At 36.2% G+C, this 482591-nt stretch overlaps 88 protein-coding genes, 8 long non-coding RNA genes, 3 other non-coding genes and 16 pseudogenes across 150 annotated transcripts; 47 read left to right on the forward strand and 68 right to left on the reverse strand.

Annotated features, from left to right (window-relative positions):
- Positions 1–3658: 3658 nt before the first annotated feature.
- On the reverse strand, positions 3659–4571 carry LOC104765162 (PRA1 family protein F3 pseudogene; annotated as a pseudogene). Its single transcript, XR_015590732.1, has one exon. The product of XR_015590732.1 is annotated as a PRA1 family protein F3 pseudogene (transcript).
- Positions 4572–5493: 922 nt separating this feature from the next.
- LOC104765163 (PRA1 family protein F3) lies at positions 5494–6542 on the reverse strand. The gene has a single exon (XM_010488840.3). It carries the CDS (start codon positions 6265–6267, stop codon positions 5701–5703), a length of 567 nt encoding a protein of 188 aa, XP_010487142.1. The 5' UTR covers positions 6268–6542; the 3' UTR covers positions 5494–5700.
- Positions 6543–8071: 1529 nt separating this feature from the next.
- On the reverse strand, positions 8072–10964 carry LOC104765165 (3-epi-6-deoxocathasterone 23-monooxygenase CYP90D1). The gene is made up of 7 exons (XM_087501706.1): positions 10596–10964; positions 10012–10336; positions 9317–9727; positions 8948–9037; positions 8687–8872; positions 8474–8595; positions 8072–8198 (listed from the first exon to the last, which is right to left on the reverse strand). The coding sequence occupies exons 1-7, from the start codon at positions 10850–10852 to the stop codon at positions 8114–8116; spliced, it is 1476 nt and encodes a 491-aa protein (XP_087357832.1). The 5' UTR covers positions 10853–10964; the 3' UTR covers positions 8072–8113.
- Positions 10965–15622: 4658 nt separating this feature from the next.
- On the forward strand, positions 15623–16360 carry LOC147920241 (glutathione S-transferase T3-like). The gene has a single exon (XM_087500973.1). It carries the CDS (start codon positions 15623–15625, stop codon positions 16358–16360), a length of 738 nt encoding a protein of 245 aa, XP_087357099.1.
- Positions 16361–16689: 329 nt separating this feature from the next.
- On the forward strand, positions 16690–17456 carry LOC147920242 (uncharacterized). The gene is made up of 3 exons (XM_087500974.1): positions 16690–16897; positions 17036–17164; positions 17449–17456. The coding sequence occupies exons 1-3, from the start codon at positions 16690–16692 to the stop codon at positions 17454–17456; spliced, it is 345 nt and encodes a 114-aa protein (XP_087357100.1).
- Positions 17457–18739: 1283 nt separating this feature from the next.
- LOC104765166 (uncharacterized) lies at positions 18740–21020 on the forward strand. The gene is made up of 7 exons (XM_010488842.3): positions 18740–19100; positions 19314–19447; positions 19614–19703; positions 20025–20077; positions 20179–20281; positions 20402–20546; positions 20648–21020. The coding sequence occupies exons 1-7, from the start codon at positions 18905–18907 to the stop codon at positions 20668–20670; spliced, it is 744 nt and encodes a 247-aa protein (XP_010487144.2). The 5' UTR covers positions 18740–18904; the 3' UTR covers positions 20671–21020.
- Positions 21021–29236: 8216 nt separating this feature from the next.
- On the forward strand, positions 29237–34747 carry LOC104765167 (beta-galactosidase 1). The gene is made up of 19 exons (XM_010488843.3): positions 29237–29848; positions 30014–30109; positions 30217–30329; positions 30445–30511; positions 30652–30744; positions 30861–31004; positions 31335–31423; positions 31505–31610; positions 31715–31802; positions 31890–32008; positions 32099–32263; positions 32365–32543; positions 32653–32762; positions 32860–32969; positions 33058–33168; positions 33261–33371; positions 33463–33668; positions 33757–34093; positions 34188–34747. The coding sequence occupies exons 1-19, from the start codon at positions 29663–29665 to the stop codon at positions 34296–34298; spliced, it is 2541 nt and encodes an 846-aa protein (XP_010487145.2). The 5' UTR covers positions 29237–29662; the 3' UTR covers positions 34299–34747.
- Positions 34748–36175: 1428 nt separating this feature from the next.
- On the reverse strand, positions 36176–37453 carry LOC147920243 (uncharacterized). The gene is made up of 2 exons (XR_015590856.1): positions 36937–37453; positions 36176–36729 (listed from the first exon to the last, which is right to left on the reverse strand). It is a non-coding gene; the product is annotated as an uncharacterized LOC147920243 (long non-coding RNA).
- A 686-nt stretch (positions 37454–38139) lies between these two features.
- On the reverse strand, positions 38140–39798 carry LOC147920244 (uncharacterized). The gene is made up of 7 exons (XM_087500975.1): positions 39732–39798; positions 39599–39642; positions 39275–39463; positions 39019–39189; positions 38739–38882; positions 38562–38642; positions 38140–38221 (listed from the first exon to the last, which is right to left on the reverse strand). The coding sequence occupies exons 1-7, from the start codon at positions 39750–39752 to the stop codon at positions 38140–38142; spliced, it is 732 nt and encodes a 243-aa protein (XP_087357101.1). The 5' UTR covers positions 39753–39798.
- An 11986-nt stretch (positions 39799–51784) lies between these two features.
- LOC104765168 (uncharacterized) lies at positions 51785–52620 on the forward strand. Its single transcript, XR_763839.2, has 3 exons — positions 51785–52050; positions 52249–52365; positions 52453–52620. It is a non-coding gene; the product is annotated as an uncharacterized LOC104765168 (long non-coding RNA).
- Positions 52621–53179: 559 nt separating this feature from the next.
- On the forward strand, positions 53180–57052 carry LOC104765169 (putative pentatricopeptide repeat-containing protein At3g13770, mitochondrial). 2 transcript variants are annotated; one of them, XM_087501456.1, is made up of 2 exons: positions 53180–54982; positions 55066–57052. In XM_087501456.1, the coding sequence occupies exons 1-2, from the start codon at positions 53587–53589 to the stop codon at positions 55137–55139; spliced, it is 1470 nt and encodes a 489-aa protein (XP_087357582.1). In that variant the 5' UTR covers positions 53180–53586; the 3' UTR covers positions 55140–57052. The 2 variants fall into 2 exon arrangements, with proteins under 2 accessions (XP_087357582.1, XP_019097016.2); XM_019241471.2 differs by having other exon boundaries at positions 53437–55586.
- Positions 55489–59496, reverse strand: LOC104765170 (transmembrane 9 superfamily member 7). The gene is made up of 7 exons (XM_010488845.3): positions 58558–59496; positions 57783–57947; positions 57557–57666; positions 57355–57463; positions 57158–57270; positions 56924–57074; positions 55489–56839 (listed from the first exon to the last, which is right to left on the reverse strand). Exons 1-7 carry the CDS (start codon positions 58675–58677, stop codon positions 55682–55684), a joined length of 1926 nt encoding a protein of 641 aa, XP_010487147.2. The 5' UTR covers positions 58678–59496; the 3' UTR covers positions 55489–55681.
- Positions 59497–59526: 30 nt separating this feature from the next.
- Positions 59527–60361, forward strand: LOC104765171 (uncharacterized). The gene is made up of 3 exons (XM_087500977.1): positions 59527–59944; positions 60049–60281; positions 60323–60361. Exons 1-3 carry the CDS (start codon positions 59527–59529, stop codon positions 60359–60361), a joined length of 690 nt encoding a protein of 229 aa, XP_087357103.1.
- On the forward strand, positions 60049–63233 carry LOC104765173 (nucleosome assembly protein 1;4-like). Its single transcript, XM_087501459.1, has 11 exons — positions 60049–60542; positions 60829–60909; positions 61107–61204; positions 61427–61467; positions 61568–61645; positions 61729–61821; positions 61931–62035; positions 62125–62312; positions 62395–62596; positions 62693–62736; positions 62829–63233. Exons 1-11 carry the CDS (start codon positions 60505–60507, stop codon positions 62953–62955), a joined length of 1095 nt encoding a protein of 364 aa, XP_087357585.1. The 5' UTR covers positions 60049–60504; the 3' UTR covers positions 62956–63233.
- LOC104765172 (beta-fructofuranosidase, insoluble isoenzyme CWINV5-like) lies at positions 62981–65362 on the reverse strand. Of its 2 annotated transcripts, none has more exons than XM_087501457.1 (4): positions 65060–65362; positions 63964–64835; positions 63374–63880; positions 62981–63257 (listed from the first exon to the last, which is right to left on the reverse strand). In XM_087501457.1, exons 1-4 carry the CDS (start codon positions 65226–65228, stop codon positions 63084–63086), a joined length of 1722 nt encoding a protein of 573 aa, XP_087357583.1. In that variant the 5' UTR covers positions 65229–65362; the 3' UTR covers positions 62981–63083. The 2 variants fall into 2 exon arrangements, with proteins under 2 accessions (XP_087357583.1, XP_087357584.1); XM_087501458.1 differs by lacking the exon at positions 65060–65362 and adding an exon at positions 64918–65052.
- A 4630-nt stretch (positions 65363–69992) lies between these two features.
- On the reverse strand, positions 69993–73143 carry LOC104765174 (beta-fructofuranosidase, insoluble isoenzyme CWINV1-like). Of its 2 annotated transcripts, XM_010488852.2 has the most exons (7): positions 72905–73133; positions 72752–72760; positions 71621–72492; positions 71362–71523; positions 71035–71282; positions 70752–70839; positions 69993–70444 (listed from the first exon to the last, which is right to left on the reverse strand). In XM_010488852.2, exons 1-7 carry the CDS (start codon positions 73101–73103, stop codon positions 70265–70267), a joined length of 1758 nt encoding a protein of 585 aa, XP_010487154.2. In that variant the 5' UTR covers positions 73104–73133; the 3' UTR covers positions 69993–70264. The 2 variants fall into 2 exon arrangements, with proteins under 2 accessions (XP_010487154.2, XP_087356503.1); XM_087500377.1 differs by lacking the exon at positions 72752–72760 and having other exon boundaries at positions 72905–73143.
- Positions 73144–76059: 2916 nt separating this feature from the next.
- On the forward strand, positions 76060–77210 carry LOC147920245 (uncharacterized; annotated as a pseudogene).
- A 4383-nt stretch (positions 77211–81593) lies between these two features.
- Positions 81594–92291, forward strand: LOC104767493 (arginine--tRNA ligase, chloroplastic/mitochondrial-like). 5 transcript variants are annotated; one of them, XM_087501465.1, is made up of 18 exons: positions 88498–88613; positions 88701–88759; positions 88848–88886; positions 88976–89051; positions 89131–89232; positions 89336–89551; positions 89672–89746; positions 89856–89939; positions 90075–90179; positions 90276–90454; positions 90608–90692; positions 90787–90973; positions 91071–91146; positions 91247–91316; positions 91414–91503; positions 91609–91677; positions 91775–91873; positions 91986–92291. In XM_087501465.1, exons 4-18 carry the CDS (start codon positions 88986–88988, stop codon positions 92094–92096), a joined length of 1614 nt encoding a protein of 537 aa, XP_087357591.1. In that variant the 5' UTR covers positions 88498–88613; positions 88701–88759; positions 88848–88886; positions 88976–88985; the 3' UTR covers positions 92097–92291. The 5 variants fall into 5 exon arrangements, with proteins under 5 accessions (XP_087357586.1, XP_087357591.1, XP_087357590.1 ...); XM_087501464.1 differs by having other exon boundaries at positions 88504–88759; XM_087501463.1 differs by having other exon boundaries at positions 88535–88613; positions 88848–89051.
- On the reverse strand, positions 81969–85064 carry LOC104765175 (beta-fructofuranosidase, insoluble isoenzyme CWINV1-like). Of its 2 annotated transcripts, none has more exons than XM_087501466.1 (6): positions 84778–85064; positions 83495–84363; positions 83246–83407; positions 82919–83166; positions 82634–82721; positions 81969–82349 (listed from the first exon to the last, which is right to left on the reverse strand). In XM_087501466.1, exons 1-6 carry the CDS (start codon positions 84971–84973, stop codon positions 82170–82172), a joined length of 1743 nt encoding a protein of 580 aa, XP_087357592.1. In that variant the 5' UTR covers positions 84974–85064; the 3' UTR covers positions 81969–82169. The 2 variants fall into 2 exon arrangements, with proteins under 2 accessions (XP_087357592.1, XP_087357593.1); XM_087501467.1 differs by having other exon boundaries at positions 84626–85008.
- Positions 92292–97686: 5395 nt separating the features above from the next.
- Positions 97687–99071, reverse strand: LOC109130951 (F-box/kelch-repeat protein At3g13680 pseudogene; annotated as a pseudogene).
- An 838-nt stretch (positions 99072–99909) lies between these two features.
- LOC147920246 (uncharacterized) lies at positions 99910–101361 on the forward strand. The gene is made up of 3 exons (XR_015590431.1): positions 99910–100244; positions 100667–100738; positions 100835–101361. It is a non-coding gene; the product is annotated as an uncharacterized LOC147920246 (long non-coding RNA).
- Positions 101362–103610: 2249 nt separating this feature from the next.
- LOC104765176 (putative hydrolase C777.06c) lies at positions 103611–106518 on the forward strand. The gene is made up of 12 exons (XM_010488854.3): positions 103611–103890; positions 104245–104375; positions 104475–104587; positions 104741–104782; positions 105038–105093; positions 105215–105291; positions 105393–105515; positions 105616–105692; positions 105787–105850; positions 105934–105984; positions 106109–106157; positions 106254–106518. The coding sequence occupies exons 1-12, from the start codon at positions 103710–103712 to the stop codon at positions 106370–106372; spliced, it is 1083 nt and encodes a 360-aa protein (XP_010487156.1). The 5' UTR covers positions 103611–103709; the 3' UTR covers positions 106373–106518.
- Positions 106519–111545: 5027 nt separating this feature from the next.
- Positions 111546–115633, forward strand: LOC104765177 (protein indeterminate-domain 11). 2 transcript variants are annotated; one of them, XM_010488855.3, is made up of 5 exons: positions 111546–111665; positions 112108–112399; positions 112746–113145; positions 113644–114539; positions 115442–115633. In XM_010488855.3, the coding sequence occupies exons 2-5, from the start codon at positions 112138–112140 to the stop codon at positions 115468–115470; spliced, it is 1587 nt and encodes a 528-aa protein (XP_010487157.1). In that variant the 5' UTR covers positions 111546–111665; positions 112108–112137; the 3' UTR covers positions 115471–115633. The 2 variants fall into 2 exon arrangements, with proteins under 2 accessions (XP_010487157.1, XP_010487158.1); XM_010488856.3 differs by lacking the exon at positions 111546–111665 and adding an exon at positions 111876–111973.
- Positions 115634–117769: 2136 nt separating this feature from the next.
- Positions 117770–119211, forward strand: LOC104765178 (F-box protein At3g13820 pseudogene; annotated as a pseudogene).
- An 8371-nt stretch (positions 119212–127582) lies between these two features.
- LOC104765179 (F-box protein At1g11810-like) lies at positions 127583–136803 on the forward strand (annotated as a pseudogene). Its single transcript, XR_763841.3, has 3 exons — positions 127583–128116; positions 134813–135979; positions 136068–136803. The product of XR_763841.3 is annotated as an F-box protein At1g11810-like (transcript).
- On the reverse strand, positions 135655–136406 carry LOC147920247 (scarecrow-like protein 29 pseudogene; annotated as a pseudogene).
- LOC104778842 (putative GTP diphosphokinase RSH2, chloroplastic) lies at positions 136709–139778 on the forward strand. The gene is made up of 6 exons (XM_087501468.1): positions 136709–137695; positions 137807–137992; positions 138085–138545; positions 138635–138793; positions 138883–139234; positions 139321–139778. Exons 1-6 carry the CDS (start codon positions 136985–136987, stop codon positions 139615–139617), a joined length of 2166 nt encoding a protein of 721 aa, XP_087357594.1. The 5' UTR covers positions 136709–136984; the 3' UTR covers positions 139618–139778.
- An 83-nt stretch (positions 139779–139861) lies between these two features.
- LOC104704773 (F-box/kelch-repeat protein At3g13680 pseudogene) lies at positions 139862–141080 on the forward strand (annotated as a pseudogene).
- Positions 141081–143412: 2332 nt separating this feature from the next.
- LOC104767496 (scarecrow-like protein 29 pseudogene) lies at positions 143413–144346 on the reverse strand (annotated as a pseudogene).
- A 795-nt stretch (positions 144347–145141) lies between these two features.
- LOC104765180 (uncharacterized) lies at positions 145142–146276 on the reverse strand. Of its 2 annotated transcripts, none has more exons than XM_087501474.1 (2): positions 146169–146276; positions 145142–145554 (listed from the first exon to the last, which is right to left on the reverse strand). In XM_087501474.1, the coding sequence occupies exon 2, from the start codon at positions 145539–145541 to the stop codon at positions 145341–145343; it is 201 nt and encodes a 66-aa protein (XP_087357600.1). In that variant the 5' UTR covers positions 145542–145554; positions 146169–146276; the 3' UTR covers positions 145142–145340. The 2 variants fall into 2 exon arrangements, with proteins under 2 accessions (XP_087357600.1, XP_019096624.1); XM_019241079.2 differs by lacking the exon at positions 146169–146276 and adding an exon at positions 146013–146151.
- A 70-nt stretch (positions 146277–146346) lies between these two features.
- LOC104765181 (LOB domain-containing protein 22-like) lies at positions 146347–148813 on the forward strand. Of its 5 annotated transcripts, none has more exons than XM_087501471.1 (5): positions 146350–146478; positions 146638–146724; positions 146826–146914; positions 147452–147486; positions 147809–148813. In XM_087501471.1, exons 4-5 carry the CDS (start codon positions 147452–147454, stop codon positions 148680–148682), a joined length of 909 nt encoding a protein of 302 aa, XP_087357597.1. In that variant the 5' UTR covers positions 146350–146478; positions 146638–146724; positions 146826–146914; the 3' UTR covers positions 148683–148813. The 5 variants fall into 5 exon arrangements, 4 of the variants coding, with proteins under 4 accessions (XP_087357598.1, XP_087357597.1, XP_087357596.1 ...); XM_087501470.1 differs by having other exon boundaries at positions 146854–146914; XM_087501472.1 differs by lacking the exon at positions 147452–147486 and having other exon boundaries at positions 146347–146478; positions 146854–146914.
- Positions 148814–149085: 272 nt separating this feature from the next.
- On the forward strand, positions 149086–149188 carry LOC147920248 (U6 spliceosomal RNA). The gene has a single exon (XR_015591991.1). It is a non-coding gene; the product is annotated as a U6 spliceosomal RNA (small nuclear RNA).
- Positions 149189–149507: 319 nt separating this feature from the next.
- Positions 149508–153316, reverse strand: LOC104765182 (chaperonin CPN60-like 2, mitochondrial). The gene is made up of 17 exons (XM_010488860.3): positions 153115–153316; positions 152977–152998; positions 152526–152657; positions 152260–152419; positions 151974–152149; positions 151785–151880; positions 151598–151702; positions 151434–151520; positions 151150–151320; positions 151007–151075; positions 150853–150930; positions 150649–150744; positions 150468–150567; positions 150275–150378; positions 150079–150184; positions 149908–149986; positions 149508–149818 (listed from the first exon to the last, which is right to left on the reverse strand). Exons 1-17 carry the CDS (start codon positions 153150–153152, stop codon positions 149719–149721), a joined length of 1719 nt encoding a protein of 572 aa, XP_010487162.2. The 5' UTR covers positions 153153–153316; the 3' UTR covers positions 149508–149718.
- Positions 153317–153473: 157 nt separating this feature from the next.
- Positions 153474–159371, reverse strand: LOC104765184 (protein ROOT HAIR DEFECTIVE 3). Its single transcript, XM_010488861.3, has 23 exons — positions 159106–159371; positions 158350–158490; positions 158178–158244; positions 157990–158092; positions 157755–157825; positions 157588–157651; positions 157442–157507; positions 157311–157358; positions 157164–157226; positions 157021–157077; positions 156758–156916; positions 156603–156671; positions 156430–156521; positions 156211–156289; positions 155901–156066; positions 155636–155760; positions 155288–155550; positions 155096–155192; positions 154831–154992; positions 154636–154740; positions 154370–154464; positions 154173–154269; positions 153474–154060 (listed from the first exon to the last, which is right to left on the reverse strand). The coding sequence occupies exons 1-23, from the start codon at positions 159107–159109 to the stop codon at positions 153845–153847; spliced, it is 2409 nt and encodes an 802-aa protein (XP_010487163.2). The 5' UTR covers positions 159110–159371; the 3' UTR covers positions 153474–153844.
- Positions 159372–160182: 811 nt separating this feature from the next.
- On the forward strand, positions 160183–162576 carry LOC104765185 (pentatricopeptide repeat-containing protein At3g13880). Its single transcript, XM_010488862.2, has one exon. It carries the CDS (start codon positions 160289–160291, stop codon positions 162530–162532), a length of 2244 nt encoding a protein of 747 aa, XP_010487164.1. The 5' UTR covers positions 160183–160288; the 3' UTR covers positions 162533–162576.
- Positions 162577–162634: 58 nt separating this feature from the next.
- On the forward strand, positions 162635–164207 carry LOC104765186 (uncharacterized). Its single transcript, XM_010488863.3, has 3 exons — positions 162635–162993; positions 163504–163597; positions 163854–164207. Exons 1-3 carry the CDS (start codon positions 162717–162719, stop codon positions 163924–163926), a joined length of 444 nt encoding a protein of 147 aa, XP_010487165.2. The 5' UTR covers positions 162635–162716; the 3' UTR covers positions 163927–164207.
- A 372-nt stretch (positions 164208–164579) lies between these two features.
- LOC104765187 (transcription factor MYB26-like) lies at positions 164580–166232 on the reverse strand. The gene is made up of 3 exons (XM_087501469.1): positions 165981–166232; positions 165754–165883; positions 164580–165637 (listed from the first exon to the last, which is right to left on the reverse strand). Exons 1-3 carry the CDS (start codon positions 166111–166113, stop codon positions 164815–164817), a joined length of 1086 nt encoding a protein of 361 aa, XP_087357595.1. The 5' UTR covers positions 166114–166232; the 3' UTR covers positions 164580–164814.
- A 5448-nt stretch (positions 166233–171680) lies between these two features.
- LOC109130790 (EPIDERMAL PATTERNING FACTOR-like protein 3) lies at positions 171681–172754 on the forward strand. Its single transcript, XM_019240825.2, has 2 exons — positions 171681–171936; positions 172360–172754. The coding sequence occupies exons 1-2, from the start codon at positions 171813–171815 to the stop codon at positions 172608–172610; spliced, it is 375 nt and encodes a 124-aa protein (XP_019096370.1). The 5' UTR covers positions 171681–171812; the 3' UTR covers positions 172611–172754.
- Positions 172755–173337: 583 nt separating this feature from the next.
- On the forward strand, positions 173338–178963 carry LOC104765189 (putative phospholipid-transporting ATPase 7). Of its 2 annotated transcripts, none has more exons than XM_010488868.2 (11): positions 173338–173748; positions 174021–175978; positions 176062–176172; positions 176258–176534; positions 176622–176710; positions 176813–176900; positions 176995–177204; positions 177292–177417; positions 177515–177613; positions 177709–177900; positions 177984–178963. In XM_010488868.2, exons 2-11 carry the CDS (start codon positions 174150–174152, stop codon positions 178692–178694), a joined length of 3732 nt encoding a protein of 1243 aa, XP_010487170.2. In that variant the 5' UTR covers positions 173338–173748; positions 174021–174149; the 3' UTR covers positions 178695–178963. The 2 variants fall into 2 exon arrangements, with proteins under 2 accessions (XP_010487170.2, XP_010487171.2); XM_010488869.2 differs by having other exon boundaries at positions 173425–173748; positions 174024–175978.
- LOC104765188 (uncharacterized) lies at positions 178939–179808 on the reverse strand. The gene has a single exon (XM_010488866.3). It carries the CDS (start codon positions 179468–179470, stop codon positions 179135–179137), a length of 336 nt encoding a protein of 111 aa, XP_010487168.1. The 5' UTR covers positions 179471–179808; the 3' UTR covers positions 178939–179134.
- Positions 179809–180406: 598 nt separating this feature from the next.
- On the reverse strand, positions 180407–183234 carry LOC104765190 (eukaryotic initiation factor 4A-1). The gene is made up of 5 exons (XM_010488870.3): positions 182857–183234; positions 182150–182218; positions 181960–182063; positions 181436–181866; positions 180407–181352 (listed from the first exon to the last, which is right to left on the reverse strand). The coding sequence occupies exons 2-5, from the start codon at positions 182215–182217 to the stop codon at positions 180717–180719; spliced, it is 1239 nt and encodes a 412-aa protein (XP_010487172.1). The 5' UTR covers position 182218; positions 182857–183234; the 3' UTR covers positions 180407–180716.
- On the reverse strand, positions 182322–182436 carry LOC147920249 (small nucleolar RNA snoR98). The gene has a single exon (XR_015591995.1). It is a non-coding gene; the product is annotated as a small nucleolar RNA snoR98 (small nucleolar RNA).
- A 1643-nt stretch (positions 183235–184877) lies between the features above and the next one.
- On the forward strand, positions 184878–189510 carry LOC104765193 (dihydrolipoyllysine-residue acetyltransferase component 2 of pyruvate dehydrogenase complex, mitochondrial). Its single transcript, XM_010488872.3, has 19 exons — positions 184878–185203; positions 185540–185633; positions 185912–185976; positions 186074–186159; positions 186260–186300; positions 186668–186723; positions 186803–186877; positions 186961–187053; positions 187237–187476; positions 187570–187642; positions 187756–187856; positions 187986–188071; positions 188146–188221; positions 188307–188374; positions 188462–188528; positions 188622–188717; positions 188797–188899; positions 188987–189082; positions 189167–189510. The coding sequence occupies exons 1-19, from the start codon at positions 185162–185164 to the stop codon at positions 189235–189237; spliced, it is 1629 nt and encodes a 542-aa protein (XP_010487174.2). The 5' UTR covers positions 184878–185161; the 3' UTR covers positions 189238–189510.
- LOC104765191 (uncharacterized) lies at positions 189481–191655 on the reverse strand. The gene is made up of 4 exons (XM_010488871.3): positions 191069–191655; positions 190756–190887; positions 190242–190556; positions 189481–190049 (listed from the first exon to the last, which is right to left on the reverse strand). The coding sequence occupies exons 1-4, from the start codon at positions 191546–191548 to the stop codon at positions 189639–189641; spliced, it is 1338 nt and encodes a 445-aa protein (XP_010487173.1). The 5' UTR covers positions 191549–191655; the 3' UTR covers positions 189481–189638.
- Positions 191582–193862, reverse strand: LOC109130791 (uncharacterized; annotated as a pseudogene).
- Positions 193863–194480: 618 nt separating this feature from the next.
- LOC104765194 (uncharacterized) lies at positions 194481–196289 on the forward strand (annotated as a pseudogene).
- Positions 196290–201516: 5227 nt separating this feature from the next.
- On the forward strand, positions 201517–204635 carry LOC104765197 (uncharacterized). 2 transcript variants are annotated; one of them, XM_087501475.1, is made up of 2 exons: positions 201517–201940; positions 204276–204635. In XM_087501475.1, the coding sequence occupies exons 1-2, from the start codon at positions 201566–201568 to the stop codon at positions 204525–204527; spliced, it is 627 nt and encodes a 208-aa protein (XP_087357601.1). In that variant the 5' UTR covers positions 201517–201565; the 3' UTR covers positions 204528–204635. The 2 variants fall into 2 exon arrangements, with proteins under 2 accessions (XP_087357601.1, XP_087357602.1); XM_087501476.1 differs by having other exon boundaries at positions 201517–201928; positions 204249–204635.
- Positions 204636–206634: 1999 nt separating this feature from the next.
- Positions 206635–209533, forward strand: LOC104765198 (growth-regulating factor 5). Its single transcript, XM_010488877.3, has 4 exons — positions 206635–207713; positions 207988–208519; positions 208637–209109; positions 209200–209533. The coding sequence occupies exons 1-4, from the start codon at positions 207515–207517 to the stop codon at positions 209205–209207; spliced, it is 1212 nt and encodes a 403-aa protein (XP_010487179.2). The 5' UTR covers positions 206635–207514; the 3' UTR covers positions 209208–209533.
- Positions 209534–210899: 1366 nt separating this feature from the next.
- On the reverse strand, positions 210900–212669 carry LOC104767498 (uncharacterized). The gene has a single exon (XM_010491517.2). The coding sequence runs from the start codon at positions 211901–211903 to the stop codon at positions 211280–211282; it is 624 nt and encodes a 207-aa protein (XP_010489819.2). The 5' UTR covers positions 211904–212669; the 3' UTR covers positions 210900–211279.
- Positions 212670–212880: 211 nt separating this feature from the next.
- On the reverse strand, positions 212881–214385 carry LOC104765199 (ubiquitin-like protein ATG12B). Of its 2 annotated transcripts, XM_010488878.3 has the most exons (5): positions 214297–214385; positions 214021–214079; positions 213599–213667; positions 213437–213499; positions 212881–213205 (listed from the first exon to the last, which is right to left on the reverse strand). In XM_010488878.3, the coding sequence occupies exons 1-5, from the start codon at positions 214328–214330 to the stop codon at positions 213146–213148; spliced, it is 285 nt and encodes a 94-aa protein (XP_010487180.1). In that variant the 5' UTR covers positions 214331–214385; the 3' UTR covers positions 212881–213145. The 2 variants fall into 2 exon arrangements, with proteins under 2 accessions (XP_010487180.1, XP_087357603.1); XM_087501477.1 differs by having other exon boundaries at positions 213158–213499.
- A 1046-nt stretch (positions 214386–215431) lies between these two features.
- On the reverse strand, positions 215432–215974 carry LOC104765200 (protein DOWN-REGULATED IN DIF1 11-like; annotated as a pseudogene).
- A 4619-nt stretch (positions 215975–220593) lies between these two features.
- LOC104765201 (protein BIG GRAIN 1-like A) lies at positions 220594–222094 on the reverse strand. The gene has a single exon (XR_015590860.1). It is a non-coding gene; the product is annotated as a protein BIG GRAIN 1-like A (transcript).
- Positions 222095–228321: 6227 nt separating this feature from the next.
- On the reverse strand, positions 228322–233655 carry LOC104778757 (uncharacterized). 4 transcript variants are annotated; one of them, XM_087501479.1, is made up of 10 exons: positions 233038–233655; positions 232588–232631; positions 232014–232185; positions 231564–231696; positions 230605–231134; positions 230067–230406; positions 229699–229963; positions 229521–229613; positions 228891–229358; positions 228322–228798 (listed from the first exon to the last, which is right to left on the reverse strand). In XM_087501479.1, the coding sequence occupies exons 1-10, from the start codon at positions 233213–233215 to the stop codon at positions 228451–228453; spliced, it is 2571 nt and encodes an 856-aa protein (XP_087357605.1). In that variant the 5' UTR covers positions 233216–233655; the 3' UTR covers positions 228322–228450. The 4 variants fall into 4 exon arrangements, with proteins under 4 accessions (XP_087357605.1, XP_087357606.1, XP_087357604.1 ...); XM_087501480.1 differs by having other exon boundaries at positions 228891–229355; positions 229521–229616; XM_087501478.1 differs by having other exon boundaries at positions 229521–229616.
- A 313-nt stretch (positions 233656–233968) lies between these two features.
- LOC104765204 (protein Brevis radix-like 2) lies at positions 233969–237155 on the reverse strand. Its single transcript, XM_010488882.3, has 6 exons — positions 236528–237155; positions 236268–236425; positions 235614–235993; positions 234806–234941; positions 234305–234702; positions 233969–234211 (listed from the first exon to the last, which is right to left on the reverse strand). Exons 2-6 carry the CDS (start codon positions 236391–236393, stop codon positions 234133–234135), a joined length of 1119 nt encoding a protein of 372 aa, XP_010487184.2. The 5' UTR covers positions 236394–236425; positions 236528–237155; the 3' UTR covers positions 233969–234132.
- A 1842-nt stretch (positions 237156–238997) lies between these two features.
- Positions 238998–244195, forward strand: LOC104765205 (polyadenylate-binding protein-interacting protein 4). 6 transcript variants are annotated; one of them, XM_087500674.1, is made up of 16 exons: positions 238998–239447; positions 240132–240192; positions 240267–240422; positions 240513–240649; positions 240778–240968; positions 241357–241534; positions 241617–241820; positions 241894–242100; positions 242174–242274; positions 242361–242424; positions 242537–242567; positions 242944–243191; positions 243278–243436; positions 243523–243603; positions 243702–243812; positions 243897–244195. In XM_087500674.1, exons 2-16 carry the CDS (start codon positions 240144–240146, stop codon positions 243927–243929), a joined length of 1950 nt encoding a protein of 649 aa, XP_087356800.1. In that variant the 5' UTR covers positions 238998–239447; positions 240132–240143; the 3' UTR covers positions 243930–244195. The 6 variants fall into 6 exon arrangements, with proteins under 6 accessions (XP_087356800.1, XP_010487187.2, XP_087356802.1 ...); XM_010488885.2 differs by having other exon boundaries at positions 239142–239447; positions 240123–240192; XM_087500676.1 differs by having other exon boundaries at positions 239142–239428.
- A 1610-nt stretch (positions 244196–245805) lies between these two features.
- On the forward strand, positions 245806–248208 carry LOC104765206 (nuclear transcription factor Y subunit A-6). 2 transcript variants are annotated; one of them, XM_010488886.3, is made up of 6 exons: positions 245806–246092; positions 246579–246940; positions 247038–247129; positions 247233–247313; positions 247414–247584; positions 247685–248208. In XM_010488886.3, the coding sequence occupies exons 2-6, from the start codon at positions 246655–246657 to the stop codon at positions 247928–247930; spliced, it is 876 nt and encodes a 291-aa protein (XP_010487188.2). In that variant the 5' UTR covers positions 245806–246092; positions 246579–246654; the 3' UTR covers positions 247931–248208. The 2 variants fall into 2 exon arrangements, with proteins under 2 accessions (XP_010487188.2, XP_019096259.2); XM_019240714.2 differs by having other exon boundaries at positions 245925–246195.
- Positions 248209–249008: 800 nt separating this feature from the next.
- Positions 249009–250642, forward strand: LOC104765207 (scarecrow-like protein 29 pseudogene; annotated as a pseudogene).
- Positions 250643–250801: 159 nt separating this feature from the next.
- LOC104765208 (F-box protein At1g10895-like) lies at positions 250802–252241 on the reverse strand. Its single transcript, XM_087501482.1, has 3 exons — positions 252045–252241; positions 251630–251683; positions 250802–251459 (listed from the first exon to the last, which is right to left on the reverse strand). The coding sequence occupies exons 2-3, from the start codon at positions 251677–251679 to the stop codon at positions 250928–250930; spliced, it is 582 nt and encodes a 193-aa protein (XP_087357608.1). The 5' UTR covers positions 251680–251683; positions 252045–252241; the 3' UTR covers positions 250802–250927.
- Positions 252242–261250: 9009 nt separating this feature from the next.
- Positions 261251–262269, reverse strand: LOC147920250 (F-box/kelch-repeat protein At3g13680 pseudogene; annotated as a pseudogene).
- On the reverse strand, positions 262108–265445 carry LOC147920251 (putative GTP diphosphokinase RSH2, chloroplastic). Its single transcript, XM_087501483.1, has 6 exons — positions 264191–265445; positions 263894–264079; positions 263341–263801; positions 263093–263251; positions 262652–263003; positions 262108–262565 (listed from the first exon to the last, which is right to left on the reverse strand). Exons 1-6 carry the CDS (start codon positions 264899–264901, stop codon positions 262269–262271), a joined length of 2166 nt encoding a protein of 721 aa, XP_087357609.1. The 5' UTR covers positions 264902–265445; the 3' UTR covers positions 262108–262268.
- Positions 265446–265479: 34 nt separating this feature from the next.
- Positions 265480–266231, forward strand: LOC147920252 (scarecrow-like protein 29 pseudogene; annotated as a pseudogene).
- A 3192-nt stretch (positions 266232–269423) lies between these two features.
- On the reverse strand, positions 269424–270053 carry LOC104765209 (uncharacterized). The gene has a single exon (XM_010488889.3). It carries the CDS (start codon positions 269932–269934, stop codon positions 269554–269556), a length of 381 nt encoding a protein of 126 aa, XP_010487191.1. The 5' UTR covers positions 269935–270053; the 3' UTR covers positions 269424–269553.
- A 1483-nt stretch (positions 270054–271536) lies between these two features.
- Positions 271537–276364, reverse strand: LOC104765210 (subtilisin-like protease SBT1.4). Its single transcript, XM_010488890.3, has one exon. It carries the CDS (start codon positions 274183–274185, stop codon positions 271825–271827), a length of 2361 nt encoding a protein of 786 aa, XP_010487192.2. The 5' UTR covers positions 274186–276364; the 3' UTR covers positions 271537–271824.
- Positions 271537–276543, reverse strand: LOC104767500 (cation/calcium exchanger 3 pseudogene; annotated as a pseudogene). Its single transcript, XR_015590487.1, has one exon. The product of XR_015590487.1 is annotated as a cation/calcium exchanger 3 pseudogene (transcript).
- A 605-nt stretch (positions 276544–277148) lies between these two features.
- LOC104765213 (uncharacterized) lies at positions 277149–280407 on the reverse strand. The gene is made up of 8 exons (XM_010488891.3): positions 280221–280407; positions 279489–279789; positions 279197–279394; positions 278847–279119; positions 278636–278738; positions 278432–278550; positions 278146–278322; positions 277149–278062 (listed from the first exon to the last, which is right to left on the reverse strand). Exons 2-8 carry the CDS (start codon positions 279774–279776, stop codon positions 277289–277291), a joined length of 1932 nt encoding a protein of 643 aa, XP_010487193.1. The 5' UTR covers positions 279777–279789; positions 280221–280407; the 3' UTR covers positions 277149–277288.
- A 4535-nt stretch (positions 280408–284942) lies between these two features.
- On the forward strand, positions 284943–287179 carry LOC104765214 (sm-like protein LSM1B). Its single transcript, XM_010488892.3, has 5 exons — positions 284943–285622; positions 286229–286297; positions 286391–286506; positions 286592–286654; positions 286787–287179. Exons 1-5 carry the CDS (start codon positions 285562–285564, stop codon positions 286862–286864), a joined length of 387 nt encoding a protein of 128 aa, XP_010487194.1. The 5' UTR covers positions 284943–285561; the 3' UTR covers positions 286865–287179.
- Positions 287180–287298: 119 nt separating this feature from the next.
- On the reverse strand, positions 287299–290018 carry LOC104765215 (exocyst complex component EXO70A1). Its single transcript, XM_010488894.2, has 2 exons — positions 289537–290018; positions 287299–289453 (listed from the first exon to the last, which is right to left on the reverse strand). Exon 2 carries the CDS (start codon positions 289451–289453, stop codon positions 287570–287572), a length of 1884 nt encoding a protein of 627 aa, XP_010487196.2. The 5' UTR covers positions 289537–290018; the 3' UTR covers positions 287299–287569.
- Positions 290019–290903: 885 nt separating this feature from the next.
- On the forward strand, positions 290904–294439 carry LOC104765216 (oligouridylate-binding protein 1C). 2 transcript variants are annotated; one of them, XM_087503200.1, is made up of 12 exons: positions 290904–291301; positions 291742–291803; positions 291888–291990; positions 292214–292290; positions 292373–292434; positions 292513–292600; positions 292746–292821; positions 292921–292951; positions 293178–293297; positions 293436–293521; positions 293632–293823; positions 293940–294439. In XM_087503200.1, exons 1-12 carry the CDS (start codon positions 291188–291190, stop codon positions 294222–294224), a joined length of 1296 nt encoding a protein of 431 aa, XP_087359326.1. In that variant the 5' UTR covers positions 290904–291187; the 3' UTR covers positions 294225–294439. The 2 variants fall into 2 exon arrangements, with proteins under 2 accessions (XP_087359326.1, XP_010487197.2); XM_010488895.3 differs by having other exon boundaries at positions 293647–293823.
- On the reverse strand, positions 294393–296050 carry LOC104765217 (protein FLUORESCENT IN BLUE LIGHT, chloroplastic). Its single transcript, XM_010488896.3, has 4 exons — positions 295873–296050; positions 295403–295530; positions 295107–295272; positions 294393–295018 (listed from the first exon to the last, which is right to left on the reverse strand). Exons 1-4 carry the CDS (start codon positions 295955–295957, stop codon positions 294495–294497), a joined length of 903 nt encoding a protein of 300 aa, XP_010487198.2. The 5' UTR covers positions 295958–296050; the 3' UTR covers positions 294393–294494.
- A 48-nt stretch (positions 296051–296098) lies between these two features.
- Positions 296099–304028, forward strand: LOC104765220 (nuclear pore complex protein NUP107). Its single transcript, XM_010488899.3, has 24 exons — positions 296099–296421; positions 296805–297160; positions 297376–297445; positions 297536–297651; positions 297830–297861; positions 297956–298081; positions 298430–298588; positions 298950–299042; positions 299131–299298; positions 299402–299500; positions 299899–300122; positions 300208–300265; positions 300332–300420; positions 300655–300786; positions 300916–301038; positions 301204–301302; positions 301402–301590; positions 301807–301978; positions 302058–302208; positions 302316–302518; positions 302690–302831; positions 302969–303129; positions 303355–303471; positions 303722–304028. The coding sequence occupies exons 1-24, from the start codon at positions 296342–296344 to the stop codon at positions 303785–303787; spliced, it is 3225 nt and encodes a 1074-aa protein (XP_010487201.2). The 5' UTR covers positions 296099–296341; the 3' UTR covers positions 303788–304028.
- LOC104765218 (peroxisomal (S)-2-hydroxyacid oxidase GLO4) lies at positions 303992–306746 on the reverse strand. 3 transcript variants are annotated; one of them, XR_015591669.1, is made up of 12 exons: positions 306540–306718; positions 306096–306239; positions 305884–306008; positions 305748–305794; positions 305591–305668; positions 305358–305482; positions 305142–305199; positions 305005–305060; positions 304832–304901; positions 304643–304743; positions 304464–304568; positions 303992–304383 (listed from the first exon to the last, which is right to left on the reverse strand). XR_015591669.1 is itself a non-coding variant. In XM_010488897.3 (12 exons), exons 2-12 carry the CDS (start codon positions 306233–306235, stop codon positions 304204–304206), a joined length of 1092 nt encoding a protein of 363 aa, XP_010487199.2. In that variant the 5' UTR covers positions 306236–306239; positions 306540–306746; the 3' UTR covers positions 303992–304203. The 3 variants fall into 3 exon arrangements, 2 of the variants coding, with proteins under 2 accessions (XP_010487199.2, XP_010487200.2); XM_010488897.3 differs by having other exon boundaries at positions 305005–305067; positions 306540–306746; XM_010488898.3 differs by having other exon boundaries at positions 305005–305067; positions 306096–306235; positions 306540–306702.
- An 851-nt stretch (positions 306747–307597) lies between these two features.
- On the forward strand, positions 307598–309656 carry LOC104765222 (DNA N(6)-methyladenine demethylase ALKBH1C-like). 2 transcript variants are annotated; one of them, XM_087503202.1, is made up of 4 exons: positions 307598–307785; positions 308351–308507; positions 308616–308960; positions 309194–309656. In XM_087503202.1, exons 1-4 carry the CDS (start codon positions 307613–307615, stop codon positions 309467–309469), a joined length of 951 nt encoding a protein of 316 aa, XP_087359328.1. In that variant the 5' UTR covers positions 307598–307612; the 3' UTR covers positions 309470–309656. The 2 variants fall into 2 exon arrangements, with proteins under 2 accessions (XP_087359328.1, XP_087359329.1); XM_087503203.1 differs by having other exon boundaries at positions 307598–307769; positions 308341–308507.
- A 993-nt stretch (positions 309657–310649) lies between these two features.
- LOC104765221 (DNA N(6)-methyladenine demethylase ALKBH1C-like) lies at positions 310650–313046 on the forward strand. Its single transcript, XM_010488900.3, has 4 exons — positions 310650–310980; positions 311110–312009; positions 312119–312463; positions 312544–313046. The coding sequence occupies exons 1-4, from the start codon at positions 310897–310899 to the stop codon at positions 312817–312819; spliced, it is 1605 nt and encodes a 534-aa protein (XP_010487202.2). The 5' UTR covers positions 310650–310896; the 3' UTR covers positions 312820–313046.
- Positions 313047–313405: 359 nt separating this feature from the next.
- On the reverse strand, positions 313406–315762 carry LOC104765224 (protein CORTICAL MICROTUBULE DISORDERING 1-like). Of its 2 annotated transcripts, none has more exons than XM_010488902.3 (5): positions 315077–315762; positions 314756–314995; positions 314482–314649; positions 314294–314385; positions 313406–314205 (listed from the first exon to the last, which is right to left on the reverse strand). In XM_010488902.3, the coding sequence occupies exons 1-5, from the start codon at positions 315491–315493 to the stop codon at positions 313611–313613; spliced, it is 1512 nt and encodes a 503-aa protein (XP_010487204.2). In that variant the 5' UTR covers positions 315494–315762; the 3' UTR covers positions 313406–313610. The 2 variants fall into 2 exon arrangements, with proteins under 2 accessions (XP_010487204.2, XP_087359327.1); XM_087503201.1 differs by having other exon boundaries at positions 314487–314649; positions 315077–315643.
- Positions 315763–316103: 341 nt separating this feature from the next.
- Positions 316104–323718, reverse strand: LOC104765225 (uncharacterized). 11 transcript variants are annotated; one of them, XM_087503206.1, is made up of 13 exons: positions 323303–323506; positions 323040–323187; positions 322545–322611; positions 322240–322425; positions 322045–322144; positions 321922–321952; positions 321639–321675; positions 321385–321537; positions 319504–320681; positions 318334–319082; positions 317027–318221; positions 316721–316789; positions 316104–316529 (listed from the first exon to the last, which is right to left on the reverse strand). In XM_087503206.1, the coding sequence occupies exons 3-13, from the start codon at positions 322601–322603 to the stop codon at positions 316480–316482; spliced, it is 3807 nt and encodes a 1268-aa protein (XP_087359332.1). In that variant the 5' UTR covers positions 322604–322611; positions 323040–323187; positions 323303–323506; the 3' UTR covers positions 316104–316479. The 11 variants fall into 11 exon arrangements, with proteins under 11 accessions (XP_087359332.1, XP_087359335.1, XP_087359333.1 ...); XM_087503209.1 differs by having other exon boundaries at positions 322545–322603; positions 323303–323444; XM_087503207.1 differs by having other exon boundaries at positions 323035–323187; positions 323303–323444.
- Positions 323719–325098: 1380 nt separating this feature from the next.
- On the reverse strand, positions 325099–327487 carry LOC104765227 (trihelix transcription factor ASIL2). The gene has a single exon (XM_019240636.2). The coding sequence runs from the start codon at positions 326594–326596 to the stop codon at positions 325262–325264; it is 1335 nt and encodes a 444-aa protein (XP_019096181.2). The 5' UTR covers positions 326597–327487; the 3' UTR covers positions 325099–325261.
- A 32-nt stretch (positions 327488–327519) lies between these two features.
- On the reverse strand, positions 327520–328495 carry LOC104765226 (dormancy-associated protein homolog 4). Its single transcript, XM_010488910.3, has 3 exons — positions 328211–328495; positions 327989–328037; positions 327520–327859 (listed from the first exon to the last, which is right to left on the reverse strand). Exons 1-3 carry the CDS (start codon positions 328386–328388, stop codon positions 327832–327834), a joined length of 255 nt encoding a protein of 84 aa, XP_010487212.1. The 5' UTR covers positions 328389–328495; the 3' UTR covers positions 327520–327831.
- Positions 328496–328942: 447 nt separating this feature from the next.
- LOC104765228 (protein PATRONUS 1-like) lies at positions 328943–330449 on the forward strand. Its single transcript, XM_087502125.1, has 5 exons — positions 328943–329067; positions 329328–329407; positions 329516–329800; positions 329895–329938; positions 330101–330449. The coding sequence occupies exons 2-5, from the start codon at positions 329341–329343 to the stop codon at positions 330293–330295; spliced, it is 591 nt and encodes a 196-aa protein (XP_087358251.1). The 5' UTR covers positions 328943–329067; positions 329328–329340; the 3' UTR covers positions 330296–330449.
- Positions 330450–331168: 719 nt separating this feature from the next.
- On the reverse strand, positions 331169–333727 carry LOC104765231 (uncharacterized). 2 transcript variants are annotated; one of them, XM_010488915.3, is made up of 7 exons: positions 333318–333727; positions 332932–333212; positions 332641–332725; positions 332372–332448; positions 332054–332110; positions 331725–331967; positions 331169–331630 (listed from the first exon to the last, which is right to left on the reverse strand). In XM_010488915.3, exons 2-7 carry the CDS (start codon positions 333040–333042, stop codon positions 331502–331504), a joined length of 702 nt encoding a protein of 233 aa, XP_010487217.2. In that variant the 5' UTR covers positions 333043–333212; positions 333318–333727; the 3' UTR covers positions 331169–331501. The 2 variants fall into 2 exon arrangements, with proteins under 2 accessions (XP_010487217.2, XP_087358250.1); XM_087502124.1 differs by lacking the exon at positions 332372–332448 and having other exon boundaries at positions 333318–333424.
- Positions 333728–337593: 3866 nt separating this feature from the next.
- LOC147920253 (uncharacterized) lies at positions 337594–338417 on the reverse strand. Its single transcript, XM_087500978.1, has 2 exons — positions 338091–338417; positions 337594–337896 (listed from the first exon to the last, which is right to left on the reverse strand). Exons 1-2 carry the CDS (start codon positions 338415–338417, stop codon positions 337594–337596), a joined length of 630 nt encoding a protein of 209 aa, XP_087357104.1.
- A 436-nt stretch (positions 338418–338853) lies between these two features.
- LOC147920254 (zinc finger BED domain-containing protein DAYSLEEPER-like) lies at positions 338854–341831 on the forward strand. Its single transcript, XM_087500980.1, has 4 exons — positions 338854–338899; positions 340815–341055; positions 341245–341368; positions 341460–341831. The coding sequence occupies exons 1-4, from the start codon at positions 338875–338877 to the stop codon at positions 341829–341831; spliced, it is 762 nt and encodes a 253-aa protein (XP_087357106.1). The 5' UTR covers positions 338854–338874.
- Positions 341832–344820: 2989 nt separating this feature from the next.
- Positions 344821–346582, reverse strand: LOC104767502 (uncharacterized). Its single transcript, XR_002036727.2, has 4 exons — positions 346174–346582; positions 346023–346069; positions 345724–345863; positions 344821–345315 (listed from the first exon to the last, which is right to left on the reverse strand). It is a non-coding gene; the product is annotated as an uncharacterized LOC104767502 (long non-coding RNA).
- A 2753-nt stretch (positions 346583–349335) lies between these two features.
- LOC109124447 (phosphoinositide phosphatase SAC2) lies at positions 349336–354733 on the reverse strand. The gene is made up of 16 exons (XM_087500503.1): positions 354155–354733; positions 353782–353986; positions 353522–353687; positions 352671–352893; positions 352405–352481; positions 352105–352292; positions 351909–352006; positions 351682–351815; positions 351438–351572; positions 350921–351278; positions 350700–350821; positions 350500–350613; positions 350241–350408; positions 349997–350155; positions 349804–349897; positions 349336–349701 (listed from the first exon to the last, which is right to left on the reverse strand). The coding sequence occupies exons 1-16, from the start codon at positions 354242–354244 to the stop codon at positions 349624–349626; spliced, it is 2409 nt and encodes an 802-aa protein (XP_087356629.1). The 5' UTR covers positions 354245–354733; the 3' UTR covers positions 349336–349623.
- Positions 354734–358616: 3883 nt separating this feature from the next.
- LOC104765234 (inactive GDSL esterase/lipase-like protein 25) lies at positions 358617–359730 on the reverse strand (the record flags this gene model as incomplete). Its single annotated transcript, XM_010488918.2, has 3 exons — positions 358617–359098; positions 359191–359443; positions 359536–359730. Coding segments are annotated over 3 exons (711 nt in total), but the record flags the coding sequence as incomplete, so codon positions are not given.
- Positions 359731–359875: 145 nt separating this feature from the next.
- On the reverse strand, positions 359876–361046 carry LOC104765233 (uncharacterized). The gene is made up of 4 exons (XR_763853.3): positions 360760–361046; positions 360344–360471; positions 360084–360173; positions 359876–360002 (listed from the first exon to the last, which is right to left on the reverse strand). It is a non-coding gene; the product is annotated as an uncharacterized LOC104765233 (long non-coding RNA).
- Positions 361047–362313: 1267 nt separating this feature from the next.
- On the forward strand, positions 362314–364945 carry LOC104765235 (GDSL esterase/lipase ESM1-like). The gene is made up of 5 exons (XM_010488919.3): positions 362314–362641; positions 362791–362909; positions 363034–363234; positions 363316–363574; positions 364399–364945. Exons 1-5 carry the CDS (start codon positions 362380–362382, stop codon positions 364719–364721), a joined length of 1164 nt encoding a protein of 387 aa, XP_010487221.1. The 5' UTR covers positions 362314–362379; the 3' UTR covers positions 364722–364945.
- Positions 364946–365192: 247 nt separating this feature from the next.
- On the forward strand, positions 365193–367140 carry LOC104765236 (GDSL esterase/lipase At3g14220). Its single transcript, XM_010488920.3, has 5 exons — positions 365193–365770; positions 365861–365985; positions 366072–366272; positions 366390–366645; positions 366745–367140. Exons 1-5 carry the CDS (start codon positions 365524–365526, stop codon positions 366999–367001), a joined length of 1086 nt encoding a protein of 361 aa, XP_010487222.1. The 5' UTR covers positions 365193–365523; the 3' UTR covers positions 367002–367140.
- Positions 367141–367677: 537 nt separating this feature from the next.
- On the reverse strand, positions 367678–370194 carry LOC104765237 (ethylene-responsive transcription factor RAP2-2). The gene is made up of 3 exons (XM_010488921.3): positions 369610–370194; positions 368099–369010; positions 367678–368011 (listed from the first exon to the last, which is right to left on the reverse strand). The coding sequence occupies exons 1-2, from the start codon at positions 369905–369907 to the stop codon at positions 368142–368144; spliced, it is 1167 nt and encodes a 388-aa protein (XP_010487223.1). The 5' UTR covers positions 369908–370194; the 3' UTR covers positions 367678–368011; positions 368099–368141.
- A 6619-nt stretch (positions 370195–376813) lies between these two features.
- LOC147920255 (uncharacterized) lies at positions 376814–377892 on the reverse strand. Its single transcript, XM_087500981.1, has 2 exons — positions 377350–377892; positions 376814–377227 (listed from the first exon to the last, which is right to left on the reverse strand). Exons 1-2 carry the CDS (start codon positions 377890–377892, stop codon positions 376814–376816), a joined length of 957 nt encoding a protein of 318 aa, XP_087357107.1.
- Positions 377893–378629: 737 nt separating this feature from the next.
- On the reverse strand, positions 378630–381454 carry LOC104765238 (subtilisin-like protease SBT1.5). Its single transcript, XM_087502247.1, has one exon. The coding sequence runs from the start codon at positions 381124–381126 to the stop codon at positions 378793–378795; it is 2334 nt and encodes a 777-aa protein (XP_087358373.1). The 5' UTR covers positions 381127–381454; the 3' UTR covers positions 378630–378792.
- A 1368-nt stretch (positions 381455–382822) lies between these two features.
- LOC104767504 (E3 ubiquitin-protein ligase RSL1-like) lies at positions 382823–383853 on the reverse strand. The gene is made up of 2 exons (XM_010491524.2): positions 383000–383853; positions 382823–382895 (listed from the first exon to the last, which is right to left on the reverse strand). Exons 1-2 carry the CDS (start codon positions 383851–383853, stop codon positions 382823–382825), a joined length of 927 nt encoding a protein of 308 aa, XP_010489826.2.
- Positions 383854–384297: 444 nt separating this feature from the next.
- Positions 384298–385293, reverse strand: LOC104765239 (uncharacterized). Its single transcript, XR_015590737.1, has 2 exons — positions 384905–385293; positions 384298–384579 (listed from the first exon to the last, which is right to left on the reverse strand). It is a non-coding gene; the product is annotated as an uncharacterized LOC104765239 (long non-coding RNA).
- A 3217-nt stretch (positions 385294–388510) lies between these two features.
- LOC104767505 (RING/U-box superfamily protein) lies at positions 388511–389704 on the reverse strand. Its single transcript, XM_010491525.2, has 2 exons — positions 388831–389704; positions 388511–388724 (listed from the first exon to the last, which is right to left on the reverse strand). The coding sequence occupies exons 1-2, from the start codon at positions 389676–389678 to the stop codon at positions 388652–388654; spliced, it is 921 nt and encodes a 306-aa protein (XP_010489827.1). The 5' UTR covers positions 389679–389704; the 3' UTR covers positions 388511–388651.
- A 3527-nt stretch (positions 389705–393231) lies between these two features.
- On the reverse strand, positions 393232–394207 carry LOC104767506 (LURP-one-like protein (DUF567)). The gene is made up of 2 exons (XM_010491526.3): positions 393816–394207; positions 393232–393700 (listed from the first exon to the last, which is right to left on the reverse strand). The coding sequence occupies exons 1-2, from the start codon at positions 394131–394133 to the stop codon at positions 393323–393325; spliced, it is 696 nt and encodes a 231-aa protein (XP_010489828.3). The 5' UTR covers positions 394134–394207; the 3' UTR covers positions 393232–393322.
- A 3706-nt stretch (positions 394208–397913) lies between these two features.
- On the forward strand, positions 397914–405545 carry LOC104765240 (1-phosphatidylinositol-3-phosphate 5-kinase FAB1B). The gene is made up of 12 exons (XM_010488924.3): positions 397914–398158; positions 398537–399440; positions 399704–400420; positions 400565–400718; positions 400830–401174; positions 401280–402137; positions 402266–402597; positions 402701–402824; positions 402906–403034; positions 403179–404663; positions 404739–405005; positions 405115–405545. Exons 2-12 carry the CDS (start codon positions 398833–398835, stop codon positions 405439–405441), a joined length of 5346 nt encoding a protein of 1781 aa, XP_010487226.2. The 5' UTR covers positions 397914–398158; positions 398537–398832; the 3' UTR covers positions 405442–405545.
- Positions 405546–405805: 260 nt separating this feature from the next.
- Positions 405806–406944, reverse strand: LOC104765242 (LL-diaminopimelate aminotransferase). Its single transcript, XM_010488925.2, has 3 exons — positions 406459–406944; positions 406211–406335; positions 405806–406118 (listed from the first exon to the last, which is right to left on the reverse strand). The coding sequence occupies exons 1-3, from the start codon at positions 406627–406629 to the stop codon at positions 405983–405985; spliced, it is 432 nt and encodes a 143-aa protein (XP_010487227.2). The 5' UTR covers positions 406630–406944; the 3' UTR covers positions 405806–405982.
- Positions 406945–408061: 1117 nt separating this feature from the next.
- PAE2 (20S proteasome alpha subunit E2) lies at positions 408062–410565 on the forward strand. Its single transcript, XM_010488926.3, has 10 exons — positions 408062–408341; positions 408438–408489; positions 408614–408695; positions 408860–408940; positions 409216–409329; positions 409419–409520; positions 409763–409821; positions 409917–410019; positions 410113–410178; positions 410269–410565. The coding sequence occupies exons 2-10, from the start codon at positions 408476–408478 to the stop codon at positions 410359–410361; spliced, it is 714 nt and encodes a 237-aa protein (XP_010487228.1). The 5' UTR covers positions 408062–408341; positions 408438–408475; the 3' UTR covers positions 410362–410565.
- A 111-nt stretch (positions 410566–410676) lies between these two features.
- Positions 410677–411851, reverse strand: LOC104767507 (pectinesterase 3-like). Its single transcript, XM_087500982.1, has 4 exons — positions 411677–411851; positions 411394–411565; positions 410804–411219; positions 410677–410729 (listed from the first exon to the last, which is right to left on the reverse strand). Exons 1-4 carry the CDS (start codon positions 411849–411851, stop codon positions 410677–410679), a joined length of 816 nt encoding a protein of 271 aa, XP_087357108.1.
- A 545-nt stretch (positions 411852–412396) lies between these two features.
- On the reverse strand, positions 412397–414843 carry LOC104765244 (pectinesterase 1). Its single transcript, XM_010488927.3, has 2 exons — positions 413449–414843; positions 412397–413262 (listed from the first exon to the last, which is right to left on the reverse strand). Exons 1-2 carry the CDS (start codon positions 414536–414538, stop codon positions 412586–412588), a joined length of 1767 nt encoding a protein of 588 aa, XP_010487229.2. The 5' UTR covers positions 414539–414843; the 3' UTR covers positions 412397–412585.
- Positions 414844–418824: 3981 nt separating this feature from the next.
- Positions 418825–422190, reverse strand: PME3 (pectin methylesterase 3). Its single transcript, XM_087501650.1, has 3 exons — positions 421389–422190; positions 420373–420862; positions 418825–419736 (listed from the first exon to the last, which is right to left on the reverse strand). Exons 1-3 carry the CDS (start codon positions 421983–421985, stop codon positions 419045–419047), a joined length of 1779 nt encoding a protein of 592 aa, XP_087357776.1. The 5' UTR covers positions 421986–422190; the 3' UTR covers positions 418825–419044.
- A 7456-nt stretch (positions 422191–429646) lies between these two features.
- LOC104767509 (putative RING-H2 finger protein ATL61 pseudogene) lies at positions 429647–430277 on the reverse strand (annotated as a pseudogene).
- Positions 430278–432841: 2564 nt separating this feature from the next.
- On the reverse strand, positions 432842–434481 carry LOC104765245 (uncharacterized). Of its 2 annotated transcripts, none has more exons than XR_015590914.1 (6): positions 434307–434481; positions 433959–434103; positions 433705–433812; positions 433499–433532; positions 433297–433359; positions 432842–433141 (listed from the first exon to the last, which is right to left on the reverse strand). It is a non-coding gene; the product is annotated as an uncharacterized LOC104765245 (long non-coding RNA). The 2 variants fall into 2 exon arrangements; XR_763854.3 differs by having other exon boundaries at positions 434180–434481.
- Positions 434482–434962: 481 nt separating this feature from the next.
- Positions 434963–438481, reverse strand: LOC104765246 (pentatricopeptide repeat-containing protein At3g14330). The gene is made up of 3 exons (XM_087501654.1): positions 438326–438481; positions 437688–437780; positions 434963–437569 (listed from the first exon to the last, which is right to left on the reverse strand). Exons 1-3 carry the CDS (start codon positions 438438–438440, stop codon positions 435609–435611), a joined length of 2169 nt encoding a protein of 722 aa, XP_087357780.1. The 5' UTR covers positions 438441–438481; the 3' UTR covers positions 434963–435608.
- Positions 438482–438694: 213 nt separating this feature from the next.
- On the reverse strand, positions 438695–443468 carry LOC104767510 (protein STRUBBELIG-RECEPTOR FAMILY 7). Its single transcript, XM_087501652.1, has 16 exons — positions 442984–443468; positions 442246–442378; positions 442082–442153; positions 441911–441976; positions 441754–441825; positions 441598–441666; positions 441435–441506; positions 441274–441339; positions 441125–441187; positions 440709–441040; positions 440339–440628; positions 439976–440247; positions 439775–439907; positions 439559–439692; positions 439303–439459; positions 438695–439208 (listed from the first exon to the last, which is right to left on the reverse strand). The coding sequence occupies exons 1-16, from the start codon at positions 443084–443086 to the stop codon at positions 439077–439079; spliced, it is 2166 nt and encodes a 721-aa protein (XP_087357778.1). The 5' UTR covers positions 443087–443468; the 3' UTR covers positions 438695–439076.
- LOC147920256 (uncharacterized) lies at positions 438783–439103 on the forward strand. Its single transcript, XM_087501653.1, is given in 4 exon segments — positions 438783–438825; positions 438828–438871; positions 438874–439021; positions 439024–439103. Coding segments are annotated over 4 exon segments (282 nt in total). The 3' UTR covers positions 439071–439103.
- A 4575-nt stretch (positions 443469–448043) lies between the features above and the next one.
- LOC104765248 (triacylglycerol lipase OBL1-like) lies at positions 448044–450339 on the forward strand. The gene is made up of 5 exons (XM_010488931.3): positions 448044–448622; positions 448716–448972; positions 449063–449096; positions 449192–449853; positions 449957–450339. Exons 1-5 carry the CDS (start codon positions 448220–448222, stop codon positions 450215–450217), a joined length of 1617 nt encoding a protein of 538 aa, XP_010487233.1. The 5' UTR covers positions 448044–448219; the 3' UTR covers positions 450218–450339.
- Positions 450340–451187: 848 nt separating this feature from the next.
- On the reverse strand, positions 451188–453266 carry LOC147920257 (zinc finger BED domain-containing protein RICESLEEPER 3-like). The gene is made up of 2 exons (XM_087500983.1): positions 452634–453266; positions 451188–452585 (listed from the first exon to the last, which is right to left on the reverse strand). Exons 1-2 carry the CDS (start codon positions 453264–453266, stop codon positions 451188–451190), a joined length of 2031 nt encoding a protein of 676 aa, XP_087357109.1.
- Positions 453267–454092: 826 nt separating this feature from the next.
- RTFL10 (ROTUNDIFOLIA like 10) lies at positions 454093–455039 on the reverse strand. The gene has a single exon (XM_010488932.2). The coding sequence runs from the start codon at positions 454770–454772 to the stop codon at positions 454626–454628; it is 147 nt and encodes a 48-aa protein (XP_010487234.1). The 5' UTR covers positions 454773–455039; the 3' UTR covers positions 454093–454625.
- A 1861-nt stretch (positions 455040–456900) lies between these two features.
- On the reverse strand, positions 456901–458574 carry WAG2 (Protein kinase superfamily protein). Its single transcript, XM_010488934.2, has one exon. The coding sequence runs from the start codon at positions 458539–458541 to the stop codon at positions 457093–457095; it is 1449 nt and encodes a 482-aa protein (XP_010487236.1). The 5' UTR covers positions 458542–458574; the 3' UTR covers positions 456901–457092.
- Positions 458575–460212: 1638 nt separating this feature from the next.
- Positions 460213–460938, forward strand: LOC147920258 (uncharacterized). Its single transcript, XR_015590624.1, has 2 exons — positions 460213–460443; positions 460623–460938. It is a non-coding gene; the product is annotated as an uncharacterized LOC147920258 (long non-coding RNA).
- Positions 460939–462946: 2008 nt separating this feature from the next.
- On the reverse strand, positions 462947–464315 carry LOC104765252 (CASP-like protein 2A2). Its single transcript, XM_010488935.3, has 2 exons — positions 464106–464315; positions 462947–464010 (listed from the first exon to the last, which is right to left on the reverse strand). The coding sequence occupies exons 1-2, from the start codon at positions 464291–464293 to the stop codon at positions 463662–463664; spliced, it is 537 nt and encodes a 178-aa protein (XP_010487237.1). The 5' UTR covers positions 464294–464315; the 3' UTR covers positions 462947–463661.
- Positions 464316–471250: 6935 nt separating this feature from the next.
- On the forward strand, positions 471251–471781 carry LOC109131041 (uncharacterized). Its single transcript, XM_019241495.2, has one exon. The coding sequence runs from the start codon at positions 471362–471364 to the stop codon at positions 471587–471589; it is 228 nt and encodes a 75-aa protein (XP_019097040.1). The 5' UTR covers positions 471251–471361; the 3' UTR covers positions 471590–471781.
- A 138-nt stretch (positions 471782–471919) lies between these two features.
- On the reverse strand, positions 471920–475264 carry LOC104765253 (ubiquitin carboxyl-terminal hydrolase 25). Its single transcript, XM_010488938.3, has 8 exons — positions 475084–475264; positions 474301–474763; positions 474129–474204; positions 473957–474049; positions 473618–473704; positions 472687–473537; positions 472468–472593; positions 471920–472288 (listed from the first exon to the last, which is right to left on the reverse strand). The coding sequence occupies exons 1-8, from the start codon at positions 475262–475264 to the stop codon at positions 472177–472179; spliced, it is 1989 nt and encodes a 662-aa protein (XP_010487240.1). The 3' UTR covers positions 471920–472176.
- A 586-nt stretch (positions 475265–475850) lies between these two features.
- Positions 475851–478546, reverse strand: LOC104765255 (putative sugar phosphate/phosphate translocator At3g14410). Of its 5 annotated transcripts, none has more exons than XM_087501655.1 (8): positions 478063–478546; positions 477463–477570; positions 477314–477348; positions 477076–477188; positions 476701–476962; positions 476340–476608; positions 476076–476249; positions 475851–475943 (listed from the first exon to the last, which is right to left on the reverse strand). In XM_087501655.1, the coding sequence occupies exons 1-7, from the start codon at positions 478162–478164 to the stop codon at positions 476119–476121; spliced, it is 1020 nt and encodes a 339-aa protein (XP_087357781.1). In that variant the 5' UTR covers positions 478165–478546; the 3' UTR covers positions 475851–475943; positions 476076–476118. The 5 variants fall into 5 exon arrangements, with proteins under 5 accessions (XP_087357781.1, XP_087357782.1, XP_087357783.1 ...); XM_087501656.1 differs by lacking the exon at positions 475851–475943 and adding an exon at positions 477671–477908 and having other exon boundaries at positions 475957–476249; positions 478063–478351; XM_087501657.1 differs by lacking the exon at positions 475851–475943 and adding an exon at positions 477671–477908 and having other exon boundaries at positions 475957–476249; positions 477294–477348; positions 478063–478306.
- LOC104765256 (glycolate oxidase 2) lies at positions 478496–481428 on the forward strand. 2 transcript variants are annotated; one of them, XM_010488942.2, is made up of 12 exons: positions 478496–478847; positions 478998–479153; positions 479271–479395; positions 479524–479570; positions 479707–479784; positions 479872–479996; positions 480111–480177; positions 480309–480371; positions 480467–480536; positions 480629–480729; positions 480817–480921; positions 481010–481428. In XM_010488942.2, the coding sequence occupies exons 2-12, from the start codon at positions 479017–479019 to the stop codon at positions 481193–481195; spliced, it is 1104 nt and encodes a 367-aa protein (XP_010487244.1). In that variant the 5' UTR covers positions 478496–478847; positions 478998–479016; the 3' UTR covers positions 481196–481428. The 2 variants fall into 2 exon arrangements, with proteins under 2 accessions (XP_010487244.1, XP_010487245.1); XM_010488943.2 differs by having other exon boundaries at positions 478659–478847; positions 478998–479157.
- The last annotated feature ends 1163 nt before the right edge of the window (positions 481429–482591 follow it).

Here is a 482591-nt window from a genome sequence, read left to right on the forward strand (position 1 = left end):
AAAGGTTCAAATAAGGGTTTAGTTGGTTACTGTGATGCAGATTATGCAGGAAGTGTAATGGATCGAAAGAGCACTAGTGGGGGATGTTTCTTTCTGGGCAACAATTTAATAGCCTGGTTAAGTAAGAAAAAAAATTCAGTATCTTTGTCTACAGCTGAATCAGAATATATAGCAATGGGGAGTTGTTGTACTCAGTTGTTATGGATGAAGCAGTTGTCAGCAGATTATGGCATGGATTCAGGAGAGCTGCAAGTTTATTGTGACAATAGGAGTGCAATGGATATCTCTAAAAATCCAGTTCAACATTCAAGAACAAAGCACATTGATGTGAGACATCACTTCATCAGAGAACTGGTTGAAAGAAAGCAAGTTGTAATTGAGCATGTTGATACTGAAGAACAATTAGCTGATATTTTCACAAAAGCTCTTGATTTTAATCGATTCTCTACCTTGAGAAATTCAATTGGTGTTTGTGAGATGTGAAGTATTCACAAGATGGGTCAATAGCTGGTACCAGAGAAAATAGGGTTGTTAATGTTGGTACAGTTTGATTTTAGACATGAAGGTTCTGGTGTTGGTTTACTGAAAACCGAGGGTTGATGGCTAGGATATTGTGAAAATTTTGCTCGAGATATGAGAAAATATTATCTTTCTAAAGTTGAAAAATAAAATATTTTTATTAAGATTTGGGTATTAAAACAAGGAAGAAATATCGAGAGTCTCTACAATTTCGTCCTAATCGAAAAGTTTTTTTCTAAAAAAAAAAAAAAAAAAACCTAGTGATAATGGTTGGTGCGACTCGAAGTGGTTTGGTGCGAAGAGAAAGAAATCAGGAGATGTCTCGAAGTGTTGGTAATGCTAATCGACCTCAGTTGGTTGATGATTCAAGTGATGTTGAAGAAGTTCAACCAAGAATTGTGCCATATGGATCCGACAGCGATGATGATTCATCTCAAAGTGTATCAGTGAAGAATCAAGTAGATCAAGGGGTAGATGATCTCGAGAGAGAAAATCCAATTGATGACGAGGTGGAGTTTGTTGGTAAGCGGAAAAAGAAGGATCATGTTTCGGTGTCTGATACCGAAGTTGGAGTTGAAGAAATCTTTGTGCAAGAACAGCTTGAGAGACATGCAGAGAAGCAGAGGAGCAAGAAACATAGAGAAGTGGCATCCGCTAGCAAGAAGAAATCAGCTTGCAAGTCGAAACGACCAAGATCTGCAGAACCAAGTGCTAGAAATGTTCGGGCTAAATCTAGGTCTCAATCGGATGTGTTTGTCTCCAAAGCAGCAAAATTAAGGTACTCTCAGTTCTTTTCTCGGAAATTTACGGCTGAGAGACAATTGGATATGTCTAAAAAGGATGAGTTTGGGCTCATTGAGAAGATATTGTCGTTAGGACTTGGACCTACAATTCATGATCCTTCGGTGTATGTCAAAGATATTATCTAAGAATTTTATGCAAATTTGCCAAATGGAAAGGCTAGGGATGGTGTTCAAGTGTTTGTGAGAGGATATTGGTATGAATTTTCTCCTAAGGCAATTAATCAAGCTTTTAATATGGCACCTTTGACTAGAGCTGAGAAGAAAGTTGATGAAACAGTAGATAAGTTGAGTCAAGATGAACTTGCAGAGTTTTTAAGTGGTGAAGACAGGTCGACTTGGGCTACTTTAAAAGTTGTGGATCTACCTGAGGAAAGTGCAGCTCTTTTAATGTTAGCATCGTACAATTGGGTTCCCTCGAAACATAGGAATCATCTTCCGGTTAAGCGAGCTCGGGTAGTTTACAAGATTATCAAGGGCATCCGGTTTGATTTTGGGTAGTTGATTTACAATCAGATTATGAACATAAGTTGGAAAGATCCTACTCGCTATGTGGTGTTTCCGAGAACAATCTTTGAAACTCTTAGGGTTCAAGAAGGTCCGCTTGAGTGGTCAGATGAAGAGGGAGATGTATATGCTGAGTTTTATACAAAGGATGCCAGAACAGGACATATCTATGATGTTAAGCATAAACTGATTCCTGAGACTAAAGAGTCGACACCAGTATCTCCAGATGGCAGGCAACCTGATGAGGGATTTTCTTCTACTTCTGAGGTTATTCAGTTGGGTAGCATTCGTGTGCCACACATTGGTCAAGAGGATGTTGATATTTTGTATGAAGCATTGGTCGATACAACATAAGCTCTGCAAAGACTTACGGAAGTAGTACAGAGGCTCATACAAAATCATCCACTTTCCAAGATGATTTGAAATGTTGTTAACTGTTGTATTCTCAAGCAGGGGGAGAAAGAGAAGGAGCTGGTCTGAGACTCTGGGGGAGTGTTTTTGTGAGTTGGTATGAGATTCTGGGGGAGTTTTCTGTTTTTGTAAGCTGGTCTGAGACTCTGGGGGAGTGTTTTTGTGAGTTGGTCTGAGATTCTGGTGGACTTTTCTGTTTTTGTAAGCTGGTCTGAGACTTTGGGGGAGTTATTTGTTTTCATTAAAACTTTCGACTTTCGGCGATCATTTTGGTTCATTGTGTTTGAATGTTTGACTATGGTTCGGTGATCATTTTGGCTTATGTTTTTGAACGGTTAACTATGGTTTAAAGTTATTTGTTTTAAGTCTAAACCAACAATATAATTCTTATGCTTGAGAAGCTCAAAGTTAAAAAGGAGGAGATTGAAGATGCAACATTTGAACAAGAGGATGAACTACTTCAGAAGGACTCAACACTAGTACAAGAACAGAGTATCGAGTTATTTATGTCGGTAATTATAAAGCTGGAAGATTTACACAGGATTAGAAGGCCCAAGAAGCTTCTAGAAGATTAAAGAGCTTCATGTTTACGATAGGAATGTAAATATGAAGAAAATGGGAAATTTCCTAATTGTTAAAGAAAAAAGAAATTGTCCAATTCCTATTAGGATTAGAATATGTAGTTTGCCATTGTGTGGCATAGGCCTAGTTCTATAAATAGGGTGCGAAAGCTGATTGTAAGTCTTAGCACAAACAAGAGAAAGTTAACCTAGATACTAAGTTTTAGTCTTTAAAAGAGAAGAGCTAAGAACTTAGAAAGAGCTTGAGGTTTCTTTAAGAGAGTTTTGAGAGATTAGAAAATTGTTTAGAACAAACTTGTAAACAGATTTTCTATCAATCAAAAGAGAGTTTAAAGAAATCACTGTTTCATTGTTCAGATCATAAGTTCTCACACTTTCACTGTTGGTGATACACCATTTTCTCCGATGCCTGCTTCTTGTACTGATCGGCGTCGAGTTTGACGGTCGTAATAACTAATAAGCTCATTCGTTACAAGATGTGTGACAACTGACAAAATGTTTAGTTAATACGACCATCAAACTCGACGCCGGCAATCAAGTTACCGACATGCATGAGCTTTGTAGTTCTATACTTTTAATTATTATTTTTGACGGCATTAAAAAAATGAATATTCGTTACGACCGTTTTTAAGTTTACAGTGACTTTTTTCATAATTACTGGTAGTATTTTTCAGATAAGATAACCCGAGCAAAAAAGTAATACAACGAAGCAGCCTGTCAAAAATAAAACTAAAGCAAACTCTTGACATTATTGAGTAATAGTTCTAGTCTTCTCGATATTGATTCAAATGATTTATGTTCTTTTCTCGATTATACTAACGAAGTTATCAAAGGTTAGAATTGTTCAAATCAAACTGTTATACACTCAATTAAAAACTCAAAAGTCGGAACCAAGAGAGATGGTGTCAAACCAAACTCACACCAATAAAAATTTAAATAAGATGGATCAAAAACAATATAATATACATAAAGTTCGATATAAATCATGTAAGACGAAGGGTATGACGTAAACCCTGAAGTCTAAGTCGTCGTGGCCTCTTCATCCAAGAAAAGATCCTCCGTCTTCCTAACCACCGCATGGATCAGAACCAACACAGCTCCGGTGACCAGCGCACCAATAATATTAAACGTCGCGTTGGTACAGAGAAGCAGCACGACTGTTATCACCGACAAAACAATCAGCACCGTCGGATCATCGATCTGAAATCGGAACATCTTGAGAGGCTCGTCACGCAGGAAATAGAGAAAGATCCAAACAAAAACCAAGACGGTGAAGACGATGAGCGAGGTCGGATGCCAGATCAGGCTGAAGAATACGACGGTCAAGACGAAGATAGCGTAGTTACTACGGAAGTAAGCAAGATTCGTCTTGATGCTTGAGAAAGCATCGGATACACCGCGAGGTAGCCCCATGGAGTGGAAATCGAACATCACTCTCCAAGGACGGCGCGTGGCGAGCCCGTCTTTGATACGTTGCTTGGTGTGTGAGATGGAGTCGAGATCCACTAACGGATGTGCATGAGACGACGTCGGAACTGCGCCGTTCTTCGTCATTATTGAATAAGAGATCGGACTAAATGGAAAATAGCTTAAAGACTGTTGTAATTTAGATTTTTGGACTCTACATATATATACGGAAGGTCTCTTGAATTGGTGATATTGATACACATTTGCTTATGGAATAGTAAAAAGGACAATTTAGATCGTGCTATTTAAAAAAACATTAGATAGAGATATTTTTGGACAGAGATTTGTGACATTATTGTTACAATAATGTAGCGTGAGGAATTTATTCAATTTGGTCAATGTCTGAAATACTACGTGTTGTCGGAATATGAAGTTGGAGGAAACTTAATTATCGCCACGACGTCTAGTGTTTGAGTTGAGTTGACATTATAGGGGGATGAGAATGAAGGTTGATAGACGTTGTAAAGATCGTACTGTTGGTGATACACCATTTTTCTCCCGTGCCTGCTTCTTGTACTGATCGGCGTCGAGTTTGACGGTCGTGATAATTGCCGGCGAAGGAAGCTGATGTGTAAATAGATGTGTGACAAACTGCTATTTGTCTAAAACTAAAAGCGTCCTTCTAGAATTTTTTATCTATAGGCCGAGATCATTGGGCCTAATTAAAAGGTCCAATTATATTTTTTTTTCGTCGAAGGTCCAATTAGATTACAGGGATTTTCTGGTTCAAATTGGTAACTTCGAAAATTTAAGTCATTATTTATTTGTATCGATAGAGATTTTTTTCATAGCATTTGTAAATTCAAAAGACCTATTAAAATGTTACCGACATGAGCTTGTAGGTGTATACTTAAACAAAAAAAATTGTTTTTGTCTTTTCTTGATGGCATCTAAAAATGGAATATTCATTACGATCGTTTTTAGTTTAGAGTGAATTTCTTTTCATAATTCTTAGTATTTTTTCACAGAATAATAATATGAAAAGTGGTTCGTAATTTTCAGATAAGATAACCCGACAAAAAGGTGATACAACGAAGCAGCCTGTCAAAAATAAAATAAAGCAAAGTGTTGACATTATTGAGTTAGTTCTAGTCTTCTAGATATTGATTCAAATGATTTATGTTCTTTTCTCGGTTAATCTAATCTAAATGATTCCTATATATTTTTAGTTCAAAAGTCTTTCAAATCTACTCATTTACAAGAAACTGTTCCTGAATCCTGAGCCTTACGATTATTGTATTAATTATTTTGTAACAATTTAGAATTGTTTAAACTTGAAACAAATCTGAAAAAATCAAAAGCAAAAGAGAGAGTCTCAAACCAAACATACACCAATAAAATTGATTACGCATGAAATGATATTTTTTTTAGGAACAAACAAGATAATATACATTAACAGTTCGAGATCAATGGATTTAAGACGACGGGTATGACGTCAGACCTGAAGTCTCAGTCGTCGCCGCCTCTTCATCCAGGAAAAGATCCTCAGTCTTCCTAACCACCGCATGGATCAGAACCAGCACAGCTCCGGTCACCACCGCACCAATAATATTCAACGTCGCGTTGGTCAACAGAAGCAGGACGATAGTTACCACCCCTAAAACAATCAGCACCGTCAGATCATTGATCTGGTACCTGAACACTTTGAGAGGTTCGTCACGGAGGAAGTAAAGAAAGATCCAAACAAACACCAAGACGGTGAAGACGATGAGCGAGATCGGATGCCAGATCAAACTGAAGAAGATAACGATCAAGACTACGATAGCGTAGTTCACACGGAAGTAAGCAAGATTCTTCTTGGTTCTTGAAAAAGCATCGGAGAAGCCGTGAGGTATCCCCATGGAGTGGAAATCGAACATCACTTTCCAAGGACGGCGCGTGGCTAGTCCGGCTACGATACGGTGCTTGGCACGTGAGATAGACTCAAGATCCACCACCGGAGATCCATCGGACGACGTCGGAATAGCGCCGTAGTTCGTCATGTGAGATTGAATGAATAGAGAGTAGTAAATGAAAATAATGATAGGAAACTGTTGTATGTATATGTGAATTATTACGAAAGGTCCCCAAGTATTAGGTGATACACATTTGCATATGGCGTTTTTCTAAAGTAATCTATATGTTTATGGGATAAACGAAGATTAATTTGATCGTGATTGTTTTCCACACAAAAAAACAGTGATAATAGTAGTAACATATAGAGTAGCGTGAGGATTTGATTCACTCTATGGTCAATGTCTGAGAACTGTAAATTTAGATTTACGAGATTTTTTTTGGTAATGGCAACTTATATACTAGTAGTACTAGTAGATGATTACACGTTGGATTTAAGTTAGTTTGAAGGATTAACGATAAAGAAACAAACACCGAGTAACGGAGCTACATGGCATTATTGAATTGTCAAACAGGCTACACGTGACCGCATTCAAGCGGAGTCCTCTGGCATGCAACTACTCTTTCGGCACGTGTCATGTCGGCAGGAACAAAGAGTAATTATTTACGGTTATAATCCCTTGCTTTTGTCTTGATACTGATTCATGCCCAAACGTTTGCTTCCTTTACATTTGTCACCAAATTACTTAACCAAGATGAGCTCAAAACAGATCGTATGCTCTCTCTGACTTGAGACCGTTCAAAACATATCTCAAACATGTTCGAAGCGAGGCTACTTTAGGATTAGCGAGCAAGAATCATGGCGGCTCTTATAATTCGTAACAAGAAACAAAAGAGTGTCTCAAAACACTGGACCAGAGGTACTATAAAATCAAACCACATCAAAATGTAAGCGTGATGACATGAAACAACTATGGTGTTTCTTCATTACAACTTTGCCTGGATCACCAACAAAGGTTACCTCACGACTAATCAGATACACTAATCCAAGTAGATGGCGGAGATGTTTCACAGTCACATATGTTGTATGATCATCAACTTCTGCAGCTATGAAGCGGACTATTTAAAAAAGAGGGAAATCTTATATGCAACATCGAAATTTTTGAATATGGGAAGAGAATATCTTAACCATGCGTCTTGGACATGTAACATGCTTAACTACGGGTGTTTAAAAAATGAAGCCCTTTTACTAAATTTTGACAGCATACCTTCGAAGTTCGTGGTATCAGTGACATCGGCCCGACCTATTACTATTAGCTCACTAAAGCAAAATAATTTTTTGATGCCCAAAAATATAAAAATACACTAAATTATCACTCTAGGATTCGAATCAAGAACCTAGGAAGCTACCAGATGAGATTTAACCAATGTACTATGAGTGATTTTACAGATTTTGATGTCTTAAAAAATACTTATTTATTTTGATGCCTAAAGCTCTTGCTTGTTGGGCTTTACCTCTGGGTCGACCTGTCTTGAATTATTAATATCTAAATAATTTTTAAAGGTTACGGTGATTATGAAGTGAATGTTAACTTGTTGTACTCACAGTTATAAGACAATGGAATAATGAAATTGGTTGTTAATGAAACTGTGATGATCGATCTGGTTGCTAGGATATGATGTTCAGTGGAAGCGATACACCATTCAATTGTCTTGTCACGTTTTAAATCAATTCAGTGGGTTGTTGTTATGTTTACACACTAGAGAAGAAAGAATAGCACAAATCGAGAACCAGATTTACAACTTTTTCTATAATGATTTGCTTACTTGATTATTTTAATATAGGTCCTATTCGTTTCCTGATCTAGATGCAACTTTTTCTATAATGTTTTCTTGTCTTTTCTGTCTCACTATCTTTTTTCACTTCATTCGTTAACCTTTTAGATTTTGGTATTGCAAAATTGATTCTTAATATTTCATTTCAGAGAAGATAAATTATCTTCTTTTGATCCAAATTGGTAGTTTCTTCTTCATATGCACCGTAGGAAAATTTATAACTGAATCTTCTTCTGCTATCCATCTGCATATCATAATCACCAACAAATTTTCAAATAAGTCACTACATATCGGCATATCAATATGGGAATAATACCCGAAGGAGAACTTATATACTATTTTGTCATGTAAAGAGTTTAGTCCAACTTGTCAAAAGGAGATGAGACTTATTTGGCCATAACGTACCATTTTGTCTAAAAAGCCTAGAGCACTTACCACACCTTTTTTTTCTTTCAAAAAATTTAAAATTTACAACAAATATAAATAATATTTCTATCCATATAGTACTTGATTGGTTACCTGAAGCGAGTGACAAGGTGGTGAAGAAAGATTGAAGCTTCAAGACGGGCCAAATCAAGACCAGGGCACAATCTCTGACCACCTCCAAAAGGACTGAAACTACTCGTGTTCATGTCCCTATCCTATTGTATAGATAAATGTCTATCCAGTTAAATATATAGTTCGGAGGTATAAAATTCTATTTTAAATATATTTGGGTGATTTTTTACGTACTTGCCATCTCCATGGATTAAATTTGTAGGGAGAGTCATAGTAAAGCTTATCAAGATGGACTGATCTGAGATAGGCCAAGAAGCACCATCCTTTTGGTATCATATATCCTTTTATTTCAATATCTTTCATCGCCTTTCGCATCACCCCTATTATTACATTTCCCATCCTCAATGTCTCTGTAATGACCTGATGATAATTGGTAGTTAAAAAGCCAATTCATATAATTAACTAATGCCAGGGGAAAAGAAGAATAATATATACCTTTTGTGTAAAAGGTAACGACAAATAGTCATTCCAATATAGTGGCTCTCCTGTCAATTCCTTCAAACTTTTCAGCTTCATGTTTTCTTCCTGATGAAAAGAAAAAAAGAAGTTTAACGTAAAGAAGAGGTTATATAGATTTTTAGTGGCAATCATATAGAAACGAGTAAATTAATATGTATCAGCTTCCAATCTATCACTAGTTTATTTGATTGACTGATTTGTTTTTCTACTGTGGAAGAGAGAAAAGCCTACCACACTTCTTGTTCTATAACATTAACTTCTTCTTGTTCTATGTCTATACGATATTATACATATTATCAAAATGTATAGCCATCTATATATAGTATGTGTTAAAAAGTTGACTACCGTTAGAAAATTGAGGGCAGCAGGAGAATCAGAGAGGAATTTGACGGCGAGTGTGATGAGGACAGGGACAGAATCGTGGCCAGGAATCATCATGTCAATCATATTGTTAGCAATCAAATTGTGAGTTAAATATTCACTTGAGTCCTTAAGTAACACATCCACGACATCCTTTGCAATAACAACATCTTCCTCCTTGTTCTTTGCTCTCCGAGTTTTGCCTTCTATGATCCTTTCAACTTGCCTCACCATCTTCTTCTTAGCTTGGAGAGATCTATGAAGTTGAGTTCCAGGGAAGTTAATTGGCAATGACATGAGTCCTGATATGAATTGTTCAAACTCTTTCTTTAACTCTTCTAACTCGTCTCCTTTCTCTACACTTATCAGTGCCTTGGCCAGTACTTTGAATGCAACCTACCAATTAAAATAAATCAAGTTATTACATGTAAAACCACAACTATATAAAAGGGTAATAATTACTAGTAGTTGTTAAACAAATTAGAAAGAGAAACTTGTAATCATTAAATCAAATGTAATAATTGTAACCATGTTCTTTGAAATAAATTAATATTTCCATGGTAACATCATTATGATTGTCCCTTTTAATTTCTTAATCAATTCATTAATCATATATATCATTATTGGAATATTTAAAATTTATGTAAGAAAAAATTAAATCAAGGGAGAAGTATACTGACAGTCTTGGAGACGTCTTGGATAAGAACAGGTTGGTCCTCGGACCACAGATCCATGGATTCCGACAAATACTTGTGCATGTCTCTAACGATTTGAGCTTTGAGAAGCGGTGACTTTAAGAAAGAACCGACTAGTCCATGGAACCTTCTTTGTGAACTCCCGTTGATAAGAAGTATCGACGATTTTCCCATCAGCTCCCTCACCGTTTTTGGGTAGAACGGCACGAAAGCCGTCGAGTCGCTTTGTAAAACGGCTCTGTTCACTTCAGCATCCGTCGACACGATCGTCGCCGTTCCAAATATATGCGACTTAAACACTCTCCCATAACTTTACATACACGTAAACACGTATATATTTTTAGATTAAAGAACAAATAACGTTTTAAATTGCAAAAATATCCTACTTTTCCATATAAAAGTACGGATTCCGATTTGAATCCCTATTATTTAAATGTTTTTTTTTGTTTAATTTTTCCAACAAATACTTAATATGCATATGAATATATATAGAGATTATTTTGTCTTACGTATTAAATTTAATTTTGAAGTACGTACTATACATAGAGATGAGGGACAAGAGTTCTTACAGGAGTCGACGCTTGTCCATGAAACTCTCGGGATGGTTTGAATAAGCAGAAGAGACGAACTCGATGGTTTCTCCGAGGACAGGCCATCCCAAGCTTCCTTGTGGAAACTTTGATTCTTGACTGTGAGAAATAACATGACGATCAATAAGTTTATTCTTTGAAGCTGGGGATGATCTGAGACGGTTGATCTTGTTCAAGATGATGATGATAGAGAAAAAGAAGAAGAAGAAGGGCAAAAGTGATAAAGAAGTGTCCATTAGTGTTTTAACTCAATTAGCCGGACGCACGAATGGGTTTGTGTTTTTAAAAATTGGTTTATGTTTTTGGGACTTTCTTCCACTTTGAATCTGTCTTGGTATCTCTTTATATAACTTTAATCATGGTGCGGTGTGGCAACAAATCATGTGGATGATAATTCTCTTATTATATTCTTTGATTTTTTTTATCATCTAATTTTATACTTTGGGTTTATATTGTTAGGATTTTGAGATGTATCACTAGAAAACAAATTGAGTAACAAATAAAAAGACATACACAATCTAATTATTGTTACCTCAACGTGGGAAATGCGTCTACTTAAGCTACTTTGCATTTCACCAAAAATGTAAACTGGTATAGTACTTAAGCCTGTTAAAGATATAAAAAATGCGTCCAATATATATATGTTAAACAGATTACGTTATTACACTCTCAATATATATATTCTACTTAGAGCATCATCAAGCGGCCGCTTGAATATCGATGGTATGAGCCAAAACATGTGCATCAATTATTTTTTAAAAAGGTTATCTAAATGAAGAAGTAAGGTTATTGTATGAAGAAATTTCCCGTATAAAGAATAGACAAAGAATATTTCGAAGAAAAGTGTGCTAAATTGTCTTTTGGCTTGTGGGGTATTTTGGGTGCGCCTTCGTGCGAAATTCCATTAGGCCACCTTTTCTTATTTCACATATAAATTTTTGTCATGATTATACTGGATACATGCATTCCCATATATATCATGTATGTGTAAAGATATGCATGCCAAGACATGTAGAGCACTAAAACAATTACATGCATAGTACTATATACATATGTATGTACACATGTCAATACGTGGCTATATATAGCTAGCTTTGTGAAATCGGTTGATTTATTGTACTATTGTACGTCAAATCAATGACCTTTGGAAATACGATATAAAGATAATCGGATGTAAGAATAATATAGCAGTGTTACCGAAATAATAAATTACAGTATAGTAGGTAAGACGTTGCAAAAGACGTACGCGGGTCAGAAGACTCAGAACGGTTTGTTGAGACTGAACAAAAAGATGGTTTGTATGAGATCAGAATATCAGAAACCTGTTGGAGGTATATTTCAACATGGAGATGAACCAAAAGCATTGTCTATGTAATTATGAGGCTCCCGGACCGGGACAGCATCCTATAAAAACAGAGTCGTCGATTATTGGATATAGGCCTTACATTTTTATGTTAATCCATCCAGTAGTGCATTACGTAATGAAACGAAGCTCTATAAGAAAAGTATGATACATTTGTTTAAGGCAATCTCCTCATGATTAGACCGCATGCGCACACTTTCATATAAGTAGTATACATGTAAAATTAATGTAACCAATATAAATATATACCATATAAAATAAGTTGTGTGTGTGTATGACTGTGATTGGTATAATTTATTAGAATCATAAGAAGTGAGATTCTTTAGCCGCTTGTATACTTTGATCATCGTTGATTGTAACATACTTTTGAGCCTAAAAAGCTAATATTTTCATTGTAATTAAATATCTAAACTTTTGACTAATGCCAAACAAGAATATTTGAATTTGCCATTCTCTTTTTATTCACTTTACAATAGTGTTGTCAAAAATATTAGTTCTTTTGGGAAACCTATGATTCTTTTATCATATCTATAAACGCCATTTATAAGCTTTTCATTGAAGGAATACCTAACAATAGCGAGCTATCTTATAAAACCACCATTGATCGTCACTTTAATTGTATAGATACTATAAAAATTAGTGCTTTGATCATATCTAATTATTGCATGATTCCTTTAGTTTAAGGTCGTGCATCTTTCGAAATCCGAGAGGGTTTTTGAATAAAATATTTGAAAATCATCTATTATTTATTTTCAACTTTTTGTCATAAAAAGAAAATCTAAAATTGTAGATTTGTATATTTTGCTTGCCGAAAAAAGTCTCAAAGATTGACAATTGAAAGAAACAAAATAATAAAAGAATAATTCGAAACTAATGAGAGCTTTAACAAAAAAAAAATACTAATGAGAGACAAATAATATGCACACATAAATGCATGTTATTATATAATTTTGGGGAGTTGTGGGGTTGTTTTCATTTGGACCATATCTCCATGTGAAGAACCACTTGAAGTTAAAAACCGAAGAATAATTTTGTCCCAATTGATTTCACAATCTCGCTCTAGGATTTTGGATAGCCGAGAACATGATCCTTTGTCCTCTTTACGAAACTGATGCAAGACCACTATGATTTTGTCTCTTCGATGAAATTTATTCTGTCCGTTTTTTTTTTTTTTTCCTGTTATAAATCTTTGGAGAATGCCTAGATTTAAGAAATTCAGATAACAATACATATGCTGTTAACTAGGATATGCTAAAATTGAAGAAAATCTAAATTAATGACCTTGACTGTGCCCAACATAAACAAGTGTATTGTATCAAAATCAAACTCAAATCAGTCAAAAGCAGCTATACAAAATCTTCATTAGTGAGTAATTTTGACAAGAATAATCTGTACCAGTGTCTTAAATTTGCTTTCTTTGCTTCTTCGTTAGTTTTAGCCTGCAAGATCCATGCAAATAATAAGTTCTCGCTCTTGCTCGGTCCCAAACCAGCTTTGCAGCTACCACAGGACAAGAAAACAAAAGCAACAAGGTAGATTGTTAATTCACAAGGCCATATGTCATGAAGGTGGGACTCTCTCAGGTAAAAAACACATTGTCATTTCAAAATGGGGATATGAAGTCTCCCCAACTTTAACCTTATGAAAAAAGAACAGGTAAAACCTGCAGGGGTCCTCACGTAGGTGTCGACAGGTGGATATAACACACTATGGAGGAGATTCATGGACCACCAAATGCAGTTCTTAGGTCTCACATCGACTCACATGGAGCGTTGCAATCATTTACTCAGCAGAAAATGTTATGTTAGTCGTAAGGACTTAATGGTGGGGGAAAAAAACGAAATGCTAGTCCACGTTGGTAATAAGACCTTCCCCATTGGGGGGTTCATAGCTGAGTTCCTAGTGTTTTGGTTCCAAAAAATTAATCAGAAATAAAAATAAAATGTAAGATCTCCCTTTATATAAGAGATTGAATCTTGGTTTAAGGGGCGCTACGTGTCAGTGTATCGTTGGGTGAGAGTAAAATATGAAAGGAGAATTTTTTTTGCAAAATCGATTTTTTCTTTTTTCCTTTCTCTCTCTCTCTCTATCGGATGCGATTAAAACCGACTCGAAGAATTTGGGATCAGAAGAAGAATTTGGGATCAGATTGTTGAAGGTTTCGACTCGAAGGACGTGGAATCAAAGTAAGGGTTTGGATTCGAAAGGAAAGGAGAGAAGTCGTTTAGTAGCCCAACCGATTTGGAAGCCAATCGCGAAAGGAAGAATCGAGTTTCAGTTGGAGATGGATGCGGTTTGAATGTGGAGTCGAATAAATCGGAAGAGAGATTGAATGAATTGGAATCACAAGGTAAGTCTATTGATTGGAATTGTATGAATCACAAATTGAGTATTGATTAGGGTTCTTTGATTTTGGATCGCAATTTAGGGTTTTTTTATGTTTGTTGCAAAATTAGGGTTCTTGGTGTTCATGTGTTCCAAATTGATCCATTTTTTTGATATTGTTAGTGGTTTTTTGATATTACTAAGCACTGTAATTGATGCAGATGCTCCTTTAGAAGATGTTGTTGTTCGGAGCTTGAGGACTAGCCCAGTACATCCGCGAGACCGCACATCCATTGATGTTCGGAGCTTGAGGGCGAGTGTTTTTGGCAAAAAAGAGAACAACAGGAGATCTATTTGCAATCAAGGTAAACGATTTGGTGCTTTTGTTCTCTTTTTCAATTCTTTTTCTTTTGTTACACAAGATTTTTCTTTTATTGTTAGGCTAATGTGGATAGCAAAATCTTTAGTAGTGTTTTCTCTAATCTTGTGTTAAACGTTGGCCATGCTCCACAGGTTTTTGAAAAGGCAGATATGATCCGTAAGAATGATGTTGAAAGTATACTTGCTGAACGTGATATACTGATCAACGTTCGCAATCCCTTTGTGGTGAGCAGCCTTTAAGCATTTTCTCAGAAGAGAGATTTACTTCTTCTAACATTACTTTGATTTGACCAGGTTTATGTTAATGCAGGTCGTTGGTTAAGACTTAAATTTAAACCTATGGAGGAAGGTCTTTGCACGTAAGAGAGACTTAAATTTAAGACCTATGGAGGAAGGTAAATTATCATCCTCTCCTTTCTTCATTTATGTTAAAGCACTTGTTAGTTGGTTATGATAAATACGTTTAGGTATGAGTCGAATGAGTGATTGATGTCATTGCTTTTGTTTGGTGGTTGTGATTAATATGCTTATTACTTGTTGCTTTATGTTAGTTGGTTGTGAAAATGTTAAATGTGTTGTACTTGATGGTTTGTGTTAGGTAAAAACTTAATTTCAAGATTTTAACCAAGTAGTTGAAAAATTAAATTACACCTAAACCTTATAAATTGAAAGACTTTCTCTTCATAGTAAAAATACAAAACCCTTCTACACTCCTCTTAATCGTCCTTTTAACACACACACTTGTTCTTGATCACGGATTTGGATTCAAATGACTCAATGAATCCATATCATCCCTCCTCTAGCTATATGAACCTATTGCACAGTCAACTTGATAACCAAAACCTTGAATACACTCCTCTTGATAGTCCAATTGCTGAAATACACCCCTCAAGAAATCTGCAAGTCAAGAAAAGCATGGTTACCAACAGATGATATCATGTTGGTAAGCGCTTGGCTCAATACTAGCAAGGATCCGATCACTTCCAATGAGCAAAGACTTGGAGCCTTTTGGGGGAGGATAACCGATTACTTTCACTCCTGTCCGAATGTTGTTTGTCGGCCCAAGAGAGAGGCGAGTCACTGTAAGCAGAGGTGGGGGAGGATAAACAACTTGGTATGCAAGTTTGTTGGCTGTTACGAGGCTGCGACTAGGGAGAAGTCTAGTGGACAGAATGAAGATGATGTGATGACGTTAGCACATCAGATTTACTTTAATGATCATGGACAGAAGTTTACCTTTGAGCATGCATGGCTTCACTTAAGATACGATCAAAAATGGTGTGCCTCCATCAGTAAAGGTAATGGAGTGAAAAGGGGAAGAGTGAGTATGGATGGGTCTCAACAGGATGCACACCAACCGATTGATGTGGATGAACCATTGCCCCGTCCTCCTGGTGTTAAGGCTGCCAAGGGGAAGTCCAAAAAATCCTCTAACACCCAACCGATTGATGTGGAGGAAGATGGAAAAGCTTACTTGGAGTTTCAGTTGGAGCGTGTGTCGAGGATGTATGAGATGAAGCAGAAGGACTTCGAGTTAAAAGAGAAGGAGTTTGCTATGAAGAAGGAGCATATCAAGCATGTGATGCTTGATAATCTGATTGCTAAAAAAGATTCACTAACTGAATCAAAAAAAGCTCTTAAGGATAAGCTAATTGATGACATGATGTCATCTTGATGAATTGTCAAAAGATGTTTCCTTGTGTTTTTTGTTATAAATATGTTTTAACTAAGTGTTTGTACAAGTTTGTTTGTGTTTATGTTTGTGTATTTGGAATGATTATAAATCGGGTCAGTTATGATACATGGGATGCTTTATTAATCAGTTTGTCTTGTTATTAATCAATTTGTTTATGATACATGGGATGCTTTATACTTGGGATGCTTTATTAATCAGTTGTTTTTTTGTACTTTGGATGTACATTGGGATGCTTTCAACAAAGAAGAGATGCTACCGGAAGGTTGGGTCTGTCTACATTGCAAAAGTGTACAGCAGCAATTCGTATGATGGCATATGGTTCTGCAGCTGATGTTATTGACGAATACCTCCGTCTTTCTGAAACCATGGCGCTATCATGCTTGGAGAATTTTACAGATTCAGTAATAACTTTATTTGGAGATGAGTACTTGAGAAGACCCACACCAGCAGATCTTCAACGACTACTCGACATTGGCGAGTTTCGCAGATTTCCCGGCGTGATAGGAAGCATCGATTGTATGCATTGGGAGTGAAAGAATTGTCCCACCGCATGGAAAGGTCAATACACCTGCGGATCTGGAAAGCCTACAATCGTTTTAGAGGCGGTGGCTTCGTATGATCTCTGGATCTGGCATGCTTTCTTTGGACCACCAGGTACATTAAACGATATCAATATTCTTGATCGACCTCCAGTATTTGATGATATTTTGCATGGTCGAGCTCCTAAAGTTAAATACAGTGTCAACGGACATGAGTATAAATTGGCTTACTATCTGACGGATGGTATTTATCCTAATTGGGCTACTTTTATCCAATCTATTCCGCTACCACAAACTCCAAAAGCCTCTTTATTTGCGAGACAACAAGAAGCTGTGCGTAAAGATGTAGAGCGTGCTTTTGGAGTTTTGCAGGCTCGATTTGCCATAGTCAAAAACCCGGCTCTTATTTGGGATTAGGTAAAAATTGGGAAAATAATGAGAGCGCATATCATACTGCACAATATGATAGTAGAAGACGAACGAGATGTGTACACTCTCTTTGATGAAAATGAATTCGCACAATTGCAGTCAAGTAGAGCTTCAGAAGTTGACTACACGCTTCCAACAACCATGCCTTCATGTGTCGAAACTATGCTCAATATTCGAATGAATGTTCGTGATCGAGAAAAACATAAATGTTTGCAAGATGATTTGGTTGAGAATATTTGGGCAAAATTTGGAGCAAATCAGTATTAAAATTTATCATTTTCTTCATTTATGAATTGCACTTCTATTGTAATATGTATTAATGTTTTTATTATGTTTTGTATGTTTAAAAATTAATTAAATGCAATATTTTTTAATTTTATAAATTCTTAAATGTTTACAAATTTATACCACTTATATTCTAGTTACAATTTTTTAATTTAAAAAATAATATTTTCAAAAATAAGAGACCCAAAATTAAAACCTATTATTAGAGGATTAAATTTTTCCTAAGAGATCAAAGATTCTTATATTCAAAACCATTCACAATTAATTCATAAAATAATCAAACAATGTTTAACAACCCCAAATTAAGAGACCACCAATAATCTTGCTCGAATAACCCCTAGACCACCAATAATCTTGCTCGAATAACCCCTAGCTACTCACTAAAGAGTGAGTGAGAGGTAGTTTTACGTGAAACTAGAGAAAGACAAACAAAGATGAGAATACAAAAAAGAGGAAAACTGACAAAATCAAAATCTTTCTTAAGGAAAACAATACGTCATCTCTGAAAAAGTATATCGGATTCGCTTTTTATCCCCCCCCCCCCCCCCCCCCCCCCCCTTCCTCCCCTCCTCCTCCTCTACTACTCGACCATAGTATCTAGAAATTAAGCTAAAAGATTTTCATGTCCAAGTAACAACATAATGGAGAATCTGCTTTACAATCAATTTCCCTTTAGCTTAACATTAACCAGGAAAGAGTCAAGTAGACAACAGTAGTAGTTAGCTATAACCATTGGCTAGCTAAAACGTTCCCAATACGAGAACTCTAATTACTTCAGTTAGTGACCATGTGACGAAAGTAATGCATATAACAATTTAACGTCTTCTAAGTACTCAAAAATGAATTGTTCTCAGAGGCAGAATCCAAAACAAATGAAATACTTTTATGCATAGAAGACAATGCAATGATAATCATCAATCCTATATGCTTTATATACAGTATAAGTTTCACATGACTTTAATTATACTCAAATGAACTTGATTAACTAAGATGAACACAATCCTAAATTTGCAACAGCCCAACACCCACTAAATTCTATTAGTGAAAGCCCAAATTTAGCCCATCAATCACGAAAAGTTAACGGAACCGGTGGCATTTAGGGTTTAACCGAACTGGGGAGACCGGAGAAGAGAGGAGAGGCCTGCTTAAAATCTTAATGCTAACAGACGAATAATAATATGCCACGTGTCTAAATGAACCGTCACCGGCCTTATCTTTCGAACCCAAAGGAAAGCAGAAAAAAAAAAAAAAAGGAGCAAGCTTTAGAAAAATGGTGATTTTATCGGCGAGCTCCACCGTGAGAGCTGCCTTGGATACACAACCTAGGCTCCCGTACAATCCTAATGCGCCGCGGAAAGTGAAGAAGAACCCTAACAGTGATTCTTTCTTACCGCCGTCGTTACCTGCACCGTCTCCAGTAATCAGCATCTCCGTCGCCGATTTGCTCAAGCGTACCCCTAGTAAAGGTAGAAGCTTTAACTCAGAATTGAATCAGTTGCGATGTTTGGTTTTAAATTCTGTTATGTAGTAGTATTATACATTTGATAAACCAAACTTTCTAATCAAAAGCTCTCTATTCAAGTTTGTTTTTGTGGTAATGGATTGTAAAAAACTTGTCTAATTTCCAAATTCGTGGCTCTATCAGAGAGGGTTTGCTAAAATTTTGTTTCTTTATGTAGAGTTACAACCTGTTGACGTTGATGATACTTATATGGGATATGAGACATGGTCTCCAAGTCCACCAAAGTTGGAGAAACCAAGATCAGTCTTCAATGCTGCTTCATTAGCTTTTATAGGCGATTCCATTTACGAGGTTAGGACACTGTAAGATTTGTTTTTCCATATGCTTTTTTAGGCAGGATTTGTGTTGTTAGCTTGTCAATATATGCAATGCAGATCCCCCGTTACTGTTTTACACTCTTTTCTCCAAATCTTAACTTCTCCCATTCCATTTAACAGTTTGTCTCATGGTTGTGCAGCTTTATGCTCGTAGGCATTTTCTTTTCCCTCCGCTTAGTATTGAAGACTATAACGACCGTGTTAGAGCAGTGGTGCGCGCTGAAGCGCAGGTTCTTTTTTTAATCTCTTCTGAGTTCTGACCTCCTTTGTTTTCACAAATAAGTTTGCTCCAAGCTTGTAGAAACAGAGTATTTGGTGTTTGTTCTGTTTCATGATTCTGCTACTTATTTTTATTATCTTTCGTTTGTGTTAAACACTGCTCATGTAATAGTAATACATAAGTTAGTATCAGCATTACCATCTTCATTTTGTTTGTCCAAATCTGCTTACAATATTCCAACACATCAGCTTGCTGAGTAGTGTTGTTATCGCATTCTTGTTTTGAATTTGTTCTGGTTGATAACTTGTTTCTTTCTCTCTCACTCTTTCAGTATGCATTGCTGAAGAAGCTTGTTGATGATGATTTCTTAACAAAAGAAGAGAGGTTAGTTCACAAAACATAATTGCTGAAGAAGCTCGTGATTGAGCTGAGTTACATTATTTCACTTCTCATTGGATTTAATGAAATTTTGTATTTTGCTCCAGGGATGTGCTCAGGTGGGGAAAGAATCTAGGTTCCGCTAGAACACGTACAAGAAGGCGTGCAGGTAATGCGGTTTATAACAAGGCATCATCATTGGAGACACTAGTAAGTAACCCCAAATATCTAAACTTACACTACGTTCTTCTCTGTGCTTCTAACTCTGGTTCTCCTTGTTGTCACGTGATCTGCGTGATACTAAACCCGCTTTATCTGTTCAATTTCCAGATTGGTTATCTATATCTGACAAATGGGATAAGATTAGAAAAAATAATGCAGAAGCTAGGATTCTCAAGCGATTCTTCAACTGAGATCATAATTGAAGAGGCCAAGCCTAAACCAGCAGAACCAAACTTGCCAAACTTTATACTCAGTGAGTTAAATCTATCTCCTCTATTAACTTCATTGTTCGGTGGAATTCGTAGTAAGCAATACTAGTTTATAACCATCTTCTCCTTCCTGGTTAATTTGTAGACGAGCAAGTGGTGCCACAGTAGTCACAGTAGTTATAGCAAAGGTTTTAACTCTCTCGGATCATGGGAAAGCTGAACTGAAGAATCAAAGTTTCCTTAGTAGGCCGGTTTAGCAATTACAGTGCTCACTTAACCGGAGAAGGCAGTGTTATGCGTATGTAGTACATACGTATGTATGAATGTGTTGCAAATCAAAATGCCTGCCCATTTTTGTCTAGTGTCCCAACCATGATAGTGTATTTACAACATATATATGATATTTAAACAAAAAGAAGATATATTAGCTATTAGCATTCTAGTATATGATTTTTATATCATGGTAAAAAACATTGAATCATCATTATCTTATATATAAAATTTGAATCTTTAAGCAAGTTGGAGCTACTGCAACTCGACTAATACATATTTCATATCTCAATAATGAATTGTAAACGTGACGTTCTTGATATGATCTAATCCAGCTCAGCAACCTCCTTATCCAAAGATTAAGAAAGCAATTCCAAATAAAATATCATAGTGTAGTCTATAAATTAAATAGACTATACTAGATTCGGTTGTCACTGGTGGTGACTCGAGTAGGCCCATTTTGAACAACCGGGCCCATAATCGTCCAACGAAAAATATTGTTACTGTTGCAATAGATTACAATGGACCGACCAAATCAATCAATGTGAGATTCGTATAATAAAATAAAATATCACCAATTGTCTATCTTTCCTTTTACTATGAATGGTTTTTGTTTCAATAATATACCAAAATTAGACGCCACGAGCAAACAACACAGTTGAAATTTGTAGATCAGAATAATAGAAATATATATGGGCAAATTATTCATAAATACTAATAAATATCGAATATGTTTTTTTGGATAAGTTTGCTTAAGCAAAAACATTTGTCAAAAAACTATTAAACACAAACAAAATATCAATTTCGAAGAATTATGCATTAGTGCATTACTTTCATTTATTTTTTATCGAATATCTTAGAAGGTGGCCGCTAAAAAGATAAAAGATCGATATTGATGTGAATGGTTTGAAATTGAATATGTGGCGGTCTCATCGATAATTCATGGCTGAAGAAAAAAGAAAAAAAAAGAAGATAAAATGCATAACCTAATTTTGTAGCTCCTACCTATCCTTTACTCTTTTAGCCACCCATTTTGATGGTAACGTCGATACGGTTTTGTCCTATAAACATGCACATTATCCAGTAGATGATCATGGGTCCGTCGACAAGGTTAACATGTCATCATCATATCGTGCCACAGTTATTGCGAACCTTAACGTTTCTTGCTTACATGTCATTCTAACCCTTCTTCGTTCGTCCATCGCCATTGCGATACGATCGTATCCTATACGAGTAAATACAATTCGGATGAGACTCAAAATTTGTTTCTGCCACGTATATATTTTTTTTTTGTTTTTTTTCATCCTTTTTTTTGTAAAAGTAATGAAAAAAACGTAAAAGGATGCCGTTCTTTGTATTCGGATGAAATATTTTGTATCCTTATAATTCCTTATGGTGGACAAAAACTTAGGTATAGCATATATCAGAGAATTGAGGATATCAAAATATGATATGTTGAGAAAATGAAGAAGAAACGAGACCTTCCATATAAGATAAGATAAGGCAATCGCTGAAAAGGAATGTAGGAGCTAGCCAAAACAATATTGTAGATATTAACTAAGCCTTCGAAATAAATGTACCCCATCAAAATATTTAGGACCCTCTACTTGTTCAATATGGATAAGTTTTCATAATGTGTCGATTTATTCAAAATTTCTCTCATTCTTTTCGACTGTGAAAGGTATCTTGATGTGACGCTTAAATTTCGAGTCTTCTAAATATCCTACAATTATATTGTATGCACTAATTAATAGAAATGATCATCAATAGTTCAACGTAACAGCAAATTTGAGTGTAGAGTGTCAATCACAGACAAAAAGTAAAAACTTTTCATATGTATTACAAAGTTGGAGTGAAATACTTTTTTTTTCCAGTGAAGAAATTGGGATTCTCAATTAGTGTACTGATTAGCTTTCAACATGCATGCATATATGCCTGTCCCTTGAGCAAAAATATATACTTGATTATTAAAGAATATTTCATCATTCATGAAATAATAATATCTTTTGCAAGTGGCATCCTATGAGTATATGAGTTCATAATGCAGACAGAACACTGTGTGATTCAATTGAACTGACAGATGAAGATAGTAGTACTTTATTAGATTTTTAGACTGGAATTTCCCCTTGTTATTGACTCATTAGTGGCAAAATAATTTCATTCACGTTAATGATCATATGATACGTTGACTTATGGAATGTAAAACTAAAAAGAAATAGAAACCTCCCAGGTCATGGATCCTTAGTGACTCTTGTGAATTATGGCATTAGTCTAATTTTACTTTACGTACTCTAGGTATTTCATAGATGATTTAACGTACCATAGTTTTTCAAATAAATTTCTTGGTAAATTTCTACGTTCTTGTTGTTGTGTCTTAAGAATATAATTTTTATTTGGATCGGATAGAGGTGAAAGGTATACGATTTTTCTCTAATGAAGCTAGCGCCTTGGTATTTATGCTTGATTCAAAACCATCATTTGCGTCTAACTATATTTTGTTCGGATCACATCAGTCCACGGATCAGAAGTGCTGTGTTGATGAAATTAGGATGAGCTGGCAAAAAAAAAAAACAGGTTTGCAGGTGTAATAAATTCGTAAAAAACGTTGTCAAAGTATAACCTCGTGGAATTACATTTTTTTTTAAAAAAACGAATACTATGGCATTTTTATGGTTGACTTTAGTAATAAAGATTTTTTAATAACAGCTCGGATCTAAATCTACACTTAAACAGAGAAGTACAGTACAGAAACATGGACCTTTCACGTTAGCTTCTCTTTCTTGAGCTGATATTATTCTCTTGTTGTTCTCCATAATCAATCTGATGATTCTAATCAAACAAAATTCAATTTCTCTGATTAGATTATAGTTATATACCAACCCGTACAGATTTTCCTAGACGGCCGTAAGATCCGGAACAAGAAGAAATTAAAGTCAAAACTGATGCAGTGAACTAACTTTTATGTTATCGTCAAGCGCGGCGCGTGCATGATAAAAATACGTGAGTGGGAAAGGAATAAACCCAAAAAAAAAGAACAAAAGGAAGAAGAGAAAAAGCGCAAAAACTCGGAACGCGTAAACTGTGTTGTTGTCGTCGTAGTTAACGGGTTTGGTTTTGTGGATGGTTCATTTTATTTTCTCTACTATTTTTCAATTTTGGTCCTCGTTTCATTTTCCCTTTTTAATTACCTCAGTCTCACGCAGCTCAAAGTGACCAAACAAACAAATTTAAACATTAAAGATAAAGAAGAAGTACCGGCTGTGGTGGATCATAGAAGATCTAAGAGCATTATACGGATCTAAAATAACATCACGAAATTCAGATCGATGCAGTTGGCTTGTAAGTTGTATATTTTGACCAGTATAATATGGATTTGAAAAAAGTTAACCATAACGTTTATTCGAGAGTTTTCTACAACAGATTGAATCTCATTTTTTTAAATCCATTACCTGAACGAGTGTTTAGAGTCAATAAAAAACTGCGTTATTAAGTATTTCGTTGTAGTTGTTAGATGGTAGATAGTAGGATGGCCGATGTGAATATAGAAAATTATAACATATAACAGATAATCACGACAAAAATAAATATACATGTGATGGTATGGTTTATTTACATTTTATTGTTAGTGTTTTTTTTTTCTTTTGACGTGGCTATTGGCTAGCTCTTTGCCATATATCGATATATATGAATACGTGCACGGTGCATCTTTATTTAGCTTGACTACTACGTACTTGTTCATAACTCGAATAATTGTTTCCATATATATACCTGACGACGACAAAGCATGGTTTTTATTTGATGTAATCGATTGCGATTTAACTTTAATGATGCTTTACAAACACGATATCGCCCTTTTTCGAGACCTTATCTTTTCCACTATAACAATTATTGTGTATGTTTGCGTGTTTTGATGACTGAGTATATTATACTAGTACTTGTATGAAATTATCAATTAATATAACTTTTAAAGTTCCCTCCTTTCATTTATATGAATACGACATATATCAACGAAATTTATGAAATTTGTAGACACAACCAGCCATATAGAGTACGCAACGTCGAATCTCGATAACTCTGATGGTCACACACACACACTCACAGCTATTGATAATTAATAATTGAACAAATCATATGATCACAAATCGTCTTAATTAAATTTGGCCATGTAACAAATTGTTCAATATCACAATACTTTAATAAAAAAATTATATATCATGATAAAACGAAACGAAGTTTATAGTTATAATTAAAGTCTTAAATGCGTATAGTTTTAGGTAGAGAAGTCGAAGACAATTTAATTTTTCAAAAGTTTGCATGTGTTCAGTGGTTGAGATAACGATTGGTTTTTTTTATCTAACGAACAATTTGCTGGCTAACCCAAAATAGCTCAGTCACTAGTAAAGTTGGACGTATCCGTAGCGGAAACTGAAGTGAATTATTTGTATGTAAGTTATTTTTTTCTTTTTTACTTTTGCCAAGTGTTAAAATGTAAGGTTCACTATGATAGATTTGATGAGAGTAAGAACACAAAAGTGTTTCGGAAGAAATAATATTAGACTCTCATAATTATAATTGTATAATATACATTCTCTTATAGAGATGAGTTTCCTAAACTGAGATAAGAATAAATGTAAACTAAATATTTATACATTCGTGAATATACTAAACTTCCTAAACCAATATTAACATTTATCTAATATCTTCTAGAAAAATATCTTCATGATTTCCATTTTCGGGTTTATCATCTCGACCATCAATCTCGGTCGATCTCCGGTTCACCATCTCCTAATACCCCCGGCAAGCTCATACGTGGTAACACGGGTGAGATTGGACAAATCTTCAAAATAACGGCTTTATACTCGGCCGTCGGGTCATCATCGACGTTTATACCCGATCGTAAGGTTCAATGCGGCTACAATACCCAGTCGTTAGGTCATCGACATTTATACCCGATCGTAGGGTCATCAACGACGTTTATACTCGGCCATAGAGTCATCAATGGCGTTTATACTCGGTCGTAGAGTCATCAATTACATTTATACCCAGCCATTGAGTCAATTCCTTCGGTTGTGCTCGATTAAGCAAGAAACCCATAATTAGGATAAACTTGATGAAACATCTTCACCATCAATCTTCAACACCATGGATACACGTGATTAGCCGTTATCGGCTTAAGCATCATCATCATAGAACAAATATGTTTATATCCACCAAGAGAGAAAAACACGTCTCTCTCTTTTTTTTTTTTTTTTTTTTTTTTTTTTAAGCTTAAATAAGAAGCAAACAACAATTTTTTTTTTCTTCTCAAAGATAAACGATAGAAAATAGATAGAACATTATAAAAGCGGAAACAAACAAAACCTTAACCCATAGGAATAGAGATCCACAGGGTCGTCTGCTCTGATACCATGATAGATTTGATAAGAGTAAGAACACAAAGGTGTTTAGGAAGAATTAATATTAGACTCTCATAATTATAATTGTACAATATACATTTTCTTATAGAGATGAGTTTCCAAAACTGAGATAAGAATAAATGTGAACTAAATATTTATATATTCGTGAATATACTAAACTTCCTAAACCAATATTAACATTTATCTAATATCTTCTAGAAAAATATTTTCGTGATTTCCATTTTTGAATTTATCATCTCGACCGTCGATCTCGGTCGATCTCTCGTTCACCATCTTCCAATACACTAATACTTATTTCTTTCAAGCAGACAAAGAAAAGGTTAAACGTTGTGATGTGTAGTGTAGTAAAAGAAAAAAAAACTCCATTTTGTCGTCATTTTATTGTCTTGTAAAATGTCTTTAGAATTTGTGGTGGCTAAACTTAACCCGTGACATGACTTTGTAAATTATTGGGCCATTACAACGTGGTGGAGAAGCGCGTCAAAAAAAACACGTAGCATTAAAAAACAAGAAAGTATGGAGCTAACGGAGGAATGGAGAATTGGGGTGTGTTTTTAATCTCGTACCCAATTTAGCCAAACCAAAACAAAATATCTGATTTTAAGAACTTAATTCCATGTTTATTTTCCATCAATCTATATTAACATTTTTGAAGTACATTTTTGTATTATGCCTTTTTACTTTTACATAATTATTTTTTTTACCTTTTTACTTTTACTAAATTTTTTTTTACAATATTAACCCATAAACAATTTCCAAAACTAACACTATAGAGAACTTCATTTAATAAAACTTCTTAAATCGACCAACATTTATTATATTTCTTGCCATAAAATCTAGACAACATCTACACGTTTTGCTTTTTCCAAAAATTACTGTACCCATTAAAGTTTTATTATCATAAAATAACCAAAACTATTTTTAGAGATAGTGTAATCTCTCAAATTTAAACGATACAACTGATTTTTCATAACAAAAAATTGCAATTCCCATAATAATTATAACATTAATAAAGTTACTACAAACGCAAAACGCAATTTTATGTTGATTAGGTAACAAATATTCTCAAACAGCAAAAATAGAAAATCAGTTAAATTCTCTTTTATTGCTCTATATCGCTCATCAAGCAAGTTTGCATATATAAATATGTGTCTAGAACGACACAAAACACCCCACAACCAAAACTCACAATCGCATATCTATACAACTTGAGGAAAATGGCTGCAACATCAGCAGGTTAAAATATTTTGGATAGTTATTTTATATGTTTTAGTGTTTCCTTTTGATTTTAATAAGTTTAAAGTTTGGTTTTTACTTTTATTCAATTTTATAACACTCCGATTGCGTATATATGTATAATTGGGCAGATTTAACACACAATATACGGATGTTCATCTTAACACAATATACATATTAACCAAATTTATATAAGATATTCAATATACATATTTAACCGTGGTACACGGCGGGTTAAATTTGCTAATATCATCCTTTTGTTTTGACAGAGGAGCATTGAGATCTCGGTTGTAAATGTAATTTTATTCATTAAGTTATTAAACATAAGTGAAGTTTTCTTATATCATTTTTTTAATTGAATCATGGTGCACCTCACTGCAACAACCTTACAAAGTCAATAAAGAACGATGGAGGAGTAAGAAGTGTATTAAATTCTTACTGGTTTATTAAAAAAAATTGTACTAAAACATGGTCAAAAGTTATTACATTGATGCTTCTATGCTATATTTTCCTTTCAAATTTCAATGGGATCTAGAAAGTCTTTCTCTGTTTTGAATTTTTTTTTCAGTCGGCGTTTTTACAATAATTATTTCCATATGTTTATATACTCTTTATGTTAAAAAAAATTGTACATATCAACTGTTTTGCAGTTTTTAATTGATTTTTTGTTTTATGGTTTTTAGTTTTTATTTTTGATGTAGATTATAGTTCTTGCAAAATAATCTTGAATGGTATTTGTTTAGTTTTTGGTTTTTATCAATAATTCTTCTAAAAAAATATTTGAAGTCTTTTTACTTTATTTTTTCCTTTTGTTTTGTGTTTAAGAATTGACTAAAATAATGATAATAATTGTTTTATAAAATGTCACATTAAAAATGTTGAAAATCCCCATATAATTTGGTTTATTTTTATTTTTTGAGGAATTACAAAAAAAAAACAATTCTCATTAATTATCATAAACTATATATATTGCCATGAAAAATTATAAACTATAAAAATATGCTAATTTGGTAAAACAATTAACATCATTAAACTTGATAAAAAAATTTATTTTGATTTTGGTGGACAGGTTGGCGTTAGTCCATATAGGGAGTTAAGTGGATTTTGTTTTTTTTAAACACTTTTAGATGTGTACCAGGGGATAAATATACCACGAGATAAAACCTTGCAAACACTACAAAAATCCTATACTTTGAATACTTATATCAAATACCTGTAAAATTTTATATTTTAAAAATCGTTCTCTGGTACACCGAGTAAATCCAATAAATATTCATAACTATACAATCTAAAAATTAATAAAACAATAATAAAATAAAAATAAATATAACATAAATTTAAAATTTTTTAAATTAAAAATTTTGTCCCTAGATGTACCACGGGTTAAATCCTAGTAAAAATGAAAACTCAAAACCATATCAGGATTATAATCTGAAATAGGAAACCAATTTGCCATTGGAATTTATTTCAAGTGTTTAATATCAATATATAATTTGCGAAAAAAAACTCCAACTTTAAACCATACTAACTTAAGACCAAAACTCCAACTTAAACTGACCTAGAATCGATTTTATTACTCTCTGCATTCTATTTTTTTGGTTAGAATTTGGAAACCTAGTTGTAAGTAGACTAGTAAGATAATTAAATTTCATTAGAGGTTAACTTATTACCTTTTTGCTCCTACTATCAAATGTGGGACAAAACTATAATTCGTCTTTCTCTAGAAACTTACACTTTAAATTCGTCTAAATTGCTTATAATAGAAGTATAGATATATATATATATATATATACTTATGGGACATTCAAATCATAACACAAATGACCTTTTTCTACAAAACACAAATCCTGTAATAATTTTATATGAACAAATGAGCAAAAAGGCTCAAACAATGTGGGACCGAAAAAGGTCACTCAAGGTAGGTCCCATGAGATTACCCTCCATTGTTGAGTGCTTAAAAGCAGCTCCAAAGCATCTTCATTTTGGCATCCCAACCCAACCCAACCAAAAACATAAAAACAAGTTTTCTTCTTTTTGTTTTTTTAACACTCAAGAATATAATTTTCCTCCTCACAGATCTTTTCTCAGGAAGAAATATTACAGCTTTAATAAGCTAAGAAAGCTTCAATCTTTCTCTTCCACCACATCTTCTTCCTTTTATCCTCTAGCTTATTCAACTAAGGAAGAATATATAATAAAGTGGCAAAACTCAAAGTGAGTGAACCAACTTAATAGGTATGGGTTTGAAACCTAATGCCATGAAGAATGTGGCTGTGGCGGCAGTTTCTGCTCTGTTTCTTCTAGGGTTTCTTGTTTGTTCTGTTTCTGGCTCTGTTTCCTATGATAGCAGAGCCATTACCATCAATGGCAAAAGAAGAATCCTTATCTCTGGATCTATTCATTACCCAAGAAGTACTCCTGAGGTTTGTTTTACTTCATTCTTTCATTATCCCTCTTCTTTTGAGTTGTAATGTAGTGAAGAGTTATTCCCAAAGTTTGAAGCTTTTGGTATTCCCCCATTGTCTTCTTTATTTGAGTATGTTCAAAATCTAGGGTTTTGTTTCTTATCTGTGGATGTCTGTGTGTAGATGTGGCCAGATCTAATTCGGAAAGCAAAAGAAGGAGGCTTAGATGTGATTCAGACTTATGTCTTCTGGAATGGGCATGAGCCATCTCCCGGAAAAGTAAGAAAATAATCTTATTTCTCGATTTGTCGGATTTTTGTGTGTGTGTGAACAGAGTACTGATTCATTGGATTCCACTTTTATGTTTTTTTTGGCTTCATCTGCAGTATTATTTCGAGGGCAACTATGATTTGGTTAAGTTTGTCAAGTTGGTCAAACAATCTGGTCTCTATCTTCATCTAAGGATTGGTCCTTATGTCTGCGCAGAATGGAACTTCGGGTAACTATAAGCTTAATTTCGTGTACCTTAAACCTAAAAATGGAAAGTTTAAAAGGTGAATTTTTTTTCCCAGAGATTCTAATATGATTGGTTTGTTTCTGTTTTAATCTCTCAGTGGATTCCCTGTTTGGCTTAAGTACATTCCAGGGATTAGCTTCAGAACAGATAACGGTCCTTTCAAGGTTAGACATGTTTTTAAAGACTAATCTATCTTCAATTTGAAGTTATTAAACTTCACACTTGTTCATTGACCATTGTTTGACTCCTGGGATGATAACTTTACTAATAAGCATTGATTGTTTTTTTTTTCTTCCATTTGAAGGCTCAAATGCAAAGCTTCACCACAAAGATTGTTAACATGATGAAAGCTGAGAGGCTTTTTGAATCTCAAGGCGGTCCTACAATCCTCTCTCAGGTAAATATCCTTGAAAGTGAATTGTGTGTGTTTTTAATAACAATCCTACAATAGAGTGACAGTGAGACTCAGTAGACTGACTTCTTGTCTGTATCTAATGGAATGTTATGTGACAGATTGAAAATGAATATGGACCAATGGAGTACGAGCTTGGTGCACCGGGACGCTCTTACACCAACTGGGCAGCTAAGATGGCGGTGGGGCTTGGCACTGGTGTCCCTTGGGTCATGTGCAAACAAGACGATGCTCCTGACCCCATTGTGAGTTCTTTTGTCTAGTCTTTGTGACATCTTTTCTTCATTAGCTGTATTCTCTTGTCTCTCTTCATTCTCTCTGTTAGAAATCAATTTATTAAATATTAGGATTCATTTAAACTGCACATGTGTTGGTGTTACTTCTTTTCATGATCTTTTTTTGTTTGAGTATCTTACTTGCTTCTGTCTCTAATATTAATATTTAATCATATTAGAAATTCTTTGTTGTCTTGTGTTGTGCTGAGGTCAACGACAAGCCATGTGGATCATTCATTTATCAGTTTCTTTCTTTGAATATTTGTTACCTTACTGAATCTACGGTTTGGTCTCTGCTAGATCAACGCTTGCAATGGCTTTTACTGCGATTACTTCTCCCCAAACAAGGCTTACAAGCCCAAAATGTGGACCGAAGCCTGGACTGGATGGTAAGCAGAAACTCAAAGTGAATCTCTGCTTCTGTTATTGTTTCTCAGTGGTCTCAGTCTGTTTTCTCGATGTTTCAACAGGTTTACAAAGTTTGGAGGCCCAGTTCCTTACCGTCCAGCTGAAGATATGGCCTTTTCCGTTGCAAGGTTTATCCAAAAGGGTGGATCTTTCATCAACTATTATATGGTAATGCTAAAGCTGTGTTCTTTCTTTCCTACCATGTTCACAAAGTAAAAAAAAAAGGGGAATTTTGAGCTGTCTAATTCTCATACACGGTTTGTCGTGCTCAGTATCATGGTGGAACAAATTTTGGTCGTACTGCTGGTGGTCCGTTTATTGCAACCAGCTATGATTATGATGCTCCTCTCGATGAATATGGTAAGCCCGCCAAAACTCATCTGTTTATTTCCTAAAGATAAAGATGGTTTGTCTTCTTCATAATTATTGTCAATTGTTTTCAAACAGGACTTGAAAGGCAGCCTAAGTGGGGGCACTTGAAAGATTTGCATAGAGCAATAAAGCTGTGTGAGCCAGCATTAGTATCAGGAGAGCCCACAAGAATGCCCCTCGGAAACTATCAAGAGGTCTCAACTCAAAGCCTTTCATTTTTTTGGTTAGAAATGTCTTTGCTGTGGTCAACTTAAAAAACTTTTTGTACATTTGTAAATTTGCAGGCTCATGTGTACAAAGCGAAATCTGGAGCTTGTTCTGCATTCTTAGCAAACTATAATCCTAAAGCTTACGCTAAAGTTTCTTTCGGGAGCAATCACTACAATCTACCTCCGTGGTCTATTAGTATTCTCCCAGACTGCAAAAATACAGTTTACAACACAGCCAGGGTAAAAATTATATATTAGCAAAAGATGAAATTTATCTGTTCTTCTTGGTTTTTTCCTGAGTACTGACAAGATTATACTGGTTTTGGGTACTTTGGCTGTAGGTTGGTGCTCAAACTTCTAGGATGAAAATGGTTCGGGTTCCTGTTCATGGTGGTTTATCTTGGCAAGCATACAACGAAGACCCATCAACTTACATTGATGAGTCTTTCACAATGGTCGGATTAGTGGAGCAGATCAACACTACACGTGACACTTCGGATTACCTGTGGTACATGACTGAGTAAGTATCCATAGAACTTGCAGATATGTCTCTATCAACTGGATGTGGAAGAATTCTCTGAATGCATTTTGATTTCTTCACTAATTGTCTCTTCCTTTTAATTTTTCAGTGTTAAAATTGATAACAATGAAGGATTTCTGAGGAATGGAGATCTGCCGACTCTTACTGTTCTATCAGCTGGCCATGCTATGCATGTGTTCATCAATGGCCATTTATCTGGTAATTACTTTGTCTACCAGTTTTAAGTATTGCTAAGAACAGTTTGCTGTCAACATTTTCACCTCATTTTGACATTTATTTTGTTGTCTTTATCCAGGATCTGCTTATGGTAGTTTAGACTCTCCTAAGCTAACTTTTCGGAGAGGTGTGAATCTAAGAGCTGGTTTCAACAAAATTGCGATACTAAGCATCGCTGTTGGTCTCCCGGTTAGTCATCAATTTCCGTAGCATCAATACTCTTGCATCAATCTTTTTGCCAAACACTAAGCCTGACCTATGTGTTTATACAATGCAGAATGTGGGTCCACATTTTGAGACATGGAATGCTGGAGTTTTAGGTCCAGTTTCATTAAACGGTCTCAATGGGGGACGGAGAGATCTATCATGGCAGAAATGGACGTATAAGGTACAGAGACAAATATTACAACACATTTTTCACCAATAATATATGATTGCGTCATTCTACTGATTATCCAATTTTATACTTGCATTTTTCAGGTTGGTCTAAAAGGAGAGAGTTTGAGTCTTCATTCACTTAGTGGGAGCTCATCGGTTGAGTGGGCAGAAGGTGCATTTGTTGCACAGAAGCAACCACTTACTTGGTACAAGGTAAGCTTCTCCATATTCTAAAATTGATATGGAGTTTATCTCGGTAAAACAATTTTTGCCATGCTTGACATATCTTTATGGCTTGCTTCAGACAACATTCTCTGCTCCAGCTGGAGATTCGCCGTTGGCTGTAGACATGGGAAGCATGGGAAAAGGTCAAATATGGATAAATGGGCAGAGCTTGGGACGTCACTGGCCTGCATATAAAGCAGTTGGTTCTTGCAGCGAGTGTTCTTATGCTGGAACATTCAATGAAGACAAGTGCTTAAGAAACTGTGGAGAGGCTTCTCAAAGATGGTAAAAACGCTGCTAAAAATACCATCCTCTGAAGATGCGATTAATGAAGTTTTTTGGGTATCTGACTTTGTGTTATGCTTGATTATAGGTACCATGTTCCACGGTCGTGGCTGAAACCAAGTGGCAATCTATTGGTTGTCTTTGAAGAATGGGGAGGAGACCCAAATGGAATCTCGTTGGTCAGAAGAGAAGTGGATACTGTCTGTGCAGATATCTATGAATGGCAATCAACCCTTGTGAATTACCAACTGCATGCTTCTGGAAAAGTTAATAAACCATTGCACCCGAAAGTGCATTTACAATGTGGGGCTGGACAAAAGATCACCACCGTGAAGTTTGCTAGCTTTGGCACACCTGAAGGGACTTGTGGTAGTTACCGTCAAGGAAGCTGTCACGCCCATCACTCATATGATGCTTTCAACAGAGTAAGTTAGAGAAAAAGCATGGATCTTTCTTCTTTTTTTCTGTTTTTGAGTCTTGAATATGTTTCTGAAAGCGAGTTTGTTATTTCTCTTGCAGCTTTGTGTTGGGCAGAACTGGTGTTCTGTAACTGTAGCACCGGCAATGTTTGGTGGAGATCCTTGTCCAAACGTAATGAAGAAGCTCGCGGTGGAAGCCGTTTGTGCTTAAGTGGAAAGCAGACGCAGCAGCAATCAAAAAGACTGTAAAGCTTTGGCATGTCTTACAGGTTTCTGATTTTATTAGTATGTTCTCTATGAAGACGACAACAAAACAAGTTAGTAAATTTTTATTTAATCGCGGTGGAAGTTGTACAAAGGGACGCAACACGCCGTTCAACAATTTGCAGAGATGTGATTTATATGTAAATAAGCTTGGGAAGGGGTTTGTAATTGTAACCCAAGAAAGAAGAAGAAGAAGAAGAAGCACACTGTGACTGGGAGAATCTGATGAGTCCATGTGTAGTTCTTTTAATATGAGCAAAAACTAGGAGTAGTTTATTCTCCAAGTTTTTGCTTTGAACGTGTACGTTGTTGTTGTAGTCTGTCATCGATACTCATTAGAGGAGACATTATCTGCAATTATCTCATTGCTTTTATCTATGAAATGTTTTTGCTTAATCTGCAACTATCTCACAGGATAAGCAAGCTATAATTTCTTTTTTCACGTTATTGTATTTTAGATTTTGTTTTTTTTTTAAAACCATAAGAAAAGGAAATAAAATGTATTTCCTCCAAAAGAAAATTTAAAAAGATGTCAAAAAAGGAAATAGTTACAAAGAAAATTGGAAATAGTAAAAAAAAAAGGGAAAACCTAAAACTAAGATATGGCCTATGCTCTGAAGCCCATCATAACGGTGAGTCGGTGACTAAGAGGTATCGTCTATATAAGAAGGTCGCGATGTCATCTTCAATTCTCTGCTTTAAAACTTATACAAAATTCAATGTTCTGCAAATTTGTTGGAGAGTAAATGCAGAGCCGTGGCTATGTACAAAAAAAAAAACATATATAGAAAATTACATTATGTTTGTTAATTTCATTAGCAGAGCTTCCGGCCTTATTTTTATAAGAATTTTAAGACCTTAATTTCTTATGTTTGTTAATTACATTATGGCTAAATAGAAAATTTTATATATATTACAGAAGAAAAAAAGAGAATCACACCATTGTTTAAACTTATCACTTCATATTTTTGCCATGTTTTACCTTTTTTTTCTTCTTCTTCAGTTAAAATAACAGAAAAGACTAAATATTTTTCAAGTTTGGTTTCTAAATGCAGTTTGTAAATTTCATGGTTTTGGTCTGTTTTGATACTTTTTGTTTTGAATTAAGGCCTTTTTTTTTAGTATTGCTTCTGGTCCATGTAACTCTTGGCACGGCTCTGAGTAAAAGTCCTTTTGATAAGGCTTCTTTAATGGGTTTATCTAATAAAGGAAAGCTCAATTGTCCGATTAAAAGATATCTTGTTCAATCTAAGATCAACCTTTAAGGCTTGTTCAATGATCTATGTCCGATTAAAAGATGTGTTGTTGTAGCTGGGGCAGCAAGTTATAATTCAATACTCTAACTAAGATCAGCCTTTGCGGCTTTTACAATGATGTCTGTCTGATTAACAGATGTTGTAGCTGGGGCAGCAAGTTAAAATTCAATGTTCTGCTATAGAACAATGATGTCTTTGGCTTTGAACAATGATGTCTCTAGAAAATTCAATTATCTGCTTATATATACATCTCTCTGAGATATGACATATTCAATATTCTGCAAATTTATGGAGGATAAAATTTCTTTGCTAAGGCTTGTGTTATGGCTTTGTAAGATTGGAAAACTCAATTGTCGGTTTAAATTAATTTTTGCTGGAGCTGGGACAGTATGATAGCATTCAATATTCTCTATAGCAGAATACTTTAATCTCTGCTAAGGTCAGCCTTTATTAAGGCTTGGACAATGATGTCCTGAGAAATTCAGTTATGTGCTTAAACTATACAACTCAATATTCTGCTAATTGATGGAGAATAAAAGTACTTTTTTTTTTTGTCAAACAAGCCTTGTTTTTCATTCAAATAAAGCCTCAAAGGCAGAGTGTACAAGAGCTTCAAGCATAGCAAAGGTTACAAAAAGCATTAAAAGAGTTACAATGAACTTTAAAGGGGATACAATAGTAAAGGTTTGATAGGCCATAGAGGATCGGAGACTGAAGCAAACAAGCAACAAGCCACAAGCGATCCCATGGTGTGTCATAGACACTTCCGCGAGCAAGTCGGGGAGATTTGAAATAGTCACGATCAGCACTGATTCATGTGACGTTGATAAGCTGTCATATACCTCATAATTTGTCGGGATAATGGGACAGAGGATAGGAACAAGTCTCGAGAGGTGGAGAATCTCCGGTAATCACCGCTCCAAGGAGGCGGGATCATAATGCCGTGATTTGCCGGCCTCTTACTTTCATGAGAACTTTCCTTGGTGTTGCTGATAAGCACTTGAGCAGGTTCGATATTTGAAGGACAAATGGGAACAAGGCTGAAGAGGTTTCGGTAATCTCCACTCCGTAGGGAGGAGGTCATAATGCCGATAACCTTCCATCCATTTACATATCTAGGATCTATAGACAACCAACCAAATAGCCAAAAACTTAGATTAACAGATGTGGTACTAGGGGATTTGCAGACGAGGCAAGGTTCGAGAAAAGCAATTGCAGACCCATCTCCATGAATACGATATAGGACTTAGTCGGAGTCTTCGGCCAGTCAAGTCCCTGTATCGGTAAATCAAGGCTAATGGGCAAAGCAAAAGTTTAAAAGGCACAGACCTGAGTCGAGAAGAGGGAGAAGTTGGATTTGAAACCAACCTTATGCCGTTCTTCTCCCCACCTATACTTTCATAAAATCTACCGTTGATGTTGCGAAACGATGCTGGTGGTTTAGGACAGCTTCTAGATTCAAGCTTTGGATAAACTTTGGATTCACGGAATTCCTTTTCTGTTAGCTTCCAAGACGGCGTGATCAGGGCATGTGATAGATTGTTCACCGGGATCCATCTTCGGGCTCCGTCACTATCAGGCTCGTCGGGTAAAGTTGGAGGAAAGGAATATTCAAGTAACATGAGATAGCTGGGGGAACACAAAAGCCAGAAGAGAAAACAAAGAGAAAAAATACAAGGGATTCGCGAGGTGGAGCAGCGGTCCCGACGCCGGCGAGCCGGAGCTCTACCGGCGTCGGAAGAATTGAAGAAATAACGCTTCTCGATAATCGTGCCTGGGAGGTTTTCTCTCTCTCTTTTCCTCACTTGTTTTTAGAATAAAAGTACTTTAAGAAGTCTTGTTTAATGGCTTTGAAAGATTGAAAAGCTTAATATAAAGTATGATTTTCAAGAAAAGTAATATTGAGCTAATAAGCCCTATAAAATATATATATATATGTTTTATATATAATGGTTTGAATGTATCTCCTAGTTATGGCCCTGTTTGTTTGATCAAGTGTTATTTTAATCTAGATGATTTATTCAGATAATCAAGTGGTTTGTTTGTTCTATTTTTCATCGTCGTTTAGATGAATCATTTAAATCTAAATGTATTTGTTTTGTTGGTTTTTATTTTTATTCAAATAATTTTATTTTAAAAAAAACCTAAAATACTTATCCTTTCATCTAATCAAAGTTTAATTATGTTTTAATTTTTCAATTTGGTTATATCAATTTTAAATATTCTTCAACTAATTAATTTCTAAATTATTATTTTTAACTTAAATTCATTTTATTCAAATAATTTATAAATTAAGATCCAAATTTGTATTTAAATAGTTTTTTTCACAAATTTTATAGTTTTAAGAGAATAATGTTTTTTTTTTTTGGTGAGAAAATGTTTTTTTGTTTTGATGGAAAAAAAGTAAAAAAAATTTGGTTTTTACATCCTATCTTATTATTTACTTCCCTAATTCTCGAATCTCATCATACTTATTAGTATATATATATATTTTTTTGGTCAACAACTTATTAGTATTTTAGTATAATATTTTTATCCCAGAAGAAAGAGAACTTTCGCCAAAGCAGCCTTCTTCTTCTCAGTCGCCGTCATATTTTCTAATCCATTATTTGGCCTAAAACAAAGCAAGAACGAATTAATGAGAGGATTTCCTATATTCTTGCCCAGAATAAAAAGATCAAGAATCAAATTCATGTACATGCAGGGAGGACGAGTAAACACGAAGCTGCCGTCCGTTCTTCGACCCATCCTCATCCTTGGCCTAAAATAAAACAAAGCACGAACGAATTAACGAGAGGTTTTCCTTTGTTACCAAGAATACAGGATCAGGAATCAAATTCATGTACATATCGGGACGACGAATCATGAGGCTGCCGTCCGTCCACATCCAGGGTGGCGTCATGATGGGGAGCGTATTTTTCCGGGGCGGACAAACTCCAGTAACTTGAAAAAACCCCAATCCTTTCACATCACATCCACATAGTTGCAGCGCCTTCTCTACGGCAGCTTGTCCCAGTAAAGTAACGGTAGCTATGCTATAAAAACCAACGTACAAAACAAATCTTTGGTTAGCATTTGATAACATATGGGAGTTGGGAAAAAAAAAACATTGGGAGAAAGAGGCCACAAACCTGTCGAGAACACCTTCGCATTCTTCTATGTCAGAATGAGGAGCGCAAGCACTCAGGACACGTCCACATTGAGAGAAATGTACAAACAGCGCATGCTCGACATGAGGCGCATCAAGCGAAATGTCATATCCCGTAACTCCCATCCTAATAATTTGATTGCATATTATTAACATGACAGCAACATATCTTATCCCAGCAAAATAAAAAGAAAAAAATTAAAAAAAAGTTAAAACGAAACAAGTTACGTGAACTAAAAAAAAAAAAAAAAAAAAAAAATTACGTGAACTGTCGGATATTGTCTGAGTCTCTTGTAAGAGAGAGCACAGGGTCAAGGTCAGTGGCGTTAAACGGGCAAGGCTTAGCGACTACCTTGTGTCCTCCCATGTCACTCCCGCTAAGTTTCAACGCCTTCTCTTCTGCACCTTCTCCCCGAAGATAAACCAAGGCAAAACTGTAAAACAAATACAAAGAGTTTATAAGCAAATTGCATTTCAACTTTTTGTGAAAGAAGTGGAGGAAAGACGCCACAAACAAACCTGTTGAGAATATTGGGGACGCTGCTCACACGGTATCCGGGAATATGAACATGTATCACCACTCCACATGAAGCGAAGTGTTTTCTCATAACCTCAACGAAATCATAGCCAGAGAGCGAAGTGTCGTATCCCTCAACGTAAATCCTGCTCAACATCCTACTGCAATTGCAGTCGCTCATCATGCTACTACTGCAATTGCAGTCGCTCATCATGCTACTACTGCAATTGCATTTAATAATAATATTATTAACATGCAGAACAACAACACATCTTACAAGTACACATCTCAACAACAACACAAAAAAAAATCAATTTTGTACGTACCTGCTTCCCCGAATGCCTACGTCACTATCGTTCAATTCCACACCCTAAGGTACAACAGATCTAATCAGAAAATTCGAACTGAGAAACAGAGAGATTATAGGAAACCATAATTAAGGATCGAAGAAGATATTACTTTGATGGCGGATCCGTCCATTGAGAAGTTGAGAAGATGCGACTGCGCTAGGTTTTCGAGAGCGTCAAAAGATGGAACTCGGTTCTAGGTTTTTATTTAGGTCTTTTTTGTTAACATCTAAGACCATCATTAGTGAGAGTAACCATGAGGATTGCTCAAAATAATGTTTTTTTTTATTATTTTCTTTAAATATTATTATATATTTAAATAAAAAATCAGTAAAAAAGAAATTGGCCAATCTTAAACTGCTATACCTTAAAAAACCGATGGTTCAGATGCTGAGTGGAGAAGAGTAACGACTAGTAATCATGCTCTAACAAACTTCATTAATATGAACCAGAAGTATACAAGATTAGTACTGTGATTACAAATACAATCAATGGTTTTATTTAGGTCTTCCACCACCGTCCAAGAGGATGAAGTTATTTATTTATAATTCTTTTTCTTTTCTCTTTTCCATTCTTTTTATTATTATTCTGGTTTGGGCAGGTAACTCTGTCCTTCTCGTGTATATCTAAAAACAACTGGTTGGGTCTTCAATTTACTTTAGGCCTGGACTAGGCCCATATCGTCAAGCTGAACCGAGTCATTGAGTTATTTAGTTTTATAAAATAAACTACTAACATTATTGTGTTAAATGGATTTATCTTGAGCGTATTTTTATCCAATTTTTCTTAATTGATTTGGTTAATTCTAATTTATTAGCATTACTTCTGTTTTTTTTCCTTTTTTCAGTTAGTTCTGAATTTTTACATATTTTTATCATAATAGCTGGAGGTTTTTTTATGTGTATGTTTATTTTAGAAAGAGGAGATGTTCCTTACGTTTATAATTGGTAAATATATATATATATTTTTTTTGTCGATGGTAAATAATTATTTAAGTTCAACACAACAACTTCTTTTGCAAAGGATTGGAGTTCTCTAGTAGTAGTACAAGGAAGCTGAGTATTTTGTAAATGTCACCTTGGTTTTAATTTATTAACTAACAAACAAACAAAAATACATTACTTTTATATTAAAAATAGCTAAATACGAATGAGTCTTGGTGTATACTTTCAAATACGAACGATACAATCATACACTATTAACTGATTTTACATAGGGTAGCTTACAAATAAAATATCTTGCTAGTTTTCTAAGAACAAAACAATAAATAACGAATTAAATTGATAATTAATAGAGAAATGAATAGTGAGTGGGCATATGGTTAATTGATAGAGAAATGATCATTACCCTTCCAAAAAAGAAAGACAAAACTATACTATAACATCCATTAAGATGTGAGATATATCTATACTATTAAAGCAAGAGTATTCAATAGACTCTTTTTGGACTATGATTTTTTTTGGTATGTTTTTCATTAAAAACTAGATATTAACCATCGTTACACCGCAGAACTATATTTAAAAAAAAAAAAAGTAAATTGTAATTTGTACAATAGATTAACTATATATGTAAGTTATTAATATTTTTAAATGTACTACCCTTATATAGTCCAGATATATATAGATAATTGTATTTTATGTTTACTTTTTTATAATATAGGAACAATATCAAACCCTTGATTTTAAATGTATATAGTCCAAAAATATAATGTTTTGTTATTTTTTAGTTACAATATAAAAGTTACTGAATTTAAATTATTGAATATAATAAATATAGAAATTATCTTAAATTCGTTATTAATAATTTTTTTTTGGAAATTCGTAATAAAATATGAGGAATATTTAATTTTTTAAATAATGTAAAAAAATTATTCTAAAACAAAAATGAATCAGTTTTAAATATCCTTTTCTATTTAGAGATACTAAAAATTACTATTTTCTCAAATTTTTAAGAGATGTTAATTTACATAAGAAATAACTGAGAATAATTTACATAAAAATAATAATTTTATATAGATTAATTTGATGCTCTATCAATCTTATTACAAAGCAATAATTTATATTTGCTACATAAAATCACGACAAAAATAATAACATTATATACAAATTAAAGATTTATATAAAAATATTATTTTGCTCTCAACTTCCACTAATTAATTTTATACACATCATAAATCGAATATTGAAAATTGAAGTTTCAATAAATTCACAAAAAAAAAAACACTTTCCTTCCACTGAGTAATAACTTTTTATTATATAATAAAAAACAGTCAACAATATCTTATGCTCCAAAGATTTCTTTCCTTTCAAACAAAATAGTGGGCAATAGGTAGTCTCTCCTCTTATGTATATGTGATCTTGGCAATATATATTATTCATTTATAATGTATCTAAAACCCAATTTAACATTGAAGTATACTAAAAAATTATTTTGTGATGTATCAATCTTTTAATTGATTTGAATGGTCGCTTACAATTGAACTGAAAAAAAAAATAGGAAGTACATATTATAATAAATAAACGCTTCATAACATCAACAACTATTCAATTATAAATTTTGAAATTCAAAAATGTATGAAATAAATAGAAAATAAAAATTAAATATAATAAAAAAACAATTTCGGTAAAAACTTACTTGGTGCTATTCGATTAATGATTTCTTTCATCATACACAAATAGCATACATGGTAAGTTAAAAAAAACACATTAAAAAAAACAAAGATGGACGAAAGTGAGGGATAACCTGGTATGAATGATCTTATAATTTAATTAAATTGCCAAACAAAAGAATAGCAAATATATTAGTGATGCAGACTAAACAAAACAGAAACATCTCACAATAAGATCAATTATTTAATTGGAAATCTGGAAATTCAAAAATTTATGAAGTAAATAAAATAAAATAAAATAGAAGAAGAATAAATCAAGATGAAAACTCACTTGGTGCTTTCGGTTCAGTATTCGGTTCATATTGTATTTCATCCTACACAAATACACCATACATGTTAGTTACAAAAATCTAAAAGAAACAAAAAACAAACTAAAAAAAAAGAAGAAATTGGACGAATGTGAGAGATGATGACTCGTCGAAAATGACATTTATATAGTTGGAGAAACATAAATTTCGGAGCGAATATTAAAAATTTTAAAATTAAATTGTAATTTATTACTAAGATATTTGTGTAATTTTGCGTATCAAGTATACAATATCTTTAGATCTCTTAATTTTGGAATTGTTAACTTAGAATTTAGAAATAAGCTACAGAATATGATAACTAATACTTGTTTTTCCTTTTTTGTTAAAATCGGACGAATACATTTACTGAATTAAATGTTAGTTTGTGATTTGCAGATATCTTTATTGTTAGCAATAAATAATAATTATGTCAAATTAGTTTGTTTCTACAATTATTAAGTAGATATCTCATGGGTAAGTTGTTTCTAAAAATGGTGGAGTTAGAGATTTGAAAGAGAGTATTAATATCTTCAAAATCTCTTAATTTTAGGAAATTTGTGCAAAATCTTGTTTTTAATTTTTATTTAATATTATAAATTAAAAAATATTCAATGTCAGTGGCATTCTCTGTAAATAGTATTGAATTTCAGGATTTATTTCATAAATGTCTCCAAAAATGTATATATAGATGATTACAGAAACACCGAATTTAATTAAATAACTCTATGGTTTTAATAAAACTAAATGACGTTTTACCCATATTTACAAACGGGTCTACACGCGGATTTCTTTTGACCCAACAATATCAGCTTTAAAAACACGCGGATCCGTTAGTAGCCCGGATTGATTATATTCTGATCGTGTATTAAGTGTTTGATTCAAACATACTTATTCCTGTCACCAAACATTGTTTTAATACAAACGTAAAACACTCGGCCTGATTAACCATTGATTCAGTAAAATAAATTAAATTTTCGCCACTTATTTTTCAATGATTATATGTCAAAAATAAATATTTTATTTCCAAATCTTGCAAAATTGCTTAATTGCCGAGATTGTTATTAACTGCAACTCTTCTCGGATAATCTCACACATGGAATATTCATCTTATAGTTATAACAAAACTACAAACAATATATATTTTGTTGAAATTTGATTTATCAAATATTAACTTCTTAATAATAACCTAAATATACATATATATTTATTTCCAAATCTTGGAAAATTGCTTAATTGCCGAGATTGTTTTTAACTGCAAATCTTTTCGGATAATCTCATACATGGAATATTCATCTTATAGTTAAAACAAAACTAGAAACAATATATATTTTGCTGAGATTTGATTTATTAAATATTAACTTCTTAATGATAACCTAAATATACATAATCTCACTATAAATACTAACTAGGTTCGGACCCGCACGTACGTGCGGAATTGATTTCAAAAACTAAGTTTACTATCAAATTTGCTATATTATGTATATATATATATATCTATATATGAGTTTACTATCAGATTTGTTTTAAATTTAGTTTAGACAAAAATTATAACCAAACTTTTTTTTTGCTATAAGTAAAGATAGCTCCAAAAGAAAAAAAAGAGAAATGTGGAATGTTTATTTGGAGACAAAACAGATCCTATCTCATCTCATATATGTCATGTTCTCTCATCTCATAAGTGTGTTTTTAATAATAGTTATCCATTTGAGATTGCATATTTTAGTCCAACAAATAAGGAAATATGTAAATGATTGGGTCGTTAACAAAAAAAAACAGAAAAGCAATGTTTTAAACCTGGACCGGTCCAACTGTGACCCGATAGACATTCTGGTTTAGGTTACTTTCAAAAAAAAAAAACCCCCGGGAAGAACCGAAAAACCCATGAACCGGTGGTTGAACCAACGGGTTGAACTCAAATTAAAATATTTTATTTTTATCACACTTCAAATTCAAACCAGATTTAAAATAAAAGTTGTTATTTATAAAAGAATAACTTAGTTATTTTATCTAATTACTTAAAAATTTAATTTAAATTTATTATTATATAATTATGTATGTTTTGTTCAACTGGTCTGACTCGTTGACTCAATGACCTGAAAGACTGTTCACCTTCCGGCCTGATTTTTAAAACATTGGAAAAAGAAGGTAAGAGATTAGGTACAACATTTATAACCCAAACATATATTAGTTGGGTATTTAGTTTAATTTTCGGTTTGGTTTCAGTTTAGTTTATTAATATTTCAATACTAAAATTCAGAACAAATCAACAATCATACGCAATCAAAATGTATTTGATTAATAGTTAGTTAGTTTTATTAAATTCGTGAACTATTAAACCAGATATAAAACCATTACAAACAATTAGAACCCGGTTTTTTGTTCCGCAATTAAAATGTACAACTAATTCTTTTCCAAATTTTGTTGTCCAACCTTAATTAGGGATGTTCATGTTATCAATTATTTTTGTGCGTAGTTTAAAGTTTTGTTTTATTAAAAACTTAAACAAAATTCGCTAATCTGTATTTCTATCGGGCTTTAAATGGCCCGTTTGGTTGGATATATGTTAAATAAAGTAGTAGTAATTAGTAATTGCTCTTGAGAAAAAAATGTGTCGAGAACTTTTTATTATTATTTTCGTCTGTCGTTACCAAAAATTAGAAACGGGTAACTTTCAGAAAGGAATTGGTGAAGATGCGATTCTTCAACCTTACTCTATCACTGTCAATCAATCTCCAGAGAAAACACCACCTGAGAAAAAGATGAGAATTAGTTGTAACAATTGATTTTAGATTCTATTTGTATTTTTACTTTTATTTGATTGGGTTTTTGGGATTTTTTTGAGATCTATATTCATTCTTGTTTGACAGATAGATTTCCAGGTTCTTGCATGGAATCAATAGATTGAAAGTCAAATCGATATAGCTCACTAATCACGAACCACGCCCATAGCAAGGCTCACCATCGTTGAACAGGTTCTTAAAATTTTGATATTCTCTCGTTGTTGTATAAGATGTAAATCGATTAAGGGAATAAATTATTAAAATTTTGGATCCAAGTGAGTTTTTGATTGTTCAGTTTTCTTTAAATTGTTCTCAAATAACTATGAAAAACTGAATCAACTAATTCATGACTTTGAAATCTTGATTTTATTGCTTTCGCATAGTATCATGATCACCATCATCTATTCTTTCCTGGGATTATTGAATCCAAGATTTACTTCATACTTAAGCTATAGTTAATCTAATATACATTAGATTCTCAGATTCCAGGGTCCAAACTAAGTGTTTTAGAATTCAACCTTTTTAGTTATAAAGTCTGAAAAGTTTGTATTAGCTTATCTAGGTAATGGTTCTTGCATACCTGATAATGGGTCCACATAATATAAATGTGATGCTACGATTTACTTAATAGGATTCTAATAATAGACGTTTTACATGACCTTTCTAATATAATCTCTTTTTTTTTTCTCCTGTTTACTCTTTCATTGGACAATGATAACAAAATCAGTTTCTTTATATGTAAGACCAAAAGATAAGCAATATGAAGCAAGGCAAGAAATGCATATGCAAGCACATGTCATTATATACAAATAAGAGGTTAGTATTATTAAGCCTCTTAACTTCTCATTTACAAACTAATCAACATAGCAAACCTCGAACTAAGAAAAGAAGAACCCTATTCATCAAACCACGTGTTTTTTCTTTCCCCACAAAGTATACGTCTAAACAAAAACAAGAAACAGAGTTCTTGTTCTGCAATCCAAAACCATGGGAGATACAGAGGGAACTAAAGGAGCGATCGTTGCAGTTCCAAATCCAACACGAGAAAGTGGCTCCTCTTCAATTCAATGTCTGATGCTTAATACTACAAATCATACGGTTTGGTCCATGCGAATGGAAGTCACTCTGCGAATTCACAAGGTATGGGAGGCGATTGAACCAGGATCCGATAATGAAGACAAGAATGACATGGCGAGAGGTCTTTTATTTCAATCTATCCCTAAAACATTGATTCTACAAGTAGGAAAGCTTGATACTGCAAAAGCGGTATGGGAAGCAATAAAATCAAGATATGTAGGAGCTGATAGGGTACGTGAAGCACTGCTGCAGACTTTGATGGCAAACTTTGATCGGTTGAAGATGAAAGAAAGTGACACGATCGATGACTTTGTTGGCAAACTTTTAGAGATAACCACAAAATCTGCAGCTTTAGGAGAAAACATTGAAGAATCAAAGCTTGTTAAAAAGTTCCTCAAGAGCCTTCCCCGAAAGCGATACATTCATATCGTTGCTAGCCTTGAACAAGTTCTTGATCTTAACACAACAAGTTTCGAGGATATCGTTGGTAGACTCAAAGCCTATGAAGAAAGAATCTGTGACGAAGAAGAGCATCAAGAAGAAGAACAAGGAAAACTCATGTATGCTGGCACAGAGTCTCAAGCATATCACAAAATTTTTGGTGCAAACAGAGGAAGAGGACAAAGTGGTGGTAGGTTCTTTGGACAAGGAAGAGGACGAGGACGCTTTGGGAATCAACAAAACGGAGGATACAGGCGAGACAAGTCAAAGATTGTCTGTTATCGATGTGACAAAACTGGTCACTATGCCTCCAATTGCCTGGATAGGTTGCTTAAGCTGCAGGAAACACAAGAAAACGAGGATGAAGACACTCTTGTAGCTGATGAGTTAATGATGCATGAGGTTGTTTACCTGAACGAGAAGAAAGTAAAGCCTGATAAATTTGAGAATCATCCTGCGAGTGACAATGTCTGGTACTAGGATAATGGAGCCAGCAATCACATGACAGGGAACCTTAGCTACTTCTTCAAGATTGATTAAACAGTGACAGGTAGGGTTAAATTTGGCGATGATTCTCGAATTGACATAAAAGAAAAAGGTTCTATTATGTTTATTTGCGAGAATGGCGAAAGAAAAATCCTAAGTGATGTCTACTTCATACCACAACTAAGGAGTAACATCATCAGTCTCGGTCAAACTACAGAAGCTGGTTGTGACATTAGAATGAAGAAGGAGTTTTTGACATTATGTGATAAGGATGGGAAGTTATTAGTGAAAGCTAATAGATCAAAGAACCGGTTGTACAAGGTGGTGATGGAAGTAGACAACACCCGGTGTCTACAAGTTGTAACTGCTAATGATTCATCAAACTGGCACGCGAGACTTGGCCATATTGGAGTTGAAAGTATGAAGACTATGATACGGAGGAACATGGTCACAGGAATTCCTAACTTTGTTGTTGAAAAGGAGACATGTTCCTCATGCTTACTGGGAAATCAAACAATACAAAGTTTTCCTAAAGCCACTTTATATCGAGCATCACAAGTTCTTGAGCTAGTACATGGAGATTTGTGTGGACCAATTACTCCTGCAACATCTGCAGGTAAGAGATATATCTTTGTGCTAATAGATGATCACTCTCGCTATATGTGGACTCTACTTTTAAAAGAAAAGAAAGAAGCACTTGACCGATTTAAGGTGTTCAAATCACTTGTGGAGCAAGAATCAGGGGCTGTGATAAGATGTTTTAGAAAAGATCGAGGCGGTGAGTTTGTGTCACATGAGTTCAACAGATTCTGTGAAGAATCTGGAATATTGAGGCACTTAACAGCACCCTACTCTCCACAACAAAATGGAGTCGTCGAGAGGAGAAACAAGACGCTACTTGGGATGAATAGAAGCATTCTTAAACACATGAGTTTGCCAAATTATTTATGGGGAGAAGCTGTTAGGCACTTGACATATCTCATAAACAGAGTAATGATGAGAGCTTTGAATGCACAAACACCTTATGAAGTGTTTAAGAAGAAGAAGCCAAGTCTGGAACACCTGCGAGTCTTTGGCTGTATCTGCTATGCCAAAACAGAGAAGCAACACCTAAGAAAATTAGATGAACGATCAAAGGCACTTGTACACTTGGGCACAATTCCCAGGATCGAAACCTGGCTCTAATACCAAATATTGAATCAAACACTAGAAACATTGATTGAACTCTCTTAAGAAAAACTTTTACTGCTTTAGAAAACTGACTCAAAAACTAAAGCTTCACAAACTCTCTCTAATCTTTCTCACAAGTTATGCCACAACCCAGCACATCCTTATATATAGATTAAGAGACCTTTAAACCAAATCCTAATACAAATAGGTTCAACTTAGATAACTCCTAAGTATCTTTAGACTTATCCTAATCCATGTCTCGGTAGGACTTGTCTAGAAGCTTCTTAACTTTGCTTGTCCTTCAAGCTTAAGCTAACATATTTGACTTAATACTAATAATCCGTGACAAAAACTATTTAATCAAAAACTCTTAGACACTTAAGAGTAATTTTTGAAAATGATAATTCCTACATGTTTTGGGACACTTTCAGCATTCATTGTTTTGGAATGCTATTAAATCTGTGAAGAGCACCATCAACCTGTTTTAGAAAAAAATTTAGAAAACAAACATGATTAGTGCACCTTCAGTTAGACTTAATATATTATAAAGCAAATGATATACAATGGCCAGTAAGAAATGTTTAACCAAATCTTGTCAACCTTACAATTATCATGTCCATTGTAGATGGTATCCTTTTTCAACGTAGAGAATTGATTGAAAAATCCTTCTAACTATGATCATGATAGCATCTACCATTGACTCTGATCTTCGATGCTGTTTTGAAGGGCTTAATATCAGACACATGAGTGATACCATCATTGGCGGCCATCCATACTATCAAGGTGACTTTCTGAGTTGTTATATTAGGTTTGATGTATTTGTTTGTTATGACATCTTGTTTGGTTTTTATAGTAGTAATGGAGGTGGTTTGTTGCGATGGTAGAAAAATCATACATAATCCTCTTATGTGTTAAGATAAATTAGTCGATTATTCTATGTAATCAATTAAATATTTTCAGTTACTATTTTCCTAATATTTTGTTTGCTATGAAAATAATTTCGGTTTGATAAGTTAATATACTGAGGATGTTTAGGAATTTGATTGATCTATTTATAAATAGTTTTGATTTTTGAATGGTGAATCGGAGATTATGGAGGTGATAGACTACAATTTGGTTAGTTTTGGAAATGAGTAAGTTTCCGGTTTTTGATATTCTTGATTTGGGATTTAAATTTAATGATTGATATAGATTGATATCGTATATCAAGACTGGTTAGTTGCTAACTTGCTATAAACTGTATTTTTTGAATATTCAATTTATTTGGGATTTATGTCAAAGAGTGCTGATATGGTTGGTTCCTAATTCTTCGTGATACAATATTTATTATGACAAATTTGCTTATTTGATCTCCATAATTATTTACTGAATTTGCTCACAGGTATAGGTGGAACAATCTGTTTGGATATGCTTGTATTATAAACACAATCCGAATAAGGTTATATGGAACGATTAAGGATCCGCGTGTTTTGTATATATAAGATTACCTCTTTGTCCTCAATTGTTTTTTTCTTTGTTCTTTCCTTTTTATTTTGTAGGGGTATTTCATGCCATACATGGTTAATTGTTTATTTTTATGCCTAAGTGTGCTTCCCAATTAATAGTATAGATGCTTCTTAAGTCTTAACCATTGAATTATCTCAAATTACGATTTCATTTCTATATCAGTAAAACAAAACGATGGCTCAAGCCCTTTCGTTCAGTCCCTTGAAAGATCTCAAGCCATACAAAAACTCCTGGCGTATTCAAGTTAAAATTCTCCATAGTTGGAAAATGAATTCTGCTAAAGTTGGTGAATCAATCGAATTGATTCTGGCTAACCAAGATGTATGTTCATTTAATGTAATATTTTTTTCCTATACTATTAAATGAAGTTAGATTGATTCTAAATGCTTATTGTTATTTACATAGGGTGACAAAATTGGAGCTTCTGTGAGAAAAGATCATATCAAGATATTTGAAGCTGATTTGGAGCCTGGAAGTTGGAAAATTATATCAACATTTGGTTTGAATCTGTGTACAAGCTACTTCCTTGCTTCTATTATCAAGTATAAGATCAACACCAGATATGGTACTACTATTGTTCCTTATGAGAATGTATCTTATGATCAATACCTGTCATTCACATCGTTTGATAGTATTCTTGGTGGAAATCTTGACAAGAATCTGCTGCTAGGTAATTCATAAACTAAAACTCATTATTTTGTATTTTGCAATATAATATATTGCCCTGATCTACATGTCGATATTATTGAATTTTCAGACGTTATTGGTCAAGTAGTGAGTTCTGGTGGGATTGAAGAAATTACTAGCCGCAATAATGTAACGAGGAAGAAAATCGAGTTTGAGATAAGAGACACCGAGTAATATCAACAATGTTTTGATATATAGTTATATTTCACCACTTATTAGTGGAACAATAGTCTATATCATCTATATTATTAAACTTTCGTATTATAGGGATAAACAGTTATCATGTACTCTATGGTAAACCTACGCTGAAGCTTTAAACCTTGCTATCAATGAGTCAAGTGATGGTATGGTCACATGTATTTTACGTTTTGTTAAACAAAACGTCTTCAAAGGTAACAACACTATTACCATCATGTTAATATCTTCCAGACATCTATAACTAATATTGTTATTTATATATAATTTTAGATAAACGATACATTGAAAATGCTTTCAATTCTTTTGTCTTGATGATCAATCCTCAGCTACCAGAAATGGAGACTTTTTAGAACATGTATCTATTTTAAATTCTTAAATCAATTTATACTGTATTGTTTCATTTATATTTACTGTTTCTATATCCTTTTAGTCTTTCTGCAGATGGCTTGGCTTTAACAATCAGCAATTCGGGTGAAAAGAGAGTTTATAACCCTTCTTCCAATAACAGTGCTCTTCATTTTCTTTTGCAAATGATCGCTTATCTATTTGCTGAATCACAAGTAACTTAGATACAAAAAAAATTAATACAATATAAAATATATAATAGGGGACATATAGGACTTAACATTTTTTTTATAGGTAGGAAAATGTAGGATCGCATGTACTATATCACATTAGTCAATTATTTAGCAGCTTAACACAAGTACAGTTACTTAACACATCTTAACTAGAAAAAAACAATTGGGCTATGTAAAAGAGTCCTTATATATATTTGGTTTTTATAAAAAGGCCCAAATTAAAAAAAAAAGTTCGGTTATTGTTGAGAAAAAACAAAACAAAACAAAGGTTCGGTCAAGAGACAGATACAACGATTCAATGGAGACTTGAAGTTCGGTTATTGTCTCACACACGTTTAAGTCCGGTCAGCCTCGGTGTACGTACAAAGACCACAGAGAGATTGAGAACATTTCACATGTTTTCTTTGGCCTTAACAGGCCAGTGACCTTCATTTACGGTTTATTATTCCATTCGTCGATTCAATGCCGTTGACTTTGTGTTAATTTCTTTTACAATTCTAATTTTCATTGTCCTGAAAACTTGGAGAAAGAAGATCTGCATTTTTTGCTTCAGGTTCGATTTATGTGAATTTTCTTTTTGTCAATTACAAGACTTTTTTGAAATCCAGACACAATAATGTCCTCATCTGTGTGATGCGTGAACATTCATGATTTTAATGGAATGAGTTGTTAAATTTGGGATTTACTTCCCTTTTACTTACTTGATGTGTTATGGTGTTGCAACACTGATATGATATTCCTTGCATTTCAGATTGATCCTTTAGCATTGGTAACCGTGTTCTCAACAAGTATAGGAGTTGTCTCTTATCAACAAATGTCCAAGCTTTGATATGTGCAAGAAATTGGTTTAGGGGATTTCAAGAAATTGGTAAGAATTCTACTTTTTTTTGCATATTGTATTTGTAGTTTATGAATTTATAGATGATGAGTTCTGAGTTTGTTTTGAATATTGTAGGTGATGAGTTCAAGTTTGTGGAGGAGGAAGGAACTATTGTTGCTACTTAAGTTTGACTTTGTATTGTTGACTTTGCTACTAAATTTGGTTATGTATTGTTGACTTTGCTACTAAATAGTTTTGTGTTGTTGACTACTTGATTTTAATAGTTATGTGTTGTTGATTTTATTTTATGCAAAATCCCCAATCATATATAGTTTCCATTTGTTTCTTGTTTCTTAAAGACTAGAATTTTTCCATAATCTAAGAACAATGGAAGAATCAAAGAACAATACATAACCAAATTTAGTAGATTTTATAAGTGAAAAATAACAAAAATAAAATTTAGATTTTATTAATCAAAATAACAAAAATAAAACTCGGTTTTTATAAGTGAAAAGTAACAAAAATAAGATTCAGATTTTATAAAAAAAAATAACAAAAATAAAACTAATACATTATAAGTGAAAAACAACAAAAATAAAAATGGGTTGTCCATGGGCAAGACCATTTGAACATGGTCTTATTGGGCATGAACACCTTTTGGACCATTATCCATTTGGAACTGTCCAATTTCCGCCTATTTAAAAAAATGTCCAAGTGGACTCGCCCAATGGTCCATTGACGGACCATTTGACAGCTCTACTTGTGTTTAATGGTGTGTAGTGATGGTTTGATGGGGGGTTGGGACAGCATGTTAACATTCTATGTTCTACTTATATGCAGAAAATATTGTCCCTTTAAATCTAAAGATAAAAAAATCAGTTGTCTGCTTGAACTCTATCCTAATATGCATAACTGTCACTAATAAAGCTTTTCTAAAGCTGTTACGATTGGGAAAACAATTGCCTGCAACTTGTTGGCTTGGGAGATAATTCAATGTTCTACTTATATGGAGAAAAATTATGTCTGTCTCTTCTAGAGATTGAAAACACAATATATACGAGAGATTGGAATCTCATAGTAAGATATTTTGCTGGAGCGGGGAAAACTTCAGTTGCTGCATATATCAGCCTTTATTAAGGCCTGGACAATGATGTCCTGAGAAATTTATTGATCTGCTTAAAACTATACATCTCACTGGCTTGGGACAAACATGGATATACAGTAGTTAATACTCTGCTTATTGATAGAGATTCCTCCTTTGGCATTACAATGCAATACTCAGTTCGTCAAATGCTTAACGTTATGAAAATATTTCATCGGCCCTTTTCGTCGTCTCCGAACTCTGCTCTCCAGACCGTCCTTCCAATCTCTCAACTATGCACTAACGGTCCTCTTCAAGAAGCTTTACTGGAGATGGTGATGTTAGGCCCCGATATGGGGTTCCATGATTACGATGCATTGTTGAATGCGTGTTTGGACAAAAAGGCTCTTAGAGAAGGCCAGAGAGTCCATGCCCACATGATCAAAACCCGTTATTTCCCCGCTACGTACCTCCGAACTCGTCTTCTCATCTTCTACGGTAAATGTGATTGTTTGGAGGATGCACGGAAAGTGCTCGACGAAATGCCTGAGAAGAACGTTGTTTCCTGGACTGCTATGATCTCGCGTTATTCTCAAACTGGGCATTCTTCTGAGGCTCTCTCTGTTTTTGCTGAGATGATGAGATCAGATGGGAAACCAAATGAGTTCACTTTCGCTACTGTGCTCACCTCTTGTATACGTGCTTCTGGGTTAGCTCTTGGTAAGCAAATCCATGGACTCATAGTTAAGTGGAGTTACGATTCTCACATTTTTGTTGGGAGCTCTCTCCTTGACATGTATGCCAAAGCTGGTCAAATCGTAGAAGCTCGTGAGATTTTCGAGTGCTTGCCTGAGAGAGATGTTGTCTCATGCACTGCTATTATTGCTGGATATGCACAATTAGGTCTTGATGAAGAGGCGTTAGAGACGTTCCAGAGACTGCTGAGTGAAGGGATGAGTCCGAATTATGTTACCTACGCGAGTCTTTTAACTGCATTATCTGGACTTGCTTTGATAGATCATGGCAAGCAAGCTCATTGCCATGTTCTGAGACGTGAACTCCCGTTCTACGCGGTCCTTGAGAATTCTCTTATTGACATGTACTCAAAATGTGGGAATCTCTCTTATGCTCGAAGGCTTTTTGATAACATGCCTGAGAGGACAGCGATTTCATGGAACGCGATGCTTGTGGGATATAGTAAACATGGTTTAGGAAGAGAAGTTCTTGAGCTTTTCAGACTGATGAGAGATGAAAAGAGAGTAAAGCCTGATGCAGTTACCCTTTTGGCTGTTTTGTCTGGTTGCAGCCATGGGAAAATGGAAGAGACAGGGCTTAGCATATTTGAAAGCATGATAGCAGGAGATTATGGGATTAAGCCTGACACTGAGCATTATGGTTGCATTGTTGATATGCTTGGCCGCTCTGGTAGGATTGATGAGGCATTTGAGTTCATCAAAAGAATGCCATCTGAACCAACTGCTGGTGTCTTGGGTTCTCTTTTAGGAGCTTGTAGGGTTCACTTATCTGTAGATATTGGCGAATCTGTAGGTCGTAAGCTCATTGAGATTGAACCAGAGAATGCGGGTAATTATGTTATTCTCTCGAACTTGTATGCTTCTGCAGGTAGATGGGAAGATGTAAACAATTTAAGAGCTTTGATGATGCAGAAAGCTGTTACGAAAGAACCAGGAAGAAGCTGGATTCAACTAGAGCAAACCTTGCATTACTTCCACGCAAATGATCGTACTCATCCAAGAAGAGAAGAAGTATTAGCTAAAATGAAAGAAATATCGATAAAAATGAAGCAAGCTGGTTATGTTCCTGATCTTAGTTGTGTGCTATATGATGTGGATGAAGAGCAGAAGGAGAAGATGTTACTTGGTCACAGTGAGAAACTAGCCTTGACTTTTGGGTTGATTGCTACTGGTGAAGGGATTCCGATTCGAGTTTTCAAGAATCTTCGTATATGCGTTGATTGTCACAACTTTGCCAAGATCTTCTCAAAGGTTTTCGAACGAGAAGTGTCCTTGAGGGATAAAAACCGGTTCCATCAAATTGTCCGAGGAATATGTTCATGTGGAGATTACTGGTGAACATCGCATAAAGGCATGTAATATTGACTAAGCCAACATCTGTGGAAATGCAGGTGTTGAAGATTAACGGTACAAATTAAAGTTGATTTGATATTCTTTTACTTTGTTACAGCTAGGATAGGAACCTTACAAAACCCAAACATACAAAACCTGAAAGACTCAAAAGTTGGCATCTTTTAACAGTTGGGTTCTAGTCAATCTTCACTGAAGAGTAGATCTTTCTCACGAACCAGAAGCAAGCATAGAAACCGATTGTGCCAGTTAGGACGAAGAACGCATAAGAGATGATGATCATGTACCCGAAGTAGAGCATTCCCGAGACTAACTTGGTGATCTCCAGCTTCGTGAAGAAGTAGAAGATTGAGTAGAGGAAGAGGTAGAAAGCGGATGAGCCTGCAGTTAAGTAAGCTCTCCACCACCAGTTGTAATCCTCGCTACAAAGCTGGAAGTAGCAGAGCACCACTGTGATCTCTGCACAAGTGACGATCAAGATCAAGAACACTATGAAGAGGAACCCGAAGATGTAGTAGAACTGGTTCAGCCATATTGATGTCAGGATAAAGAAAAGCTCGATGAAGACTGCTCCAAACGGGAGGATGCCTCCAATTAGTATGGAGAACACTGGTTTCATGTACCATGGCTGCTCTGGTACTTGCCTCGGGATCTTGTTTGTTTTGACTGGGTATTCAATTGCTGGCTTTTTGTAACCCAGATAGCTACCGACGAAGACTAGTGGGACTGAGATGCCAAACCAGAGGCAAAAGAGAGCAAACATTGTACCAAATGGTATGGCTCCAGATGACTGCTCTCCCCAGATGAGGGCATTCAGAACGAAGAAGATAGCAGAAAGGATACCGGGAAACATGAATGCAGTCTTCAAGGTCATTCTCTTCCACTTGTTTCCTTTGAACATTTTGTGCAGGCGAGACGAGGAGTAACCAGCGAATATGCCCATGAAAACCCACAAGAGAACCATGGCAGTCATAAGCCCTCCTCTGTTAGATGGAGATAGGAAACCAAGCAACGCAAACATCATTGTAACAAGAGACATTCCGAAGATCTGAACACCGGTTCCAACATAAACACACAATAATCCAGAGTTCAATGGTGGCCTGAAGACATCTCCGTGTACAAGCTTCCATCCAGTCTCTTCCTGAGCCTCATCTTGGGTCTCGAGCTGATTATAGTTTGAGATATCCTTGTACAGAGTTCTCATCATGATCATGGCTACCATTCCAGAGAGGAAAAGGACGATCATAAGTGAATTTATGATGGAAAACCAGTGGATTTGATCATCGTTCATAAGAAGATACGTGTCCCATCGAGAAGCCCATTTGATTTCACTCTCCTGGATATTAAAAGTCCGGAAAATGTTTAGCAAGGTCAAAATGTAAAACAACAGAAGTCTAAGGCAAAAAGCCTAAACCTTTACCTTAAATGAGACATCATATGTAAACACTATTTCTTTTCCTTGCTCAACTTCTTGAGGGACGGTGTTGCTTTGGATTAGATTCTTTGTGTCCTTATTGCATGTTGTTAACTGAGGATTTTTTTCATCCCACTCCTTGTATTCATGCAAGATACTATCAAAAGAGAAGCCGTTAGCTAATAGAAATCAGGATAGGGAAGCGTACCCAAGTAGTGAAGATAACTAGTAGGCAACTACCTGTTCGGAGTAACCTCAAACCCAACAATTCGAGCAGAATCAGACTCTTGATCTCTGTGGTACATAACCCGGAAGCTCAAGTGATTATGTATAAAGTATTTCTCCTCTTTGCTCTGCAAAAGCCAAGCAAATATTGGTCGGTATGAGAAAAAGGTAAAAAGAATGCAAGAGTGAAGCACAAGATTTCAGAGACATGCCCCTTCATAACTCCCTTTGAAGCCAACACGAAAACCGTGTTCATAAGTCGTTGACTGACTTCCATCTCTCCTTTGTCTAAGTACAGCGACTGGAAGATTATCAAGAATCCTGTACAACAATTCGGGTTAAGGTTTGCGGAGTAATAAAAAAAGTCTAGGAGACAGCAATGCAAAGAACAAGAAAGTTATATCTACTACTTACATATTGGCCCGGTATTCATCATCAATCTTTTCCTTGAAATTTTTTGTGGACTCAGCGTCAAGTTTAACACGGCAACCTACTTTGCAGGGCTGATCTTCCAGCATTTGAAACTGAAAAATTAGTTTCAATAAGTTCAACACTTATAGAGTTATAGTGAAGAGGTTGAGGCATGCAAGAAAAGCAGTCTAAGAACATATATAGGCAAAAGAATTGGGTATTTGCTTACAGTATAAACCGAATTCTCAATGCGGTCTCCTCTGAGAACCTCCCCCAAATTCTCAGCATTGTTCAAGATCTTAGGAGGCTTACAGTAATTCAGATAGTAGTAGTCATAAGGAAGTTGAGTCTTGGTGGACGACAATTTGTTCACTTTAACATAAAGAGGATCACCCTGTTCCAAGGCCAGACAAAAACAACAAATCAAGAGCTGAATAGCCAAGTTACTAATAAAGCAAAAAAGGAAGATGTGAAAACACAAGTTTCAAGTGCAGATCTATGGATTTGCTGACTGTAATTTTTATGCATTATCTTAAACTTTCATCATGACTTTGGTTCAAGAATCTGTAAATCTCATAGATAGGTTCACTAGGCGAAAGAAAAGGAGATTCAAACCATCAGAATCACAGAGGAAGGATCTTCAATTAGAAACACACAGATCTCTACATCCCATAAAGACACTTCAAAATACTCAAACGACCCTCTCTCTACACACATGACGGTGCCACTTTCGTTTCTGAATATCACAGAGCCAAGATATAGAACAAATATACAAAACTTCAAACTTAAAAGTTTCTGTATTCTCAAGAAATTTCATCAACCCACTCAAATAGTAGCTAGCTACCAACACAAACGGTGACCAAAATTTCAACGAGATGTAAATGAAAACACACGCAAAAAGAGAAAATACCTCAGACCCATAAACCCTAGATCGAGCTTCTCATCGAAAACACGAGATCGGGGAAAGGAAAGAAAAAAAAACAAAAAAACAAAAAGGAGCTTACCTTCTGGAAATCGCGAGGAGCGACTCCGGGGAGATAGAAGGCGCGAGATAAAGAAAAAGAGAGGAAAGAGAGGAAGAGAGTGGCGTAGAATCGAAAGCTACTTCCTTTCGTCTTCTTCATCTTTGTTTTCTTCTGTTTAATCTCACCTCAGAGCCAGAGGTTCTCTCTTCTTGAGATGAAAGTAGCCGGAGCAAATTAGAGAAAGAAAGCGTTTTTATTTTACAAAAGATGACGAAAGGTGTTCACCATATACGACGTCGTTTCAATGTTTGTGATAGCTTACAAATAAGAAAGTGTAAAAATAAGATTTTTAAAAAAGTAAATGTTTTTTTTTTTATCTTTTGTCAACTTTAAGAGCAAAAGATTTGAAATAATTTCCTTTACTTGTATGACATTTGTTAATCTTTTCTTGAACATTTGTTATGTTGGGATCATAGAGAAAAATATTATTGGGAATTTAAGATTGCACATTTCTAGAAAAGAATTTAGATTTTGTACTACATTTAAACTCCAAAATTAAATGTGAAATACAGAAGTGTTTTTTAATTGCTTTAAAGAACTAGAATTAATAGAAGCTTCATGTCTAAGCAAAGAGAGATATATTGGTTGTGGGATGCTTAAGTTTGGGGAAGTACAATATTGGCTTTACTCTCAAGAAATAACTTAAGCTTTAATTTCTCTATAATATATAAATCATTCATTAAGTAAAGTTAGTTGATTGATTATGATAATGACATTAATAAACAGGATTTTTTTAAAAAAAGTTAGTTGATTTTTTTTTTTTTTTGACATCATTTAAAAAATGCATTTGTAAAGAGAAATTTATGTTTGAATTAAAACAAAACGGTGCGTTTTATGATATATATTTTTTAAAATAATAATAAAACGATGCGTTTTGATGCCGCCGGCAAATGAACGGAGAAGAAGAAAAAAAAAAGTGTCTGAGAAAGTCAAAGAAACCAAACCACCATGGAAATCGAAGGTGAAGACGGCACGAAGCTCTTACTGAAGGCCGGAGTAAAGTCTGTGTTCGGAAGAGGATCGGGATTCAAAACCGACGACCTATCAGTGTCCCGCCGCCACGTTTCGTTCAAGTTAAAATCCGCCGCCGCCGGAACCGAACGGTCTGAATACGGTAGGGTTTACTTCGAGGTTCTCGGGAGGAATCCAGTCTGGGTAAATACGGGTGAACCGGGTGGAAAGATCCGAACTTTACGGAAATCAGAGACGGCAAAGATCGCCGCCGGCGATCGGTTTTGTGTATCGGGTCATAACCCAATTTGGTTCACTTTGAAGAAGAGACGCGATGAAGTTATGGAAGAGAGAGCATTGGATAGTGAAAGTGAATTGGGTGTTATAGATATCTCGGATACTGACCCTGTTGAAGGTAATCAATTTTGCACTTTCATGTCTTTATCTCTAAAGTAATACAAAGTTTGGGGGAACATTGGCGCTTAGTGAATGAGTCTCAATGTGTATGTGGTGTTGCAGAGTTTGGATTTCTTGTGATTGGGAAAGAGTTTAATCAGTACACAAAGAGTAGGATTCGTGATGTAAAGCAATGGGAATGGTTTTTAGAAGATTCCACGAATGGAAATAGTGATGATGATGATGGAGATAAGAAGGGGAGGCAAGGGTTATGCAAAAAGAGAAGTAGAAAGAAAGGGAATGAGGATGATGATGATGATTGGAGTGTTGATAGTGATGAAGATAAAGAATTGATTGTGAAATCGAAAAGTGTTATGACTCCTACTTATTCTACTAGATCCAAGAAGAAGACGAAGAAAGATACAAACGCAAGTAGTAGTAGTAGTACTCAAACCAAACAGCTTGGAAGAGTAGATTTCGATGATGATGAAACATTGGGAGGCTTCATTGTTAGTGATGAAGAAGATAAGTTAGAAGAAGAAGACGAATCAAATGTAGAAGAAGAAGAAGAAGATCTTGATGAAGATGAAGACGAAGAACTTGACTAAACCTAATATGTAAGCAAAGCTAATCTTCTTGTTTTCTAGAACTGCACAATATTTTGTTCAATCTCATGATGTGTGTGTGTGTATGTGAGAACTGAGGTTTTTGAAATCTCCTAAAGACTTACTAAACCTGAAATGTAAGCAAAGCTAATCTTCTTGTTTTCTAGAACTACACAATCGTTTGTTCAGTCGTATGATTTGTGTTTGTGTGTATGATTAGAAGAGCTGAAATTTTTGATCTTATGATATATATTGTTCAGTTGTATGCTTACTTTTGAAATTCTCTATAACATTGCAGCCTCTGCAACCCCAATTTTGATTGCTTTAAACGATGCCGTTTGCCTTTCTGTTATTTGGCAGTTCATGGTACCCCACTAAGGTATCAGGATCCACGTTCTTCATCTTGTACGTGTGATTTCTTCTCATCGTACGTGTGAATGAGTTTTACAAATTAAAAAGAAAGAAAAAAAAGCCGCGAAGTCTTCTCCTCCTTCCTTTCTCCATCGTCCTCCTCATTCTCTGGCTTTCTTCTTCCCATTTTCTCACAATACAACGAAGCCTTTTTTCCATATACAGAATTAAAAACATGAGCAGCAAGGAAAACATCACATCCATCAAGACCAATAAAAAAGGTGGCGATTCCTCTGATGATCTCTCTACCGTTCCCGCCTTAGGTAATTTCAGAAACTAACTCTTGTTGTTGTTTTCTTTCCTGGAAATATACCTCTCATTCTCTGGAAAACATTGAATCTTTGGATAATCCTCTACCAAAAACTCAACCTTCTCTGATTTAACTTCTGCTTCAAGTAAATCCCCTGTTTTACTTTCTCGCTTTGGTAATTATCAACAAGGAATAAGGTTCATTTGAAGCTAGCTAACCATTATATGCTTTTCAGATCTTTCTCCAGAGGGTTTTGCTTTTCTTGATGATCTTAAGGCAAGTAACTTCAAATCGGTTAATAGATCAATCTCTTACAGTAGTTTCTTTGTGTTTCCTCTGTTTTATGATCTTTTCTTGGGTGTTAATCAACTTACAGAACCTAAAGCGAACCTTTGATCTGAAAACACTCTCTCCGAAAGTTACCAAACGTGTTCTGTTCCTCAAGGACATTCAGGTAATGTCAAATCGACGATCTCAACAAAAACTATTATCATGTAGAATTGTTTGGTTATGTAAATGTTATGTGTAAATTTTCAGGTTGAACACGATGAACTCGAAGAGAAGTTTCTTGCGGAGAAAGCTACATTGGAGGCAACATACGATAATCTTTACAAACCGCTTTTTGCTAAGGTGACAAGTTTAAAGTTTTCATCTTTCCTGTTAAAATTGGCTTAATGTTTATATGGGTTTAGGATTATACACTTGGTTTATTTTCCTGAGATCTACTGAGAATTTGCAGAGGTATGAAATTGTGAATGGTATGGTTGAAGCTGAAGCAGATAAAGAAGGAGTGCCTAATTTCTGGTTGATTGCAATGAAAACCAACGAAATGCTTGCAAATGAGGTCCATGTTTCATTTACGTTGTTTCGGAAGCTTTGTGTTCATTGTCAATAAATAGATTGTAAACAACTGTCTTGTTTTGGTTTATGTAGATAACTGAAAGAGATGAGGCAGCATTGAAGTATCTTAAAGACATCAGATCTTGCAGAGTTGAAGACAAGTCAAGAAATTTCAAGCTTGAGTTTCACTTTGACCCTAATCCTTACTTCAAGAACTCGGTTCTCTCTAAAACTTACCATGTGACCGATGAAGATGGTCCTGTTCTTGAGAAAGTGATTGGGTAACACTAATCATCCTCATTTTACGTGGTTTTAGTTTTACCTGATCAGCTATAACTCAGTCTCTTATTTTGTGATGTGTAGAACGGACATAGAATGGTATCCAGGTAAATGTTTGACTCATAAGGTTGTTGTGAAGAAGAAAACAAAGAAAGGGTCAAAGAAGATCAACAACATCCCCATGACCAAAACTGAAACCTGTGAGAGTTTCTTTAATTTCTTCAAGCCAGCTGAGATTCCTGAGATTGATGAAGTTGACGATTACGATGATGTTGATACTATTATGGTTAGACTACATTATCTCTTTTGATTTTGATACTGAACCAATGGTTTCTTTTTTCTTCAGCTAATATCAATTTTCAAATTATCGAAAATATTGCAGACAGAAGAACTCCAAAACCTGATGGACCAAGACTATGACATTGCGTAAGCTTACAGTTCACAATCTCTCTGACATTGAGATATATATTCAAGAACTTAATTCTTAATCTTAACTACTGGTTTTTTTGGTCTTGCAGTGTGACAATCCGAGATAAACTGATCCCTCATGCAGTTTCATGGTTTACTGGAGAGGCTCTTGTTGATGAAGATGATTCTGATGATGATAATGATGATCATGATGATGATGATGAGAAGAGTGACTAGCGAGAGAAGATTTGTTTCAACAAAGTTTGCAAATTGAAAGAGGAGCTTCATATTCTCTAATTTATTTATTACAGATACACCAAGAGTTTCAAGAATCTCTCTGAATACATATATCTCAACAACTGAATTTAGCGAGTAGACTTCATGCTCCAAGCACTTAGGCTTAAAACATCAACACTCTGAGATCCCTTGTTAAAAGCAAAGAGATGTGTTCTTTTTCCTGTTGCCAATTTTGGATAAACTCTTGAGGTAATACATGCTTTCCCTTTCCCACCAAAGCTCTCCACTATTGAATTATCAATCTACAACACAAAAACCAATAAAAAAACTCTCGTCATTATTGACAAAAGAATCTCAAATAACTAAATTAGTCTTCACTTTTTGATCAAGTTCTTGGGATTATGATAAGTGGACTTACCAAAGTCCTGAGAGAGATTGTTTGATAAGGAGAGACATCCACAAAAGCACCATACGGTGTTTTATCATTTCCTTTCTCTAAACTTGATCTGCTTTGGTCACTGCACATGACCACCACATGCTCCTTACTATTCTCACGAGCTTTGAAGATTCTGAGATACACTGATGTGTACTCTTCCAAGTTCTTGGAAACTAGTACCATCAAACCAAATGGACCTAAACCGGACTTAACCAACGATGCATTCTTCTGGCTGCAAATCAATTGCGGGTCGGTCCAACCTGGTTCAATCACATCTGCTTTCTCTAAGTCTAAACCACTCACTTTAAAGAAAACCTCCACATCTGCTTGTGAAGCTGTGACCCCATGAACCTCCATGACCGATCCTCCGCCTTTCAAAACTTTGTTGCCCCACTTGACTTGCGTTGTACGTAAACTCTCTATTTCCTTAACTGGCCATTGCACCAAACTCTTTCCTGATTCATCAAGCCATACTTTCCTAGGAATAGCCTAATTCGCCACCAAAATCAATTAATCACGTATTAATTTGCATAATTAGTCAAAAATGTTAAAATCATAACCGGTTTGATTACCTGTAAACGGGCCCAACCCATATTGACAATGTCCTTATCCGTCGACGACTCGTTAACCCAACCCCACAAAATCCTCCGTTGATAAACCGAGTCGTAAAACGTCTTCGACGCGTAAAACTTGCCGTAGTCGTATCTCGGAGCCGTTTCGTCCTGAACAAAACCATTGTCCGGTACGTAGACATCTCTCACTTGGTCGTACGTTCCAATCGTGTAGTAATCATGAAACGTATCTGTTAAGCTCACTTTAAGCACGTGTTTTACCATCTTCCCATTAAACGCCGTCGTATCTACGCCGCGTGAATCAGTTCTCGCCACCGGGAAAAAATCAGGGCACTCCCACATCCCAGTGCCGTCGTGGTAATGTAGAGGCTTCATAGATTGCTTCCACCTTACGAAATCGCGGCTCGTGTGTAGAATCGCTAACCCTCGGCGACCGTCTTGGCTTCCCGTGGTAATACGCCATCTTCCATCACGGCCTAGCCACGCGGTGGTTGGGTCACGAAACGCGGTGGAGTTGATGTGGTTGGCGTCGCCAGGTGTCACGAGGGGATTTTCCGGAGATTTTGTCCAGTGCCGGAGATATGGATCGGTTAGGTTTTTGGGTATGGCTAGGTTTTGGACCTGACGGTTGTAACGGTCGTTGCCTGTGTAGAGAAGTACGGGTTTGCCATTGGGGAGAATCGTGACGGAGCCGGACCAGCATCCGTTGATATCGGACGGTCGAGATGGTTTGATGGCTGGAGAATGTGTGATCCAGTTGATAAGGTCCGTTGATGTTGCGTGACCCCATACAGTGTCGTTAACTTCCATGAGGGCGCCGTTTGGGTTCCATTGGTAAAATAGATGGTAGATTCCTTTGTATACCATAGGCCCTGTCCAATAAAAAACATACATAACTATGCTTGTACATACTGAATGTTTAAAATAGTATTGAGGTAGAGAACAATGACTAACCGTTAGGATCTTGTAGCATTGAAACAAGGCCCCGACATATACCAAAAAAAAAGAAAGATTAGTGACAAGATTATACTTAGAGAATTGAAAATAAAGATAACTAAGTGAAACTGAATCTAATGTGTCCGATGCTTAATAATACCGTTCATCCAATTTTTTGGGGCCTGGAAGTGATAACCGGTTCGGTAAGGTTGGTTCTTGATATGATTGGGGACGTTGTGCAAGGCATCAAGAACAACAAGAGCATTGTTAGCAAGAAACAACGAGATTAACAAGAAAATGGCTCTGTTACACCAAACCATATTATTCATTGTAAACGGTTTATTTAATATTGTGAAGTTTTTAATGTTTAAGTTTTACGTATGAGAAAATGCCAAATTTATATGTAGTCTTGAGGGGTCTTTGGTGCGTGCTTGAGGTGGTGGTCCATTACATTGTAATAATTAGATTCTATGATGTCGATCTAAATGCCTTTTTATGTTAGTTGAGATCAGATATTGTTTTTTTAATTATAGAAATACATCAATTTTGTTAATGTATGAAATAAGGTTCTGATTGTGTGAGACTTTAAAGACTTTAAGATTAATTTAAAGATACGCTTGAGGTGCGTGCTTAAAGCAGTTAGACTTTTAAGATTTTTAAAGATAATAAAGCAATAAAAGCATGATTGGTAAAATTTTAGTTTTTACGTAAAAATTTTAAAAGCCACAAATGTGAGACTTTTTGGCTGTTAAAAATAAAATAAAAAAGTTGTAATTATTTTTTCTCTTTCTTATTTTCCATGATAATTGAAATAATAATAAAGCTCACCACAAGTTTATATATATTTTTTACATATTTTATTTTTATAAAATAATTATTCTTCTTTTTTTATCTTTATTTTAATATACATTTCAATGATAATTATTTTTCTTTTTATTATCATCATTAATATCATCATTTTAATATTTTAAATAATAAAAATAACAGTTACAGCTTTAAAAGTGTTTGTTACCAATCAAATTTTAACAGTTAAAGTTTGTACAGTCAAAGCATCTATAGTCAAATTCTCTACAGCTAAAATTTTAAAGTTAAAGTCTTTACAGACATAAGTAATATCTGTTACAATCGAAGCCTAAGTCTCATAAATTAAATGGCATGAAGTTTGGGATGATTATAAAACTCAATACGTAAAACTCATAAACTCGTACATTTCAACGATTGTTTCAACCATTTTGGTTGGTATCAGATATATGAAGATACAAAATTGCAAATAAATAAACATACGCTAGATAACGTACGTATTCCCGACAGTCAGGAATGTTCCAAATCTTATAGCCCTTTTGTTCTCTTAATTGCAATTATTTCGACTTTTTATGAGTGTCAGTGACTCATCATTGATGCATGCGGTGTAAAATAAACAACACTATTGATTTATCTGTTCAAAGGCAACGAAAATGTACATTTTCTTCTATTGCCAGCTTTGGAAATACAGTTTTGGTGTTTATGAATGCTTTGCCTCCCCCACCATCTATAGTTATCCACTATTGAATGCTCAATCTATAACAGGAAAAAATATTGATTGAGAAGTCTAGTTGAAATTGAATAGGATCATACCTACTAGTAAAATGACACGTGATTCTTCCTGAACCCTCTCTCAGTACTCAATTAGAAAGACAAAATCAAAATATCCTTAAAGTGAGATCGCTCCACTAAGTCTCTCGACTCTATCCTAATCAGTAATCATTTTGATGGGATTTCCCCATATTAACGGTTCTATTCTAGTTAGAAAATATCACACTTTTGTATGTTAACGTGCTTGTGCTACCCATAATCCATATGCACGTGTATGTGCTGTGCAGAGGCACACGGGAGTGTGGACACTGTAATTTTGTAAACTTCATGAAACTTAGCATCGTTAAAAGCTTTCATCACAAATGGTCTGGCCAACTTATTCAAATAGTAATTTTTGAAAGGAGAAGGAAAGGATAGAGAAAATACTAGAAAGTTTCCGATTATTTGATTGGTAATAAGTATTTTTTTCTTTTTTTTGAACAACACTTACTAATAAGTTATGATACCCATTAGATAATAAAACTTAGTATATATACACCCAACAAAATTCTTCAGCAACTCTATCCAATTCTAATTGGTGTAGATTATTAGCAGAAACATAAATTTGGATTAATTTGAATTTGATGAGAAGGTTTTTTTTGTGAATGACTGTACGTACGTGAAAGAGAAAATGCAAAATAATAATAATAATAACAATATACCTGATTTTGTCGCTGCTTTTTTAGTGCTTAGTGCATATGTCCAAATCATCAATATTGACTTGAAGATTTCGAAAGAGATATATATAGATGTGTACTTTCCAAGTTTTTGGAGGCGAGAATCATTACACCAAAGTGGACACAACAAACCGGATTTAGCCGACTATTTCCTCTGGCTACATATTACGCACCTATTCCATATCTAGAGCCAGAGGTTTAATAAACGGCAACGATTTAACTAGCCTTAGCTGTTGAAAAAAGAATTAATGCGATACTACCATGCATGCTCTGTCCCACATGCCACTCCATACTGGTTTAGCCTTAGGCGGAACATGACAAAGTTGGATTAGTATCCGTTGAAAATCGGACGGTCGAGAGGCACGGTTCGATCGCTCAACTAATTGAGTTTTAATTAGTTGACGATCCATTGACGTGAAGTTGTTGCTTACCCTAAAGTGGTGCCGTTTAGATGAATAAAAGTAGACTCCATTGTAATAAATTAGGTTGGCATCTCTACTCACTAGTGATGTCTAGTGTTATAAATTCGTTCAATCGTTAAGCTTACATAATGTTTGGAATAAAGTCAACAATGAAATTTTAGCCGTTGGGCATAAAAGAAGAAATTTTTTTTACAAGTGTTCGTTTAAAAACCTATATTCTAGAATGGTCTTATACTCAACGTACGCATGTTGCATATACATGTATATATACCTTACCTCACATGTGTACATTGTCATTAATTTATTTTGTTTGGGTTAAATCGTATTCAAATTTACTTGTATATATTCATATAAAGTCCACTATTATCACATTCGCCTCGTCGGCACTTGGAAGATATTGACTACCGACAATCAAATTGTAGTTTTTTTTTGAGTCCATTAGTGTTTTTGAAAAGTAATTGGAAAAATAGGGAGTTTTTGTTAAAAATTTAAAGAATATGTACATTTTAGTTTTTGTGAGATAGAGAATTTGTGAGAGAAAGTATAAGACAAAAACAAAAAGAAAAACCAATATACCTATGATTGTGTGTCATAAAAGAGAGGGTTTATTTGTGGTCTTAATTTTAAAAGAAATAAGATATAAAATTTTGTGTATGTAGGACCCAATTTTGAGGTATTGGATTAAAAAAATTAATGTTTTATAGTCCACTACTCCACTTAAATTAGGAAAATTATTTCAAATAACATCAAATAATTTTTATTTTAAAATTTAGCACTCTAAAATATTAAAAACAGAATTTAGTTTTAAAATTTAATCATAAACTTTAGATACTAAAATCTTATCCCCTAAAATCATACATTAAATGTAAAATAAAGAACCTAAACCTAAAAAAAAAATTTCAAAAATTATTTTAAGATATTGTAATTTGTCAAATAATGTTATTTTGGTCTACCATCTGGGTTTAAGTGTACAATCTGAGTTTAGTGTACAACTTAGGTTTGGTTTACCATATAGGTTTAGTGTACCATCTGGTTTTAGTGTACAATATATGTTTGGTGTGCAATATGAGCCTGGTGTACCATATGAGTCTAGTATACCATCTACGTCTGGTGTACCATCTGACTTTGGTGTACCATCTGACTTTGGTGTATCATTGGACTCTGGTGTACCATCGGACTCTGGTGTACTATTGGAGTCTAGTGTACCATCTGAGTCTAGTGTATCATATGGATCTGGTGTACTATATGAATCTCGTGTACCATCTGAATCTGGGGTATCATTTAAGTATGGTATACCATCTTTGGTGTACCATTTACGTTTGGTGTATCATCTAGGTCTAGTGTACTATCTGGCTATGGTGTACCATCTGACTCTGGTATATACCATTTGACTCTGGTGTACTATCTGAATCTGGTGTACCATTTAGATATGGTAAACCATCTGAATCTGGTGTATCATCTAGATCTAATATACCATATGGATTTAGTGTACCATCTAGGTTTAGTGTACCATTTAGATTTGGTTTATCATCTAAGTTTGGTGTACCATATCGGTTTAGTGTACTGTCTAATTAATATTTCAAAATGAAAACCCTACAATCTATATACCAAACCATATCCCTTTAAAATTATACCCTAAATGTATAATAAAAAACACAAACATAAAAAAAATCTAAAAACTAACTTAAAAAATTGTAATGTGTGAAATATTGTAATTCTGGTGTACAATCTGGGTTGGGTGTACCATCTGAGTTTAGTGTACTATCTAGGTTTGGTGTACCATCTGAGTTTAGTGTACCATCTAAATAAATTTTCAAAACTAAACCATACACTCTAAATACTAAACCCTATTTCTTCAAAACTATAACCTAAATATAAAATAGAGAATTCAAAACTAAAAAAAAAAAATTTTAAATTTTAGGGAAGTTTATGAAATTTCAGTTTATGAAATTTCTAAAAATTAATTTAAAATATTGTAATGTGTTTAATAATGATATTTTGGAAAGTTTATGAAATGTGTGATATAATTATCCATAATACATGTTTTAGTGTTGTTTAGGATAAATCAATCACACATCTAAAATTCAAACACACATAAATCCATTAAAAAAAAAATTTTATTTATTTATAAAGATAATTTTTTTTATTTAGGTTATTATTTTGGTCATGTCTAAAAAATAAAATGTATAAAATTCATCAATTATTAAAACATACATTTGTTATTGAGCTGATTTTTATTAGGTTCAGTTTTAAAATAAATTTGTCTTTATGCAAATTTGTCTTTATGTGGATACTTCAAGAAATAAACAAAAGTTAAAAATGTCATTTTCTAAATGCCTATCTAATAGAGCTTTCCATTCGAGTGGAAAGAGAAAAGTGCATATTTCTCAAATTTGTTTTAAAAAATGTCTATTTTTTAAATTATTTGTTGAAAAAGTGTCTACTTTACCAATTAAGTCTTTTTTTTATACAGTGAAAACAATATTATAATAAGTCAAATAAAATGTCATATACATATAGCCTTTTTTGACAACCAAACAAAGTGGACCATATAAGAAGATCTCTCCTAAATCAACTCATATAAATGTTCAATAAATGGAGATATGCATATACGTGTGTGGTTTAACATCGTGTATCTATCTCCGCCGTACGTGATCAACTGATTTGGGCAGAGTTCATGCTCCAAGCGTTTAGGTTTAAGACATCAACACTTTGAGATCCATAATTAAAAGCAAAGAGATGTGAACTTTTCCCTATTGCCAATTTTGGATACACTCTTGAGGTAATGCATGCTCTCCCCTTTCCACCGAAACTCTCCACTACTGAATGATCAATCTACAACAACATATAGCATACACGTAAGAAGCAAATCTACAATCAAAATATTCCCCTTGATTCTGGTATAAAACAACTGCAACATTATAATGTTATGATCAGTTATTAATTAGTACTATGTTATGAATAAGATCTCATAATTATACTCATGGTTTTTTCAAAGAATAATCCCAAAAAAAAGAAATTTTGTTCTTTTTTTTTTTTTTTGTATATTTGCATGCCTTCTTAATATTTTCATAATGTAAACATAAAGTATAAATTTGTAATACAGCTAAATTATGTGTAAAATTAATGGAGACTTAATTACCAAGGCTCTGAGAGGTATTGGTTGGTAAGGATTAATATCCACAAAAGCTCCGTAAGTCGTTTTGTCATTATCTTTCTCCAGTGAAGATCTGTCCCAATTCCACATCACCAACAAGTCCAAAAAAATAAAAGTCAGGTTTTGGATATTTATTTAATATTTTCAAATGGAACCCAGTTTTAGATCTATATATGCGAGTCCTGTTGGAAATATAATATAAATATTTGTGACAAAAGACTATCTAAATTAATGCACTTAATCGGGATCTTTAATCAAAGAAACGTACCTGCTTTGGTCACTGCACATGACCACGACGAATTTACCGCTGTTTTGACGGGCTTTGAAGATTCTAAAATAAACAGATGTGTACTCTTCCAAGTTCTTAGATGCGAGAACCATCAAACCGAATGGACCAAAACTAGACTTAACCGACACATTCATCTGACTACAAATCAACTGCGGATTGGTCCAACTTGGGTCTATCACATCCGCTTTCTCCAAGTCTCTCACTTTGAATAAAACCTCCACATCAGCCTGTACAATCACATGACTTTTTTTGAAACCTAGTTTTCTCATAACAATATATGTTTTGAAAAAATATTTATAATCAAACCTGTGCAGCTGTCACACCATAAACTTCAAGCCTAGATCCAGACTTTAGTACTTTGTTGCGTAAGTTTTTGACTTCTTTCGTACGTAATCTTTCAACTTCCCTAACCGGCCACTGAATTAATTGTTTCCCTGATCGATCAAGCCATATTTTTCTCGGAATCGTCTAATCAAGGAAGAAACGAAAACATTTGATTCAATATCTAACAAATTAGATTCACTGTACTTCATCAATAAATGAATCTCATCATAAAAATGATTACCTGAATACCGGACCAGCCTTTCTCAACATCATCCTCAACGGACGATGACTCGTTAGTCCAACCCCACAAGATTCTCCGGTTCTTGGCCGAGTCATAAAACGTTTTCGACGCGTAATACTTCCCGTAATCGTATCTGGGAGCCGTACCGTCCATCTTAAAACCACTGTCCGGTACGAATTTGTCTTTCACCCGGTCGTACGTACCGATCGTGTAGTAGTCATGTTTCGTATCGTCCAAGCTTATTTTCAACACGTGCTTTAAAATCTCATTAGGTTCACCAAACGAAGACGTTTCCACGCCTTTAGAACCGAACCTCGTCACCGGGAAAAAATCAGGACATTCCCACATACCACTTCCGTCGTCGTAGTGCAACGGCTCGGGTGATTTTTCCCATTTTAGAAAGTCTTTGCTCGTGTAAGTGATCGCTAGCCCACGACGGTGGATCTTGCTTCCGATGATCACTCTCCATTTCTTGTCGTGACCTAACCACGCGGTGGTTGGGTCACGGAACGAGCTGGCGTTGATACCGTTAACGGCGTCAGGAGCCATCAAAGGATTTAACGTAGACTTTGTCCATTCTCGGAGATAAGGATCGGAGAGATTCTTAGGTTCGGCTATGTTTTGGACCTGTTGGTTCTTGGGGTCAATTCCGGTATAGAGGATAACCGGTTTGCCATTGGGGAGAATTGTAACTGAACCGGACCAGCATCCGTTGATGTCGAATGGTGCAGATGGGAAGATAGCTGGAGGATGTGGGTCCCAGTTAACTAAGTCTGTTGATGTGGAATGAGCCCACACTATGTTACCCCACACGGCTCCCTTGGGGTTCCATTGGTAGAAAAGATGATATATTCCTTTGTATATCATAGGCCCTGCGTAAGTTTAAAAATATGTGCATATTTTATTAATCATATGGATATTATAAAAGGAACGTGCAGCGTAACATAAGGTCGACCAATGCATTAGAAAAATATAATATACGGTTGGTATGCTGACCTATTGATGTAATCAATGTTTTAAAAAATAATAAAAATACGAGTTCCTAGGGAAAATGATCTGTCTATTGGATATGAAGAGTTGACTAAAAGTTATAAAAAAATGTAGGAGAAGAAGAGAAAAAACAAATCTTACCATTAGGATCTGCTCACGACCAAAGATCAATCCATTTTGTCCAAGCACGAACCAAAACGAAAAAAAAAAACAAGACAAATGTTAGAGAGTGATGAAAACAATATTTTGACATTGAGATTGAGGTCGATATGGCATTTTAGTTAGTGATCATACCGTTCATCCAATTTTTTGGGGGTTGAAAATGGAAACCGGTCCGGTAGCGCTGGTTTACGGAAGGAGATTCGATGTTAGTGCTTTGGGAAAGTCTCTTGTAGACATGGTGCGAGGCTTCAAGATCGACGACATAGTTACCAATAAGTAACGTGAATAATAACCAAAGTCCAATATTGTTGAAGCAAACTTCTCTAGTCATTGTGTTTTTTTGTTTTTCTTACTGGTTTTGATTTATGTTTGAAGGAATGAAGATCATGTCAAATTTATAGGCAAAGGACGAGGGGCAAGCCTGTCAATATCTAAATTTGAATATTATAGTTGTCAATAAATGTTGTTGTTTCTTTGGGTTTATTGTCAATAATAATAAATGTTATACTGCCATAAGTCAGACATCTACTAAAACAAGTTGTTTCCTAATTGTTTACTAAAAATTTGAAATACGATAGTTTTGTTCTTGTTTCTATTGGTGATCACTAAAGAGACGACATAGAAAAAAAAAAAAAAACAATCAATAAAGGCAGGGAAATAGATTGAAGGAACAAAAAGTACTATACGAACTCGTATTGTACAACTTATTTTTTACGGCTAAAAGGTTGTACACTTCTACAAGTAATAATCTATCCAAAATTTTGGTCATATCAAATTTACAGTGTAAAAATATATATCCACAATTAATAACGTTTTGATTTACATGATATATAGAAACAATACTGGTTAGATGTAACTTACTAACTTGTAAGTTATAACTTTACAAAAAGATATTTGTAAATAAGTTTTTCCGAAAGTTGTTAGTCAACTAATTTAGGCTATCAAAAGTGCATTTTATAAAAGTTGTGACTATATCGGGTTCAAATTTGCTTATCAGCGAGTCTTAACATCTCGAATTAATTTGTCTTTAAATCATATATATGATATCATATTGACATATTGCGACGAGGCAAGGTGAACAAGTGTATTAACTGTATATTGATGGTAATGATAAGAGACATCTTAATATATATAAAAGTATATGTTAATAATAAGAACAATATAACTAAATTATCAACAGCAAAAAAATAATAACTAATAAAATTGCGAATTTCATGTTTTACACGGACGTCAAGAAGTCAACAACCCGAGTTAATAAGAACGTGTCTCGACTCTCCACCATCCGTCCAATCCATACACGAGGCGAGGAGATTAAACACTTGATTAAATGGAAACGTAATTAAATATTTGAATATTATAGTGGAAAAGTCAAATTTTGGACCCTACCTTTGTCTCTTTGTAGTATCTATCATGCTTCACATTTCTGTACAAACTTTATATTTTGACATTACTAAAAACAAACCATGCATACCAGTTGTAAGCTTCAGCTTTTAGTTACTTAAACAAATATATACCCATTGTATGAGATAATTTCACCAATACCCATTGTATGAGACAGTTTTCATCACCACAGGATTTATTTACAATTATAAAAATTTAGATCATTATTTATTAATCCAATAAAAATGATTACTATTATAAGAAAAATAGTTGGTAACTCGATCGTATCATAATCCTAATATTGTATTGACAACTATAAATCTCACCACAACAACAATAACAATATAACGTTTTTTTAAATTGAGGTGTCGTATTAATTGTTTGTATTTCCATCCCATACGAACCATGTGGAAGTATAAATATCGTTAATAAAAATTGGCGGACCCAAAATATTGCGTCTTTTTGTGATAAAATATTTAAAACATTTGTTAGGTGAAATATATATTTAGAAAGAAAAAGAGAGGAAGGAATGGAAATGGAAAGTCCTAAAGAAGACCCATATCATGTTTTGTGCTCTTTATCATAGAGAACTGCTAATTGACTAGGAAAATTATGTTTGGACAAAGAAAAAAATGACATTGTATAAACAAGCTCTTTCACACTTATTAACAAGCAATCACGTATACTAAATTTATTAGGAAAAATAAACAAGCTCCTTTACTGGTGGTTGTTATGTGTATAGAGATTGCCCAAGTATCAGGACAAATCAAAGTTGACTCCACATGTCCGTTAGTTTCAAGAAAATTTACACAAGCAAAAGCTGTAAAGGTGTTTCAAATAGCTTTGTTGTAACTTTATTAATTGATATATCTTTTTGAGGTATGGAGAAATTCTGTTTGTTTTTTTTTGTTGGTAAATGGATAATAACAAATGATACATCCCTTTTTCAGCGACAACACTCGCGAGATAGGATTGTGAGAAAAATTTACGTCTTCGAAGGAAAAGTCTTGGCGAAATCATAACTTTTCTACATCATTCATATGTTTTCTTTACTGTTACTGTTTACAAATATGTCTTTACTTTGACAATTAATTTGGAAAGTTTTTTTGCTGAATATATTTCTCTCTGATTTTATAGCTTAGATTTTTTTTCTCTAAAAATTCATTTTTATTGAAATCTTTTTTTTTTTTCGTCAACGATTTGCTAACATCTTTTTCATCAATGGACCTTTTTGTGTGTGTACCTATATAACTAGACTAGACGACATCATCAATAATGTTGCATATAAGGACAATGGACATTTAAAAAGAAGTCAAATTGATGATCAATTTTATCATCTGGATTTTGATACCAGGATCATCGTTGATATCTTGACACGATATCGAAGATAAAATTATAGTCACTTCTTATTATAAAAAGGTGACGTCTGATCATATCGGCTTATTCGTTATACTACGAAAATAATACAGCTCCTATATGAACGAAACAGTTGAGATTTTGTTTGACTTTTTTATTTTTTTCTTGGAGTCCAAATCTATAGATCTTCTTCTTAAAGCCCACATAGAGAAAATGTAAAAGCAAATCCAGCCGTTCACAGTCGTAAGACTCTGAACAGTTTTGCAAACAACGACGTTTTCCTTTTTGTATAGAAGAAACCAAAAACTCGATTTATGGCCGGTTCAGGCCTTTCCAAATTTTCGGGGAAGGTTCGTCATTGTGTCTTCGACCGTACCAGATGAAAAAAGATTTTACTAAACCTAAAGTTTTGCTTAGTGTAATTTAAAACAATAATTGATGATTTTGTAAACGGTGCGTTTTGGCAAGAGGGTGATTTTTTTGGCGATTAAGGTTTTCGTTTCGTGGTTGCCAAGGCTACTTGCCGGCGCCGCTGGGCTGCTCGGAGAGGGATGTCGGAGGGGATTGTGGGTTCCTTGGGGGACTCTAGTCCTAAAGTGAAAGAGTTATGGCTTTCGATGGTTAAGAATAAGCAGGTTCTGAAGAAGTTTGATGTCAACCTACAAGTTTCAGAGGGGAAAACTTCAGTGGAGATCCCCGATGAAATACTCAATCATGTTACGCCGCTTTGGGAGGATTTCCTTGTCGGTAAATTTTTGGATACTGCTCCACATGTTGGCAAAGTACATGTTATTTTGAACAAGATCTGGAAACAAAGTGCAGAGTATAAAACGATTGATGTCTATGAAGTTAACGCAACTACTTTGCGGTTTAAGGTTTCTAATCCACTTATGCGGGCTCGAATTCTCAAGCGAGGTATGTGGAATATAGCGGAATTGCCGATGGTTGGTCTCCGATTACTGAAAGGACTCAACCGGAGGAAACGTTAATCCCCATGTGGGTTCATCTGAAAAAGGTTCCGTTACATCTGTTTTCTTGGGAAGGACTTAGTTTTATCACTAGTGCGGTAGGTACTCCTGTACGGCTGCATCCTGAAACATTGGCATGTTTAAACTTTGATGTGGCAAAGGTTTTTGTCAATGTTGATCTTACGAAAGAACCACCTAAAAGCATTTGCTACTCTAAAAACGGTTCTGACTTCTCTGTTGACTTTCATTATCCCTGGTTGCCACTGCGTTGCTCTGTTTGTGAGAAGTGGGGGCATTTGGCAGGCCGATGTGAAGTAAATGCGACTAGTGGGGTCAGTGCAACTGCATCTGAAACAGTCCAACTCCATGACGGGGTGAAAGAAGCAACTCCAGCTTCAAAAGGTTCTGCTGTTGAGGAGTTGGTGCACACCACTGCCACTGCTTCATTAGTGGGGAAGCAATTGGCACATGTGGCCTCTGATTCCGGAGTGGGTGCTACTGATGATCAGACGGACTTGGCTGAGTGGTCTACTATCTCACCATCAAAAATGAGTCGTAGTCCTTCAAAACAACTTGCTGCCGAAATGGATCAGGCTTCTATTATATCAGCATCAAAATTTGCAGTCCTCAATACTGAGGAAGAAAAGGAGGGTGAACTTAGTGAGGTTGAAGAAGTAGCAGTGGATGATGATGTTGAGCCGTCAGAGACTGCTGATACGGCAGATGAGACTTAGAAAGTTCAAGATAAACGCTCTGCAGTATCTGAGACTACATATGCTGGAAAGGGGGGACGACCTCCCTCGGCACGTATCTCTCAAAGACAGCAAAGGAAGGGAGGAGAAGTTTCTACACTAGCAACTAAAGATACCACCTCGGTTGCTTCTAAGAAGCAGCTTCTTCAACGCAGATTTTAAATGATGAGCTTCTCATGGAATGTTCGCGGCTTCAACAAAAATATCAAACATTCCATAGTTCGAGAATGGACAAGTAATCCGGACATGCAATTTGGCTGCTTATTGGAGACAAGAGTCAAGGAAAAGAAAGCAGATAGAGTTGTATCTTATGTTTTTCGAAATTGGTCTTTTCTAGCAAATTATGAATATAATCGTTTAGGTCGAATTTGGGTGCTTTGGAGACCTAATGTTCGACTCACACCGGTTTTCAAGAGTGATCAGGTTGTTACATGCTCTGTTTTGTTGCAAGGTGAAACATAGGAGTTTTTTTGTTCTTTTATCTATGCACATAATACAATAGAAGAAAGACGAAGTCTATGGGAGCATATGCGAAACCACCAAGACTCTCCGCTTTTTCGCAATAAGGCATGGCTCTTAATGGGAGATTTCAACGAAATTCTTGACTGAGAGGAGCATTCTGACTACCATACTTCATCTGTTTTGCCACCGGGACTGTGTGAGTTTCAGGCGGTGGTTTCTCACTGTAATTTGACTGATATGGGGTCTCATGGACCACTTTTCACTTGGTGTAACAAAAGGGCTGATGGTTTAATCTGCAAGAAACTTGATCGAGTGTTCATAAATGATGTCTGGCTCCATCGTTTCCCACGTGCATATTGTGTCTATGAGGCAAAAGGATGCTCTGATCACATTTGAAGTAGACTTCAGTTGGATGTGGGGTCGCCTGCTCTTAAAAAATCATTCAAGTTTGTAAACTCAGTTGCTACTTTGTCAGAGTTTTTGCCTTTGGTCAAGGATTACTGGGACAACACTACACCACTTTTTCTTTCCACCTCTGCACTATTCAGGTTTCAAAAGAAACTTAAAGGGTGGAAGCAGGGCATTCGAACCTTGACTAAGGATCGCTTGGGGGATCTGGTCAAGAGATCACGAGAAGCGCATGCGTATTTGTGTGCTAAGCAAGCTGACACTCTAACACACCCGACTGTTGCTGTTGTACAAGCGGAGGCAGCTGCTTTTGCACACTGGCAGTTTATCTCCGAGCTTGAAGAAAACTTCTTGAAACAGCGGTCAAAGCTTCACTGGTTACAAGTAGGGGATCAGAATAACCGTGTTTTTCATAATGCTGCTAAGATTCGTGAAACTCATAATTCGATCCGAGAGATTCACTATGTTGACGGATCAGTGGCGAGCACACAAGATGCTATTAAAAAGGAGGCGGCTGGTTTCTTTGCGGATTTTCTAGGCCAAATGCCAGATGGTTATGAAGGTGCTACTGTTGATTCTCTAGCATCTTTGTTGACGTTTCGGTGTAGTGACAGTATTTCTGCCATGTTGATATGTGAGGTTACGGGTGAGGAGATAAGCAAGGTTCTCTTCTCTATGCCAGCTAATAAGAGTCCAGGACCAGATGGATATTCGAGTGAATTCTACAAAACTGCATGGCCTATCATTGGCAATGACTTCACGGTGGCTGTTCAGTCGTTCTTCAAGAAAGGATTTCTACCAAAGGGTGTTAACACTACCATTCTAGTTTTGATCCCTAAAAAAGAAGATACCAGAGTTATGAAGGATTACAGGCCCATAGCTTGTTGTAATGTCATATATAAAGTGATTTCTAAGATCCTTGCCAACCGCCTTAAAGTTCTGCTATCATCTCTTCGAATCAAACCACCTTTGTTAAGGACAGATTACTCATGGAAAATGTCCTATTAGCATCAGAGCTGGTCAAGGATTATCACAAAGAGGACATTTCTCACTGCTGTACTATGAAGATAGACATCTCTAAAGCATTTGACTCAGTCCAATGGTCTTTCCTGCTCAACACGCTACAAGCATTAGGATTCCCCGAACAGTTTATTCATTGGATACGACTCTGCATTTCCACAGCTACATTCTCGGTTCAAGTCAAAGGTGAGCTTGCGGGTTTTTTTCGGCAGTACGCGAGGATTGCGACAGGGATGTTCCCTCTCCCCATATCTGTTCGTCATCTGCATGAATGTCCTCTCACATTTGATCAATAAAGCGGCTGCAGAGAATCGATTCGCCTACCACCCACGCTGCCAAAATCTGAACCTCACTCACCTCTGTTTCGCAGATGATCTCATGGTTTTCGCTGATGGTACTAAGCGCTCTATAGAAGGTGTGACTCAAATTTTCGATGAGTTTGCCAAATATTCAGGCTTGAAGATTAGTCTCGAGAAGTCTACTCTTTACATGGCGGGAATCACCCCTGTTGTACAAGCCGAAATCCAAGAAACTTTCCCCTTAGAAGCTGGTACTCTACCGGTACGTTATCTTGGCTTGCCACTCCTGACCAAGGCAATGTCGAGCCAAGATTACTCCCCACTGGTAGCAAAGATCTGACATAGAATTAGTACTTGAATAGGTCGTTTCCTGTCTTATGGAGGAAGGTTGCAACTCATCAAGTCGGTTCTCATGAGCATTACAAACTTTTGGTCCTCTGCTTTCCGGTTGCCAAGTTAATGCATGAAAGAAATTGAGAAACTTTGCTCTGCTTTCCTCTGGAGCGGCCCTGATCTCAAGACTCATAATGCAAAAGTCTCTTGGTTCGATGTTTGTTTGCCTCACTGTGAAGGTGGTCTCGGCTTACGACCATTAAAAGAGATAAACACCGTCTGCAGACTTAAACTCATTTGGCGCCTCCTCTCCAAAACATCTCTATGGGGGCAGTGGGTTCACACTTATCTAATCCGTAGCAACTCTTTTTGGGATGTTAAAGCCTCACCTTATCAAGGTTCTTGGATGTGGCGTAAACTGCTTAAGCTCCGAGATTTAGCTAAAACTTTCCACTCCAAAGAAATACGCAATGGCGAAACCACTTCTTTTTGGTATGACCGTTGGTCTTCAATGGGTCCGTTATTTGATCTCTTAGGCAACAGAGGCACTATTGATCTTGGCATCTCCAAGCATGAGACTGTGGCATCAGTAATGCTAACTCATAGAACAAGGAGACGTAGAGTGGATGTTCTAAACAGGGTGGAATCAGAAATTGTGTCTGTGAAACTAAAACAGCAGCCCCACACTACTGATGTGCACCTTTGGAAATGGCGATCAGGTTTCAAGCCTAAATTCTCGACCAGGGAAACCTGGAACCAGCTGCGTACCGAAAAACCACCGTGTGCTTGGGCAAAGGGTGTTTGGTTCTCTCAGGCTACACCAAAGTTTGCTTTCATTACATGGCTGGGAATGCTTAATAGACTCTCAACGGGCGATCATATATTACAGTAGAATGGAAGTTTTGATTCCTCATGTTCTCTCTGCAATGTGCCACTGGAAACAAGAAATCACATCTTTTTCCAGTGTCCGTATTCTCATCAGATCTGGAGCAAGCTCCCAATGGTTTACTTGGCACTCATTCGACAACGGATTGGGACGAAATCAGGATACTCATCTCATGTTCCACCATGGAAAATATTCCTCTGCTACTTCTGCGATACACTTTACAGGCCACGGTGTACTCCCTATGGCTTGAGCGTAACAGCCGTAAGCATGCGAGGTTCCCCTTTCTGCACATCGACTAGGCCAACGGATCGACATGACCATTCAGAACAAACTTCTTCTCCTATTGAACACTGGCCACCGTGACTATGAAGATATCATAATGCTTTGGTTCTCCACCATAACATAAGGTTAATTTCAGTGTCCTTAAGTTTGTCTACCCTCAAAAACGTTACATTCATTGCAAAGAAAATGTTTTTTTGATGAATAAAATTTTACATTCATTCAAAAAAAAAAAAAGTAATTTAAAAAAATATATAAATTCTCATAAGACCAATTTTGGGAATGATATTTGGTGAAGGGTTAAATTGTTTTGCATATCAGCATATATCAATTTCTAAATTTTTTTCTTCTTTCTAACTTATACTTAATTGAATAGAATTTTGCAATTTTGAAATTCGTCCCTGGCATATTGGGAATTTGCCCTTTTCAAAGGGGCTTTTGCGTTTCCATCACGTCACTGGTAAACTCTTCTGTTCTTCCGTTAAGCCCTACATATTAGAGATTCTCATCATGTACGGATTTGGATTTCGTGGTTCTTTAAACCAGACTCTCTGATTTGAGAAGCATGGCTTTGGAGATTTGCTTTGGCAACCATGGTGGCAGCTGTAAGTGATTAGTACAGTTCTGTTTTGAATCCAAGTGAAATTCAAAATTAGATGTACCCTGATGATTTTTTGAATGGTGTCACGACAGAAGGAAGAAGAAACATCCATGGGAAATCTGAAACAACAACTGGCTAAGCTCTTTGACGCTTCTCTGAAATTAACTGTTCCAGATGAACCTAGTGTTAAACCATTGGTTGAGGTTGGGAAATTTGAAGACTACCAATGGTAATTGCTTGCTTCCTCCTGAATCAATTTATAAAGTTCCGATCTTTTTGTGTTTTGTTTTCTCATGTATTGTTTGTTTTGTTTGCAGTAACAATGCAATGGGACTATGGTCCAAAGTTAAAGGAAAGGGTACTCAGTTCACTCGTCATTTAGCCATTGAACAGGTTTGACTACCGACAACAGAATTGTAGTTTTTTACACAGTGAAAACGATACTATAATAATAAGTCAAATAAAATGTCATATATATATAGCCTTTTTTGACAACCAAACAAAGTGGACCATATATAAGATCCCTCCAAAATGAACTCATATAAATGTTCAATAAATGGAGATATATATATACATATAGGTATATGGTTTAATTAACATGTGTATCTATATCATTCACCAAAAACATGTGTATCTATATCCGCCGTACGTGATCAACTGATTTGGGCAGAGTTCATGCTCCAAGCGTTTAGGTTTAAGGCATCAACACTTTGAGATCCATAATTAAAAACAAAGAGATGTGAACTTTTCCCTATTGCCAATTTTGGATACACTCTTGAGGTAATGCATGCTCTCCCCTTTCCACCGAAGCTCTCCACTACTGACTGATCAATCTACAACAACACCATATAACATACACTTAAAATAAATAAAAAACAATCTGCAATCAAAATATTCCCTTTGATTCTGGTATTAAATCATTGCAACATTATAAGGTTTTGATCAGTTATTATAATGAATAAAATTTCTTAATTATTTTCATGGTATTTTCAAAGAATATTCCCAAAAAGGAAGGTTTTTAAATATTTGCATGCCTTATTAATATTTTCTTAAATGAAAACATAAAGTATAAATTTTTATATACAGCTAAATATGTGTAAAATTGAGACTTAATTACCAAGGCTCTGAGAGGTATTGGTTGGTAAGGATTAATATCCACAAAAGCTCCGTAAGTCGTTTTGTCATTATCTTTCTCCAGTGAAGATCTGTCCCAATTCCACATCACCAACAAGTCCAAAAAAATAAAAGTCAGGTTTTGGATATTTATTTAATATTTTCAAATGGAACCCAGTTTTAGATCTATATATATGTGAGTCCTGTTGGAAATATAATATAAACATTTGTGACAAAAGACTATCTAAATTAATGTACTTAATCGGGATCTTTAATCAAAGAAACGTACCTGCTTTGGTCACTGCACATGACCACGACGAATTTACCGCTGTTTTGACGGGCTTTGAAGATTCTAAAATAAACAGATGTGTACTCTTCCAAGTTCTTAGATGCGAGAACCATCAAACCAAATGGACCAAAACTAGACTTAACCGACACATTCATCTGACTACAAATCAACTGCGGATCGGTCCAACTTGGGTCTATCACATCCGCTTTCTCCAAGTCTCTTACTTTGAATAAAACCTCCACATCCGCCTGTACAATCACAAGACTACTGTCAAAAACCTAATTTTCTCATACCAATGTTGTTTTAATTTTTTTTTAATAATCAAACCTGTGCAGCTGTCACACCAGAGACTTCAAGCCTAGATCCAGACTTTAGAACTTCGTTGCGTAAGTTTTTGACTTCTTTCGTACGTAATCCTTTAACTTCCCTAACGGGCCACTGAATTAATTGTTTCCCTGATCGATCAAGCCATATTTTTCTCGGAATCGTCTAATCAAGAAAGAAACGAAAATTTGATTCAATATTATATTTACTTTACTTCATCAATAAATGAATTTTTATTATCAAAATAATTACCTGAATACCGGACCAGCCTTTCTCAACATCATCCTCAACCGACGATGACTCGTTAGTCCAACCCCACAAGATTCTCCGGTTCTTTCCCGAGTCATAAAACGTTTTCGACGCGTAATACTTCCCGTAATCGTATCTAGGAGCCGTACCGTCCATTTTAAAACCACTGTCCGGTACGAATTTGTCTTTAACCCGGTCGTACGTACCGATCGTGTAGTAGTCATGTTTCGTATCGTCCAAGCTTACTTTCAACACGTGCTTAATCTCATTAGGTTCACCAAACGAAGACGTTTCCACGCCTTTAGAACCGGACCTCGTCACCGGGAAAAAATCAGGACATTCCCACATACCACTTCCGTCGTCGTAGTGCAATGGCTCAGGAGATTTTTCCCATTTTAGAAAGTCTTTGCTCGTGTAAGTGATCGCTAACCCACGACGGTTGATCTTGCTTCCGATGATCACTCTCCATTTCTTGTCTTCGCCTAGCCAAGCGGTGGTTGGGTCACGGAACGAGCTGGCGTTGATTCCGTTAACGGCGTCAGGAGCCATCAAAGGATTTAACGTAGACTTAGTCCATTCACGGAGATAAGGATCGGAGAGATTCTTAGGTTCGGCTATGTTTTGGACCTGTTGGTTCTTGGGGTCAATTCCGGTATAGAGGATAACCGGTTTACCGTTGGGGAGAATTGTAACTGAACCGGACCAGCATCCGTTGATGTCGAATGGTTCAGATGGGAAGATAGCTGGAGGATGTGGATCCCAGTTAACTAAGTCTGTTGATGTGGAATGAGCCCACACTATGTTACCCCACACGGCTCCCTTGGGGTTCCATTGGTAGAAAAGATGATATATTCCTTTGTATATCATAGGCCCTGTGTAAGTTTAAAAATATGTGCATATTTTATTAATCATATGGATATTGTAAAAGGAACGTGCAGCGTAACATATGGTCGACCAATACATTAGAAAAATCTAATATACAGTTGGTATGCTGAGTTGCTGACCTATTGATGTAATTAATGTTTTAGAAAACAATAAAAAAACGAGTTTCTAGGGAAATGATCTGTCTACTGGATATGAAGATTTGACTAAAAGTTTTAAAAATGTAGAGAAGTAGAGGAAAAAAAATCTTACCATTAGGATCTGCTCACGACCAAAGATCAATCCAAATTGTCCAAGGTATGAACCAAAACGAAAAGAAATACACGAGACAAATGTTAGAGAGTGATAAAAACAATATTTTGGCATTGAGATTGAGGTTGATATGGCATTTTAGTTAGTCATACCGTTCATCCAATTTTTTGGGGGTTGAAAATGGAAACCGGTCCGGTAGCGCTGGTTTACGGAAGGAGATTCGGTGTTAGTGCTTTGGGAAAGTCTCTCGTAGACATGGTGCGAGGCTTCAAGATCGACGACATAGTTACCAATAAGTAATGTGAATAATAACCAAAGTCCAACGTTGGAGAAAACTTCTCTTGTCATTGTGTGTTTTTGTTTTTCTTACTGGTTTGGTTTTTGTTTGAAGGAATGGATCATGTCAAATTTATAGGCAAAGAACGAGGGCAAGCCTATCAATATCTAAATTTGAATATAATATTTGTCCAAAAAAAGTTTTTGTTTCTTTGGGTTTGTTGTCAATAATAGTAAATGTTATACTGCCATAAGTCAGACATCTAAAACAAACTGGTTCCTAATTGTTTACTAAAAACTTGAATTACGATTGTTTTTTTGTTGTTTCTATTGGTGATCACTAAAGAGACGACATAGATAGAAAAAACAATCTATAAAGGCAGGGAAAGAGATTGAAGGAACAAAAAGTACTATATGAAATCGTATTGTACAACTTTTTTTTACGGCTAAGCGGTTGTACACTTCTACAAGTTATTCTCTCCCTTAAAATTTGGTCATATTAAATTTACAGTATAAAAATATATATCCACAATTAATAGCGTTTTGGCTTACATGATAGAACTGGTTAGATGTAACTTATAAATTAAAACTTTACAAAAATATATATGTAAATAAGTTTTTTTTCCGACTTATCCCACGTTGTTTAGTCAACTATTTTAGGCTATCAAAAGTGCATTTTATAAAAGTTATATGATGATATCAGGTTCAAAATATGCTTATGACGAGTCTAGAGCCGTTCCGGAGCAGAAGCCCAACAAGCAGCTGCTTTAGGCAGCAGATTATATAAACTGTTTAGAGGGCATCAGTTCAAGAAATATTTGGTAGTGTAGTGGTTATTTGTCTTACTTGTTTCTCTCACATTGAGTGTTCGAATCGTACTGGTAAATTGTATCTTGCTTGTTTCTCTCACATAGATACAATTTAATCTTCTTAATCTTCCCCACCATCTCTTTCTCTTTATCTTAGTTCAATATTTGTTAATTTTTCTTCTTATCTCAATTATGTCTTATTTTATCTTAAGTTTTAAAAATTAAAGATTATAAATTATATTGAAAGTGATGATAAACTGTTATTTTCTGTTGATGTTTTGATTTGAATTTTTTGTTTCTATGTTTGGTTTCTCATTTTAAAATCTAGTTATTCTAATTTTTTTTGGATACTATTTTTTCTCTTTTTTAATTCTTGCTAAGAAACTCATTTTCAAAAATAATTTTTTGTTTTCTTTTGTGTAAAATTTTTTTGGACATCATTTTATTTTGCTTTAGGCATTACATTACAATGGACCGGCTTTGAGTCTAACATTTCGAATTAATTTTGCTTTAAATCATACTATATCATATTGACATATGTAAAAAAATGACATTGTATAACTAAGCTCTTTCACACTTATTAACAAGTTAAGCCCGATCGTATACTTCTTTATCAAAGGAAAGATAAACAAGCTCCTTTACTGGTAGTTGTTAGATATAGAAGATTACCCAAGTATCAGGGCATCAAAGTTGAATCCACATGTCCGTTCGTTTCAAGGAAATCTACACAAGTAAAAGCTGTAAAGGTGTTTTAAATAGTTTAATTGAAACTTTATTAATTTAACATATCTTTGTGAGGTATGGAGAAATTCTGTTTTTTTTTTTGGTAAATGGATATACATTCCTTTTTCAGCGACAACACTCAGAACATATGATTGTGAGAAAAAGTTTCGAATGAAAAGTCTTGACGAAATCAAAACTTTTCTACACCATTCATATGTTTTCTTTACTCTTACTATATATAAATATGTCTTTACTTCGATGATTAATTTGGAAAGTTTTTGGCTGAATATACTTCTAAAAATTCATTTTTATTAAAATCTTCTTTTTTGTTGTCAACGATTTGCTTACATCTTTTTCATCAATGGACCTTTTTGTGTGTGTACCTATTATATCCTTCCATAACTAGACTAGACATCATCAATAATGTTGCATATGAGGACAATGAACAGAAAAACAAAAGTAAAATTGATGATCAATTTTATCATCCGGATTTTTATACCAGGATAAATAATCGTTGATATCTTGACACGATATCAAAAATAAAATCATAGTCATTTCTTATTATAATAAAAGTGACGTCTGATCATATATATCGGCTTATTTGTTATTTTAGTCTGCTACTCTTTATGTCCCTAATAGATTGATGTTTTCACATTATCACACATATAAGAAACAATTTAATTTGTATTTATAAATTAATTTATAATTACTTTTGAGTAGATAGAGAAAATATAAACTATTAAATTAATAACATAAAGAAAAAAAAACATAAAGTAAAAAAATTATTATTTTTTTTTATCTACAACATCAATCTTTTAGGGATAGAAGGAATAAAATAAAATTTTGAAAGAATATATTAATATTTATTGTAAATAAAATATATTATCTAAAATAAATATATAAATATTTTTAATTAGAGATAAAAAAATTTTACTTTAATACACTAATTTATAGTTTTATATTTTAAAAATATTATTACAATTATTATAATAATCTAAATCTATATTATCAGTCATCAAAACGTTTTTCAAACATTAATCATTACAAATATTATTACAGTAGGTCAAACCAGGACCAAGCAGAGGAGTAGCTAGTCAATCAAAGACCAATACTGTCAAATTTCAAAAACGTTCCGCAATTTATTCATGTTTTACATGGAGATAACCCATCAAAACATCATCTTATTAGAATCCACGTACAATTTTACTTTATGTTTTACCACTAAAAAATGTTCTTACATCCAAAAATATTTTATTGTTAAAGTTTGCTCTTATCACCACATATAAAATGAATGTGAACAAATTAAACCAATTTTTGTTCATTTACTTTCAACTTGACGTAGTTCGTTTTCACCACTAAGATTTGTTTGTGACAGTTTGTATAACCACTAAAATATTTCTTTAAACTTTTTTACTAAAAAAATATTGTGGATAAAAAGAAAAAAAATATTTACACGATTGCAATGAGTTTATGACCAACCAACTAAAATTTGAGAAATTCAAAGATAGTTAATTTTTATTATATCAAGTTGATTCTTTCTTTTTAATATTTTAATTTAATTATCAATGATAGTTAATTATTTATTTTTAATATTTTAATTTAATTAAAGTTGTCATATTTTAATTTAACTATCAATGATATTTAATTCTTTCTTTTTAATATTTTAATTTAATTAAATTTGAAATATTTTTAGATTTAATTAAAATTAACTATATTTGAATTTCAACTTTATGAACAAAAAGTAACTAATATAACAAAAATCTAAAAATATTACAACCTTAATTAAATTAAAATATTAAAAAAAAAAATTAACAAATAATGATAGTTAGTGGATTTCCTTTTTACAATAATGATAGAACTTTTATTTTTTATTTTTTAGTTTTTTTAATGTTTTAGTAAATTTATAATTGACATATGTCAACATCTTATTGATACAAATAACATGAGATATTTAATCGAATAGAATTTTGCAATTTTGAAATTGGCAATATTAAAAAACAGAAAAATTGGGAATTTGCCTTTTCAACCGTATATATATATATATATATATATATATATATATATATTTTTGTCAAACTAAAGCCGCCTTTCAACCGTATATAGGTTAAACGAAACCATAATTGTCCGTCTGATCTTTTTTCTTCTTGCAGAGGGGCTTTCGCGTTTCCATCACGTCACTGGTAAATTCCTCTGTTCTTCCTTATAAGCCCTACAGGTTAGAGACTCTCATCACGTCCCGATCTGGATTTCGTGGTTCTGTAAACCAGACTCTCGGATTTGAGAAGCAAGGCTTTGGAGATTTGCTTTGGCAACCATGGTGGCAGCTGTAAGTGATTAGTACAGTTCTGTTTTGAATCCAAGTGAAATTCAAAATTATATATACCCTGTTGATTTTTGATTGGTGTGATCGACAGGAGGAAGAAGAAGAATTTATGGGAAATCTGAAACCAATGGTATTTGCTTGCTTCCTCTTGAATCGATATATAAAGTTCCAATCTTTTTGTTTTTTTTCTGTCTCATGTATTGTTTGTTTTGTTTGCAGTAACAATGCAATGGGACTATGGTCCAAAGTTAAAGGAAAGGGAACTGAGTTTACTCGTCCTTTAGCTATTGCACAGGTTTGGTTTTTGTTTGGTCTTTAGAAAATTTCCTGTCTTTTTTGTTTTTGATTCTTATCATAATTTTGAAATTTGTTAGGCCCTTGTTACAAATCTCCCTACTTGTGATATGGTGGAATCATGCTCTGTAGCTCAACCTGGATACGTTAATGTTATACTCTCAGCTAAATGGATGGCTAAGGTGATGATCATCAGCGTTCATGTTTTATTCCTCACTTTTGTGTACTCATTCACTAGTCTTCGTATATTTAACATCATTGTTTTTGTTCTAATCATTTCTGCAGAGCATTGAAAATATGCTTATCAATGGGATTGAGACATGGGCGCCTACTCTTCCGGTTAAGACAGCTGTAGTTGATTTTTCCTCTCCAAACATTGCAAAGAAAATGCATGTTGGCCATCTAAGGTCAACTATCATCGGTGACACCATTGCTCGTATGCTTGAGTACTCTAATGTGGAAGTTCTGCGCAGAAACCATGTTGGTGACTGGGGAACACAGGTAGCTACCATTTTCTGCTCTTTGAACTGATTTCTAATCAAGACCTTGAAACCAAGTCTTGTTGTAGTGTTTGGTATTCCAATATTTATCAGAGACATAATAGCTGCTTTTATTTTGCAGTTTGGCATGTTGATTGAGTACCTCTTTGAGAAATTTCCAGATAGTGCGACAGAGACAGCAATTGAAAATATTCAGGTCAGCCTTTTTTGCAGTTCTTCCTTATGTACCAATATTGACATACTATGCTTTATTATGTGAAGAGCCAAAGCAATTCAGTGTCTAATTTTGAGATTTCATCTTATAGGCGTTATACAAACCATCAAAAATGAAGTTTGATGCGGATCCAGAATTTAAGCAAAAGGCACAAAAGGCCGTTGTCCGTCTACAGGTAACTAACTTTTACTAATCTCCTAACCTGAATCACTGGTGTATTTTTGTGTTTGGCAGTGTCTCAATAAGTCAATATGCAGCTGCCTTTGGCAGTGTCTTTTTTTTCTTAGTTATTTACGTTTGTTCTGTGCAGGGTGAAGATCCTGTATACCACAAGACTTGGAAAAAACTTTGTGAAATCAGTCGTAAGGATTATGCTGAGATTTATCAACGCCTTCGAGTTGAGCTTGAAGAAAAGGTAAAGGCATAGCTGGACATATATATACTAATATGATTCGAGGCAGGATGGAAAAATAGATGGATTGGTAATGAACATTACATTATTTCATGACAGGGAGAAAGCTTTTACAAACCTTATATTGCTAAGATGATCGAGGAACTGAATAGCAAGGGTTTGGTAGAAGAAAGTGATGGTGCCCAAGTGATGTTCATCAAAGACTTCAAGACCCCATGCATGCTTGTAAAGAGTGATGGTGGTTTTACCTATGACACAACAGATCTTGCTGCTCTTTGGTGAGTTATCTTCCTGTTAATTATCTTAGTTAGCAATCTTTGGAAAATATATCTCATCTGTTAAGACTTTTGGTGTCTGTATTTTCTTAAGTGTAGCTTCTAAAATATTGTTCAATGAGTTTGTATGCTGATGCAAGAATCTGCTTGGTCTAGGTATCGACTGAATAAAGAGAAAGCTGAGTGGATTATTTATGTGACCGATGCTGGCCAGCAGGAGCACTTTGACAGATTCTTCAAAGTAGGTTTGATGAATAGATAGTTTACGACTTGTGAAATGCTCTGTTTTGGTTTAAACTGTCATTAATCGTGGTTATCTTGTCACTCTGAATCAGGCTGCCAGACAAGTGGATTGGCTTCCAGACAATGATGAAACTTACCCTAGGGTTAGCCATGTTAAATTTGGTGTAGTCAAGGGGGAAGATGGCAAGCGGTTTAGAAATCGTGATAGAGAAATAGTCCCTCTAGCTGATTTGCTAGATGAGGCCAAGACTCGCAGTAAAGCTGCCCTTATTGAGCGTGGTATCTAACTTTATGTCATCACTCTCTACGTTTTTTGAATTGTTGAACAATTAACTTGTTGTGTTCTTATTCATCCTTTTATATGTTGTCCACTCAGCTCTAGCCAAGGACAAAGAATGGACACCAGAGGAGCTGGACCAAACAGCAGAGGCAATTGGATATGGTGCGGTGAAGTAAGTATCATCTCTATTCTACTTCTATCTTCTGACTTTTTAAGGCTGAACAAATTTGATGTATATTTTTATGCTACCGCTAACTTAATTTTATTTCAAGGAATGCTGACATGAAGAAAAACATATCGACGGATTACAGATTCAGCTATGATGAAATGCTTAGCGACAAGGTACTGGAATTTGGCAGCTAGTCTACATATTTGTATTATGCAGGTATCTACACATGCTTAATTGCTTATTAAATATTTGGTCGTATGTCATGAGCAGGGAAATACAGCCGTTTACCTTCTTTACGCTCATGCTCGGATCTGTTCAATCATCCAGAAGTCTGGCAAAGACATAGATGAGCTGAAAAAGGTATTTTAGCTGCATGAACTCAAAACCAGTTAATACTACTCATTGTTCCTCTTTTGGTCTGTGTAATGTGCTGTAATACTTATCTTAATACTTATTATATTTCAGACAGGAAATTTAGTATTGGATCATGCTAATGAAAGAGCACTGGGGCTTCACTTGCTTCAGTTTGCCGAGGTAAAAACACATGCTAATTAGATAGTTCTTTCATAATCCACTTACTTTTTTCTTGGTAAAAAGATGAATAATTGATATCCATGTGAATGATTTGCAGACGGTTGAGGAAGCATGCACAAAATTGTTACCACACATGTTGTGCGAGTACCTCTACGATTTATCTGAACACTATACCAAATTCTACTCCACTTGTCAGGTGAGTACATTCCCAAATATTCTACTTAACTATTTAAAGATTGTAATATTAGACTGCATAATCAACAACCATATTGTTCTAATCTTTCACTTGAAACATTAAACATTTACAGGTCAACGGTTCAGCAGAGGAAACAAGCCGTCTCCTACTTTGTGAAGCAACGGCCATAGTCATGCGGAAATGCTTCCACCTTCTTGGAATCACTCCTGTTTACAAGATCTGATACATCACACCGCAACTAAACGATCTAGAAGGCAAAATACTTAGAAAGCCTTTCTTTAGCTTTTAACTTTTTCTGTTCTCATTCAGGTATGTAAGAAAAGCAGTCTAACAACATTCTATAGGCAAAAAAATTGGGTATTTGCTTACAGTATAAACCGAATTCTCAATGCGGTCTCCTTTGAGAACCTCCCCCAAATTCTCAGCATTGTTCAAATAGTAGCAGTCATAAGAGAAGTTGTGTCTTGGTGGACGACAATTTGTTCACTTTAACATAAATAGGATCACCCTGTTCCAGACCAGACAAAAACAACAAATCAAGAGCTGAACAGCCACGTTACTACTAGTAAAGCAAAAAAAGATGTGAAAACACAAGTTTCAAGTGCAGATCCATGGATTTGCTGACATTTTAATGCATTATCACATCAAATTAAGTCAATGGACCTTTTGAAGTTCGAAATGCATAATCAGTAACAATATCTTAAATTTTCGTCATGACTTCAGCCAAGAAATCGAAATGGTTCAAGAATCTGTAAATCTCATAGATAGATTCCACTAGGCGAAAGACAAGGAAATCTAAACCATCAGAAACACAGAGGAAGGATCTTTCATTAGAAACACACAGATCTCTACATCTCATATTGACACTTCAAAATACTCACACGACCCTCTCTCTTACACACATGACGGTGCCACTTTCGTTTCCGTATATAACAGAACTTCAAACTTGAAGTTTCTGTGTTCTCAACTAATTTCATCAACCCACTCAAATAGTAGCTAGCTACCAACACAAACGGTGACAAAATTTTCAACGAGATGTAAATGAAACCACACTCCAAAAGAGAATATAACTCAGACCCATAAAACCTAGATCGAGCTTCTTATTGTAATACTCCTTCAATTATGTATATAAAACCGGTATTAAAAAAAAAAAAAAAGTTGCCGTAGCAAATTAAAAAAAGAAAGCGGTGTCGTTTCAATGTTTGTGATAGCTTACAAATTAGAAAGTGTAGAAAACAAGATATTTAAAAGTAAATGTTATTTATCTTTTGTCAACTTAAGAGCAAAAGATTTGAAATAATTTCCATTAATTGTATGACATTGTTGATCTTTTCTTTGACATTTGTTATGCTGGGAACATAGAGAATAATATATTGGGAATTTAGGATTGCAATATCTTATGCAGATCACTCATTTCTAGACAAGAATTTAGATTTTGTATTACATTTAAACTCCAAAATTAAATGTGAATTACATAAGTGTTTTAACTGCTTTAAAAATACAGAATTAAGAAGCTTCATGTCTAAGCAAAGAGAGATATTGGTTGTGATGCTTAAGTTTGTGTAAGTTATAATATGGCTTGATTTACTCTCAAGAAATAACTTAAGCTTTAAATTTTCTATAAAATATAAATCCCATGAATGATTTATATTTCATTAAGTAAAGTTAGTTGATGATTATTATAATGACATTAATAAACAGAATTTTTTTAAAAGTTAGTTGATCTTTTTTTTTTTTTTTTTTTTTTTTGACATAATGTACAAATGCATTTGTAAACAGAAATATATTTATGATTAAGGTAATTACTTCTTCCATTTCGTTAATAAATTAGTAACTCGATAAATCAATTAAAAAAATTTGATTCTAATTTTTTTTGGTTCAATTTATATATCAATAAATTAAAAAAAAATCATAGTCTTCATGTTATTAATTTAAATGATATTAAGAGTCCACAAATACAAAATGTAATAAAATTGTTAAATAAGTGACAATTTTACTACTTCCAAAATTTTTTTAATATAACATAAAATGTGGAAACATTTGAATTTGACAAAATGAGTAATAATAACAAAAGCTTGTACCTAATATATAGGTATATAATTCTCACAATACTACTTATAACTTTATCTCCCCGTTTCGTTCATTTATGTTTATTTTAAATATCTTTTCCTACCGAAAGTAGTGATGAATTAGATATGATTTAAAGATTACCAATCAAAATAATAAATTAATGATCAAGAGATCACACAATCCATAACAAAACCTTACACATGATTGTGGCTTTGCAGAATAATTTGCGGGAAGTCAGTTATACAATCACTCACTCATACATACTGCACAAAAAGTGTTCCAACATTATGTCAAAGACATCACATTTGATTTTATATAACCTGAATTTGTCTATATTATTCAGCTGCTTTGTCCGAATGGGTGAGAATTCTTTTCATACATCTGCTTTTGATGTTAAGTCGTCTCAAATAGTTTTTCTTAACTGGTATGTTGTCTTACAACAATAGCAAGTAGAACTTTCTTCTGGACACTGTCAAACAATCAGGTGCTCCCCTCCCTCCCTAGATGTCTTATCACTGAGAATTGCATAGGTGACATGCAGATTTTGAAGTCCTTGTGTGAATATGTAAGTCAGACTCAGACGAAGGAGTATAAGATGTCAAGAATAGACTTATGTTCACCGCCTCTGTTACTTAAGGTGTTATAAGGGATTTTACCACCAGTGACAAGTCAAGCCACTTCTAGGGTTTTTAGAACTAGCTCTTCTATCTGTTGGATCCTATACAGCTGGTGCCTTGATGATCATCAGTAAACTACCAAAGCTACCTCTACATAATTAACCTTTCTTGACATGGATTGTCAATATCAGCCAAGATATTAAGTGGGTTCGGTTATGGATCATTACTTTTATCAGTTTCGTCAAGGTTTGTAATGTGTTATTGTCAACCCCTTGCTTTAATTACATATTTGTTTTATATACTATGATACTAACTATTTTTCTACCTACAGGTGCAATCGGTGAACTTGATGCCTAGAATAACTTTGGTCAATATTACAAGATTCCGGATCTGCTAATAGATCATTGAAACTGTCCGAATGATAAATAAGATTGATCTAACTACAAAACTACTCTCGAAGTGTATGATATTGCAAGGTTAGTGAAATACCTAAGTGTATGATATTCACAACCATCGAGATAGCTCAAGATAAACCTTCTCCTCAATCATCTGCATCTCCTGGGCTTTCACAATCTTGAATACTTCCCTGATCCATAACAGTTTTAGTTTTTTTTTAGATGTATGAAGCTTATTCCGACTACCCAAGCATGATGGATGATATGTCTATATTTTGTCTCTTCTTAGCATGTATTTGCCATGCATTTAGCTAGGATAACTAGTCGTTTTGCATCAATTTCTAGCCACTTTTATACACTTTGCATATTTAGGTAGTTCTTGCATCATCCTTGCATACATTGTGCATTTTGGAGTATTTCAGGTATCTAGAAGACGTCAGGAACACATCGCCCGAGACGCTGTTCGAGTCGCCATTCGAGTCCACATCCTTTGAGTCGACCCAACACCATTCGAGTCCATTTCCTTCGAGTCGACCCAACACCATTCGAGTCCACCACTCCCGAGTCGCCACTCGAGTCATCAGTAGAGCCACCGGTCGAGGGATTAAGCTTTCGATGTCTTCATCAAAGTTGTAGCGAATTGAATCATCTTTCCAATGCCGTTTATTTCAAGACAATCAGAGCTGTAGTTCAAGAGTTATCATCGCTTTAGTGGACGCGTATACACCCATTCGAGCCACTCGTCATGCAACCACTCCACCCCGTTCGAGCCGTTCTATTCGAATGGCATTTAGCTTTCGACGTCTTCACCAAAGTTGTAGAGAATTGAGTCATCTTCCAATGCCGTTTATTTCAAGCCAATCGGAGGTGTGGTTCAAAATTTATCATCGTTTTAGTGGATGCGTATACACCCAGCTCGAGCCGCTACCCGTCGACTCAATCCTCCAGCTCGAGCTGCTGCCCTTCGACTCGACCCTCCAGCTCGAGCCGCTGCCCGTAGACTCGACCCTCCACCACTCGAGCCAACACCATCACCCACTCGAGTCACCACTCGTTCGCACATGTCAGGAAGACGTTCCGTCTTACACGCTTCAGGAGATTCTCAAACCGACTCTTCATCTTGTCGTTTTAAATTTTAGGGATTTACATGTTTTTACTATAAATACGTTTTGTTAAGTCTTTGCGGAGACATCTTATCTTTTATCTCATTTTGTTCTGAAGGTTTTACCTAGCCTCCCAAAATCGTTCTCAGACTTTGTATCCAGATATCTTTTAATACATTGAGTATTTGCATTTGATTTCTTCAACAAACTTGTTCTTCTCATTTCTATCTATCTAAGAATGTTTGTTTCAATGTTTTATGGGTTTGCATCCTTGATGATGATTTTCGGATCTGAGTAGTGTAGTAGTTCTTGAGGATGGATAGATTAGGTGGAGGATCTTAGGATGTAGGGTGTTTAAGCTTTGATTTGTATGATTCCCTTCTGGACTAGTATTAGAATTACTAGTTTTTATCTGATCAATTGGAACTAGGTTTTAGACATTTCCGCACCCAAAAGGTGTTCAATGAAACGTCTGACCAACTAGTGCCAGAGACTTACGTTCCTAGCCTAAGAGATTAGTTGTCTAGGATGTTTGTTGACGTGAATGAACTTGTTTGTCATGTCATGCTTGATCATGTTTCTCAAGCGAGAGCTAGGTTTGGAAGTGGTTGAGTTTGAGTAGCTTCTGTCAAGAGATTGGATTAGCTAAGAAGAGATGTTCATTGTTTAGGGATTGTTTGCTTGTGACATGTTAAACACTCTATAGACTAGGATACTCCACCGACATCAATTACTCTCATCCTTAGGACCTCTTTCTTTCTGATTTTTATTACATTCCTGAGACTGTTTCGTTTCTTGCTTTTTAGTTCATGCTTAGACTCGTTTTCGTTTTTACTATTGTTTACTTCTTGACATACATTCTCGTTCCTAATCCTATAGTTTATTTCCGTTTTTTTCCATTTTCATCATTCTAGGATTGTTAGACAAACACTCTTTTTATATTGGCTTGACTTGTGATTTATTGATTGCATCTTGATTGCTAGCAACATCCCATTTGGATTGACACATTAAGTACTAAAACACATAAGGTTAATTGAACCTGCTAGGACACACAAAAATCCTAGTATCAATGGACATGGCAGAATTAATCGCCTTTCAATGTGGAATGGCAGTTCATGGAAAGCTAACATTGATTACAGCCACGTGAATATGCTCTGGAATCACAGCTAGTGTATGTGGAGATAAACTCATCTGAATTCTACGTTGGTTTTGAATCTTTTAGAAATTGAGTTGTGATTTCTCTGCGCAGGGAACAGAGGAACCACGCATAATCTCGTTAAAGAGATAACACTCGTAATTGTAGCTATCCTGTTACCCGGAATCAGGCTGCCAGAAAAGCAGGCCAGCTTCCAGACAATGATGAAACTTAACCCTCGCTAGAGTTAGCCATGTTAAGTTTGGTGTAGTCCTTGAATACATTACAAACAATTTGAGACATCGGAATACAGAGATGTAACCGCCTTAACTGACTGCTTTGCTAGATAAGGCCAAGACTCGATTGAACGTGGTATATGACTGTGTCAGAAACTTCTATGTTTTGGATTGTTTAATCATTCACTTGTTCAGTTATTATGTGGTGATATGGTGCGGTGAAGTAAGACGGACTGAAAATGAAAAAGTAACATGAATTAAGTGAAGATGGAATTTCTTTGTTAATTGCAAAGTAAAGGAGATGGACTGAGATAACGAGGGTGGTCTAGGGGACATGAATAAATTAAAAACCGGAGAGATGCAAGAAACAAATAAGTAATGTTATATTGCAAATAAAACCAAATAAAACAAGGGATGGAACTAACTAGTAAACCTCTATCCCACCATTTTTTTCCCTTTGTTCTTCTTTCATTGCTTTTGGGTTTATAAACTCTTTCTGTTTTTCTTTTTTTGCAACCCGGTTGGTTGATTTGCAGTTGCACTAAACTTGGAACATAAGAAGAGCACACAAGAGGGAGACGATACTTGGCATGAAAATATCCTAACTCGTCAAGTTTTCCGATATTAAGGGCTTTTCCGATTTTAACAGATCTGAAGTACCTCCTTGGTCCAAACATGTGAGCTAAAGCCTGAAGATGGTCTAGGTCGAAAACAACAGCAACATTCTTCTCCTCGTCAATGAAGAAACTCCCACCTTCAGTGTCAACCGGATAACCAGCGAGCTCTCTCATAAACTTGTTCCATGACACATCGGGATCAATCTTAGTCGTAACCCAAATCTCCATGATCTGACATCTATTCATGTGTTGGTGTAACACGGCGAGCTGCTCATCTCTGAGACAAGATAAAGTAACATTGTCTTTTGCATCATCGTTAGAGCAAAACGGAAGATACAGACTCGGTCCAAATCTCTCTGTTGTGAAATCAAAACAGAGTAAGATATCTTCTTCAATAATCTTCTTTCCTCCACCACCAACTACTGTTGTTGTTTCCCTTTTAGCAGCAAAAAAAGCATTCCCTTTCAAAGACACACCGCGTTGATGAGACCATATAAACCACTCGGGTGGTTCGACACCAACGACCCTCCATGAATTAGAGCTAAAATCGTAGATTTCGTACCCAAGAACCGATAGCATACCTGTCCAAGACGTCGAAGTTTTGCCTGGGTTGGATCCACCTGGTTTGACCCAAATAAGGATTCCATACCAAGAGCCTCGACCTGTCCTTGAGGACGCACAGCAATAAACCGTCATAGTGAAAGACTCTATGTACCTCGACTTGGTTAAGTATGCTTACTTGATTTATAGATAGATCAACCAAGTCCCCGTAGTTTCGGATTCCTTGGAGATCGAATTTCAAAGAACAAACCCTTGAATCCTTCATCATAAACCCCAGAGACTGCTTCTCTGTTGCTTTTTTACCAAAAATCCGATTTTTAGATAAAGCTTCCCACTTTTTGCAAGTAGATCGTGTTGCTCCCAGAGATGTCAATGGAACTCTAGACAGTATTTCCCCTACCAAACACATGGAAGATCTGATATTGTCGTCATTCTCTTCTTCTGCAAAACGGACTTACGTACGATTGAAGAAATTAGGGATACATACAGAAGGAAGAGATAGACAAATCTCCCCTTTTTATTTCAGCCACTAAGAAGAGGACACATCATCATCCTACACAAACCAATCTTACAAAATTGACAACAAAAAAAACAAAGATACTTAGGGCATCTCGATTGGGAGAACATTTTTTGGATTTTCTTAGAGTAAAAATATTATGAAAATAATATAAGATCATTAGTTTAGATTTTTTGTTAAGAAGTTGGTTATTGGGAAAACATGTTTAAGATCATAAGATTTAATAATATAATAATTTAAACATATTACAATTTTAAAAACTTTAAAAAATAATATTTAAATTGCAAACTTAAAAAACTTATACTAAAATTCAAAATACAATACCAAATTTTTATGAAACAAAAAAACATTAAAGATATAAATAAATAAAAACAAACAAAACTTCCTCCAAACAAATAAATGTTTTCTCCTTTGCAAAAAATTGTATCCATTCACGAGTTGCCACGTTACCCAAGAACTGGCCCAAAATCAGTTCTACATCAAGAACCAACAACATGTTCTTCACCCACTGTTCTCTATATTTTTGATTTTAAAAAGGCTTAAAACACCCAAAGTGTTCCCCCAATGCAGATGGCCTTAGACCTTCCCCATCGGCAGGTTCATAGGGAAGTTCTTAGTATTTTGGTTCCAAAAAATAATTCAGAACAAAAGAAAAATGCTAAGGGAGGTTGTTATATAGTATACCCATTTGTGATCTAAGAGACTCTACGTGTCAGCTTGGTATTGGTTGAACGAAAAAATAGAAAGAGGGAAATTTTTTTTACATCACATTTCTTTCGTTTTCTCTCTCTCTCTCTCTCTCTCTCTCTCTCTCTCTCTCTCTCTCTCTCTCTCTCTCTCTCTCTCTCTCTCTCTCTCTCTCTCTCTCTCTCTCTCTCTCTCTCTCGATTGCGAGAAAACGAAGATTTGTATTTGGAATCGTCTGGGTGTGGAGGAAGAGGAGATCTGTCGGAGGAGATGCTCATCATCATGAATTGATGAGTCAGCCGTGTCCCATCGCGATATTTTGATTGAATCGTGAATCGGCTCCGATTGCATGTAGGAGAGGCGATTTGGAATCGTGAATCGTGAATTGGGAGTCCACTCAATCAGAAGAGATTGAATCAATTGGAAGAAGATGGTAAGTTTCTCAATTCAATTACTGATTGAATCAATCACGATTGGTGTTTGATGATTAGGGTTTTTTTTTTATTTTGGATCGGAAATTAGGGTTTTTTATGTTTCTTAGAAAATTAGGATTCTTGGTGTTCATGTGTTCTGTTTTGATCCTTACTTTAGCAGCTGAATATTTTTTAACTCCGGTTATGATGAATTTGAAAAGATTTGGCCATGAATGTATCGCAATATGCTGATTAAAGTTACTAACTTGATTCAACATAAGCTATTTGTTGTTTTTGGTGTTGTTATTTGTGTAAGCTAATGATTATTTGTTTTGTATAATTTTAGAGTACATTGTTCTTGTTCGATTTAGCTTGTCCATGAATGATTAATTTTATTTCGAATTTGGGCTTCATTAACCGTGGATCTGTCTTTTGTTTTGAGGTTAAATGGACAAACATGGATTGATGCGTTGATGAGTATAGAGTGTGCATATCTCTTCGGCCATGAAGGAAGGTAATCATCATCCTCAACTTTTTTGCATTTATTTGGTGTTAGTTAAAGCTTTTGTTTGTTGGTTGTGATAAATAGATTTAGTACTTGGTAGTGTAGGTATTAGTTGAATAAGTTAAAAGAACAGCTTAAGAATGCTGAAACTATCTGAGATCACTGGCATGGAAGAATCTGCCAAGAAATCACTCGTTTTGAAGAACGAGTTTGACCCTGAATTTGCAAAAAAGCTTGAAGTGCAGTTGACAAAGACATACAACAAGATCAATGAGCTGCAGAAGCAAATGGAGACTGCGAAATCATCTGATATGGATTCCGTTAATGGTGTGAGTTTTGAGTCGAATGAAGCTAAAGGTTTACTTGAGAAACTTGTGGAAGAAAAGAAGTCTTTGCAGCCAAGAGTTAGTGGAAGGAAGCGGAGACTTGCACATCTGGCCACTAAAAGAACGGTTGAGGTTTGAGACCTGAAGCAGCTTTGGTCTAACGTGAGAAACTGGTTTGTTGCTGTAATTTTGGATCAAAGCTATTCTAGGTGGTTGTTTCATTTCGTCTCTTTGTTGTGATTGTGAATGCAGTTGTTCCTTGTATAAGCTTCAACATATGACAATATATGGAAATTGAATAAGTTATACACTGATTTGGCAAAATTTTGGCACAACTCAATATTACTATCAAGATTACAATTAATCTTTTCTCCATTTATGATTTGTATTTCTATTTTTAATATGCTTTTATGTTTTGTAGGTTTAAAAATTAATTAAATGCAATATTTTCTATTTTTATAAAATCTTAAATGTTTACACATTTATACCACTTCTATTCTATTTAAAAATTTTAAATTTCAAAAAACAATATTTTAAAAAATATGAGACCCAAAACTAGAACCTACTATTAAAGGAGAAAATTTTTACTAAAAGATCATGGGTTCTTATATTCAAAACAATACACTATTAATTTATAAAAAATTCAAACGGTGTTTAAGAGACTCCAATTATGATACTACTTGTTGTAAACTAGAGAATTTAGGAAGTGAAATCTCTTAGTCTTATTCATTAATAATCGATGTAACATATATATATAGGAGTACAAGGGCTAAAGCCCATAAAGCAATCGAAGACATAAGATAGGCCATGGGCCGTGGAGCAATGGCCATGGGCCGTAAAGCTATGGCCGATGGGCCGTACATGTGCGGACAGTAAATGGCCGAATGGCCATGTCCTAACGGACTGTGAGCGGGCCGGTCTATGGAGTCCACAAGTGTTTTACAACACTCCCCCTTGGACGAGATGACCGTACCATGTAGGATGGGATCGCTGCAATGTGCTTAGGGGATGCTGCCTCATTAAAACCTTACCAGGAAAACCCAATGGGACAAAACCTTGGTGAAGGAAAAAGAGTACAGCACACATTGCTCCCCCTGATCCAAACATCACTCCAAGTCCTGAAGTCTCCGCATCCCAATCTTGTGCGTGAGCTTCCTGAACGTCGATGTCGGCAATGCTTTGGTGAAGAGATCGGCTGAGTTGTCGCAGGACTGTACTTGCACCACTTGAACTTCTCCGGCCTTTTGTAGTTCATGTGTGAAGAAGAACTTCGGCAGTATGTGCTTCGTCCGATCTCCCTTGATGTATCCTTCCTTGAGCTGGGCGATGCAAGCCGTATTGTCCTCGTAGATGACGGTTGCTCCCTTGCTGTCTTCTAAGCCGCTATCCGTCCGTATATGCTGAGTCATGGACCGCAACCAAACACACTCACGACTGGCTTCATGGATGGCTAGGATCTCCGCGTGATTTGACGATGTGGCCACAAGAGTCTGCTTCATTGAACGCCAAGAGATCGCCGTACCGCCGTGCGTAAACACATAACCTGTTTGTGACTTACCGTTGTGTGGATCGGATAGGTAACCTGCATCAGCAAAACCAACTAGACAGTCTCGGTTATGGTTAGTATAAAATAAACCAAAATCAACCGTCCCTCGCAGGTACCGTAGTACGTGTTTAATACCATTCCAGTGCCGTATAGTTGGACAAGAACTATATCTTGCTAGGAGGTTCACGGCAAAGCATATGTCCGGCCTAGTATGACTAGCCAGGAACATTAACGCTCCTATAGCACTAAGGTAAGGCACTTCAGGTCCAAGAATTTCTTCATTGGCCTTCTTAGGAGCAAATGGATCTTTATCCAAGTCTAAGCTTCTAACAACCATTGGGCTAGTCAATGGGTGAGCTTGCTCCATATTAAATCTCTTGAGTACTTTTTCTGTATATGCCTTTTGATGCACAAGGATCCCATTATTTACGTACTCAAGCTGCAATCCCAAACAGAATTTTGTTTTGCCTAGGTCTTTCATCTCAAATTCTTTCTTGAGGTATTCTACAGTTTGGGCGATTTCCCCAGAGGTACCGAGGATGTTTAAATCATCCACGTAAACTGCTATTATCACAAATCCTTTGTTTGCAAACTTCTTTATGAATATACATGGACTGATTGGGTCGTTCTTATAGCCTTTCTTAGCTAAATAATCACTTAAGCGATTATACCACATTCGACCACTAGAGAATTTGGGTCGTGCTGATAACGTGTTGTAAACTAGAGAATTTAGGAAGTGAAATCTCTTAGTCTTATTCATTAATAATCGATGTTACATATATATATATAGGAGTACAAGGGCTAAAGCCCGTAAAGCAATCGAAGACATAAGATAGGCCATGGGCCGTGGAGCAATGGCCATGGGCCGTAAAGCTATGGCCGATGGGCCGTACATGTGCGGACAGTAAATGGCCGAATGGCCATGTCCTAACGGACTGTGAGCGGGCCGGTCTATGGAATCCACAAGTGTTTTACAACACTACTGGTAATCTTGCTCTTACATGTGTTAAAAACGACAACGTTTGTCTTAGAAATCACTTTCGGTCGGAGAAGGGTTCGAGCCAGCAAAAAAATAAACGTAGGATCGACTCCGAGTCCGAGATTGGTAATGGCGGCTATGTCAGCGGTTCTGTCTCTGGGTTTGGGCACACTTCGCCCTTGGCATCGTTCTTTATCATGTTTCGATTCTCTCCGGCACCAGACATCTTTTCTCCGTTGCCAAAGTCTCATCTCTAGAAACACGGCGAGGTCTCCGCTCAACAAGATTCTTCAGGCTTGCCTTCAATCCAGTGGGTATCTATTCTTAAATTTTTACTCAATTTCTTCAAATTTTGCTACAACAAACAACATCTGAGTCTTTTGATGTGATTAGTTTCCTAGGATTGAATTAGATTTGACTTTACTCTCTCTCTCTCTGATCGTTCGAGACTATAATATAATCAATGACTCTGAATCCTGTACATGCATTGTTTGACTACTACGTCTGTTGTTTGTTCTATTGGTGTCATTATCCATTGAACATTCTGAGGTTGTCTTTATAGGAATCCAGAGATATCTATTATGTGTCAATCTATGGCTTCTTTATAGCATTCAACACTATCATCATTTTTTTGACTATAAGTATGTATGTTGTGGTTGATTAGATTATGCAAATGATGATGATGCTTTGGTGTCATCATCCAATGAACGTTCTGAGGTTGTATTTTTGGGTACCGGAACGAGTGAAGGGATTCCTCGTGTCAGCTGCCTCACTAATCCTTTGAAAACTTGTTTGGTACTCTCTTTGTTTTTGCTTTAATCTCTTTGTTTTTTTAATGATTCATCTACAATTTCATTGCACTCCCATTGAAGAATCTCTAATTGGTTCTTTTAGGTATGCACAAAAGCAACAGAACCAGGAAACAAAAATAGGAGACTTAACACCAGCATTCTTGTTCGGTACATTAGACCATCTGGAACAAGTAACATCCTCATTGATTGTGGCAAGTGAGTGCTGTGAGCTGAGTAGTGTCAATGTGATTCTTCTCTTTATCACGTTGTAATGACACATTAGCAAGAGGGGTTGAGTCCATCTTTTTTCATACAAGACAATCCTTTTGATTTTTGTTTTCTGACTTCTTAACTCCCTTGTCTTGGCAGGTTCTTCTACCATAGTGCACTTAAATGGTTCCCCACCTTCGGGTTAGTATTTTTTCCCATCAACCATTAAGGTTTCAGTTGTCAAAAATTGATTGTCATAAGACTTCTTGAATCCCCCTATCAGATTATGATGCTTCTTACACGACTTGTTATTGTTTGTTATACTGTGATCAAAGTATGTTCAAGTTGAACTCTCTGTTTATCACTAGTTGCTTCTAATAATCTGCCACACTGTGATTGTTTTATCGTTGATTCTATGGCCATCCCTATAATACCTAGTTGTGCTTTTCTTGTCAGGCTAAGAACACTTGATGCGGTTGTAATTACTCATTCTCATGCTGACGCAATTGGAGGTCTCTGAAACTGACAAGTTAAATCTTGCCCATCCATCATTTTCTTGTTCCATGTTTTTTTTTTCTCCTGTAAAGTCATGTGTTGTCTCCTTAATTGAAAGTCTTCTTTTGTGCTATCTAGGTCTTGATGATCTCCGTGATTGGACAAACAATGTCCAACCTCACATACCTATTTACACTGCTACCCGTGATCTTGAGGTTTACCTTGTTTTACCTACACTCCAAAATGTTTCCCTCATCACTCACAATGCTATTTAAGTTGCTAAATAAGACTCTCCACCATGATATGTGAATCTCAGGTAATGAAGAAGACCCATTATTACTTGGTTGATACAAGTGTGATCATACCCGGTGCTGCAGTCTCAGAGTTGGAGTTTAAAATCATACATGAGGACCAACCATTTGTAGTAAACGATCTAAAGGTAACACCGTTATTTCTGGCTTGTAATCATCAACACTACTATGTTCATTCATCATCTTGGCGTTGCCTTAGGCATGGATTGGATTTTTTAACTGTTTTAGATCATCCCATTACCTGTGTGGCATGGAAGTAACTACCGTTCCCTTGGTTTCCGGTTTGGTAATGTCTGCTACATAAGGTTAAAAAACACACACACTTCCCTCTAGTAATTTTGTGCCACAGTTTGTTCATGAATATCAGAGTCTTTACTTATCATACTGTGATAATTGCAGCGATGTCAGTGACATACCGGAAGAAACCTACCCGCTCCTTAAAGACTGTGATCTCTTAATTATGGTAATCTCAACTCTTTCACATATCACATTCTTTCTTCAACAAAGATAACTTATTACCCAAGACACATATCTTTCTCTCTCTAGGATGCTTTGAGGCCTGACCGGTCTTCAGCAACACATTTTGGCCTCCCAAGGGTACAAAGCTTGCTTCCCATTCTCCTTCTTATTTATGATTCTTTCTCTTGGAAACAAGAACTATGCAATTTATTCCAAATCATCAAATTCACTTTCACTGCCGCTTTTTGTTTCCTTCCTTCAGGCGTTAGAGGAAGTTCGAAAAATCAAACCAAAAAGAACCCTTTTCACCGGTACAATCTGTTAAATCACACATTGAATACAAAAAAGGTATACATCCTTTTCTTGTTCAACTTTTTGAGCAATCTTTTTTTTTGTTTCCTCTGCAGGAATGATGCATTTGATGGACCACGAGAAGGTGAGCGAAGAACTGGAGAAACTTATGGACACGGAAGGCATCGATGTCCAATTGAGCTACGATGGTCTTCGTGTACCGTTCTCAATTTAATTCGGTTTTAATCATATTTTTTAACTCCGGTATAACCGGTTCATAAGCAATAATATGTTCTGTTCATAAATAGATGGTCTTGGTATTTATGTTCTGTTCACAAAATCACTCAACGAATTTTTATGGTAAGCGATTTGGTTATATAAGTCTTTGGTTTGCGCAAACCGGTCCGATTAAAACAGCTGGTTCGTACGGGGACCACCACAGAGAAACTGAGACGTTTTATATAGCGAGTTAGCGACAGACAATGGGAAGACGAAGACCAGAAACGGAGAACACGGGAACGGATGTGTTCATAAGGGCGTCTGCCAAGTCGGCGACCAGATTGCATGGCTCTGTTCTGGTTACAATCCAACTGTACATGTCATGGCACGTGTCCCTGTCGGTCCGGTACGGTCCCCTCGACCGGTCGCTTTCACGCGTGTCTATTGCCGACGGTGACATGAGAGGATTCCCTCAAAAATACATTTATCCCTTCCTCTAATCAAAATAATAATAATTGAGTTTTATAAATGTGTAAAACATATGTTATTAACTATTTAGAGTTTGGCTGTAGAACTATTTAACGTCTTATGTACGAAAAGACTAGTTATTAAAATAATAATTGAGGCTGTGCATGTTACTAATGTAACAAGTGGTAGAAAACGACGTCGGCGAAAACAAAAATCAACCATAGGAAAGTTAGGTGCGACTGTTACAGAAATTAAATTACAATTTTAATGGGGGTTAATCATTAAGTATTGTATTGAAATTTAATTGTTGAATATAACTAAATGGGGTCAATGTGTTAGCTCAATCATTTTCATAAACAAAGTTGGCCCTACTATTTTTTTTTTCCTGATATATGCTGTTCCGCTCGTGAACTCTTTTGCAGCTGTGACTTATTGACTCTCCTACACTGTAACTCACTAGTCACTAACCTTTCAGACTTAAATAATACACACACCAAAAAAACGAAATAGATTTGTCCATCTCATGTTGTTTTGGAAAATCACATATCAAGAAGACCTTCACTTCGTAAACAAATAATTAATCAATCAGACCCTTGTTCTTAGTTGAATCAGATCTATACTGTGTCACAATCAGTCATTCGAATCATTCAAACTTGTTACCACATGCAAGATATCTAATGATCTAGAAAAAGAAAAGAGTTATTGTATGTGGTGTCAGAATATGATATTTGTAAAATTCTAACTTCTTAGCCATGCATAGCTGACATGGAGACAGAGACGTATAATCTTTTTATAGACCCATGATTTCAGGACAGTTGAATAGAAGAAAAAAAACTATATATATTGCTTCCCAGCTCCCCTAGTTTCATCTAAATTGATATTTTATTTTCATGTCAGCCTTATTGTTTTGCTTCTAGTTTACTGAGAATAGACGATGAGTTAATTTTCTGACCTATACGAGAAACTCAGTTTTCGAAATAATATCTAGAGCGTTCTCCGCGTGTCTGATCGTGAAGATTTAACTTAAAATGACCTCGACACTGTGTGATTTACGAGGCACATTAAATAGTCCTTACTTTAAACTAATTAGGTTGGATATATCATATATTCAAATATTTTCAAATTTAAAAATAAAGATTACTACTATTGATATATAACACATACTAATTAGATTAATGGGTTTCTTATAAAGTTAGTTTATTGTGTGGGGTGAGCTGGTGTTTCATATTGGGAAGAGGATCGGACAAATCACACATTAAGAAAAGCTAAAATTATTGTGGAATAAAACAAGAACAAGACAAAAAGACGAAACATTTTCTATTATTATTCATTTTAGATTACCTTTTAAGTGTAAGAGACCCTAAATTTTTATGTTTAGGAAAATAACTTACTAGGTAAAATGGTTTTGGCAGTTTGTATCTAAATGCAAACGCAATTAATTATATGACGGCTGCCAACGTGTAGTAAATTTTCTAACAGGATACATGTAGCAGTAGCACCTTAATAAGAAAAGGAAAAAAACGAACAAGAGCATATTTTATACTTATCTATAGTTCTATACTAGTAATATTTATTATTAATAGTTTGAAGTTTGAACTAATGTCATATTCTGGATGCATGGGAGTCACCAAATTGAATGACTATATATGACTCGATTAGACATTTATGAAATTTTCTATTTATATACTATATCTTTTGCTCTCCACATTTTAAAAGTAAAATAACTATTTCATTCCCTCCACCCCTTCCCAAAAAATTAGGGTGGAAAACATGTAAACGGATTATACCAGAAACACATATGTTTACATTTTACAACAGTGTTTCAAATTTCAAAATGTGTAAAATTTACTTGATAGTGGATCACAAAGCTGGAAGTGCAATATTTAAAGGTAGGTTAATTTGATTTTCAGGTAAAGGAAGCAGTACGGGGTGTGACAAACAAGTCAAGCCATACAATTATATATGTTTTATTTTTGGTCTTCAACATTTTATTTTTGACAATACTTCAACGTTCTTTTCTTAAAGGGTGTTTACCAAATATTATTTTTAGTCTTCATATAAAATCATTCATTATATTCTCATAATATTTAATAATAATAATAATAATAATAATAATAATAATAATTGTGATAATACAATTATCTCCTATATATTAATAGAGAAGCACTCTCTTGAAAAAACTTATGTGTCACCGTCAGAGAGTTCGAGACACATTTAGCAAAAAAACCTTAAATTTTCTACTTAATTACATTAACATGCCATTATATTTTCATAAAAAAACAAATAACTGAATAATTATTATTAATTAGATATGTCATCAATTCTCACACAAATTGAAATATCACATACTAAAACTAATTAAACAATTACATACTATTTTAAATCAAAATTTCACTAAAATTTACTTACAAACATACAAGTCAAAGCTATATTATTTTTAAGAAATCAATATAAAATATTAATTTCTTAAAATCAATATAAGTAAAATATTCTAACAAGGTTATAAAAAATATAAAGTTAATAAAAATAAAGAACATATAACTTATTAAACATATAACTTATTAACAAAATCATGTAAAAAATGTTATTTTTTATGTTAATATTATTATCATAATAATTTAAATAACAAGCTTTCAATAGTTATTATAATTGATTATAAATATATATATATATATATATATATATATTACCCCTGGATTATCTCCAACTCATTAAATGAAACTTAATTCCCAATAAATATAGATTTATATATATTCATAAATAAATCTAAAAATGACAAAAAATTAGGGATATCATGATGTGTGATTATTTATATATATCTAAGTATGTAAACTAATTAATCTCAACATTTAGTGTGATTATTCATTAAAAATGGAAATATTGATAACCGAATAGGAATATGCGTTTTAATTGTACATTAATCTATCTGCTACTAAAAAGGAATGAGACAATAACCCTTATCATTATAGATAAATTTAGTACCCAAAAAAAATCATAATATATTTAAAATGAGTGATTATTAGATTATGAAAAATTGGTATAGTTACTCGATTAACCATAAATATAAAAATTTGACTTTTAAAGAACAAAAAAATATATATTTCCATAAATTGTAACATTTTATAAATATTTTCTTTACCACGTTCACATAAAATCTACGATGAAATGTATTCTTACACGAATACGTTGATTTTCAAATTTCATTAATTTTTTCATAATGGTATTTTTGGTAATAATCTATTATTTATAGAAAATATTAACAAATCGACTAACTCAAAAGATTTAAATAGTCTAATCACAAATATTATATCAAGAAATTAGATTATATTCAGAAAATTTAGTTTAGAATCTGATTGTTGTAATAAAATTAATTAATTAAACTACCGAGTAATTTAGTATATGTTGTTATGGTTACATAAGAAACATGCAAAATTGTTATGATTACAAAATAAAACACAAGAGATATGAATTTGATTTTTAAAACACACAAAATACATGCTGCAATAAATAGTAATATTTTATCAATATTTTCTCTTACATATTTAAAGATTTCACGAGTGAAACATATTTTTACACAAAAAACGCAGTTTTGAATAAATAAATAAAAAACTTTAGTTACATATTATGTTTGACACAAACAAATATTAGTTTTAGAATAATAATTTTATTTATATTAATTTTTTTTAAATTGATTTATCCTGCACTATGTGCGGGATGTTACCTAGTTATTATTATTTGTATATATTTCATGGTCTTTATTGGCTCGGCGGCCCTTTGGAACGTTGAAATTTTTTCCACTTCTCTATCATTCCTTTTCCGGTATAATTTTCTTTCAACTTTTGTATTATACAATTAGATAATATATATATATATATATATATGTTGCTGCTATGTATAATGTATAGGTCATTAATAACCATTTACCATTATGTGTGTATAATCTTCTAGAATTTTGTATGTTTGGGTCATAAAGTAGGTTAGGGCATGCGGCACTGACACATGATTAATCCTTTTAAATTCTTTTCATCAATCCATTTGATGTAAACTCTCTCATTTTTTATTTTAACATGAAAAGCATCAAATCGAAAAGGAAAAAAAAGATGCAAGAGAAAGGTTACCTTTCTTGCCCAAAACCTCAAATATAATCAATGACTCAATCATAGCTTAGTTCTGTAAATGACAGTGTAAAGCTGTAAAAATAATTAAACTCAATTCAAAAAAATAAATTACTAAGTTATAAACAAACACTCACTCATATAATATAGTTCACTCATTTTGGTCGGCAATTACTATAGTGGACCATAAATAAGTATTTTTGTCACAAACTTTTTTATGTGCGATACATAAACTATAGTAATTTCTGATTCAAGAAGATAGTGAAATTTATAATTCCAAAGCAAAATAATGGACTTAATATATTCAAGTGCATATGTCTACTGCTTCTCGAGAAATGTAAAAGAAAAAAAAATTATAAAAATGCAAATACCTCTCTTTCTGCAAGCTTTCGACAGAGCTCTTGTTGAGAAAGTTATATATATCTTTTGGCCAAGAGATATAAAAATATTCAATAATAAATATTTCAAAAAAAATACGGAAATTTGTTTTGCAGGTAATGATAAAGAAAGGACATATTGCTACGAAAAAAAAAAGTGCAGAAAACGCCATTTTTTTCTTAGCGGTAGGGTTCATTTTCTTTTTTAATTTCCCCTATTTATTATTTTATTTTTTTGAATTACTCGGTTTCAAATACACAGAAAGAGAGAGGAAGATAAATAGATAATACTATAGAGTTTCTCTTGTCCACAATCTCTCTCTCTCTCTCTCTCTCTCTCTACTTCTAGGTATATTGGATTTGCATCCATCTTTCTCTTTTCTTTTTAATTTTAATTTCTCAACTTCTTGGTTCATATGTTCTGTGTAGTAATTTGTTTGTTACCCTTTATTTAGTTTTCTTTGAGATATATATATATATATATATATATATATATTTCGTGTGAGTTTCAAACATGAACCAGAAAAAAGTGGATAGATATATTGTCTCTTGGGTTGAAGCCAAAGAAGGCAGTTAATATATATATACACACACAATCAAAGAAGTTAGGAGATTATAGATATACAGTATATATAGCTATAGAGAGTCTCATTTCTTGTATGTTTCTGTTTAATCTTCTCTTTTGTCCCTTTTATCGTATTTATCAGTATATGTCTGTATATATAGATAGATCTGAACAAAGTTTTGTCGATTTCTAACTTATTTGCTTTCTTCTTTCTTTTTCTCTTAAGGTTTTTGTTTCTTTTTTGTTTCGTTTGGTGATGATGAACAAAGACATGTTACTTCATCAGCATCATCATCAACCACAACAAGAACAAGTACAGCATCAACAAGACGAGAATATGTCGAATCTAACATCAGCTTCTGGTGGTGATCAAGCAAGTGTCTCTTCGGGAAACATAACTGAAGCAAGTGGCTCTAATTACTTCCCTCATCATCAGCAGCAACAACAACAACAACAGTTCTGTATTCCAGATTTATCACAGCCTCAAAAGAAGAGGAGAAACCAACCAGGGAATCCAGGTTCGTCTGTAAAAAAAAAGAAAAAAAAAAAGAACAATACAATTTTTTCTTTTCGTGGTTTTGTTTTGGACTGATTCATTATTCCAATTATTTGATACAGTCATCGTCTAGGAAATTTATGTGTCTTCTTCCAAAAAGAATATTCTTTTTACCCTTTTTGTTCTCTTTATCATCTCTATTATAATCTAAGAAAAATAAATCCAAAACCAAACTACTATACTAGTTTTCCTTATTATAATTACTGTTTGAGTGAAAACCAAGATGATAGATTTTAAATATGTTTATTAGTGATTATTGAAGTTTTCTGACAATATATAATGGGTCAATGTTTTTTTAAAATTTTCAGACCCAGAATCAGAAGTGATAGCTTTATCACCAAAAACACTAATGGCAACAAACAGATTCGTGTGTGAGATCTGCAACAAAGGTTTCCAAAGAGACCAGAATTTACAGCTTCACAGAAGAGGTCACAATCTGCCATGGAAGCTGAAACAAAGATCCAACAAAGAAATCATAAGGAAGAAAGTCTATGTCTGTCCAGAAGCAACTTGTGTCCACCATGACCCATCTAGAGCTCTCGGTGACTTAACCGGAATCAAGAAGCATTTCTGCAGAAAACATGGGGAAAAGAAGTGGAAATGTGACAAATGCTCTAAGAAGTATGCTGTTCAATCAGATTGCAAGGCTCATTCTAAGACTTGTGGCACCAAGGAATACAGATGTGACTGTGGCACTCTCTTTTCTAGGTAAATATAAACTCCTTTTTCGTTTCTTTCTGTTTTATTAATCAATTTTTTTAAAGAAAATAGTAGTAGGAATTATAAATCGATATTAATGATCATAATGAATAATATGAGATATATCTACGATGTGGTGTTGTAAGAACTGGAGGGACACATGGTACACAGTTTTATCTGTTGTGCTATGAGTAATTTCATTTAATTTGAAAAAGGACAAAAATGGTAGCTCAAAAGAATCTTCATTTATAATATGGAACTAGTTCAGGGTACTTTTCTTCATTTCTTTTTCCCCCTCACAAAATAAAATTATTATGAGTTTATTTTTTTTCCTTGCATTAATCATTCATCTTATAATACATACGTGATTGCTACATGCTTTAGATGGACCACATGACTTTTATAGCTTCTCTCCATGTGAATAAACATAGACTTTTATTTTAACCATATTGATTGATCATTTCATGAAGTCTTTTTTTTTTTCTTTTTCTGGTGGTAAATTAACAGGAGGGATAGTTTCATAACTCATAGAGCATTTTGTGAAGCATTGGCTGAAGAGACTGCAAGAGAAGTAGTACTGCCTACACAAAACCAGAACAGCCAACCAAATCCTCTTTTGATTTGTCAATCTTCTTCTCATCCTCATTCGCATCATCATCAAACTCAACCGAACATAAACCTGTCTTCTTCTTCTTCATCCTCCCACAATATCATCAATAGCCTTCATTTCGACACCAACAATGCTAGTACTAGTAATGTCAACAGTAGCAGCAACCATCTCCATACGTTTCCCATGAAGAAAGAGCAACAAAGCAATGACCATATCATCAATTACCATCATAATATCCCTCCCTGGCTTGCTCCTCAGCCCCATTCTCATCAGCCACACGATCTCACGTCTTCAAACCCTAATTCTTGTAACGGTGCAGGACGAGGTTTGTTCTCTCTTGCTTCTCCGGCTATGTCAGCCACCGCATTGCTCCAGAAAGCAGCCCAAATGGGTTCTACAAAGACAACAACCACGGACTTGGAGAGGTCAACTCATAATAGCACCCTCACGACGACAATGGCATCGATGATGACGTCGCCGTCTGGATTCATCAACTCCAACAACAACAATCAAGGTTTGTTCCAAGACTACAGCGCATCCGGGTTTGATCATCACGGTGGAGAAGAAGCATTTGACGATACGTTTGGCGGGTTCTTGAGAACAAACGAAGCTACAACAACCGCTTCAGCCGCAAGATCAGAGAAGAGTAAAAGCGGTGGAGGAGAAGGTTTGACGAGAGATTTCTTGGGGATAAGACCGTTGATGTCTCATAACGAGATTCTAAGTTTTGCTGGTCTTGGAAATTGCATCAATAGCTCTGCTTCTGATCAGCTCCATCCAAAGCCTTGGCAGGGTTAGTTTAGTTTCTTTTTGCTCATGATATTATTACAAACCTATCTAAAATTGATATGTGTATATATTTAAATATATAGGTAGTTTCGTATTTTCATATATAATATTTTTCTTGTGTTGCCTTTCGTTTTATAAATTTTATCGCCGATCAAAATGGTGCAAGTTTATACAGAAACATTTGATTAAATTGTTATGTTTCGTCTATTTCATATTTATTTTCTCCCTTTTCTTTTTCTTGGATTATAAGAAACAAGCGATCATGATTATTGGTCAACTCAAAATTAATTTTCTTGGTTCTATTATTCACGGGGAGAAAGATTGGCACGTACGTACGTAGATAGGTCCGGACTCCGGAGGTATTTTAATCACTTGTATTTACTAAATTATTTAAGAATGCTCATGGTTGTATTGTATCTTTGTAGTAATTATTTCTCATTTTATTACATGAACAAAAAATAAAATCTTATCTTTTTAAAAGTATCAACCTATATATTGTCAAGTGCTTGATTTCATAATTTCATTATTTTGGTTCCTTTTTGTTTTGATGAAAATATAAGAGTAAATATCTTGACTTCAATTTTCCTCCCACTCCAAGTCAAACACAATTTTTTTTCAATATAAGAAAGCCAAAAAATTTAGACTTAACTGTCCCTTTTTAATATTTTACTTATGATCATTACAAATTCATGAGTAGGTAATCGAAATCTAAGTAAAGATAAAAATGAAAATGAGAAAAGAAGAAAGAATGAATATAAAAGAAACTGACTATGAAATGTGGCACATGAAAAGCATATATAAAGGAAAGAGGAGGATATGCATCGGATTCGATCTAAGGGTGACTCATCTTTTGCTAAAAAACCTATTTCGTTAATCGTTTTTCTTATTGGATCTCATCTCATGCAGGCACACAAGTGGGATCCAACAAGAGATAGGGACACATCACGTTTTGCTTGGTGGCATGGCATGTATAAATATTATTTATGTAAATCTATTTATCAGGCATGGACATAATTAACTTTATAATATGCTATTGCTGATTACACACTAAATCTTCCTTTTAATTGATGATTAATTTAGTTAGCAGTTCTTCATCAATTGGTAGTTCAAAATTTAAACTAATTAATTATATAATATACATCCCGGGATTATTCTAAAATCCATTTTCATCAAAATGAATAAAATAAAGAATAAAAATAAAATTAATTATATTGTGCTCCAGTTGATCAGATACATAGTTTACATGGCTACAATTTGATTATATTAATTTTGTGTGTGTGTGTGTCTGTAATACTCGCTAAAAGAATAATAATTTCACATGCAATAAAGTGTGGAAAATGATTGAAATAAATGAAGATGTCTTCTTGTTTTTCGACGTGGCGGATGTGACATTTTTCAACAATTTTGCGGGGTTTTACACCTAAATAATATTTATACACTTGTCATGTATATAAAATTATAAACCAATATTAATAACTTGGTTTAAATAGAAGAATATTATACAACGATAAGGATAAGACCATAAAATATTCATGGGGAAACAGGATAAAAAGAAGGTTTATAATTCAAGAGTTCAACAAGATTTGTTATATAGACTTAGAGTTTATAATTAGCCTATGATCACAAATGGATGGTTATTGTTATAGCTTTACAAAAGCTGTCTACTTCAGAAACTTGCAAAAGGAAAAAAGAAATTGAATTGCGAAAGAATAAATGAGTATATTTGATTCTTGAGAGATGTAATGTCAATTCATATAACCACGTCTGCCAAAAAAAAAAAGAATGATCATATACCATCATTTTTTACATCTAAAATTTTACATATGTGTCAACTATAGAGGACCCATGAATTTGTCAATGTCATGATGATTTTGGCATTTGTAACGTTTGCTTTTTGTCTGATTTTAATGAAGTGATCCCACAATCACTATTTAGTATTTAGTATTTACTTGTTTTTTTTTTGCTTCTCAAAGACAACTTTTACAAAACCTTATGCTATACAATAATGCTTGTAAAAGGTCTAAAACTTTGTAACTAGCCAATCTTACACATTCCAAAAAACTGGAGCTTTATCACATTGTAATGAAGTTGGTGATATCATAATATAAGGAGAAATGGAATGTGCACACTGAATTAATCTATATGCAATTTCACAATAGAGTTACCTGCAAAACCTTTTGAAAGTTTGCTTTCCCTTCAAAATAGGGTTGTCCTAGTTATTCTCTCCAAAGTTAAGTTTTAAAATCTCTCTAGCTAATAGCTATAAACAAATGGATATAATGGGTACGTCCACCTAAATTCCTAATGGGTTTGATAATGTGATCACTTATCATCGAAATCCTATTAAAAAACGTATACATATATATATATATATATATTCCAGGGATGTCTGGTCAGGACTCGCCTCGACACTACTACGGACCGCTTTCTCCACAGACTGGGACACTATTTTAACTCTCTTAACGGATGCATCTCAAGGAAAGGATACTCTCTTCTTACTAAGATATGTGTTCCAAGCTGCAGTCCATCTCTTGTGGAAAGAACGGAATAATAGACGCCACGGTGAATCCTCGACTCCATCAAATCTGCTCATCAAACAACTTGATAGGCAAGTCAGGAATCGTTTGCTCTCCACACAGGACAGTGGTCGTATGATGGTCTGGCTAGCATCAAGATGAAGGAGATCACCACCAAAGCACTACTATTTTTTACTTAAACCATTTTTTTCAGCTCATAACATTTATCTTCACCCGATGCACTTTGATGTAAAAAAGTTTTTTTTCGAATAAATTTTACACTTTATTTCAAAAAAAAAAAAAAAAAATGTTATGATTAAGGGACTTGACTTTATTTTAGACCAAAAATATATAAGCCAGTTTTGGTCGTTTAGCGATCCACTTTTGTAATCATACTGTAGTTTTAACAATAAATCAGGACACAAATCTAAAAAATTACGTATTCTATAAATCATATTTCCAATTTGCTTAATTAGCTTTTTTTTAAAATATATATTTAAATTGCTTAGATTTTTTCTTCTTCAATTTGCTTAGATGTTTAAAGCTATATCTAATGTATTTTTTGAGAATAATAATAAAAAAATCTAATGTAATTTATGAGAATACACTTTAAATCTAAACCAATATATTTGTGGCGCCTTTTTTAAACATGAAAACCATAATTTTGTGGCCATTCACATTTTATTTGGTTGTTTGAAGTTTAGAAGAATGACGTCGATGTCTATGTCTAATCTTCCAGAGGACTTGAAAGAGGAGATCATCTCTAGGATTCCGATAACATCATTAAGAGCAGTGCGATCTACTTGCAAAAAATGGAACGATTTCTCAAAACGTCATATTATTTGCAATGCTGCAGCAGCAGGAAAGCAGTTCTTAGGTTTAATGTTGATCAATGAAAAAGTATGTTCCTTGAGCTTCAATCTCCAAATCCACAATGATGGATCTGTTGTTTCAGAGATAAAGCAGGTACATATTCCTGACCATGTAAGGGTAAAGAACATCCTTCACTGTGACGGCTTGTTGTTATGCGTTATCGAGGACAACTCTAGTATTATGGTATGGAACCCCTATTTGGGACAAACGGTGCGGATCGAAGTCCCTAAAAATTCCGAAAGGTTTTATTCTTATAGCAAAGCCCGAAGGTTTAGGTTTTATTATGACGACAGGGAATACGACATGTATGCTCTCGGTTACGACAACAACCGTAACCACAAAATCTTGAGGATTTTGAGAGATTATAACTACAAGGGCGGTTTACGATACGAAATCTACCGGTTCAACTCAAATTTATGGAGTTCTCTTGATGTGGAACCCAACTGGACTGTACGGTCTAATAAACGTCACTCCGTGTCTTTGAAGGGAAATACTTATTTTCTTATTCAAGGGTATGTATACAGAGATACCGAAGAGGCCAATCATATTTTTTTGATCTGTTTTGATTTTGCGAAAGAGAGCTTTGGTCCGCGTCTACTTCTACCATAACCCTTACGTTTACGAGAATATTATTTTATACTGTGTTGGAGAAGAAAAGCTCGCTTTGCTACATCGTAGCTTCAAGTGGTATCGTGGAGCAAATAGAGATTTGGGTTACCAATAATATTGATCCAAATGCGGTGTCGTGGAGCAAGTTTATGAAAATGGATATCAATCCACGCACTCGTCCTAAGGACATTAGGCCTCTGTGTTTCTTCATTGAGGAGGAGAAGAAAGTTGCTGTGCTTTTCGATCTACTGTTCAGTGAAGACCAAAAAGCTCACATCATTGGAGATGGAGATGATGCTTACCTAAAATATGTTAACATCAGAAGAGCTTCAGGTATTGGAGATTCTCACCCACTTACGATCTCATCTTATGTTCCAAGTTTGGTGCAACTACAAATCAACCAACCAACCAGGCAACAGGAAAAGTAAAGAAAAAAAAAACAGAAGAAGAAGAGATTATTGGTTAGTTCCATTTGCAATGCTTTATTTGTTTAAAAGCATTATCTATGTTTTAGCTCATTTTATATCATGTCCTTTTGAACAAGACTATCTTCATTCAGTTATTATATATTTTGTTCTCTTTGGCTAATTTAGTACTGTGTAATAATCTATGGTCGTTATCTATGTTTTAGCTCAATTTTATTTCAAGTCCTTTTGAATAAGACTATCTCCATTCAGTTATTATATATTTTGTTCTCTCTTTGGCTAATTTACTATGTAATAATCTATGGTCGTTATCTATGTTTTACATCAATTTTATTTCATGTCCTTTTTGGAACAAGGCTATCTGTGAATGAATGAGTTATAATCTCTGTTCTCTGATACATGTAATTGGTTCTATTTGTCATTTTCTCTAATCTCTCGGCTCTCCGCTATCGGAAAGGATTTTGTAATTATTTTTTTTTTAAAATATTTATATTTCTAATTTTTAACTCGAATTCTAGAATCTTTATCAATTAATGAAAAATATTTGAAAGTATAACTAATGTAGGAAAAGGAGAGAGTTTTAGAAGCGGTGAAACATCATATAACTAAACGATTGTGCATGTATATATAGAGAGATCAAGAAAAGATCGTGGACAAGCGTAGAAACTAGGAACTTTGTTTGAAACTCGGAATTAAGGAACGACGACGTTGTCCGATCTTTCAGTGGATTTGGTGGGGGAGATCCTCTCTAGAGTTCCATTGATATCTTTAAGCGCGGTGCGATATACTTGTAAAACGTGGAACGCTTTATCCTGGAACGTTTTTTCAGAAAATCTTGTTTTTGGTAAAGCAACAACAAGTAAGCAGTTTTTGGGGTTCGTGACAGTGGGTTATAGCCTTTGTTCCCTGAGACTTGATCTCCAAGGAATCCGCAATGACGATTTCGTTGATCCATCTATAAAGCAAATAGATTTACTTGAACAAAACAAGATATCTAATGTCATACACTGCGACGGCTTATTGTTATGCGTCGTCCAAGAGGAAAGTACAAGGAAGCTCATGGTGTGGAACCCGTATTTGGGGGGGGGGGGGGCATTCAGGTGGATCGAACCAAGATTCAAATCCCAAAGCTTCCACAAATTAGACATGTTTGCTTTCGGTTACGACAACAACAACAACCGTGACCACAAAATCTTGTGGAAGTTTTTGGGTCATGATGACTACAAAGATATTGGTTATAAAAATATTTCATTCTACTACGAAATCTATGGTTTTAATTCTAGTTCATGGAGGGTTCTTGATGTAAATCCCGACTGTGATTTACAAAGCAACGTATCTTTGAAGGGAAATACTTATTTTTTTGCTCGACGAAAACAAAAGGTTGGAGAGGTAGTAGCTTCAGAGATGATTGGTTTTTTACTCTGTTTTGATTTTACAACAGAGAGATTTGGAGAACGTCTTCCTCTACCGTTTCACACCAACTATGATGTTTCACTTGGATATGGGCTTTGCCCCATATGCCAACTCGGCCCAACAAAGACTCACCAGAGATAGAAGGAAATGGGCCAACTTCGGAGGACAATCTCGGGATTTCACATAGAAAACCCTAGAGTGCCGTAACTCTACATTTGCTTATAAATAGCTCGAGACATCTATTGGAAAAAAGATCCGGACCCCAGAGAATACCCAGAGAGCAATACTTTGCGTGTAAAACCGTTATTGTCTTTTGTATAATTCCTTTCAGCTTCCGAGCTCGTCATTATTAGCTTGTTAGTTCTCCTGTGAACTAACGAGCTCAATCTTGACTCGTGCTAGTGACGACCTCACGTTTTTAACGTTAATAAAAGAACCAGCTTCACTTTTTCCCCGAAAATCTTTATTTACTTAGTGTTGTGCAATCCCCAGTACAAACAATTGGCGCCCACCGTGGGGCCAGAGTAGAGCGCTTCTTTTTGACGAATGAGCCGACGGTCTACATTACCACGAAGATTCAAGACTCATGACGAATTCCAGCAAAGATCTCAACAACACTTCCGAACAGCCAACGGAGCAACGATGGGGACGAAGACAAGAAATTTCCGTAAGTCCCTGATCGCGCCGACTTCCAGCGTTACCAACCTCGCGAGAAGTGGCGACCTCACGAGGAATGTCCGGACCTACAAATCCATGATCGTGCCGACCTTCGGCTCGCGCGTTGCTCATCTCGAGAGAAGAAGCGACCTCGCGAGAAATGGTGACCTCGCCATAAGTTGTTGAACACGCAAGTCCCCGATTGTGCCGACCTCCGGCTCCAGCGTCGCCGACCTCGAGGGAAGTGCCGACCATGCAGGAAATGCCGACCTCATTCGCATCTCTCTGATCTCTCTCAATACAACGAAAACTACCAGATTTGCCGAGCAAATCCAGATCGCTCCCTCGATCCGTATTGTAGCGACTAACCATCTCCAATCCATAATTGTCGACCTCGCGATTGGTAGAACCAGAGAGCAGCGCCGACCTCCGCTTATCGAAATCTCCATCGTTCCGTGTTCCGACACCGCTCTCGTCAAACCTGCTAGTGGTTTGCGCTGACCTACGCTCACCGTCGAGCTCATCATCTACCTCGATTGAGGTCGACCCAAGAAAAGTGGCTTTGATCTCGTGATTACCCTCGTCGGAACTTGCGACCGCAGATCTCAGAGATTCCATGTGATTGCCGCCCACGATCGATCTCGGCTCAAAATGCCGACCTGCGATTCTGACAATTCCGACCTCATCCTCACCTATCTCAAGGTCGCTATAATCACCCATCGAACTAACACGATCATGTCGGCCGACCATGGGCGATCTCACACAAAGGATGATGGACTGCGTCGGCTTAGGGTTAAGAGGGAGACCAAGCAAAAGAGAGAAGAGAGAGAAAGCATAGACACAAAAATAAAAAAATAGAGAGAGAAAGTTTACCTTTTATGATGAGGAAGCAAGTGAAAAAGAAACTGCTGCCACCATGCTACCAGCGCTCGGCGCGCCGACCATGCAACAACGATCGAAGGCACCAGAAAACAACATTACCATTGCTCAAACGCCGGACCTGCCAATTCAACCTTTTGCTTCCGCACGTGACGAGCATCGTCAAACCCTAGCTCCAGCTATTGCCGACAACGAGTGGCGACATCGTCTACGTACTTATCCTAACAAAAATGCAACTGCAGGTCACCATCATCGAACATCTCAAAAACCAGGACAAACAGAGAGCCGAACGACGCCATGCTCATAACCTGGTTGAACTCTCCAATAGTTTGGCTCGAGGATACCTCCCTAGCCCTCCTAGAACTAACCCAAAAAATTCATGACGAACTCGCCGATGTCGCTTGAGCTAGTCTTTTAAAATTCACGAATACCTCGCAGCGACATGCCGACCTGGCGCTAGAAGGAGGGGGAGCGCTCTAACATAAAAAAGCTTACCTTAATCAAATCAACTGACTCCAACAATAGAGGAACAAGCACCGAGACACCATCGACTTTGAGAGCGCTCAGAGTGCCCATTCTACCTCCAGTAACAGCCATGGGTGATGTAGTAGGCCTCTCGTTAGCCAAAGAAAGATCCATGAAACCACCACTTTTCACTAAACTCAAGAATGTCGTCAAAATCACGATCGTCGGTCAAACCTTTTGATGCTGAAACCAAAACTCCACTATTCCCTAATATCAATATCGATACCGTCGAAAGCATCACCGTGAGAAGTGCCGACCTCACGAGAGGTGTCGCCAAGCTCGCGACAACCAAAGCCGACATCACCGCTCAGCTCCACATCCTCCCGATCGGTCTCAAAGCTAGCCGGATCCAGATCGGCAGATTCTTGGTCGCTCCGCCCTCCGATTAACAAAGCATCACCACGGGCAGCCTCGCAAGAGAAACCGATCTTACGAAACGTACCAATCTCACGAGAGGTGTCGATCTCACGATGACCAAAACCAGCGTTCAGGCCTTCACTCTCGAGCTCAACATCCCTTTGCCTATCTCACCTCATGGTCGCAAAGCCGACCTTTACCTCGCTCCCAACCAAGCGAGAATCACACTCATTATACCGACCTCCCCTCTCGCTCCCATGAGCCATCTCCACCCAACGAACCTCGAGACCAACCTCGAGAGCGGTCGCCGCCCAAGCCGAGATTGGGGACGACCTCATGATGGCCATCCTCGCCAACCTCAACCTCTCGATCTTGTTCCAAGGAAGATCCGCGTGCAGCCCGCGCCAACCCCCGTTGTAGAGTTCTCTCCGCCCTCGTGGCCCTATGCTGACCTTAGATTTATTTCTTATGGTCGCGGGCTGAACCAGGGAGACCGCCGACCACCATTAGGTCATCTCGATCGACGGTCAACGGAATATCCTGCCGACTGACTATCGGCAAAGAAGCGACGAGCGGCGGCTAGGTTTTGTCCTTTCTAAAAAAAAATAAAAAAAAATAAAAAAAAATAAAGTAAAAAGAATAGAGAGGTGTCGAACCTCTGACCTCTCTCGCTCATATCTCCCAATATACTTGTATAGTCAACCTTGCCACCTCCAATTATGAGCCGACCTCGGAATTCACCCTAACGGTTAGACAAGTGCCGACATGGATTGGAGATATGCCGCCCACACAGGGACGATCTCTAGGGCACTGTACAACGCTCCACCGACCTCCATTGGCCGACCCCCTCACCCATAGTGTCGATTTCGCCAACTCTGACGCACAACCGCTCACCCTCTCCAATTGATCCCCCTCCATGCTCGAAAGACCGATCTCAATCCTGATCGCGCGAAACCCCAATCGCAAGCCGATCTGCATTTTCGTCATCGCCACACAACCAAGTACCAGACATATGCCGATCAAGAATAGGCGATTCGCCGACCTCAACTAATGATTTACCGACCATATGTGCATCGCCTCCGATCCGACGACCTGTGAAGGCGACACCCTCAGTAGCGCCTCCCTTGCCCTCGTCACCTTCACGTAGATTAACAGGACCCAGATCTGCGAAGTCTCGGTCACACCGCACTCCAGCTCGTCTAACACCAGCACGGACGACCTCGTGGGAAGTCTAGCTAAGCTCGCGGCAACTAAACCCAGCCTGCCGACCTCTCAACAAGTCTCTTTCAATAGCGGCGACACTACCAGTTGCGCGCAAACCCATCATTTCTTGATCCTTCTCAAAGGCGACCTCGCCCAAACCACTACGCTACCCTCTGATATCTCCAATATCGTGAGAAACGACCTCACTAGCTTTGATCTTCCCAACATTCATACTTGGCGACCTGGCAAACAATTGACCTTTCAAACTTATCTATGTTGTCGACCTACCAAGCTCGTCTCTACTACCTGCAAGCCGATCATCAATCCAACGACAAACCACCCACGTAGGAGTCGGGTTCACGCAAGAGCTTCCCAAACCTTCACAATTTCGGTTTTACGCAATGGTCTGTCCATAAACCCAACCCAAACAATGGCCTCGCAGCTTGACATCGACGACCAACTCGCAGCTCAACACCGAAGTTCAACGGTGAGTTAAACATCATAATATCATTAGCTAGCAAAAAAAAAAAAAAAAAAAAAAAAAAGAACGCTCACTTGCCGAGCTCATCAACACTTCTCGCAAGAGTACTCTTAGCCAAATAAGCTCTCTCGAACGAGTCCGTCTTAACGAGTGTCCAGCTACTACATCGTCACCCTGGCCAGGTTTTCGATTTAAAACGCGTTCCACATGGATGCAGCGGTGAAATAATCCGCACAAAAAAAGCCGAGCCCAGTCTCGCATTCAGCTAGCAGGCGGTCAAGTTTGAATAAGCCAAGTTCTTACTTGCACACTCTTGCCGACCTCGGGGCACCCACAGGGTAAGCCGGACACCAGAGCCGCACCTAAAAGGTACGACGAGCTCATCTCAACTACCACCTTTAAAACTTGGTATTCGAAACACGTAATAGGATAAGCCAGGAGACGTCTCGCCCCGTAAAATACATCTCGAAACCAAGCAAAAAGCCGAGAAAATCTCGCACTAGCTTAAGGGCGCCTGAACTAATAAGACAAGCTCAGACTTGCAAGTCCTTGCCAACCCAAAACACCCACAGGAGAAGCCGGACACAAAAACCTCACCTAAAGGTACGACGAGTCAGTCTCGCCTACCACTTTATTTTGGTAAAGCACAAAGTCGAGCTGCATAACGAACATTTCCTCGCATCCCTCATGCTTGTCGCTCTCGCGCTTGCCATTCTCACGCTCGATGCTCTCACGCTCGACACTCTCACGCTAACTCTCTCGTGCTTGTCATTCTTATGCTCGCCGCCCTCACAATCGACGCTCTCACGCTCGACGCTCTCACGCTCGACGCTTTCACGCTCGACGCTCTCACGCTCGACGCTCTCACGCTCGACACTCTCACGCTCGATGCTCTCTTGCTCGACACTCTCACGCTCGACGCTCTCACACGAGTCTCTTGGCACCTACCTACAGCTTGGTGCCGACCTCCAGCTTGGCGCCAACCTACAGCTTGGTGCCTACCTCAAGCTTGATGCCAACCTCTACCTAGGTGTCTACCTCAATTCCGGTGCCGACCTCCAGCTTGGCGCCTACCTCAAATTTGGTGCCGACCTCCAGTTTTGTGCCTACCTCCAGCTTGGACGTGGAATGCGAGCGCACATCATGAACACCCATCTTAGGAGTTGACCTCGGAGGTCGCCCCAATGGTAGGACAAGCGCCGACCTGGAATGAGGATTTGTCGAACTCCGGGGCATCGTGCAGCGTCCCGCCGACCTCAATCTACCGATCTCGCAAGAACCAACCTCAGCACTCATCAATCCTTGTCCGCCGACCTCTCTTCACCTCTCGACCCCGTTCGACGATGACAATCTCACTCTCGCCAACCTCAATCTCACTCTCGGCGCCGAACTCAATCTCACTCTCGGTGGCGACCTCAATCTCACTCTCTCGCTCGCCGACCTCAAACTCAGAGACCTGAAACTCATTCGCCGACCTCAATCTCAAGCTCGCCGACCTTAATCTCCGCATGCCGGTCTGGCTCAATTTCTTTGATCCATGGTTACGAACTATGTGCGGCAACTCCGTCCTCAACCATTGCAGATCCATTATCAAGCACTATATTCTGTAAAAACGTGCTCAAGGCGCATGACATCTAGATGAGATCCACGCTCAACGCTCCACGAGCTAGGCGCCACGCTCCGCAAAGACGTGCTCAAGACACATAACATTCATACAAGCTTCGCGCTCCAGAACAACACACTCAACGCATACAACATCAGAACGAGCTCCGAACTCAACAAAAACTATCGCTTTAACCATCACCGCACAAAGTTAGATCTTCTTGAAGCAGTCTGGAACGCCTAACGCCGAGCAGGCATATGTTAAGACTCAAAGTACGCCCGCCGATCGCAGAAATACCTCGCTCGCCGGACTAAGGGGGGGACTATTGTTGGATATGGGCTTTGCCCCATATGCCAACTCGGCCCAACAAAGACTCACCAGAGATAGAAGGAAATCGGCCAACCTCGGAGGACAATCTCGGGATTTCACACAGAAAACCCTAGAGTGCCCTAACTCTACATTCGCTTATAAATAGCTCGAGACATCTATTGGAAAAAAGATCCGGACCCCAGAGAATACCCAGAGAGCAATACTTTGCGTGTAAAACCGTTATTGTCTTTTGTATAATTCCTTTCAGCTTCCGAGCTCGTCATTATTAGCTTGTTAGTTCTCCTGTGAACTAACGAGCTCAATCTTGACTCGTGTTAGTGACGACCTCACGTTTTTATCGTTAATAAAAGAACCAGCTTCACTCTTTCCCCGAAAATCTTTATTTACTTAGTGTTGTGCAATCCCCAGTACAAACACACAAGATGTGATTCTGTCTTGTGTAAGAGAAGAGCAGCTGTCTGTGTTATATCAACAATACGAGACATGTTCGTTCATAGAGATTTGGATAACGACTAAGATTAAGCCCTGTGAAGTATCATGGATCAAGTTCTTAAGAGTGGAAAGGACATCTCTCCCTGAATTTCGTGTTGGGAGAAGCTTCTTCATTGATGAGGAGAATAAAGTTGCTGTGGTTTCCGAATCTTCTAGGTATAGATGGAACGAAACATGTCAATATGAAACAGCTTACATCATTGGACAAGATGGATACTCCAATCCTGTGAGAATCGGAGACGGTCATCTTTGGGAAGCTGACAGAAATGGATATTGTGATCCAATTGTGTTCTCTTCCTATATATGTTCCAAGTTTAGTGCCAGCACAAATCAACCAAGTGTTGTTGGGCAAAAGAAAAGAAAGATATTATTATTATTAATCATGCATTTATTTATTTGTTTCTTCTTGCATCAATCTAATAATATAGAAGTCATCCGATTTTGCATGTTTTTAGCCTAGAAGTTGAAAGATTGTTTTCCATCTGTTCCAGAGACTACAAAAAAAAAACCCCTTGGCGAAGCATACGGGCTTTCTCGCCATTTAATTAGATCAGTAGTAAGCCAGTTTGGGCCATTTTTACGGCCCACTAAGTTGTTCCAATAAATTGGGGATAATTACCTTTTTGATTACAAATTTTTTAATTCGAAATTTGGTGTTAGTTTCTTTTTCTAAATTTGAGAGAAATGACGACGAGGACGATGTCAAATCTCTCGGAGGTTTTGGTAGACGAGATCATCTCTAGGGTTCCGATTACATCACTCAGATCATTCCGATCAACTTGTAAAAAATGGGAAGCGTTATCGAAAACTCATATTCTAGGGTTCACCTTAGTCAATTACACGATCTGTTCGACGAAACTCGATTTCCATGGAATCATCAACAACGACGATTTTATCGATACATCAAAATCAGTAAACCAAGTAAACAAAATTTGATGAAATCGAGATAGCTCAAGTCCTTCACTATGACGGCTTGTTACGTTGCTTTGCGTCTTCAAAGATAACCTTAAAAACAGTAGGCTCATGGTGTGTAACCTCTATTTGGGTGAAACGAGGTTGATCAAACCTAGACACATGTTTAACCTAGATTCGATAGATCAGGCGTTTATGCTTTCGGTTACGATGATGATGGTAACCACAAGATTTTGAGAAGCAAATCTGTTAGTGATGGTTACGAGTGTTACAGTTTCAGGAGTGCTCGATGGAAGGTTCTTGAGGGTATAAATTTAGATTTTTATGTTTATGAAATCTACATATCCCAAAGATCATCTAGATATGATCTAATTCAACCATGAACATTTTCTTAGAGAAGAAAAAACACTAACCTTGATCCATTGCTTTCTCTATGCTTGATGATGAATCCAAGTCTTCAGTAATTGATTTTCTCTTCCCTTACTCCTTATTACTTTCACGTGATCTTTGATGAAAAAGATCACTAATCTCTCTCTGGTGTGTGTTTGGTTTGGTAGTGTTTCTCACGTTATGAGAACACAACCGTTGCAGTAAAAAATTTAACAGCCACACATATATATACATGTATATAGAGTCACTTTTCAAAGAGTTGTGCTGGTTCATATTGTACTGGTTCATAATAGCACCATTTAATAGACTTAACATATACATGTATATATATTACTTATGTAATATAATTAAGAGAAGGGAAGAAGGTTATCAATACACCCAAATTCTAATACATTAATCGAAACCGATTCATCACGGTGTCGTCTTTAATATTAGAATCTACAATGTTAAATATAAATGTGAATTTTATTATTAAACCGAAAGACACATATGCCACATAGAATATAATATATTCTTACATTCTCCCACTTGGCCTTTGTGTCAACTTAATGGTTTATTAACTTTAATGCGCACTTTAATATCAAGTTCTCTTAACCTTTAATGACTTAAATAAAATCAAACTGACTGAATCATGGCGGTCACACATCATTGAACGACATGCTCCCTTCCATGTATCACAAATCAATTCCAATTTTATATTATTTTTTTATATTGAGAAAAACCTTAATTCTCAAAATACTTATGTTATCTATAACCATAAATGTGTACACATACTTTAATGATAACATGTCTAATAAAACCAAAAACATAACTTTAAGTGAATTCATAGTGTCTCATACATAATAAGCATCCTATAATAAAAACAGCAAGGTCTTATCTATAACACCCATACGCTCTACATGGCCAATGAACACAATGGGTGGTAATCCCTTAGTTAGCGGATCTGCAACCATCATATCCGTCTTTATATGCTCAAAAGACACTCTACGTTTCCGCACTTCTTCTTTGACAGACAAGTACTTTATCTCCATGTGTTTAGCACCTTTCGAGTACTTGTCATTCTTTGAAAAGAAGACAGCTGCGGAATTATCACAGTAAATTCTCAGCGGCTTCTCTATGTTGTCGACAATCCGAAGCCCTGAGATAAAGTTCCGCAGCCACAATGAATGAACTGTGGCCTCAAAGCATGCCACAAATTCGGCTTCCATAGTGGAAGAAGCAATGACAGACTGCTTTCCACTTTTCCAAGATATTGCTCCTCCAGCTAACAAGAACAAATATCCAAACATCGATTTCCTACTATCAACGCATCCAGCATAGTCTGAATCTGAATATCCAATGACCTCGAGGTCATCAGATCTCCTGTATGTAAGCATGAACTCTTTGGTGCCTTGCAAGTACCTGAGAACCTTCTTTGCAGCCTTCCAGTGGTCCATTTCGGGATTACTTTGATATCGACCCAACATACCAACAGCAAAACTGATATCTGGTCGAGTACATGTCTGAACATAGTTCAAACTCCCAACCACTGATGCATAAGGAATTCTTTCCATTTCTTACGTTCTAATTCATTTCTTGGACATTGCATTTTATTGAACTTGACCCCTTTCTGAATTGGAATTTTACCAGCAGAGCATTCACTCATTCTATATCTCTCTAAGACCTAATTGATATATCCTTTCTAAGACAAACTTAGCAATCCTTGTGATCTATCTCGAATTATTTATATTCCGATCACATAAGATGCCTCACCCATATCCTTCATTTCAAAATTCTTAGATAAATATTTCTTTATATCATGTAGCATACCCATATCATTCGCAGCAAGCAAAATATCATCAACATTTAAGACTAAAACTACAAATTTGCTCCCACTGATCTTTATATAGATGCATCGGTCAACGATAACCTCTACAAACCCATATGACGTAATGGTATCATTAAACTTCAAATACCATTGTCTGGAAGCTTGTTTAAGCCCATATATGACTTTTTCATCTTACGCACCAGATGTTCATTTCCTGTGGCCACAAACCCTTCAGGCTGATCCATATATACTTCTTCCTCAAGCTCTCCATTCAAAAAGGCGGTTTTCACATCCATTTGGTGAAGCTCCAGATCATAATGAGCCACCAAAGCCAAAACAATTCTAAGAGAATCCTTCTTTGAAACTGGAGAGAAGGTCTCTTTATAGTCAATGCCATCTTTTTGGGTGAAACCTTTGGCAACAAGGCGAGCCTTGTATCTTTCAATGTTACCTTTCGAGTCGCGTTTAGTCTTAAAGACCCATTTAGAACCAACGGTTTTGAAACCGTTTGGCAACTCTACAAAGTCCCAAACATTATTATCACCCATAGATTTTATTTCTTCTTTCGCGGCAATAGACCATTTTTCAGAATTGTCACTTTCCATGGCTTTTCGGAATGTGTTTGGGTCTTCGTCAATGCTTCAGTCACATTCACTTTCAACAGCATAAACCACATAGTCATTTGAAATGGCAGATCTACGGTTCCTTCCAGCTCGCCTTAATGGTTCTTGTGGTACACCATTTTCTTCATGAATAGCGACAGGTTCATTAATTGTCTCTTCATCTATTGGGATTGGTACATCATCATGTTGTTCTATTGCCTCATTTGACTGTACTGAAACAATAGGAACAACAACCTTACGTGTGACAACAGGTGAAGAAACTTCAACCTGAACTTCTTGAATGTCCACCTTTCTTGGTTCACCTCTCCCACTAGTTTGACCATTTTCAATGAACCTAGCATTTCCCGTTTCAACTATTCTCGTACTATGCTTAGGACAGTAAAATACATACCCTTTTGATTTTTCTGGATAGCCAATAAAGAAGCCATTGACAGTCCTCGAATCAAGTTTCTTTTCATGTGGATTATATGGCTTTACTTCTGCTGGACATCCCCAAACACGTAAATGTCTTAAGCTAGGTTTCCTTCCTGTCCATAGTTCAAAAGGAGTCTTAGGAACTGCCTTACTAGGAACCCGGTGTAAGACATACGTTACAGTCTTTAATGCATATGTCCACAACGAAAGGGGTAAAGAACTATTACTTATCATGCTCCATGCTCCTAACCATTTCCATTAAAGTACGATTCCGCCTCTCAGCAACACCATTCTGTTGAGGAGTACCAAGCATTGTATACTGTGCACAAATGCCTCTACTCTCAAGTAGCTTTGCAAATGGACCATGACATTGTCCATTTTCTGTGAATTTTCCATAAAATTCACCACCTCTATCAGACCTCACTACTTTCACTTTTCTATCTAATTGCCTTTCCACCTCATTAATGAATATCTCTAGGATATTCACGGACTGAGATTTTTCATGCAACAGATAAGTATAACCATAACGTGAGTAATCATCAATAAAGGTGATGAAGTATTTCTCACCGCTCCAAGATGGAGCATCAAACGGACCACATATATCAGTGTGAATTAACTTAAGTACTTCTTGTGGCTGGTTTCTTTGTAATGTGTTTAGTCTGCTTTCCTTTCATGCAGTCTACAAACACATCTTGATCACTAAAATCCAAGTGAGGAAGAATTTCATTCTTTACCAACCTCATAATTCTTTCCTTGGAAATGTGACCTAGTCTTTGATGCCACAAGAAAGCTGAACTTTCATTAGATGCACTACGCTTAATGCCTTGACTTTCAATATTAAACAAAGATTCAGAAAACTTTATATCAAGATTGAAACGATAAAGTGAATCAAACAAAGTACCACTTCCATTAAGGTAATCATTTCGGTACAATGAGAAAACACCATGTCCAATCTTAAAAACAAAACCTAAATTATCCAACCTACTAACAGAAACAAGATTTCTAGCACACTCAGGTACATAGAGACACCCTTCAAGATCTACGTGATATCCAGTGTCCAAGATCAACTTATAAGTCCCAATGCCTTCAATTCGTGCCTTCATTCTGTTTCCCATGAACAAGAATTGTTCAGGTCCTCTTATGGGTTGAATCGAACTGAATCCCTGTTTAATATGAGACACATGAGTAGTAGCACCAGTATCTAACCACCAAGTATTTTTAGGCACTTCAACAAGGTTCAATTCAGAGCAAACATAAATATGTTGCGTACCTTTCTTTTCGAACCATGTCTTTCTTTTCGGACAGTCTTTCTTGAAGTGTCCTATTTTATTGCAAAAGAAACACTTCCTTTCCTTCTGAATTTGACTTTCAGGGCCTTTCATGAAAGTTTTATCCTTCATCTTGTCCTTCCTACTTGGTTTTCCTTTATTGTTGCTGCTAGCATTTCCATACCCCACAAGATTGACAACATGATCCTTCATTTTCTTAATTCTCCCTTCCTCTTGAACCAACATAGCCTTTAACTCCTTAAAGTCCCATTTATCTTTAATGGTGTTGTAATTCACTTGGAACTGGCTAAACTCAAAAGGTAGAGAGTTCATAATGAATTGGACCAAGAAATTCTCATGAACTTCCATTCCCAAGGTTGACAACCTTGCTGCCAAGTTAGACATGTGGTCACATGATCATGAATTGGCTGAGACCAGTCAAATTTTTCGTAGTAAGCTCATTCATAAGACTTCCTACAATCGACTTGTCAGCCAAATCAGATTGTGAACACTCCTTAATTTTCTCTATGAATTCCCTTGCTTTCTCTGTCTTAGGCATAGATGGCTTAACACTTTCTGCCATTGTCATTCTCATGAGGTTCAGACTCAGCCTGTTAGATCGCTCCCAAATCTCATAACGAGATTTTTCAGTTTCAGAGCTATCTCCTGTAATGGCTACAGGTTCCTCATCCGTTAGTATTGCAGAGTCCAAAGCCATAATACCCAATGCAAAACGGATATGGTCAGACCATTCACCGTAATTCAGCCCATTGAACTTTACGACAAAGTTAGCAGATGCATACAAGTTTGAAGAAGCTGCAAACATGTAAACATGCTTATCTATTAGTGTTTTGACACTTTTACACAAACTCTTAAGGCCTAACTTTAAATTTAATGCATGAATTTAAATAACCTTTGGGCAATATTTAAACACAAACACTTTTAATGATGCTAAAATTATAATTTTATAATTAATCAAATCACATATTAATCAAATAAACATATTACCTTTGAATATACATATTATTGACTATATTGAAAATGATTAATTCTTTTCATATTATTAACTATATTCAATGATCCACCTTTGGATGATCTTCAAAAATATATATAATAAAATAATTGATCAATCAAAACTTTTATGTCATTTTTTAGCATCTTTTTAATCATGATCAATTAATAAATCTTTAAAATTTTACTTTCTATATGCAATATAACAAGGCCACTTTGATAACTAACAAGTTATATACAAATAAACATTAAAATATTTAATTATTTAATTGGTATAAATTATTTTTCTACTGTGTTAATATTACATAACACAATTACCCTAAACTTATAAAATTGCAGCGGAAGCAATTTTTCACTACACGAATTCATATGTAGTAATTTTCCACTACACAAAACCCAGAATCATGGATACGCTCATACGCATCTCAGTGAACGTGAATTTAAATACATTCAAAAGTGCCATGAACTTATACATGGAATGGAGTACGTGTATGCATAAAACCAGTTATCTAATGATAGGTAACTTTTCAACCATTCACTATTTAAACAGAATCTAACAAAACCATTTATGTCAATCACTGAACATATTTACGTGCATGAAAACACCACTACTCATCATTCCTATAATTCCATCTTCGACAATGCATATTTTATTATTATCAATTGTGATATATTTTTTTTTCACACATTAAATATGCATTAACCGTCAATTGTAATGATAAGCACCGGTTCATGAATGTATCGTTATTAATTCTAATCGTCACGAATGACCCAGAATAAACAAATACGTAAACACTCGATCAAACGAATTAAGTATGTTTTGCTAATGCTGAATTAAACAAATCTAGTTTGCTCTCATACCAAATATAAATTTAGATTTCTATGTTTATGAAATCTACATATCCCAAAAGATCATCTAGATTTGATCTAATTCAACCATGAACATTTTCTTAGAGAAGAAGAAACACTAATTTGATCCATTGCTTTCTCTATGCTTGATGATGAATCCAAGTCTTCAGTAATTGATTTTCTCTTTCCTTACTCTTTATTACTTTCACGTAATCTCTGATGAAGAAGACCACTAATCTCTCTCTCCGGTGTGTGTTTGGTTTGGTAGTGTTTCTCACGTTGTGAGAACAAAATTGTTGCAGTAAAAAATTCAACAGCCACACATATATATATTTATATAGAGTCATCTTTCAAAGAGTTGTGATGATTCATATTGTACTGGTTCATAATAGCACCTTTTAATAGACTTAACATATAGATGTATATATATTACTTATATAATATAATTAAGATAAGGGAAGAAGGTTATCAATACACTCAAATTCTAATACATTAATCGAAACTGATTCATCACGGTGTTGTCTTTAATATTAGAATCTACAATGTTAAATATAAACTTGAACTTTATTATTAAACCGAAAGACACATAGACCACATAGAATATAAAATATTCTTACAGAGGGTACTCCAGACGGAGGAGACACAGCGCTAGGTCAAAAACGAAGCTTGTCTTTGAAGGGAAACGCTTACTTTTTTGCTACGAAGCGTATTACAGAGAGAGTTGAAGTAGGAGAAGGTGTGGAACCGATGGAGTCGGAAGAGAGTAGAGATTATTTACTCTGTTTTGATTTTACAACAAAGAGATTTGGTGAGCCTTTGAAACTGCCGTTTAACTCTGAAGGTGATGGTGAAGACAATGTGGCTTTGACTTGCGTTAGAGATGAGAAGCTCGCTGTGTTATATCGGAGCTACAAGTCGATTGATATTTGGATTTCTACTAAGATCCAGCCCAATGTAGTGTTGTGGAGTAAGTTTGTGGGAATGGATTTGGTGATGCTTACGGATGGCTTTAGAGCTGGGTGCTTCTTCATTGACGAGGGGAAGCAAGTCGCTGTAGTTTTTGATCGAAGGCTCAACTACTCAAAAGCTTGTATCATTGGAAAGGATGGATACTTTAAAGACTCTGTGAATGTTGGAGTTGCTCTGCCTCGATACTTCACTTCTTATGTTCCAAGCTTAGTCTCACTGAAACACAACAAGCCGAGCAAAAGGAAACAAAGAGATAATTAGATAGTCTCATTTGCAATATGAGTTTCATGTAGCATCTATATCTCCTTTTGTTATCAGTCATATGTACTTTCATCTCTTTTTGAACACGATTTGTAAAGAATATTTCTTTTGCAACAGCCTTTTGCAATCTATCTTCTTTCTAATTTCTGCATCATTACATACTTGTTCTTGTGAGTATTCAATAAGCTGGTGAAAGGTTGTGATTATTCAGATAGATAAACCAAAACAAACATAAAGAAGCTAGCTAACTAGCTACTTCCACAATGAACAAAAGGAAACTGCCTCTCCTTTCCATGTTAACCCAGCAAAGGTGTCTCCATCTTCCATTCTTATTTCCCAATTTTTGTCATATTTTCTCAGTAAAGATTTGGCTCCATCAATTGCATCTTCACCAAATGCTTCTGCGGCAAAACCAGCTTCTCTCATCCTCTCATACCATTTATCTTTTCCTTCATCCATCTCTTCAATTAGCTTCCTCTCTTCGCTATTCTCTTCTTTGAATCCTGAGCTTGTTGAATCCAGAAACTTCCACAGATACTCAAGTTTCCTGGAGAACGCTGCTGCAAAGTCCCCACTGGTATTGTCTTCTCCATTGTTCTCACAAAGAATTACTCCTTTTGGCCTTAATCTTCTCAGTGCCCTCAGAGCTTCGCTTCTCTCTTCAGGGAGGCTATACTTCAGGTGATGCAGCCTAAACTGAGCACAGATGATCAAGGTCTCGTGAGGTGAAGTATCAGTGAGTTGGAACTTGTCAATTACACTAATCTGGAGGTTGATCTTAAGAGACCGAGCAAAGCCAAGGAGTTGAGAATCATAACTGTAAGCTGACGGGATAAACCACTAACAAAGTGGTATTTTAAATCTTTAAACATCTGATAATGGATAGCGAGATTAGAGTGTAGTCACTGTACTAATAATAATCCCACTTGGTTAACTGAATACTAGAAACTAATGACCGGATTAAACGTAAAAGGGTATTTGCGTAAATAGTAACTAATGTTCATTATCGGTTTAGCTTTGGTCGGCCGAACTTAAAACAGACGAATAAGAACAGAGCAAGAGGGAGAGAGAGAGACACTCACTCTCTGGTTTCTTCTAAATTCTAATTAACGCAAAAAAAAAAAAAAAAAAAAAAATCAAATACAGATACAGATATATTATTATTATTATAATTTCTTCCTTAAAGCAAAGCGTCCAAGTCTTCTTCTTCTTCTTCTTCTCCTTCCTCGCACACCCTCCCTTCCCCTCTTTGTCTCCTCCATTAGCCCCCTTCTTCAACTTTTCATATTCAATAACTCGTATAAAATTGTACATACCTTTCTTCTCTTCTTCCCCCAAATCTAAATTAATTTTTTCTTCCTAGAGGTCCGTCGTATACATCTGGGTTTCGTGTTAGAACTCGTGGGTATTGAGTGAATCTGTTTGTTTGTTTCAATATAAAAGAGGTGACTTTTTTTTTTTTTTTTCCCCGGGAAAATTTGAGGAGCTAATTCTTGGGTATTATTCGTTTATTCTTTTGATTTCTTAGAAAAAAAAAAAAAAACTGAAACTTAGGATTGTAAAGCAGAAGCAACGAGCTCCAATGGTGGTGGCGACGACAATAGCACTATACGCTAGCCCACCAAGCAGCGTTTGTTCCACGCCACATCAGATCTCATCATGTGATCTCGATCTGACTTCCAGGAGTTCGTCTTCATCATCATCTCCTTCTTCCATAGCCTCCTCCTCCTCCTCTCCTCAGAAGCCAATCGTCGTTGGAGGCCTCTCTTCTCTTTTCTCCAGCGCATCAGTCAAGTCTTCAGCTTCCTCTTGCTCTTACTCGACCGGAGTTGATGAGTTCTCTTCACTACGTGATGATTTGAAAGATCTGAGCTTGAGCAGCTCCTTTTGTTATTCCCCTGCGAAATTTGTGAATTCTTCTTGTCTTAGACGAGATCACCACCAGAGCCCTATCTCTGTTTTTCATGGTCCTGTCTCGTCTAGTTGTAGCCCTCCGATGAGAACGTCTCGTGATCGGAATCTCGATGGCTCGTTTCGTGTTGGAGCTAGTAGTCGATTGTTTAACGGATTCGTGAAGAAAGCTCTTGGATCGTGTGTTGATTACGAATTGGGATCTTCGGATTCTGTTCTCGTTGATGAGCTTACGTTTCCCATGGAGGATGGTTTTGGGGTTGACACGAGAAAGCCATATGCTAGGGATTTGCTAAGACGTGCTCAATTGAGACACGAGATCTTCAAAGATGAATCTGTCATCAAAGCGTTTTATGAAGCAGAGAAAGCTCATAGAGGACAGGTAGAAAAAGAAAAAAACACACACAGTCTCATTTTTATGAAAGTTTCAGTTTTTGTATGCTTTTTTTTTGGTGACTGAAACTTTTTGTTTGGTGTGTGTGTGTGTAATCAGATGAGAGCTAGTGGTGATCCTTACCTTCAACATTGCGTTGAGACTGCTATGTTGTTGGCTAATATCGGAGCTAACTCTACTGTTGTTGTTGCTGGCCTTCTCCATGATACTATGGATGATTCGTTCATGAGCTATGATTATATTCTTAGAAACTTTGGAGCAGGAGTTGCTGATCTGGTCGAAGGGGTAAGGAACATGGACATTTATTGATTGAGATTCTTGGTTTTGAAATCCGTGTGTGTTAGCTCATTGAGTTCAATGTCTTGTGTTTTGTATAGGTTTCAAAGCTCAGCCAATTGAGCAAACTGGCTAGAGAGAACAATACAGCGTGTAAAACCGTTGAAGCAGATCGATTGCACACAATGTTTCTTGCAATGGCAGATGCAAGAGCTGTTCTTATAAAACTGGCTGATCGATTACACAACATGAAGACGCTTTACGCTTTGTCCCCAGTGAAGCAGCAGAGGTTTGCTAAAGAGACGCTGGAAATATTCGCACCTTTGGCTAATCGTTTGGGAATCTCTACATGGAAAGTTCAGCTTGAGAATCTGTGTTTCAAGCATCTTCACCCAGACCAGCATAATGAGATGTCGACCATGCTCGAGGATTCATTCGATGAAGCCATGATTACTTCTGCGATAGAAAAATTGGAGCAAGCTCTTAAGAAAGAAGGCATTTCTTATCATGTTCTGTGTGGCCGTCACAAGAGCTTGTATAGTATCTACAGCAAGATGTTAAAGTAAGTTCTCTTTCCTCTCTTTTTACAGAACAAACAGTGTGAGTGTTACTAGAAGACTAACGTTGATGTTGCCCTTTCGATTGTCCCAGGAAAAAGCTAACAGTGGATCAAATCCATGACATTCATGGGCTACGTTTGATTGTTGACAACGAAGGAGATTGTTACAAGGCCTTAGGACTAGTACATAGTGTATGGTCTGAAGTTCCTGGAAAGCTGAAGGATTACATAACTGATCCCAAGTTCAACGGGTAAGTTCATATCTTGTCGTTTAAGTTGTGGTTGGTTGTGGCTTGTTAAAATGTAATCAATCCCACTTTGGTAAATTGGATTTTATTAGGTATCAATCTTTGCATACGGTAGTGATGGACAATGGAACAGTCCCACTTGAAGTCCAAATACGTACACAAGAGATGCATTTGCAAGCAGAATTCGGGTTTGCAGCTCACTGGAGGTACAAGGAAGGTGACTGCAAATACTCTTCGTTTGTGCTTCAGATGGTTGAATGGGCTAGGTGGGTCGTAACCTGGCATTGCGAAGCAATGAGCAAAGACAGATCTTCCATCAGTTCTTCTGATACCATCAAACCCCCTTGCAAGTTTCCATCTCACTCCGAGGATTGCCCGGCTTCTTACAAGCCTAACAGTAGCCAGGACGGACCAGTCTATGTCATCGTAATCGAAAATGACAAGGTTTGTTATAAACTTTTAGTAACCTTGTCTAGTACAAAAAGAGTTTTACACTTTGATTGTTATACTGAACAAATCAGAAACTGCAGATGTCTGTGCAAGAATTTCCAGCGAGTTCTACAGTCTCGGATCTACTTAGCCGGGCGGGGCCTGGGAGCTCGAGGTGGTCCATGTACGGGATACCAGCAAAGGAAGAACTAAGACCAAGGCTAAACCAAAGACCTGTAAGTGACCTCAAGTGGAAGCTGAAGATGGGTGATGTGGTTGAGCTGACTCCACCAATTCCTGATGAGTCTCTGACTGAATACAGAGAAGAGATTCAACGGATGTATGATCGTGGACTCGCGTTTTCCCGCCCTGGAACCATGGTCGGATGGGGAAGCTGATGAATGAGTCTTCAAATTGTTTTAACTAAGTCCGTATGTATTTGTATATATATATATATAGTAACGATTAATTTCTTGTACATAACAATAGTCCCGTTGGTTCAATTTAAGCTGTAAAAGAAAGCTAATAAGTATAAAAGCCCATCACAACTTTAGGCCCACTTAATCTGTCAGCCTATTAACGAAATCTTATAATCTCTTTCACCAGAACAGCTTCTCTACAGATCCCCTACTACGCCGTTCAATGACGACGTCGATGTTGGATCTTACTGAGGATTTGGTAGCGGAGATACTCACTAAGGTTCTTATGACATCTCTCAGATCAGTGCGATCTACATGTCCAAAATGGAACGCTCTCTCCAAAAATCGGATCTTTGGTAAAGCAGCAGCAACGAATCAGTTTCTAGGGTTTATGATGATGGATTCTAGGGTTTGCTCTCTGAGGTTTGATCTCCAAGGAATCCGAAACGACGACGGTGATTACTTGGTTGAGCCATCTATAAAGCAAGTAAGTGTACTTGACCAGATCGAGGTATCTAAAGCCTTTCATTGTGATGTTTTACTGTTATGCGTCCCCAAAGGACGCAACTCGAGCCTCTTGGTATGGAATCCATATTTAGGGCAAACCAGGTTGATCCAACCTAGTAACAACTTTGACAGGTTTGCTCTTGGGTATGACAACAACCGTAACCACAAAATCTTGAGGGTTTTTGATTTTTTATCGATCCAGCGAGCGTGTTTTTGGGTACGAAATCTATGATTTTAGCTCTCATTCGTGGAGGGTTCTTGATGATGTCACTCCCAACGGGGTCATACGATCTCATCAACGAGGCCAGTCTCTGAAAGGGAATGCTTACTTTTATGCTGAAGAGAAGGTAATATTGGAAGGAGGTGTAACAGAGACTCATGACTTTTTGCTCTGTTTTGATTTTACATCAGAGAGGTTTGGACCACGTCTGTCTCTGCCGTTTGTCGCTTCTGATGAAGACACTCTGGCTCTATCTTGTGTCAGAGATGAGCAGCTTGCTGTGTTACATCAACGCTGGGAGACATGTGAGGTACTGGAGATTTGGGTTACGAACAAGATTGGTCACGGTGAAGTGTTGTGGAGCAAGTTCTTGGAAGTGGATATGCATCTGCTCACTAGTTTTCCAGTTGACCCTTGTGCTGGGAGCTTTCTCATTAATGAGGAAGAGAGAGTCGTTGTGGTTTTCGATCTTGACGGACATGTTTTGACTGGGACCTGTAGCCACCAGACAGCGCATATTATTTGACAAGATGGATACTTCAAATATGTGAATATTGGAGATGTTCCGAATCAAGGATATACTGTGATCCCACTTGTGTGCTCCTCTTATGTTTCAAGTTTAGTCAAGATAGATTTTGAGTAGTTCCCATTTGTGCTCATTAATGCAATTTGTCTACTTGGATAATAATATTTATAACCATCTTATTAAATACTATTAAAAGAGAAGGACAAAATTGAAAATTGCACAAAATTTCCAAGAATACCACTCAATTTGGCATAAAGGAGGAGAGACATTATTGAAATCGTCGGGGGTAATTTTGTCCAGGAAAACCAATTAATAAAGCAAGATCCGCGCGTCTACAAAACCCATCCGAATAAGTAATCCGATCCTCATCATCTCCTTATATGCTAATCTGCATCAAAATTAAATAAGTTAGTGTGTATTTAAAACCCAAAACAATTGTTAGAAGCCCAAGCACATATCACATTCAATCTATTTTTAAAACGATTAAAACCCAAACAAATACAGAAATATACTTTCGTTTTTGTTAGTTACGATATTTGAATATATTCCATACGTTATTGAACATTCCTAAAATCAAAACTATAAATATACGGAATCACTAATTTTTTGCAATTATATCTATTTAATTTTATTAATATACAAAATATTCGCAGTCAGAAATTAATGTTAATCAATATATTCCAAAACTGTTTAACGTTTTCTAAGCAGCCCTAACATTCGTACTTCTCTATAAATAGAGTTCAACCATTTTTTGTCTAACTCATCAAACACACAACTCTCTAAAATTACCACAAACCTAGACATGGCTCATGGCTTAATCACAAGGTATATCCATGAGATAATCTTTATTCTTAATTCATATTTAAATCTTTTATGTTTGAGAGTCTGTGTATGTAATCACATATTATATCTTAATCTTCCTAACTACTATACCATTATAATCCACAAATGTTTTTTCTTTTCTCATAATTTTTTTTTTTGTAGACATTGCGGGACAAATCATAAAGAACTTACCTGATGACATTTTCTTAGATGAAGATTCATCTTTTTAAGTGAATTGACGCTTCTCCTTGGAAGCACCCTAATAATTTAATAAACAGTAACAAATAGATAATAGTTTGGAAAATCAATCAGCCAAAATGCTAAAAAGAAAGAAAAAAAGTATTTCTTTGCTTACATACGTGAGAATTCATGATCCATATAGAACTTGCTCGTATAAAATCATCAACTCTATTCTATCAAGATCACTCACAAGTCCGAAAAACATATATAACTCCAGAGTCCAGGCTCATATTCTCATTTCACACGTCAATGAAAGAAAATAAAAAGAAAATAGAGATCGAAGCTCACAAGTCACAAGTAGACAAAAGATAATAACTTAACTCTTTACTTTGCTTTCTTTCGACTGCCTCAAAATGGGTGTCGCGGGTCTAAAATAAATAAAACAAAATGATGGGTTTGCCATTTGTGTTCTTATTAATTAAAAAGATTACCAAAATAAATTTATATCTTGGTAACGAGATAATGTTTATACCGGATATATTCAGCTAGCGTAACGGAAAGAAGGATTTATTTGATGAGCGAAAGGAATAAAAACTAAGTTTGTGGAGCCAGAGAGAGTGCATTTGTGATGATGCTAGACAAAGTGAGCCGATATTAAGGAACTTCATCTTTCTCCTTTTTGCCTCCCACTCATATTTATGCATATCTAACAATAAGCCGAACTTCACGAGATTTTTTTTAGACCTTAAACCCGTTAGCCGTTCAACTTTCCACATATCATGGTGGCGCACCCGTTCCAGATTTACATTACGGAAGTGTATATGGACATTAAAGTCCATATCATACCAACACAAATGTCCTAAGTCCTCCCACTTGCAATAATTTGGTTCTTTATCTTTTTATTGATGTATTCAAAGGAACCCCTGCGTTGTGGCTCACAAATCACATGTCCGACTCATAAGTTGACTCATGCATGACTCTTGCCTATCTCCAAATTTTAGTTCTTCACTACTATCCAAACTCCTAGCACACGTAACAATAAAGACCTTCAAATCAAATATTGGTTCAAGAAAGAAAAAAAGCTAGCTAAAACCAAAAAGGAACAAGTGATGGACTATGTGTTTATATCTATTTTTTGACAATCATCTACTAAATACCATACCTTATCCTACCCTCCTTTGCCTAATACTTTGCCTTTCACATCATCCTTGTCTTTCTCCACCACTGGAGCCGGCGCTGCCATCTCCGTCTCGGCGGCCAAGGCTGTTTCTCTAAACTTTTTGTAGATATCACTCTTGTAAAATGTTTTGGTCCGGATCACCAAAACCGTCGACACCAATACACCGAACAAAGTTACATACAAAGTTACATACGAAGAAAAGTTACATACAAAAATCAATTAGTTCATGATGATGGATAATAGGTTTTGTTCCTTGAAATTCATTCTAGGGAAGTATTTGCAATGACAACGAAGGAGGAGACTTGGTTGATCCGTCTGTAGTAAACCAAATAAGTATACTTGACCGAATCGAGTACACTAATCTGGAGGTTGATCTTGAGAGACCGAGCAAAGCCAAAGAGTTGAGAATCATAACTGGAAGCGGGTCGACCAACAGAGAAAGGTATGTCTGCGGTAAGATCAGATACAACACTTATTCGAACATGGATCGAGGAGGTCCTTCTGATCTGCAGCTCAGAGCCTCCAACAAAGTGGGCCATTGCATACCGTGAGAGACACCAATATCAAGAATATGCAGATCCTTTTTAGCTATGGGATCTTGTGCTAGAATTTGCAGGATTGCTGAGTTTGCCATGTTATTAGGCAAAGCAAACCAAGGGCTTACCTCATAGAACTTAAGCAAAGTCTTCTGAAACATCTTCACTTCTGCTGAAGCAAACGTAACGTCAGGCCAAAAAGATGATGACACTGAGGATGATGAAAGATGATGTTGCAGAGCGCGAAGACCAATATCTGCAAGCCGACGATTTGCATCGCCAGAAGAAGAAGCAAGTTCAGAGAGAACACACAGGTAGTGTTGAACCCTTGATGAGTTCCTTGACGTAATTGCCAAGGCACAAGGGTTAAGTAATTGCTCTGCCCATCTCTCTTCCTTGTTACCATCTTTGCAGCTCTTCTCACTAGACTTGTTTGATTTTTTCTTGCTCCTTGTTGATCTTTTGACGTGTTGGGCCTCGATAAGCTTGTCACTGCTCCTTTTCCTGGATTGATCGTTTGGTTGCTGAAGTTCAGGCAGAGGATCCAAATTAATGAATGGAGCTTCTGTTACAACTTCCAGGTCTGTTGCTTCATAACCCACATATGCACTAAGATCTTGACTATAGCTTTGAATGAAACCATGTTGCGGGTCTTGAGTCTGATCCCATTCCCACGTTTGAGATCCATCAAACTCGTGGAGCAAATAAGAATCATCGAATCCTGGTAATGGGGATAATTAAGGACACAGAATCCTCGAGCCAGCTTAGGACATGATCTAGAGTCTGGTTCGGTGGCTCTGTTTCTTCTAACGACATTGAATAGATGATGAAAAAGGTATAGTTTGTGACTAGGTGATAGGTTAAGGAAAAAGATAAACAATAGTAACAGGAAGAGAAAACATATGGATGGAGAATTTCTAGATGAGATTTGAATATATACTGAAATGGCGTGTGATCTTTATATAGAGGAGTGTGTCGAGGACTATATTAACTGGTAACTACCTTTAGAAAATGGTTGTAAGACTTGTGAAAATATCATTTGAATATTACAATTTGATTGGCATTCCACAAGTCAATTAGTCTCTTCACTTATTGCGATTTGGGACCATTGTTGTAGTTGTAGGTTGTACTATACTGAATATGTTGCATATCAGAGATTATATAATGTTATATTTGGGTAGTACTATATCAAATTTGAGGGATTAAAGTAGCAATTCTGTACTATGATGTTGTCATTAAGTATTATAGAAAAACAAGGCCTAGATTGTGGGGACATAGTATGATGCACGCATAAAATCTTGTGTTATCTTCTATCCGTTGGTCAAACTCAGATCTTTTTTTTTCTATCAAACCACTACTGGTTTGTTTGTGTATGTTTCCGAAGACATAATACATACTAGATTATTGAAATGAATAGGTAAATTATCTTTCATCTGATTGTTGGTTAAAGACTTGAAAGTTTTTTTCACACCCAAATGTTTTTATAACTCTCTTTGAAAAAACTACTCCTGTTTGTGGATATACAAACTCAATATCGCAATCGATCTCCTTTTAATTATATGAATAAAAAAGTTATTATTACAGAAGAAAACTACAGTTATAAGACATTCAAGTAACAACAACATTACATTGTAACTCCATAAGAACCCTTGGAAAAACTAGAATGGTCTTTTATGGAGTTATTCTCTGCTTTATTGATTTGGTAAGGAAGAATTACATGGACAATAATACTTATTTAGAAGGTGGTGGTGCCTTGGAAGCATCTTGCTTAGATCCTCCACTCACAGCAGCGGTAGCAGCCACGGTCATAGCTGTAGCAGCTGCACCAAGCTTTACACCTCCAGCTGCTTTCATTGCAGCCGCAACTTTGGCAAATATGGCCACTCCACCAACTAGGATACCTCTCAAAGCGACTGTGGGTTTCACCGACATCTTTTGTTTAGTCCTGCATATTTTCATATCAAACATTGGTCATAAAGATGTTACAAGACATAGGAAAGAAACTTCCTCTGCTGCTCCCAAATAAAATTTTGCAACCCGACAACCAATTATCACTATAAGCTAAATCATACGAATCAAGAAAGCTCTGCACTAGAGAAAGAAGTAACATCGTATTTACTTCCCAATACATGTCATTGAGAGCTTGGATAGTTTCATACGGTTTTTTAAGAAAGACACCAGAAAAAAACATAACTTTACAAAACCAAATAACTCTCAAAGTTGTGTTGAAGATTTCAGATTACCCCCTACCCAATTGCAACACCAGAGAGATTTGCAGTTTGACTATCCAAACCAATCGAAGATCAAAAGTAATCCATTAATTCGTTACTTAACTCGACCTATAGATCTAGAACATAAAAGCAGAATACAATCCAAGATCCAAGAAGAACGAACGATTGTTACCTGAGCAAAAGCCTTTTTTTTTTTTTTTATATATAAGAGACGATAAAAAAAAGAGTATTTTTTCTTGGCGATTCAAATAAACCGATTTCGTTCTAAAATAAAGATTGAAACTTTCGATTCAGGTTTTGTCGGAAAAAAGAGAAAGGAAAAACTCACCGTCAATGGCCTTCTCCTTTGTATTGGTATCGGCGACAACTTCTCTCTTCCTCTCACAATAGAGAGAGAGAGAGATCACTAACGGCGTCGTTTCACAACCTCGTGTTATTAACACTTTCTCGTTACGGCGTCGTTTTTAAATAAATATATATTAACTTACGACGTCGTATCATGGACTAATGTTCTATAAACGCTTCTTTTGGTGACGGCGACGCGCGTCGTATTCAACACTCAAGTTTATATTACCGTCGCCGGCAGAGAGGCGCCGGGCCAGAACCAGTCGTTACCTTCTCATTTCCATCTCTGTACAGTAAGGAAACAGTATTGTTCAACTCATTTCGATTATTGTATATGGTCTTCGTTAATGGCTGGAAGTTATGATTCATCGGTTCGTTCAAATAATCCCATTGTTGTCCTAATTTGGGTTCCAGTAAGGATTGATTTTGGTTACGTTCTTTGGGATTTTCAGGTGAGTCAATTAAACAAAAAATGCGTTTCGAGCATTGTTAGAAGATGTTTGAATTCGATTTCTGGATCCATTGGCTCTAAAACTATGGTAACACAAGTTTGTTAGTTTCTGTTTTTGTGTGTTTCGACTTTGAAATAACACTAACTAGTGTGTTTGTGATGTGTGTTCTGGCTTTATTGCTAATGGAGAGAGTCTATGGATCTTGTGTGTTTTTAGACTGTTGATGGACAGAAACAAAAGCTGGAAGAATCCGACAAATCTTGTTTGAACAAAGAAGGTGAAATCTTGTTCCTAAGTTTATTTCTTTAATTTTATCATGGAATTTATGGCCTTAGATAGGGAACCACATGGAACATCAACCTTAGTCATTGTTACATTTTTATTTTTTTAAGTTACACAAATAGCGTCACGTTTTGAGTTTATATACTCGTAGTATCGTAAGCTTTTGAGACATTTAGAAATATTACCAAAACGGTGTTGCATTTGTTACCACTATGACCAACTCATATCGTTCTTTGTTTTTTTATTTCTTTCTGGTTTCACACTGTTCTACGATATGAAGATTTTCTCACATAGATCATAAGTCAAAGAAGCCAGATGTAGAGAAGAATTAACAATGGTAGTAGTTTGTCTTTAGTTTCCATGTCTCACACCGTTTCCAGAGTAGGTTGTAAGAAATTAATTGAATCATTGTTTGTTTTGGAGGCTAGGCTGTAAATGGAATCTTAAACCTAAACAGAAACTTCTTGTTATTGCTTTTGAATTTCATGAAACTTCTTGATGATGTCCATGAGCTGAAAAAATTTGGTTGCAGATGAAGAAGAAACTAAAAAGCAGGTTTAGAAACTGGTAACGCTAGCTCATATATAACCATTTTATCTTTTCTTTCTCTTCTATTACATTACATCCATACAGAATGACTTTTATAAAGCTATACATAGCCAATTTTTAGTAAATTCCAGTCGTCCATTCTATTTTTTCACCTTTAGGAAAGACACGACCATATTCACTTCTATCACTTTTCTAAATATAGACACTAAGGCCCCATGACTTGAATTGGTCAAAATCTCTTTCTCTCTCTCTCTCTCTCTTGTCTCATTTTCTCTGTCTTATATCATCTTGTCTCTCCTCCCTCATTTCTCTCCATTCCCCTGCATTTCCTTCCCACCAGGAGAAAACTAAGGAACCTAACTCGCCAAACCTGTCAAACAATTAATATGCCCTCAGGCAAACCTTCTTCTGCCTTCCCTTTACATCCTCCCAAACCAACAACAACACCATTAAAACCTTCCAGCAGCAACACCAACAGCAGCACAAACCAAGCATGCGCCGCCTGCAAATACCAACGCAGGAAATGCGCTCCCGATTGTCTTCTCGCTCCTTATTTCCCTCAAGACCGTCACCGTCAATTCCTCAATGCGCATAAGCTCTTTGGAGTCAGCAACATCACCAAGATCATCAAATCCCTTACCCCTCCTGAGAAAGACGCAGCTATGCATACAATCATGTTTCAGTCTGATGCTCGTGCCAATGACCCTGTTGATGGATGCTATGGTATCATAAGAAAGCTTCAATACCAGATCGAATACACCAGGAACGAATTGGAGATTGTTCTTCAGCAACTGGCTATGTTCCGTGACCGTGCTCATCATCATCAACATCATCATCATCAAGAAACGCAAATCCAGATTCAAGAACCAGAGGATCTCTCGAGTTTTTCGAGTTCTTGTGATCTAAACAACAACAGTTCGATTCCTTACAATTACCCTCTGAACCACCACGTTGTTCAAGAACCAAATCAACAACAACAATATTGCTCTTCAGGTAATAACTTCAGTGGGTTACAAGAAGACATGTGGTGTCTAGAACTTCAAGATTCATCGACGACAGTGAATATGAAGGCAGGCTTCATCGATGAATGTGAGGACATAAAGCCCGTGGAAGAGGTTTCTAGCGAAAGACACGAGTTCGAGCCTCATGAAGCTTTCGTTGAACAACGGAAACTTGACTTGCCTCCTTCCTCACAGTTCATCATCTCTTTATAGCTTTTTATTTTTTATTTTTCCTCTTCATTTACATCTTTTTGTATGATCAGCTTACTTTGTCTTGCTTGAGACGTACGTATGGCTCAACAGCTTCACCTCATTGATCGATTTTGAATAGATTTTTTCATGAATCTTTTGTTTGTATCTCCATTTCTTAAATTCTCTCCTAGGCTTTTTAGTCTGAATAGGCATGGATGGAATCTTCAGGAATTTGATTGAATAAAATATTTCCATTCTTAAGAAAATAAAAATAGCTCGAACGGATGTGAAATAATAAAGAAAAGGCCCATAAAGGGAGACAGGCAGGCCCATTTAATAATAAACACGATTGCACTTTATCCCACATCGCTTAGCTGAAGAGAGAAAGCTGTGTTTAAATAAGGTTAGAGTCGAGTATATGATTGTCCCTTCGGGGACATCCGATAAAATTGGAACGATACAGAGAAGATTAGCATGGCCCCTGCGCAAGGATGACACGCACAAATCGAGAAATGGTCCAAATTTTTTTTTTCCTCTAATTCTCCCGGATCCATCTCTTCTTTTTCTTCCTCTGTTCTTCTGTGTTTTTTTATTCTCGCTTTCTGTAACTTGAATCGAATTTTGGACGCATTTGAACAACAAAAAGTTGCTGAAACCCATGGTCGGAACTCGGAATTGTAATAAACCAAATAATTTTGATTAGATCTAAAACATTGCGTTATCCTCTTCCCGAGAAGTAGGGATGGTTCTTAATAATGCCGCAGGCGTTTGTCATTGTGACTCTTCTTTAAGCTGGCTGCCAATTTGTTTACTTAATAATTTTGATTTCGAATTAAGTCTGTGAGATTTGTAAAAACTTTATTTAAGCTCAGAATGTAACACACGACGACAAAGATATTTTTTTCGAATTCCACAACATTCATTATAATTCTGCAACAATATAGAGAATCAGACCCACAAATTTAAACTGAAAAAAAGTTTCTAACTTAGTAGAAAACAAAAATCATCAAGAACAAAGATTTGAATGGTTTTTTTTTTTGTGTGTAGAGGTCAATCATCACATGCCCATGCTGGCCATATCAGGGACATGTTTTGGAGTGTTTTCGTCTGCCTTCACAAGCACTGATGCTTCTGTTGTTGTCAAAAGCAAAGAAACGCTGCGTTTCCAACACACATGATCATGAGTTAGTTTTTATTAGTTCCACATACACAACCAACGGTTTGAGTTTTTTAGAACACTTCTTACCTAGCAGCATCGGTTAAGGCAGTTTTGATAACCTTCACCGGGTCTATGATTCCAGCTTTCACCATATCCACATATGTACCTATCGCAACACCCAACAAAATCGGCAGACAAAATTCAGAGATTGATGAGATTCACGTCTTCAGATGTACTCAAATACACTATCTATCTAACCTTTGGCAGCATCGAAACCGAAATTGAAATCGTCTTGCTCTAATAACTTGCCAACCACTAAAGAACCATCGTAACCAGCATTTTCAGCTATTGTCACTACAGGAGCCTACACAAAATTCACAACTTCTTGTCACGGTTTACAGTTTCAGACATTGAAGAATAGAACTCTCATGATGAAGAGGTTAGAGATTAAAACCTTGAGAGCATTCTGAACAATCTGAACACCTCTTCTTTGATCTTCGTTTTGAGTTTGAAGGTTCTCTAAAGCCTTTGTAGCATATAATAGAGCCACACCACCACCTATTCCAAATTTACCAACTTAGAAAGCAACATGATGATATAATTAGAGGAAACAGAGAGAGCAAACGATATAATATATATTTATTTACCCGGTATGATGCCTTCTTCGACGGCTGCTCTTGTAGCGTTTAAAGCATCAGTGACTCTGTCTTTTCTCTCTCCAACTTCAGTTTCACTTGCCCCTCCAACCTATATAGGAAGCAGACACATATCAGCTACTTTTGGTATGCAAGAGTTTAGAAAGACTCGATTGATGGTTGATTGACTAACCTTGAAGACTGCAACACCACCTGATAGTTTTGAGAGTCTTTCTTGCGTTTTCTCTTTATCAAAAGTGGAAGTGCTCTTTTCATTGGCTGATCTTAACTGTAGAACGTGAAAGTAACAAAGGGTTGCTTCAACTGTATATACTTTATAGTGTATTCTAGCGACCAAGAACAATGATAGAGATATCGTTGGAAAATCATCATATACCTCTTCACATCTTTCTTCGATTAGCTTTTTATCACCACCACCATGTAGGATAATAGTGTCATCACGGGTAATGGTAACCTTATTCAAAGAATTTTTGTTAGATTTGAATCTCACAAATGCAGAAATAGAAACCAGATAAGATTTCTCCTCTTACTTTCTTCGCAGTTCCAAGCAATTCAGGGCGAATTTTGTCTAGAGATAGCCCGCGCTCCTCAGAGATAACCTGTGCATAAACTAGTGAGTTAGAAAATGAAAACGTGACACAGATATAACTACATGTTGTTTCTTAGAAATTACCTCCGCACCAGTAAGAACCGCAAGATCATCCAAGCTTGCTTTCCTGTTGTCACCGAACCCCGGGGCCTTGATAGCGCATACCTTAAGCCCAGCATGATGCTTATTGAGAATAAGCATAGCTAATGCATCACTCTCAACATCTTCTGCTACAATAAGAAGTGGTCTGCTACTCTGTACAACCATAAACAATATAAAAAGAGAAGTGAGTGGTTTTTTCTTGTAGCAAACTTATATAAACCGAACTTCAGAACATAGTATTATAGTTAATCAAGGGAAGGCTTTACTTGCACAGCTGCTTCTAGAACTTTCAACAAAGAGTTCATGTCTGAAACCTTCTTCTCATGAATGAGGATGATGGGATTTTCAAGCTCCTAAAGAACAACCATAGTTAGTTTAATACCCTTTCTTTTCTTCTCACACCCTACCAAAAATGATAGATTTCACTCACGCATTTCTGGGTCTTCTCGTCCGTAATAAAATAAGGAGAAATGTAACCTCTGGCTAGCTTCATTCCTTCCACTACTTCTAGCTCGTTATCTAAAGTGTTACCGTCCTGAGTGTTCGAAGAATAATACGGTGATCAGGCAATCATCAAGTGATCTATTACAAGGCATGAGAAGAAAAAGTAAGCTTACAGCAACGGTGATAACCCCTTCCTTTCCAACTTTCTCCATGGCTCTTGCAATTAGTTCCCCTATCTCACGCTCCCCGTTTGCAGATATAGTAGCAACCTATCAAAGGAATATATGCAATGACAGTAAACAAGTCAACGCTTGGTATAGCATTCAAAAATCCTGACATAGTGAATAAGTTTCTAAATTCACCTGTGTAATCTCTTCCGGGGTGCTAATCATAACAGCTCTGCTTTTCAAATCAGAGACAACTGCAGCAACTGCCATATTTATGCCAACACGCAAATCCATCACATTTACACCAGCAGCCACTGACTTGCAACCTTCCATGAGTATCGCCTGAGTCAAAACAGTAGCACAAGTGGTACCTATATATAACCAAAGAAAGCAAACAGAAATCAAGATGATGATATAATCTCTGCAATGTGTTTTCATTAACTACTCATCCAAGATTGTTAATACAAAGAAGGAACATTACCATCTCCAGCAACCTTGTTAGTGGCATTTGCAACCTGTTTCACGAGCTCTGCACCAATATTCTTAGCTTTTGCTTGGAATGATATGCTTTTTGCCACTGTGACACCATCCTTTGTGATCTTTGGTCCACCGTAACTGTTCTCAATTATCACATTTCTTCCCTGACACCCCAGAATTAAAAGAAAGAGATATTGAATTTGACCGACTGTTTCTAGAACAATCCACTCTTCATTGATCTAAACCTTGTGAGAACAAAAAAATATATACCTTTGGCCCCATAGTGACTTTCACAGCTTCTGCAACCTCGGATACACCCTGCAACATAGCTGCCCTAGCACCGATCCCAAAACTGATATCCTTGGCTGCATAGTTTCTGCTACTTATAATCCGCCCAGAAACCTTAATGGCAAGAGATAAAACCAAAAAGAAGATAAAAAATCGTAATCAAACAGTTAGAGATAGAGGTTAGGCCAATTCAAGCTAAATTCCAGATTAAACCAGAGCAATTCTGCCAATTAAGTAGCTCAAGTTGTAAACTTTGATGTCAACCCTAATTTTTTTACATTGCATCACTGATGCAACTTCTCTGGACCTGTAATTTGATCTTTGATTTGACACATTTTTAGCCGGTAACCAACAAACAATAATGTCCATAAACGAAATGCAATCAAACTTGCAAAAAAAAAAAAAGTAACCCAGAGAGTTCAAAGAAACTCACCAGTTTTCTGGAAGTAGACGAACTGCAGAACAATCAAACCCAGAAAGAAGAAGAAAGCTATTGCCCATCAGTACAAATTGATCGAGTAAATTATAAGTTTTGAATATAAGCTCATTGAATGAAAGAACGAAACCATACCCAATTGAAGAAGATAACTTTGATAGCACTCGATACATTTCCGCTTGCAAACAAGGAGAGAGGGCTTCAAGGGTTTTAGGGTTTTTCTGGGGTTTTTGACTATGATGGCGAATGATCAAGGAATTTATTTTATTTTCGTCCAAAGAGTGAAACTTTTTTCTTTTAAGAAAAGCAAAAAGTCTGGAACTTTCTGTGTGCTTTTGGGTCAAGCTCTGTTTCTGCAACTCCATAATTAGGTTTGCAAGTTCATCCATTACCTTAGGCCCATTTGATAATTTTTTCCAACGGCCCAAAATTCTATAGTGAGAAAACTGATTACACTGTGAATTTGGCGTAATAAATAAACTTGGCACTTGCAATGAGAGAAGAACCTGTAATTTATCAATCAACAAACCAAACTGAATTCACATCATCAAAAACCGGTTTTTCTTCAAGTAACATTCTTTTATCAGATACAATAATAAACCACATCACTACAGAACTTGCAAACAAATCAACAATATTTTTTTGTCTGCATCAGAATCTTCTTAGTCTAGGAACATACAAGATCACTTTGACATCTGCAAGAGGAACGAATGCCATCGGAGGACATAAAAACATATGGCTCTCGGTGAATCTCTCTGATCAACACCAAAAATGAGAGCTACCTTTTTTTGAAAAGGGTAACGAATTTTAAGTTTCTATTTTCGTGGGCTCGCACTACAGCATAAGCTTGTATAGTTTCTTCCTTCTATGCACTCGTATCAATTGGTACGGTTTTCGCTGGAGATGAACCAGAGCTGCTGCTGCTACTGCTTTCTCCATTGGTTGTTACCTCGGATTGAGCTGAGGAGTTCATTGATTGGTTGCTATTTGTGGGTGGTGCTTGTCCTTCTTCTGCTAGCTTTTTAAGGAGGTTCATGACCGTTGGAAGGAATTTGGTTGACAAGGACAGAAGTCCAGGTAGCTGTTGTCGCTCACAGATAAAACATTGGCATTTCAGAGAGATTATATAACTGTGGTCAAATGAAGAGCAGGGGAAAAAGTGGAAACAAGGATGTTGGAAGTCGTGCTCATACCGCGCCATTTTGGAATTCTCCTGAAATATTTAATTGCACCCACAATGCTTTGGAAATAAGGTATCCAACAAAAAGAACTAAGAGCCATAGAGGATTTCTGCAACGACAGATGCAGGCAAGAAAAGCCAAAGTTAGTAGGGAAATCTTGATTGATTATATGAAAAAGCTGAGTCAGTTTAAAGAATGGGCAAGAGTACCTTAAGAGAGTCATAAATTCATTGAATCCAAGAACAACCAGGGCTAGAATTGCCCATGGAGGTGGCAGCCAGTTGTTATTACGTCGGTTAGCTTCCTGAAATTTAATGCGACTTTATTCAGATTGAAACATCAATAATTTTAAATGGCTGATAGCTTATGAATCACCAAGATGAGAAAGGAGATAAGAAGCTAGAAACAAAATGGCCAGATACTATATTTTAAAACAATTTACAGCACTGGCCAGATACTATATTGCAAAAAATACCTGTGCAGAAATGGCCTGTGTAACAGTATATTCTGTCTCGTTCTTGAATTGCCTCCACAGAGTTTTACACTGCACAGGCGTGATCAACGTCTTTTCTGCTGCAACCTGATAATAACAAGGTAACAATAAGGTGTGAGCAATAAATATGAGAAATTTTCTGTTTTCATAATATAAAGTGAGTAAGGTTTTAGTCACCTGCTCCCAAGTACTTGAGGCGAGTGAATCAATTGTGCTGATGCTCTTGCTAGTAGCATTGTTGCCCGTAGAATTAAACAGAGCGAGCGTCAATGTCTTCTCAATATTGTCAAGTTCATCATCCAAGCGTATAACAGCCATAACAGACAGCAGCTTTAAGGACTATAAAAAAAAGAGAACAAGGGTAATATCAAAATTTTGAGAAATTTGAGATTGATTCAAAGAATAGGTACTGAGAGATTGCTATATCAAGTAGGTTTCATACTGCAGAACGAGCCATTTTTGTGATTGCTCTGATGTCCTCCTTTCCAGTCCAGACGCGTGGCATTGAATCAGAATCATGGCTGAAGATTGTAGCAAATCTGAATAGAAGTTTATTTAATCAGAATTCAGAAAGTTGAGTAAAAAGATGGAAGTTATCCGACAAGGAAATGATAAAAGAGTAAAATGGTGACACCTATCCTTCATGCGCATCAACGCTCTTCCAGCCTCTTCCTTAGCCTTGGTTTCAACAATACCTTGAGCATACTTTTCAAGGTCAGAGAGCATTTTATTTCGTGTTTCATCGTCCATTTCAAAACCAGATAATGCGTTGGATAGACCATAGACAGCCAATTCTCCTTCCCGTCTAAGTAGTTTTCTTATTGCTGGCCATGTTTCATCATTAGCCCCATCCAGAAGTGCTTCCACCGGTCCGGATAATGCTACATTTAGTTTTGACTGCAATGATGATTATCTATTAGGAAGGTCCAGATAGGAGTTTACACTTGCTTGATACTAGATTATGCAGACCAATTCTATTTACCTCATACAGAGTAGTCAGTTCAGACATCTTTGTAGTACGAACAGAAGAGATATGGGCTTCAATATCACGCTCAAGCTTTTCCCTAGTTTTAGTTGTATCCCATTTTGCTTGTTCAATAACAGCCTCTGCAACAAAACATTTCCTTTGTGATTCCCATTGAGGTCGAATATCTTTTTAGTTCTTCTTTCATATTATAATCTTCAGGTTCTAACATGCTATCCTATATCACAATACTTTCAGAAGTAACGTCAACAATAAGCTATACCTTCACATCCTTTATCAAACTTAGATATGCATGACAGAGCGCAGGATTTCGCAGAGGATGAAAACCCTTCTCCAGCATCCAAGGCCTTCTCAAAAGCGTGCTTGAAGTTTTCAAGTGCTCCAGATCTTAAATGTCCAAGCACGTCTTGGAAAGTTGGTTGAACAAGCTGGACAGGACAATAAGAAAATGAGAGCCTAATACCAGGTATCTGGTTTTTTACAACAATGGAAGTCTCTGAACGTTTTCAGGCGGCGTATAATTGCAACAAAACACAAGTATAACAGTCGAAGGTTAAGAGTATATGCATTACTTGCAATAACTTTTCTTGCAGCTGTTGTCTCTTGGATGATCTTACACCTTCTTCAAAGTATGTCGCTTCTGTGTCATACCTATGAAAAAAATCAGTAAACACGTGAAAAGGAAACTCCCACCCTACTAGAATCAAAATATATGTATAAAAACCTATAGTTCAATAACGGCAACACACAGGAAAATCTGTACAGAACAATTTTCAGCATGATATTCTTACTCTGATAAGCTAGACTGGAGAACTGAGCTAAGCTTTTTTCCAAAACCGGAAACAGGACCAGACTGTACAGCCTCTTCCAACTCACGCCAATTCTATCAAAAGTTTAGATATGAATATTAACGAAAGAGCCATTGAAAAAAGAATAAACGTGAAGCAGTATAAAGGAAATTCACCTCATTCGCGATAAAACCAGAGAATTTTTCATTGGCAATTTCCTCACATCGCACAGTTGCTACCATGACCTGCGTATAGGCAGCACATAATTAACAAGACCACAAGGAAAAATGATGTACAACTGATGGGAGAGAGCCTGGGCAAGCAAACTTACCTTGTGTGCTGGAAGATCCAAGTCTTTGTTGTCTTTGATGACTTGCCACATCTGTTCTGCACTGAAAGCAAATGCATTGGCAGGGACAACTCCTCGTCGATCACCAGCAAGCCCACCAGGTGCGACAGATTGGAAAAACCGTTGTCTCAAATTATAGACCTTTCAAAAGTTAAAGAAAAAGATTACTATCACCTACGAACCATCTGTTGAGCAATAAGGTGACCCTGGACTTTTCCAAAATGTAAAAGTAATTGTGAACAAACCTGCTCCTTGAATTGCTCTTCCTTTTCTTCATAACTAGAGAGGGCAACTACTTCAACCTGTCAAACAAGAAACAACTCCATTTCTTGATCCTAGCGAAAAGAAGAAGGATACTAAGTTGTTATCCTGTGTCAAAGAGACGTACGTTGAAGAAATCACTAAGAGGAGTTTCTTTGTGTGCCTGAGGCTTGGGGACAGAATCCCATATCTGTATTTAAGAACATAATATTAGGAATTGCAGTATTAGTCAAGGCTCAAAGCACATAAAAGCTAAGACTGTGTCTTCTTGTACCTTTTGAATGTCTTCCCTCAGGACTGGTTCCAAATTTTCGAGGGGCGTCTGCAATTATTCAGGGTTAAAAACATCCAAAACTTATATAGCCGGAAAATAGAATGACGAAGAAAATAAAACACAATGCATACCCGTGTTTTATCTCTTATGACAAACATCAAAGTCGTCTTCCGCGGACTAAACAACCGCATCATAACCTGTTCGCATGTAGAAAAGAAATGATGTCGAGACTTCGTATCAGAATAACTCATCCTGATAAGAAGATACATGCACATACCTGGAACACAGTCTTTAAAAGAGGTTTATTTGCTGCTTGTTCCCGACCAATATCATGACACCACCTGCATTACAAATCCGAGAAACAGTAGGATATAAGATAAAGATGGAAAATGATGTCCAGTTATCTATTAATACCAAAGAAAAGAAAGTACAGAAACCACTTACATGTTTATAAGAACAATGTCTGACACAGCAAGTGCAAAAAGAGCACTCTGTTTCTCGAAAGCAGTATCATCCTAACATCCATAGACAAAAAAACTTGGTAAGTAACCATTCTGCACTGACACATTCTTTTTAGACAGTTACAATAAATGCAAAGCCTAAAAGTAAGACATACTAAACTGGCGTGTGATGCAAAATATCAAAAGAAGCAAATATAAAAAGGATAGAGGTTACACACCTCACCACGCTCTCTCCCATCGGTACCCTCTAAATCCATCACAACGGTACAAGGCTCAATACCAGCGCATCTAGCAATCCAAATTCCCTTAGTCGTCTGAGACCTGAAAAAATGGAATTTCAGCTGTTAAAAATATTGAATTAGAAGCTATATTCTTCGAAACAAAGAATACGAAGAATAGAGCATGCCTTCCTCGAAATGCATCCATTTCCCTAAAGTTTGTTCCAAACAAATGATTCAAGAGCGTACTCTTCCCTGCAGATTCAACCAAGATTGCATAGAATCAGTCCATACACAAACAAATAGATCCCAAAAAAAAAAAAAAAAATCAATTTTAACATTCAAGGTTATGATACATACCACTACTTTGTGGACCCATAATGGAGACAACCGCATAAGAAAGACCACATTCTTCCAACTTAACCTCCTTGATGAAATGATCAACACCAGAAACATTAAAGACACCATCCCCATCGATAAGCTGGGTAGAGCAAGCGGCATCTGCAATTTCAAAGCAATCAAGAAAGAAATAAAATAAAATTAGCACACTCTGCACAAGTAAAGCAATCCCAACAAAGTAGTGTCTCTAACAAAGCAAGATCTTCCCCCATGTTAACAACTGGATCTGAGATTCAGTCATTGCTATTCAAAATATAGGCTTTAAATCATCCTAACTCCTCGCATGAGTGTCACCATTAAACCCAGAATCACAATTTTGGATTTTTTTTTTTTATAATCGCATTTTCGCAGTAGTCAAATAACTGTTAATCCACTAAAAAACCTAGCCATGATTCAGAGATATTTCCATTAAACTCCTCACCCAAATTTCCCCAGAAATCGAACCTTTTGTACACTAATCTGCTACTCAATAGAACACAGATGAAGAACCAAATCACTTAAATCGAAATTTACAGCAGATGATAGATCACAGCCCGAATCACACAAACAAGTTACAAAGAAACTGAAATCGAAAACGAGTAACGCTTGGTCAAAACAAAAAAAAAAAACTGATCAGATCATAGAGATTTTTTTTTTTATTTTTTTAAAACGGATCCACGAGATCAGGAGGAAGATTATTAATTGAGCAGATAAGGGATTGTATAAATAAAAACTTACCCATTATCGCTCAACGAAGCTCAGATTAAACTGATGAAGAGAATGGTGAGGAATACAAAAACAAAGAGAGAGGGAGAGAGAGACAGAGAGAGAGATCTGTCGAGCTAGCTTTGGGGATGCACACCGGTGCTTCTTTAAGACGACTGCTTCTCCAAAGGTCATAGGAGCTTCTTCTTTCTTATTTTACAAAAAAAAAAAAAAAAAAAAAAAAATACTATATGCCAAAAAGTTAATATTTTTTTGTTATTTTTCCCAACGAATAATTTACTTTTTGATTTATATTTCTAATACTCTTTTTAACCCAACAACATAAAATTAAAATATGACTTTTGGTTTTGGGATTAATTATAAACCTTGTTTCGGTTAATTAACAACTTTAAACAATAAGACATTTCACCTAAAATACATACTCTTTTTAGTCTTTTTAGTTTTACTAATATAAAATTTAACCAAATACAGTATATGAATTTCTATATTGAAATTAAAGAAGAAAAAAAACTATTATTTAAACCAAAAGAAAATTATGATATACTCATTGCATCGGTAGATGGTAAAGAAAGATTTTGGGGTCAACGTGTGAATCTGTATTGGCTGGCTGCTGGACAATAAGATATTGGGCCCCACGTGAAAGCCCAGTTTCTATTAGTTGGGATCCACCTCGCCGCCTCTTTTACCTTTTCCAAAGTTTTGGACGGTGGTGCTCCCCTCCGGTTTACTAAATTCTTCCACCGCCCGATTCATCTTTTCGTTGACCAACAAATCTAAAAAGTGAATGAGATTTATTTTGGTGATACTTTAGAAGAAATGTCTCTGTATATAGTTGTAATATAATTTACAGCGAAATTTACGTATATGAGCTTGAGTTAATTTAACATGAATGTATGTGTGTACACATGTGTATGTTCTTTCTTATTTCTTTTTTTCCTTTAATTTGTGAAAATAAACAAAAAGATTTTTTAAATCAAAAACATGGTCAAATTAAAATGTGACACATTTGTAAAATAAATAGGAATACAACAATTTCACACGAGGCCCAAAACAATTTAATCAAGGCTCTATAGAGACCCAGATTAGAAAAAGAAAGGAGCAAATCGTCTTTGTATATGTAGAGAGACCGGACCGTTGTGTTGCAGACAGGACAAAAAAAAGAAAGCCGTTTAGTTTCGTTATGTGATGGGAGAACATGTTGTTACAGTTCCGAGCAAAGACTTCTTTCAGCAGCAGTGCTCAAGCTTCTCTACTTGTTATATTCACCAAACGAGTTGGATTGGTTTACAGGGCTTTGTCTTCGTTATGCCAACCAAAGAACACGGCTTTAGATTCAAAAGCTTACACCAAACTTTTTCAGACAGCCGCGAAATCAGGCTCCGTCGAACTGGGAAAGCTCGCCCATGGCCACATGATCAAGTCTTCCTTGAACCCGTGTCTATACCTGCTCAACAATCTTCTCAATATGTATTGTAAATGCCGGGAGTTGGGTTTCGCGCGCCAGTTGTTCGACAGAATGCCTGAACGAAACATTATTTCTTTTAATTCTTTGATTTCTGGGTACACTCAGATCGGATTTTATGAACAAGCTATGGAACTGTTTCTTGAAGCGAGGGATGTTAATTTGAAGCTAGATAAGTTCACGTATGCCGGTGCATTGGGATTTTGTGGAGAAAGGTGTGATCTTGCTTTAGGCAAATTGTTGCATGGGTTGGTTGTTGTAAATGGTCTGTCTCAGCAAGTTTTTTTGATCAATGTGTTGATTGATATGTATAGTAAGTGTGGGAATCTTGACCAAGCAATGTCCTTGTTCGATAGATGCAATGAAAGGGATCAGGTTTCATGGAACTCTTTGATTTCCGGTTATGTCCGGGTTGGTGCAGCGGAAGAACCGCTTAATCTGTTGGCAAAAATGCATAGAGACGGCCTAAATCTGACTACTTATGCTCTGGGGAGTGTTCTAAAAGCATGTTGCGTATATCTGAACGAAGGATTGATGGGAAAAGGTATGGCGATTCACTGTTACACAGTGAAACTAGGAATGGAATTTGATATAGTTGTCCGTACTGCATTGCTTCACATGTATGCCAAAAATGGAAGTTTGAAGGAGTCGATAAAGCTTTTCAGTTTGATGCCTGCAAAGAATGTAATTACGTATAACGCAATGATTTCAGGGTTTCTCCAAATGGATGAAATAACTGAGGAAGCTTCTAGTGAAGCGTTTAAGCTCTTCATGGATATGCAAAGATTGGGATTTGAACCCTCGCCATCCACTTTTTCAGCTGTGCTCAAAGCTTGTAGTGCCGCGAAGACCTTGGAATATGGAAAGCAGATTCACGCCCTCATATGTAAGAATAATTTTCAGTCTGATGAGTTTATTGGGAGCGCTCTAATCGAGCTGTATGCGTTAACGGGTTCAACTGAAGACGGAATGCGATGCTTTGCTGCGACATCAAAGCAAGATATTGCCTCGTGGACATCGATGATTGATTGCCATGTCCAAAACGAGCAGCTTGAAAGCGCTTTTGATCTGTTCCGACAACTTTTTCTAACCCGAATAAGACCGGAAGAATATACAGTTTCCCTTATGATGAGTGCTTGTGCTGATTTTGCTGCGTTAAGCTCAGGTGAGCAGATTCAGGGTTATGCTATAAAGAGTGGAATCGATGCTTTCACAAGCGTTAAGACTTCAAGCATCTCCATGTACGCAAAATCAGGTAACATGCCGCTTGCTAGTAAAATATTTATCGAAGTTCAAAACCCAGACGTTGCAGCATACTCAGCTATGATCTCAAGCCTTGCGCAACACGGTTATGCTCACAATGCCTTAGACATCTTTGAATCAATGAAAACCCACGGGATTAAACCGAACCAGCAAGGCTTTCTCGGTGTTCTAATAGCTTGTTGCCACGGAGGATTGGTCACACAGGGACTAGACTATTTCCAAAGCATGAAGAACGATTACGGGATTAACCCAAACGAGAAACATTTCACTTGCCTAGTCGATCTTTTAGGTCGCAAGGGAAGATTATCAGATGCTGAGAATCTTATTTTGAGCTCTGGGTTTGAAGACCATCCAGTGATGTGGAGAGCTTTACTGAGTTCTTGCAGGGTTTACAAGGACAGCATAGTTGGGAGCCGCGTTGCAGAGAGATTACTGAGACTCGAACCCGAGGCCTCTGGCTCTTACGTATTGCTACACAACATTTACAATGAATCTGGAGTCAATTCATCAGCTGAGGACGTTAGAGAGCGGATGAGAGATCTAGGGGTAAAGAAAGAACCAGCCTTGAGCTGGATCGTAATCAGTAACCAAACTCATTCCTTTGCAGTCGCTGATTGGTCTCACCCGTCGAGCGAGATGATCTACACAACGTTAGAGGCCATGATGAACACTGTTGATTTTGTAGACTACAACACTCTTCTTTGTTCATTGTAGACTTTGTAGTTCTTCTGTTTACATGAAATTTTTAAATGACGAAATTACCCCTAGTTGAATATTATTATAGTTGGGCTTGTGGCCCAAAAGCCCATGTATCGTCGTCTTCTCGTACATTTGCGAAGAGTGAGAAGTACTGTGGGGGAGAAAGCTATTGCAATCTCGGAGAAGAAGGGAGACAAAAATGGCGGCCAAAACCCTAATCAGGTCAGGAGCTTCGTTGATAAATCGGTTTCTATCGAAGCCGACGACGAACCTGGTGCAGAGCAATCTGAGAGCGTCTATTCAACAGATAGCTCCTCAGAGACAAGAACTCCCGCCGTATTTTTTCCCGTCGTTGTCGAATCTACAGAGCACACTCAATTCGAGCCCTAACGACACTGCTTCGATCCAGGAACTCAATGACCGTGGGTTCCTTTACCCTTCTGGTCTTCCTTCACTCGAATTCTTCTTACCAGAAGGTGCCTCACTCTCTCTTACCCCACATTTGATTGTATTTGTCAGTAGCTAGATTTGTAATTTGTTCTTACTCTCCTGGTGTATGCGTATGATTTTATAGAGTGGTGCAAACAGTAGATGCTCGAACGTTAATCAAGTGCTGAGAAGTGTTCTGTAATTTTTAGTGTCCAGATGAAATCAGAAAACATTTATTACACAATAGAAACAATGTATGTGTCGTTTTATCGAGTTATGGTGTGGTGTTCTGGTTCTTGAATCGGGATCATGGCGAGTTGTAGAGTGCTTGTAGCTAATTGGGAAAAGAAGAAAAGAAAAAATTACTTACGTCTTCCCTTCTAGGAGGGTTAAGAATCTGGCTGTGGTGTGCTTGAGTGTCCTTACAGTTCATGAGTGTTATGCGTCCAGAATCTTAAGAAGAATCTAGCTTTATATTGTTAGTTGGTCTTAGAGCTGCAAATTTGTACATTTTGGTCAATGGTGCCTATCTAATATCTTTGTATTTGGTGATGTAGTCGATCCATCAAGTGAGCCATTGCTTCTGTTTCCTAAGAGGACATTCCAACCAAGCACTATAAGGCGTAAACGCAACCATGGATTCTTTGCTCGGTATGTCTCTTTGTGTTTCAATGGCTTGTTTTGATCCACTACTGGTTTGATTCCTTAGCCAAATTTAGTAAATCAAACTAAACGATTGAAACTCTGACACTTCCTAAACTCCTCTAATCATTTGCTCATTCGGTCATTCACATTAGATAAATTATTTGTCTAGTACTAATTGAATGTAAGAATAAGAATCCACATTTGTACATGGTGTTTGAGTGACCAAACTGTTTACTCAGTTAATATATGAATATATGAGCAGGAAGGCAACCAAAGGTGGGCGGAGAGTTATAGCTCGGAGAATAGCAAAAGGGCGCCACAGAGTCTCAGCCTAGAATCTCTTTCATCTTTCCATTGATGAGAATGTCCGGTAATCAAAATGATTCAGACTCCACCTTCAGGATAGGGCATCTAAAACATCGATCTCATAAATAATTTGAATGTCTTCGTATCCATGTTTTGATATGTTGTCGATCTCAGATTGAAGTGACTTTAAAATTTTAAAGTTCTCAGCTCCTTTGTAATGGATAGTTTATATCTAGGAATCTTTTGTTCTCCATGATGTTGACAAATTATCATCGTTTTAATAACGAAGCAAGGCGATTAAGGACACAAATTCTGTTTTTTGTCAAAACATTTTGAAAATGATCTAAAGAGAATCTCACAGTTGACCAAAAAAAATTGTACACTGTACTTGCATTGATTTATGACGGTCCAAATTATATTGACCCTACAAAATATCATAGAGAGAGAGAAGCAATAAGGGACAAAGAAAAAAACAAAGATGAAGACAATACTTTCCAATACAGAGGCAAAACAAACTGACCATATACAAACACATGCTTACGTAGATGACGAGAGAGAGAGACAGAGATCGTACATCCTTCACATATCACATATACGTGCTTTTACATACATATGTGTGTTTGTACGTGTTCATTATAATGTGTCTAATAGGACGAACTTTATATGTAGTATAGTGGCACCATTTTATGTTTTCCCTCATTATTCAAATTCAATGCAATATATATAAAAAGTAATTCATGTAACATATCACAAATCCTTGTACTCTATATATTGAAAAGACTTATAAACATATGGGTGATTATTTATGTTTGCCTCTTTTTCTATTTATATATAGATAAAAATCGTATATAGATTCTATTTAGGTATTTAATACGTACCCATGTCTAGGAATACCATGTGGTAAGACTAGGGTTTGCTTAAGTAATGACATACTGTCCACAAGAGATTGGTGACGATGAGGATGATGAAGGTATGATCATGTGATTGATGTATGAGTCCGCTCGATGATGATGATGATCAACCGTAGTTGACATTTGCAAGTTGTACGAGGTGGGAAGAAGAAGGCCGTGATCTTGTGAAATTGGCGAGGAGGAGGATAGTACTTTGCCTTCGAGAACCTCTCCACATAATACCTTCTTGGCATTATTATCGTTGTACGGTGTCACAAACATGTTGAGTTTATTAGCATCATCATAATCTTGAAGGGTTTCTTGAAAAGCGGAAATGGTACTCGCTGGGAAATCTGGTAACGCTGGCCATTGGGGATCATTATTATCATGAGAAGAAGAAGAGAGTAAAGGTTGATGATGGTTGTTTATGACTGGTGTGGCTGACAATATGTCGAAATTGTTGTAAAGGTTATTATTGTCTTGATGAGACTGGTTTGTGGTTATAAACTTGAAATCTCCTTCTCTAGAGGTTGGGAACATCGTCAATGGGGTCATAACATGAGGAGGCGGAAGAGAGAGGTGGCTTGGAGTGATGAAATTAGGGTTAGTATTTGTGATGATATTGGACATGAATCTTGAACTTTCATCGTCGACAGTAGAAGGGTTGAATCCATTGTGATAAGGAAGATTGGTGAGCAAACTCGCCATTGAAGAGAGATGATGATGATGGTGATGAAGATGATGACCATGATGGTGGTGAGACATGAGCTTCTTTTTTATGCTTGAGTTCCGAAAATTCTTGACCTCGTTATCTGTTCTCCCAGGTAGGTGTTTAGCAATTTGAGCCCATCTGTCAAAACCCATAACATACAAAATAATATGATTAGGAAAGTAATTCCAATTTCTTGATGAAGTGTTATTTTCTGTTTTACATGTAGTATAATGTTAATTAATTAGCTGACAAACCTGTTACCAAGAATGCTATGAAGCTCAATGATAAGAGCAGCTTCTTGAGGAGAGAAGCTTCCACGTTTAAGATCAGGTCGTAGATAATTTATCCATCTTAATCTACAACTCTTTCCACATCTCTGCAAACCTGATCACACACACACACACACAATAACCCCAAAAAGATTAGTAGATTATTCAAGAAACAAGACCCATATATGTATTTTATATGTGTATATATTTGCCTGCATGTTTGGGAACCGAGCTCCAACATCCATGGCCATATGAATTGATGTAGTTGATGAGCTTTTCGTCTTCTTCCGGTGACCAAAGCCCTCTCTTCACCTTTTGCTTGTTGCAGCACGAGTGATGACCCATCCTCTCTCTCTCTCTCTCTCGTTCTCTCTCCGTGTCTCTCTAAGAATGTTTGTACGACGTTGAAGTGTTTTTAACTTATAATATTGTATTGAGAATTGGTGAGATTAATACACACAATTAAAATGAGAAATGGCTGCAGAAACTAACCATTAATTTATTTCAAAAGTAATAGATAATAATATTCCACCTACTGATGTGGACCCAGTTTCTTCTTCTTTTGTGAATTCAGAAACAATGCAGTATAATTTATATGAACAATAACTTAGAACTTATAATAAAATTATTTTTGTCGGGGAACATACGATGAATTAGCTGTAATGTAACAAGTTGCAAACAAATGATCTAACAAAAAAAAATTATTATTATTATTTTAGGTGGTGTTTAGCACACTGAAGACGAGAGTGGCCCAGTGTATTTTTTTTAGGGTTTTTGTGTTATAAAAGGTTTAAAGGCTAAAAGCTGAAGTTTCTTCTCAGTGAGAGCCTGTGTGGCTTATTACAGAATCATGGCCATTGTCTTCTTCTACACAGACACGTGTTGCTCATGCAGACACTGTGAATCCTATGACTTAGTTGTCAATTTGGTTTTCATTCTGGCATGATTAAATTTTAAATATGTAAGTTTTCGATATTATGCCGAAAGAAATGTCAAATGTGTAATTGGATAGGCACTGCATATATATAATAATAATAATATAATAAGGATTGCCAACAAAGGAAGTAAAGTTTTAATTTTGACATAAAGGGTTCGAATTCAACTTTACATTAGATTCTTAATTTGACTTTTAAGGGTTAAAACTTTTTTTTGTTAAAAGACTTTAGGAGTTAAAGCTGATAGTCTCACTACATGTACATGTGCACAGTATTAACTCAACCTTCTTTTTTTTGTTAATCGGATATTCCCGAGTGAACAGCTTGAATACGTTTTTTTCTTTCTGAACTTCAAACTCTAGCTCCTAATTATGTGAAGTCGGAGTATTTGTTAACGTGAATCAGTTTTGAGTGATGTTATAATCGTCATCAGTATCGCATATATATGCGTTAGGGTGTGGGTTTTATATAGATAATATATATTAATGATGGGTTTGATTACTAAACTAAACCCTAAATTTGTTGGCGATTTGGTTGATTACTCTCTTCTGCCGGAAGCAAAAGTACTTTATTATATGATAATACACCGATCGCAAGACATATTATATATATATATATATAGTCAGTTTGGGTTATTATAGTCATATGGTTAAGATATATATTGTCGATAACATTTTGATTACAACGGATGTGATGTGATGCAACCGCGATTAGAGACCACCGCTCGGTCGATAAAGCTTGCTATAAACAATTGAGATAGACGTGCTTTTTCGTATATAAGTATAGTTTATGTTTATATTGTTGGTTATCAAATGATTATGACTGTGATGTGGCCACTGGAAATGTTATGAAGGGTAAAACCTGCTAGCACTCCTAGTCTCCTATTCAACATTCTAAGTGATGGGTTCGTGGGTGAAATTTGTCTGGGATCGGAGGCTGAATGTTTTGTCGGTCTCTTTGTTGATCGCTCCTATAAAATAACATTTATATATTACGTTTGGATTGATAACCTAAAAATCATCTAATCAATATTATAATGATCATATGAAAATTGTATCTATTTCATGCATATACTTCGTCTAATTTACTAAATGCATACATACATTCTTCGTTTTTATTTTTATTAGCCAACTTTATGAATACATATTACTTTCTCCGTAACAAAGTTATGGATAAATCTTCCGACAAATGAAATATAGAAATATTATTATACACATATTTTAAACAGAATGTACATCACACTATTTATGTTTCATAGAACATACTTCTTATGCTTATATTAATCGACCTTGCAATACCAAATTGACATTAATATTGTTCAGGACAGATATATAAACAATTTTTTTTTTTAAATTAACTTATTAAGGATGAATTTAATGCTTGTGACCGAAGCACTAGGCCCAAACATAAGATTCTTTTGATTTTGCCTTCGATGGCACATGCAACTAGTAAAGAGCTTTCACACTTTCCTTTCTATTTTTGATGAGCCATCAAAGGACACTAACTTTCTATACATTTTGGCTTTTTGCTTCGAGAAATTTTATTTTATTTTATTCTAACAAATAATATGAGCATATCCTCTCCATAATTATTCTTAACTGTTACGTGCAAAAAGTTGCAAAAAAGAATTCCTATTTGAAGTGTCAAAATTATGTTATTATTCTAATTTTTTTTTTTCAAAATTGTTCGATTAATATGTGTGGATCTGTCTATGTATCTTTTTTTTTTATCTCGATAACAAATTTTGTTCATCGAGAATTTGTATCGTATTTTCTAAAGATTGAACCTAAACAAGATTAAAAAAAAATCAAACAATTGGAGCAAAGTACGTAAAAAAAATCAAACAATCTTTTTTTTAATCTTGTTTAGGTAAAACCAAAATCATTATTTGTAAAATACTAGCTGAAAGTACGTAAGGTTTGATCACCTAGCTATTAGTATAACAAAGTTAGATTTTTTAACATCTAATAGCTAAACAAGATTAAAAAATCTAATTTTGTTATACTAATAGCTAGGTGATCAAACCTTACGTACTTTCAGCTAGTATTTTACAAATAATGATTTTGGTTTTACCAAACAATTAATGGTATGTATATACGTAGTTAACACCTAAGCTAGTTATCAAAAATATTAAAACTCCCCGACGAGGCCCCGAGACGTCAGGTAGTTTTGGCTTTGCTGTGAATCAGAAAAGCACATTTGAAGATAACGAATACACTAAACTTGCAACATCTTTAACTCTTTTGAAGTGAAATTTGGTTATATGCTGTTTAAGGAAGTCAAAGCTCAACGGACTCGAGATTCTGTCGGAAGCACCCTTCATTTCTTAATTTGACATATATCTTCTTGTTGGTTCTGAAACTGACCTCTTAACCAATTTCTCTTATCCCATTTTCTTACTTCCATTGATGGACTTAACATGATCAAACTTAACGTAGGTTTTCATATTTACGTATCTTGTTCTCCATGATTATATTGCACATGCATTAACATCTTAAGTTTTTCTTCCCCACTCCCCCCCCCCCAAAATGGATAGTTTTTTTTGGGTGTTAGCAGCTGGCTTGTTTGTGGCCGTTGTTTTTTAAGAACTTGCTGCACTCGTTTTATGTTACATTAGCCAAGTAAAAATCATATGTACGTCTGCATCGAGTTATTTGACTGAACGCCACTGAACTATTCTTATCTATAATCTGTTTAGTTCGATTCATGGGTAGGTCCAAACTTTTACGTATACATTGTGGGAAAATACATTGTATAAGAGCATGAAAATTTGTTGGACACATATATAATATAAAAGCTTCCACAGGGACAAGAAGGAAGCTCTCGTCACATATCCACCGTAATTTGGTTCAACGTTCACTTTCAATGTTCCTATGGGGGTAGAGGTAGTAACTGCATGATTCTCTATAGAATATATATAAAATGAAGCTTATATATTGTCAAAAAAAAAAAAAAAAAAATGAAGCTTATATATACACAGTATGATTCATTTATCTTAATAGGGTTTGCATATATAATTATATATGAGCTTAAAATCAAAATAAATTGGGGCAGCATGATTTAGTGGGGATGATTTCTGAAGACATACATGTGAAAAATCTACTTATAGAAGAGAGATGAAATGAATAGCTAGTCCAATAATACCCTGTGAAAATTTTGGAAAATATAAGCTCAAAAACAAAACACAGTTGAGTCACTGTAAACATGTTAGTATATTAGTTTTTAAATTCGTTGATTCACATCACAAACAAAAGAAAGAAATTCTTCGTTTCTACGCATATTATGATAATGTATTGAGGAATGAAGTTACTCGGATCAGTAAATACTCCGCAAGAATCTTGTTGTATGATAGTAGAATTCTATACAGATGTCACAAAAGATATTAATTGTTCCCTTTATACACTTAAGCCCATACTAACTGTTTATTTTGGTCTAATAATTACTTATCGACTTAAGAAAGTAGTCTTTTTGTTTTGTTAAACGAGAAGAGAAAATAATTAATCAATCTTATTACTATGACTAATCAAATCACAGTGACATTTAACACAGCTATTTCCAGGTGCTATCCAGTACTCTGTACACTTTTGACAATTCATAGCCAATCAGAGATGTATGTTTGTTCCTTTTCCTTTAGCATATATTTTTATTTTTGTTTTTTTTGGACAAATTAAGTACTACTTATTAATACTCTTCCAATACATATAAACTGTATGAAGCCTAGTCAAACGTGAGTGTATTTATTTTGTCAAAGTCAAATGTGAGTACTTTTAAACAGTTATCTTTACTTATTTTACTTCTTGGAAGATATTCAAATCTGGTAGATGCTTATTAAATTCATTTTTACGTTTGGAAAACAAATTTTGTAAGAAAGTAGGAAAAAAGGTAGGAGGAATAATTTATTTTACTTGATGTAAAGAAATTGCTAAAACTGTGAAATTCAAATTTGACTGATACGATTCCTTTTTGGAGTAATTCACACTCCGTGTGGTGTGAGGCTTGGCGTTTACTAAAACTAGAAACGAATTGATCAGTCAATTTTATGAAAATTGCTCGGACCATATTCTAAAAATAGATATATGATGTGTCCATTTCCATTCATTTATTCGAGCTGACACCATCAAAGCCTTCCTTCCTACCTACGCTCATTAGTGCATGAAAATAACACTGTCACTTACCACGTATGTAATTTTTTTTTATTATAGTTTACAATTAATTTTGTTATCATAAATAGACTAAATAGCACATATATAAGTAACTAATCTTTCGTTAATTTCTTTTCTTTTTAAAAAATCAAATTTGAACAACGTGTAAAGAAAGAAATTTTGATAGATATGTGGACGGTTCACAATCAAGTGCATGGTTTTGTCCTCATGAGATCAGAGTTGACCTTAACATGAGTCCTATACTCCTATATGCAATGTGATTTATCTGTAAGAGTGACCTATTCACAAATGAGAGACCCTCTGCGAGTTTATTTATTTTACTACTCTTAAAGGAAACGAAGCCATTGAGCCGTGGAATGGCTCTGCAGTCTATGCCCATATAATGGCAGGTTATCATTTTGTTTTTCTTTCGTTTTGATAATATATAAAAGCATTGTTCTGATGATGAATGGACCATCTCGTACATAGATTCTTCTCCAGTAGACTGATCTCTCTCTCTCTCTCTCTCTCTCTCTCTCTCTCTCTCTCTCTCTCTCTCTTACTCGTATTCTTATCTGTTTTCTTCTGATTTCTGATTTCGAATATTTACTTTCATGTACTGAGACATGTCAGAAAAAGATATGCAATTAAATGAGCTGTAAAATCCCCCAAAAAAAAATAATTCAAATTTGTTAAAAAGAGAAAGTTGCTCATTGGTTAATCAGTTTGCTTTTTGATTAAAAGAAAAAAGGCAAAACATTGATAGATTGGTAAGAAAATTACTTCACTTGTCCCATAAGCAACAACCTTCCTATTGCTAGAGCCTATAGGCATTAGGCCTAAACCCCCTAAAACCCACTGGTTCTTCTTTCTTCGTCTTCTTCTCCTTCTTCTTCCTCCTCCTCTTTCTTTTCTTTAAACCTTTATATACATCATTAGTAGCCATCATTATCACATTATCATCATCATGCGAATGAGAGAAATAGGAAAGTGTTTTGTGGTTATACTGGCCGTGATGATGATACAAATAGTGAGCTGGGTTGATGCAGCAAGCAGGCCTATTGCTTCCAGTCACGTTTCTTTTTATCCAGGTTCAGTTTCTTATTTCTTCAAGAGTCTACTAAATTAGACCATTACTATGTATGTATCTATATACTGAAAGGCAGATGTAGATATGTAAGTATGAATGAAAGAGTTCTCTGTTTGGTTTCTGCTTGCAAAGAAGGTTAGGTCGAATTCTTAATTGCTTTACTAATTTTATGAGCAAATTAATGACTTGTATTACTGACTATATTAGACCGTGGTCCCAAATATTTGCATGATCAACGGGTATATAAAAAAACAAATTTTGTTTTAGAAATGACTTTCATAGATTAGTCAGTGAAAAGGTTGTTAAAAAATGTGCATGTGTTCTTGGGTCATCTCTCAAAAGAAGCATAGGAAATGGAATTATGTATTAATTAATGTCTATTTTTTTTTGTTTTTCAAAATAAAAATTACTATATGGCCTGCAGAGATAAGAAGCCCACAAGCTGCAGAACACAACTCAAATAGGCCCTTATTGAAGCCGAGTGAGGACAGAGAGATAGAAGAAATAGAGAAAGGAAGAAGAATAGGATCAAAGCCACCAAGTTGTGAGAAGAAATGCTACGGATGTGAGCCATGTGAAGCCATCCAAGTCCCAACCGTTTCTTCAATTCCTCACCTCTCTCCTCATTATGCTAATTACCAGCCTGAGGGTTGGAGATGCCATTGTGCCCCTTAATCAAAATCCTTCTCTCTTTTGAATCCCTTAACTAAACACAATCTAACATATTATTTATCTCACATTTACAATCTCTTTTAAGGTATTAATTATCATCACTCGCCAGTATTATGAAGACTTGTTAGTAAATTAAAACGTTTAAGATTACTAAAAATGAAAAACACCAATCAACTTAATTATGACACACCTATTTTAGCTAGTATTTAGTATAATGTATAAACCAAAGCTTAGTTAAACCGATATAATATTTTCGATGGTGAAATTTATTTTTTTTGTATACTAGAAGCGGGAGGGGTTCGTTCGTTTGTTTGTTTGTTTGTTTTCCTTGTATCATATGGTTTCAAACCGTTCAAGTAATATTTGTTAGTTGATTGGGCCGGGCTTGATATTTAATGAGGAACAGATTGGACTTGGAGGTGACGACGACCCAGAGTCCAGAGAAATGAAGTGAGTGAATGATGGTTATATTCGGTTTAGTTGTATAACCAAACCGGTTTTAGTCTCCGTACATAAGTATCTTGTACGGACTACTATAATTCTCATAAAAATTATCGAAAATAAATTCGCTTTTATTAATGTATTAAATTACGGACTACGGAGTACTATAAAATTGTTGTGTGATCTTAATAATCGTAGTAATTGTAAACTTTGTGACAAAGAAACATATCATTTATATTCCAACAAAATACAATACTATAAAACCAGTTGTTTGGTTATACAACTTAGGAAATTTAATAGATTGTAAATAAATAGTTTGATTTTGTTATATAGGTATTTTTTAACTTTTTAACTGAAAAAAAAAACACTAATAATAAGAGAATCGGTAAAATAGGAAGCTGAAACGGAAATTGCTGCGTTGGGTTGGAGAGAGAGAGAGAGAGTTGCAGCAGAACGCTCCCCCGCAGGGAGAGAGTGTGACATTTTTTTTCCCTTTTCGATCTTTCTTCTTCTCCAAAAGAAAGAACGAGAGCCTTCTTCTTCTTCTTCTTCTTCTTCTTCTTCCTCTTCTTCCCTCTTCTGTTGTTTGCGAATTTGCGATAAAGCAATCTAACATCATCAGCTTTTTGGTTTTGTTAACATCTCCGTTGGAATCGGGTGTTTGCGCGAGTTTCTTCATGAACGATCCTCCCGATTCTAGGTGTTTCTTCGATCCCAAACTCGATTTTGTTTATTATAATTTGGGAATTTTGCGTCGCGTTTCTAGGGATTTCCGTTGTCTTGTGCTGCAAGGTGTTTTTTTTTTTTGGGAATGTTGGTGGTTCTGATACGACGACTCGTTAATGGATTCCTTAATTTTTCATGTGATCGTTTCTTGATTCGATTCTGCGGTGGTTTATTCAAAGGGCTCGATTTGTGATTCGTTAAGCTGATTTGTTTTTTTTTTTTTTTTTTTTTCTTGATTTCTCACAGTAGTGGCGAGGGCCTCTGAACCAGGGGACACATCGTTTGGTAAAAGGAGATTTTCGTGTTTCTTTGTTGAACAGCTGATTCGGTCTCTCTCTCTCTCTCTCTTGCGTTGAGCTCACACTTTTTGAGAGAATGGGGCGTCGCAGAATAAGATCAAGGATTCGGAAAAGCCATTTTTACACCTTTAGATGCCTAAGGCCAAAAACCCTAGAAAATCAAGAACCCCATATCATTAATGGACCTGGATACACTAGAATTGTTCACTGTAACCAACCTCATATGCATCTGGCTAAAGTCCTCAGGTACACCTCTAACTATGTGTCCACCACTAGGTATAACCTCATCACCTTCTTGCCCAAATGCTTGTATGAGCAGTTCCACCGTGTTGCCAATTTCTACTTCCTCGTTGCTGCGATTCTCTCTGTCTTCCCTCTCTCCCCATTCAACAAATGGAGTATGATTGCACCATTGATTTTTGTGGTCGGCCTTAGTATGGGTAAAGAGGCTTTGGAGGACTGGCGCCGGTTTATGCAGGATGTGAAGGTCAATTCCAGGAAAGCCGTTGTTCATAGAGGGGATGGTGTTTTTGGTCGTAGGAAGTGGAACAAGATCCGTGTTGGGGATGTTGTCAAGGTGGAAAAGGATCAATTTTTCCCTGCTGATTTGCTCTTATTGTCATCAAGTTATGAGGATGGGATCTGTTATGTCGAGACCATGAACTTAGATGGCGAAACCAACCTCAAAGTTAAGAGATGTTTGGATGTTACCTTGCCTTTGGAACGGGATGATGCTTTCCACACTTTTTCTGGAACTATCAAATGTGAAGATCCCAATCCTAACCTGTATACGTTTGTTGGAAATCTTGAATATGACGGCCGGGTTTATCCGCTCGATCCTAACCAGATTCTCTTGAGAGACTCAAAGCTCAGGAACACGGCTTATGTCTATGGGGTGGTGATATTTACTGGCCATGACACAAAAGTCATGCAGAATTCAACAAAATCCCCTTCAAAGAGAAGCAGAATTGAAAAGAGAATGGACTACATCATATATACTCTCTTTGCCCTCCTTGTGACCGTCTCCTTCATCAGCTCACTGGGTTTCGCAGTGATGACAAAGATGCATATGGGAGAGTGGTGGTACTTACGACCAGATAAGCCCGAGCGCTTAACTAATCCAAGAAATCCTTTTCACGCTTGGGTCGTCCATCTGATCACTGCTGTCTTGCTTTATGGGTACTTGATTCCCATCTCATTGTATGTTTCCATCGAGCTCGTAAAAGTTTTGCAGGCAACTTTCATAAACCAAGACTTGCACATGTATGATAGCGACAGCGGGACTCCAGCTCAAGCACGCACATCGAATTTGAATGAAGAGCTGGGACAAGTTGACACAATCCTTTCCGATAAAACAGGAACTTTGACATGTAATCAGATGGATTTTTTGAAATGCTCCATCGCGGGTTCTGCTTATGGTGTTCGCGCCAGTGAAGTAGAACTAGCTGCAGCAAAGCAGATGGCGATAGATCTCGACGAGGAGCAAGGTGAAGAAATGAACGACCTTCCAAGGACTAGAGGAAGGATGCATGGATATGCCAAAATGCCCAGCAAGAACTCATCAGATATTGAGTTGGAGACTGTAATCACTGCTACTGACGAAATAGATCAGACGCAGTCCACTGGTGTCAAGGGGTTTAGTTTTGAGGATGAACGTCTCATGAACGGAAACTGGTTAAATGAACCCAATCCAGATGACATTTTGATGTTTCTGCGTATACTTGCTGTTTGTCACACTGCTATTCCCGAGGTGGATGAAGATACTGGAAAGTGTACTTATGAAGCAGAGTCTCCTGATGAAGTTGCTTTCCTTGTTGCCGCTGGGGAGTTTGGTTTTGAGTTTACTAAAAGAACTCAATCAAGTGTGTTTATCAGTGAACGACATTTAGGCCAACCACTTGAAAGGTGACATTGTAACTGTAAATCTTTCACTTGTTCGTATCGGTTCCAGTGAATATATATCTAACCACTTGTCCAATATTTTATAGAGAATACAAAGTTTTAAACGTTTTGGACTTCACTAGCAAAAGAAAAAGAATGTCTGTTATCATTCGTGATGAAAAAGGGCAGATTCTTCTACTCTGTAAAGGTGCTGACAGGTTGGCCTCATAACTTCAAGCAGTTCAATATAGCGTATCTGTTATACTAAAGTAAAGTTCAATGCGTTATCTTGATAATTTGCAGCATAATATTCGACCGGTTATCCAAGAATGGAAAAAAATATCTGGAAGCCACTTCAAAGCATTTGAATGGATATGGTGAAGCTGGTTTACGCACATTAGCGCTCAGTTATAGAAAGCTGGATGAGACTGAGTATTCGATTTGGAACAGTGAATTTCACAAAGCCAAAACTTCAGTCGGAGCTGACAGAGATGAAATGCTCGAAAAGGTATCCGATATGATGGAGAAGGAATTGATTCTTGTCGGTGCTACTGCAGTGGAAGATAAACTGCAGAAAGGGGTATGTAGTGGAAGTTTGTATAGGATTACTACCATGACGCTAATAATTGATATTTCCTTTCAGCTTACTGTTTATTGTTCGTTACAGGTGCCTCAGTGCATAGATAAACTTGCCCAAGCTGGTCTCAAGATATGGGTTTTGACAGGAGATAAGATGGAGACAGCAATTAACATAGGGTGTGTTATTCTTTTATGTTGCTGATAATACCACGACCCCAAATCTTGGGAATTTTATAATAGATACTAAGTGGACTAAGTTCTTTGTTTTTCCAAATGCAGATATGCCTGCAGTTTGCTGCGACAGGGTATGAAGCAGATATCCATAGCACTAAGAAACGAAGAGGGATCATTCCAAGACCCAGAAGCGGTATGTATTAGGCTGATACGTTAAAAACCTACATTACTGTTTCAATAAAGCTTGCATTTGATGTGAGAAACTTTTTATTGTTGTAAATGGCCAGGCTGCGAGAGAGAGCATTTTGATGCAGATCATAAATGCTTCACAGATAATCAAACTAGAGAAGGATCCACATGCAGCGTTTGCTTTGATCATTGATGGAAAGACACTTACATATGCTTTGGAGGATGATATTAAGTATCAGTTTCTTGCCCTGGCTGTTGATTGTGCTTCAGTGATATGCTGTCGTGTCTCTCCCAAACAGAAGGCACTTGTAAGATTGATACACCACAAGTCCTAGCTCTATCTTTTTGTTATTGACTGAAATCACTTACTTTTGTCTATCTATCTCGGTTTCTAGGTAACAAGACTAGCAAAAGAAGGAACAGGAAAGACAACCTTGGCAATCGGTGATGGTGCAAATGATGTTGGAATGATTCAAGAAGCTGATATAGGTGTAGGAATCAGTGGTGTGGAAGGCATGCAGGTCATTAAACGTGTTTTCGATTTAACTAGACATTTTCTTTGGTTAATGGCGATATAGGTCTGTTTCTGATTGCAAATGCATTTCTCTTTCTGTTCAGGCTGTAATGGCAAGCGATTTCTCCATAGCCCAGTTTCGGTTTTTAGAGAGACTACTAGTTGTCCACGGGCACTGGTGCTACAAAAGAATAGCCCAGATGGTAAGTATTTGTGGTATAATTGATATACAGAAAATCCCATCATAACCCATCGAACAACATACAACCTGATTTTGATTCACATTCTTTTCTGACAGATCTGTTACTTCTTTTACAAGAACATAACATTTGGTCTGACTCTCTTCTACTTTGAGGCTTTCACTGGGTTTTCTGGTCAAGCCATATACAATGACTACTACTTGTTGATGTTCAACGTTATCCTCACTTCTCTCCCCGTCATATCCCTCGGAGTTTTCGAGCAAGACGTATCTTCAGAAGTCTGCTTACAGGTTTACGCTTCTCTGCTCATTTAACTCTCTCCAATCTAAACCCTGAAACCTTCTTCTTATATTAACTTTGTCCCTCTCGCTAGTTCCCTGCATTGTACCAGCAAGGCCCCAAGAACTTGTTCTTTGACTGGCAAAGAATCCTCGGGTGGATGGGCAATGGAGTCTACGCATCCATAGTCATCTTTGGCCTCAACATTGGCATCTTCGACGTCCAATCTTTCTGTTCTGGGGGCCAAACAGCAGACATGAACGCAATGGGAACCACCATGTTCACTTGCATCATTTGGGCAGTGAACGTACAGATAGCTTTAACCATGAGCCATTTCACTTGGATCCAGCACGCATTTATCTGGGGAAGTATCGTCACGTGGTACATCTTCCTTGCACTCTTTGGCAGGTTACCTCCAAAAATTTCAGGCAACATGTTCCACATGCTCTCGGAAACCCTAGCACCAGCACCAATCTACTGGCTAACCACACTGCTGGTCATAGCCGCCACAACACTTCCTTACTTGGCTCACATTTCGTTCCAGAGATCGTTGAACCCTCTGGACCATCACATCATTCAAGAGATCAAGCATTTCAGAATTGACGTACAGGACGAGCGTATGTGGACGAGAGAGAGATCTAAGGCTAGAGAGAAGACCAAGATAGGATTCACGGCTCGTGTAGATGCCAAGATCCGGCAGTTGAGAGGAAGGCTCCAGAGAAAACACTCGATTTTGAGCGTTATGAGCGGGATGAGTGGCGTCTCAGCATCAACTGATACAACCTCCACCACACAACATAGTTGAAATAATTGATCCAGTAAGTTTTCCTCTTTCTCGAGAAATATTCATTAATTTTGGAGGAAACAGAACAAGGAGAACTGGGATTGAAGATAATAGAATTACAAAGAAAAGGACGGGAGAATGTTGTATTGTGCGAGTATTGATTAGAGATTCTTATAAAATAGCTTCTTCTTTCTTTTTTCTTTTTCTTGAAAAGGAATGGTTTTTTTTATGTAATTGAAGTGGTATGGTCATATTCACAGGTAGATATGGAAACTGATTTTGTTCATTCATTATCTGTCTCATTCAAGAATCAAGACTATACAATCTTGATATAATTGCACGAGAAAGAAACATTTTAGTTTGAGTTTCCTGTATTTCTTACAACAGAGATATTTTTCATAGTTTCGGGTGGGTTTTGAAAATTTCTATATCAAGAAATTTAGAGAAAATATATATAGAAATCAAGAAATACCGATGACGCCTTTGAACCATTTGAAGCTCTTTCTAATGGATCCCTTCATCTTCTGTTCGACGGAATAAACTTTATAGCCAGCGACTCTTCTCTTCCTCCGCGATTCTGGATCGCTGAAACTCCAGCTTCTAGAAGCCGACGCCGAACCACGATCCGCGTTTGGAACGCTTTTGCTTTTCTTTATCTTTAACTGGTAATCGTTGTTCGTCTGACTCTGATCGGCGGCTGAATCGTCGAAACTCACGCTGTGGCCTTTCACTGAAACTGCGTCTCTGCGGTTTCCAGTAGCTGCTGGCGGTTCCATTTCTTTGTAATAATTCTCCATGGTGATTTACTGATTTGAGTTTTGTTTGGTCTTGAATTCTGAAACGAAGAAGAGTCGTCGTCGTCGTCTATGTTGTCTTTTTTTCAAAAAAAAGTTAGTAAATTAATGAAATAATACTATTTAGTTTATTTTTCAAAATACACTAAAAAGAGTCTTTTTGGGAAATCAATTTACAATTGTCATGTTGAGTTGATCAAGGACCTACTTATGTTTTTATTTTCCCTTCTTCAAAACTTTTTTTTTTTTTTTTTGTGGTCAAACTCTTCAAAAGAGTTAAGTTATTCATTTAATGTACAAGTAGTAGAAAAAAATATTACGTAATACTGGTATGAATCATTAGACTTTTTCATGTGTGTTTTTTTGGTTCTATGCTTGTGCTGTGTTGGTTAGGTTTGTGTTGTGTGGATGTGATTTTTTCCCAACTACTATTTTCTGATAGGCACGCGGATTGTCCAAACCGGTAGTGTCTCACAGGAAATAATGGAAGAAATTACTTTTAATTAGATATTCTTTTTTCGTGAAAAAAACACTTTGCAGAACTTGAGACCAATGTTTTTCAGTTCAAATTATAAAAGGCGAGCAACCCTTGTCGGTGGTAGGCTCGACTCACAAATTTTGAATAATACACCTGTTCAGACGAAAAAATTTAGTAGTGTACATCTAACATACTTTCAATAAGGCAAGAAATATAAAACTATTATTAAAACAAAAGAACAAAACGCTCTAGAAATATAAAGAAGATGTAAAGCGAGTTCGTCGCCGTGTGGAAACAGACTTTTTCATAACAAGATTTGTCATTGATGTAACGCGTGAGAGAGAGTGCCATTGCATTTTGATTGATGCCACAATGACAATGATGTAACGTCGCCTAATCACATTATCTTTGCCACAAACATTGGCCTGATATTGAATCTTACGACTTCGAAACCAAACATATGAAAAAAGGTTTTAAACCAAACTTTTGATGAAAGGATTTGATCGATACAATAATCAAAGACAAACAACAAAGCCGAAATTTTAAAATAGAGAAGAAATAAATACTCCATAAATAAAAATGGTCAGAAGAGAGATATGTTCGTAGAGGGGAAGGAATAGAGAAAAACAACTAAGAAAAAACTTAAAAGAGAAATCGCTGATAGAGAGACGACGGTGTCAAAATCAGATCAAAGAGTGCCTTGCAAAACAAGAAAAACCTTTCTTCTCCGGTGATACTAGTACGGCAACGGACGGACTTCTTTTTCTCCCTTCACAGCAGATCGGCCACGTTCGAAGGCAGCTCTTCGACAACCACGTTGTAGAACTTCTGAATATCAAACAGCATCCTCTCATCATCACGAGTCACGAAGTTGATCGCCACTCCCTTTCTCCCGAACCTTCCACTTCTTCCGATACGGTGGAGGTAGTTCTCTGGCTGAGTTGGGAGGTCAAAGTTGATGACCAGAGAGACTTGTTGCACATCGATACCACGAGCCAAGAGGTCAGTGGTGATGAGAACACGCGAGGATCCAGACCTGAACTCCCTCATGATGATGTCTCTGGTGTTCTGGTCCATGTCTCCGTGGGTAGCTGAGACTGTGTGGTCACGGCTTCTCATTTTGTCAGTGAGCCAGTCAACCTTACGCCTGGTGTTCACGAAGATCACACTTTGAGTGATGGCGAGAGTCTCGTAGAGATCACAGAGTGTCTCGAGCTTCCACTCTTCTTTCTCAACGTTGACGTAGAACTGCTTGATACCTTCAAGGGTTAGCTCATCACGCTTCACCAAGATTCTCACTGGCTTGCTCATGAACTTCCTTGTGATCTCAAGAGCTTCTGGTGGCATGGTTGCTGAGAACACACCAACTTGGATCTTTGGTGGAAGAAGCTGGAATATGTCATAGATCTGCAACATCAAGGAAACAAGTGAGATTAGAGTTTAACCATTACGGGAAACGGATTAGAAGCTCTAGGGAAATATTGACAAACCTGGTCCTTGAAACCACGGGAGAGCATTTCATCAGCTTCATCGAGAACAAACATCTTGATGCTGTCAGCACGGAGAGACTGCCTCTTCAACATGTCAAAGACACGTCCTGGAGTTCCAACAACAACATGGACACCAGCTTGGAGAATGCGCTGGTCCTCACGAACACTGGTTCCACCAACACAGGCGTGAACCTTGACACCAAGGTAATCACCAAGGGCCCTCATGACCTTCTCAATTTGCTGAGCAAGCTCTCTAGTTGGAGCCAAAACCAAAGCCTGACACTGGACAAGGGTGTAGTCCAACTGCTGCAAGACACCAGAGCAGAAGGTAGCTGTTTTCCCAGTACCAGACTGGGCCTGTTGAATCACATCGAGACCTTTGCAAAAGGGGACAATTCCTCTCTGCTGGATAGCAGAAGGCTTCTCAAAACCTAAGAGAACACAAAAACACGCATGAGATGATATTTATAAGAGCAAGACATAAATCACAAAAGATAGCTTTCAAGAGTACTTCAAACACATACCATAAGCATAGATACCCCTGAGAAGGTTCTCTTGGAGACCCATGGCATCAAAGCTCTCATGAACCTCATCATAAGAAGTGAAGAACTCATCCTGTCCCTCAAGTCTGCATCCATACAGATACAAATTAGCAACTAGAGCATTCAGAAAGAGCACAACACACAAGATGAGAAATAGAACAAAAAGACTCACACTTCATTCAGTTTCTGGTCAAACTGACGTGCATCAAACTGAGTGCCTTCTGGTGCAGATCCCGCCATACTACACACACACAGAACAACAACAAAACAAATTAGATATCGTGATGAGACAAATAAAGACAACATATATTTCACTTCGTGATAAATAACGATTGCAAAGGAGGGAATGTGACAAAATAGCCAAACTCGAAGTCCATAAAGGGAGGAAAACAAGCATTAATATCTGCCTCAGATGATGTTCGGAGAGAATGTATAAAAAGGCACATGGTTATCCATATATATAAAGATAGACACCACTCAAACCTATTTCTCCAATATGAAAGACCTTATAAATCCAGACAACCACAACGAACTGTTAAGAAACAGTCAATAACATACGAGTTATGTAACCTAGAGGTAATAAAAACTTACAAACAAATCACTGTCAAAATTAAAAAAACCTACAGATTCTTAAAGATGGTAATTAGATCGAAACATAAATAGTCGTCATCATCATCACCAGCAGCTCATATAATATTAATAAACAGAGCAAGAAGATAAGGGTAACGATAAAACGATCTAGAAACAACAAAAATCAAAACTTTCAAATCAACAAACTCACAAAATCTATCGAAAACGAGACCCAAATCACGAATCTAAGGAAAAAAAAAAAAAGGTAACAGGAAAAGGAAAAATAGAAGCGGAAGAGATGCAATATACCTGGAGCAAACGTTGAGAAGAGATTAGTAAACGAAAGTAGGAAAATTTCAGGGAGCTTGAATCTCCCAAACACGGATCTGAACCGGGTTGAGAGAGAAAGGAGAGCGAAGATTGAGGCTTTGTTGTGAGGAGAGACTGATGTGAAAAACCGAAAGAGGCAGAGAGAAAACGCGTTTGCTTTAACTTTATATACTCCGCCTTTAGGGTTTTCCTTTGGAAATCTTCTTCCTCCTTTTTCTTTTACTTGTATTTCCCCTTTTACCCTTATTCTCTCTTTCTTTTTACTCCTTTGTTGGCTCGGACAAGGATTTGTTTTGTTTGATGCATCAATCACACTTATTATAAACTCATTGTCTTAAAACACACAAACTCCAATTTGTTTTGGTACCAATTTGATTAAAGAATATCAAGTGGGTAAATTACTTAGGAACATATATTCTTCATTATTTTAAATAATGTTATTTGGGGTCAATAACACAAAATTAAATTCATGTAATTAATTTAATTTATTTTCCAGAGCTTTCTTTCTCCAAATTACAACGAGAATAAAAGTGAATGATAAACTAAAGTATTATCTCAACAAATATTTATTATTATTATATGTCTCTCTTGATTAAAGAATATTTCGTGGGTAAAATACTTTGGAAAATATTTTTTTTATTATTTTTATAAATTATTTTGGAAAAAAGGAATTATTTCTTGACTGAGAAAAGGAAATATTTCTTTATTCTATTTTTAATTTATTTCCAAAGCTTTCTTTCTTCAAATCTTTTTGAGTTCTATTTTTCGTTTCCGAAACTCGTGGAAACATGAAAACAAGTTATGAAAACACGATTCGTAGAAATTATATTTAGAAACACGATCGAAACTCCGTTTCCGTTTTGAAAACACGATTCCTAGAAATTTCTATTTGGAAACACGATGGAAACTCGGTTTTCGTTTGGGAAACACGACCAAAATCTTTTTTTTTGGAAACTTATTAATAAATAAGTTGGAAATATATGAATTCATTATATATATATATATAATATTTTTAGTGTTTTAATTCAACTATTAATATTTATGTTTGGTGTGATATTTTATGTATATACATACGTTTCCAAAAATTTTTCATTTTCTACTTTTAGAAAAAATTGTTTTCTGTTTTTGAAACGTTTCATTTCTGCATATATGTTTCCGTTTCCATGCAACCTATCTTGAAATTACAAAGAGAATTAAAGTAAATGATAAAAAACTATTATCTGAAAATATATTTATTATTATTAAGTATTAACACATTAATCAGGTAAGTACTGTTCCACATGACCACATTCAAATGCATTTACAAGTGAATCCTTGAATCCAATAATTTCTTTGATCAGGGGATACAAAGTGGAGATTGTGAATCTAAGCCTCAATTCAAGAATATATATTTTTTAGAGGACAAGTTGTGGGATACAAAGTGGAGATAGTTAGTCAGGGGATACATGTCTATGTGTCGAGATACATAGTATTCAATTGTTACACTCTCTTGAGCACCTCTGGACGAAAGAAGGACATCACAATGAGTTTCTTGCCTTTCTTCAGCCAGCAATGTTTTTGATTTCAGCCTTCTAACGAATTTACTAAGCTGTTGCCATTGTAGACATAGCTGGAGAGGACAAAAACAGAAACGTGCTTTAGAGTCAAAATGTATGAGGAAAACTAAGCAAAAGACATAAAAGAAATGCCCCCAGCTCCGTTCTGTTATTTTTGAGATTTTTCTTCAAACGATTTAAAATGCTAGTAGCAGCTGAGAGAGAGAGGAACATGTCCCCTCGGACAAGAAGAACTGTCACGACTCGGGGGATCATCATAAGTGTGTAAAAATTGAGCCATACGATACGAGTAGTAGCACCATTGTCATCAAGAACGAATGTTTGCAATAACAACGAGCTCTCTATATAGTGAAACATCAATTCAATTTTTATACGGGCCTGGGAAGGTTAGGCCCATTAATAAAGTTTGACTTTTTGAAATCGGCGTTAGTTTGACTAATCCTCGCCGTTCATTAGATGCCTACTCACTCTAACGCACCTGATGATCTCTGTCTTTTGGTGACTCGCAAAAGCTCAGAGAATCAAAAACGAAAATTCAGATTGGAATTAAAATAAAAGTCAAAATAATCGATTTCGTCGATCTTCTGATATTTTTTTTTTTGCTGAAAACCCTAAACACTCCCACCATTTGAATTTGTTTTGTTTATTCATCTTCCTTTCTAATCGAAACATTCACAGTTGCGAAATTCGGATCGGGGGCTGAGGCAGTGTTCCGATTTGAAACAACAATGACTTACGCATCTCGTATCATCATCAATCATTCCAAAAAGGTTTCTCTTTCTCTCTCTCTCTCTCTTTTTTTTTTTCTTTTTTTTTTGCGTACCTATCTGATCGTGTTTTTTAGTTCTTCGATGATCATTTTGATTTCGTGATTATAAAAATTGTTTCCATTAACGAAATTTTTGGTTGGTAATGATTAATTTTTTTAACCATGGGCAATTCTGCATTTTGCTATCCATAGCTTTAGTTGAGGTTCGCGTTATGATTTATGCAAATTGTGGTTGTTACGCTTGTGTGTTCATTGTTATTACTACTGGAAGAGTTCTAGTTTTGCAATCAGAGTAAATTGTATAACGCCACTTTGATGGTTGGTGTGATTTTGACAGTTGAAACATGTTTCCACATTACTGAGGCGTGACCATGCTGTGGCTGTCCGATGTTTCTCCAACTGTACCCAGCCCTCTCTCACTGGTAGACAAGGTAACTTAGTTTGAACTTTTCGTGTCTTCTTCGTTTCTATTCTTGTGCTCATGTGATGTAGAATTGTATCCAGCTCTACGGTTGTTTCTATTGGTTGACACGGTTACAAGCACCACACCGTCTCTGTGGAGCTGGAATAGTTTAAATTTGATATTCACATCTTTTTCCCCATTGAGGAAGAGAGTTGTGTTCCCTCTTTAAATGATTGAAAGTTAATATGTTTTTGAGTATTATGTTATGCTTCTCCCTTCAGCATTTTCTTTGTTTTTGTTCTTCAGATATCTTCAAGTCCCGCCTGAATTATTCCACTGTGGAGAGACTTTCTAAATGTAGTGCCGGCAATGTAAGTCCCTGCTGTTCAGTTTTCTTCCTCGGCTATGCCCTTGTAGCATAATCCTCTGTGTGTTTTTTGTCGTAACGTTGTTAAATGCATTATATAGCTATCAATGCCTAGTGGTATTTCAACTATGAGCACAAAGCTAAGCAGCACAATGACAGGACCAAAATCTTTTAAAGAATTTATAAGGTATGTAATTGTTATGTGCATACTTCTTACTGTGTTCCTGTATGGATACTTCTATCTTTAGCTAATTTTCTTACTGTAAGCTTATTTTCTTGCGTTTCAGCTCCCAGATGCGATCAGTAAGAGGTTTTTCATCAAGTTCAGGTAGTTAGTTAGTTCTTCATCAAGAGTTTAACTTTAACTTGTATATGACTTCCAGCTTGCTCTTTGTATGTATTCTTTGGCCTGTATGATAATCTGTGTAGAGAAAACCAGATTTCTGATTTTACTTTTGCCGGATCATATTTCATACTTCTTTAGGCCGGCCTTGTATATGCTAGCTATGTAGCTGGTTAACGATCTATTAGGGGTTTATCACGGAATTTCTGTGATGACAAGATTGTGCAACTGTGTGGAATATTAATGGTAACTGGAATAACTAGCGTCTGACTTGGTTTTTGTGCCTTTTGCGGCTATCATATTATTCCTACATGGTTTTGTTTTACCGAGAACTTCTAAACATATGTTTCAGATCTTCCTCCTCATCAAGAGATTGGAATGCCTTCTCTTTCGCCAACAATGACTGAGGTATGGACCTTTGAGTACCTACTTGCTAACATGGTATATTATTTTATCGTTCTACTAAAGCGACCTGTTGAAACTTCAGGGTAACATTGCCAGGTGGCTGAAGAAAGAAGGTGATAAAGTTGCTCCTGGTGAAGTGCTTTGTGAAGTCGAAACTGTAATGTTAAGCTAGATTGAATCTCTTCTTATTTTTATTCTTCTGCCAGGAAAATAACACTAATCTCAATCTAAATATTTTAGGACAAAGCAACCGTCGAAATGGAATGCATGGAAGAGGGCTTTCTAGCCAAGATAGTAAAGGAGGAAGGGGCAAAAGAAATTCAAGTTGGGGAGGTCTGATTGTTTCTTTTTTTTTTTTGGGAGACTTGTTAATTACAATGGCTTCTCATAAAACATTGATTGTGAGCCTTACGCTCCCTTTTTGTGACTGTGGAGTTGCAAATCAATGAATTATGCAACAAAATTGACAAAATATCTTTATATAAATCACATATAAATGTTCTTTGTCCCAACTAGGTGATTGCTATCACAGTTGAAGAGGAAGAGGATATTCAAAAGTTTAAAGATTACACCCCCTCATCTGATGCTGGTCCTGCTGCTCCTGAAGAAAAACCAGCTCCTTCCCCTCCAAAGGAAGAGAAGGTTGAGAAACCAACCAGTGCTCCTGAAGCCAAGAGTTCCAAGCCAAGCTCGGCTCCTTCAGAAGATCGTATTTTTGCCAGTCCTCTTGCAAGAAAGTTGGCTGAAGATAATAGTGTTAGTTTCCAAAAAAAAAGTTACCAGTAAAGCTCTAGTGTTTGATCCCCATGCTCTTAACTTTTTGTCCTACTTTTCCTTCAAAAACATTAGGTACCTCTATCAAGCATCAAAGGCACAGGTCCTGAAGGACGGATAGTGAAGGCTGATGTCGAAGATTTCTTAGGTATCATAACGCCTTGGCTATGCCCTCTCCTTACATTTTTCCCCTGTCTTTCTTGCTTCTCTTTACCGAATTTACGTCATCCATGTGTCCTAATGCATCTTCCTATGGGACAGCTTCAGGTGGTAAAGAAACTACTGCCAAGCCTTCCAAGCGCACGGATTCAAAGGTTCCAGATCTGGACTATGTTGACACCCCTCACACTCAGATACGAAAGGCAAATACCTATACAACCTTATATCTTGATCGCTTGTGGTATTTCTAGGTTACCTTGACCCACGATCTCTCTGTTTTGGGCACTATAAGGCAAAAATTCCAAAATTTGTTAACTGTATGAATTTGACAGGTCACAGCCTCACGTTTGGCATTCTCAAAGCAAACTATTCCTCACTACTACCTGACCGTGGATACATGTGTGGACAAAATGATGGGGTAAGTATTAAGTTTTCAGATTATGTATTTTGACTCGGTCAATGGGTGCTAAACATAGCTATTTTCATATGCAGTCTTAGGAGTCAACTCAATTCATATCAAGAGACATCTGGTGGGAAACGGATATCTGTAAATGATCTTGTTATTAAGGTGCATCACACTTCCTTTCTTTCAAGCCTAATTAAATATCCTTCTCTGTTATCCATTATGAAACCTTTTCTTATTCGAATTGCAGGCTGCTGCACTGGCTCTTCGAAAAGTTCCTCAGTGCAACAGTTCATGGACAGACGAATATATCCGCCAGTAAGTACATATTCTGCTTCAGAGGTTCATGACAACTTTGCAAATCATCTAGTTTCGTGGTTCTTATTTTACTCTTAATATGTACAGATTTAAAAATGTGAACATCAACGTCGCTGTACAAACAGAAAATGGGCTTTACGTTCCCGTGGTCAAGGTGAGGGAGCTGTTGATACAGTTATTAACATTTCTCGGCAGAAACTTGAGATTTCAGAAAAAAAACTCAGTTTATCAAATTGCTTGATTGCAGGACGCAGACAAGAAAGGACTATCCACAATTGGAGAAGAGGTTCGATTCTTGGCCCAAAAAGCAAAAGAAAACAGCTTGAAGCCGGAAGATTATGAGGTTAGATTAGATTTCGGTCACTGCTCACTAATAATGCTGCTCTGAAAGCAAATCAACTCAAAACTGTTTCTTCTGACAGGGAGGAACATTCACAGTCTCCAACTTGGGAGGACCTTTTGGCATCAAACAGTTTTGTGCCGTCATCAATCCACCTCAAGCTGCCATTCTAGCAATAGGATCCGGTAAGCCCTTAGCACACTCATCCACTTTATCCATTGAAGTTTCTTCCCCATAACTTATTATATTGTGGTGTCTGAATCTCAAAACAGCCGAAAAGAGAGTTGTTCCCGGTACTGGTCCTGACCAATACAACGTTGCTTCGTACATGTCTGTAACACTAAGCTGTGACCACCGCGTAATAGATGGTAACAGAATCCCCCTCCCATTCCCTATTGTATCATCAATAATCATTTCATCGAAAGCATCTAATAAGTAATCGTCATGTGCAGGTGCTATTGGAGCTGAGTGGCTGAAAGCTTTCAAGGGCTACATCGAAACCCCGGAATCTATGTTGCTCTAAAATCCAGACGCACACATACACAGACACACACATCAAAGCTAAATTTATAAGAGTCTGACATCAAATTTCCCTTTAGCACTGAGGCCTTGAAAGTTGCGTGTTTTGCTATTCACTACATTGAGGTGGCAGATTTTTTGTCCCAAAATAAGATCAGGAAATCCAACAATCTTATTCTTAACTGGTTTTATGGCGTAATGCTTATTTCATCATGAGGTTGAAATCATTAAAACCCATACAACCTGCTTTGTTAATAAAGTACACCTCTTAATTCAATATCATGGAATTTTCGAAAACATCATTAAACCAAAGAAACATGTCTTTTAAATACTATATTAAACCCATGGAAAAAAATATGTCTAAAATACCAGCAAATAAGCAAAAATAAACAGTACAGATCGTCATCACTTTTGTGTCTTCCTCCTCCGCCTGATCTGCGGGAAACTGAGAGGGGTCGGTAAGGTCGCAACCCTAGCTGTCTTCTCCATCGAGATTTTGCAGCCAAGGTTCTCAAAATGTTTCCTCAGATCAACTGTGCTCATCCTAAGATCTTTAGCTATGTCTTCTGGATCGGTCTTGAAATTATCCACGTGAAGTGAAAGCACAAGAACATAGCTTGTCAGAAGGTTGGACTTCTCAACAGGTATCCTATCTGATTCAGGATCCTTGAACATGCTAATAAATTTCCGATGGATGATATCTGGAATCCTGTGGTTTTTCGCGGATTCAAAATTCATAGAGCTTCTGTCCTTGAACTTAATTAGATGGGTGAGAAACGTTAAGACACCAGAAACCCTCTGCTTTTCGTCATCGTCCTGCATATCAAACAGTAAATTCAAATATGCATATAGAATCTGAGCTGTAGATGAAACTATGACGATCAAAATGACTACCTACAAGTTCAGAATCTTTGTTAACAGCAGAGCCAACATGATAGTTCCACATGTTAGACTTACCAAGTTTACCACGTATATGCATACTACCAACAAAAGAATCAAAAATCTTACCTTGATATCTCGCAACTTGTACAATCTGTTGCGGACAAAAAAAGGGTAACTGTCAGGTGCTGCTTCAGTTTCCTGTTGCAGAAACCTGTATATATCTCCAAGGAAGTTCCATTCTCCCTTTTCGATGATTTTGTCCAAAGGATAAGCTTCCCTTGGAGAAGGTGCAGAGGCATCATACGGAGGAATGTTGCGTGCAACAGTGGAACTGGTGCCTTCAAGAGCCCCCGTATTAATATCAAGTTCATTAAGTTTCCCGTCAAGGAACTTCTGGGTCTCCGCATCATCTCCCAGATTTAAGTTACGCTTCTTCTTATCCTGCATAAAGACACACACATTCTCATTTAGATATATAAACCTCTCAATGAATCTCAAGATTAATATAGGTACTAGTCAGAAGCTAAGTAAGGGATTTAAACTAAAGCTAGGATTATATACAGCAGCTTATATTTGCAATGATACCAATAAGACTGATAGATATTGTAGAGCACAAGTGCACATAGAAAAGATGACATACCCGAGAAACAACTTTCTTTGTACTATACTTCTGGTTAGTTTTGCTAAGTCGATCTCTTATGCTAAGTTCTGCGTCTGAAGCTTCTTCCTCATTTGCTTCTTCAGTTTTAATTCTTGGCTCCAATCTGATTATCTGCAAGTTAAAACCCAAAACTTCAACTCTATATGCTAATAACACAAACCAAAACTCAACTCCCAAAAATCATTCCTTTTATTATTCACATTACACTAAAACATTCCCACTAACTCAAACCATTATCTCAAACCTCATCAAAAACAAGGGTAACAGAAAAAAATTCGATTTTTTTTCAAACCTTATTGTGAGCAACCGGAAAAATCCTGATCGTCTTCTTCTCTCTATTGACGACACCCAAAGCATAAGCAGTAGTCTGCATAGCCGCTTGCTCGCCAGTGTAATTCGTGCCAACGAACTCCACGTTCGCACCAGGAGGGCTTACCACAACCTGAAGCCTCTTCTTCGTCTCATCCTTGTGCTTGTAAACAGTAACCTTAGGGGTTTCATGAACTTTCTCGCCCGTTTCTGGATCCACCTCGCAAGGATCGTAGCTTGTAGAGAAATAAGCGACGATGGGAGAGATTCTATCGGGTCTCTCACGGATTTGTGTCACCTTGAGTCTGATTTTCTTGTCTCTGTTTTGATCCTCTGTTTCTGTTTCTGTTGCAATCTCCTTCCCTTTCCTTTGCTTCTTCTCTAGAGGTTCTGGTGTGTTGAACTCCTCCTCTTCCTCTTCCTCTTCCTCGTTAAGGTGGTCAATCATGTCTTCGCCTCCCATGGTTGTAAAAAGCCTTTGGATTCTCTCAGTCGATCAAAGAAGCTGCAAACAATGTAGAAGAAGAGACCACTCACTAAAATACTAAAACCCTAATTTCGGCGACTTTGTTCAGGAAAATTTGCAAAACGGACCCTTGTATTTATCCAAGTTGATAAAAAAAGATCTTCACATAATTTTTGTTTTTTATCCTTAAACTTTTGATCCGTTCTAAAAGGACCCCCAACGTCATAACGACGTGTCGACGTCTACGCTCGTTTGAGAGAAAACAACGCGTTAGTTCATCAGAAACAAATAAAACGACACGCTGGTTGTGAAGAAAACGACACGCTGTTTGTGATTTGTGAAAATTTATTATTATTTTTTATTTTTTTAACACATACCTTCATTTCATATCCAAGGGGTTGGAACCCTTTTACAACCAAGTGTCTCCTAAAAGAGATACACCTACAATACAAAAAGATACAACAGATATAAAAAGATTACTGGAATAAACGAAACCAGGTAACCAAAAAGGAGTTCGAAGGGAAGGTAAGCCGCTGAGCTCTTGACAAAGGATCGGGATGACACCGAATTATGCTTTTAACTTCAAGAAGTCGAGTAAAAGCAAATGAATGGTATTGTTATGGATACGAGAATTGCGTTCTTTCCAGATTATGTAGACCGATGCTTGACACGCTAGCCGAAGAATCAAAGTTGTGTTCTTATCTCGGCAAGGATTCTTCAGCCATATAACTCCATCCTCAAATAAAGCAGGTGGAGAAACATGGGCTCACGATGTGAAATAGTGCCAAATTTCAGAGGAATAAGCGCAATTAAATAATAGATGTTGTCGAGACTCATCGTGTGAGTTGGAGAGCAGACAGAGTGGAGACACCACTAGACCCCAGCTGGGAAGTCTATCCCTTGTATGAAGCATGTGTCTAGAGTTAACTCATGCAACAAAAGCATGCCTAGGAATCCTTCCTTTAAACCAAACTACCTCATACCATTCCACTCTTGATCTAGGCGGGTTCAAGTGAGACCAAGTTTTTGCAGTAGAGAAAGTATATGAGGGTACACCATCACCAATCTTCTACAGATAACAATCATCCCGTGCATCCACTTGCAAATTCACTACAGAATTATTATCTAATCAAAAACAACAAAACTATCTTGGAACACTGAAACCTCAAGTTTTGCTTTTAATCGAACTTGAACTTATATTGATAAGGATGAGACGAAGAAGAGGCTTCAACTATCTAATGTGGAAGAAGATTCATACAATCCATAATGGTGACATTATAAAAATCTTATAAAAACCTTATAAAAACTTATTAAAACCTTGTAGACGCTTTTAAAAATCTATAAAACCTTATAAAAATCTTATAAAAACCTTGTAAACACTTTTACAATATTTTTAAAAGGTTTTTTTATAAGATTTTTATAAGGTTTTTATAAGGCATTTACAAAGTTTTTATAAGATTTTTATAAGGTTTTTATAAGGTTTCTACTTATAAAAAATTTATAAATGTCTGATAAATATTTTAAAATCGTTTAAATCTTATTAAAACCTTATAAAATCCTTGTAAATTTTTTTTGGCAGGAATTTTTTTGGACAATATTTTTTGGCGGGATTTTTTTTTTTTTGAGAAAAATTTGTTTTTTGTTTTATTGATTAAAATATTTTTCATGTAAGAGTCAAATGAAAAAGGATTTTATAAATATTATTAATTCATTTAAAGAATACACACTAAACTTTTTTTTCTAGAAAACTATGGATTAGCCATGGGATATTAGTGGAAGTTTGCCTACGTGAGTGCAACCAAAGTTTAAATGTGCCTATAATTTTACATAAAATATAATTAGGTCGTAGGCAAATGTTTCTTAATTTTTCAAGTAGTCACGGTTCTGAAAATATTATAACTCCTTGTAAAACATTCATCGCTACGAATTATGGAAGTCAATGGTCGAGAAGATCATCCATACACAGAATCATCAAAGTGGTTCGCAAAGATACGTTCTTTACCCCTCAAAGTAATTGGTTAGAAAGAACAAGAGGGAATCTGATGGTTACGACGACAGTTATAGCTAGTATGAGTTTTCAAGCTATGGTCAGTGGCATATGGCAAAGTGACTACAGTCATTCTTTCGAAAATCAAACCGGAGTTCGGGTTTGTAAAAGGAAAGAGGTAACTGTTGTATTGGATTACGAGATTTGCAAGCGTGTAGCCTATCTTGGGATGGTTATTAGCAGTACAGTGTCATTATGTGCCTCGATGAGCCTCATTCTTCTCTTCATCAGTGGTTTACGACTAAGTACCAACCAATCAACCATGTACAGTACAATTTCATATAAAAAGACTATTTAATTAGTACTCTCTCCGTTTTATAATGTATGATGTTCTAGAGAAATTATTTTGTTTCATAATATTGGATGTTTTCAAGTTTTTATATAAAGTTTAATATTTTATATTATGTAGTCTTGTTTACGATTGGTTGAACTTTTGTAAAGTAGTATTTTCTTAATTTGGGAGTTTTTAAGCAAAATATACTATTTTTTGAAACTGATGGAGTATTCAATTTATAATAACTTGCATGAAGCCTAGAATATTATAGTAACTTTTGCGTTTGACAATCTATTACTGAAACAGTGAAAAGTTAGAACTAAACGTCTAAAAATAGTCATGTAAAAATTAAGGTTACGATGTTGACTTTAGGTTAGTGTGCCCAATGGTTGACTTAAATTACTGAACAAAACAGATTGGTATAAAATACTAACTCGATCGTTTTTTTACTGGACTTACTGACTTTTATATGAAAAATAATAGATCTCATATATCATAGTTATCTTATGAGGTTTTTTGTTATACACTCGACAGCGCTATGACGAGTTTCCTGTTTTATTATTCCTAATCCAACTTGTTCGATTGATATGTTGGCTTATTTGTCGCATATGTCGTCGTATTTGCCAACGTCGTCGACGATCCCCTCCACGATTGCTGCCACTAGCTACATCCATCTCGGCCAATTGACGAAGAGTATGAACTATGAACATGTGGCTCAAACTCACGTATGAAAGGAAAATGTGTCAGCATTGTTACAACTACAATATATGCCTCTTATTGTCATTTTATAAGGTTTAACATGGGGGTTTTTGTATTTCTTCATCGAAATTAACTTATGTTATTAAAATAATTAAGACGTTGATCAGTACAATACAATAGTTCAGCAATCTAATGTGGAAGATTCATACAAGTCATATATAATTTATTATGTACCAAAGAATCTAATGTGGAATATTCCTACTACTATTTGTAAAATCGCTTAATTAATAAACTTTTATTTTATAAGAAATTATAAAGATATGCCATTGGAGTTATGATCAAATATTCGGTTTTTTGAAAGGATACAAACGAAATTTCTCCACCCCTGTAAACGGATAAAGACGCGGGTCTGTCTGACCCGTTTTTATTATTTCGGATCCTTTCCTTTAATCATGACCGTTGATTCACTTTGATCATATCCGTTAATTTAAAAACCTAAAAAGTGTTTCTCTCTCTCCCTATTGTCGCCGTCTCCAATTTTTTACAGAGTTTTTGTTAATTTCATAGGAGCTTTTCTACACAACAACACTAGATCAGCAGAATTAAACATGCATTTTCAGTGGATTCAGCTTTATTTGGTGTCTTTTTTTTTTTTCTCTTTCTCAATCTCTTTGTTTCCTTCCAAACCCTAATCTCTCTTTTGTTTCATAATCAAAATCCAATTATTCTGTTCAATACATGTCGATGATGGCGGGTATACAAGCAGTGCGATGTTCTTGAGGTCACTGGTTTGTACCTTTTCCCTAATTTTGATGTTCTTTATTAGAGTCCCTAATATTCTTCAACCTAATTTATAAAACCTTTGAATGTTCTTTTTCTGCTTTGATCGCATAAAGGTGTTAACTTTTCTTTTTTCAAAAAAATATTTCTCAGATTCTTTTGATATTTTTTCAGTTGTTGGGTGCCAAAAATTGAAAGACGCCGAATGGTTTTTTGAGTATAACGGCGCAAGATACCTTACCAGAACTTGCAGAGGTCATTATTATTAGCTCTTCTTCTGTTCATATGATTTGTTTCATATCCATTAAAATTGCGGTTTTTTTGGACAAAGTTAAGATTTTTCAATTCTCAAAGGGCTTGAAGTTTTACTAATCAATATGAATGGTTTGTTCTCAGATGGTGGAAAGAACGCTGTTTTCCAAGAGAAGTTTATGTTTACTTTGCTTGGAAGGGCTTACGGATCTTAAGGTTGCTAGCAATACACTTTCCACCGATGACTTCATTGGGAAATTCTTAAGGTTCCATATGTGTAATGCTTAAAAATTCCTGATTTGTATTTGGAATTGAGTATTTTGCAGTGTTTGTTTGTTTTTGCTAGGATTCAATTGCAGAAGGTTCTTTCTCAGGGATATGACAATTGCACCTAAAATTTGCAGACTAAAACTGGGAGGTATGAACAGCAGCTATACTTTGCTTTCTATTGCATTGAGTTCATGTTTGGTAAATTTATAGTTGCATGATGTACATTGGTCTAAGCTAATTTTGCTGATAGACTTGCTTATTATCAATGAAGCTTTTGATGTGATTTGTACTATATAGTGATTGAAGATGTAGTTCTCCCATGTTGTAGCTCCATGTTCGACCCTTCTGCGGTCCTGTTTGCGTTCTCGGCAGTTGCCCATGGCCCCATGATACTACACATATCAGTATACGTTTGATTTAGCTAAGTTATAGATTGCATGTTTTTTATTTAAATAATTTGCAGAATTTTTTGTTGTGTAAGTTGCATGTTCTGTTTCCTAGAATATGAGTGATAATTGATTTTAGAGGATTTACTTTGTACTTGTGCATTTTAAAATCAGGAAAAACAATGCTTTGCTTTTGTCCACTCCTTCCATAAGTTGAATTCTCAACTCTACTGTTGAAAATGTTTATTGTTTTCATTGTTCTCAAAATTCAACTTACATTAGTACAATGGTTTTTGTTTATATGATTTCATGATTGGTATTGGCTGTTTTATAAAAGTAATATCGAGTATCGATATGGTATTGAGAATTTAACTATAGTAACACATATTTGCAGAATTTTCTCATGGGTGGTTGAGTTAGTTCATCCTTTTAAACGTTACAAGATATGTCATTGCATGTGAATGTTCGATGAAGTGAAACAGAGGAGCTTGGATTGATCATGAAGACAAATCTAGGAGTAAAGAGATTTCGTCACCACTCCTGGTGAAGGCAAGATGAGCACTCTTCCCAAACCAAGCTGGTATGAATCTATCTATCTATCCATCATTACATCTTTGACATACAATACCAGTCTAAGCTGTAACCTGTTTTTGTTGGCATATGCAACAGATATTGAATTTATTATGTTCTTTGCTTTCTTGCTTTTGTACTTAATTTTGAACACAAATGACGATGTATGATAATTGGTCGAGACTGAGCCAGCTGGAGAAAGTGAAGGGTATACATTTTTCTATACATTAGGGATTTTTGTTCAGTTGTTTTGTTGAGCACGTACACTTTTTATTATTTAACAACACTGGACATATTGGATAAACTAAATTGCTTGAAATCAAATAAAAAAATGGATTTGAGAAGATGCAACTGAGTTTTGATTCAAATAAATTGGTGTACTTTCCCATTTATATTTTGTCATAGATTATTGAAATAAAAACATCTGAATTTTTTGATGTTACAAGAATACATTAGAAATCAAATGTAAATATACGACAAATGATATGGACTAAATAATGGTAATAGTTAAGTTGTAAATACGGCAAAAGAATAGTTTTTATTTCTTATGAAGTATCAAATAAAAACTATTTTATAGGGATTTCTTATTTCTTGTGAAGTATCAAGTAAAAACTATTTATAGGGTCATCAATTATGGAAATGTGATTAATTATTATTCTTAATTGTAGGGATTTCATTTTTGCCATAATTAAATATTTTTTTAAGTAAAACAAAACGAAAATTATGGAAATGTGCTTGAGCAGGGATAAAAATCTTAAAGTGGTTGCTATATTTATATCCTGATTTAAACATAAAATTTTAATTTGAATAATTCCATTAAAAATAGCTTTAATTTTTACCAATTATCAATTTGTGCCGAAATCATAGCTGAAATTTTAAGTACATATACTTTAAGAAACAATAATTAAATTTTTAGAAAAATCCAGTTTATTTATGGTATTAAGACGAGAGATAATATATGTAAATTGAAACGTGTAAATTTGAATAATGAAAAACAATATATTGAATAATTTTTTTTTAGAAAAGGGACATAAATTTGAGATAAAAGTACGAAATAAAAAAATAGAGGTAGATAAATTCAAGTGTTAAGCTTTCACTAATTTGGATAAGGATTGACTATGCGATAGGTAGTTAACGACTTTAGAACAGACACTTTGAAAATTTTGGTATTTTTGAAAAATAATTGTATAGTTTTTGAAAATTATAATTTTTGGATAATTTCAATTAATTAAAAAAGATATATATTCAACAGAGAAATATGGTATCCCGTCTAAATTTCTTCCCCCATCTCATTTAGTAAATATTGTTTAACGAGTAATTATTAAAAAGGGAACGAACATAAGACAAAAAAAAATTCTAATGGATATGGGATGAGACGAGACTGGATGAGACAAGACTAGATGAGACAAGACGAGATGAGACGGGATGAGTCGGGACGAGAGGGGATGGGGCGGGACTGGACGTGTTTCCCGTTCCAAAGTAAATACTTTTAGGGTTAAATTTTTTAAAATTTACATTAAAAAGAACGCACATGTGCTATAGCATCCATGTTAAACTGTCAATATAAGTCTTAGTCATTTTACGAATTTAAAATTTATATGAAAATATTTTGTCTCGTGCTGTAGCACGGGTTACTACCTTCAGACGGGTTTTTTGAGATTTTTTTTGTATTTTTGATAATATTTTGAGAGTTTTGAGAATTATAATTTCTACTAACTATAGAAATTAAACATACAAATGGAGAATACATGTATTTCGTCTAAATTCTTAGCCAAAATTTATTAATAACATTATTACATTGATAATTCTTTAAAATAAAATGGTTATGGAACATAAAATTTCTAATGGGATAGATCATAATGGGAAAGGGATACTCTGTAACAAAATTACTTTAACATTTTCAACAAACACAGGCTGTCTTTTGTTATTATGGATGAATTGCAAAAAATTGTATCTTTTCCAGCTATTGAAGATGATGATCATCTTTATTTTCGGTACGGGTTGCGGTATTCTACATATACACTAAAATATTGACAAAACACCGCAAAAGAGTGGCCAACTAATTTTAATGAAAAAAATATTACTATTATACGATTTAAATTTTTCAACCGAAAAAGGTTTATTATTTGACTGAATATATGTTTCACCAGTATTTTTTAAGTAATTTAATTTACTAATTGAGTACATATACTTTAAAAAAAATCATTAAATTTTGAGAAAATTCCAGTTTATATATGGTATTAAGACGAAAAGAGTATATGTAAACTGAAAGGAGTAAATTCAAATAATGAAAAATAGTATATTGAATAGTTTTCTTTTAAAAAGGGACATAAAATTTAGATTAAAGTACAAAATAAAAATATAGGTAGATGAATTCAAGTATCAAGCTTTCACTAATTTGGATAATGATTGAATATACGACATGTAATTAACGACTTTGGAACGGGCACTTTAAAAATTTTGGTATTTTTTAAAATAATTATATAGTTTTTGAAAATTATAATTTTTTGGATAATTTCAACTAATTAAATACAAAAAATCAACAAAGAACTCAGGTATTCCATCTAAATTTCTTACCTAATCTCTTTTAGTAAATATTGTCTAACGAGTAACTATTTAAAAGAGAACGAACATAAGACAAAATATTATGATGGATACATAACGAGACGGGATGAGACGAGATTGGATGAAATGAGACAGGATGAGACGGGATGAAAGGTGATGAGTTGGGACGTGAGGAGATGGAACGAGACTGGACGTGTTTCGAGTTCCAGAGTAAGTACGTTTATGTTTAATTTTTTTTAATTTAAATGAAAAATAACATACATGTACTATAGTATCCGTGTAGGCACATATACTATAGCATCCATGTTAATATAATTTTACTTATTTATGAACTTAAAAATTTTATGAAATTTTTTTATCCCGTGCTACAGCATAGTTACTACCTAATGTTAAAATTATGATGTAAACACACCAAATTCATAATTAGCTTTTTATTTAAATATTTCTGGGTAAATGTGTATCGGACTAATTTCATGACTGTCGATCACATTCTGTAAGCAATTTTTTTTTTGGTTAGGGGTTCTTTAACATTTAATATTTTCTTCTCTTTTCAATTCGATAACAACAAAAAATATATATTATATATATCTTCTCGGCTAGCTACATGTTTATTAGAAAATTACTGAATAAATAATAAATAAATAAAAACTAATACATGCTATTTTGTTTTGTTTTGTTCTCACTCACATACATATTTAAGCTGAGTTATCCAACATATTCTGTATGAGTAACATATGGATTTAAATTTATACATATATATAAGTAAAATCGTGGTGTGATATATATACGAGCATGGTTTTCTTATGCGACACTTTTATAATAGTTAAACTTAAAAGGGCCTTGTGGGTATTTTTTATCTACTAGCGACTATTTCAAACACCAGGGGCGGATCCACGTTTATTAGAGGGGTGCAAGTGCACGAGATAAAAATATAAAAAGTTTAGTTTATGCATATTTATTAGTGTTGTAAGTAGCCTAGTGGTCAATGATGCACCACATACTAATTGAGTTCAGAGTTCAAATCTCCACCTAAACACTGTCATCCACTAAATTACATTGGTCGTGGACTCGTAGTTGATTACATGAAGTTAAATTTATATTTGGTATCAGAGTAACCACTAGATTACATTGGTCGTAGACTCGTAGTTGATTACATAAAGTTAAGTTTATATTTGGTATCAAAGCAACCACCACATCATTACATTATGTTGGTAGTAGATTATTATCTATTTTACACTGAAAAAATAGTATCACGTAATTATTTTTATTGTCCAACTGTTAGGGTAGATCCTTACCCCAACAAAAGACCTGATTTAGAAAAAGCTCAAAATAAACCTCTAAGAAAAGAGGGGCATTTTAGTCTTTTTGGAGGACGAACCGACACGGTTCCCTATAAAAATGGGTGTACGACGTCCGGGAAAGGGGATTGCGCGAAAAGGGAAAGAATACGGATAACAAGTACAAACTTTACTCAATAAGAAGAAGTCAACGAGCCCGAACTCGTTTATTGTTCCTCGTCTATTATTAGTAACTCGTCTAAGTTACGTTGTAGCTCGTTCTTTTTGTGCCTTAGCATCGATCAATAAAAGAGAACTTCGACCTCCTTTTACTGAATTAAAATACTCTAATTGTGACCGATTTGGACATCAACACCAACATTAACGACTGATCTACTTTTGATTTGTCGAATGCTATGTACTTTGCAGCGAGTGTTCCATCTTCATCTATATATATCTCCAACATTTTATTTGGCAAGTTCATTCATTAGACACATCACACATGTAGATGTAGGTACTATGAAAAACAAAGACCGTTGAAAGAATAGAAAAAGAAAAAAGAAGCTCCCAAAGTCAAATTTGATGTTGTGCAATTCCAAACCTAAAAAACTCGAACTCTATATATAAATATTTTTAAGAAAAGCGACGACTACCTAATGTCGCTGTGTTGACTTGCTGGTGTAGTTCTTAAATAATATGTTTTCTATTGCCGTAAATCAACATACGAATAGTCTCAAACTAGACTTTTAGCTGATGAAACCAGAAATTTCTATCCCCCTTCCTTAAAGCAAGTCTCATTCTTTTTTTCCTATATAATCTCAGACGACAATCAAAGAAATTACACATATAACTTGTTAAAACTCTTAAAAATAATAACACTCATCGCTTTGAATCATGGAAGCCAACGGTCGAGAAGAATCAACATCAGAGTGGTTCGCAAAGTACTTAAACCGCCAAAGTGATTGGTTAGAAAAAACCAGAGGAAATCTGATGGTTACGGCAACGGTTATAGCTGGTATGAGTTTTCAAGTTATGGTTAGTCCTCCCGGTGGCGTATGGCAAAGTGACAATTGTTCTTTCGGAAATCAAACCGGAGCTCCGGTTTGTAAAGGGAAAGCGGGGACTGCTGTATTGGAGTACGAGAGTTCCAAGCGTCAAGCCTATCTTGGGATGGTAATTAGTAGTACAGTTTCTTTTTCTGCCTCGATGAGTCTCATTCTCCTCGTCATCAGCGGTTTACGACTAAGGTACCAACTAGTCCACTACCAAGTACCAACCAATAAATTAATTATATGTGCAACTTATGTAAATATTATTGAAAGTCTGAAATTTAATGTAACTTTTGTGTTTGACAAGATATTACTGCAGGAAAGTAAAAACTAAAAAGTGAAGACTAAAATTAGTCATGTACTACATTAACAATAAGGTGTTGACTTTGGTTTAATGTGCCCGATAGTTTTTTTTTTTTTTTTTTTTTTTTTTTTTTCATGCAAATCCCATTTTATTAAGTTGGTGACATGAAACTCTTTTTTAGTAAGAGCTTTTCAGCAGTCAAAAAATTTACATGGGAAAGAAACAATACAAAGATTGATGGATTCCTAACAAACCACAACATCCCAAGATAACAACAAGGGTAAAGATAACAAGCGCAACTAAATAAGCTAGTGCAAAGATAAGGAGGCATAAAAGCCATATATAGTTTGATCCACCAAGGAGATCAACCACATGAAGTGAGGGGAGGCTGACAAAGACCGAATCACTGGTTGCAAATCGAAAATTTGCCACACTGGAATACAAAGATTCCGACGGGTTTTTAAAAACCTAACTCGTACTAAAGATGATGAATCTTCAGCTCCCTGAAAAAGGAGGCAGCATGTAGGTTGGGAATAAGTTCCCAAGAGTCGAGTACCAGAGAAAGGATCCAAGATAAAGCCATCTTGCCACACCACATTGAAAGATCTAAACCAAGTGGTTACCGAAGAGTAGAGAACATGACGCGACTATGAAAACAAGGGATTGGAGACAAGGAAAAAACATGAGCGCCTCCACAGAAAAATAGAGAAAGCTAAGCATGCACTCCAAAAGACACCACTAAGAAGAAGAAGACACTTCCAACAATATACTCTGTATCGGATGACAATACGAGCATATACCACCTGTCGCAAAAACACCCATGCTAGAAATGGGTCAGCTTTATAGGGAAGTCTCTCCGTGAGAGAGGAGGAAAGTGAAAAAACTAACACGAAAGAAGACATTCTGGAGTCCAAAAATTCACAAAAACTACTAGTATACAAAACCAATAGCCTTGGGGACCGCTCTTTGCGCTTGGAATCCAGTAGGAGGAAAATAAGAAAATATCACTCTCCTTGATGGAGGAAGTTGAAACTACAAGACCCTTATGGTCTATAGGTAACACATTTAGCTTGCGTCGACAACTTTGTACACGTTGCACATACATCGTTTTGTTCGTAGCTAGACCAAAGCAAAAAAATGAGGATTTTCCTAAGATCCTTCTTAATACCAAAGAAAATATACATTGGTACACAAACAAGAAACGTAGAAACTGACCGAACTCCTTTGAAGTTTTTATTTGGCCCAAAATCTTGGAAAATAAACACTGGTCAAACAACCAGGAATTAAAAAGTGACACCATCTCCATTGAAAGTTTTTTTAGACTCACCAGGCCCATTAACAAAACCTTTTGGAGGCCATAACCAAAATTTTGGCCATCTCAATTAGGGTTTTGACCCTTCTTTGAAAAATCTTCGAGAGGCTGCGGCGGTTAAACGACGCTTCACCAAGACGCGCCGGAGAATCTTTGCGGTCATACAATGTAGGTCTCACCCACAGTTTGGATGGAAGTCTTATGGGGGCTTGCAGATTTGAGAGATTTGGATTAGCGGCCGATATACATGGTGGATACAAAGGAACCATGGCCAATTCACGGGAAATTCTCAACAACGGCGAGTTGCCTCGTTGGAAAGAGACGACAATATTCATGAGCTGATCTGTCCTTCGAGAAAGTATAAAGACCGACAATACAAGGAGAAGAGGTTGAAGCGAGAGAGAGACTCGGATATGACAAAGCAAGCCAGCATCGGCGTGTCTCAACCTTAGGTGACTCATGACAAGAGGAAGTTCTTCGAGAGGGGATCCCGAGACATAAGCGAGGAGAAGTGGTGGTATCAAAAATAATTGTTCGAACATAAGGCTGTCGTGAAAGGATCTCACCGGTGGAATGTAGAAGAAGTACTCATTGGTTCAAAAATTGATAATGGTGTTGGGAAGCGACGTTGGGTACGCGGAGAACAGAGGAGCAAAAACTGGCGGAGAGAGTTGGCGGTAGATTTGGAGGCTAAAGCGCTTCGGTTTAAAACCAAGAATTTCGCACCCGGGACGAGTGGAGATACATCATCAATTATGAAGAGGAATCTTTCCCATTGGAGATCACCGTAAGCTATACCGATGACCTCTAGATCTGAAGATTTCACACTCGGCTGACCACCGGAGACTTGATACTGAAAACCACCATGTATTATAAATGGTGACAAGCTCAGGTCTAAACAGCAAGAAGAAGAAGGGAATCGACGCCGGTGAGCAAAAGCTACCGGCGGTTCTTTGCATATCGGCAGCGTTCTTTTTCGCGGTCGCATTGGTTCAATCCGACGATCAAATAATTGGTTATATACTAATGATTTATGTGGGATTTTGGGTCGTGTTTCCTGTTTTAATACTCGTAATCCAACTTGTCCGATTGATACGTTGGCTTATTTGTTTCATATGTTGTTGTTGTTGCCAACGTCGTCGACGATCCCCTCGACCATTCCTGCCACTAGCTCCATCTCCGGCCCATTAACTAAGAGTGGGGACTACGAACCTGTGGCTCAAACTCACGTATGAAATGAAATTGGTGTCAGTATGTACTATTGTGATCACCATAATTAATATGTCTCCTATTGTCATTTTCGATAGGTTTATCGGTTTGTATTGTTTAGTAAATCATTATAATTAATAATTGTCTGTGCTAATTGCATAACATTAGCACCTTATGAATCGTGATTTAGACTACTTTTGGTCGTAATTATTATTACCATGTTCTTATCCTATATTCATTTTATTCTTTCACATATAGTTTCGGTTACAAAATAAAATAAAATGATAATCAACTCGTTATGGGAAAGATTAATATCCAAAAGGACCGGGACAAAAATAATAAGTTTTGAGCATATAATTATAGGTTATATAGCCATGTTTAATGTGATTGGATGGTTCAGAAATCAGAAGTATATTACAATTCGTTTATGTAAAATAAATAATATATATGATTCGTAAATAACCCTGGAGGCCTAAAAAGATAGTTATGGTACAGTATTTACATGTCATAAAACTGAAAAAAATGGAGAAAAGTGAGTCAAAGGGAGAGAAGGAGGTAGGTCTCTATAATACCTACCTTTATCCACCCCTCATCTCCTATTTATATCTGATATCACAAATCTATATAGCAACTCCCCCATTTTTCATTTTAATGAATTTGTTTAAATAAAACACAATAAAATAAAAGAAAGAGGGAAGAGAAAAGGAAGAAGAAAAGATGATGATCATCATCATGCATATGAATGACTAAAATGGAAACTTATGCTCTTAAACGGAAATATCCCTTAGTCCAAAGGTTTTTCCACCTTCTTCTTCCTACCTTATTCACCATCATGATCATCAGTTTGACCAACCACCAAACGTAACATGTGTACCAATAGGTCCAATACACCATCTTATATCTCTCATTAAAAAAATATACATGCATATCATTTTTCCCAACCAATTTAAGGATGATGGTTAGTTTAGTCACGCTAAGGTAACCATCGATATTTTATTTGGTTGATCTCACTAGCTATATCTTACATGATTGTATTCTTCCAGTTCATAAAACAAACAACAACAAAATAAAATTAACACAATATATGTTCAATTTTGTTTTGTAAACTTATACCATTAAATCAAAGTATGCATCAGATTATCATCCATCCAAGACTACAAAAGGATTAGTTCATAATTCGATCCAATGCAACAAATTTAAAACCCTAAATTTTGAGGATCATGTATATCAAGTATATGTAAGAAATATATGAAATGAGTGCATTATGTATCGGACTTATAAATGTGTAAGTAAAGAATAGTAGATAGTAGGTGTGTAAGGGAGAAAGATCTAGGGGGCTTCAAAAAAAAGGAGAGAAAAGGACAGAGCATGTGAAAAGAGACAGAGAAACAAACAGAGGAGTGAACAGTCTTACTCTTTTTTTTCTCTGCACTTAATGAACCCAACCCTCTCTGTATATTTCTGATACTTCACATGCCTTTCTCTTCTTTCTTATATTCCTATACTTTTTTTTTCAATTTTGTATAGACTGAAAAAAACTATTACGTCCGATTTTTTTTAAGAAAACTATTTAATAAAAAAACGACAAAATGTCTAACATTTTTTTTTTTAAAAGGACAAAAGTACTTTCACTTCACTTGCAACCAAACAAACCTAGTCCCCTTCTTTATCCAATGGTCTCTTCCCTGCTCTCTATTTCTCATCTAAACACCCTCTTCTTTGTTCCTTATTAACCATTTTGCCACCTTGTAAATTAAATATATCTATGTAAAAAATGTGAAATTGTAAAAATCTTTTTGTTTTCTATTGTCGTCAGAAACTGTAAAATCTATAATATTACTCTTTTTCAGGTCAGCAAAAAAGTTTGGTTTCTTCTTCTCGAGTCAGAGATTCGTGCAGTGTGTGATACAAGAAGCTCCTTCCGAATTCTTCTCATTAAATACTTGTTTTTTTTTTATGCATCTATCTGTTTTTCCCCTGTCTTAGACAGTAATAACAACAGAGCTCACTCAATCTTATAAACAAAAAATGAAAAAAATGAAAAAAAAAATGAGCTCAATAAAAAGGAAATGGCACTCATTTTTAGGCCATGAAGTGTTGGGATACAGCTGAAATTAAAAAGTGCGTCAGCTCAAAGGAAGAAAGAAAAAAAAAGATTCCCAAAATCAATGCATTCTTTTTATAAAAAAACACAAATAGTTATATATATATACTAGTTTGAAAATAAAATAAATTAATTAAAGAAATGGTTGATTTGAAGAAAAGATTGAGAAGAGAGGAAAGAGTTTAGTCAGAGAGACAGGAGCATCAAGTGCTGCAGAAGAAGCAACAGGAACACTGGGCCTGAGTCTCTTCAGATTTGCCAGTCTTTATAGGACCACACTCTTCTTCAACCCCCTTACATTACATTTTATCTATTTTAACATTAACAATATTGGATATTTTAATGTTGTTTTGATTTTACACTACATGGCAAAACTCCTTAAAAGCTCTTGTCCTGATTTGATTTTTTTTTTTTCATTTCTTTATTGGATGTTTTGTGATATCTCTTAATTTATTAAACACATAGTAAATATCATGTTTCGTTTTGATTAACGTTCAACAAAAAAATAAACCTATCTACTAGAGTGTGACTAATTTATCTCTCCTAAATACAGAAATAGGGTATATATTAAAGAGAGAATGGTCTCGTGAAGAGGAAGAACCTAAGCTAGTAGTGTTCATGCAATTTGCATCTGAGGAATATATGCTTTGATAGAGAGAGAGAGAGAGAGAGAGAGAGAGAGAGAGAGAGAGATCAAAAGGTGACAGAGAGGGTGGTCTTCTTTGTCTGTCCCTGTCCGAAACTCAGGAACCCTAGTCTCTGAATCCATCAAGAAAGCAAGCTCTTATCTTCTTTTAGGCTTTTGCTACATATATAAACCTTTCTTTGAGGGAAGCTAGCTAGAGAGAAGATAGAAAGAGAAAAGATGATGAGTCTAAGTGGAAGTAGTGGGAGAACAATAGAGAGGCCTCCATTTACACCAACACAATGGCAAGAACTCGAACACCAAGCCCTAATTTACAAGTACATGGTCTCTGGTGTTCCTGTCCCACCTGAGCTCATCTTCTCCATTAGAAGAAGCTTAGATTCTGCCTTGGTCTCTAGACTCCTCCCTCACCAATCCCGTAAGCTCTACACATCTTCTTCTTCTTCTTTTTTTTTTTTTTTGGCTTGCATTCAATCTTTTGTTGATTCTTATGCCCAAAGTTTCCAGCTTTATGTGTTTTTATACACACTAGATTTCTGAGTTTCTGCTTAAAGTCTCCACCTTTTTCTTTTTCCAACGACCACTTTGGAAGTTTTCCACAATATTCTGATGATTTTGGAACTAATTAAGGTCTTAATTAGGGTTTAACAGCATGACTAAGTTTAGGGTTTTGTTTTATTTAAATGATGCAGTTGGATGGGGATGTTACCAGATGGGATTTGGGAGGAAACCAGATCCAGAACCAGGAAGATGCAGAAGAACAGATGGGAAGAAGTGGAGATGCTCAAGAGAAGCTTACCCAGATTCAAAGTACTGTGAAAAACACATGCACAGAGGAAGGAACCGTGCCAGAAAATCTCTTGACCAGAATCAGACAACAACAACAACTCCTTTAACATCACCATCTCTCTCATTCCCCAACAACAACAGCCCAAGTCCCACCTTGTCTTCTTCTTCCTCATCTTCCTCTTCAACTACTTATTCTGCCTCTTCTTCTTCAATGGATGCTTACAGCAACAGTAACAGGTTTGGTGTTGGTGGAAGTAGCAGTAACACTAGAGGTTACTTCAACAGCCATTCTCTTGATTATCCTTACCCTTCTACTTCACCTAAACAACAACAACAACCTCTTCATCATGCTTCTGCTTTGTCACTTCATCAAAACACTAGTCCTACTTCTCAGTTCAATGTCTTAACCTCTGCTACTGGCCACAAAGACTTCAGGTTCTGTAATCTTATCTTTAGTTTCCCTTTTTTCATGCTTAATTAAATTCTTGAAAAGGAAGAAACTTCTATTTTTAATTTTTTATATAGAGGGATTTTTTTGTATTACAATTTCAGGTATTTTCAAGGAATTGGGGAAAGAGTTGGAGTTGGAGAAAGAACGTTTTTTCCAGAAGCATCTAGAAGCTTTCAAGATTCTCCATACCATCAACAACAACCGTTAGCAACAACAGTGATGAATGACCCGTACCACCACTGTAGTACTACTGATCACAAGATTGATCATCATCACACATACTCATCCTCATCATCATCTCAACATCTTCAACATGATCATGAACAGGATCATCATCATCGACAGCAACAGCAACAGTGTTTCGTTTTGGGCGCCGACATGTTCAACAAACCCACAAGAAGTAGTGTCATTGCTAATTCATCAAGACAAGATCATCAAAGTCATCAAGAAGAAGAGGAGAAAGATTCATCGGAATCAAAGAAGTCTCTTCATCACTTTTTCGGTGAGGACTGGGCACAGAACAAGAGTTCTGATTCTTGGCTTGACCTTTCTTCCCACTCAAGACTCGACACTGGTAATTACTGCAAAAATAATCTAATCTACGCTAAATAGAAAAGAATAAGTTGATTTTAATTATTGATAATTCTAGATTAATTTTTCTCAGGTAGCTGATTAAGGATGGCAGTATTCAATGATGGGTCTGCTGCACCAACACACACAACTTCGAAATGTTGAAGAGTCACATTTCACATCTATTTCCGTGGAACAATGAGACAGGACACTGTTTGCAGAAACCTATATGTATACATTTATGTATCTTTCTCTTTTTCTATGTGTGTTAGGTCCAACAAGAAAAGTGATCCGACAGATATGTCTGTGTGTGTTCTCTTGCTTTCTCAAGAAATCGTTTTATATTTTAGTGTCCCTGAAAGCAACAAAAGAAAACACGACTCTGTGCGGGGCAGTGCTATCTATATATATATTGAGTTTGTTTCTTAGGGTGCAGGCATACCTCTTATATATGGATCTATTTAACACATGAACCTAGTTTTTTCTAGGCAATTACATGTTAAGTATGTGTGTTCAAACTGTAAAACGCTTATCTGGAGGAAGACTCTTGCTTGGGCTTGGTTGAAAATTATCGTAATTGTGGTTGAAGCAAAGTATAAGAGTATCCGCAAAGATGTTTTTACACTTCAAAGTTTTTAGAATCCATTACTATTTGAACTATGGGACTAGGTGTCCTCAACTATATGAAATGACGTTCCGTGGACCCAAGTCTTGAATCACGCATTTACAGAACGAGAGAATGGTCAAAACTCAACATAATATGGCAACAAATTCAACTTATTATTATATGTAGAACATAAGAAATTTTGTCGTCTATAGAAAAACAAACAAATCATACACAACTTTTGGGTATGCTTCCTTGCATGCATGTGCTTCTTTGGCAAAAGGAAAAAAGTGAGAGAGTTAAAAGACAAAACATCATGACTCTCTTGATCCATTAATCTTTTACGTGCGTATGATTACTTGGAATCATTACCAACACTAGTATTATGTTTTAAGTATTATCATAAATGTATTTTGAGAATTAAAAAAAGAAACATGTTGCCAACGAAAGATTCTATGAGCGGAATCAGGTCCAGATTAAAACCAGCTCATCTTTTTGGTCTCATACCAAACAAAAACGCGTCTTAAACACTTTCAGAATAGGGAACAAGATCAAAAAAAAAATACCATTCTTCTTCCATGTGAAACTATCCTAATTAGACAGGTTTGTATAAACCAAAAAATCGGTTCTAAGTTGTAACCAAACGAGCCCATACATCCAGAGAGGCCAGTTATCATAAAATCCCCATCATCATAAAATCCCCACTTTGCAAACATCACATAAGAAGATAACTACAGATCTAAATAACCGAATTTTTACAGATAAAAACATGAAAGATCCCAACATTTTCTGATTCCATGAGCTATCAAACACGAATTATATTATACACTTTCTGATTCCAAGAGCTATCAAACACGAAAGATTCAAACATTTTCTGATTCCTAGAGGCTATAAAACAGGAAAGGTTTGACATTTTCTGATTCCAAGAGCTATCAACTACAGTCTAAGCAGTTCCCGTGTCAATATGGAGTTGATCTTCCTAGGACAAGTGACAAAGAATCTATAGCCTAAGCAAAGCATAACATAGAGAAAGAAACTTGTATCTTCCTATCTTTTCACTGCCTTGATTCTCACTGTAATAACATCACACGTAAAAAAAAACTGAGATAGAGGGGAATTGTGTACAACCCTGAACCCCATCAAGAGAACGTAACAAGAATAATAAATACTAAACCAACAGCACAAACACATTTTGCCAACTCACAAAATGAAATTAGATAATCGGTTTTCATCTCACAGAATCCCTAAAGAAACAAATTTTACATGACTTGAGCCATTTTTTTTCCAAACCTCTCTGTTCACACACACTCTCTAGTTAGCATCGTTAGGCAATGTAAACGAAAAACTACACGACCTTTTTTTATGAAAAGATTGAATACAAAAGAAGAAGGTGGAAATATGTCAAATCCAGAAGTTACCCAAATTTACAGAGGAAAAAGGGCTGATGATCAAGTCTTTGAGGAAAGCATCCATTGCATTTGCAGCAAAATCAAATTGAGTTCCTTTTTTAAATAGTTTGATGCTTTGTCTCCTCGTCTCAGTAAGAATACTCTGCTCCACGAAAAAAGAATCAATAAGTATGTGTCATCCGGAGAAGCTGCTTTCTCTTGAAAAGCAAGAAGGCAACAACGCAAATCTGCAACATTGCTGCAAACCCAGCGAATACTAGACCCACTGTTTTCCCTGTGTTCAATCCACCCTTGTCTTTTTCCTTGAAGACCCGAGGAGGAGGAGGTGGAGGTGGAGGAGGAGGAGATGGCGGCCGTAACCTCCGTGGTTGGTGGTTTCTGCTATTAGATTGCGGAGGAGGAGAAGCTTGCGCACGCGGAGGTGGAGGAGGAGGAGGATGAGAGGGTTTTGGAATCGGCGGCGGTGGAGGTGATGATGATGATGATGATGATAATGGTGGCGGCGGAGAATTAGGAGGAGACATAATAACTCCAGCGTTGGATTGTGAAGGAGGAGGAGGAGGAGTCAGCGGAGATTGAAGCAATTGAGGCGGCGGCGGCGGTGGCGGTTGTGATGAATCCTGAAGCGGAGGCGAGGGAGGAGGTGGAGATTGAAATTGAGGTTGTTCTTCTTGTTGTGATTGGACAAGAAGAAGGAAGCTGAGAAACATACCGAGAAGTAGTAAAACATTCAAGGATGATGTATATACGAAATTCGAAAAACCCATCAAGATCATCTCTCTCATCAATCACCAGATTGATTGATTGATTGATTCTCGGATCCACCCAGAGATGATTTTTAACACCCAAACAAATAAAAGAACCCAGGCTCGTCCGCGTCAGCGCATAGTTGAAATTGGATAGTAAAAGATCTGGTCAACCCCACCCCCCCCCCCCCCCCCCACCCACAAGATTTGATTGAGGAAGAGATATAATCTCAGGAGGTCTCCGTGTTCGTTCTTCCTCTCCCCTCTCTTCTATTTTCCCCAGAAAGATGAGATGAGATGAGATGAGATAAGATAAGATGAGAGATGAAGTCGAGAAGAAGCTAAGAATCAATAGGAATCTCTCTCACAACTATTTTGTAAAATTGAAAGATTCGAATTCGGGGCAAAAAAAGGGGTCACACAAATTTTCTCCCTAATAAGAGACGTCAAAGGAAGAAGAACAAATTGACTCTGTACAACATAAAAGAAACTTGGCGGAAAGGGTAAAAATTTTCCGGGAAAATGCAAGGAGAGAGAGAGAGAGAGAGAGAGATTAAGAGGAGTAGTAACGGTTTAGGGCTAAATCTAGGGGTTGAGGAAGGAGAGAGATTAAGGCGAAAAATTTGGGGAACGTAGAATTCAGTATAATTTCGATTTCCATATCTATATTTATTTGTACAAATTACAAGCTGTAATTATAATACTAAAATAACTCCGTTTTTTTTTTTTTTTTTTTTTTCGAGGGAGACGAAAAGAGAGAACCAAAAAAAAATACTAGTTGCTGCTCCGTTGTGAGAGAAAGTAAACTACGGGACCCAATGTCAATCGCCGTCACCCTCTTTCATCACATTCTCTCGTAGGTAGGCTCATCTAATGGATCCAAAGCCCATTTTACTAGTTGTTGTTTTATACAGCCCATTTTGTATTTCAATTTGTTGTTGTTCTTGTCGAGCATGATATATATTTATTTATTTAAGTCTAGAAACAACACAAATCAGAGAAAAAAAAACATGAGCTCAGATTGAATCATTCTTTTGAATATGAAAGTATCACACAAAAACTGTTCCACTTTTGTCATATGTATTCAGGTTAAAAAAAAAAAAAAAAAAAAAAAAAAAAAAAAAACTTGATGAAGAGCCATTCCTAAGGATGTACAACAAATAGGGGGGTCTCATTCCTACACTCACTTGGATTCTCCTACCAAAGAAAAGAGTAGCAACTTGTATCATCATCCCGCAGATCAATGATTTTGGACTGAGAGAGACAACATAAGATGCAACTTTAACCCCATGCCATGGAACTGGCATAGTTAACCACCAGTTTACCATCAAACCCAAAGTTCTGCAATTATCCACCAAAAACCAGCACTACTTTGTTATTATCCAATGCTACGAGGATGAAAGCAATGTTAACTATGGGTTTCAGGATTGAAAGTACTCAGTTGGATAATGTAAAACTACCTACTACTACCTTCAGGAGCATAGTACCAAATACAAACTGTAGTAGTGGGGGTTTAACCGCAGAGAGAGAGAGAGAGAGAGAGAGGTAATGGAAAATTGAACACATACTTACATTATAGAGATCAATTACCGATTCATCGGGATTTGGGGAGAAAGCGCTGTTTACATACACAAACTGACACAGTGAAGAGAGATATCACTTATCACAGTACACAAATCAATGACTTGTTTCAAAAAGACAACACAAAAGAATTTTTTGATTGAATAAAATTACCAATGAGTCAGAGTGAAGCTGCCGTCTTAGAAAGTCAATCACTTTAGCAAACTTATCAGTCCCTGAAATCTGAAAATAAAAACGCAAACTAAAATCAAACAAACATTCTCAACAAGAAACGATCATGATTACGGTGTTGCCTAGTTGATCAATGTGAAAGAATTGAATCTATCAAACTAACAAAAAGGCAATGATGAACAAACACATATATAGATAGATTTCTCCTAAATCGAAAATCTCATGGTGAACAACATACATTGTATCGTATCAACTGAAACTCTCTACTCAACAATAAAATCATATTATCGAAGATTTCAAAAATGTTCGAACAAACATAAGAACCCTAATTTCGTCTTATTAGATTAAACTTGATCATTCTCATTCGTGAATCGTGATTGATTACAAAAAAAAAGAAGATATACCTTGAATTTAGATTGTTTCAGTATCGGAGCACCACCGGTAGCTCTTAGATGAACAACAACTGCGACGAAATTGAGAAAACAAAAAAACACAAATTTACGATCAGATCAGAGCCGTAAAAATTTAAAAAAAAAAAAAAAAAAAAAAAAAAAAAAAAAAAAAAATCATCATCAGATTCTGGAAACAATCTTTGGTGTATAGGTAGGTTTCTCGAGTTCATCGTTTTTGAAATCCAAATTCGAAGAGATTCAACTACAAAAACATCGTCAATGACTTACTTTTCTGCACAGAATTCGGAGATTCAGTCGCCATTGTTGTTGATAGTTCGGTTTGACAGAGAAGAAAAGTATACAACAAACCTGGGGAAAACGACTCGCCTTCGCTGCGTTTTGATTTTGATGATGTTAAAAATATTTTTTGGGCTTATAAGCCCAATCTTGTTAGTGTTAAAGCCCGTATGTTATTATATGGTGTTTTGAAAGGAGTTAAAAATATATGGATTCGAAATTAATCGTGCAAGACCCGGTCCGATTCGAAATTACAAAGGTCGCATATTTTGAGTTTGATCCAGTCTGAGCCGAATAAATAATCTCAGGTATATGTACTATACTACTATGTAGTAACCATTCAATATAAGTTCATAAACTTAAGAGAAACAAAAAAACTTCACTAGTTGGTTACTGCTTTAGTAGAGGTGTAGAGAGTAGAAGCTTCGAACTTGAATCTTGCATTTTAACTATTTCCAACCAAATTAGGTCCATACACTTCAACATGGAAAAAACCAGAGATAAAAAGGATCATAATTTATTAAATGGTACGGTGATCGATAACTTATATGTATATAGATAATATATAATGAAAACAATACTTTTAACTATGTTACAAAAAAAAAATTCATAAAATGGTGAATTTGATGCAGTGTTATAAAATTATAAAACTGAAAAAAAGAAAAAAAGAAAAAAAAAACCTAGATTATATATATATATATATATATATATATATAATCATATTTGATACTAGACATTGGATCGGATATCCATATATATGTATATAAAATCATATTTGATACTAGACATGAATTGGATCGGATATCCATATCCACTAAAAACTTGTAAGAATAATAGTACAAAATTGGGTGAAGTATTATATTGTAATCCAACTTCGAAAAATCCATATATGACTTCAATTTCTTATATGATTAGATCGAAAACATATTTTGAATTCCGAACATTTTACCCACTAGTATCATTTTTCATATGCATTGTTAGTTTATGTTGGACTCGTTTGAATGATGTATTAAAATGTAAAATATTTTTTTATATATATAGTTCTTGCCTCTTGATTACCAAAAATAAATTGGGGACGGTCAAATTACAAAATGCATAGACACATCAGTACGAGTGGATATTTGGGTTATTGCTCCAAAGAGACTGAAGCATCAATCTTGCTCCCAATTTTAACCACACAATCGTTCCATGTTTGTTTGCTTATAGCCTTAGATGCAATATCTGTGTAATCATATGCGGCGAATATAGCTTTAACAATTTCGAGATGGCAATCTTTGCCAGTCTTCAATATATCACGACAACATTCATCTGTAAATGGGGTCTTCTCTCCCATCACGTTCATGAAAATCTCTTCTTCGCATTTCGAATTTGACTTTTTTGCACAAGCCCGAAGAAAATCACGTTGCTTGTGCGAGTAATGGTTAACCAGCTCTGTGTCATATTTTATTGCGGGTTAATCAGCTTCTTCGAATGGAGCTTCATCGGGAGTTTCGACGTAAATTTCCAAATCTGTAGTTGGGGACATGGCCACATCTTCTGGCACTTCATGTGAATATGGATCCATTTCCTGTGAAAAAATTGGGTTAACCATGTAAAACATTACTATAGATACGAACACTACCATAAGAAGACACTTTGTCATATTTGCTTTTGGTTTTGGATGTAAGATATTCTCTTCTTCTTTTTCAAGTTTTGGATGTAAGATTGGTGAGGTGAAAAGAAACAAGAGATCGATGCTTTATAGGAAAACCCTAAAAAGTATTTTAATTGTTGAAATTACGTTTATTCATTAATAGTTTTATGTTACACATTTAATAGTTTTGTTTTAAAAAAAAACATTTACATTAGACTTATAAGATATTTACAAATTGTAACTTTTAATTTATCTTGGATCGAACATGAGAAGATTTTGGGCAAACTCGTAGATAACAACACTTTATTTTTCTTCAAATTATTACAAATCAAACTGATATATGTTAGACACAACACGATTACAAAGAATGAAAAAAAAAATGATAAAAGAAAAGATTGATTCTGTTTGGTTCTGGTTTACTGAGATTTGATTTTAAGCTCTTACTTTCAGTTTCAAGACATGCCTTCTTGTTTGCCCAAAAAAAAAAAGACATGCCTTCTTAAACTGGGAATAGTTTTCTTTTTTATCAAGATAGTAAATGTGATGTACGAGAATGGTTTTTTTTATTACAACTTTTATAATAGTTAAATATTAAAAACATTAAGTAAATTGTACTGTATATAATATCGACTGACATGGCTGAGAGTATTCAACTAATAAATCATTATATTGGTAATAGTTTATTAATAATTTTACAATGAAACAACGTAACAAAAATTAGTATTAATAATATTAATCATCATGATCTGCTCGATCGTTAACATTATAAGAAAATAAAAATAATACTGTAGTGTTGTCTTTCGTTTAGATATTACATGACGAGAGGGACTAAACATATATATATATATATATAAAACAAGACGATGACATTGACTCATATGAAACAGATCAATCGTTATCGTTATAAAGTAATGTCGAATAATTATGATTATAGGAATGGTCCAAAAGATAGAAAGAAGACAAGCTCATGCATTAGGCATCATGCATGGACACTGGAAATTAATTATTTGGAGTTTGGTTTATGACGAATCCAAAGGCAATAATAGTAATATGTTGATATTTTCTACAGTCATTTTCATTGTATCTTTTTATAAAACATTTTTGCACTTGGAAGAAAAAGAGAATCAAATATCTATGTCATAGCAAAACTATAACCAATATATTCATAAAAATCATATGATAACAAACCAAAACCAAAAGAAGAAAAAAAAAAGAACGGGAAAAATGTGTATGCCATGGCAGATGGTGAAAGTTATACGTATGTCACTCATCGTTAATCGATGCTCAGACAAAAAGATGGAACCACAACAACAATAATCTTCTTGGAATCAAACAAAAACATTCTTCTTTAATTTTTTTTTAGAATTTTGGGGTTTAGCTTCCAACATTCTCTTCTTTTGCTTTCCTTCTCGTGTCTTGAGTTTTGACCACTAATTATAATTCTTCAAAGAATGAATTTAGCCTAGCTGTGTAACACAATACATACAATTAAGATGTGTGTGAACTGTGAAGTGGTACAAGAAAGCAATTTTAATCAACTTTCACCAATTCCTAGAATATATTCACCACTTTAATCAATTCTATTCACTTATTAATTAACAGCTTGAATACTGTGGAATGCTTTTGTTTTCTATATACTGGAATAAACATTCTTGGATCTAAATCCAGACAAATTTCCGAAGTATATGTAGAAAATCAGGTATTTTTACCATTTTTTTAAAAACTATAATGTAATTATGATGACTTTGTACAACAAAAACTAAATAAAACTTACACTCCACTAGTTATTGTCTTTCTAAATAGAAGATATATTAGTATCCAACAAGAAAAACATATTCAAATCTTCAAAACAGATTGAATTCATCCATCAAATTGCAGAAAGAGAAAAACAAAGTTCATTTTGATTATGACAGAATTATCCTGATCAGCTAAGAAACAATCAGTTTTCTTATTAAAAAAAACGATGTATATTTGGTTAGTTTTGTTGGCATCGTAACTTTTAAAAAACAAAAAAAAAGGGAACAGTGTTTAATACTTTTGATCTTGGTCCAGTGTGGGATCTACATATTTTGATGTTGAGTGGAAGATTTTTTCTATAGGGATCAGAAAAAAAAAACGAGTGCTTACACGTGTGCACGTGGGAGAGTTACGACACTTTAAGTGGCCACCCCCGTCACGTGCGGGCTACATTTATATCCACTCGTTTCTTCCCCGGCCGGTCCGACCTATATCTCACCTTCATTGGTGATTGGTTCATCTCTTCTTCTCTTTCCCTTCTCGATCGGCTTCTCCAATTGAACACCACTTCACGAAATTACTTGCTTTCTCAATTCGATTAACAATTTCATCTACCATTCTAGCTAACGTATCTCATCTAAATTGTCTTTTTAGAAAGTTAGAAAAATATATAAGCATTGGGTATGTAAATATACACTTCGATGTCGAATTCGACTCTATTCTATGATAGCTAGCTAGTAGACACATACACACACAAGAAAGCTTATAATAGTGTTGAGAGTGTCCCACCATTGCACCATATGTACCGTTTTACGACGACATGTACACGTCCGTGCACACTCACAAATAGAGAGTAAGTTTTCCGAATTAAATATACATATTACATATAGTGGACTGAGTGTGTGTCTTAGCTTGTGTGATTTGAAATGGTGTAAGCCCTAGCTAGTTAATATATATAGAAATAGCTGGTAGTGCATGAGAATGACGAGTTGTGCATGGTTGATATGGGACATTGTATGCCCCTTAATTATTCTTTTATCTTTATAACATACATATCAATTTATTGTGTCAATATATATATATATATATGATATGTAGCTGTCCAAATTAAATGCTTTTGTTGATTTGTATGATCACCATTCACCACGAAACTTCTACGTTAATATGTGTTTATACACTCGTGTATTCTATATTCTATAAATTACCGAAAGAAATTCTTAGTGTTAAACAAGACATGCATATATAAAAATTGTTATAATAGTTTACAAATTATATGAAAGGAAATTAAATAAAATTGTAATTGCAATCTGTAATTGCTTTTCAAAATACAACCGCATATTTAACTAGTCATTTTATGTCCTACAATTTTTTTTTTTGGTCACATTCGTCTTTACCGCCATTTTGGTTTGTATAGAAAAAGTAATTACTTGTTTAATTGATTAGAGATTTGATTGTTGGAGTCAAACTTTTGAAATTAATTGGCTAAATCATCACGTTACTCTCATGATTATATTTTCACTTTCCTAACTCCCCCACTTCACCCACCACAAATAGGGACAAATCCACATAGTATTTTATACTTACCGATGTAAGTATCCGTTTATACACTAATTAACTCACTAACTTTTACTTTAATTAGATTTTTGTTTTGTTTTGGTTTTGACAGCATTGAAGTATACTATTTATTTCCTTTTTTCTTATTGAAGCTATCAAAGGATTGATTCTCGATTATGCGGGGATTGCAAGCTACAAATAAACCGTTTTATTAAAGTCATCTAAACAAATGAAAAGAAAATAAAAGTAGGAAGCTGGGCTACTAGACTATGCGATCTGTCCTTTGTATCGGATACTTTTGACTACATAGCCATATTAGCCTTTTTTAATAGTTTGTATAGGCAATAGTTTACTTGTGTAATTATACTTTACTTATTATATAAGTACATATATTTCATGCTAAGCAGCATGTTTGTGTTAGCTTTAATAGCTTATCATAACGCTATGATTCGGTGGTCCAATTTGTTACTTTGAACCAAATTTAATTTTGGTCATGCCTTTTTTTTTCGGCATGTATTATGCAAATAAATTCCGAAATATGAATATATTATTATATGATTTATAACGTTACATATGTGAGTCTTTATCTTTCTATCAGGCAATCAAATCGAAGGTTGACATGACAATCTGACATATGTACGTAACATATTAATAACACATGATTCGTCATTTTGATATATATAGTGTTTTCGACAGAAACTTTTACCATTCTAGAATCTATTTGCATGTCGTTTTAAGAAAGAATTAATTACAGACCTAATAACAGACCCAACACGTTCTAACATTCTAATTAACAACATGCATGTTAACTACTAACGTAACGTTCATCATCTTTATCACTTGATGTTTAATCATCAGTGATAGGTAGATATGAAAGGAATGCGTGTACTTAGAAATAGACAAGACTTATATAATGCATAATCCAAGATTATAATCTGAAGCCATGTTTAGAACCAGACAAGCCAACCCAATCAAATTCAGGCCAAAAATAAAAAAGAAGAAGTACTCGAAAAGAATCAAATATTGGATACTATTGTCCATGACATTTGAGACCATGTCTCTTTCACTTTTTTTCCCACATCTTATTGATCATTATTAGTAGCATCAAATCAAATCTTTTACTTTTAGTTAATTAATAATTATTTCATCTACTGAAATTAATCTTCTTGTTATATAGTATTAATTTCCTAAAAAAACAGAGTAAAAAAAAAAAAAAAAAAAGGCAACGACTCTTTGCTATTCTAATTGACGAAGAGAATAGAAAACTTGACTCTCTCTTTTTCTTCCGTCACCTCTGCGATGATTCTGGAACTCTCGCAATAAAGATTAGCTCAGTGTAATCAGAAGCTAATTAAGCTGCTTAGTTATGAACTTAGATACCAAGTTTAAGATGATTAATTAACGATGGATATACATACACGAGTTACTTAACAAGGATAACACAAAAACCGTTTACAGGAAGCGGTAAAACATAAACCCCAAGGGGTAAGAAAACCGAATGATCTAAAAACTAATTACCCCAACCATTAACTAAAGTAATAATAAAATTATACAAGTAAACCAGTAGCGATGGCTCGATTCATGTTATCCAGACGAGTGGTTTCGTAAACCGGGAGCTCTTCTCGATACCTCTCGATCCCAATGGCCGAGAGATTCTCCAACTCGAATAGATCAGAACTGGCGCAACTCGCGGCATCGTCGTCATCCTCTACGTTGGTGATGTTGATGTCATCGTCGTACGTTGTTGTAGTAGCCTTGTTCTTATTATGGTAAGTTCTGAGAAGATCTTTGGCTGCTTCGATAACACGGCGATGCTCTTCCATGACGTCGCGTTTAGCTTCGTTACTACCGTAGAGCCTGCTGTTATAAGCGTAAGGCATGGGAATGGAAGAAGTACTATCTTCGTCGAGGATCACATTGACAGGACAGAACCGTACAGATCTTTTTGATTTGCCGCTAGAAGACGGAGTTTTACTCAAGCAAGACCTGGAGAAGGACGACGTGGATGAGCACGTGGTGGTGGAAGAGGCGTGTACTGTTTCTTCCACGGAGGAGGTAGTTTTCTTGCGCTGCTGCTTCTTAGGGTTAGTTGCGGCGGCGTTGGTGAAAAGAGAGTTGAGGAAAGTAGCGAGTCTGCCGCCGGGAGAGATAGGTTGTTTCACTTTTTTCAAATCGGAGTAGATCTTTAACGCTTTTGACTTGGTTCTCAAGAAACCACCGAGTTCTTTAGGTTTCTGGACGGAGGAGGAGTTGTCGACGGTTGATGTTCGAATAGGCTTGGGTTGTTGTTGACGAGTGGACGGAGGAGGTGGGGAGGCAGAAGATTTGGAACGTCCGTAGAATGAATCAGACTCGGATGATGAGAACCCGCCGCCGCTAGAGTCAGAGGAGCTGGAGTTAGAATGTCTGAGAAAGTCGGTGGTGTTGGTCCTCCTACTTGATCTCTCGAAATCAGCGGCGACTGAGCGGCGGTGATAAACTGGAGAGATCTCACGATCCTCGTTACGGTGTTGGTGATGATGATGTTTCTTCTTCCTGGTGGAGTCGAGGGCGGCAGGGGAGGAATCGTCGATGGAGCGGTAGATTTGGTCGAGGAGAGAGGATGAGAAGGAAGGGTGACGACGGTGGTGAGATGAAGAAATAGGCTTCTCCCAAGTCTCCATGAGAGAAGAAAAGCTTCGAGGTGGCCGGGAAAGGAAAGAGATGTAAGTAATGAATGGGTGAGAGAGAGGAGGAGACGGAAGGAAGGAAGAAGGAAGGAGTATGTTTATAAAGAAGGGCAGAGTAATCATTGCCACGTGTCTTTCTCGACAGCTATGGTCTCTCTCTCTGCTACGTCCCCCACAAAACTTATTAACATCAATCATCTTCATTTTTTTTTAATAAAATTAAAAATATTTGATACTTATTGCCATATGGTAAAAACAGGTATGTAGGTATATGACAAAAACAGAAGTGAGATTTCTTAGGAAATAGATTGACGTTCACGTTATTTTTATTTGATTATTTGAAAGAAACATTATAGACTTGTAGAATAGAGCTTCGGAACCATGCAATGCAACATTATGATGGGGAGAAGTTAGCTAATAATATAGTTTGTTTTTTTTTGTGTGTTTGTAATTTAATGATAAAACGTTAACAATATACTAGTTAGTATAAATTAGTGAACTGTTAATTTTTTAATATAATGTTTTTGCCAAGCATACACTCTGTCTGTGGTCATTAAAAGAAAAAAAAACTTCAAATTTAGTTGCAGAACCAGATGTTACAAAAATGTGAAATGTAAGGAAAGAAAAAAGTGAGCGTAATTTGCCACCTTAAAACGTAAAGCGTAAAAAAAGGTGTTGTCTGTTGCTATTTTTTTTAGGTGGACGGGTAGTAAATATTCTTCTAAAATCAAAATTTATAGATTTTCATATGTCCATGAATCAAAATGGTTTAAAAATACTAGGAATTTGTCTTGAACAAAAAGGGATTATGGGATATCACTGCTGGGTTACAGAGCAGCTTAGCCTTTATTCACATGACAAGACTCAAAGATTCACTTATGTGTTCCCTACTTATAAAGAAAAAGATTAAAGTTGTTCATTCCTCATCATAAGTCTTAATTTGTTTTCAATTTTATTTGTATTTTATTTAATACTAGAAGCAAAACAATTCTATCATTTATTACAGCAAACCCAATACAGATACTTGGGTCCATTGACACTTTTTTTTTTTTTTTCTAATCTCATGATGCCTAATTAAACATTTCAAAACTACAACGTTCTAAATGCTTAGATACAAATTATACAATTTCGGAGTAAAGAATTGATAAATACTTGTGAATATATTTAGACAGAATATATACTATTTGAGAACTATGTTTGTAGGTTAATAAGCGGCGGCTTTCTTGTTGTGGCTTTTGAGTTCAAGAAAAAGACATGGACGTTATAACGTAATTACAAAAGTCTGAGAAATATTAAACCGAGAAGAAGCATGGAGAGAGAGAGAGAGAGAGAGAGAGAGAGAGAGAGAGAGAGAGAGAGAGAGAGAGAGAGAGAGAGAGAGACTAATTAGAGAAAAAAACTTTGAGAGACGACATCTCAAGTTTTTTTTTTTTTTTTTTTTGTGCAACGAATGATCTCAAGTTTAAGACTGAAAGACACTTCCACATGGTTGAGTTGTTAAGAAAATAAGGGAATTGTGGTGAGCAAAGATTTGGTGTGTCGTATGCTCTTGATCCCAAGTTGAAAAGAAACACTTTTAAAGATCATGTTTAACTTAATGTGTGTATCTATTTAGTATAGTCGTATAGAAGGAACATGTTCATCTAGGCTTACAATTGCAGAACGAGTGGGACGAAGAGTTTTTGTTGAGAGAACTCATAAAAGTCTTGCATCCTTTTAAGATAATTTATCTCCCAAATACTCTTCCTTCAAAACAGATATTTAAACTCTGACCCATATTTCACTCTCAATTTTTTTTTTATATAAAAAATACTAAAATCTGCACTGAATTAGTCAAACATAGGAAAACGAATTAACTGCAGAATTTGACCCAGGTCTATATTATACAGTAGAGAATATGTAACATGAAGGGAACTAGTCAAATATTGGAGAAAGAAAATAGTAGGAGATAAGAAAATAAAGCGATGGCGATATTTGGAAAACCCTACTACGAACGCTATCTAGCTAGGCTTTAGCTTTAGAAATCCGAAACCAAAAATAATTAAGAAGCAAAATGCTGTGTTTGTGAAGTGTAAAGAGTAAAGATTGGCTAAAAGAAATAGCTAATGGAGGATTAAGCAACAGTCAAGCAATGCGGCTAAAGAGACTCTTATCACTCATTAACCTAACACCAAATTAAACCAGCATATCTCAGTAACAACCATAATTTTGCAAGCAACTTTAGTTGGTAATTGAGTCCCTAGCTCATATTTATCTTCAATCTAATTAGCGGTCGACAAAATAAGATAAGATAAGCAAACATGTTAAATTTTAGTTTAAATACTTTTTACAAAATTTGTATATTGCATGTTTGTGACAAAATTGCTAGGAAGGAGGGCAAAATAGCAGGGAGCCAACAGTATAATGGAAATGATTAGACATAGACAGCGGGATTAAGACAATATCATCTATCTGATTAACAAAATCAGGCTTTATTAACAAGTAGAGATGATTTTTTTTTTTATAATTAAATATGAAGAATTACTGTAATAAGCGTCGCTTTCTTTTACCATGAAAAGGCGACTCAACAGGCCAACACTGTTATAATATCGATTGTTATCTTTATAAGTTTTTTTTTTTCTTTTTTCAAAACAACAATACCATATTATAATATAAATGAAATCTATATAAATAAGTTTTGAATTCAAAATTTTTGACTCAGCTATATGATGATTATGTTAAGGTTCCTTTTATTTTTACAACTTGATTTTAACTTTGAATCATTGATTGTGTGTAATCAACTTCTCTCTCATAATTAACATCTTTAACTATATGTATCCAATTCCCTCCTAACTACCGCCGAACGCAATTGCCTATTTTAGCGAAATTAGGCTTATTTATTGTAATTTCAAGGAATTCTACATACAGTATCTATCAGTTTTCTGTGCCTTATTAATTAGAGGATAGTTAAGTTTATGTTTATAGACACGTTCCAAGCTACCAATCGGTTCAAATATTTAATTACTTTTTTGCTATATATTGACTTCACGTGAATAACATTTAAGATGGATGAAATGTTTTAACATGATGAGGTAAATAACATGTGACTAGATTTTTTTAAACAAATGTAGTGGACATTAAATATGTATTTTCCGACGTTCTTTTTCCAATTTAATATTCTGACGCACACCATGGGACAAAATTAGTATAATTAGTCTCCACATGTAACGATATGTAAAGTTGATTACTTATACGGTTAGCTAACGGAAAGCACTTTTGATAACAAAGAAGGAATATTAATACTAATCATTTTTAGGCGCAAAATCTTTGGAAGATATGTAAATTGGTTATCTCTCATATACTCCCTCTATTTCAAAATATATTATGTTTTAGATAAAACACACATATTAAGAAATAGTTACTTTTAAAAAGTTTAACCAAGTATAAACAAGACTGCATAATATAAAATATAAAATTAATCTAAAATTTGTATAGAAAATTGAAAACATCCTATATTATGAAACAAAAATATTTCTCCAAACATCCTAGATTATGAAACGGAGGGAGTTTATCTTAGTTTTAAGCTGTGATCTTAAGATAGATACAAAGAATAGAATGATGCTTATAATGCATAAGCATGCGGTGCGTAGTTATTATACTGCTTAACCTTTTTCTTTGAGTGGTGTAGTTGGGTACTATTATATAGACAGGATATCTGAAATATATTATTCAGATTAAATCGTAAATCACCCTTGCCAACTTTGGTTTTGAGATGTGTTTTCTGAATAACAAATTATTGGATCATTAATAATAATACAAGTCTCAATTAGAATGTGTGAGAAGAGTGCATGCTAAAAGATAATGGTGCTCATTTGCAAAATGATTACTCCCGTGGGCTAAGGGGAACTCCATTTCTTTAAATATAATTTCATGCATGATACATCAATGGAAAACAGATGCAAGGAAGGATAGCTTACTGTTGCTTAACAGCTTAAATATAGATATTAATTATATCAACCTTATAAACATGCCTGGTTGAATTAAGGGAAACAAAAAAAAACTAAACGTGATGAAAAATGTAACATAGGAGAAACGAGTTTTGTAAAGTGACTACAGTAGTTTTCTTATATAAAAGAGACTGTATGTGAAATTCACCATAGAATGACACACAACACATATGCATTATGAACGCCCCTTCGAATCCACGAAACTTCACACTCGTGGAGCTCTTCATCAACTGGACCCATCTCTCAACCATTTTTACAATTAATTTCTGCTGTGTTTATATAAAAAATATTGTAAACCTTACCAAACTTGATTTTAATTCATGAGAAATTATGAAATAGTTCAAGTAATACGTATTAATTTTTTTTTAAAGCGTTCATGTTAACTCTTTAACAATTACTGAATTTCATATATTTAACATGTTGTAATGAAACGTCCGTGTCAGTCTCTTAAATTTTCTAAATATCGCACATATCATATAGTAGATGATTCAATATGATTTTCTGTTGAATAAAAAACATATGGTTTTATAACAGCGCTTTAAATTGGCAGATACTTTTTACGACTTTCATATATTACAAAGTTAAGTTACTAAAATGATTAGAAATTTAGAATGTAGAAATATATTAATGTATAACCTTATTTTAAAATATATAATCCCGTAAGTCGTACCATAGGTAAACGAAAACAAAGAGAGAAATAACTACGAAAGAATTATATAATATGTACAATAAACAGAAGTTGCAGTGATTCCACGCATGTGTGGGATATGATAAACAAAAGAAAGACAAAAAGATTCCGATCACATCATGATTGAGTTGGTGCATGCAATATAGCAAAAGCAGATTCCATTTAAATCAAATAGCTAGAGAGCATACACGATACAACTCTTTTAAGAGTAACGTTTGATATTAATATTTTCCTCTAACAGCCCAATCAAAGAAGAAACTACACTTACCATTATACCATTCGATGTTGGTGTATGAATGGATGTCTATAAATCACTCCACTATCTTCTGATTTGACATGTCATGTTCACAAATCAGATATACTATACAACGTTTCGAACATATTATCGTCGATAAAGATAATAACAGTTTACTCATTACTGCATTGCATTTACGTGTCAACTTTTAACAGAATTAGATGATTTGTTGGGAGAAATTAATCTTTTTTGATTCAACAAACAGGCCTTCATTGAACAAAAGTGGTAAGAAGTTAGGGGTCAATGGCTTTATAAATCTCTAAAACCGATCATTGAACCTTTTGACTTATTTAGGAAAAAATAAACAAACTAATCTTCAATTAAATTTGCCAATTCTTCTTAATCTCCTATAAATTATTCTATGAGAGATATAGAATAGGGTCAAGAAGTGCCAAAATTGCCCATCATTATCCCTCTTACATGCGGGTAGGTTATCTAAGTGATGAACCCTAAACCTCTACTCTACGCTAGCCAGTCTTAGTCAAAATTACTTTTCTAATACAAAAATCTCCTCAATCATTTTCAGTACCATTTCCTTAATTCACAAAACTCAACAAATTACAGAATATCTAGAAAATCTCAAGCTAATCCTTGCTAACGCGGTAGGTGTTATTAATATTGAGTGAAACAACAGTGAAACCACGTTTAGTTATCTCAAGACCGGTCAAAATGAGACAAATTAGAGTATTAGCGCTCAAAATCATGGAGTCCCAAGAGATTCGTAGAGAGTAATCATTTCTCAATAAGGTAGGAGCATGACTTGGGAGATAAAAAAAAGAGCCACGACCTATTAAATCAGAGGAGCAAGAAAAGCCCGTACAAATTACGCTCTAAGTAAACTAGTTGGCCCCTTGATTTAAGACCCACCTCCTCCAAACTAAGTATTTAGTTCTCTAAATATGTCAACAAAACGATCAATTAGATTCTTTTGTTATGATGACATAGTGTGCTATGACACCTAAAAAACAAAAGTAATCAAGGAGCTAATCAAAACCTATAGACTTAGCTTCAACAAGTTTTCTGATTAAGAATATTTGTTTTATATTCTAAAGGCTAGAGGAAAGTTAGGTCAAGCTCAACAACTAATGATTCTCTATCAAGAATTTAATAAGGAATATGAAGAGAAATGGAGAGACACAACTCAAAAGAAGAAAATTCAACAGCTAAACAAAACTCTCAACTCTCTTTACTACTTAATGAACATCGACAATGTGGAAACACTAGCAACAAGCAACAATGTTTTGAGTGACAGGGTTTCACACTTAAACACCATCACATGCATTGTAGGGTTCTTGGAATTGACAGAAACTATAGTAGGATTAAAAGTTTAAGAAGCACGGATAGAACTTTACCTTGACACTTTGACACCATGGGAACTTAACAACATACCTGCAGCTGTAAAAGATGAGGGGATATGGAAGCAGACAAAACATTTATTGATAACTAGTGAGAGCTGGGAACCTTTTATGCATTGAATAAAAAGATTAATGAAAACAGAGTTTGGGCGTTTCATAAGGAGAATCAAAATATTTGCTTTTGGCTATTATAACCCATTAGACAAGTAGACAAAGGTTAGATTTTGTTCAGAAGCTTGCTGGCCAGTTCGGATGACCAATTTGTGATTGCTGATAAGTACCAACTTGAGACGGAGGAGAGGGCACGACCCCAGCTCCAACATTACCACCAAGCCCAGGTCCCATGTGGTGCGGATTCGCCATCGTACCAGGCTGTGGCGGGTGAAAGAGACCCTGGAACTGCATGTGAGGTGATTGTGCTGCTGCTGCTGCTGCAGCGGCGTTGTAGGATGGATGTGCTGTATGGGATGATAAGTAAGCGCCATGAGGCGTTTGTCCAGCGACGTTGTAATATTGAGGAGACTGAAGGCTTGAAAGATCTCTGGGATTTGGCATCCAAATCTCAGAAGTCTCAGCCTGTTGCGTCAGATAAGGAAACACTCATCAGAATGAAACATAACTGACAACATGAAGTTCGGAGACTAACATACTTAATTACTTATCATTACCTGAGGATTTGGATTGTAGATATTTCCATCTTTGTATTTCATGCGAGATGAATCTTCAAGTCCAGTAGCGTTTCCAACTACATTGGGAGGATTAATTGGATACCCATTAGGATTGTTGTACGTCCCAAACCCCGTATGCCCACCTGTTGGAACTGGTTTGAATTGCTGATTGATCCCATACTTGACACCATTCGAACCGAGATGAGAACCGCCTCCAGGCATCAGTACATAGCCATTACCATTTGAAGGGTGTGCATATGCAGCTGGGTTACCTGAGTAGCCTGGCATGGGCATCTGGTGGGGAACATAGACTGGGGAGAGGAACTGACGATAAGGCATGAGATTGGGATAATGTGAAACATGAACCTGTGGATACATCTGTTGCATTGATGCTTGTTGTTGTTGTTGCTGCAACATGGGAATAGTAGATGGAGGGGCATTATTTACCATGTGAGAACCTAATGCCTGCTGCATTATTAAAAGAACACCTGATTAGTTTTTCCTGGTTTATGAAATGAAAAGATAACTAGGACACATGCACAAACCAGCTGCTCAAAGAGGAACTAACTAGACTCTTACGCATCAACTCATGCAGCCAAACCAGTAAAAACTAAAAGAAACATAAATTACCTCCTGTGGAGATGGTAATCCTTGACCTCGTATGGTTTCATCCATTGCAGGACTAAAATAAGGAAATTCATAGCTACCATGATTATCATATGCCTGCTGGAAAGGACAAGCATGTCATTCTTTATTAAAATTAATCTTTCGATGAATTTTTAAAAGTTAAAATTGTAAGAATCCTTACTGAGAATTTTTGCAGCTCGGGAGGATCTTGCTGCTGTTCAAACTCTAAAGGAGTATAAGGTGGACCATTCCTATTGAGTGATTGGACTCCCGAGTACTCATCCAAATTGTCAGATCTATTAGTTTCTTTCTGGTCGGGCAACTGTGGCTCAGATACAGCCGAGACGGGTGACTCAGATGCAGAAATTCTGACATGATCATCAAGAATACTAATAGGCTGAACGCCCAGACCATCTGTTGAAGCCTCAGGACAAGTAGCTGGCAAACTGTCAACAATATCACCAATTAATTGAAAGAACGATGCAAATGATCTCAAACTAGAACCAATATGTACAAAAACAAACAATACCACCAAATGTCAGAACTTACCTCTGATCAGATTCTCTAAGTTCTTCTGAAGAGCATGATTCTTGAAAAGCAGATGCTGAATTTCTTGACGAATTGAACTCTTGAACAAAGCTACCAAAAGTCAGGTGACAGCGGTCAGTCTCCGGGACGCGAATATGATCTGCGATGATGACATTCTGACTTTCACTGATATGAACATGCGAAAGCGTATCTTGCAACTTAACGGCTTCTGATTCCACGTTTATGGAATTATCAGCAGGACGGCGAGCTTGAGACTTTGTAGGTGTTCCAATTACTCCAGGGTTGTGTCCAACAGGTTTCTGATTTGATTTAGGTTTCCACTCCTTGTTCTGTGAGACTCCTGCATTACGTACAGGTTGATCAAGAGTATCAGAAGTCATGAAAAGAAATGGCTACCACCAGGACTTCCCAATAGATTGAAAGAAAGGATTATATTAACAAAGACAGAAGCTATATACAGAGAAAAGAGCCGCCTAGCAGAAATCAAATAAAGCACAACATCCATTTGATTAATAAATAATTGGCGTATAAGTGTTACCCTTTGTATGGCCACCAACTTGTTGTGTTCTAGCATATTGACTTCCTCTATTCCCACGCTGTCTGTTCAAAAATGACCTATTCTTTTCAACACCGCTGGACATAATAGGCTCTCGTGCAGTAGTTTGATTGTGATCAATCTTTGAAGTTGGGGAAGATGGTCGATATGCATTTGGAGGCCCATTATTCCTAATAGAGGACCCTGGAAAAGATCGGACAGATGGATCTTTACCAACATTTTCAGAAGGTTTTCCACCTAAACCTACACCCCTTACTTCCCGTTTAATAGCTCCCACGGGTGATGATCTAGAAACAGGGGATGGTACGTGAACTGGATCTGTGGAAGACGCATATACACCAAGAACTGAATTGGTTGATGGCAAAGTAACTCCACGGACTGTCTGCTTTCCATCAGAGAGCTCTTTATTGGTAGAACGGTGCGAAGGAGCAATTTCACCCTGCCTGAGCCTGACATCACCAGTAAAATCTTGAACCCCAGAAGAGTCACGATCTCCCAAACCACCTGTTGAGCTGGCAAACAATGAAAATAAAGCGAAAATTCTTATTTTTCACATTTGATTTCAGCATAGTTTGCTCAAAATTTATCTAGTCCTCGTTAGGCTTTCTGTTTCCCAAAAAGTAACCATATTTGAGGAATATTTCAGAGGAACGCCTACCAAGAGAACATACACACTCCTACTTTCGTCTACCAAACCACAAATAGCACAAAACAAATGCGTCTCTTATCGTCTTAGAGTCCTACTTTACTATTTTTTTTGGAAAAGTACAGCTAAAGCAAATTAACTCCCTTGTAATAGTAACACTAAAAACAGATCATTCAGAGTAAACAACGTATCATGCTATTTAATTATGTAAAAAAGCAAAACAAGGCAAGTAAGCGACTTAGTATAGAAAGCTCGAATAAGAACAACAGGATATATTACAATTGATCATACGTACCCCTTTTTGTTCACAGTGGCCACCACTTTGTTAATATTTGATTCAGAAGACAGGGCAGAAGAATGCTTCAACTCTTCATCAACATTTGGATTAGACCTGTTGTCCCTAACAACACGAAACTCTCTGTTGGATCCTGCACTACCATGAAACGGACAAATTATAAACATACAGAACAACATTTCTAGGTGAAATACAATCAATACATCAGATAAAACTTCAAGGCCTCACGCCAATCACAAAGATTCAACAATGGTAAAATGCATTAAACACTAATTTCTATTTTCCTCGACCTTCATATGTTTTTCTGGATTCAACAAAGTGCATTTTATGCCCCCGTAATAGGTTTATGTTTAAGAACCATTTAAAAATCAACTTAAAACAAGTTAAAAAGATTTTTGGTATAAGCATGCAAAAGAAACTGGGGCGTATATTATCATAAAATTGATTTACCAGTAGCAGGATTCCTAGGAAATGCATTTCGTTGAGCAGCATTCCTGGGGAAGAAATTTCTATTGTAGCCTCCTCTCCGAGCATTATATTCAGGCTGCGTACGAACTTTCACTTCACTGGTAACATTTTCAAGAGGTTTCTTTCTGTCGGCCGGCTCAACAAGTACTGTATCCTGAAGTCAAAGAACACCCCCCCAAAAAATCAGACTTATACAAGACACAGGTTGCAGCCTAAAAGAAGTATCTTAATGATCTTTAGGAATTCAGCAAACTAAATGAATGGCTAGAAAAGTTGAAAAGGTTTTCGACAGCCAATTCAACTAACGGGCACACAAAATATTAAATTTCATCAAAAGGATGGTTAAAATGCCCGCTAAACACTAATTGCACACGTAGACACCCGATGAGAAATACTAGTAACAGGACGGAAAATCTAGTCACCTACTTCAACTGCAGCTTCTAAAAGGGTAAGGAGTGAAACTAAAAAACTATAACATGATGATGGTGATGGCAATTGGCATTTGGCACACAAAGGTTCAAAAGAGAAGAAACGAAACAAATATTTGCGACTTTACCTCTTTCTTCCTGTCTCTTTTTCTCTTCACCTCGTGGAATGGATCTGATCAAAAGAAAAGCTTTAGTGCACGAAAACACAGATAAAAGACACCATTTGCAAACAACAAAACACGACAGTAAAAAAAAAAACGTAAAATGAAATCCAAGTGAAGACCAATACTATATCAGGTATATAGTAATTTTCGAATCCTGGAGAGAATTGACAAATATCGAAATGGAAACAGGAACCTAAGTTATCAGTCAATCGAATTATCATCACCACAACCCCAATAGAACAAAAAACCAAAACCGGAACTTAGCATAAGCAATCTACAGGATTCTACATACGCCTTATCCCAGATATAAACAAGATGTAACATCAATCCTTTGTGATCACGAGGAAGACGAGAACAAATAGTAAAAACCCTAACTTTGGAGAGAGAGAAATAGATGGGAAAAGAGAGAGAAACCTTGATAAATCAGCTTCTGCACAGCCTCGTCAGCGTCCATGTTTGCTTCTTTAAGGGCAGTGTAAATATCGGCATCGGAGTGATTACCCACAATTTCCTTAATCGATTGAATCATCTTTTTGGCTCCATCATCGAGTCCTACCCCACGATTACCGCTAGTTCTGGACCCAGTCACCATTACGGATCAAAGCCGTTCTATCGAATAATCGCAAACACGCAAAAGAAACAGAGAAAATTCAAAAAAAGGATCGAGTATGAGAGTTATCTAGCGAAACCAAGTGCGATCCGCGTAGGCCAGGTAAGAGATGCTAAATGATTTGACTCTTAAACCCTAAAAATCGGATATAGAGACCACTAGGGTTTCGCAGTACACAGAGGAGACGAGAGGAAAAAAAAAAAAAAAAGTTAAGATTTGGGGAAAATAAATAGAGAGAAAGAGAGAGAGAGAGGGTTTATTACTTTATTCTAAAAAAAAAAAAAAAAAAAAAAAATTAGTTCCAAAAAAGCACTAATAATCGGATAAACCAAAAAAATAACCATTTCACTCCTTAGATAAAATAGTAATTGGAAGTGAGAAATGGAAATTTCAAAAGAGATTAGTACAAGTTTAATAGCTGCAATTTTCATGTTTTCATTACTATCTAATTAATACATTTAAAGTACATACCATAATCATTGTCATATATACTAAATGAATTATTTATTAGAGACAAGTACATATGTTTCTTATAAAGTGCAAAGTATTAATATTATTGTCTTTAAAAAAAAAATTGGGAAGGTGGCCAGTGAAATAGAGTAATATGGATTTCTTAGAATTGGACTTTTCTATACATGACCCTTTTAAAACCAAGAAAAATATCCACTGAAAGTATAAAACTAATAGTACCTCTTTATAGAGAAGATGTAAATGAAAAAAGAATAGAAAGAGAACTACTAACAACCACCAACTAAATGGTGGGTACATGTATTATCTGAAACCCAAGTTACTTCCATTAATCTGTAGCTTTAATCCGAGTAGTTAAAACATAGTATTAAAAAAAAAAAAGTGTTTTGTTTTCCTCCTGTGTCCAGAGATCCCTCTAGAGATCATCATCATCACAAGTATTGTTGTTGTATCCGAGCTCTGTTCTGCTCCCACCACAATCTTGCGTTCGTTTCCCCAAACTTCTCTCGGCTACAAACCAACCACAAGGAAAATGATGTTTTTAAGTGTTTCTTGCTTTTTAAAAGGGAACACAGAAAATAAGTCTTGTCTTTTTTTTTTTACCTGAAGCGAACCCGTCTAAGCTCCCGAGTCCCATCCGGTAAAGCTCTGATTGTGATGTAAACACCTGCTTCGTCCTGTTCAACCCATTCAGTTTCAATGTCACTTGCGTTACTTACAGAGAGCTCCCCTGAATGATCTGCTTCTTCTTCTTCTTCTCCTTCCCTTGATGAGCTACTTCTTGCAGACTCATCAACAGATGATGTTTCGGTTTTCGTCCCACTTATGCTAGAGAGTTTTGGCGTTGTAGCAAGACCAGATGAATCATGGTGTCGACTTCGTGTTTGGGCTGTTGGTTGGTGAGTGAGTGAGCCAGAAGAAGCGTAGCCTTTTCCTCGAGAGCTTTCTTTGTTCAGCGGTGGAGTTGCAGGATCATTCTTGCTAGACGGAATTCGTGAGCTCTGGTATACCAAACTCAAAACTAGTTAGACCTCAAAGAATCAAATACAGGTTTTTTGATGATGACTGGATTCATGTGTTCATAAGTGAAGCCAGAGCCTATACCTCATCTTCGGATCTAGGAGGAGTTGGAAGTGGGACACTCTGCTGATTGAACTGCTGTACATTGTATAATTCCATCACCTTGTCGAAATTCTCTGCCCACCACTTTTGAGCTTGCCATTTATCAAACATTTCACGGCTGCAAGCAATACAAATTTGAAGTCAAAATCAACAAATTAGAAGCTGCCTTAAGCATATACACACCATGACAATAGCAACCAAGTTGACAATGTTATGTTCAACAGAAAAGTCAGAGTCTGCAGTAATCCTTGAGAGCCACAATGTTCCTATTTAATGAGGCCATGAAGAAAGTTAGTTAGATCTTCGTGGTCTCATTAGATTTCCCACATACAAAAAGAACTTACTAATTAAATTCACCAAACACTTCCCCACACAATTGTTCTTGGGGAATCCATTTAAGTTCTGCATTGGATTCAACTACCAAAATATAACCCACATCTCAAAAACCTTTCTTGGCAAAAAAGATGTACAAGTTCTCATAATTCCAGCAAATGTTTGGGGACCACTTCAATTGAATCAAGAAGCAACAGTTTCCAACACAGAAATCTCACATAATAATATCCTAAATATCAATTGTACTTCTCATTAGCTGGTCTCCAATTAACACACATCTCTATTTCCAAAATCAAAACTCAACAGATTTCAAAACACTATGGAATAGTTCATATTGGTTGAGTATATCATCTGCAATGTCCCCGATATAAAAACACAATGTACCACCATCTTGATTCAGTTGAAGATCCCAACTTTCTTTTTTTGTGTAAAATGCAACAAAACAGTTAAAAGTTACCTGAACCGAATCCGTTTCATATCATTCCCTCCTTCAGGCAATGATACAAATGTGATGAGGACACCAGGCTCAACTTGAGCAACCCATTCCTTAAGCTCATCTTCTTCCTCCATGAACACTGTGGACTCTGTCCTACCACTCATGGATTCAGGTGTTCCTTCTCCACTCACAAACCCTTTCAACCTTGACTCCATTTCCTTCCCCAAAATTTTCGGTGTTGAGCTTCCACTCCCTGCTCTCTTATACGCATAACGAAACCTCCCAGAATTCGAAGCAGCATCCGAATCAGCGTAGTTTCCGTTCTTATTCTGGTTTGACGACCCTGAACACGGTTTGCAGCTTTTATAAGCACCTGATGCTTTTACTGCCATGTCTTTTATCTGAAGATTCACATGGTATTGACAAAATTAAGTACAAGGAAAAAAACTAAGACATTTTGAAAGTCACGGACTTAAATTTAGGATTCTAGAGGTAAGGAAACTATCCCTAATTCGTTGAAAAGATCAGAAATTGACTTGTTGATATGTTCTTAGCTTCCAAACAGAAACCAACAAGAACAAAATAAATGGTCCTGTCTCGGAGTTTCTTTTCATTTATCTCATTTTGTGTGTGTTTCTCGTGAAAGTGACACACAGAGGAAAGAATGTTATCTACCTGTGACGTCAGGAACTTAATAGGTTGCTTAGACCTGACTCTGTCTTCTTCTTCTTCATCATCTTCCTCTTGTTTCTTAGATCCACCATTGTTTAGCTGCTTCGAACAAGCTATGCATGTCAGCATCTCTCTCTCACACCCTCCACAAAGATTCAAACCTGAGAATTAAGGAGAAGGAAACACGATCAAATGATTCAAATCTAAAGATTAACAAAAAAAAGAAACCTTTTAAAGAAATAAGACTTGTAATGATTTGTTACCTTTATGCGATACAGTAGTAAACGCACTTGGCTAATTCTACCTACACAAGGCTTTCCAATGTATAAAAAACACTCGCTAAATTCGATTCTTCTCACAGAGATTCTCAGAAATAAAACTCGACCATTGAAGCAGAGGTCAGTCAAATGACGGCGAGAGAAGGAAGAGACCGTAACAGCAGCGGGAAATTAGGGTACCAGGATCTGCAGATCAGACCTAGAAAACGATTTCGCATTAAAAACTCTTTCTTTTAAAGATAAATAAATAAAAATAAAACTCTCTGGTGGGTCTGCTGTTCCTTGCAGGTTGAAGCTCTTAACAGAGATTGAGTGAGAGACACTCTTAAATCTTCACACTTTATGATATCCAAAGCCGAATGCAGAAGCAAAATGCAATAAAGCTACGATTTTTAAAGAGAGAGAGTGAGAGAGAGAGAAATAAAAAGGAGAGAGAGAGAGAGAGAGAGGAACTTTGATATTTGGGCTGTGAGATCGTCGGACACTGTGAAAGTTTGCGCACAAGTGTTGTATTGTGTTCCTTCCTATATAAAAGCTCTATACTCTTTTCTTCCTTCTTCTTTTCTTTTATTTGTTCTTCAGAAACAACACTATTGGCTAATTTTTCAGATTCGTCTTTAACTTTCGTATTTATGGATTATTATGACCAAGGAAGAAAACAAAAAACGTAACACACAGTTTTTACTAACCAACAGAATAGAGTTTTACAGCTTTATTGCAACTTTTATGTGTTTAGTTAGATTTTGTCAAGTTTTGATTTATGGTTTAGTTCTCTCTACCCATATGTCTTACTACTACTACTTAGACCAAAGATTGTGATCAGTTAACAAAATAGTATTAACTATTAAGTAAGCAAAAGTAAAAAAACTAGTATATTTTTTTAGAAATAGTATAATAATTTTACTGTTTAAGTGAGTGTGGAAGAAATTGGACCAAGAAGTTTTCAAATGTTATTTTCTCTCTTGGTTTTTGTTTTCTTTACTTTCTTTTTTTTCCTTTCTATAAATAAAGGACGATATTTAAGCTAAGTTGTGACCACATATTGACACGTGCATTGTTAAATGTTTTTGGCTGTCTAATTTTGCACCCAATTAAAGAAAAAGAAAAAGGTAACCAATAATCCATTTTTGTTATCTGTCAATTTTCTCAACTACAAATTTTTCCATAGTTTAAGACAGTGACTCTGGGAAATGTGATACAATGTTGCAAGTTTTTTTTTGTTTTTGTTTTTGTTTTTGTTTTGTTTTGTTTGGTTACTAGTTTAGCAAGTTACTACTAATTTATTCAAAGTATTCATTCAACATTAAAACACAACTAGTTGGCATTCAATAGAAACCAAAAAGGGAATATTTACGAGTGTAGTGTATATGTATCAATTGTCAGATTTGGTCACAGGAGCGCCGTGAAGCAACGGGCGAGAATTAACTACACTGTGGAATTTGTTATGACATTTTAGTTTTTCTTTTTATTTGCCCTTTCTCTATTTCGTTTCACTAATACAGCTGAAACACTATTCTATTAGAACCCAAAAAAAGAAAAGATTTTACAGCAATGAATGATCAGATCGGATGCTGCAAAAATATCAATTATTTAATTTTTACCTTGCCACGTGAATGACTACTGTGTTTTTTCTTGGTTTTTTGTTTGATACTTGTATACTATATAGTTTGTGGTTTTTGTTGTTTCTCTTTCGTTTTTAATGTTTACAGTATATAACTACGACCTATCCTTTACAACTTACAAGTAATACCTCACAAAGAGCGTCATTTAAAACAGTAGTATAACATTGTATTCATACTCCTCTAAAGTCCAACTAATCCATGTTTAATTAGCTTACCTATAATTCACGTGAATCTCATCCGTTAATTATTCTTTTTAAGGTGTTTTTTGATTACTTAATTTTATCAATTACGATCACTAGTGTTTATGCCTAGCTTTATGATGACAAATAGTATATTGCATTGCACCTTCGAAACTGAAAAAAAGGTATAAAGTGACTTATCTAAAAAAAAAAAAAACAAGTGTGATGATGAGACATGCAATGAAGCATGTAAAATATTTTAGATTCAAGCTTATAATTAAATAATCATTTAAACTTTATAGAGTTGTTTTTCCAACTAAGCCTATTATTAGTGCTTTTTTTCCTCTTCCACATTTCTGTCTCTCCTTCAAGGCTTAAGCACTTCTTTAAACACCATTTTGAAAGCCAAGTTAACCTTATCCCCATCATTAAGCAAACCATGCACTTTTTTAAAGTTCATTTCAAATTTGAAGTATCCTTTTGCTTCATGTTATGCTTCCCTTTTAAAAAACTCTTTATTCTTGCTGATTTTGAAGGCTTGATTGATGATCCTTTATGTTTTATTCGTGTTAAAAGATCGAGAATGATTCCTTTTTTTTTTTACTAATAAAGATTTTGTGTAATACATATATTAATAAATAGAGAAATATAATCAGATGTACGTTCTTAATGGCTAAGGTAAGTGATCGATCAAAAAAGACTACAGAAAAGACAAGTTGACATTCTGAAGTTGACCAAATTCAGTTGGTAGCCCATGTTAAGCCCATTTAAGGCCCAATCAAAGTTATAAAGTTTACTGTACACTTCCCTGTAGGTGATTCGTACTCTACACAAACGATCTGTTTCGTATCAATTTGCTTCTTGCACAAAATCGAAGTGTTAAGCTCAGCTCCGGATCATTCTCTTCGATTAATCTTTTGCTCTTTGATTCATGGTGAATCCGTTCACCTTCACTCTCTCCGCGTAACCCCTAGCTGTATCTGGAAACCCTAACTCGTTGTTGCGTTGGAAACTATCGAGCTCGTCCGTCCCCTTTTAGGATCATTCTTTGATTGGTGTGCTGAAGCGGTTTGGTTTCTGATCGGGTTAGCTTTTTTTTTTGAGGTTAAGATCATCTTCTTTTATTCTTCTATCTGGATTTTTATTATTGTTCGTTGCTTCTTTGTTCTTTCGCGTTATCGAGGCAGATTTTGGGAAATTTGGTGATTTAGGTTGCTGATTTAGGGTTTGATTAACTGGAATACGTAGTTCAAACTCGAAATACGTTGGAGATCCCGTTTCTTGATTGCATCTTTGATTCACCTTAATGCCTTCCTTTTTTTCGCGTCTGGTTGTGCTGTAACACTATAAGTTTGTTTCCATTTCTTGATTGCAGATGAGATTGGTTTGTGCTGAAACTCTTTTTGTTGTTAATATCTCCGTGTAGCTTAATCGTTAAAATCAACACTGTTTTCTTTCCGTTTTGTTTCATCGACACTCTAGACTAATCGGCATGTTTGATGCATGAAGCCAACCAAGTTGTTGTTTATATGTTTATTTTTTCACTGATTGTATATTTGTATTATACCTTTAGATAGTAGTAATCAGGGTTTCAGTGGAAACCTCCTATTTTTAGTTTCCGCTTCAGTGTAGCAATTACGTTATTGTGATATTTAACAATGGCTATTTGATGCCTCCAAGGGTTCACACGAACTTAATCTTTCTGACTCGTTACCCTTTCAATTAGTTCTTTTTTGTAAATTACCTTTATCAGACTAACTATATTTTTCCCCTTGTTAGTTTGAACAGTCTGAGGCTGCAATGAGTATCCAACCTATTCAGTCGGAAAATTCATCAAATGGGGAGCCAGGTTAGCTGTTCATATTCTGTGATTTATCTGCAACGTCACCTTCTGAGTCCTCATGCTTGTTAATATATATTCAGCATTCAATGGGGAAGCTGGAAGCTTAAAAAGGCTTTCAAATGATCGATTAGTGTACCTCACGACATGTAAGATCGGGCATCCTGTGGAAGTGCATCTAAAAAATGGATCGATGTATAGTGGTATATTTCATGCTGCTGATGTAGAGAAGGATTATGGTGAGGCTCTGAATAAATTTTTTTTTTTCCTGTAAAGCATGAAAGACACAACCTTTTTATTGCAACTTAGAAATTGCTTGAAACTTCCAGGAATCATTCTAAAGATGGCATGCTTGATTAAAGAAGGTACTTTACGAGGCCATAAATCCCGTTCCGAGTTTGTCAGAAAGCCGCCGTCCAAGACATTCATTATTCCTGCAGATGAACTTGTGCAAGTCGTAGCTAAGGTGTGCTTGCTTTTGTAAACTAAGGGGAATTATTTATTGTTTAAGTTTATGTCAATGTGTTACATGGCAGGGAGACTACTTGGAGTTTTGACATTGTCATTACCTTTTATCATTGATTTTGATGTTAGGATCTATCTGTATCCTGGAATGGCATGTCAAATGCAGTTCAGAGTGAGAAGCCGGGGGAGCTGTTGACAGACTCTTCTATATCACAGTCTTATCATGTTGATAGGGAAAGACAGCTGAAACCCTGGGTACCTGATGAGAGTGTTCCACAGCGTGCAGATTTGGAGAATGTGTTTGATAGCCCTTGGAATAGGTATACACACACACACACACACACACATTCATATATATATTTAAAAATCTTGTCAAACCTATATTCATCAAATCTTAAGTATGCTAATTTGTCAGCTAGATTTTCAGAGCATGGTTCCTTAGCTGAACATTTAGTTGAGAGATAGTGAGAATGAATAGATTATTCTTGTGCTTGCATTTTAGACTATGATTATGATATTCCTTTTGGAAAGCAATTCTCTTTCTATGTGTAGAGCTAGAATTCTATTATTTAGTGAAAGCCTATATATGTATTGGTGAGGAAGAGCCAGTGGTGAATTTCCTAAGAGTAGGAAGAATAATGTTTGAGTAAACTTTTCTGTGTGGTTACCTGGCTTTTTTTTTAACTGGTGATTCGTTTCTGCTTGTAGGAAATGGAATCAGTTTGAGGCGAATGAGTCACTGTTTGGAGTAAAGAGCACTTTCGACGAAGAACTCTATACCACAAAACTTGAGAGAGGGGCTCAGAGTAAAGAGTTGGAAGAGCAAGCCCGGAGGATTGCGAACGAGATTGAGGGTGAGACTACCCGAGATCTTCATGTAGCAGAGGTAATCAGGGGGTTTTATTTGCACTTGAATTCCTATGTTTTTGCTGTTATGCGATCAAATTTCTAATTATTCTTGCCTGCAGGAAAGGGGCCTTCAGTTTAGTGTGAAATCTGATTTTGACGAGGAAGCCAGATACTCATCTGTCCGTCGAGTTACTGAATTAGATGATAGTGGGTTGAGTGAGAAGGACAACGTACTGCTGGATATTATGACTTTTGGTAGTTTAACTATTTCTCAATCCCAGGAGCTACTTTCTGGTGGCAAGAAGGGTTGTGAAGAATCATGGGTATGGCTGAGTTCTTCTTTGATAGTAGTTTATAGCTGAACGATTGGTAACATTGCCATTCTTTTTCTTTCAGGGTGACAGTCAGTCTTCGCGGGATAATACAAATTTAGATCAAAGCTGCTCGACCTCTAAACAGCAATCCAAAGATCGTGGATTAGATGATAGTGGGTTGGATGAGGAGGACAACGTACTGCTGGATATTATGACTTTTGGTAGTTTAACTATTTCTGAATCCCAGGAGCTACTTTCTGGTGGCAAGAAGGGTTGTCAAGAATCATGGGTATGGCTGAGTTCTTCTTTGATAGTAGTTTATAGCTGAACGATTGGTAACATTGCCATTCTTTTTCTTTCAGGGTGACAGTCAGTCTTCGCGGGATAATACAAATGTAGATCAAAGCTGCTCGACCTCTAAACAGCAATCCAAAGATCTACCTGCCGCAGGAAGCAGTATCAGGTCAATTTTCTTTTGGCTAATAAGCTACGCATCTGAAAAATCATATAAAATATTTTCTCACATTGGAAGTTCCTCTTGAATAATAGTGAGAGCCAGCTAGATGAGCGAAGAAGAACCAACAATGATCAAGAGGTTTCACACAATAACAGAGTAATGTCAACGCCAAGTTGATTATGCCGTTTATCATGATTGTATATGTTCTTTCATTGTTGTTCTATTATTTTTAACATTGGTTATTTGGTTTCCTTCTGTATTAACACAGTCAGCTGAGGAATCAACTTCTGGCCATGGAGGTATACATTACTTCCTTCTTACGCTGTTTTCTGTATCTGACCCACTATAACTTGTTTGCCTGTGTGAACAATTGGTGTCCACGGAAGTCTGAACGTGTTTTGTTGTTCTAAACGTAGAATCACCTTTCGTTTTATAAGCATGATTCAAGTTTTTTCTCGATCTGACACAACGATTAATTATCACGTTTATCTCAATGGACTATCTAGTGGCATTAGTAATATTGCATTCATGGTGAACTCTGTTAAGGTTGCTAAATGGAATTTAGAAATGTTCATTTGTACACAGGAATGGTGACCTGTTATGATACTTCCATCTAATTAGGAATCATGTTGTAAGACTTGAGCATTATGTAAATATGTATTGTGTGGAATGTAGATATCAACGAAAGTGTAAAAATTGGTGGTGGTGCAACATCGGCGTCGAAGGCTGTTACTGAGAGAGAAAGTCAAGTCAGTCAAGGTTCTGGTCAAACAATATCTGAAAGCTCTTTTGGGCAGTCGGCTTCTAGAAGTTCAGAAAGCCGCCCAGTTCCTTCAACATCAAGTCGTCCTGGGCTATCACCAAGCTCATCAATTGGTTCTATGACCTCATCAGAAAAGTCCACACTTAATCCGAATGCAAAGGTTTTTTGTTTGATTTGTTCAAATTTGATGAAATGTTACTACCGTTTGTTTTTCTTCACTAATTATGGGTCGTTGGGTCTGATCAGGAATTCAAATTCAATCCAAACGCGAAGAGTTTCAAACCAGCACAACCAGCTGCTGCGAGACCTCAAGCTCCAATCCCAGATCCCTCATTCTACTACCCTGGTCCTAATCATGTTGCTCCTGTTCAGCAGATGCCTGGAATGCCGCCTGTTAATTACGGAGTAAGTTCCCTGTGACATGTATATATTAATATTAGTATAGTCTAACTGAATTATGTTTATACAACTCACCGTGTGAAAATTGGCAGGTCCCGCCATATCCTGGCAACCAACCACCGATGATGATGTATCATCCTCAAGCCTATTATCATCCAGGCGGACAACCCCAGGTTTGACACTAATACACAAACCCTACTGAATCGGTATTAACAAAAAAAAAAAAGGGAAACATCAAAAGGCTAATATTGATGTTGGGATTGTGATGTAGTACCCGCAGCAGCAAATGGTGCCTGGTCAGCATCAGCAAATGATACCTGGTCAGCAGCAGCCTAGGCCAGTGTATTACACGCACCAGCAGCCTCCTCCTCCTTACCAGCAGGTTAAAAATTGCTAATATCTATTACCTTTTTGTTTTGATGGTCAAAGAGTTACGGATACTGAAATCTCTGTGTGTGTTTTACAGGACATGCAATATCATAATCAAGGACGAGAGTAATGAGTACCCGATGGTGATGATGCTGTTTTTTTTTTTGGGTGAAGGGAGGACGTGAACGAACCCTCTAGTTTTATTCACGCTCTTCTTTCTTCTCTCTCCCTTGTTCAATTACTGAAACCATTTTTTTTTTTTTTTTAGATTCCACTTTATCTGGTTTTGATATTTCGTGCTGAAAAAAAAAACGAAAAATGAAAAAGATCCATCTGTAGTCTGTACTGAGTTTACTCTGCATTTTTGTTTTGTATCGGAGATAGAGTTTAGGTTTTTCTCTCGTGTGTCTTCTTCACTTCGTCATCATCATTTTTTTTTTCGTGTTGACTTTGATATGCATGCATGAAAGCCCAAATTTTCTGGGTGATTTGGTTTTCTAAAATCCCAAAAAATAGAGGAAAAGAAAAGGAAAGTATAATGTTTGTTAACCTTGTATGTATCTTGTAGCTGTAGGGTATAATTTCTTTAACAAGACGTTGTTAAACGTTGCTATGTAAATATAGTTGGGTCTCGCGATTATTATCATAAAATAAAGTATCAATTTGAAGATGTGGGTGGAGATGTAGCTGAAACGAATTGGTGAGCAACAAATATATACATATATATATATATATGTTTAAGGTTAAAAGAGGATCGAATCTCCTGTTGAGTCATTTGTTTGGTATAATTTGTCCAATCTCGCTAACTTACAAAGAATATTTCAAACTGCATTCGACTTATGGAAATTATGATTGCAGCTCACCAGCCTTCATCTTTTATTTTTGCTAGCTCCCTTATATAAATTCACTTAATTTCAATTGCTAATCACGCTTTCAATTATTATTTTCTTTTACAACTTTTAACGAAACCAACCACTCAATTCATGGTGATCCGCTAAGATACCGAAAGAAGGACAGGGTAATTAACGAATACTACTACTACTCTCAAATACAATACCTTGCTTGTTGTGTTCGGGAATGTTCTTCATATACAGGTTACCGGCCCCTACCTTGGCGTGAAAAGAAACTAAAATCAAGTCAAGTAACATTATAACTTATAATAAGTAGCTTAACCCTAATCAAACCCAACCCCACATAACTAAATTAAATAAATAGATTGTTGAAAGGGTTATTGATTTCACCTAGACTTTTTTTTTTTTTTGCTTTATTACCAATCCATTAATAGTTAATAGCTGTCATCTCATTAATTTTTTTCAATGACAATTGATAGAAATTCCACTTTATTGATATGTGACCTTCTTTTTTTTTTTTTTGGTTGGTGATAATTGATAAAATTTGTCAATTAATTAGCTAATTGAACGTTTTTAAAATAAATCTAGTGTTCTTCAGTATTGGTTCTCTTTTAAAATCTATCAAAAGACTCACAAACTCAATGATTAAAAAAAAAAAAAATCCATGCAGAAATAAACAAAAAGTGTGGCAAAAAAAACTTGTTTAAAAAAGAAGAAGGAAGTGTGTGTCCTACAGTCTTACTCTAATGTTGTTGTGACGCGTGGTTCCGTTTCAACATCCAAAAACACCAGACGTGAATATCACGCACTCTCGCCAAGCGCGTGGATTTAGGAACAGCGATGTGGCGGCTGTGAATTTATTTAAAACAAAAAACATATTTACAACAAATGTTATTAGGTGACTAATTTTCATTTTAACACAACATCAACATCAATATGATTATTCTCACTTCCATATGTTTTGTTCCTAATTTTTTGGTTGATAAAAAAAAAAAGGTGTTTTTTGATTTGATTATTACTTACTTCGTAATGACTAAATGAGTTATACTGACTAAGGGACGTAAAATAGAAAAAAAATTAAGGAAGAAGACAAGGAGTGGTTCATAATGTAAACAACGAATAATAATAAATAATCGTACTGTTAACTAATAGTGTGTCAGCTTAAAAGGTAGTGTTTGTTCATGGTGAATTTAGTAGTGGGAAACATAAACATTGGTAAAAGCTTTTTTAGCCATAGCCAATAATAATAAAATACCAAATTTTGCAGAGACAGTGAAATTGATTTAGAGAGAGAGAGAGAGATAAAAGAAGAAAGAAGCCATGTTTTGAGGAAGGAGACATGGCATAATCTCAAATAGATGGATGGATCTTTTTTAATTTTCTCCCTCTCTCTCTCCATCTTCACACCAAAATCCATAAGATAGATTCTCTCTAATTTTTGGGTAAGTTTGGTCGCTCTCTATTTGACTCTAACTTGTTGTAATCTGCTTTGCTTTGAGAGGGTTCTAAAACAACAAATAAAAATTCCTTTTTTTGGGTTGATTGGTGAGAAAATCTGAATGCTTTTTGTTTGTTTGTTTGTTTGTTTCTTTTTTTTTTTTTTTTTTTTTTAGGTATGTTCTGTTTTTTTTCTCGCTTTTTCATTGGATCATCCCAAGTTCGTAGGCTCTTATGTCGATTGAGTTAGTGGAATTGCATGTTCAGTGATTAATCAAAAATCTGTTTTTTAATCTGATTTGTTAGTTAGGCCGTTGATTCTCAAAGTTTGAATCTTTGCTATTTATCTCTAGTATGATTATCGGATCTGCTCTTTAGATCTGTTGTTTTGTTGCTCTTTTTCTTTTGAATCAAGAATGGTTTTGAGATTACTTCCTCCACGTGAATGCAATATCTATCATGACTTGTTTGTTACTTGATTGGTTTATTAGGTGTATTCTTTGTCTCTTGATGGATCTACTGTGGTCTGGAGATTAGCTTATTGAAACTGTAGTAGTGTCTCAGACAATGCAAGAGTTTCGTTCATTGCCTTATCCTGCAACTTCTTGGGACAACTCTGTCTTCACTAACTCAAAACTCCAAGGATCTTCTTCCGTGACTGACAACAGCACTTTAAGCTTGACGATGGAGATGATGTCTACCCATTTCCCACGGATGAAACAAACTGGTTTTCAGTTACAGGACCATGATTCTTCTTCAACTCAGTCCACTGGAGGAGAGTCATATAGTGAAGTTGCAAGTTTAAGCGAACCTAATACTCGTTATGGCCACAACATTGCTACCCATCTCTCAGGTCCACTTTTCAACTTCTTGAATAAGAGTTCACATTATGTCAGCTGCTAGCCTGTTAGTAGTTTTGGCTGATCGAATGGCTTCTTGTTTTGATGCAGGTTACAAAGAAAACCCGGAGTATCGTATTAGAAGTCATTCCAAGTCAATCTTGTCCAAGGTTTCACAACATTCAGTGGTTCTTCCTATTGAGGTTAATTAGTCTATCATCTTTTGACCTTAGTGTAAATCTTGTCGTACATGAGACTGAGTCTAAAGCTAGGTACTTATTGATTCTAATGTCTATATGCTCTCAGGCGGCTTCTTGGCCTTTACACAGCACTGAAACGCCACATTTTAATGGTTTCTTGTCTTTTCCGTATGTATCACAACACACGGTAATACACATGCAATTGTTCTTGTTGCATCTTGTCACAGTTCACTGAACTTAAAACTTTTCTTGATCGTACGAATTATTTGTTATTAAAATCTTTGCAGGTGCAGCATCCTCAAATTGGAGGGTTGGTTCCTTCTAGAATGCTTTTGCCTCACAACATTCCAGAGAACGAACCAGTTTACGTCAATGCTAAACAGTACCAAGCCATTCTACGTCGTAGACAGCACCGTGCAAAGCTCGAAGCTCAGAACAAGCTCATCAAAGTCCGCAAAGTATGTTTATCTCTGTTGCACCACTATGATATTAATAGAACTACAGAAAAGTTTCAACTATTATGTCTAAGACCAATTCTATGTATGAAAAATTATGCAGCCATACCTTCACGAGTCGCGCCACCGTCATGCCTTAAAGAGAGCTAGAGGCTCTGGTGGGCGTTTCCTCAACACAAAGAAGCTTCAAGAATCAAAACCTCCTCCATTCTCGGGCTCACCGCATGTCTGCAAGAACTCTCCGGGGAAGTTCTGGCAACAGGACATAACCGGGAACAACAACGACATGTTCCAACAAAACGGGTTCTCAGGTTATCCATCAAACCACCATGTCTCAGTTCTCATGTGAGACTCTTACTCTGGCAAGTGGTTGATGAGAATCATGACGGGAAGTCATCCTTGGCTATATATTGATCCATAAAAGTTTCTGTTTTTCAAGTTTGCTTTCATTCTACTGCAAAAGAAGTTGAAATCTTTCAACAGTTTTCATTCCTTTTTCTTGTTTTTCATTTTTCTAGTGTGCTTGTTGCTGAATTGTTTATACTTGATTTAAACTTCGATTAAGTGTGCATCCACATGGATTTGTGATTTTATGTAATGTATAAATTATTTGGTTTTACATCTCAATATTGTTGCCTATTCTAGTCTATTTCCAAACCATAAAAAACATCTTTGTCAAATGTCTGTCATTTTAATCATGTTGGAACAAAAACATCTTTGTCTATGCCTCATTTTATTAAGGTTATATTATGTCTTGACGTTTACATATCCTCCAATCATTTCTCAGTTCCTACAACCAACCAAATCGTTACGATAACATTCCTTCACCAACCAAATACGCATGAAGGCATCACAAAACAATAGTTTGTTGTACAGCTTGAAGCAATATTTGATCAGGACATCTCTCTAAATCTTTCAACAATGTTATGAATATTGTTTATAAATTCAAACCAGTACTTTTTAATGACAATAAAAATATTATCCTATAGACCTGACCAAATTGATAGAAGAAGATAAAACCAGACTCTTCTATGCATGCATCATATTATGTCCCCACATTAAGCTTTGTTTTTGTTTATTACTTTTTGTTTTGTTTATTACTTAATGACAACATCATTGTACAGATCTGATACTTTAATCCCTCAAATTTGATATAGTACTACCCAAAATATATCATTATATAATCTCTGACATGCAACATATTCAGTATAGTACAACCTACAACAATGGTCCCAAATTGCAATATGTGATGAGACTAATTGACTTGTGGAATGCCAATCAAATTGTAATACTCAAATGATACTTTCACAAGCCTTATAACCATTTTCCTAAAGGTAGTTTACTCATTAATGTAGTTATCGACACACTCCTCTATATAAGACCACACGCCATCATAATATATATATTCAAATCTCATCTAGAAATTCTCCATCCGTATCTTTTCTATTCCTGTTACTGTTGTTTATCTTTTACCTTAACCTATATCACCTAGTCACAAACTATACCTTTTTCATCATCTATTCAATGTCGTTAGAAGAAACAGAACCACCGAACCAGACTCTAGATCATGTCCTAAGCTGGCTTGAGGATTCTGTGTCCTTATCCCCATTACCAGAAATTCGATGATTCTTTTTTGCTCCACGAGTTTGATGGGTCTCAAACGTGGGAATGGGATCAGACTCAAGACCCGGAAAATGGTTTCATTCAAAGCTATAGTCAAGATCTTAGTGCATATGTGGGTTATGAAGCAACTAACCTGGAAGTTTTAACAGAAGCTCCATTCATTTATTTGGATGCTCTGCCTGAACTTCAGCAACCAAACGATCAATCCAGGAAAAGGAGCAGTGAAAAGGTTATCGAGGCCCAACACGTGAAAAGATCAGAAAGGAGGAAGAAAAAATCAAACAAGTCTAGTGAGAAGAGCTGCAAAGATGGTAACAAGAAAGAGAGATGGGCAGAGCAACTACTTAACCCTTGTGCCTTGGCAATTACGTCAAGGAACTCATCAAGGGTTCAACACTACCTTTGTGTTCTCTCTGAACTTGCTTCTTCTTCTGGAGATGCTAATCGTCGGCTTGCAGATTTTGGTCTTCGCGCTCTGCAACATCATCTTTCATCATCCTCTTTGCCATCAATATCATCCTCGTCGCCCGTTGTTGCGTTTGCTTCAGCAGAAGTGAAGATGTTTCAGAAGACCTTGCTTAAGTTCTATGAGGTAAGTCCATGGTTTGCTTTGCCTAATAACATGGCAAACTCAGCAATCCTGCAAATTCTAGCACAAGAGCCCATAGATAAACAGGATCTGCATGTTCTTGATATCGGTGTCTCTCACGGTATGCAATGGCCCACTTTGTTGGAGGCTCTGAGCTGCAGATCAGAAGGACCTCCTCCTCATGTTCGAATAACCGTTGTATCTGATCTTACCGCAGACATACCTTTCTCTGTTGGTCCGTCAGCTTACAGTTATGATTCTCAACTCCTTGGCTTTGCTCGGTCTCTCAAGATTCACCTCCAGATAAGTGTAATTGACAAGTTCCAACTCATTGATACCGCACCTCACGAGACCTTGATAATCTGTGCTCAGTTTAGGCTGCATCACCTGAAGTATAGCATCCCTGAAGAGAGAAGCGAAGCTTTGAGGGCACTGAGAAGATTAAGGCCAAAAGGAGTAATTCTTTGTGAGAACAATGGAGAAGACAATACCAGTGGGGACTTTGCAGCAGCGTTCTCCAGGAAACTTGAGTATCTGTGGAAGTTTCTGGATTCAACAAGCTCAGGATTCAAAGAAGAGAATAGCGAAGAGAGGAAGCTAATTGAAGGAGAGGCAACAAAGGTGTTGATGAATGCAGGAGAGATGGATGAAGGAAAAGACAAATGGTATGAGAGGATGAGAGAAGCTGGTTTTGCCGCAGAAGCATTTGGTGAAGATGCAATTGATGGAGCCAAATCTTTACTGAGAAAATATGACAAAAATTGGGAAATAAGAATGGAAGATGGAGACACCTTTGCCGGGTTAACATGGAAAGGAGAGGCAGTTTCCTTTTGTTCATTGTGGAAGTAGCTAGCCATCTGTTTTACGTTTGTCTTACTTTTACGCTGTAAAAGCTTCCAAACTAAAGCCTTGTGTATCCCAAAATACTATTTAAATGATCACAACCTGCACCAGCTAGCTTAAACATTATTGAATGATCATATAAGAATACAGGATGAGGCAAAAAAGTTGGTTTCAAACTTGTAATCGACTAACAGCAATAGCCATGTTCACAAGGACATGATGTTTGAAAGAAGAGTAAAAATAAAAAGAAAGAATGTAAGTAAAAGGAGATGCAAGAAACAAAAAATTAAACTAATCTAACTGTACTAAACTTGGAACATAAGAAGGGCACACAAGTGGGACACAATATCTACGGAAAGTATGTCCATATCTGTCAGGTTTTCCCACATTGGGAGCTTCTCTGATATTCACAGACTTGAAGTATCCTCCATCTTGTCCAATGATGTGAGCTGTTTGGTAGCGACAAGTCTCGGTTTGTTTATATCCGTCAAGATCGAAAACCACGGCGACTCTCTTGTCCTCGTCAATGAGGAAACTCCCAGCTTCAACACCAAACTTAAAGCCAGTGAGTGGTCCCATATCCACTTTTAAAAACATGCTCCAAGACACGGCACTAGGCTCAATCTTAGTGGTGATCCAAATCTCCAAGAACCTGTCATAGTGTTGATATAACACGGCGAGCTGCTCTTGTCTGACACAAGATAGAGACACAGTCTCTTCATCATGAGAGTGAAACGGCAGAGGAAGACGAGACCCAAACCTCTCTGCTGTGAAATCAAAACAGAGTAGAAAAACTGGAAGGTCTGTTGTAGCATATTGCAAACTACATCATTTAAAAAATCAATAATCTCATATGATCAAAAGAGATTAAAATCATAAAACCAACTAACACATAACGATGCAATTTCTTCATGTAAAGTCATGATAACATAACTAATTAGTTAAAAAGAATTAAAATTGTTTACAAACATGGATAATTATGTGGAGTCAGACCTGGAAATTGTTGATGTGCCACCAGTCGAAGATTTGGTGAAATTAAGCATGAAGCTTGCCAAAGGTAGAGAAGACGTTGTTGATTAGCTCTAAGTTAATAATTCACTTCTTTGTCTGAACTTTCTCTATTTTTCTCGCTCTAAGTTTCAACACATATATGAAGTTAAGTAATCTTAAGATCCTACAGTCACATCGAGGTAGTTACTGAACATAAAAATAGGGATATGAGCAATAAGTTTCATCTAATTATACCAAACGACTACTTTGACCATTTGACGGTAAGATGCTTTGTGATTTCTCTAAATCCCAATCTCTCTAGATTTCCAGGTAAAAAAAAGTCGACCTTCTACGGAAAGTCTTTGGATGAAAATATCAAGTTACAAAATAAATTTCCTTAAATCAACTATCTACTTACCCTTGATCGGACAATCTTAGAGGTCAGAAAAATTTTATGAACCATGCCTTGAAGATTTCACAAGTTTTCATGGAAGGTGGACTTGCCCTAGCCAGAGATATTGATATTTTTCAATATCATAATATCAAATCTTCTCCAATCCCGTAGTTTGGAAGTTTCTTGAGTGATTTGTCTCTCAATTGAATGTTTTTAGTGTCGTTAATCATCTGGAAAGAGATGCTTCGGCAAAAACAATAATTTTATTTATTGAGAAAATTGGTTTTTGTTTTAATTTGCAAAGCTGAGGTGTTAAAAATATAGGATGAAGTGTATTAATAAAATGTTTTAATTGGAAGAAAAAAAACTGATGTGTCAGTTCTAGAATTCACTAAAATACTGATGTGTCATTGATTGTTTCGCTTTCTTACCTGTCCAATTAGTAGAAGAAAAATCAGAGATTGAAACATAATCTAGATTTAAATCGAGTACTGTTAATTACCATGAATAGGAATAGGATGATGAGAGAACCTTTGCGTGTAGTCGAGTCTTCAATGAAGCATGTCTCTGTTCTTGGCAGAGGAAGCTTTAGGTGTGTCTCTCTCCAACGCGATTCAAACTTCTGACTCTAAGCAAAGAAGTCATCTTCTTCGTTCAGTCAATTGAAGGATTACCATAAAGAGGTTAGGATCATGCTTCGTTTCCGCAACCATCCTCGCATCGTCCAACCCTTAAGCTCCTTTGTTCACTTATCCGCCCCACCAGAAGAAGAAGGATGTCACATCTATATGGAGTATGCCTCCAAAGGCACTCTCTTCAATATGATCTCCCGGTTTCGTGGGAAGCCGATGCCTGAGAATATGATCGGACGTGCCGCTTTTATGATCCTACAAGGACTCGAGGCTCTTCACTCACACGGCTACGTGCACTGCGACCTCAAGCCAGCCAACGTCCTCGTACGTCTTCCCTTCCACCACTGTTGGAGAGCCATGTGATCTTAAGCTTGCTGATTTCGGTTTCTCTAAAGAGCCTTGTACGGATTCTAAGTCGTTGTTTCATGGTACGGAGCAGTACATGCCGCAAGAATCTCTTGGACCGGATGGAGTGATGGGCTCCTCGACCGTTGATATATGGTCTCTAGGGTGTATGGTTATTGAGATGTTTGGAGGTTGTCCATTGAATATGAAAGACTGTTACATGTGGAGGCTTCCAATACTTGTATCTCCGGTGGCAGACGACTTCTTCATGCGGTGCTTGGCTTTGCAGCCGTCATGTAGGGCTACCGCCGCAGAGCTGTTGAGTCATCCGTTTGTTGCGCAACAATACAGTACTATGGATGCAAAGAAACAATCCTCATGGACCTGGAAGGCCTTGTTGAACCTTAGACACACTGCAAGACGCTTCCTAAAGGCAAGGCTCGGTAACGGTCAGCAGATAAATTTCTGGTACGATTGGTGGACGCCTTTTGGCCCTTTAATAGACTACCTTGGTCCTTCCGGACCGAATCAAATGGGAATCCCTCCGCAAGGTAAAGTGGCTCACGCTTGTTCGATAACAGGATGGATCCTTAGGCCTGCTCGCTCAAATCAAGCTTTGGATCTCCATATGTACCTTACTACGATATAGAGCCCACTACTTGCGTTGGAACAAGATAGCTTCCTCTGGATGACAGGTCAGGTCGAGCTTCGAACGTTCTCAACAAAGAGGACCTGGGAGGAGGTCAGACCGCGAGAGAACCCCCTTCCCTGGACTTCTCAGGTTTGGTTTAAGGGAGCAATTCCTAGACACGCGTTCATGATGTGGCTTCTGCACCTGGACAGGCTACCTACAAAAGCGAGACTGGCTAGATGGGACACACATATCGACGCAAGTTGCTGCCTCTGTGGTCGATACCAGGAAACCCGTGATCACCTATTCCTCCACTGTGAGGTCAGCGAGGAACTCTGGTCGGAAGTAACTAGAAGACTTGGATACCGGTCATTCTCCTTTCACACTTGGGAAGCATTCACCAGCTGGTTGGACATGAAGGATAAAACATCAACACGCTCCCTCCGAAGGCTAGTGGCCCAAGCCGTTGTTTACGCATTATGGTGGGAACGTAACACCAGACACCACCTCACCATGTCCACTGAGACTACTATCTTATTCAAAGGTCTTGACAGGCAGATTAGAGACGCTATCCTGGCGAAGAAGAATAGGAAGTGCTTTAGGTCCGCTATGCGGATGTGGTTAAAGTTCGTTTAGAAGTATTATATCTCTCTTTTGGTCTCCTCCTTGTTTTTAGTTTTTTTTTGGCAAGAAGTAACCTCTGTATCCAGCTTTTGTAAGTTCCTCGAACTATTAGTTCAATGAAATTCACATATTTATCAAAAAAAAAATACAGTACTGTTCCAATATTGACAGAGATGCGTCCGTATCCTTTCTTAAGGCTTCCTCCCTGCATAATGAACAAAGACATGGTCCAATATTGACAGAGATGCGTCCGTATCCTTTCTTAAGGCTTCCTCCCTGCATAATGAACAAAGTCATGGAAGAATATGCTAGACTTGGAGTGGTGATTTGAAGACCTCAAGCTTTGATCAACGGTGGACAGATGATGAGGCCGGAAGAGAAAGGAGATTCATGTGACGGCGGCTGTTTAATTAGTGTTCGATTGTTTAATTTAGGTTCGGTTGAGTTTGGGCTTTTTACTGGTCGCCCATGGTGTTATGTTATATGATGTGTATTAATCGTAATAATTTTAGTGATTAGCTATTTTTACTGATGTGTCAGCTTCTGCGTTGATACAAAAACTGATACAAAAACTAAGGTGTCAACAGCTGGTGAAAAACAATAAAGTTTTATTGTATTGATTAATAAACCAAAATACATTAGTTACAAAGTTGGACCGTTAAAAATATATGTCCAAAACTGGGCTTACTTTATATAATAAAGAAGAGATGAGGTCAAAAAAAAAAAAGAGTTCATTCTAAAATTTTGACATTGTCACCTAAAGAGTTATTATCTACAAAAAAAAAAACAATGTTCAATTTTTCTTCTACTTTTAAATCATAATTTCCAATAATAATTTTCTATTTTATTTTTTCACTTTAATAGAAATAATTCACACAATATGATTATTAATTTATTTTGTAATTTCATTCTAATTATAATAAACTAAAGTATATTTTAATATAGAGTTTTTATTATAAAACTTTTTTCTAGAACTTACACTTGTCGCCTAAAGAATTAACATCTGTAAAAAAAACATCTTAAATCAAAGTAATATATTATAAGATGTTCAATTTTACTTTTTTCTAGAACTTACAATTGTCACCTAAAAAATTAACATCTGTAAAAAAAACATCTTAAATCAAAGTAATATATTATAAGATGTTCAATTTTTCTTCTACTTTTTAACCATAATTTCCAATAATAATTTTCTGTTTTATTTCTTCATTTCAATAGAAATAATTCACGTTATATGATTATTAATTTGTTTTGTAATTTTATTAATTATAATAAACGAAAATATATTTTAATATATAGAATTATAAAAATTTATAGAGAAATAGCTGAATACATATTTCGTTCTAAGAGAGAACAAAATGTATATTTAAAATTACAATTTGATTAGCTTAAAAGTCCTATCAATATTTTATATTTATAGTGAGTTCAAATTTTTATATTCAAACCAAAAAAATCAGTTCTTTATTCACAATAAATTTATCTTTATGAATTTTTCACACATTGTATTAACTAACATATTCTATCAAATATTTTGTAACTCTCATATTTATAATCATATCCATATTTGAAGGCACTAAATTTTAATTGCAATTATTTATTTGTGTTTATGTTATTTTTTCACCTCTATAGTATTTAAAGCATTCTAATGAATGATTAATTATATAATGACAATTAAAAATAGAATAAACAATAAAAGATATTAATATTTAATTATCGTATTTTGGTAATTCTTATATACTTTATGTAAAATTTCAACATGTGTGTAACATATGCTATTATGTTTATAAGAAGTTCAACATGTGTGTATGATATATATGTAAGATATGATATATATATATATATATATATATGATATATTTAAAAAAAATATGATGAAATATTTAAATTTTATATTATCTAAATTGTACTTTATTTTTTGGGATATTAGTAGTACTACATATATATTTTCAATTCTACTTGTCATCCTTAAGATTTGTCGCGTATTTTATATTTTGCTTTTATTTTTTATTCATTTTAAGATAAATAATTAACATAAAATTATTATGTAACTATTTTTCAATTTTGATTCACTTATTAATATTATTCTAATCATATATCATTTTCAGTATATAGTTAATTAACATATATATATATATATATGTTTATATTAATTTATTAAAACCAAATTATTTTGAATTGTAAATATATATAAGTTAGGTTTTCCATATGATTTTTATATATGACTTCATCAATCATCTCGAAAAGCGTCTTTAGTTTTCGATTAATTATCTCAAATAATATTTATTTCCATATTGAATCTAAAATAAAATAATAAATAATAGGTAAGTTTCTTGTATTTGTTGGACAATGGAAAAACTATTGAAGGAACTAATAAAGCTATAAAACCATGATTGAGGGATTTTTTATAATTTTTGTACATGTTTTGAAATATACGTATTTAAAAGAATATTTATGTATTATAAACTATTAAATAATCAATTTATTCAATAAATTACTAAATTTTTTTAAAAGTATATAATTATATTTTATTATATTAATTTCAAATCCACGCGTCGCGTGAAATATTATCTAATATATTATTTAGTGTTAAGGGTTTAAGTTCATACATGTTCACACCTCCGGTTTACTAATTCACTTCCATTTGCGTCGCAATCAATAGACATTTTTGAAGAAGACCATGTTTTGAGGATTTATACTGTTAGTTGATGATATTCCAAGAATAGAGCCAAAAATTGTATCTTCCAAGAATTGAATATGGAGATCGGTTCTAAAGTGAGGTGATATTCCTATTTATACCGCCGTAATTGCTCCAAATACATTTACGAGCCATGGACTCATGATCCCAACACGTGAGACAAGCTAACAAAAGCTTTGTTGTTTTACTTTCGGTTCACGGTACTGAGGTATTTTGTTTTTTTGTAAAAAATACTTGTATCAGAGTATGTATCTATTTCGGTTTTTATCTCCCTATCCTTTTAGTTTGAAGTTTGAACAGTCTGTAATGGAAAATGCAACCCAATATTCTACCACATAAGAGCTGAAAGAGAGGGAGTTTAATTTGAATGCTCAATCTATAATAAAGTCACATCCTGCATCAAGTACAGCTTAGTCTTTTTAAACGTCATGTTCTGAGTTCTCATGCTTGCTAATCTACATTCATAATTAGTGAAGCTTGCATCTTGTGGAACTACATAAACCGGTGTATATTGGTGGCAGGGCCGGAGTAAAGATCCCAAAAATTGTTAGGATCTCTGTTCAATTTTTAAAAAATAGACCTTAATTACATATAAATGTTTTTTGAAATTTTTTTTGAGCCTATAAATACACTACTTTTTATGTTAATTTAAGTGCAAATGCACACTTTGCACCTTCCTATGGCCGGCACTGATTGGTGGAGTCTTCCACGCTGCTGATGTGAGTTTGATGAGGCTCTGAAAATAAGAATTGTTTTCCTTAGAAATATATGTAAAGCACAAATAGACGCTACTTTTTCTTGCCATTTATATAAATTCCTTGAAACTTCCAGAAATCATTTTGAAGATGGCATGATTGATTGAAGAATGAAGAAGGTGCTTCTTTCAATTACAATTACAATTACAATTACAGGAGGACTTGGGATATTACTAAGAAATTTATCATCGCCATTCCTTTTATCATTGATTTTGATGTCTGTATCCAGAGTGAGAAACTGGTGGAGCTCTTGACAAACTCTTCTATATCACAGTCCTATCATTTTGATCTGGGGAGAGGGCTGAAATACTGGGGGTACCATTCCTTGAATTCAAACAAGTCTAGTGAGAAGAGCTGCAAAGATGGTAACAAGGAAGAGAGAGGGGCAGAGCAACTACTTAACCCTTGTGCCTTGGCATTTACGTCAAGGAACTCATCAAGGGTTCAACACTACCTGTGTGTTCTCTCTGAACTTGCTTCTTCTTCTGGCGATGCAAATCGTCGGCTTGCAGATATTGGTCTTCGCGCTCTGCAACATCATCTTTCATCATCCTCAGTGTCATCATCTTTTTGGCCTGACGTTACGTTTGCTTCAGCAGAAGTGAAGATGTTTCAGAAGACTTTGCTTAAGTTCTATGAGGTAAGCCCTTGGTTTGCTTTGCCTAATAACATGGCAAACTCAGCAATCCTGCAAATTCTAGCACAAGATCCCATAGCTAAAAAGGATCTGCATATTCTTGATATTGGTGTCTCTCACGGTATGCAATGGCCCACTTTGTTGGAGGCTCTGAGCTGCAGATCAGAAGGACCTCCTCGATCCATGTTCGAATACGTGTTGTATCTGATCTTACCGCAGACATACCTTTCTCTGTTGGTCGACCCGCTTCCAGTTATGATTCTCAACTCCTTGGCTTTGCTCGGTCTCTCAAGATCAACCTCCAGATTAGTGTACTCGATTCGGTCAAGTATACTTATTTGGTTTACTACAGACGGATCAACCAAGTCTCCTCCTTCGTTGTCATTGCAAATACTTCCCTAGAATGAATTTCAAGGAACAAACCCTATTATCCATCATCATGAACCCCACAGAAACTGATTTCTTGCCGTCGCTGCTTCTTCTCCAAAAATCTCTGTCATCATTGTTTGTATGTTTCGAAAAATACGGCTGTGATAAATTATAATTTTCAGTATAATTTCATCATTGTTGGTGTCTTCACAGAACACCACTTAATTTAACCATCATCACGTACTGAAAATTATAATTTATCACAGCCGTATAATTTCATCATTGTTGGTTGTTGGATATGGGGTTTGCCCCATATGCCAACTCGGCCCAACAAAGACTCACCAGAGATAGAAGGAAATTGGCCAATTTCGGAGGGTAATCCCGGCATTTCGCGTTGGGAACCTTAGAGAACCTTAGTTCTACACTCGCCTATAAATAACATCATACATTTATTGAGAGGAGGATCTTGACCCGCGAACAATACCTACAGAGCAATACTTTGCATCGAAAACTGCTATTGTCTTCGTATAATTCGTTCTTGCTTTCAGTTCTTCACTTTAAGCTTACTAGTTTGTTTGTGGACTAACAAGCTCTAATCCAACTTGTTTTAAGTGACGATCTCACGTTCTTCCCGATTAATAAAAGAATTTGCTTACTCTTTCCCACAAAATCTTTATCTGTTTAAACTGTGTAAACCTCGGTACAAACATTGGTCTTTTTTTAAGATATACGGCACGTAGAAACATTACGAAAACACGCCCTTGTGAAATGAATCTAACTAGGTTTAAACCACAATTTTTTTTTTTTTTTAAATATATGTTCTTTAATCTGCTTGATTTTTAAAGTTCCAATTATTAAAATTTTATCTAATTAAATTATCGTTCTGTATGTACCCGTGTTATGGTATAAGACCGAAATTAAATTTGTTCTTCTTATGTTTTATACTTATAGTTTATATTTTAAGAAGTTTTCAAAATTAAATATGTTATTAATTAATATATGTATAATTTTTTTAATTGAAAAAACATAAAATAACATATTTTGTGTTTTAATTGAAAAAACATAAAATAACAAATTATACAGATATTAGTTAATAATGTTATTTTAAAATATTTTTTTAATTTATTTTATGTTTTCCGTAAACTATGCATTTTCTCACTGAAATATTTAGACCCGCAATTGAATATGCCCAACAGACTTTAGTTATATCGACAGACCTTAATGCGGATAACCCGCCGATGATCATATATTCTGTTTTTAATATATTTGATTTAATTAATGTTCTCAATTAGAATTTATAGGATTTATTATTATATTTTGTGTTAGAGGATTATAGAATCGCATATGCCCAGAGGACAATAAAATAATCTAGCTACATCGGAAAAACATAATATTATAATCATGTAATTTATAGGATTTATTATATTTTGTGTTGGAGGAATAGTAAAATGTAATAAGTCATGCAACCTAAAGGCATCGTCAAAGACATCTCTTTCTTTTCTTCTCCGATCGTCGGATGAAAGCGTTTTTTATGGGTTTTGAATCATTGGATAAAATCTTCGTCACTTAGTCTAGCTCATGATCCCAAGTAATTGTAAACTTACCTTGACTGATTGATTTTCCAAACTATTATCTATTGTTACTGTTTATTAAATTATTAGGGTGCTTCCAAGGAGAAGCGTCAATTCACTTAAAAAGATGAATCTTCATCTAAGAAAATGTCATCAGGTAAGTTCTTTATGATTTGTCCCGCAATGTCTACAAAAAAAAAATTATGAGAAAAGAAAAAACATTTGTGGATTATAATGGTATAGTAGTTAGGAAGATTAAGATATAATATGTGATTACATACACAGACTCTCAAACATAAAGATTAAAATATGAATTAAGAATAAAGATTATCTTATGGATATAACTTGTGATTAAGCCATGAGCCATGTCTAGGTTTGTGGTAATTTTAGAGAGTTGTGTGTTTGATGAGTTAGACAAAAAATGGTTGAACTCTATTTATAGAGAAGTACGAATGTTAGGGCTGCTTAGAAAACGTTAAACAGTTTTGGAATATATTGATTAACATTAATTTCTGACTGCGAATATTTTGTATATTAATAAAATTAAATAGATATAATTGCAAAAAATTAGTGATTCCATATATTTATAGTTTTGATTTTAGGAATGTTCAATAACGTATGGAATATATTCAAATATCGTAACTAACAAAAACGAAAGTATATTTCTGTATTTGTTTGGGTTTTAATCGTTTTAAAAATAGATTGAATGTGATATGTGCTTGGGCTTCTAACAATTGTTTTGGGTTTTAAATACACACTAACTTATTTAATTTTGATGCAGATTAGCATATAAGGAGATGATGAGGATCCGATTACCTACTTGGATGGGTTTTGTAGACGCGCGGATCTTGCTCTATTAATTGGTTTTCCTAGGCAAAATTACCCTCGACGATTTCAATAATGTCTCTCCTCCTTTATGCCAAATTGAGTGGCATTCTTGGAAATTTTGTGCGATTTTCAATTTTGTACTTCTCTTTTAATAAGATGGTTATAAATATTATTATCCAAGTAGACAAATTGCATTAATGAGCACAAATGGGAACTACTCAAAATCTATCTTGACTAAACTTGGAACATAAGAGGAGCACACAAGTGGGATCACAATATATCCTTGATTCGGAACATCTCCAATACTCACAGATTTGAAGTATCCATCTTGTCCAATAATATGCGCTGTCTGGTGGCTACAGGTCCCAGTCAAAACATGTCCGTCAAGATCGAAAACCACAGCGACTCTCTCTTCCTCATTAATGAAAAAGCTCCCAGCACAAGGGTCAACTGGAAAACCAGTGAGCAGATGCATATCCACTTCCAAGAACTTGCTCCACGACACTTCACCGTGACCAATCTTGTTCGTAACCCAAATCTCCAGTACCTCACATGTCTCCTAGCGTTGATGTAATACAGCAAGCTGCTCATCTCTGACACAAGACAGAGCCATAGTGTCTTCATCAAAAGCGACAAACGGCAGAGACAGACGTGGTCCAAACCTTTCTGATGTAAAATCAAAACAGAGCAAAAAGTCATGACTCTCTCTTACACCTCCTTCCAATATTACCTTTTCTTCAGCGTAAAAGTAAGCATTCCCTTTCAGAGACTGGCCTCGTTGATGAGATCGTATGACCCTGTTGGGAGTGACATCATCAAGAACCCTCCACGAATGAGAGCTAAAATCATAGATTTCGTACCCAAAAACACGCTCGCTGGATCGATAAAAAATCAAAAACCCTCAAGATTTTGTGGTTACGGTTGTTGTCATACCCAAGAGCAAACCTGTCAAAGTTGTGGTGAAAGAGATTATAAGATTTCGCTAATGGGCTGACAGATTAAGTGGGCCTAAAGTTGTGATGGGCTTTTATACTTATTAGCTTTCTTTTAAAGCTTAAATTGAACCAACGGGACTATTGTTATGTACAAGAAATTAATCGTTACTATATATATATATATACAAATACATACGGACTTAGTTAAAACAATTTGAAGACTCATTCATCAGCTTCCCCATCCGACCATGGTTCCAGGGCGGGAAAACGCGAGTCCACGATCATACATCCGTTGAATCTCTTCTCTGTATTCAGTCAGAGACTCATCAGGAATTGGTGGAGTCAGCTCAACCACATCACCCATCTTCAGCTTCCACTTGAGGTCACTTACAGGTCTTTGGTTTAGCCTTGGTCTTAGTTCTTCCTTTGCTGGTATCCCGTACATGGACCACCTCGAGCTCCCAGGCCCCGCCCGGCTAAGTAGATCCGAGACTGTAGAACTCGCTGGAAGTTCTTGCACAGACATCTGCAGTTTCTGATTTGTTCAGTATAACAATCAAAGTGTAAAACTCTTTTTGTACTAGACAAGGTTACTAAAAGTTTATAACAAACCTTGTCATTTTCGATTACGATGACATAGACTGGTCCGTCCTGGCTACTGTTAGGCTTGTAAGAAGCCGGGCAATCCTCGGAGTGAGATGGAAACTTGCAAGGGGGTTTGATGGTATCAGAAGAACTGATGGAAGATCTGTCTTTGCTCATTGCTTCGCAATGCCAGGTTACGACCCACCTAGCCCATTCAACCATCTGAAGCACAAACGAAGAGTATTTGCAGTCACCTTCCTTGTACCTCCAGTGAGCTGCAAACCCGAATTCTGCTTGCAAATGCATCTCTTGTGTACGTATTTGGACTTCAAGTGGGACTGTTCCATTGTCCATCACTACCGTATGCAAAGATTGATACCTAATAAAATCCAATTTACCAAAGTGGGATTGATTACATTTTAACAAGCCACAACCAACCACAACTTAAACGACAAGATATGAACTTACCCGTTGAACTTGGGATCAGTTATGTAATCCTTCAGCTTTCCAGGAACTTCAGACCATACACTATGTACTAGTCCTAAGGCCTTGTAACAATCTCCTTCGTTGTCAACAATCAAACGTAGCCCATGAATGTCATGGATTTGATCCACTGTTAGCTTTTTCCTGGGACAATCGAAAGGGCAACATCAACGTTAGTCTTCTAGTAACACTCACACTGTTTGTTCTGTAAAAAGAGAGGAAAGAGAACTTACTTTAACATCTTGCTGTAGATACTATACAAGCTCTTGTGACGGCCACACAGAACATGATAAGAAATGCCTTCTTTCTTAAGAGCTTGCTCCAATTTTTCTATCGCAGAAGTAATCATGGCTTCATCGAATGAATCCTCGAGCATGGTCGACATCTCATTATGCTGGTCTGGGTGAAGATGCTTGAAACACAGATTCTCAAGCTGAACTTTCCATGTAGAGATTCCCAAACGATTAGCCAAAGGTGCGAATATTTCCAGCGTCTCTTTAGCAAACCTCTGCTGCTTCACTGGGGACAAAGCGTAAAGCGTCTTCATGTTGTGTAATCGATCAGCCAGTTTTATAAGAACAGCTCTTGCATCTGCCATTGCAAGAAACATTGTGTGCAATCGATCTGCTTCAACGGTTTTACACGCTGTATTGTTCTCTCTAGCGAGTTTGCTCAATTGGCTGAGCTTTGAAACCTATACAAAACACAAGACATTGAACTCAATGAGCTAACACACACGGATTTCAAAACCAAGAATCTCAATCAATAAATGTCCATGTTCCTTACCCCTTCGACCAAATCAGCAACTCCTGCTCCAAAGTTTCTAAGAATATAATCATAGCTCATGAACGAATCGTCCATAGTATCATGGAGAAGGCCAGCAACAACAACAGTAGAGTTAGCTCCGATATTAGCCAACAACATAGCAGTCTCAACGCAATGTTGAAGGTAAGGATCACCACTAGCTCTCATCTGATTACACACACACACATCAAACAAAAAGTTTCAGTCACCAAAAAAAAAGCATACAAAAATTGAAACTTTCATAAAAATGAGACTGTGTGTGTTTTTTTCTTTTTCTACCTGTCCTCTATGAGCTTTCTCTGCTTCATAAAACGCTTTGATGACAGATTCATCTTTGAAGATCTCGTGTCTCAATTGAGCACGTCTTAGCAAATCCCTAGCATATGGCTTTCTCGTGTCAACCCCAAGACCATCCTCCATGGGAAACGTAAGCTCATCAACGAGAACAGAATCCGAAGATCCCAATTCGTAATCAACACACGATCCAAGAGCTTTCTTCACGAATCCGTTAAACAATCGACTACTAGCTCCAACACGAAACGAGCCATCGAGATTCCGATCACGAGACGTTCTCATCGGAGGGCTACAACTAGACGAGACAGGACCATGAAAAACAGAGATAGGGCTCTGGTGGTGATCTCGTCTAAGACAAGAAGAATTCACAAATTTCGCAGGGGAATAACAAAAGGAGCTGCTCAAGCTCAGATCTTTCAAATCATCACGTAGTGAAGAGAACTCATCAACTCCGGTCGAGTAAGAGCAAGAGGAAGCTGAAGACTTGACTGATGCGCTGGAGAAAAGAGAAGAGAGGCCTCCAACGACGATTGGCTTCTGAGGAGAGGAGGAGGAGGAGGCTATGGAAGAAGGAGATGATGATGAAGACGAACTCCTGGAAGTCAGATCGAGATCACATGATGAGATCTGATGTGGCGTGGAACAAACGCTGCTTGGTGGGCTAGCGTATAGTGCTATTGTCGTCGCCACCACCATTGGAGCTCGTTGCTTCTGCTTTACAATCCTAAGTTTCAGTTTTTTTTTTTTTTTCTAAGAAATCAAAAGAATAAACGAATAATACCCAAGAATTAGCTCCTCAAATTTTCCCGGGGAAAAAAAAAAAAAAAAGTCACCTCTTTTATATTGAAACAAACAAACAGATTCACTCAATACCCACGAGTTCTAACACGAAACCCAGATGTATACGACGGACCTCTAGGAAGAAAAAATTAATTTAGATTTGGGGGAAGAAGAGAAGAAAGGTATGTACAATTTTATACGAGTTATTGAATATGAAAAGTTGAAGAAGGGGGCTAATGGAGGAGACAAAGAGGGGAAGGGAGGGTGTGCGAGGAAGGAGAAGAAGAAGAAGAAGAAGACTTGGACGCTTTGCTTTAAGGAAGAAATTATAATAATAATAATATATCTGTATCTGTATTTGATTTTTTTTTTTTTTTTTTTTTTTGCGTTAATTAGAATTTAGAAGAAACCAGAGAGTGAGTGTCTCTCTCTCTCCCTCTTGCTCTGTTCTTATTCGTCTGTTTTAAGTTCGGCCGACCAAAGCTAAACCGATAATGAACATTAGTTACTATTTACGCAAATACCCTTTTACGTTTAATCCGGTCATTAGTTTCTAGTATTCAGTTAACCAAGTGGGATTATTATTAGTACAGTGACTACACTCTAATCTCGCTATCCATTATCAGATGTTTAAAGATTTAAAATACCACTTTGTTAGTGGTTTATCCCGTCAGCTTACAGTTATGATTCTCAACTCCTTGGCTTTGCTCGGTCTCTTAAGATCAACCTCCAGATTAGTGTAATTGACAAGTTCCAACTCACTGATACTTCACCTCACGAGACCTTGATCATCTGTGCTCAGTTTAGGCTGCATCACCTGAAGTATAGCCTCCCTGAAGAGAGAAGCGAAGCTCTGAGGGCACTGAGAAGATTAAGGCCAAAAGGAGTAATTCTTTGTGAGAACAATGGAGAAGACAATACCAGTGGGGACTTTGCAGCAGCGTTCTCCAGGAAACTTGAGTATCTGTGGAAGTTTCTGGATTCAACAAGCTCAGGATTCAAAGAAGAGAATAGCGAAGAGAGGAAGCTAATTGAAGAGATGGATGAAGGAAAAGATAAATGGTATGAGAGGATGAGAGAAGCTGGTTTTGCCGCAGAAGCATTTGGTGAAGATGCAATTGATGGAGCCAAATCTTTACTGAGAAAATATGACAAAAATTGGGAAATAAGAATGGAAGATGGAGACACCTTTGCTGGGTTAACATGGAAAGGAGAGGCAGTTTCCTTTTGTTCATTGTGGAAGTAGCTAGTTAGCTAGCTTCTTTATGTTTGTTTTGGTTTATCTATCTGAATAATCACAACCTTTCACCAGCTTATTGAATACTCACAAGAACAAGTATGTAATGATGCAGAAATTAGAAAGAAGATAGATTGCAAAAGGCTGTTGCAAAAGAAATATTCTTTACAAATCGTGTTCAAAAAGAGATGAAAGTACATATGACTGATAACAAAAGGAGATATAGATGCTACATGAAACTCATATTGCAAATGAGACTATCTAATTATCTCTTTGTTTCCTTTTGCTCGGCTTGTTGTGTTTCAGTGAGACTAAGCTTGGAACATAAGAAGTGAAGTATCGAGGCAGAGCAACTCCAACATTCACAGAGTCTTTAAAGTATCCATCCTTTGTTAGTGGTTTATCCCCGAACCAAAGATCTATGAAAATGAAATGATCTTCCGATTTTGTGTTTACATTTTGATCATATCAAACTTGTCGTCCAAATCCAAAACACGGATTAGAATAATGCTAGGGATATTATTAGTTTAAGCCCTGATTCGTTGTGATTAAAGAGACTTTGCGATAATAGTTTTAATTAAATTGATGACACGCTAAAATTTTGATTAATGGGAATCCGATCAGATGACATCGATATCCCAACTTCAATTTGGCTATAAAATACTCAAAACTTATAAAAGCATAGTTCTATAGAGTAGAAGAGTAGTTCACTATATTGGCTTTTGTGTGCTAATAAAAGACATTTTAAAGATGATCTTCTTTTTTTTAGCCTAACTCGTCTAAGCAACTAAAAGATTAGTAGTAAAGTACAAGTTTCATCATAACTATCTATGTTTTGATCAAATCTAATTGCATAAACGGCATTATCCTCGAAAATATTCACATTCATTTTTTTGCACCAGTCGGATTTATGTTCGGGGATATTATTTTTGTTCCTATTTATAATGAGATATTATTGGTAATCATATTATTCTCATATGCTTTCTTTAGCTTCACGCCAATACATGACCCCGCCATTTTTTAATTATAAATTTATTATATTAATAAAACTTCTATATATATATATATATATGTATCTTCTTATCTTCTTGGAATCTTTTTATTTTATTTTATTTTTCTTCTCATTTGTTTTGTTGAAAATGAAGATAGACGTTATAGTATAGTGTCAGCGGCAGATGAGTCATCCCATATGCATCATCAGCATCAACTTGTTCCATTTTATAAACTACGAGTGTTGAAAAACAACTTTCTTCATTATTTAATGATTACACTTAATTGTTTTACTTGCCCTTTACTTTTCTCACAAATAGAATTGGTTACTTTACTTTACACATGAACAAATAATCAGCAAATTGAAAGGGTCCACCATGAGATTTGTGTTTCTATTGTTTTAATTATTTTAAATTTTCATATTTCGTGAAATTTCATTAGATGTTTTTTTTTTTGCTTCAATAAGGGAAATAATATGGATCGAACCCACATTCCTGACTGAGTTAATAACTTTTCTAACCCATTCCCATTTTCTTATCAAACAATATTTTAAATAGTAGCTGGGGTTTTTTTTTTTTGCAACATAATATAAAATTGTCTAAAACAAGCCAATGCAAAAGAATATTGTTTACATAGTAGCTAAATTATATAATAAAAATGATGATAAAAATTACAATAATTTTTATAAATTTGTTTAATTTTATCCTCACAAATCTAAAACTATAGTGAAATCAATTCCTTCAAATAGAAGACGCATTCTCTTCTATTTATTACACTCAGGTCTTCTTTAATATCAAAACTAACAGTCAAACAAAAGAAAGAAAGAAAGAAAGAAAGAAAGGTGGATGGTTAATAATGTGATTAAGCGAGGGGCAACAGTCACCTTTTTCAATGCATTGATTGATTCCGATAACTTGGTCTGAATAAGTAATTTTTATAAACAATAGTGTGGATCTTTTTTTTCTTCTTCCTTTATTCCCAAAACTCTAGAAGATGAATTAAACTTTTAGAAGGAGGGAGTGTTGATAAGGACACACCGACGCGTTTCGCTAGCAAGAAAGAAAAAAATAAAAAAAAAAAACTGAAAAAATCAAAGCAAGAAAAGTCGCCACGTGGTGACAAGTCGGCAAAACTGAACATGACACGCGTCTAATTTGGCGGCCATGAACAAAAAAAAAATGAAAAAAAGAAATGGCAGCATTCAGATATTTTTTGGGAATCACATTTGTTAGTTTCGGTTTAAGAACATATAAATACAAGAACAAGAACGAGTGGTCCCTAAATTACAACGAGTAATGGAAAGCGATTTGATTTGCGTAAGAAGCAAAGGCAACAAAAGGATTAGGTCAGCCATGACTTAACCACGTGGAATTGTTGCGTTGCCTTTTTCTCTCCTACACGCAATCAGCCTCCTCACACACGCATCCTCCCTCACACTATATTATTATTCCGGTTTGGTTTAGTCTGGTTTAGTTCGAGTAAAGGATATATATACATATGTGATGCAAAGTGCAAGCATCATTAGCCCAATACCCTGTTCTGAGGGCTATTTGAGTCGAGTTTAGTACCTGGGCTAGGCTAAAAAGTATGATATTTGTTTTGGGGCTTATATACCCAATGATATATAGAAATTTTGTGAACCCAATGACTTATAAAATAAGTGAACCCGACGATGAAGAAGAGAAAAGATTGAAAACAAATAATATATGTCTCAGTAGTCCATACCAACAAAAGATGATTTCAGACACTTGAGTCTCATACTACTCATCGATCATCAGTTAGGTAAGTAATCTAATTTTGAACACAAAATAAGTAAGTCATTTTACTTACAAAATGGTGAGATGGTGAAAGAAGGAAAAGGTGAATTTCACGTTAAAGAAAATTTTAAATCTAATATTGTGTGCATATATATTACTCGAATCAATTCTATATAACTTTTGAGTTACAAATAGATTTTCGTTGACGGTAGCTGTGAAAAAAAAAAAACATTCCTACCACACAAGTACCTGCATGGCTGTATAAGTGTATATCATGTAAGTCAAGACAAAGAAAAATAAAATAAAAAGCAATATCTTTTAGCCGACAAGAATCTTTCAGACCAAGTTTATTTTCTCCCATGATCATTCATACTATTCAAACGTCAGAGTTCCAATTAATTTTAATATCCTGTTTCGTTCAAACTGTTTTATACTATAGTTTTTGACATTATTCTTGCAGAACTGTTATGCTCAAATATATTTTTTACATAATAGTTTTAAACAAGAAATTTTTAAAATTAAATTTCAGACTAAAAACTTCCAAAACACTAGTGAAGGTAAAAACTCAAGGTAAATATTTTTAGCTATACAAGAAACAAACGAGGTTGTTCGTGGCAGGACATGGGACAAAAAGATAAGCCTAGACCAGGAACGGCAAAAGCAGCCGTTTCCACCGTCCTGCGCTGGCGCTGCTGGATGGTGGTGGCTCCGGCGTCCTCAAACTCCTTCACTACAGTGCTATAATACGCTTTGATATTCTTCACGAGCCTCACGTAGTACAGCTTCAGCCACTTGAGTCTCATCCTGGTCACCACCCTCTTAAGCGAGAACCTACCACGTGGTGTACTGTTTTTACCGCCGAGACGAACAACTTGTGGCTTACGCCGACGGAGATAGATCTTCCGGCGACTTGACGGCCACCGGAATGCGTTGGAGGCGGCAGCGATAACTAAATGGGGATCCATTGAAATCTTGATATAGATTTTTTATAGATATATGAAAGAAAGTGAAAGATGGTTTATGGAGTTCGATTGAGAAAACTTATATATATAGAGAAAGACTAAGAGTCGTGAAATGCTGGTATGTGGTCAGGTTACTTGTGATCACTTGTAACAATTTGAAATATTGCGTAATTTCCGTAAACTAATATCGTATGTCCAAATCATAAACCCATATGTAGTTTTTGTTGTTATACGACATATATTCCATTTATTTAGGGGGAATGCCCTATATACCACGACATTTCACTAGTGCCACACATTTATATATTTTTTATGTGTATTGAAATATTCATGTAAATATAGTAGGAATTAAATTACGGTGAATGCCAAAGATAAACAAGCTGGAATAGGGAAACAAAATTAGATAGAGAATAGACTGAAAATGACGCTTTGTAACCATTTGACTAGCAAAATGATGCGAGTACTCAAGTTTCATATAGAGATCGTTGATCAATATGGTGAATATTATCTAACGGTGATTCTATTATCTTATGTAAGAAGACTAGTAAGTAGATAATTAAGGAGACCAGTGAGTAGATAAGCTTTTAAGACGACAATAGTAAGCATATGTATGTATGTCTTTGTCTTGCTGTGCTTTAGAAGACGACACAATATAATTACGTTGCGCAAAGGGACCCGATTTGTCTATATTACCTAGAAAGTCCACTTTAGTTCAATTTTCTAAAGTGAAAACCATTCACCGAGAAAACGATGATATGTGTCTTCTTGACTTATGAACAGTTTTGTGTGCGCGTTAATTAATGGACGGCTGGTGTTTTGTTCATTTATTTATTTCTGGTTTGATGTTGACTACTATACTACTTTTTTTGCTCTTATATACACGATTTTTTTTCTTAATAATGTTTCCACGACTTTAGATTGACTTATGCAATAGTACATTTTTTTTATATCTTTTATGCACAATTTCCCCAAAAGAAATAAATTTTACACATCGAGTTTGCACATGAAATATAACAGAGACCAAGAAAAAAATAAAATTTGTATTAGAATCCTAGTTAACTTATATAATAGAGTGAACCAACTAAGGTTTAATGGGTTGAAAGCCAACCCACATGATTATTATAGTTCGAATTGCTGACCAAATCGTAAAATAATCCTAATACGGTAATTAAATTGTGGATCTTAAGTGTGAAGACAGTTCAGACTTCAGAATAAGTTAGAAGCGAAGCCGGTCTTGAGATTTGAAGGCTCATTAAGAAAAAAAGGTAATATGGTCCACCACCATTATTAATTTTTGAAGCTAAAAACCCCGTAAAAAATAGGGTACAGAAATTGAATTCTCAGGCCTACTAGTCAGACTATTTAGCCCATCACCAACTCTGCTTTACGTACGAGTCATAAACCCAAAGCTGAGGATCGATTTTGGTTAGAAGAAAGAAACCATCATCTATTTTAACCATGTTAGGCTCTGTTAGCAGCAATCTCACATTCGAAATATATGATATGAAATATAAGATGCTAGTGCTAGAGTGATATCGATTAATCAAATTAAAGAATCAAAGATTGAAGTTTTTTATAATCTTTATTATAATAAAAAAAATCATATAAGAAAACGATTCTTTTTCTGCTTTGGAATCAGAATCGATTGTTTTATTACGAAACATTTGGATGCATGAAAATCAAACTAAGAATCTAAAAGTTTACAAATGCCAATCGAATTTTCAGCTAAATTCACCCCACGCAATGCATAGTGGGTCTAATCTAACCCAACAGTGAGGGCTCAATAATGAAGTAATACAGATCGGCCCATTAAAACAAACCCAACAAAGATGTCTTTTTTCTCCATTGAAGAAGAAACATGATAGAACCAGACGAGCCATCATCAATCAGAACTCAAAACGACTGAGCTGATGATCCCTTACCCCATTGGACGGCCACCGGACTCTTAACCACGTGATCACCGTCAGTCCATTCGATCGATCCGAATTCTTGACTCGGAACCGATCCAACTCCTCCGCCAAGCACAACGCTCTTAAACGTCACTTCATACTCCAACTCGCTCTTCTCCTTGCTAAACTCTAGCTTGCTCGGAGACACATCAATCTCAACATTCGCCGGAGATTTAACGCCGACTTCGTACACCGCGTCGACGTTGCTTCCCACGTTCTTAACAACTCTTTTGTATGTCACAACATCTCCGGTCGATCCGAAAACCACGGCGAACGATGGGTAGTTGAGATCTCCGGCGGTTTTGAGCTTGCTCGTTTCGCAGGCGTCGTAAAGACTTGGATCTTGAAGGAAGACTAGAATCCCCGGAAACTCGTATCCAACGGCGCAGAGGAAAGCCACGTACTCTTTGACTTCAATGTCGTAAACCAAACCAGGATTCAGAGCTTTATTTGGATCGACGTGTCCAGCTCCGTGGATGAACGAGTTCGATGGTTTACCGGTGGCGAGATCCTCGAGTGGCTCGCCGGAGTTTTCGACGTCGTAAGCCGTTGTTACGAGTGCGGATTTGACTGCCGCAGGTGACCAATCGGGATGAGCTCTACGGAGGAGTGCGGCGAGTCCACTCACGTGTGGGCACGACATCGATGTGCCGGAGATGATGTTGAATTGGACCCGTCTTGGATCGATATCCAAATCGGTTGGGCCAACCAGCCCGGTCCATCCGGCTAAAATGTTGACTCCAGGCGCAATCACGTCCGGTTTGAGGATAACCGGGGTCAAGTGGTTAGGTCCACGGCTGGAGAAAGCAGCGACTCTGGGAGAAGGCGGAGATGGTCCGATCAAAGTGCCGAGGAAGTTGATTGTTGCGGTGGGAGAGTCTGATGTTTTGATGTAGTCGCGGATTTGATCTCCAGCTTTAGCTCCAACCATTGTCGCCGGAACTAGATGCGAATCGGCGGTGAGTTCTTCACCGCTTGAGGCTGTGTTCGCTAGAATCATACCTGCACCACCGGCTAGTTTGACGGCTCTTCCTTTCTCAACTCTGGCGCTGCCTCCTCTGTCACAGAGAACGATTTTGCCTTGGACCAATGATGAATTCAGTTCCCCAGTGGTGCACAATTTGCTCCCGCAGTCGCCGGAATATACCAGAGAAATTTGAGAATCTGGCAGAGACATTTGAGAATCCGGCAGTGATTCGCCAGCGTACAGTGATGTTCCCGTGAAGACTTTCCCGTCGCCGGTGACTACGTTTGCGGAGAATTCTCTGTCGACGGTGGACGCACCGACGGTTAGCATCCAAGGAGCGATGTTCGTCGCAGTTTCGGGACCAGGACCAGAGTTACCGGCGGAGCAAGAAACGACGACGCCGTGCCTAGTCGCTCCAAATGCTCCGATCGCAATAGAGTCCTTGCTAAAATCCCGGGCGTAACCGCTACTGCCGACGGAGAGAGAGATAACGTGAACACCGTCAGCAACCGCCTGATCCATGCCGGCGAGGATATCGGAATCGTAACAACCAACGCTCCAACAGATTTTGTAAGCGGCGATTCTCGCCTTAGAAGCCATCCCACGCGCCGTTCCTTGCGCGTAGTGGTACAAGCTGGCGTTAGCAACCACCGATCCAGCCGCCGTAGATGCCGTATGCGTTCCATGGCCTTCTGTATCGCGCGGCGATCTCGAATCCTTGGCCGCATGCAGTTTTGTTCCGTTCACTTGCCCTGCAAAATATCCTCTGTAATACGCACGAGCTCCGATAAGTTTCCAGTTGCAAGACGAGGCGGGAAAATCAGGTCCGGTCTCGCACTCGCCTTTCCAGGCAGATGGAACTGGACCGAGACCTGAATCCGAGAAACTCGGATGCTCCGGCCAGATTCCAGTATCTAAAACCCCGATGATCACGTCTTCGCCGTCATCGGAGTTGCTCCAGAGACCAGAATTTTGGGAGAAACCGAGGAAGTCAGGCGTGTGGGTGGTGTGGATCTCACGCGCCTGATCTGGGATGATGGAGATGACGGAAGGATGACGACGGAGTGCTTCGGTCTGGAGAGGGGAGAGACGAGCGGAGAAGCCATGAGCTGCGCGTGAGTAAGAGTAGAGGAGCGTTGCTGGTTGAGGAGAAGAAGGGAGAGAGCGGAGGAGTGAGACGTGCCAGTGGTTGTGAGAGGAGAAGAGGGAAGGCTTATGAGAGCTCTGCACATGGACGATATAGGATTCGAAGGAATCCGATGAAGAAGAAGAGGATAAGAAACAGAGGAAGAGAGAGAATACGAAGATGGAGGAGGAGGAGAGAGAAAGCTTAGCCATGGCAATGGCGATGGATTCGTTGTGTGGGATACTTTTGGTGACGTATTTATTATCTCTTTGAGCAAGCTTTTGAATCTTGTATCTCGTCTATTATATTCCACGTCAGCAATTTTATGAATTATTGGTCGCTATTGGTCCCAAATGATATTCATATTCCCCAAAAAGATAACATCAAGGTAGAGACGTGGGTCACATGACTGGTTTAATTGTTGACACGAGGTAAACAAGATTTTTTTTTTGCGGTTATAAAAATGGGCAGGTATGTATGACAAACGGACAAACAAACAAACTAAAGATTCTAAATTATCAACTCTCTCTCATGACAAGTTTTTGGGTAAACAATAAGCCTCTAATTAGTTTTGTGGGTTAGAGACTAAAACAAGGTTACAATATAGCTTTTTTCTAAGCAGCCCACGGTATAAATCCCATGGCGCAACTCAGCCTAAAAGTGACGAATATCAGATATAGTGCAATGAGTCCCATACCTAAGGTTTTGTTAGGTCGCATGTCGTTACGCGGGAGCATCACCATAGCCCAAACCAAACCCATTACTAAAAACCCAAGTGTGTAGAATAGGCTTTTGTCTTTTGGTAGCATGTATGTGTCAGGACTCTTGGACCATGCGCCGAGAAGCATCGACATACCCAGTCCGACGAGTGTGTTGAACATTGGACCTGCATAGCATCCCGATAGAGCGATCTGTACACCATCATCCCCACCGTTCATCGTCAATGCGATATTCGACACTAAGTCACCCATTGAGTTTCCCCAAGCAAGTACTGTTAACGCAAGTATCGACGGGTTGATTCCGTATATCTCACCAAATGTCACCAGAAGAACTACAAGTTCGTTTGCAATCATGTAGAACCATACGATGCTCATGACGAACCCACCAAGAACCCAAGGGATCAAGAACCTTCGAGGTGGGTGATCTGGTTCTGTGTTTTTGTATGCAAGAAATCCAAGAGTAGAGCCTATAGCAATGCCGATAAAGTAAGCCACACCACAAGCTTGGGGACTCACATCGTCTTGGCTACTCCAGAGAGACGCCAAAAGGACAGGCGCTAATGAGACGCTGGCCACAGCGTATGTCTTCGACCATGTATCTTCCTCGACCGATGGAATTGTTAACCTCCTTGGAATCGTCAGCGGGATTTCTAACAAGGAAGTGAATTTAGTACATGAGGAGATCTCAACTTCAGCACTGTCATCAACCCATCCCCAAGGTGCCCTGTCTTCATCATGTACACTAACTTTTGCGAAATGGTTTGAATAGATGGCCACATTTGACGCCCACATCCACTGAGGAAGACTCTGTAGCCGAGGTGGACCATCCTCAGTATCAGTTTCAATCAAGGGGTTATGCATTGGCATATCCTCTCCAACACTCGGGGAAAACACGCTTCCTTGCATAGGTAGCAAAGGAGTAATAGCCTCCAGCTTAAACCTCTTAGCATGTTTTCTCAGAATCACATTCGCTGCAACAAGGAAAGCATACACCACATATATAGACACAAACGCAATAGCAATCCTTACTGTGACTTTACCAACCATCAAAATCACCAGCAACGACACAAGCGTAAAAAGGAAGAAACTCAAGTCTCTGATGAAGCATTTCTTATCGAGCTTGACTTCCTTATCCGCAACACAGAGCGAAACAATCCCAACAACGACTGAAGTAACAAACACAGCACCACCCAATACACTGTTAAGACCAACTTCTCCTTTATCTGATCCAACAAAAGCAGCAATACTTGCAAACACATCTGGTGCTCCATTACCCAGAGGAAGCAAAGTAACACCAGCAACAGTTGGAGGCAGCCTCAAAAGCTTCGAAAGCTTCTCCAAGGAACAACAAAAGTAATCCGCAGCAGTATTACCCAAGAGATAAAACAAAGCAACAAGCCAAACACCTAGCATCATGTAACCCAAGATCCTGAAATCTCTGCATGAGCAGTAAAAGAAGCTGAGGTAATCAAAGAAGCCATCAGGGGAACAACTTGGGTTAGCTATTAAGAAGTCGCATTGATCAGCATAACCCATGTATTTGTGTAAACACGAGCATAAAACTGTATTACTGCTACTCAAGCTGCTATTACCAAGACCAGGATCAGAACCATTCGTTTCGATTTGCATTAAATGCCTACGAATTACCGTAAACTGGGAGAATCTGTTACCTCCGGAGCCCGAGGCGGAACCAATACCGCCATTGACGAAAGAGGCGTTTTTTAACAAAGGGTTCCTGAGAATTTCGCTCCGATCAAAGAAGAAGCAGAACAAGACGAGAGCACAAATCCCATTAAAAAACCCTCGAAATTTGGGGTTTTTCGAGCTGTAAAGAAAACTAACCGCGCTCATTTTACAAAACCTTTGTATCAACAAGTCACCAACCAACCATCGATGATCATAAACCCTAACGGAATCAGAAAAGGGGGCTAGGGTTTCTAACACAAACAAGATACGGTATTGGAAGAAAAAGACAAAAAAACCCTGGGATCCCCAAGTGTCGATCAGGCGAAATGCAATTGAGGATCAGGTTGTGTGAATCAGAGATGGAAGAAATTGTAAATGTTCTTCGTTCGTATAGAAGAAACCTGGAATTTTGAAAGTTGGCAAATGAAAAATGGTGAGGGAATCTGGTGGCCTGTCAAAAACATTTGGTGATCAGGTCTAATTTTGACACGGGGATCATCATATCATCAACGACAGACGTGGCATTCTTTTCATTTAACTTTTGAACATTCCTATCATCAGTATTTTAATTTCTCGTCAGCACGATGATACATGTCTATATCCGTATTTTTAAAAATTTAAAGCGACAAGGATTTTTATAAAATGAGACAAATGACATCGCCTAGTCCTAGTGAATGTGATTAGGCCTAGAAAGAGACAGTTTAACCAATTGTCGATTCCACAATTTGAAAAAGACAATCTTCTAACTCACTAAAATAGCGAAGTGTAACTGGATAAACAGAAAAATTACTTTCATAAAGATAATAGTCGTCGACAAGTAGTGTAGTACGTATTTACAACTGCAAATACAAATTTTTTACCGCCAAAAAAAGAGGAAGGGGAAAAACAAGAAGAGAAGCTTTTTTTTTTTTTAAGGATGTTCAATTGTTAGCTCTTGTATTAGACGTTCGATCTGTCGTCTGTAAACAGGCATGAAATGATCGCTTATCATCCTCTGCGATAACCTCACCTTACTATACAATGACCTTGGCGTCAGAAATATTCCTACTCTACCCTCCTCCACTGTTGTCTCAGGAGGCCTCTCGAGGGCAGAACCGTTTTCTTCTTCTTCTTCTTCTTCTTCGTCGTCGTTAGCCTCAACGGCCTCGGGTCGTACTGTGACAATATGCATGATTTTACCCGCTGGGAGGAATCTGCGGGATTCTTTCATCTCAGCCGTCTGGCTCTCTGGCGGGGCAACACCGGCCTCTGCAATGACGGCTTCTTCTTCTTCTTTGATTTCTTTTGCCACGTCGGTTTCTTCTTCAGGTTGCTCTGAAGAATCGTGGTAAAGGTCATGCTCCAGTTGCTGCCACAGCTCAGCTTCAGTCATCCGCTCTTCGCGTGTTCCGATTTCCGCTGGATCCTCACACTCATCAAGATCAGTTGCTCCGAGATGAGCAGATGTTTCATTGTAATTGGAACTCTCAGCTTCTGATTTCCATTTCCCGGTTATTTCTTCATCCGTAACAAGAAGAGGATCTGATGTTTCGGGTATATCTTGGGACATTGCTTCAGAAGAATCTAACTGATGTTCCGAGTTTGATTGAATAGCAGAGGCTCTGCGCCGGGGTCCCATACATGACCACGAAGATATGGTTAGTGCAGGGCGGGTCAGCATGCTTTGGGCTCTTCTCATCACCACCTGCAAGAGTTTTATTATATTTAAAAATAATTTAAGTCTTAAGTCTATTTCATTTCAGAAGCATATTCAGTGTTATTTATTACCTGTGTGCCACTAGAAACTGGGCGTAACATTGCACCAGCACCAGCAACTTTTGCTTTGGCAGTGGCCATAGATGGAAGCCGTGATCCTAAAGCCGTCGCCGAGCGATAAACAGTGCTGAGAATTCGAGTCCGTTCGATTTGATTTCTTAGATCATTTAGCCAAGCAGATGCTGTTACCTGAAGAGACGAAAAGGGAAGTACAAATAGTTTATCTCAAGAAATTATACCAAACGCCTTCCCAAGTGTAGATAAATGAAGTATAGAATTTAGGGTCTAGGAAGCTAACCTCAGCGCGTAAGTCATCTACTGCTGCAGCAGAAAACGTAGGCACCAGATCGGCTCCGTTTATGACAGATACAATGAAGTCATTCCCAGAGTCAGCTAATTCCCAAGTCATACAGGCAGCTGAAGAACATATGAACAAAAGCTCAGTCTTACATCTTAAGTAGGTATCAACATATATAACTGAAAACTATTCTGGATGAAAAACCTGGGGCAAATGTAACACAGGTAGCTGTAGAGAGCATTTTCTGCTCCCGCAAAATATATGTTAGAAGTGCAGCTGTTCCACCGCCCAAAGAGTGACCTACGATCTGCAAACAAAATCCAGAGAAATTACAATGTAAGGGGATTGAGACAGTCTTTAGTTTCTCACATAAAAAAGGTGAAATCAAGAATAGAGAAGCGGCTACATAAAGTACCTTGATTTTGTAATCTGGATATTGCTCAAGACCCTTGAGAAGACAAGGGGTAGCAAGTTTTGCAATACACCGGGCAGCAGCAACCATACCACAATGTGCATATCCTAAGACCAAATTGCTGACCCCTCTCTCGTTTACAACAGTATGATGGAACGGAACGATTGCTCCTGTTGCAGCCGTCAAAGTGTCCTTGATGCTATGCGTTCCACGGATCAACAGTAGAAAACATTTGGTATTGTGATCGACAAGAACCGTAAAAGCTGGCTTCAATATCTACATGATTCACAAACTAATTCTTAGTTTCTACGGCGAAAAAAGTGCCTAGGAGTTGAGAGTTGTTAAAGTTTTACCCCAGCTTTGGGTTCGTGAATAAGGACGTTTTCCTTCGTAAAGCCAGTCTCTTCTAAGAACAAGGGAAATGGCTTCTTGGAGAAATGCCAACACAATGTCAACAAGTGCAAAAGATATCTGAGTTCAGTGGCTACTTCTGGTCCTTTAAGCTCTATACTATCTTTACCACCAAAGACACGATCAACATGTAAAAGTCCCTGCGGTGTTTTAGACACACAATTACAAAGATGAAGAGATAACAGAAAAAAATCCAGAACTTGTCACTGTTAATAAGATAAAGAGATGTTTTACCTGCCTCTTGAGGAGAAAATTGATCCCAAAAGCAAGATCTCCAATAGGCCACTTGCCGAGAGTCTCAGAGTAAGTAAAACGAAGAGTCTCAGAAAGAGTAGAAATTGTCTCCAACCAAGTGGCTGGAGCTTGGATAAGTCTATGTGAAACACGGTCAATCCTCAAAGAAGAACGAGTCTCAGAATTCTCATCGTCAACATCAGATGGACCAGCTATTAATTTCCGATTCAACGTGTAATATAGAAGAGCAGCTGCTCCAGCTGCGGTTGCCATAGTTGCAGTTGCCATGACCAACCTTTCCCTATAAAACATCAATGAAACAATTCAGAACCAAAAAAAAACAAACAAACAAAATCACTCAATTGAGCTTAGATGTGGAATACTTTAAAAAGAAAAAAAAAAATCGATCTAACTACATTGGATGCCACAATTTCAATCTCCAGAAATCTCCAAAATCATGTAAAGCTGGAGAATTGGAATACAATTTCGTAGAAAGGAACATTCTTTTCAAGAAATATCCCAAAAAAAAAAAAAAATGGGGTAAAAAAAAATTAGCCATTAATAGAAAACTTTCCTGAAATTTCTCGAATACTAAAACAAACCCTACTCTAGATAACTTAATCGCGTTTTTTAACGGATGCAAACAATCTAAAATTGAACATAATCGATTGCAAAGGGAACAGGATCCGTGAACTAAAGAAACAAAACCCTAAATCGAATACGAAATCGAACCTGGAAAAGTAAGACGGAATCGTGACCCTGATTTTTTTCTTTTAGGGGTTTTTCAGTGGAAGAGGTTAAGAAGGTTGCTTTAGTTGTTTATGTACGATTATCTCCGGGAAGCGGGGGCTTTCTCTCCGACGACGATGATGATGATGATAGCTACAAAGTACAAAACTGATTTCGTTTTGCCTTAAATAAATAAACTGCGCTACGTTTTTATGCTTAGCAAACGCCGCGTAGTTTCGCGCCGCCAAGATCTGATGCTTACGTGGCAATATACTAGTGGACGAGTAATTACAATTTCGTCCATAATTAATATATAAATTATACTACTGGATAAATATAAGAAGCCACATATACATGTTCAATTATGCAGTAGAATTTTCAAAAATACATTTTTTTAATGTCATTTTTCAAAAATACATGTTTATTATTGTTAATTTTTAAAAATACTTCTTTTTAATATATAAAATAAATAAATTTTAAATTTTAAACTTCAAATACTAAATCCTATTCTCTAAAAAACTATACCATAAATGTAAAACAAAGAACCCAAACCTAAATTAAAAAAAAATAATTTAATATATTGTAATTATGTAAGAAAAGCAAAAAATAAAAATGTTAAAAGAATGTATTTTTGAAAAGGAGTATCTTTATTTCTGACAAATTCTCTTTAAAAAATTTGAACATAACAACAAATTTAGATATTTTTCAAAAAAAAAAAGAGAAACACCCAAGAATAGCACTATTTTAGGTTTTTTTTTCCAAATGTAGCACACATACTTAAATGTTCCTAATCTAACATTTTTTAATATTATTATTATTTTTACTATACGCTTCATCCTCAACAACGTCATGCTCGATTCATCGTTGCACTCCACCGCTTTTGTTGATTCCATCATCGGCCGGAACAACTCTTTATTCGTCGTAACCACCTTCTCCACCGCCGGAATGATTGTTCAAATCATCATCATCATCTTCCACCACTTTCTCGTCGGAGGTGGTTACAATAACAGCGGAGGAAAAAGAGGTGTATCGATTGTAGAGATCTGTTACGGTTGTTACGCCGGAGCGAATCCATGTAGTGGTGGATGAAGATGAATCATTTAAAACAGAGTGTGACATGGTTAATTAACAAGTAGATCTGGTTTTTTCAAATGCTTAGAACGCTTGTTCGATTTGTCTCAAATTCTTCTCAGCAAGTTTATGATGTGATATGAAATGGATTCAGAGTGTGTCTGATTTTGAAAGTGAATAGTTGTGATTTTGCTTCCTCTGATAGCTATTGATTTTCACAACTCCGAAGCTTGCTATGAATCTCAAATCGTGAGTTATGAAAATTAAATTCATGGATTGATTATATTGTTGAATAAGGTTTTCAACTCTAAACTCAAATGATTGATGATATACATGATGACAAATATTTCAAGAACAAAGCAGAGAGTTGATGATGAAGATGAGAAAATGGGTATTTGAGTGGAAGTTTGAGTTAATGTTTTTAATAAACTCAGTTTTTAACTATGGAAGGTCTTCCTAAAATTCAAAAATGGCTTCCTAAATTTTTTTAAATATGTTTTTAAATATTTTTATATGTGTTTTGCTTTATTGTATAACATATTTCTCCATTAATGATGTATAATGGTTTGATTTTGTGCACATATTGGTGTTTTACAATGAAGGTAGCAAATAGGAATATCTAGCATGATGTTTTAGGAAAACATTCCTAAACGTCAATGACTCCTTCCTAAATATTTATGAAGATTATCATGAATTTTAAGGAATCGTCCTGAATATTATTGAATCCATCCTAAAATAATTGTGTAGCCTGTAAGAGTAATATACATTATTTTCATGAAGACCTTCATGAATAGCAAAAAGTCATTCCTAAAAATTATTAAAAATCATTCTTAAACTTTTAAAACAGAGTGTTTTTTACTTAGTTGTTATATCATACATAGAATAGCATGAAAAATATCCCAGCATCATCAACTGTAAACCCAAAACATACATAAGAGATGTTTTGTATTGGATTTTTTTTTATGTAAGGTTTGTAAGTAACCATTGAACAAAGACAATGTATCTCCACCATAATAATCAGGATTATTGCTTCCTTCTATCAACATATATTCTTGAAATACAAAGACTCTAAAGAAAGAAATTAGAAACTTTATCTTACAATTTAGATGTAATGCCATTATTACTACTAATGCCAAAATTATTTAGTGTTCTCTTGATTATTCATCCTTAAGTTCATTTTATGAAGGTTATCATGAAGTTCAAGAGAGCTTTCCTGAACTTCGCACATGTAATAACAATGTCATTGAGTTCGTTTCCAAATTCAACAAATAGAAACTTCTTCAAATTCAGAGCACAAATACAAACAAATCTCGAAGAACAAAAACAATAATCACCAATTTATTCATCTAAATAATCAATAAACATAGTTTAAAGGCAATACTTCAAATCTGCAACAAATCGATTTAGATGAATCAAGAGATCACAGATTGAAGAATTGAACAATTTAACCAAATAATCTCTAACACATATGTGAAACACAATGAATAGTCAAACTCATATACTGATAGGTACCGGCGTTGCAGAATCATGATGAATCGCGAAGTGCCGTTCAGCTTCCTCGGCTAGTTCAACCACGACAACCTTGGAAACAGATGCCGCTCTTCTTTCACTCCTTTCATAGAGACGACGAGATCGGCTAGGTGAAGATAGATCGGTAACGAAAATACGACTAGCCAATCACGACGACGAGAATATGGTGGCGAGAACACGACAACGAGAACATGGTGGCGAGAACACGACGACAACGACGATTAATCTTTGGAGAGAGGTTTTTATTAAGTAATTTAATTAATAATTCTAGTGTTTTAAATATGTGTGCTAATATTGAAAAATAAAAAAATGTGAGCTAATTTTGGAACAAAAACTTAAAATGGTGCTATTTTTGAGAATCTCCCAAAAAAAAATGACAAACATTAAAAGAAAAATTGTTGCAATTTTCAAATTAAAACTAGTATATGTTTTCGAGTTTTTTGTTTCACTCAAATATTTTAAGCTTTCTATTTGCTAAAGTCATCTAAATTCTCAAACCTTTGTAATATGTGTGCAATAAATAATTATTTTTCGTTGGTCTTGTGTTTGAGGCATGTTATGAAACTCCACCAAAATGGTTACTTTAATAAAAAAGAAAAGTATTTTCTTGATAGTGCGATCAATAAACTTCTTTTTATGTGTAAATATGCATGTTTACGAATAATAATAATAATTTTTTAATCCATGCATATATATATATATATATATATATATATAGTTTTTTTTAGTTCAAACGATCCAATTGGGGAGGAAATTGTCAACAAAAGTAACCACATGCGGTTGAGTACAAACTTGTCGTGCCAAACGATCCGCAAGGACATTAGCATTCCTAGAGATCAAATTCCACGTGAAATTTGTAAATTTCTCCATATCCATCTTGATATCGTCGAGATAAGCAGAGAAAGCTGGCCAGTCGGACGAGAAAGACACCATCTTCACCAAATCTGAACAGTCTGTGGAAAAAGCCACATCTCTGAAGTCATAGCCTATCATACATCTCATAGTCCAAACAAAAGCTTCAACTTCAGCATGAAGGGGTGAGAGGCTACGACGGTCATTCGAGGCGCCCAAGAGCATAGAAGATCCTTGGGACACAGTACACACCCAGCCTGCAGCTGCAAACTTGTTTGTGTCTTGTCATGAGCCATCCACGAAACAATTGTAACCAGTATAAGCAGGAGGGAGGGAAACGCTTCGCATCGCCAACCGAGGTCCAGGATTCTGAGGATCAAAGAATAATTCCTCCTCTACCTGAGCCCGCAAACCAGACCGTTGACTCACTATCTGCCTGCCGTGTCACTTCTTCTGGCCGACAATGTCATTTTCAAAAACCTTCGCATTCTTTGCCTTCCAAATATACCATATAATCCAAGAAAAAGCTGAAACGAGTGACCCTTAGGGTCCGAATGGTAACCGCAGTTCTGGTTGTACGGGGAAAGCAATATTACAGTGTGGTACGGTTCAACTACGGCACGTGCAGGAGAAATATATTTGCGGGACAAGTGCGGTTTGTACAAAATAAGCGGTACAAAATAATGTTTGATTGGTGAAAACAAAATTGCGGTTTTAGAATAAGCGGTACCAAATAATAAATAATTAATATAATTGTAAATTATTAATTGTTTTGTGTTAATGAAAAAATATTTCAAACTTTAAATACCAAAAATTATTTAAACTATCATGTAGATATATTTTATGCAAAACTAAAAACATTATTTATAATTTATTAACATTTGTGCTATTTACACATACATTTGTGCTATTTACAAAAAAGATATATATAAATATATCTTATATATATATATCTATATATTTGATCTCTTAGAATAATAATTCTATTAATAAATTAGTAACAATTTTGTAAATATTATTTAAAAATAAAAAAATATAACTAAGTTGGCTTTGTACACAAACTTTTACTATAATAAAATATTATATGCACTAATAATGAAATACATAACCTATTACTTGTATATGTGATTTTTGGAAAGATATATATACGTAACAAATTTTAGTAAACAAAAAAATAAAAATAAAAAGGTTTTGTCCAATGGTCAATTATTGTAGCGGATTTTTATTAAAACCGCTGAATAAAAGTAGGTTGAGATGTTGATGTGCCGTTCTGTGTAATATTACACTTACAAATCTGCAAATCTTTTTTATTTCTTTTTTGTATTGAAAGCCGTAAATTGTTATATTTGATCTGAATGGTGTAAAAGATGTGGTTTTTACTTTATTCTTCTCAATCTATGTATTTTCGTAAATATGTTAACTAATTTGTTAATTTTGACCCGAATAAAAAAACTAATTTGTTAATAAAACTATCATCTAAGAGAAAAATAAAAAATAGATTCCTAATAGTATTGAATTGGGAAAGTGGTTGAAGTTTTATCGAGTTCGGACACTTTTAAAGCTCTCTCGCGTTGTTTCTTCGAATTTTCTCATCCAAAGTGCGCGATCGGATCTGGGTTTTATATTTTTTTTGACGAACCCGTGTCCCAATCTTCGATCTCGTGTCGAAAGTCTCAATCTTTTTTTTTTATTTTCTTTATCTCTTTTTTTTCTCAATTTAAACCCTTTAGTCAAAACCCTAATTTCCGCCTTCCTGTCAAAATTACGACTCGTCTGCGTAGAGATATAGCCAATCCTATCTCTTCAGCTGAGACCATTATATCTATCAGTTTGTATTTTATAGAAAGACCGAAACTTTTCATCAATTTCAAGCGGATAGAGTCAGTGAGCGATGTCTTGGGCTGGTCCTGAAGAAATCTATCTTTCAACCTCACTCGCTAGTTATCTCGATAGTATTTTCCGTCTCCCTTCCCCTCTCTGATTTACAGATTTGTTTGAAGCGTTATGTATGTTTTTAAGGATACGGCTTGATGGATTTGAATGCATTTACGGAGCTTATTCTTGCAAACAATTCAGTGTTGGTTGCGTTTGAATTTGAGTTCTTAATTTTGATAATTAGGCTTTATTTCTGCAGCCCTTATTCAAAGCTTGTCAATTTTGGTGTTGAGTTATCGCAAAAGAGATGCTCTTTGGTTAATAGATTGAATCTTCAAAGCTTTTAGTTTTATATGTTGTGTCATATCTTTTAGCATGCATGAGATAAAATGTGATGGGATTGCTGGCTAACTCTTGATTCAACTTAAGAAGTAATCTATGTGGAATTTGATTCACTATCGGCTTAAGAATCCAAAATGCAAGTTCTTTTCGATATTGGTTCTTTATTTTTGAAGTTTCATGATCCTTATTTTGCTGACGTTTTTGGGATATGGGTTTAATTCCAAAACTCATTTGGATTTCTTTTTTTTTTTTGTCCAACCTAACTCATTTGGAGTTAGGTTTGCTTTTAACTATGAATCAATGTGCATCAGCTACTTATGGCTCTGCTCTTGACGATGCAGGAAAACTACTTGTGCTCCTTAGAGATGGTAGAAAGCTAATGGGAACACTCCGTTCTTTCGATCAATTTGGTATTCACTTTTCTTTTCATGCTCTTAAATTTATGATATTGTTGATGGGAGAGAGAGATTTAAACCATACTTTTGTTCGTTGTATATACATAGCTAATGCGGTTCTAGAAGGTGCATGTGAAAGGGTAATTGTTGGTGAACAATACTGTGACATTCCTTTAGGCCTCTATGTTATCCGTGGAGAGAATGTTGTTCTGATTGGTGAGCTGGTAAGACTTCTACTTGCTTTTATTTTTGTTATCTCACATTGTGTTTTCCAGATCACTGAGTTAAGCCTTAAACCATGTGTGTTAGGACACGGAGAGAGAAGAGCTTCCTCCACATATGATTCCCGTGTCAGAGGCAGAGATTAAAAGGGTAAGGCATCACATCACTTGTGCTAACTTTCACATATATGTAACAAATTGAGAAGGAAAATTTGATTCATATGTGATGTTGTGTGCGTACTGATGTTATGGTTTTGGGGGTTTTTTTTTTGTGTTGGTTTAGGCGCAAAAGGTGGAGAGGGAAGCGAGTGAGCTGAGAGGAACAATGAGGAAGAGAATGGAGTTTCTTGACTTTGATTAAACCAGATTGTGTCCCCATTCATTCTTGGCTTGATGCTCTGCTTTGGCTCGCAAGTTTTATGATGAGCCTTTTTGGTGTGTTAGATTTAGGGGATCGACGCAAGTCTTATGTTTCATTTTGGAAGAATATGCAAAAAATAATCTGTGTACTTCTGTCTCTTCGGATCTGTTTTACCTTTTACCTTTTCAGAAGAAAAATATTTAGCATTTTGTATGCCTGATCTTGGAATTGTCCAATTGGGTAGAGAGATTGGATGATTTCTTATCAAAATCAAGATATAAGAATAAAACTTTCTCGTTTTGAGTTTCAAGAAAACTTCACCGTTGGCTTAAACACTTGCAAACAAAGGTGCTTGCCTATAAGCTCTGCCTCCCAGGATGGAGACAATCTATGCAAGAAGAACTACAACCAAACTGCACAAACAGAAACGAAAATGGAGCAAAAGACTAAAAGACGTGTGACACATTGCAAAATTTACATGGTACTTGTTGGTTCAGTGACCAATCAGGACTCTGGTTAAAAGAAGACATATAGCACAAACAACAACACACAAATATATGTTTACCTGGAGATTATTCCATCGGGTTTGAAACCTTGTGAACAACAATTCAAAGAATGGGTCTATTCTATGACATCCTAAAGTGGGACGTGGCTGAAATAAAATATAAAGTAAGAAAGAAGATGAATTTTCGTGTTAATCTTCATTTATCGCCTCCTCAAGTGTGGTGGTGTAGTATATCCTTCGAAGAAATCTAGAACGATGGTCTCGATATCTTCAACTGAGTATTTCAAGTAGTTCTCGGGGTGTCTCCCACTCTCTATATGACCCCTGAACCTTCCAAGAAACGATCTATAAGCCGGGATTAGATGCTCGGATAGAGATATTCGGAGTTCCTCTCTAAGCTGAGCATCTGGAACAGACCATGTGGACTGAGTCCTGTGAACCTCTTCGAACATTGTATTGAATGCCTTAAACCTCTCTCTCAGTGCACTTCTTGATACACCTGAGGAGAAACTCCCACTCACATGTAACCCTTCATCTCTCAGGCTGTTCAGTACTCTGACCCATGTAGCTCTCTGGTAGTTTGTAGCAGCATGTCTAAATATCCCAGTGAGTTTCCTTAAATAATGGTCCCCAATCATTTCCCTTAGCTCAGGTGACCTTTTCACTTTCTGAACGATGTAATGGATGTTGTTCATGATAAATATGTGAGCTAGAGATGTGTCTCTATAGTGTTTGGACTTCTCTTCTAAGTTGAAATGCAAGACCACAATCAACCAAATCAAATGCAAATCCAATGGAGATTTACTCTCTAACTCAGTGAAATCCATATCCGGTGTGTTTGGATCAGAGCCAGTAGAAGAAGGATTCGACATGATAAGATCATCCAGGGTTTGCTTATAATCAGAGATCATAACAATGTAGTTCATCACATACCTCGTCAACGGATGAATCGTACCTCCAGGGACAGGAACTATAGAAGGTTCACGAAGAACAGCATTCTCAAACTCGGAGAGTATACCTCTAGCAGCTTCCGCTAGTCTAGACTGAATCTCAATGGCTTGAACCCTAATAGTATCTGATGAATCAGAGTCAAAGATTGCTTCTATATCAGGCAACATATCAGTTAAAGCATCATGTAAATCAAGAATCTTGAAAAGCTTCTCAGGTGATCTTCTACTAATGCTAATAGCTTCAGGGAAAGTGAAAAGCCTCAGAGCAGAAGCCTTCACTGTCTCCATGAAACAAGTCTCATCCATGGCCGTGCATATGCCATCAAACAGCTGCTCACAAAGCCTCTTCTCACTGGAGAACACAACTCTGATACAGACCTTAGCTGCACGGATCCATTGTCTGATCTTTCCAACAACAGCTTCCCAGTCAAGCCTCTGCACATCTCCGATGCTAATCTTGACAATACCAAGCTGCTTAAATATGGTTTCCATGGCTGACTTGCGAACAGTACCGTAGACTTGGATACATTCACGAGAGTAACCGGCGGCGACCATCCGCTGAACAATCGATCTTAGATCAGAAACTGCCTCAGGAGAAATCAGATCCATTTCTCGTATACTGCTTGTGGATCTGTAACTGCTTCTCCTACGAGTTAACCGGCTTGAACCGGAACCACCTGGCGAGTTCAACTCTTCTTCCTCGGTCGCAGTAGTTACGGAGCTGTCATTTCCACATAACGACGGAGAGACTGATGACGATGATGACTCCTCGAGAAAAAGCGAATCAGGCTCGAATACAGTTGTGTGGGAGAGAAGAATGTTACGGAACTCGTCTTCGAGTCTAGCCATGGCGATTTGGATAGCTGAGTTAGCTTTGACCTCGTTGTCATCGACAGCGGTGGTGGCGGCGGTGGAGGCGGAGGTTGAAGAAGAAGAGGAGAAGGAGATAGAAGATAAGGAGCGTTGGATTTCATCAACGGCTCGAAGGAAACGATCAACTTCATCACGATCGCTTTGGAAAATCATCTTACCTCTAGCTTCCTCAGAAGCCGCAGAGTCCCACCGGAGTATTATCCTCTGCGCCGTCTCTAACTTCGAATCATCGGAATCTAAACTATTCTCCGGCGGTTCCATCTTTAACAAAAATATCAATCAATCAGACAACAAAACAAAAAAATCAAAAAGACAGAAGTTGAAAACCAAAAGAATCAACTAACCTCTACACCGATTCAAATTAGGTCTTCTTCTTGTTATTCTTCTCAGATGAATGAGATTGGTTCAATTTTTTTTTTTTTTTTTTTTCAGTTTGTCCTTACAATTTTTTTTTAATAATTTTCTTATCAGAAGTCTTTTTAGTTAAGGCAAAAGCTGTCTGTTTTGTAGTATTGTTTTTTGTTTTCTTTTTTGGAAGTTTCTGCGAGAGAGAGAGAGAAAGAGAAGTGGGAAATCGGAAAATAAAAATAAAAATCTCTTTGGACTTTTCAACTCCTCTCTTTGTGTGTGTTGTGTATACGTTTGCCCAAAAAAAAAAAAAAAAACTTTGTTCGGAATTACTCGCCGGCGGCGTGAAATGCCCGGTAAAATTTAAAAATTTGGGTGAGATCTGAAGTCATAAATGCTACTAGTATAATGCCTAAAACAAAGTCCCCACTTTCTCTAAAAAAAAAAGAAAGACACATATCTAGATACATCCAATCATGTCTTATTATGATTCATCTTCCCATTTTTATAGTGGAATCACTTAAGCCAGTAATTTTGGAAACTCAACTCAAGTATATCTATATATGATGATGATGACATAATACACAAATTTCATATAGAATACATAACAATGGTCAATACTTTGTTTCGATCCTAATAACTTTGGATTTTTTTTCTTTGTACATTTTTTTAGTTTTGATTGACGTGGTTGGACCATGTTGGTAAAGACATCAATTTGTATTATCTCTGACATTTTTATAATCAAATTACCTCTACCGATAAGAGTAGTACCAGAAGAGTAGTACCAGAATTCTTGGTGAAGATTTTCAAAAAATTATTATAATGGAGACGTTTTTATACGTTTGTTTGGAATAGTCGTAAACCAGCTAACATAAATGTACATTGTCAAACCTCATAATGAGATGATGTTGGTGGACCATACTTAAATTTTAATCGAGCTGATGATTAAGTAATACCACAAGTTGTAGTGGATATTTAAGGTTATTCAATGTTTGAAGAATTAGGTTTAAGTTACAATGACAATTTATAATTGATCTGAAAATTTGATATGTATCACAAAAAAAAGAAGAAGATGATAAATACAATTTTCTATCATTATTATTTTTTATTTCAAGACCCTGAACTTAGACCACGAACTCAAATCAGTTTACACAGACCTGACTAACTCAATATACACGCTTGGGTCCACGGAACAAGTTTAGTCAGAGAGATAGTGGTCCCTCCACATCCACGGGATAAAGGACTTCGTTTTAGATATGGGCTTGGGTCTGGTGATGGGCTGTGTCAGCAAAGGGAAATAACAACAAGAAGTATTATTGGCTGTCACCAGAAAAAAAGATCGTCACAGTCCTGTAATGTTAGTATCACCTCACTTCTTGTCTGAAAAGTAGCAATAAAATAAATCGTGCTATAAATAGTTCACTTGTGCCGCACGGTCCCTCTCATCTTCTACGGACAGCTTCTTTCTCTTTCCTCTCTGATTTTTTTTTTCCTCTCTGATTTTTTTTTTTTTTGGTTAGTTTTTCTTTCTTTCTTTCTTTCTTCATCTCGTGAGCGAGATAGTACCTGAACCCTAGCGGAGAGCTTTTCTGGGAGAAACAAAACAGATATCTTTTTTTTCATCGCAGTTGGGGCCAAAAAAAAAAAATGCAGAATCCGAGACTGAAGCAACAACAACAACAACAACAAGTTTTGATGCAGCAACAAGCTCTGATGCAGCAACACTCTCTTTACCATCCTGGTGTTTTGGCTCCTCCTCAGGTCTTTTTTTTTTGCCCTACCTAATTACATCTTCTTCGATGTGTCTAATTTTGGTCGAAATTGGAGTTGTTAAAGTTTTTTTTTTTTGTTAATTCCATTTCTACACTATCGTCTCTCTCGTGGGTCCTTTAATTCCGGGTCGGGTTTAGTTTGTGTTCATCATTTGAAGCTATGGCTCATTCCAACGGGCTGTAGCTTTTGTGTTCCCTTTTATGATTTGATTGAACGGGAAGGCTAGGGTTTCCAGATCCTGTACCCAGGCTAACAATTCGTTCTTTTATCTGTTGATGATGTCTTTTGTGTTTTAGTTTTTTGTTGGGTCATTACCAAATTGAGCTTATGGAGATAGAAAAGGAATGATTTTTTCTTCTTTTGCTGCAATCCCTTTTCATATTTTTTGATTTTTTTTTTTTTTTTTTCATACTTTTGGGCATTTGCAGTTAGAGCCTGTTCCAAGTGGAAACCTTCCTCCTGGTTTTGATCCCAGTACTTGCCGTAGCGTGTGAGTGAATTGGTTTTGAGCATCACTTTGTTTTGAAGGTGTAGTTCTGAGTTTTATGTTTTAACTCCTATAATCAATTGGCAGGTATGTTGGAAACATCCATACACAGGTCACAGAGCCTCTGCTTCAAGAGATTTTTACTAGCACTGGCCCTGTTGAAAGCAGTAAACTCATCAGGAAGGATAAGGTAGACAGACTCGAAATGCACCTTTTTTCTAACTTTTTTGTGTTAAGATTGTGAAAGTGACCGTCTTTTAAAGTAGCATTCTTTTTTTGGACGAGCATAACAAAATAATTGCCTAGTTGTGTATGCTTGAGGAAAATTCTACTTGCTGCTCTACTTAGATTGGGTATCTCAACTTAACTAAAAAAGGGACTCACTGACAAAAATGTACTTTTTCTGATTGCAGTCATCATATGGATTTGTTCACTACTTTGACCGTAGATCCGCTGCTCTGGCTATACTGTCTCTGAATGGAAGGCATCTGTAAGGAACAAGTTTTATTGTTCTGTTCTTTCATTATTTCTTCAAACGCTTTTATCTTAGGTTAGAATACTTGATTTCACAGGTTTGGACAGCCTATCAAAGTCAATTGGGCATATGCCACTGGTCAGAGGGAAGACACTTCAAGTAAGTTTTGGATTTTTTCAAAGATTTGCATTTTGTTTGTTTGGGATGCTCAATGCTATTGTTTCTCATGAGTTGCAGGCCATTTCAACATTTTTGTTGGAGATCTCAGTCCAGAGGTTACTGACGCTACATTATATCAAAGCTTTTCTGTTTTTCCCGCTTGTTCGTAAGTTTTCATATGCTTGATCTAACACTTTCTTAAAGAATTACAAAATTCTCCTATTGATTAAATGAATCTACTATTGATTAAGAGAATCATCACATCCAACTCGTAATCTTGAACTGAGTCTAATATCAGTATTCACTTGAAGGGATGCAAGAGTTATGTGGGACCAGAAAACTGGGCGCTCAAGAGGTTTTGGGTTTGTTTCCTTCCGCAATCAACAGGTAATGATGTATATTCTTTAAGTCATGCGGTGACTAGTTGTTTTAGCTCAAGGATCTTTTGTGGTTTACATTAATGTGAAATGTTGAATTTATTTGCAGGAAGCTCAAACTGCCATTAATGAGATGAATGGTATGGATTGTATTGTAGCTGAGATCTCAGGACTTTCATTCTCATTTGTGAACTGTGCCTTCTCGATTGTGGAGTTCGTATTATGAGTTTTCATGATTTATTAGTCAATAACTGCTGAAAGTTACATAGTTTCTATTTCTATGAGTTTTCTTGATTTATTAGTCAAGAACTGAGTTTGTGTCATTATTCTTAGCAATTAATTTTTGATTTTACCACATATTCGCAGGTAAGTGGTTAAGTAGCAGACAGATCAGATGCAACTGGGCCACGAAGGGCGCTACTTCTGGTGAGGATAAGCACAGTTCTGATGGAAAAAGTGTTGTAGAACTTACAACTGGCTCATCAGGTGCTTCTTCTTTGACTGTGCAAATTCTGAATTTTCTCTTTCTCCTGCAAGTGGAATTCGTGAAAATACATTGATTTTCTCTGGGTAATAAGAAAAACTGACAGCTAACAAAGCTACGTTGGTCGTTTGATTGTGCAGAGGATGGTAAAGAGACCCTAAATGAGGAAGCACCTGAAAACAATTCTCAGTTTACTACTGTTTATGTGGGAAACCTTGCTCCAGAGGTACGGTATCCACTAGGAAGTGGTCCTTGTAACTTGGATCACTAGCACAATAAAAACAGTTTTATTGAGGCTCTTTGATGGATCAGTCGATTTCGAATACATCATGACAGCTATCTATCTTGAAGGTTACTCAGCTTGATCTACACCGCTACTTCCATGCTCTTGGCGCTGGAGTTATTGAAGAGGTTCGTGTCCAACGAGACAAAGGCTTTGGTTTCGTGAGATATAATACGCATCCTGAGGCTGCTCTTGCTATTCAGATGGGTAACAGTCAGCCTTACCTCTTTAACAGACAGATTAAGGTACTTCAATTTTGGTTAACCACAAAATATCCTTCTCTATTTGATCTCACTGTTCCCAAAAATTGCTTTATCTGAGACTTAGCACCTAATCTGACATTTGATTCTGTTAATTGTAGTGCTCATGGGGAAACAAGCCAACTCCACCAGGTACAGCCTCAAACCCACTTCCCCCACCTGCCCCAGCACCAGTGCCTGGTCTGTCTGCAGCTGATCTCTTAGCCTATGAGAGGCAATTGGCATTAAGCAAGATGGCTAGTGTGAATGCCCTAATACATCCACAGGGTCAACACCCTCTAAGGCAAGCAGCTCATGGAATGAATGCAGCTGGACATACTGCAGCCATGTACGATGGTGGCTATCAGAATGTTGCCGCCGCACAACAGCTCATGTACTATCAGTAATAAACCTCCGATCGTGGCACTGATCTTAAGTTCATTCTCTTTGCTTTTCTTTCTTTTGTTTTTCCTTTTTCTAGAACTTGTTTGTGTGTGTGTCTGTCATCTCTCACTTAAGTTATCTATATAAAGTTTCATCTTCAGCTGTATGCTTAGTTTATGTATCCCCATGGATTGTAAGACAAGCGAATTATATTCAATAAAAGGGATTTGGATGTCCATTTTATGTGATTTGACATAGAACACAAACATACAACAAAGGACATTGCGGAAGAATCAGTCTGTCTCTAACCGAGCAATGTATGTGTCATAGAAATTTCCAGCTTTCTCGAGATCTCCCAGCTCAGTATAACAGTCTGCAATAGCTCCATATGCTTCAGTGATTCCAGAATCTTCACCTACCCTCTTTGAGATGGCTAGAACCATGGAGTGATACTGAATGGCTTCTCTATACTTCCCTTGGCGTTGAAGCGAGGCGCCTAAGCCTCTTGCAGCTTTCTTTTCTTCGATGGGGTCTCCGAGACTCTGAGCAAGTTCCAAAGCTATCTTAAACTCAGCATACGCTTTCTCTGGTTCTTGGCTCCTAAGATAGGTTTTTCCTGTTTTCAACTTGGAAATCAACTCTTGTTTCTTTGGTTCCACAATGATTTCACTCTCTGGGATTCTTGCTCCCACCGGGGCATAACTCAAGCTTGGTGCATAAGACTCAATTTTCGCTTGTCTCCTAAGAGCTGCGTTAATCTGTCGTAGTTGTTCATTCAATCTCTGTAACTCCCCTTTCCTCTGCCGAGCAACCAACCCTGGTTTGTGTACCACAAAAATTGTTATCAAAAACCCCAATGGGTACAGTTCGTAGGAGCAAAGTTTGAAAAAAGACTAGTTTACTACCTCCAACAGTGGCTCCAACTAAAGCTACAAGTAACAAAATTGGCATGCTGAACATTGAGCTCTCTGGCTCACATGTCTCAGCAGCCAAAGCTTCAAGTGGTGTAGCCATTTGTAGGGAGTTTGTCAACAACACAGCCATTACCGGTAATTTGAGCCTCCCAATTCCCTGCCACATCCATATCTAAAGGCTTACTATCAAAACGAAAAAACTTGACAGCAAAAACTAAACTGAGTCAACCACTATCCTGGTATTCAAGCAATAGAATATCTAAACATCACGGAACTCACCAACCTACCTCAAAAGCTGAAAACTTTTCAAGAGTTCCCACGCTGCCTTCACGCTCCTTGTGCTGAGAAGACAACTGCAAAATTTTGGAGAAAGGATGATGATCTCCAGGGTTTCTGACTACTAACTTTCCAATCCCTGAAAAAAGCAAATCCAGTAAGATGAATTCGTATTCAGGGTCTTCTTGTGACACGGATATGGGAGATGTATCACAAAGATCTCAACAAGAACACAAATGAGAACAACACAACAGGAGATCACGCTTAGAGTAAAAAAATGCTTCCAAGAGTTAGAGGGCATAATCAAGCTACAATGAACATAATGCGTGTTCTGAGCAACACAATCACCCAGAATGAAATTACAAAAGCCTAGTTCAGTCTCCGACATTCTGATGCCTCATCACCAAAAAGAGGATCACTCACATAGCAACATAGACCCTTGAATTGGAAATCTGATTCAGCTAGTGAACTATGAGCTAACCTGGACCATGAGACTTGTCGCGCGGCGGTGTTTGTCCACCGGAAGTATAGGAGAAGGAGGAGCAACACCGGATAAGCGCCGTCATCTCTAAAGAACGCTCTCTGAGAGGATAAAAACCACGGCTTGGGAAAAGCTTATTAAAAAACTCGTTTCCGCTGGTCTGTTTTTTTCATTACTGCCCCTAATTTTCTATTTTATTACAGTTATACCCCCTTCTTTTTTTACTGGGCTTGAAAGATGAAACGCAGCGTTCGGCTTGTGCTCTATTAACTCTGGTTTGCTGGCGTGACTGTTCGGTGCTCGTAGTATCGTAGCACTGTCTTCCACCGGGCGGAGGATTTTTTTAGAGGGTTTTAGATTTCGACGACTACAAAACCCTAATCGACGCTCAAGCTTTATCCCGCGATTGAATTGTTTTCTAAGATTTTCTTATAGCACTTTGGAGTAGTTATTTTTTGCTGGCGAAGAAATGGACATGGATATGGAGACTTCCCCTAGTTACTTCGACCCCGAGGTTCTCAGTGTTAGAGATCAATTCCGTCGTTATCGGTAACTATTTCGACTTACCCTTTTCCCGATTTGCATACTATTCTGGGTCTCTCGTTATTTTGGATTTTAAAGTGGGATTTTTTTTCGTGGGTTGTCGTTTGTTTGTAAGTACAGTCTAAATCAGCTGAATGTAGCAATACTTGAATAAGATTGTACTCGAAAGTTTCGGAATTTTGTTGAAGTTTTGGATTTTGTTATCTTGTTAGGGTTTATGGTTTCAGTTCATAAATCTGCGTATGGGTTTACTTCATTCATAAGAATTAGAATTGAAAACATTTTTATGTTCTTTGTATTGTGAACTCTGCATTGATGTGTATTGCTTAACCTCTTATTTACGTGTTTTGGAGGTATAACATTTTGATGCCCGTGTACAATGCTTGCAGAAAGAGACACTCTACATCGCCACATGAGGAAGTCTTGAGTTCAAATGTCCGTGAGAACAGATTACTTTATGATGGGCATAACATCCATAGTCCAACAAATACTGCTTTGCTTCTTGAAAACATTAAGGAGGAGGTTGACAATTTTCACACCGATCACTACGAAGGAACACATACAAACCCGTTATCTGCTTCCAGGACGGAGAGTGTTGGAATTCTGGATGATGATAATGAGGCTTCGTTTCGTCGAGTAGAAAGTCAATCACTCAAGGCTTGCAAGATTGAGGATGATGAGTTAGCCGAGAGTGGGGATACAACTTTTGCTTTGTTTGCTTCCCTAATTGATTCTGCACTTCAAGGTTTGTTTTATATATCAGTCTTCGTATTAGTTTTGTGCATACATGTATATGCAGATATACGGGTGTGTTTCTCTGCATGCGTTTATGTGGTTCTCATTCTTTCAAAATCTCAACTATCCAATGTATCTGTTTGTGGGATTCTCTTTACTTAGTTGTTGTAGTCCCATTCTTATCTGGTTATCTCTTATTGTAATTATGGCGTCTTGGTTCTGCAGGACTAATGCCCATTCCAGATCTAATACTGAGACTTGAGGAATCATGCAGGCATGTTTCACAATCTATTAGGTATGTCTTCTGGCTCTGAGAGTTCAACAGTCAGAACGTCTTCAACTTTAAATTCTTTGTTTGTGTCTCATGCCTTTCCGGTATCTACAGATATGGATCAGATATTAGACATCGTGTTGTGGAGGATAAACTTATGAGACAGAAGGCTCAGCTTTTGCTTGGTGAGGCTGCCTCCTGGTCACTTTTATGGAACCTATATGGAAAAGGTTAGGAAACTCAACTCCATCATTCTGTTGCTTTGGCCTTTAGGAATAGGGCAGGCGTTGTGTTCATTTTTATTACTGATGTCTGTCAAAGCGCTGTGTCATGTAATATTTTCAATTAAAGTACTGGGTGGCTTGTCTTAGAAATGGTATTATCGATTATGTGTCTTTGCCCTTGCAGTTACTGAACAAGTTCCGAAGGAACTGACCCTGGTAAGCATTCTTTCGTAATTTTTTTTAAAAATTAATCATTCATATTTGATACATCTTACGCGTTGGCTTATTTGATTATGATGAATGTCGTTAGGTGCCATCAACGTCTCATTTGGAGGCTTGTCAGTTTGTTGTAAACGACCATACAGCTCAGCTATGCCTTCGGATAGTCATGTGGCTTGAAGAAATGGCTTCAAAATCACTTGACTTGGAAAGAAAGGTGGCTATTCCAGTATATTCTTTTTCAATATATTAGTTTACCATTGTCATTTTGGCATTTTTCTTGATTGGTTGATCTGGTCTGGTCATGTTTGCATTATTTTCTAGTAGTGAATTCCTCTGCGCCAAGAGAAATACTGGACCTCATTGTGTATGAATGGAATGTTATCTATTGCTTCTAAACGTTGTCTGTAGTTTGTGTTCGTACTTGTCATATATTGAGGGTGTTGGTACTGTTTCCTAGGCTTTATTCAACTTAGGTAAAGAATTGTGTGATGAACCCCAAAATTGATAGAGGTGATTAACACTTTATTAGAATTTGCTTACTAGGAAATGTTAATGTTCTCAGGTGCGGGGATCTCATGTGGGTACTTATCTTCCGAACGCTGGAGTGTGGCATCACACACAAAGATATCTCAAGAAAAATGGCTCTACCGGTGACACTGTACACCATCTGGATTTTGACGCTCCAACACGTGAACATGCTCGTATTCTTCCTGATGACAATGTAAGTCTGTTCAGCTATGGTTGACATTAGGTTCATCTAAATTATTAGTGCTGATGTGCATGTTTTAACATTTCAATATATCATTCAATATGAATACATGGTATACACAATGTTGGTGGAACTTTGCAGAAAGCAATGCAATGTGGATGAGAAGGGTAACAGAAATTTTGTCATAATGGCCGCCTATTTTTCATAACTAAGATCTGATTCTCAATTATTTAACTAAATGGCTTGCTTTAGGGCGTATAACATAGCAATTATAACTGCTTCTTTTGTATGTTCTAGTAACCCTGTGAGGGTCATATTTCGTTTTCATTATCTCTGTTAATTAAAATAACTATTGACAACTTCTCTTTGGCAGAAACAAGATGAATCTGTTCTTGAGGATGTTTGGACTTTGATAAGGGCTGGGAGAATAGAAGAGGCATGTGATCTCTGCAGGTCCGCTGGGCAGGTAATATTAATAATTATATGAATTCTCTAAGGATACTGATTAGAAAGGTGTGTAGCGATAATGTCGATTAATATTTCTACTTTGGCAGCCATGGAGAGCCGCAACTTTATGCGCTTTTTCTGGAATGGACATGTTTCCTTCTGTTGAGGCATTAGTAAAGAATGGGAAAAATAGGACTCTCCAGGCCATTGAGCAGGAAAGTGGCTTTGGCAATCAACTGCGTCTTTGGAAATGGGCGTCCTACTGTGCATCGGAGGTAAAACAGAATCTGGATAGTTTTATTGCTTTTTAATGAATTTGAGGTTAATTTTCCCTCAGAGAAACATAACTTACTATTCTTTCTTCATTTGTTTCTGAAGAAAATTGCAGAGCAGGATGGCGGCAAACATGAAGTTGCTGTTTTTGCAACACAATGTAGCAACCTGAACCGCATGTTACCAGTTTGTACCGATTGGGAGGTAAGGGCATGCACACTTGTATAATCAGATTGATTTTATTTAGCATATTCCAACTTTGCTTTCTTGGATACCATTTTTCTCTTACTTAATGAACTGTTGACATTTTTTCTTGGTTGTCTTGCCAAATATTCAGCATTATATTCTAAGGTGCTTATTTGAAAGGTTACTTCGTCTTGAGTTATTACCCTGCACGTGTGTCCCTGTCGAACTGAATTATCACTCATAAAATTGTTTTAAAGATGGTTATGAATTATTGACAAGACCTGTTTTAGTCGCTACCATTCATATGAATTTTTTTTAGAAACTGGAAACTGCTATCTTCCTCTAACTTGTTCTGTAGATTACTTTAGTGCTGCATGAATTGACATTGTTTAGCGTTGATGGTGATTTTTCTGCAGTCAGCTTGCTGGGCTATGGCGAAATCTTGGCTTGATGTTCAGGTTGATCTTGAACTCGCCCAATCAAAGCCAGGGTTGGCAGAAAGGTTTAGAAGCTGCGTTGATGACCCGGAAACTATGCAAAATGGTTGTCAGGCTTCACTTGGGCAAGAAGATTGGCCCCTCCATGTTCTAAACCAACAACCCCGTGACCTTCCTGCTCTTCTTCAGAAACTCCATTCAGGGTATGAATGCGACTACTGGGAAATTTTCTTTTTGTCCTGTCTGTAAAGAGCGACAGCCCAACTTACTGTTTTTTTCCTGGCATAGGGAAATGGTGCACGAAGCTGTTGTCAGAGGTTGCAAAGAGCAGCACCGGCAAATTCAGGTATTTTAATAGCCATAGATTTTTCTGTCAAGTATTATGTTCATCTTTATTACTTTCTTTTGGCAGATGAACCTTATGTTGGGCGATATATCACATCTTCTTGATATCATATGGTCATGGATAGCGCCCTTAGACGATGATCAAAGCAACTTCAGGCAATCAATAATTTTTCTCCAGATAGTTTTATTTCTATTAAAAATTATGGGATAATCTGCTGATTGTCGGATCCTAGCATTTTCTTTCAAATTAACAAAAATTCCCAACTCAGGGATGTTGTGGTAGGGGTCTCGAAATGACAATATCTATTTGCTGATGTTTCTTGGTTATTTATAGTTTGTTGCAGCATTGCTATATGAGTGCCTTGACTTAATACGTTTTGCATCTGGCAGGCCCCATGGAGATCCTCATATGATAAAGTTCGGTGCCCATGTGGTGCTTGTTATTAGGCTTCTATTTACTGATGAAATCAACGACTCTTTCAGTGAGAAGCTCAATAATGTTGGTGATCTTATTCTTCATATGTGAGTCACTTCAAGATGGTTTCTCTGTCTTAGCAGAGTGCATTTATGGAACTTATTATCCTACTTCATGATACATTATATGCATATTATGTTCAACTGGCTTTTTAGTGACCTGTGAAATGTTGCCAGGTATGCGATGTTTCTATTTTCAAAACAACATGAAGAATTAGTAGGAATTTATGCTTCCCAGCTTGCTCCTCATCGATGCATTGAACTTTTTATACACATGATAGAGCTAAGGATGCATAGCAGGTATTTCTAATTATATTTTCGGTTATTTGATGATAAATATCGGAGGATAGTCTTTCATATTGCATTGTGTGACCCTCTCAACTTCGTGGACAAGCACCCATATTGCATATAGGTGTATGACATAAAGTTAATTCTTTGACATTTTTCCTTCTGCTCTGTAAATAGCGTACATGTGAAGTACAAAATCTTCCTGTCCGCTATGGAATACTTGCCATTTTCTCCTGTGGATGACACTAAAGGAAATTTTGAAGAAATAGTTGACAGGTAATAATGGTCGAGATTTTTTCCTAGCTTAATATGTAGTAGTGAGATACATTTGACTCTATTAATCTCAGAAGTTGCAACTTCATGGAACACTCACAGGGTTTTGTCAAGATCTCGGGAAATCAAACTTGCAAAATATGATCCCTCAGTTGATGTTGCGGAGCAGCATCGTCAGCAGAGTCTTCAAAAAGCCATAGCGATTCAGTGGCTCTGTTTTACACCTCCATCTACTATAAAGGATGTCAAGGATGTTACTTCCAAATTACTATTGCGATCTTTGATGCACAGGTACGGTCAATACATACTGACATATGGCTGTATATCTGTTTCTGCGAAGAATTCTCTGCATATTAGGAAAATGTAGGCTATTTCTCAATTCCTTAATGGAGACGTAATGTTGAAACCAGAGGACCAGAAATCCTTTTAATATGTAACATCTGTCAACCACTTATATCCTTCACTTTTGGCTCTGTTTCATGGTATTATTGTTTTTCCTCTCTTCAGCAACATACTTTTCAGAGAGTTTGCTTTGATCGCCATGTGGAGGGTGCCTGCAACTCCCGTGGGTGCACACACGCTTCTTAGTTTTCTTGCTGAACCTCTGAAGCAACTCTCAGAAAATCCAGATACTCTTGAGGACTATGTTTCCGAGAATTTGCAAGAGTTCCAAGACTGGGTATGCTTCACTGCAGTTTTACGCTTTGTTATTCCTTTGACAGTATCCAGATAAAACGTACCTCTTTGTCTTTCAACAGAATGAGTATTATTCCTGTGATGCAAAATATCGCAACTGGCTCAAATTCCAATTAGAGAATGCTGAAGTCACTGAACTGTCAGAAGAGGAAAATCAGAGGGCTGTTGTAGCAGCCAAAGAGACTCTGGATTCTTCTTTGACATTGCTCCTCAGTAAGTGGTGCCATACTTTATAATATATGGTTGACTATGCATGACTTTGCATTTTTTAGGTTAATTGAAAATGCTGTTAAATGTGATAGTTTTGAACCTCAATACAGGACGAGACAATCCCTGGATGACATTTCTCGAAGACCATGTATTCGAATCAGAAGAATATTTGTTCCTTGAATTGCATGCAACTGCGATGCTCTGTTTGCCTTCTGGTGAATGTTTGCGCCCAGATGCCACTGTTTGTGCTGCATTAATGAGTGCACTTTACTCTTCTGTCAGTGAGGAAGTTGTTTTAGATCGCCAGTTAATGGTAATCCTTTCATCCAATGTTTCGTTTACCTGGAACCTTTGATTTTCCCTCACCCATGGTTATATATATATAAGTTTGCTTCTTCCCTGGACATGAATTTAATATATTCTATTATGTGACAGCATCTCGAAAGCATTCTACGACGTTAATGTTTGTGTTCTTCACTTTCAGGTCAATGTATCGATTTCTTCAAGGGACAGCTACTGCATCGAGGTTGTGCTCCGGTGTTTAGCAATTAAGGGTGATGGACTTGGGCCACATAATGCAAATGACGGTGGTATTCTAAGTGCAGTGGCTGCAGCTGGTTTTAAAGGTTTGGATTTCTGTGGAACATATTTCTCGTTCACTGTGGTTTACCTTCTTTTCTCCATAAAAATTTGGGGATGTTTCATCCAAGATGAAATCACCAGCACTAATAAAACAAGCAAAAAATTTAAAATTTGACTGCAGGTGAGCTTACCCGTTTCCAAGCAGGTGTTACAATGGATATATCCCGCCTAGACGCTTGGTATTCAAGCAAAGAAGGCTCGCTTGAAACACCTGCAACGTATATTGTCCGGGGTCTCTGTAGAAGATGCTGTCTTCCAGAGCTCGTTCTTCGATCGATGCAGGTAAAGCAACTAGCCTCTGCCATATTAAATTATAACAATGGATACATACGTATCTCTCTGTGGCCAATTCACCTTACCCTATAACAAAAGTGTCTACTAAGACTTTTGCAGAGAATGAAAAGTCTTTGGTTGTTTACATTGGCGAGAACTATAGAAGATCGAACTTATACCTACTCGCATGACCCTGTTTAGATGAATTAACCTCCATTTATTACGTATTCACAGGTTTCTGTTTCCCTGATGGAGTCGGGAAATCCACCTGAAGATCATGATGAACTGATTGAGCTTGTGGCTTCTGGTGAAACTGGGTTTCTCTCTTTGTTCAGTCGGCAACAATTACAGGTTAGTAATACTCAGTTCTTTACTCCATGAAAAACATTCAAACACTCCTCATTTTTTATTACATCGTTGTTGGTTATTCACCTGAATTCTGTTAGCTTTTAATTTTATGGTTCTGCCTCAGAAATATGTTTGTTACTTTTGCTGCGAAACATCAAAAGGAATATGAGTAATGAGATCTTGTCTGCATATGAATCATTCAAATTTAGTGACTGAGAATAATCTGATCGATTTAGATGCATTACAAATGCAGGAGTTCATGTTGTTTGAGAGAGAGTATCGTATGTCCCAGTTGGAGCTTCAGGAGGAACTTTCATGATCTTGATATAATGATATTGTCTCACCTTATAACCGCACCAGTTTCTTCCTCACCAAATGCCCAGAGAGACGGCCTATATTGGCTGTGTGATTTACGATGCAGCTTGTCTTTCTTTACAGACCAGGGATTTCACTGATCAAGACTGATGTATACATTGTGACAAATTTTGTCAAATTCTGAGATATCATGTTTCCTTTAGTCCCATTGGTTAATATGTCGATCATCTTTCACTATCAGAAAACCGTCTCTCTCATAGGGTTATCATAACCAGCAAGTTAAGCAAAACGAAATAAACATGACAAAGTCCAAACGTAATAATCCCTTGTCTTGAATTAGAGCTTTTTATTTATGTTGGATGGAGCCATGGACAGTATCTCATACTGTTGGTCGACTGTCTGATTTTGTTGGATCAGACTTCAGAGCATAGAGTGAAGTCTCTCTTTCTCTGTCCTAACATGGTTTCTGGTTATGTCATCAATGGTGGGACAACCAGAAAGGGCCATAGTAATCTCAAACTCATTCTTTAGCATCTCGATCACTTTTTTCACTCCATCTTCACCCTTAGCTGCAAGCCCATAGACTATAGGCCTCCCTATCTGCATCAGCCAACTAAAAGTGTTACATCAACAGAGAGAGTAACCTGAAGTATGTATGCTATATAGCATTGATAGCGTACAAGAACAGCTTGGGCTCCCAGCGCCAGCGCTTTGAAAACATCGGTTCCTCTTCGTACTCCTCCATCAAGCAAAACCGGAATCCTACCTCTAACAACATGTACAACCTGCAGTTCCAGGAAACGAAATTCAGTTAATTAAGACGAATAAGTTTTTCTAAAGCATGCTTTGATGGGGTTACCTCTTCTAAGACAGTTATCGTAGCAGGGGAATAGTCAAGCTGGCGAGCCCCGTGGTTAGATACCACTATACCATCTACACCGGCTTCAACAGCCTTAAGAGCTGCCAATAACATCAAACAGAGTGTTCTTTTATATGCCTTGGACTTGCTACAGAGCATGGTACATGCTACATGAGACATGGATCTTACCGTCTTCACGTGTGAGTAACCCTTTGACAAGGATTGGCAACTTTGTAATAGATCTCAACCATTCGATGTCCTAAAATTTTGCAATGCAAAAATTACCAAGAATGCCGTCAGATAGGAACTTTGTAAAATTTCACCTTCCAAGGACACAGAAAGAATCATTTATAAGATTTCACCTTCCAACTTAAGGAAGCATCAAATGTACTAGCGGCAAAGGCTTCAACCCCTGAACCTTCATTCTAAGAGAAATTATCATGTTAACAACTGGTAAGCTTTTACTTTACATGAACCTTTTAATAAAAGCTCTACTCACAGGTCGAACTTCGGTCGAAACTAAACCTTCAAAATTCTTCAGCTGCGGGGATATCATTCTAGAGAAAACGTATGGAACATCCTTTCAGAAACTACTTTATATCAGATAGGCTAAGCAAAGTAGTAAATCCAAAAGAGGAGAGTAATGGAGTAGTAAAGCTAATTTTCCTGCAAGAAAATGTCCCCAGAATGTCAAAGGAGTAATGGAGAATGTTACTTGTTCTTTATATCTGCTTCCCTTCTACCAAGTTTGGGAACATCAACAGTTAGAACTATAGCCTTGAATCCTGCTTTTTCAGCTCTTCTCACAATCTGAGCTGTTACATCACGTTTCTTGTACACCTATAGAATATATTAGAGCGGAACTAAGAAGTAAGGCCAGCTACCAAGGAAGCAATAGTTTGGAGGAGATAACAAAAGCAGCAAAAATCCATGACAGTGTGTACTTACATATATTTGAAGAAATCGAACAGCGTTACAACTGGAAGCAACCTCCTCAATAGTGCAAGTAGACATGAATGATACTATCTGAAATCACACAACAAAACACTATAAATCATTAAACAATGTAAACATGCATTTAAATAGACACCTTATTACCAATTACCATGATAGTGTTACTTGCAGCTGCAGCTTTGGCAGTGGCGATTTCTCCTAACATAGAAGACAAATCGAAATCAATTTCCCAAATCCAGCAACTGCATATTGTTTGAGAGCTAGTTATGAACATAGACTAAACAGACCTTCAGGATGAGCCAACTTATGCATTGCTGTGGGAGCAATCATGATGGGAGCTGAGATGGGAAACCCCAATATTTTGGTAGACATATCTATTTTGCTCACATCAACGAGTACCCTAGGCCTAAATCTGAACATCAATCAAAACACACAACACATGTAAACCTATTACACGATCACCCACCAAAATGGATATATTGATATCGATTTTTGTTACATGATTCTACGGAAGGCTTCAACATTCTCCTTGAGAGTGTGTTGATCCTCTGCTCCTCCATTGTAGAAATCAAAGTACATCTTAGGAAGGGCCTGTTTGGCCAGCTCTTGAAACTCATCCACGTTTACGATTTGATCCATCTATCTACAATAAACAAAGGGAAAGAAATTGACAATCAAACAACACTACTGTAACAATCATGCAAGAACCTTACTCCTCCATCAAGATTAACTAAAAATTATCAAATTCTTAATCATTATTTCTTTAAAGGTCAAATAAAAAAGGACCATCATGCCTGAACCAATTATTTGTACAGTATATGCTAAATGATTTGTTTGAAGTAGTAAGTTCAGTCTTTAAGTTACACGAAACAAGAAAGAGACTGAGAACTAAAATCAAACCACAGTATATGAGTGGAAGAGAGGATTAAGTTGAAGTACTCACATATGTGAAGAACACAGCAACACAAAGAACAGATGAACTCCTTTTTTCAAGTCTATCTGGTAGGCGGAGCAAATCCCTGAAACAAAATGGTATCGAAAAAGAAGAAAGCTCTTATTTTAGTTTCTTTAGCTGACAGGAAAATCCATTGATCATTGTCGGGGACGAGAAACGACAAAATCAGCTCCCGTGATTGAATTGAATTTGATCATGAAACCCTCTGGGCTACCTAGAGTCTTTACCTTCTCGTTACAACTTACAACAACAATTAATAAATGTTGACTATTCAACCATGATGACGTGGCTTATCATTAAGTTTTCCGAACAGAGCCTTTTTTACTTCTGTCTCTAATACATAAATACGTCAGATTCAAAGTCTCTCTTGAAAAAGTTGCAAAATTTTCCCATTGTACACGAATGAATGCTCACATTATTTAACCAAAGAGTCTCTTTTTGCCAATTGTCACATATATAAAGGGCACGATTTACGATTAGATTTGTCACTTTGTCAGTGTGAACGCTTCAGTTCAACATTTACCTACTGCTAAAGTTACATCTTTTTGGAAAATTTTGCGAGTAAAATTAATGAATCACCGAGGCTTCGGTGTCCGCAGGGGATCAAGTGGACGTTCTTTGGCATTAGGGCACATTTTTTTATCATCAACAAATCGAAAGTCTGGTAGTTTCACTTGGTCATCGTCTCGTATTCAGTATTCTTGGTTGCTCCAAGATCGTCTGTGTTATTCTCGGAGTCCTTTGATTAGCCTTGCGTACTAAGTAATATTATGGTTCGTAAGCAGAGATTTTTTTTTCCTTTGTTTAATTACAGGTTCCAGTTGATAGTTCTTTGGATGAATCTTCTGGTAATAGGGGTAGAGGACCTCGAGGGAGAGGAACAAGTACAACATCATGGTCTCCTAGAGATAGTTCCAGGTATAACGACGAACACAGTCCAGTGCAAGCGTACGTTAATAAGTTCAATGCAGGATTTGTGGAAAAGGGAGTTCAACAAACTATAACCTTAGTGGAGCTTTGTTTGTTTTTCTAGAATATGCGAGGGCAAGGATGGCGCTAGAATGTCTCGTGATCTTGTGAACCAGGTTAAAGATGTTATGCTGTCTTGCCAGGAGTACGAGTCTTATACAAGTGATCAGAAGGTTGAGCTTTTTAGTGTTGAGGATCAGAATAGTACTGCTCAACAGTCTGGTGACGCAGTGGTCTCTTCAAATGAAAGCAGCATGAGATCCAGGTCCGGCCCGTCCATAAGGCAAGTGAAGCATTCGCTTTAGGCCACGTATTAAAACCAAAATAATAAGGCTATATTCTAAAAGTTTTCAATGGTCTACTGGTAATAATACAGACGTAGAGAACTTCAACATTTCTCACACAGGTTCGATTTCCATGAGTGTTTGGGTCATTAATCATTTTGTTTTATTTTTTTTTCCTTTATTTTATACAACATTGTCTCTTAGTGACCGTTCTTATATCTTTTTCCTTCTCCATTTTTTTTGTTAATCACCTTTTTTACCTTTAATTTTTATTTAGAAATGATAATAACTGAAAGAAAAAAAAATGATGATAACAAAAACACTAACTAATATTGTTGACAACAAAATGGAAACCGATAGCAAAAATGTAAAACTATTTAAACTAATATTATATGTACTCGAACTAGTTAAACTTTTTACTAAAATAATATATAAATTAAAAATAGTGCAAAAAAATAATTTTAAAAATCTAGTATGTATTTAAAATTATAAAATCATCTTATTATAAAATATGATTTAGGCCACATAAATTCTAGGACCGGCCAGATCTTTTGATATCTTTCTCAAGAAGACGGGGATAGTACTAAAACCCTCTCAGTTTGAACTAAACAGAGAAAAGATGAAAGCAGCGAAGGGGTACACTGGAATTGTTATTAGACCTGGAATGGTACTTCTCAAGAACTACTTGTCATTCAATGAACAAGTAAGTACGCTTTCTCTCTCTCTCTCCCTAGTTCCTTATTTCTGAATGTGTTGCGTATCTGATCTTAAATGCATCATCTGTGTTTCTTCTGTTCTTGAAATTGTGTAGGTGATGATAGTGAATAAATGCCGTCAGCTGGGTTTGGGTGAAGGTGGCTTCTATCAACCAGGTTTCAGCAATGAAGCAATATTGCACTTGAAAATGATGTGCCTTGGGAAAAACTGGGACTGTGAGACTCGTCGATATGGAGAAACTCGACCGGTTGATGGTTCCATCCCACCACAAATTCCTGTTGAATTCAGTCAGCTTGTTGAGAAAGCAATTAAAGAATCACAGTCCCTTGCTGCCTCAAAATCAAAGGAGAGGAGGAGAGAAGTTATTATACCATCTATGTCACCAGACATATGTATTGTTAACTTCTACACATCCACTGGGAGACTTGGTCTCCATCAGGTTAGTATTTTTATGAGTTACTACGAACACATATGTATTGTTAACTTCTACACATCCACTGGGAGACTTGGTCTCCATCAGGTTAGTATTTTTATGAGTTACTACGAACAAGTTATTGATTTTACAGGAGTATAAAAGTGGTTACGTAGTAATTAATACACATCGTAAGAACTGTTTTTAATTGTATCTTTCTTCTAACAAGTTTCTTCATTATCAACTTATTGATGATTCAGGACAGTGGTGAGAGCCAAGAGTCCATCCGGAAAGGATTGCCTATTGTTTCATTTTCTATTGGAGATTCAGCCGAGTTTTTGTCTGGTGATCAGAAGGATGTTAACAAGGTAGAAACGTTAGTCTTGGAGTCTGGAGATGTTCTAATATTTGGTGGAAGATCAAGAAACGTCTTCCATGGCGTGAGATCAATTCTCAAAGATACTGCCCCCAAAGTTCTTGTTCAGGAAACAAGTCTCCGACCAGGTCGTCTGAATTTGACTTTTAGGCAGTACTAGAGATTAGTACCAAACTCATGATTGATGCTGCAGTTATTGCCTTTATATTTAAAATTTTAGGAATGGAGCACAAGACATAATTTTTTCAGACTAGCATACAACTCATTTATCATATGTATGGTATAGACAAATGATGTATGTTGAATTGAATCCAGGTTTGATGACTAAAAGAACACTTGAACAAAAAGCATTGACTGAATGTTACTGTTGGTCAGCTGTCTGATAACTGGTCCGTCACATTCTGTTGGATCAGAGCATAGAGTGAAGTCTCGCATTCTCTGTCGTAACATGGTTTCTGGTTATGTCATCAATGGTGGGAAAACCAGAAAGGGCCATAGTGATCTAAAACTCTTCTCCACCCTTAGCTGCAAGTCCATAGACTAAAGCTAAAGGCCTCCCCTATCTGCATCACTCAGCGTTCTCCCTATAGTTTATACGGAAAGCTTCAACATTCTCCTTGAGATTGTGTTGATCCTCTACCCCTCCATTGTAGAAATCATAGTACATCTTAGGGAGAGCCTGTTTTGCCAGTTCTTGAAACTCATACACGTTGACGATTTGATCCATCTATCTAAAATATCATATATATATATAAAGAAAAGAAATTGACAAACACACTACACCACAAGAACCTAAACAGAAATTATCAACTCTTTAAGAGGCCTTGATATTAGTCTATCTTTACTGAGTAATTCGTCTATAGCAGTAAGTGCAATCATCAAACTACGTACTTGAAACAACAAAAATAGATGTGCATTGGCTGATAAGATCATTAAGGGACTTATTATGATCTAGAGAGCTGATTGTAGAAGTTACTCACATATCTGAAGAATTCCAGAAGCAGAAACAAACCTTCCAAACCAAGAAAGGTGAGGTTAACTTTTTTCTAAGTCTAAATAGTGAAACCAAAGAACACTGTAGGGGAAATAAATCAATAATACTAATGATTACTACATACTAGTCCTGTCGGTGACACTGACACTACAACAAATCTACTCTCTAGCCTTCCCCTTTGTAAGATCTCGTGGTCATACGAAACCTCTACTTCGTCTAGAGTGTTTACCCTCTTCGTCCGGCCAAATGGGCTTTATTAGGGGAATATCAACGGCCCAAAACAATTCTGATTTGACAGCCTTGTTTGTTTAGCGAATAATCCATGTCAGCGTATCAAATGATGACATGGCATGCTCAGCACCGCCGTAGACTGTGAACGGCGATTGAACTTCCCAACGGAGAGATTTAACACTCGTCAGTTGAGTCAACAACACAGAAACCGAAGAGTCTCTTTGCAAAGTTGCAATTTTTGACCCTAAAGAAACTGTGTCTATAAGAAAGGGCAAACATCAGATTCCCTGAGAGGACGCTTCAGTTCTACTTCTACCTGCTAAAGTTACCGTCTTTTTGAAAAGGGTTTGAGAGTGAAATCGATGAATCGCGGCGAAGCTAGAGGCTTTGGCGGCCGTAAGGGTTCTCGAGGACAAATGGATTACCGTCCGAAAGGCGAAAGTCCGGTAGATATACTTGATTTGATAGTAGTCTCCTATGCTTCCCCAGAATCGCTTGATTAGCCTTTACTTGTTGTGTGTGCTACTATTTATAGTTCGTAAGCAGAGGATTTTTTTTGCTTTGTAATTTTACAGGTTACTGTTGATAGGTCTTTGGATGAATCTTCTGGTAGTAGGGGTAGAGGGTCTCGAGGGAGAGGAAGAAGTACAACATCATGGTCTCCTAGAGATAGTTCTGGGCGTGGCGGCCATGAACACAGTCCAGGTCAAGTGTACGTTCAGGAGTCCAATGCGGTATTTGTGGAAAAGGGTGTTCAACATAATAGGAGAGGTGTAAGTACAGTTGATAGGTCTTTGGTTGATTCGTCTGGTAGTATGGGTAGAGGTCCTCGTGAGAGAGGTGGAAGTAGAACATCATGGTCTCCTAGAGATAGTTTTGGGCGTGGCGGCCATGAACACAGTCCAGTGCAAGTGTACGTTCAGGAGTCCAATGCGGTATTTGTGGAAAAGGGTGTTCAACAGCACAGAAAGCTCCAAGAAGATAAGTTGGGTTCTACCAAGCAACCTGATGAAGGTGCTGCTGCTTTCAAGTTTTCTGGAGATAACAAAGATCTTTTGCAATCATCTCCTTCGTCTAGCTCAAAGAGCATAAGTCTTTCTGGAGGTTTGTTTGTCTCTAAAGAATCCGAGGACAAGGATGTCAAGAATGGCGCTCGAATCCATGATCTTGTGAACCAGATGGAAGATGTTTCGTTGTCTTGCCAGGACTCTGTGTCTTCTACAAGTGAGAAGGTTGAGCTTTCTAGTGCTGAGGATCAGAATAGTACTGCTCACAAGTCTGGTGGTGAAGGGAACTCGTCAAGTGAAAGAAGCACGGGACCATTTGATATCTCTCTCAAGAAGACAGGGATAGTACTAAAACCCGCTCTGTTTAATCTGAACAAAGAAAAGAGGAAATCAACTAAAGGACACACTGGAATTGTTATTAGACCTGGAATGGTACTTCTCAAGAACTATTTGTCAATCAATGATCAAGTAAGTACGCTCTCTGCGTCCCTACTTCCCTCTTTCTGCACGTGTTTGCTTGTCCTTCAATTCCTATATGCATCATTTTCACACTTTTTTTGCTCTCAAAATTGTGTAGGTGATGATTGTGAACAAATGCCGTCAGCTGGGTTTGGGTGAAGGTGGCTTCTATCAACCAGGTTACAGGGATGAAGCAATATTGCGCTTGAAAATGATGTGCCTTGGGAAAAACTGGGACCCTGAAACATCTCGATATGGAGAAGTTCGACCAGTTGATGGTTCTCGTCCGCCAAAAATTCCAGTTGAATTCAATCAGTTTGTTGAGAAAGCAATTAAAGAATCGCAGTCCCTTACAGCCTCTAAATCAAATGAAACGAGTGGAGAAGTTACAATGCCATTTATGTCCCCAGACATATGTATTGTTAACTTCTACACATCCACCGGGAGACTTGGCCTCCATCGGGTTAGTATTTTAAAGAACTTTGTGATTTCATATAGCTCAAAGGTAATTGTATCATTAGTTGTAAATCCTTGATGTTTCAGGACAAAGATGAGAGCGAAAAGTCCATTCGGAAGGGATTACCTGTTGTTTCATTTTCTGTTGGAGATTCAGCCGAGTTCTTGTATGGTGATCAATTGGATGAAGCCATGGCAGAAACGTTAGTCTTGGAGTCTGGAGATGTTCTACTATTTGGTGGCAAATCCAGGAATATCTTTCATGGCGTAAGATCAATTCGCAAAGATACTGCCCCCAAAGTGCTTCTTCAGGAAACAAGTCTCCGACCTGGTCGTCTGAATTTGACTTTTAGGCAGTATTAACAAAAATCAGTTCTTGAAGATACTATACTGCCCACAAGGTTCTGGTTTAGGAACCAAGTATCCAGCCAGGTCGTCTGAAGCTTACTTTTAGGAAGTACTATTAACCCGAAGCCAGGAACTTTTGTAATGTATCTTGAAGCTGTTTTGGGGTGCATGAACTTGTACAGATTCTAGGCGTATAACCTGCTTTTTATATCTTTTTCTCGGAAATAAAAAGCCTTTCCATATTTCTTTGCACGTTTTATGAATATATTTTTGGTTATTATCACATCTTGGCAAGATGATTATCCTCTCGAAATTAGCCGCCTCAAATTCCTGTCGACTTCAATCAGTTTTTGGTGATGAAAGATTCACTGTGCCTCCATCAGGTTAGTGTTTACAACCACAGCTTCTTGATTCTTGATAGTCAGTGTAGTTCGCTCGAATAATATATTGTTATGAAATAACTTTCTATTCCATCATAACATGTGATCGCTGTCTCATGTGTTGCATCATGTCGCCATGTCGGTTGGTTACAGCATAAATGTGTCACTGTTGAACAAGTATTCCCAAGTGATCTTTTGTCAAACATGTTTGCCAAGTGATCTTTGTCAAAACCTTAAAATTCACTCTACAAACCACAGAAACTCGTGTTCAATAACATGTCAGATAATGTTTCTATTATACACAATAAATTAGCATACACACAATGTAGATAACTTTAGCTCTAGTTCGATTTGTGAAGTGATTTCATTGTTGTTGCAAGGAAAATTTTCCCACTGTATCGGTTGTCTTGTCAGACGCGAGCTTGCTTATACCCCAATAGCTGATGCAGCTGAATCTACATAAAGTAGCAAGCAAGAGTATATTTTCTTTTTCAATCGTTCTATATTCTCTAACGAAGAACTATCACTAGAATGATTATCACTTTTAACTTTGTCTAGCCATTCGTTTGCTTGCTTAAGTTGGGATAATGTCTCTGTAATATGATTCTCTGGTTCCGCTCCTTTGGTTTTTCCTTTCTTCTCTGAAACACTAGCATGGAATCCAGTATCTAATGCGTCTTCCAAGAATTTCAAAAACCAGCTTCTTGTTTCTCGTTTCAAAGTATTTATCAGTTCTTTTATCTCTTCTGTGCCATTTCCCTTGATCCATTCCAGCTTCTCTGCTTCTGTTAGAGTTTTAGAAGGTTTGATTGTAGCTCTGCTTGAAGTTAGACTAGCTTTTTTGCTCAACTTTTCAGGTTCCGTCCATAATGCATGAATATTCACTGGCTGGATTGATTTATCTTTTGATGCTGCAGCTGTGGCCTGTGTTTGGTCAAGGATACTCTGCAGAGTGAAGAAGTTTCTGAGAGAGGTATGTGGATTCTTTGGGGAAGCATTTGAGCTGAGGTCAGCAAACATACTGCAAAATCATCGTTTTCTTGATTAGAAGCAAATACTACTTTTCATAGAAAAACAAAATTTGTATCTTAGTTTCATAGGTAACTTGCCTGATACATTTGATAAGATGTGAAGCAGCCAATGCCTCTCTTTGCACCTCTGTGGCAATCAGACCAGCAATATGTCTCCTTCTCAGCATTCCCTTTGGATTCAGAGATTATCAGAGATGAGTTCATAGGGGGATGATTCGAAAAAGAAAAGAAGAAAAAAGGAGATACAGAGATCATATAAAGCGTACTTTACCCATTTTTGATAGATTAACAGGCAGAGAGCTCCATGACGCATCCTCGGAAGAGCTACTCTTCTTGTTTATGTAATTCACAGTGGAGCTCAAAGAGAGTTTCTTTGGCTCTGCCTTTGTTGGAGCTGTCGCAGGTCGAGATTGTAGAGGAACAGGTTGACGTGCCTATGCACATATATGTTAATTACAGGATAACCATAATCAATATGCTAATGTTGCAATTTTTAATATCCTAAGACCTGTGTGACTGATCGATCAGAAGAATACTCACCTGATCTTTGTGCTCCCTTTGCTTGCCTTTAGCCAATCCGCCAAGTTTCTTAGTCACCATTATTGATCCAGTCTCACCCTCATTGTTGCTACCGCCGCTACTCGAATCTGATCCACTTGTCCTTGGGTTTGAAATACCTTTCATATATCTTGAAGCCACACCTGTCTTCTCTTCCTTGATTATAAAAGGTTGATGTTTTCTTAGATTCTCCACCATGTTTGATCTCGCAGCATCTTTCTCCTGAAGAATGTTTATTAGAGAACAGATCTATTATAAAAAAATTTAAAAATTTCAAGAATCTGATGATTATAATTGCACCACCTTCTTCTGGCTGTGATTTTCTTCTTGCAAAGGTGTAGTCTCATTAGGTACCAACATTTGCATCAAATCTTTGGGGTTTCCTACAAAAGGATGGCGTCCAGAGATCGGTCTAACTCCCACTACTACAGGAACAGGTGTCCCAGCTTCAAGCTTATCAACGTAGAAGAACTGTCCCAATCCCAATTTGTTGTTCAAGATAAGTTCGTTGTCTTCGTTCCTCAATGAGACATATGTGGAGTGAGAAGAATCTGACACTTTGATGAAAAAGCCTTGGTTTGGCCAAAGCTCTGAGCCGGCTAAAGCAGGGACAATACCGATTACTTGCAAGAGAACAGACCGATATTCCCCTCGAACCTTGATGTTGGTGTTCATTGTCTGAAGAAGCTTGATTAACACTCTTGGGATAAGAGAAGCCATTCTTGAATATTGAACAGTGTGAGATTGAATTTTTACAAAAGAGAGAATAAAGAAAGGTTTCTTTTGGTTCTTTTTTTTTTCTTTTGGGTTGGAGTCTCTGTTCCTTGATGATGGAGCATCTTCCCTTTCTTTGCATGTCAGGTAAGTAACATCATCAATTTTCACTTGGCTTTGAAGTCAAGTGATCATGTTACTTAGGATTTCTTGTCCCAATTTGCTTTTCTTTTTGGATGAATGACTAAGATACCCTTGAGAATCCTTGATGGAGTAACTCTGGGGTTAAAGGGAAAGGGGTTACTTGAGGATTTCAGAGTGGGTCGCATCAACTTTGATCTCACGTCACTTTCCGAGGAAGATGGAGAAAGGTTATTTGGGAAGGTGAGTAAGAGTAATATACCTTCTTTGTCCCACTTTTGCGTGTTGATCACAAATACGAGATTATTGAAATGTTGTCAAAATGTACTTAAATGTTTTTTTTTTTCGTGAAACTATGGCATGCTGTTACATTACATCAATAATAGTTTTCTACCATACTCAATAAGTCTAGTTAGCAACAATATTTACTGAAGATTGGATGCGTTTCACTAAATTTGTTTCAGTCACTTAATTCTTTTTCTTAAATGTCAATCTAAAAAGCTTCCAAGTTTCATATTGGACATGATTCACAGTCGCACATTACCTAAAGACTAAATGAACATTGCCATCCTTTTTTGCTTACTCCCAAAATCACATCGATATCAAACCGATACGGACATGTTTGTTTGATACAATTTACATTGTAGGCTTCAAAACCACTATCATAAAAGTTAACAAAGAAATGTTGAAGAGAAGAGGGACTATTCTCAATGATACATTGATCTGAAACAAAGAGCACATGATATCTCAGAATATTTCACTTATATACTTGTGTCTGGTGTGCCTGCGTTGCGTTCTCATACCTTTCATTCGCTTGGATCCTGACTGCTGTTATGAATCTTGGTTTTGAATCATTTCCCTTTGCTACGAAAATTGGAGAGTGAAAAGAATGACCTTGGTGCTGCAGTAAACATGAAGGTTAAGAGTGAGTAAAAAGCATATAGTAAGGAGATAAAGATCGCAGCTAGGACTGTGAATTATAGGCTCAGTTAAATGATTAAAAAAAGCTCTGATGCTAGATTGTTAAATTCTTCAAATTCTGTGGAGATTAAAAAAGTTGGGGGTTTTGAGAGTAGAAACTTGATTGCTTACCTTTTGCAGAAGTTCCTGAAGTCTGATCCTCCTTCAGTTTAAAGCTCAATGGTGCGCCAGTGGGTTGGACTGAAATCAGGTACACAATATTAGATCATCCTCCATGACTCAGATCAAGTTGAACAAACCAAGAAATTAATCTAAGCTGTTTTTAACTCTAGTACTGATATATCTAGAGTTAAGGTCACCGTTTTTTTGATACATTGTGAAGATCTTTATTTGCTTCGTGTGAAGAACATCTTTGGATGATTTTCGTGTAGAATATCTAAAGGCAATGAATACTATGTATATGAAATGGTTGTTTACCTTGTTCATTGAATAGCTCGTTCTCGTTGAAGCTATCACCAGAGGGGTGGCTCTGTAAGAATCCCATTCTCGACTTTCTCAAGTCTTCTGATGATCGATTTGCAATATCCCTTCCATCGTCAGTATCATCATCGCCTTCAGACGTTGTAGCAGATATCCAGTCAGCCAAACTCTCAGCCGCACGATTTTTCCTTCCAAAATTCAAAAGCCTTTTCAATCCTTTTGTCACATCCTGTTGGCACTGATTTTGAGATGGATTACCAGCAGGCACGCGTTTCTGAGCAGTTCCCCATTTCTTTCTCATTTGACTTGTATTGTTCTCTGTATGGTTAAGGGAAGATAAGTTCCAGAAAGCAGGACTACCCACTGGAGAGTCCACTGAACCATCAAGTTCAGATGCCTCGTTGGGATATTGATGCTTAAACCGCGACTTCCATGGAACAGTATTCTCTCCGGGTGAGTTCAGAAGTGAACCCATGGTTTGATGCCTAGAAGCCATATCAGCAGATAATTCAGCATTTGAACCAGGGTCAAGCTGAGAAGTAGATTCACCATTTGCAATCCCAGTACTACCCCATTCTTCAGACTCCTGACTTAGTCTAGGCATCTCGTTTTCTGCATCAGTAAAAGCTTCCACTTCCGTGTCGTCAAGTGCTTCTCCCGTCCCCTCTTTCTCTATATCATCTGATGCATCAGATCCTTCTGAAGTCTTCAGCTGCGCATTATCAGAGCTGATACCAATGGCGTAATTGGTAAAATCCCTCTCGCTTTGCTCTAGTTCATTCAGAGGTACGGAAACACCATCCTCTGACTTCAGCTGAGAAAAGTCTGTCGCCAACTCAGCAGCACCTTTTCTGAAATTTTTCGGCCTTCGCAACTTCTCTTCTTCAGTTGCAGCCTTTGGGCGGATAGAGTTTCTCCCCTGGGTGCGGACACCATTTTTTCCAACTCCCGAGGCTGGTTTCATGCCTTCCTTTTTGATCTCGGAGAAGTTAGGGACTGACTGTGCAAGAAGTTTTTCTGATTGTCCTCTCCGCCTAACAGCACTGGGAGTAGAAACTTTGGCTGCCGAGCGTGATGCTGATGTAGCAGTAGTTCGAGCAGTCAAATTGTTTTTATTTTGTTGTAGCTTTTTATTCTGGGTGCTCCTGGAAACATCCTCATCTTCTTCACTGTGAAATGAGCTAATTGGATGCTGTCAAGTCGTCACATTGTTAAACTATTAGGAAATCAAGGATAATATTTCACCCACTCAGTAGTTTTAGGCTACCACAGGTAAACTTTCAGAAGAAGGAAATGCTCTATACCTGATCCTTTTTAGCACTCAACTTAGAATTGAAGTATACAAGCTTCTCTGCACGTCTGGCATCTGAATCACGTCCCCCTGTTGACTGAGAAAATTTGGTTTTCATCTCAGCGTTACTGCGGTCAAGTATATCTTGCATCACCTTCAATTTGGCTTCCTTCTCGGTCCTTCTGCAACTCCAGTCTTCCTTCAGCTTTGCGTCTCTTTTCTGCATATATGTCTCATAGAACTTTCCCCTCGAATTATCCGAAAAGCTGATTTCTGGGAATGTTTGCCTCGTGATATCTTCATAGTCATTGTTAACAACCATCTTCATTGCTGGCGGAGTTTTGAACTTGTCTTCATCGTTTGAGCTTAAAGTTGGCATTGCAAGGGTCTTCTGTTCAGAAATTTGAACAGAAGATAGATCCTGTGCTGCAGGTCTTCTCAGCTGTGAAGTCACAGCCTGTTCACTCGGCTTTCCGGGCTTACCTCTACGGACAGAACTGGATTGATCCCCTGGCACACGGAGCATATGTTCAGCAAATAGCTTTTCTAGCTCGTTTGCTTTCACTTTCAATTCGTTATTCAGCTCTTGGCTTCCCTTAGACGGTCTTGCCCTTTGAACTTGCTCTGTCGGGGACATTTGGGTCAGAGTATCACTCTCGGAGAAATCTGAAACACTATTAATGGCTTCAGGTGGCTTTGTATTTACATCAGCTGAACTATTCTCAGTCCTTCTACTATGCGGCCTTTTCATCTGTTCAGAACCTAAAAGAAGATCGTGCAACAAGAAAATAATCAGAAAGTTACTCAATTTTCCCCTTTGTCGAAGTCAAGATATTAAAAGAAAAGAAGAGAGGTACGTTATCACATTGAGAATTAGTCGTTCTCCTATTCTCAGACTCAAGTGTTTAATAACAAATAAAAAGAATACTTCTACGGCATGATCATTTCAAGCATTAGAACACAGGTAAGCAAAGAATAAACTATAGACTTTTAAGCGTACAAACAACTGAGAAAAGGAGTGCATGATGGTCCTTTGAATTCCCCTTGATATCAATATTGGGTCGAAGCATAAGAAACGGCTGAAATTATAAAGAAATTCCCATATATGAAATGCATCTATTCAAGAACATGCATATAAACGAAGACCAAGAAAACTTTACTATCATCATCTTCTATTACTGACCTCCATAAACCGGTGTCTTTCTCTGGCGATCCTCAACAAGTGGTGATTGCCTATCCGAAGGCAGTAACTCTTTCCTAGGAGACTCTGCAGTTCCTCCATTGCTCTGTACACTTATGATGTTAGATTCAGTACCACCTAAGTGATGTACTTTAGACAATGAATGACTCCGAGGATCCCTAAACTGTATCTGATTCTGCCTATTTGATTCAAAATCGCTCATTTTGTTGTCCCCCTCATCATTTCTAGTTGCATTCCCTGTGTGATCCGAAGTGGCTCTGGAATTCTTCTCATAGAATTTATACTTGGAATTCTTCTCTGAAAAACCATCCTGAGAATATCCCTGATGTCCCACTTGATTATTCGTGCTCAATGGCTCCTTCATGCCTACCTCCTTGTCTTTTCGCAAGAAACTAGAACTTGAATTTTGAGACTCTACTTCATCCGTTCCCCAGTCACTGCCATTGTTGGAAGTACATTCTTCCTCAGTCCTGTGAGAATTCGCAGCATGGCTCAATCCATTCTGCTCTTTTTTATTGTAGCCGACAAATAGTTTCGAGGATGTACCACTTCCATCTTTAGACACTGAAGATGACGAGGGAGTACACAGTGGACTATCACCAGTATCATCCTTCCTGTCATTTCCCAAATCAATGCTCATGTCACTAGCACCACTCCATCTTCGTACCACAACCTTTTCCATGCCTGCAGCAGATGATAAATCAGAAGAAAGTCTTTTCAGCTCAGTGGATTTTGCCACAGCTGTTTTCCCTCCAGAGTTCTCTTTCTGCTTGTTTTCAAACATGCTGATCCTCTCCTGCACACTAAGCCGTCTCGTGAGTTGCCTAGACTGAGTCACTAAAGGCTCATTTTGTACAGTACTTTTTTCCTCTTCGTCATCCTTTTCATCATTACTACTTTGAGTTTGTGGCTTAAGCTTTGATTTTTGCTGACAGTTGTTGGTTCCTGTTGCACTTTCCTCTTCCATACCAGTTTGATATTCCCTATGTTGTTGGTTTCTGTTAGTCGCCAGGTCTCTAGATGGGTCTTCACTGGGATCATCAATTGACATATCAGATTCCCATGACGAACGTATCGCTTCTTCTTCCTGATTGACCCTCCAAGAGCTCATAAGCTCTGGCCTTCTCTGGCAAAGTGTGATAAACTTGGTGCATGCCTCACTGCAATAAGTATAGCAGACCAAGCATGATCAGTGTACATATAACTGACAATTAACTAAGTTGAAAGCCAAAATATGTTTGGAACTCTGCATTAGAAATGCCTATTGGTCACCGAAAAAAAATTAGATACTGAATTGTGTAGTCCAATTAGGCGTCCAAGTCATATTATAATCATGTCCATCCACCTAATGGCAGTTCTCAAGTCTCCATCAGACCAAACCTGCCTAATTTAGAGCCTGATGGGTTTCTGTTTACGAAAAAGAGTATGAATGCCTAATCAGGTACACATAAAACATAAACGTGACTATAAACACAAGCAATTAAGGTGGTTAACGAATATATATTAGTCTGGTGTTGCAAAATAACCATATAGTATAACAAAGTCCAAATTTTTAAAGAAGGAGCACTGGCAGAGGGTAATAAACCTAGAAACCTTAGTTGTATGGTCTACCTAGCAGTAATATGCATACATAAAGGTGTACAATTTATTTGGCTGCAACTATGAAAGATAGGACTCAAATACAGCACCTGCCACCTTCTTGTTTTAAACCCAGATAAATTAGAGAAGGCCAAGTAATCGAAGATGTCTTGTCATCTTGTGTGTAAAAAGGGATCCAAATAATTTCTGACACAAAGGCCAGAACAACAGCGAAAACCTGGGATATTATATAGGATATGGAGTAAGGGATATCTTAATACTTACTTCAAGCGATTGGCCCCAAATCGATCAGCAAATTGACTAAGTTCGGAGACACTGATAAGGTTGAAACCAGCAGCAGATGCGCGATTACAGGCAGTTGCCAAGTCCTGTCTAACTGCTGCAAGCCGTAAATCAATAGCTTTCAGCAACTCCTTTCTGGAAATGCAGAAAAAGGGGGAAAGATTCAGTGTTACACAATTCAGGAGTGCATAAGACTATATAATATCAAGCAACTTTGCAAGATTAAGAGACTTTACTTTGTCACATCAGCTGCTGGTGTAGTTTCTGTGCCATCTGAATCAAGAAAGGTTTAGCCAGATTATGCCAAAGCAAGAAAGAAACGACTAACATGTGATTAAATATATCTGATGGACCTTTGTAGATTAACAGGAAACAATATAAAGACTCCATACTCTAATTCACTGCACAATTTGTTCATCAATCATCATTGTAACAGACTCCTTAGGCCAATGCACAATTTTTCATGGACAGTATATGTAACAGAATGTACAACTGAAGACAAGTTAATAATATGCATACCTTTTGCACTAGATCGCTGATCACCAGTTCCCTAAAGCAAGATATTATTAAAAATCAATAGAAGCATTCCAATTGACACAGTATTTGCTAACTTGGACTTAAGAAAAAAGGTGAAGTACCTACCTCGCCATAAATTTTACGGGCAGCCTCCAACTGAGACATTTCCACATCCAATGCGCTTACCAATTCCAGAACCTCTGGGGTACTAACAAAACGTACAAACCTAGAAGCCAAGAAGGTGCAAGAAAATTAGTGTGTTAGCATAAGCTCTGCTCCACATAACTCGACCATTCCCTTGTTCAGAATTGAATGAATAACCTCTCGAGGGTCCCTTTGGTAAACCAAGTTCCAGCATTTTTGTTGCTGCTTTCAACCTCTAGCCTAATAGACTGAACATCACGGGCGACCTGTTCTTCTGCAACTTTCAAATGAGCAACAAATGGTTTCACCAGTCCAGAAGCAAGTTTCTCAGTATTCCCGGAAGTAGACACAAACAATTCACATCTGCCAAAAAGAAAAACAGAAAGGGTAGTATCTTTTGTAAAAAAAAACCAACACACACTATATAACAAGAATGAATTCGAAAAAAAGAGAATCACTGTCTCTAATATACTAATTATAACCTTGACCGCTTTGGAGAGAGTTGGAAGACAGCATAATCAAGAGGTATAGCTGGTCTCATCTTCTCCCCTTAACAAAACCCAATAAAATTAGACATCATAAAAAAAAACTTATACTGAGTAAAACGCAAAACAAAGGTAAATCCCTAAAAATCAGTAAATAACATAAAGAAATGTCCATCATCATATACAATAAAGCAACATCACAATAATAGAAACCCCCAAAGTTACCAAATTACAGAATCAAAGCACATTGCTTAGATCTAGTTCCGATCATGGTGGAAAAACCCCAATCAATAAAGAAAGGCGAATTCACAAAGACCGAGGATTCGAATTCAAATTCAAATTCAAGACGAAGTTAAAATCTCAAATCGAATTAAAAAAAAATTAAAAAAAAAAAAGAAGAAAGAAATAACAAGGCCATTGTAATCAATCATGAAGACTCTGAAAATTTTCAAGTGCAAGTCGTATTCGGATCGGTCATTATCAGTACCTTACCTGAGAATATGAGATCTTCGTCTGTTTCCCGATTGAATCAGTCTCTTTCAGATTCACATTCGAATACTAGTTACTCAATCTCTCTCTCTCTCTCTCTCTCTCTCTCTCTGCTTTCTATATTTTCAGCATCTTCTCTCCTCTTAAAACCCTAGCAATGGAGATTTTTTGTATAAGCTTGAATTCAAAAAAAAAACTCAAGTCAACTTGACGGGTATCTAATTTCACTTGGGGTTGGGTGTAAGCTTAGATTCCGATTTATCTACCATTTAGTGTCTCCTTCCTTCCGCCGTAATCAATCTATCTTTGTCACACAAACAAAATTTTAAAACTTACTTTAGAGAGAGAAAGTGTGCAATCAAGAGAGAGAAGAAGAAGAAGAAGGAAAAATTAAAAAAAAAAAAAAAACGTTCTTCAGACAAAAATCACCATTTTTGTTGACGTGGAAAAAAAAAAAAGTAAAAGAGCGTAAAATTTGAAATTTTAAATTAAACAAATAAATAAAAAAGTCGGCAGTAAATAATGAAATTACGCAAATAGGTCTCGCCTGATTCCAAACGGCTTTCTTCATTTACCCGTAATACCCTTCCTCCTTCGATTTTATTACTCCTTGAAGTATATAAAATAATTATATATTAGTAGTTAGTACAAACAAAAGAGTTAATTCGTCTTTTAGTCACATAGGAAAAAGGAACGAATGGGGTAGATTGGTACTTTAGCTTTGAGATCTAAATATTTAACGTTAAGACTTAAAAGAGTAAACAAGCACAATGATTCGTTGTTTCAAAGAGTAAATAAAATCTTTGTATGTTTAGTAGTATTAAATTAAATACTACTAATAACTTAATAAGTAGATGCTGACAAATATGAGTATTAAATTACTTATTCCACTCTGCTCACAATTAATATTTTTTCACACCAACCATTTTTTTATTTTTTATATTCCAACTTTTGGAGACACTTTAAATCAAAATAATGGACCCCCTGAAAAAGGCTGGAAAAATATCTAATTATAGGATATCAATCTTTTATTCTTCTTTGATTTTAAATGCTGAATTGAGTATTGACCCTAACAAAAATAATAATAATAATGGAGAGACATGGCTTTATATCCTACCCAACTTCTTTCTTTTTGGTATCTTCTTCTCTCCTTGCCCACTTTAAAAATATAAGAATATTCATTCATTCATTCATTCATTTGCCACATTCAATATTTTACTATTTCTTTAGTTATCACCCCTTTTGTTACTAGATTTAGTTTACCCAAAAATATATATAAAAAATTAACCAAGATGAAAAGTGAAAACAATTAGTAATTCTAGTCTAGTGATACAAATATTACTCTAGATTTAGTTCATTATAATTAGTAATTACACTCATGAAGCCTATTAATATGTTGTTGGTATCAAAATTCCTTTCTACAAAAAAAGAGAACCAAAATTTTCAGAAATTATGAAGAATCATCATTAATCTAAGTCTTCATTATTGTATTCATCACAATAGTGCTAGTTTGAATGATGTTGGCGGTGGGACTGGGAAGAATGTGTATTTTACTCAAATATCATATGATTTACTTTTCCAATACATGAATAGTTCCAAAATTTTAATTATAAGCTAGTGCGGAAGGTGAAACTGTGAGAACACATCTGTGTTGTGATGAAATCTTCTGTGATTGTCATTTTGTATAGTACTCTGTACTACTAAAAAATTCGAAAAGGCAAATAAAGAATAAAACAGGCAAACGAAAAGTTATTTTTTTTTTTGCCTAACATTCTACTTTTATAGCAGATCACTGGCGGGTTGATGATGATGCTTCAGACACAAGAAAATCTATAGCTAAAACAATTATTTAAAGGAAACAGTTTAAATGTGTTTAGGTACACATGCAAATCTTCACAACTTTATATCTTGGCCTGTGACAAGGATGTGAGCTTATGCCATGTTCTTTAACCTAACTAGTGTCAGCTCACAGAAACACAATCTAACTCAACAGATTCAAAGAAGTTTAGTAACCTGCATAAATGTCCTCATTCAATGTGTCAAAGGAGTCTGAAGAAAGTTATGCAGGACTAAAAGGATGTTAAAATCTGTTCCATGTGACCAAAGTTAACAAAAATATGCAAAATATTAATACACTCATCAAGCCTAGATAAGTTTCTCTTTCAACAATTCAAGACTCAAAATCTAAAAATATATCAATTAACGACCCCTGAATCACTAACACTCTAGCTATTATTACCCACATTGTTGTTGCTGTTGTTGACTATCGCATTGATGTTGTTCTTGCGGCTGTTATGATCATTATTATTACTGGTGTTTCCCATTCTCCCCCCATGTTGCTGCTTAAGTTGTGATATCTCCAATTGAGTCTGCACAAAGAACTGCATTCTCTGCAACTCCAGTTCCTTTAAGAACTTCATCCTCTCTTTCTCCATCTCAACCACCTGCTGCAGTTTCGCATTCTCTGTTTGCTCATAAGCTTCACCAAATCTCATGATTGCCCGAGTTAGCTCCGTCCACTTGTTCCCCACTCCATCACCATCTTGCTTCCTCTTCTCCTCTGTCTTCATCCTCTTTGACAGAGGCGGAGGTGGTAAACTGTCCCCGGAATCATCTGACATTGCTGCTTCAGATTCCGAGTCTGACTCAGAAGCATTCCTCTTCTTAAAACGCCAACGTTTTGACTCACTACACCTTTTCACCATCATCCCTTGCTGCTGTTGCTGGGGCAGCGTCCTACCCTGCTGTCCAAACGGATTTGAACGGCTACTCATTGGAATTCCCATTGGTACATTGACGGATCCTCCTCCTCCTCCGCCACTACCACCGAACGAAGCAGCTGAGACCCTAGCCGTAGCTCCCATTAGACGATCAAGATTATTAAAGGGAGGCGTTGGCGTTGCAGCGGCCTTAGCTTGCTGATGGTACAGATTCGAGCGAGTTCCCATAGGAATACCCATAGGAATCTTATGCAATCCTCCTCCTACTCCAGGACCTCCACCACCGCTGACTCCAGGAGTTGCCGTCGGGATCTTCGCCGTTGATCCAATGAGACGATCAAGTTTGTCAAAGAAGACCCATCTGCTACGGCCACCGCCGGTAGCGATTCTCACCTTTTCTTGTTTATACTTCTTCTTCACCGTATCAATCCTATTCTTACACTGTATATCAGTTTTGGGGATTTTACCGTAATCCTCTCTGCTGCTCACGATCTCAGCCACCTCTTTCCAGTGCTTCTGCTTCAGATTGCCTCTGCTAAGCTCCAAGTACCTCTCACCCCACGCATCAATCAACACAGCCGTAGCACCTTCGCTCCAACAATCCTCTCTCCCGCCGCCACCGGTTGGTCTCCCACTGCTGCTACCACCGCTCGCCTGAGTCGGAAGCAGCGCGAGAGCCAACGCATCGGGATCCTTCTGAGACGAATTAGCCGGAGGAGTCAGAGAATAAGAAGGCGGACCTGTCGAAGCCACCGTAACCGTGATTCGTCCCGCCGGCGGCGAAGAAGACGGATCAGGTGAATCGGAACCGTGAGATCGGATATCTTCATCGTCCTCCATGAGTTTTCAATTTCGCCGGATCTGAGTTAGGTAGAAAGAGGAGATAGGGCTAGGGTTTGGGTTAATATTTCTGTTCGGGGGTAAACGGGAAGGAGACGGCGTCGGTGAGTAGGGAGAGGGACACGTGGAGGAACGTGAGAAGATACGGGGAGTTGACGTGGAATGACGCAATTGGTAGGTCAGAGTAAGATTCCGTCACCGGTAAAGTTGCCGGCTCGGTTTAGGGGTAAAAAGATGGGTTTCTATCGTAATTTCACCATTTCTTGGTAAGCCGACGAGGATGTATATTGACGGAAAAGCCCATCTACTTATTCTATAATTACCGGAACTATCCCCTTTCCTCTGAACAACCATTTTTCCGGTGATGTACCGAAACTACCCTTAGCCTAACCGTCGGTTTCAGTATCGTATCTGTCGTAGACTTTTTTTTCTTTTTAAGTGTCCGTCGATAGCGTTTTCTCCAGTTGGTTGCTTCTTCGTTCGTTAAATCGGATTCGATTAAGTCTCCCTCTAACCTTTTTTTCTTTCCTTAATATTAAATTTAAAACAAGAACGGTGGTGACGTGGGATGTCATTTACTCTGTGGGCTATAAATGGGCTTATTAAAAAAAATTGCCAGTAAATTACACCTACTTTGTTCTAAGTGGATATGAACAAAGAATGTGTCATGTATGCGACTTTAAGCCATAAGCACGATATATGCAACTTCAATCATCTCACCCTCACCAAGACACATGCATAATTAACGAGAATGCTATATATTACGTCGATGTTATCACTGATCACATCAGTTTTTATAGTAAATATAACCCACACTTTTGAAATTGCAGAAGAACTAAATAGACTGTTTCAAAAACAACTTATACTATCTTCGTAGATTGTGAAACCAAAAAAAAACGAATGTATGAAACTGACAATATAAATAATACGAATCTTAATGGGATAAATCGGAATTAGTCCTTTTATTAACGTAGAATTGAAGTGAAGAATTTACAGGAAATGACAATCAAAGAGCTAAGCGGAGTTAATACGAAAATTATTGCTTTTCTCTCTCTAATTGCCCCCCTCCAAAAACGTCCTCAGCTCGACAAAAACATCTGATATTTATAGTGAGCTATTGAAAATTGCTAAAAACACCAAAAGTGACCATTATGTACATAGCATATACATACCATTACGTAAACACCAAAAGTACTTTCAGTTCAGATCCTTCTTATCATATTCTTTGTTCTTTTTCAACGGTCCAATGCGTTTAGCACAATCCTGCAGTATATTACCGGACGTTTAGATATATAGTGATTTACAAAGTTTAAAACTAATAGGATAATGATACGTACGTTCTACAAAAGAGAGGATCACAAGGGAGTAATTAAAAAGAGAGGGAGATCATACCAATCGCAAGCATTGAGACTTGTAGCATGCGTTTCATTTGGTGTTCCAGCTGTATACATTTGATTATGATAATAATTAATTTTACAAATTATCACTATCAAGCTTATGACTATATGCATTTATATTACCTAGCAAGTCTTTTACATGGATAGAGGCCGAACATAAGCATATAAGATAAACACTAGATCATTAAAAAAAAAAAAAAAACAAATTATAACTTACGGGTCATAGGAGAAGCTGGATTTCTTGACCCGTTAGGAGAATCCGGGACACAACCTAGATTGACAAGCAACTTCCGGTGGCCATTTTCACTAGATGTATGGTTTCTCAACTTCCCGAGACCATATTCCGGCGTAGGACCGGCCAAAGTTTCATCCCACAGCTTGTGTAAAAATTCCATAACTATGATTTGAATTTTGAGACTGAATTTTTTTGTTTGTTAATTATCTCTAATGCGTATATATATATCTGAAAAGAGTTTTTTTGTTTGTGCAAGGATAATATGGCTTTTTTTATATATGGATGAGGAAAGAGAAGCGTTGAATATATATATTTGGTTAGACTAATTATACACATTTCTGCACCTATAATTTAACCTTCCAAAATTAAGTAGATTTATTCAAGGGTAATGATATAATTTAAACATAGTTGATAAATCTAGCCGATAAGAAAGACACGTAGATAACTTATTAGACGACATAGTTTTATAGAATGTGACATGTTTGACTTTTAGTTTACAGTTTGACTGACCTTATCAACTTTTTTTTTTTTTTTTTTTTTTTTCTCTATCCTTATACTCGTTCGTTCAATTAGACATTTTCAATTCCGATGAGCCTGGGCCAACTGCTCATTGGGCCTGTATTCTGCAACGGCTCTTAACGGCTAGTAGATATTTTTTTTTTTCTTTCTATAAATTTACTTTTCTGGCCTAACTCAAGAGAAAGAAATACGGAAAGAACAACATTACCGTTACAAAATTCCCCAAAAAAAACAAAAAGCGCTCTTCGTCTTCTTCCTTTGAAACTCTTTTTCTCTTCCAACAAGAACATCACCAAGAAACTACTTCATTCTTTACAAAGGTAATAATCTCTTTCTTCTTCCTTCTGATTTTAGGTTCAGATCGAGAATCAAACTGGGTTTTATGAAAAGAAACGATCTTTTTGTGTTGGATCTCGAATTGGGTTTCTCGAATCAAATCCCCCAATTTTTAGTGTTTATATCTGATTGACTTCGAAAAATCTGGGATCAAATTCTCCAAATTCGCTTCGATCTTCTTTATTATATCTTTCCCCCAATTTGTGATTTGATTTGATTTTTCGTGCTTTTTTGTATTTCACAGTTTTAAAAAACCTATGGCGAACATGAACTCTCTTCACCAGATGATCTTCCCAGACGAGAACGCTCCGATTCATCGCAAAAGTAAAATTATTTTTCTCTATTACGATCTCTTCAAATCAATATGTTGATGGATGCTTTGAAACAAGATTTAACATTTTCTTTTTTGCTTTCTTTGTGGTTTATTTACAGAGTCTGTTACTACTGCGGCTTCTGTGAAATCTAAAGGAACTGTACTTGGTCAGAAGAAACCTGGTGGAGCTCGTAAGGCTCTGAATGATATCACAAACAAGTCTGGGATTCTTGCTAAAGCTTCTTCAAAGAAGAATAAGCAAATCGCTTCTGCTGCTTCTACTGCGAAAGATGAGATTGACATAGCTGGGGAAAGGTTCTTACACGATCACAGCAAATGCATCAAACAGCAGCAGAATATGTGGGATGATCACTTCTCTGCTGATCTCATTCTACTTAACCATGGTGACTATATAGATATCTTCTAACTTCTGATGCTAATTTGCTAACTAATCTTTGTGAGTAAATTTGTGCTAAGCTTGTTCTTTTACTTTTGCAGGTTCAAGCATCAAGGAGAAGCATCTCAGTTATGACATGGAAAAGGTACTTCACTTTAAAAGAAAACTCAAGTGTGTATATCTCTGTTTGTGGTGTAGATTGTGTGTCTAAGACTCTTGAATCATGAGAGAATAGTGATTTACATGATTCTGATTGAATCTTTGTTCTAGTTTTGTGACTCAACCTTGTGTGTTTTTTATGTTTCAGATGGATGCTAAGAACAATCTGACTTACGACGAACCAGAAGAGATTGCATCTCCCAAGTTGACTGATTGGCTTAAAAGCTCAACGCCATGGCGCTCCCCAATCAGACATGGTTCTATGATGATGCCTTCCACTCCTCTGGCTTGGAGGTTCGATTCAACTGAGTTCACACTCACAGAAGACTCTGACCTCTTCTAAGTTTCAGTTTCTTTAATGTCTTTTAAAAATATTCATCCTTCAGATGAAGTAGTAGTAGCGATTATCTTTTGTTCAGCTCAACAATGTTTCAGCTCTTCATAAAACTACTCTTTGTAACTGGTTTCAGGAATTAAAGTTGGAATCTTTTCAAGCATTTGTGCATTCATCAAACTCATGCCACAATCTTATATTCTTCAGAATCCATTTACATTTCACGCATTCCACAGCTGTCATCATTTTATACATTAAGATCCCATAAGTATTTATCTCTTAAACTGTTAACTTACATTGCCGTTATACTTGATACTATGGTGACTCCTGATTCCCCTTGCACCGTCTTCACTGCGCCGTAACATTTCCGATTGATCTTGAAAGAATTGCATTCTCTGTAACTCAAGCTCCTTAGCTAATCTCAACCTTTCCTTCTCCAACTCCCATCTTTTGTTTAAACGTGAGAGTCTCTCCACCTTCTCGTAACTTTCTGCAATTCCCAATATCGCCATTGCCACCTCTCTAAGCTCTGTCTTATCCACTTCCACTGGCGGTGGCAGCAACAATGGTTGTTGCAAACTATCACCTGAATCAGCAGAAAGATCAGGTTCAGACTCTGATTCCGTCTCAGAAGTAACTCTGATTCATTTGAATTGACGAGTAAGCTTATCATGGATTCCATTATTTACTAGACATATATATTCACGTGATACTACTTTGTTTTTACAATTCGGATATTTCAAGTGCGGTTTGTAAACTTTTACTGTAATTGACATTGACACAAAGATAAACACAACTAAAAATGGAACAAACAATAGTATTTCTCACTTTCCAATGGTTGGTACTTTGGTAAGATAGAATCAACTATAATGGAACAACTAATAATGCATCTCTTTATATTATTAAATGCTGAAAAAAAATCAATGGCTATAAGAATTTAGGAGGACCATGTGTCTGTGGTCTCAGCACAAATCACTTGATTTCATTGATCTCAATGATCTTAGCAGAAAACAATCCAATGACAAAAGCAGAGAGAAACAAAGAAAAAAAGCTTCGAGAGAGGGAGTTGGGTAGTAGTTAACAAAACGAGGACGCTTTTTGAGTTTTTTTTTAAATATCCTCGTTGACAAGACAAGAACCAATCATCTTGTCTGCGTGACCAGTCGACAAATGTGAAGAGATGAGTTAGCAAAAAATATGGAGTGAAGTGTCTGCCTATGAGGTGGGGACTCCATAGTTGTTCGACGACGTCTCGTGACCAGCCGATGGAACATTGTTCTTCCTTCTGTTGTTCCTCCTTCCGCCATTGTTCTTCCCTTTCTTGAAATCCTGCTGATGGTCAACCTGCTTTTTCCACCAAAACCAATTCATCATCAAGAAGACGCATAAAAGTGATACTGGAAAAGGGAAGCCTTCAGGATTTTTTTTAGTTATTTACCCCTAAAGAGAAGGTATGATGAGCTCTGGGGTCAAATCCAAAAGGATCACTCATCCCCATTGAACTTGTCTGAAATGACGATGACCGCTGCGTGTCTGTATCAAATACAAAACTACAAGACGAAGTGAACGTTGAAGTGGAGCAAGATGATGAAGATGACGATGAGAATGCAGCAGCGTCTCCTTGAAACATCTCATTAAACAGATCTTGTAGTTGTTCAAAACCGTCCCCTGTGTCATTCTCCTGCAAACCAATATCTCATATCATCATCACTCAGGTCAATCAACGGTGTCTAATATATAGATTGGAACCTAATGCAGGTTACTTACATTAGGCTTAGATTGATTCATCATAGCCGCCATTTCACTCAAGAAATCTCCCATTCCCTGCATCCAGAACCAACAAGTTTCTATTATTACATGACTGATAGGATCAAAATAGACATGTCAACAAGCATACGGCGCCACTCATAATCCGTTTCCCGTAAGATTCTCCAACACAAAAGAACTAGACTGATCAGGTTCCGTCAGAGAAAGAAGGCAAAATCTCAAGAGCAATACTCTTCCAATGCAATGGAACAAAAGTAACCCTGACTGGATCTTTAAAAGCAAGAAAGTAAAAAAAAAAAAAAAAAAAAAGGACTTTACGTTTTGGTCATCATCATCATCATCAGTCTTATAAGCTCCAACATCATACAGGAACCTCTTGTTGGAGTCAGACAGAACTGTGTGTGCCCATTAAGAAAAAGAGCTCAATTAAACAATAATAAGAAGATCAAGGAAATAATAGACGATCTTTAGTATCCAATAACCAGTCCCCATCTGTGATTCATAAAGTAATAATACTAAAGTCTAAAGAAATCGAAACCAATTAGAGAGACAAAAAGATTAGGAGAAAAGCAGGTGGGAAAAATTACCAGAGTAAGCTTCTTGGATTGCTTGAAATCTCTTCTTTGCTTCTTCTACAAACTCCATTGAAGAACAACGATCTGGATGCCATCTCTGATTCCAAAAAACCAAACTTCTCTCAATCAGTTTACCAAAAACACACACATCTAATCCAAAACTCCAAAATCTCAATCAAACAAATCGATCTAAGGATGTATCATGTTCTCTCTCAATCACAATCAACAATATTTTGCCAAATTAGATACATCCAGACAAAGAATCAAAATCAAGAATTTATCGGAGAAGTAAGAAAAACTTACAAGAGCAAGCTTCTTATAAGCTGTACGGAGCTCCGTCGTGGTACATTCCTTCTTCAAACCAAGAACAGCATACAAATTCTCCTCGCTTTTCTCGTTATTACTCGACGCCATAATTAACTTTCTCCTCCAAATACAAAAACCCAGCAGATCAACAGCAAAAACAGAAACCCAATTAAGAAAAACTCCTACTTTCGACGAATTCAATCCCCTAAGAAAACAGAGCCAACGAACTTGAGATGTATAGAAGAGTGTCTGGGTGGTGGTACCAAAGAGATTCGAAGCTGAAAGAATAAGAATAGATTAGGGTTTGATTTGGTATTGCAGAAGATGATCAAAAGAAGAAATTAGGAGAGATTTTTTAATTTGTAATGTTGTTTGTTTCTCACCTCTATGCCCTCTGCCTCTGTACGCGAGAGAGAGAGAGAGAGAGAGAGAGAGAGAGAGAGAGACAGAGGATGGAATAGAACTCTCCAGAACCTCTTCTTACCACTTGTTAGATCTTTTTTTATCCTTCTTCTACTTTCTTCTTTTTAATTATATTATTAAACTAATAATTATCTTCTTCTTATTTTTTTGTTTTTTCGTTAAACATATAATAATGTTATTTCTTCAAAGAAGGAAAAAGAATATCTAGTGAAATACTGTATAAAAATTATAAATGTCAGAAATAATAATATTTTTTTCCTTTTTCACTAACCTATAATTGATGTGTTATTAGATTTTGGTAATAAACGTTAATATAAATATTTAGTGCGCTACTATTACGGATGAGTAAAAATGTAAAATAGTTTTTGGTTTTTTTTCTGATTCGTAATATATATATATATATATATATATAACACGTTAAGTTTCCATGATTGAATTTGTGGTCAATAAAAATTGGAAATAAAATTTGCTGAATGTATGTACATTGCCAAAAAAAAAAAAGATTGATATTTTCTCAGATGTGTCGACATCATCTGAGAGACACTCCAGAAGGTTCTAATCAGATGTAGTTGGCTTTTTTTCCGTATACTCCGAGGTCTTCCGCCACCGTCAGCTTTTTTGGAAATTTGTGCTTTTGGCTTTTAAACGCGTCAAATTATCTCACGGGACCCCTAATTTATTTTACTTATTATTCCCATAAGTTAATTAACCCACTAATCATGATTCCGAATTGTTTTTGTTTGTTCGACATTTCTGCCGCCCACACTCCTTTTATTTTGTCGTAAAGTTCGAAGCTGACATCCTTTATAAGAATATTTTTAAAGTATATATTACATAATATATTATCATATTGAAAATAAAAAATTAATTTTATTTAATATATATATATATATGTATTATTTCTTATATACATATATCAAAACAATCTATATAATTAATTTTTTTATTATTACTGAACAACTAATGTTCCATAATCTATACAATTAATTTTTATTATCGCTATGGAATCTGAGTTCCTCAAATAAACTAAAATGAAGAGTCAAAAAATTTAAGCATTTTTTGACTTGATTCCCGTTTGTGTAAACTAGACTATATACCAATTAGACGCCATATCTAACTTTCTTTTTGAATTAATTAAAATTTAAGCATTTTTCTTATAATGCCTTTCCGTTTTAGGCATTTCACTGTGCTCTTCTCAAGAACAAGCACTCCACCGATGTTTAAAGTCCACCTTGCCCTTCGGATCTCACGTCATTCGCTCATCGCTCTCAACGCATTTCAACCAACGAGTTCAAACTAAAATTAGAGATTGACTGTTCGAGAAGATCAGAAACACTACCAGGTCCAAGGAATAATTTACTGTTTAGGTTCTCTATTTACAAATCTATTAAGATTTAGTTTTTTTTTTTTTTTTTAAATCTTCAATTCTCGCCGCTGATGGATCACCAGTTATTTGCAATCCTTACCACCTTCAAATCTCTGCAGTCTCCACAGTCGTCGAATATAACTGATAAAAATTACAATCAAACAGTGCCTAACTTTTCACAATATGTTGCTTTGTGCCACTTAGCCAACTCCAAAACGGATTTCTTCACTTTGTCTAACCCCTATATACTAAAAGAGGAACATTTTGGTGAAAAAACTGACGTGTGAGCAATACAGAGCTCAGAGTACCATTTAACAAAATCCCTCAAATTTTCTAATTAATTACATCTTTGTGCTATGGTATTTATTGGCCAAAACAATGACAACCTTTTTATACCTCTTTTGTTTCATGCCATTAATTTCGATGTGACAGATATCTTTAACTTGGGAGCAATCTGTATAAAAATGAAAGAAAAAGAGGTATAAATCGGGAAGTTTTTAATGGCATCAAACAGATAAAAGGAAAATTAGTAATATAAAATAAAACATAAGAGGGAGAAGCGTTGTTTGCTATGAAATTTTGTAGTGTTGATGAAGAATCGAACATAACACACTTCAATCCGGGAAGAATTTCAGCAAGACAATCGAAAATGTGCTATGACTGAAGCTCACTCTTCCGAAACTACAGATAAAAGATAATTGACAAGTAATATATAAGTAAATCAGCCAGATAAATAAAATACAAGGAATCCATATGCTCTCTGATGTAGATTTCGGAAAAAAACCCAATTCAAAATGAAAACAAGTAATAATATTATACCAATAGCTTAGATATATAGGGATTTAATGATCAATTAAAATTTATTAAATCCAGTGATATAATACCGTAACTAAGACCAATTATATAAGGGATCTAATGACCAATTATAGTCTTTCCCTCACGAAACAATTTTGTAATTTTATTTCTCCATCAATTACAGACACATATATTACTTAAAAAGACTAAAAATATCCAAAATATTAGAATTCTGCTTAATAAAATACCTTCTGTTATCTCCTATATAAAATACTTTATATCCCATTTTATTATTTGCTCTTCTCTTACTATATTATTTACATTAAATTGTCATTAGTATAACTAAAGAATAATTCATTCAATAATTGAAGGAAATATGTAATATTAATTGAGGAATACATTTAAGGGTTAAAAAAAATTATTTCAAATATCCATGTTGCCAAACTGATCCAATTTACATATTAAGAAGAAAAAAAATTTCAACAACAGATTTATTATATTTTAGGAAATCGTTCAAATTAGTTCCATAATAATCAGGTTATGAGTATATTCATGCATGAAAAAATACGGGACGAGAATTTTGGGAACAAGAATTCAAGCAGAATATATGCGGACATACTATTTACTCATGTGAATTACGAGAAATGAATTTTTTTTGGGTCAAAAAAAAATAAATATTGTAATCAGATATATTAGATGGGTTTAATCGGTTGACAATTGTATTTTTTTAAAAATTATGCAAAAATAACTGCCGATCCGAACCTAGTTTCTTTATTGTTGATGTCACAAATAGACCTGTGTTTTTTAAGTTAACAGATACAAACAAAACGAAATTGGGCATGTAGACCCAATGAGTCCACTAAATCTTCAAGCTTCTCTAGATGGCCCAAAATCATGACTCAAAATATGGCAAGACAATTACAGGGTAATTATGGTACTAATTTATATAAAATATCTGATCCACCGAAATATATTCATGTCTACATTAAACAAAAAAAAGAAAAGTTAAACATCAACGTAATAGATACTAGACCCATGCCGGATAGGCTCATGTTGCATTATCCAAAGAAAGAAAACAGACAAATTTGTGTATCTATATATAGATAAGGAAACTTGGTATCCAAAACCAAATAATGAAATTAGTCTACCTTTCTAGCTGTCAATGATTGCATCTTGCTCCTATGTTTGCTGCCTTCCAAAATGGTTAATTGACCAAATGCGTGTTTCTGATAACTAAACGATAAATATCATACTATATTATCTCCACCATACTTTCGTATATATATTTTGGTTGTGAACTTGAAATGGATATATATATATATAGTTGTAAAATAAGTATGACAGCTTGTGTTGAATAAGACATTGCTTATGGAAACGGAAATGACTAGTCGATCTAAAATAAAACACTAGGCCTACTATACACAACCAAAAAATAAAACTTATATTATTAAAGTGAATGTGGAAATCAATATGATACAAAGATGATAAAAAAGCATTTTTGCCCACATTATTGCTAAACCACCATTTCTTTCTTTCTCGAGGAGTTCAGTAATTACATTAGTAAATCTTAATACAGAAGCAAAATCACACACAACTAAACAATTATTCAGAGTTTCATACAAAAACAATAAATGTGGTTTTAAAATACAACATAGATGCTTAAGACTAAATTATGTCAGCGGCGAATAGATTCTCTGACAGTTCCAGGAGACGATTCTCATGGTGGCATTGGAGATATTGGCCCTCGCACCTCCGTCCAATGTCGTACCATTGCAAAAACCTGCAAACTCCACATTTTCCTTCTTACGGATCTGACTCAAGACCATAAGATCTTATGCTTCTTCACACCGTTGATAGTAGTGCTCCATCTCTTCTCGGTTCCTCTTTGTGGAGACGTTGCCACTGTTGACTTCAAGGGTGAAAACATGGGACAGTTGCATCGTTGCCATTTGATCCTTTCCCTTTGCAAACTTAGTGAATATGTAGCAAAGTCTCTTTGCCATTAACTATATGTTCTCGAAAGCACTTGGGATAGAAGAGTCATCTGACTTAGTGATGATAAATTCTCGGTTTGCCTATGATAGCCCCACTAATGGTATCTCACCATCCGGCGAAATGGTTTGCAGTGTGTTGGTGTTAGAGTCTTGGCCATCAATGTTCTGGTTGTCAGGGTGATCATAGTCATCCGGATCATAGCCATTATTGCCACCATTCTCATCATCACTTGGTTGATCTTCAAAGGATTGAGGGCATTCTTTGGCATCATGCTGCAAAGATCCACATTTGGAGCAAAAGTTGTGGAGGCGTTCATACTTGAATTTCATAATGGTGTTTTCATCACCCCCAACCTGAAAGTTCCTCTGAAAGCGAAGAGGCATCTATTTTCCAATTAACACAGTTCCTCACATACTCAACTAAATTCGCATTTTCATCGAAATCAACATTTGCAACATGATTAATTTGGTTGCCAATGTAATTGACCATGGTTGTGTTGAGAAACTGGATCGAGATTCCCCTTACTTGAACCCAGAATGGAATAATCTTCATATCCGCATCAGAGATGTTGGGGTACCAACGGTGGACAGCAAGCATCCAAACATTGAAAGCCCAAGGGGCCTAAGCGGGGTACGAGATTGAGTGCCTCCTCAGTCTTGAAGATGAAGAGGGTTTTGCCATTTCCCAGAATCCTTCCACGACAAGCATCAGCAAAACCCCAAATCCTTGGCATCTGACCAACAACTGCCCGAAGGTTTTGTTTCTTCGGGTTCACAACAGATACAATTAACGAGTAATGATTCTCGTTGATTGCTCTGCCACACAATTCAGGCGGTAATGCAATTGGGGAATCAATAATCCCTAAGTCGAGATTATGGAGGGACTTGCGAATGTAATCACTCATTTTGGGACACAATTGAAGTGTTTATGAAAGAAAGACATGAATGTTTGATAGAGAATTGGAGACCAAGAACCGAATTCCGACATATATATATATATACATAGGTTTGGCCATGGTGGTTTTCGACGACTGTTATCCTCCGATAAATTCGGGGAAAGGAAACTTCCAACAAGTAATCACCGCAGAATACAACCGTCAAAACCAAAACTGAAAACGCTATGTTTTGTCGGAAATCACACCAGAAGAAAGAAAGAAAATGAAAAAGAATACAATGGTTAAGAAACCGGTAATCGCCTTCACAATCGCCCTTTGAGAGTAAATGTGCCATTAAACGTATAACTGTCAATTGGGATCTCGGCCCATGGTCGAGACCAGTCCAAACTATTACGGGCGGGCTATAGACATGCCCAATAATTAAATGGTCCCGTTGGTCCAAAGACCAAATTTGATCCATGACCAAATGGGCAAAACCATATGGACATTAGGCATGCCCAATTCTCTAAAAATCTAGGGTTATGTAATTTGGGGAAAAATTAGATTTTACAATTGATCATCAAAGTCTTCTTCCTTCTTCTTCTACAATCGTATTTACAGATCAAATTCTGATAATTCCACATCAGATGAGAGGATTCAACCATCGTTCATCATAGATACTCTCTTCTTCTTCTCTCGTGTTCGTCTTGCAAACGCAGAAGAAGTGAAAGCAAAACACATACAAACGCAGTCACCTTCTCTGTCGCCTCTTCCTCTGTCAATCTTCATAGGTACGAACTTGATTTGAGCTTATGAATCTAGTGGTTTTCTTAGTAAATGAGTTTATGCATAGAGAGACAATAGCTTTGTGAAAGATCTTGAATCTGATACTTGTTTGAGTTATTAGTTATATCTGCTTTTGCTGATAGTAGCTTGGCTTATGAATTCAGGTGTTTGAAGCTGGGATTGTTTGAAGCTGAGCATCATTACTACGGGAAACATTAGACTTTACTTTGGTATCAGCACTCTTGCTCTGGTAATCAATCTCTCTCTGTTTTCTAAGAGTTCACCATCGAGTCTCTTGTCAGGATCTTGTTAGCCGCCAAGATCTTCTAATACCTTATGTATTCTACTCTATTCTAATATGATTTTATGGTATGGTTGTTGTAGGTTATAGCCGCCAATGAGAAATTTTCAGATCATGTGATTAATGCTACTACAAACTACAATGGTGAGCCTTTTACTTCTCTGTAGTTCTTTGCTATTCTTCTCGAGACTCTTGTGTTAGCGTAATTGTGTAATCTATAACATGATCTTGTTTTCGCAGGTCAGGATAATGGATTTGGATACTCAAAACTTGATTGATCAATACAACTTGGCTGATGAAGAACGCTTTGCTGATGAAGACAAATTTGCTGATAAAGATATGCCGCCAGCAACTCTTGGTGAGATTGAGACCGTACCTCAGGAAGCTGCTTCTTCTAGGACTGAACAAGGTACAAGTAGTTCAAACCATTCTAGTAGACGTCATGCTAAATGTTGGAAGAACTTTACACTAGGAAAGAAATATGTTGATGGACCTAAGGCTGGTAAACATGATGTTACATGCAAATATTGTAAGAGAAATTATTGTTTGAATTTGAGTCGAAATGGTACTAACACCATGAATCGCCATATGCGATCTTGTTCAAAGACTCCTGGGAGTACACCTAGCATTAATAAGAAGCTGGATATGATGGTATTTAGAGAAAATATTGCAATGGCTTTAATTCAGCATAATCTTCCATATTCGTTTGTTGAATATGAAAAGGTTAGGGAGGCTTTTACTTATGCTAATCCTTCTATAGAGTTTTGGAGTAGAAATACCGCAGCATCAGATTGTTTCAGGATTTTTGAGATGGAGAAAAGTAAGCTTAAGACAGTTATAAGTAGAGTTGTAGGTAGAATTTGTTTGACAACTGATCTTTGGAGAGCTTTAACCATTGAAGGTTATATTTGCTTAACAGCTCACTATGTTGATGTGGATTGGGTTTTGAAAACAAAGATCATATCCTTTAGTGCTTTCCCCCCTCCACATACGGGTGTAGCTATAGCAATGAAGATAAGTGAGTTGTTGAAAGATTGGGGAATAGAGAAGAAAGTTTTTACTATAACAGTAGATAACGCTTCTGCAAATGATAGCATGCAAGGTATTTTGAAGAGAAAACTACAAAAAGATTTGGTTTGCAATGGGGAATTTTTTTCATGTGAGGTGTTCAGCGCACATACTAAATTTGATTGTGCAAGATGGTTTGGATGTGATTAGTGGAGCTTTGGATAAGATTAGGGATAGTGTCAAGTATGTGCAGGGATCTCAGACTAGAGAAAATTTGTTTCAAAACTGTATGGAAACAGTTGGAATTCAAGCTGAAGCAGGTCTGATTTCAGATGTTGCAACTCGTTGGAACTCCACTCATTTGATGCTCTCTAGAGCAATACAGTTTAAAGATGCCTTATGCAATCTTGTAGAGGTTGATAAGAGTTATAAGAGTTTGCCATCAGATTTGGAATGGGAGAGAGCAGAATTGATATGTGAACTTTTACAACCGTTTGCTGAGCTTACAAAGATGATTTCTGGTTCATCATATCCGACAGCTAACTTGTATTTCATGCAAGTGTGGGCTATTAAATGTTGGCTGAGAGATCATGATGATTCTAGTGATCCAGTTATTTGTGATATGGTTGAGAATATGAATGAGAAATATGAGAAATATTAGGAAGAATTCAGTGACATACTTGCAATTGCAGCAGTTTTTGATCCAAGATTGAAATTTGCATTTCTAGAATTTTGTTACAATATCTTGGATCTGTCTACCACCAAGTCAAAGTTGACTCATGTGCGTAAAAAAATGGATCAACTCTTTGGAGCTTATAAGAAAGACACAAGCAATGTTGCATCCACTTCACAAGTTTCAAGAAGGAACATTCCATTTGGATATGATGTAAGTCTATCTTTTGTCTCTCATTGTTGATTTTTTGGTTTGAATGTAAAACTGTGACTTACTTTGAGCTTGTTGTTGATTCTTATGTCAGGGATTTTATACTTACTTTTCACAAAAGAATGGAGGTAATAGAAAATCTCCTCTAGATACTTATCTAGAGGAGTCAGGGTTAGATATGGTTCAGTTTAAAAATTTGAATATGCTCTCATATTGGAAAGACAATTCAGGTCGTTTTAAGGAGTTAGCCTTAATGGCTTGTGATGTTCTTAGTATACCTCTTACAACTGTGGTTTCTGAATCCGCCTTTAGCATAGGGAGTCGAGTACTTAACAAATATAGGAGTTGCTTATTACCCTCCAATGTGCAAGCTCTCATTTGTGCAAGGAATTGGGTTCGAGGTTTTGAAGAACTTGGTGATGAGTTTGAGTTTGTTGAGGAAGAAGGGACTATTGTGGCAGTGTAATGTTGAATATCACTCTCCAAGTACTTGTTTCTATCCTCATTCATTCTCTAAAGTTGTTCATCGAATTGTGTTCCTGTTGTTGAAATCATTGTGAATTGTTGTTATGTTTGTGGTTGAATGTAGAAAGAAGTAGCTCAGAGATGTGATTTAAGAAACGGTTTCTTGTCATCAAAGCTCAGAGTCACGAGCTGAGAAAGAAGCTGTTTTGGTTGTAACGTTAGCTTCTTTTCAATACTCGTTTGGATATGACTAAAGTGTTTGGCAAATTGTTTTATAAGAGAAAACAACAAAAATAAAGCTCAGAGTTTATAGTAAAAACAACAAAAATAAAAAACATTGTCCAATGGGTATGTCCAAATGGACATGGGCATATTTTGGACCATTGTCCAAATGGACTACTGTCCATTATAGCCCGTCCAAATATAGTTCATATATAGAAACGCCCATATGGACACTCCCAATTGACAGTTCTAATTAAACGGAAGAGTCTTATCAACTTGTTGAGCATGTGTATATATTTATTTATGTTTGGAGTTGTACCGTGAATTCTCTTATAGCATATTATCTGGTACCGTGAATTAAAAATGTTTCGTTTCAAAAAAATAGTTTACACTAACATTTATAACTAACAGCATTTTTTAAATTTGTTACTATTTTTTTTACTACATGTAAGCATATAATTTATTTAATAAGTTAAATTGGCTCTATAATTTTTGGGGAGAAGTTAACTTCTCTATAATTTATTGGACTCTAAAATCTTTGAAATAAATTTAAATTATAAATTAATTCATGTTATAAGCATGTTTAAAAGTTTGTGTGAGAGAATTGAGTAATTGACTGTTTTCCCTTGTCTGTTATCGATCATAAGTATACGCTAAACCCTTAAGCCATTAGCAATAATATACATATAGACAACAAGTACAAAAAGTCAAAAGTCTTCCAAGTTTACTTTGGTGCAGTAGCTGCATCACCTGGATGGATACAAGTAGGCCTAGATACAAGTTCGATTCCTAGTACATCGCTATATTTTATTCTCTTTTTCGTTTTAAGCATTTCGGATTGGGCCTGGAGAAAATTATTTTGGCTATTATAAATGTATAAGTTTTTTTTTCTTCTTTTTTTTTCTGCATAAATGTATAAGTTATACAGTATATAACAAACATAATCATAGTTATACAGTAGATTTAACTATTTAATTAGGCACATAAAAATTATTTTGAAAACTAAGTTAATAGGTTTTCTGTTTAAAGTATATATTTTTTATTATTATTAAATTAATTTTAGTGAGGCTATTTTAGAATTTTATATACTAAAAGTAAATTTTTAATTAGAGGAAAAAATGATAGGGCATTTTTCAAAACTGTAAAAAAAGCAGGGTATTATTGAATTTGTGTTCATTTCGTTGAACTCGTTAATTGTTCGCTCCGGCAAGGTAACCGGCTTCAATCCGACCAACACCAGCTTCTTATGTGTGTGTTTGGGTCGGCTTTTGTTTCCGTCATCGACCGTTTTCTTTAACGGTGATGGACGGCTCTGCTTCCGGTGGTTAATTCTGTTTTAAGTTTTTTTGTTTTTTTTGTTGTTGTGTTTCTTTTTGGGATGAATACTCTCTGCAATTCTTGAGTTGCAGTTCCTTGGGTTTAATAGTTTAGGGTGTAGATCTACTTTCTTGAAGATTGAATTTTTATTATTGAAGAAGAAGATTAAGAATTTTGCTATAGGTGGAGTCATATTCTCAGCAATTAGAACTCGCCTTTTCCTGTGGGTGTTGATCGAGAATCCCTTGTTGTTTGCCGACGATTTCAGCCGGATTTGAAGTTTTCCGGCGACTGCCTGCTGTCGGCGACCGGAGACTTCAGCCTCTTCGACTTAGCACGTGTCATCTTCCTTGTGCCGCGTGTCTGGTGATTCACGATACACTTCAATCTTCATGGAAGGGTTTACAATCTGGGCTTGGGCTTTTAATGTTTGGTTTTTGACTTTATTAGGCTTTTTATTTTTTTTAGTTTGCTTGTAGGGCTTTGGCCTTGTCTGTAACTTTGGCTTGTTAATTTTGGCTTTATAACATAAATAAAAACAGTTGTGAAAAAAAAAAAAATGAAGTGATATAAAAAAATTAAAACACTATATTTATTATTCAGAAACCATGATTTGAAAAAAAACTGTATTACAAAATAATATTAAAAACATAATTAAAAATAAGAATACATCATCCTCCTAACAAAACATAATTAAGAAAAAAATAACTTATCCTAAAATGAAAAGAAGGACACACAAGTTCTACGTTGGAGGTTACTCTGTTCAGGAGCCCAAGCTCGAGCTATTGTATTTGGAAATCCAAGAAGTATTGTAAAATTTCAATAGAACAACAAGAGATTTGTTATGTTTTTGGTTATAATTAAGTTCAATTTTTTGATAGAAACTCACATTCACAGTAAAGTTCCCACGAGTCAAATGCCGTAGACCAGGCACACCCTCGAGCAGAGAAACAATAGGAGTAAAAAGTCATGTTAATAATGTTTGGAACTGCTGGTACTGTCTCAGCCTATCATGCATAGCTTTTCTCTAGATCTCGCCTCCTCTTAGCCTAAATTTTACTGTGGTACTGGTATCCTACAGGAGAGAGCTTTTCAGCTAAAATCTTCGATTACCAGAGTAATCTCGCTGTGGCCTGTGACGTTGTCTTTGTATTTTAGGGGGCCGGTAATAGATTGACTCTCTGCTTCATGAAAGCTGTGCTCCATCATGTCATTCACGTAGTTTTTGATTTCATATACTGGTAAAGGAGAAGACTGATGTTGTCTAATGTAAACTACGTCTCTTCCACCAATGGTCACCGGCCGTAGTTTCAATATGTGTGCCGTAATTTTCAATAAAGTTGTACCAAATGAGTAAACAAATGGGGAAACCACATAAGAATTATGAAATGCCATCAAGAATCACATCAAGTGTAGCTTTCACGAATTTAAAACTGTAGAAAGAGGAAAAGTTATCCGAATAATCTTTTATTGATACAACACTCAGCAAAGTTTGCTCTTCACCATAACTTTTAATGTCTTTTCTTTCATTTGGCCACAGAAACTATGTGTTCGGTCAAGATAACAAGAGGAATCTTACGGACTCTAAATTAGTTCTTAAAACATTCCACTGGTGTGAACATTAAGAAATTATAAACATCTAGACCAAAGAGACCAGAACATGCAGAACAGCAGAAAACATTGCGTATTAAAAGAGAGGAATATACCTAGCTAAGGAAGCGGGATCCCATGAGGAAGGAACAGCGTGTCTGATCTCGTTGCACAAAACCAATGTAAGCTTTGCTAATTTGACTTCATAAAGCAGAATAAAATATCCAACCAGTGCAAGAGATTTTGTGGATGTTGCATTGACTTGCCAAGAACCCGTGTAGTTGAACATCGCGTTTAAAGCATCGTAGTGGTATGTTCCCTTTTACACCTGCTCTCTCGTTTCAATATTTTGCCATCTGCCAAAAAAAAGGGTATATCTAATGAATAGCCAGAAGCAAGACAATATTTTTTCTACTGAGACACCTAAAGTTCAATACTCATTTTGACCCCCACAGACCAATCTTTACGAGAAAGCCAAATAAACCAAGAACTCGATATGGCTACTAACATTGAATTAGACCTACGTATAATATTTATGAGATTTGATTTGATTGGCTTTACTAATATTGACACTAATTCATTTGGTACATTAGAAAGTGATGATATTGCAGCCATAAGAACTGGCAAAAAATGTCAATAGATACATTCTATAATTATAATCATAAGAAATCACCATTATACCTTTGTGCAATAATACTTTCTAAATGTTCAAAGAGAAACATGAATCAATATGTATGGTCTACTCAAACCAAACAACTGCATACCTTCTACAATTGCATAAAGAAACCGACTTAGAAGCTCCTGCAGTTAAGAAGACAAACTCAGCCTGACTTCTCACAGAGATAAATTCGTGATCTTGTTGTTGTTCAGAAGCCCTCTTGTCCAACTTCTTGATAGCAAACAACTGTAAAAGACAACATTAAGGATAAAAGATTCAGAACCAAAGCAAAGTTTTGTTCTGTGAGTTTTTAAGCTTTCACCTCAAATCTACTATGATCAATAGAAACCCTTAAGAGGATAGAACAATAGAAGTAAGGGATACGAAATCAATCGCCCAACTTACTCAATCGCCGAGGAGTATGATATCCCGCTACAGTTGTTTCTACTGTTCTATGATAACGTAAACACACTTGTATTAGAAACGAATACGCTTTTATTAGAAATGATGATAAGAATCAATGTTCGTATAAACAAAGACTCTGTTCCCAACTTACAAGAGTATAGAAACAAGAAACAACTCCAATAAGAAGAGCTAACACCGATTACAAAGGATCCAGAAAAGAGAGAGGGAGATTACAAAGCTTTTATTTTAGATAAAGTTCGTAATAGCGAAGACGACTGCAACGGCTTCTCCTTATAAAGAAAACTTTGGACTCTTGTGCTCAAGCTCATATGTGACATCTCATGTGTGACAGCTCACTAACAACCACGTCAATGATCCGTTAGCCACAAAACAGTCCTCCCACAAGCTTCTAACACGTGTCCTTCTTTATTCTTAATTCAAATAACTCGATATCAGAAACCCTGTAACAGAGCTCCCCTGTTTGGAAAACCTTGTCCTCAAGGTTCAAAGGCAGGAAGGCGACGCTGCAGATCAAACAAGTATTCCCAAGTGGCCTCCTCAACGCCCTCATTCGCCCTCATCTTTGGTATATATGAATATCAAATAATCCAAAGATGAAAATATAAATTAAATAAAACAATCTAAAACTACTACAATAAATTTTAAAATACAGTAATAAAAAAGGAAGATACATATATTAATCTTCTATTTTTTTTAGGTCAACATATTAATCTTATCTATTCCGTAATGAAAAAGTAAAAAGTAAGAGTATATTTTGATTTTAAAAAATAATGAAAATTTGTTTTCCCATTAAAAAAAGTTTGACCAATAGATTAAAGTTAAAAGTGATATTTTTGAATAAATTATTTTGTTAGATGACTAATATGAGATGATCTATGTTTATATAGAAGTGAGTATTTACATTTTTTATAATTAATAATTTTTTGTATATTTTTCTTAATCTCTTTTCTATTTTATGATAAAATTCAATGAGCTAATTGTTTTTAAAAAAAATTATTGCTTCCCACTTTCTTGTAGGGCGTACTATCGTTCGACGATAAGAACGCTTTATGTTTAGTTAATCTTGCTTTTGTAATAATAATTAAAAGAAATAATAATAACACCCTGAGATTATGTAGTATGCATTATAAAATTGAGAAACTAAACAAAATTCAAAGAAATGTCGACGAAAACACGTGATAATATCTAGGAATCTTTTTATATAATTGCTTCAAGTACACAACAAACAAATCGCCTTCGAGACTTGTTCGAGAATAATGATGTGTCAAACAAAAAGTTAATAAAAAAAATTTACTAAGAAAAAGAAAGCTAGTCGAAATTATTTTGTTTGGTAAAAAATATGTCATCATCTATTTGCTTATATAGTGGGGTGTATTTACAATCATTTTCCTTTTAGGATTAACAAAGTTTTTTTTAATATAATAAGATTACAATTATCTTATGTATTGTTTTACCAAGCTTGAAAACTGTGATTTCTGATCATTAAAATTGACACGTGTTAGGATCTGATGAGTTACTAACTTTGATATGTGATTTATGATCGTTAAAATTGACACGTGTCACGATCTAATGAGTTACTAACTTTGATATTTAATTGTTAAAATTGATAAGTGTCACGATCTTGTGAGTTTTTGACTTTGATCTCTGATCGTTAAAAATAACACGTGTCACGATCTGGTGAGTTACTAACTTTGAGAACCAAGCTTTATATAATAAGATTGCAAAAAAGACATGTAAGCAACAATTGTGCTGATCTGTATTAATTGTTTTAATTTGATAGACTGTTGATTTTTTCTGAGGTGTCAACACTTGCTTCAATACAGAAGCTGAGGTGTCAAGCTCTGGAGAGAAACACTACATCTTTTATTGTATTGATTATACAATATATACTATTCATCAAAAGATCTTCGAAATCGAAAAAAAACTTAGAAATAATCATAGGAGATTTGCTACAATAACCTACAATTTATTAGAAACAACTAAAATAACCTATCAAGATTTTCAAATATTTGTATAGCACATTTTTACTATATTACCCTTGCATATATTACTCTTTTTTCTTCTTAACTAAATAAATATTATAAAAATCACACATACAATACTAAATATTCAGAAAATTATTTTAAACAAAATTTTAAAGAGGAAATAATTGAAAAACAAAAATTAATAAAGGAAATCATTTAATAAGGGAATCAAATGAAAAAGAAAATATTTTTTAAAAGAAAAATCTTCAAAAATCTTTGGTAATTATTAGTCAGACTTATAATTACTCTGCGAAGAATCATAGACTTTGGTAAAGTCTTCGATTTTCGGTAGATTTCAAAAATAGATTAAGCAGACTTATAGTTAGTCTGAGGAGATTCATATACTTCGATAAAGTCTTCAAATTTTTGGTAGACTTCAAAAATATATTAAGCAGACTTATAGCTAATCTGTGGAATAATCTAGACTTTAGTTAAGTTTTCGCATTTTCACTAGACTTCAAAAATATATTAAGTAGACTTATAGTTAGTTTGCAAAGTATTCTAGACTTTTGCTAAGTTTTCGTATTTTTGGTAGACTTCGAAAATATATTAAGCAGGCTTATAGCTAATTTGCGGAGTAATCTAGACTTTTGTTAAATCTTCGTATTTTCGATAGACTTCAATAATATATTAAGCAGACTTATAGCTAATCTGCGAAATTCTATAAACTTTTGATTAAATCTTCGTATTTTCGGTAGATTTCAAAAATACTCGTGCACTAGTCTTAATCTAGTAATCAAGAGATTAAAATAACACAGGATGGTATGTGAATACCAATATTTTGTGGTTATAACTTTACTGGAATGTGTTCTTCGTGATTTGGTATTAGGTATGTTTTTTAAGGGCAACATGTATACAACATGGAGAAGATTTAGAAACTGTAAAAGAAATCTTGGTTCGTGAAAATATAATGTGGCGTATATATATATAACTTAGATTAATTAACATTGTGAAATTTTTGCATGTGTGTGCAGAGATCCAAACTAAAGAACTGAAGGTCCATATGAAATACTTTGAGGAGTTATTATACCCGATCTTATATGGAGCACGACAATGCACCGAGACATGCTTATCAAAGGGGTACGAGACCGGAGACTGCCGTCCTCCCTATAAGAGGCCTGATAAACCTTTCGTTTGTTGTTGTTATTATCAATAGCGATGATCCATTTACTACCACGGTACTCAAGTCTTTTTTTTTTTATTGCAATCGAATAATCAGAGTTCCCCATCATATATATAAACTAAACCGAAAATTCAAAAAGAAAAAATTGGAACAAAGTCTGAGTTTTGTTCATCATTCAATGTCTTCTGTAACATATTTACAAATTGTTACTCTATCCCCTCTCCATCTCTCTCACTCTCTCACTCTCACCTTTTCAACCCCTTTTTTTTTTTTTTTTTTTGTCGCTTCCAATCCGATTAATTATATAATTAGCGGCGGTTAGTTCTTCTTTTTCAGTTACTTTCTTTTTTACCCGTCACCACTAAAGGTATGCTTTTTTATTTTCTTTTTTTCTTTGCTTAATACTGTTTACTGTTGAAAAGCAGCTCTGTTGTCACCAGAAATGTCCCTCTTCATCCATTACCCATCTCACATAACCTTCAGGAATCCCGGAAATGGCTTCTGAGTTCAACTGTTGTAAATGTAAACAAACAAAAAAAAAAATCAGAGTTTGGTATTAGCATAGGTTTTTTATCTACCAATAGCTGCTTCGTGTTTTAAACTTATTCTTTACCTTTATACTGCTGGAATCTGGTTCAACAACACAAATTTCTGACTCTATTTTTGTACTTTCAGGGATGGTTTCAAAGGATCTAACCACTGTGGATCTGCAGAAATAAGAAATGTCAAGACATTAGGAGGACAATTTTGGTTGATACTAACATTAGCGACATTAAGATAATCAAATAGAGATCATTTTGTCTTACCTTCCGTAACTCTCATCTTCACAAGAGTTTCCTGAAGAAGAAACCCAATCCATATCAAAAGCGGCACATGTACATTGCTCACCATGACCATCACAGCAGAAGCAATCGTTTTCAAGAATATCATCTAAACCTAATTCCTCTAATATTGGTGGTGGAGCACTGCAAAACAAAAGCCTCAGATTTAGCTGACAAGAACCCAAATTTTTACAAGATTTATTTGACAGAGATCATAAGTTTTTTATACCTCAAACTAGCAGCAATCATTGCAGTTTCAGTCGTTGATATCTCAGGTGCTGAATCTGAAAGACCTTTAGCTTCTTCATCTTTTTCAGCACAACCTTGTCTACCTAACGCAGCTGCACTGCTCTCGCTAAGGATGCTACTTTCTGATAAAGATCGTTTCATCGTAGACCTAAAGGCAATCAAATGGAATGTTAGTATCTCTAGAGAACATAAAATGTTTCAAACCTCTCCACAAGTGTCTAGTTAACCATGAAATTTACCTCGAATTCTCTGGTACAGAATTGGCAAGAAATCTTGCTGCATTGTAGTGCTGATCAGAACCCAATTCCCATAACGCTGCCTTATCTGGTTGTGGCTGAAAGTATCCCAAGAACCTGTAGCAAAATACAAGTCTATAGTCAAATAATGTTTTCAGACCAGAGAAGGCATAGGAAACAGAGAAAGTTTAACTTCAGCATACACGTTAATTGCATCTTGCTTTTCAGCATCCATATAGGCGTTACTGTAGTAACGTTGCAAAGTTCTAAAGAATTCCTGTGACTGAGTCGCCGCTCTCCATTGACCACGCCTTTCACAAAATATCTGTGTCCACAGAAATAAGATGATTGATTAATAATTATGTCTAACAGAATTTTAGCTAAAACGGGAACAGTATGTTGCCAGGGAAGCTAACAAAGAGACCTTGTTGTGTGCCGCGGATCCTCCATACTGAAGTGCAAGTGTATCTCCCATTGTCTCATAAATTCCCATCAAATCTTCAGCGAGGGGATTGTCTAGATCAATATTAGTAGACTCTGTCAATCCCAAAGCATGGAGTTGACGCCCAAATGCTACCAACCCATAGGCATATTGAGCAACATTGGTGCGATCTAAACAGTCTATGCAATTGGTCCTCAGGACTCCTTTCTGAAGCATGGTAGCTTCCTTTTGCCGACCTTCAGTAGCATCCTTACTATCATTACCACTTTCCACAGCCAAATCTGGTGCAATTTCATCTTTACTGGGTAGATCATAAGAAGAACCATCACCATTGTTGTTCCTACAATAAAAACCGGAAGAATTAAATTAATTAGAGCCTTTTCTGGGGCAAAGAAGTTATTTAGAGCCTAGCTACTAAGAATACAAGAGAGAGATGAGTAATGTGTTAAGCAAGAAACTACAAAGAAGGTAAAGAACTATTGGTAAATTGGATACTCACTCCAAGGTGGATGGATTCTGGTTCTGAAACCCAACTCCTCTAAGATCTGGAGTTAGTTGACAGTAGAAGATGCCAGTCAAGTTCAGAGCATAAGTAGCCAACCTGCCGAGAATTGCCAACACGTTTGTGCCTTTTCTGGAAAAGAAAGGAACCATTTTCAGTTAGTAAAAACACTATTGTGTGTAGAAAATGCATTGAAAAGAAAAGAAACAAAGAAGCATATGAGGTTGTGTCCATCACGTACTTTCTGGAGTGTTTATGCAAGTCCCAGTGAAGAGGCCTTAGACGATCCTCCTTGCTTAACCCTTTATTTATAAATCTAATTGCATTTGCAAACTCTGCACGCAGAATAGTCTCCCGAGGCCTCTTTTCACGCGTCTGTTTTTTTAAAAATTAAGTGAATTAGAACAAACCAGGAAGAATAGATCAGAATTTGTATCCTCTAGACTATCGACGATATAGAATACCAACCTTTATCAAGTTCAAAATGATGATTGGATTCCCATATCTCTTTCCAAGATTTTCAAAATGCAGTCTGGTTGCCTCAAAGTTGGGGTCCTGCGCTGACACTTTCCACATATAAGAGATGATATCAGCACATAAAACCAAGGAGAAAAAAAAAATGGAATTGATAAGAATATATTATGTTGGAGAAAGAAGATCATACATATAATATCAGGTTTGATATTCAAGCGTGAGGTCTCCTGAGACCAGAACAAAGGTATTGAACCCCGATTCTGAACTACAGAACTTATTCGGCCGGGATTACCATCTTGAGCTTCCTCGAAAACGATCTGCTCTGTCTCGACATCATTAGCTACCCTGCCTTTCTCATTCACACCACGTTTCAGGTATCTGGGGAAAAAGATGGAAGATTATGATCCAACTAAGACTTATCCCATTATCCCATTACAGCTTAACCATATCAATGATAAAGATAGAACAAGCTCAAGTGTAGAGATTGTACCTTGTGCCAGCATAATGGCGAGATCGGCGAGCAATTAGAGTCAATCTAAAGTTCTTCTCAGATACTGTTAGCTTAACCTATATATTAGACAACAAAAATGCCATTCCAAAGGTTAACAACTTTTAATGTGCATCAAAAGACAAAAGAATCGATAGGGCATCAACATAGTGGGGGGTAAGTATCACAACACCTGCTTGTAATATGCATATCTCTGACTGTTAGAAAAAGTTAATAGAAACCTTTGGACTAATTAGTACAAGTAATACCTGTTTGAAAAATCCATATACCAAGGCAACTGTCCACATACAGTCCTTAACGTTGTTCCGAATCTTCCGAGTTAAGTATTCATTCCAGACAAACATAGATTCGTAGTAAGTGTGTCTTTCCACCTTGTCAGACAGATTCCTCTGAAGTGTATGCATGATGTGATAGGAATAGCTGAAGAAGAAGTCCTTTGTGAGATCAACAGTGCAGAGTAGCCTCTTGTACCTATAAAGTTTCCAAGGAAGACAGAAGAAAAACAACATGATTTAGAACCTGGATCAGTAAATAATCTGATAAAAAGGAAGCAAGGTACAAGATAAATCAAAGTTCCAAATATAACAGATCAAATGAAAGTAGAAGAAAGTAAAAGAGAGGTCTCCCTTTCTTGATAATACCTCTGTCATACATATATAACATATCAAAATACATACAACAAATAGAAGTGTGTCCACTGTAGAGACAGGGGAGAAGAATACCTAGAAATAGTAAAAAGCAAAAAGTGCAACAAAGATTGTCTGACTAAAGACTTAAACAAAATGGAAAGGATATTAATGAAACTCTAAGCTGCTGGATTATCACCAACAGCAATGGACAAATTAAAAAAGAACCTGTGACGAATTCAATCACAGTTACCTCAACAACTGTTAACTTGTCTAATAGAAACCTGTGACACTAAAATTGTGCAGATCAAAGAGGGACACAATGGAGAGGAACAAAAAAGACAACAGAATGGTCTCAAGATCTAAATACAAGTGGTAAAGTTCAATAATGTCGAAATGTAATGTATGGATAAAAGGTACCAGGTACCAAGGTACAGGTATTCCATTTTACAAGCAGAAGTGACATAAGAAACCTTTTCTCATCCTTAGAATAAGCCACATTGGATAGCACAGAGGCATGTGGGATGGTAATAATCTTGCTCTTTGCAACACCATAAACCGTATGCCCACAAATTTCACCAAGCTTCTTTCTTTTAGTGATTATCAGCATGTAATAAGGTCCCAAGAACCTTATGAATCCTAAACCAAGAAACCTTATGTGTTAACCTTACAAAGATGAAAGAAACTAGTATATAGAATCAGATGGTTGAATGCAATAAAGAAAATTGATTACCGATGATCCCATAGCAAGTGGTGACAAATTTCAAACCACCAGATGACCTGTTTCCTTCATGTATCCTTCTCAAAGTATCAAAGCATTCAGCTTCTGTGTAAGCCGTTGAATCTTCGTAAATGTTAACCTCTGTTGGCTCTGTCCTATCTAGCTTCAAGACTCTCCAAGACGTTCTGTTTTTATCTCTTCCAATCATGTAAAAGCTCTGTTTTCAATCAAAACACATATAGCTTAATAATCAGATTACCAAATCCATTGATTCGTGTAATCAAAACGAAATCAAAAGAGAACAAAAACAAGAGAATCAAATCAATGAATTGATTGAAAGATGAAGAAGAAGAAGAAGAAGAAGAAGAAGAAGAAGAAGAATCACCGAGCGGGTCTCGTAAAGCCTGAATTTTTGGAGAAAGGAAGAAGAAGTCATGTCGACTTGTTTATCAATCGATCTCTCTGACGCCGCCATTTGAGAAAAAATCACGTCAGACCCGGAGCTCCGGTAAACTCGGGCCGACGAAAACAAACAATAAACAAAAATCACAGAAAGAGAAGAAAAAACCCGAAATAGATCACAGAACGATATAACCCAAAAAAAAAAAACCAAATCTGTACAGCTCACAGGAAACTGAATCTGACTTCACACACACACAATAAAAATTCAAAATTTACAACTGTAACCAGAAAACACAGACACAAGGATCCTAAATTCACCCTCTCACTATACGATACAGATCGAGATTTTTGAGGAAGGGGGGAAATTCAAAGAGAATCTGAGTAAATGAAGAAGCAGAAGAAGAAGAATGAAGATGATGACAGAGCTGCGGTGACCGGAACCACAGAAAAATTTAACGAGAGAAAAAAAAAAAATTGTCTTTTTTTTTTTTTTGCCAAAATAACAAAAGAAAGAAAGATAAAACGGTTCTTTTAGAACAAAATAATTCAATTTCGAAAAGGTAAGTTTGACTAGTAAAATGTTTGTGACTTTGTAAGTTGTTCCATTTTTTAGTTTGAAAATTTTAAAGATTAACACACTCAAAAAAATATAATATAATCAAAATTTAGCTCTATATGAGCTGGCTGAAAAAATTAACTCCTATATTAGCTTATATAATTTACACTCAAATAAATAAGCATTTTAAGTTGATAATAACCCTATTAGGACATGGAAAACAGAAACAGAAATCAATATAATAATATATAAAAAGTTTTTAATTTTAATCAATATTGATAGTAATATAAGCATAGTTTTAAGAAACTAATATAATGATAAAAGAATTATACAAAATGGTTGGGGAAAAAATTTAAATTATTCCCCTAATAAAATTAAGGAAAAATTATATTTCTAATAAATATAAGATTGATGTGAAAAGGATAAAATTAGTCTAAGTTATATTTTAATATAAATATATATATATATAAATAACATAGAATTACAAATATGTTTCTCTTAGAAAAATACATTTATAGAGAAATAAGATGAGTTTATTGGTATATTTCATCTAAACTATTTCATTTATAAAAAAATTCAAATATGTTAGTAGCTAAATATACAACGTTAAAACAAAACGATAAAAATATTTAAGATTATAACTACCTCGATTGGTTGTGTTTTATGTTGGCATTTAGCGTACATTTATTTTCGATAGTCACAATCTAAACTACTCCCTCTGTTTCATATTAAGTGTCATTTTAAGCTGAAAATTTTGTTATAAAATAAGTGTCATTTTGTATTTCCAATGTAAATGTTTGATAAATTTTCCAATTTTATCCCTACCAATTTAATGTATTGACCGATAGAAAAAATAAATAATATATTAATAAGGTGTAAAATATAAAATTCTATGTCAAAAATCATAAAATGACACTTAATATGAAACAGAAGGAGTATTTCAAAATTAATTGAAGTCGTTAAATTATTATAACTAACATGGTTGTTTGTCAAAAATGTAAACCTTAAAAGTAATCATTTAGATTTTTTAATTAAATTATCAAACTATGTCAACGGACATGTTAAAAAAGAATTTATAAATACTTCTAACGATATCCAGTAATCGAATCAATGCTTGATTAGTAATCATGTAAAACGACAAAATACAAATAAAAAATGATTCATTACACAGTTTTGCAGACGATCCCAAATGCGACAATTACTTAATTAGTTTTAGATATTTTTTTTGTAAAAATAAGAATAAACAAAAGAAATGTATCTAATTTTTAGTAGTTTAATTGATATGATTATAGATCACTGATATATTAAAGTTTATATCAAAACAACTAAAATTTATGGGGAAAAAATGCATAGTAAACAAAAAAAAATGGAGGACACTTTCATTGTCTGTAAGAAAAAGTAAAATTAAGCATAAAATAATATTTATACGACTTAACATAAAATGGGGTTATTAGACTATTTCAAATATGAGTTTGTTCAAAAAAAAAAAAAAAAAACTATTTCAAATATGAGAAGACAACAAAGCCTACGGTTTCTTTGTTAGCATCGGAACTATGCAAACTCAAAACATGACAAAACAAAATGCTAAACTCGTGTTAGCAAGAAAAACATTCGTGATTTCAAAATTATAGTATTAATCTCAACCACCCAAAGACAAAAGACAAAAGTTTTCACAAAACGTTTTCTTTACATGCTACGCTTATGAAGTAAGTCAATGACAAAAACGCAGTCAGCTTCGGCAATATCGATTTTCTAATTTACAAATAATGTCAAACTCGTTTTCACTTTACATTAATTAAGTAAGTACTAATATCAATACAAAATAATTAAAGACCTATTCGTACTTTTCTTACAGCGATGAGATGATTAAGCAAAACGTGTACGGGAGTACAACGTTACTTGCATGAATCCTTCTAGCTCTTTCCTTTCAGATATTTTGTGGCGTGATTATATTAATCAGTTCTATTTAACTTACTAAATGATAAAATATTATAAGATGTCCGTTCAAAAGATAACTTCAAAGACTAATTAACCTTGCCCCAAAAAATGATTCAAAGACGGAATATTAAGCAGGTTTTACCGTGAAATTATATGTAGGTTCTAAGAAGTTAACTGAAGAAAAATTATAAAAATCTAATCAACAATATAAATCAACAAAAAATTTAGTCATCACTTTTTAATTTGTCAATAATTTCCAAGTCTCTTCCCCTTAAATATCTATAACATAGAACATCAGGAACAAATGGTAATTTCAAAAATCTGATAAACTTGAAAATATAGTTAAAATTTTACAAATAACATGTGGGCAAAATGACTCGGAAGTAGTATTATATGTGTAAGTTGGATTCGACTTGCCTTCGGGCCATTGGCTTCTCTAAAAGTTGTGTAAATTGGAGAATAGAGAATCATTAGAAAAAAAAAAGCAACTAGCGAATGGGAATATTAGTATAAACAAAAAGAAGAATATACTAATATGCTTATATTCCATGGTCAGCTTGATATTCCATTTTAATCATAATCTTAATTGATAAATTCTCAACGAGGAGATCTAATTTATAATCGTACATTTGCCAAAATTATAGTACATGTAATCCTCCTCCTTTACATAGTCAAAGGTTTGCAAATGATAAAAGTTTCAACTTATGTCACTTTCATATAATTAAATCGTCCTAGTTAATTACTCTAAAATGCTAAACTTTGAAATTAATGGGAATTACCTAATCGTATTATGAGAAGGAAGGAAGAACGTAAAATGTGAAAGCCCGAACCGTTGGATTCTGTACATCTGACGGCTTAAGACGACCAAGTTGGGGGGGGGGAGGGAAGTAGTGTGACCTGTACAAAGAAAGAACAACATGGGAAAGACCCTGAAACCGAGGAACTGGAAACAGCTGGCAAGATGACGTGTCATAACGTGGGCGTTTCGTTCTATCACAACGAGCATCACGTGGTTTATGCAGTGTCTGGACCACCGTGGCGGCTGTTTTCGTACGTAATTATTTGTTTATTAGCTAAATTACATTTTCTTATAAAAATGGAATGGAACTCATCAACTCACGCAAACACAAATCCATCAAATGAAACGTAACCCACTCTTAAACATTTTTTTCAGCTAGGCGGGGGCCTTTCTAAGGGACATTATTGTATTTTTCTCCTTTTAGAAATAATCATGTGTTAGTAGTACCATACTTACCTTCTATTGCTATCCTTAATAAACTTGAGGTAGGTTTAATTGCGTGCTTTTGATTGTGAATTTGAGACTGAAGTTTTAAAGTTAAAACATAAAAAAGTAAAACGAAATGAGATAAAAGTACATTTTTAGGTACAGAAAAAAGTTTGGTTAAAGAAGAAAATAAAACGGAAATGGGGGGGAAAGAAAGATAAATTAGAGCCGAAAATGTGGAAATTAGTGAAACGTCCAATGATTGAGAGAACAGGTGTCTTCTTTTGGCAACCACTTTCTTTTCTTCTTCTTAATTTAATTGATTACCTCTTTTTCAACTAACTGATGACTACTTTACTCTCTCCCTGTCTCTATCTCTCTCTCTTTGAAATAAATTTCTTCTTTAACTATGGGTTTTGCGGCTGATGTCTAGCTAGTATAGCAAACTTATTTCCAAACATCACTAGATTAAATTGATTACTCTGGCTTGATTTGAATGTATTTTTTTTTTGTTTATAGTCGACGTTGTCTTAAAATTTCACTATTTCAGTGCAAAAAGAATTATAAAATTGCTATTTCCAAATATAGTTTCGTAATTAATTTTATCTCATACTTTCATATAATCTAACTTAAGTAAAAAATAATACCATTGATAATTAAATAACCAAATCGTGGGGTTTTATTCCATTTGATAGGAGCCCACGGGCCTAACTACTAAAAGGCCTATTTTAAAATGAATGTCTTCCTTGTGTTTTACGGAGCATTTAACTAGGAGTTCCACAAGGTTACCCATCTTCAATATTTTATTTGACGACACAACATCATCGTCAAATTTTATTATTTTCGTTACGTTGCCCACCAACCCGACATTAACAGTAGATTATCTTAAGAAGTGCCAGATATACACAATCCTGGCCTTGATTATTTCAGTTACACACGATCTTATTATATCACAAAGGAGCCAGCTTTACCAACTTGGTCAAGGCTTTTGACATTGTAGATGAATGGTATGTCGAGAGGAAAGACGAGAAGCTCACGGAGATTGTTGGGTTCAATGACTTGAAGGTTTGCATTCCACATCAGATCGGCTACCTGAAAGTTCGCTTTTTGTGTCAAATACTTACCGTCGAAGAAGACGTACCCATTTGGATTGACACACACGTTGTTGGCTGCACAACCTGTCCCCTTTAGTGGCCCTGTCCCGAATACTGCACAAAACGAAAACATTAATGGACTGCCGCCTGGGTTTGAAAACGTAGGAAAGGATGGTTGTATTTGATCATAATTAAGGACGACTTACTGTAAGTGTAGGGCTCTAAAACTCTGTTCTGGATTGAGCTGAAGAAATCGTAGAACGAGAACTGGAAACTCTCAAGATCTTGTGCCAGTTTCTCTATGAGTTTCAATAAGTTCTTGTTATGCATTGCTGCCATTTCTGAAGGCAGCTTCACACAATCTTTATAGTTTCCCGTCTCTTGTTTAACCATAGGCAAGCAGCCTAACGGTGGTAAGTTTTGGAAGGCGAACTTCCTCCCTCCCGCCTCGTGAACAGCCTGAAAGAAAGAGAGAAGAGAGAGAAAGATGTAACTAATAAACGAAAGCATCATAGATCTACTTTATCATGTAGCTGCTAAGCATTATTTACCTTTATTGCTGCCTCTATGGAAGTGATGACTTGATCCACAAAGGCTTGCTTTTGATCATGAGAGGGATTTGGGTTATTCTTGGCATAGTTCAAGTAATCGTCAGAGCCAATGTAGGTTAAGTAGATAGCTTCTGACAGCGCTTTATCAGTCCATTTGTTCTTGTTTTGTGAGAATTTCTTGACTTGTTGAGACAGTCATCTGTAAATCATTCATAATAATGCATACGTAAACTATTAATATTATTTTTACTTCTTTTTTTTTTTTAAGATAAAATTAAGGTTACGTAAACTAATCATACATTCATACTAAACCAAAAAATATCTCCAAATATATATTATTGTCAAACTCAAAATTGTGAAAACTATTTGAACAGAATATTTCCGAACATAAATCTAGATAAAGGCTGAATCAAATTTGAAGAGTCAGAAGTCTATCTTCTTTTCAATATTCCAAATCGAAGATTCGACTTCAATAACAAAAAAAAAAAACAAATCGATAAGAAGAATCAAAACAACAAACACTAGTAGAAGGAGTAATCGAAACTAACCTCATTGAAGAAATCACCCATCCCAGAAACAGAGAGAATGGTGAACCGACGGAGAGAGAAGAGAGAAAAACAATGTCAAGCTTTCCATCACTACAACGATAAAACAAATCTGGCTTTAAGCACAATATATGGAAGAAGCAGTGATGATCCTCAGCGAAAACAAACAACCCAATTCCAGAATATAAACATCTAGTTGTGAGTAAGATTTGTATACAGAATCAATCAACATAATAGAATTTGGTGGAAATAATAAGTCATACTTGTTAATATCAGCAATCAAGGGTGTAGCATAAACGCTAGAAGTGACTTCACTATGCCATCGCAGCTCCAATTTCTTCGGGCACTGAGTATTCAACAAAGCATCTTCATCACTCACAACGAAACGACCCTAAAAAAAAAAGGCTTAAATCGGAGAAACCAAACAGAGAGAGCCTTACGACTTATGAGCAAATAAACATATCTCCAACAATCAACGCTACCAGTTATGAAACAAAATAAATATGAACGATTCGATCAACTCTGCGAATACTAATTCTCTTGCACAAATAAAATAAATAAAAAATCGATTCAGGTTCCTGAACCCAATTATGTGGATGAGATTTTGAAGAACCCACAAAATTTGGGGTTTTGGGTATTGGGATGGGGAGTGATCGACAAAGAGAATGAGAGAACAAACCTTGTGAAACTCTTTCGGGTGTTTGAGTCGCTGAAGCAGAGATTCTCACAAAGCTCTTGAGAACAACAACCTAGATGCAATCAGGCGGAGACAAGAACGACGGTGAACAAAAATTTGGTGGTGGATCGTAAAACTGAGACAGAGAGCATAGGCGACACAAATGAAGCAAAGAAAAAAAAAATCTCCTCAACCAATCAGGAGTTGACACAACCTTGATCCTTAGTGATCCTTAAATATCTAACATAAGGATCGATCACTGGGTAATTTTGTTTTTTTTCTATTTATCTGATTTATTTTTTTACCTAAGCAACTCTTAAGATATAGTTTACAACCTTTGATGGAGATACTCTAAGCTATCTTAGCTAGTCCACCTAAAGACTAAAGTAAAATATGATTGCAATTTGCAAATGCATGGCGATGGGCACTATTGGCATTTGGCGATATCCCGAGCAAAAGAAATTGCTATAAAAGACACCAGCAAAAAAAAGTGTAGTTTAGTTATAGTTATGCTTTGTTATGGAGTTCCTTCAAATTTATTTTTGAGACACAATTTCTACTAGATATTTGTATATATGTTTAGTATCAAATGGAAATAACTTAAATTTGATGTATTCTTTCATTTAAACTATATATATAAGTATATATAAAATAATGTATTCTTTCATTTAAAATATATATATATATATATATATATATATATATAATATTATGTTTTTGGGATTAAGTAGATATATTAATATGATTGTTCTTTTTTGGAAAGTACATTAATCAGATAACAAATTTGACATGAGTTAGATTTTTTTTTTTTTAAGAGTTGGAATTATGAACAAATTATATAACCACAGAAAGAGCTAGTAGGATCAACCTTAGAATCATGTCGATATACAAATTCATGATAAATGGTTAATAGAACATATAGAAAAGATTTTTGAAAATATCATATAAAAAGAGGATATATAATATCTAAAAATATATTTTTATAAACTAAACCACTTAATATTGTCTCATATAATTACAAAAGAAAAAAGTCTAACTCATTTTCAATAGGGCAATTCTCATAAATACCATTAAAATGTATTTTTTCCTAAAAATACCACAAAATTGAATTAATTTTTTATATTAAAACTAATCTTTAAATCCTAACACTGATCACTACCCCTAAAAACTATACTCTAAATCTAAATTTGTCAACACAAACCTTTTTTTTTTTTACCCAATGAAAAATCATTTTTTGTGTTTATGTTATTTTTGAAAAAAAATAACTTTTGTGGTATCTTTGGAAAAAATAAATTTAAGAGTGTCAAAATACTAAAATTGTGGTATTTTGAGGAATTTCTCTTGAATATATATATATATGTATATATATTGAATATATATATTAATATATATATATAATATATTCATATATTATATATATAATATATATAAAAATAACAAAATTTCCGACCTAACATGCATGCGACGGGGGCCTCATATTTAACTATTTAAGGTGCAGTGTAGATTTTTTTAAACCGTTACATTTTACTCAACAAAAATTTACCAACCGATGCAATATAAATATGACCAAGTGAACTGTGAAGTTCATTACCAGAGTTCCTCACTTCACTAATAATAATTGAGATGGCAGACAATTGTAATTTCGTGAGTATTCTGGGAGTATTACTGATATTAACCATGTTCGACAATCCGATCATCGTCTACGCCGGCGAGGGTGTTCCCAACGTAGCGTTGTTCACGTTCGGAGACTCCTACTACGACGTCGGAAACAAAGTGTTACTCAGCAAGGACAAAAATCCTGCCCAAACCAAATGGCCTTACGGCAAATCCCGTGACGACCCTAACGGCAAGTTTTCCGATGGCCACATCGTCCCTGACTTTATCGGTACGCTCTTATTACTCTCAGATTTCGAATATTTTTCTGTTGGTTCACCGTTCACGCATGCACTAATTGATCGGTATATTACTTGTATACTGTATAAGTATATCGGTTATTAAACAAGATAATATAATATATGGTATATATGATTATAGCTGATTTCATGTCTATTCCGAACGGAGTCCCACCGGCGCTTAAACCGGACGCTAATGTTACACGTGGAGTTAGTTATGCTGTCACCGATGCTTCTATTCTTGGGAGTCCGGCGGAATCTGTAAGTCTACTTTGCTACAAACGTTGAAGACTAAAGTTATAGAATTTAGCTGTTTTACATATATTAGTAGATTAAAATCAACAAAAAAGAGTTAAATTGTTTTATAATTTTTCTGTGTATCTAGATGACACTGAGTCAACAAGTGACTACATTCGAAAGTATGAAATCAAATTGGACCACTGGTTACATCAAAAAGTCATTGTTTATGATATACATTGGCACGGAAGATTATTTGAACTACATCCAGAAACATCCCGATGCAGACGCTACTAAGCAGCAAGCTTTTGTCACTTCCGTCACTAGCCAATTAAAGACTGACATTAGAGTAAGTGGTCGACAAACCAATAAAACATCGTTTGTTTTGTCTATTTTATGTTTAATTGATTGATTATATACCAATAAACAGTCGCTGACCAATTTGGGGGCGAGGAAATTTGTGGTTCAATTGCTAGCACCATTAGGCTGCTTACCGATCGTGAGGCAAGACTACAAGACCGGCAACGACTGTTACGAACTACTCAACGATTTGGCCAAACAACACAACGAAAAGATCGGTCCGATGCTAAACGACTTTGCTAATTCCCCCGACATTGACGGTTTTCAGTTCGCTGTCTTCGATTTCTACGACGCTATTCTTCGTAGAACACAGAGAAATCTCAACTACCGTAAGATCATTCACTCGACCAAAGTTTCCGTGATGATAATCTATAAGAATTCTCTCTTTTTTCGCTTCTACTAGTAACCATTAGAAGAACAAAAGGAAAATGAATAAAAAAACAATGAAGAATGGAATAAACAATTTTTGAGGAATGAAAGGAAAAAATGCAGAGAAAAAACAAAATAATGACTGGTAACCAAATAATAACAATATTTTTAAAAATAGATGAAATATTAAATCAATCAATGAATAAAAATACTAATACTACTTTTAATGTATATAAAATAAAATTTGTGAATTAAATTTTAGAGACATCATATTAAATACTAATAGTTAATATTAACCTACAATAAAATTTAATTTAAAATATTCTTTAGTTTTTATTTATGATATACACATCTTTTAAATTTAATTTACTATTCATATAATTTCCAAATAAAGCTTTCAAATTAATTTAACATGAAATTTTGTATCACAGATACTTTTCTGCCAATATACTGTGAAAAATATGAATATTATTGTATTATAAAATTAAAATATTATTAATAAACATTTTTTTATTTATTTTAAAATAAAAAACGAATTTTAATATTAATTTTTTTTGTGTTCTATTTATTCCTCATCAATTTTGGAGAGAAACATTTTTGGTCTAGTGTTCCTCTATGAAGAATGCAGAGGAACGATAAGAAAATAATATTCTTTGTAAATGATAAAAATTTTGAGAAATGAAGAGGAATATCATATTCCTCCTCATTCTTTTTCTAAATTTTGGTTACCAGTTGGAGTCTTTCTTGACACAAAAAATTAATACCTCAATACATATATGTATAGGATTCTACGTATCAAACTCATCGTGTTGCGGTGTTGGGACACATAATGCATACGATTGCGGAAAAGGAAACGTCCACTCAAAGCTGTGTGACTATCAGCGAGCTTACCTCTTCTTCGACGGACGTCACAACTCAGAGAAAGCGCAGGAAGAAATCGCCCATCTTCTCTACTCAGCCAACCTTAACGTGATCCAACCTATGAATATACGTGAGCTCATCGTCTACCCAACCGGAGAGAAGATGCGTGAGTTTTGGGAACCTAACACGTTTTCGGCCCGTCGTCGTCTCCCCTCTCAGGACTCCTACGCCGGTTACTCTGCCTAATAAACGGATCACTTTGAGCAGAATCGTTCAGAGATACATATACGAGCTACTATCGTATAAAGTATCGATATCGTTACGTCCTAATTCTGCTTATGCCGTCGAATAAATTGCTTTTAAAATGTCGTAATCTATGGAAATTAAAATAATGAGATATTGCAATCTCTTCTCTAGTACTAAATTGAAACTCGAGTTTCCTTTCTTCTGAAGCACTTTCGATATCCAATTATTGCTCTCCATCTGGTACTTAATTTAAAACAAGTCAGAGTTTCACGTGTATCTCAATCTAAGTTAGGTATATAGACGATTGTGATTCCTTTTGTTACAAGATGTACAATTCTTGGCAAGATATATAACGACACCATTAATTCCAAAATAAACTTTAAATTGCCTTCATTGTGATTACTTTTGTTACAAGATAGGCGATTTCTACCAAGATTATATTAAGACACCATGGCTTTGGTGAATTTTCCCAAACAAGGGTAGTTGGAACCTTTGTAAAGTGAGTTTATGATATGTTCCCACCTTGGTAATGCACGCTCCATGTTCCCCACCTTGGTAACCACAGCTATTAAATATAAATTGGATCTCCTCACATTTATGATTTATCTCTTGACACACTTTTCTAAACTTTTTGGTTTTAGTTCCAGTTGACTTCTTCTGTTCTTCTAGAGTAAGAAAAGATAATCAAACCGGAATTAATTTCGGTTTGTTTTGGTAGATCACATAGTTTAACAGTTAACACTACAAAACAGAGGAAAACAGAGTAGAAGACAAAAGACTGAAAGCTGAAACCTTTCCAAAAATGGCAAAGAACCCTTACTCACTCTTCTTCTTAGGTCTACTAACGTATTTTACACTCGCCAGTTTCCCGGTGATCGTTTCCGGCCAACCCCCTCTCTTATTCACTTTTGGCGACTCTTCCTACGATGTGGGCAACACGAAGTTCTTCTCCTCGGAATTCGATCCAGCCACCGCTTGGCCTTACGGCGACTCCGTCGATGATCCAACCGGTCGTTGGTCTGACGGCCACATTGTCCCAGACTTCGTCGGTACAAAAATACAAATATAGACGAAAAAGTGTTACACTTTATTTAAGGGTTCATTCTTGTTATTGATTCAAGATCTAATTGCAAAACCAGGTCGATTGATTGGTCAAGGGGAACCAATTCCTCCGGTACTTGATCCAAAAGCTGATCTTTCCCGAGGAGCAAGCTTCGCTATGGCTGGAGCAGTTGTTCTTGGATCTCAATCCAAGACTGTAACTGTAAGCAATCTTTAGTTCACCATGGTTTTGTAAGATTTTTATATATACATCTATGTGTTCAGTTTTGTTGGGTTTTTTTCTTGCAGATGAATTTTGGAGAACAGATTTCGAAATTTGTAGAGTTGCATAAGAAATGGACTGATAAAGAAAGAGCAGAAGCTATATACATGCTCAACATCGGAGCTGATGATTACTTGAATTTCGCAAAGGATCATCCAAATGCTAATCTTGTGGAGCAGATTGCTCATGTTGCCAACGTTCTCTCTAGGATATCAAGAGAGCTCATGGTATGTATTATTATAGTCTTGTTCCAATACCCTTATAGTTACATGGACTGGTCCAGATTTAGTCTATTGCCTTTACAAGTTTTGATTATAGTAGGAAATATTTTTGGATATATGCAGAAATTATACAAGTCAGGTGGGGCGAGGAAGTTAGCGGTACAGAGCTTAGGACCGCTTGGTTGCTTACCGATAGTGAGACAAGAGTTAAAGACAGGTGAAAGTTGTATGGAGATGGTTAACTTCATGGTGAAAACACACAATGAAAGGCTTAGTCGTGTGCTCCATGCGATGACCGTACCATACCGTGGCTTAAGGTACAGCTTCTTTGATTTCAACGGTGAAATCCTCCGGAGGATCAATGAACCATCACTCCACGGTAATGAAATCATTGAAATTAAGTTTTTATCTCCTTTGTACATTTCGATTAAGTTGTATTAGTTATTATTCGAAATGAAATTGTGGTTTGTATGGTTAGGGTATACTGATACAACGACTTCTTGCTGTGGTACTGGATCGAGAAATGCATTCGGGTGTGGTTATAGCAACGTGCATTCAAAGCTCTGCAGCTACCAGAAATCGTTTCTGTTCTTCGACGGGCGTCACAACACCGAGAAAACCGATAAAGAAATCGCTAATTTGTTTTATTCTGGAGACAAACATGTTGTCTCGCCGGTGAATATAAGGGATCTCGTAGGTAAATCTGTGTCCTATCTTCCAGCGCAAGAAATCTAGAAACCCCCCCCTCCCCCAATCGTGTTCTGTTTCTTTGTGAAATAAGTAAATGGTTGTTGTTGTAAGCTGTAACACTCGAATTCCATTTCATACCGAAACGAGGATATACAAAAAAAAAAAAAAAACCGTTTACATTAAAGACGTCTAGAGCCGAAACAGTGTTTTAAGATTGTAAGGTGCAGTGAGTGACATTAGGCGAGCTTATTATTACAAGTGAGCTGAGAATGACGCGACAAGTAAACTTCTTTCTGCTAATAACACAAGAACAAGACGAAGGAATCTTAAGAAAACAAGGAATCTTCAGCAACATCGTATGATCAGAAATTCAGAACAACGAAACCGCATTGAACCGAACCTGAGAACCTCCTAAACCGGTTTTTATTTTTTTTTTTAAAAATATACGAATGAATCAATGAAGCCTTGAACCGAACCGAATCTAAACCAGCTTCGAATTTAAACCGCCGCTTCGTCCCGACAACCTCCATCGCCGCGTTGCATCAACCTCCGCTCCACACTTCAATCTCTCAACTTTATCCTCTAAACAATCTGAGCAGTGGCCTTGATCATGTTTCCTTAATTTTCACTCAATCGCATTATTGTTTCCGAAAAAAATCTTTCTTTCTCTTTTTGCTTTTAAAGTTTCTATTCAAAACTGATTATAGTAACACATAAGAGAGGTTCCAAATAGATTTTATTATAATGTTATATATGTTTGGGGGATACAAAACAAAAATACATTCGAGGGGGGTGATGATGATACGCTACAACAAATATAAAAACAGAGAGCTCAGAAAATTACTAAACAGTGTCATTTAAAAAGAAAGAAAGACAAAAATGAAGGGAACAAACAACAAGACTCATCAGATGATAATTTATACCTCCTATATACTTCATCACACCTTTTTTTTTATTTCAGGAAAGTTAAAAGAGAATGGAAGAGAAGGACTCATAAGATACCAATGCAACAAGCGCTAGGCGTGACTTGTACCATCCCCCACAACAGCAAAATCCTGTACACAGAAGACAGAAGAAGATCAAGTAAGGTTGTTTATCTTTACGATTCAACAAGATTTACTTCAGAAGAGATTAAAACTCACCAACACACAGCTTTATTTACAAACTAAGGAACCATCAATCACTTCAAAAGTCTCCTTCCAGCATGAAATTGATCTCATCTAAGCTCCACAGCTCCATTGGGTTTTCCTCTTCCTGAGTCACCGCACCAGTATCTGCGCCAAGCATGGCTTCCACTTCTAATGGAGTGTCCCATAAGGCGTTGTCAAGGTATACCATCAGATCATCAGACTCATCATTGTGGCTTATCCCGTCCTCGGAGTTAGGTTTAAGCTTCTTGGCTGCATTGCTTTCTTCAATGAAAGGAGCTTGGTTATTATTGACTAGCATTGACGAGATCTCGGGTGTTTTAGGGCCGTGATCACTCCACCCGAACTCAGAGCAGTCAAATGAGTTGCTGCCCTGATCAGAACTGAAATACTGGTACCCGTTGTTACCTCCTGCGTCGAACGAGTTCGTTAAACCAAACTGACTGTTGTACATCAGAGGCTTCTCTTCCATGAAACTCATATCACCAAAAGAGTCATGTCCCATGTTGTCAAAAGAGTTGTTGCAGTACTGCTGACTCAGATGTGTTTGCTGCTGAACCAATGTTGGGCTTTGGTTTGGTTTAGCCACTGGTTTCTGAAGACTACTGGTCTTAGCACTAGGGCGTTTCTGGGAGATGCTAGGGTTCTTCTTCTCCTCTGGGAAATTCACCTTAGCTTTGCTGCCGCGGATTCTGCGTGCTGCTGCATCGTAGGCTCTTGCTGCTTCCTCAGCTGTGTCGAACGTTCCAAGCCATTCCCGGGAGCCTTTTCTTGGATCACGAATCTCAGCTGCCCATTTGCCCCAAGGGCGCTGCCTAATCCCACGGTACTGATTCTTCCTCTTCCTCTTAGAAGATTTCTCAGCTTGGCCATCGGACTCTACAATTTTCTTGGCAGGAGTTGAACCTATTGGAGCCAAAACACACAAAAGATGGTAAGGGATCATTAACTGAATCAGAGACTCATATCAGAGCACAAAACTTTACTAATAAGTAATAACCAATTACACAATTAGAGAAAACTATATCATAAAGCAGAGTCAAATATATACATAAACAAAACTGCATCTCTTTAGAAGCTAAGGGATCTGGAAATTGACAACTCCAAAACACGGTAAGCTGGTAAATAATCAACATAGTGACAGCAGATGGTAACAAAACCAATTTTCAAAGACTTCAAACAACAATCAAAGCTATAGACACAAATAAATACCTTTGAAAACCAAAGATCCAGAAGATCTAAAACATTTCATCAACATAATTAAACAAAAAAGCCAAATAACAATACATGACAAAATTCTCAAAATTTTGACTTTTTTTTTTTGAGTTCAAACAAAGCCAAGCAAAAAGCCCATCTCTTGTTCCTTTACCCCCAGAAACCTTGAAAAGTATATAAAGATCTTTACTTTTTGGCTAAAGGAACACTCAACATACGATAGAGAGATAAACACATAAAACCCATTCAAATAAAGCTGAGATTTTGAATCAATTCCCAAGTATATATACCAGAGGAGACGAAGGCGGAGGCAGGTGAAGCTACAGGTTTGGTAGTTGCGGCGAAGACAAAAGGCTTCACATTTCCGAAGACATCATCGACATCGCAGTCAAAAGATGAATCATCCTTAAACCCTTGGAAGTCAGCTTCGAACTCATCGTCCAGATCGAAGAAATCGGATCGCTTCTTCGTCGATCTCTTCTTCGAAGCTTTCCCTTTGTTTTTCAGATCCGGCCATATAAACTCGCTCGTGACGCGGCGGGACCTCGGCGGCGGTATGAAATCGGAGATTATAGCTCCTCCACACATGGCGGCTCTGCTCTTTCAGGGGTGTAAATGATCAGAAAATAGAATCTTTGGGGCGAAACTATAAATATTATCTTCTTTAGGGTTCTCTTTTTTAAAATTTTCTCTGCTAGCTATGATGGTCTGTTACTCTCTCCAGAAAGATTGAGAAAGGGTGCGTCGTATATTATATAGTTTGCTTCTTTACTATTATACCCTTACTCGCGACTCGTAATGGCTATAAGGTTAATTGTCATGGTTTAGGTGGGTGAATAATTTTACAATTTGGTGTAGATTCTATTAATGTGTGTAATCACTATATATGGGAGATAATCATGAATAACATTGACCATTAAGATATATATTATTGTATTCTTTATTAATAAGAATATTTTACTTTGATATTTATTTGAGCCCACATATAAAGCATAGTAGGGTTAAATATATATAGATTTTATCGACTTTTGTCTGTTTTTAGTAAAAGATCTTGGTTATGTTGTGACACTTATCAAGTAATTTAAACAAACTACAAATGTTAATCTTTACAATAAATTTGCCTGGTAATATATGGTTCTACAAGAGAATAAGTTAATATACGGTAAGTTGAATCTTATCCTATGTTTGTTAACTTTGTCATTTGAAGTCTAAATTAACTTTTTGGGTTCAAATTCTTGAAGAACGGCCTATTATATCCTATACTGTTTACACTTTGATGTGAGAAGAGTCATACATATAACATAATTCGTATAAAACTTTCATGTAAATCAGGCAAAGTAAAGAAAATAGAATATCTGACTATAGTAGACATGCCACGGTAAATAAAGGAGGCTGTGCACAAGGAAAACATGCTAGGTGCATGCATTATTTTGACAATTAGATGCATGCATTATTTAATACTTTTATTATCATTTGTTAAAAAAAAATCAGAGACCAAAATACATGTAATTATATTGACAAAAGAAAATGACAAGTTATACTTTTTTATAAATAGACCGCTTTATTGAACAATAAACACGAACGGTCTACCTATTTCTAAAATAGATAGAGATACAGAAGTATCTAATGTTTAGATATTTCTAATGATACATAAGTATCTAAAATAGATAGTAAAATACAAAATGTGTAGATATTTCTAATGTTTAATACTTCTAGCAGTTCCCACAGAATTGCCAACTTTCGAGCACGTAAACAAATCAATCAAATGATTTGTTGTTGAGATTTCAAACTATCTTGACGAATCTAAAATAAATGAACCCCATCCCTAGTTGAGATTATCATGGAGTAGCAAAACTAGAAAATAGTAAAATACCAAAAAAATGAGATCATATAGATCATCTATGTGCGTGTGTTTGTGTTAGACGATGTTTCTTGAGATTTTAAGAAGAGAGATAAGAAAAATATTTTGACAAAAAAAAGAAAAAAGAGAGATAAGAAGTAGAAAAGACAAGTTGAGCAAGTGGACTTTACGACAAGGCTTTGCGTTGTCTTGGTCCTACCTTTGTACCACACCACACTTGACGCGCATATTCATAGTTCTAAACTTTAATATCTTCATCTATTTTATTGTTAATTGCATATCATTAGTTCTCCTAATTCAAATTATCCGGAGTTTCTTAACATGCATGATTACAATAAATCACCCTTTATGTGTCTTTTTTTTCTATCGTGATTTATATTCGGGATAATTATGAATTGTATTTTAGTATACCGTATACAGTACACTGTATATACGTCGGTATGTATAGTAAGTAAATCAATATATAGTATAAAAATAAAAAGAGTACAGAAGAATGAAGATAAAGTTAAGAATGCAAAAAGAGGTAGGACCATTATCTTTTTGGTTCGATTGAGACAAAGCTCCTAAAATAGCTGATCTCAAGTAACAGAAGATGATGTAAGTTTTGAATGCTACCCCCATCCCGTATCCTGCAATTATTTCTTGTTTCGTTATTATATGAGACATTCTACAATATGAATATACGCACTCAAATTTTAAATAACGAAATTATATACAGAAAATAAAAATAAAAGAAGGAGTTGAAATGCGCAATTGCCGCCGACAAAAAAAAAATGCGCAATTTTAATTCTATCTTTTTGTAGGAAAAGGTAATGGAATTATTTTTGATCTTTTTGACTGGTAGATGACCTGCATTTATGTTAGATGACTGTAAAATCTAGAAAGCTTCCAAATCGAATATTTCAATTACAAATCTTTTTTTTTCCACTGAGTTAGTTATATTAGATAAGGTATGCCTAAGCATACAAATGAGTCCAGTAAAGTTTACAGCCCACCAAAATTACAGAGACAGATCATATTCACTCTATAACTTTTAAAACCTTCTAAACGCTATCTGTACATATGAACCAAAAAATTGTCCCTTTTCACCTGAGCTTGCCATCAAATAACAAAGGATAAAGAGGTCTCTTCTTCAAAGACTAAACTAAGCCATTGAGGGTAAGATACTGCAACATATGATTGCATTCTCAGGTCCCTAGTGATGCTTTGAGCGATGAGACCCGCTCCTCTGTTTGCTTGTTCCAACTCGTGTTCCAAACACCAACCACTAATCCTTCCCAAAATCCTTCTTAGTTCCATAGACTGAAACCTGAAAGACGGCCAAGCTTTCGGCCTGTTCACCGCCCCTACGAGAGTTTTATCTTGAATGGCAAATATCACATTTATAAACTTGTGACTTAACATGCTTTCCATCGCCCATTCCAAAACTCTGAAAACTCCTTCGTCTTTATCTCTAGTGTTAGAGAAAGCTCGTCTACTGTGCATAAGGACGATTCCTTCATCATTTCTCACTACCCAAGCTCTTCCTGCAATCAGTTTTCCTTTGGACCAAGAGCAACCAACATTACACTTTACCCAGGATTCTTGTGGTCTAGACCAATAAACGAGAAGTTCACCATCCTCTGTTGTAGTTTTGTTGAGCGAAGGACTCAGTGTCTCAAGATTTTCTCCGCTGTCCTTTATCTGAGCCTGAAACCAATCATCAACCTCTTCATGAATTTTGCTCTTTGTATCTAGAGGGGAGAAACAGATACCTTCAAAGCATAAAGAGTTCCTATTTTTCCAGATCCTCCACAGGATCCAAGGGAAACATTTTCTCAAACCAGCTGGCCATCGCAGGTTGTTTCTGTTGGTTAGGAGATGATAGACATTTGAAAAAACAGAGCCATTTTGGAACCCAGAATTCGGAGAGGGATAGTCAGATAGAGCCCAAATCTGTCTGGCATAAGTGCAAGTAAATAGGATGTGGTTAATGGTCTCTTCTGCTTCTCCACAAACTCGACAAAGTTCATCTCCTTCAATTCCTCTTCTCCTGAGTAGATTTGCCACTGGAAGAGCTCCACTGAGGACTTTCCATAAGAATATCTTGATTTTTGGGGCGGTTTGAATACTCCATACCTCAGCTTTGAGACCATTTAGAGATGGTTGAGCTTCAACATCCTTGAGCGCTTGAGAATTAATAGATAGGGAGGCTAGCCAGTAGCCTGATTTGACGGAATACTCCCCACTTTTGTTATGCTTCCACACGTGATAATCTTTGTGATCTCTTACAGGTTTAATAGATTGTATTCTGTTTATATCTTGGGGAAAGAAGTGCTCTTCCAAAGCATCTAGATCCCATAACCCTGTACTCGGATCAATAAGGTCCTTCACTCTCAAGCAAACGTCAAAAATGGTATTTTTCCTCCATGGTGCTCTCATCCCATTATCCTCAATCCACGGTTCGGTCCATACAAACATTGATTATTCATTTCCTATCTTCTTCTCTAAACCTTTTTGTAAGAGCTCTCTTCCATGTAAAATACTTCTCCACCCGAAAGAGGGACGATAAGACAAACCTGCCTCCAAAAAATTGTCAAGCGGGTAGTATCTACTCTTCATTAGCTTTGAAAATAGGCAATCCTCGTCTTGGAATAACCGCCAGGCTTGTCTGGCTAGGAGCGCTTGGTTAAAAGTTTGTATGTCCTTGAATCCCAGTCCCCCTTTTTGTTTGGGGAGACACAGTTTATCCCAGCTTAACCAATGGATTTTCCTTGAATGTTCATTTGAACTCCACCAAAATTCTGCCATAGCGCTTGTCAAGTTTTCACAGGTTGACACTGGCAATTTGAAGCAGGACATAGCAAAGACAAGCATTGCAAGGGCCACTGACTTCAATAACATTTCTTTGCCTCCCTGAGAAAGAAACCTTGAATACCACCCTGACATCTTACCTTTAACTCTGTCTTTGAGGTATGAGAGCATTTCCACTTTCGATCCACTAAAACATTCGGGTAAACCTAAATAATTGCCAACACCTCCTTGATTGAAAATCCCCAGTTTTCCTTAGATAGACCTCTTTATCACCTCATTTACTTTTGAGCCAAAGGTAATTGATGATTTTGAAAGGTTGATGATCTGCCATGTGGCTGCACCATAACTATTCAGGATCCGTTGAATTGTGTCAGCTTGATCCATAGAAGCCTTGCATAGAAACAAGCTGTCGTCTGCAAACAGCAAGTGATTAACCCAAGGTCCTTGATCCGAGAAAGAGATGCCTTCAATTTTGCCTTCCGCTTGAGCTTTGTTTAACAGATGTGATAAACCTTCTGTGCAAAGTACAAAGAGAAAAGGGGATAGAGGATCTCCTTGTCTCAACCCTCTCTGAGGAGTTATCATCTCATATGGCTGGTCATTAAGTAGAACTGAGTAAGTAACCGTGGAGACACATCTCATCACCCATTCAATCCAAATATTATGAAATCCCATGGCCACTAAGAGATACCTAAGATAGCTCCATTTTACCCTATCATATGCCTTTGACATATCAGTTTTTATGGCCATGAAGTCCTTAGAGATACTCGGATGAACTCTCAAGCTGTGCACTAGTTCGTGAGCAACGAGAATATTATCCGATATGAGCCTGTCTGAAACAAAAGCTGATTGTGATTCAGAGACAATATCTGAAAGGAAGGGTTGCAACCTGAACACCATGATTTTTGAAATGATTTTGTAGAGTACTGAGCAAAGACTTATAGGTCTTAAGTTTGTCATTTCTGTAGGATGATGCGTTTTTGGAATCAAGCACAAGTGTGTGTAGTTCCAATCAGATGGGAGAACTCCTTCAACAAAAAACTTCTGAATCTCAGCAATTACTTGAGGACCTATGATGTTCCAGTAATGTTGAAAGAATAACGCCGACATTCCATCAGGTCCGGGAGCACTAGACGCTTTAATGGAAAAAGTTGCAGCTTTGATTTCTTTAGCTGAGACCTTCTTGATCAGGGCTTTATTCATTTCCTCAGACACTCTAGTACTAAACCCTGAGAACCACTCATTGAAAGGAGCAGGATTAGAAGATTTAAACAGATTGGCGAAATAAGCCGAGGCTACTTCTCCCTTTGCAGCTTCAGATTTCTGGAAGATCCCATTAATATCCTTAAGCTTATCAATTCTATTTCTCTCTCTATTGTTTTTAACCGAAGCATGAAAGAACTTAGAATTCCTATCTCCACTTCTTAGCCACTTTTGTCTGCTTTTCTGTTTCCAATATTTTTCTTCTTCTCTGTAAGCCAAACAAAGTTCCCTTTTTAAGATCCTAATCTTCTGGAAGTTTGGCCATCTATCAGACTGTTCTTTCTCCAGAGCAACCTCTATCTGCTGAATTTTGTCAAAAGCATTCATAGAGTTCTTTTTTTTCCAGGTACTTAAAGATTTCCTGCACTCTCTGAGTCTGTCTGCAACTGACAGATTAAAACCTGGTCTCTGCACTGTCCATGCTTTGATAATAGCTTCCTTAACCCCTTGTTTACGCAGGAAATGACAATCAAACCGAAACTGGCCCTTATAGGATTGTTGCGAAGACATCAACTTTACTAGAACAGGTCTGTGATCAGATCCTCTCATATCCAAGAAAGCTTGGTTTGAAGCTGGAAACTGAGCAAACCATTCACTATTGCCAAAAGCCCTATCCAATCTGCTCTGGATCCACAGATCTCCTCTTTTACCAGCCCAAGTGAATTTATTTCCATGACTCGGAAGCTCACTCATATCACAAGCATTTAGCATATCCGGGAAAGGCTTGAAAGAAGCATCAGTTCTTCTTGGACCACCTAGTTTTTCACCATTATGTAGAATCTCATTGAAATCACCTAGGATACACCATCTATCTCTCCTTCCAATTCCAATCCGAGATAATCTTTCCCAAACAAAGTTTCTATTACTTTTATTCGGATTACCGTAAATACAAGAAACAAAGAAGTTTAAATCTCCAAATTAAACTTGAAGATCCAACATGTTCTTATCAAAAAACTTTATATCTAGCTTAATATTATTCTTCCAGAACAGAGCCAATCCACCACATTTTCCAATGGGGTCAACTGTAAAAACCCTATCATATCCTAACCATTCTTGCAGGTCCACTAATACATCTCTTTGATTCATAGTCTCCATCAAAAAAAGCATCTCTGGGAAATGTTTCTTACGCATTTCTTTGAGACGAGGAATCGCCAAGTCTTGAGACTGTCCCAAGCCCTGACAATTCCAGCTCATTATGCTCATTGGGCGTTAGGCAATCCCCCCTTGGGATCACCTCTTTGGGATTAAGCTTTTGTTGTTTAGCAGTGCTTGTTCCCACAATGTCTGCTTTTCTCTTCTCTTGCTCACCAATTGTTAGCCCCTTCTTCAGATTATGCATACTTTCTATCTGAAACTGATCCTTAGGCTTGAGTTTTCTCGTAGACTTTGAAGGTCTGTTTCTTGGTTTACCTTTTTTTCAAACCAATCCCGGATGAACCAGACTCAAAGGATCCAGTCCTGTAACCCGTCAGATTGGCTTGAAAAGGTTGAGAAAGAGTAAGGAAGTTGCTATTATGATAAGTAGAATCAATATAAAACTTCTCCACAGGCCAAACACTTTCTTCCATTAGATTTGTCTAAGGAACCCTTTTTTCCAAACTAAGTGAGCCAGCAGCTTCGTTTCTCAATGAAATGTCCGGGTCTTCAAAACCAAAGACAAACCATTTCCCTTTGTTTACCTTGGGGTGGAAAATAGGAGCAGGTTCTAACCTTAGGATTGATTTTTTCCAAATGGGGTCCTTTTCAACCTCTCCCACAGTCTTCTTTACATGATCCCTTTTTATGACTAATTCTTCCTCATTTCCTAGCCTCAAATACTGCCTCATACCTTCCAGTACTTCAGGAGCAATACGAGGTCTCCCGGAGTTGGGATCAATTCCAACTTGATATTCTGATAGCACTCCAAACAGCGGGTCAGACGGTTTTAGCACCGGCTCTGCTTTGGGATTTTCAGCTTTCCCACCTGTTCTTGAAGAAACCTCTACAGGAACCTGTTTGTCAGGAATAAGGGGCAATCCTCCTTTTCATGGGTGAGTCTCTGGCATTCATAGCACCATTTGTGAATTTTTTCGTATTCAAATTTGACAAACGTAGTGCCCCCATTCTTTATAACCACAGCTTTTGATCTTCTAAGAGGTCTAGAGACATCAAACATAACCTTAACTCTAATGAATTCTTGTACTTGAGACTCATCTGGGTCAAAAGCTACCTCTAATACTTGTCCAATGATTTTCCCTAAAGCCGTTAAGGCCTGTTTCGTGTAGAAATTTATCGGCAGCTTCCAGATCTGAATCCACAAAGGAACAAATTGCAGATAATTATCAGGGGGATATTCATACCATCTATCCATAACCATAGCCCATTGGTTATAAGTTTGGACTCCTTTGTCGAGCACTTCTTGCAAGTCATGTTCATACTTGAATATGAACTGGAAGCGTTCTCTTGATAAAGCGATTCCCCTCACTCTTCCAATCTTTTGCCACTTCCTTGGCATATCTTTGATTAGGTGATTCATTGGCTGTCTGGTTGGGTTTAGAGTACGCCCCACCAAGCTAATGGTGTTTCTTTCGCACGAGGAGAATTCTGGGAGATCAAGCATCTCGAACGGCAACTCTTCCTCATCCTTCAGAGACATAGCCATTAAGGCTTTATCCATTGCAGATGACATGATTAAGAAAAATCTGGTAAAAACTTCACAAGATTGAAAGACAAACTTTCTCATTTTTTTCAGAAATTTAAGATCTACTTTTTGAAACACAAAAAGTAACGATAAACTGGGTGAATAGAACTCGAAAGAAACGTGTTTTTACCACTTTGACTCTAGTCTTCAAACTAGTAATAGACACTAAATGAGATAAAGTATTCTAAGCCCAAAAGAGAAACCTTCGTGAAATCCTTAATCTAAACATGTTTCAATCACAAATCTAAAAGTGTTTATTTTAACCCATAAACATAATATATTGTTGTCTGCCACTACTACCAGTAAAGTAAACTACACAACACTTACCTGCAAACACGTACATCTTCTATTTTAGGCTATTAATCGAATTATCATTCTATAATCCTTTTTAGCTAATTAGGCTCTTGGTGTTGAAGCCTTGTTCTTTTGTGATTTTCTATAAATGGGGTATAGTCTGATTTTTTTGGTGCTCGTTGGTGAACCTTTCTCAGGTTCCTTGGTTGATGTAAGGTTGTAACATTTCCGAACTTCAATATAATCATATCTCGATGACAAAACGAATATCTTTTTCTACTTTCACCAACTCGCCTAGAAAGAAAATATATTGAAGTGCGTCAATGTGGGCTTGGAGCTTTAAGCTTCAAAAGCCTCATTCAAAGCCCACATCACAAGTGCAAGGATATTAGATTGATAGATTCTACAAAAATGGGACGTTCTTAGATGCTGCATCTTACTTAAACAACAAAAGATACAATTTTTTTATATTACAGATTACATAGACGACGACAACAACAACAACAACAACTTACGATCTTCCTTCATCATTTATAACAAAGGAGACCAGAATTTTCCCGGTCACCAAATCCTAAAAACCCTTCACAAAGGTTGTTGAAGAGTGACCACCAAGGGACTTGTCACATTTCGTTTCCCATCTGACCAAACTATATGACCAGTCTTCACATTTGTCGCTCCTGGTGACAGCTTCACCTTTGTGGTCTTTACCCTAACAATAAAACTCAGTTTCTGCCCGACCCGTCTTAACGATAGCTTCTTCGGCTCAACCGTCACCGTAGTCCCTCTCGGCGGCCTAATCTTAATCTCATAAACCGAATCAGAGTCGCCTACATTAGTCACTGTCCTAATGAAATGTGTCGACATTTTACTCTCTCCGTACTGCTGAAACACGACTGAAAACGACGGGTAGTTCAAATTCCCAACATGTCCCGCTCGTCTCGCACCGTCGCAGTCCGCTTTGCGACGGGTTATTGTCACAATGTTGGCTCCTGTGTAGTTAGAATTACACAAGAAGTTGATATAATCATAAGATGTTATATCATAGACCAATCCCGGATCCATAGCTTTGGTTGGGTGAACATGACCCGAACCATAATCCATAACCGAAGATGTATTGCCAGTGGACTCATCCATCATAGCCTCACCGCGGTTATCAACCCTGTAAGCCGTTGTCATCAATGCTGATCTTATCGCCGCAGGACTCCAATCCGGATGAGACGCCTTGAGCAGAGCAGCTAGACCAGACACGTGGGGGCACGCCATTGAAGTGCCTGATAAAATGTTGAACTCCGTTCTCCGGTTATCAGAAGAAACACCCGATGGACCAATCCGGTCAGGCCAAGCAGCTAAAATGTTCAAACCGGGTGCGATAACATCCGGTTTAAGAATGTCCGGCGTCTCTGGGTTAGGCCCACGAGCAGAGAAAGATGCCACAACCGGTGCAGGTCGGATCCCAAGTCGAGTCCCTTTGAAAACAATCGTAGCCGTTGGTTTCTTCGATGAACGAGACTTAGACGATTCAGAGATGTACCTTCGTATCTCATCTCCACCAGAAGCACCAACAGATGTCGCCGGTAACACGTGGCAATCGGCGACTAAACCTTCACCGTCGAACACACCATTCGCTATAATCATCCCCAAGCCTCCATTTTTTCTAACGATCTCACCTTTGGTTGCTCTAGAGTTGATTCCTCTATCACAAAGAACGATCTTTCCCTTAACCAAATTCGGATCCAACGAACCTTCGAGACACAGAGACGAAGAGTAACCGTCACCACCGAGTAAACTACCACCGTAAACTAACGGGTACATTCGACCCGGATCCAGACCCGGTCCACCGTAAACACTAACACCTGAAATCATCTTCCCGTTACCGAGCTTCACATTCGCCGGAAAATCCCTATCAATTGTTCCAGCTCCGACTGTAGTCATCCACGGAGCAACGTTCGTCACCGTCAAAGCACCGGGACCTCCGTTTCCGGCGGAAGCAGAGACGAAGATCCCTCTGTCAATAGCTCCGAAAGCTCCAATGGCGATTGCGTCTAGGTAGTAAGGAACCACGACGCCTCCGACAGAGAGTGAGATGACATCGACACCGTCGGCGACGGCGGTGTCGAAAGCAGCTAAGATATCGGAGTCGTAACAGCCGGAGTTCCAACAGACTTTGTACGCGGCGAGTCTTGCCTTCGGAGCCATCCCAGCAGCGAGGCCGCGAGCGTAGCCGAGCGTCGACGCCGGAAAAACGTAACGGCCGGCGGAGATCGAAGCAGTATGTGTTCCATGTCCATCTGAGTCACGCGGGGAGCGAAACTCAGTCGTTTCGTTCATCTTCCCGTTGGTTGCTTCGTAACCGCCGCAGAAGAATCTAGCTCCGACGAGTTTACGGTTACAAGCCGTTGTAGGGAAATCTTGAGAAGCGATACATTGGCCTTTCCATCTAATGGGAACAGGGCCAAGACCACGGTCATCAAAGCTTGGTCTTTCGGGCCAAATACCCGTATCGATTACTCCGATTACAAGATCCGACCCGAAATCGGACTCTTCGAGTAAGCCCGCTTTGTCGGTGGACCGAAGACCAAGAAACTCAGGGGAACGAGTGGTGTGCAAGTGACGGACTTGCTCGGGGATAACAGAGATGACATGAGGATGGTTTAAGAGCTGAGCAGCGTCTTGTGAAGTGAGTCTTGCGGAGAAGCCATGAAAAACGGTGTCGTATGTGTGGATGATGGAAGGAGTGGTGGATGTGAGTGAGGTGAGTGAGGAGGTGTACCAGTGACGGTGAGTTGGGAAGATTGAAGGTTTAGCTTCGTGGTCGACGTGGATGATGTAAGTCAAGGAGTTTAGGTCGTTGGTAGAAGAGGAAGAAGAAGATGGGGAAAGAAGAGTCAAGAGGAAGAAGAAGAAGAAGAGAGCCATTGACGGAGAAAGGTAGGGTTTTGGATTGTGGATTTGGTTAGTGAGTGGAGGAAGAAGAAGAAGGTTGATGAGGGTACCACATTGATGATACAGAAGCGGAGAAAGAGAGGAGAGACTGTGGTTTACCCTAGTGTCTAGTGTGTGTACACAGAGGAAGGAAGCAGAAGAAGTTGTGTTTTTGTGAGCTGGAGGCACAGTCTCTTTTTTTTTTTTTTTTGCTTTGTTTATTTACGGAATTACCCCTATATACTTTTTCTAAAAAATTAAATGTGATAGTGTTTGAAACTACAATAGTAGATGGGATTTTTGATTTCTCATATAGATATAGTCCATTAGAAGAAATTGAAGAGGAAAGATAAAAACATATATATTCGGTAGGTGCAGTTATGTTTCCAGGTGACAGATTCATATGTTTCTTTCACGGGTTATTTTCAAAATCTAAATATGCATTGATTGGGATAACATATTTGGTCGCTTATTATTAAAATCTTGCTTTGATTCCATCTCTTGACGTCAAAACAAAAGTAAGGTTTTTCACGTCATTTGGATTTGGTAAAAGCTAACACTAAACAGACGTGGGTCCTTTGGCTTGTTCGACATGTGTTTGAGTTCGCTCGTGTTTAGAATCTTAGGATAAACTTAAACTTTTTATTAATCAGAATAAGGATAAGCCATTATGATATTTTTGTCCAATGTTTGATTAGTTGTTAAGATACATTTGAGATGTTTTGACCAAAATAACATTTATTTTCTTTGGATAAAATTGATCAACGAATCTTACCAGAAGTTTGTCATATGATTAGAACTTAGAAGGACTTCTTAATAAAAAAAAAAATATATACTACAACAAGTTATAAAAAAAAAGACTCTATAATTCTTAGTTTGACGCTTAGAGCCTTAGAGGAAACAAAACATTTCGGAAGCATAATAAATTAGAGTTACAAGATGTGTTTATGTTCCATAGAAAATCCACCTGACTAGTTTGGTCGATGTTTATTACAGGTATATTATTGAGCCCAGAGACAAAGCAGTGCGTTGTGTTCACGTGATTTTTGTTTTCTTCTGCTATTTTTTTCTTTTTTATTACAAGAAAATAACCAACCCCAAGAATTTAAAGTCTATAATAAAACGAAAAAAGTGTACCCATTCAACTGTATTGGCGGGGTAATACGGACAATAAATGTACGTCTAGTGTATTATTTATTTTGCAGAAATTAATCAGACCAAAATTGCCGAAATTCATTAAGATCATTGAATTTTGCAGATTATTCAGGTACAATGGGACTATTCCTTTTATTTGTGGGGTAAAAAATAAATAGAGACTATTCTAGGATTCTTTATCTAAAAGTAAAACAATTATTATTGACTATGGGGGAAGTCTAGTAGCGACTACTGAGTAGCGACTAGTGAGTAGGAAGTTCTCTAAAGCGAAACATATAGAATGGACCTCTTTCTCTAATTACTCTTCTTTTTCACTTTTGCTTTAACTTATTAATCAAAGTCGAATCAAACCTTCGACCTTTTGAAACCTTAATACTATTTTCCAATAGACTTACATTTGCATATTAATGCAATAGGCATAACAGTCGTTACGCTAGAGTGCTAAACTCGTTACCCTAGAGTGCTAAACAATACGCCAACAACCTCAGCTTAGATTTATAAATAAATTTGATCAAATAACGCATCGAATGGGCCTTTAAGTACGAATATGGGAAGCGTGAGAAGAAACCCACGCAGATCCACATCCATAGCAAAAGTCAAACCCACACCTACAAAAAACACCCAAAAGACAAAAATCAAATGATTGATATTAGTATTGGAACACACTCTTCCAAAGCAAAAAAAAAAGATTTGTAATGATTCAAACACAAACCTGCAATTTATATGCAGACAACCATAGACTTTATCAACGTAGTACTTGCACTTAGGACACCTTCTCCACTGCTTGTTCTTCGCCATCTGAACCAACAAAGCATCTTCTTCATCACTACTCTTCTTCTTCGTATTCCCATATTTCTGGAACTCCTCACAGCCAATCCCCGCATGCCACGTAACCTTACACTTAACGCAGAACAGTCTGTGACAAGACGGGCACTCCGTCTGCGTCACGTTAGCATCACCACCTCCATCGTTCACCATCATTGCCGAACAGTCTTTGAACGGACAGTAGAACTTATCCCACGAGGAGATAAGCGACTCGCACAAGATTTTCTCCCAGCGGTCGAACACGTCCTTAGGGATCAGATCTCGACAAGCGTACGGCTCTATAAGGCTCGTACACTCCACGTCAGGGCATTTGATCCTCGCTGCGTTATCTTTGATCTTAGTCGCCACGTAACGTACGGTGCAGTCGGTGCAGTACGAGTGAGCGCAGTTAGTTGTTCCTCGGAAGATGTCAGACGAAGGTTTCTGGTCCATACAGATCATACAGAACATTCTTGATGATGGTTCGACGGGATCCTCCTCGATTTTTATCTCCGGTTCCTGCTTAACCCGCGTGACAAGGTTCATCTGGACTTGGGGATGATGATGATTAACCCCAACCGTAGAAGCGACCAAGGAAGAAAACAGAGCTTCTTGGAGATAGAGCTCCGTAGCGTAGTTCTCGTCGGAGATTGGGAAAACCTCATCGTAATCGAATAAATCAGAGAAGTAGGTTTCGTCTACCAACACATCCGTGTCCATCTTTGGGCTTGACGAAGATGATGATGACGAACCGTCATTCATCTGTAGAAACTGAGAAGAAGGGTTTAGGGGAAAACTCTTTATTATTGTGTTAGTCTTTCTTAATCAATGATACATGGTTTATATAACACTAGGTCTTATGGTTTATATAACACTAGGTCTTAGTGTTTACAACAATATTAGGGTTTATAATAACTGACATAACAAAGTCCAACCTGGGCTGTTGGCCCATACATGAATAATCTTGTTATTTTAGTTTACTATCAGTTTCTAAGTGCATTCACACTATATAATGGCGTTGGATGTTGAATTCGAAGGGTCTTTAACTTTTAGATAAATGCATAGGATTAATTAGTTGTCAACTTGTCATTGATCAAGATAGCATTGGAATATTAAATTTTAAGCAATTGAATTGTAGTCAAATACAATATATGCCTTTTGGTTATCTCTAAAAACAGTTTGACAAAAAAAAAAAAAGGTTATCTCTAAAAACAAACACATAAACCTTTCACTTAATATTTTCTTGATTACATAGAAACCACATTATATTGACGGACTCTCATAATTAAAAAAGTAAATGGATCATGGCTATTGATAATAACAACAACAAACGAAAGGTTTGTCAGGCCTCCTATAGGGAGGACGGTAGTTTCCTGTCTCGTACCCCTTTGATAAGCAGGTCGCGGTGCATTGTTGTGCTCCATATGAGAATGTGCATAATAACTCCTCAAAGCATTCCATGTGGACCTTCAGTTCTTTAGTTTGGATCTTTGCACACACACATGCAAAAATTCCACAATGTCAAATTACATTTTCACAAACCAGGATTCTTTTACAATTTCTACATCTTCTCCATGTTGTATATATGTTGCTCTTAACAAAATATACTGTATGAAAAAGTTAATCGGTTATAATTATTGGTATATAGTATAAAAGAACTGACACCATATGGGCTTTGATTGGTGACAAAAACAAAGTTTTACTATTTGTACAGTTTTGATTTTTTACCAATCACAAAAACTTTATCAAAAACTTTATTATAAGCTTTACTCTCAGTTTTTTTGTACAGTTTTCATGTACAGCTCTTTCTTACAGTGAGTCTTGCGGAGAAGCCATGGAAAACGATGTCGTATGTGTGGATAATTGAAGGAGTGGTGGATGTGAGTGAGGCAATTGAGGAGGTGTACCAGTGACGGTGAGTTGGGAAGATTGAAGGTTTAGCTTCGTGGTCGACGTGGATGATGTAAGTCAAGGAGTTAAGGTCGTTGGTAGAGGAAGAAGAAGATGGGGAAAGAAGAGTCAAGAGGACAAGGAAGAGGAAGAAGAGAGCCATTGACGGAGAAAGGTAGGGTTTTGGATTGTGGATTTGGTTAGTGAGTGGAGGAAGAAGGAGAAGGTTGATGAGGGTACCACATTGATGATACAGAAGCGGAGAAAGAGAGGAGAGACTGTGGTTTACCCTAGTCCTAGTGTGTACACAGAGGAAGGAAGCAGAAGAAGTTGTGTTTTTGTGAGCTGGAGGCACTGTCTTTTTTTTTTTTTGGTTGCTTTGTTTATTTTACGTAATTACCCCTATATACTTTTTCTAAATATTAAATGTGATAGTGTTTGAAACTACAATAGTAGATGGGATTTTTAATTTCTCATATAGATATTGTCCATTAGAAGAAATTGAAGAGGAAAGATAGAAACATATATATTCGGTAGGTGCAGTTATGTTTCCAGGTGACAGATTCATATGTTTCTTTCACGGGTTATTTTCAAAACCTAAATATGCATTGATTGGGATAACATATTTGGTCGATTATTATTAAAATCTTGTTTTGATTCCATCTCTTGACGTCAAAACAAAAGTAAGGTTTTTCACGTCATTTGAGTTTGATAAAAGCTAAGGACTAAACAGACGTGGGTCCTTGGCTTGTTCGACATGTGTTTGAGTTCACTCGTGTTTAGAATCTTATTAGGATGACTTAACTTTTTATTAATCAGAATAAAGGATAAGCCACTATGATATTTTTGTCCAAAGTTTGATTAGTTGTTAGATACATGTAAAAATGTTTTGACCAAAATAACATTTATTTTTCTTTGGATAAAATTGATCAACAAATCTTACCAGAAGTTTGTCATATGATTAGAACTTAGAAGGACTTCTTAATGAAAAATAAATATATTACAACAAGGTAAAAAACTCTATAATTCTTAGTTTGACGCTTAGAGGAAACAAAAGATTTTGGAAGCATAATAAATTCGAGTTACAAGATGTGTTTATGTTCCATAGAAAATCCACCCGACTAGTTTGGTCGATGTTTATTACAGTATACTAGGACTCAGACCCCAGCGATGTCGCAGGAAAAATATTTTAGAAAAAAAATAAATTAAATTTAAAATTTAAAATTATACATTATGAAATTATTTGAATGTAATAGAATAGTTTAAATACATAAACATTAAACATAAATTGTTATTAAAAACACAACTATCAAAATAATAACTTTTAACAAAAAATTTATGTAGAATAAATGCAACTTTGCAAAACATATTGTTTAAAATATTATAAATATAAGATATTTTTATGAGGAATTATGGTAAAGACCTACAATTAAAAAAATCATTATGACAAAGTGATCCTAACTGAGAATATTGAACTAATGGTTGTAATGAGTAAATGTAATTTTCTATTAAATAATTATAGTTAAAAATATATTTAATAATGAGTGAAACTGTATCAACTAAAAATTAAAATTAAAATATACAACTCTTAAAAATAAAATAAAATAAATTTTAAATATTAAATAGTTTTAAACGAAAAGTTAAGATAAATAGATGGAACTGTAAATTCTATACTAAGTTTTATTAAATTTCTATATTACTATAATCATTTCTAAAGTTTTAGTTAGATTATAGAATAATATTGATATTAGATATTAAAATTCAAATTATTTAGATTCAACAGAAAACAAAAAATTTCTTTCAACGAACAATGATTTGCTAGTTATTAATGAGAGACAAATATATAGAGAGTTCAAAAGATATGACTATTTAAATAGACACACCTATTAGAACGAAAAGTGGTGATGAAAAAATATGAATAAAATATAGTGATAAAACACAACTCTAAAATGAACAAATACAACTGTTTGAGTTTTTTTTTTAAACCATTTTTTTATAAAAAGTACTACGAAAAGTCGCAACTATTGTTTGCATTTATTCAGATTGTATTTTTATATATAAAAATATTTTTAATGAAAAGTTACGATAAATAAATGTAACTGTAAATTATATATTAAGCTGTCTTAAATTTCTCTATTGGTATAATCATTTCTAAAATTTTAGTTAGATTATAGAATAACGTTGAATATTAGATATATTCAATTATTTAGATTTAACATAAAATGGAAAATTTGTTTCAACGAATTTGTTAGTTAGTGATGAAGAGACAAATATAAAGAGAGTTCAAAAAGCATGACTATTTAAATAGACACACCTATTAAAACGAAAAGTTGTGATGAAAAAATATAAATAAAAGATAATGAAAAGACACAACTCTACATATACAACCGTTTGAATTTTAAAAAACATTTTTTTTTACGAAAATGTACTACAAAAAGTTGCAACTGTTGTGTTTGCACTTGATTATACCTACAAACTCATATAAACTGCTTTTAAATAGAAAACATCTTTATTATTATATTCAAAAGTCAAATCCAAAAGTTCACTATATAATCTATCTAACTCTTGGAAAAAAACTCTAGGTATTTTCATTAAATTTTTATATATAAAATTAACTAAAAGTTGTAAATTAGATTCATCATTCTAATTTTTTTTGTTAAATCAAGAATTGGAGGAATTTCTTTACTTTTAAAAGAATGAATGCTAGAGAATAATTTGGAGAGCTGTAAAAACCGTTGAGATTGAAATTGTATATTATTTTGTGTTATGACAAAAAAATGAAAACAAGTCAAATAGACAAATATATATAGATTCCAAAAGATACGAATATTCGAATAGACACAACTCTACAATGAACAATTGCAACTTTACAAAAAATACAATGAACAGTTGTAATTTTTCATAAATAATCGTTTTAATGATTCATCACGACTTTTCAGAAAATATCTAAAATGTACTATTGAAAAAACACAATTGTTGGTCGCATTTATTCGGATTGTTATTATTATATAGATTATCGAGCCGAGACCAAAGCAGTGTGTTGTGTTCACGTGATTTTTGTTCTTTCCTACCAATTTTTTTTACAAGAAAATAACTATTTTTTTGTTTTTGAACAAACTTACAAGAAAATAACTAACCCCAAGATTTTAAAATTTATAATAAAATGAAAAAATTGTACCTATTCAACTGTATTGGCGGGGTAATACGGACAATAAGTGTAGGTCTAGTGTATTATTTATTTTGCAGAAATTAGTCAGGCTAAAATTTCTGAAATTCATTAAGATAATTGAATTTTTGCAGAATTATTCAGGTACAATGGGACTATTCTTTTTTCTTTCTTTTATTTGTGGGGTAAAAAATAAATAGAGACTATTTTAGTATTCTTCGTCCAAAGTAAAACCCATTATTATTATTAACTATGGGGGAAGTCTAGTACTGAGTAGTGAGTAGTGAGTAGTGAGTAGTGAGTATGAGTAGTGAGTTTTTTTTCGCTTTAGCTTTAACTTATTAATCAAAGTCGAATCAAACCTTGGACCTTTTGAAACCTGAATATTTTTATTCAATAGACTTACATTTTGCATGTTCATATGCCTAGAGTGCTAAACAATACGCCAACAACCTTACTTAGATTTATAAATAAATTTGATCAAATAACGCATCGAATGGGCCTTTAGGTACGAATATGGCAAGCGTGAGAAGAAACCCACGCAGATCCACATCCATAGCAAAACTGAAATCCACACCTACAAAACTCCCAAAAGACAAAGACCAAACGATCGATGTTAGAATTGGAACACTTCCTAAAAAAAAGGAAAAGATTTGTAATGATAAAAAGTTAAAAACACAAACCTGCAATTTATATGCAGACAACCATCGACTTTATCAACGTAGTACTTGCACTGAGGACACCTTCTCCACTGCTTGTTCTTCGCCATCTGAACCAACAAAACATCTTCTTCATCACTACTCTTCTTCTTCGTATTCCCATATTTCTGGAACTCCTCACAGCCAATCCCCGCATGCCACGTAACCTTACACTTAACGCAGAACAGTCTGTGACAAGACGGGCACTCCGTCTGAGTCACGTTAGCATCACCACCTCCATCGTTCACCATCATTGCCGAACAGTCTTTGAACGGACAGTAGAACTTATCCCATGAGGAGATAAGCGACTCGCACAAGATTTTCTCCCAGCGGTCGAACACGTCCTTAGGGATTAGATCTCGACACGTGTAGGGCTCTATCAGGCTCGTGCACTCAACGTCAGGGCATTTGATCCTCGCTGCGTTATCTTTGATCTTAGTCGCCACGTAACGTACGGTGCAGTCGGTGCAGTAGGAGTGAGTGCAGTTAGTGGTTCCTCGGAAGATGTCGGAGGAAGGTTTTTGGTCCATACAGATCATACAGAACATTCTTGATGATGGTTCGATGGGATCCTCCTCGATTTTTATCTCCGGTTCCTGCTTAACCCGCGTGACAATGTTCATCTGGACTTGGGGATGATGATTAACCCCAACCGTAGAACCGACCAAGGAAGAAAACAGAGCTTCTTGGAGATAAAGCTCCGTAGCGTAGTTCTCGTCGGAGATTGGGAAAACTTCATCGTAATCGAATAAAGCGGAGAAGTAGGTTTCGTCTACCAACAAATCCGTGTCCATCTTTGGGCTTGACGATGATGATGACGAACCGTCATTCATCTTGTTATGTGATTTTAGTTTACTACTTCTATGTTTCTAAATGCATTCACACTGACACTATATAATGGCGTTGGATGTTGAATTCGAAGGGTCTTTAATTTTTAGATTAATGCATAGATTATTTATTGTCAATGAAGATAGCATTGGAATATGAAATTTTAATTAATTGAATTGTAGTCAAATATGCCTTTTGGTTATCTCTAAAAACAAAAACACACATAAACCTTTTCAGTTATTTTCTTGATTACACAAAAATCACGTTGACTCTCATAATTAAGAAGTAGATGGATCATCCCTATTGATAATAACAACAACAACAGAAAGGTTTGTCAGGCCTCCTATAGGGAGGACGGCAGTCTCCGGTCTCGTACCCCTTTGATAAGCAGGTCTCGGTGCATTTTGGTGCTCCAATTATGGGCGCGCATAATAACTTGTCAAAGCATTTCATGTGGACCTTTAGTTCTTTAGTTTGGATCTCTGCACACACATATGCAAAAACTCCACAATGTCAAATTATATTTTCACAAACCAAGATTCTTTTACAATTTCTAAATCTTCTCCATGTTGTATATATGTTGCTCCTAACAAAATATACTGTATGAAAAGGTTAATCGGTTCTAATCATTGTCCATTGGTATATAAAAGAACATACCTGACACCATATCGTTTTGGGTGGACAACGAAACCACCATTATAACTACAAGAAAGGATGTCACTAATATTTTTTTGTGAAACCCATCGTTACTTTTTTTTTTTTTTTTGTATCAAATCTATTGAAGAAAACAATTTGCTTTGCAATTTTCCAGATCTTGAAAAGAACTGATGGATTTATAGAACTCTTGATTTTGGGATTGAAAATCCCATTATTTTACTTCCAAAAAATAATTTGACATTTAATGTTATTTTTTAAAAATATGTCCTACCATAAACAACTTTACTTTATTGGTTAAAAACACTATATTTGGGTTAAAATTAGTTGACTAAGAGCATCTCCATTAGTAATACTCATATAGATATCTTAAGCTTTAAATAATAGTATTAATTTAATTTTAGCCCACTACTAACTTGTTTTTATTTTTTCTCCTCCCATTAGTCATCCTTAAATATGGATGTCTTCACCAAGTATGATATAATTTATATTAATAATGTGTTTTTAGTATATTTTATAATGTTATAAATGTTAGTTATGGAGTTTATGCAAAACTAGGAAAATAAAACTAGAAATTAGTAGTTATAGTATAGTACATTTTATTTAAAAAACAAATATATTACATTATAAAAACTTTAAAACATTTATTACAATACTAAAAAAATCAAACTTAAAACTGGATATAATAAGTAGAAAAAAATACATATAATGATAGAAACATATAAAAGCATTATTAATATTGTAATTCTCATGAGTTAATCTTGAGTTTTGCCAAATTTTTACCAGATATGTTCTCATGGGTTAATTTTCATGAGTTAATTCTCAAATCTTCGTTTGTTTAGGAGTAAGTAACAAATTTCAGATGATTAAATTTTCATGAGTTAATTCGCAATATATATGTTGATGTTCATTCCCAAATTTCGGATGATTAAATTGTGCTGCTAAGATTTTTCAGACGGGCCGGTCGATGATATTTGGGAAATTTGCATAAAACGACATGAGTTGGAATTTTTTTTATCAGGAATCCGAATCTAGCATTCATAAGTCACAAAGAGATGCACTTAAACCTGTATTGTGGTCCATCTCTCTTTGCATGTGTCATAGTGTCAGGAGAGATGAAATGTGCTATTTTTTGCTTTTCAAAAGTCATCAACGAATTTGTGGCTCTTTCTTAGTATTGTTTTTTTTTTGTTTTTTACTCTAGTTTCTATGTCTCTGTAATAATAGAAAAAAAAAGCTAGACTGGTAGGTTCATTCCATAGTCCATCGAAAATGGAATTCACTCCAGAGTCCTAGAACTAGCGGCGGTACCGGAAAACAACGTCTCCCCATACGTCATTCATGTCAAGGAAGGACGACTTTTACAAAGAAAACGTCTAAGTGTCCAAAAACCATGTTGTGATGTGAATGTCCATGGAGGAGCTACGCTAAAGTCATTGTCATGCATACCGAGTGGGTTGGCTGGCTTGGAACAGCTCAACGGATCCTCCTCCTCCGATGGTAGCATTGGGAGAATACCAAAATTATGGACCGGGCCGGGTTCCGACGTTACTACGAGGGTCAATTGGATTGGATATACTCCGGTAATGACAAACGAGGAGGCGAAGAAGTTTACTGTTGTTGAGTTTCTGAACCAAAAAGGTTGTAAAACTAAAAAGAATTGACAAAACTATCACTAATATTAATTTTTTAAAAAGAATTGACAAAAATAAGCAAAAAATAAACAAAATATAAGGAAAATATTAGAAAATTAAAAATATATATATCAGTATATAGTTAGTAATATATTTTGCAATAATGGAGTACAGCCGACTCATATCGTAGTTTTCATAATCATCTTGACAGTCACTCATGCTAGTTTATAGTTAGTAATATATTTTGCAATAATGGAGTACAGCCGACTCATATCGTAGTTTTCATAATCATCTTGACAGTCACTCATGCTAGTTTATAGTTAGTAATATATTTTGCAATAATGGAGTACAGCCGACTCATATCATAGTTTTCATAATCATCTTGACAGTCACTCATGCTAGTTTAGTTGGGAGAAAAGTATACTATATCGATGCTTTGATTAACAAACATGGATGGTTAAAGCAAACTGGTGTACCCTATAATGGTTCTATCTAAGACTCTAACAGAGTTTCTCTTGATAATTCATTGTAGTCCCCGGTTTAAGGGTTGTATAAATGATTAAGACAAAAAAAATATGTAGATTGAAAGCTCAATGAAACTCAACGCGATAAAATTCATTATCTGACTAATACAAAAGTGAGAAGTTTTGGGCCATTTGTGAAAGAAAGTCATCTACGGGATGATCTGCTAATTGGTTAGACTTATTAGGGTGAGTTTTAGTCATAATTACGCAAACCATGTGGTTCTAACAAACTAGATGAATGCGAGCCCGATCGTTTAACATCTCTAATGAGAAGAACTGAAGAATGGGACCTTAGAAGTTAGAACTACAGGGATGGTGCGATGTCGTTTTAACGTCTCCCGGAGCTAAACGATTCAGATCTTCTCTTAGGTCTCAAATCGAATCTCACCCATAAAATTGTGTACAATAATTACGATTTTGCTGGTACATATCATGTTTTAGTTACGGTTTAAAATAATAATGGGTAATTGTTAGTTGGGTCCTCAAACATTTTAATTTATTGACTTATTGGAGACCGCTACCATAGAAATTTATTAAATTCATCTCAAAATTATTAATTTATCATATAAAGGCCCTGTTCTTTTTTTTTTTTTTTTTTTTTAAGCGAAGAAAAGAGAGCTTACACTCACGACTTTACCTTACAAGTTACAACAAGTCACATCAGTTTGTACTGTTTTTTTTTTTTTTTTTAGTATTTAATCGTAACATATGTTGTGTACTTTTATAAGTAACAACTCCAAAAAAACTAGTGGAAGCTAAAAATTTATAAGCTAGTTTACAACCCAAAAATCTCATCAGTTTACTATCGTAGCAATGGTTAAGTAAAGTATTCACTTTTTACAGTATACAATTGATTAAGCTATGAGCTAAAACAAGTCCAACGATGAAAGAGTGATCAACTTGTGACTCCACCGTCATCGTCAAAACATCTTCTCCTAACTTCAAACCATTCCTCGATTGTTTTCTCTTTACTTCTGCCAATAGTTTTCCACAATTGTCCTCAATCGCTAAACTTTCTCCGCGATTTACCATCTTATAACAATATTGTTCATCGTTTCTACACGATCCCGTGACGACTCTATACGAAGACGATGAATCTTTATTCGGAATCTGAAAAACTTTATTTTTCACGCGAAAATATTCTAATTTTGTTGTTGATTCGGCTGTTTCCGATGATGATCTATATCCTTCCCAAGTCTTGAATAATCCAAATTTCTACACACACACGCAAAAAACAACTTAATTAGTTTTGAGAAGTGAATAAATGTTTTATTTATCTCTATATTTTATATCATTGCATGAAAAAAAAGAGAGGGACGTGTGTGTATACCTGTCTACGTAAGGTAAACAAGACATGACCGGACAAATCCATGAGATAAACTTCACGGCAGCTCTTAGAATTATAATTGTCTACACGATAAATAATCCTTCCTTTGGAATTGAAGACGGTGCAGCCATTTGTGTTGAACACCAACGACTTCATCCAAATCGTGAAACTCTCTGGCTCCGTCGTCAAGTACGGCGAAATTGTTTCTTCTCCAGCGCCGGAGGTTGTCGTCACATCATCGGGATGAATCTTCACCATAGTCTCCGCTGGACAGATTCGATTCGGCCAAGATTTTGTCTCGAAAGGTCGTCGGTATTGCATATATCAATATCAAGACAATGATTATAAACTTTTTTTTTTTTTTTTTGTTGATTCGATTTGGTCGACACAAATGGATTAAAAGTGGGGTTTATATGCACAACCGATTTGTGGAAGTTACTTACTTTGTTCGTTTGTGATTAATTTAAGTCAACTTAATCTTCAAAGCAATTAATTAAGTTCTTATCACATTTTTAATTCCACGTGGTTTAGGAGAAAGGACTCGTTATATTATATATGTTTGAATCATCGAATTTGAATGATTATTAATTTATATGCATGTGATGTCGAGTTATTTTATAGATTTATTTGTGTACATTGATATGTGAACTACTAATATATCGATCTGATCAAGGTCTTCTTCCACATGTTTAATGTGAAGTCCTAATGACAATCTTTGGAGAAGAAAAAAATATATACGACATTTATAATTTTTATTTTAGTAAGCATGGTAGAGGGCTCTAGGTAGCTTGAGAAGTTGCTCAATCAAATTTGAGTTGTATTTCCTCTTGTGCGCATGTCACACTCACACCGTTGCTAATTATAGAAATAACAGGCAAAAATCATTTAGAGTTTTTTATAATAGCATTATTATTACACTATATATAAATATATAATATATAGTCTCTCTGACTAATAAATTAAAAATAATAAAAATTGCTTTGAAAGTACTATACAATATATTTTTTTGTGAAACATAATTTAGTTCTAAACTTGTTATGAAATGGATCGGAGGAAATAAACACTGTCAGTAACAACTTTTGATGGCAAAAATATTCACACAGATTTCGTTTAACATATGGTCACTTTTCTTGTTGTAATTAGATCACACAATATCAGCAACCACATAAACAATTGAGTCAATACTAGCTTAATAGTTAAATATATCACACCAACTGAATAATTGTTAGACGCAATTAAAATTGATATACGTATACAGTATAGTATACTGATATATATCGTGCGTCGTGATTGAGTTATTAAAAAGATCGAAGTGTATCATTTTACACTAGGATAAAAAGAGGTACGTATGATTCTATATAACATTGTAATTAATTATGTGTTATCAATTACATAAAATGAGATTTGGTCGTCACTCGTCACTGTTGTGTAAATGAAGTTGAAGTCGACGAAGATTGTGTCACAGGTTTTAGGTCTAATTAGGCGGATAAGTGTCAGACATCATCACCCTTTTGTCTCTGTCTTAATTACATATTCGAGTTCCTTTCTTTAATCATATGAAGTAAAAGTTAGGTTTTTTATTTGTCCCATTAATTTACACACTTTAATTGAATAATAGCAAACTTTTGTCATATTGAACCTTTCTCGTAGCTGACGGATCCCGAATTGATACTAAACAGCAAGTTGAGTTATATTATTTGATGAGATCACCGAAAAAAACATGTTTAAAATATAAACAGAAACGCTTTTCTTATACCAGATAACAAAATTATGATTCCGGATTTGAATTTTGTGCATTCATCTAGCAGAAGTTAGTATCGTTATATTTGTTACCATTAAACCTATATATGTATCTCGATTCATTCAGATTTAACATTCAAAACCGAACTATTTCGTTTGAAATGTTTCTAGTCCCCGTATCATCATGGCATGGTAACACTCGTCAAAAGACAGTATTTTCCATGTAGATTGCCTTAGTCGAAGAGCTTTCAATGCTTAAATGACACTTTTTGACGTATGCACTTTAAACAGTTTATAAATGGTGGGTTTGTTCCTAAGTGTACATCATCTGTTACAAATCCAATTTAGATGACACAAACGGTCCAATATATCTAACCTTTTTTGGGGGTACTTTTTGTGCCCTTTTTCTGTTAGTATAAGCACCAGGTTCATGTATCGATTACTGACAAACAAGAGACGAGTTTTAAAAATATCGCTAGTTTAATTAAACCGAATTATGACCTAGTGTATGAAGTACTTTATTTGAAGTATTAGGTAGCCTAATATTATTTTGCAAGCACGTATATCTCTATTGGTGTGCAAAGGGACAATTAGTGATACATCCCATTCTACCTTCTACTACGTGTGAGTGATCCTAATTTATAGAATTATTAAAAAGACACTTTTTGGGGACATTTTTAAGAAATTGGAATGAGACATATAAGATTAGCATGCTTGCGATTGACCCCCAAAAAAGATTGTCTAAAGATAAACTCATAGATTTAAATTGGGAGGGTTGTATTATTGGTGCTTGTCTACATACTTAATATATAAATAAATATAAGGTTTCAATTATAATTTTTATAACTGATAAAAAGTACAAATTGCAATTAAACAGCGCCTAACTTTTTTCACAATATCTTGCTTTGTGCCAAAACGGATTATGCACTTGTCTTTTTCTTTGTGTTGTCGCAAGTCACAAATAAACCTGTTTTTAAGTTAAACAGATACATACAAAACATATTGGGCATGTAGATGAGTCCACTAAACTTCAAGCTTCTCTAGATGGCCCAAAACCATGACTCAAAATATGGCAAGAAAATTAAAGGGCAATTATGGTACCAATTACTTCCAAAAATATATTCAACGTAATAATATATCTGATCCACCGAAATATATTCATCATGTCATGTGTACATGAAACAAAAAAATAAAAGTTAAAAACATCAACGTAGTATATATTGGACGCATGTCGGAACGGGATAGGCTCATGTTGCATTACCCAAAGAAAGAACACAAACAAATTTTATGTTTGTGTATCTAATATCTATAATTAGATAAGGAAACTTCGTATCCAAACCAAATGATGAAACTAGTCTACCTTTCTAGCTGTCAATGATTGCATCTTGTTCCTATGTTTGTTGCCTTCCGAAATGGTTAATTGACTAAATGCGTGTTTGTGATAACTAAACGATAAATATATCATACTATATTATCTCCACCATATTTTTTTGGGTGTGACCTTGAAATGGGTAATATAGTTGTAAAATAAGTATGACAGGTTGTGTTGAATAAGAAATTGCTTACGAAAACGGAAATGACTAGTCGATGTTTTGGTTATCTTTTAACTATTTAATCGAAAATAGTTTAAAATGTAAGAGTGATCAAGGACTGGTATTTGTTGATAACGTTCTTTTTTATAAAAAAAACTTCTTGTGAAGAAAGAAAGACACATGGGTGTATTTGATTGGCTTCTTGAAACAAAGTAAAAAAACTCACGAGGATTAAATTAAAGAAAGGAAATGCCTTGTGTCCGTCTTCTTATATTTATTTTTTTCCCGTCTAAATATTTAATATACAAAAAAATAATTAGAGAAAAAACGAAATTAAAAAAACATATACATCTCAATGAGGATATTTGCATTATTAATTGACTTTTTTTTTTCTTGGGTGGAAAAAACATCACGAATTAATCAGATTGCAAAAAATGTTTCAAACAAATAACAAAAAAAATTATATATTAATGGGAGTTTAATAAAAAAGTCTTACAATATCTACATATATGATAGGACAATAAAAGTATGAAATTTAAAATAAAAAGAAGCTATTTTCAGGAATAAAATCCTCTATATTTTCCTTTATATAAAAAAGTTTTTGATTTGTAGTAGTAGTTGTCAGTAATTACTAATAACGCGTCTGTCTAATTAAATTCATAATAATTTATATAAATCCTAATTATGGAATGTATGTATTTTTTTGGGACCATATTCTACATTCCGTGGGCCAATAAAAACATACACATATATTACGCAGTTAACAAAAAAAAAGAAATTAAATTCGGAGTTTTTAATTGGGTACGGGAAGGTGTAGGCTATGATCCGTGTGACTGAGATTATTGACGCGACGATGTCGCTTTCTCTGCCACAGAAAAACATGAATATATCATATCAGTCAATACCTCCAAATTTTCTCATTTGTTTTTTATTTATTTTTTTAATTTTAATTTTTCGAAAGAAAAAAAAAAAAATCAAAGGGGGGAAAGAAGAAACAATCCCTCAAAATTCGAGTATTGAAGACGACGACGACGATCTTCTTGTGTGACTTGAATTAGCTTTCTCTGCTCAAAGGTAAAATTCGATTCGTTCAATTCAGATGAGTTTTAGGGTAAACATTTTTTTTTTTTTTTCACGAAAACGATTCGCCTTCTCTTTTTGTGATTCATCATGATCGTGAGATTTTTTTTTTGAATTTTTCCATATTCTGGTAATTATTAGGTTTTGCTTGATTTTAAGTCGCCGTTGCATATCCCTGGAAAAATATGTTTTAGAAAAACAGAACGAAGGTTTCTTTGATCGACCCCCAGATTTTTTTTTTTTTTTTTTTTTTTTTTTTTAAATATGATTGGTGTTTGTGTTAATCTGCGAATTAGATCGTTTTGATGTCTTCATGTTGAAACCAATTTTTTAGCATTTTAACTTTGGTATATGTGTTGTTTTGATTTTCAGTGAGAGAGGTGAAGCTCAAAGGGGTCTCTTGATTTGCTATAATCAGCCTTTTTGGAGAATGATAGACCATCGGTATGTGCTTGAGTTTTCTCGAAGAAGGATGAATCGATACGAGCCAATCTGATTGAGATTATATATATTTATTTTGCTGGAGATTACAGTAGCAGTTGGATTTTTTTTTTAAAGGGTTTTCCATTTGTTTAGGGTGTTGTTGAGCTTTTTATTATTATTATTTGGATTCTAGACTTTCCATGACCGTCCTAGCATGATGGTTGGGAAGGTTTGGAAGATTTTAGATGGGTACAAGAGATAGTAATAGGACATTCTCTGAGATTGTGAGTCTGGTCAAATCCTGGCTCCCCTGGCGATCCGAGCCAGCTACCGTGTCCAGGGATTTTTGGATGCCTGATCAGAGCTGTCGTGTATGTTACGAGTGTGATTCTCAGTTTACCCTCATCAATCGTAGGCACCACTGTCGTCTCTGTGGCAGAGTTTTCTGTGGCAAGTGTACTTCTAACTCTATCCCTTTTGTTCCCACCACCGACTTGAGAACTCCCCGTGAGGAGTGGGAGAGGATCCGTGTTTGCAATTATTGTTTCAGGCAATGGGAGCACGGTGATGGTGGACCGCATGTTTCGCATATCACTGAACTTAGCACTTCACCTTCAGAGACAAGTCTTCTTAGCTCAAAGACTAGTACAACTGCCAATAGTAGTAGCTTTGCTCTTGGCTCCATGCCAGGACTAGTTGGTCCTTATCAAAGGGCTCAACATAGTTCTGATGTCAACTTGCACGGGGTTTCTTCGATGGAGACGAGCACAACCAGGCAAGGCAAAGAAACTTCAAGGAGGAGCAGCTGCATTGCCACTGATGTGGAAGATCCTTCTCGCTTTGCTCTAAATAGGTACTCCTTTTCTCTCACTTCTCTTTGGTCTCATTAGTAAGAGTGAAGCTTATTAAACTCTTCAAACGAGCTCTAGGGTAGGTCCTGTGGCCTTTGACCACGCTTTTTATGCTATTCCAGGGTAGAGGTCGATCAAAATATTTCTTCGGCTTGTGAAGTATGTAAACACAACTTATTTTCTGTGTCAAAACTAGGAAATCAGGGTACTTTAGATTCACAGTCTTGTTTGGGTAACTTATTTATTGTTTTCTTGTCTGCATCAGGAGTGATGATGAGTACGACGAGTATGCTGAGACGTGTCATTCTCCTCGAGCTAATGAATATTATGGTCCTTTGGAATATGATGAGATGAGCATTGATGATGGCCCCTGTAAGCATCTCTCCGCTGACCAGAAAAGTTTAAGCAGCTCTCCACTCATTGATCAGTGTCTTGAATCACTGATTCGGGAAGGAGCAGAACAGCTACACAAGAAAGATGAGCATGATGGTCGTGAAGAATGTGAAGCTCCTTCTCCAGCAGACATTTCAGATGATCAAGTGGCAGAACCGGTGGATTTCGAGAACAATGGACTTTTGTGGGTTCCACCTGATCCAGAAAATGAAGAAGATGAGAGAGAAAGTGCTTTGTTTGATGAGGAAGATAATGAGGGAGATGCCTCAGGTGAGTGGGGATACTTACGACCTTCCACTAGCTTTGGAAGTGGAGATTACCGTGGCGAGGATCGAACAACTGAAGAGCACAAGAAGGCTATGAAGAATGTGGTTGATGGGCACTTTAGGGCTTTGCTTGCCCAACTTTTGCAAGTTGAGAACATCCCTGTGAGCGATGAAGAGGGCAGAGAGAGCTGGTTAGAGATTATCACCTCTCTCTCTTGGGAGGCTGCTAACTTATTGAAGCCCGATATGAGCAAAAGTGGAGGAATGGATCCTGGTGGCTATGTCAAAGTAAAGTGCTTAGCTTCTGGATTCCCACATGATAGGTAATAGAGCAAAAACATTTAATCTCAAAATACTGCTGTCGAGTCCGTAGTGCTTCATTTCACGCACTGTGTATTTTCATCATGTCATCTGGATATTTCTGAAGTTTCATTCTTTGGTAATCCATTTCGTGTATTACTTTACAGCAAGGTGGTCAAAGGAGTTGTTTGCAAGAAAAATGTGGCCCATAGGAGAATGAGTGCAAAGATTGAGAAAGCTCGAATATTGATTCTAGGCGGTGGACTTGAATATCAAAGGGTCTCAAATCAGTTATCAAGTTTTGATACTTTGTTGCAACAGGTGAAAATTGCCTGCCACTTACATGTTTCCTTTTCTTCTCGTTGGTGGTTGGAAAATGGATTCTCTTGTCTATGCCTAGACCCTTCTACTGACACATATTTTGGTTTTCAGGAAAAGGATCATCTAAAGATGGCTGTTGCAAAGATTCACGCGGAACGTCCAAATATTTTACTAGTCGAAAAATCAGTTTCTAGATTTGCGCAAGAGTATCTTCTAGCTAAAGACATATCTCTTGTTCTAAATATCAAGAGGCCACTTTTAGAACGCATTGCTCGCTGCACTGGTGCTCAAATAATACCTTCAGTAGACCACCTCTCCTCTCAAAAGCTGGGTAACTGTGAGAATTTTCGGGTTGATAGGTTTCTTGAAGAACATGGTTCAACTGGTCAAGTTGGAAAGAAAGTGGTGAAGACATTGATGTATTTTGAGAATTGTCCAAAGCCATTAGGCTTTACAGTAAGCACTCCCAACTATTAGAATTTAATATACAGAAACTTTGTTTTTAATCTGATTACCTCATGATATTACTTCTTACTTTTTTTAATGTTCTTTCTCCTTCAGATATTACTTAGGGGTGCAAATGAAGATGAGTTGAAAAAAGTGAAGCACGTGGTCCAGTATGGAGTTTTTGCAGCTTATCATTTGGCGCTCGAGACATCATTTCTTGCTGATGAGGGAGCCTCACCAGAACTTCCGTTGAATTCCCCGATTACGGTTGCACTTCCAGATAAATCTATGAGCATTGAACGTTCAATATCTACTGTGCCAGGTTTCACGGTCTCAACATATGAAAAATCTCCGACAATGCTATCTTGTGCTGAACCACAACGAGCAAACAGTGTCCCAGTATCAGAGTTGCTTTCGACCACCGCCAATCTATCCATCCAGAAGGATATAGATCCTATGATACCCAATGGTTCAGGCTGGCAGACTAGAGAAACAAACCCGAGTTTCGTCTTTTCACGCCATAATGTTTCACTGAATTTGCCTGGACGTGTGACAGAGAGCATAAAATCAGATTTGTCTGGAAGATCTTTACCGATGGATACACCAGCTGACAAAGGCAACCCAATTGTTGTGGCAGATGACACAATGGATAATTCCTTACATTCATCTGAGCAAGGCTTTGTGCGAAAGATCTCTCAAACTGGTACGAGCATTATGGTCGAAAACCAAGACAATAGTTCAGAGCTTTCAGCGGTCCAACAACAAAACACTGAGAAACCAAAGGAAACACAATCTCAAAAAGAAGAATTTCCCCCGTCACCCTCTGACCACCAGAGCATTTTGGTTTCTCTCTCGTCCCGATCAGTGTGGAAAGGAACTGTGTGTGAGAGGTCTCACCTCTTTCGAATAAAATACTATGGTAGTTTTGATAAACCCTTGGGACGGTTCTTGAGAGATCATTTGTTTGATCAGGTGAGTTTTTTTTTTTTTTTTTTTTTTAATATATATATATATATATATATATATATATATATATATAGTTTAACATTTCAGTTACATAATAATTTGGTTACCTAAATGCATGCTCAAAACTTTTTCAGAGTTACAGGTGCCGGTCATGTGAGATGCCATCAGAAGCTCACGTTCACTGTTACACTCATCGACAAGGTAGCCTTACAATATCTGTCAAGAAACTCCAAGATTATCTCTTACCTGGTGAAAAGGAGGGGAAAATCTGGATGTGGCATAGATGCCTGAGATGTCCGCGACCTAACGGCTTCCCTCCAGCGACTCTACGAGTGGTTATGTCTGATGCTGCATGGGGATTATCGTTTGGAAAGTTTCTGGAGCTCAGTTTCTCAAATCACGCCGCTGCTAGTAGAGTAGCTTGTTGTGGCCATTCTTTGCATAGAGATTGTCTTCGCTTCTATGGGTACTTATTTTCTTGCGTCCTCCTCAGGCCAGATGATTTGATTGTTAAAAATTGTCTTATTTAAAAGTCTGTATGTTTTTCCTAACAAGTTGTGCCCGTGCAGTTTTGGGAACATGGTTGCTTGCTTCCGGTACGCTACTATAGATGTTCATTCGGTCTACCTTCCACCATCAATTCTTAGTTTCAACTATGAGAATCAGGACTGGATACAGAGAGAGACAGACGAGGTAAAGTACCTGTGATCTTCTTAGATGCAGATTTGAAATCAAATACTTTTGACTTGACTGTCTGTCGTTTTTATTAAACAGGTGATAGAGAGAGCAGAGCTTCTGTTTTCTGAAGTTTTAAACGCTATTAGTCAAATTGCAGAGAAAGGTTTCAGGCGTCGAATTGGTGAACTCGAAGAAGTGCTGCAAAGAGAGAAAGCAGAATTTGAGGTGATAAATTATGTTTTTATATTAAAGAGTATCTAAAACTCAAGAGATGCAAAGCAAATTTGTTTTATGTCTTTTTAGCAAATGGGTGAAAATAGCCAAAATAAGACAAGGCCCGTTTTGTAACTATTCTTACATTTCTTTCAGGAAAATATGCAAAAGATGTTGCACAGGGAGGGGAAGGAAGGCCAACCCCTCGTGGACATTCTTGAGCTATACCGGATTCGCAGACAACTTCTTTTTCAGTCATACATGTGGGATCACCGCTTGATTAATGCATCAACTTTACATAAGCTTGAGAATAGTGATGACACAAAGAGAGACATTGAGAAACCTTCCTTGGCTAAGAGCCAGACGCTCCCCGAGATGAATGCTGAGAACAATTCCCTTTTTACTGGCTCAGAGGTTAATCTGAATCCTGATGGTGATTCTCCTGGCGACACTGGCTCCTTACATAATGTTCAGAAGGAAGCGGATACAAATCCAGATCTGAATCAGGAAAAGGATGATGGGGGAGAAGTTTCTCCAAGCAAGACCTTACCAGATACATCTTGTCCTCTGGAAAATAAACTTGATGTTCGCCGAACACAGTCTGATGGCCAGATAGTTATGAAAAATCTATCAGCCACTCTTGATGCAGCATGGATAGGCGAACGTCAAACATCTGTGGAGATTCCAGTCAACAATAAGGTCTTGCTTCCTCCTTCCTCCATGTCAAATTTCTCAACTTTCCCTCCAATCTCAGAGGGGCTAAAGCCTATAAATCTCCCAGAACAGCAAAATGAATTCAAGGTGGCCTATCCAGTTTCCCCTGCAGTGCTAAGTAAGAACTATGAGAATTCAGAAGACTCGGTAAGCTGGTTAAGTGTGCCATTCCTGAATTTCTACCGTTCCATTAATAAGAATTTCTTGCTTAGCTCTCAGAAGCTTGATAAATTTGGCGAGCATAGCCCTATCTATATATCATCTTTTAGAGAGGCAGAGCTTCAAGGTGGACCAAGGCTACTTCTGCCCGTAGGCTTGAATGATATTGTGGTTCCGGTTTATGATGATGAACCTACGAGTATGATTGCATACGCCTTGATGTCACCCGAATACCAACGCCAAACTTCTGTTGAAGGGGAATCTCTGGTTTCATATCCTTCCGAACTGAATATCCCTCGCCCAGTTGATGACACTATTTTTGACCCTAGCAGAAGTAATGGTTCAGTTGATGAGAGCATACTTTCAATGTCCTCGTCTCGCAGTAGCTCACTGCTTCTGGACCCACTATTATATACAAAAGCTTTACATGCTCGAGTTTCATATGGAGAGGATGGTACTCTTGGAAAAGTGAAGTACACAGTTACTTGTTACTATGCAAAACGGTTTGAAGCGCTGCGGGGTATATGTCTCCCTTCAGAACTTGAGTTTATAAGGTCTCTTAGCCGATGTAAAAAATGGGGAGCTCAAGGTGGCAAGAGTAATGTTTTCTTCGCTAAAACCCTGGATGATCGATTTATCATCAAGCAAGTCACCAAGACAGAATTGGAATCATTCATCAAATTTGCACCTGCTTACTTCAAATACTTATCTGAGTCTATCAGCACGAAAAGCCCAACCTGCCTGGCAAAAATCTTGGGAATCTATCAGGTATGAATAGCTAAGTTGGGAGATTTCCCGGTCAGTTTGATTCATTATTGATGAAAATATGTATTGTGTCAATAGGTCGCAACAAAGCAACTTAAGAGCGGGAAAGAAACAAAGATGGATGTTCTGATTATGGAGAATCTTCTGTTTGGAAGAACTGTGAAACGGCTTTATGACCTCAAAGGATCTTCGCGGGCTCGCTACAATCCTGACTCTAGTGGGAGCAACAAAGTCTTACTGGATCAAAACTTGATTGAAGCAATGCCAACTTGTCCCATTTTCGTCGGTAACAAAGCAAAACGATTGTTGGAAAGAGCAGTCTGGAACGATACTGCTTTTCTTGCAGTGAGTTTTACGCTTTGCAAACCATATAATCTTCACTATTCTGCAAACCATATAATATTCACTACTCTTTGATAAGGTTTGTCAATAAATATATTTTACGTGTTTGCAGTTGGGTGATGTGATGGATTATTCGTTACTAGTAGGCGTGGATGAAGAAAAGAACGAGCTAGTTCTGGGGATTATCGACTTCTTAAGGCAGTACACATGGGACAAGCATCTAGAGTCTTGGGTGAAATTTACAGGAATCTTAGGAGGACCAAAGAATGAAGCACCAACCGTAATTTCTCCAAAGCAATACAAGAGAAGATTCAGAAAGGCAATGACAACGTACTTCCTCATGGTCCCTGATCAATGGTCTCCACCTACTGTCGTTGCTAATGACTCCAGATCTGATCAACCTGAAGAAACCTCTCAAGCCGGTACACAAGCAGAGTGATATAAGGAATCATCATATTGAAAAGTGTGTTTTGGGTCTTGTATAGAATTTGGTATTTGGGAACACATAATTTATTCATTTATTGGAAGATTGGGTTGCTGTCAGATATCGATTTTGTTTGCTGTTATTTTTTAGATTTTGGGTCGTTACTGTAGAGACTTAGGAGATTGTCTTGAACATTCCTCAGAAAGATGTGAGATTATTTCATTTTTATCCTCTCTGTACAAAAAAAAAATGAAAGAAGAAAGAGAGACATTTCTCTTGTGTATAGCTTTGCTTTAATGTGTTATGATTTTATGAAAGATTCTTTTGTTATATGCTTCATCTTCATACCCTTTTCTTTGTCATAAAACTTCAGAAAAGATTGAATTCAGAATCTGGACATATATTCATGCTTGTGTTCTTACAAAAGATCGAAACAAGAAAGAAGCAAATCGCTGCTTCTTTCACAGCCTTTTTTGGTCTGTACATTCTTTATTCAAGAGGCTATTTTGAAGAGAGAACAGGTTCTGAGTTTTAGAAAGAAAACAAAAAAAGAGAGTTAGAGAAAGTCAAAGTTGCTCCAGTTGATCATCTTTAATTCTGGTTTTGAAGCAATTATCTGTTCTTGGCCATCTTTCTCTGCACCGCTCAGTTCCTGATAACTTCTTTGCAGAAGATCAAGAATCTCTACCTCTCTGTTGTTTTACCAAATCCAATTATTATTAATAACATCGGAAACAAGATCGATCTGATTCTATATAATTTAGGATTAGGAACTTTATCGTACCTTGAGTAAGAAGCTACCATCGGACACTGTGTGGGACAACGAGGACCTTCATCGTATCCTTCACATATGACCTCTCCATTATCATCTGTGTAACAAATGATCCCTTGCGTCGGATCTTCAAAGACCTGTTTCAAGAAAGAGAAAGAAAAAAACAAAAACCCGAATTTCAAAAACCATATTTTGCCAAATGGGTTGTGTCTAAATTTTCAAGAAATCAAGAATTAAAGCAAGAAAGACGAGGATCTTACGGTGTTCTTGGTGGAGTATCTGATCGGCTGAGGCTGTGAAACTGTGACTTGTTTGACTTTAACTTGAACTTGACTCTGTTGAAGCATCATCAAAGTCTTTGATCTTAATGTTTTTGGAACAAAACATGGTGTTTTAAGAGGAAGACTAAGGTTAGTTGAATAGGCCATCATAGCCTTTGCGATTCTCTTTTTCCCAGAAGAAACTTTGATCTCTTCTTTTTGGACAAAGTGTTTGGTTTATAGGTCTCAAGAACTTTGAAAACAAAATATATATATATATATACCTAAACAACAATAATTATAATAGGATTCCGATAACTGGTTGAATCTGAGTTGTTTAATTATGAATTTATAATCTGAGTTGTTTTTTTAGACGCAAGATGCAGATTAAATAATAGCCGATAAGAGTGGTCTCCTTTGTTAACTGGTTTAGTTGTCTTTTTCGTGGGGTTCTTCTAATGGTTTCGTTTTTCTTCTTCTTACGTTAATGAACCACTGAGAAACCGTTGAATTTATCTACACATATTCATGTGTATGTCTAGTCATTTAGGTCTGTTTTTAGTTAAATAATTGTCTAGACTCAAATCATTTGAAATCAGTTGTAGAAACATCACTATATTAGTTGAAGATTATTTTCTATCTGCACTATTATTATTATGTCATTACATCAATTCCAAAAATAATGTATGCAATGGCTATTTTGCCCAATCGGATTATTTAGACAAGAAGTTACTTATATGGTGCCGTCCAGTGACGCGAATTAATTTATTATATAATCAATCGTAGCACGTGTCAGTATATCCATAAAAGTCATGACAAAGAATTATTGCACATGTCAAATAATTGGTGACTCATGACTGGTTAAACTAATGTTGGCTAAACATGGAGACATCGTCGTCGTCGTCGTACTCTTTGGAAAACTCTGTCTCTTCCTAAGCTCAATAAGTTGTTATTACTTGCCATATAGTAATATTATCTCGCTGGTTTAATTATACAACCAAACTATACATGATAACGAATATTCTTCCATCAAATTAAATAAGCTTATGCGAATCTTATTTTCATTTGTGTTCTTTAAAAAAGAAACTACAAATTTTGACAAGTTTCTGAGTCATCAACAACTTTGGAATCCTTAATAGTTCATCATGGACATTTTTAACCAAAACAAATATGGTACTACTATATAAATAAATAAACTTAAATGGTGGAATCATAGATAAGAGTAGGTCACGTAACGTTGGAGAAAACTTCCAAAATTGCTTTACACTTCCACAAATCAATTTTAATTTTTTTTGTCGCTAGCTTAAGCCAAAAATATAGTGTTGATAGATAATGCTAATTGATTACTCGATCAGTAGTCTATAAATTATTAGATACTAAATACTATATATTTGTGGTCTATGTTTCAGGAGGTTAGGATGTTAAATACGTCACTAAAGTTTATATATCAATTTTCTAGAATCGTTGTCCACTAAAATCATCCCGGAGTGGTGGCCTAACTTATCATGAATCGTACGATCACTCCAATTTTATAATTACTTTAATTTTATATAACCAACTAGGATTATAAAAAGTCGATACCGTAATTATCAATGTTATCTTCATATAGTATGTTATTTAATTACTATAAACATACGTCTACGAGACTACGACTAGTCGACTACGAGTGAAAAAAAATAGGTAATGGAACTAGTTATAATAATGTTAGACTAATTGAAGGCCCGTTTGATGAGATCTTTAAGCCCATTAAAGGCCCAAGTGTTCATCTAATTCTAACTTGTTGCTCAAGAGTGCTTCTCCGGAAGCTTAGAAAGGAGCAAACTGGGAAGACGAAGAAGAAGAAGAAGAGTTGTATCTTCGATTCGTGTAGATCAATTCAGCTGGTAAAGCTTTCTCGCTTCCATACAAGTTCTTTGTTTCTGTATTCTTCTTCGATCTGTGAAATGTTTAGGGTTTATAGCCTTTTTTTTTTTGTGCAGACATTGAGGTTTAATTTCAGATCGAAATCGAGAAGAAGATGTTTCTCACTAGGTAAAAATGTTTCTTCCTTCGATTTCGACGTAATCGTGTGTTATTGTTTCTGGGTTCGATTTTAACCCAGCAATTATGGTGTTTGTGTTGATCAAGTTTGTGTTTTTTTTTGGGTTATCTAAAGGACTGAGTATGACAGAGGAGTCAATACCTTTTCACCTGAAGGCCGTCTGTTTCAGGTGGAGTATGCCATTGAAGCTATCAAGGTACTTTCTCCATAATATACAGCAAAGTTTGATTTTTTTCTTGGATTTGGTTTCTTAAAACCCTTCTCCTCGAGTTAGTGGTGTGCTATGTTGGGGATAACTCTGTTAGATTGTGTATCCACTAAACCTCGAGGTTTTTGTTTGTAATGGTTTTTGGGTTGCAGCTTGGTTCTACTGCCATTGGTGTGAAGACAAAAGAAGGAGTTGTTCTTGCTGTTGAGAAGCGCATCACCTCGACCTTGCTGGTATATAATTTTACTCCTGCTATTTTACCTCTAAGACTCATGTGACTTCCCCTGTTTTTTATTTACATTTGTTACGTTTAGCAATACCAACTGGTTGATTTATTAGCATCTAAGAAGTACTATTTTCTTTGCTATTTCTGTGCCTTCATGATTTTGTTACATTCACAATTTTCTTCAAATTTAGTTTTGACTTGGCACTGTGTGATAGAATCTGATAGAGTCTACCTATAATAGTGACTGCTTTCTCAGTCGCTTTTTGTTTTTCTTTTAAGTAGGAGCCAAGCAGTGTTGAGAAGATTATGGAAATTGATGACCATATAGGATGTGCTATGAGTGGTCTGATTGCTGATGCGCGAACACTTGTTGAGCATGCACGAGTAGAAACTCAAGTGAGATCTCACTTTCTGTTTCTCATTGTTTTGTTTCTTACATCGAAAGTTCTTTCTGTTACCAACTATTTTATTTTTATGTTGTGCAGAACCACAGGTTCTCGTATGGTGAGCCAATGACTGTAGAATCTACAACTCAAGCTTTGTGTGATCTGGCTTTACGGTTTGGTGAAGGAGAGGAAGAGTCAATGGTATTAGTTGCCCCACTACTCTTGCTAGCTTAGGAAATGTTTAGTGGATTTCACTTCTTTATGCTTGGAATTTATGATCAACTACCAGAGATAGCCCTTGAACTGGGGATTAAGTTTTAGTTGTAAATTGATAGATTCAGCTCCCTAACTCTTCCATATTGTTTCAGCAGTTATTGTTTAGTTCTCTACGGTCTCCTTTTTATGTAAATGTACTTATGCTTAGTCTCACGAACTTTTTGCAGTCTCGTCCATTTGGAGTATCCCTTCTCATTGCTGGGCATGATGAAAATGGACCGAGCCTGTAAGTTTTTATTTGTGTAGCTTATTTCATTTCCCAACGGTCTATATGATCTCAAATTGGTATACAACAATGTTAAACAACTTAATCTTGTACAGGTACTATACAGATCCATCGGGAACATTCTGGCAATGCAATGCAAAGGCAATTGGGTCAGGCTCAGAAGGAGCTGATAGTTCTCTCCAAGAGCAATTCAACAAGGTAAAAATAACTTAGATTGTTTGACTGTCCCAAGTACATTTACAGTATCCCTTTGGGTTTTTTCGTTGAACTTCAATTTTACGACTTTTACAGGATTTAACACTGCAAGAAGCTGAAACAGTAGCTGTATCTATCCTAAAGCAAGTAATGGAAGAAAAGGTACTGAACTGATGTCAAGCTTGTTTACTTAAAGCCTGTTGCTTTCAACTCTGGTTTAGCCCTTTTTGACACTCTATATTTCTGGTTTAGGTGACACCAAACAATGTCGACATTGCCAAAGTTGCACCAGCTTATCACCTCTACACTCCTCAGGAGGTTGAAGCCGTCATCAGTCGTCTATGAAGAAATAAACCGGCATTTGCTTCCGTTTTATCTTACCTGGTTGGTTGGGTAATTTCTCAGGCTTGTCTGCTTCCGGTTCTCTAAACTAAAAAGACTTTTCTTTCACCGATCGCACGAAACTTCTCACTTTTGTATTAGTCAGATGATGAATTATATCCAGTTGAGTTTCATTGAGCTTTCAATCTACATTTTTGTTTGTCTTAATCATCTATAGTTCTTTACAACCCTTAAACCGGGGACTACAAAGAACTATCAAGAGAAACTCTGTTAGAGTACACATGTGACGTGTTTGCTTTAACCATCCATGTTTGTAAATCAAAGCGTCAATTCAATATCCCTCCTACCAACGAACCCTTTTCCATTAACAGCTGCAAAACCAAAACATGACCAGTCCCTATTAGAACCAAACCAAACGGGTGAAACCGGAAATAACTTTACTTACAGGAAGTGGCGGTTTGAAAGGTAATGATGTTAGGTTTGTCGTTCCTGTTAAGGCTACCGGAGACGACCGTCTTCGTGATCTCGTCGCCGTACATTACAATAATTTTCGTCACGTTAACATTTCTAACATAATGACCTTCCTTTACGTGTATAACGAATCTTGAACTGATTTTTTCAGGGACAGAAGCCACAGCCTCGCTGATTGTCCGGTACTTTCCAGTTCCATCTTTGGCTACCTTTACATTAGGAGTCAAGTTGCAAGTCATCATGAGTCCTTTGCGGTCCTCATTACCAAACAAATCCGGAAAACTCGATTCTGTCTCTAAAAAACCAAGTGCACTCTTGTTATCATCTTGTTTGGTCAATCCACCAAAGATTTTAGTCACAATGGCTAAGCTATTGCTCACAAGCTCTCTCCTTTCTTCATAGAATCTCTAAGTCTCTTAATTATGTTAATATTTCTCATGTAACTCGAGAAATCAAACTCCATAATCTCATCAAAACCTTCCAAACAAGTCTCTTGATCAATGAGACAATGATCACATAACTCAACTTCCCTCTAATCTCATCGATTTCCGCATCAGTCGTAACCTTCCAAACTCATCAAAACGTTCGATCGTTTCCCTCAGATACTCCAACGAATCAGCGATCATCTCATCACATACTTTCAAACTAGACAAAACAGATTCATCAGGTGAAACAAGCTCACTCAAAACCCCGAAAATCTTCACATGGTTCTTCCACAGCTGTGACCAAAGAAGCCCTAAAGAGAACTCTAGGCTAGCTCAGTAGAATTTACGGACAAGAGCGGCGAGTAACAATGATCAGAGTACAACGTCACGTTGCAATTTCGAAACTCTTCGTTGACTTATACCAGTCAAAATCCGTCTCGATGATGACTTCACTTCACATCCTCTGTTCCAAAACAGAGCCTTTCCCACCACAAACTTAAGCATCGCCGTTAAAATGATTGAGAAACTGTCCACCACCTTCAAACACTGCCATATCCATGATCGCTGCAACTTCTGGCAACCACGACAAGACTCCATTTTTACTTCATTTCTCTTTGTGTGTCCTCAAGCGTGTAAAACAGAAGTTTTTAACTAGAAATAGATATGTTCGGTACGTATATATTAACAACTTAGAACCATTTTAATTAATGACCTCATCTAATCTTGTCTTAATATACTTATTAGAAAGTAGAAACAGACAAATTGAAAGCTGCTTGATAACAAATGTGAGTTCACACTTTACCATTACACTAGATTACGACCCGTGCTAGAGCACGCGTTAAAATTTATTTTATTTATATTATAATTTTAGACTAATTAATGTATAATGTTTTTTTTGTAATCAACCCATATTTAATCTATAGTCTATTTTGTAACCAATTTATAAAAATTATATATTCTACCAAAAAATGTTGTGTACTTCCGTTTTATTATATAGAGGATTACATCGATTTTTGGTTTTAACGGTTAAATTTGAAATTCATAATTTATATATGTACTACGTGTTAGACCAAAACTAATAACATACATACGATATAATGGGAATTGATGATGCAAATCATTAATAGTAATAGAGGCGCTTATCATGAAATCTGAAATCCTTAAAAATAAAATATATTTTTTTGAAGTTACAAAAGAATATATTGAATTTTTAAAAATAAGAATATCTAGCTAAAAAAATCTTTAAATGCTTCTTAAGATAATCTAAAATATAAAATAGTACGAACGAAATAATATTTTAAAAAATAAATAAATTGATAACATCATTATTATTAAGTCTGTTGAAACGGCACTCCCATCGCCGGTAACCAATCACCACCTCGGAGAAAATTGGCAACGGTAAACCTCGCAGCCTCAGCATCAGACATAACAGGCTTGTACCCGGCCCATTTAACTCTATTGGTCACATCCGACCCAGGACCCGAATTCTTGTACTCTCCATACAATATAGTCGAAGGCGGCTCTTTATTGTCTTCCCACGAATGCCACCCAGCTGGATTAACGAACGACCCAATCACCGATTGCATAATCACCGTCGTCGAAAACTCCTTCCACGGACGGCCAAGATACACTTCAGCAGTTACATTTCCGTTGGGGGAGATTGTACAACGCTGGATCGTTGTACCAGAGTTCTGATTCTGATCCTTTTTACCTTCAGCAGTGATAGTGATGTACTGACCCTTAAGCGGCTGACGCGGTCGGATAGTGCAATCCTGGAAGACGACGGTGGCAGCTCCGAAGATGAAATCGACTGTTCCGGTGACGTCACAGTTACGGTAGAACTGACGGTTAGAGTGAGGGTAGAGAGTATCCTGGAAACCATCGAATGAGCATTGGTAGTAAACTGAGAGATCGGCTCCTGATCGGAATGCCACCGCTTGATGCTTCTCTGGTCCGGCGGTGTTTATGATTTTGATGTCCTTCATCATGAATCCTTGGCCTTGGGTTGCTGCATCAAGGGTAAACTCGTAATAAGTCCAAAGTATTAAACATAAATGAAAAACGACCGCGTTTTAAAATAAGTTACGGTGGATGGATATCTAAATTATTACCAAATCAAGGTAAAAATGGCCTAAAGAGTACAGTCACTAAAATACTCATCAAAATCGGGTAAATAAGATGAGAGAGTATATACCAAACGTCGCCGTTTGAAAAGTGGGAGTGCCCTTGGCCCAGTTTCTGCTACCGGAAATAATGGTCTTCTCCTGGCCGTCGCCGTACATCAAAACATTCCACTTGCTCTTATCCAAAAGCACATTCTCAACATACGTACCTGCTTTCACGTATATAACGAACACCGTATTCCCCTTGTTCGGAACTCTCGCCACGGCTTCGTTAACCGTCTTCACATCGCCGGAGCCATCAGCCGCAACGACGACGTTTGGGGTTAGATTCTTCGCTTGGAGTAAGCGTCTCACACGTGGGCTAACCCAATGGGGAAACGAATCGGCCGAATTGAGGAGTCGTCTCCGGTGAATCGGGATCCCGAAATCGCTTAGCGTAGAGAGGACCTTCGCGACGATGGCCAAGCTGTTGCTGGTGTACTCGCCCGAGTTAACCATGGCGGATTTGAGCTTCTGCGTGATTGTCGAATTCGCGTAATCGGTTTTGATCTGGACGAGTTCATCGAGCGCGTCGAGACACGTGTCGTGGCTTGTAAGGGCGGCGCTGAGCCACGTTTTGAGATCGTCGATCTTGGTCGAGTTGAGAATATTCTTCCCGTCTCCGACCTCCATGGCGGAAACGGTCGCGTTAACACGATCAATCGCGTCGTCGAACAGATCTCCGCAAACGCCGAGGGCCGATTTGATTCTCTCGTCGTTGGTCCCCTCCGCGAGCTTCGTCGGCAAATCGGAAATCGAATTGAGCTCGTCGGCGACAACCTTCAACGAGAGCTTGAATAAAACCTCCGGATCCGTCGTGTTGGACGCTGGAAACTTCGAGATGCTTGAGATACAAGAAGAAGGGTAACGAGTGACGCTGCACACCGTTTTGAGTGAAGCGGCTGGAGTCAACTCGGGGGTTGAATTCGGTCTTGGTTTAGGAGAGTTGTTTCTCCGGCTATGAACAGCGACGGCGACGACGGAGCTGATTATAATCGCCACCAGAACAGCTACGGACAGGCCCATGTAGATAAATCGCTTTGCCGTCTTCCTCTTCAAGGCTAAATCTTCAGCTTCGTTAACTTTGCCATAGCTGTTCTTGATTGAATTCATAGTATCCATTAGAAAAACAAAAATGAAAAAAAACAAAACAAACTCTGTTTCTAGGAGGGTTTATAGTGTTTGAACGGGAATGAAGAATTGGTATTGATGTGATTGCTTTATATATAAGTTGTGTGGAAGAAAACGTCAATATTTTTACGTGTGAGGAGTTTATTCTTGCGATGTTCTTAAGGAAGTATGTGTAAATGATCCATTAGGATTAGGCATGTATGATATTCATCATGTGTTGTCACTAACTAATTTCGTGATCATCCATTAGGTCGTATACTGTCACTAATTAATGTTAAATCAATCTTCATTTGGTAGTTTCCTTTCAGAGTCTTTCACCTTATAGTATTTGAATATTCTATAATTAGTGCAATATATTCGACCTTGGTTTAGTAAAAAAACAAAAAAAAAACACGAATTGGGTCTATGAGTGTGGTTAGCATGATAATACTAGTTACAAGTTTTGTAAACAAGTTAAACTAGTTACAAGTTAGATAGTGAGACTTACACTCTGCACATGTACTTATTAGAGAGTATAAACCATTCAACTCTTGTTTGATAACCACATCCTAATCATTCCAATGAAGTTAACAAGCATAGAAGGACAAGTCAATGTAGAGCACATTGGTTGGAAATTGTCAACGTAGTTAAGATTGTCAATACAAAATAAATTACTCGGTTAAAAACTTAAAATACTGAGTGTTGGATTAAAATAATTAATCGTTGACTTCTAGTGCATTTTTCGTTGACTTCTAGTGCATTTTCGTTGACTTCTAGTAATATATTAACGGTAGGTTAATTATAGTGTGCTTAAGCATTTATAGGTTAATTATAGTGTGCTTAAGTATGGAAACTATGGATGCTTAGAATTGCGAGTTTAATGATATGATTGCGTAAATATTTGTGCTGGTTTGTCTTTTGGAATTAGATTCTTGCTTAATACTAAGGAAGTTTGGTTTCTATCTCCGTTTTAGAAAATGTGTTTTATGTATCATATTCAAAAAATATTTGGTTTTTAAGAGGTTACTGATCCATTATCTGTCATTGGAAATTTGGAAAGCGTATTTTATATATGATCAAGGAGTGATTTTGTGCTCCAAAAGCCCATAAGATGAACCAAAAAAGCAGGTTATCAATAATGTCTCACAACTGAAAATTTTAAACAAAGAGTTGGAAATTTTTAAAATCCAAGATAAATCAACCGGCCAAGTTTTTGTTTACTATTAAGTTTACCATTTACAGCCCAAGAAGTATATAAAGGAATGAAAATCTCTAAGACTAAAAGCATACATGTGTAAGAAGGCCATCTGGCATCTGCATTTCATGAACTCGAGTACCAGCCGCCATGTGCTTTCTTGGTCAAGTGGCATCTCATCCACATCTCACGTGGACTTGGTAGACCAATTTTTCCTAGCTATGATGACTCGATTATTTGATATCATGAAATGGAATGAGCAATTTAGCTGACTTAGACAAGTTTTCCAACTGACTGGTTAGTTAGTAGTATTGGTGTAGTATAGTACTAATCGACGATTGCTCAATTAATCTAACTTAAGCTCCGTCTGCATGTGGTACTCATTGATACAACTGACCTTCTTTCAGATTGAACCATGTTCGGCTAAGTTCATCAGGCGCTACTTTGCGGATAGGCCAATGCTCATCATTTTGATTTTGACGTTGAACAATAAACACGTTACAAGTAGAAAGGAAAGTTCGAAATATGAATTTGAGTAAGAGTAACGATAAATGTTATATTTGGGGAGAGAAGTCAACTTTGGCCAGCTTAATCTCATTAAGGTCAACCAGGAGACCTTTTTTTTGTTTTTCCTGATTCACAGTACAGATTAACGAAATTGTGCAATTATCGTTATCATTCTTGGTTTTTCTATGTTTGTCATGCCTTCCTGGAACAATCTCTACCACAATTATCATCACTCTGCTTTAACTATAGCATTAATAATAAAAACCTTAGTCGGTCGTTTAATCAAGAACTAGGTACGAACCGGCACCCGCACGTACGTGCGTGATTAATTTTAAAAACTATGTTTACTATAAGCGGATCAAACCCGTCCCGATAGTCATACTGCATAAAGAATATAATATTTTTTATCTATAAAAATCTGTCCTTCGAAATCGTTAAGAAATAATATTAAAATATATATCAGATTTTATATTTTTTAATATGTTAATTTTGAAATGAAGGAATATTTAATATATGTTAGTCTTATATATCAAAAATTTTCTATATGAAAAACTGAAAATTAGGATTTACATGAGTTTAAATATTTTATAGTTTAAAATAAATTTAAGATGCCATCAAGTTTTTTTTAAAGATTTTCCAATATCTATTATTCAAAATTAATTTCAAAACTTAAATCAATATGCTAAATCGATTTTGCAGAAGACATTCCTTTTCAAAATCAATATTTGCAAAATTAATTTCAAAACTTTATCCATTCTATTTTTTAAGAGTTTTACAATATCTTAAAAAAGTTTTGAAAAAACAATTCCCTCTAATTTAGTTCTTCGTGGATCACAAAATCTTGGTTTAAGTAAATTAATTCGGATTTTTAGGTCCAATTAGTTTGTTTGAAATGAGGCTGTGAATTAGTAATTCCTTAATTATAGGGAAATGGTTGCTAGATTTTCGTATGACAGATATTATATCGGTTTTGTGTGTATTTGATTTTACTATGTGCTGTTTTTTTTGGATAGACTATGAATTCATTTAGGAGAATATCCAAAAGAATACATTATTAAAATCTTGATTGATAGAATGTTTAGAAATGAATATTCGTTTTTTGTTTTTCGGAAAGACTATGAATTCAGTTAGGAGAATATTATCATATCTGCTTATTCGTTATTCACAGCTAACATTTTGAGGAATAAGTAATTAAAATCATAATTGATAGAATGTTATGAAATGAATATTCGTTTTCTGTTTGATTGATTATTCGAGGATATCGCCTATGATAAATTATCCTTAAATATTTAATTGCTAATTTACAGGAAATCATCTGTGCATATTTAGTTGTTAATTAGGTAAGAAATATTGGGTTTTTGTTTGGTCGATTATTCAATGTTTTCTGACATGTCATGTCAATCTTCATTTACAGGAAATCATCTATGCATATTTAGTTGTTAATTAGCAAAAGGAATTCTGTGCTTTTAGTTATGTGATAATTATTTTAAATTTACAAAGTTAATATATTTATTTTTTTCTCACAAAATCAATATAATTATTGGTATTTTTATAATTAATGTTTGTTTGGTAACAATATTTTAAATTTTAAAATTTTTATATTATTCCAATGAAATTTATAATGGTTGCAATGAAAAAATCTTTATTATTCCAAAAAAATTTATAATTATTCCAATGAAGTAAGAATGTATAATTATTAAATTTTTACATATGAAATCATCTATTTCTTCGAAGAAGTAGTTATGAAGTCTTCATTTGGTAATTTTGATTCTCTTTCTAGGATTTGGTAACATGTTTCTTTTGCTTAAATCTGAAACAGAATCTTGATCTTATGTGTGTGATCATTTGGTTCATGAACTTTTGAGACTTGTTGAAATATAAATTTGATCTTGTTAGTTAGGAGTTGGATTTGTCACTAAAGGAATTAAATTGTGGAATTGATCATAGATAAAACTTAGAATACTTACCGAGTGAAGGTTCGCAATTGGTAAAGAATCCTGTTTTTCTTTTTTTTCTGCCACTGTTTTGCTTCCACATTATAAACGAATTTATGAGGATGTTCATTATAAATTATATTTGTAGATGATTGGTATTGGCTATTACGGTTGACCCATGATGAAAAAAGACTCATGTAAAACTTGATGAAAGAATGCATATGAAAAATGAAAGAATTTTTTTTTACAATCGTCTGGTGAATATTAGGAGGAAAATATTTAAAGATGAGGATAGGCGTGTAGGGTTTTCGTTTATGCTTTTTTTTTTTCCTTTTTGCAAATAAATTCAGCGGCACAAAGATGTAATTAATTAGAAAAATTAAAAAGATTTTTATAAATGACCTTGAAGCTGTATAATATTGACAACTCAGTTTTTTTGGAGAGAATACATTTCTTTTAGTATATAGGAGATAGTTTAAACATAGGCATTCCCAAACCAGGGAATTATCCTAAATGCCTAAATATATAGGCATGGATATCAAAATAGTTTTATCGTTGTTATTTTATACTAGCATAATCTATTGGTAATAATTATATATGGACTTACGTTTCGTTGAGACAACCAAAAGTGAGAGAGAAGTAAGTTTACTACTACTAGAGTCTAGAGAGACAAACATTTTATTATTATCACCAAAATAGGCAACCTCCCTTCTCTCTCAAATCCATAATCTCGTTTCTAATACTACGATCTAGAAAAAAAAAAAAAAAAAAAAATACACAACACAACACCAAGCAAAAATGAAACACGATTTGATTTATTATATAAATCAATAACATTTAATCAACAATAATACGCTAGGAACACAACAAATATATCTCAAATTAAAGACCGAGCGAGAAGGGGAAACCGGTCGAGGATAACCAACCTCCACCACCAATAAACTGACCAGCCGTATATTTTTGAGCCTCAGCAGCAGCCGTAATCACCTTAAAGCCCCTCCACTTCACTCTGTTAGCAGTTCCTGCGCCTGCTCCTGTGTTCGCATACTCTCTATAAGTTAGAGTGTTCAACGCAAATGTACCGGTCCACTCAGACCACCCTTCGGGTCGGATCACGTCTGAGATAGCCGACTGCATTATCACCGTTTGTGAGTACTCCTTCCACGGGCGACCAAGAAACGTCGGGAAACTACCTTTCACCGGCAGTAAATCCGACGTGGCACCGATTCTACATTTCTGGATAACGATCCCTGTGTTCTGGTTCGGATCCGTACGTCCCTGAGCAGTGACCATGTTTTTCTGGCCGGAGTTGGGGCGGCGAGCGTGGATGTCACAGTCTTGGAGCACGACGGCGGCGTTTCCGAAAATGAAGTCGACGGTTCCGGCGATGAGACACTTGACGAAGAACTGACGGTTAGAGTGGACGTAGAGAGTGTCTTGGTAAGCTAACATGTCACAATTGTAGAAGGCTGAGAAATCAGAACCCACTCGGAGAGCCACGGCTTGGTGCTTCGACGGACCCGCCGTGTTCTGGAAAGTGATGTCACGAGCTAAGAATCTCTCACCGACAGCAGCTGGGGCCAACAAAAGAATTAAACAAAGGTTACTTAACGACATCATTAGCTAAAAAGATTAACTAAGACAGACTTATCTTACTATAAAGAATATTACCTTTAGTTTAACGAATTTTAGTAATATTTTATAAACTAGAAAGGGACTAAAGAAATGCCAATGATGTACTAGTTGTAATGTAATGATGAAGCAACTTTAATTAAGGGACCAAAGTTAGATAGAAAAGTCAAAAACAATTAAACAAAAAGATTAAGAAAGAAAAATAAAAGGTGTTCCATAAAACTAACGGCTCACTTCACGAGTGGATGAGCCATCATACCAATCCCACATAATGTGACTTGGAGAAGCATATGAATAAAGCCAAGAAAATAATGGACCAAGACTCTCTTACACGACTCATATCTAACTAAGAGTTTTGTTCAAATTTGGTAAATTCAAATTCACATTTAGTTTCATCTAGTTATTACTAGGGTACATGTGCGTATATCTGTTGTAGTAGGTACTAAGACAAGAATCTACATGTATATATTTAATGTGCATGAAAAAGAGTAAAGATTTTTTCCACCAAATAAAGGACCACAATCGTGTATAATTGCTAATATCTTTTTTTCAAAAAGTTAATAATTATAATTGCTTACCAACGGTGGCGGAGTGGAAAGTGGTGCTACCATCGACGACGTTTCTGTTTCCGGTGATAATAGTTCTCGTCCGACCATCTCCCATAAACATTATATTCTTTTTCTTCTTAGAAACATCCACATTCTCTCTATAAACTCCGGCTTTTATATGTATCACATACCTCTTGTTACTATTCTCCGGGGCCGCGGCAACCGCAGCCGCCACAGTTTTAAATGTACCGCTACCGTCAGCTGCCACGGTGGCGTCGGCTCTCACACCCGAACCCTGAAGAAGCCTCCTATCTCCAGCGGATAACCAAGTCGGCCATCCCTCCGCGTCTAGTTCTCCGGCTCCGGCGATATCTACGGCCACCGTGGTTTCCTGATTTTCCTCCTTGAGCTTACGGTTGTTTGAGGTGATTTTAGCTTTTTGCTCGAAGTTGGCTATGTCCGTATCAGTCATGTTCTTGATCATTGCTAGTGCGTTGCTGCACATGTGCTCGACGTGTATCTACATTTAATCGTTTCGTTATAAAGCTATATCTTCAAAAAAATCGTGTTACCAAACAAGTTATAATAATAATTGAAGGTATGTAATATTCTCTAACAACAACGATAGGCGATAGATAGCTACTATTCACACACATGGACCAGCACTAGCTAACAAATATGTTAATGTTAAAATAAACAAGCTCTAAAAGTTGTCAATGTGATGTGATGTGATGTGATGTATGAAATTAATAGTTATGATGTGAGGAATGATAGATATGTATATCTATATAGTTTTATAGTAACTCAATATGATTTTTGCCACTATATACATTTTCAGAACTAGTGATTTATGCTAAGCCAATATCTATTCCATAAAATTTAATGAACGACGACGAAGAAGACCAAATACATTTTGTCTTACATTTGCGATATTTAGATTAAGGTTGACGATTCCATCTTATACATTTCACACATTTCTATAATGGTTATGTAATTTCACATCACATGTGAGCAGCAAATGGGAAAAGAATTGATGTTTTACGTACCTGACCCTTCTGTAAGGCTTTACGAACTTCCTTATCGGCGCTGTCATGAGAGAAGCCGTCGAGACAAGTCTCCTGGTTGGTAATGGCGGAGCTAATTAGGGTTTTGAGATCTCCGGCGTGTTCCCGGAGAGTTTTTTTGGTTGGATACAAATGGAGATCTTCCACAGCATCATGGAGCTCATCGAGCGTCTCGTCAATAGTCTCCAAACAGTCATGAAGCGCCGTCTTCTCGCGCGGCGTTAGTCCTTTTCTCTTCTTGATCAGCTTCTTCACGGTGAAGTAATTGTGCTCCACAGCGGTTGTTGTTAGGTTAAGCGATGCCTCGATGACGTCTTTTTGCGACGTTAGCTTGACTCCCCCGGCAGTTGCCACGGCGGAGATACAGAGCTCAGGGTAAAGCGTGGAGCTACAGGATGATCTCAGCACGGCGTGAGACGAAGGGGATAGAGGTCTTTTCTCGTTGGCTTTTGAAGCTCCGGCGGAGATGCCGGCGACGGCGGCTACGAAGAGCAAGGCCACGGCGGCGGATAGCAAAACAAGTTTCTTGTTTTTCTTGAAATTATCTTTAGAGAAGATTTCTTTCATTGATGGTGCCATTGTTTGACACTGGTGAGTGATGAATGTACTCGTGAAAGAGTGGGGTGGGTGTTTATATAAACTGTTTTTCGATGAAATTAAAATTAAACGATAATATTAAAATGATTTTTTTCAGTATACTTTTCTTCACTCTATTATTTGAGTGGAATTTTCGAAAAAAAAAAAAAAGTTCCACTGGTTTATAAGCTGCCTCGCTAATAAAGATAAGGTTTTTTTTTTGGCCAGAATATTATTCATATTGTAATTGCTATTCGACAGGGAAGGCTATTGTCGTTTTCCCGAATCTTTTACCTTTTTAGTGTTTATATCGATTAATTTCAAAAAGATGTTACCAATATATTCGTTTCTTTGATTTGCCATTGACGAACTCACCATGTCTTTTGTCCACGTTTATCCTCAGACACAATATGAAACTAGGATTGTATATCTGATATATCATTAGCCGACAATAATATACATTTTTTCTTTACTTAATTTTAAGCATATTCTTCTTTTGTGATTTTAATATTCGTTTCTTCATTGATTCTATTTGAAAATCTCGAGTGTTACAAAAATTATATTTTTGGATTGAATTGGTGTGTAAGTGTAACTAGAGCGTCGTTTTCAGAAACAATTGTTATTTTCCATATGATTTGATAACGTTTGTGTTTTAAGGTTAAATAACATGAATATTACTATTTTATTTAAAAGTATAAAACGTTTCGATACATAGTACTTGTATATAAGGAAAACTCATTACGTATAGGATTACTTTTTTTTTGTCATCTATGATATGCATACGAGTTCTCTTGCGTTTGAATGCTGAGTATTTATATCCAACAACAATACTAAAAATTCGGCCATTTTACTAAATCCTGTTTGGAAAGGACTGTCTGTTTACCTGTCAATTGTAAACGTGTAATCACACATAAAAGGAACTAATTCATGTTTCTACGAATAATGTGTCATAACTCAGAACATTATAGTGTACATGTGTAATTAAGGAAAAGCAAAAGTGTTACGTAGAATTAAGCCACCGAAATTATTGATGAAACTATTATAAATAATAAAAGTATTTAGGCCGATGGCTGTGGCCTTTGCTGCAAGCCTGTCACGGGTCCATCTACCCATTTTTTTAAAAAAATTATTCCACCAAGTCGATGACAATAAATTTTGAATACAAGTTTTGTTGGTATAAGGCAATCTATAGCTCTCTTATTAATAACTGTATTTGTAGTATTAGCTCGTTTGAGTCCATCTTTTATAAGTATTTGTATAATAATAAATATATTGGACTACTAGAAAGAAAAAAAAGATATAAATTTTCAAACCAGTCAGTATGTTTACTCTGTTTCAGTATCTTACTATATTGATATTTAGTCTGATTGTTTACTGAAATTTTGGTTCGTCTTATAGATGACATCTTTACGAAACCAATTTTCTGGTTTCATGAAAAGATGTAGTTTAATCATATGCGGTATGTTTAGTAAGATTATAAACATATATAGTTTCATTAGTTGTCATCTACCCTTTTTCTACATGTCATTTTTCATAATTCCCTCGAACATAGTTTCAGTAGAAGTAGTCATTCACAGCGAAATGTTTATTTCAGTGTCGGTAGTGCCAAATCTGGAAAAACTTTTACAAAGAGATAGATTAGATCCTGAATTCAAGCATCTGATACAGGAAAATAACTATTTGTTGGGTCTTACCATATAAACTTTAGATATGAATTGTTTTAGCTATAGATATAAATATTTGATTACAAATATAGCCCAGCCATATCGTTTGAAGTATAGTATAGAATGCTACTATAGTCTATAGCTTTAGATGAAGTTTGTACTCTCGTTAGGAAAAGCATACAGTAAACTCGTAATCATCACATGCTCTCTTTCATTTTTCTGACAATTATTTCCTGTTTTTTTCTTAGGGAAAAAAAGTTTATGTTACAATCATGTGAATACTTTGGTTTCTTCTTTATCCTTAATTAATCTTTCATTATCTAAAGTAGCTAATTATACTAACCAAATAAAATAAAAACAACTTGCATACTCTCTTTTTGTTGACAGCTACAACTTGCATAATCCTTTCCAACAAGTTGCAAATACAGGGCATCCGATGCCAGTGATCGAGATACTAATTTATATTTTCGACTGTTTCATACAATTTCAATGCATTTACACATATTTGTAAAACAGTAAAAAACTATGGTGTGACAAATTTTCAAGGATTTTAATATTTTGTTAAGCAGTAATGCTAAAACAAAAATCTCCATAATACTATACTCTTATGAAACTCTTTCCTATTTCCTTCTTCCAACAATTATTCTTTATAAAGGTCACATTGGTTGGTAGATAGATTTGTCTGTGCTCACGCTTTGAACGTGCTGCCGTGCACATACACATTTATCTATTTAAATTGTTGTCAGTAGAGAGCGTTGGGAAATGTAAATGTTTCTAAATCAAGTTACTTTTACATTGTATATTTACAAACAAAAAAAACAAGAGAGCGTTGGGAAATGTAAATGTTTCTAAATCAAGTTACTTTTACAAAAAAAAAAAAAACATTCGAGTATCATATCATTCGTTCGTATCTTTCTCGCAAGTTAAAAATAAGTACTATTGTAACATCTGAACTTCAAAAGTATAATACTAGATTCACTGTCAAAACATATATTGAATCAAACAAAACACAACCTCAAATAACTCTTCTTGAAAAATCTTTATTGCTTAGAAAATAACTCAAAACTAAGCTTCTCACAGACTCTTAATCTCTCTTAAGTTATGCCACAACCTTGACACATCCTTATATACAGTAAGAGATATAAAACCAAATCCTACTTGAAATAGGTTTTAACTAGATAACTCCTAGAATACTTTGAACTAATCCTAAACCATCTCTTGATAGTAATAGTCTAGAAGCTTCCTCTTTTAACATTGCTTGTCCTTCAAGCTTAAGCTAACATTCTCTCCTTTAAGCTTGACTTCCTCTTTTGCAATATCTTTGACACCCACAAGATCTCTCATCTCCATGAATTTAATCCGTCCAAGAGCCTTCGTAAGTATATCCGCTTTCTGCTTGCTCCCTGGTACATGCTCCATTTCTACCAGACCATTCTCAACACATTCTCGAATGAAATGGTACATGCGGTGAATGTGTTTACTCCTACCATGAAAAACGGGGTTCTTTGTAAGAGCTACAGTGGACTTGTTATCTATTTGAATCACCACTTTCTCACTCTCTTGTCCACTGATCTCCCCGAAAAGCTCTTGAAGCCAAATAGCTTGTTTAGCTGCTTCAGTGGCCGCCATGAACTCTGCTTCACAAGAGGACATTGCCACAGTTTCTTGCTTCTGAGAACACCAAGTTATCGGACAGTGATTGAGATAAAAGACTTGCCCTATTGTGCTCTTCCCATCGTCTTCATCTACATTGTGACTACTATCACTGTAGCCAACTAGTTCTGCCTCATCCAAACGATTGCGACTGATTTCACTGTAACCTATCAACCCTGTCTCAGCTGACTGAGAATACTTAAGTCCAAACGAGAGAGTTCCACGCAAATATCGAAGAACCTGTTTTAAAGCTGCACCATGAGACTGCTTAGGTTCGTGCATATATCTGCTCAAAACTCCAACGTAGAATGAGAGGTCAGGTCACGTGTGTAATAGGTACCGTAGACAACCAATGTTCCTTCTATAAACCCTTTCATCAATACCAGCTTCATCCTGTGCTTTAGACATCTTAACACCCGACTCCATTGGTGTGAGCACTGCATTACAACTTCCCAAACCTCCTTCCTCTAGGATCCGACCTGCATACCGTTCTTGTTTCAGCAAGATACCATCATTATGCTGTGAGACTTAAATGCCTAGGTAGTAGGTGAGCTGACCGAGATCACTCATTTCGAATTTTGCAGCCATGCCGTCTTTGAAATCCTGAATGAGTCTTATGTTTGATCCTGTTACAAGCAGGTCATCAACGTAGACGACTACAAGAAGAAGATGATCTTTCACCACCTTACGATACATAGAAGCTTCCTTCGAACACTTTTTGAAGCCTAATTCCTTGAGAGTTTTATTTAACTTAGCATTCCACGCCCTTGGTGCTTGTTTCAAGCCATACAAAGCTTTGTGTAGTATATAAACCTTAGACTCACTACCTGTAACAACATGGCCATCTGGTTGAGACACATATACCTTCTCTTTTAAATCACCGTGGAGGAAGGCCGTTTTCACATCTAAGTGGTGTACTTCCCATCCTCGTGAAGCAGCTAACGAACAGTCTCCATACGAGCTACAATCGAGAAGACTTCATCGAAATCAATAGCGTACCTTTAAACATAACCTTTAGCTACTAATCTGGCTTTATATTTGTTAACACTTCCATCGGAGTTTCATTTTATCTTAAACACCCATTTTAGTCCAATCGGCTTGGCACCTGCAGGAAGATCAACTAAAATCCAAGTATTATTCTTTGTGATAGAGAAAATCTCATCATCACAAGCGTTCCGCCAAACCTGCAACTCCTTTGCTTATTAAAAATCCCAAGGTTCCTCATTCAAAGCCAGCAACAGACGCTCACCCTCAAGTTCAGCTATAAGTACATAGTCATCCAAATACCGAGGCTTAGTTACTTCTCCAGTCGACCTTTGCAATACTGGTGGAACCTGTTCTTCCTCTGTAATCGGTTCTGCAACAAAACCTTCTTTCTTAGCAGATTTCGTGACCAAAATCGTGATATTTTCTTTACCAATATCTACCTTCCCTGTTTCTTCTCCACCTTCCTCTGTTTCTTCAATTTCTTGGATCACAACATTGTTACCGGAAGTTGTTTCAAAGTTTATCTTGAACGTACCCGAGTCATCTTCCTCTCTTTCTCTGTTCCACTTCCAGCTCGAATTTTCAACAAACACCACATCCCTATTGACAACAATTCTTTGCTTTGAAGGATCAAAAAGTTTGTAGGCTTTAGATCATGGTTTTGTGCCAAGATGCACTAATGCTTTAGAGCGATCATCCAATTTCTTCAGGTGCTGGCTTTCGATCTTCGCATAACCAACACAGCCAAACACTCGAAGATGCTCCAGGTTTGGTTTCTTGTTTTTGAATACTTCATATGGTGTTTGATTTACCAAAGCTTTAGTAGCCACTCTATTTATGAGATAGGTAGCATGTTGTACTGCTTCTCCCCATAAGTAATTTGGCACTCTCATGTGCTTAAGAATACTTCTAGGCATCTCAAGCAGAGTCCTATTCCTTCTTTTAACCACACCATTCTGTTGTGGTGAATAGGGTGATGTGAGGTGTCTAAGTATACCTGACTCTTCACAAAACTTGTTAAAATTTTCTGACACAAATTCTCCACCATGATCCGTTCTGAAAGTTTTTATCTTGACTCCTGATTCTTGTTCAACAATAGCTTTAAACCTCTTGAACCTTGTGAATTCTTCACTTTTATCTTTCATAAGAAGTGTCTACATATAGCGTGAATGATCATCAATCAATAGAAAGATGTATCGATTACCAGCTACTGTAGTAGGCGTAATAGGTCCACAGAGGTCTCCATGAACTAGTTCCAATATGTGTGAAGCTCTGAATGAAGTTGCCTTTGGGAATGATTGCCTTATTTGTTTTCCAAGCAAACACGATGAGCATGTTTCTTTATCCATTGTGAAAACAGGTACACCTGTGACCATTCTGTTACGTAACATAGATTTCATACCCTTGATCCCTATGTGTTATAGCCTGGCGTGCCACTTTGAAGACTCACTTGTGGTCACAACTTGTAAACAACGAATGCTCTCGACTTGCATCACCACCTTGTAAAGTCTATTTCTTGCCCTATTAGCCTTGACTATGAGTTTTCCATCTCGGTCACACAAAGTTAAATAGTCATTTCTTATTCTAACATCACATCCAGCTTCAGTAGCCTGACCAAGGCTGATGATATTGCTTCTTAATTCTGGGATGAAATAGACTTCATTCAAGATCTTTCTACCGCCATCCTCGCACACAAACAAGATTGATCCTTTGCCTTTGATGTCAATGAGAGAATCATCTCCGAACCGAACCTTGCTTGTAATAGTTTCATCAATCTTGAAGAAGTAACTCAGATTCCCAGTCATGTGATTACTAGCTCCATTATCTAAATACCAAACATTATCCTTTGATGAGTGTTTATCCAATTTGCTAGGTTTCACATTCTTCTCGTTTAGATAAACGACCTCATGCATCATCAATTCATCTGCTTGGTGCGTATCTTCTTCTTCGGTTTCTAGAGCTTCTTGAAGCTTTAACAACATGTCTGGACAGTTAGATGCATAATGACCTGCTTTATCGCATCTGTAACACACGATATTGGATTTATCCCTCTTGTAACCTCTGCCTTGCTGAGATCCAAATCGTCCTCGTCCTCTACCATGTCCGTAAAACCTGTCTCCACCTTGACCTCTGCCTCGTTGAGCTCCAAAGTTTTCTTGGTATTGTTGGGAATCCATGTTGGCGTACATGAGTTTTCCTTATTCTTCTTCTAGCTGCTCTTCTTCATCACAAATTCTTTCTTCGTATACCTTGAGTCGACCAACAATGTCTTCAAAGCTAGTTTTGTTTAGATCAAGCTTTCTCCTAGAGCTGCTGATTTAGTAGAAATCTCAGAAAGTTTACCAACAAAATCATCAATCTTGTCGCTATCCTTCATCTTCAACCGATCAAAGTTTGCCATCAAAGTCTGCAATCTTGCCTCTCGTACCATGTCTGCTCCAATATTCCTAAACTTGATTGCTTCCCAAACAGCTTTAGCAGTAGCAAGATTTCATACCTGCATGATTAGAGACTCTGGTATGGATTTGGAATAGAAGACCTCTAGCTAGGTTGTTTTTTTCTTCATTATCCGATCCTGGTTCAGTCACCTCCCATACTCTGTTTATACGAAGGATAACATCCATCCTCATAGACCACACGGTGTAATTAGAGGCACTAAGCATTGGACATTGAATTGAGGAGTTGTTACTTTCCTTAGTTGAGTTTGTTACCGCAACCATCGCGCCTGTAGAACTTTCTATGTCTGCCATGATCTTCTTTAACAACCGAAATTTTAAAATCTTTTAGAGAGAAAAACTTTTGTGAAAGGATCTTCCCTGGGTTTGTATCTGTTCTGGATTGATTAATTCAATGATGCTCTGATACCAAATATTGAATCAAACAAAACAGAACCTCAAAGAACTATTCTTGAAAAACCTTTATTGCTTAGAAAATAACTTAAAACTAAGCTTCTCACAAACTCTTAATCTCTCTTAAGTTATGCCACAACCTTGACACATCCTTATATAGAGTAAGAGACATAAAACCAAATCCTACTTGAAATAGGTTTTAACTAGATAACTCATAGAATACTTTGAACTAATCCTAAACCATCTCTCGGTAGGAATAGTCTTGAAGCTTCCTCTTTTAACATTGCTTGTCCTTCGAGCTTAAGCTAACAACATAAAAATACAAACTACCAGATTCACATATTTTTGCAAGCAATTAACAAAGAAACAAAAGAAGATGTCACGGTAGCTTAATACATGGACCGTATCTTCACAAATTTTTGAAAACAATTCACAAAATAAAGAAAAGAAGATATTACGGTGGCTTAATACATGGACCGTATCTTCTTCACATACAATTGGCCCGTAACGACTAACATGGGCCTGATTCCATCTCTTTCTCCGGGACGTCTATTACCACCTCTGTTAGATCCGGACCATCCGGTAGACCTTCGTCTTCTCCGCCGGAAACACCATCTTCAATAATCGTCGTGTCAGTGCTCATGGGAGGTGGATTTGTTGGTAACTCATGATGTTCGGATGTGATCGGGTCGTGATTTTGGGACAAACCCTCGTCCTCCAAGTTCTTATCTTGTTCCTCGTTGCTTGAAACAAACTCTCTTTCTACATAAAGGGCAAGTGGAATGTGACTTAAGCCACGAGTCGATACATTCAACGTGAAACAAGTGATCACAGCTAGGCAAAGCCCTAGCTTTGTCTCCGTCGACTAGCTCCGCGAGACAAACTACACATTCAACGATATCTTCGAAGTCTTTAGAATTGAAATCTACGGTAGGGATTGATTGGAGTACGAAAGGCTGGACACCAACACATACCGTGATGATGCTAGAGACAAGCTCATCGTTGTTGTTATGTTCATGATCATCATCATGATCATAACATTTAATAAGGCAACACACAAACCCTACCAAAATCCCAAGGAAAAGGAAAACGAAGCCAAAACTGAATCCGGCATGCATAAGATCATTGTCTGAATCTGTCATCTTCTAAACTGTTTTTGAAAGAAGGTCGAAATCTTAGTACGGAGAAAGCAAGAGCAAACACTCAGGTACGTAGCGATCCAATTAGCTTTTTAGCTTCTAAACCTAATTAATTTTCTTTAGGTAGTATTAACTAGTATTTATGATCATTGATCAATAACATAATAAAAGAGTCAAAAGCTATCTATATTGTAATTAGGATTAGGAATCATAGCTTATTATTATTTTTGGTGCCTTTTTATATATAACTATATAATAATGAAAATATTTTCTTTAATTCACATCTTATCCACAAAAAAAAATGACAAGATTTGCAATGTACAATATCCTCCTGATAAGGCGTCTATCCATGATGCATGGTAGTATTCTCATGTTCAAAAGTACATGTTCAGAACTCAAAAGTACACAATATATGCCTTTATGAATATTACTATTACTAATTTTTTTTGATTGATATAGGCGTATCCATGATTGTATATTCAGATTTCTGAACACGTGTTGATTTGTCAGTGATTACATATTGTAAAGCTTTTCTCGATCCAGCTCCTGTCTTGTTATTTGCCTTGATTATTTGTTTTTCATCATTATTTGTTTTTTTTTTATTCTAATTTTCAGTTTGATTTGTTGACAAATTTTATCGCTTGCATGTACACTGGAATTTTGATTTGATAAAATGTTTTGTATTAGATGATGATCCACCCGGACCACACCAACACAGAATAGATCTACGGTATAACTAAATTGTATACGTAGGAATTTTGCACTTTTAATTTTTGGAGAGTGAAACTTTGGAAGCAATTGAAAATTTTGGATTTGGATTTCTGATTTTTGAGGATGATATTTAATATGTATAAAAGATTTATTTTTTAATGCATATACTAATTTATTCATCTTCAAAAAGCCTCGAAGAATCTTACCAACAAAAAAAAAACTCGAAGAAAATCAAGTTTCTCAGAAATTAAAAGCAAGATAAGACAAAAAAAAGTACTTCATTATTATTAAATTTCTAAGTTATATTTATTATTTTGTTAATACTCTTTGACATGCACAATTAAGTTTGAGATAGACGATGACATCCTTTTTTGCAAAAAAAAAAAGAAAAGGAAATTGACGATGACACAATTAATTTACTCAAAAAATTACTCCTAGTAAATAAGGCACAACGCCATAGTTCTTCAATTCCTAAAGGCTAAAGGCTTATGATCATAACTGTGGATTATTTGTCGAAACTGACCTTACTGAATTTGTGTTTGTCAGTAAAGATAGTAAGAGCTGAGGAAACTTGTCCGATCCACAGCTTCCGTCTTGTATATACTTCCAAAGTTCTGACACTCGTTTTCCTTTCATTATTACATTTTTCATCATGTTTTTTCTTCTTGATAAATACTAACCTTATTTAATTTCTTTTTGTTTTCGCAACACTGAAATATTGATTTCGATAACAATTTCTGTATATAGAGTCTGTTCTTCCATTAAATTTTGGAAGATATAGTCGAAGGAGTTAGTTTTCTCATGCATGCAAGTAGAATCAATATGATCTGTATAGTCAGTTTTTTCTTGCATATATGCTGAGTCCTTTTTGGGAGAAACCAATAAGCAATGAGAAACGACTAGTCCTCTAGTAGCAATTAAGAATTGACAAACGATACAATTTTTTTTTTTTTTTATTTTTAAGAGAAATATTTAAGGAAAACAAAAGAGAAAACTAATTTTGTTTCTTTTGAACATTAAAAACGTGGAGACCAGTGGTTTGCATCTCGACAAAACCTATCTTGATCACCGTCAACAAGGTCACAAAGGCAAAAGACACATTTTAGACGGCGTCTTCCAAGTCTTGAGAGTTTAAAAGTACGATGGAGATTTGATGGGAGGATGGAGGGATTAATACTGGCCAATTCAATGATATGGTGACACAGTAACAACATCCTTGTCGCCATAATCATCATCATCATCGTTATCGCTGTCATCGTCATCGTCATCACCATCACCATCACCATTATAATAATAATAATAAAGAAGCAACTCAAGACGAGATACAAAATTCAAACAAAAAACGCGGCAGAGCTGGGAATTCCAGTGGTAAGCACGAGGAAGCTGTAAATTAGTGCAAGACAAAATAGATCGTCGAAAATAGATTCCATCATGATCTTCAAGTCTCTCTTCTAGATTTCAGCAAGAAAAAATAAAACGCACAGATTGATCCTAGAAAAAGCTCTTTACGATCTTCAAGTGTTTAGGCATATATATAATAACGAACGTCACAAAGCTATATTCCAATTTGATTCCAATTAGGATTTTCATAGATACAGTTTGACGTGTACTTGAGTTATAGATATACTAGAATTTCTCCCGTGCATACGCACGACATTGCTTTTTGTAATCAAATAATATATAACTAATTGTTAAGAGTAATATACAATAAAAAAAAATTGGTTGAATATTACCAAATTTCTATGTTGTTAAAAGTAAATGTAATGTTGATTATATTGCAATTATCCATTATAAGCTATAAATTTAAGGTTTATAGCTTGACAAAATTAAAGATATCTTTTAAACGCTTAGATAAATAGTTCGATATATATGTTCATAAAATTAAGAAAACCCCGTCCATAAATCACCAACACAAGCTCTATGTCACTAAGCAACACATACATCGCCCTTTCAATAACAAAACAGTGCATGTTCTACACAGAAATGACTACATGCTTTATATACACAATTGTATTCTATTGCACATGCTTGTTCACTCTTCAGTTTCCTCCTCACTTGCCAATTCCTTCTTCTTAACTTCATTTCCACATGTCTTTATCCTTGTATAAACCATAAGGCTAATCATGGCCATTTTAAAATTTACCAAAGCATAGTATCTGATGAGAATAAATCATAATCATTTAATTAGTATAGTTAAAACAATACATACATAGATTCAAAAAAAACAAATAGGAATAATGTATACAGAGTGGATATATATGTCTTGTTTCAGTATCGATTGAACAAGCTATAGAAAGACATATTGACAAACCTTGGAGAGATGAAAAAATTGTATGCCACTTTGATCATGCTTACAACTTGGACCGTGCATGGGCTGAAAATGAAAATCAATATGCCAAACAAAAGGTAATTTTGGGAACGAACATCAATCAACATTTATATTGTGGAAAAGTTAATAAAAAATGGTTCCAGAGAAAAAGAAATTGGATTGCATTAAGTAAAGGACGACTAACCATTGTTGTTCTCTCTTTTCTTTTTATTATTCTCCTGCGTAAAACAGACAAAGAGAATTAAATTCTTTTTATTTTTCTGCGAAGACTTGAGGAAGGGTTTCATGAAGTAATTAAATCAAATTTTACCCAACAACATAGATCAATTGTTCCTAGAACCTGACAGTGGGAAATTAATAAGAAGAAGTCCATATGTGATGTAGAGGTACCATAAGGATATCATGTCTTGTAAATGGCATAGAAGAAAATTTGAGATTAGGAGACAGTTTGAAACTCCATTGGCGGAAAGCTCATTCTTTCATGTTGGAGACTAACCCCTACAGTTAGATGGTAAACATTAAACAAAAGATGTAAAAACCTCACGATCCATAACTAATTGCTAAATAAAACAATAGGTGAAAGAGTGGGAGGCTGTAATTCGGATCTAAACTTGCAAATCCATAATTCTATATATGAGAATAACCTTGAGAATTACTCCAGCTTTATCTTTTGGATCCAGCTTTATCTTTGGATAATAATTCCATGTCCACGATATTAAAGCTCTCTTCCATTCTTTTGTCAAAGAATTTTAGATGTGAAAGATGGGTATAATCCAGAGAATCTTCCACCTGAATATATAAAAATCATAATTAATATGAGTTGAAGATAAAATCTATGAATGTGAACAAAAGTTTGAACATTCACCTGACTGAGAATTGTAATAGATGAGCAGAAAAAAAAACGATGGAACAGAGAGGATTAGAGGAGAGGATAACAGATATTAGAAACTGAATTGAGATTTAAATAAAAGAGGAATCGGTTGTATAATCACCTTGAACGTGGAGGTGTTAGTGGGCGGAAAAATAGGGATACAAATCGATAAAGCATGAGAAGACATAGAAAAAAAACAAAGAAAATAGTTACATGGTTTACAAATCATTTTTATGTACTTGGACTTTATTAATAGTCCAAACATTTGCAAATATATTCTTTTTTAATTTTCGTTCAGGTTTTCTTAGACGTGTAAACGTTTTTATATTTTTCTTTCTCGTAAATGTTTTTTTGTCCGAAAATAATGGATAAATGGTTTTGTTTTTTCTTTTAATTTTGAAATACTAAATCTGATGTGGCACAATTTTATTTGCTTGGATAAAAGATTATCCACTATGTAACGAAAGAGTCGGCTTGACCTACAGGCTTTGGCCCGTTTTGTCATCTTTACTTCACCTCCATCAGCAAACATGTTCACGTAAGTAAATAAGTAATAATTGTGCAAAAAGGTTTCCATCTTATGAAACAATTTTCACAATTTTAAATTAAGGAAATTATTGAAAATAGAAGGTTTCCTTAATTACTTTTGCAAGAATCGAACAGGCAGGCGGCAGCAATGGGAACAGACTAATTTAGCAATTTCCAAAACCAGTTTTCTTATTTTTCAGAATCGTTTCCATGTTGACGTCAAAAAAAAGAAGAGGAAACTGTTGTATATATCCCAAGATCAAGAGTTCTATAAATCTTTTTCAAGAAATCTAAAAGATCCTTCAAACTTGTTTATACAAGAAAAAAAAAACAAGAAAAAAACCAATGGGTTCCACAAAAACTTTGTGACTTACTTTCTTGTATTTATAATGGTTGTTTTGTTTCGTTGTCCACCCAAAACAATAAAGAACCTTATGTGATTTCACCAACTTCTTGGGTAAGAGTTATAGGTTCCAATGATGCAAACATTCTCTTCCATTTCAGATATGACTCTCCGCCAGTCTGATAATGGTACCAACTTCCAACTGTCAGAGATATCATCCCAAGTTTATATTTGACATCTATGTCTGCCTCCATGTCTAGTTTGCTTCGCAGAAACATACTCTTATCACTCCTACCGTCGCTGGTAAATCCACGGTCATTGTCCATGCCAAACGAGAAAGGTTGTTTTTCTTTAATGTGTCCATTGCTTCCGGTTTCAGAATTCCTACTCTCCAACAATGGCTGAGCACGTTGGTTTCTTGTGGCAGCAAATTCAAGCACTTCGGCGGGCCTTATCAGCTTCCGCTATCAAAAGCCTTACAAAAAGAATGAAATGACCAGTTACAAGCCTTGTCCGTTCTACAACTTCAGTCTTTTAGATTCCTCTACTACCTCACCAGTAATCTTTACATGAGCAAATGCCGGCAACAAAATGGTGGAATCGTTTCGTGTCTCTAAGGACTATGACTCGCCCAGTTACTTGCGATACAATCTTCATCCATGAATGGCAGTCTGCACATACTCTGAGATTCTTGGTAACCCTTATTGGAACCCCTTCACCTGTGTGAATCAGGGAGTAGGTTGTCGCAAGTCTCTCGCTGTGTCCACAAACCCAATTCGCCTTAGTTTCCTCATCAACATCATGAAGCACTACGCTCGTATCAGGAGAATAACCGGATTTACCAATTGCTTCCTGTAGTTCTGTCCATACTTTCTTATACTCATCTGAACTACGAAACTCGTATCCACCTCCAGCAACAAAGATTTGAATCTTATCTTTAACCTGTACCCAACTGCAACCAGCTTCCTTTTTGATCCCTCTTTGTCTCATCATCTCTCGGATCTTATCCACATTGTCCCACATCTTCGCATCAGCATAAATGTTGGAAACCATAACATAATTTCCTGGATTACGAGGTTCAAGAACAAACAACTCCTTGGCTGCAACCTCTCCCACTGAAACATTCCCATGGAGCCTGCAAGAGTTGAGAAGTGATCCCCAAATGGATGCACTTGGCTTAAACGGCATTGTTTCCACTATCTTGACTGCTTCTTCGATTTTACCAGCTCGGCCCAAGATATCAACCAAACAAGCATAATGCTCCAAGGCAGGTGAAACTCCGAATTCTGTTTTCATACGTTCAAACAAACTTAAACCATATTCAGTGAACCCTGTATCGCTACACCCAGATAACAAAGCAACAAACGTAACCCCATCTGGTGCAACACCTGACTCAATCATCCAATCAAACAGATTCATCTCTTCTTCAATATCTCCATTAATTGCATAACAGTTTAACATCGTGTTCCATGAAGTCAAATCCTTAGTTAACAACATACCATCAAAGACTCTCCGAGAATACTCAACCTCGCCACACTTACCATACATATCCATCAACGAATTAAGCAACGGAACATCAGGTTCCTTCTCTTTGGACTTCAGAATCTGTGCATGAATCTCTTTCCCAGTGAGAAGAGCAGCAACACGTGAACAAGCTGGCAAGATTGTAGTCAAAGTCGCCCAACTAAACCCAATCATCTCTTCCTGCATCTTTCTGAACAGATGAAACATCTCATGCACCCGAGCTTTCTTGCTGAGCACCGAGATCAAAGAATTCCAAGTAGCGATATTTCTCTCAGACATTCCATCGAACACCTTGCGTGCATCATCGAATGAGCCACGTTCCATGTAAAGCTTCAAGAGCACATTGTACACAACCTGATCAACCTTCTCCTTCCGTTTCACAATCTGGCCATGGATTCCTTTACCAACCCTAATCTCTTTTAAACCTACGCAAGCTTTCAAAGCAACGGAAATCGAAAAATTCCCAGGTTGGATGAAGCTACACAACATGTCTACATACACAAGCAAAGCATCTCGTGGTGACCCGTTTCTAGAATACCCAATCGCCATAGCCGCCCACACTTTCTCAGTGAGTAGTGTTGAATCGGTGACATCGTCGAATATTTTCCGAGCCAGATCTAACCGGCGACAAACCGAGAATAGGGTTATGAGCTTGCTAAGCAATTTGGGGTTGTGACGGAGACTAGGGTCGTTGAGAATCAAAGAAGAGATTTTGAGGCCATGGTGGAGTGATTTAGCGGAGATGCATGCGTGAAGAAGGTCTGTGTAGGCCTCTGGCGTGGAGGAGAGATTCGACGGTGATGATGATGATTTCTCTATCAAGGTTACAGCTTCGTCGAGTTTGGTTGATTTAGAGAGACCTGAATTGAGTTCTAAGTGCTTTGAGAAGGTTGATTGTCTCAATGGGATTTGTAAGAATTTAGCATGGGTGATGATGATACGTTGAGCCACCAATGGAGTAAGATAAGCTTGTGAATTGGTTATAACATCTGCCAGTTTTTTAAAAAAAAACATTGGAAACACTTTAACCATTGCAATGCACAAAGCTTTGTAACAACATTATCAAAAGAGTAGAATTTGAACCTCTTAACAAAAATATAAACGTACCTAAAGAAGCCATTGAAAATTCATTCAGCTCAGGAGTAAGAGAAGGAGACAATTCGAATTCGAATTCGATGTGCCACAAACCAGAACAATCCTCTGTGTGACCGTGTGTGATCGTAGAGACGAGACAGAGAAGGAAGTTGAAGATGGATAAGCCACTTAATGGGCCTTACAATATTTGGGCTTATTAGTTCATATAAATGCATTCATTATATTGCATTATGGTTTTTTTTTATTTGAGGCCACAAAATAAGATACGAAGAAACAAAAGATTACAAGGCTAGCAGGAAACAAAAAGGACCATATATAAAACATCACCGGTCGGAAGATGATGTATCGTCGCCGTTAGATTTCGATCCTGTTTGAGAGCCATCAACTTTTTTCTCGACCTCTCTTCTTTTGTGTTCTATCTCTTCTTTCCCTTTATTAATCCTCTCCCTAATCTCTTCCTCCTATATGCATTAGAAGAATTTCATAATTACTATGACAGATAACTTTCGTTACAAAAAAAAAAAAAAAAAAAAAACTTTCGTTACAAACAAACAATAAAAATCTTGAAATCTCAACTTAATTAAGTGGCTTATTAGGCCACAGCTGTTTAGTTACATTGTCAAGTGCTTTAGCGTCCGGAAGTTTTGAACCATGAACACCAGCTCGGTTCGAGGCTTTTCCAACCATTGTCCTCACTCCATCGTACCGACAATCACACTTTCCAACGCTTCCCACAGATCTCAACCACTTTCCTATCATCATCATTCTTCTGGTTTTCTCTACTTTCACCTGGTATAGTACAATAGGTCGTGTATGTTATATGGTTTTTATTCACTATACGGGACTGCCAGCAACGTGTTATCAATGTTTCCACGTGTCACTAAAATGTTTCGGGTTTCTAATATTACATACTGTATGTGGATTTTATGTCCGTCGTCGTCTTCAATCCGTTTATGAAACAAGACCGTTTCTGTTTAAGCTTCTTCATTCCAAATTAAGCAGCAGCATACATCGTGAAATATTATTAACAGGAAATTCTTATTCAATCAAAAATAAAAAAATTACAATGGAAAAATACCGTCTTCGATCGGTGACTCACAAAAGGGAATGGTTCTGTTCATCATATTGTCGGAATCTAAAAAAAAAAAGAGCTACAAATTACAAAGATACATGGGAGTGTACAATGCATGAAGCGGTAGTTGTTGTTGTTGTTTGTTATTCTCTCATCAGATTTATGAAACCAAAAAAAAAAAAAAAAAAAAAGGGATTTTGTTTTTGTTGTTGTTTTGTCTGTCTCTCTGTTGTCACTTGTTGTCGTCCGTCTCCGAATCCGAGCAAACATGAAAAGAGGGCCAGTTTTTATGTTTTTTCTGTTTGGGACTCTCTCTCAGGTAAAAGAATTTACATGTAATCATTGGCGCCAGAGCTACCGGACCCGACTCCAACAGTTCTTTTGCTCATGTTAGCTCTCTGCACCAACACAACCAAGGCTTGCACCACTTCAGACATCGGTGGTCTAAACTCTGGCTCCGGCTGTCGCAGATTAAAAACACCATTTACATTTAGATTTTCATTTCTTCAGATCATCACATTTCCATTGATTTTATTATATAAAATGGTTGATTACCTGGACGCAAAGGGCAATAACATCTGCAAATCGGGAGAGGGATTTAACCGGGTAAAGCCCTTTGAGTGCTGGATCAACCATTTTCCCCAATGCATCGATGTCGTGAAGCTGTGGTGTTGCCCATCTCACCAATGACTGCTCTGATCTTGACCTTGTGCTGTCATACACAACAATCCACCAAGACTTACTTCAATTTCAGAACACACGTTTCACTCTTTCTTATTAGGAAGGCGAGGGATATGTATATGTATAGTACCTGTCGAATGGTTTCCTTCCGGTTAAAAGCTCAAGCATCACTACTCCAAAACTGTAGACATCGCTCTTCAAAGAGTATTGGCCTGACATTGAAGTTTCTGGTGCGCTGTATCCTTCATCGTTTTGGTTCAGTAGCTGCACAATATATAATCGAATGTTAAGGAACAAGTTCCACAAAAGCAAATATACTAAGAGTTATAGTCTATAGTCTATATACCTCATTTGCAGTGGGGAGGAAGCTAGCGAGACCTGAGTCTGATAAGTGCGGATTCAGCTCTGAGTCAAGTAATATATTTGCTGATTTGATGTTCTTGTGGACTATAGATGGTGAGCAAACTTCATGCAAGTACCTGCAACAAAACCATGAGACTCTGCTGTACAACGAGCAATAATATGATTGAGATGTCAAAAGGCTTACTCCAATGCACGTGCAGTGCCAAGTGCAATCTTGACACGGGGATTCCATATCAACGGTTTGCTTTCCTCTTCCGCAAGATGTAAAAAGTCATGCAATGAGCCGTTTCTGTGGAACTCATAGACCACCAAATGTTGTCCGTGTTCAGAACAGTAACCATCAAGCTTTGTGACATTTTCGTGATCCAAATGCGCAATTTTCGATACTATTTCGGTAAAATCATCAGCCGTGTCAGTGGGAAGTGCAGAAGAGTCTATCTTCTTCACAGCAAGTACCTATTAGAATCAAAACAACATCTCAGCGGCAGAATATTATGACATTGTGCTGTTACAACTTACAAGTAAAGGATTATGTAAAGTTAAATACCTTTCCATCATCAAATTGAGCTCTGTATACTCTTCCAAATGTCCCTTCACCGAGAAGATTATCTACGCTGAAACTGTTGGTAGCTATTTGAAGATCTGCAACCGTATACGTGTTCACATTTGAAGGAACAACAACAGCAGCTTTCTTTGCAACAATGGGTTTTCTCATTGTTGAATCATCATCATCAAACGACTTATGTCGCTCAGCTGGTGGAGGGCGTAGATTCATCGACAATGAAGTATCCAGTTTCTTTGTCTCAACTAATGGTGGATTCTGTACAGACTTATTCTCTGCAGCCAAATGATTGCAAACTTAGAAAATCATATAATGTAGATACTTTTTGACAAAAGAAAAATTAATTTGTTATTACCTTGATGGAATTCACTTGAAGCTAGTACAATGGGTTGGTTAATGTTACTATCAGTCTTTTCAATGTCTGTGGATGATGATGACCTCTTTGATCTTTTTCTTTTGAACAAGAAGAAAGCTATGACTGCTGCTACAATTATCAATGAAATGACTATTCCTGCTATTCCACCAGCTCCAATCCCTGATTTGTTGGAGTCTTTGCTACTACTACTGGAATCACCATTGGACCGGGTTTCACGGTTACCGGATTTCGGAGTAGGTGATTTACTGATCGGAGGTGTACCTGGAGGTGGTGGAGGTGCAGGCCCAGAAGTGAATAAATTACCATCTTTTCTGTTTCCAAGATCATTCAGGAAAATAATTAGTGAGATTAGGAAAAATGATCCAAGAACAGAAAAAAGTAAACGAAAAACTTACTGCAAGTTAATGCCTTTCAAAGAATCAGGAACCCAGCCTGTGAATCTATTGTTTGCAATATTCCTGAGGAGGAAGCATTCAGAAAACAACATTCAACAGGTGTTTACAAGTTATAAATTCCTAAAAGTGGAAAAGCTTAAGTTACTCACAGATTCTCAAGAGGAAGGGTGGCTAGGATATCGATGGTGCCTGAGAACTGATTGTTCTGAAGATAACTGTGAAGTTCAATAGACACAATGTTAGTATTAACTGGTTCACTTTGCAGTGAGCTTTTTTCAATACATTGAGACCTACTTAAAAGAAGTCTTACATTGATTTTGCACTTGTAAGAAAGCTACAGGAGTTTGGGAGAGACCCTGTGATAGCATTGGAAGAGAGGTCCCTGAAAACATACATTAGAAATGTCAAGACATCTGTTTATCAACTAATCAAGTTTCTTAACTGATTCAACTAATGGAAAAAAACGATCTTACAAGATAGAGAGAGAGGTAAGTTTCGTGAAGTCGATAGCTAGTTGCTTCAACTGGTTGTGAGCAAGATTGCTGGACAAAAAACAAATGGAGAGTATTAGATAACCAAACCAATCTTTCTCCAACAGATGTTTGAAGATAAATAATAGAAGAACTTACAGGTACTTGAGAGGTGCCATCAGAGAAATGGAATATTGAGCAGATCCAGTGAACTGGTTATTAGCAAGATTCCTAGACAAATATCAGAAATTTATCTACTTGCAAACACACAAAGAAACTTGTAATAACATGTAACAGAGAGAATCATCAAATTTACAATCGCTCCAAGTTTGGAGGAAGCTGATACGGCAAATCGCCTCCAAGGTTATTGTTGCTTAGATCACTGCAGGTTTCAGCAAAAAAAAAAAACAATCCATGATTGTAAGCCACACTATCAAATACAAACAAAAGTAAAAACTTTGGTGATATCATGGAAGATGAATCTTACAACTCAGTAACAGAAGTCAATTTATCAAGCGTATATCCAAGTGTTCCAGACAGTCCAAGACTTGGTAACTTTCTGCAAGTAGGTAATGTATTAAAAAGCATTGATACAAGAAACAATAAGTGATATATTCAATTTTTGCAATCTCTTCTATAAAAGTCATATACATTTGAGTAACTCGTGAACCAGAGCAAGTAACGCCTCTCCAGTTTTGGCCACAAGGATCACCTCCTGATGCTGTCCATTGTGATAGCTGTCCTGGAGAATTCATGGAGGTGAACATGATGTTCAACGCAGAAGCTGCACATATTGAGAACCACAAGACCATTAGTGAACTATTCTAAAACATATAGATTGAAATCATAATCATCTTGATGATTTTTTTTTTTTTTTGTCGGTTCCTTGAAGCAGATCCCAAGATTTGATATCATTTGAAGGTTTTATGTAAGTAGATAATATTGAAAGAAGTTTAATTTTCCTGTTTAATTGAAGGAATGCTTTAGACTGAACCCAAACAAACAAAAAACCCCAGAAAAGGGAAGAAGCACACAAGAAAGGAACCAAACAAAAATACAAAAAGTGGGTGGAAAAGGAAAAAAGGTTTCAAGATTTGGGTGTGAGAAAAAAAAAAAAAGGAAGAAACATTTGGTCGAAAACAAAACCTGTTTTGAAGAAAAGAACATATTATGACACAAAGGTTTGAGTTTTGGGATGATTATGAAGGAAATCAAAAGTTGTAGAAGGAACATAAACCCAGAATCATCCATAAAAAAAAAAAAAAAAAAAAAACTAAGTATAAACGATGGATTAAAAAACCTAAAAAGATCGAGACTTTTTTTTGGAAGAAATTAGAAAAAAAAACACAGTGGAAGATTATAAGAAGAAGAAGAAGTATTAAAACTCACTATCTGATGCATCTGTAGCACCAAGGATGAAACTTGGCTCAAACCAAACAATGCAGAGTAAAAGCAGAGCCAAAACCACCACCCGACGATTCTCAGTCATCATCTCCCTCCTCCTCCTCCTCCTCTTTCCCTCTTCTTCTTCTCTCTCTTCTCTCTCTCTCTCTAAAAGCAGATGAGACAGAAGAAAACCCAAATGGCAAAAACCCAAAATCTGGTTTTGTAAATTTTTTCTTCTGAGGAGATTTTTATTATTATTTTAATTAATAGTAGTTTTTTTATATTTTTTTTTTGTCAAACAGTAGTTTTTTTATATTTCAGGATAAATTTTTGGTTAGCTTAGATACTATACTGTTTCAGCCATAAGACGAATTTATCGAGTAAAGCTGGCAAGCACGATTTTGCTATTTTAACTAAGAATCCAAGAACCATAGAAATAGTAGTAGTAGTAGGCTTCGTCGCTTTGCTTTACAAATTTTTTCTTCCATATACAATACTCCTTTTGCATCTTTTAATTACTATTTTTTATTTAATAGTAATATTTTTTTTGTTTTTATAATGAGAGGTAATCCAGAGTTTTATTATCCGATAACAGGATAAGTATAGCGGTTAAGTAGTCCATTCACCGAAAACCATATTACCATTTTAACTAGATAAACTAGGCACGGCTTGGTTCGAAGCATAATTGAAAGATTTTGTGTATTACATTGAACTTATTTTTTTCATTGAGTACTAAATACAACTTTAGTAGTGATAACATATTTGTTAATCATTTTGCAAAATGTATAAAATTTTGCGGTTTCTGATTTTCTCATGTGAATTTGATGGTTTCTTAAGTTATTTTTAGAAAATAGTTCTCATTAATATAGAGCTTTGACGATTAAAAAGAATTGAATAATATACTCAAAAAAATTTCAAGTTTAAGAATTAAGATAGAGTGATTTATAGTTTAAACTTACATAACATATTTTAGTCGCATGAAACTAGTAGTACTAAACTACCGCGACTTTATTACATTTAATACTGTTGGTTTTATTTTTTTTAAGTTTGGCTCTTATTACTATGTTAAATTTTCTTTTAAATTTGTCCATCAAATTTTGTTAAAAACAATTAATCTTGGTTGGTGTATCATGGTTATGCTCTCTGACACATTGTCTTTCTTGGTTTTATGCATTTCTCTCGTTCCCACAAATTAAAAGAAAATAAAATTCAAAATAGATACAAAATTAAATAATAGCTACCTGTAGTTTTCATAAGGCCTACGCGCTTTTAAAGGTTGTATTGTATATTCTTCTTTCTTTTCTGTATTTTAATATATACTTTTTAGCTTATAACTTACATTTTTTCTGTGAATGACAATGTCATACATATACTGAATTAAGTTTTATGACCAAAAAAAAAACGAAGCTTTCATACAGTATAGATTACTTTGAAGATTGGTTATGATTGGGGTCATTCCATCATTGCTTTGAAGAATTATGCTTTGAAGGATTAATTACTTTCCCTTCACATCTAAGTGGAATTAAAAAAAAAAGGAAATTGAGTGAAAAAGTTAATTGTTTTTTACTAAATAAAAAAGTGAGTTTGTTTGTGCAGGAAAAGGTAAGTTGTTTTGTTTGTGAATAAACATGTGGGTAAAATATGAGTAAGTGACAAACACTAATGTCGCAATTATGGGTATTTAAGGTAGTAATTAATAAAACCATCTTAAAGAAACTCACGAGATTCCTGTAGCGCAAATATGACCTTTTCTATTAAGGAGACAGATATAATTGCAAGTAATTTGATTATTCGTATATAAGAAAATTTAACTTTGCAAAAAAATTATGATACATCCTTTAAGCGATTTTTTTTATATGCCAATCATTTCGTTAACTTACAAATTATTGTCAAACAAAAAGTTACATCATCGCTAATCAATCATTTAGTTTAGATTATCCCAATTTCAATGAACTATCAGTTTGGTTAAAACGTGTTAATCGGTCATTGTACGTGGTTCACCTCTAATCTCCCTTAGTGTCTTCGTTGAATATTTCTTCGTGTTCGTTCGCTTTCTTATCAATTTAATTATTTAACTTGCCCTCTTCGTATTTGACCGGCGAAAAATATACGTGTTTGGATACTAGTTTTTTAACGCACCGACGAGACCAACAAAAATATGAAACGGCCTTTTTAATTAAGCATTTTGGAATTATACTAGTGTTTTGCCCAAAATATATATATATATATATATATACTTATATAGTAGTGCATGTTTTTTATATACTAATTTATTGCCGACTTATGTACCTATATTTTCATATAATTCATTTATCATAGTAAATGGTGTATTAAATTTAGACAATACTACTTTTAGTTAGAAATCCATTAAGTTGTATACCATTTACTACAAATCCTGGAAGACTTTGTTTGTAGATGCCCACATAATACTAATAATTAAAAATTAAAATATCGTTAAACTGCTTAATAGTATTATGTTAGAATTTAGGTAGATGAATAGATCAATCGAGACTTGAAGCCAAGCGTGTGCCAGCAAGTAAGGGGTGACACAGACGGTATAAATTATATAAGGAAAGATATGATGTATCTCTCTAGCATATTTTAATTCCTTTTCAAAGATTTATCAGTTAAAAATTAACAACTAAATATTTTTAAGATACATTTTAAGAAGAGAAAGAAACGAAACACAAACAAGTTAGCTAGCTAGCTTCGATGAAACATGACGTTTATCTACTGACAAAAATAATCTCATCAGCCTTATATCTTTATCGATTTTGCCTGTCTCACTGTTAGTAATCTTGAGCTCATTATAAGCTCTAATTTTGTTTGGTTATTTTTGGACACTTGGCTGTATCATGGAGTAGGTATTAGGTACGTTCTGATGACATTACACAAATGAATACGGAGTTCTTAAAATGAAGTCTTCTTTAAAGAAAAAACAAAAGAACAACACAATTTGTTTTCTCTTTAAAAAAAAAAAAAAAAAAAAAAAAAAATCTTCCTGAAAAACAAAATAAGCGAATTCGCACTCAACGGTGTCGTTTAATTCCTGAATAGGCGACTAGGCCTAACGTGTCGCCGTTTATATTGTTGCCGACAAAATACGCGGTAGTTTGATTTTCAATTGCATACAAAAGCTAGGCGACCTAATTACGTTATTTTGGTAGGTCCGTCCAAGAGAAGAACTCTTTGCTCGCATAATAAAATGGTCGGTGTGTGACTGTTAGTGTGTTTTGTAATCGATGGTGTATCAATTGTCTACCCACGAAAATGTAAAGGAACATGTCAATTAATATATTGATCAGCCCACTAGAAACCCTTTATATAGTAGACTATAGATCCTATCATTTATTTGTAAGTTAGTATCGTTCAGTTCACTTACTTGGTCGTTAGTACTACTATTCATACGTATTTTATGCTCTTTATCGGTTTATTCCTTCGGAGTCTAGGGACTCCGTATTGTATATGGTTTTCATGCTATATACGGACCGAATAACATATTTTTATCTTATAATTTTAAATAAATAAAGTACTGAAAGTTATTCCAACACTAGTTTCTAGGAATATCAAATAAGCCACTTGTTAACAAGTAGTCCACCTAAATTCCCGTTGAAAGACAAACATAGAAAATAGTACATATTTTTATTTTAAATATAGCATTTGTTTTTCTCGATACTGAAATAGAAAAGCGAAAATTATTCTGCTATTTGAATAATAAAAATGAAAAGCTAACTTAAATGGTGCATTTTGTTTTGTTTATTTATATATACTCGCCTGAGAAAAAGAGAAACACATAAGGAAAAAAAATGCTTTGCTTGTTGGAGAGTTGTTACTTTCTTTCGGGAAGGCTTAGGAGTGACGAGTGAGAACTGAGAGCTAGAAGACAGAACTGACGTGCTACGTACGTGGGTATCAAGATAAGAAGTTTATATATTTGTTCCAAAAAAGCTACAAGCCTTGAATAAAAATGATAGAACCGGGGACTTTCTTAATCTATCTACAACGAGAGGGTTGCTTTTAACCGACCGGTCCTTCGTCCCTTACACATTCTAGTAAAAAATGATTATGTATGTAATCTTAATCTTAGCTTAGAAAGAGACGGCGAGGGAGCCAATGAAACACTTGTTAAAATATGAGCAAGACGGAATGCGAAAGAAATGACACGTGAACTCTCCGTCAGATGTGATGGTTTATTGGGCCGTTGGAGACAACGGCTCACTTTCAGAACACGTTAAAACACGTAGGCACGCGGACTTGTTGGGCCACTGTAATGAAAGGCCCACATTCTGAACATCAACACACACGTGCCAACGTTTATCTTAAATTTGTTCATTTTGTCCAATTTTTATTTTTCTTTTTCTTGCATTGGTCCTTTACAGAACACAGTTTTTACTTTCTATCGATTAAAAATTGACCCGAAAAAAAAAAGATGGATGAAAAAAAACAATCAGGGTTATATATTTTCAGATTCTTTAATTTCCACAAAACCAATAATTGTTTATCTAATAATTGAACTTTATATTTAACGTGAAGAAAGTAAATTGTAGTTATTTTGACAAAAAAAAAAAGTAAATTGTAGTTATATAATCCATGACGGGATTTTCTATAGTTTGTGTTTGGAAGAAAGATTCCAACGCTAAAACAACATATGTAAAGCGAACGTATTTAAACATTATTATAAAATAAAATTGGCTTAAATTGATAAATTTGCCTTCTAATCCATATAGTATAGAGTAGTAAATAGGACTGACTACAAAAGAAATTAATCAATTTTTGATTAAATATGATAGAAGACTTTAGAAAAATGGTTTTTTTACTATATAAGATTCTAATATCTACCTTATCAACCATACTGATTAGTCAACAAGTTTCATAAAGAAAGACTTATAAAAGCACATTAAAATGTGAGATTTATCACGCATGCACATTTTATCAACGACAATGTTCCTTACTATACACTCAATTAGAAAATGGGTGGTGAGTAAGTTTCTGAATCAATATTATTGACAAAAAAAAAATGAATTTCAAAATAAGTTACAAGCTACAAAGTATATAATAAAATCAGAATTTGATGTTTTTATAAAAAAGAAATCAGAATCTCTAGTCCCAAAAAAAGAAAATGACGAAAACATTTAACCTAGGTCCTAGATAAAGCAACTTCTCCCTCCCCTCTGCAACAAATTCAATTCTAAATACAAAACAGAGAAAAAGAGAGAGAGAGAGAGAGATCACTATATGCATGCGTATACAATACTATAAGCTAGCCTCCATTGAAAACAAAAACAGAGGGGACATGCACAAAGACAACGAATCGGGCTCGAATCCGGTTCACGGGTCGAACTACTTGATTGTTCGACCACACCGAGGTGGGTTCAGAGACTTGTTCCGGTACGGTGTCAGGGACGACGAAACGAGCAAAGAAAAGTTCTTGGAGCGGCCTGAAAACGGAGGATGGAGCACTATGACGATTGATGAGGAAGCAGAGGATCACCGTTTGGTAATCGTTGTTTCGATCCTCGTTCGTAAGATCATCAGACTTCTCCGAACGCCGATGGAATACACAGGTTTCGTCATTGACTTCTTCCTCAATCTCTTATCTGCAAATGGTGGATTCTTCGGTTTGCTTCTCAGGTTGATTCAAGGTAAGTTAATAATAATAAAGTTCGAAACTTTAAAATCATATTGTTATGAGTTTGGATGGTTTAGTAATAATGTTAATTAAATTGGTGTTATAGCTAAAGTTGTGATACCAAAGAGAGGCTCTGTGACATTTGTGAGTACGATTGGACAACTTGATGGGAGAATTGGTCTATATAAGGAATGGAATTTCGTCGAACACTTGGAGGGCATTGACTCGGTCAATTCAGGTTCTTCTGGAAATGCTAAAATCGAATTGGGAAGTCGTGGGCTTATGGATTTGTGTGTGATGGCGTCTAAGCTTGCGTATGAGAACTCCAAGGTTGTTGAAAACGTCGTTGATCTTAATTGGAAGGTAAGTTATTATCAAGTACATAAACTTTATCATGAGAGGAAAAAAAAGTTTCCAACTTTATATAAAGTTTTCATCTTTTAATGCCTGCAGATGAATCTGGTGGAGTTCTTGGATTGTTGGAATGGTGAGAAGATGAGCTTTAGCGTTTTAGCATTGCTTAATCAGACAGTTTTAGTTTTATACACATGCATGTGTGTGTGTTTTTGTATATGTTTGCAGATTATCAGAAGCAGATGTCTACACAAGTTTTTATATTTACGGATAAGGAGAAAGATGCAAACTTGATAGTAATCAGCTTCAGAGGCACTGAGCCATTTGATGCAGATGATTGGGGAACTGATTTCGACTATTCTTGGTATGAAATCCCCAATGTGGGAAAGCTTCACATGGGTTTCCTTGAAGCAATGGGTTTAGGCAACAGAGACGACACTCCCACTTTCTATTACCATCTCTTCAAGCAAACCTTCTCTGAGGAAGAGAATAATAAAAATAATCTCCTAGATATGGTAGAGAGAAGCGCCTATTACGCTGTCAGAATCATTCTGAAACGTTTGCTTTCGGAACACGAAAACGCTCAATTTGTAGTCACGGGTCACAGCTTAGGAGGTGCTTTAGCTATACTGTTTCCCACGTTGCTTGTGTTGAAAGAGGAAACAGAGATAATGAATAGGCTGCTTGGAGTTTACACGTTTGGACAACCGAGAATAGGGAACAGAGAGGTTGGTTTATTCATGAAAGCTAAACTGAACCAACCTGTTGACCGATACTTTCGAGTTGTTTACTGCAACGATCTTGTTCCAAGATTGCCTTACGACGACAAAACTTTCCTCTACAAGCATTTTGGACTCTGTATTTACTACGACAGCTTCTATAACGAGACGGTAATGTTATCATTACTTGTGACTTGATAAAGTTAAGGAGTTCAAATTTAAAAATGGTGAAACTGGCTTTTGACTAATGATGGTTTTGTTGTATATATGACAGAAAGCAGAGGATGAACCGGATCCAAACCCTTACGGTTTCCGTTACGAGATTTTTGGTCATGTAATCGCGGTTTGGGAGTTGGTTCGAGGCTTGACGATGGGGTATACTCATGGAACGGATTACAAAGAAGGATGGTTTAGGATCTTGTTTAGGCTTATGGGACTGTTGGTTCCTGGTCTCTCGGACCATTGCCCGACTGATTACGTGAACTCGGTTAGGCTTGGATCAGATAATAATGCCCTTCAGATGTCCCCTCTTTGAGGAGTGCTCTTTTTGTTTGAACCGGAACTAGGTAGGTTCTTGTAATAAATCTTAACTGAACCGGAACCCGGTTAAGATGTTGGTTCGCATAATATAATAAGATGAGTTTAGTTTGAGTTTGAGCTAGGCCTGTGAATTCGGTTTTTTCGGATAATTCGGGTCTGTTTTTTCGGGTATCGGTTTATTCGGAATCTAAAAACTCTACCGAATCTAACCGACTAATAGATCGGATCGGTTCGGTTCGGACACGGTTATTTCGGTTCGGATGTATGGTTATTTCGGCATTAGTGAGACTTGTCAACACACCAACATCAATGAGCAAATACAACACAACAACATCTAAATAGAATATGATTCATGACATTTAACTTCTTCTTAAAATAGGATACAAGTCATGCTTACAAAAAACATCAAGTACAAGTGTACATCAGTCAATCCTACTTCTCTTATACATAAAGAGACTATGGGAGACAATTTACAAAAATACACACTTACAAAAGTCTCCATGAAGGTCTAATACGAAAGACACAAAGATATTAGGAGACAATTGTTCAAAAAATAAGTCACTTGCCAATAGAGAGAAAGATAATTGACAATATACCAATGATCCTTTCCTCTCACCTTAGGCATTTGGTATATTGTCATTCTCTACTTACTCCATTCCAAAAAATAGTTAATTGTTATGAGTTTTTTTTTATGCAAAAAATGTAGAGAAAGAGAGACAACCTTTTAAGATCATTATTTGGTTCTAGTCTCCTTTGTTCTTCTCTAGATCACGGATCCGCAATTGGATGAGTCGCATTTTGTGTAGCTGCACAAGGAAAATAATGCTAAATTAGTCATTATTCCAAAATAAAAGTAATGAAAAAGGTAAGAATTATGAGAAATGGGTTACCTAAGGACTCATGAAACTGCAATTCTTCAAACATCTGAACTAAGCTTGCTAATTTCTCAGCTTGAATGGTATTTCTCAGCCATTGGTGGGTGCAAACCAACGATACGGGTCCAATATCCGACCACTTGTGCTAAATGCGGATTCAGAAGCAACCGAAGACACTTGAACAGCAAAGATATCTCTAGCTAGCTCAGATAAGACTGGGAATTTAGAACTGTTTCGCCCCCACCAAGATAGAACATCAAAGTCCAATCCCAAAGCAGTTGGAGTCCTTGGCACCGGTTTCTCCAACAAGTAAATGTCTAGCTCACTGCTACATTCTTCATTTGTGCATTCAGCCACCATCTCAGAGTACAACGTATCCATCCTCTCATAACCATCCTCATCCGACAAATCAAATAAATCACTTGCTGATACTCCAGGATCAGGTATAACTCCAGCAGTAGTTAGTACAACTTGTTCACTTACGCTCAACTTCATCACATATTCTGCATACATCTTCTTCATCACACCCTTAATTGATGATCTTAGATGAGCACTTTCGACATTGTCTTTTCCATAAAGCTTGTCGAAGCAAAGACCAGCAAACTGCATCTTGTTCGTGGGATCAAACACACTTGCGATGATGACAAGCGGATTCATGTTTAAGAGACCATCCCAATATTTTTCAAACTTACTCCTCATCATCATCGCCTCTGTCTTTAGTAGCACATCACCGTTGGTGCTTAGATTGATAAGATTCCTCTCAATCGTCACAATCTCATTATAACAAACAGTAGAGGTCACTGATTTGCTAGCTGAGAATGACAAAGTGCAGTTGAAAAAGATCTTCAAGAACTTAACTATCTGCACTTGATCCCAATCAGCAAAAGTAGGAGGACCAACACGCTTCTGCCCATTCTGTTCAGCTTCATCACCATTCTCCTCACGATTCTCTTCAGTCTCCATGAAGTAGTCGTTATACAACTTGTCTTCGGCCAACATTTTCTCAAATGCAACCCGGAACTTGATTGCGGCTGTCAGCATTAGATAGGTCGAATTCCACCTAGTAGCAACATCGAGACACAAACTACCTCTACCTATGTTCCCTGTGTCAACCCTCAACAGAAACGACTTCAACCGATCACCTGATGATCTCACATACTTTATCGCATTTCTGATGGACACTATACTCCTTTTTGGTTTGGATAAACCATCCCTCACTTTCAAGTTGAGGACATGCGCACAACACCACATATGAAGGTACTCACCATTACTAACTAAAGCATCAGGTCCTCTCATGATCAAAGAATCAGTGAATACCCTTAGAGCCTTGTCATTCCCCTTAGCGTTATCCACTGTTACTATGAATACCTTCTCAATTCCCCATTCTTCAAGACAGGCTACCAAGTGCTCAGCAATTGTATCACCTTTGTGATCTGTCACTGGCTTGAAACTAATGATCCTCTTCTGCAACTTCCAATCTCTGTCAATCTAGTGAGTTGTTACCACCATGTAGCTACAACAAGTCGTGGGAGCTACCCATATATCGGTTGTCATAGAAACTCTTTGCTTCTCCTTACCAAACAGCTCCTTCAAAGCTCCTTTCTCTCTCAGAAACATACTGTATATATCGGATGTGGTTGTCTTCCTGCAGTGAACCGTATACATGGGAAGCATGTTGCTGCATAATCTTCTAAAACCCTCGGACTCCACAAATGCAAACAACAGCTCATTAAGAACAATCATCTCATTCACAGACCTTCTGAACAAAGCTTGATCATACTTGATTGCAGTCATTACACCACTGCTATCACCAACCAACACACTCTGACTACCACTCTCTAGATGCATCTTGTACAACTTACACCTATTAATGTGATTCTTCATAGCACTTGTTCCATGAATCACTATGTCACATCCTAACTCTTGACCACAATACCGACAGTTGGCGATTGCCAGATCATGTGCTTGCTGAACAAAATGCTCCCAAACTGGAGATCTATGAGCTGGCTTTCTCCTCGGTTGAGACGGTAGAGGAGAAGTTGTGGGCTGAGTATAAGTTGTAGGCTGAGTTCGTCTTCTCTTCCCACCAACTGAAGAAGCTGTCGGACCATCATCAATCTCTTCTTCTAGGACCGGGTCAAAGTTCTCTTCTCCAGAATCATGAGACATCTGTTAAGTAACAACAAATGAAAAAGATCAGTACAAACAAAAACTATGAGGACCATAAAAGAAAAAGAATCAAACCAGGAACAACACTATCATTAGTCGTAACAAGTAACAACCCTAGATCTATACATCAAATCATGTCGCATTTGTTAACTAACATATCAGAAAAATATCAATCTAAAGTCTGCTAACACTATCAATAAAAGCAAAAAATAGGAGAACCATCATAACTATCGGACATCAAAGGCAAAGAATCAAACCAAGAACAACATTATCATAAGTCCTAACAAGTAACATTCCTAGAGCTATACAATGAATCAAAGACGGACAACAATAAAAATCTACTACACGATGCTTTAGAACAGTAGACGAAAGATTACAAGTCGTTTAAGGCTTTAACCGACAAAAATTTAGCCAGTTTTGAGTTTGTTTAAACGACCACAACTTAAAAAGGATTAAGACAGAAGAACTTACACTGAAGATTAAACACAAGGTTGATCGGGACAAGAAAACACAAGATCGGATCAAAAATTCGAAGATCTCTCTATCGCCGCTAAGAGGAAGAGTTTAGATAGATTAGGTTTAGATTAGGAACTAATGAAATAAACAGGTGTATTAGCTTATATATCTAGGGTTAAATTTCGGCGTCGGTTTTGTTTCTCCGAACCGAACCGATGACAAAACCGAAATTGTTTGAAAACCATTTCGATCGGAACTCGAAAACGAATATAACCGAACTGAATTGTCCGAATCTCGGTTCGATTCAGTTCAGACAATTCGGATCGGATCGGATTCCCATGCCTAGTTTGAGCCAATAAAAGAACCAAAGTTTTGCCAAAACTAAAGTTTATTTTATTCGTTTTATTAGTTTGTCGTCGTATTGATTACAATCAGAAAAAAAAAAAAAAAAAAAAAAAAAGACTTCTTTGGGTCAAAATGAAACCAAATCCAAAACTTCCCAAAGATTTCAAAGTATGAGCTCGTCTTCTTACATAACTTCATCCAAACTCCGCCAGCTCAATCGGCGGATAAAATCTCTCCTTTCACTTGATGCAAAATAACCCATGAAAACAAACCAAAAAAAAAGCAAAACCAAAAGATTGATATCTTTAGGTTAAAAAAAGTAACAAGGTTTTTGCAGGGTTATTGCACCAACTGAGGAGAGAGAATCAAAAGTTCTTGGAGAGGTTTCAAAGCCATGCAACCAAGCAGCCACCAACACCAACGGAGAGCTTCAACATCAATGGAGCTTCAAGAAGAAGGGACATAGATCGGTCCTAGAGGAGAGGGATATATATATATATATACATATATAGTTACACGTAGAGGTTAATTTGAAGGAGAATTTCAAAGGCTTCTTTTCTACTCATCGCCATGGATGTACCAGCAGCAAAGCATGGTGGCGCAACGACGGAGAATGTAGAGACGAGCTCGTTGTTCCTTCACCAAAGAAACACATTTGCTTGTAAAGGCGTGACCTTTGTTGAACTTTCTCTTTAGTCCTGCCATTTGGTTGAAACTTAGGGTTTATATATGTTAATTATAGTACTGACCAAAGGTTGAAACTTAGGGTGCCACCCAAAAAAAAAACCCTTTGTGGGTGAAGGAGGAGAGTGCAAATGAAATATTTCTGATGAAGGAGAGAAGGATTTGATGAGTATATATAGCTAAGAAAAAGAAGAAGTGCATGTAGTAAATAATAAGGAAGTAAATTAAGAGGAGATGAACATGGTCTTTTTTTTTTAATTCATTGACATTGAGATTTGCATGGCTCGCTTTTAATTCTCCAAGGAACTATACTTTCATGAAATCATAGCTCTTGACATACATATATATTATATTAGATTAGTGTCCCATCTATTATATCATGGGCTGCCAAGAATATATATTATCTTATTATGCAAGAGTGTTATCTATATTTTTTAGTTTGCAAGTTTCTTTTGATATAACTAATCCTATACACCGAAATAAAGACTAAATCCTTTAAACATGTGAAGTTATGTATTATTGATTTATTATAATTTTCTAGGATTGTAGTAGATCTGAATTTGAATGTGGTGCTATGTATGACATCTGAGTATGAAAAGATATATGACGAAGGAGTATAACATTTGGAATTTCGCTCTATCAAAACTTATTTCATCTTATTAATAAAGACAAATTTAGTCTTAAAAACTATCGTGAAAATTATATTTTGTCTTTATATATAAATGTAAGAAACGCGGTTAGCACTCCTACCAAAAAAAAAGAAAGAAACGCGGTTAGCACAGCTGTGGATGCATATATAATTTACTTGTTTTTAACCCTTAAAAGGAAATGATTATCCTAACAAAATTATTGAATAGGCTTCAACACAATTATTTAACTCGAATAAGAAGAAGAAGAAGAAGAAAGAGTTTAAAAGGGACAAAGGTGGGCTTAAAAAGAGGAGAGATGTTGAAAGAAGACAAAGCATTGAGATTGGGTTTAGGGGAACATAGAACCGGCAATCTTATCTTCGGTTTCTCCACTTGAGTAGGTTTGTTTGGTTCGCTTCTCTTATTTTAATCTTAACTTTCATATTTTCATCAAACCTAACAATCTCTTACAGCATAGAACCATCCTAAACATCAAACCAGTCAAATTATATGTAAATTAGCTTCTTCTATAATTTTCTATCAAAGTATACTTTAGACGTCTATAATTGAATTTTCATTTGGTTTGTTTAACTTGGCAAGTATTTTAAGATATGTGATTTATTTTACTTAAATTGCATGTAAATCGGTAACACAAATTAAACTAATACGAACAATATCATATCTTCTAGATTATGGTCGGACGACCAACTATATCAAATTAAATTTGAAAACATTATCTTTAACCATTGCCATATTAAGTTACGAACACAAAAATCTGTAAGAGAGATTATGACTGTTCCCGTTTCTCTATCATTTGTGCGGTTTTACAGCTGGTGGGTAGAACAAAATCATCCCTCATTGATTTCTCCCTCATTTTTCTAATCAGTCCTGCATCACTTCGAGTATCAATTTCCGGATCACAACAGATTCGGATCACATTTATATCCTCACCAATCACATCGTTTGTACACATTATAATTATACACACCAATAATATATACAGTATTATATACACTTTAGTCGGTCTAAGACTTCAAAGGCTTCTAAGCCCAACCAGTATCAAGCAATTGCATTGAGAATGAATCGCCCTAACGGTCAGGGCCCAATATTTAACTCCAAACCATTTTGAATATAATGGGTCTTGCGACACTAGCAGCCATTACTACGGATATTTGTTCTGTGAACCATTAACTAGACTTGAAAATTTCTAAATTCTAATACGAATCATCAATCATGTATGTATCTATAAAAGAAAAAAAAACAGAAATCGTTTCATTTTTATTGAACTTACAAATATGTTCTATCTTAATTGATGTTCGACTTTAAGTTTTTTAAAACTCTCTCCTTTGGGTGGGGTATAAATAGTAGTATGGACCGTATGGTACATTGGTCCAGCTACCAACGCCGGAATCGAACACGTCATTGATGAAGCTATGCTAGTGCATGCATTCACTGAGTTTGCATTCTTTTGCTAATAATATATATAGACGATAGACGATAATAAACAAAAAAAAAATCAATGCAAGGCAAATTAAAGACTGTTTTTTTCACGTATAATTTAACTTCCATATACAAAATTCGTTGAATCTCCTATTGTATACATACACTAATACACATCATATACACGCCTTCTACATATATTTTTAACCCTAAAATCGTATGAGATAAAATTAAAGAAACAAAAAAAAAAAAGAAGAAAGAGTGAGACAGCCTTAAACACGTTTACGACTCGCGTAGCTTTTGCCCACATAATGGTAATAATTACTATTGCTCTGGTTTTTACTCCCACCACTAGAGCTTTTACCGCGCAGTAAAAAAGACAACGCCCTCCACAAAAACGACTTCCTCCGTCGCGGTGAAACTGCGGTCACGTGACCAACATGTGCTCTAGTTGACGACTTCTTAATCACAAGACCTCTAACTTCCTCCGGTGGCTTGTAATGCCTAATCAACGGCCACTTAATCCCATCGAAAAACGGATGACGCTTGATATCTTGCGCACCCCTGGCGCATCCTAGCCTTTTCCTCGGGTCTTTCACAAAAAGCTTCTCGATCAAGTCCTTGGCTTCCTCCACCAGATCACCGTCCACGTGGAAACTCGCGGTCTTAGTGGTCGATACTATATTACGCAGGGTTTGCTCTTTGCTCTCTCCTTTAAACGGCGTCGTTCCGTGTAACATCTCGTAAAGGAATATTCCGAACGCCCACCAGTCAACTCCGCTTCCGTGTCCGTTTCCGGAGACTAGCTCCGGCGCAAGGTACTCATGTGTTCCGACGCAAGACCTTGAAAACGCTGTCACTGGCTCTGCCGCGAACTCAGACACGATCTCTTCTCTCTCGTATTTTTCCTCCGTTTGCACGGAGAAGCAGCCGCTTCTTCTCCGACGAAGCGACGGAGATGAAGAAGTTCTCCGGTACCGGCGAGATTTAAAAGTAGGGACGACGTCGGATTTAAAACAGAGATCAAAATCTGACAACATGACGTGTCCGTCTTCGCGGAGCAAAACGTTTTCAGGTTTGAGATCACGGTAGACGATCCCCATTGCGTGAAGATACTCTAAGGCGACGAGAACTTCGGCGGCGAAGAACCTAACCGGCTGAATCGGTAAACGGTTACCAGGTTGCTTGCGTAACAAGGTATGTAAATCTCCGTTTGGTGCATAATCAATGAGGAGACAAGTGTAGTGAGACTCGTCGATACGAGCGTAGAGCGTAGGGAGGAAAGGGTGGTCTAGCAAGGAGAGGATCTCTGCCTCCGTCTCGACTTGAGAGAGCTTCTTCTCCGTCGTGAGACAGTTGCGATCGATGACTTTTAAAGCGAATCTTGCGGATGAGTCACGGAGGTTACAGAGGAAGACTCGGCCTAGGTTTCCGCTTCCGAGGTGGCGTATAAGTTTCAGGTGACGGAGGTGGATGTTTCCGTCAGAGGAGAGAAGTTTTGCAGATTTGATTGCTGACCAGTGAGGATCATGACGGCGGTGGTTGATCGTGGAGGAGGAGACGGAGGAGGTCGTTACGGCTGAGGAAGTGGAGAGTCTGTCGTTGAAGCTTAAGGTTAAGCTTGAACGAGCGCTTGAGGAGGCGAATGTACGGTCTGTGACGGTGGATGTGAAGCTGAGATCAAGATCGGTGTCAGGGAAGTAGAAATCTTCTTGTTCCATTTTTTGTTTGCTTGCTTCACTTTTTTTCTTTGTGTGTGTAAAGGTCAGAGGATTCTGAGATATTTATAAAGATGATGGTGGAAACTTGATGTGAGATAGGGTGTTTTTTGATTAGTTAATTAGTTATTAGTTGATTGATTAAATTAAAAAAAAAATTGTGTTTGGGAGTTTTGGGAAGTTGGGAAATGACAAGGGAAAGTGATAATGGGTTTGACCTTTACGGGTTATTTGATTCAAGTATAAACAATTACAAAAACATGAGTGAAAGTCATTATGACTAATCTTGGGTGTGCAAGCACATGATCAAACACCGACGATTTTATATTTTAAGAAGAATAAGAAGTTAAAGTGAAAAATAGCTCGAGAAAAAAAAATGTCATAATTCATAACAATTTCTAAGTTTTGTTTTTTTTTTTTTTTGTTAAAAGGCATAACAATTTCTAAGTTAATTATAGGAAAAACAACATAAGACTTGACGGGAAAATACAAATTCAACTTTTCACGAAGATTTTATAATTGTTTTAGGTTTTATTTAGGTGCGTAACAAAGATGAGGATCGAGTTTACATTAAAAAAAAAAAATTAGATGTGAAGAAACATATGGTCAGTGAAATTAAGTTGGGGAGTCTGTGTGCATTAATGAGGCAGTAACAGCTTGGCTGTTAACGTTCCTCAAAGTTAGCTTCATCACACTTACGTTACTCTACAGTCTACACTAACGATCTTATCTATAACGTTTAAGGAGTAATTATATTCATTCTACATTTCTACTACTAGTTATATTCATAAGTCACATACAAATTGTTGATACGTTTGCCAAATAGGGTAACTCACTATACTAGACACTATTTGCTGCTATTATTCATACTATTTCGTTTTAGACTTTTAGTCGCTAGGCAATAAATACTAACCTATCTAACCTATCACAAAAAAACTAAAAATAATAATCGACTCGCAAAACAAAAAAATCAACGTATCTCATGATTTTTCATCTATCAAAGAAAGAGAAGAGATTACGAATGCAAATCATGCATGGAATATATTCATTATTAACGTGTTTTGGAAATCAAAACATATTGTAAAAGTTGTATGTGACAACTTATGATAATATATTAGACCATTTCCAATAGTTTTCTTTATTTTTGTTCCTCTATAATAGAAGATTTCTATAATAGAGATGAATTTTGGTTCAATAGTTTTCTTTATTTTTTCTTATATAAAATAATATTCTTAATAGATTCTATTTTTATTTTACAATTAACACCTTTTATTTTAAAAAATTGCAAACTAATCTATTTTACTTTAAATTTTATAACAATTTCATAAAATTATCTTTTGCAAATGGTAGTTTCAATATTTTAGAATAAATATTTATACTTAAATTTATATTATTAGTTCTTAAAAATACTTATTTTATTTATTTTGGTCATAAATAAAAGAAGTTAAAGATAAAGAAGACTACTCTGCAAATAAAATAGTTCACCTCTATTAATAGAGTTCATCTCCAATGATCCTTTATTTTTACCTCTATATTAGAGGTGAATTTTACTCCAATGGTCATATATTCTCACTTCTAAAATAGAGATTACTATTTTTTCCGCTATTTATAGAGTAACACTATTTTTTTTACAAAGGTTCCTCTATAAAAGAAAAAATAGCAATCTCTATTTTAGAGCTGAGAATAGAGGACTATTGAAGTAATATTCACCTCTATTATAGAGTTTCTCTATCGTAGAGGAAAAAATAGGGAAAACCATTGGAGATGGTCATAGAGAAAAAAATAGCAATATAGAGATGAAAATAGAGTACCATTGGAGCAAAAATTACTCTATAACAGAGTATAGAGGCAAAAATAGAGTATCATTGGAGATGTTCTTACTACATGGATTGAAATTGAAAGCATGTATGATCTTTTCATAAATAATTTCAGTTTTTTTTTTTGTTAAACAGCAGACAATTTGATTATGAAAACTGTTTTATATTCTCTTCGTAACGAAACGAGATTGAATAATTGGTGTTTAATAAGTTAAAACTTAAATTTTTATCGTTTTTGTTTTTGTAACGTGTCGTGGTGGGGGTCAGAAATTTAAAGAGGGATTCGCAGTTGAAGAGAATATGGGAACTGGATCTCCATGTGATGGGCCATTACTCAGTCTTCTTACCGTTGCGGGACCCACGTCGACTCCTAAAAGTCTTACTTTGTCTGCCACGTGGCCAACATCGGACCCATCTTTGTCGTTTTTAAAATTCGTTTTATAATCTTTTTGGGCAGGCCTCCTATAGTTTTTAAAACTAAATAATACTTATAATTTAGATTAATAATTCTTTCAATAATCAACTCTCATTTATTTCATACCTAAATTATTATTATTTTCAATTGAAAATTTATTATTTTATAGAATATCATTTTTGTTTTATTTTACGATCATCAATTATAGTTTCGATCAATTATTCTTTCTTTTTTTTTTTCTGGTTAAAGTCGATCAATTATTGAAGTTATCAAATTATTAGCTCGTGGTTTGCTCGTTGATCAGGTTGATACATCATACATGGAGTTATTATCAACAATATATACATCTTAGTCTTAAGATAGCTAGCGGGTGACATTTGACGATTAGTATATATATATGGCATAAACCGGCCGTATAGCGAAGAGAATACGAAGATGAATTAATAATTGATTTAGGTATGCTTTGTTCAAAGAATATGCTTACACTCAACTTATAAGGAAGAACAATTTTTTTTATTATATACTCTTTTGATTGAATCGTTGAATTCTAGTCTACAGATATATATATACAAGATCAGATGATGACCGGTACATAATGATGCAAGTTGCAAAACAAAATCGTGAAAACATAAAAATTGTTAAACCCAAGATCTGAGGAAAAGGAAAACACACGAGGATCTTCCCCTAAGTTATATATGTTAACTGGTAACTGAACACAATAATGACAATATATATCATTAAGCGATTTGCATTTGAAGTAATGGGATTTTCTTTTAATCAACCACGTGGTTTTTTGGCATTTTGAATCGATCCATTTATACTCTGGTTGATGATCGAACGTGATTATCTAGATTACATGGAAATGGAAACGGATACGTCGAAACGAAACGTGTCGGAAACAAGAAACGGTTTTTTTCAAAAACTAGGAAATTGAAACGTTTTGGAAACGTAAGTATATACATATACATATATATATAGATTATATATTTATATTTATATCTATATATATATAATAAAACACCAAACATAAAAACCATATCAAAAAGCTTCAAACAATAAAACTTCAAATATAAATATTAAATAGTTGAATTAAAACACTAATAATATTATATATTTATATCTATGATGAAGTTTTATATTTTTAAAATATTTATTTATTAAGTTTCAAATTAAAAAAGAAGTTTCCGTCGTGTTTCCAAAACGAAAATGGAATTTCCATCGTGTTTCCAAACAGAAATTTCTAGGAATTTGTTTATGTGCATTATTTCTGAATTTCCACGAGTTTCAGTTTCTGAAACGTTTCAGAAACGGGAAACGAACATCGAAAAAAGTTTCCATGCAACATAGGTGATTATAACATTATTAATACGTCCTTATCAATTATACAATTTCTATCATGCAAGTAGCCTTACTTTGCAATCTACGTACTACTGTGATTTACAGTATATATACATAATATACGTAAGTAAGTATGGCATCACGTTAGCTATATATATCACTATATCACGAATGACCTAACTCTCACTGAAGATTTCTTGTTTTTATTTGCTTCTATTTCAAATGCTATGAATGTAATAATACACTGACAAGAGGAGAAAAGAAAACAAGAATTTGGAGAAGAAAATAATAATTTTAATTGATAGTAGCAAAGAATCCAACCTGTATTAATTATTAAGAGAAACCATTATTTTAAGACAAAAGAATGCTAACCTTTCATGTGATGTAATAGTTCCATTTTGTCACAACTACTTCTAACAGAAAGAGAAACATCTCCTCATCTATGTGTGATGTCTATCAAATAAAATATTTATAAATGTAGCTACATTGGTCACTTTAATCTTGAGATTAATCTGATCCGTGCCCAACATGAGAATGTGTAAATTATACATCGTTTTTTCCGTAAGACCTTATTTTTTTGTAACAATTCTTCTTTCCAAGACCAAGATTGTACTATAAAGGCATCAGAGTCATATATTAACGCCCAAATAATATGCATTGGAGTGTAAACCATAGCAAGCCCTTTTTGAGGTGCAATGCATCTTAGTTTGAATTCTTATATATGATGCGATGATTAATTTAATTAGTTAATTTATTATGGTTAGTGTGTCCTAATCAAGCTCCCTAGTTAATCCAAACCACTTTAGTTCAACAAAGTTTGAGATGGACTCATATCACATGGTACCAAACGTTCATTGAGATCAAAACATAACAGAAGCTCCTAATCATCACCTTGGAGCCCACAACCAATTTATTTAATGAAACAACAACAACATATCATATGGGTTTCCACATACATTGAACTATGCCCACTTTCTAGGTTTAAATTATTTAACTATATAAATAAATATCTAACTAGTAGCTTTAAAATATAATATAATGCTACTTACTAATTATAAACATACCCAACGGCCAACGCACAAAGGGACACACCAAACACATCCTTTCAACTACAAGTCTACAATTACTCTCCAGAAGTCAAACAGTGACGTTGACTAAGTAAATCTCGGCCATGTCTCGTATTTGACAATCTCAGCCCATATCTGTAAATGGGCTTTGTGATTGATTTATCCACATTTTGTGGTTCAATCGCTGAAGTTGTCAAAGAGTGAAAACCAAGCTCGTCAAGGACTACCTTTGAAGCCTTTTTCCACAGTTTGTTGAGATGGTTAAAGATTTAGACTATGACAATAGTTCAACCGACTAAATCCGATTATCTGAAAACTCAAAAAAGATAAATCAATCAATTAGAGAAAAACATTAATATTTAGTTACTCTTTTATTCAAAGTACTCGTTCACTTCAAGTATTCAACCAAACAGAACCATATATATGTCTGTATTCTGTCCCTCTTTGTTACTTTTTCTTTCTTTCTGTATTCTTCAATTTCGGTGCTTAGGGTGCTTCAAATCTGCTGAAGAGTCGATAGGTTGAGATAAGCGAGAGCAACATGTAGAGAATGGAGACAACGAACGTGAACACAACCGAGATCAATGCCTTGTGACAGAAGATTCCATAGGAGTCACAAGCAGAGCTCCAAGTGATGGGTATGTTTCCATAATATGCTAAGTAAACCGTCTCTGCAGATACAGAGCCAGCCGCTAGAACTAGGTACGTGACTACCTGGTCAAGCAAGAACACTGTCCAGACTTGGTGCTTGCTTATTGGACACGGAAGGGCTAATATCGCGAGAGCAGAAAGAAGAAAATAGGCAGCACAAACGCCATTAGCCCTCACCAAATACCTACATGAAGGGAAAAACAAAAGCAAAGGTTCATTGATTGTCTACTCTCTAGTGAAGGCGCAAGAAGATAAGGAGACAGAGAGAAGAAGGTGAACATGAAAGCTCCAAGATTTGAGTAAGAAACAGAGCCAAAGTCGTTGGAGATGGAGTTCTTGATCATGATCACGAGACCCGCAATACTTAGAGCCATTGATACTACTCGCAGGACCGCCTCTGCCGTTTTCTCACTGCGGTTAAGCTCTAAAGCTGAGCCGTCAATGGCTGTTTGATCATTCTTGTCCATATTTTCTTTTTGGTGTTTGAAGGAAAGAGAGGTCTTTGTTTTTTTATAATGTTAAGGTTTTCAAGTCACAATAGACAAAACAGTCGCTCAAGCATTCAATATAGTCATGTGATTATATGCCGTCACTAGTCTCAGTTTTAGGTGACTCTCTTGTTTTGCCTGCTCTAATTTATCATTTTGTCTTCCAAATTTGGAATTACGTACTAGAAGTGAAGGGAGTTTGATATTTGATTAGGCCTTTGTAATTAATGATATATAGGTAATATGTCTCCTGTTCATTTATGATTTTCGGGTTTATGGGGCTATGTTCTCTCAATCTTTTGTTAAGAAAATTCATTCGCATGAATGGTCCAGTCACCAGTGTATTTGCACATGTTGGGTGGACTCTCTGACACTACAAGTGACTTCCGTCCATGTTCATAATCATACTTTACGTAAGTGATTTCAAGAACATTAAGTCGATCGCGAGTTTAGAATATTAAATGGATTCCACCCACTGCTTGGGGGAGACCAAAAGAATTTTGACCACCCTGAAGACAGATAAAATAGAATCGACATAGTTGAAATCTGAATAGTATTGAATTCGTAGCACTAGTTATCGCATCAAAATAAGTTTTTTAGTATCGACCGTTGCATAATCCACGCGTCCCATCTTTAAGCATCACACGGGAATCAAACTATATTAACAACACCTTGGATTTAAATTTATGGGTTTAGAGGAAAAGTAATTAAACAATAGTAATATTAGATCTCAACTTTTCTTAATGTACGGTTAGAAGTACGTACACATGTATTTTTTCGGTTTAAATACTAAAAATTGACTTACTATTTTACCCAAAAAAAAATCAAACAAAAAATGGTGAATTAGGTAAGTAGCCTTATTTCGAGCATAAACTAATTACTAGTTTGATATGAGTATGGTTGCAAACTGACATAAGAGCTAATAATTAAGGTGATTTCATGCAAACTGATATATATATATATATATATAATTTATATAATTTATTTTAGAGATATTTGGCAAAATGATACATTTATCAAATATAATTAGAAAAAATATATATTCACTATTTATAATTAGAAAAAACCACATTTATCACTGTTTGTTTATTTTTTCAGCATTTTTACCATTCAACAATCTTCTTAATTACATTTTATGCCATTGAACTTCCCTTTTTCTTTTTATTTCTTGATTTTTTCAAATAATTGTTGATATAATTTTTTTGTTAGAAAATTTCATCGATACAAAAAAATCTATTGACCAGAATTCTATCTCTACTACTCTCTATCTCACAACACTCTCTTTTATCTATTATAAATAGTCTATGTATGTTTAGACAATTAAATTTGAAAAACGTACTAAAATGCTAACAAACCCTTTATTTTATGCACTCTAATGACATTATTAATTTCAAAAATAAGGTGACTCTGGGTAAAACAATGTTTTTTTTTTGAGGAAATTGCAATCGTGGATTACAAATGATAAAAAAAAGTGTGGTGTCTAGTAAAAATATTCGCAAAATAACGATCATGTATCATGAGTAATGCGTGCCACAATGTGCTTTATGATTAAATAGCGTGCTTTCAGATAAAATAACATGTTATTTGCTGAAATTACTACGCAAAAAGAAATGAAATCATCGAAAAAAAATAAAACAAAATTACCACGCAAATCTGAGTATTAATGTTGGTAAAAAAAAAATAACCCAGTGCCGTTTCCTTAGATCAAATCTCTTAAGGTCCTTTACAAGCTCGACTCCTCCTTTTCTTACATATAAGATTTCCAAAGTGTAGAATTGATAACTAGAAGGCTCAAAGGTATTGTTATCAATTTAAGCGACTGATCACTTACTGCCTAAGTGAGTCACTTCTAACACTTGCTTAATATAGTTACCCAAAAGTATAGTCCCTTATACATTTTTTTCTATTTTCTGGATGATAAGGGGAATAAAAAGGAAAGAGAGAGACAGTATACAATACTTTTATAAAGTGATGTTAGATTCTAAGTTCTCACGAAAAGTTCAAACTGAACGAAACAAACGGAAAAAAAAAAAAAAAGAGTGTCTGTTTTTGTAATTTATCTAACCAAGAAAATTTCTCAGATGTACAAGAAATTAATTGAAATTAAAGGAACACATATATGAAGCATGAAAGACTTATCAACGAGATGAATAATTTTGAGACAAATATCGAATTATAAGTAACTTTTGGAGGGCTTATATGTTACATATATGAGATGATAAGTCCGATCCATGACTACGAGTGTGTAGATATATATATCTGGAAGCTAACATGGAAGAATAGAGAACGAAGGAGAGCCAAGGTCAACTTGCCAGACACAAATCAACAGATTGTGAATGAGACCAAATCAATGGTCATAAACCGGTTGTGTTTAAAACCGGCAAGTCATCCTTGGCTCAATTCCATTCTTTATTCCTTCATGCAAGACCCTCTGATACAACCAAAGACTCCCATCATCTTCTTTCGATCCGATCACGAGCTAATTTTTTCAAATTTGTTACCTCTTTCTTGACTCTTGTGTTGTGGTAAAGCCTAGTCGAGATATGTCGGTATTTATAGGCATACAAATGCGATAATAAAATATGTGTATTGTTTTATTCCTAGATTCCATTTCCATATGCATGGGTGGGAATTTTGACGAAAACCCTAATTCAAGAATGAAATCTAAAAGATGGGATCAAAGAATATAATCTAATAGATGGGATGACCACATTTTCCGATTTAATTCGAATACTTTTATATTCGTTCCACTACTTTATGGTGCAGAAATTTGTAATTAATTAAGTAAGACAAAGAAAAAAATATATAGATAGATGGTCGTAGAAACCCGTAGAAGAATTTCATTTTTCGTGGATAAGTGGAATATATTAGATTTACAATGTGAAATGGGAATAGTCTTATAATATCAGTACTGTATGTTTATATAAATTGCATGTTTGCATAAATTAATAATAATACGTTTTAAGCATTTTTCAACAAGATTTACAAGTTGTAGACTCTCTTAACGTCGGCAAGAGTGGAGCTTACGTTAACTAATTAGTAACAACAACTCTTTATATTCATTCATTTAAAGGGCTCAGTTTATTAGGAAGATTCCAAAACAAACCTTTTTTCTATGTAAATGGGAGACGGTGGCGGGAAGCTTGAAGTAGCAAAATGGTCCCATGCGACGCCGTATTGGCGCGGCCAACTCTCTCCGCCATAGATTAGAGGTGGGTGGTCCTTTTAAATTATTTTCTTTCTGTGGTTTCTATAAAATACCGTATCAATTTTTTATTGCTATACATGGTACGACGTCTAACAACTATGTTACCTGAATTGTCCCATCGGGGCAATAAATATGTGGTTGAATTTCTCTTCTTCTAAGTGATTAGTTTTGTACTTGGGAAGTGTTTATATTAGTCAGTAGTAACATTCATTGGAGGTCTAGCTAATAGCATAGTTTAATATTTGATTCATCAAAATACAGTAATTTCAAAGTGAATATAAAAAAAAGATTAAATATAAAACGTGACTTAAATAGATTTACTTTTTTAGTTGGATGACCATAAAACTTGCAAAATAATAATAATTATTATTATTATTATTTTTTTTTTAAAAAGAAGCAAACTTTCTATATTTGAACAAATAAAACCAAAATACACAACACCTACAAATTGGCTTTTGAATGTAGTAAGAGACGGTAGTGTGATGTTAAATGTCTATTTTTTTCGGACAAACGTATGGTTTCATTCGTTCAAACTCAACCAATACAAGGGTAAGGGATCATAATTCCATAGTTTAGAAGATTACAAAGTAGGACTTTCCCCAAAGCCGTATATAAAGAAACATAAAACATCAAGTAATAATTCATGAGAGCTTTGAAACAAGTACTTAAAGGTAGCTTGGGACAAGTGAGATCATGGTTGCTTGAGTGATCATCCTCGAGGGACCCGAAGGACGACAAGATAGTCATAGTCTTAAGACTCTTTGACTTTCAATGGAGAATCGGAGTCAAATGCCTCATCTTCGTGAGGTGCAAGTGCAGAAGCCAAGCATTGACAGGGATTCGAAAGGTAACAGATAGGATGGTGGTGATGATGCTGAAATTTGGTTGCCTAGCTTCGTCAGATGAGAACCTTAGTGTACCGGGCGAGAAACCAAAGGGCTGCAGACCAAAATAAATATACCAAACAAAGGGACTAGAAGCCAGAGTTTGCCAAGGAGATACCGTAACGATGCAGGTGGGTCCTCTCTCCAATGGCGCCCATAGCCAAGGAGATAAAGGAATCCACACAAAGCACGTAGTCGGAATGACAGTGAGGAATAAGCGATGGGCATGGGCTTTTGGGATGTTGATATTACATGCAGGATGTGGGTACTGGGTATGGAGCTGCAAGAAGGTTGCTTTGCGTCGTCGAATGAGCATCTTGGGGTACAGGGCAAAAGACTATAGAGCTGCAGACCTTTATAAGCAGACCAAAACAAGGAGGAAAAAACTAGAAGAAGCCAGGGAAGTATGAAAAAAAGTAACAATGCAGGTGGGCTCTCTCTCAGATGGTGCCCTTTGACAAAGATATAAAGAATTCCACACAAAACATGTAATCGGATTGTCAATGCAATAGTTGACACAAACTTGCTCTTACGGGTTGGTGGTAACAAAAGCAGGGTTTGGTTTAGGGGTTTAGGTTGGGTCCTGGAAACGCTAGATGGTTTTAAAAGCAAAAAGCCTTGGTTCATCCAGATGAGATACCCAATAAATAAAGACACAAGTTGAGCAACAACCAGGACTCTAGCATAAACTCTGACTATCCAAAACACTCTAGGCCAATGGAGTGAGTCTACAATGCAGTCTTCGAACAAGGAGATCGACCAATGACTCTAGGTAATGTTTCTCGGATATCAAGTAAATCGATAGAGGTAACCTGGATTTTGGAGAGTTGGGCAGAAACACTTGAGTTGCTTGCAGACCAAAAGGAGATCTTGGGTTCATCCAAACAGATCTCAGAGATACTGTGAGAGACCCGGGAGATTGAGATGCACGACGGCTTCTTGAAGAGAGTGACACGAGCTTCAACTTCTCTGTTGAAAGCAAGCGCTGTTCTGCCAAGCTTAACGGATGTCTTGTGAGTGTGTGAGGCGGGAGTCGAAAAACGGAGGCCAATTGTAACTCTGTAGGACTCATCGGGATCTCTCGGTGCCATCTTCGTCTCGCAAGACTCATGTGGCGAAGGGGAGAGAGTTCTATCAGGACAACCACCTTTTCAGATCGAGAGTTGAGAGGGCAATTGGACTCTGGTGCCGCCAGCAGAGAGGCTGAGATAGAGAAACCAGGAAGGGATCTAGCCAAACCTCGGTTCCTTTTAGAACAGATGGTACGCGAGCTTTTATTGCGGATTGGGTTAGTGGAGATGGTTTGGGAACAATTCAAAAGGGGAAACAAAGAGGGGAAAAAGACAGAACCTTTGCTCTAAGAGAATACAGGGGAGTAGGCGGAGAGGTAAGAGACGGAAATTCCCGACGCCGACGGTCGGAAAACCCACCGACGTCGGAAGATGGTGGTGGTAGCGGCGCCTCGATATTCGTGTCTGGGAGAGAAGCTAGGGCGAACTCGTATTGTGTGATGTTAAATGCCATGTTGCATGGAAACTCTTTTCGAGGTCCGTTTCCCGTTTCGGAAACTGAAACTCGTGGAAACTCGGAAACAAGACACATAAACAAGATTCCTAGAAATTTCTGTTTGGAAATTCCATTTCCGTTTTGGAAACACGACGGAAATTTTTTTTTTAATTTGAAACTTAATAAATAAATATTTTAAAAATATAAAACTTCATTATAGATATAAATATATAATAGTGTTTTAATTCAACTATTTAATATTTATATTTGAAGTTTTATTGTTTGAAGCTTTTTGATATGGTTTTTATGTTTGGTGTTTTATTATATATATATAGATATAGATATAAATATATAATCTATATATATATGTATATGTATATGTACTTACGTTTCCAAAACGTTTCCATTTCCTAATTTTTGAAAAAAACCGTTTCTTATTTCCGAAACGTTTCATTTCCGCGTAACCGTTTCCGTTTCCATGCAATCTAGGTTAAATGTCATCTTCACGAATTAATGCTAAAAGTTTAGCAAATCTTTCGTTGGCCAACTCATTTTGTTATGATATGTTACAATTATGTTGCTGTCAAATTTTTTTATCTTCCGGAGTTGAAGAAAATATTGTATAGTATATATTAACGGGTACGTATCATATCATACAGCCATATATATTAAGAGGATTAGAAAAAGGGAATCTCATATAATTTATCTTGGAGTATTAAGCACCTTTTTTTCTTTTTTTTTTCTTTTTATTATACAATCAATCATTGAGCTAGCTTATTTGAATGCAAGTAAAAGAGTGGAAATTCATAGAACTATAATTTGAGAAGAGAAATTAAAAGCTCAAAAGGTGATGGGTTGTCGCTAATTTATTTCGGCTAGAATTATAAATGAAGAATCCCCACACCGTCGTCCCTTTTAAAAGCAACTTCGTACCTATCACTTGATTTTTCATCTGTACCAATGTGTTTATAGATATAATCTGGATTTGATTGTTGTTTAGGTGGTGTTTGTGTAACCAAATGATTTCATCATCATATAGGTTTCTAAGCTTTTGTCAAAAAAAAAAAAAAAAAAAAAAGGTTTCTAAGCTAGAGATGGTTCTAATTTGTTACACTGATACTCACTTGACTTTGAAGATTACCAAATGATTAAGCTCGTTGACAAAATTAAAAACAAGTATGTTTTATGTGAATTATATCATATCATTGAAAATTAGGTTTGATTTTTGTGGGGAGTCTTTTAGTACTCTTCCTTATTGTCCTTTTCTAGATGCAAGTACTTCATACTCACTATAAATTCACTTCAACTCTCACCAAAATCATTCACTATCGTGTCAAGTGTCAACAATATCTCATTGTCTCTCTTTTCTATCTTTTTTTCTTTCCTTCCCATGCGCAACGAAGAAGCTTTCATCCCCCAAAAATCTCTTTTCGACTCGGTCAATAAACAATGGAATCAGTTAAGACCTCCAGGTTCATCACTGAGGTGGCTCCGGCTAAGTTTATATCGGCAACGAGAGAACCATTCAAGAACATGTTGACAACAATCTCCGAGGAAGACTTTGACTTTGAAGAACTAGTCAGAGCCACTGCAGAGAGACTCTCTTCTTCTTGTCCATGCTCCTCCTCCTGGTCTCTTGCTCACTACTCCAAGATCAACGGACTCTCTTCTTCTTAAATACCATTCAATTGCTATAATCCCAAAATGCATTTCCTTCTTTCAATAAAACCCAAGAATTCATACGTTTCTTGGCCCAAATCATCCATTTTTTTTCTAATCTCTTCAGCATCAGACTATATTTTTTAATCTATTTCTCGTTGTTGAATGTTTTCCTAATTCACTTGTGTTTATCAAATCTCAAATTACCTATGATCGATCCTAAATGTTTAAAGAACACATACAAACAAAAACAAAAACAAATCCAAGAACGTTCTTATATAATTTCCACAGGACTGGTACTAAATTTTGTGTGAAGAAGTTTCATCGATACGAGAACAAAAAGAAGGCTTTTGTATTATACAGAATGAGATATCTATTAATTTTTCCTTTTCCGGTAATTTACTTTTTACTCTCTTCCAAAAATGTAATACTGTAATAATAAGAGACCCTCACAGGAAAAAAATCTCGATCCACTCTCACTATTCACACACCAACCAGATGGGTTAAGCAATGATGGAAAATGAGGACTGAGGAGAGTGTGTTGTAGGGAACCAAGTAGGGGATTTAAGCATCCAAGTCATTTTGGTTTAAGCAAAACCAATGGTTCACGAGTACTTCTTCTTGCTAATTTCCCAGATACGGTTTACCAGATCTGCTTTTAATTCCTCTGGAATCTGCGATTTTAAACTTGTTTTTACATCTTCAATCAACCTCCTCCTGCAACAACAAAAAGATCCAACCATCCACAAAATGAATTAACATATGATGATTATAATGAAGCACGAAGCTAAAAGAGGTTCCAAATATATGCAAATTCTAGCTACTATACTCGAGCAAGAGGTAGTGAAAATATGAGAAGATTAGGTGAGAACAGAAAATAGTCAGGTTTCACTTACTTGAAGTCGTTACCATCTTCTCCTCCTGATTGCTCTGTGCGCAATCTCTTCTTGGCACGCATGGAGATTTGTACCTTATCATACCATCCACATGACCGTAGATGTGACAGCGCATCTTTCTTCAGGCTGAGGAAATTTGCAAACACAATCAATTATAGGTTAGCTATGGCGTCAGATACAATCTTGAGTATTAAGCAAAAGGCACAAATCTGAAATTACCTCTCTTTTATTGCTTCAAGTTCATTCCGAGATGATTCATCTTTTCTGAGCAAAATGCAAGGGTCTTCTTTTGTTGAAGAGCCCAAGGCTTTGGCTTGAGTGGTAGTACCACCGTTCTTCTCAATTTCCTGGTGATCAGTTTCATTTTGTGAGCCATTACTCTCGCATGGATTAGATTTATCCTTGTGGTGATCACCCCCATTGCTGGAGCCATTACTATGCCCATTGGGTTGCAATGCCACTTTATGATTACTACTACTACCTGGTGCACAGCCGTTTTCTTTAACTCCATTGCCACCATTTTCAGTACCAAACTTTCTCTCCTTGCCAGAGAAAACTCTAGCTGACGAAACTGATACACTATTCTCTTTGTTCGCCTTCGGAGCTATGTTCTCATCTTGGTGGAAAGAAAGTAGTCTACCATTGACCGAGGGAGAGACCCTTTTGGCATTAAGGTTGACAGATATCTTCGCATGTGGCTTTAGAGGCGCCAATTCAACTTTGGAAGGAAGCAGGTTATCCTTTTGAAGGGCCTGCTCGGTTCGTGGTTTGGGTCCAATGAATTTATGGGGCTTTGTAGGAGCCAGATTAGCCTTCTGGAAGGACTGCTCGGCTTGACGTTTCATGTTGAAACCATTAAGGGGACCAATAAACTTCTGGGGCTTTGATGTCTCGCAGCCATTAACCTCAGGAGATGTAGTCCCATTGGATGTTACCAGAGTTTTAGCAGATGCTGGCCTCGGGTTGGAACGGCTGAAAAACAGGATATAAGCTTTCTCTGACAAAACCTCCTGCAAGGTGGAGCGTGAGACAAGAGAATCATTGCAACAATACCATTGGCCCAAGGAATCCTACACAAAGGAGTTTAAGAAATCAGCAAGCAGTATAAGAGTTCGCGTTGCATAAAAATTTTGAATGGCAAGAGACGAACCTTAACGTATGCATAATAATGCCCAGATTCAGGAGAAAATCCTGCATGCACAATTATTCCAAAAAGCTTGTACTCCGTTTGAGGGTCCTGCAATTTTTGGCATAATAAATCACTTAACAAAAAGTATGAATTGAAAGTACAACTTAAAAATATATGAACGCTGCAACTTCATACTATATTCTATATGCAAATCATGTCAAAAGGATTAATCAGGTTTTAATTCCAGTTAAATGCTACACTATAACCTTGAACTTTCTAATATGCATCTACCTAGATTTGTAACATCACTAACAAAAACTGGCAATAAAAAGCTTAGTTGAAAGTGTCAGAATCTTGTACCTTGCTTGCTTTACTCATGAAGTTCGAGAGAACCAGAATCTCACCAAATGAAATGGCTTTATCAATCTTCCCACCATAAATGCCCCCAAACCTCTGCAAAACCAATTTATTAAAACAAAATAAAAATATTATATCTAAAATAATTGTCATATACAGAACATGATAAACTTACTTTCAATTGAATGACAAGGACATTAGGGGATTGGAGTATAGACATCTGCTTCCTTGCCGTCACCAATTTCGTACAGCTAAACAAATGGAAAAAGTTGAGTTAAAAAAACAACAGAACCTCAAACAGAAAAGAGTCAGAAAGAAAGGACAACTAGAAGATTCAAATCACTTACCTCTCACATCTATACTTATTGTTGCCATCTAAAATCTCAGGCTGAAAGAACTTTTGCAACGATTCCTTCAATGAGCTACTGTTCAAAATTTCAAGACTGATATCCATAATCTCATCAGCTTTATTAGACTCCGCACCACAAGACAAACACTTAACCTGGCTCTGCAAAGAGCCACCAAAAATCTCCTTCACAGCAGTATTGCCATTAAAGGGCTCGTTACCCTTGATTCGCAACTTCTTCAAGCGGAGAGATGTATTGTGGCATGCATCAATGACATACCGCAAGAACTCATGAGCGTCTTCTTGACGACCAAACTTAAAATGCTCAGCAAAAATTTTAAGGCAGCTTGAAATCTTGTTAGGCGCATCGGTTGTTAGATCCACACTAAGAGACCTTGCTATTCTTCTCTCAACTATGCAGAAAGGACAATCCCGTTTACGCTCCCCATCCACAAATGAGTCGCCTATCAAACAAATCGGTCCCGAGGGAACACATCACCAACCAAAAGGCGTCAGAAAAACAAATGAATAATAAGAAGGAAAAAAAGCTCGTAAGAAATAGAACTATCTCTCTGATAAGCAAACTACAACAATACCAAAACCTGTATGAAGCTTAACTTCCTAATGTAAAAGTCTCGAATCACGTATCAGCCAATAACCTTAAAGCGTGGAATCAAAACGGAACACGAGGGAGAAGTAATCTAATCGAACAAACATAAGAATAATAATAATAAAAAATCTCTGCAAACGAGAGAGAGAGAGAGAGAGAGGGAGAGAGGCGTACAGTGAGAGGAGTGTTTATGAGTAAGGCAGAAATTAGCGAGAGGAGGAGTGTAAGTGAGGCACTGAAGGACACTATTGAGGTAGCAGGTGTTGCCGAGATTTCGTAACCCTAAGGGAGGACCATTCCTACGCTTCTGACTCAGTAGACTCGGCATCCAGCTCATCTGCAGTTTATATCCCATTCAAAATCGGTTATTCTCCGCCGGAGAAAACCACAGAAGCAACCGCTCATCGCTGACTCGCCGCAACGGCGTAGCCAACAGCTGCGATCGCATCTCCTTCCGCCACCACCACCAAACAACAACGAGGCGTTTGTTTTTTTCCTTCTCTGTCTCTTGTCTCTAATTCACGCGCTTACGCTTCCCCTCGCCGTCGATTTCTAGTAGAAATTTTATGAGAAGATTTAACGATTTCGGAAAGGGAAGAAGAAGATCGAATTCGATGAAGGTAACTGCCGAGGGAAGAGACCCGCCCAGCAACAAACCCCACAAATCCTTCGCGAGGTTATAATTACCCCTTCTCCCTTTTTTTTTTTTTTTTAATTAAAAAAATATAAATTTCCAGGTTGGTGAACAAAAAAGGAAATACTCGTTACTGGGCTTTTAGGCCCACCTTTTAAGCCAATAGGAAATCAGAACACATTTATCTCCATTTAATTATATTTTAATTTAAGCTGATGATAACAATTAATGTCAAAAAAAAAATAACTGATGATTTATATACTATTATTACCTAAAAACAATATTTAGGTCTTGAAAAGGAAAAAAATCAAGCAAGATGAAATCTTTTTATTCTTTTTTCTGCCATATGTGAATGACAGATGATCTGTCACAGATCATCATATTATTAAACCTACAAAATCTGTGAATAAAAATGATGAGAATCGAATAATTTGATTAGATCTTTTTTTTTTTTTCTTTCTGGTACAGATAGTTTGTGTAAGTTCTATAGTTCGGACGGTACATATGACAAAACAAACAATCAAAAGATTACCTCAAAAGACTGACGATGAGAAACTACATTTTTTAGGCCTTCATCATCTCTCTGTATTAGCATTAGCTTGTGACACTAACGGTATTGATTCACCATCAGCTGGAGTTTCTGAAGGAACTTTGGATGCTTCCTTCTTCAGCTTATGGTTGTTATAAGCTGCTACACCGGCAATGGCTGTGTATGACAAACATAAGAGGAAGCTTGATGATAATGCTCATGATTCTAAACCAACTAGTATGTGAATGTGAGGAGTCTTTGTCTTACCAATGGCGTAACCGAAAAGATTGATTATTGTGAGTTTTGTATCGGCAAAGAGAAGAGCTGAGACCAAGACAACCACCCAGTCCTTGACAACGCCAGCAACTCGGATAGTGAGAGCGCTCGTGTGAGAAATCACCAGGAAAACAGACAAGTTGAGGGCAAATGTACAGAGGGAATTTAGGGTCAACACTACAAAATGGAAGTTCCATGTGCCATTGCCTTCCATCTTCGATTTCTCTAGAAAGATCCACGGTACAAACAAGCAAATAGCACTGCAAAAAGGAGGCACTTAAATATAAAATAAACTTCAGGCTACAAAATAAGAGAACTGATTTGAGATGGCTTCTTCTTCGATTTTACTTACCTGCAGGGGCTCACGTAGTACATAAGAGAGATTGGGTTTAATTTGATGCCCTTCCTCTTGACAAGAAGTTCCATGAAGATGAGCCTCAGTGCTTCTCCAACGACACCACCCATTTGGTAAACCACTCCAATCCAGTTGATATTTAATTCTCCATAAGAAGCCACTAAAACACCGAAACTTATGATAGACATTATCAAAAGCATCCTGCAGCTCATCATTTCAAGTCCAGCAGCTACTCCAAGAATAAAGACAGCAACAGGCACTGCAAGTATGATTCAAGAATATATTGGTATACAACAGTCCCTCTTACTTAGATATTTCAGAAGAAGTAGACATAAGACTTATGAGGAAACGGGAGCAGGAACAGTTTCTTACTTATAGCTTTCAACATCTGCGCAAATGCAACTGATATGTATAGGTAGGCAGTGTTTCCCAACCAGAGGGTCATCGCAAACATTGCACCTATTGGAATAACTGATGTAACGTATCTGAGTACATAAAGTAAGTTATTTATTACTTAACCATAGATCAACACTACATTGATAATTAAAATGATGGGTATTTTCAACTACTCCAAAATCAAAATTTCTTACGAAGTCTCTTTCTTCCTTACATTTCTAGTGTCATTCCTTCCTCAACCTTCACGATCTTCATGGAAAAATAATTTAAGAGTAAAAAAAGACCAAAAGATTAGAATCTTTGCATTCATTACTCTACACTTACGAACGTCCAATGCAGAAAGATCATTAATTGCAAGATTACCTTTAAAACTTTGGTAAGAAGAAAGCACAAGACAGAGGAAAAGATCATATGGAGTAAAGTCAATCCAAGCGGATAAGGGAAATTTATTTCCTTAGATGACAAAACCCACTGCAGAAGAGCAAGTCAAAAGACAAGAACGTTTTAAGTCGTGAAACAAACTTTCATTAACACAACCATGTCTTGAGAGCAAAAGAAGGAAATCGTTAACTGTTACAATTTGGACTCAGTGGTGAACTCTGATGCATAAGCAAATAACAAACAGGTCGCCCATTAGATACACTCAATTGCTCAGCAACAGTCCTCAAGACTTAAAATTCAAGCTTATGTGATTACAGTTTATCCTCAATTCTCAGGGATTACAGAAGCAGGACTAGCCAGAAAATCAAACAGAACGTACGAGCACAATCCACCAGGTTAAGAAGAAAGCAAACGCAATGCGATCAAACCTAAAAACAAGAACATTACACATAACCTATGCTTAAATGAACACCTGATTTTGATCGGGTTTACAAAAAAAAAACGAAAGAGTAATAAAAACAATACGATGCGAGACGAGAACACAGATCCAGGGAGAGACAGAGTATGAGATTTAAGATAAACCTTATTGAAGAAGATTTGACCACTAGAAAGTGCGATGTAGAGTAAAATGTAAGCATAGGTCACGAATTCATCTCTCATAAAGCCTTTGCTCCGATCCGCCATTGAAACTAATAATTATAAATCTCCGATTAACGAAAACGTTTTCCCCTCTGTTTCTTCTTTTTCACTTTTCTGATTACTTTGTGTTCTTCTTTCGTCTTCACCTTCACTGAGTGTGTATGTATATATATTTCACTTTTCAATCATCTCAAATCTCAAACAAATCAGCTAAAATAAGAGAGACGATGACGACGACGACGTTGTTTGTTTTGCATATTTATGGGCTTTTTTCCTTACCACATTTAAAGCGGCTCAATAGTTTTGGGCTTTTATGCTTCAAATTAGGCCCATAAATCCTGCTCTTCTTACGCTTCACACTATTTGGTGTTGTTCTGTGTTGTCGTCTATCATCAGTTTCATCATCCATATTTGGATTTATGTAGCTCTTTAACAAAAAAGAAAGAAAAAAACAATTTGGTTTGTGAAATTATTATTATTTTTCCTCGAGAACGTGAACGATAATACTTAAGAAAATCTAAGGAACACACAAGTTGCTTGTGTGGATTAGACACAACCCATCCTGATCTTTGTCTGTATCTCCTCAACGATTCTTCACCTCCAGCTTCTCATCCTATCAAAGATATATATTATTAACACTTGAACCAAAATAGAAAAGTTAGGATATATATGATATAAGCTTTCAATCAACTCCCTTCATCTCTCCAGAGAGCTTCATTCCCACCAAGGTGTGTGTGTTGTGAGATTATATGTTTCAAGACCAAACAGAGACGCTGTGTTTTGAATTCTTGAGATTACAATAGTTGTTATGACAGTCTGAAACTCTGAATTACACAAAAAGGTGACTAACTTCAGGCCTTTTTAACTCTTTTTGACAGAGACAAGCATCGTCGGAAGATGGAGATCACAAACGTTACCGAGTATGACGCCATCGCAAAGCAGAAGTTGCCTAAGATGGTTTACGACTACTATGCGTCTGGTGCAGAGGACCAATGGACTCTTCAAGAGAACAGAAACGCTTTTGCAAGGATCCTGTGAGTTTTTTTTTTTTTTTTTGTTATGATAAGATTATATACACTTTTTATTGTTGTTGGTTTTTACAAGAGATGTGATTTGATATGCATACCTTTGGCTTTGGGATGATTTAATAGCTTCCGGCCTCGGATTTTGATTGATGTGAACAAAATTGATATGGCAACAACCGTCTTGGGGTTTAAAATCTCCATGCCGATCATGGTTGCTCCTACTGCCATGCAAAAGATGGCTCACCCTGATGGTAAATAAACGTTTGCTTTTTTTCCCTGAAACATTATGTAGAAACCGAGTCATTGTATAGAGTGAAAACTAGCTTTTGTATCACTAGAGACAAAGACTAAATCATGTTCCTAATGGAAACTGATTCAGGGGAATATGCTACGGCCAGAGCTGCGTCTGCTGCTGGAACTATCATGGTATGTTATTCTATTGTCACGAATGGTTTCATCGAAAAGAAGATTTTTAACCTTCTCGGTGTTTAGAGCTTCTTAGTCCACAATTCATGCATACCAATGTCTCTGAGTTGTGATAATTTCTTCCATGATATTTCAGACACTGTCTTCATGGGCTACTTCTAGTGTTGAGGAAGTTGCTTCCACAGGGCCAGGGATCCGATTCTTCCAGCTCTATGTAAGTAATCTAAGTCGCTTGATAAACAATCCTGATATATCTGGTCACACTTGATGATGGCTCATACGTTATGATTGTTCCGAGTAGGTATACAAGAATAGAAAGGTGGTTGAACAGCTCGTGAGAAGAGCCGAGAAAGCTGGGTTCAAAGCCATTGCTCTCACTGTAGACACCCCAAGGCTAGGTCGCAGAGAGTCTGATATCAAGAACAGGTAAAGCCGCATCAATGGAAATGTAATAAAGAGTTGATTAACTAGACTCGAACATGCAAACATAAGCTAAATAAATCTTAGACTGATTAACGATGGTGTGTTCTTCTATTACAGATTCACTTTGCCTTCAAACCTGACATTGAAGAACTTTGAAGGTCTTGACCTTGGAAAGATGGACGAGGCAAGAATTGATCCGATAGTATCCATAACTTTATTTTGAAAAGTGGCGATGATCCACTCAAAAATTTGTTCTAAAGCATACTGTTTTGTTTCCTGATTATGTTCCTAAACTTGTTATGTTTCCACCTGCAGGCCAATGACTCTGGTTTGGCTTCATATGTTGCTGGTCAAATTGACCGTACCTTGAGCTGGAAGGTAAGAGAACATAACAAATTATCAGATAACACAGCAAAACCAAGTAGTTGGAAACAAAAACATGATTCAGATTACTCTAAATTTTTCATCTACAGGATGTCCAGTGGCTCCAGACAATCACCAAATTGCCAATTCTTGTCAAGGGTGTTCTAACAGGAGAGGATGGTGAGTTACCATCTGACAAACAAATGTTAACAACACGTAAGTTTCATAGGAATACCTACCTGACAAGGTCAACTATTATTTTCACCATGCAGCAAGGATAGCGATTCAAGCTGGAGCCGCAGGGATCATTGTGTCAAACCATGGAGCTCGTCAGCTTGACTATGTCCCAGCCACAATCTCAGCCCTTGAAGAGGTAGATCATTCTCAACTACAAGCATCAATCTTTGTTCTCAAGAAAGTCTTTTGTCCAACAATTTCAGTTCTGTTCTCTTGTGTTCAGGTTGTCAAAGCGACACAAGGACGAGTTCCTGTCTTCTTGGATGGTGGTGTTAGACGTGGCACAGATGTCTTCAAGGCACTTGCACTTGGAGCCTCAGGGATATTTGTAAGCATCATATTTTCTGTTCACCTGAAAGCCAACTTGAAACCATTGACAGTAATAACACAGTATTTATAATACCCTCAATCTATAGATTGGAAGACCAGTGGTATTCGCACTAGCTGCTGAAGGAGAAGCTGGAGTCAGAAAGGTGCTTCAAATGTTACGAGATGAGTTCGAGCTAACCATGGCACTAAGTGGGTGCCGGTCTCTCAGTGAAATCACCCGCAACCATATTGTCACCGAATGGGATACTCCACGCCATTTGCCAAGGTTATAGAGAGAGACAAAAGAAAACAACAACACAGAGCATGTAATGTCTAAACCTATTCATATTCTGATTGATCACATGGCTTTTTACTCTGTCTTTTTTTCCTTTTTTTAAAAAGAAATGTATTTTTCTCCCTATATCGAATCACAAACGATGCCTAGAGATTCTCTGTAATGCTATTTGGCTACTTCTACCTTCAGTCCATTCTTCTTGCTTGTACAATAAATGTTGTTTCTAAGCTATCCATGTATTCTATGATCTGATAGACACTAGCATAGTCCTATCTTACATTGCTCAGAAACCTCCCACCCACGCAATTCAATCTGTGACACATACTAACAGCAACCAGAACCTTACGAAAGCTAGCAATGAATACAGATCCAGCAAAGGATAGAGGTTTATAACAATCAAATGATCAAATCATATACCTCATTGAAGAAGATTCGCCTCAGCTCCTCTCTGGCTGCTCTCTGTTCTCTCTAAGGTGGTGACTGGTTCTTCCGCTACCTCCCGCAAACGCTGCGTTTGTGGGTGGTAGCGGTTGCTAGCGATTGGAACCAATCACACAAATCGCTCCCAGTCGCTCCAAATCGCTTCCAATCGCTTCAAACCATTGAATTTCAAAAGCTGTCTCCCGCAAGCGTTTGCGGTTGCGGGCGATTGCGATTGATTTTTTTTTTTTTTTTTTTTTTTTTTTTTTGTAAAAAAACTTAAAAGAAATCAATGATAATGAATTTTTTTTTGTTATATCTTCAATCTATCAATTTTACTCATTAAGGATGGAAAAAAATGAAATACGAATATGATTGCAGAGATTATAAAATAAACAATTAGAATTAAATAATATTCCAATTAACAATAACCCAAAAAACTTGATGTAAATTTAATGGCACATCGTACATAAGTTCAAAAAAATCTAAATAAATATAATATTTTATCAGAAATTTAAGAAAATAAGATTAATTGTAAAAAATATTAAAACAAATCACCAGTGACTCATCTCAACTCTCACATGACTATTCCTACCGATGAAACTACTGAGCCAAGATCTAAGAGAAAAGAGAAAAGATCTACAATCTAAAGCATATGTTTTGTCATTTATCAAATTATTTGATTAAATTTTTAGTGAAAAGCCAAATGCATAAAGGAATAAGTATTTCAATATGAAATTTATTTGTTTTTTGAATAATTATTTTAGTATCTTTTTAATAAATTTTAATTATAAATCAAGTTTAATAAAAAAATAGGTGTTTTTAAAATTTATATATTATATATCACATGTATTATGTTTCAACCGCTATTGCACCCGCTGATCAACCAGTCGTAAACCTCCCGCAAATGCACCAATTTTAAACCGCTAAACCAGTCGTTCAAAACGCTTAATAACGCTTGAAACCGCAATCGC

Source organism: Camelina sativa, chromosome 19 (genome assembly GCF_030686135.1).
Source record: "Camelina sativa cultivar CO46 ecotype springtype chromosome 19, ASM3068613v1".
NCBI lineage: Eukaryota > Viridiplantae > Streptophyta > Magnoliopsida > Brassicales > Brassicaceae > Camelina > Camelina sativa.

Excerpts from the sequence above, each read along its gene's own strand:
- LOC104765236 (XM_010488920.3), top strand. The coding sequence starts at position 365,524 with ATGGCAAAGAACCCTTACTCACTCTTCTTCTTAGGTCTACTAACGTAT. Across the intron at positions 365,771-365,860 it reads CATTGTCCCAGACTTCGTCG|GTCGATTGATTGGTCAAGGG; the intron begins GTACAAAAATAC and ends TTGCAAAACCAG. Across the intron at positions 366,273-366,389 it reads GGATATCAAGAGAGCTCATG|AAATTATACAAGTCAGGTGG; the intron begins GTATGTATTATT and ends GGATATATGCAG.
- LOC109130790 (XM_019240825.2), top strand. The coding sequence starts at position 171,813 with ATGCGAATGAGAGAAATAGGAAAGTGTTTTGTGGTTATACTGGCCGTG. Across the intron at positions 171,937-172,359 it reads TCACGTTTCTTTTTATCCAG|AGATAAGAAGCCCACAAGCT; the intron begins GTTCAGTTTCTT and ends TATGGCCTGCAG.
- LOC104765163 (XM_010488840.3), bottom strand. The coding sequence starts at position 6,267 with ATGACGAACTACGGCGCTATTCCGACGTCGTCCGATGGATCTCCGGTG.
- LOC104765177 (XM_010488855.3), top strand. The coding sequence starts at position 112,138 with ATGATGAACAAAGACATGTTACTTCATCAGCATCATCATCAACCACAA. Across the intron at positions 112,400-112,745 it reads AAACCAACCAGGGAATCCAG|ACCCAGAATCAGAAGTGATA; the intron begins GTTCGTCTGTAA and ends TAAAATTTTCAG. Across the intron at positions 113,146-113,643 it reads TGTGGCACTCTCTTTTCTAG|GAGGGATAGTTTCATAACTC; the intron begins GTAAATATAAAC and ends GTAAATTAACAG.
- LOC104765184 (XM_010488861.3), bottom strand. Across the intron at positions 157,826-157,989 it reads ATGGGAGAGAGCGTGGTGAG|GATGATACTGCTTTCGAGAA; the intron begins GTGTGTAACCTC and ends TATGGATGTTAG. Across the intron at positions 157,227-157,310 it reads TGAGGGAAGACATTCAAAAG|ATATGGGATTCTGTCCCCAA; the intron begins GTACAAGAAGAC and ends TCTTAAATACAG.
- PME3 (XM_087501650.1), bottom strand. The coding sequence starts at position 421,985 with ATGGCACCATCAATGAAAGAAATCTTCTCTAAAGATAATTTCAAGAAA. Across the intron at positions 420,863-421,388 it reads AAGCCTTACAGAAGGGTCAG|ATACACGTCGAGCACATGTG; the intron begins GTACGTAAAACA and ends GATTAAATGTAG. Across the intron at positions 419,737-420,372 it reads TTTCCACTCCGCCACCGTTG|CTGCTGTCGGTGAGAGATTC; the intron begins GTAAGCAATTAT and ends TGTTGGCCCCAG.
- LOC104765255 (XM_087501655.1), bottom strand. The coding sequence starts at position 478,164 with ATGGCGGATCGGAGCAAAGGCTTTATGAGAGATGAATTCGTGACCTAT. Across the intron at positions 477,571-478,062 it reads GTCAAATCTTCTTCAATAAG|TGGGTTTTGTCATCTAAGGA; the intron begins GTTTATCTTAAA and ends GCTCTTCTGCAG. Across the intron at positions 477,349-477,462 it reads TTCTTACCAAAGTTTTAAAG|ATCGTGAAGGTTGAGGAAGG; the intron begins GTAATCTTGCAA and ends TTTTCCATGAAG.
- LOC104765225 (XM_087503206.1), bottom strand. The coding sequence starts at position 322,603 with ATGAGACCAGCTATACCTCTTGATTATGCTGTCTTCCAACTCTCTCCA. Across the intron at positions 319,083-319,503 it reads AAAGACACCGGTTTATGGAG|GTTCTGAACAGATGAAAAGG; the intron begins GTCAGTAATAGA and ends ATCTTCTTTTAG. Across the intron at positions 316,790-317,026 it reads CGAGCTATTCAATGAACAAG|TCCAACCCACTGGCGCACCA; the intron begins GTAAACAACCAT and ends ACCTGATTTCAG.
- LOC104765170 (XM_010488845.3), bottom strand. The coding sequence starts at position 58,677 with ATGAAGAAGACGAAAGGAAGTAGCTTTCGATTCTACGCCACTCTCTTC. Across the intron at positions 57,271-57,354 it reads TCAAAGGGAGTTATGAAGGG|AGCAAAGAGGAGAAATACTT; the intron begins GCATGTCTCTGA and ends TGGCTTTTGCAG. Across the intron at positions 57,075-57,157 it reads TTTGAGGTTACTCCGAACAG|TATCTTGCATGAATACAAGG; the intron begins GTAGTTGCCTAC and ends CTCTTTTGATAG.
- LOC104765189 (XM_010488868.2), top strand. The coding sequence starts at position 174,150 with ATGGGGCGTCGCAGAATAAGATCAAGGATTCGGAAAAGCCATTTTTAC. Across the intron at positions 176,173-176,257 it reads CTCTGTAAAGGTGCTGACAG|CATAATATTCGACCGGTTAT; the intron begins GTTGGCCTCATA and ends GATAATTTGCAG. Across the intron at positions 177,901-177,983 it reads CTTCAGAAGTCTGCTTACAG|TTCCCTGCATTGTACCAGCA; the intron begins GTTTACGCTTCT and ends CCCTCTCGCTAG.
- LOC104767504 (XM_010491524.2), bottom strand. The coding sequence starts at position 383,853 with ATGAATGACGGTTCGTCATCATCATCTTCGTCAAGCCCAAAGATGGAC. Across the intron at positions 382,896-382,999 it reads TGTCTGCATATAAATTGCAG|GTGTGGGTTTGACTTTTGCT; the intron begins GTTTGTGTTTGA and ends TGTTTTTTGTAG.
- LOC147920242 (XM_087500974.1), top strand. The coding sequence starts at position 16,690 with ATGGCATATGGTTCTGCAGCTGATGTTATTGACGAATACCTCCGTCTT. Across the intron at positions 16,898-17,035 it reads CGTGATAGGAAGCATCGATT|GTACATTAAACGATATCAAT; the intron begins GTATGCATTGGG and ends TTGGACCACCAG.
- LOC104765209 (XM_010488889.3), bottom strand. The coding sequence starts at position 269,934 with ATGGATCCCCATTTAGTTATCGCTGCCGCCTCCAACGCATTCCGGTGG.
- LOC104765216 (XM_087503200.1), top strand. The coding sequence starts at position 291,188 with ATGCAGAATCCGAGACTGAAGCAACAACAACAACAACAACAAGTTTTG. Across the intron at positions 291,804-291,887 it reads CCCAGTACTTGCCGTAGCGT|GTATGTTGGAAACATCCATA; the intron begins GTGAGTGAATTG and ends ATCAATTGGCAG. Across the intron at positions 293,824-293,939 it reads TCTTTAACAGACAGATTAAG|TGCTCATGGGGAAACAAGCC; the intron begins GTACTTCAATTT and ends TGTTAATTGTAG.
- LOC147920257 (XM_087500983.1), bottom strand. The coding sequence starts at position 453,266 with ATGTCTCATGATTCTGGAGAAGAGAACTTTGACCCGGTCCTAGAAGAA. Across the intron at positions 452,586-452,633 it reads CTATGACAACCGATATATGG|ATTGACAGAGATTGGAAGTT; the intron begins GTAGCTCCCACG and ends ACAACTCACTAG.
- LOC104778842 (XM_087501468.1), top strand. The coding sequence starts at position 136,985 with ATGGTGGTGGCGACGACAATAGCACTATACGCTAGCCCACCAAGCAGC. Across the intron at positions 137,993-138,084 it reads TTGCTGATCTGGTCGAAGGG|GTTTCAAAGCTCAGCCAATT; the intron begins GTAAGGAACATG and ends TGTTTTGTATAG. Across the intron at positions 139,235-139,320 it reads TCGTAATCGAAAATGACAAG|ATGTCTGTGCAAGAATTTCC; the intron begins GTTTGTTATAAA and ends CAGAAACTGCAG.
- LOC104765173 (XM_087501459.1), top strand. The coding sequence starts at position 60,505 with ATGAAGATGAAGACGAAGAACTTGACTAAACCTAATAT. Across the intron at positions 61,646-61,728 it reads TGTTCCTCAAGGACATTCAG|GTTGAACACGATGAACTCGA; the intron begins GTAATGTCAAAT and ends GTAAATTTTCAG. Across the intron at positions 62,313-62,394 it reads GTTCTTGAGAAAGTGATTGG|AACGGACATAGAATGGTATC; the intron begins GTAACACTAATC and ends TGTGATGTGTAG.
- LOC104765221 (XM_010488900.3), top strand. The coding sequence starts at position 310,897 with ATGAATCGCGGCGAAGCTAGAGGCTTTGGCGGCCGTAAGGGTTCTCGA. Across the intron at positions 310,981-311,109 it reads GTCCGAAAGGCGAAAGTCCG|GTTACTGTTGATAGGTCTTT; the intron begins GTAGATATACTT and ends GTAATTTTACAG. Across the intron at positions 312,010-312,118 it reads ATTTGTCAATCAATGATCAA|GTGATGATTGTGAACAAATG; the intron begins GTAAGTACGCTC and ends AAAATTGTGTAG.
- LOC104767506 (XM_010491526.3), bottom strand. The coding sequence starts at position 394,133 with ATGCAATACCGACGACCTTTCGAGACAAAATCTTGGCCGAATCGAATC. Across the intron at positions 393,701-393,815 it reads TGTTTACCTTACGTAGACAG|AAATTTGGATTATTCAAGAC; the intron begins GTATACACACAC and ends GTGTGTGTGTAG.
- LOC104765186 (XM_010488863.3), top strand. The coding sequence starts at position 162,717 with ATGGCGGCCAAAACCCTAATCAGGTCAGGAGCTTCGTTGATAAATCGG. Across the intron at positions 162,994-163,503 it reads CGAATTCTTCTTACCAGAAG|TCGATCCATCAAGTGAGCCA; the intron begins GTGCCTCACTCT and ends TTGGTGATGTAG. Across the intron at positions 163,598-163,853 it reads AACCATGGATTCTTTGCTCG|GAAGGCAACCAAAGGTGGGC; the intron begins GTATGTCTCTTT and ends ATATATGAGCAG.
- RTFL10 (XM_010488932.2), bottom strand. The coding sequence starts at position 454,772 with ATGGCAGGACTAAAGAGAAAGTTCAACAAAGGTCACGCCTTTACAAGC.
- LOC104765217 (XM_010488896.3), bottom strand. The coding sequence starts at position 295,957 with ATGACGGCGCTTATCCGGTGTTGCTCCTCCTTCTCCTATACTTCCGGT. Across the intron at positions 295,531-295,872 it reads CGACAAGTCTCATGGTCCAG|GGATTGGAAAGTTAGTAGTC; the intron begins GTTAGCTCATAG and ends TGCTTTTTTCAG. Across the intron at positions 295,019-295,106 it reads AGTTGGAGCCACTGTTGGAG|GGTTGGTTGCTCGGCAGAGG; the intron begins GTAGTAAACTAG and ends TACACAAACCAG.
- LOC104765187 (XM_087501469.1), bottom strand. The coding sequence starts at position 166,113 with ATGGGTCATCACTCGTGCTGCAACAAGCAAAAGGTGAAGAGAGGGCTT. Across the intron at positions 165,884-165,980 it reads CTCGGTTCCCAAACATGCAG|GTTTGCAGAGATGTGGAAAG; the intron begins GCAAATATATAC and ends GTGTGTGATCAG. Across the intron at positions 165,638-165,753 it reads CATAGCATTCTTGGTAACAG|ATGGGCTCAAATTGCTAAAC; the intron begins GTTTGTCAGCTA and ends GGGTTTTGACAG.
- LOC104765167 (XM_010488843.3), top strand. The coding sequence starts at position 29,663 with ATGGGTTTGAAACCTAATGCCATGAAGAATGTGGCTGTGGCGGCAGTT. Across the intron at positions 30,330-30,444 it reads TGCGCAGAATGGAACTTCGG|TGGATTCCCTGTTTGGCTTA; the intron begins GTAACTATAAGC and ends TTAATCTCTCAG. Across the intron at positions 34,094-34,187 it reads CATATGATGCTTTCAACAGA|CTTTGTGTTGGGCAGAACTG; the intron begins GTAAGTTAGAGA and ends TTTCTCTTGCAG.
- LOC104765166 (XM_010488842.3), top strand. The coding sequence starts at position 18,905 with ATGGTGATTTTATCGGCGAGCTCCACCGTGAGAGCTGCCTTGGATACA. Across the intron at positions 19,704-20,024 it reads TGGTGCGCGCTGAAGCGCAG|TATGCATTGCTGAAGAAGCT; the intron begins GTTCTTTTTTTA and ends TCACTCTTTCAG. Across the intron at positions 20,078-20,178 it reads TTCTTAACAAAAGAAGAGAG|GGATGTGCTCAGGTGGGGAA; the intron begins GTTAGTTCACAA and ends ATTTTGCTCCAG.
- LOC104765190 (XM_010488870.3), bottom strand. The coding sequence starts at position 182,217 with ATGGCGGGATCTGCACCAGAAGGCACTCAGTTTGATGCACGTCAGTTT. Across the intron at positions 182,064-182,149 it reads GACCAGAAACTGAATGAAGT|ACTTGAGGGACAGGATGAGT; the intron begins GTGAGTCTTTTT and ends GTATGGATGCAG. Across the intron at positions 181,353-181,435 it reads CCCGTGGTTTCAAGGACCAG|ATCTATGACATATTCCAGCT; the intron begins GTTTGTCAATAT and ends TTGATGTTGCAG.
- LOC147920254 (XM_087500980.1), top strand. The coding sequence starts at position 338,875 with ATGGGCAAAACCATATGGACATTAG. Across the intron at positions 338,900-340,814 it reads CAAAACCATATGGACATTAG|ATGTTGCAACTCGTTGGAAC; the intron begins GCATGCCCAATT and ends GTCTGATTTCAG. Across the intron at positions 341,369-341,459 it reads ACATTCCATTTGGATATGAT|GGATTTTATACTTACTTTTC; the intron begins GTAAGTCTATCT and ends TTCTTATGTCAG.
- LOC109131041 (XM_019241495.2), top strand. The coding sequence starts at position 471,362 with ATGGAATCAGTTAAGACCTCCAGGTTCATCACTGAGGTGGCTCCGGCT.
- LOC104765227 (XM_019240636.2), bottom strand. The coding sequence starts at position 326,596 with ATGGAGGACGATGAAGATATCCGATCTCACGGTTCCGATTCACCTGAT.
- LOC147920244 (XM_087500975.1), bottom strand. The coding sequence starts at position 39,752 with ATGGACGGATCCGCCATCAAA. Across the intron at positions 39,643-39,731 it reads TGGACGGATCCGCCATCAAA|GGTGTGGAATTGAACGATAG; the intron begins GTAATATCTTCT and ends GTTGTACCTTAG. Across the intron at positions 39,464-39,598 it reads GTAGGCATTCGGGGAAGCAG|TAGTAGCATGATGAGCGACT; the intron begins GTACGTACAAAA and ends CTGCAATTGCAG.
- LOC104765240 (XM_010488924.3), top strand. The coding sequence starts at position 398,833 with ATGGGTACAAGAGATAGTAATAGGACATTCTCTGAGATTGTGAGTCTG. Across the intron at positions 402,598-402,700 it reads GATTGTCTTCGCTTCTATGG|TTTTGGGAACATGGTTGCTT; the intron begins GTACTTATTTTC and ends GTGCCCGTGCAG. Across the intron at positions 403,035-403,178 it reads GAGAGAAAGCAGAATTTGAG|GAAAATATGCAAAAGATGTT; the intron begins GTGATAAATTAT and ends CATTTCTTTCAG.
- LOC104765244 (XM_010488927.3), bottom strand. The coding sequence starts at position 414,538 with ATGGATACTATGAATTCAATCAAGAACAGCTATGGCAAAGTTAACGAA. Across the intron at positions 413,263-413,448 it reads TTTTCAAACGGCGACGTTTG|CAACCCAAGGCCAAGGATTC; the intron begins GTATATACTCTC and ends CCCTTGATGCAG.
- LOC109124447 (XM_087500503.1), bottom strand. The coding sequence starts at position 354,244 with ATGGCGGCGTCAGAGAGATCGATTGATAAACAAGTCGACATGACTTCT. Across the intron at positions 350,614-350,699 it reads AAGCAAGATGCAATTAACGT|GTTCTTGGGATACTTTCAGC; the intron begins GTATGCTGAAGT and ends ATTTTGCTACAG. Across the intron at positions 350,409-350,499 it reads TCTGTACCAGAGAATTCGAG|GTCTACGATGAAACGATCTT; the intron begins GTAAATTTCATG and ends GATTGCCTTTAG.
- LOC104765226 (XM_010488910.3), bottom strand. The coding sequence starts at position 328,388 with ATGGAATTTTTACACAAGCTGTGGGATGAAACTTTGGCCGGTCCTACG. Across the intron at positions 328,038-328,210 it reads TCCAGCTTCTCCTATGACCC|CTGGAACACCAAATGAAACG; the intron begins GTAAGTTATAAT and ends AAATGTATACAG. Across the intron at positions 327,860-327,988 it reads AGTCTCAATGCTTGCGATTG|GATTGTGCTAAACGCATTGG; the intron begins GTATGATCTCCC and ends AATATACTGCAG.
- LOC104765213 (XM_010488891.3), bottom strand. The coding sequence starts at position 279,776 with ATGGCAACTGCAACTATGGCAACCGCAGCTGGAGCAGCTGCTCTTCTA. Across the intron at positions 278,551-278,635 it reads CTGTGTTACATTTGCCCCAG|CTGCCTGTATGACTTGGGAA; the intron begins GTTTTTCATCCA and ends TATGTTCTTCAG. Across the intron at positions 278,063-278,145 it reads CAGTTTCTAGTGGCACACAG|GTGGTGATGAGAAGAGCCCA; the intron begins GTAATAAATAAC and ends AAACTCTTGCAG.
- LOC104765188 (XM_010488866.3), bottom strand. The coding sequence starts at position 179,470 with ATGGAGAATTATTACAAAGAAATGGAACCGCCAGCAGCTACTGGAAAC.
- LOC104765180 (XM_087501474.1), bottom strand. The coding sequence starts at position 145,541 with ATGTCGGTGAAACCCACAGTCGCTTTGAGAGGTATCCTAGTTGGTGGA.
- LOC104765242 (XM_010488925.2), bottom strand. The coding sequence starts at position 406,629 with ATGATGGCCTATTCAACTAACCTTAGTCTTCCTCTTAAAACACCATGT. Across the intron at positions 406,336-406,458 it reads GATACTCCACCAAGAACACC|GTCTTTGAAGATCCGACGCA; the intron begins GTAAGATCCTCG and ends TTCTTGAAACAG. Across the intron at positions 406,119-406,210 it reads ATGGTAGCTTCTTACTCAAG|AGAGGTAGAGATTCTTGATC; the intron begins GTACGATAAAGT and ends GTAAAACAACAG.
- LOC104765208 (XM_087501482.1), bottom strand. The coding sequence starts at position 251,679 with ATGCTTAATTTCACCAAATCTTCGACTGGTGGCACATCAACAATTTCC. Across the intron at positions 251,460-251,629 it reads GGCACATCAACAATTTCCAG|TTTGCAATATGCTACAACAG; the intron begins GTCTGACTCCAC and ends TAAATGATGTAG.
- LOC104767507 (XM_087500982.1), bottom strand. The coding sequence starts at position 411,851 with ATGGAGTCTTGTCGTGGTTGCCAGAAGTTGCAGCGATCATGGATATGG. Across the intron at positions 411,566-411,676 it reads ATCGAGACGGATTTTGACTG|GGCTTCTTTGGTCACAGCTG; the intron begins GTATAAGTCAAC and ends AGTTCTCTTTAG. Across the intron at positions 411,220-411,393 it reads CGTTTTGATGAGTTTGGAAG|GAGAGAGCTTGTGAGCAATA; the intron begins GTTACGACTGAT and ends CTATGAAGAAAG.
- LOC104765237 (XM_010488921.3), bottom strand. The coding sequence starts at position 369,907 with ATGTGTGGAGGAGCTATAATCTCCGATTTCATACCGCCGCCGAGGTCC. Across the intron at positions 369,011-369,609 it reads CTCCGCCTTCGTCTCCTCTG|GTTCAACTCCTGCCAAGAAA; the intron begins GTATATATACTT and ends TGGCTCCAATAG.
- WAG2 (XM_010488934.2), bottom strand. The coding sequence starts at position 458,541 with ATGGAACAAGAAGATTTCTACTTCCCTGACACCGATCTTGATCTCAGC.
- LOC104765181 (XM_087501471.1), top strand. The coding sequence starts at position 147,452 with ATGAAGAAGAAACTAAAAAGCAGGTTTAGAAACTG. Across the intron at positions 147,487-147,808 it reads AAAAGCAGGTTTAGAAACTG|GAGAAAACTAAGGAACCTAA; the intron begins GTAACGCTAGCT and ends CCTTCCCACCAG.
- LOC104767498 (XM_010491517.2), bottom strand. The coding sequence starts at position 211,903 with ATGAGAGAGATGATCTTGATGGGTTTTTCGAATTTCGTATATACATCA.
- LOC104765197 (XM_087501476.1), top strand. The coding sequence starts at position 201,566 with ATGGAAGCCAACGGTCGAGAAGAATCAACATCAGAGTGGTTCGCAAAG. Across the intron at positions 201,929-204,248 it reads TACGACTAAGGTACCAACTA|AAGGGAATCGACGCCGGTGA; the intron begins GTCCACTACCAA and ends AGCAAGAAGAAG.
- LOC104765253 (XM_010488938.3), bottom strand. The coding sequence starts at position 475,264 with ATGGGATATAAACTGCAGATGAGCTGGATGCCGAGTCTACTGAGTCAG. Across the intron at positions 474,205-474,300 it reads AATAAGTATAGATGTGAGAG|CTGTACGAAATTGGTGACGG; the intron begins GTAAGTGATTTG and ends CCATTTGTTTAG. Across the intron at positions 472,289-472,467 it reads GAAGATGGTAACGACTTCAA|GAGGAGGTTGATTGAAGATG; the intron begins GTAAGTGAAACC and ends TTGTTGTTGCAG.
- LOC104765252 (XM_010488935.3), bottom strand. The coding sequence starts at position 464,293 with ATGGACAAGAATGATCAAACAGCCATTGACGGCTCAGCTTTAGAGCTT. Across the intron at positions 464,011-464,105 it reads TCAAATCTTGGAGCTTTCAT|GTATTTGGTGAGGGCTAATG; the intron begins GTTCACCTTCTT and ends CCCTTCATGTAG.
- LOC104765176 (XM_010488854.3), top strand. The coding sequence starts at position 103,710 with ATGGCGGCTATGTCAGCGGTTCTGTCTCTGGGTTTGGGCACACTTCGC. Across the intron at positions 104,376-104,474 it reads ATCCTTTGAAAACTTGTTTG|GTATGCACAAAAGCAACAGA; the intron begins GTACTCTCTTTG and ends TGGTTCTTTTAG. Across the intron at positions 104,588-104,740 it reads ATCCTCATTGATTGTGGCAA|GTTCTTCTACCATAGTGCAC; the intron begins GTGAGTGCTGTG and ends TTGTCTTGGCAG.
- LOC104765169 (XM_019241471.2), top strand. The coding sequence starts at position 53,587 with ATGCAATACTCAGTTCGTCAAATGCTTAACGTTATGAAAATATTTCAT.
- LOC104765215 (XM_010488894.2), bottom strand. The coding sequence starts at position 289,453 with ATGGAACCGCCGGAGAATAGTTTAGATTCCGATGATTCGAAGTTAGAG.
- LOC104765218 (XM_010488897.3), bottom strand. The coding sequence starts at position 306,235 with ATGGATCAAATCGTAAACGTGGATGAGTTTCAAGAGCTGGCCAAACAG. Across the intron at positions 304,569-304,642 it reads CGATAACTGTCTTAGAAGAG|GTTGTACATGTTGTTAGAGG; the intron begins GTAACCCCATCA and ends CTGGAACTGCAG. Across the intron at positions 304,384-304,463 it reads TGGGAGCCCAAGCTGTTCTT|ATAGGGAGGCCTATAGTCTA; the intron begins GTACGCTATCAA and ends TGGCTGATGCAG.
- LOC104765165 (XM_087501706.1), bottom strand. The coding sequence starts at position 10,852 with ATGGACACTTCTTTATCACTTTTGCCCTTCTTCTTCTTCTTTTTCTCT. Across the intron at positions 9,728-10,011 it reads TCCAAGACGTCTCCAAGACT|GTTGCATTCAAAGTACTGGC; the intron begins GTCAGTATACTT and ends TTTAATTGGTAG. Across the intron at positions 8,199-8,473 it reads CACCTTGTCACTCGCTTCAG|ATGGATAGCAGAAGAAGATT; the intron begins GTAACCAATCAA and ends TATGATATGCAG.
- LOC104765204 (XM_010488882.3), bottom strand. The coding sequence starts at position 236,393 with ATGCTGACATGCATAGCTTGTTCGAAGCAGCTAAACAATGGTGGATCT. Across the intron at positions 234,942-235,613 it reads ATGAAACGGATTCGGTTCAG|CCGTGAAATGTTTGATAAAT; the intron begins GTAACTTTTAAC and ends TATTGCTTGCAG. Across the intron at positions 234,703-234,805 it reads CTCCTAGATCCGAAGATGAG|AGCTCACGAATTCCGTCTAG; the intron begins GTATAGGCTCTG and ends TTGGTATACCAG.
- LOC104765214 (XM_010488892.3), top strand. The coding sequence starts at position 285,562 with ATGTCTTGGGCTGGTCCTGAAGAAATCTATCTTTCAACCTCACTCGCT. Across the intron at positions 285,623-286,228 it reads ACTCGCTAGTTATCTCGATA|GAAAACTACTTGTGCTCCTT; the intron begins GTATTTTCCGTC and ends TTGACGATGCAG. Across the intron at positions 286,298-286,390 it reads CCGTTCTTTCGATCAATTTG|CTAATGCGGTTCTAGAAGGT; the intron begins GTATTCACTTTT and ends GTATATACATAG.
- LOC104765238 (XM_087502247.1), bottom strand. The coding sequence starts at position 381,126 with ATGGCTCTCTTCTTCTTCTTCTTCCTCTTGACTCTTCTTTCCCCATCT.
- LOC104765193 (XM_010488872.3), top strand. The coding sequence starts at position 185,162 with ATGACTTACGCATCTCGTATCATCATCAATCATTCCAAAAAG. Across the intron at positions 188,072-188,145 it reads TGTGTGGACAAAATGATGGG|TCTTAGGAGTCAACTCAATT; the intron begins GTAAGTATTAAG and ends TTTCATATGCAG. Across the intron at positions 188,375-188,461 it reads ACAGACGAATATATCCGCCA|ATTTAAAAATGTGAACATCA; the intron begins GTAAGTACATAT and ends TAATATGTACAG.
- LOC104765206 (XM_010488886.3), top strand. The coding sequence starts at position 246,655 with ATGCAAGAGTTTCGTTCATTGCCTTATCCTGCAACTTCTTGGGACAAC. Across the intron at positions 247,130-247,232 it reads CAGTGGTTCTTCCTATTGAG|GCGGCTTCTTGGCCTTTACA; the intron begins GTTAATTAGTCT and ends ATATGCTCTCAG. Across the intron at positions 247,585-247,684 it reads AGCTCATCAAAGTCCGCAAA|CCATACCTTCACGAGTCGCG; the intron begins GTATGTTTATCT and ends AAAATTATGCAG.
- LOC104765220 (XM_010488899.3), top strand. The coding sequence starts at position 296,342 with ATGGACATGGATATGGAGACTTCCCCTAGTTACTTCGACCCCGAGGTT. Across the intron at positions 301,039-301,203 it reads GAGCTAAGGATGCATAGCAG|CGTACATGTGAAGTACAAAA; the intron begins GTATTTCTAATT and ends CTCTGTAAATAG. Across the intron at positions 301,303-301,401 it reads TTTGAAGAAATAGTTGACAG|GGTTTTGTCAAGATCTCGGG; the intron begins GTAATAATGGTC and ends GAACACTCACAG.
- LOC104765246 (XM_087501654.1), bottom strand. The coding sequence starts at position 438,440 with ATGATGATGATAGGAAAGTGGTTGAGATCTGTGGGAAGCGTTGGAAAG. Across the intron at positions 437,781-438,325 it reads GAACCGAGCTGGTGTTCATG|AGGATTGTTCTGGTTTGTGG; the intron begins GTTCAAAACTTC and ends ACGGTCACACAG. Across the intron at positions 437,570-437,687 it reads ATTTTCAATGGCTTCTTTAG|ATGTTATAACCAATTCACAA; the intron begins GTACGTTTATAT and ends AAAAACTGGCAG.
- LOC104778757 (XM_087501478.1), bottom strand. The coding sequence starts at position 233,215 with ATGGTGACTGGGTCCAGAACTAGCGGTAATCGTGGGGTAGGACTCGAT. Across the intron at positions 232,632-233,037 it reads GCAGAAGCTGATTTATCAAG|ATCCATTCCACGAGGTGAAG; the intron begins GTTTCTCTCTCT and ends TCTTTTGATCAG. Across the intron at positions 229,617-229,698 it reads CCGAGCTGCAAAAATTCTCA|CAGGCATATGATAATCATGG; the intron begins GTAAGGATTCTT and ends TGTCCTTTCCAG.
- LOC104765224 (XM_010488902.3), bottom strand. The coding sequence starts at position 315,493 with ATGGCTTCTCTTATCCCAAGAGTGTTAATCAAGCTTCTTCAGACAATG. Across the intron at positions 314,386-314,481 it reads ATCTATCAAAAATGGGTAAA|GGAATGCTGAGAAGGAGACA; the intron begins GTACGCTTTATA and ends CTGAATCCAAAG. Across the intron at positions 314,206-314,293 it reads CATCTTATCAAATGTATCAG|TATGTTTGCTGACCTCAGCT; the intron begins GCAAGTTACCTA and ends ATGATTTTGCAG.
- LOC104765210 (XM_010488890.3), bottom strand. The coding sequence starts at position 274,185 with ATGGCTAAGCTTTCTCTCTCCTCCTCCTCCATCTTCGTATTCTCTCTC.
- LOC104765248 (XM_010488931.3), top strand. The coding sequence starts at position 448,220 with ATGCGTATACAATACTATAAGCTAGCCTCCATTGAAAACAAAAACAGA. Across the intron at positions 448,623-448,715 it reads GCTTCTCAGGTTGATTCAAG|CTAAAGTTGTGATACCAAAG; the intron begins GTAAGTTAATAA and ends TTGGTGTTATAG. Across the intron at positions 449,854-449,956 it reads ACAGCTTCTATAACGAGACG|AAAGCAGAGGATGAACCGGA; the intron begins GTAATGTTATCA and ends TATATATGACAG.
- LOC104765175 (XM_087501466.1), bottom strand. The coding sequence starts at position 84,973 with ATGACAAGAGAAGTTTTCTCCAACGTTGGACTTTGGTTATTATTCACA. Across the intron at positions 82,722-82,918 it reads ATGTGCAGTGACCAAAGCAG|ATCTTCACTGGAGAAAGATA; the intron begins GTACGTTTCTTT and ends GAATTGGGACAG. Across the intron at positions 82,350-82,633 it reads CAATACCTCTCAGAGCCTTG|ATTGATCAGTCAGTAGTGGA; the intron begins GTAATTAAGTCT and ends GTGTTGTTGTAG.
- LOC147920253 (XM_087500978.1), bottom strand. The coding sequence starts at position 338,417 with ATGAGTGATTACATTCGCAAGTCCCTCCATAATCTCGACTTAGGGATT. Across the intron at positions 337,897-338,090 it reads ATGCTTGCTGTCCACCGTTG|ATGCCTCTTCGCTTTCAGAG; the intron begins GTACCCCAACAT and ends ATTGGAAAATAG.
- LOC104765171 (XM_087500977.1), top strand. The coding sequence starts at position 59,527 with ATGGAAATCGAAGGTGAAGACGGCACGAAGCTCTTACTGAAGGCCGGA. Across the intron at positions 59,945-60,048 it reads GGATACTGACCCTGTTGAAG|AGTTTGGATTTCTTGTGATT; the intron begins GTAATCAATTTT and ends GTGGTGTTGCAG. Across the intron at positions 60,282-60,322 it reads ATGAAGATAAAGAATTGATT|ATCCAAGAAGAAGACGAAGA; the intron begins GTGAAATCGAAA and ends TTATTCTACTAG.
- PAE2 (XM_010488926.3), top strand. Across the intron at positions 409,521-409,762 it reads AAGGAGAGGAAGAGTCAATG|TCTCGTCCATTTGGAGTATC; the intron begins GTATTAGTTGCC and ends AACTTTTTGCAG. Across the intron at positions 410,020-410,112 it reads TCCAAGAGCAATTCAACAAG|GATTTAACACTGCAAGAAGC; the intron begins GTAAAAATAACT and ends CGACTTTTACAG.
- LOC104765235 (XM_010488919.3), top strand. The coding sequence starts at position 362,380 with ATGGCAGACAATTGTAATTTCGTGAGTATTCTGGGAGTATTACTGATA. Across the intron at positions 362,642-362,790 it reads CATCGTCCCTGACTTTATCG|CTGATTTCATGTCTATTCCG; the intron begins GTACGCTCTTAT and ends ATATGATTATAG. Across the intron at positions 363,575-364,398 it reads ACAGAGAAATCTCAACTACC|GATTCTACGTATCAAACTCA; the intron begins GTAAGATCATTC and ends ATATATGTATAG.
- LOC104765172 (XM_087501457.1), bottom strand. The coding sequence starts at position 65,228 with ATGAATAATATGGTTTGGTGTAACAGAGCCATTTTCTTGTTAATCTCG. Across the intron at positions 63,881-63,963 it reads TGGGTTGGGCCCGTTTACAG|GCTATTCCTAGGAAAGTATG; the intron begins GTAATCAAACCG and ends GTGGCGAATTAG. Across the intron at positions 63,258-63,373 it reads CAATCTCTCTCAGGACTTTG|ATTGATAATTCAATAGTGGA; the intron begins GTAAGTCCACTT and ends TTTGTGTTGTAG.
- LOC147920255 (XM_087500981.1), bottom strand. The coding sequence starts at position 377,892 with ATGGATAAAGCCTTAATGGCTATGTCTCTGAAGGATGAGGAAGAGTTG. Across the intron at positions 377,228-377,349 it reads TTAGAAGATCAAAAGCTGTG|GTTCCTGTAGAGGTTTCTTC; the intron begins GTTATAAAGAAT and ends CCTGACAAACAG.
- LOC104765182 (XM_010488860.3), bottom strand. The coding sequence starts at position 153,152 with ATGTATCGAGTGCTATCAAAGTTATCTTCTTCAATTGG. Across the intron at positions 152,658-152,976 it reads CGTCTACTTCCAGAAAACTG|GTTTCTGGGCGGATTATAAG; the intron begins GTGAGTTTCTTT and ends CTTGCCATTAAG. Across the intron at positions 151,703-151,784 it reads AAGGGGTTATCACCGTTGCT|GACGGTAACACTTTAGATAA; the intron begins GTAAGCTTACTT and ends TCGAACACTCAG.
- LOC147920251 (XM_087501483.1), bottom strand. The coding sequence starts at position 264,901 with ATGGTGGTGGCGACGACAATAGCACTATACGCTAGCCCACCAAGCAGC. Across the intron at positions 264,080-264,190 it reads AGAAAGCTCATAGAGGACAG|ATGAGAGCTAGTGGTGATCC; the intron begins GTAGAAAAAGAA and ends GTGTGTAATCAG. Across the intron at positions 263,802-263,893 it reads TTGCTGATTTGGTCGAAGGG|GTTTCAAAGCTCAGCCAATT; the intron begins GTAAGGAACATG and ends TGTTTTGTATAG.
- LOC104765191 (XM_010488871.3), bottom strand. The coding sequence starts at position 191,548 with ATGGGAGGCGAAGACATGATTGACCACCTTAACGAGGAAGAGGAAGAG. Across the intron at positions 190,888-191,068 it reads TTCCGGTTGCTCACAATAAG|ATAATCAGATTGGAGCCAAG; the intron begins GTTTGAAAAAAA and ends TTTAACTTGCAG. Across the intron at positions 190,557-190,755 it reads CAAAGAAAGTTGTTTCTCGG|GATAAGAAGAAGCGTAACTT; the intron begins GTATGTCATCTT and ends GTCTTTATGCAG.
- LOC104765256 (XM_010488942.2), top strand. The coding sequence starts at position 479,017 with ATGGAGATCACAAACGTTACCGAGTATGACGCCATCGCAAAGCAGAAG. Across the intron at positions 479,997-480,110 it reads GAGTCTGATATCAAGAACAG|ATTCACTTTGCCTTCAAACC; the intron begins GTAAAGCCGCAT and ends CTTCTATTACAG. Across the intron at positions 480,372-480,466 it reads ACCGTACCTTGAGCTGGAAG|GATGTCCAGTGGCTCCAGAC; the intron begins GTAAGAGAACAT and ends TTTCATCTACAG.
- LOC104765231 (XM_010488915.3), bottom strand. The coding sequence starts at position 333,042 with ATGGCGTCGAGTAATAACGAGAAAAGCGAGGAGAATTTGTATGCTGTT. Across the intron at positions 332,726-332,931 it reads CTTATAAGAAGCTTGCTCTT|AGATGGCATCCAGATCGTTG; the intron begins GTAAGTTTTTCT and ends TTTTGGAATCAG. Across the intron at positions 332,111-332,371 it reads ATGATGATGATGACCAAAAC|GGAATGGGAGATTTCTTGAG; the intron begins GTAAAGTCCTTT and ends TTCTGGATGCAG.
- LOC147920241 (XM_087500973.1), top strand. The coding sequence starts at position 15,623 with ATGTTGGTAAGCGCTTGGCTCAATACTAGCAAGGATCCGATCACTTCC.
- LOC104767505 (XM_010491525.2), bottom strand. The coding sequence starts at position 389,678 with ATGAATGACGGTTCGTCATCATCATCGTCAAGCCCAAAGATGGACACG. Across the intron at positions 388,725-388,830 it reads TGTCTGCATATAAATTGCAG|GTGTGGATTTCAGTTTTGCT; the intron begins GTTTGTGTTTTT and ends GGAGTTTTGTAG.
- LOC104765199 (XM_087501477.1), bottom strand. The coding sequence starts at position 214,330 with ATGGCGACTGAATCTCCGAATTCTGTGCAGAAAA. Across the intron at positions 213,668-214,020 it reads TGAAACAATCTAAATTCAAG|ATTTCAGGGACTGATAAGTT; the intron begins GTATATCTTCTT and ends TTTTATTTTCAG. Across the intron at positions 213,500-213,598 it reads AGCTTCACTCTGACTCATTG|TTTGTGTATGTAAACAGCGC; the intron begins GTAATTTTATTC and ends TCACTGTGTCAG.
- LOC104767510 (XM_087501652.1), bottom strand. The coding sequence starts at position 443,086 with ATGATGACTGAGAATCGTCGGGTGGTGGTTTTGGCTCTGCTTTTACTC. Across the intron at positions 439,908-439,975 it reads GGCACTGCACGTGCATTGGA|GTACTTGCATGAAGTTTGCT; the intron begins GTAAGCCTTTTG and ends GTTTTGTTGCAG. Across the intron at positions 439,209-439,302 it reads TTATTGCCCTTTGCGTCCAG|CCGGAGCCAGAGTTTAGACC; the intron begins GTAATCAACCAT and ends AATCTGCGACAG.
- LOC104765185 (XM_010488862.2), top strand. The coding sequence starts at position 160,289 with ATGTTGTTACAGTTCCGAGCAAAGACTTCTTTCAGCAGCAGTGCTCAA.
- LOC104765222 (XM_087503202.1), top strand. The coding sequence starts at position 307,613 with ATGTCTCGTGATCTTGTGAACCAGGTTAAAGATGTTATGCTGTCTTGC. Across the intron at positions 308,508-308,615 it reads ACTTGTCATTCAATGAACAA|GTGATGATAGTGAATAAATG; the intron begins GTAAGTACGCTT and ends GAAATTGTGTAG. Across the intron at positions 308,961-309,193 it reads GGAGACTTGGTCTCCATCAG|GACAGTGGTGAGAGCCAAGA; the intron begins GTTAGTATTTTT and ends TTGATGATTCAG.
- LOC104767493 (XM_087501460.1), top strand. The coding sequence starts at position 81,594 with ATGGTGTCACGACAGAAGGAAGAAGAAACATCCATGGGAAATCTGAAA. Across the intron at positions 89,747-89,855 it reads CAGCAATTGAAAATATTCAG|GCGTTATACAAACCATCAAA; the intron begins GTCAGCCTTTTT and ends TTCATCTTATAG. Across the intron at positions 91,678-91,774 it reads ACTTGCTTCAGTTTGCCGAG|ACGGTTGAGGAAGCATGCAC; the intron begins GTAAAAACACAT and ends AATGATTTGCAG.
- LOC104765174 (XM_010488852.2), bottom strand. The coding sequence starts at position 73,103 with ATGACTAGAGAAGTTTGCTTCAACAATATTGGACTTTGGTTATTATTC. Across the intron at positions 71,524-71,620 it reads AAGGCTGGTCCGGTATTCAG|ACGATTCCGAGAAAAATATG; the intron begins GTAATCATTTTT and ends TTCCTTGATTAG. Across the intron at positions 70,840-71,034 it reads ATGTGCAGTGACCAAAGCAG|ATCTTCACTGGAGAAAGATA; the intron begins GTACGTTTCTTT and ends GAATTGGGACAG.
- LOC104765205 (XM_087500674.1), top strand. The coding sequence starts at position 240,144 with ATGAGTATCCAACCTATTCAGTCGGAAAATTCATCAAATGGGGAGCCA. Across the intron at positions 242,275-242,360 it reads GCCGCAGGAAGCAGTATCAG|TGAGAGCCAGCTAGATGAGC; the intron begins GTCAATTTTCTT and ends CTTGAATAATAG. Across the intron at positions 242,425-242,536 it reads AGGTTTCACACAATAACAGA|TCAGCTGAGGAATCAACTTC; the intron begins GTAATGTCAACG and ends GTATTAACACAG.
- LOC104765228 (XM_087502125.1), top strand. The coding sequence starts at position 329,341 with ATGGCGAACATGAACTCTCTTCACCAGATGATCTTCCCAGACGAGAAC. Across the intron at positions 329,408-329,515 it reads CGCTCCGATTCATCGCAAAA|AGTCTGTTACTACTGCGGCT; the intron begins GTAAAATTATTT and ends GTTTATTTACAG. Across the intron at positions 329,801-329,894 it reads TCTCATTCTACTTAACCATG|GTTCAAGCATCAAGGAGAAG; the intron begins GTGACTATATAG and ends TTACTTTTGCAG.
- LOC104765198 (XM_010488877.3), top strand. The coding sequence starts at position 207,515 with ATGATGAGTCTAAGTGGAAGTAGTGGGAGAACAATAGAGAGGCCTCCA. Across the intron at positions 207,714-207,987 it reads ACTCCTCCCTCACCAATCCC|TTGGATGGGGATGTTACCAG; the intron begins GTAAGCTCTACA and ends TAAATGATGCAG. Across the intron at positions 208,520-208,636 it reads ACTGGCCACAAAGACTTCAG|GTATTTTCAAGGAATTGGGG; the intron begins GTTCTGTAATCT and ends TTACAATTTCAG.